The sequence below is a fragment of the Podarcis vaucheri genome (assembly GCF_965113315.1).
Source record: "Podarcis vaucheri genome assembly, chromosome: 2".
Lineage (NCBI taxonomy): Eukaryota > Metazoa > Chordata > Lepidosauria > Squamata > Lacertidae > Podarcis > Podarcis vaucheri.
The window spans coordinates 104677979-105227389 of NC_138760.1; the positions used below are offsets into that span (position 1 = coordinate 104677979).

General features: G+C 43.8%; 4 protein-coding genes and 2 long non-coding RNA genes across 15 annotated transcripts in view; 3 read left to right on the forward strand and 3 right to left on the reverse strand.

Moving 5' to 3' along the window:
* The window catches only part of LOC309524847 (monocarboxylate transporter 2-like), a 685265-nt gene extending 677268 nt beyond the window's left edge, over positions 1-7997 (reverse strand). For 2 of the 4 annotated variants that reach the window (XR_014216026.1, XM_082209969.1), the window contains exon 1: positions 7266-7997. Coding sequence is in view for 3 of the 4 variants with exons in the window: in XM_082209969.1 (XP_082066095.1) it covers positions 7266-7656 (391 nt within the window). In the remaining variant the exon portion in view is untranslated. Of the gene's footprint in view, positions 1-4328; positions 4593-5114; positions 5261-7265 lie in introns of those variants that run through there. The other 2 variants (XM_082209970.1, XM_082209971.1) reach the window with 2 other exon arrangements.
* A 20884-nt stretch (positions 7998-28881) lies between these two features.
* Positions 28882-50154, reverse strand: KBTBD8 (kelch repeat and BTB domain containing 8). 3 transcript variants are annotated; one of them, XM_082209921.1, is made up of 4 exons: positions 50026-50154; positions 43125-43335; positions 40231-41345; positions 28882-33544 (listed from the first exon to the last, which is right to left on the reverse strand). In XM_082209921.1, the coding sequence occupies exons 2-4, from the start codon at positions 43271-43273 to the stop codon at positions 33081-33083; spliced, it is 1728 nt and encodes a 575-aa protein (XP_082066047.1). In that variant the 5' UTR covers positions 43274-43335; positions 50026-50154; the 3' UTR covers positions 28882-33080. The 3 variants fall into 3 exon arrangements, with proteins under 3 accessions (XP_082066047.1, XP_082066049.1, XP_082066048.1); XM_082209923.1 differs by lacking the exon at positions 50026-50154 and adding an exon at positions 49762-49821; XM_082209922.1 differs by lacking the exon at positions 50026-50154 and adding an exon at positions 48958-49013.
* LOC309525386 lies at positions 49875-74352 on the forward strand. Of its 2 annotated transcripts, none has more exons than XR_014216210.1 (6): positions 49875-49945; positions 54303-54395; positions 59053-59181; positions 63779-63872; positions 74005-74117; positions 74310-74352. It is a non-coding gene; the product is annotated as an uncharacterized lncRNA (long non-coding RNA). The 2 variants fall into 2 exon arrangements; XR_014216211.1 differs by lacking the exon at positions 49875-49945 and adding an exon at positions 53006-53880.
* An 89573-nt stretch (positions 74353-163925) lies between these two features.
* LOC309525574 lies at positions 163926-173268 on the forward strand. The gene is made up of 2 exons (XR_014216433.1): positions 163926-164048; positions 172870-173268. It is a non-coding gene; the product is annotated as an uncharacterized lncRNA (long non-coding RNA).
* A 36983-nt stretch (positions 173269-210251) lies between these two features.
* On the forward strand, positions 210252-348267 carry LRIG1 (leucine rich repeats and immunoglobulin like domains 1). The gene is made up of 19 exons (XM_082209314.1): positions 210252-211539; positions 278259-278330; positions 286688-286762; positions 309658-309795; positions 311689-311832; positions 313483-313626; positions 314471-314614; positions 316474-316617; positions 318865-318945; positions 326204-326275; positions 328808-328879; positions 330551-330714; positions 334169-334486; positions 335885-336166; positions 336950-337369; positions 339866-339991; positions 340786-340929; positions 343066-343368; positions 344683-348267. Exons 1-19 carry the CDS (start codon positions 211325-211327, stop codon positions 344865-344867), a joined length of 3243 nt encoding a protein of 1080 aa, XP_082065440.1. The 5' UTR covers positions 210252-211324; the 3' UTR covers positions 344868-348267.
* Positions 346664-486692, reverse strand: SLC25A26 (solute carrier family 25 member 26). Of its 4 annotated transcripts, none has more exons than XR_014216082.1 (10): positions 486572-486692; positions 481072-481228; positions 477882-477991; positions 459307-459411; positions 457340-457387; positions 399931-399975; positions 386529-386598; positions 363815-363879; positions 361730-361872; positions 346664-351969 (listed from the first exon to the last, which is right to left on the reverse strand). XR_014216082.1 is itself a non-coding variant. In XM_082210651.1 (10 exons), the coding sequence occupies exons 1-10, from the start codon at positions 486602-486604 to the stop codon at positions 351873-351875; spliced, it is 804 nt and encodes a 267-aa protein (XP_082066777.1). In that variant the 5' UTR covers positions 486605-486692; the 3' UTR covers positions 346664-351872. The 4 variants fall into 4 exon arrangements, 3 of the variants coding, with proteins under 3 accessions (XP_082066777.1, XP_082066779.1, XP_082066778.1); XM_082210651.1 differs by having other exon boundaries at positions 361799-361872; XM_082210653.1 differs by lacking the exon at positions 457340-457387 and having other exon boundaries at positions 361799-361872.
* Between the last annotated feature and the right edge of the window lie 62719 nt (positions 486693-549411).

Below are 549411 nucleotides of genomic sequence, written 5' to 3' on the forward strand. Positions count from 1 at the left end.
CCCAAAATACAGTGTTGCTATAAGAAGTGTCTAGCATTTGTGAAAGCTCTTTCTCTACAGTGAAGTGCTATGTTGAATTTTTGTTGTGAAGGTTGTCATTTCAGGCATCTCAGCAATGGCCGTATGCCTACTTGCAGACATTGCTTCGCTGCTTTGCTGTCACTGCTTCAGGAAACGTATCCTGAATGGGGAACCATTGCTCCACATTGCATTACTTTCAATGGGCTGATCATTCAGAAGTGCACCCCAAAGTAAAGGAGAATGGGCCCAGTTGTTTCGATAAAGGGTATGGGAATATAGGACACTCCTATTACCCATTCATCACCTGTTCACTTTTTCTCTTAGAGAAAAACAAACGAAGAGTGTGGGGTAATGACAATCTTCCTGCTTCTTTGTTTGTTTGTGCGCTCTCTCCCCACCCCCCTTTTCTTGTCCCCTCCCCAGGTGTTTCACCTCATTGGCCCCCAAATGGCAAACACGCTTAGAAAATGTCAGCAACACCTTTTGTCCCCTAATCCTAATTGTGATGCAGAGGCAGGGCAATTTCTGTTGGGATCACAGCGACCACCCCAACAAAAACCTCCCCCACATGACAACCGGTCTTTTAAAAAGCTTCCTTGTGGTTATTTTGGGGGGAAGTCACTGATTAAATGTTGTGCAAAATGTTGGATTCTCCTTCTTACTTTCTTTGTGACGCTGCTTCTTGCAATTCAAAATTTATGCTAAATTAGCATCGCAGCAGTGCAGACCTCTCTCTGTTTTTTCTGAACAGTCCAAGTCTCATGGATTATTTGCTTATTTGTTTGATTTCTATACCACCTTTCATCCACGGATCACAGGCCTGTTTACAATATAAAAACTCAAAAATATGCAACAGTAACAAACAAAAACAATATCCTGCACATACTTAAGTTTAAAAGACCATGGATTAGCCAAAGGCCTGGCATAAGAGGAATGTTTTTGCCTGGAGCCTAAAGAGATGTAAGGAAGGGCCCACATGATCTTGATTCCATAGCACACTAGCATAAACACTGACAACTGAGAAACGCTGGCCTGCAAGTGCTCCAGTTGGAGAACAGCCTTTACCAAAGGTGTCACGAGCTTTGAAGACACTCGAACTCAGGACACAAGGGAGAAACGTGCTAAGACACTTGGCAAATCCACACCGTGATCAACTCCCACCTGGAAACCAATGTTTCCACTGTGGAAGGATGTGAGGACCCAGAATTGGCCTCCACAGTCACTTACGGACTCATTGTTAAAACCGTGTTTATGGAAGACAATCTTACTCAGATACAAGTGATTGCCGAAGAAGAAGAAGAAGAAGAAGAAGAAGAAGAAGAAGAAGAAGAAGAAGAAGAAGAAGCAGCAGCAGCATGATGCTCCGGAGGAAGCGAGTTGTGACTCCAGCTACTCTATTCAACATCATCAATCAAATTCCGGAAACCTTTGCACATACCAAGAAGCCTCTACCAGTGCACTCACTGATTCCCTCTTCCTGCCCTGCCCTTTCCTGCTTAAAATGTGATCAGACCTAGGCAACAGGGGCAGGATTGTGGGTGGGGGAAGGACTGACAAAGAGAGTCACGCACATAGAAATGTTGGTGCCCCGACCCAGCTGTTCTTTGCACTCTTGCTACAGCAGCATATCTGCATAGGGAAGCCTATTTTCAAGTGCAGATTCTGGTCACGGGTTCAGGGTCAATGTATCCAGGGTAAGAGGAAACACAAATAATCCATCCCCACTTTATATGTTCTACACACGCAATAACCCTCTGTGGATATAACTGCATCATCCTGGATTTCTGGCTTCAGCACAGATTGCTGCATACAATTGGAACAATCTCTTTAATCAAATATTAACTCCACGGTGCCCTGTTGCATTACCAAGGTCTCTTAAATCTATATTTTAAAAAATAATGCTTAAACCAGCTGTTTTTAGGTTCCCTGTGCTTCATATCATATTGTCCTTAAACAAAACTATAACAATTTCTGTTTATCTTGCAGTTTATTGTTGGATACTAGATAGCACCTTTAAGAGGCCCGAAAGGGTGACAGAAATAATGAATGTTGCAATAAAAATGTTAAAAGGGGGAAAGTCACAAGAAAGTGAACTGAATTTGTTGCAACCCTGAAGAAAACACACTTTGAACAAGATGAAATGAGCTTTGTAGACATAGTCTTGCAATGACATACCAGCACACACAGTGCTATAGAAAAACATAACACAGGGATTTGGAGAAAAGTCATTCTTGCTGGTGCAAGCAATTAAATACAATCATAAACACACCCTGCGCTCCAAGGTAATATCATTTTGTGGTAAGAGCCACATGGCAAATGAACAATCCCATTTTCTTTAGGTTTTCCAAAAGCCTAAAGAAGAAAAGTAAAATTTGAAATCTGGATTTTTCTAAACATGCTGAAAACCACCTCACGCAACAGAGAAAATAGCTGCAGGTATTGCAATTCTTGAAATAAATTCAGAGCTTTATTAGCTGAAAATAATACTTTTGCAATAATAACCCTTTCAATATTTTCAGGCAAGATGACATTGTAGTTAATTCGTGTAAGATTTTAGTGGTACAAAATGTTTTTTACAAAGCCTTCTCATTGTGTTTCTATGAAGTGGCATAGTATCAGTCCCATTTTTCACATGAAGAATAGAGGCTGAAATTTAACTTGTGTACACTGTCCTATGACACCACACCCTGGCCCTTGACACATATCAATGACATCAACTAATTATTTATATTGCAAATTGAGAATTTTGCAGTTTGCACAGCTGCAAAATCTATGCCCAAAACTACAGTGATTCTTTTGAGAGCACTATTGAAAAGGAACTCAGTAAGGTACCAGTCCTGGACAACCTTGGTTATTGCTCAGAACAAAGAATGGGGATTCAGCCTGGGCTGGATGGGGTACCACTAGCCCTGAATACACAGGTTTGCAGTTTGGGCATGCTCCTGAACTCAGCCCTGAGCATGGATGGATGGCCAGGTCTCTGCAATGGCTAGGAGTGCATTTGCACAGTTAAAGCTAGTGTGCTAGCTGCATTCCTGGAGATGTCTGATTTGGCCACAGTGACATGCGCATTTGTTCCCTTCCCCTTTTGATTAATGTAACGGGCTCTACACTTTGAAAAGCGTTCAGAAACTTCAGCTGGCTCGAAGAGCAGCAGCCAGATTGCTGAGCAGGGCTGGTTATAGGGAGCACATGACTCCCGCATTAGAACAGGCTACTGGTCTGTTTCCAGGATCAATTCAAAGTGCCTGGAACTTTGACCTATAAAGCCCTACACAGCTAAGCTCCATGCTATCTGAAAGATTGTATTCTCTTATTTGAACCTGCCTAGGTTTTCAGGTCTTCAGGGGACGCCCTTCTCTTGGTCCCACCACCCTCACAGTCAAGCTTGGTAGGGGTGTCAGAAAGGGCCTTCGGAATTTGCAAGTCCCTCCCTAGAGAAGCCAGACTGGCTCCCTCCTTGTTCCCATCCACCGGCAAGTGAAGACTGTCTTGTTCCAGCAGGGAGATTGGTTGCTTTTAGTTAAAGGGGTGATGCCATGCTGTTTTTATTGTAATTATTTGTATGTTTTAAACAGATTTTATATACGTAGATAGTTTCAATTCTATCAATGTTTACTTGTTTTAAAATTATTGATTTGTCTGTGTTTTTAGCTGTGTTCTTTTTTATCTGTTAGCCACCATGAGTTCCCGTCAGAGAAAAAGGCGAGGTATAAATAAACATATATATAATGATAATAATTGCTCCTCTGATTTTTTAAAACTTTTTTAACAGATAATTTTAACTTCACTGAATTTCTGCGTTATTTCATATTGTGAATCACTTTGTTATTGCTGCAATGAAAATTGGTACGCATTTAAAAATAAAATGAAATAATTAATACAAAGCACATTTGACCTCAGTAGTGCCTTGCAAACAATTCCTCCTCTTGCATTTATATGAAACTGCTCTTCAGTACCTATTGTGTTATATTGCTCAACAACTTAATTTCCCCGTTTTTTATTACTGCATGGCCTTCAGTAAAGTTCGAAAACTTATCACCCCTACCAACACAGAATCCCATCTGATTATTTATTTCTGAATAATTTGACTATGATTATGTGGTTGTTTTCTATGTTTCTCAAAATATGTCCCAATGTGAAGAGTAACACAGATTAATCATGAGTACTAGTAAATTCACACACCGATTATGAGCATTTCCCCCCCTGAAGTAATTCCAACAGCCCCTTGTTCTCAAGTTAATGTGGAGTTGATCAACCTTCCATTCCCAAGTCAAATCAAAGCATTTTGTTCTGGTTTTACTCACCTCCGCCGTAGGTAGCAGCCAACATAATTGAAGACACCCATGCAATCTCACTGTATGATGTGCCAAAGAAATCTTGGATTTCTTTGAAGAAGATTGCTATGCCTTTGGGGAAAGCATATGAAAATCCAATGGATATGAATGCTCCAAAGACCACTGCCCATCCCCATCCTCCATCTGGAGGGGTATAGGCTTGGCTTGTGTCTGCTGGAAGTGGCATGTCAAGGTTAAGTTAATTCCCTGTAATTCCCCTTTTTTCTGGAAGCCCTGAAAAACAAAGTGCACACTCACAGTCTTTTATCAGATTCCCACATATAGTTAACTCAACTCTCACACACATTATTGCCCAATCTCCCTTTCTCATTCATCTTGGTCTTATTGTTATTATTATTATTATTATTATTATTATTATTATTATTATTATTAAATAAATAAATCAAGAGGCACAACAGGTATTTCTGGAAATCTTATCTTAGGAAACGTTTACCTGCCTATGCTTGTCAGGCTTCTTTCACTGGAGTTTATTGACAAACATGGATGGGATGGGATCTCACTGTTACCTCTTTCCACGATACAGCCAGCACCCACATAATCAAACTGATGATTATGATTTCTAAGAAAATGAATTATTTATATGTGGGTTGATGTGTTACAATCTTGGTGATGTTATTGCTTTTTTAATGTTATTTACTCCCAAAGGAGCCCAGGGTGGCAAACACAAAAAATATTTTTTAAAAAAAAAACATCTGCAATAGTTACAAACTGTGAAAGAAGCTTCTACAGTCATACCTCAGATCTCAAACACCTTGACTCCTGAACAAATCAGCTCCTGAACGATCAAATCCCAGAAGTGTTCTGGTTTTTGAACGATTTTCAGGCGCCAAACATCCAGCGTGGCTTTCAATTGGCTGCAGGGCTGTGCTTTGGTTTTCAAATGGTTTCAGGAGTCGAACAGACTCCCAGAACACATTCTGTTAGAGAACCAAGGTATGGCTGTATTTTAAAAGCTTGTTGGAAGAAGGTCTTCACTACATGCTGAAAAAAAACTTAGATGGCGCCTGTCTAATATTTAATGGGAGGGAATCCCAAAGAGTAGATGCCACAATGCTAAAGGCCTAATTTATATATAGTGCAAAACAGAACTCCCGCTCTTGTTCTTATTATGTATTTGGTGTTCTATTTTGTACTTTTATGCTGTGATCCAGTCTGAGCCATAAATGGGCTGAGTATCTTTAAGGACTGCCTCCCCTACTTTGAGGCTGTCCAACCATTAAGGACCTCATTGGGTTCTGGGTGCTTCCAAATGGGTAGCTAATGGAGAGAGGCACCTTTTCTATGATGGCACCTCATCTGTGGAAATCCATCTTTGTAAAATCTACTAGGACTCTATTCAGGCACCAGGTTTTTGTTTTTTTTTAAAAAAATGTTATATACCTAGGGCTTTAATTGTGTTTTTTAAAATGAAGTTTCCTCTTCTTTTTAATCTGCTGATGACTATTGTATTGGATGATTTAGTACTGGTTTTTGTATACTGTTACTGATTTTAAAAGAAACAGTAGCAAGCCACCTCAAAAGCTACTGTTGGTAGGCAAGATATAAATATTTAAAGCAAATTTCAAGCTCTACTTTGAACTTAAGCGAATGGCAAAATCGTAGTTGATTTGAGTGCCTTCAGATTCCTTTTTTTTTTCACCCATAAAGCCCATAGAAGTTAATTCTAGATTCCTGCAGGCAACTTACTAGCTGGCCTTTTCTATATGAGCATCAAGGTTGTTGTTTTTTTAAAACATCCCTTTAAAGCAATTAACTTCAGAGGCAGTTATTACTTAAGACCAGAAGCCATGTTAAAACCGGTTCTTTGTCTCTAGGAACTCTTCTTGAACAAAGGTAGCCAACTAAAGCTGTAAACTGAGGCAGGAATCTGATACAATCTATTCAGCTTTTCCCAAGCGTTGCTTCCACTGTTTTTTGTTTTCTCACACACTCATGGCATATGTCAATCAGAGGAAGGCCTCATATGATTTTATTCTACTAAATACATTAAGCCAACCATGTTATTTCTGGCCCTGTGTCCTGAGCTGCCATTGTTTGGGAAGGAGACCAATACACAATCTTCTCCGCAAGGAATGCAGATGCATACAGAAAATACCTTGCACAGCACATTTACGTAGGACATGGTCCCTTCACATGTGAATTAATACATACAAAATGCATGTGTGTGTTTTCTCTGTATTTTAGACTTGTATGAGGCAGCGTGCAGATTGCAGTTGAAGCACACACATATTACCGTGCTGCATCTCACAGAATAGGCAAGCTGCACATCAGACCCTGCTTTCATACCTCAAAAAAACTGCCCCAAATGGCTTAATATGTCCTTTTGTGGCATTGATGTAGAATAGGAGGGAGAGAGGATATACACAATTGAGGCAGGGGAAGCGAGTGGCCTCCTTTAACATGTGACTGCCCTTAACATGATGTGTGCATACTGTCAATTTAAGCTCAAAGTTTTTTATATCTTGCAGGAATGCTGGGCAGTAAATGAGTCACACAGCTGGCCACCAAAGCTCAAGCGGCAACTGAATTTCCAAATTCACGCTGCAAGAGGGGGGCTGGAGGGCCTTGTAAGCGTCCGCGCAGGATTCCTTGCTTCTATACGCACCGGGCCAGCAACAGCTGCTACGTATAAATGCAAAAATAATAAATTTCTCAAGCTTCCCCGATATCCGAGGAGGATAAATAGCGCGCGCCCGACGCCCTCCCCACCAGACACACGAAAGCAGACACGCTGGCATACGGCGCGCACGCAGCACCGTCCACGCTGCACGCGAGCGCACTCCTCGAAGTTGCCCTCTTTGCTACCCGAAGAAGTTTGGCGCGCTTTCTCCGTCCGGGGCTGAGCGCCTTCGCCTGCGGAGCCCGGGGCGGCGCTGCTCCTCTTACCTTGTGCTCCCTCCGGGTCGCCCGGTGTCAGCGCCCGAGTGCACGCGGCGCCTCGGAGCAGCCTCGCGGGAGGGAAGCGAGGAGGAGCCAGGGCGGGAAGCCACGGGGAGGCGTGGTGCCCGTGTGCGGGGGGGAGCGGGTCTTCCCCCTCCGGCGGGCCAGGGACGCGCGCGGAAAGGCGCCTCGGAGCGAAAGCCTGGCTTCGGGGTCGCGCGCAGCCTCGGCCCCTTTTCCTCGCTCGCTCGGGCGGGATTCCTGTCAGAGCATAAACCTGAGCGGGGATCCCGCACCCCGAACCTGCCTGTGGAAGTGGCTGGCCGTGGCTTCCAGCGCTGCCCTTTCGCCTCGAGAGGAAAAGTACAGAAAGGGAGGTGCTTCGGGGTAGCTTCATTCGCAGCTTTCAAACCGTGGCAGCTTCTCCCGCCCAGGCATTCCCTAGAAATGATCCCTGATAGTTAACCCGCGCTATTTTGTGAGGCTTTGGCAGGTTCTAACTAAAGGGGCAGGAACCCTGTCCTCCCTTGAATCTGGCCTCCCTATTGGGGGAGGGGGACTATTGGGTTGTTTTTGTTTTTATTATGTATTTTGTGGATTTTATCTTGATTTCATTCTGTGAACCGCCCTGAGCATAGCTGTCAACGTTTCCCTTTTTCTAAGGGAAATTCCCTTATTCCGAATAGGATTCCTCGCAAGAAAAGGGAAAAGTTGACAGCTATGGCCCTGAGACCCCCAGGTATAGGGCGGTATATAAATTCAATTAATGATGATGATGATGTAAGCTTAGTGAAATGCCACCTGCTCTACCTGTCATCGCCACATTTCTATCTAATTTTATTTATTACATTTATATGCCGCCTGTTCTTCCAGGGAGCTGAAGGTGGTTCTCCTCTCCATTTCATCCTAATAACAACCCTGTGAAGTAGGTTGGGTCTGAGAAATGGTGACTGGCCCAAGCTCACCTGGCCAGCTTCATGGCTGAGTTGGGGATTTGAACCTTGGTCTCCCAGGTCACAGGCCAACACCCCAGCCATTACGCTGCACTGGCTCTCTGTCCCAAAGGAGCATCCTTGTGGCATGCAGAAGGTCCCAGGTTCAATCCCTGGCTACCTGTGGCTGAGAAAGTCTCCTGCTTGAGACCCTGGAGAGCTGCTGCCAGTCAGTGTAAACCTGGGGTAGTCAATGTGGTGTGTCGTCCCCCTGCCCAGATGTGATTGGGCTATAACTCCCATCACCTCTGACCATTTGACTTGCTGGTTAGAAATGATGGGAGTTGGCATCCAGCAATCTCTGGAGGGAACCATGTTGGCTACCCCTGCTCAATGCCGTAACTCAGTGTGAGACAGTTCCCCATGAATTCTCTCTCCCTCTCTCTCTCAGGCTACAACCTCCACGATGTTAGGATATTTCCGTTCCACCTTAAAAGGGAGCAGGATGTTTGTGTCACAGCCTGCGTATTTCCTGTTCACAGGATGTTTATGTTTGCTGTTCCTTTCGATTTGTCAGTCGGTCGGAGACACTGACTCAGAACGGTCATGTTTTTTCTTTGTTCTGATCAACGCTAAATAAAGTCTGCACAATATGCTCTCCTGCTGTGCATCTTCTGCTGTGTGCATTATCTGCTGATAAAGAGTGTGCACGAGCCCTGGAATGTGGCAAGGTATTTCCAGGAAACTCGTGTCGCTAGAAGCTGCGTGACTACAGGGATCGATGGATTGTCCGGCAGCCGGCTTGGGGCCATGATGGACTATATCTCCCTGGCAGTATCCCAACACACCCCATGTGGAATACTGACTTACCTTACAGGGGTGTTTATTTATTAAATTTCTGTCTCACCCTTGCTCCCAGACCATCTTCAAGGGCAGCCCCACATGGAGCACATTGCAGTAGTCCAGGTGGGAGGTCGCTAGGGCTTGTGCTGCAGAGGTCAGGCTACCCAGGTCAAGGGAACTGCCATAGCCTGTGAACCCATCTAAGCCAAGCACAAGTACTGCTTGCCACAGAGGCCACTTGGGACTCCATGGAAATCCAGAAGTACCTGTTCCTTCAGAGGGCTGTAAGGCGTCCAAGAACAAGTTGTCAGGCTAGTATTTCTTCACAAGAATTTTGCAAAGGTTATAGCGAGATCATACAAAGTGCTTTGAACACTTGAAAACATCATAAAAACTTTAAAGTATAGTATTATTATTTATAGGAATGGCTTTCAGAATTAATAACAATGGTTAACATTTAAATAGCACATTTCAAGAGTGCAAAGTGTGTTTTTTTAACATGCATTAACTGAGTAATTTCAACAATGACTGCCCAATCAGATTGCTTTTGATTGCAGGGGTAGAGTAGGGCTGCTTTTTACCCTCCATTACCTGTTTTAGTCTCTGCTGAGTAACTCGCTAAAATGCATGTTGTGGTGTTATTGTTCCTGCTCTATTATGGTTTGATGCTTTATTGTAATACTGTATGTGCTTTCAACTGATTTTTTAATCAGATATTGCATGCCTCGTTTTTATGTAAAGTATTTCATTATTATTATTTTTATTTTAAAAAAAAACCACAGCTGACAAATTTATTAAATTAAAACAGGTCACTATAGTTGTCCCCAAATTGCAGGTGGGGTGGGGGAAGGGACTAAGGCCAAGAGAGAGGGGCTTGCCTATGCCTAAGATATTAAAGAATAACTCTCAAAAAATGTCAAAATCTGTAAAATTCACATCAGAGCAGAGTAAAATGGCAATTTTGCTTCCTTGCCTTTTTTTGGCATTCCTGAAGATTGTGTATATTCACTCCTGAACTCCACTGCCCATATTGATATTGTCCCAGTAAGGTGATTGCTACAGGAAATTCATTATTGTGCACCACGTCATGTAATTAAGTTGGTATGTCCTCATTTTCTTGGTGGTGGTGGTGAGCTCATTGTTTTAAGTTATAATGAAGCGAGTTCATGGAGCCAGAGATGATGGGGTCCAAAAGGTCTGATCAAAGTGCTGATCACCATGAAGTTGTTACAGTGTCACATTTCTAACCAGTGCTTTTCTTCTAGACATCCTTCTATATTCAAGTTACAAGAAGAAATATTCTGCCTAAACATCAGGAAGAACTTTCTGATGGTAAGAGCTGTTCAACTGTGGAAGGGACTCCCTTGGAAGGTGGTGGACTCTCGTTCCTTGGAGGTTTTTAGACAGAGGTTGCATGGCCAGATTCCTGTATTGCAAGAAGTTGGAACAGATGACCCTTTGGGTTCCATCCAACTCTACAATTCTAGGATTGTCTTCTTCACTGATAAGCAGTGAGTGTCAAAGCACTCATGCTACCCGAAATCAGTCTTCGTCAACCTGGTCCATCCCCATTTATAATGTTTCAACTCTCATCACCCCAGCCAAGCCAAACCAAGCACTGTCTGCGCTAACTGTAGTTTCTGAACCATATTCAAAGACGGCCTCATGTAAAATGCATTGCGCTCTAACCTGGAGGTTATCAGAGCACAGACAGTGGAAGCCAGGCTATCCATGTCCATATAAGATCAGACATGGGCTACCAGCTGAAGCTGGTAGAAGACACGATATTGGATTCAAAAGTACCCTCAGGAAGAAGAAGAGGAGGAGTTTGGATTTGATATCCTGCTTTATCACTACCCTAAGGAGTCTCAAAGCAGCTAACATTCTCCTTTCCCTTCCTCCCCCTCAGCAAACACTCTGTGAGGTGAGTGAGGCTGAGAGACTTCAAAGAAATGTGACTAGCCCAAGGTCACCCAGCAGCTGCATGTGGAGGAGCGGGGAAGCAAACCCGGTTCACCAGATTACGAGTCTACCGCTCTTCACCACTACACCACACAGCTGTTCCTTCAAGCAGATTATAACCCTTCTCAGAACAAGTACATTCCACTCATGCAAACAGGGGAACCACTTGGAAACAGTGTCTCAATCTTATCCAACTTGACCATTAGTTCCCGTCCATTACTGAGCATAGACACTGATACAATAGAGAAAATAAATAACGTGCTGAGACTGATATAATAATCCACACTTTAAGAACAAGCTTAGTTTAAGCCCAAGTCCCTGTTTTTGGAGGCTGCACCCCACTAACTGTTGCTTATTTAGTGTCACTATATTGTTGCATTTACACTTGATATGTAACTCTTAGGGTTTGTTTCTAATTCTAGTAACTTGATTGCTCATTGCCGGTATATTATTATTATTATTATTATTATTATTATTATTATTATTATTATTATTTATTACATTTTATACTGCTCTTTATCCAAGGATCACAGGGCAGTTTACAAAAAGACATAACATAGTAAGAAACAAAACAATAACTGCCGCCTGCTACAAACACAGAATAGGGCCCAGCTCTGTATTTCTAAAATCAGCTGCAAAGGGGCTACAATTTGTGTCTGAATCACATGCACCTCAGGCTGGGTGCCAGCATTTTTAGCCCAATGGTAGAACAGCAGTGTGGGTTTGAACTGAGCATTCCCTTTCTCTTGGTGCTGCTGCACCAATCCACATCCGAGCCCTCCATGGCTACACTGAAATAGCCAGCACATCTATTTTGACCCAAGGCTCTCTTTTTATTAGGGATCCTCTTGTCTGAAATTGTCATTTCCATCATTTTTGGGCCAAAGTCCACAGCTTGACTTTGTGTTTCATTTTTTCCCTCTCCTGCAATCATTGCCAACACAAAATTAATAAATAAATGTAATAAATAATCATTTGTTGATGGAATTTAAGTAAGAATTTGAAATAGTAGTCAGATCAGCCAACCTTTATGGGCCAGTGGCAGTGGTAAAATAACCAATGTCCTCTGTTAGGCCATCATACGGGGACATAGCTCTGCCAAAGCATCTCACCCAACATCAACAGATAATTGGGGGTGTATGGTTGTGGCGTTTGCCCTCCTAGGTGTGCGACATCATACTGGGTTCATAAGGAAAGGGTTAACTAATTGTAAAATGACTAACCAATGGGAACCCAAGGGGAGGTGTTAGAGTTAGGGGGGTTGAGAAGTTAGTCTGGAGTTAGAGAAGAGAGAGTGGATAAGTCTGTGGGTTGGGCTAGTCTGATGTGAGAGAATCTGTTAAGAGGAGTCAGTCAAACAGTTAAAATAATCAGTCAGAAGGTATTAGGAAGGTATAGGCCGGTAAAGAAACTAAAGTTAAGAAACTGACAAGAATATTATCTGAGAAACCATAAACTTGTTAATGCTTATAAAATAAACTTGTTTATTTGGTTCAATTTTAACAACTGACTGGACTCATTGTTTTACCCGAGAGTAATGGGTTGGTGGCAGCAGGGAAGCAAGCACAGTAGTGGCACAGGGATCAATAGACCGTTAAACGTCCGGGGACCCTGTGTGATCACCACAATGGTGAAGAAGGATCTGTTTGACAAGGTTTTGTTTCTGTTTTTATTTTTCATTAACAAAAGTAAGGAGAAGCACCACCCTCCAACGACACCATCTATGTGAAGGGCCTATACAGTGGTACCTCCGGTTGCGGACAGGATCCATGCCGGAGCTCCAGTCGGATCCCAAGGTTTTTGTAACTGGAGGTACCTGTTCTGCGCATGTGTGCGGTATGGTAGAGCACTTCTGCACATGCGCACGGTGCAATAGAGTGTTTCTGCGCATGTGGCACAGTGAAACCCAGAAAAATACTTCCGGGTTTGCCATGTGTGTATCTTGGAAGGATACATATCCAGAGGTGCATGCAACTAGAGGTACCACTGTATTGATGTGGGATAATAGAATGAGATCAAAAGAGTGGAATTAAATGCCACACTAATTCAAATGTTTCATCTGCTCAGACGTATGAACTTGCCTGACAGATGGATCCCCACTCTCCCCATATACTTTTCTGGGGGTTTTCCTGAGCCGAAATTTTGGGGGACTCAGGGGGAGAAGAGAGAGAAAGTCCCATTGCACAAGCAGAAGCCCTTGCAATAAAACCCCATGAATCCTACCCAAAGCAATTTAAAGTCTGTCTTATTGATAAGTTGCACAGAAATAAAAAATCTTTACAAAATGATCTCTAAAGACTGAAAAATAAAGTTAATACAATCATTTAAAAAAACCCAACTCAGCTCCTCAACAGAATGTTTCCAGTCCATAAAATGGTGGCAGTTCACCATTTTTAACAACAGTTGAGACCATAGTAGCCAACTCCTAGGGGCCAAGGTTCCTTCAGTCCCCCCAGTAAAATATTTGAGGGAGCTGCCCCCCCCCCAGGTTAATGGGCATTGCCATGCAAATGGTGTGCATGTGCCACGTCTTGTGATTTATTATGCAAGGTGGGGTTTATCTGCCCCCCCCTATATTTTATTCAAGTTGGCATCATTGGTTGAAACTTCAGTGAGAGATTGCATGAAATATAAAATTCTGCAAAGAGAATGTTTTATTTCCATGAAAGCCTGTCCAATTTGCTGGATTCTATTTAGCTGGATGATATGTACAGCTTGGCTTAATATGCTCAAGAACCTTCTAGAAGAACTAAGGTTTTGAGGTATGGAGGATTCTTCTTTTCCGCTTTATGGGGCGAAAGAAACATTTTCAATTCACTTACCTCCTCCATAGGTTGTGGCACACATAATTGAAGACACCCATGCAATCTGGCCATAGGAGATATTATAAACAGCCTGGAGTTCTTTGTAGTAGATTGTGAAAGCCTTAGGGAAGGAGTATGCAAATCCAACAGATATAGATGCTCCAAAGACAACTACCCATCCCCATCCCCCATCAGGAGGGGTGTGGCCCAAGTTTGTGTTAAGTGGGGGAGACATGGCTGAATTTCACAATCAGATGCAACAAGGATGACCTAAACAGGAATAAATAAAAATAGACTGAAAACTCACATAGGTGCAGCACTCTCAGGGCGCTTACTTTTATACAGTATATGTTATATAAAATTGGTATTTTGCATACAGTAGGAAGATCTTCAGTGAGCACCGAAAAGTCATTAAAGATAATGCCTGTCTGATATTTAATGGGGAGGGAATTCCACCCAGCTAAAGACTGACACTCTAATTAGAGGCAAAATATAGACCATAGAATCATAGAATTGTGGGAATCTCAACTAGAGTACCCATGACAGATGGGCATATATATATATAGGACAGCACAGAAATGAAATTTCAACAACAAAAGTACATTTTAACTCCAATGTGTGTCTTTTGCACAAAGACATCTCTCAGAGAGCTGCAACCACTTGGAAGACCAGAATGCATTAAAACAGCATTCATATATTTAGTGTATATATTTTTGTGTGTGCATTTAGTTACATTTAGATTCCTGCATTGCAAGGGATTGGACTAGACGACCCTCAAAGGTACCTTCCAACTCTACAGTTCTATGATTCCAGGAGTTCTTGTTTTCCATAGGGTAACTGGGTACTGTCATTGACAGGGGACTGTAATTAGGAGCATTTGTGAAAAAAGCAAAACAACATGCTGCCCTTTCATGACACTCCAAGCTAGCTGCTTTAGGTGGCCATCTGACTCTGGCCAATGAAAAGGCCAGTACTGTCGGACGCTGGTAATCTCTGCAATTCATAGTTGCTGTGCATGAACTAACAGAACAGCAGTGTTCAACTTCCTCTGACCTAGAACCCAATTTAAACCCAAAGCTGCAACATCAAACCCTCTGTTTGTTGTTAAATATTATATATATATATATATATATATACACACACACACACACACACACACACACAGATAGATAGATAGATAGATAGATAGATAGATAGATAGATAGATATAGATATATATAGATATATATAGATGCAGGTTTTGGTGTCTTCGGGTGTCTTCCCGTGTAAGAGTCGGGGTGTCTGTGCGACGTTTCGACGAGGTCTCACTCGTCATCTTCAGGCTGGTGCTTTCGGCTTCTTGTTACTGGAACAGAGCAGAATCTGGTGTTTGAGTTCCTAAAAATACTGTTGAGGGGTGTGGTGTATAGCCTCCAACGTTCTGGGCAGAGAGGAAGTTCCTAGATTAGTGTGCCTCTTCTTCTTTTGTTCCTTAATTACTTGAGGGATATCTTGAGTGATTTCATGAGTGATATTCTGAATACCACTGGGTGGGTCATTAAGTGTAGATTAGTTGCTAAAGCTTTTGTGTCTTGACCTCTTGAGCTTGTGAAGAGTTTTTCTGAGAAGATGGCTGTGCTGCATTTAGTTGTGCTCTGGCTTGGCTTCGTGTATAGGGGCGAGCTGTGGTTTTGTGCCTTGTGCCAGCCAGATCTGTGTAGGGATTGCAGGGGGGTGCAGCATCCGGAGGTGCCAATATAGTTTGGCTACTGGATGGAGTCTGTAATATGTCTGTGGAGAGGGTCTGGGTTTGGGTCTGGTGTGGTTGATTGGTGACGGCGTTCTGTGTGCCTCTGGTTCTGGTGTCGGTTTTTGTGGGGAGGGCTAATTTCCAGATGTCTGGCAGGCGGGACGTGTCGTCACGCTTGTTCATGTTGTGAGGGTGTTTCTCTATCTCGATGGCTTCCATGATTATTCTCTTGTGGTGATGTTCCATGTTAAAGAGCAATTTGGAATCTGCAAAATTAATTTCGTGTCCTGTTTCTTTCATGTGTTGGAAAAGAGAGGAAGTTTTTTCTTCTTTTTTGACGGCATTCTTGTGTTCTGCGATACGTGCATTTATTCGTCTGTTTGTTTGTCCAATGTACGTGGCTGGGCAGACTTTGCAGGGTATTTCATAGACCCCTTGGTTTTCCAGCTGGATTTTGTCTTTTGGGTTTCTGAGGATATTGGCTATTTTTTGGTTGGTGCAGAAGGCTGTTTTGATATTGTGTTTATGGAGGATTTTGCTGATTTTGTCTGTAGTGCCCTTGATATAAGGAAGGAGGGCCATGCCATTGTTTTCTTCTGTGTCTTGGTTTTTGGGGGGTGTTTCTTTTTGGATTAGCTTCGTAACCCTGTTTTTCTGGTATCCATTGGCGATTAACACATTTGAGAGATTCTGTAACTCAGTTGTCAAGTGGTCTTTGTCAGCCAGGCGTTTGGTTCTGGAGATGAGAGTCTTGGCTACGGAGTTTATTTGTGCAGGGTGGTGGTGTGATTGTGCATGTAAGTAGCGGTTGGTGTGTGTTTTTTTCTGGTAGATAGTGTGTCCTAGGGAGCCATCAGGTTTTTTGTAGATTAGGACGTCAAGAAAGGGGAGTTGGTTGTTGTCTTCTATTTCCATAGTGAATTGTATTTTGGGGTGTAGGCTGTTGAGATGTGTGAGGAAGCTATCTAGTTTTTCTTTCCCGTGTGGCCAAATTACAAAGGTGTCGTCAACATATCTGAGCCAAAGTTTGGGTTTGTGTTCTGACTTGTCTAAAGCATTGGTTTCAAAGTGTTCCATGTACAAATTTGCGATGACCGGTGAGAGGGGTGATCCCATAGGTGCTCCTTCTATCTGTTTGTATCTTTGTCCATTGTGGATGAAGTACGTGTTGGTTAGGCAGTGGTTGGTCAGGTCCAGGATGTATTTGGGGGGGTTGTATTTGTTTTGAATGGCTGTCAAGGCTTCATTAATGGGCACTTGAGTGAAGAGAGATACAACATCGAAGCTCACAAGTAGGTCATCGGGATGTAGGTATTGCTTCTTTATTGTTTCTATGAACTGGAAGGAGTTAGTAACGTGTGAAGCGATGGATTCTGCATAGGGCTGAAGTTGCTTAGCGAGAAATTTAGCGAGATTTTGTAGAGGTGAGCCTATGGAGCTGACTATTGGTCTGAGTGGTGTTCCTTCTTTGTGTATCTTGGGGAGACCATAGAGTTTGGGGCATCTGGAAGATTTTTCTCTGGGGATGATTCTTAGCTGGATTTCTTCACTGATAGGAGAGGCTTTTATTTTGGATTTGGTGGTTTTTTCCAGATAGGTGGTGGGATCTGTTTTTATAGGTTGGTAGGTAGGGTCTTGGAGTAGATTTGATAGTTTTGCTTGGTAGTCCGATGTGTTCATCACAACAGTGGCGTTGCCTTTGTCTGCTGGGAGAATGATTATGTTGTTGTCTTTCCTCAGGTTGGTGAGTGCTTTCTGTTCTTCTTTGTGTAAATTGCTTCTGGGTGGTTTGCTGGAGCAAAGGATGTTGGTGACTTCAAGTCTGATTTTATTGGCTTCATCTGGGTCGATTTTGGTCAGGCTAGCCAAAATCGACCCAGATGAAGCCAATAAAATCAGACTTGAAGTCACCAACATCCTTTGCTCCAGCAAACCACCCAGAAGCAATTTACACAAAGAAGAACAGAAAGCACTCACCAACCTGAGGAAAGACAACAACATAATCATTCTCCCAGCAGACAAAGGCAACGCCACTGTTGTGATGAACACATCGGACTACCAAGCAAAACTATCAAATCTACTCCAAGACCCTACCTACCAACCTATAAAAACAGATCCCACCACCTATCTGGAAAAAACCACCAAATCCAAAATAAAAGCCTCTCCTATCAGTGAAGAAATCCAGCTAAGAATCATCCCCAGAGAAAAATCTTCCAGATGCCCCAAACTCTATGGTCTCCCCAAGATACACAAAGAAGGAACACCACTCAGACCAATAGTCAGCTCCATAGGCTCACCTCTACAAAATCTCGCTAAATTTCTCGCTAAGCAACTTCAGCCCTATGCAGAATCCATCGCTTCACACGTTACTAACTCCTTCCAGTTCATAGAAACAATAAAGAAGCAATACCTACATCCCGATGACCTACTTGTGAGCTTCGATGTTGTATCTCTCTTCACTCAAGTGCCCATTAATGAAGCCTTGACAGCCATTCAAAACAAATACAACCCCCCCAAATACATCCTGGACCTGACCAACCACTGCCTAACCAACACGTACTTCATCCACAATGGACAAAGATACAAACAGATAGAAGGAGCACCTATGGGATCACCCCTCTCACCGGTCATCGCAAATTTGTACATGGAACACTTTGAAACCAATGCTTTAGACAAGTCAGAACACAAACCCAAACTTTGGCTCAGATATGTTGACGACACCTTTGTAATTTGGCCACACGGGAAAGAAAAACTAGATAGCTTCCTCACACATCTCAACAGCCTACACCCCAAAATACAATTCACTATGGAAATAGAAGACAACAACCAACTCCCCTTTCTTGACGTCCTAATCTACAAAAAACCTGATGGCTCCCTAGGACACACTATCTACCAGAAAAAAACACACACCAACCGCTACTTACATGCACAATCACACCACCACCCTGCACAAATAAACTCCGTAGCCAAGACTCTCATCTCCAGAACCAAACGCCTGGCTGACAAAGACCACTTGACAACTGAGTTACAGAATCTCTCAAATGTGTTAATCGCCAATGGATACCAGAAAAACAGGGTTACGAAGCTAATCCAAAAAGAAACACCCCCCAAAAACCAAGACACAGAAGAAAACAATGGCATGGCCCTCCTTCCTTATATCAAGGGCACTACAGACAAAATCAGCAAAATCCTCCATAAACACAATATCAAAACAGCCTTCTGCACCAACCAAAAAATAGCCAATATCCTCAGAAACCCAAAAGACAAAATCCAGCTGGAAAACCAAGGGGTCTATGAAATACCCTGCAAAGTCTGCCCAGCCACGTACATTGGACAAACAAACAGACGAATAAATGCACGTATCGCAGAACACAAGAATGCCGTCAAAAAAGAAGAAAAAACTTCCTCTCTTTTCCAACACATGAAAGAAACAGGACACGAAATTAATTTTGCAGATTCCAAATTGCTCTTTAACATGGAACATCACCACAAGAGAATAATCATGGAAGCCATCGAGATAGAGAAACACCCTCACAACATGAACAAGCGTGACGACACGTCCCGCCTGCCAGACATCTGGAAATTAGCCCTCCCCACAAAAACCGACACCAGAACCAGAGGCACACAGAACGCCGTCACCAATCAACCACACCAGACCCAAACCCAGACCCTCTCCACAGACATATTACAGACTCCATCCAGTAGCCAAACTATATTGGCACCTCCGGATGCTGCACCCCCCTGCAATCCCTACACAGATCTGGCTGGCACAAGGCACAAAACCACAGCTCGCCCCTATACACGAAGCCAAGCCAGAGCACAACTAAATGCAGCACAGCCATCTTCTCAGAAAAACTCTTCACAAGCTCAAGAGGTCAAGACACAAAAGCTTTAGCAACTAATCTACACTTAATGACCCACCCAGTGGTATTCAGAATATCACTCATGAAATCACTCAAGATATCCCTCAAGTAATTAAGGAACTAAAGAAGAAGAGGCACACTAATCTAGGAACTTCCTCTCTGCCCAGAACGTTGGAGGCTATACACCACACCCCTCAACAGTATTTATAGGAACTCAAACACCAGATTCTGCTCTGTTCCAGTAACAAGAAGCCGAAAGCACCAGCCTGAAGATGACGAGTGAGACCTCGTCGAAACGTCGCACAGACACCCCGACTCTTACACGGGAAGACACCCGAAGACACCAAAACCTGCATTCCTGTACCCGTGAAAATCTACGAAAGCATATATATAGATATATATATAGATATTACCAGATATATACATAGGGTTGTATCCAATGTTAGTCCTGCTCAGAGTAGACCTGTTGAAATTTATGAACCCGAGATAGCTATGCCCATTAACTTCAATGGGCCTACTCTAGGGAGAACTAAAATGGGCTACAAGATACGAAGGAGGGAATTTTGGCAGCTACGATTTGTCATGCAGGGGTGAACCAGATGAAATTTCTTTTTCTGCACTGTGATTCAGAGTAAACAACTCTGCCCTCCTCTCATTCAGCCCTCCTCCTTTCTCTCTCTCTCTGGGTTTTTCACCTTCCCGTTTTTGTCTCATTAGTTAACCACTACTAGGGTAGTCTAACCTATGGTCCCTAACCAGTAAGAATGCAATTGTTATTAGTGATGGTGGTGGTCCTAGCATTCACATTCATATCTCAAATTTCCTTCATTGAGGATGGTGGCACAAGCAGGTGAGGGTTATCCCACTTTACCCTCAAATCAACATTGTCAGGTTAGGATTAGAGAGAACAACTGGCTGAAGATCACCCAATGATCTCCGTGGCTGAGTGATCTCTCAAGACAAAGAACAGTAATCTACTGCCATACCACACTGGCTTCTTGTACCAATGCCCTAAAACACATGGGGGGTGTGAGGGAGAGAGAGAGAGAGACTTATTGACTCAGACAAACTCACTACAGAACTTTAAGAATTCTAAACTACTTCTGTGCTACATAGTAAAAAGAAATAGTACCTACCTTCTTGCAGCAGCGGCACGCCCCCCCACCCTTTTTCAGGCTAGAAAAGAGGGGCTCCTTGGGATTTAATGGCTTGAAGGTTATGGAGCTCAGAGCCCAAGTGATAAGCATATGGAATCGCATCTCGTTGTTCTTACAGGAACTTCACCAACTCTCTTACCTTCGAATCCTGTTCCAAACAGTTGTCCTGGTGATGGCTGTTTCTTTGTCCTTAAGAGAGATTAAACTTGACCCCCTTTTTAGGACTAATGCTTCGTCATCATACTATTTTCTGAAAGGCTGGTTAAAAACTGAACAAATCGCTGGTTTCCATATGATCCCTGCTTACAAGCATAAGCCCATTGCATAAGCAGCAGGTGACTTGTTCTTCAACGTCTTGATCGCAGAAGTGTGGGCTATTAAAATTTTACAGCAAAGGAACGTGGAAGATTCTAGAAACAACCAGCTCAACGTTTATGAGAAGCTAATTCAAGAGTTCCTCTAAGGTTTGGAAGCAGTCTGTGTATCCTTGTACCAGGTCCTCATATTTGATCCAGAAGCAGCAGGGGCTATTGCATCACTAGCATTCTTACAATTTTCCTGAAACGTTAAAGGCAAGAACACGGGCCAATAAAAAATTACCTTCTTAGGAGCAAGGCCAAGTCCCTCCTCTCTCAAGATGAAAAATCAAATTCATGGCAAAGTCTGTTTCCAAAGGAGGGGGTTGCGGGGAGGAGAGAAGCAAGCTAAGAGTGACTAGCAATTCACACACTGTAAAAGAACACTGCGATGTTTCTCTGCCTGACTACACAAAGATACCATGACATGGGCAAAGGATGTTCAAACACCCGTGCAAAACCCTTCAAGCAAGCCCTTGCCACATAGTGGGCAGGGGAAAGATGGTGCAGTGGAGAAGGTAGGGAAGGAACAGGTAAGAGCCAAGATTTTGGCTCATACCTTTGGCTGTGTGCGCATGAAGTTTACCCATTATGGAGTTACAATTCCTAGTTCCCTTAGCAAACTACAGCTGCGATGATTCTTTGTGAGAAGTCATGTGCTTTAACCGTATGGTATATACACAGCATTTGTTGGCCTTTTCACTAGTCCAGTTCTGTGTTTTCAGCAGCAACCTGACACAGGTAAACTGAATACGGGTGTGCAGAAGAAGGGGTTTTGCTGTTTAATTTATGAACCTGCCTTTGAAAATATTATACATGGCATATCTAAGTACAAAATGTGGTGCTAGGAGAGGTGTTTGTATGGTTCTGAGATTGATTTCTCCCCACCTTTTGATACACTAGCCCCCACCTCCACCCCACAAGGCAGCTTACTAACATACAATGACATGGGGGCTGCTTCTATCCCCTCCAGCACATGGCATTGTTTCGGGAAGCTTCCCTTCCAGTGTTAAGGGATGCTTATCTGCTTTCATCTCCTATCTGCTCAGGACTCAGGAGTTCAAGTTTCTTCCTTTATCCATGATCCAACAGCCTTCCCAGTAGTGATGTATAGAAGTGAGAGCTGGACCATAAAGAAGACTGATCACAAAAGAATTGATGCTTTTGAATTATGGTGTTGGAGGAGACTCTTGAGAGTCCCATGGACTGCAAAAATCAAACCTATCCATTCTTAAGGAAATCAGCCCTGAGCGCTCACTGGAAGGACAGATCGTGAAGCTGAGGGCCCCAGTACTTTGGCCACCTCATGAGAAGAGAAGACTCCCTGGAAAAGACCCTGATGTTGGGAAAGATGGAGGGCACAAGGAGAAGGGGACAACAGAGGATGAGATGGTTGGACAGTGTTCTTTCTCAAAGCTACCAGCATGAGTTTGACCAAACTGCGGGAGGCAGTGGAAGACAGGAGTGCCTGGCGTGCTCTGGTCCAGGGGGTCACGAAGAGTCGGACACGACTAAACGACTAAACAACAACAACAGCCTTCTGAGATGAGAAATGGCCCCAATTGTGGTTTGTAAATTGTCTTCGAATTCAGACAAAAGAGCAAACCACAAATTGTAGCTTCAGATCCTGGTTTGTCAGGCCCTTAAATACCACAGGTTGTACACAGTCCAGATGCTAAAACAAACAATGGTTTTATGGTTTGAGTTGACAATAACAGAAGGGAAAATTCCCAAGGGGAAATTGGGTGGTAGGTTGAGGGATTATTTTGCTGAGAACCAGTGGTGTGCTTAAATAGTTCTGTTTACGAAGTAGTTCCCGCCAATCTCTCTTCTCCCCACACACCCTGAGCCCTTCCCAAATCTGCTCCAGAGGGTTGGGGGGGGGCAGAATAGATTGGGAGTCTGGGGGATACTAGAGAGGCAGGGGAAGTTCCATTGCTCAGCCAGGAGGCCTTGCGCTTACAGAACTGCTTCATTGGAGACCACCCAAATTTTTTGGCTCTATTTACTAAACACAAGTAAAGTAAGCATGATAAATTAGACCACTCTTTTTGGGCACCAGAAAACTTTCCGATCTAAACTACCTGACACAAATTGTTCAAAATTTCCAGAAAACCCACATTACTGGAGAGAAAGGGAATGATTAAATAGCGGAGAAGAGATATATTCGCAGGAGGAGAGGTGGCATCCAGAATCTGGAAGGTAGAGGATCAAAGGAAAATATTTAGACAAGGATAACAGAGCAGTCAACTCATCAAGTTATGATCTGGAAAGGGAGAATTTAGGCAAGGGGAGAGACTGGAAAGCATGTGTGAAGTGAGACATGATGGGTGGGTTTGTATTCCATACTGTTGTAGTATATAAACATTTAGGTCCAAGGCCAATTGAACACCACAATGGGTGTAAACAGACTTGTAAAACAGGTCAAAATAATAATAATAATAATAATAATAATAATAATAATAATAATAATAATAATAATTTATTATTTATACCCCGCCCATCTGGCTGGGCTTCCCCAGCCACTCTGGGCGGCTTCCAAAAGAATATTAAAATACTATAATACATCAAACATTAAAAGCTTCCCGAAACAGGGCTGCCTTCAGATGTCTTCTAAAAGCCTGGTAGTTGTTGTTCTCTTTGACATCTGGTGGGAGGGTGTTCCACAGGGAAGGCGCCACTACCGAGAAGGCCCTCTGCCTGGTTCCCTGTAACTTGGCTTCTCGCAGTGAGTGAACCGCCAGAAGGCCCTCGGTGCTGGACCTCAGTGTCCGGGTAGAACGATGGGGGTGGAGACGCTCCTTCAGATATACTGGACCAAGGCCGTTTATATACTAGCATAAAACAATAACTTAAAATGTGTTATAAAAGACTGTAAAGTGTCTCGCTCAGCCGCAAGAGTATATTTATATATGCTTTCTAACACCTAGGAATGCACTATTTACATGAACTTTGGCTTGCTAAGATTAAATCTTTGACGTTGGTAATCAAGAGTTTGCAAAGGAGAATAGTGGAGTAAAGGAGCTCACATAGCAATTCCTTGTATAGCAATCCTTACTTCATTCATCCGCCACTCATGTGCTGGAAAAGCACCAACTACGTTACTCTCAGGAATGAAAGTGAACAGGAATAGTGTGAATCGTTGTTCCTGCATAAAATGGGTTTTAGATCACAGGTCTACTAAAACAAAATTTGTGAAAAGCTGGCTATCCAATAATTCACCACGCCACCTGTCTGTAGCAAAGGAAGAAATAAAAAGAGAGGCCTACTACACGGGCTCTCCTGACATAACCACTCCATTTGGCTCCTCCTTTCCTTGAATTGTTTCCATGCAACAAGTTTTGTGAGTCCTCATCTAGCGTACAGTGGTACCTCAGGTTACATACGCTTCAGGTTACAGACCCCGCTAACCCAGAAATAGTACCTTGGGTTAAGAACTTTACCTCAGGATGAGAACAGAAATCGCACAGTGGCAGTGCGGCGGCAGCGGAAGGCCCCATTAGCTAAAGTGGTGCTTCAGGTTAAGAACAGTTTCAGGTTAAGTACGGACCTCCGGAACGAATTAAGTACTTAACCTGAGGTACCACTGTACTGGGTCCAGTTTTGGATGCTGCCTTTTAAGAATGGCATTGGCAAATTCACTGGAGTGTGTCTGGAGGAGCACATACAAGATGATGAGGGTTCTGGAAGCCAAAGTTCTAGGATAAACAATGGCAAATCACACAGATAATTTTAGTTACTGGGCGGTCAAGAAATGAAGCAATAAATAAATAACCCCTAGAGAACTCTACTGCAGATCAATACTGAGCTAGATGGGCCTAGGGCCCGACTCAGTACAGTGGTACCTCAGGTTAAGTACTTAATTCGTTCCGGAGGTCCGTACTTAACCTGAAACTGTTCTTAACCTGAAGCACCACTTTAGCTAATGGGGCCTCCTATTGCTGCTGTGCCGCTGCCACGCAATTTCTATTCTCATCCAGAATCAAAGTTCTTAACCTGAAGCACTATTTCTGGGTTAGTGGAGTCTGTAACTTGAAGCGTATGTAACCCAAGGTACTACTGTACAAGGCAAGTTCCTATGTTCCTGATTCATAATCCTAATATGGGACCAGACTTGGCTTAGACCCTGAACCCTAAAAAAAAATCCTATTGGAGAGCCATCGTGGTACACTGGTTAGAGCAGAGCTTTCCAAACTGTGTGTCACAACACGCTAATGTGTTGGCTGCAGTGTGCAGGTGTGTTGCGTGAGAACTCCCAGTGCTCCTTCTGAGGCTGGAAAGGGGTTAGTTTAATCTTTGGTTTGATAGTAAAACTGAATTACTGTGTCACGGAAATGATGCATGTCGAAAAAGTGTGTCACCAACATGAAAAGTTGAGAAAGCTCTGAGTGAGAGTTTCACACTAGGGCTAATGAGACCTTGATTTAAATCTACACTCTGTCACAGCAGCATATATTAAACAGTTACATATATAAGAACAGTTAAAACAATAGCATATATAAAAACATTTCTTTAAAAACAGTATCGGTTTAGAAAAACAGCATAATAGGTAAAATTAAATCCATTGTGTTTGTAGTGCTGCAAAATCTTGGGTTTTGTACTTTTAAGTTACCTTCTATCTTTTTTTTATTAAAAAAGGCAAACAAGCGAATAGGAGTTTTCCCACAGTAATTATATTCATACTCTTTCTGTCTGACCCTCTCATAAAAATGCACAGTTACTTTAGACCTAACTGCATTGTTAAACCGAAATTAGATTTTACTGCTGCTAGTTCAGTCACCTAGCAGAATTATACAGCTATAAAACATATGCAAGCCTAACAACCATATCATTGTTTCCCAAACATTCAACCCAACTGATGTTGTAATGCTATCAACTCTTAGTGGGAGTAAGCCCCATTAAACTCAGTGGGTTTACTTCTGAGCAGACATAAATAAAAATGTATTTCTGTGTTTGTATGTTGTTTGAAACATACCGTAATGCTGCGTTTTATTTGTTGTAACCCGCCCTGGTACCTTGAGAGAGATGAGTGAGTAAATAATAATACAACTAAGTATGTTTCCAGGGCCCACTGACAATATGAGATCCACCAAAGGACCATTTTGCTGGAGTCAGAAGAGGCAAATGCATACTGTTTGGCCATGTAAACAGGGGTAGGGAACCTCCAGGCTGGGGCCAAATGCATACTGGCCCCCGGGACTCTCCATAGGCCACTCCCCCCCGGCTGGCCCCACTCTGCGCCTTCCTTGTGTATTTTTGTCTGGCTGGAATGTGTCCTTGGGATTCTGATTAAACTTCTTGCTTGCCTTAATGGAGAATAGACAAGACCGTATGAGGATACGTAGAAAATAGCCTATAGAACAAAGGTAACAACTGCAGTGATTGCTGTGCCCGCTTTTGCCACAGTGACTTTACGGCTCTGAAAAGCTTGCCAAGAAGGGAATGTGGAGGCAAAAGATCCCCCACCCCTGGTATGAGCCAAGAAAGCTCAACTCAAGAGAGGTTTTATACTGGGTTAAATCACAAAACCAACTTTGACTATTTTGTGAATAATATTGGGTAATGGGTTTATGTTAAATACACCTTCCCCAAATTTTAGCTTAATAGAACCATTTCCATACGACACACATTTGGAGTGAAAGCTATCAAGATGGATTTAAAGCATTTCCCTCCACAGTTTTCAATGCATCCTCTGCAGGGGGTACTTATTGTTCTGGAAACAAGTAGCACAGCTGAGTAAATCTACAGGAGCCTGCTTGTGGAGCCTACAGGAGCCAGTGTGGTGTAGTGGTTAAGAGCGGTAGTCTTGTAATCTGGTGAACCAGGTTTGTGTCTCCGCTCCTCCACATGCAGCTGCTGGGTGACCTTGGGCCAGTCACACTTCTCTGAAGTCTCTCAGCCCCACTCACCTCACAGAGTGTTTGTTGTGGGGGAGGAAGGGAAAGGAGAATATTAGCCGCTTTGAGACTCCTTAAGGTGAGTGAAAGGCGGAATATAAAGTCCAAACTCCTCTTCTTTTTCTTCTTCTGGTAAGTTGGTATAAGATCAATTGAGGAAAAGCTTGAGTAAGCATCTGAAATGTAAGAAGGGAGGGGGCTTTCTTGCAGATTTTCAAAACTATGGAGTAAAGCACAGGTGTGCACCTCATAAACATGCTGAATACATCATCACTGAGCCTGGTAAATGACAGTCAGCAGATGGACGCCACATCCCCAAACCTGCCCAAGGTGAACGTAAGACCAGCCTGCTGTTATCAATTAAGCCAATCAGAAGCGGCTGGTGGAGCAGCAGAGATGGGACACTGCTGCTCTCCCAGCTTCCATACACAGTTTGTTGCTGGTACTTACTGCAAGGAGGGGGGGCAAGGCATGGAGAACTTGGCACTGTGCACAGAGCCATGCACCCCACAGCTTTCCCCTCTTCCTCCAGTAAGCGCCAATGACACACTGTGTCTGGACGCATGAGAGCAATGGTGCCCCACCTCCACCCCCACTCTCACCGGCTGCTACTGAGGCCAATGGCCCGTCTAATCCAGCATCCTGTTCTCAGTGGCCAGCAGTTTGAAAGCACGTCAAAGTGCAAGTAGATAAATAGGTACCACTCCGGCGGGAAGCTAAACGGCATTTCTGTGCGCTGCTCTGGCTCACCAGAAGCGGCTTAGTCATGCTGGCCACGTGACCCAAAAGCTGTCTGCGGACCAATGTCGGCTCCCTCAGCCAGTAAAGCGAGATGAGTGCCGCAACCCCAGAGTCGTCCACAACTGGACTTAACAGTCAGGGGTCCCTTTACCTTTACCCTAGTGTTATCTTTAATAGAGAGGCTGGGACATGCAGAGCTCTTTTCAACAATAACATGCAGATATCAACCCTTATACTTTCTTCTATCAGTCTTAGTGCTAAGATACTTATTAGACCCAGACTTTTCCCAAACCGGGGCTCTGGGCACTAAGGCTTGTAAAGACATATCATGAGTATATAGAACATTGCTGCTTGAGAGTGAGAAGAAAGGATTTGACTTCCTAGAAGCAAAGCAGAATGTTCCTATTTGGGCAAGTATTTAGAATCAAACTGCATATGATCCAAAGTCAGATGGATATGTTATTTTATTTATTTTTAAGAAAGCAGCTATGGGAAGCTGTAACGTGGAGCTCAGGGCTTTTTTTTCAGGGGCAAATTTTGTATGGTAAATTTTACCTATTGAAGCTGGTCTCAGCAGCCTGGAGCAAATACAGCTTTCTGAACTTAGGAGGATGGAGTGGGGTGGGGAAGAATTACAGAAAACCAAGCAGTTTGACCCTGAAGTACACAGGCTGGTTTACGAGTGATTACTCCTCAGCAGAGCTGTGCTGGCATCAACCAAGTTATCTAAATCTTTCTGCTTAGTGCAGCAGTGGCAATCCTCTATATTTTAACTAAGGGGTGCCGTCATTACTAGGCTTGTGAAAAAGATTTCAAACACTAGAATGGAAAGAGGGTAGGGAAGGGAACAGTGCAGCTTGCAGGAACCAAACTATGGGATGCCACAAAACATTGGTGCTAGGATACCTAGTTGCAAAATGGAATTACCTCTCCACCCTTGGCTCCAGAGTGTTGGGGAAACCCCAGAACAAATTTAGGGGGCACAGGGAATCTGTGTTGCACAGTCATTGTGCTAACACAGGGGTGCCCAAACTTTTTTCAAAGAGGGCCAGATTGATGAAGTGAACGTGTGTGAGGGCCGACCAAACTGAGGTTTTTTTTAGGCTTTTACCCCAGGACCTATACTGCCACGGGGGCCAGATTAAATCGACTGGCGGGCTGGATTAGGCCCCCAAAATGGACTTTGGACATACCTGTGCTAACAGAACTTTGTTGAGTACCACCTACATGTGAATGCTCAGTTTTAATACCAGACCACAGCCTTCCAGAAATGTGCTATGAACTTAAAGACAATATTCATGCAAAACAATAAAAAACAAAACAAAACACCGGAACCGATCATATTTGAACAGGTTTATTATAAGAAAAATTAACATGACATTAAGTAAAAATGCAAAAATTGTGCAATTATGGCAAAATGTTTTAAAAATCCACACATTTGCCCTCAGAGGACTACAGTACTTCTTACTAACATACCTGAGCACTGAACATCTGATGTCAATTCTAAACAGGTTTTGGAACACAAGGAGTTTTGATATTATGCAAACTACATGCACTGCACACACAACAAAGCCAGCTGTAGTTGGGTAGGGGGGCAGCCCATCAGGCACTACCACCACACAGCACCGCTTTTATTTTTGTGAGGCAAAGCAGTGTAGAATGCACTTGGCGGAGTGTTTCTTCAAATCAAAAAGTTTTGGAATAAAACTTGGATCGTTTTTCCAGCCTGTTTTCCAAAAAAAAAAAAAAAGCATTTAAAATGGAAAAGCAATGTCTCAAGAAGCTAAGCTAGAAGAACAATAAAAAGGGCAGATAGATCAAACATAGCCCTGCAGAGTTTAGCACAATTACAGTTTTGCCATCTGTTCTCATCCTGTGCAGGGTTCGTTTTAAAATCAGATTTTTAAAAAAGCAAGTTTTATACTGGCAATTTTCACTAGATAATTTAGAAGCATGTAAACAACTAAAATGTCTTGGTTAATATTAACTGCTTAAATTATTCATGCATAAGACTCAGTGTATTTCACCCCCATGGCAAAAAATTCAAGAGTTAGCTTTCAAGCGCGCTACGACCAACCCCCCAACCCCCCCAGTGTGAATGGTTAGACAAAAAAGATCTTTGTATTTAGTGCAGATAAAAATGAAAATTAAGAACAAACCTACTGTAGAATTAACCACAGCATATTCTATACATCACATGACAGGGTCATTTGCTAACTTAAACTATTTTTTTTAAATTTCAAGTGAGATTGACATTTCTACTAAATAAATACAGGAGATTGTCAAAAAGCAGCAACAAGTCTTGTAAAGATTTTCAACAGAACTTTTTTTTTTTTTTGAAAGACACATAACACCTTTTGTAAAAAATAAAATACTAACAACTTTTATGGGAGGGTGCTTCAGAAAGTTTGCAGCTAAGAGGCTTACAACATCGCAAATATAGCCAACTAAGGATTAAGAAAAGTTAAATATGTGAAAGCAACTAGATATGTGTGAACAGTATCCCCACCATTAACTTCTTTCAGAATTTAGTCACAGCAACTATGCTTAAGACATCAAAGCCTTAGCCTTTTAGAGAAGCACTTGAACTTGCATCTAAGGCATTAGACTGACTGCACCTTACCATTTGAAGCATTGGCTTCATCTTAAACTATCAAGGGAACATTTCACTGTCCTTCATTCTTTTTCCATCACTATTTCTTAATAGCATGGGCACACAAGACAGCCTTGTCGTGCTGAATAGAAACTGCTAAGCCATTCAGACACACTGCAGTACCAATTCACATCTCCAGTTGGCTACACAGAGACTAAGGTGCAGATTAGATGCTGTAGGCATACAGACTATTTTGCACGCAGTTCTGCAGCACTGCTACTCCACGGATTAAGCATCATTGTGGCAATGTAGAGTTATGAACTTTTGCAAAGAAAAGTGAAGAAAAGCATTAGCTTTTTAGTTACCCAGCCTATATGGTTTACTAGCCTGACATCTCAATGCTGTTAAAGAGAGACAACAATGAGGAAAAAATATATAAACACATCATGACAGATGTGCACATTTTGTCTCTTATGTTCAGGTCACTGTACCTCGAGCACAGTACATAAAGAAACCCAAAGACAAAAGGCTTCTTGCTGAATCTCTGGAAGATGAGGTATGTAACAGAACGAGGCTTTATTGTCCTTTCAGTTTCACAGTTGTGTTCAATGTATTGTGCAAGATTTAAAACGTACAAACTCAAGTGGGATCATGTTAGCACAAACGAGTTGGGGATTGCAAGTTGATACTTACTGAATATTCTAAACGTAATCTCTTTAAACCACAGTTTCACTGACATGCGTATCTATAAAGTCAGAAATAGTTATCATCCTTGGGTATAAGGCCGGTCACCATCTTTCAAAGTGGAACTTAAATTGAATCAAGATGAAAGCAGGGCATGTTTCATTCTTGAGCAACCATGCTCCTCAACCTGTTCTCCCTGGCAAGGTATCGCCAGTAAGAGGTCTACTATTAACGCTCAGATCCTAAAGAGATGTTAACAAATCCTTAGTCACTCCAAATTAAAAGCTAGAAAGTCTTCTTAGACCTGGTCTGTACTTGACATTAAGCCAGTAAAAGAAAAATATCAACGATGGCTTAACATAAATGAGCAGCATGCTTGTACATGGAGCTAATGCAGTGCTTCTTTTATTCTTCCCCCATTTTCACGGTGCTGCTGGTAAGCAACCTAGAGTTATTATAACAACTAAAGACAGGCTCCTTGTTTTCTTTCCTCCAAAATAAAGCAGGAGTAGCAAGCCAGTAACAAAACGTTGGCTTCCAATTGTTTGTTTGTTTAGAGAGAAACCGACCACCAGCCCAGGTTTAGACATCATGACAAACTTGCCTCCCAGTAGCACCGCAGGAGCTCACCAAATGAAATGGCACAGTGCTCATTCCAATTAAGCCAGAGTTTATTTTTAACCATGGTTTAAAACACCAGGGCTTTGTCCCAATGTACTAGATTCTTATTCTGTTCCAAAAGCTTTTCTGTCTGGACTTCCTAAAGTGGCTACCCTTGGAGCACAAAGAAAGCTCAGTAGTGCAAACTTTCACATTATTCCACAAGTAACTGGAGTGCTTAAAATCAGGCAACAGTTAGAAGGATCTGACGGTACTAGCAAAAGCCAGAACTGCTTCTACATTAAGCTGACTGGGGGAAACCATTGTTTCATGAGAATTTGTCAGCTGCAAAGACAAGCACATGCCAAAACAGCAACAGAAGGAAACATAAGGTGATGAGTTAACATGCCATATTTTTGAAGGATGGCTCAGTATTATTTTCCCAACAGCCAGCTCTCACACAATACAATCTTATGGATGTTTACGTGGAATTAAGTTATTCCATGTTCAATGGGGTTTACTCCCAGGTAAGTTGGAAAATAGGTGCAGCCTAACTCAACTTATTATGGATGACAAGAGATGTCACAAACTACACTGTTAAGTCTTACTGGAGGGTGGACAAAAAAGTGCATTCAGCGCTTAACCTTCTAAAAGCTGGAAAACTCCCCAAACTCACAGACATTAATACTTTGCCTATCCTTATTCTATGCAAGAACAAATTTCACAAGATAAAGTCAAAATAAAATAGAGGCTCATATACAAAGCACTAAGATACATGCTTAAGACTAGAGACATTAATACTAATGGAGTGCTGTAAATTAGCAGTCCCATTTGACCCATTTCAAACTTACAAGTATTAAAAATGTGCTAGCACCATAGGGTTTAAGCCCTTTATGGAGTGACCAATGTGTTCAACTGCTTTTGAAGCTATACATTTAATTGGCAGAAAATGGTTCTTCTGATGCCACTGGAAGTTCAAGAGTAGACAATCACACACACTAAAACTCACAGAAAAGGAGTGATGCAGCCACCTAATGGAGGCGTTTTTCAAGGTGGTAGCTCAAGTTCTGCTGCAAATTTTGATATTTCTGCAGTAGCTACCATAATTTATAAACATAAATATTTCAGTACCTTTATACATATGGAAGAGGTAAAAGGACCAGGAACTTGTCTATTTAGTGTCACTGAATCTAAAACAGCAAACTAGTGATATTGCCTCAGATTTTACCCGTATTTTAAATAAGTCACTTCAAACTTGCTCTCTTCACTTCAGCTATTCATGTTAGATTTTGCTCTCTGCGTTACCCCAATCCACCTACTCTTGCTTTTAGTCAAACTGTCACTCTGAAACAACATGATCAAATGACTCTAGCAAAGAAAATGCTGATAATTGCACTTCGTAACCCACACCTTTCACCGCAGGAAAACATCCATTAGGAAACTAAACTAATTCCCTTCTCCCCACTGCAACCTTTAAAGAGCACCCATCCCCATGTAAAAAAATCAAAAAACAAACCACCAACCATTTCAGCTCACATTAAATACTGACAGAATTGAATTGGTTTTTTTCTTTAAAAACAGATTTTTCTGCTACCATTAAATACCAAAGTACTAAGGCCTTTTACCAATGAAAGGAGGAGGGGGTTGGGGACAGAAGAAGTCAAATAACTTTCTGAAGACACTGTGGATACAATTTAGCAACAGCACATTCAAAATGACGTCCAAGATCCCAAAGCTTATCTGGGGTTTCATACACCTTCTGCCACTGGTCAGTAACTTCATCGTACTGATAAAGAGAATTCTTCCTGCTGGTTCTGAAGACGTGCTCTTCAACAGTGACTTGAGTAGCTCGGACAAACAAATGAAGTTTATTTTTGAGGACGACGAGTTTAATGTATGGATTGATGGACTGGTCACATGGGAAATCCCTCTTTCGAGTCCACTTGTTCAACTCAATGTCATAGGCCTCTACGGTAAACATACGCTGATGGTTTCCACAGGTTCCAGCAATATAGTAGATGGAGTTGTTGTAGACAGCTGCCAAACCCTGGATCCTAGGCACAGTCATAGGAGTTAGGAAACCCCAGTAATCTTTTCGAGGATCATAGCAGAGAAAAAATTCTCCTAGGGAGAGAAAGGAAGAGAGACCAAAGCATAAGAACTTACAGTTTGCTCTAAAATGACAGTGGGCAAAGTCCAGAATAAGAGATTTCCCTTTCTGGCTTTCCAAAGGACATCTCATCACAATGTCACCCTACCTTAAGAGTCTCAAACTTTCAATGCATTTTAAAAATACAATTATTATAGTTACTCCGCAAGAAATGCTGCTTTTATGTTAGATATCCAAATATATACCTAATGCAACCCAACAACAGAGGGCCACAACCTTCAACATCCCCAACTATCAGCCATGCTGCCAAGGCCTGTTGAGAGTTTGGAATCTAACCACATTTGGAGGGCTACAGGTTCCACAGTATTTCTTCATACAGTGATAATAAAAAAAAAACAGCCCATCCAATTTCCTAGATAGGCTTTTCTGACTATCTAGGAAGCTGGATGAAACTGAATTTAAATAGTTAAATTTAAACTAAAATAGTAATTGTTATGCATTCCTTATATATTAAACATGCTGGTGAAAACTCATTTATCCCAATTTAAGAGGTGAGTTGCATTAACTTAGGTGACAATCTTTAATGGGCTACCTAAATACCACTGAATTCCATGAACACTGCTGTTCATTAAAACCAGTTCTCAGCTTTGTCCACTACAGAGAGCTGTCCATAGCAAACCTATCTGAGTGGTGTGCACTGCCATACTTCACCACGTAGATCTTAATTAGGCAGAAAACAGTTAAGATTTCCACGTTAATTCACTTTCAGACATGTGACTCCTGGAACAGCATGCATTTTGCTGTAACTCACAGGAATATCACCACCAACATCATTATTTGGGATAGCTTAGTCAGTAGAGCATAAGACTCTTAATCTCAGGGTCATGGGTTAAAGCCCCACGTTGGGCAAAATATTCCTGCATTGCAGGGGGTTGGACTAGATGACCCTCGTGGTCCCTTCCAACTCTACAGTTCTATGATTCTATGATCATCATAATCATGCCTTTTACCTTAAAGTCCCAGGACAGATTGCAAAGAGTACAGTATTGAAAACAGTTTAAAACAACTTCAATCAATAATACCAGTGCAATAACAGTTTGGGTAAAGCTAATACATTGACAAGATAAACCATGCTTTCTAAAGATATTTACATCAACCTTTTGCACTCCATCAAGCTTTTTGCTTTTTATTCTCTTCTACATCTACTTATTTCAAGTCTCTTTGTGCTGTTTCACTGCAGATTTAACAGAGACTGATAATAGCTACTTTCCCACTTGCCTGGGAAAGTTCAAAATACTCCAGGTTAACAGGTACTGACCCAGAGTCTCTATTTTGGAGCACCTCTCCAGCAAGGTCTAACCTCTTTGTATCAAAATCAGGCAAATTAGCTTTCAGTACACATGAAGATTATCTAGCTCAGACATAGGCAAACTCTAGCCCTCCAGATGTTTGGGACTACAATTCCCATTATCCCTAGCTAATAGGACCAGTGGTCAGGGATGATGGGAATTGTAGTCCCAAACATCTGGAGGGCCGGAGTTTGCCTATGCCTGATCTAGCTGTACTTTCTTTTTCAGAAACTTTCCAATTTGTTTTGCAAACCACATTTCCAAGTGTTTCCTACCATTGGTAGATGCCCTTTGAATGTTTCCCTATTGAAGTGAGCCCTTTATCTCATTTAATTTCTTGACTCCTGCTAACCTGAGGTTCCCCCATTGGCAAAGCCCTGCTACTAATGGGGATAAGTTGTGTGGCATTTAAGTAGAGCACAGGCAGAGAAAAGAGACTGATTAGTATTATTATTTCACTTGTAGGTTTTCAAGAGTCTGATTAGAGGTTTTATTTTCTGCACCTTTTTTGCATAAGTGTGAATATTCAGCAGGAAGGACACTTTTCTTAGGCTCAGAGGCCCTCTAGAGTCTAAACCATTACTTGACATGTTCTCAGGCAGAGCTGCAGCAATAAAACATTTAGTATTTTGAACAGGAAGGACATTTAAATGCAACACCCTCCTATAAAATAGTTCTCATCAAGTTTTAAAAGGGTTTAAGTTTAAAAACAGTTTGAGGGTTCTAGCAATGCTTGTCCTCTGGTATAAACTCTCTTGACTCCCTTTTTTGCAGTGGGGGGGGGGGGGTTCTAAGAGAAATTTGCTCAATATAGGAAAAAATGCCAAAGTATTATTTCTTTCTGATTATGAAGCCTCTTTACCTTCTGTTATGCACCAACTTGTTATATATGGCAATATAATAATAATAATAATAATAATAATAATAATAATAATAATAATAATAATAATAATAATTTATTATATATACCCCGCCCATCTCGCTGAGTCTCCCCAGCCACTCTGGGCGGCTCCCAATCAAGTGTTAAAAACAGTACAGATATCTGGATTCACTGTTAACTTCACCAAATCTGAGTTTATGTATATGTACACCCCACCAAATCTACAAATGCACTGGCACAAAGAACTGGCCTGAATATCTGTAATATCTACTTTAAATACCTGGAAGTGATTATACCTAAGAATCTATCAAAACTAGAAAAATTGAACTTTACTGCCTTGATAAAAGAATTCACAATGCTCAAAAAATCGTCTTAGTTTACATTCTTGTGACCGGGTAGAGTTTCTTTAGCAAAAATGATGCTCTTACTGCACAATCTTTCTTTATTCAGAGCAATTCATTTCTCACGTTAATTAATTGGCCAAAAAATACTAAATTTTATTCATGCAAACCAGAGACCTTAACGACCTCATAAAACCCTTTATAGTCAAGAAAGGAGGAGGTATAGCAATACCTAACTTAGAAAGGTAAGGACTTTGCTCCCTTACTTACACAATATTCTTTTGATTTTACAAGGCTCAGACCAGGTCCCATGGTTAAAAAAGGGGGATGATACGTCAAGACTTTATGCATTCACTCCCTTATCAGAAAATGAACAAGACGGCATCAGAAGACATTATTAACCCATTTCTAAAATCAGATTTGTCCATATGGGAGACTGAAACATTTACCTTTTGATTTCCTTTAGTCCCAAGAACTCAACATTCTTCCTTGTGCACAGCAGCCAAATCAGGCTCATTTGAAAAGTGGGAAACAGTGGGATTATATAAACTCAGAATCTTCTACATTTATCAAAAGCCCTTTACAGCTCCAGAAATAAATTTTATATTGGGAGATATACCAGGTGGCTGGTTGGAGATACACATTATAAATTTTCTAAATCAGCCAAATATAAGGATTCAAGCATTACACAGCTTAAGTAGTTTTGAGCAACTACTCAACTCAACCAACCCTCTGGGAAGAGGAATCAACTTCCAACTATATAAAATCCTCACACAATTGACTACCCTTCTTCTTACTTCATGAAGACTAAAATGGGAAAGAGATTTTTGAGACTTAGACTAAAAACTCTGGGAACAAATTTGGAATAAGCTACCATTTGGCTTCATCTCAATTAGAACTCGAGAAAAGCACATGTGCCCAGACAGATTATATGGATTTAATCTTAACTCCAATACTTTGGCCACCTCATGAGAAGAGAAAACTCCCTGGAAAGGACCCTGATGTTGGGAAAGATTGAGGGCACAAGGAGAAGGGGACGACAGGGGACAAGATGGTTGGATAGTGTTCTTGAAGCTACCAACATGAGTTTGACCAAACTGCGGTAGGCAGTGGAAGACAGGAGTGCCTGGCGTGCTCTGGTCCATGGGGTCACGAAGAGTCGGACACGACTAAACGACTAAACAACAAAATCTTAACACATCCAACCTTTGCTGGCAAGAATGCAATTTACTTTGCTCTTCAGTACATGTGGTGGTTTTGCCCCAAAATTATTCCCTTTTGGGAAAAAGTTACTCAAACAATTAATCAGATGTTGAGACAAACACTGCAACCAGACCCAAAATTAGCCCTACTTTCTTATTTTACCCCCTAGATTAAGAACATTAAGAACCAATAATGACCTCATCCTCCATTTATTAAATGCAGCTAATTACTTTAAATGCAAATCTTTTTGAACCCAAGTATGAGGCATCATGCTTATGGATAAATTAACAATTTCACAAAAGGAATATTGATCTGGGGCTCACACCTTCCACACAACATGGTAGCCTTTTGTTAACTTTGTTAAGACAATAATTGAACTTGGTTTTCATCCTCCATCTACTCATGGAATCTCATATACTTTCATATTATTGCCTTTCTTGGAACGTCTAAAACTGCAACCATCAACTGGTATTTTTCTTTCTTTTCTGTACAACCGCTAAGCTCTGTTTTCCTTGTATGGATATGTTTTATTATTTGAAATTAAAAACCAGTTTTAAAAAATTAAAGATGGGAAACCTTCAGCTGGAGGTTGTCTGCACTCTTAACTTTCATCATGGCCCATGGACAGATATGATGGGAGTGCTAAACCAACATCCAGAGGGCCACTGGACCAAGTATGAAGGCAGCCCTGTTTAGGGAAGTTTTTAATATTTGATGTTTTATTCTGTCTGTTTTTATCTGTTGGAAGCCACCCATAGTGGCTGGGGAAACCCAGCTGGATGGGTGGGGTATAAATAAATTTATTATTATTATTATTATTATTATTATTATTATTATTATTATTATTATTATACTACAGGTCAAGGAAGAATGAGAAGTATTAGTCTAAATGTATTTTGCCTAGTCCCAGGCAGCAGCCCCATTGTAATACGAAAACACAATTTTCCAGGAATTCTGCTTCTTTTTCAACCCTTTCCACCTTACTACAGGAACCAGCTCACTACAAACACTTTGCATAATGTTAGAATACAGAAGAGGTGGGACTGAACCAGATGTTATCAGTAATAGGGACTTAAAATGTTATGTGCTACGAATCCTCCAAGACAGAAAGGAAGCTACAATACATCTACCTGACCTTTTTTTGCCTGCCCTGCTATTGTCTCTCTTTGAAGCAGCACAATAAAGCTGGGGGGGGGGAGGGGAAAACTGCTGATGCCAAGTGTGGATCCATTTAGAAAGGGGCATCAGATCCCATAAAAATGTCAGATGCATGTTATCCTACTATTAATTTCAGCCATTTTCACCATCCCATTTCCACACACACACACACACACACACACACACACATCTTGTTATATTATAGGTCTCCATGAATCTCCAGAACACTCCTACCAAATCCAGGGATTTCCTGGATTAACTAGGTTTGCTTCAATATCAATCACAAGGCTACTCTAAAAGTCATTTGTATAGAGGCAGCATACCAAGTGATTTGAAACAGAGCAATTCTATTTAAGCCAAGGGTTTGGTGACTTGAGGAAGGCTGCTCTGTTGGTAGGGGCAGCACTGGGGTATATATATGCATAAGAAGGATCGGATGGATGGATGGATGGAAGATAGGCAAGCAAAGAGCATGACTAGTTTATTCCTTCCCATCCATAACTAATTATTGCTGGCTACCCTTATTTATGAATGTGCATATGAGCTTAGAAAAATGTGGCACAGATTAGAAAGAAGAATACTTTGGGGGGGGGGGGAGTGGGAGCAGAAATCACAGAATCATATTCAGAGGCAAGTGCTGCATAGAAGATCCAGAATTTCCTTATACCCAGTGATGCAAGGTTTCTGGGGGGGAAATCTCAATGCAAATTAGGCTAAATTGCATAAGATATTATGTGCTGATAATTTTCTGAGGCCCTAGAGAGTGACCTAATTTAGTGTGTTTTACTTGCATTTAACAAAGAAAGCCAACAACTTTGTACTCCCACACTTGTATAATACAGTTGTACCTTGGAAGTCGAACAGAATCTGTTCCTGAAGTCCGTTCCACTTCCAAAGCGCGGCTTCTGATTGGCTGCAGGAAGCCCCATTGGATGTTCAGCTTCCGAAAGAACATTCGAAAACCGGAACACTCACTTATGGTTTTTGATTGGAACGTTTGACTCCCAAGGTGTTTGGGAGCCGAGGTATGACTGCATTTTATTTGCAACTGGCATCCAATCACTGTTACTAATGAACTTATGAAATGGAATATTTTACAAGGAAATATTAAGCACTAGAGAATTCTGACAAATTGTCCATTCTGGCAAATGTTTCACCCCACGTCACTGCTTATACCTAATCTGACTATTCTTTTCTGAATGACAGTAACTTCCCAGGTCCTCACACAGTGACAGGTCTTTGCCAGCCTTGCTACCCAAAGTCCTTTTCACTAGTATTGTTAGGAACTAAATCTAGGACTTTCCACATGCAAGCCATGTACTCAGCCCCTGAGCTATGGCCCAGTCAATAATGCTGCTCGTGTTTCCTGAAATCATTCACTTTGTGTTGGGGACAGCAATCCCAGTACATTCTACCATGACTCTTAAGTAGTGGAATATGTTGTAACATCAACTACACACAATACCATATTTCTCCTTCATCAAGTAATAACTACTGGCAGTATGTGTCAAACCAATGCTAAGCCATGGATACAAACTAGTATTACCTAGTATTACCAAGCTAAAAAAGCAGGCAATACATAGGTCACCGAGTAATTAACTTCCCTTTGCCTACAGTTTAGGTGGACATAAGTAGAAACTTTCCTTTATACAAGCTATAACCCTCAATAAAGTTATTCAGAAGTAAAGGCCTGAATGAGAATTTTTCTGTGAAACGTTCCACTTGTAGATGCTCCCACACATACACCACAGGGACACAAAGCATCTTACCCTGTAAAACATAGATATTGTCTTTATATTCCACAGCATTATGAAACTCCATTGCTACAGGCATTGGACAAACAGCTGTCCAGCAGTTCTCTCGGCCATCATAACACTCCACAGATTTCAGGGAGTTGCGCCCATCTCCTTCATACACCCGACCACCTATTGCATACAATTTACCACAGCAATGAACCAGTTTGCAGCCTATTCTGGCACGAAGCAGTGGAGTCTTAGGGATCCATCTATTGCCTGAATGATCATACATCCAGAAGTCACTTTCTGCCCTGTGGTCTATGGAGACCTCACTGCTGCTTGGTCTGTACCCTCCAGCAATGTAAATGTCATTGTCGGGAGACACAAGAATCCCCACTTCCCGCAAATCATTGGGTGGTTTGCATAGTTTGAACACTCTCCCTGTGACGGAATCTAAACAAGGCACTGTTTGCTTCTTTCCTGAGTGTTTGTGGGCAGCATCAAAGCAGATGATCATTTCTGAAGCAGTCATTCCAAGCCGTTGGGTATAGCCATTGGCACTACTTTCTCCTTTCTGTACACAGTTTTGGGCTATAGCCTGTGCAAACATGGGAGGAATTTTCTCTACGAATGCTTCATCCAACAGGGGCATGCGGATGCATTTGGCAAAAATTTCTGGCAAGTGGACTTCTCTTTTGTTGGGTTCGTGTTCAAACCATCTTATAATGCTTTCATAGACATGCTCTTCCTTGTCAACGTTTAAATCATTGCTGTCCAGTATGCTTATGAGTTGGTCCTTCCTCAGTTGGAGAAACTCTTGTTCTTTGGTGACACTCAGGAACTTTTTACGAATGTAATGTTGTGAGCTCACTTTCAGTTCCTGATGCCCATAATGATCAGCAAAGATAAACACTCCAATGGAGTTCTGAGGATCCAAATGACTGATCATGTATTTAGCACACTGGTCCTGGATAGAAGGGATCTGGAAGATACTAGCTGCAGTGAACAAAGCTTGGACATTGGCCTCTGTCAGTGTTACTCTGGAGGTATATGCATAGTTCAGTACTAAATGCATGGACTCTGCTTCAACACCAACAATCCGAACTTCTTTCTGGGTACTCTCAGTAAGGCCACTAGTGAACATTGATCTACAAAACAAAAACGTGCAGAGTTATTTATAAGGAACTACTGTTAACATGCCAACAGTAAGCTAATCTTTGTATTAGCAATTACCTAATCAGTTTGGTTTTTGTAGAACACAAGACACATTTCTAAATCTTACATTGCTGGCTCAAACAATTTACTCAGACAACTGAACAGACTTCTGACTTTTATTGAGCCACCATCCACTGATGGTATACAAATACGCATGCTATTGCTCAAGGCAGGGATTGCAACACAAGGCAAGCAAGGTTTCTTTTGCAACCACTGCAGTGAATAGCTATATATTATATACCACCTACGTTGCTGTTCCCAGCAGTTCATGCTAAATAGTCTGACTCCTGTGGTAATGAATTAAATGTTCTGCTATAGTTGCATATTGCAGCAATGCAACTTTGTGAAGCTGCAATAGCAGACTACAACTACATACATGACCAGAGTAACTGCCTATCATAGACAAGCAGCCACACCCACACTGCCAAGCCTAGGTTCAGCACAATGAATGACCCTACAGAAAAAGAGCCTCCCACCTCTGATTTAAACGATTAAGTTAATAAAGTTCAAGCAGTTTCTACTGTTCCAAGTTGGATTAGTTTTGATGCAATATAAAATACTCACGGGGCTTGAAAGAACCAGTTTTGCCATTTTTCTTCCACTGAGGATACCCACAACTTCCTTGAGCTAGGAAGTGTAAGGAGGTAAAAATGGACTGAACTGATTTTCTGTGTAACAAACATTCTTGTAGGAGGAGCTAGCAGGCATAATTCAGCTTTGTTGAAATTGCCTAAAGTCATCTTATTTTGAAACTGTTTACTTTGGTCTGTTTCAACATAATGGGCAAAAAGGGGAAGAAACAGAAAAGAGGCTTCCAGCTACATACCTCTTTATTAGGGATCAAAAAGAAGAAAGGGGGAAAGGGAAGCTCTCAAATCAAAATTGGTATAGTAAACTTAAGGGTAGACAAACTTTCCCAGGCACAAAGAGCCAATGGTGCAAATGCCAAATAGGAACTTGGGTGCAGTGGGAGAGTTCTATAGTTTGTACTTTACTTACATGGTCCCCATTTACTCAGTTGCCTCGTTTCATCTCCTTTCCTTCATCAGCAATTTCAGACTGGACAGGAATAATGCATTCCTGTTTGTCTGCAGTTTTGCTCAGTGACAAACCCATGAAGGGATAGAGAGAAATGTGGTAGCACTGGTGCAGAACCTGAAACTGGCCAGAGATCTTAGGTCTGTTTTGCTTTTTTACATGGATATACCTTCTCCAGACTTTTAGAGTGGTAGAACAGCTTGGTGGACAAAGGAGGAGACCCTATTTTCCCTAACGGAAAGCAGCCCTTGGCATATTTTTCTTGGTTTATGTTTGTTGCTGTTCAGTCAGAAGCCTTATTTTTTCATGTGCTATGACCTAACAACTTAGCACCATAAACAAAGCCTAGGCATGATTTCTTGGCCGAATGTCCAAGGCTGTAAAGCACTCTTGCAAATTAGCAATACTTCATACATTTATAATACCACAGTCTACCTCATTTATTCAACTGGTTAGCAGAACATCTGCCTGGAGAATAAGTTTGGTGAAAATGAATAAATCACATTTCATATTGATATGGAAACATGATTAATCAATCCAGAAGTTTGTAATGCACAAACTTCTACTGCCATTATTCCTAAACCTTAAATGAATGTCTGCACATTAATATTGAATGCAACAGCTAAAATATAATGAATGGAACATTAACACAATGCATTGCTCTCAAAATGTACCTGAAGTAAGGACTGATTGCAGCAAGAACATTCCGATGACAAGAAAAAGTTTTCCCATGATCTACTTCCACCACAATATCTGTCAGCTGTCTTTCGTCATACATTGCTTTGAGCTGCTGGAGAATGCTACAAGCATGGGAGGGATCCATCCCAACGCTGGCTGTGCTTGAAACAGGAGTGCCATTCAATATTTGTGAGAACTTGCTCGGTTCTGGTAAAACATTGAAACAGATAAAAACTTAGCACAGAGTAAAAAGAGAAGACTCACAATCTTCTTGCATGTTTTCATGGATCAAGAAACGTATCGTATTTTATACGTTGTGAACACTAGTTCTTACACCTTGAAGGAGACAGGAGCAGATTATTAAGATGCCTTCCCAAGACTTCACACAAGCTACAACACATACTAGGCATTACAGATTTCTTTTTTCATCAGTCACCTTGTGGTAGAATTCCATACATCTCTCAGGCAAGAGATTCAGTACACATTAAACCATGGTTTAACAATACATGGATGAGCATGAACAAGCCCAAACAAAGCATCAGCCTTGCACACTCCCACCCACTCACATCCCTGATACAACAAGAACTGCAACTTTTGGAAGTTTCACTTTTCAGTGATCCCAGCTTAGTGCCACATTCGAACCACACATCTTGTTTTAAAGCGAACTCTGGTAAATTTAGTAACACACCAGCTTCTTAACCCATCAGCACTTCACTGATTTAGCAGCAATTCAAAGGTTGGCAAATGGTTTCTTCAAAGTACTATTCTGTGAATTTTCTAAAATTAAATTCCTGTACTAAAAGAACTGAAACCATTGTGGACTTTCATTTCTTCTTAAATTTGGGCAATCCTTTCTTAATTTTTTAAAATCATATTTGCATGGTAGCAGTGTGACTTTTGCAACCCACCTCAGTTGTTTTTGTACTTATCCCAGTGTATCTATAACTGAAACACTCACAGACTTCCAATAACCACACCAACTGGAATTGAAAGCTGTTTTATATATTAGACATAGCGACACTTTCTCAACAGAGAAGAATGGGCTGGATGAATTTTCTACAACTTTTTAAGGACATGCCAGAGTTGCCTCACATCAGCATCTAATAATAGGATTAATTAAGAGGGCTAAACTTCCATTATTACAGAACGACCAACAAAACAGGCATTAAGAACATACTACGCCATGCAAAAAAATTTAAAAATTAAAGGTGCTCTATAATAATGAAATCTCATTTTTGTTTTGAAAGCTACAATTTTAACCATCCACAAAAATTTCAGAGAGGAACGCTTCAAACATCTTCTTCATCCTGTCCCCACAGAACACCAGAGTTCTTAGGGTTCAGATTTAGACTGAATGAAACCAGGGTCCATTCTTCCCATATAATCAGATACTATGAACCAGTAATCTTCAGCTGGTGAACAGGACTATGCAATAAATCACAATATGTTGAATTGTATTGAAATAACATCGTTGTAAGTGTTTCAACAAGGCAATATACCATTGAACAAAAGCTGAAGTTACCCCACGGGGTAGCTCAGCTGAACCATACTTTGCAGATAATTTGCAGGCACTGTCTCCAGCATTTTTTGTTCTCTCCCTCCACCCTCCTAACCAATAAAAAATGACAATAAGCCCTCACACAGCAAACCAGCAAACTCTTTCAGCTTCACCAGTATCTTTCCACTTAGAGCTCAGCTAATCATGCAGAGCCTGCAAACAATTCCACAGCTAGACAATCAAAGAGGCAAAGTAACCAAAGAACTGGAAAGCACTTCTTTCTTTCCTCACCAGTGAAAAAAAGAGGAAGAGTTTTTATTTTTATTTTCTGGAGGTGTTTATGTTGTTGGTTCCCCCTATATAGCTTTCTTCCATATTAAGAAGGGTGCTTTTCTGAATGTAAAGGAGACTCGCTTGCCCTCCCTCCCTCCCTTTGATAAAAAGGGAGAATTGGTGGGATGGGGGCTTTTGAGGGGGCCTTCTGGGGGGGAATGGAGGGAAGAAGATTTAGCTGGCTGCCTTATGATGAAATGGGAGGTTGGGTACTGTGAGAGAATGATGAGGAGGGTATTTTTCAGTAAGCAGTGAAAGCAAATGTGTGTCTACTCACAAGCAAGCCCTACTGAATTCAATGGGGTTTACTCCCAGGAAAGGAACTCAGTGAGACATGCATGCAGATTCCACTTAGACCTCTGAGTGAGGAAACAGATGCAACTTGACTAGTAAATCATTTAAACTACTCATAAATTAGTTGAAAATATAATATATAGAAGTTTATGTAATATTTTTATTAAATCTACTACTTCCTCCACCACTCCAGGGAGCCTGGTGAAGGCCCTCAGCTGCTGCAGGGAAGTGCGGTGCACCCTCTACGAGGAGGTACAGCAGGACCCTCTGCTGCCACAGGGAGGCACAGCAAAGCACGCTGCTGATGCTGCGGGAAAGCAGGGCACACCCTCCACTGATGCAGGGAGGTATGGCGAGACCCACTGCCACCGCAGGGACAACACCCTCCACCACTGCATATATCATGATATAGGTGAAAAGGTAAAGGAACCCCTGAATGGTTAAGTCCAGTCAAAGGCGACTATGGGGTGCGGCGCTCATCTCGCTTTCAGGCCGAGGGAGCTGGCGTTTGTCCACAGACAGCTTTCCGGATCATGTGGCCAGCATGACTAAACCGCTTCTGGTGCAAGGGGACACCGTGATGGAAATCAGAGCGCACGGAAATGCTGTTTACCTTCCCGCCACAGCGGTTCCTATTTATCTACTTGCACTGGCGTGCTTCCGAACTGTTAGGTTGGCAGGAGATATCATGAAATTTAGCTGGTGATATATTGTGATGTTGAAAACAAGGTATCACCCATCCCTACTGATGAAACAGGATCTAGTAACATTCATCTGACCTAAGGTGGGTGCAAAATTAGAGCTACCACAGTACAAATTTAATATAGAAAAGGTCCCCAAATGCATGTCTGGGCTAAAGGTAGGTCCCAGGTCTGAAAAGGCTGAGAACTACAGCTCTAAACAATTTTTAAAAATCACTCCATAATTATTAATCACTTTACACAAAGCAGTCAAACAAGAATCTCAACCCCTCTCATGCCTTCAGCTAAAATGAAGCTTGTACAATATATACTTGGGAACGAGAACATTATGAGACTCCGCAACAATGTAGATCTACTGGATGTATTCACTTCACTATGACTGCATTATTTATCTGTGCCCTACCATTCATTCATTTGCTGTTTACAATGCCCAAGTCATGAATATGTTTTCCTATTTTCATTAAAAAAACTTTTTCTTCATAAGAAGAAGAACTTAGAAATTGTAACTGAAAAAGTAGATCAGCAGAATTAGAAATTGTAACTAACGAAGTAGATCAGCAAAATTAAACACCTGACTGATAAACACAGGAAGATGCCTTATACAAAGTCAAAACAATGGTCCACCTAGCTTAGTATTGTCTACTGATTGGAACTCAACTGATGCTTAGGGGCCTTTTCTCGAAAATAATCAATTTCCATGGGGGATGCGGCCAGTTGCTTAATCTCCATAAACCTTGCACTCTGTTGTACTCATGCTCTGTCCCTGGACTTCCCAGTAGTATCTGAACAGCCACTGTTAAAAGTAGAATGCTGAACCTTGGCCTTGACTTTTCTTAAACTTAAAATAACTACTAATTCCTTCATCATGGCAAACTAAGCATTTCTGTCAAAGCCAAAGACACCATGTTCCTAGCTCCTGCACTGCTAATTTTTTTTTAAGGGTGGTTGGGGACAGGGATAAGATGTTAGTACTGAGGCAACTAATACTACGGCAAGGCGATTGATGTAATGGTATCAGTTTGTAATCCCCCAAATCAGGAATTTGTATTAAGTGCAGCAGAAGTAATACATTTTTTTAAACCCCAACAGGCCATAACAAGACCTCCCCAGGCATTATGTTTGCTTGTCTTCCTCATATTTATTGAAAACAGATAGCCTGATTATAAGGTTGGAAGCAAGAGTTGGGTTTTCTTACCTTACTCCTCTTTTATCTTAAGCTCCAAGACAGAGCTCTCTGTGTATTGGTAGAGTTTCCAAATGCTTAGATATCCAACCCATTAAGAGTACAGTGGTACCTCGGGTTAGGTACTTAATTCGTTCCGGAGGTCCGTTCCTAACCTGAAACTGTTCTTAACCTGAAACACCACTTTAGCTAATGGGGCCTTCTGCTGCTGCTGGAGCACAATTTCTGTTCTCATCCTGAAGCAAAGTTCTTAACCCAAAGTAATATTTCTGGGTTAGCGGAGTCTGTAACCTGAAACATATGTAGCCTGATATGTATTACAGCGATACCTCAGGTTACAAACACCTTGGGTTACAAACTGTGATAACCCGGAAGTAGTACCTCGGGTTACAAACTTTGCCCCAGGATGAGAATGGAAATCACGCGACGGCAGCAGCAGGAGGCCCCATTAGCGAAAACACACCTCAGTTTAAAAACGGTTTTGGGTTAAGAACGGACCCCCGGAACAAATTAAGTTTGTAACCTGAGGTACCGCTGTAATAAGTGATTTGCAGTTTTGGTTCACAATTAAAGCTTTAATCATATGCCACTTCTGTACTATGAGAAACAATTCTGTACTGGGGAAGCAAACCTGCTTATGATTTATCACCACTCACTGCTGGCTAGAGCAAAACTTCATATGGATTGGAAATGGGCTAATGTTTGTAACCAACTGACAAAAATAAAATAAAAGCCCTGAAAGACCTATTATGCATTTTACCTCTGTGATAAGATCTAAAAAAAGCTGACATAAATTGCATTTAATCTAATTATCTTTAAAATCTATGCCACAACCATTAGTACATAACGAAAAAAGACAACCAAGCATAAAAATCTTGCAAGGAGTGCCAAGAAAAGTAACAATTAAGCAACCTTTTGTTAAAGCAACAAAGCAAGCAGAATTCCCAGAGGGGAAGATTGGGTATTTAAACATATTACAAATCCCATTCTACTATCAAAACACTCTTAATCTGGATACTTCTGCTTCCACTATAAAGTCTGAGAATTCTTACATGGTACTTCACTTATCTCTTGCACAGTAACTGACTTATCCTGCCCAAGTTTTATGTCTGCTGAGACAACCACTCACACAAACTTTCAGTCTTTGAAGTTCTGCCCTATCGACCCCTACAAGGCGCCTCTGAAGAGTTTATTCCTGATCTCTTCCAGCATTTTTGGGTCAGGGCTGGTTTTTGGGAAGATCTCTCTGCCTTGCAAATTTTTCATTCAATATTTTAAGGAGATGGCTGGTGTTAATTTGTATGCTATATTGTATTGCTTGAATACCACATGTGGCTGAGGAAATTCAGCCAGATGGGCGGGGTACAAGTAATAACATTGTTGTTGACCTTTTGGGAGCCTTTTTCTTCAAAAAGTGGGACAGAACTTTAACGTGAGTCCACAATTGCCTGTTCTTGGAAAGCCATCCTACAATGGAGACAGTTTGGAAGGTGTTCCACGTGCCCACAAACTGCAGCTTGAAAACACAGCCAATCTTCATGATATAGTTGGGGGTTGGGGTTGATAATGCTTGCCAAGCAACTATGGCAACTGCATTTTGTAGATTCTTGACAATAACTGAACAATGCCTCCCCCCCCCCCACATAGATATGGCTAAGGTGTGCCTTTAAGAACTAACTCACAAAGGTTTCTCATGTTTAGCAGCAATTTATTTTATTTTATTTTTTAAGAAATGTATCTGGGAATTCTGCATTTGATAGTGAATTCATCTACTGCCTCAGATAAGTGTCTAATCATTTAATGATATCTAGTGCACTCACCAATTGCCTCATCCAGGTCCTCCCTGTTTCCACATACCACAGGACCCTACAGAGGAAACATATCTTCAAGCTACTTAACTCAATTTACATGTACATTCATAACACAGACACACTGCATATTGACAAAGTCCTATGCATTTCAGCTATACATCCTCCAAATCCAGACCCTGTTGCTCACAGACACTGGCATGTGCGCGCCAGAGATAAGAGATGTTTGGAGAGGATTCTTCTAATTATTATCATTTTACACCACCCCAGCACCCCAAGCCCTCCTTCCTACACAACAGGAAGTGATCCCTCTTCCAAGATGGCACCTGTGGAGAGTCAGACCCCACCCACACCCACCCCAAAACCCAAGGGCCACTTATCCGATTCAAAAACTGCCGCCGTCCTACACACACAAATGCTTAAATGAATTAAAAACCTGTCTAACTCACTGGGGCTGCTAACCTACACACACACACACACACACACACACAAACACTTACCTGCCAGAAAGCCCTAGTGAGCACAGTGGGGCCTATTTCTGAGTAGGGGGGGCATGCATAAGGCTTCTTGGCTGACACCTCCCACACTTGTCTATACCCAGCTAATAACACACACACACAGCACAAGGAAGTGCCATGGGCGCTGATGCGTCTTAAGTTGACAACCCTTCCCAGCACATTTGGACTTCGCAAGTAATATTATTATAATAATAAATAATAATAATAGCCCACAACACCAATCTGACAAAGACTCCCCCCCCACACATATAATCAGCAACGCCCCCCCACTTTGGTGCACCCCCACCCCCCGCAATACCCTTGCAATGGAACTGCTGCCCGGCCCCTCCCAGCAGCCAGGCCTCGAAAGCCCCTCGCGGACTACCTCGCGCGCCCACCTCCCCCCCCGCGCGCGCCCCGCCCCACGCCAACCGCCTTCAGGCCCCGGCCCAGCTGCGCCCACCTCCCACGGCAGCCATTCTGCCGGGCGGGCGAGGGGAAGGGTGAGCCCACCACGAGGCTGGGGGGGGAGGAGGAAGAAGAAGGGGGGGCGCCGAAGCTTCTCTCTCTCACACACACACACCCTTTATTGCCTTCCTCGGCTACCCTCCTGTCGAGAGCGCCGCCAGCGCGGCCTCCAGTCGGCTCCGCCAAAGGACGGGCTCCCCCGCCCGCCCTACTTCTCAGACACGCCGAGCGCGGATTGGTCGGCGAGCGCTCGGTCACCGCTGGGAGTTGTAGTTTTAATATGTGTGCGCGCGCGTGCGTGTCGTCTGCGTTCTGCGGGGTTGGGTGTGTTCCGCCCAGTCGCAGCCGCGGGACTCCCGCGCAGTGCACCTTGGGAATCGTAGTTCTGAAGTGAACGCGCGGCTCTTCGCCAAGCGGGTGGCTCGCTGCTCTGAGGAGATAATCCGCAGAGGTCGCGGTGGATGATTTGAGTGTGGTCCGGTATATGTTCTTCGGCCACGGCTGGTGCTTTGGATCAAAGCCAGGGTGCGGTGGTTTATTATTGCTGTCGTTCGTATTAATTTTATTTTATTGGTTAAATTTGTATACACCGCCCTTCATCCCAGGATCTCAGGGCATTTCACATTATTAATTTTATACACATAAATATGACATTTATGTTATATGTGTGTGTGAATAAATAACACACACACAATATATTTGTCAAGTCCACAAGTTTACATAGTTTTAATAAGATAATACATTTTTCTGCACGTGGAAATGTAAAATGTAAGTTGGAGGCTTTTGGTATTCCTAATGAAGGTTTTCTCCACCCCCATCGCTCAGCCCAGACACTGAGGTCCAACTCCGAGGGCCTTCATGCGGTTCCCTCACTGCAAGAAGCGAAGTTACAGGGAACCAGGCAGAGGGCCTTCTCGGTAGTGGCACCCGCCCTGTGGAACGCCCTCCTATGTCAAAGAAATAAACAACCATCTGACGTTTAGAAGACATTTGAAGGCAGCCCTGTTAGGGAAGTTTTTAATAATAATAAATAATAATAATAAATTTTTATTTATACCCCGCCCTCCCCAGCCAAGTCCGGGCTCAGGGCGGCTGACACCCGATATAAAAACAGATTGATTGAAATACAACTTAAAAACAAAGTTAAAATACAATATTAAAACATTAAAATACAGCCTCATTTCAATGGAATGAGGTGTGATGTGATGTGTGATGTTTTATTCTGTTTTTAATATTTTGTTGGAAGCTGCCCAGAGTGGCTGGGGAAACCCAACCAGATGGGCAGGGTATAAATAATGCTTTATTATTATTACAGTGGTATCCCGGTTAGAAACACTTCAGGTTACAGAATATGCTAACCCAGAAATAGTACCTCGGCTTAAGAACTTTGCTTCAGGATGAAGACAGAAATCGTGCTCTGGCGGCGTGGCGGCAGCGGGAGGCCCCATTAGCTAAAGTGGTACCTCAGGTTAAGAACAGTTTCAGGTTAAGAACTGACCTTCAGAACTAATTAAGTTATTAACCCGAGGTACCACTGTATTATTATTATTAATATTTTCTGCTAGTGAGTTGAGTGCATCAAGAGTCCTAGAAGAAAATAGGGATGGTATTCAATGCAGTGTTCTTTTTCCTTTAGCATAATAGTAGTGATTGCTGTCACAACGTTTTACATAACTGCTGCAGGTGCTACATCCTACTCATCCTTTGAGGATTTGGTTCTATTTGACATCAGGGAGGCACCTTCGCTGCACGCTTTCCAGCACCTCAGTCTGTTAGAGCGTAGTGCTGGTAATGCCAAGGTTGCAGGTTCAATCCCCAATGGGACAGTGGCACATTCTTGCATTGCAGGGGGTTGGACTGGATGATCCTCAGGGTACCTTCTAACCCTACAATTCTATGATCCTAAAAACACTTTGGTTTAGGCAAGGCAATCCAGAAATATGTGATGTTTACCCGTGTTTTAAACTGGTTTTTAGCTTATCCGTTGATTTTAATTAATTTTGTGTGTGTTTAGATATCCGTTTTTAACTGTTTTTTTTTAAAAAAGATGTTCTGTTCTTTTTGAAAACTGCTTTGAGGCTTTCTTAAAAAACAACAAACCAGTCAAGCTAAATATATATTTTGTAAAAGGCTCCCTTTTCTAGATCTCTGCTCACGCATGAAAATTATCAGGACTGACCTGCATGCTTACCTGAGAATAAGCCCTATTCAACACAGTAGAATTTTCTTCCAGATAAACATGCTTAGGATTCAGCTGCATATGGCCTTGAGATAGCCACTGTGTTTCAGTTTAACCAGATCAGGGATGCTGTGAGGAACCAGATCAGGGATGCTGTGAGGATCGACTGTGCTTTGAAACTTTCAGATATAAATAAAATATAATTTTATTTCAATAATGAACAGTGTGTCTCAGGGCCCCTTCAGGCATCCTTTTTACTGTGCATCCATGATGATTTATGCTCATGAGGATAGTTATTTGTGATCCTGCTTTTAATACTGTTTGGGTATGCAAAAGCTTTGGGATCATTTCATTTCCAATTGGTGCATGTCTTGTAACTTCCTGCTGAAATCCTGTAGCTTTTCATACCACAAATGTTTGAGGGCTTCTTTGTTTCTTTTCATCCTGATTTTGTTGTGTATAGCAGCTGTAAATAAGTTTGGTTATTTTAAAGCATTTATAAACTGCTTAATGTTTCCAAAATCTCTAAGTGGAGTACAGTCTAAAAAACAAAAAATATATCATCACAGTATTAAAAGAACAAAAACACAACCAAAACCCATTAAAATAGCCATATAAAAAGGTAAAGGGACCCCTGACCATTAGGTCCAGTCGCGGACAACTCTGGGGTTGCGGCGCTCATCTTGGTTTATTGGCCGAGGGAGCCGGCGTACAGCTTCCGGGTCATGTGGCCAGCATGACTAAGCCGCTTCTGGTGAACCAGAGCAGCGCACGGAAACGCTGTTTACCTTCGCGCTGGAGCGGTACCTATCTACTTGCACTTTGACGTGCTTTCGAACTGCTAGGTGGACAGGAGCTAGACCAAACAACGGGAGCTCACCCCATCGCAGGGATTTGAACCACCGACCTTCTGATCGGCAAACCCTAGGCTCTGTGGTTTAACCCACAGTGCCACCCGTGTAATAACACATAAAAGCAAATAAATGCAAATAAAACACAGAATCAGAAGATTTAAACACATAAAGCCAGGTACAGTCTTATGGGTTAGGGAAAGTCTGGGCAAAAAGGTATGTCTTCACAAGACATCTGAAGTGACTGGTGGTTGCTACTTCACATATGGCAAAGGTAGGTACAGAGACTACAGTAGAAAATGCCTCTTTTTGAGCCAGCACCCTACTGTATTAACATTGGGTCGACATCTTAGAACAGGGGTCAGGGGCCGGTCCACTGCCCCTTAGCCAGACTATATTTTGAAGAAAAAAATGAACGAATTCCTATGCCCCACAAATAACCCAGGGATGCATTTTAAATAAAAGCACACATTCTACTCATGTAAAAACACCAGAATAACTCATCTGGTATTCTGTACTTTGACTGGGGCAGGTGTGGGGAGATTTGCTGACCCCTCAAGGAGGATTGGTTTCTAGCCGGCAACATGGGGGCGGGAGAGATGTCTGGCGCCTTCATGCTCTTGATGATAGGCTTCCCAGAAGCATTTGGTGAGAAAGCAGCATGCTGTGCCTTTCTATGCTCATTTAGCTATATTTTTGTTTCGCTTTTGTTTTATGTATTCAAAACTATTTTTAAAAAACTTGCTGTTAATTGTACATTGCCTTCAGTTCATGTCCAACAGAAATATCACTAACACATTTTAAAAATAAATGCTTAAATCTAGCACATGAAAGAATGCCAAAGATGGGATGCCCTTGCGCATCTGTAGAGTGCCTTGCCCTAGTTCTTGGGTAACTCCATTATTAGCACACCTCCATTTTTAGCAGGAGAGGCTTCCAGGTGCGTGCCAGTATCAGACAGGCTCCTGATGTGAGAACCTTAAGCACTGACCCTTCCAATACATTATTGACAACCTAAAGAAACATTCAGAACCAGCACCTTTGGGGAGTGTGGCAATGTGGTCCCATTTTTACTTTAAGAGGACGGCTTCAGCCTCTCTTAGCAATTATCAGCAATGCCCAGGCTTCTTTTCGATAATAATACCACATAACACGGGAATGATAGCAACTCTGATGAGAGAGCTGTAAAAGAAAATAGAACCTCACTTCTGCAAATCGATTCTGCTGGTTTCCAATTTCCCCATTCAGCATTGCTATGGGCTGTGAAATTGACCAGCGCTGTATAAAAATGAAAGTGGAGGAAGAATACCTACAACTCCTACCTTGTAGCAAATGACATTCTTGGATATTTGTCCTTCTCAGCCGGCGGGTCCTGCTTCCGTGAAGCCCTCACTGTTTCCTATCTCCTGCTGCAGAGGCTGGCTGGATTAGTGTGCAAAATGAAGCAATGAAATGGTGAGTGTTGTCTAATACAGAGATGGATAATTTAATCTTGTCTTTCAGAAAGGAAACTTTTCTTCTCACGGTAGATTTCCTTTGTAACGCTTCTGACTTGGATGCAAGGGGATGGGGCGGGGAATTATAACCACCAACTAGATTTTTATCTCCACCTCACTCTGTAGGGCCATCTATCATCAGTGGCTAGGGTGGCCTCTTTACACGGCTGCAAAATAAAAGTGGACAAAGAAGGGCAGAGACTTGCATTGAAAATGCATGTGCTAATTTAGAGGAAGGATGCAAATTAAGAAATAAATACTATAAACATAAATAAAATGCAGCTTATCATAATGGGGAAGACTGGCCAGATGCCCTGTGTGCTTGTTGAGTCTGCCGTCCTGATGCAAATTGTTGATAAGCAGCTTCAAAGGCTTGACACTCCTTTCTTAACTTCCTTATCCTTAAACTGGGCTTGGACCAGAATGTCCTTAAAATAGAGGCAGTAGAGGGCAGTGGGGCAGTGCAAGTGGGGCTCTGTTCCCAACACTGTGGTTGCTGCTGCCTTCTGAGATGGGGAGAGGGAGGCACAGGGCAGCCAAAGGCAGCAGGAGAGCAAGATTGCCTCTGCCACCATGCTGTACTGAGCTTCCTATGACTTCATGGGTTCCCCCCCCCAATGAATTGGCATTTTACTAATACTTTGTATAAATCAACAAGATAAGTATATATTTTAGGACGAACCTTATTCTCTTAATTGTAATCTGTTTTTAATATTGTGTTTTAAAATTACTGTAACCCGCCCTGGTACCTCATGATGCAGGGTGGGTAAGGAATCTAGTAATAAACAAACATGTACAAAATAAATAATATTGGCAGGATGGCAGCTAGCTTATAAGTCTGGGAGGCGCTCCACTCTAATATTGCCTACATGATTTAAATAATGGCATCCATTTGGTTCACTTTGCAATTAACAGTTCCCTTAGACTATGGTTACCTGATGCCTCCGTTTCCCGGGGACAGTCTCGGGATTTATAAATCTGTCCCTGGACAAAATCCGTCCCTGGAATGTCAACGGATTTCATTTAATGTCCCCAGATTCATATTTTAAGTATTGTAGATATATTAGTCGGGAATGAATGCTGCATGATTGGTTCAACGGCACAAGACACATCATATGGGGCCTTCCGGCAAGGCAAAATGGCGGGCGCCACAGCAGCGAGCAGCTCCTGAAGCCAGCCAGAGCCAACTGCGCTACCAGGCTGGCTCTGGGCTGCTGAGACTGCCACTGCTGCCGCCACTACCGAGGGGGAACTGGGGATGCCCAGTGCCTCAACTGGGGGAACCACTGACACCCCCTCCACGACCCAAATCAAGCCGGGCGCGAGAGCACCCAGCCGACTGCCCAGTGGCACTCCGGGGTAGGAAAACCCTGCAGCCAATGCAGGGAGAAGGAGGAGAGGAGAAGGAGAAGGAAGAGAGAGAAAGAGGAAGGAGAAAAAAGAGGGGATTCCCGACCTTGCCATGCTGCTGCTGCCGCTGAGGAAGAGAGGTAGGAGAGCACCGGGAGGGCAAGGACAGGTGGCCGAGCCCAGGCCCGACCTGAGCCTACTCCATGGCAGTCAGAGCTCCAAGAGAGCAGGCCGGGGCCCAGAGGAAGGCCGCGCGACAGAGGAGATCACAGTAGAGAAGATACTTCTTGTTAAAACAACAACTTTTTTTAATAACCTTTTTTGTCTCTCTTTAAAAAAAAGTGTCCCTAGATTCTTTGAAAAAAATCTGGTAACATTACCTTAGACAAGTGTCTCTTTATTACATCTCTATCCTAGGAGGAGGTGGGATCTTTTTTAGATGGTCAAACAAAACTAACCTTGGCACTGCTTTGATACCCAAGACTTACTGTTACGGTCTCAAGCCAACAATCATGATGATATGGTCAAATGCTTTGTTTGTTGATTTGCTGAGCTTGGGATAGCATAGCTTTACTGCTGGCAGAAGCAGAGAACTATTTCTGCCAAGGAGGTTCTTTCAGGGGTCCTCAGCTGCTGCCTCAGGAAACATAGCCACGATGTGCTAAATGCTAATATTTACTAGCACCTTACATTTCTGGCACTGTAAGGATCCAGGACAAGCTAAAATTGAATTGGAATCTTTCCAAGATCATGCCCTGAGGCCAGTAAAGGGAAGTCAGCACAAAGCATATAATTCACTCCCTCATTCATTGAGCCTCTCATATATCAACAGGTGGAAGAACTTAGTTTCAAGAAGTTTATTTCATTACATTGTAAAGAAACTAGACGATAAATAAATTATTATTCCTGTTGTTATTTAGGCTTGTTAGTTGCTTGTTCCATACAGGTCTCCAAGTGACTTGCAGCATATTTAAAAACATAAGCATAAATAAAATACATTGTAAGTGACAGTATACATGTTACAGAGAACTGCTCCAATCCTGCTCTAGCGCACAGAATGGTGGCCTCAACAGAAGTGTACATCAAATATTATTTATTTTCAAGATCCACATTTATTTGTGGATCTTTAAGGCAGACTGTCGTAACTGGCTCACCAGTTCTGCAGGGTCTAATCATCACAGTGACAGCTGCTTTCACCAGGAGGTGTTCTGTGACATGGGAGTCCTCACAACATCACCTCCACGCAGAACACCATCCTCCCAGCCAGTATAGGACACCACATCACTGCTCATTCTAATAGTGAATGTGGCTGAACTGCAACCTCAATAGCAATATTTGACAGATCTCAGCCAGCCCCAAACCCTGATATGCCTCACCCTTTAAGCTGTCGAGAAGAAGAACAGCAGAAGCCTTGAATAATTTGCCATTGTTCAATCTTTCAAAAGCAGATGAAGTGTGTCATTTACTGCAGCAACGCTATCTTTAGGAGACATGCCCATTAAGTAGCACTACAGTAATTAAATACACTGATACATAGATTTAATTAGCCAGCTTCATATTTAAGGACTCGCTCTGTACAACACTTTGGTGAGGGTGTTTTGTGTGTGTGTGTGTGTGTGTGTGTGTGTGTGTGTGTTTCTTGAAGAATCCTTGAGTTGATGCTGTTCATTATTGGTGGTTAACTTGATCAGGGAAAAGCAAAGAAGAGAGATCACTGGGGGGCAGTTGCCCTTGAAAGCAAATTAATCTTTTCACACTGAGCGCAAAGCATGTCACATCAGAATCGACCAAAGAATAGCAGGGGGTAATTAATGGGGCAGATAGCCAGGTTGCCATTTCTGATTACCACATGCTGCCCACTGGATTTGATCTCGCTGAGGCAAGCTGTTGGAAACAAGAACCCCTGGTGGGCAACAGTGCTGCTAATGTCAAGGAAAAGAAGCCCCGTCCTTAACAGGAGGGGCATTTTTTATTGGAACCATTTGTTGTTTTGGGAAGATAGCCCACCCCCAGCCACACATTCCAACTCACACTCGCACACATGTGCGTGACCTCAAGATGTGTAAATTTTGTTCTCTAAGACCACACCACCACATCTGCATAACTAATACCATTTGCGGTCAAGAGAGCTGGGTATGTTTAACCTGGAAAAGAGGAAACTGAGAGGAGAGATGATAGCCATTTGCAAATATCCAAAGGGCTGTCCCACGGAAGATGGAACAAGCTTGTTTCCTCCTGCTCCAGAGGGTAGGATTCAAACCAATGGCTTCAGTTGCAAGAAAGGAGGTTCTGACTAAACATCAGGAAGAACTTTCAGACAGTAGAGAGCTGTTCAGCAGTGGAATGGACTCCCTTGGGGTGTAGTAGACTCTCCCTTGGAGGTTTTATCAGAGTTTCCATGGCCATCTCTCATGGATGCTTTTGATTCCTGCATTGCAGGGGGTTGGACTAGATGACCCTCAGGGTCCCTCCCAACTCTACAATTCTATGATTCTACTGTGAAAGAATAATTTGGTGATTATTTGCAAATATTCCTGCAGAGCAGGGTTGTTTTCCCACCCTTCAGTGCCATTCCACCCCCACCAAAATAAAAATAAAAAGCTGCATTTTATGAACCTAGACACAACATGTTTCAAATATTATGCCTTTATCCAGGGCTGCAGTCCTCCACATAGATGGTAATTAGCAATTTGAAAAATCAACTCACTTTGTATGATTTCCCTCTTATCAAAATCCTGGCACATCCCTTTACCTTAAACCCTGTGAGTAGTTCTTTATACCAAGGCTCTTGAACTCCTCTTTGGGCAGAATTCTTTCAAATCCTTTTGGGTGGAATCCTTTCATATCCTCTAAGCTCAGGCGTTTTATGGAAATGAGCAGTGGGATTTAGCTTTTGTTCCTAGTCAAATAAAGTTTTCCAAATCTAAAATGGCAGGATAAAATGGCCATAAGCCAGTGACATCTGGATCATATTTTGCATGTCCTTTTTAAATATTAAGAGGCCAGTGTCGTGGTTTTTGAAAAGAAAAGAAAAGACAAAAACATGATCCAAATTTTATATACATACTCCTGTTTTCAGCACAGATGCAGGGGGGAAACATTCAGAAAATGCCATCAAATAGAAGGACAAGCTTCTTAATGATAATAAACCTTGGTGGCCTTAATCTTTGTTGCTGGAATCTCCTGCTTCGGCAAGTTCATATTCTCACTGAATTCCAAACAGGTTACAATATGCCATTTGGCATTGCGTTATATCCTCCTTTCAGACTTCCCATGAGCATCCACAAGAACAAGGTGCAGAAATCCTTGGAGCCTTTGGTCTGATGCAGCAGGAATCCTCTTATGTTCTTATAATCTGATTCCAGACTCATGGTTGGATCCTTGTATTGAATTAGGTGAGACATGTCTAATGTAATGTAATGTATTGCAGTGTGTAATGTAATGTTCAATGCAACGGAATTGATTTGGCTGCATCCCTGCCCCATAAGTGATGGGCCATACCCACACCATACATTTAAGACAGTAGACAGTCCCAAAGGATCCTGGGAAGTATAGTTTCTTAGGGGTGCTGAGAGTTGTTTAGAGTCCCCTATTCTCATGGAGCTACAGTTCCCAGAGTTCCTTAGGAAGAGAGCATGAATGTTAAACCTCACGGGTGGGCTAGCCCTGTGTAGTTCAGTGCAGGGAATAGGGATCACCTAACAAATCTCAACATCCTTAACACACTACACCTCCCAGATTTCTTTGGAGGAAGCCGTGGCTGTTTAAAGTGGTATAATACTGCTGACGTGGATGTGGCCGTGGTTTGCTTTTTTACAGCTCTCCTCATTTCCCATAGAAGCAGCCTGACTTGGAAATATATTTGGATTTGGCTGTGTATATGACAACTTTTCTGTCCCCCTGTCTTCAAAGCTGCTTGCAGTCATAAAAAGTAACTTAATAAAAGCCGTAAGTGCATCAAATAGATGGTCTTTTTAAAAATGATGTAACATTCGTAATAAGCTGGCTACATCTAAGAACCATCAACCAGCCCACACAGAGAATCAATTAAACATCAAACGCTTGTTTAGAAAGAACAGTTTCCAAAAGGTTAGCCATGTTAGTCTGTTGCAGCAAAAACAAATATTCATGTGGCACCCTCAAGACAAGCAGATTTATTATGGCATAAGCTTTCATAAACCACAGTCCATTTCATTCGGCACATGAAGTAATCCTGAATGTGCAAGAAGACACACATATGGTGTTCTGGAGGGTGGGAACACAGAGGAGCAAGTCCAGAAGGAAATGAAATGCAAAAAGAACAGGCAGTGATGCTAAATAATTACAGTGATCAGTTAGCAAGGGCCACAGCATTGGTGGTGGCAAATCCTGGCACTGATAAGCTAATTAACATGTGCTATTTTTATTTTTATTTTGTTAAAACTAATCTCGATTCAACCTGCAGGTAACATTACTTAATTGCCCCATAAATGGCAATTCGACCACTTCCTGCTGGAGTTTCTCCTTGAATTTCAATTTATCGGACAATTGTGGCTTAAATTAAAACTATCATTTTTAATCATATTCTCATTACATGTGTCATCTTGCCAATGCCAGGATGCTTGTGCTACCTACCACCAACCCTGCCTTATTTAATTGATCACTCTTAACTATTTTGGTTTCCATTGATCATCATTGTCTGGTTGACATTGATTGAAAGGCAGGGAAGGAATCACAGAGGGAAGGGGATAAGACTGTGCAGCACAGATCCATCCATCCCGTCAAGCACTGCCCACTAGTGGATGGCAAGCAGTGAAAGAGATTTTGGAGGTATAGAACGTAAAGTGCTTTTACATGGACAAAAGCGCACACAGAAAAAAATGGAATCTATGGGATCCACATGTGCATTAATGCTGCATTACGGACACATCCTATCTAGGTATGTCTGATAAGAAAGTGAAGGGCACAAGAGCACTCCTGCCTTGCTAGCTTCACATGACAAGGTCTGCCCAAGAGATCAGAGACTCACCATATCCACTGATATTAATTTTAAAAAAGTGGGCAAATGGACAAGTCTGACATATAAGCTCACAACCAATGACCCAGCAAGGTGGATCTGACAAGTGTGAAGAAGTGCAAATCTCATGTTTGGCAATCTTCCTTTCAAGAAGAATCTCCAAGGAGTTCATTGATGAATTTTTAAAGTGGCACGTTGGTGCTAAGAGGTCAGATGCTGAATCAAGGAATTTCATTTCCATTTGCTGATGCACTTTGCTGTCAGAGTGGGTGGTGGCTGATCAAGCATGGTTAGAAATTCTCAGTAGTTGCGTTGTGCTGGAATCAAAAATTCATTTCTTATTTGGCAGGTATCCTTCCCACCACACGCCTCTAACAAGACGACCCTACATTCCACTACCACAACCCCTCATCACCCATCATAGGTTGCTATAGTAATTGTAGCCTTTAGTTGAGTAGCCTGGCCTGCTCCCTTCTCTGCCGTTCCCCCGCTTTCCCTTGGATCAAAGGAGAAGATAAGCAGCTTTCATTGTATCACCACCTCTTCCTGATGCTTCACACAACTGAGCATCTTCACAAATCTGCCACTTGAGACTTAAATGCAAAATGAAGTCACTGATTCCAAATCAGAAGCTTTTGAGACACATGAGTGGAAGACCATTCAGAAGACAGAGGAAAGGAAGGAAACGAACAGTGTATACTTAACACTGAACAACAGTGGGCCTTACTTCCAGGTGAATGTACCCAGGATTGCATTGCAATTCTCACTGATTTATCTGTAGGAGTTGTTAGAATTCAGCAAAATTGATTTTCCCATCATTTTCTCACACACATTTGTTTTTGTTTGGTTTTTTGGTGTGTTTTTTTGCAGACCTGTGAAAATGACAAAAACCAACCCATGCCAACACATCCTAGGGAAAATTGAAGCATCTGGAAATAAGCCAGCTTGACAGAGAGATGTTTCTAGGTTTTGTTGAATTGCATCAGAGCTGGATATTCTCTGATGCAGATCTGTGGTCCACACTGAACCTGTGAAAAAATGACTTTCCAATTCTAGAAAATTAGGCGTGTTTCCAGGCTGCCACTATTTTCAGGGGGGTATTCAAGGGCATGCTGGAAATTTAGCATTGCACAATTAAAGTGGATTAAAGTGCTCTGTCATCCTAGAACAAATCCACTTTTTAAAAGGACTTTTTGCAGTTAGGAAAGGCACTGAAGAGTGTGGGATGAATGAATATTTAATGGGAAGATGCATAAACACCCTGCAAACAGATCAAGATCAATGCTCATGGCTATATAACTCTCACAAACAAATCAGAATGAACGCTCAATAAAATACTGGATATCATCTAACATCCGCGTAAGCTTTGTGCCAGCAAATCAGGATGAATGCTCAATAAACGGGTCATTTGGACAAGCCCTAGGATCCAGTGACATGCTGGGGCAAGCTGATCTGAAAGAGCCAGTTTTACACACCAGTCACTTCACTACTAGCCATAAGTCAAGCCAAACAACATTTTCTAAAAATAGCAGCATCATAGACTGCAGTACAGACCGACAAGATATTTGCTCTGCATTTGCAGTGGGGAATCCACAGAGGGAATAAATGAGTGCCTTGGTTGTGGCTTAAATACAGATCTCCTGCGCTGGAAAGCCAAAGCAATTAAATTACTTTATTTCCTCATTCCATTTTATTCCAGTGCCTCTAGCCAAATCCATGTCTGGCTCAACTCCTAGGGTTTCCCACAGGGGTTGAATTTGGATCAGTAGGGCATCAAAAAGCCAGCTGATGAAGTTATTGAAATAGCTTTTGCCAAGACATTTTATGCGATTATTGATTATGTCATAGGGATTGCATTCAGCAGGCAATTTTTTAACACGGTGCCCATAGCCTTCAGATGATGCTGTGGTGATGAAGAAGAGGCATTCTTTATTTTATAGAGCCTACATTTCCTTTATGCGCACAGTCAACTTTCATTGGTTTTATGCATTTCCACCACTAATTTAAAGAAGGAGCCACTCAAATGAGCAAATGCGACCTCTAAAACCGTGCTATTTCAGCACTAAGAATAAAACCCAGGTTTTGTAAAATCTGGAAAGGATTGTCTTCAAAATGGATTTCAGGCTTGATTTGAAAGGAGACTAAATATGGGTGTGCTTTCTTCTGTAGAAAGCCTCCTTGACTTGTGCGTGCGGTCAGACTGGTTCTGCTGCTTCAAAGGCACTGCAGATTGTACAATGAGAAAACAATTGTATATTTATCTTTAATTAGGGGGAACGGGCAGGGATGCTACAAGCGCAGGTTCTCTAAAAGCTGCATATATTTTAAGGTTTAAGGGGGGTTTTCCCCTCCCCCTGAAGCTATGGGGAATAGAAACTCAGGGCATTGTCAAAATAGTGCATCCTGTCAGTGCAAGGATTTATGCTTGCATAATGGAGCTTTCCACAGGGCATTCCTGGACAGGGCAAAAGTAGCACAGCTCTCAGGTGTCCTCCAAAGACAGCAGCACCTTGATGTTTGAAGAACTTTATCTTGACGAATTCCAGCTGATCTGATCCGCACCTCCCAGATTAATGCATGATTTTCCATGACTGTCACACTTCCCAGATGTTCAAGTGGAATTTTCAGCCTCCCACAAAAAAATACAATGTGTAAAATAATAATAATAATAATAATAATAATAATAATAATAATAATAATAATGGAGTGAAAACACTCAGAAAAGCATGTTTTAAATTTGTATCAAATATGGACTATTGTGTTCAATTTTCATGCAGATTAATGGGGAAACAGAAAAAAAGGATTTACGGGTAAGGCAGATGAAAGTGATATGGATTGGGAATAGATGGGAGGGACCCCTGGAGTGACTCACTGTAAGGCAGCTTCCTGTGCTCCTTCTGATGTGACCTTGCTTGGGCAGAGTTTGCTGTGCAAAAGTGGCATATAAATAAACTGACCTTAACACCTTTATATCCATGTGCGGATTCATCCTCCAGAACAAGTACACTCTCTTCAAGATGTGAGGAAAGCAACACGTGAGCGAGAGAGAGAGAGAGGGAGGTGCTTCCATTGCCTTCCAACTTAGGGCAGGTGAGTGGGTGAAGCAGGTAGTCTTTCTTAGCAGGGTTCCAAACGGGGAGGCCCTAACAAACAGAAATATCCCTGCCCAATCACTGAAGTCTTTAAGGCATTCATGGTTGGGATTGATGGTTTGGATCCACCAGGAGCCATGTGTTTAGACTTGGGGGCTCAATTTAAGGGAACTCCCTTCTAGCTGAGCTCAGACAGGCCCCCTTCTGGTTGCACTTCTGGTGCCTATGGAAGACATAAAATTATTATTCCAGGGAGTTTAATTTTAAAGTTTTAACTTATTTTTATTTTTTGTATCGTATCTTAATAAACTGCTCAGAGGCTATTGTAGTTGGGCGGCATATAAATCATTTCAGTAAATAATAATAAAAAGGCATGAGGTAGAGTTACCACAGTCATCCTTGCTGCTGCCCCCACATGTTTTTGATAATGCCTGGAGAGGGTTTCCATCTCCTCATCTTTTAGGCAACTCTGTTGTATTATTAAATCAGCAGGGAGTCCCCAACTCTGCCTGGGCATTTGCAGAAACCACAAAATATTGTGATTTAAATATATATATATGTAGTGTGATGTACCAGTTGGACCTATCACGCCAAAAGCCAGGCAATGTCAAACCAAAGTCATGTTTTGGTCCACCATATTGATTCAAAATGGCGCCCAGCATCCAAACGTCAACATCTGCTGCTGCAACCTTGGGAAGTGTTTTGCCAAGCTAGATGACAATATCTCAAGAGGTGGACAAGCCAATGGAGAACAGACTGACAGACAGACAAACCTATTCCAAAATATATAGTAGCTACAGAGGGAAAGGTTCCTAACATTTAGAAAGGGCACCAAACTGAACATAGGACAGTTGTGGCACAGTTCTGATCACCCACCCCGTTAGCTGAGCTGCTTGCAGATAGGCAAAGTGTGTGTGGTTAGAACTCTGTTTCGCCTTTGCTTTGCAAAGCCTTGAACATTCACCTGATACTGGGCTTATTTCCCTTTGTTCTGTATCTGAAGCCAAATTGCTGGATTAGTTCCACTCTGTAAGTTCAATGCATAACTAAGCATACCTAGCATGGCTTGAGGATATCCACTCAGTGGGGAAGTTTGAAACCTAATAGTGGAACGGGAATAAAAAAAAGGAGCTCCCCTGTGACTACGGTGCACCCGCATGTGAAATCCTGAGCTATCATTTCAGCAGCCTGTCAGTGTGTGAGCAGCAGATTGTCATTGGGCGAGCCGGGAAGGCAGAATGAGCTGCAGTTCTAACAGAAGAGTTTTGAACAATGCTGTCGCTGGCTGGAATTGCCAGTCAGTAATTCCCCCACCCTGCTGGGAAAGCTGCCTTACGCTCAGTGGGGGCTGGTGCCTATTGAGACTGGTAGGGCAGAAGGCAAGGAGGCCAACAGTAGGTGGAGAGTCAAAGGTAGGCAGAGCTTCTTGCTGACGGGTTGTAAGAAGGCAGGCGGATGGGGGCTGGCTGAGGGCAGACAGAGTGGGGGGGGGAGCAGCCAATGTGCCCTCAAGAACCAGCCTCCACTGGCCCATCTTAGCTCAGCATTGTCTGCCCAGACTGGCAGCAGCTGTCCAGCATTTCAGGCAAGCCTTTCCCAGCACTACCTATGGAGTTGAACCAGGCATCTTCTGTGTGCTCCTGCACTGAGCTATGGTCCTTCCGATGTTGTTGGCATCTGTCTGTCTCAAGAGACAATGAAGTCAGCCTCTGGCAGTGAAGTCAAATCGCTGCCTTAGCAGCACCAAAGTGACCTCCCCGGGGCGCAAGCCTGGGCAGTGTGTGTGGAGGTCCTGGGCTTCCCATACAGCAAGAGCCCCCCTCTCAGCCTCGGTGATGTGGTCCAAAGGACAGCAGAACAATATGTTTGGCATCAGCTTTGTTACAGGGGGTGCCAGAGGGAGGCGTACAAGGCGCCATCCAACTCTCTTTGAGACTCCACTCTGGATTTGTGTGAAGTTTACTCCTTAGCCTTTTCTTCTCCCGGAGATATCGTGGAAGGCAGCAGAGGTTTGGACCAGAGTTTTCCTTCTCCTAGTTGGGCTACCTTCCCAGGCTGACAAGCCCCATCTGCCCCTCACTTCCCTCTACAGCAGTGTTTCCCAACCGGTGTTCCGCGGCACACTAGTGTGCCGTGAGAGGTTGGCTGGTGTGCCGTGGGAGGGAGGCGGGCGAGTCGGGCGGTGAGAGGCGGCGGCGAGGATCCGCGTCGAGCCGGGGGCGGCTCCGCGGTGGTGATGCCGAGGTTTCTCTCTCCATTCTCCCCTCACACACACACACAGGAAGATCAGCTGACAGGACCCAGCCAATGGGGCAGCAGCGGGGCAGCGCGTGCAAAAGGGAGGAGCGCGAGACAGCGGACGAGGAGGAGGCCGGCATGTCCGGGCAGCAGCAGCAACAACAGCAGCAGCAACTCCCGGCGACGGCTCCTCAAGCCCCGGGCAACCCTACTCCCTCACCGGCCTCGGCCGCCCTCCTGCTCCACCCGCCGCCGCCTCCACCGCCGCCGCCGGCCACCTCAGCCCCGCCGCCGCCCCCTCCTCCGCCCCCTCCTCCACCCGCTATCGCCACCACCACCACAACAACCGCCGCCGCCTCAGCTGCCGCCGTCCCTCAGTCCCTCGCTTTGCTGCGCTGCCTCCTCCCCCCCTCAAAGCTTGGAGGTTCCCCGGCAAGGGGGAGGGGAAAAAATTGAAAACTTTCACTTTTGTGCGTCCCTCCCGGCGTGACGCTGCGCGCTGACGTCACGGGGCTGTAATGGTGGTGTGCCGCGAGATTTTTTTCTTCAAACAAGTGTGCCTTTGCCCAAAAAAGGTTGGGAAACACTGCTGTACAGCACATGCAGAAACCACCTTCTTGACCGTTGGACCCACTGTTGGTCTCGTCTGCTCAGTCTGCCAGGGCCTGTCTTCTCATTAAGGGGAAATCCCTAATGCAACAAGGTTGGGTTGGGTCCTTCCTAATGAGGTCAGTAGAATTTGCCCTCGTTTCGTTAATGGAAGATCACAGGCTAGTCATCCTTGATAAGAATGCTTGTTTCAGCAAGGACAAAATTCAGGCCTGCTTAACTGCAAACTTCTCACAGCTGGGCTTTAATATTTTGGAGGAAGAGCCAAAGGGGAAGGTTTTACCACAGCCTTAGCAGAGAGATGGAGCAGGACAGAGGACTACACAGTCTGCTCGGCACATAACTCTTTCTGTCTGACCTTTATTTTATAGCCTAAAGAGATAAAGAGATAATAGCTGAGTTGTATGTGACACCGAGGTGGGGGTCAAATTCATCTCTGTTGCATCTAAAGACAAACCTACCTAATTTGCAATTTCTGAAACAGTGCATTCTGGGCAATTCAAACTTCTCTGAATGTTGCAATGCAGCTCTCCAGTCAAGTAATGTGTACAAAAATGCATATGCTAGGGCAGTGTGTGCATATATTCATGAGAATCATGTTTAAAAATGCATTGCCTTACGGGAAATTGCTTTGCAAAAATGTGTGCATTGGGAGAAATTCATGCAAAAATGCTGATGAGCTTTCATGAGGACTTTAAAAATAAAGAAAGCATAAAATGGGATGTGGAAAACTGAACTTCATATTAGGAAAACGCAAAACTGAGAGAAACCAAAATCAATATAGCAACATAGGAAGCTGCTTTATACTGAGTCAGACCTCTGGTCCATCTAGCTCAGTATTGTCTACTCTGGCTGGCAGCAGCTCTGCAGGATTTTAGGCAGGAGTTTCTCCCAACCCTCCTGGAGATGCTGGGGATTGAACCTGGGAACCTGGGACCTCCTGCTTGCAAGGCAGAAGCTCTACCGCTGAGCTATGGCCCTGGCCCTTCCCCCTCCCTAATGACAGATCCCCCCATCCTTAATGTGATGCTGTCATGTTGTTCATGGCACTGGTCTTGGTACCCTGTTATCGTCAACAACCCTTGCTTGCTATATAGGATTATACTGACAGGCATGCCGAACTTTCATTTTCAATCAAATCCTCTTTCTGTGGGAAGAGAACAAAGCAGGTCTATTACATCGGGCCTTTTCGCCATTCTTGAAATTACTGAAAAGGGCCCTCCCTTTAGGTCGTGATCTTTTGTGGTAAATAGTGTTTCAGGGCAGCGTTAAGGCAATCATGCTAGCCTCTGAGAGTAGATATCAGGGGTGAGGAACTTGTAGCCCTTCCATCATTCCCAGCACAGATGGCCAGTGATCAGGAATAATGGAAGTTCTCCAGCAACATGTGGAGAGCTCCAGGCTCTGTAGCCCTGGAAGAAATGGCTTGAGTTTGATTGCGAGGACTGGCAAAATGTAATTTCTTTTCAAATAATTTTTATTGCTTTTCAAATGAGTGGACAGAGAATTTAAAAGAAGAACAGAAAACTCCCGAGACAGAATGTAGAAAAGCAAGAAGGGATGATTAAAGCATGTTAAATGTATATTTCAGTGTCATCATAAAGGCATATAGTTGTAGAATGAATGATTGGCATTACGTAGAAGGGATGTTCCCAGTAATCCTAAAACAGCTATAATTGGAGGGGGGGGGAGGATTTGTTGTGCCAGAGCAACAGAGTATATTAATTCATTTTAATCGTATGCAACTGAATCCCTCCCACTAAATGTTGACAGCCAACAGGCTGTGTTTTCTGTGTTTTCCTTTTTTAGAAAGGAGAACCCAAAATCTTGAACAACTTAAAAAAGATGTGGGGTTTTTTAAAGGATCGTTCACCTTGTAATTTTTCAGCTATTAAGATTTTAAGGCTGAGAAGCATGCTCCTCACAAAGTAAACCCCATGTTGAAAACAGTGGGACTTGCTTCAAAGTTTCTAGCATAGGGTTGTATTGGGGGGAAAATCATTCTGTCTGTAATCTCCCGGCTCAGTTGTCATCATGGCCTTGGTGCAGCAGTGGCTCAGACTTGGTTGACCAAAAACCTGCAGATTCAGCTCACTGTACACCACATGCCCCAGAAGACGAAACCTCTGTTCGGATCATGCCCTGAGCTAGAAAGCTCTTTGGCTGTGTCTGATGTTTTGGCCTAAAGAAACTATTGGACTGGGGGGAAAACATTCTTCTGACATTTTGTATAGTCTTAGCTATAAGATACGATGAGCAGCAAGATAGTCACTGAAAGTACACTTTTTCAGTGCCTGAGGGTGCATTCAAACATGGGGAATATTGCATTCATTTCCCTGATGATAACGCTAGGGCTTCAGTCCTGTTGTCTAACATCCTTTCACGCTGCAGTACCTATTGCATCATGTGGCTTTTTGACTGATGATACCAGCACATCAGGCTAAATTTCATTCACAGTGGCGGGCATGGTGTGACACAATAGCAAATGTCAACAACGAACATCATTGGACAATGGTGCTTCTATTCTCCCATGATTCTACCATGAAAATGGCAGGAAATAACTGTGTGCTGGTATAAATACCCCAAATTTGGTCACTTTACTTTTCTGGGTTAGCAAGGTCGCAGATCTTTTTTCTGGAAGCAACTAACACCTAAATGAGTGCTAGATGTATATAAACCCACACATGGTATGAAGATAATGGATTAAGAAAAGTACCCTCCACCTGCATCTCATAACACTAAAACGTAGGGCCGTCCAATGAAGCTGAACAATGAAGATTCAGGACAAAGCACTTCTTCAAACAGTGCATAGTTAAACTATGGCATTCGCTCCCAGAAGGGGCATTGATGCCCACCAATTTGGGCTGGATCCACATTGATCTTTTAAACGTTATTAGTTCTTAGATAACATTATTAGCGGGTGGCGCTGTGGTCTAAACCACTGAGCCTCTTGGGCTTGCCGATCAGAAGGACAGCAATTCAAATCCTTGTAACAGGGTGAGCTCCCGTTGCTCTGTCCCAGCTCCTGCCAACCTAGCAGTTCGAAAGCACATCAGGGCAAGTAGATAAATAGGTACCATTGTGACGGGAAGGCAAACGGCATTTCCGTGCACTCTGGTTTCCATCATGGTGTTCCATTGTGCCAGAAACGGTTTAGTCATGCTGGCCACATGACCTGGAAAGCTCTCTGTGGACAAAAGCAGGCTCCCTCAGCCTGAAGCGAGATGAGTCGCCTTTGATTGGACTTAACCGCCCAGGGGTCCTTTACCTTTACCTTTTACTTAGATATAATGTTCTGTAACATTTACTGCGGTTTCCCTTGGCCAGTGGCTTGCTGCTCTGCAGTGCCCTCTAGTGTCACATTTTAACAACACATTTTTAACGTTATAAACCATGAGTGTAGATCTGCCTTTGGATGGGTTTGAAAGAGGATCAGACTTATTCACGAAGGATAAGGCTATCTATGGCTACTAGCCAGGATGGCTGTTCTCTGCTGCCACAGCTGGAGGCAGCAATGCGAGATAGCAGTTGCTGGAACACACAGGAGGCAGGGAGGCTCTCTTCTGCTCAGATCCTGTTTGTGCACTTCCCATAGGCATCAATGAGAAGCGGATGCTGTCCTAGATGGACCACTGGCCTGATCCAGTAACCACTTCTTATGTTCTACTTAGAAGTAGGCCCTGCTGAGTTCATTGAAACGTACTCCGAAATAAGTGTCTCTTGGATTGCAGCCTAAATCCTGTAACGGAAACTCAATCACATACCGTATTTTTTGCACCATAACACTCACTTTTTTCCTCCTAGAAAGTAAGGGAAAATGTCTGTGAGTGTTATGGAGGGAATGCCTACGGGTGGCATGCCTACGGATTTTCCTCCTCTAAAAACTATGTGTGTGTTATGGTCGGGTGCGTGTTATAGAGCGAAAAATACGGTAGTTTAAAAGGACTCTTTACAAATTGGGGAATATCTTCCTTGGTGGTGTTTTTGTGTGTGTGTTTTTAAGCACTCACCATTTAGCAGAAAGCTCTTGAACTTTGTGGGCTTCAGAACAAGCGATGAGGCTTTTTCCAAAGGCCAAATCAAACCACAAAGGGGGAGAAAAAAGAGACAAAAAACCGAATCCAGAGTCAAAATAGTGGAAATACATCTTAGAAGCACTGGGAATTGTTTAAAAAAACACCCTTTGATTAGGAAAGCAACAAAAATGCTAATCTGCGATTTAAGAGGGAAGCTTTTAAAGTGTTTCACAAATAGCATGAATTATTCAAGGGCAGGTTATTGTTTCTTTTCGGTTATTTTGCATATGATTGAAGCTTCAAACCTGGTGCAAATACACAGATTCCAGTTAGAGCTGAAGTGGGAAGAGAGACATGCAAGAGTCCCCCAACATGGATTTTCAATTCTCTTTACTCCTGAAAACCTAGGATCGCTTGGCCTCCTACAAGCAGCTCCAATCCTGCTCTAATTGGCACTTGCTTTGATTCGTACAGTTGTAGCACAAGTTCTGCACTGACGATGCTCTTTGTGTTTCAGATGAAGAAAGCGAGGAGCGGTAAAAGTTGATAATGGGGGATAGGACCGAATGCCAACTGCAAGACTCTCTATCCCCACCACGCTCAGTTATAAGGTTGCATAAGGCACCAAGGAGCAGAGCCTCCCAGCCTGGTCCTTCGCACAGAGGTGCCTAACCTGTGGCCTTCCAGATGTTGTGGGACTCCAACTCCCATCAGTACCTGCCAGCGTGGCCACTGGTCAGGGATGATGGGAGCTGCAGTGTCACAACATATGAACAGCAGCACATTAACCATACTGCTGGCACCCCCAGCGTTTGGATCCCCACAAGCCAGGCAGTTCAGGATCTCTGGAACAAGTATACCCTCTAGGCTACCATTCTTCTGGCATGAATGCAGTCAGCTGACCTCATAGACCAAGCCTTATAAAAGCCCTCACCGCTAAATCAGCTTCTTGGTCTGAGCAGGCCAAAATCTCCATTTCTGCAATTAAAGCAGGTGGTTCTCATACACAGAAAAGCGGTTATCAGAATATGATTGTCTCGTGACAAGCACCCCAGCTTGTTCTGCTCATTGTATGGCTCTTTAAACAACCTGTGCTGCCCTTCCGCATTTTGCCTGTCAATTCTGAGATGATATTTGGGCACTTAAAACCCTCCGCTGTCGCTCTAGATTATGATCTGCTGGAAACCACTAAGTGAGTTTAGCCTTTGGACTGTCCACATCTTACTTCCCTGTCTTTAAATTGGAGGGAAAGCCAGCTTATCGGCAGGACAGCAAGTGCGGATTTGCTTCTTTTGAAGGGGGCTCGTTCTTGAAAAAGGGAATGTGCATGTGTGTGCATGTGGTGATAAGGGGGAGCTTTGTGGCAAAGGATCCCTTGGTAAAGCTTCTGATTAAACACACAACAGTCAAGCCAAAATTATAGGTGACAATTACTGTAACTCGATTAGGAGCAACAGCAACTGCACTTTCCCTAAATCACTTTTCCGAGTCTCCTAGGAGGCCCCAAAGATGTAGCATATGAGGTTCATTTAATCTCTAATGCCGTAATTATCGCTACCGACTAAAGAAAACTGTGACAAAGCAAGGAAATAAATTTAACACTTGAGATTTTAATGAAAATTTTATAGATAACCCAGTCGGCTAAGACGTGTTTAATCAGTCTCATTGGTTTTTTGAATGGCTTTGCTGGGCTGTTTGCTCCATGTGACTTGGTGGCAAAATGCCATCTCACCACCACCACTGGGAACTGTGGCAAATGCCACACTTTTGTGAGTCATGCACGGAGACACATATGCTTTGCAACACATGTGTCTAGGCTTGTATCATTTCTCTCAGCAGTTGGGATTGGCTTCCAGGCACTTGTAGCATGTGTCCATCTGTACATTACTGATAACATGTTAAACTCTGTTGGATCAATCCATCAACCTCTGATGGGTGATTTAAAAGGATTGGGTCCTGCATCACATTTGCTGCACGTGTGTCCTAGTATCCATACTCAGCAGAGTTACATCTCAGCACAGCTCCTTCCTTGGAAGCTTCCTCGGGGTTGAAGGTACAAGAAGGGAAGTGTAAGGCAAGAAACACTCATGGATGCTGTAAAGATTCAAGTGTAGAGGTTTACTTGACAGGCATAAAAGCATATTGGTAGCAAATATGTACAGACATTCACCACTGCCATCGTCAAGGCATGCATAGAGTCCAACAAGAGTCCATGACTCTCTCTCTACTTCTCTCACTGCATGGCACAAGCAAGAGACTCACAACAAGTTACACAGAACTATTGTTATCAGCGCTTCCTGTCATACTGCACATGTCCAAAGAACAGTTCCCACAGAAAATGTCCTTGGGTAGACAAAACAATCTCAGCCTTCTCCTGCTTCTTGAAACTTCTTTGTTTCTGGAACAAATGATTTTCACACGCCCAGAGAATATCCAACAAACTCATATGTAAGGCTTGGTATCATCAACAGAATTTTCATGTGAGAAGCAGACGTGTGTTAGTGCAGAAGCGACAGGGCAGTTTTGCTGGCCAGTCAGATCAAATAGAGAGAGATGGTAGCTAATGTCCTCAAGTGAATTTCCTATGTGGATATTTGTTCCATGCAGGAGATGGTGTGTACAGTTTCACATATGGGAAGAGCACTCATTTTTATGTTCAAATGGCTTGAAACGCCAGTATTTTATTTTTACTTTCTAACGCTGTACTCTGATTTTTCTCTACTCACAGAGGCTATATAGCAAGAAATTTGCACTACAATTTTGCAATATTTCTTTTGTTTTTATTAAATCATTAACAAAACTTAATTTTTTAAGAAATATTTTATAACTACAAAAGACACCCTTCTTGTTTTTAAAACATAACAAGTACATGGTTTGCCCATTCTACAAAAAAAGTATGATATATGTGTTAGTTGTGGTTTGCGCGCTATGGCCTATCGAACATACCAAGGTAGAAAATGACTAATATTCACTTTGAATGGTTGGTGACCCTTTTCTGTGGCACTTCATACCATTTTTATACCTTATTTTGAAAGAGACCAAAATTAGCTTTATTTTGATACCAAAATAAGCCCAATTGGTTGAAGAATAAGCAGAACAGGAGGTTTTCTCTAAACAGACGCAGAAATTGCATTAGCCTAAATTGTGTAAAAGTTGAAATTTTTTAAAAATTCTGCTACACCCAATTTTGGACCAAAAAAATATTTAAAATTTAATTTGAGGTTATCTCATAAGTATCTACACATAAATATTTTGTTGTTGTTGCAGAAAATCTGAGACGTGAGAGCATGGTCGAGTATTAAACCAGGTGATTTGGCGTGGAATGACCCCCATAAGAAATGTGTGGCATGTGGACTAGCCCTAGATGTGCACCAGAATGGGTAAGTCCACTCAGCTCTCCACAAGTCACGCAGACTACCTGTGCAACACAATAGTGCCTCTGCTGGTACATACAATAGAGGCAGGTCATCAGAACCTGTGCCCTGGATATGTGGCCAGCAGAGAAAGGAGAGTTGATGGTTCCCAGCAAGCACACACAGAGATTGTATCATGCCATTCTTCCTTTTCCACAGGTTGTGAAATCAAGGGCCTTTCTATTATGACCCCTCCTATGTATAGAAAAGGGACGCGGGTGGCGCTGTGGGCTAAAGCCTCAACGCCTAGGGCTTGCCGATCGAAAGGTCGGCGGTTCGAATCCCCGCGGCGGGGTGCGCTCCCGCTGCTCGGTCCCAGCGCCTGCCCACCTAGCAGTTCGAAAGCACCCCCGGGGGGCAAGTAGATAAATAGGTACCGCTTACCAGCGGGAAGGTAAACGGCGTTCCGTGTGCGGCTCTGGCTCGCCAGAGCAGCGTTGTCACGCTGGCCACGTGACCCGGAAGTGTCCCCGGACAGCGCTGGCCCCCGGCCAATAGATGTGAGATGGGCGCACAAACCCCAGAGTCTGTCAAGACTGGCCCGTTCGGGCAGGGGTACCTTTACCTTTACCTTTATGTATAGAAAGGGTCTGCTGGGTCTGCTCCCAGCTTCATTGTCCTGTCTTCCAGTGCCTCTGCATGGAGCTGTAAATTTGTATACCACCCTTTATCTGGAGATCATGGGGTGGTTCACCCAAAAATACCCAAAATGAGTACACAAAATACAAGAAGGAAAACAAACCAATAACCCACCTTTGCTTCCATACAAGATGCAGTCCCCATCACATGTTTCCAGCTCCTGCAGGAGCCTACACTTAAACACACACACACACACACACACACACACACACACACCTATTTATTTAAAGTGCAGAATTACCCATTTGGTGCTCTTTTTAATCAGCTGCATCTTTAAGTGTTAGGGTTTAGCTGTCTTTGCAATCTACCATGAGAATCTTTATTGCATTTTGCTCATGCCACCTATGCTAATGGTTTTTGAACTGGCCCAGTAAGTAACAGGTAAAATTGACTGACTCCTATAATCAGTGTGAAAGCTAATAAATATTTAGGGAGTGTCATAAACGCAATGAAAAGCAGAATCAAAATGGTAATAGAAGCCAGTCAATGAATTGCTGACAAGAGACTGAAGGTAAGTTTCTCCTGCTGATTTGGTTTGAAAGGAATACAATGGAGCAATATTTTATCCACCAGCACATAACATACCGACCTGCCAATCTTTCATAACATTGCCAGCCAAATTAAATATCCTTTATGGGAATTCCCTGGATTGGATTTTATCTTTAAATTGCTCCCCCTTGAGACCATCCTTGTTGGAACAGTAAGACAATAGATTTTACCACCCCCTTATAGTTTCCCACCCCCTCCCCAATAGCATTGTTTGCTACTAACAGTATGTAAGGTATCAGACAAGCCAGAGACATATAAGGTGATAGCCAACTTAAGTCATATTCAGAGTAGACCTATTGAAATGAATGGGTAAGTCACTGAAGTTTATTAACATCAGTGGATCTCTTCTGAGTATGACAAACATTGGCAAGATCACCTCTAGTCTTAAACACTAGTCGTAGAGGTGACCAGCCTTAAAATAGGATTGGGGTGACTGACGCAGAAAATATGGTCTAAACCTTGGGAGGCTAGGGGAAGATATAACATTTTGCAAGGTCCAAAGCCTTGCTGCTTGACTATATATTTAAATATGTGTTGTGGGAAAACACATTTTAAGAGCATTTGTTTGTTGTGATCGTTTTTCTTCTTCTTACACCTTACTGTAACTACAACAATGTTATCAGCACAGGAAGACAGGCACATAAAAAGAAAAGGAATGAAGCAAAGGAATGCGCGTTCACCTGGGCCAATCAGTTACCTATCAATATCCATAGCTGCTCAGGCCCATTTCACACGTTACACAGCAGCAAACCTGAACATGGAGCTTGGTCAGTTTGGGATGCCTGACAAGCTCAGCATCCCTACAGAATTTGTATGTTCTCATGAGTTTTTCACATTTATATGTTAAGATTTCTAGCTGTGTGCATAAAACATTTCAGGTGTACATCTAAAAAAAAGTTATATGAAAAGTGGCCCTCTGCCTGTAGAACCAATGATCTAACTAGTGATAGATGTGCTCCTGATGAAATAACTGTGGTCTGAAATGCAGGGGAGGGGGCTGCCCCTTCCTCTCTCAGAATGACACCCATGCTTGAAAGAAGATAGAGAGCCATAGAAGGCAACTGTAAAACACACTGTCTCTTCCATAGAAACATAGGAAGTTGCCTTATACTGAGATGGACCATTGGTCCATCTAGTTCAGTGTTATCTACGCTATTAACTGCATCACGTGAGGATCCTTTGGCCTTCCAGATGCTGCTGAACTGCAACTCCTGTCATCCCTTGCCATTGGCCATGCTTGTTGGGGCTGATGGGAGTTGTTGTTCAGCAACACCTGGAGTTCTAATGGATCCCCACCCCTGGTGCCCTGGACAACTGCTTTGCAAATTTCAGAGAGGTGTGAATGTCAAAGGATGGCTGCGTTTCAGTTCTCTCGTTGTTTTGAAAAGTCCAAATTAGGAACGTGTTCCATTAAATGCAAACTGAATTGGATATCTCCCCCATCTCTAGGTCAGTTCTACAGTGAGGGATCTTGAATCCTCAGCCAAGAAGCTCATGTTTCTGGACTTGAAATAAATTAGGCAAATCAATTAAAAATGATGGAAGCTTGTTTAATTTGCTTAAATCTCAGTAATAGGCATAAATCGAGATTTGAGGTTTGTTTCTTTCACATTTGTTTGTTTCTTTGTTTAATTATATTTTATTTCTCTGGGCAGTTTGCAAAAGAAAAAGTATCAGCCTTTTTTTTAGATGCCACAATGACTTTGCATAATTATATTTTTAATGTGAGAAATCAGATGTGTTGGAAGTTGTTTGGGGAAACCTTGATGGTTTTAGAAGGAAAACATTCCAGCATTTGTAATATCCTGTTCCGTACGCATCAAGGTGAGTTTGAATGAAAAGTGCTCTGCTGCCATCTTCTGGGAATTTGTGTTCAAAAGAGCCCAAAGTGTTGGCAGTTGGATGAGAAAAGGTTTCTCCATCTTCTCCTCCAGCTTCAAAACAGAGGCACTCTCAGGCACAGAATGAATGAAAACCTGCATTCACCACTTACTGTTTTTTCCTGACCAGATGAAAGCATGTTCCTGATGTGTTTTCCCCACAGGGTAGCTTTAGAACTGCCATGTGTTGGCTACTGCAAGCTGTTATTTCCTTCCCATCTTTTTTTTAATGTAAATCTTAACAAATGCTACAATCCCACCTGCCTACATGTCAATTTAATCCCAGCTGATCGATAGATGAGCAAACATCACAAAGCATTCAGGCTCTTTTCTGCTGCAGGAACAAATATCCTTCTATCCTTTTCTTCCTAGACATGCTTTTCTGTCACACTTGGAAGGTCAGTTTTGTTGAAATCATCCATGAAGCTGATCACAAGCCAGTGGTCATGTATTGGGGCCCACCAGGAGCTCAGTATACTTAATTGATACAGAGGTGGGGAACCTTTAGCCCATGAGAACATTTATGCCTACCAGGCCTCTCAGTTTGACCTAGTAGGTCATTTTGGCCAAGCCACGACCAGCTGCCTTGCACCTGATGTACCGTATAACATCAGGCCATCCCGGCCCATGGATGAGGGTGAGGAACCCACCTCCAGCGGCAGAAGCCCACGAAGTGACACCTACCTTTCCTCTTCTGTCCACCCTGCTGCCAGCAGAGAAGCGACACCAGTTTCCAGTGAGCTCTCAGATCTCACAAAAATCTTGTGAGAACTCAGGGAGCTCATGAGATCTCACGAGACTTCAGTGAGATCTCACAATTAAAGAGAGTGTTGCGCGAGAGGTGTGGTGGCAGCTTGTTCCCATTTCGTCTCAAGTGGCGAAACAGGACACGCCACCCCTGACATCAGGTCATAGCTGTCAACTTTCCCCCTTTTTTAAGGGAAATCCCCTTATTCCGAATAGGATTCCTCGCAAGAAAAGGGAAAAGTTGACAGCTATGCATCAGGTGTGGGGCAGATGAAAACCTGGTGCATTCCGTAGGCCTGTCCTAGCCACACCAAACATTTGTTTTTCTTATTAATGTCATTAAAGGTTGGGATAAAAACATAGATATATGGCAACAGCAAGAATGACCTAGCACCTCACCCACAACTACCCAACAGAGGACAAGAGGAGAGCTGTTTGCATCCATGGAAGCCCCTCCCCCCCACCACTGAGAAGTCTCCCCTTCATTTTCAACACAAACGTCCTGTGACTTTATACACACAGAACCTCATTGCACTTGTGTTGCTTCTTCCCTCTGGCAATAACCTGAATAGGGCTAGTATGTATCACTCACAATGAAAAGTGTCCTCTCAGGTTGTCAAACATGACACCCCACGATTTAATGTTAGAGTGGGAGGCCTTGAGCTCTCCAGAGTGGTGGTGGTTATTTTTAATTGAATTTATATACCGTCCTATACCTGGAGGTACAACTCCCATCATCCCCAGTAGGGGCCAGAAGCCCTCCATCTCTGCTTTAATGTTTCATCTCTCCGCTTTGTGCAAGAGGAAGTTTCCATTGTGCAAGAAAAAATCCTGTCATCAACAGAACCCTCACTTAGCAGCGCATTGTATTCCAACCTTCCCCCTGCACGCCCCCATCCCGTTTTGCTGAATATCCTGTCCCTCTGGCCCTTTCACATCCCGCAAGCTGCCTAAGAGTTAAGAATGAAATGAAGCCACAAATAAAATAATGATAATTATTTTATCAGTTCCCAGGGTATCGTCTCGTAGTAAACCGAGCTTCAGTTAATAAGCAGGCAATCTTCAGAAGCACTGAGCTGCTGCACTTTCAAAGCTAATTTAACTACTCCATTAAAAATGAAAACACATTCAATTTAATACACCCATAAGATATGAAAAGAGGCAGGGAGATGGGAGAAGATGAGTAGAAACACACACATACACACACACACACACACACACACACACACACCCCTTCCTGGAGAAGACATGAAGCACACCAGTAATTCTCCATCAAAATGCAGTTCCTCTAACTGACCATGGCACTTAAAAAATGAAATAGAAATGTCAGTATCAAATAGAAACACAAAAGAGAGGATGACCTTTGATCAGGTGTCTGCCTGTACCTTTGACAGGGAGATTTGCATCCAGAGATTTGCAGTTTATGCCAGACAATGACAAGGGAAGTTAAAGGAAGGATGAGGTTGGCTCTTTTTAAATAGCCTGGCAGATGAAAGCCATGTTCCTGAGGCTCATTTTCAAGCTGTTGAGATTTCTTTGGGGAAGGGCATTTCTCGTGCCCTGGAACTGTTGTTCAGTCACCTGTTTTGCCCGACTATCTCCAAGCCAAAGCTTCCATAGAAGAGATTTAGGGAGGGGGGAGGGGGGAGGAGTGGGGTTGGAATTGGAATTGGTTGCCAGTGCACCAAATTATCTGGTCTGCAATCTGCAGAAAACCACCACAGGGCCCTTTTCAAAATGTATTGAGATACTGTTGATACTCAGGCACAAATAGAAGAGTACAAAATCCATGCCCCTAATGCCAGTTGTGAAGGGGGCAAACCTGCTTAGGTTGCTGGTTTCCTTGCCAAAATGCAAGAAAGTTGTGAAATGGAGCCTTGTCAGACCCAAGAAGGGCACATACACACATTCCATGATGTCAGAGCAGCTCAACCAATAGCCTGGAGAGGGACAATCGTCGTAACAGGAAAAGTTTGCTTTTAAGATATGTAACTGAAATTGTGCCTTTGCAAGGTACAAGCCAACTCAATCAGACGTACTCGAGGACAAAGCTGAAACACATTGCGTTGCTACAGTCCCTGACCAATGAATGCTTCACACACAAGTACCTTAATCCCCAGAAGCCTAGCAACTCAGGTTTTAAGGCTTGTGGTGTACTAGAGGCTGTACACAAACCAGTCATTCACTATTGTTTGCTAAGTCCTGTGACCATAAGAATTTGGCCCTTTTTTAAAATAATAATAAAAGCTAAAATACCAGGAGCAGGAAATTGGGTGGCATAAAAACTGCTTGGATTTATTCCAGGTTCCTTTCAAACAATGGCACGCAGGCTAACAAAACGAAGTGATTCGGAACGTGACATCAAGCAAAATGTAGGGCAAACAGCAAGCGTTTTGTCTCCGCAGATAAATGGAGTTCTAGGGAGCAGGTTTCAGCCTGGCGAGCGTCAGAGGACACCATCTGCAGCCTTCAATGTCAGAAGCATTAGGGGTTAGTGGCAATTGTGTCAAGCATAAACATTTTACCAAAGCTCCAGAACTGAATATATTATGCAGGTGTTAATAGTAGAATAGACTGCCTGCCAATCTCATAAATATCCAGATGTTCACATAACTCGGCCACATGTGCAGTAGCTTAAGCCCAAGGCACTGGAAATTCAAGCATGATCTAATGCAAAATCCACGTCAGTGATATTTGGTTCAAAACGGGAAGCAATATTCCTTAAACAATGAGCTCGTGTTTGGGTTTTCAATGATAGAAAGATAGCGAAGGTGAGAGGGTGCCCTCTTGTGCTCCAAATATGGCAGAAAAGCTGATGGGGGGGATGTCTATTCCAGAGAAGAACAATGCAGGAAATGGGGTTGGGTTGTCTCATGCTCGGAGGGAAAGCTCTAAGGTGAACAGTGATTGCAGGATCCAGCCAAGACAGGCATTTTTATGTCCCGATAATACTGCAGTGCCCTCATGCAGATCTATAGTGCAGCCATACTTGGAGTACTGTGTATATTTCTGGCGGATGCCTCTCAAAAATGATATTGTGGAACTAGAAACTATGGAGAGAAAGGCAAATAAAATGATCAAGGCGCTGGAGCAACTTCCATATGAGGAAAAGATTTAGATTTAGACTGTACTCCATAGCATTTCTGTGTGGATGTACAGTGGTACCTCAGGTTAAGTACTTAATTCGTTCTGGAGGTCCGTTCTTAACCCGAAACTGTTCTTAACCTGAAGCACCACTTTAGCTAATGGGGCCTCCCGCTGCCGCCGCGCCACCAGAGTACGATTTCCATTCTCATCCTGAAGCAAAGTTCTTAACCCAAGGTACTATTTCTGGGTTGGCGGAGTCTGTAACCTGAAGCGTATGTAACCCGAGGTACAACTGTATGAGTAAACTATTGTAAGGACAGCTGTATAAGTAAAAAAAAAAATGGGGCTAGCAGATACCTAGATCATGTGATTTACCAGACCTATTCCCACAACGTCCAACAGATCCTTCTGGAAAGCCAGTCTGGTATAGTGAACAGTGAATCAAAGAGGGATCAAATCCTTTCTCTTCATGAAGCTCACTAGCTAACCTTGAGCCAGGCCCCACCTCTCAAGTTTAAGCTACAAGGCAGGATAGTCGTGAAAATGGAATGGAGCAATCCTATGTATGCCATCCCGAGATCCTCACAGGAATGATGAAATACAAATTTTGTACGTAATTATTATTGTTGCTGTTCCTTCCAACAGGGATGGAAAGTGGACGGGTGTAGTAAATTGAAATTATGTCAGAAGTAGTCAGGGATAGATCTAACTGTGTCCCCTAGAAAACAACAGTGGCTTCTCTATTAAATAAATCACATATGGTTAATCCTCTTGCGGCCACTCTTTAATCACGGGCTACGCTGCTTTTTGACAGCGATGTTGCATCGCACTTCTACCAATCAAGCCAACACGTCCTCGCCAGTCAATAGATGTGTTGGCTTGCTCTTTTCTCGTGCTAATTCCTTGGAGCGAAAGCAGCTTCCAATATTACCCTTCCTGAGATAGGTCATTGCGGAGGGGGCATTGCGATGGTGATGCAGAGCCTCATCATCAGAAAAAGATGCTTAATTTCATCTGGCATCTTATACCCCAAGCCAGCTTGGCTGGAAATTAGAAACCTGGCGCAGCAGCTGTCAGTACCAATGTTTATTGCAGAAATACCCTACACCTGGCGAATGCCGAGCTACAGCCTCAAACAAGAAGGAATTATCGCTTTGACAAAAGGGGGGAGGATGAAGTGCGACAACAGGAAGCCCATGTGACTTTTCCGCTGACAAATGGCTCGCGTCAAGCTCCTGGGAGATGGCAAGTGTATTTATAGCACATTGAGTAGGCTTCTGTCGGGCATGGGTCTCTCTTAAAGCTGTTGGGCTGCTCTGTTCCAGCTGCTCACATTGACCAGATCTGGAGGGGTCAGACCAATGTCTCTGTGATCCTGTCCAATCCTGTATTTTGTCAGTGAAAGTGGCCTGTGCCAGATGCTAGTTTAGAGAAAGTATGGGGGTAATTACGGCACTGTCTGCTCTGAACGTATGCCGGGGAGGGCTCCTGTGACACCCTGACAAACGACAACGCCGGCACTTACCATCTTGCAAATGCTGAAGGGGTAGCCATGTTGGTCTGTCACAGGAAAAAGCAACCAAGGATCCTGCGGCAGCTTTAAACATTTAAACGCTCAGGGCTGTGTCAGTGTTTCCAATGAACATGTGGATCTGCCAGAGGACTGGGGGAAATTAAGAGTCAACCACATGTTTAGAAAGACGTTCTTTGTATGTTTGCTAGCAAAGAGCTGTCTGTACTAGTTTCACTGTGCAAAACGGGTTGGGGTGCTTGAAGTGGGTGATCTTCACATGAACCCCTGCCAGCCAAATTATTTGGGAAACATTTGCTACAATGAAAACAGCAAATAATTCTGTCAGACAGCTCGCCTTTGAGGATTTAAATTGATCTAGCATCTTTCATAAATCCATGGCTATTACGTTTTGTTGCTGACTTCCCACACTGATTGGGTTTAAATAAATTTGGCCCGAAAAGTCACACTGCCGTTTAATCACTACGGCATGTTTTGGATCTACTCAAAAGACAACTATTGTGGCTTCTAATTTTTGATGCAATTCATATTTCTTGGAGCAGCATCATAAAATACATTCCCACCCACACCCACTTTCTTGTTGGGTGTGTGCATATCAACCTTTAGAAACATCTATTGTTGTGTCTTCAAAATCCATCTGCTGATTAAGGCATTGCCTCTTTGATTCATTGTTTCTGACAGGACATCTTATGCTGTGAGTACAAAATAATGTTCGGTTGAGAATGGTGCCCTTGTGTTCACGGGCTTCCATTAGAGAAATACATAAAAGTGGGGAATTGAGCAGTAATCACTGCTTGTTCTCTCTGTGGGTTCTTCACAACACATTCATAGCCCATTGGAAATGGATGTAATGTAAAAGGAAGATTGTCTCTAAAGTGCCACTGGAGAAAGGAGATTTACTTACTTCCTCCTTTTTTTCTTTATTTGATACCTTGCCCTTCTAAAGGAGAGCAGAGCAGCCAAAAAAGTGATAAAGCAATAAAAACATCTTTAAAACATCTAAATGACATCTGAACAACAATTCCAGTACTGATGCAGATTGGGAAAGATGGTAACTTTAAAGTCTTGTTGAAAAAGGAAGGTTTTTGGTATGTGCCCAAAAGACAATGGAGGTGGCACCTGTCTAAATATTAAAGGGAAAGAAATTCCAAAGGGCAGGTGCCGCAATACGAAAGGCCCAATTCTTATGTTGTGTGGAAAGGACATTCTGATAAGATGGCTTCCACAGGAGGCCCTCACCTATAGAGCACAGTGGTCGAATAGGTATATAAGGGGGGATAGGAAATTTCACGTATCCTAATACCAAGCACAGGGCCTTTATACACCAAAGCTAGCACCTTGAACTTAGTCTGGCAGCTCCTTGGCAGACAAATGTGAAGTCTCACATTTGCTGTAGCAACAGCACGACTCCTAATATCCGAGGTAGCTACTTATGTCACAATTCGTAACTACTTAAGTGTTACCCAATGGTATAGTCAGTCTTTTATCTCCTTCAGCCAGTACAAAAGAGTTGAGTGTTGAGAGTTGAGCTCATATTGGAATCCTATTCATGGGACCACATGCCTTCTCACATGTTTTCCACATAGCAATTCCAAAGCACATATTCAGGAATCTGCAATATGCCCACCTGTTTGTTTAATGAGATAAACAGTAATCCAGGACTACCATGACTGAGCCAAATGGACTGAGCCGATCCATCAGAACTACTCAGTCAACCTTGCCTTCCCTTGTTTTCCAGATCTCATTAGATGTCCAAAAAAAATGCACATACCTCTTATGTACCAGTCTGTCTATCTGTCTGTCTGTTGATCTATCTATCTAGGCACAGTGGATACTAGTGTCTAAGAAATATGGTTTATTTTACACATATTTACACCTGGAGAGGTGGAGAGGGATGCAGAACATTATATCCCAAGAGCATTGTTGCTTCTCTCACAGCTTTCGCCAGCTTATGTCCAAAGCAGAAGCCAGTTATGGCCCCTGGCTTATTGGTGCAGTCTCCTCTAGCAAGTGCCGCATAGAGTTCTTCCCACTTCCTGTCTTCTTCTCAAGAACCCAAGCCACTCTTTCCCATCTGTCTGCTCGCCCCCACTTATCCCCCACTATCCCAAGCCTCACTTTTAAAAGAACGCTTTCCTGTTGCTGAATCATGCCTCCTGTAATTTTCCTCCTCCTAGCTCTGCTATTTAACCAGAGCTGGGGCAGAGGGTCAATGGCTGGTCACTGCCCCATAATTACACCTTGATGGCCCTCTCCCCCCACAGGCGATTTCCTGGTTTAGCCTGCATTTTAAATCTAACATCTGGCATCCAGGAATTTTAGGAGATCCTTCCTTCCCGCAAACCCATGAAAATATATATAATCAGCCTGCACTTGATCCAAAATTGTTACCTAATTTTACCAATTGAGAGCACATGCCCAAAACTAAAAAACATACACATTTCATCTGCCTCAAGTCCATTTTTATTGCCTCTTTCATGTCTATCCATACAGAAATTTCAGCCATACATAACATCTTATGAATCTAGGTCAGGCTTCCATGAATTTGTTATTTTTCTTAACCAGACAAATCTGGAATAGTTGCTCTTCAACAGCCATTCCTGTTTTAATTTCCTCATTAGATCTTTAATCCAATATTAACATAATTCTCAGCCATTCCAATATATGACCCTCCCCAATTGATTGTCATCAAAGTTAATATATCACTTGGGTACATAATTCATCCCTTAATTGCATTCCTTTGCTCATTAATGATTAGAATCCTGGCATTTCTTAGGTCGAACTTAAATCACAGATTCTCTCTGTCATCTTTGAATGATTTAACTCCTCTAGGACACACAGGTCCAGGACGGGGGGCGGGAGAACACACTCCTTCAAACTATTCGGAATCAATTAATTTATTATATTTTATTAATTTATTAAATTTGTATACCACCCTTCATCGGAAGATCACAAGGCGGTTCACAACATAAAAGTAAAAAATGAAAACACAAAATACACAATAAAAATAAACACACACAAGGAGACTTTCTGTGATAAGCAAAGGGCAAGGAAAATGCGCTGGAAATTGTGCTTAATAAAACATTGCCTAACTTCCCAACAAACAAATCAGAATGAATGCTCAATAAACTGTGATGGCTGATGCCCATTGGGAGTGGCAGGGAGGAAGGCAGGGAGACCCAACAACAGGTGGAGTCAGAGCCAGTGATAAATGGAGCCAACTAATTCAAGTTTTGTCCCCATCCTCCTCCCTGCTGAGTGCTAGAAAGGCAACACTGGCTCTAAGGAGGAAGAATCTGACAGGCAATGTCATCGTTTGCTGGCCGTCTCCCTGGCCTTCTGCCCTACCAGTGCCAATGAACACTGGCCACCGCTGACAGCATCCTTGTGCAACCAGGTGGAGGAAAAACCACAATCAAATCACAGAGTCATCCTGGGTTGGTACAGTCTATATGCAACTTCCTTCACAACTTCGTACTTTCTTTAAAGGTGGCAAATTCATGACTATTTACTATTATTATTTTATTATTATTCAGTGCCTTTTTCTGGGGGATGCAGGGAGACACATACCCCTAAACATTTTGTGAATCTTTGTCCATTTACTGTATTTATTTTCCCCAATTTGAACTATAAAATGGTGATTTTCTTGAGTCAAATGAGAGTACCCCATAACATTTATTTGGGGGGGGGAGAACTGTTATTATTTATATACCACCCTATTCCCCTCAGGTCTCAGGGTGGTTCACAGAATAAAACCAGAATATAAAACCACAAAATACATAATCAAAATGAAAACAACAACTCCGTAGCATCAAATATTCCCAACGAGTCAGGAAACAAAAGCAGTTTTTTCTGCTGTGTTGTCGTTACAGGTGAGCAATTCCCACCCCCCAAAAAAACCTTTGAGTTCGCTCTCCCTAAAAAAAGTTTGGCTTCCCCCTCCCAGGGTGGCTAAACTAAATTTGCATCCTGGTGGTGCATATGCTAAAGACGGCCCTGATAGGATGTCAATCAAATCAACCAAAGGCCTGGTTAAAAGGGAACATTTTTGCCTGGGGCCTAAAGGTGTATAATGAAGATGCCAGGCCATCTTCCCTGGGGAGAGCATTCCACAGATGGGGAGCCACTGCAGAGAAGGCCCGTTCTTGTGTTGCGACGCTCCAGACCTCTCGAGGAGGAGGCACACGAAGAAGGGCCCCAGGAGATTATCTCAATGTACTTTATTGTACTGCTATGCATCCTTCCCCTAGGTTGCTCAGAGTTGCTTATATGGTGGTTTTATGAAAAATTGCTAAGCTGGGAGCACGGACAGTTTTTGCAGAGCCAAATCCTCAAAGCACTTGGTCACCCCAGTACTGGCCAGCAAAAATTGGGCACAGACATGCTATGGAAAACAATCAGCCTAAGCAACTCCCTGTGTTTGTTTCCTAACTGAAGTACCAGCAGGAGACCGGCCATGGCCTGTAACTTTAATTACTAATCATTAATTTGTAGGTGGGCAGATTCAGCTCTCCAAGCATCTAATTTAATCATGCTTTCCTGACAGTGGCAATCAATTGTTTAGTAGCCTCCTTTATGCTTAATTACTGTTCCATTACATTATCAATTGTCAGACATCCTTTTTTAAGGGGCATAGGAGACAATAAATCATTTCTGCATGGTGCCTGTAGCAAGGCTGAATTCAAAGACTATTATTCGCTCACACCTGACCTTCTTTACGCTGAGGCGAGAAATTGATAATCGTTCAGGGAGGGAGGGAGCAGGTCTAAGCAAAGCACATCCAGTGCTTCAGAACAAGAAGGTGGTTTCTTCCCCAAGGCAGAGAGTCAAGTGATGGCTCAGTTCAGGTATAATGCAAAACCATGGTTTGTGCTAACCAAATAAAGCATCCTACACCATGGTTTGAGCTGCCAGTCATAGAACAGGCAAACCTTGGTTCAGAGCTGCTATTTGCCTGATCTCCTTCTCCATCTGCTCAGTGCTCAGCTTTGGCTGTCAGACGTTCACTCCTAGCTCCACGCTACAGAAGCCTCTTAATACAGAAGGTCAACCTGGACTGTGGTTTGTGTGAATTCAAATATAAAAAGATACAGTTGTACGTCCAGTTTGTACCTTCACCCAAGATTTGTTGGGGTTTTTCAACTAGAGGGAGAGGCACACATTTAACAAACAAACAACGAAATGCCAACTTGTGTTGGTAAAAAGGTTGATGATATTGTGGAGTACAGTGTGATGAAATACAAAATAGGATAGTTCTGGGAACTGGGTCTAGGTCTGAACATCAGTAACCACTGCCAAAATATAGAATTTTGGGCATGCGCACATGCAGCCAGGCATGCACACACACTTGCACGCACATATAATCAAAGAAAACTGCCTTATACGGAGTCAAATTATTGGTCCATCCTGCTTAGTATTGTCTACAGACTGCCCAGTCATGGTTTTCCAGGAATTTAAGCAGGAGCATTTGCCAGCCCTACCTGGAGACACTAGGGATCGAACCTGGGACTTTTTGGGTGCGAGGCAGGTGCTCTGCCACTGAGCTATGCCCTGCACACACACACATGGTTTCCTTTGTGGCACTTTGTGGCCTAAATATTGTAGGTGACTAGCGAATACCTGAACAGGCCAAAAACTTGGAGCAGACAGTTCTGAGGTTGTTGTTTGTTGGCAGCTTTGTACCTCATTGTTATCCATTTCCCAGAAACACCAACCCTTCAGTTAAGAGGCAATTGCCGTTTTGCAGTTGAAGCTTTATTTTACAGAACCCCAACTTTATTCTGACACTTGCAATAAATTTATTCAGTTCAGTCACGCTGCCTGCCCCTGAAAAGCAGGCAAATCAGGAGACACAATTGCCAAGATCAAATAGAGGAAAATGGGTAAACATTGCAGGCTACTATTTTGCAGGCCATTTATGGTTTGCCTACAATAGGTTTGTTCATCTGTTTCAATATCTTATTGCTTCGGGCACACATTCCTTTTCTAAGCTGCCGTCATACAATTGAATTGAATGTGATTAGCTGCCGCAGATATTTGATTCCATTTTATTTCAGCCACAGATCCCAACCAACCTGAACAATGGCAATTGAAAGTCACAAAACAGATCAGGGCCTGATGCCAATTTGGATGCAGCCCTTTGTAAATCTAGACTGCAGGGCAAATCAAGTGTCCAGATGTTAAGATAATAGCAGCGGCAAGGCCCTGGCTCCGGTGCTCACAATGCCAGCATCCATTAAGACGACTAAGTAAGACACTGCTGGAAAAATGTTGTTCCCTTGGAACAATATGATTCCAGGTTTCCTTGCAGAACGAATCATTCATTTGTTATTTCTTTCCCACAAGAACAGTTTCCCTCCACCATTGGCACTGTGCCATACCATTATCTCATTACATATTGTTGGCATCCGCCTGTCTCAAGAGACAATGAAGGGCACCACCAGGGAAGAAGCAAAACCTCTGGAGAGTTGCGAAATTAAAAGAGGCCTGCTTCTTGGGAGAAAAGCAATGACAAACCTAGACAGCATCTTAAAAAGCAGGGACATCACCATGCCAACAAAGGTCCATATAGTTAAAGCTATGGCTTTCCCAGTAGTGATGTATGGAAGTGAAAGCTGGACTATAAAGAAGGCTGATCGCCGAAGAATTGATGCTTTTGAATTCTGGTGCTGGAGGAGACTCTTGAGAGTCCCATGGACTGCAAGAAGATCAAACCTATCCATTCTGAAGGAAATCAGCCCTGAGTGCTCACTGGAAGGACAGATCCTGAAGCTGAGGCTCCATTACTTTGGCCACCTCATGAGAAGAGAAGACTCCCTGGAAATGACCCTGATGTTGGGAAAGATGGAGGGCACAAGGAGAAGGGGACGTCAGAGGACAAGATGGTTGGACAGTGTTATCGAAGCTACCAGCATGAGTTTGACCAAACTGCGGGAGGCAGGGGAAGACAGGAGTGCCTGGCGTGCTCTGGTCCATGGGGTCACAAAGAGTTGGACACGACTAAACGACTAAACAACAACAACAATTGTTGTTTTGATGCATTAGCAGCACTGAAGCGACTTCTCTGGGCAGTGTGTATGGAGGTTCTGGGCTGTCCAGCCAACAAGATCCCCCTCTCGGCTTCACTGATGTGGTCCAAAGAAAAACCGAGTGATACATTTGGCACCAGCTTGGCTGCAGGAGTTGCAGGAAGGAGACATACCAAATGTCATCCAGCCGTCTTGGGGACTCCACTTAGGATTTGTGAGCCTTTTCTTCTCCCAAAGATATCCTGCAAGGCAGGGAAGGTTTAGGGTCAGAATTTTTCTTCTTCTAGATAAGCTACCTTCTCAAGTTGAGGAGCCCCACCTGCCCCACATTTCCCTCTACAGCACGTGCAAAAACTGCCTTCTTGACCATTGGACCCACTATTGGTCTCGTCTGCTTAATCCTCTAGAGCCTGTCTTCACATGCAGGGGAAGTCCTGAGGGATTGAGACCTACTGGATACGCTCACCTGGTTTAGTCAATCAAAGGCATTTCCTGGAGTGTGGCCACTGTCTCATGCTGACAGCTTCTAGCAGCCACAGGTGGGAGCAGAGTGCAGAGTAAGGACCAAAGGCAGGCAAGCTACCCCAGAAGAAGCAAAATGTGCCCCCTACCAGAGGTCCTAACAGCCCATACACCCCTTCATTACATACACAAATACAGTGGTACCTCGGGTTAAGTACTTAATTCGTTCCAGAGGTCCGTTCTTAACCTGAAACTGTTCTTAACCTGAAGCACCACTTTAGCTAATGGGGCCTCCTGCTGCCGCCTCACCGCCGGAACCCAATTTCTGTTCTCATCCTGAAGCAAAGTTCTTAACCCAAGGTACTATTTCTGGGTTAGTATGTAAGCTGAAGCGTATGTAACCCAAGGTGCCACTGTATAAATATTGCCCTTCCTCTAAGGAATTTGGAGAAGTGCCCATAGTTCTTCTTGCTACAGTTGTTGTGACACCGAGATCATGTTCACTGAAGGATCCTTTTTTAAAAAAACACCTTGCATTAAATTCCGGGTGATATGGCGTTACCCAAAAATTGTGGGTGTCATCGTGCTTTCTGCCAGGAACCTATGGAAGAACCTGGACATGACTATAGAGTTTTTCCAGGTATGGTTTGTTCTTCATGGAGGCAAAAAAACCAGGGGAGGGGGCAACAACAAAAGGGCTAGGATATATGAGTGCAACATGACATGGAAGAACCTTGCACTGATAGCATATTTTCACCCACATAGCTTGTCCTTCTGGTTTGCAGATGGGAGGAGACCACGAGGCATCTGATGTACAGGGTTTGAATGTCATGAATGATCATACAGTGGTACCTTGGGTTAAGTACTTAATTTGTTCCGGAGGTCCGTTCTTAACCTGAAACTGTTCTTAACCTGAAGCACCACTTTAGCTAATGGGGCCTCCTGCTGCCGCCTCACTGCCGGAACCCAATTTCTGTTCTTATCCTGAAGCAAAGTTCTTAACCCGAGGTACTATTTCTGGGTTAGTATGTAAGCTGAAGCGTATGTAACCCAAGGTGCCACTGTATAAATATTGCCCTTCCTCTAAGGAATTTGGAGAAGTGTCCATAGTTCTTCTCAGCATTTTAAGCTCGCAGATACAGAAAGTGGCTGACCCAAGTGAGCTTTGTTGCTGTGGGGGGATTTGAACTCAGGTCCCCCCCCCCCAGCCCTAATCCAACATTTTAACCACTACACCACAGTGGACTCAAGCACTAAAGGCAGCATATTTGTCACCCCTGTCCCATTCTGTTTGGTTATTACTTCACAGGTTGGCTTCTGCCATGGCCCCAACCTGCGAAGGGTCCTTCTACAACAGTAGGCTTGAGAAGGAAGAGATGACTCTACTCCTCGATGCTTCCCATGTGCATCAGCTGTCACCCCTAAGAGTTTCTGCAACCAGACTCCAACACGTAGATCAGAAAGAGGCTGGAGGAGGTTTTGCCAAACAAGCCCATGAAACTTAAAACTATGCTGCCTAGAAGAAGCCAACAGCTGGGGCAGGGCGGGCACCAGCCCTTTAAATAGCCAGGCACAGCACTCAGCAGGTGGGTCTTTTGCTTTTACCTCCTAGCCCGGAGGATAAACCTTATTCCAAGTTACTCCCAAGATCTACCGTATTTTTCGTCCTATAGGACGCACTTTTTCCCCTCCAAAAATGAAGGGGAAAAGTGTGTGCGTCCTATGGGGCGAATGCAGGCTTTCACTGAAGCCTGGAGAGCGAGAGGCATCGGTGCGCACCGACCCCTCTCGCTCTCCAGGCTTCAGGAGAGCCCCAGCGCCAGCCCCACAAGGTCGGGGGACAGAGGGAGGCGGAACGCCACCATCCCGCTGTCTCCCGAAGTGGTTTGGAGGCTGACGGCGGGGAGAAGAGCGCTTCTCCCCGCTGCCTGCCCCACAAGCGCCTGGGGGGGAAATAATTTTTTTTCTTTATTTCCCCCCCAAAAAAAACTTGATGCGTCCTATGGGCCAGTGCGTCCTATGGGGCGAAAAATACGGTACTTGAGATGACAACTTGCTTTTCTGCCTCACCTACTTGGTTGCTGACTGTGGTCCTGAATCAGCACCTCAGTTCTTGTCCAAGGGCCTGGCCTTTGTATCTGTTGCAGAACCCTGGGCCGACCTTGCTTTCCTTGGTGGTGGATATCAGCATGGATCAGGACGCCTCCAGTGTGGGAAGTTTCTGAAATTAATTCTGGAATTGGTGTGTGTTTTGCAGCTTTTGGTACCTTTCTTCTAGTCACATACTTCTCTCTCTCTCTCCTCTTTCTCCTCCCTCTTATTTCCTCTCTCTCCAGACTACCAATGCACAACATTGCCTTGATATTGTTTTTTGTTTTGTTTCATCAACACACACAAGTGCTTGGGTGCAGTGGTAGCTAAATGGGAGAAAGCGATTGCAATTTCACAGCAGAACCTGAAAGGGCAGCTGGGATTGCTCTAATTTCATATGAATGCATGGGAAGCTGGTAGGACAGTGTCTGGTAGGGTGTGTCTGTGTGTGTGATGCTGGCAATTTGGAAAGGAACTAAGGAAACAGACAATTATTATCCTAGGCACCTTTTCTGGAGAGTTTAAACTCAACAGGCCTGTTACAGCTCCAACTAAACACTAGAGGGCAATGCTCTCACATTACGAAAGGAATATTTATAAATGTCGAGTTGTGCTCTTGTTGCTGTATCAGTAAGTGCCACATGTACACACACATGTGCATATGTAAGTGTGATCTAAACCAGAGGTGGCGAACCTCCAGCTACAGGCATGATTAGAGCTAGCAACAAGGCCATTTCCCCCAAACCCATGCTCACTGACCCCACATCCGATGCCCGCTTATCAAAACTAGTCCATGGATGCTGGGCCACTCCTCTGTCTCGCTTTCAGGCTGAAAAATGGTCCCCCACCCCTGTTCTAAACAGACAGTATGATTGTACTTTATATAGTTAATAGAGTCCTGGGCTTGGAGAAGTGCAAGTGAAGGGAGCTGAGGAAGGGCTTAGTGATACAGCACTTGCTTTGCACGCATAGAGTCCTGGATTCAATCCACAGCATCTACAGGTAGGGCTGGGAATGGCCCCTGCTTGAAATGCAAAACAGCTACTGCCAGTCAGTGTAGACAATAGAGGGATCAATGGTATGAGATCTCCCTATGTTCCTGCGTTCAAGTTTGAGTGAAGCATAAGAATTGCCACCGTACCGGATTAGACCAAAGGTCTGTCTGGTCCAGCGCTTTGTCTCCAGTGACACCAAAGTCATGTCTTTCAGGATATCCGCAGGTGTATTATATGCCTCTAGGGAAGAAGTTTATAATGCACTGGAACAGAAGGTAGAAGTTCTGTCCTTAGTTAATAGAGAGAACACCTCTGCATAAGTGATATTTCTTCTTCTTCTTTGGTGATCACTTGTGGGTGTGTAAGATTGTTTCCCATGAACACGATCTTAACAGTGTATTTATAAGTGGAGGCCAATTCTGGATCCACATGTCCTTCCACAGTGGGGACACAGGTTTGTGGGTGGGAAGTATCTATTCCCTTGGGGAATAGATATATCACTTACACAGTGAATAGATATATCACTATGTAAGTGATATTCTGTTCCCCAAGGGAGTCTGTAGGTCAGGGGAAATTGACCAGGCAGTCTAAAGTCTTATGCATTTAAAAAATAAAATAAAAAGTAGTTATGCTAGTTGCCATCACAATTTGCTGCAGCAATGAGTTCCAAAGTTATGCATTGCATGCTGGTGGTTCGCCACCTCTGCTCTAAACCTTTTCCAGCTGGTGTTCTCACCAGGTAGTCTCAATAGATATGGAGCAAGGGAGCAATAATAATGTTGTCTCTCCCTGATTTCCATGTGTGGATCTTGCCCGTATGCAAGGAGCTGTTTCCACGTGATTCAGAGCCCTGCCCTGGAAAGCACAAAGGGGAGAGAAGGTAAAGTCTGGGGTTTGGGGGCTGTGGGTCACAGTGGCCCTGCAGAGGTCATTTTCTGTGGTAGCCCCCTGAGTTGTGGAGTTCCCTACCCACAGAGGTGTGTCTGGCGTTTTCAGTTTCTGTTGTGTGTTGAAGGTTCACCTCCTTACCCTGGTGTTTGACCTTAGGTATAGGTGTGTGTATGTGTGTATCCTAGAAATAATAGAATCATAGAGTTGGAAGGGATCCTGAGGATCATCTAGTCCAGGCACCCCCAAACTCGGCCCTCCAGATGTTTTGGGACTACAACTCCCATCATCCCTAGCTAACAGGACCAGTGGTCAGGGATGATGGGAATTGTAGTCCCAAATCATCTGGAGGGCTGGGTTTGGGGGTGCCTGATCTAGTCCAACCCCCAGCAACTGTCTCATACAGAGATCGAACCTGCAACCTTGGTGTTATCATGTTCTAACCAACCGAGATAGATCGATAGATAGATGATAGATGATAGATAGATATATACTTTTTCTATATTGTTGTAACCTGCCCTGGTTCTGATGATGGGTGGCTTAAACGTAATAGTGATAATAATAATGATTCCTGCTTTGGTTTACGTTTCTTTGCTGCACTTTTCATGGTAACAGCCTCCCAAGGAAGCATGATAATACATTTCCCTTTTCAAAAACAAGATGTAGAGTCCTTGCCATAGATAACACACGGTAACGCAAGCATAAAAAGGCCCTGGGTGTGATTTCCCCAGAATATAAACAGCGGTTAGTCGACTGACTGCAGATTAGTAAAATCTTTCATATCCTGCGCAATTTTCGCTCCGCTTTTAATAAATAAAACTAAAATAAAAACAGTGCCCTGTAATAATCTTAGGAGAACCGCTGCTTCCCCCACTCCACAAATCCCCTCAGGATGTCAGTTGAACAGTTAATAAATATAGCAGCACTGATAAGAATTCCCTAAGGCTAAATACCTCTATTTCTAAAATTAATTGGTTGGTTGAAACGGCAGTGAAATTACTGCATTCAGAAAATATGGTCTCATTTGGAATTTATGTGGGAATGCTTTGGGAAGAGGGGAGCCCACAAATCTTTCTTTAAGCCTCATTTTCTTAAAGTCCTTCCATCCACTGGGGGTGCTGATAGGACATGATATATATGTAACCTAACCACAATCTGTATGTTAATTCATTTCAGGTTAAGGTTATTTGGAATGGTATTAAACAGGGTTCCTCCCCCCAACCCAAAATGAATAAATAAGCATTCCGGCACCTTTATTCCATTGTAATGTGCAGCACAATCCCTGGTGTTTATTTTCACCTTCATTATCTGAAACGGCGCTATCTCAATTCCATATGACCTACCTTTTTGCCCTTTTGAGTTTAGCAGAATGCTTATGCAGTCCCCAGGTTGCAATGTATGGACAGCTTTATTGAATGTTGCGTGTATTAATTTGTATAGTACGCTTACACTAATGACAACCATAGGCTGCTTCATAAATAGCAGGAGGACCCCAGCCAATTGCTACTCCTCCAGTATAAAGCACACATCTGTTACATGACTCTGTCCCTAAACCTGGACACTTGCCCTTTCTCATGCTGAAGAAATGTCCCTGTTGGATGTCTACCCTACAGGCTTACAATGATCTAATAGTCGTTCTCTTTTTCCCTGGGAGCCCAGTAAGGATCCTTGTCTGGGCAGGTAAGGGAAAGGAATGATCTTTAACAGAACTCACAGTGCCTCTTCAAATTGCAGTTTCTCAAGATTCTTTGGGGGAAGAATCCATGACAGCAAAGCAGTATAAAACTGATATTAGGCAGATATGGCCTTAGAAACATGCCTAGGGACAGATGGAAGTCTTTCACAAGCACAGCTTTGCCAGCTGCTCCAGCTGGTGGAGCTGCAATGGGGCCCCCTAAAAAAATAAGCCCAGTTGCTCACCACTGGGAGCCAGGGGAGCTTCTTCGGTCTAGGATTCCCATGGCACCCAATGTCAACTGCACATTCAGCATGCACCTCCTGCTGCTACACCTGGTGAGGGACAGCCACATTCCTAAGACTGACTTTGAAAGTTGCAAAGGCAAGGAAGGCTGGCCACATTATCATTCAGCTCCATTCTCCCCACACAATATTCACGTCAACATTTCCTTGACAACTTCCACACCTCCAGCAAGAAATCGGAGCGGTATTAATTGTATTTATTCTACTTGCGTCCTCTTGCACCACAAGCTAAACTGTGTAGTTAGGAAAACAGATTGCTTACTGTTAGCCATTTCGGGGGAGATTTTTTTCTGTCTGCTTCCATGTTCTGAGATAGCGAGATGGATAGTGTTGCAAGCATTTTCCTCCATAAAAGTGTTTAATAATGACAGATTAGATTGGTCTCTTTAACAGATTAGACAGAGGCTGTCCCCCCACCTCATCAAGCCTTTGATGAAATACAGGAGAAAGCTTGAGACAAGGTGGGTTGTGTGTGTTTTTTTTAAAGGCCCTTAGTGAAAGGTTACACTCCTTATCTTCTGTAGATTAGCACCCTGTGTTCGCAAACAGCTTCCCGAAAGTTTAATGAGCCTCTCTTATCAAGAATAGTTGCTCTTCAGGAACTTCAAAGGCAATGCACACCTACTTCATTTTAATGAGTTGAAATGTATTGTGTTGCCCATTTTGATAATGTGGCGCGCTTGAGTGTTTTTCTTATCACAATACACTTGTATACAATCTCACTCTCTCTCTTTAACCATGATGTGGCTTTCAAATACAACCCCTGCAATGGCATTAAATCCAACAGTTTAATGACTTGTTTTGATGGCTTCCCAGCCAAGCCATTAAGAAGAGAGATACTGTAAACAGCCTGAGGATTCTGGAGCAGAATGGAACATTAGTGTTTTTTTAGGGTTTCATAACTGCAACACAAATGATCTATCTGTCCATCTGTGCTGGGTGGAAACGTAGATGATAGATCGATAGATGCTCATGATAGGCCTGCTCCTCAGTCTGCTTTCTACTCTCTAATCAACCATCGGCCACCTTCATCCAAATGCTCCTTCTGCCATCACTGAAGCCAAAGGTGCCACAGTGCAGGGAAGAGAACTGCAGGTAGAATTCTCAAAAGAAAAGTGCCAAGGGGACAATTGGGAGAGGAAAGGGAGAAGAAAGCAGCCAGAGAAACAGTGCACTGAAACATGAGCTGTGATCCTGCGTTGCAGGGGTCGGACTAGATGCCCCCATTGGGTCCCTTCCAACTCTGCAATTCTGCGAAATCTATGAACTGAGAAATCACAGGGCGGAGACCCTGACCTGTCTTGAATTTTAGGCTGCACCTTGGAAGTCACATTTTAAATATTACATTAAGATTAAGAGGAGGCATGAGAGCTGCCCTTCAGATAGCTGAAGGGCCATCATGCAGAAGATGGAACAGGCTTGTTCTCTGTTGCTCCAGAGGGCAAGACTAGAAAAAATGGGCGGACATTTCAGGGAAGCAGCTTTTCACTTAGCTTTGGGAGAAGCTCCCTAACAGCAAGGCAGATCAAACTATCTTTGATCAGTTACAGATAGGTAGCCATGTTGGTCTGCCATAGTCAAAATAAAAAAATTCCTTCCAGTAGCACCTTAAAGACCAACTAAGTTAGTTCTTGGTATGAGCTTTCGTGTGCATGCACACTTCTTCAGATACACTGAAACAGAAGTTGCCAGATCCTTCTATATAGTGAGAAGGTGGGGAGGGGTATTACTCAGAAGGGAGGTGGGAATGGGAGATTGGCAGATAGCTGAGATGAGCCTGTTGACGACTCTTAATGACTGCAATAGGTCTTACAGGAAAAGGCAAGGGGTGAGAAGGTGAAAAATGGCTTAGTCATGTATAATGAGATAAGAATCCAATGTCTCTGTTCAGACCAGGTCTCTCCATGGTTTTAAGTTTGGTAATGAGTTGCAATTCAGCAGTTTCTCTTTCCAGTCTATTTCTGAAATTCCTTTGTAGTAAAACAGCTACTTTGAGATCTTGTATAGAATGTCCTGGAAGATTGAAGTGTTCTCCTACTGGTTTCTCTGTTTTGTGATTCTTGATGTCAGATTTATGTCCGTTTATTCTTTGGCGTAAGGTTTGGCCTATTTGTCCAATATAGAGAGCTGAAGGATACTGTTGGCATTTGATGGCATACACAATGTCATCAAATGCCAACAGTGTCCTTCAGCTCTCTATATTGATGTACTTATTGCAACTCACCCTTTCTATAGCTTGGTTTGTGTGCAAACTTTCTTGCCCTGTTAGCCCCAGAAGAGAAGGCATGCCAGGGGAAGAGCAATGGGGAAAGGGGGAAGATGCAGGCGTTTCTGGCAAGAAGGGGCTATTCAATGGGGTTAGGAACTTAGCTTTTCCACATTTAGCAACGAGAAGGCTGGGCCGGGTCTGGATGTGCCATTCAACACATCTAACTCTGCTAGCACACTTGGCTGAAGATCAGCATGCCGGGTTGCCTTCCTGATTTATGCATGACAGCAGATCATTATCTGGTTTTCCAGATACGTAGTCCATACTAAGTGCTTCTTTGCCTGCAGCAGAAGAAGCCAAGATGTGTCCATGCCACTGGGCCAGCCACAGCCATGCTGTTCACGTGGAGACAAGACCCATTTTAGACTGAGATGGTTTATCCCACCACAGCCTGGGCAATCCTGCAAATGCATTCACAACCTACTATTCTGGGTATGGCCACAGAGCCCGAGAACTGCAATCCATCATTTTCACAATGGCCTGTTATCTCATGAAAGGGCAGACAATAGCCTCTTTGTCCGCCTGGGGCATTTTTCTCCCTGCAGCCTTGGTCCTCCCGGAAAGCCCTCCCAGCCTTCTAAAGATCTGTTGTCTTTTTCCTGCCCCAATGCTTGTGCAACATATCTCCCGCTTTAGAAGCCAGCCTACTCGCTTCTCATTCACAAATTCCTGAGCCTGAATTCATGCCAGAGAATTAAGTCTCTGTCAAAAGAGGCAGTGACTGAAAATTGAAACTCGGGAAGCCCTCTTGCCACGCAATGTGAGCAGAGACAATAATGTTTTGTAAGTGCTTTTTGTTTGATGTGTAATGACAGAAATTAATCATTTTATTGAACAGAATTGTGCTTTTGTTATGTAAACTTCTGTAAAGCTTGCCTCATGTGACCTTTTTCAATTAGGAACAAATTGTTTAAAACTGTCATCTTTCTGGAAGCCACAGCAACCTCTGGACTTGGGTTGTCATTTTGCCCTGAGAGTACAAACAGCTGTGGAGTTATAGACACCAAATGGAGACAGAAGTGGGCATGCACATATCAAACTGGCACCAGTTGCCTTGTGCCTCTTGCTAGCACCCAAGAGTCATTCACTTTCCTGATTCCAGTTACAGATAGGTAGCCGTGTTGGTCTGCCATAGTCAAAATAAAGAAGTGTGCATGCACACGAAAGCTCATACCAAGAACTAACTTAGTTGGTCTTTAAGGTGCTACTGGAAGGATTTTTTTTATTTTCACTTTCCTGACTCATTTACTTAATTAGAAGAGTGTTGTTTGACAGATCTGTCTTTTATCTGAAGCTAGGAAAGAGCAGAATATTCTTTTTGGGGATGTGAATACAGTGTCATAACAATAGTTTATCTATCTATTAATCAATCAATCAAATTTCAGACAATCTCCTCTTCCAGATAGATCTGTATAAAGGCAAACATTTCCCCCCTTTATGTCAATAATCTAAGGAGTATTCACATGATTATTTGCAGGCAGAAGAATTGGTTGCTGCATATTTAAGGTGCTCTAAGCATGTTTCCGTATAGTTAAAGCTATGGTTTTCCCAGTAGTGATGTATGGAAGTGAGAGCTGGACCATAAAGAAGGCTGATCACCGAATAATTGATGCTTTTGAATTATGGTGCTGGAGGAGACTCTTGAGAGCCCCAGGGACTGCAAGAAGATCAAACCTATCCATTCTTAAGGAAATCAGCCCTGAGTGCTCACTGGAAGGACAGATCCTGAACTGAGGCTCCAATACTTTGGCCACCTCATGAGAATAGAAGACCCTGGAAAAGACCCTGATGTTGGGAAAGATAGAGGGCACAAGGAGAAGGGGACAACAGAGGAAGAGATGGTTGGATAAAGTTCCTGAAGCTACCAGCATGAGTTTGACCAAACTGCGGGAGGCAGTGGAAGACAGAAGTGCCTGGCGTGCTCTGGTCCATGGGGGCACGAAGAGTCGGACACGACTAAACGACTAAACAACAACAAAGCATCCATTCTGAGGCAATGGGTCCTAACCGTAATGCACTGTTATGAGGTTGCGGGTGGGGAGAAGTAGGCTATATGTGAGATCCTTCTAACTCTTGGATCCAGCAAGTGTTAAAATATAATTCAGGCTGGCTTCCTGTGTTGAAGTGATGGCCTGAGTGATGGGCCATTAACGGGAACAAAGGAAAAGAGCTCTGTGTGAGATGCCAGATGTGTGGGTCCTCTCCCCCAGCTTGCAGATAGTTAGAAAGACAAAGCCAGAGTTTAGAGTTAGAAGCGATGTGACCAAGAGGAAAAGCAGCAAACTGGAGTGAGAGTCAGAACACAGTGTTTGATTTCTTTTTGATTCCATAGGCTGCAGATATGGGAGAAGCAAGACCCCTTTAGGTTGTTAATACTGCGAACCCCTCCATCATAGGCTCAGGCTGTCTATATGAGTAAATAAACCATATATCATAAAGACTCAGCAGTCTCTACTGTGCCTCATTCCAAAAGGAAAGATGAATCCTGGGTAAGTGCCTGAAAGAGTTCCTGTGCCTGTAAAATGTCATTGACTTTGGCCAAAAGGAGGGAGAGTTATAGCCATTTTTTAGATTCCCCATTACAGTGGTACCTCGGTTTATGAACTTAATCCGTTCCAGAAGTCCATTCTTAAACCCAAACCGTTCTTAAACCGAGGCACACTTTCCCTAATGAGGCCTCCCGCCGCCGGTGTCCTCCCACCATTCAGATTCCGTTATTAGACCGAGGTAAAGTTCTCAAACCAAGACACTACTTCCGGTTTTGAGGCGTTTGTAAACCAAATCGTTCATAAACCGGACTGTTCTTAAACCGAGGTACCACTGTATAGTGAATGAGAACTCAGAGCTTTGTTTTAGACAGAACACTTAGGCAACTGAAACACAGATTGAATCAAGGAACACAGAGCAACTCAGATCTCAATTTTTAAAAATCACAGATAGAGATATGGATTTTCAGATCCCTAAGCTATGACTCCTCCATAGCTAGTTAAAGACACCTCTCACAGCGGTCTCTGATAGCACCCAATTCTTTTGTAGAAATATGTGTGGGGCTACTGTTGAATAGTGGGTAGACATGGCAGACGACACAGCGATTTCTCCAGAGCAGCTCTTTATTTTGTAAGCTGGAACAGAACTGAACAGCAAACAGCTCAGCCGGCCTGCTTTTATAGGCAGCCGGCTGTCAACATTGTAGCAACAACAACCTAGGGTTTCCCGCCTAAAATAACTGACGTGGACCTGAGTGAAAACTATCTACAGTATCCCCCTGCTGGCCCAGGGTGAGAACTTCAGTACATAACAGCTACACCGAAAGCCTTGCCGGAGGCCTGATGCTCGGTAGCAGTTTTGTAATCCCTTGCCTAATCACAAACAGGAGTCCTGTTTCTGCATTACTTGCATGTAGGCCATTTCTGAGTTGAAGCAGAAATGGCGCTGCACAATAGCTTTGCCTCCCTTCAACATTGCATCTGCTTCCTCTGAAATCCACACATTGAGTATGGTTGTCTGCAGAAGGAGCTTAATACATCATGCCCTCACTCCTGCTTAAACCAAGAAAGGGAGTAAATGTTGACTGCCATTTCATGATTCAGTTCTGGGGCAGAGAGAAGCCAAGGTTCTCCGTGTTTAAAATCATGTTCTTGGGTAGATTCAATGTTAAGGTCAGGATGCTGCAAGAGTATTTGCTGTGGTTCTTTTTTAAAAAAATAACTCATAGCAGGAGCCAATGTTATCAACACTCGCCAAACAGTCATTCTTTCCCTTTTTTTAGGCAAAGGGAGTTGTGCCTTTCCCGTGCATAATGCTTGTGCAGTACAGAGGAGGCTGGGACACGTTCTGGGGCTTCCACATGGTTGATACAGGGCGGCCCTGGGCAAATCAGTCCTGCCTCAACATTGTCCCATTAAACTGAGATAGCACACACAATACTGTGGTTACAACGCAGGGGACTTACTGGTAAATAACCAGCCTTTCAAAGAATTTTGTCTCCCTGAGAAACCCCTGAGAGCTGTTATGTGTGGAATCAGTAAGAAAGGAAGGAGAAGAGCTCTACTGAGTGATCAAGCCAAAGTCCCATGTAGCATTGTGTAATGGGAATTGGGGTTGCTCGTGCGTAAAGGATGCTGAAGCTCTAGGCAACGTTGCCTGGCTAAACCTTTCCCTGGCTGGACAGCCCTTTCTCCATGGCTGTGTCAGTCACTGGCAGAATCCGTCAGTGGGCGTTTCCTGAACTTCTTCCAACATAAAAATTCCTTGACGCCCAGTCTCCGCCTAGCCTCCCTGCGCGGAAGCTTTCTGCGCAGAGTAGGCATAGCCAGCGGAGGTCCTGGACTCTCCCCGCTGGTCTCTGTGGAAGAGTCTTGGAGCCCTCTCTCCGAAGTCCTTCCCTGATCGCCTTCCTCCCCGGTGTCACGCTGATTACCTTCCCCAAAGGGAGTGTTCTCTCTCCCCCTACTGGTCCCTTCTCCTGCATGGTCGGGGAGCCTTACCTCCACTCTTGGCTCCGATGGCAGTTCCCTGACACATTGTGTTCTCACAGTGGCCAATCAGATGTTGATGGAAAGCCTGCAAGCAGGGCTTGAGCACAACTTCACTCTCCCCACCCACAATTCTCAACAACTGGGATTCAGAGGTAGAGGGCCACTGACAGCATGAGTTGTGAGCTGGCCACAGATGTAGGCCTTTACGATGAACCTTTCACAGACAGGCAAATGTGCCAATATTTATTTAGAAGGCCTTTGGCCCCTAAGATCACAGACAGGTGTTGTAATAATTGATGCTAATTTGATGGTTTTTATCAATGCTTGTTTTTACATCTGTGTTTGTTTTGCTCTGTCTTGTGTTCCTCTTTTGTTGTGTTTTATTTGTATTCTTGCTGCCAGCTGTGGGAAGGTGGGATATAAATTTAACCCGCTAACAAATAAATAAACAAAAACCTGAAGCACAAGGGAGAATGCTTCCCTCCCGTGTAAGGTAAAGGGAAAGGGACCCCTGACCATTAGGTCCAGTCGTGGCCGACTCTGGGGTTGCAGCGCTCATCTCGCTTTATTGGCCGAGGGAGCCGGTGTACAGCTTCCGGGTCATGTGGCCAGCATGACTAAGCCGCTTCAGGTGAACCAGAGCAGCGCACGGTAACGCCGTTTACCTTCCCGCTGGAGCGGTACCTATTTATCTACTTGCACTTTGACGTGCTATTGAACTGCTAGGTTGGCAGGAGCAGGGGCCGAGCAACGGGGATTCGAACCGCCGACCTTCTGATCGGCAAGCCCTAGGCTCTGTGGTTTAACCCACAGCGCCATCCGCGTCCCCTCCCATGTTGGTGCTTACAAATCGCATGTATTATTTGGCGTGGTGATTCATCATTCTGCAAGAGATTGGTAGATTTAAGTTCTGTTCTATCAACCTGTCAACTAAGTTAAAATATCTCATATCTGGAGTTTTTTCTCTCTCTTTCTGCATATCTGAGGAAAGACTGAAATGGCCCTTCTTTACACCTGTGTTATCCAAGATAACCTTGGACAAAACTGAAGTGCAACCTTAAAATTAAACATGTGCGAGCATTTGAGAACACACAATAGTCTCCCTCTCTTTGCCTAAGCCTTATCAAATCACTGATAAAGCAAGGAATAGTCTCACTGCGTACGTTGTGTTTTGCTCCTTCTTTCTCGGGTGCTGGGGGTGCTCAGCGCAATCTTTTCAGACACAGATTACTTTGGAAGGGACAATTCTAGATGTTTGATATCTTTGAGAACATTCGTAGATTGGGAAACAACAGGAGGAAGCAGCAGACATCTTAAGTTCCAACATTCCCTATCTAGATTCAGTGTGGGGCCCATGACCCAAATGACCAGAACAATTCATACCCACCCTGTCAAGGAGCTGCTTTTAGAATGAAGAGTTCAGATGTCCTCCGAAGACCAAGGCATTTAGAGCTAGCTTTACACACATACACACACAAAAGAAACTGTTAGTTGGCGTGGTGCAAACGCATCAGCGGGAGTGTCTGATTAGCTCTGCAATCTTCTTATTCTGCAATGTGTCCATTACGTCCTGCTCAAATGAATGCCTGTAAATGCTGCAAAGTCTGGAAAACATTGATTTTTTTCGTCCAGTAGGTGGCACCAGAGTGTTTAGCTAACTTTTAGATAACTTACCCAGGAGTATTGTTTGCAATTCGCATATCCCTAAACCAGCATGCAACTTAAAATTGATGCCTTTCTCTTTTTTGCTGAAACTTCTGCAGCGCACGTATCGAGACACCCTTGCTCTTACACTGCCGTAGGAAAGTTTGTGAGGAGCTGGACTTCATCCTGGACTTTACAGCATGTTTTTTGCAGGTGTTACGGGCCCCTCTTTTGATCAAAAGTGCCCAGTACATTTGCATCATATTGACATGTTCTAAATGGAACACTTTCAAAGTGGCTTCAGACAACTTTTAAAGATCTGTGGCCACAAAACCAAGCATGTGTTCGGTGTTGCAGATAACCCCCAAATCTGCTGTGATGAGATTATCACACTCCGGGGCACATTGAGCAACCAAGGCTTCACACTGAATGCATGTATTGGAAAGTTTCCAGTGATGTTGGGCTTCAGTAAAGGAAATACCATATTTTTGCGTGTAGAAGACTAGGTTTTTTAAACCAAAAAATTAGGTTTAAAATTGGAGCTCATCTTATACACGGGTAGTGCTGAGGGGCGTTTTCTTAATTTGGAGTCCCCCAAAATAGGGGGCATCTTTTACATGGGGGCATCTCATACATGGAAAAATACAGTAATTTAATTAGACAGCACCTATATGATATCAAGTAACAGAATAACTTGGCCATGATAAGGAAATTTTGTCCATGGTATGATTATTTACCACCTAGTCATTTTGACACATTGGCACCCTATTTGCAAAATTTAACAGTTCAAAATTACAGACGTGCTTTCACTTAGGCAAGATTAAATATACTGCCTTCAGCTGTACTTAAGGGTCAATTTCAAAAAATTCCGCTGGAAAGAGCGGTTGTGTCCATGTGGAGATGGCAGTATTGAGTCAGTGGCTCATGTGTTTCTAACTTGCATTCTTTATAAAGATTTGAGAAGTGAGGTTATTACCCTTCTACTACTATCCATACCAGGTCTCTTAACCATTGCTACTGTGTCCTTACTTCTAGCAGATCAAGATAACCAGGTGACAGCAAAAACTGCTAAAAAATAAAAAATAAAAATAGTGGGGGCAATTAGAATAAGATCTATTATTTGATTCCTGATGTAAACCTCCAAAATGTATTTCATGTAGTTAAGTTATTACATCCATCTTCAGTTCGTTTTCTGTTATTGCTATGGGTAGTGGCTGATGCAAATAAAGATTCTTCCAATTCTGATTTCTGCATTGATGAAGTCATCACATAGCTGCCAGTTGTCAATTTGGTCCAGATTGCCACTTGACATGCTTCCTGAGGACGGTGTATGGGGGCACTTTCCCCAGCAAGTAAGGCAGATGGAATCCATGGGCTTCAGCTGATGGGAACACAACAAGGTTGCCTCTGATTATCCCAATACATGATGCAGTTAAATCAGAGCCCAGCATATCACACAATGAGCCTTTGGATTATCTTCCTAGTCCCTATGATTTACTGTAACTATGCAAAAGTACGTAAGATAACCACATATTCTTTTTCTGCCTATCCATGACTCCATTCCCCACCCCCACCCCACTGATTCCTTGGGGTAGAGTAGGGATGTGGGATAGATTCAATTCACTCTCTCATTTATTACACCCAAACCTACCTAATCAGTACTGCCTGAAACAATATACGAACTGAAACACAGCTATCCTTTGAAATGGCACTTATTTGATATTTTCAATGCAGTTCTCCGACCAAGTAATGTGCAAAATTTTTTTGCATATACTAGGATAATGGGTGCATAAAATGCATATATTGTGGAAAACAATGCATGACGCAAGAGAAAATGGATATATTGTGGGGAAATGCATGGCACAAGAGAAAATTGCTTTGAAAAAGTGTCTGTATTAGGCAAAATTGCATAGAATTATGTGAGCAATAGGGGAAATTCACACTAAAATGCCAATTCCCACAAGGAATCGTTTGTTTGAAAGAATTGCTAGCTGATATGGAACACATGGAGAATTGAACTCCAGAGTGGAAAAAAGGAAATGGGCAGATTTGCCCCTCTGTGGGGTAGAAATCTGTCACAGCTGTTTCTTTGTAAAGTGCCGTGTTCATCAATGGTGATTAAATAACAACCGATTAAATAACCTGACCCAATGGCTGAACACTATGCTCACATGGACCTTCAGTGTCCAAAGGCTACTGCCAGTAACTAGTTCATCTACGCTTGTATCCTAAGCTGAGAGGGGAAAGCTAGGTGGGTGACTAGATTTTAATGTGAGGCCACTACTGTAGCAAAGGTGGGATAAGCAGGAGTTTGTACATCAGGGTGTTATTGGACTCCAACTCCCATCAGCCCCAGCCACCATAGCCAATGGCTAACAATGATGAGAGCTGTAGTCCAGTAACATCAGGAGGGTTACAGGTACTGTATATACACAGAGAGAGCTGCTTCATGTTACCAGAGCAGCATGGTTAGCTGAATAGTCCAATAGAGCTGCTTGTTTAATGGAAACTGCCAGAATAGCTAATCATACAAGCAGTGCTTTTTTTCTGGGGGGACACATACCCCTAAACATTTTGTGAATCTTTCTGCTTTTGTTCATTAACTGTATTTATTTTTCCCAATTTGAACTATAAAATGGTGATTTTCTTGAGTCAATAGGAAAGTACCCCTAAACTTTTTTTTAATAAAAAAAAGCACTGCATACAAGTATGAGGCATAAAGGTTTCTGAAAGAATCCAGGAACTTTGCAAGATGTACAGTGGTACCTCGGGTTAAGTACTTAATTCGTTCCAGAGGTCCGTACTTAACCTGAAACTGTTCTTAACCTGAAGCACCACTTTAGCTAATGGGGCCTCCTGCTGCTGCCTTGCCGCCAGAGCACGATTTCTGTTCTCACCCTGAAGCAAATTTCTTAACCTGAAGCACTATTTCTGGGTTAGCAGAGTCTGTAACCCGAAGCGTATGTAACCCGAGGTACCACTGTATTCTTCTTATCTGCACGTGGCCATTCCAATTTTTCAGTGACATGCGTTACTGGTCATTTTTTCCTGGTTCCTTTCCCGCATTCGTTTTTCAAAATGGAGCCCTTTGAGCAACTTAACTTGAATCACTCTGCTGAAGCTTTCCCACTTGCACAAAGTCCACAGGATACCTCCCCCAAAACAGGCCTGTGGAAGGTCACACCAGAGCTGAAGCTTCACTGCGATTCTCAATTCACCCTCACAGCCATGATTTTTCCACAACTCCCAAGGAGCTGGAGGAGCAATGGCTACAGAAGGAGGAGAAAGGACCAGTGGGGCTTGTCATTGTTAATGAGATTATGCCTCTGTAATCTTGTTCTAAATCAGATTTCCATGCTGTGTACGGTTATAATGGGGGGGGGGGAGCAGAGCACAGTGCAGATAGAACGATCCTGGCAGGTTTCATTTAGATTAGATTTAATAAACACCAGCCATAAATCAGGAGGCATTACTTAGGGGGTGGGGGGAATGGTTAAGTGTTTATTTGTCAGTGGCTTCTGAGGTTGTTCAGCAGGTGAACAGGGTTCAGAATGTTTGGGAAGGAACAGAACATTGGTCTGATTGCTCAGAAGGAAAGACGGAACTTAAAACTGTATGTTCCTTCTAGTTGGTAGCAGAAAGAAAGTTGTTCCTATTGGCTTGCCCATTAACAGTGAGCAGTTGTGCTAGATTCTCTCACCACCACTGCCCTTCATGGTGTTATGCAGTTATATTCCTCAGTACTATGGCTAGTGTCACATGCAATCTCTCACCAAATCCAGTTTATCGTGTGTGTGTGTGTGTGTGTGTGTGTGTGTGTGTGTGTGTTTTGGCTTCTTAGAGCAGTCATGCGTGAAATTTTGCTAGTCCATCACAATAGCTGATCAGAACCTGCTTCCCTCATGCCTCCCATCTGCAACTTCCCCTACACACACACACACACACACACAAACACACACACACACTTTGCTCTATCACAACAGCAATTTACTCCCACACCAGGGACAGGTGAAATGAAGAGGCAGTTGCAATCACACAACGGGTCTCATGAAAAAGAAGACATGTGAATTATTTCAGACCTCTGGTTCTAATAAAGGTGGGCATTTTGGAAATTGAACCAAGCCAATCCTGTTAACAGGGATTGTCTAATATAAGTTCTGGCTTAAAAACCTTCAGTAAGGATCACGTAAGTGCACTCACCATCCAAGTAGGCCTGCAAGGAAGCTGACACCTTCCTATACACCCCACATTTGTGGAAATGTTCACCATTTGTAGGGCGGGCCTAAAAGTTCTCAGCAGGCATTTAATAGTTGGCAAAGAAGGAGCCCCATTGGCAGGGCATTCCAGAGGACTGGGCCAAGGCTCTTTTTCTACTTGCTGTTAGAATGCTGTGATTCTATGAACTCCAGGGACGACCAACGATGCTCCTGCAGATGATCTCAGTGATCGAGCTGGGACATTTGGGCAATCCCTGCAGTACCCTGGACTAAGTAGTATACAGACCTTGAACCTGGCTCAGTAGTCAACAGCCAGTGCAGATGCCTTAACAATGGTGTCAGATGTTCTCATCCAGATGCTGGATCCAGTTTGTTTTGGAGTGGGACATTTGGGCAAGGTGCCTTCTGTGGACTCCCCCCTATCTTTGCTCCCCCGTCCTCTACTCCAAGGCACCACTGTCCACTTAATTCCCCTGCCCTCTCAGCCTAGTCCACAGAACCACTCAAAGAGGGTGGGAAACACGGTGGAAGTAGAGGAGTCCCTCTTTGCTTTGCCATTGTTGGCATGCTCAGAGCAGGCAGGGGAACAAGTAGAAAGGAGGAGCAGGAGGGTCACAAAGCTCCGGAGAGCAGCAGTTGACCCACTTCTGAGAACGGGTTAAAAAGAGAAGTTTTAAAATGTTTTAGGTGATTACAATGGTGATGCAGCTTTTTGAAATATGTGAACGCAACCCTCAAAGATATGCATTTGTTGTGCACCCTTCCTTTAGAATCCAGCATCTCCCAACTTCCTCCTGGCTCATTTATTTGCTTTCAGGTTCAGGAGAAGTTTTTCCAGGCATGGCAATCAAGTGCTTATCTCCCCACCAGAGGAGATATCTAGGATCTATCCTTGGGGAACCCAAGTACCTTGAAAAACAAGTTCATTGTACAGTGGTACCTTGGGTTAAGTACTTAATTCATTCCGGAGGTCTGTTCTTAACCTGAAACTGTTCTTAACCTGAAGCACCACTTTAGCTAATGGGGCCTCCCGCTGCCACCGCACCGCTGGAGCACGATTTCTGTTCTCATCCTGAAGCAAAGTTCTTAACCTGAAGATTATTTGATTGTTGTTAGCCGCCCTGAGCCCGGCTTCGGCTGGGGAGGGCGGGATATAAATAAAATTTATTATTATTATTATTATTATTATTATTATTATTATTCTGGGTTAGCGGAGTCTGTAACCTGAAGCATATGTAACCTGAAGCATATGTAACCTGAGGTACCACTGTACATACATAACAGCATTCATGCTTAACATTCTGTGCTTGAACCCTATGGAGAAAGCATCTGTTGCATGATTTCTTAAATATCATTTTTTTAAAAGGTTTCCACTGACGTCTTTATGTTATAGGTTCAAGAGACAGAAATATTTTGACTGATGCAGGAAATTTTAGAGGGGGGGAAGCTTCAAGCCCCATCTTTAAACTCCCCGGGACTATTTAAGGGGGGAGGGAGTCCATGAACTTAATAAAGATCACTTAGCCATTTTGTGTTATGCCATGCCTTCAGGGAAACCATTTTGTGACTGGAGCCCACAGCATATTCGGAGAATTTCAAATATGCCCACTGGCCCCCAAAAGAGTTGGTGGTCCCTGCACTAAATCATTGTTAGAGATGAGTGAATAAGGTCCACATCCAGTGTCTCTTAACCATGGTTAACACATACTCAGCATTGCACCTGTTATAGTTACCCCTTTGTCTATAGGTTCTAATAATACTTAAGAAGAGCTTTATTCATGACATCCGGCTGACATGTTTCTTCTGCCTCTTTCCTTCCCCTCTTCCCATGTCCTCAACTAGCGGGTCCTGCTCAGGAGAAACTTCTTAAGCACAAACTCATAATTAATAGAACACAGCAATCTGTTCCTGTTTTCCTGGTCAGAATATAGCAACTCTTCAAAACCTTTGCTGGCACACAAGTTACAGTACCTGGCCGTATCTAGTCACCTTTTTAATTCAGACAGAAAGCAAAGCGCCACAGGCCTCCAGACAAGGTGGAGTGATTCCCCTACTGAACGGAAACAGAGCTGGAAAACCACTGTTCCTATTATTTTACTTAATTCCCTCAGTGAGAAAAAAACCAAAGAATATGTAACTCCTACCACTCATACGAAGTGCAATCCAAAGTCCAGATGAGCTGGGGAACATATCATTTCTTCTATCTCCTTGTTTTTGGTTTGGTGATCTGTTGTTCCTATTTCTCAAATGGTATGCAAGCTATTAAGCCACATTTATTTCGAAGGAACTTCCACTGAAATCTTTTGTGAATTATTTCCGCAAGATGTCCATGGTCTTCACTGGTGATACATGCCAGATCCACACTGAATTCGGGTTTCACCTTCAGGCTTTCTCTCGCTCTTTTTTCTTCTTCATTTTTGTGCTACAGAAGCTCCCAGCTGCCAACCTACTTTTTAAAATTTTACTAAACTTTTTAGAGCCAGGTTGATATTTCTAAACAGCGACTTCAGTTTTAGTGCAGGAAATTGGAGTACTCGATGTGAAGGTAAAAACCGAATGTACATATATGCTCACATTTGTGGATTCACTAGTTACTGTGCCTAATCATGATTACTGTGTTTGGAGCTAGAGAGTCAGAATGCTTCCAAACATTCCACATCCTGGGCCATTCTGAGCCCTCCATATTGAACAGATCAGGGTATATGTCAGCTTCTGAGGCCAATTTGATACTATGTAGAAACAGAAAACAGCAATGTAGATGCAACCATTGGCATTACCTGTGTAATTCTAAGAATCGTGGAGTGGCGTGGAATGAATCCCCTGGCTCCACATCTATTACCGAGGCAGATTCAATGTCTTTGTATTACTGTAATTTACAAAGCTCTCAACAGCTTAAGTACCTCAGGGACTGCCTGATCAGCTTGATCACTGAGATCCCCCAAATTGGTGAGGCTCATCTGACAAACCGAGCCTGTAATGCCATTGGCCCAGTCCTGTGGAATACTCTGCCAATAGAGATTCAGCAGGCACCTCCTGTTTTTAACCTTTAAATGTCTGCTGGAAACTTTTCTATGTTGCCAACCTTATGCAGGTAGTTGAGAAAACACCTTTCTGTAATAGTTGGTGACTTCTGATTTTAAATATTGACATGTTTTTTATTGTATATATGTATAGTTGTTGTAAGTCACTTTGGTACCTGTTATGAAATAGTTGAATACAATTTTTTTTATATAAACAAATGACCTCCCATGCAGCTTAGAGAACTGAATCACAGGACTAAACAATATATGGAACCATAGAATTGTAGAGTTGGAAGGGACTGCGAAGGGCATCTAGTCCAACCCCCTGCAATGCAGGAATCTTCTGCCCAACGTGGACCTCGAACCCATGACCCTGAAGTTAAGAGTCCAAGTCTGGTTTAAAGACAGAGGCAGAAAAGGCTGAGCTTTGAAGTTGCCTATCAACAGTTAGCAGCAGCTGGCGAGCAGACTTGGAGTCTCCTCCACGACTGTGAGATGTATTATTTCTATTTAAATTATACTAATTATTTCTAAATTTCCATCTAGAAATATGCAAATTTTATGCAAATTGGTGTCCTCTTCTGTTTTCTTTTTGGATAATGCAGACCTGCTTTTTTTAAGAAGCGTTTTCCTAGCCACCCTACAAATAGCAGTTTCAGAAAGCAGTGAGTTAAATCAGGAATACACTGCAAGAGGAAAATGTTAAACTTTCCCTTTGCAGGCACTGCGGTTCCAATACAAATTGGCACCCCCATATTTGCTTTTAAATCTTTTTGTAAAAAAGGGGGGAGCAGAAGATCCTGTTTAACGCACACATCTGTCACGTCATGTCCGGCTTTGCCCATGGCGAACACAAGCATGTAGCTGAATGCATCCTTTGTTGAATGGGATTTCACCGGAGAATGTGCTCCTCTTTTCGCTCCACTCTTCCCTGACCAAGTAACTGGAAATGTAGCATAGCTCTTATTCCTCTCAAAAGACTGTTTCCAAAGCAGCAGTGAGCTTGTCTGGGCCTTGCATTCCTTAGAAGCTATTTATTCACCCATGACCAAAGTATTAAGGCGCGTTCTCCACTGTGTACACGCACAAGGGGACGCACACTGGAGGGCCCTTTGTTTCCCCCCCCCCCCCTGCACTGTTTCTGAAGGAAGACACATGGTTTCAATGATGTCTTTGTTATCAGATCAAGCATTCAGTCCAATTTGCAATTTTAATGAAAATCAGACACCTGCACTGCAACTGATCACCATACATGGGATTAACAGCAGCGGCATTCCTCCATTTCAGAGGCAACGAAGCTACTAATATCCTGTTACCAAAGGCCAGACTGGGATTTCAGATGTAATGCAACTGGGAAGAAAAGAAGCCTTTATCCATCTCTCAACAGAGGGCTTTGCAGGAGAGGAACAAAATCAATGCTGGTTTGCTGCCCTGTTAGCTGGGCACAGCGCGTATTTCAGAAAACCCTGCAGGTCCACCCCTACCAAACGCTACAGGGCGCTTTGCTGCCACTTAGTTGGTTTCTGAGGCCCATATAGTCTGACTCCCATACCTAGCCAGACATATTTAATACCCACAGATTCCAAAAGAGCTTTGTGCTTGCATAACATTTCACTTGGTTTAGATGGGTTGTAAAAATGTTCTGTTTTTACAAACGGGCAGATAGATAACATGCACAGATTTGACAGCACCCATCAAATTCTGTATTAGAGCCCCGTTCTATATATGACAATCAAACAACCTGCCATTTATTACAACAGACTATATACCATAAAGAAGGCTGATCGCCGAAGAATTGATGCCTTTGAATTATGGTGCTGGAGGAGACTTTTGAGAGTCCCATGGACTGCAAGAAGATCAAACCTCTCCATTCTTAAGGAAATCAGCCCTGAGTATTCACTGGAAGGACAGATCCTGAAGCTGAGGCTCCAATATTTGGGCCACCTCATGAGAAGAGAAGACTCCCTGGAAAAGACCCTGATGTTGGGAAAGATGGAGGGCACAAGGAGAAGGGGACGACAGAGGACGAGATGGTTGGACAGTGTTCTTGAAGCTACCAGCATGAGTTTGACCAAACTGCGGGAGGCAGTGGAAGAGAGGAGTGCCTGGCGTGCTCTGGTCCATGGGGTCACGAAGAGTCGGACATGACTAAACGACTAAACAACAACAACATATAATTTTTACTCTGAGGTCACAGTAGTCTACTAGATCAGGCCAGGAGGACAGGTGGAGGCTCCCAGAACCTTTGGGGGCATGCAGAAAGAAAGGAAAGGAAAGGAAAGGAAAGGGAGAGAGAGACAGAGAGAGAGAGAGAGAGAGAGAGAGGGAGGAAGGAAGGAAGGAAGGAAGGAAGGAAGGAAGGAAGGAAGGAAGGAAGGAAGGAAGAACTGGGTAGCAGCAGTTCATCCCTGCAACAGCTTCACCCCTGGCCATTTCCACTTTTCTGGTGGTTTCCAGGAGATGGCAGAGGGTAGCATGGCCAGCAGCAGTGTATGGAGTAGTGTCCTGCATGCTCATCCTTTCCACATGCTACTAGGGAATGGGAAGAAATTCGGTTTGGTTCACATTTTAGTGCAGAACTACCTAATTCAAGCTTTCCAAAATGCAGCAGTCTTTCAAAATTTCCACATCTCTGAATTTTTAATGCAGTCCTCCAGCCAACAGATATAGGCAAAAAATTGTTTGTTTGTTTGTTTGTTTAAAACCATTTAGATACCATCTGATAATTTGAAAATTATAAGCAGTATAGTAGACGAAAGTGTGCATTAAAATGCATATATCAGTGAAAATTATATGCATTATTATTAAAATGCATATCCCTCCCCCTTCTCCCAAAGTAGCACAGGACAGCAGAGAAGCAAGTGATAAAAGAATTAAAACATCGAAAAACCATTCTGACACAGGTGCAGACATTACATAAAATTACATTGTATTAGTGGAAGTTGCTTGTGGAAATGAAGTCAAAATGGCATACAAAAATGTGTATATTAGGAGAAATGTGTACTAAAATGCTGTCACATTCTTGTGAGGGTCTCCCTAAGAAAGTGTAGAAATGCAGAGAACTCTAGACTGGAAAAATGAGAAGCCAAAATGGACCAATTTGCCCATCTGTAATGGGAGCCAAGGCCAGCCTTGTTGTGTTGACACCTGAAGAGGAAGATATTACAAGCATCTCTCCACCACCCCTCCTATAAAAATATAATGCTTTATTTTTTTAAAAAAAGGAACAAACCATTTGCTTCCCTTTTATTGTGCTCAAAATCAGCTGCCTGAGGTAGCCACTCCACTTTGCCTAACAGGAGGGCCGGCCTTGCAGTTGTAAAATCCTTGTCATCTTACACTTCAACTAGTTCACAGAAGCGCACTACCTCCAACGGTGAGGGTAGAACCCCACCAGGGTTTAGCAGCCACCAGTAGCAGTAAATTACTCTCCATGAATTTGTCTAAAGCCGTCCAAGATGGCGGCCATCGCTACATATTGTGGGAGCAAATTCTGTAGTTTAACTATGTACCCCATGACAAAGTACTTTCTTTGGTCTGTCCCAAATCTTCTGCTTCTTGTAAAACAAACAAATAGCAAAAAAGGTTGTCATGCATAGCTGGATTTAATGCCAGCGCTCCTCGCTGTACGAACATTTAACTTGGCGCACAGTGAAAAAAAAGAAAAAAGAAAAAGACTGTTTGCAAAACAGCAGAAGGGAGATTTTCCTCCTGATGATGATTTTATGGCTCGTCTTTTTGTTTCCCTTTAGCTATGTCCTTTCCGTTTCCATAATGCTGTCAGCTGCACGGTGGTCAATGTGTTTCTGTCCCTGAGTCATTGCTTGCTCATTCTTGTTTTACAGTCTGACCCCATCAACTTCAGCGAGTCTTGGATTCCGTCCCTACTGTAAGTGTTTGTTTTGTTTTTTGGGGGGGAGGGAATGCACCACAAAGTTTATGCTTTAAGTGCTGCTTCGTCCTGAGTATCGCAGTTCCATAGCAGGCTCGCTTGACATGCCTTGCTCTTCAGCTCAATGACATTTAACACACATCTCTGTTTTGTCATTTATCTCCCTCACACTCTCATATAAACACTGTGGCTGTAAAATAGCTTAAGGGGGAGGGGGCAATGTTAGCTCTATTTTAAAAATGGAAGCTGAAGGCTTCATTGCAGAGTAAGTCCTGAATTGCTACTGTGAATCAGACAGGCACAAAATTGGGACTACGCCCCCCGCCAAAAAAAAATTACTTGCCAACTGAAAGCAACCAATGTTGTTGTTTCATTACAAATGGAGTCTGCCACATAATTGTTGCAGTGTGGTGTGTGCCTCTTAGGCATAGATAAATGCATCAGTTTTGGTTCCTTATTTTTCCAATCTTAGGTTCATTTCGCTCCATTTTCTCATCAGTTTGTGGTTGTTGTGGGGGTTTTTTTTATTAAAAAACTGCATGAAAATTCACGTACTTGTGAATTTCTTTTTACACATTCATTTTAGTATGTATTTTTTCCTACCACAACATTTCCACAAGCAATTTTCCATAATATGAAGCATTTTTTTTAGTATGCATGTTTGTGCACACAGTTCTCAAATATTTGCTTCTGTGTATGCACTTTTGCAGGGGGGGTAGGGAGAACGACATTACAAAATTAGAAGTACAAATTTTGAAGGCCAGCTGCATTTTCTGTACTGGCTCAGAAAGTGTATACAATGTGAACTGGATGGATTTCGCATGCATTTCCAGCTCCTGTTCAAGGTTCCAAGTGGGCAGCCCCAGTGGAGAATAAGCCCCTGTGCAAATGCACCCTTGAGGCTTTAGAGGAAGTATTTGAGGGAAAGGATTAACTGTAACTTCCTTAACTGAAGTTTATTCAAATTCTGAAGGCCATTCTTAAAGCCTGTCTGGGGCCTAGGGTGGGGAGATGGAACCTTGTTTGTTCAATGCTGCATGGTTCTTGCCATATCCCTCAGAATCAAGATAGGTTACAGGTGTAAACTAAACAAAACAAAACAAAACAACTAAAATAAAATAAAATAAAATAAAAAACACATTATTATGTTTTAAGCCCATGGGTCAAGTCTCAGGATTTCAAGTGCAAAAACGATAAAGGAACAACACAATGTGGTAAATGTTTGAGTCATGCAAAATACACACACATAAAAGGGGGTTTTTTGTCAAGAAAAAGACAGGAAATGACTCGTACAAACCCCACATAGACCATTTTTTAAATTTTAAAATATTGACATGTAAGTTAATTGACATCAACAAGAAGATTCCCTACAAGAGGAGTCCTTTTCAAAGCCCAGTCAGAGTACAAACAAAGACCACTCAAAAGCCACGTCCACAAAACCCAAGAATTTCCTTGGGAAAAAGACAACAGGACACATTTCAGGCAGGAAGATATTACCTCATGCCACACCACTTTCATTATTGCAGCTGCTCACCTCCTGCCTTTCCCTCGTGGCCTTGTCAGTCAGCAGCCAGCTAACAATTCAAGGCATCAACATCTGTGCTGTATAAGACAAAGGAATGGACAGCAGGAAAAATATGTTCTCAAAAGGAACGTGACTTCTCATGAGCAGATGAGCAACGGCCCATAAATTTCCAGAGAGCTGTCCCCTGAATCCTTAGCCTGCAAAAGAATTACAATCACCTAAGGAAAGAGTCTTTAATCGTTGTTATAATCAACCATCTAGCAATGATAAGTTGTCAAAAGCCTTCTGATACCAAGAGTCTTCCAACTGTAACTTGCACTAAAGGATTGTTCACATTGTTATAAGCTTTGGGTGCCACAGTTTATGGGCGCAAGGCACCCATAATTTCTAGATTTAGTAAGTGTCAGAATTTAATCAAGGTTCGGGGAGATAAACTGTAAACACTGAACTCACAGATCCCATGGGATTCAAGGTGAAAATAACAAGGGCCAGCTTTCTTATGAGGTAATCACCTCATGATGATAGCCAAGTCGTTAACCTAACAAAAGATGAGCCATCAGGACATTCAGTTACAGAGAACAAGGGGGATGGAGCCCCTCTTCCAGATGTGTGTTAGTGAGCAGAGACAAAAAGGGTTTAGGATTTCTGTTTGGATGACGTAGGCTGGAGAGGAATAGCTTCACTGGTTTAGTGGCGACAAGGAAGAAGGAGGACGGCGAAGAGCATCTTGTGGTCTGACTGACAGGCTGTAACGAAGAGACAGAGAACATGGCTGATTTCTCTGTTCTGAGACCCAAGCCTGTTGTGTCTATGGGGGAAGCAAGAGACCCTCTTGGAGTGCTAATGCTGTGAACCCCTCCAATGTAGGCCCAGGTTGTATATATGTGTAAATAAACCACATATTATAAATATACCACAGTCTCTGCTGTGCCTCATTTCCAAAGGAGATAGGGCTGATGTGTAGCAATATGTTCCTTCCTGCCATATTTTTTTATATTAAAAAAATGTATTAAAAAGTTACAATACAATACATTTTCAATCAATATATCCCCTCTGTGATGGTGGTGGCATTAAAACATCCTGTTCTTCAATAAAAGAGAAAAGGGGAGAACAGATTGTGTCAAAGGTATCTTTTTTGGAGAAGCCTTTGATTAGTCACCGATGGTATGTGAGGTGATCTGATAGAGCAATGCTCCAGATGTTATCAACCCAAGCCTCTACAGTGGTACCTCGGGTTAAGTACTTAATTCATTCCGGAGGTCCGTTCTTAACCTGAAACTGTTCTTAACATGAAGCACCACATTAGCTAATGCTCCTGCTGCCGCCATGCCGCTGGAGCACGATTTCTGTTTTCATCCTGAAGTAAAGTTCTTAACCCGAGATACTATTTCTGGGTTAGCGGAGTCTGTAACCTGAAGCGTCTGTAACCTGAGGTACCACTGTATTGGTATTTAAGAAGTTTCCCTCCATCATTAGGCAATAACCAGTCTAACTGCTGTGAACAAGAAGGAAATTAATTTTTTAGATTGAAGGGTAGAATTTGGGGTCAAATCTAATGATAATAAGGCAAGTGCCAAATTAGGAGGAATAGATTGTTTAGTGATTTTGGAGGTCAGATTAAAAACTTTCCCCCAAAAGGCATGGACCATGGTACACTCCCACCAAAATGAAAATAGGAACCTCGTTCTCCACAGGCTTGCCAACATAATGGTGAGCTTAAAGGATATATCTTTGCAAGGTGTGTGGGGGTCCAATGCCACCGAAAGATAATTTTAGGGGACATTTCTTCCTGCCAGTTTTTTAACTCTGGAGAAAAGTTTTTCCTCATCTCAGCTGAGGTAAATGCATGGTAAAGAATCACCAAAGCCATCACCTTGATGGACAGTTGTCCCCTCCAAACTGTCATTGTCTCTAGTGTTCATTGAATCCCAACAGTACTTTCTGAGGAAAAATAATGTTTTTTTAAAGGGCTTTCCTCCTTGCCACACCAGTTTTAGCCCCAACACTGGCAGAGGAGTGTGAATTATATTCCAGGTTCTCGTAACATTGATGCCCATTAAGCAAGCATTCAGTGTAAGTAGCCAAGCCAAGTTAAAGCTACAGAAAGGCTTTGAACTACAAGACAGGCCGATCCATGAGACCACATTCCAAAACCAACTTATAAACCCAGGACACTGAGGAGGTAATGAACGGCATGGACTTTTATGGGTAATTCTACCCATGAGGTGAATTTTGGAACGAGAGGATGTAACCATTTCACATCATTAAATGTGAAGTGTGTTGCAGGCTTTCCTTTATAAAGCCCAGAGTAATATTTAGGACCAATAAGGTTTTCCCACTCTCTGTGAAGCGGTTCGAGATTAAATAGATCAAAGCTTTCTCAGAGTAAACCAGCTTGTTCTGTAGCCCCTCAGAGAGATAGAAAAGATTGCCAGCATCTACCCCATCAAAAAAAAAAAAAAGAGGCTTTCACTTTATGATGGCTGTCATGTTTATGTATTCCACCTTTATTGTGGAAAAGTTGCTAAAACGAGAAGAAAACTGAGCCCTTTCCCCCCCCCCAACAACTAATTTATTCCAGGCCAGAAGTATGAAAGTTCTTCCCTGTCCTGCCAACCTTTAGATATAAATATCCTGAGGAGCAGATGTTTCATTTTTAAGAGTGCGAATAGGAAAATTCCCAAGAATTTCTGTAAATGAAAGCTTGGATTCACCTTGACGCATTATGTTTTTTCAGTGTGATACACACACACACACACACACACACACACACGCTAGCCAGATCATGTACTGGATGTGCTTAGCATGTTTCAGTAAATCATTCAGGATGACATATGTATAAATCCACTCTGCTACTGTAAAAAAAAGGTGGGATTCATGACATTATTCCATTACCCGATGACCAAGATCCCAAGTCAATGTTGGTTAGAACTCTGTACTGATAAGAGTTGAGAGCACATTGTTACACTACTGAGACCAATTGTCCAGCCCCAAACTCCATCGTTGCAACTGCTCAGGTGTCGATTTGTGTGTGGAAATGGCAGAGGGCAGTATTGAGATATTGAGAGAGGCTCCTTGCCTTTGAAGCACCATTAACGCTTCTTGAACAGTTATGGATTCCCCCAAAGAGCCCTGAGAAGTGCAGTTTGTTAAAGGGTGCTAAGTGTTGCCAGGAGACCACTGTTCTCACAAATCTACGATTTCCAGAGTGCTTTAACAGTCAATCCCTCTTTCCCAGGGAACTCTGGTAAAGCAGAGACATCACCTTGTCGACAAAGGTCCATATAGTTAAAGCTATGGTTTTCCCAGTAGTGATGTATGGAAGTGAGAGCTGGACCATAAAGAAGGCTGATCACCGAATAATTGATGCTTTTGAATTATGGTGCTGGAGGAGACTCTTGAGAGTCCCATGGACTGCAAGAAGATCAAACCTCTCCATTCTGAAGGAAATCAGCCCTGAGTGCTCACTGGAAGGACAGATCGTGAAGCTGAGGCTCCAATACTTTGGCCACCTCATGAGAAGAGAAGACTCCCTGGAAAAGACCCTGATGTTGGGAAAGATGGAGGGCACAAGGAGAAGGGGACGACAGAGGACGAGATGGTTGGACAGTGTTCTCAAAGCTACAAACATGAGTTTGACCAAACTGTGGGAGGCAGTGGAAGACAGGAGTGCCTGGCGTGCTCTGGTCCATGGGGTCACAAAGAGTCAGACACGACTAAACGACTAAACAACAACAACAGGAATAGGGGTCTCTTAACAACTTTCAGCACCCTTAACAAATTTCGCTCCCCAAGATTTTTGGGGGGAAGCCAAAATAACAGCGCTTCAAATGTATGGTGTGGGTGTGATTCAGTGCCTCTTTTTGCTTGGTTCCCATAGCCTTCAGCTCTATTTGTATGGTGATCTAGCACCAAAAATCTCCCTATGAGCACCACCCTTTTGCACACAGTGTAAAGGAGGAGTGGTGGAGACTGCTTCCCCATCCTGACCCTTCCAGGGTGGAGGAAGAGGAAGACAGTAGAGATTTACAACAGGGGTTTGTGGGAGGTCACAGCTCAGAGGCAGATCAGGGGGAAAGTTGGGAAATAATGGGAGAGGAGGAAGAGGCAGAGCCAAAGCAGCTGGCTGACATGTTATCACTGGAAAGCATTCCAGACCCTCCATCTCCCAGAACCTGGGGAGCCTTAAAAGTAGGAGAGCAAAGAGCTCAAAGACAGAGGGCACTTAGAGGAGATGGCACCTGTAGAGGAGGTGGTGATGAATGAGGAAGTGGGAGAGATGGGGGGGGTGGAGATTCACTCGGGACAATGCCATTATCCAAGAGGCTGGGTTCTATAGCCTCTCTCTGTAAAGACTGAAATAAAAAAGGACTGTAAGAAACTTTTCCTTGTCTTTATAATTTCCTGGGCAACCAGCCAGGAGCCAGATAGGAGACCCTGACACACAGAGGCCCTGATCCTGAAATCTACATAAGTACGAGATATGCAACCTGCATATGCTTTAAGAGCTGAACATCAGAAAACTCACTTAGATATATGGAAATAAATTCAAAAATTGTCCAGTAGCACCTTAGAGACCAACTAAGTTTGTTCTGGGTATAAGCTTCCATGTGCATGCACACTTAAAAGCTTATACCCAGAACAAACTTAGTTGGTCTTTAAGGTGCTACTGGACAATTTTTTAATTTATTTTGACTGCGTCAGACCAACACAGCTACCTACCTGAATTTAGGTATATGGAATTTCAAAAGATCTTACTTATATCTCGAGCAGGGCAGACAGAAGCACTTTTCAGTCAGGGACTCCTTAGTGAACTGCTTTGAGGTTTTTGGGTTTGTTTGTTTGTTTTTACAATCAAGCAGTGCATAAATTTTATGAAATTAATAAATTGATGAATGTAGACCCAGCAGCCTAGTGCCACAACTCTGCTTTGCACCCTTATGGGGTCATAGATACGGTATATAAAATTTACATACCATTTGATTGTCAGAAAATAATAATAAATCCCTCAACACTGTTTTATATCAGAGGTAGGCAATCTACAGCCTCCAGTCTATTTTCATGTGGTTTTGGACTTATTTATAAAAGCCGCATGGAAAGGGCAAACTCTCCCCTTCCCAGCAACCTGCTGGGGAGGGACGAAGAGGGGGAGATTGGGGTGGGCAGAACGGTTACCAGAAAGGGAGAGAGAGAGAAGCAGGTGGCAGAAAATGAGAGGAAATGGGTACCCACCCACTTTTGGTTCTGTCCCCATACACTTCCAGCATGGATGCTCCTCTCGACAGATCAACCCCACAAAGGAATGTGAGAGAGAAAAAGGTTGCCCACTCATTTTATATGAACGAATGAATAACTGAACATATTAATATAAGTCAGCAAAATGTACAATCAATCTGAAGAACATGAAATCTGTGCATTTGGGTTGAACTGAATAATTTTATTTTGGTTTTCCGGTAGTAGAATTTATTTATTTTTAAGTATAGGCTTCTGGAATATTTACTATATTTATTTTAAGAAACATTAATTTTTCCTTCTAAAACTCCAAAGAGGCTCTCAAAATTCAGATCAAACGATTATATTCTAAACTGCCTAGTGATTCTTGGATGAAAGGCAGTATAAAAGTTAATAATTATTTTTATTTATTTTATTTATTTATTAGATTTACATATCGCTCTCCATCACAAGATCTCAGGGTGGTGAAGAAGAAGAAGAAGAAGAAGAAGAAGAAGAAGAAGAAGAAGAAGAAGAAATTTCTGAAATAATCATATACATGTGCCTTACATTTGGAAAATATGCGTTCTTTTTAAAAACCCTCTCCTTCTCTCTTTCCCCACTCCCAAATAACTGAGCAAAAGTCCTTTCTTTTTCTTTTTTTAGTGTTTTTGAGGTCTGGATAACTTTAAAGTGTCTTAGACTATATCTGTTAGCTATGGAATGGGAAAGAAGTGATAACGAATGCAAGTAAATATGGACCTCATTAATATGATAGGCATAAGATTCAAAACTATCGGTGAAACATCCCACATGTGTCGTACGAGTTCCTTTGTCCCCAAAGCGAAAACAGTCTAATCTTCCCTCACGCCTTTCTTTTTCTAGAAATCACTGATTTCTTGCTTGCTTGATATCAGTCCCTGATTAAATGGCTTCCTGTTGAAACAGAATACGCACAACAGTAAAGTCATCAAACAAGCAAGAACTGTGTGTTTTCCCAGGATAGGGATTTCCTTTCTTATAGAAAGTGTCTGTTCATTGTTTGGCAGGTGATGGGGGAAGCTGCTTTTTGTATGCAACACATTTTCTTGGTGTTCATTCATGGCGTCTTCTTAGGGTGGCCACTAATTTATATATACAGTGGTACCTCGGGTTAAGTACTTAATTTGTTCCGGAGGTCCGTTCTTAACCTGAAACTGTTCTTAACCTGAAGCACCTCTTTAGCTAATGGGGCCTGCCGCGCGGCCGGAGCACGATTTCTATTCTCACCCTGAAGCAAAGTTCTTAACCCGAGATACTATTTCTTGGTTAGCGGAGTCTGTAACCCGAAGCGTATGTAACCTGAAGCGTATGTAACCTGAGGTATCACTGTACAAGTATTTACCTGCTGCCCACTGACATCAAATATTAAGGTGGTGAACAACACAAAACGTCGTGGAACAATACAAAATACTCACAAGAGTGACTGGCTCATATTTTAAAAAGGGAAATAAACAACAGGATAGGCTTGTCAGCAATAATAAAGCAGTCAAGCACGCTCAATCTCCACTGGAGGAATATTCCACAACATGGGGCCAGGAACACAAAATCCCTGACTTCTAGGTGAGCCCATTTGAGCTTCTGAAACACTGGGGCACTAACCACTAATGGCACTCCTCCAGAAGATCTCAATGATCGAACTTCACGTGTTGCCCCCCAAAAGGAAATGCATCACCAGAACAGAGGACTGAAGAAGATGCAACAGGTCTGCATAAAATGTAAACATGCAAACAGATTATGCATAGGTGCAAATTTAGAAACAATTACTGTAATTTGAAAAGAAGCACAATTCATCTCACCTTCGTGGAGAAGACTGTGACCAGGTAACCTGTGTGTACCTGCTGGCCAGGCGCTAAATGTTGATGGGCAGCTCCAAGGCCTTGACTCTCCTTTCTTATGGTACTTTGGCCCACAACCATAGTGTCAGAGTTCAAATTATGTGCCATGTTCAAGGAATAAACGGTCTGCTCCACCCCACCCCATAATATCCCCATTCCCTCACAAATTCAAAGGCAAAAAATGTCAGCAAAGTCAGTGAATGTGACTTTCAGCAGGGTGTGTTTGGTACTTTGGCCAATTTACATCTGTTGCTCTGCTTTGACTGGAAATTCAAATGTCAGACTTTTGTTTCCCCCCCTCTTTTTCAGAAACAAACCTGAATCTCTTTAAATGCGCAATCTTTGACGGCTTCTTTTTAAAAGATATAATTTATCTCTTTTTGTCGGTATCAGCTCCTTCTGACGCTGCATCCTAATCAAAGGAAAATACTACCCTAATGTCAATATTGTAGTAAGATAAAGGCTTTTTCAAATGGAAACCTTGGTTCCTGCCCCGCAAATCAACTCTGATAGGAATATCTCCAGTTTGTCCCAAGCAGGTTTTCTATAGCTTGTCATTCATGCCCCTAAACATTATAAATAAAAGCATGTGCTGCCTGTATTATGCTTGCCCAAGCAGTCCTGGGACCTTACCAATAAACTGGCACATACTGACAGCTATAGCAGATACTGTATTATTGTTAAAAAAATTATTTTTGTTATATCCAACTAAGTTTTACTCACTGTAGACCCAGTGAAATTAATGCACCTAGGTTAGCCAAGTCAATTAATTAAATGGATCTACTCTGAGTATGACTAACATAGGGTTGCCATAAGTCTGGAATTTCCCTTTTTGAAATATGGCAACCCTAGCAAACATTGGATACAACTCTCTAGGTATGTCCACCTTTTATTGTTAAGGTATTTCTGAATCATTTCTCTATACCCTTTGGAATTTTTATAAAACATAATGTGGCATGCATTTTAAAATATAAATATGAGGAAAGGGGGGGGGGAATTCCCTACTTTTTTCAACAACCTGAATATTTTATTTCTGCTCTTGCAGATGAAATGGGCTTATATCAAGTTGTTAAAGAAGGCATATCGATAAAATTGATGGAAGAGCACAAGCTGGTACATAAAAAGTCCGAGATTCAGTCCCTGGCATTTCAATGTAGGGCTGGGAGCGATCCTTGTCTGAACCCGTGGAAAGCTGCTATCAGCCAGTGTGGATAATACTAAGCTAGATCTGGTGCCTGTTGTAAACAAAATCTGGTCTTGTTCCCTTATGAGGTACACAAGAGCCCTTACAGAGTCCTTTGTAGGTTCTCCATCGGACATGCGCTAGAGATGTTTTTGACTACAACTCCCATCATCCCTGGCCAGCAGTTGTCATCAAAACCATCTCAAGGGTGCCATGTTAGAAAATGCAGAACTGGATGGACTAATGCATAAAAGTTCCTACATTCCTATGAATATTAAAAAAATGGAAGACATAATCTCTAAGGAAGTTCTCTTGCCCATGCATGCCTACTGAAATGGATAAATGGATGATATCAGCCCAATAATACTATCAGCAGCAGTAGCAGTATTAATGTTGTGTGTTGTTGCACAAAAAAAGGTCTCCCAGGTGACTGACAAAATATTTAAGAACATAAGCACAGGTAGGAAAACATTACATTATAACAAAAACACATGAAATTCATAAAAATCCACAAAGCAACTGCCAGTAACAGCAGAAAAAAGCTTTGGCAGCAGAACTAACAGCAAACAACACCACCGTAGTCCAACAAAAGCCTTGGGTATGTTTTTACCTAGCGTCAAAATTATTTTTCAAGATTACCTACTACTGGGTTCTCAGGCTGCTCCCATTCACTGCAACCGGCTTCTCAGTAGATTGCGTGCTAAATTCTGTTCATTCTTAGATCATTGTTTGAAATTATTTCTGCATCCCCACCCCATTGTAATATAGGGACGTAGGTCTGTCTCTCTGATCCTGTCATGAACTTCAATAAACTAATGTGCATGTACTCATTTCATTAATTAGTTTATTAATAGAGTTCTGTGGTGCTGCTTTTCATTGCAAGATTCCAGAGTAGGAGCCACCTTTTCTGTATAGGAGCACTCTTTCCCCTCAGATGGCTCCATAATAATGCAACATCGAGGGCATCTGGGCAAATAAAATAGCAGCTTGCCTCCACCATTAGCTCCAAAACTAAAAAAGGCAAAAGAAACAAGAACCACGAAACAAGTAAGTAAGTAAATGGATGGAAGTTAAATGAATGAATAATAAAATACACATATTTTAATGGTTACATAATCAATCAAATTATTTTATTATTTTTTTAAAAAAGATCCAATTATGAAATGAAAAAAACTAATTGCACTGCACACCTCTGTTTTGAACTAATTGCAGTTTCTCAAACATCTTCAGAGGCAGGCAGCCCCACATACAACACATTGCAGTAGCTTAAACCAGTGATTACCAAAGCCTGGATAGTCATGGCCAAACTGTCTCTGTCCGGAGAGATTGCAGTTGAGCCTCTTGTACAAAGGCAAAGCTTAATCTAATAACATTCCCAGAGTGTGGACCTAATCCTTTAGGGACAGCAACCCCATCCAGAAATGAGCTGAGAGCTAGCTCCTTGAACATTCACAAGGAGCCTCCATCTTCATGGAGTTTGATCTTGAGGACACCAGCCCATAAGAGATTCCAGACACCAATTCAGCACTCCTTCTTTATATAATTTTATTAGAAGATGATCCTTCTCGTATTCTGCATACAAGCTCCTCTGTTAAATATTTCAATCCAGGATTAAACAACAACAGGTTTGGCTCATCTCAAGCTTAAACCCCATTTAGGTGAAGTCCTTCAGTCCTTTAAACATCATTAAATGATATTTTGGCTGGTTACACATAGAAGAAGGCCATAGGTCCCAAGCTGGCTTCCATTTAAATCAACAATAGGGATTCCCGTGGGTTCTACTGAGCAACTTCTGTGCTACTTTAAAGTGAAGGTGGTTCACGTTAGAGTGTAACAAAACTTCCAGGGGATATTGGGAAAGACTCATTGGGTCATGGAAGAATTTGTCATTATTACTAACAGAAGTGCTAGCTGTATTAAGTGAGGTAAATCATGTGTTTTTTGTGTGCCTGCGATTCCCACCAACCTGCATGTGAAAGTACTTCGGGGTCCATCGCAATATATCAAATCACAGAGACGAAATATTTCTGCTCCAGGGACAGCTGACACCCACTTCCCCCCTCCCAAATTCTTTCTAAGGCAGAAAAGATCATTAATGTACAAATCCATTGCTGTGTAACTGCACTGATGCCAAGGTTCAAGAACAATAAATCAATGCCCCCATCAGTGGCTAAATTCATGTGCTTTTTACAATGCCCTGAGCTTGAAAATTTGTGCCACTACTTCTGCTTGTAGTACCGATGGAATAGCATAGCTTGTGTGCTGTTGCGCTCCTGCAGTGGTTAGAGCTGTTGAATGATTTCTTTAAATTTTAGGTTTCATTATTGTTTCACAAGATGTGTATGTCTTTAAGGGTCAGAGCAAATAACATGACTTAGTTTTACAGCTGTGAAGCATTATAGCAGGTGCTGTTAAATTATATTAATTAAGCTGTTGGGTATAGTATATAAAGAGTAGCATGTAGCTCTCTCAGTACCCTGGTGAATGGGTTATGCTTATTGATATATTGTAATTTAGTGTAAAAGGAGTTTTTGTTTTTGTTATTAAAACCTAGCAAAAGTTACTTTTGCATTTCTTGAATGTTTGGTCTCCCCAGCACGCCTTCTGCAGCGCTACTAATCTGCAAAATAACCAACAAGAGCACCCCAATCTAAACACTTATTTTGTTGGCACAGCAAACCCTAGGAATGGGGCCTCAGAGATTAATTTTGACTTCAAATAGTAGCTAAATTTTTAATCAGACTGATGTTCATTTTCGTTCCCCATCACCACCTCTTTTAACTTTCAGAAACTGAAAACAAATTAATAATTCAGAGCAGATCTTAACGTTGGTCCAACTTTAACTCTGTTGAATGGTGCTCCTCTTAAGATTTGTTTTCCTCTTCCACAGTGGTAAAAAGAAAAGAAAAAGTTGTTGCATAAAATATATAAATCATTTAATATTTTCAGCATTTAAAAAAGAAATAAATGTCCAGATTTCTAATCAGAAAATAGATGGGGAAGCCAAAATTGCAGGAAACAGCAAGTTGCACAAAAGGAGATTCTGACTGACCATCAGGAAGAATTTTCTGACAGGAAGAACTATTCCACATTGGAACGGTTTCCCTCAGGAGATTGTGGACTCTCCTTCCTTGGAGGTTTTTAAGCATAGGTTGGATGGCCATCTGTCTTGGATACTTTACCTGAGATTCCTGCATTGCAGGGCGTTGGACTAGATAACTCAACTACTAGAGAACAACAACTACCAGACTTTTAGAAGACATCTGAAGGCAGCCCTGTTTAGGGAAGCTTTTAATGTTTGATGTATCATAGTATTTTAATATTCTTTTGGAAGCCGCCCAGAGTGGCTGGGGAAGCCCAGCCAGATGGGCGGGGTATAAATAATAAATTATTATTAATTATTATTATTATTATTATTATTATTACTCTTGGGGTACCTTCCAACTCTACAATTGTATGATTCTGTAGATTGCCATACATTTTTTTGTGAACGTTAATCAAGTTCTCAGTTTAGAAGTCATTACAGCATTGTGGCATGAGAAAACTCTTCTAGAAATAGGCATAACCTGGACCACCTTTTTTGGAATTAGATTGGCTTACCAAGCCTAAAGTCAAATCAAGCCACTATCAATGGTTTTGTGAGAGGTTCTGTCACATTCTTTTTTATTTATTTATCAAGGCCTAACCTTCTTCTCAGTGGTATAGAGCTTTGGCTGCGTTAAGGGCTGCAAAACGGGCAAAAATTCAACAGGGGCAGCTTTTTTTATGATAGACAGGACTGTACCTGTTCGGTTTCTGCCTCACAGCCTTTAAAAACACAGTTACACCAGCACCACCTCCAACTTAATCCTGTGCGGCTTATTTTCTACTTTTTTAGGGAAAGGACTTGGCGGGAGGCAGGCAAGGTGAGTTTGTGCTTTCTTACATGACGCTCCTGTCCAACCCAAACCAAGATGACAGGGAGAAACCAACTATCTCTTCCCTTTAAGATTTCAAGAGGGGTGTGGGGTTTTTTTGGTACTTCTGAAAACTTGGGTTCCCCAAGCCTGCAGTATCTCCTCGCTTTTTGTGACTGGTGTCTGTTAGGTTAGACTGATTAGACTGCACAGGTTAACAGCACTGCCCACTTGAACACTGGAAATAGAGAGAATGAGGATAAGATATTCTTAAATTTTAAATTCTTTAAAAGGTAACACAGGTGCCTTTTTGATATGCACCCAGCTAACAACTCATCTCACCTTTCTCAGTTGTGATCATATCCGTATCCAAAAAGCGTATACAGATGCAAAGATCGTGTTGCTACATATGCCATATATGTATATTCTCCAAGTAGCACGGTTATGTTGAAAAGGAAAAGAACGCTCTTTGTGCTGGATCTGAATTGCATCCAAGGGCAGGATGGTTCGGCCTCACCAGTTTCCATCTGTTTTGCAGCTGCTTCCCTCAAGGACTTCCCTACAGAGCACTCTCCAGCGGCAAGACTGTACTGGAGCTAAACATTATCTATTGGTATTTGCACTGAATGCACACCAGTAATATTTGGGAATGCTGATGCAAAAGGCCTCGCACTTGGGTGGAAAAAAAACCCCAAACCACTATCTGAATTCCATTCTTGAGATGTTTGTTTTGTTTGAGAGCAACACAGTACAGAGGGCAATGTTAGGAGTGAGAGGGCAGGAAGGTGTTTATATGTAAAAACTGGGTGGATGTTGGAAGATTCAGGAGAGACTAAAGGAGATTCGACGCACAGTTAAACTATTGAATTTGCTCTCCCAAGAGACAGTGATGGTCTCCAACTGGATAGCTTAAAAAGAGGCTTGTGTACATCTATGGAGGAGAAGTCTATCTGTGGCTACTAGCCATGATGGCTGTGCAAATACCAGCTGCTGGTAGTCACAAGTGGCGAGAGTACGGTATTGCATAGTAGATAGCCTAACATCCATGAAAAGTCCACTAGCAGGACAGGAGGGTGGTAAACCCTCTTCCGCCATTGTTCTTCAGCAGCCTTGCCAGTTACGCAATGCCAAAAATGAGGGTTGGCAGGACCTAGAAAGAAGAGGACAAAATGGGGTGGTAATTTGCATAAAATTTAAATATGTTAATTTATATCTATAGATGGAAACTCAGAAAGAGTTAAAACAGAACTGTAGTACATCTCACCATAGGTGGCTAAGTTAGCATAGACGCTGCTGACTGTTGGTGGGTGATTTCTCCTTTATCTTTAAACCAGGCTTGGACTGGACAGCCCTCAAATAGAGGACACCTTCAAATTGAGGACTGCCTTCTGTAAAATAAGACACATGGCCACTCTGTTCCTCAGAAACTGGTTTTCTTCCATGGATTTATCTAATAAACCCCCTTTAAAGCTCTCTGAATTGGTGGCCACCATCACATCTTGGGGCAACAAACCCCATAGCGTAACTGTGTGAAGAAGTACTACAGTTTATTTTAGCAGAAGCATCTCTAGACTAGAGCCTACATAGAGATGTGGAAAGAGATCACAGAGTCCTAATGACAGGAAAGAAAGCTTCAGTTTTTGCAGAGGCATTCTAAATCACCCTCGAGTTCTTACCTTCAGCCTGACCTCTTAGAAACCAAAATAAGTACCTCTCTAGAGCTAAGACGCAATGAAATCAGGGTGGAAATTGTGTGTGACACAAGTCTTTCATGCAACATGGGGCCTGTTTGTTTGTGAAATCCACAGACTGATTTATGTGGCCGATCAGTTCATACTTCAACCCTTAACTTGGTTTTTTTTCCGTTTTACCTTCGTAGTTATACCTTTAAGCATTTAATCTTCTAAATATTCATCAGATTTCTTAGATGGCAGCCATCATAAAAGGCTCCAGACATTTCCCAGGAACAAGATTACAATGAAAATTATTGTTTATCATAGTCTGCTTTTCTCTTTGAAAGGAAAACAGCATCGGCTTGGGAAGACTTCAGGTCCTTTGCCAGATAGATCCAATATCAACAATAACAGAAGCAAGTACAATTTTTTTTAATCCAGCTGGAATGGGGCGGGGGTGGAGTTGGGGAGGAGGAAGCAGAAGAGAGACGTATGCATGCAGAATATACCTACTGGTATATTCATAGTCAGGTGTGTTGCTTCCTTTTAAATTTTAAAAAGACTCCCTTTTGCTTATATACGTTTACACTACCTGTCTCAGCATGGCAGCCCAGTCGGGATAAATTATCGCATAACCATGGATCTTTATTAAAAACACAAGAAAAAGGCACAAGCTACTAATGCCTTCCACATGCCAGGCACTGGATCACAATTACAGCTTGAGCTGAACTACAAATTATGGTGCTGATTTTGCCGACTTCCCTGAGCGCTCTGCTCTCATGGGAATCAATGGGACTATGGGAGTAGGTGGTTTTATTTTTAAGTTATTTATTTATGTTGCCGGCTGGCATCCCAAAGGAGTCAGTTCAATGGGATCCAAGGATCCCTCAGAGAACTAATCTGGTATTATAACATATAGGCTTGCTATCATTTCTGTCCTTTATCAGTGTGTGCTGGATATCAGCAGATATTTCTGTTTCTGAATCCATATTTTATTTTATTCATGATTCATTTTTTGATTGAATGCTCTGCTCACCAGGAGATGAGCGGAAGGTTCAATCCTGCTTTCTGCAGGAGTCTGCTTCACTAGTATATTTCCTGTAGGGAACGTGATGGCAAGCCTATACCAAGCAGGATTGAATTCTACCCCCAGTGACATCGAATGATTGATTACCAGGTGGGCGTGGTTTAGGGGATATGGCCTTGTGGGTCAAACCCAGATTGGCCCAGATTGGCCCATAGGCCAGAGCTTCTCCACCCCGACCTTGAGCCACTTCAGCTAACCAAATCCATGTCATTCATCAGGCATTTTCCTGATTGGGTTTTTGAAAGCAGATGGAATCAAGTTAAAAAATAATAATAAAGATCTTGCCCCAGAGATCCTTTGGCTGAATTTAGAATCTTTAATCTGGTTTTCATCCTTGCCTTGGCAATGTTTTGCGACGTAGTTTTATTATTATCTTTGATTTTATTGCTGTATCTTATTGGAAATCCTTCGAGGAGCAATGCAGTGGAACAACGTAAAAACTGAATGAGTGAACTAAACCAGCCCTGCTCTTGCCAAAGTATTCCATTATTCCTATTAGCCAGCCTGACGAATAAAAACACACTTTGGATGTGTCCCATTGTATCCTGTATTGAGCAAATACATGGAATAGGTTGGAGCAAAAAAAAAGCCCAAAGCATCTCTTTGCTTTCTATAGGTCTGAGTGAGCCTCCACTATGCTGCTTGGACACACAGGAGCCATTTCTATCCTTTCACCGAGATTTATGTTGATTGACTAAAGCACTAACAAGATACCCAAGACGAATGCCTACCTTGGGCTGTCCCTTAAGTACAGAACTGGTGTACTTACACAAATAGTTCAAAACGACGGCTGGAAATTGCAAACAGCACAAGACGGTAGGCCTTTTTGCCACATGGCTTATATAGAGTTTCATGATCAATCAGCATCAAATTAGAACCAGAAATTACTAATTCAAGCTCTGCTTGTCTTCAGCAAAGATCCAGGCACTTCCACATAAGAAATATTGTGTGTGTGTCGCTTGTGAATCGGCTCGTGGAGATAGAATGCGTGTGACAACTTCTGGAGGACTCTGCAATTGGTTCTGTGCAGCAAAGAAGTCTTTCGGTTTCATGTTTAGCTGGACATCAGCTCTCCATGTGACATAGCAAACTGCTTTTGAAACAGAGGGAGCTTTCCAAAGGACATTAGCAAATTAAAACACTTTATTTTGTTTATTTATTAAATTTGCGTACCGACCTTCATCTATAGATCTTGGGGCAATTCACAGCCAGGTAGACCAATGTTCTGACTCTGTATAAGGCAACTTCCTACTATCATAAAACATAAAGGAAATCAAATATAAACAGGAAAAGTATTCCCACCACAGCTGGCATCAACAGCCAGCTAAAGCCATAAAACACTTTTTTATTTTTATTTATTTATTATATTTGCATACCAACCTTCATCCATAGATCTCGGGGCAATTCACAGGCAGGTAAACCAATGTTGACTCTGTATAAGGCAACTTCCTACTATCATAAAACATAAACAGCCAGCATCAACAGCCAGCAAAAGCCATGGTAAACTTAGAAAGTTTTCAACATGCAGTGGAATTGTATTAGTGAGGGGACACTCCTCTCCTTATGTGGTCTCTTCTTTTACCCAGTCATCCCATTGGGCATGTACAAACCCTTGGGCACAATGATGTGTATGTGTGTGTTTTGGTTGCATCCTCAGATGCTAGGAAACTGACCATTGGCCGCAGCATGTCAGCCCCGTAGGAACACATTCAATGGCCTCACTGTGCGGTCATCACGTGTGGCAATCGTGCGAGCTGCATGGTGTTTCCTACCAAGGTCCTTCTTCCATGTAGACATTTTGTCTCATGTGAATGGACCCAGATCTACTTGAAGTGAGTAAACCATCAGTAACACAGAGATTGTTAATTGCATAGGTTGCAGAGATCATGTTTCAGTGGGGGAGGGGGAGAGAAGAAAGCACATTAGGGGTTTCCTTGGCTGCATTGTCAAGCACAGGTGTTAAAATGCTGAACTGCAAACAGGACTCGAGGGGATCCTTAGCAGGAAATATTTCAAAGGCCTGGGATGCTCAGCAGGAAACCCAAGGGGGAAGAAAAGGCGAAAGGTCTCCTGCGCAGCCGAAACACCTCGGCGTGACAGATTTGATTTTCCATCAAAAGCTGACAGGTGAACCACATATATCACGTCTGGCAGCTCCAAACACTTGACAGAACGTCAGGAATGTATGTGGCACTTCACACAAGCTATCACTCATTTCTGCTTTTTTGTGCCATTCTTTCCCCCAACACCATCCCCCAGCTAAGGTTTTTTTCTTCCCCTTCTATTTGTTTGGTGTGGTTGAGGTTTTTTTTTTCTTTAAAGGAAATAAATACTGAACAACTCCAAAATCGCCAAAGGGCCAGAGAGAAAGACTATTTGTATTATATGAAGAATGTGTCAGCCGTCAGAATGTTTTCTGACCTGTGTTTGAATGGTAAACAAACGGGTGTGTGTGTGTGTGGAAAGGGAATCGCACCTGGGCTGGGAGTCTTGCCTTGAAAAGCCAAGTCAAGTATTCGAAACAAACAGATTTTCGTATTTTTCTAGCCTTGAGGCATTTCAGCCATATGGAGCCAGGAATGAAAGTTAAAACACAGGAGAGCAAACAGAGCAACCCAATCCCATTTGGCCGCTTGTGTGGCAGTCATGCAGGGGCCCATTCCGTTGTCCATCTGCAAACACACAGCTTAAACCATGAAGGCTGTGATTAATTGCCGTGGTTGCCACTCTCACACTTCAGGGATCAGGCTGCAGAGCCACAAAACTCAATGGAATCAGCCGGGCTACATTGGAGGCAAGGCGATGCCCACATTGGTCAACCGGGCATCCAAACTGGAACACTGGGCTTTTTTAGTTTCTGTTTTTTCCTGCAGAGTTTTGAAATTTGGATTCACAGAAAATATGGCTGAGCTCAAGAAGCAAATGCAACTCTTGCACACATTCATTGTTCACATTGACCATATGTATGAAAGAAAACCTTTTTTTCATACAGCCTTTCTTCAGCGACCAAGGGGATCTGTTGCCCTGTATTTTTAAAAAAAGAAATATCACAGTGTGGGACATCATTGCAGTCAAACCAATAATTCATGCTTCACCAGATGGGCACGTGAAGGAGCTGAGGCTCACAGAGCTGTCCCGTAAAATTTGCTAGAGAGAACTCTGTGAGATCACTTCCTTTGTCTGCCTTGGCAGGAAGCTGTAACACTACATCCTTCCTTCCCGTCAGGGCAGCGGGGTTACGTATCAGTGGTGGGCGGGGCTAAAGACAAAAGTGGGCGGAGCAACAATAGCACTGAGCAAAACAACATCTCAAAATGCTTTCCGGAATAGCAGCATTATCAGCACCCAAAAGCCTGAGAGAACAAAAGGGCAGGGCACTAAAAGGACGTCCATGTTTCCATTCACACCTATGGAGAAAACATTGTGGTACATGTAAAATCTGTCCAACCTTTCCTGTGTCAAGCGACCCATCCTCCTGCCTCCTCCAATCTGTCCTAACAATGGGCATTGTTAAGGAACATATGAAGACTGAAATAGAGGTGCTATGAATTAAAGCAGTACAGCTTAGCTTTGAGGGGGGGAAATGTTGTTGATTAAACTTCCAGTTGAGTTTTATAGTAGCCTAGTAACTTAACGTAACCAAATAATCTTTGTGTAGAGCCTGTCTACTCCTTAGAGACAGTGAGTTTGTATATATCAACAAAACAATGGTTCTCTGGTCGCTGGTGCTCTATGTATAGTTAAGTGTCTCTTTCTGAAAAGAATAGGGAGGTAATGGCCCTTTTTTATTTATGTAGCAATTTAGAATGTGCCAGTGCCCTTGCCCTCAAATAATGACGGGGGCTGTGTGTGTTTCTTTAAATTGCATTTGCCAAGCAGTAGCCAAGGCCTATCTGCAAAGCAGAATTTCCCTCTCTGATGGCTGGACGTTCTGTGTGGTCTTGTGCTTCATGCTAGTTAAACTGATTTGAACCAGATCTTATGTGGTAGGGTGTTTTGTTTTAAAGGCTTTCCAGTGGTTTTTTCCCCCAAAGTGAACCTGCCTATGTCCAAGACATTTGCAAATGGTCTGAACTTTGATAATCTGAAAGTCTGTTTTGAAGAATGTATACATAACTGCCAATCAGGTGGGACACTAGATGGGTACTCCAACCTTCTGTCCTCAGAGCAATGCACTACAGGTGCATTACGCATTATGCTAAATGTGCAACTAGAAAGCATACCAGTGTTTTTCTTCTTCTTTTTCTTCAATAATAGCAGCACACCCGGACTGAATGATTGCTCCCATGACACAATTACCCTTAAGGGGAAGGATTGCATCCAAGTCAACTCTGCTCAAAGTAGGCACATTGAAACAAACGAACCTGAGTTAGTTGTGACCATTAATTTTAATAGGTCTACTCTGAGTAGGACTAGCAATGGATAGTACAGTCCAATAGTTCTTATTGGTGCTAGTGGGAATTTCCCTTGCTAAGGCTAATTGCAGTGTTGGGGTGGGTGCAAATTTGTTGGGGTTTTTTATAATTTTTTTATTGGTTTTACAGCATTTTTTTAAACAATACAAACAAATAAAAAGACATACAAACATGTATAATTTCATAACCTTTTTTTCATATCCCTCACTTCTCGGACTCCCCCAAACCTCCCCTTCCTACATCCCAATTTCGAAAATTATTTCAGCAAATTCTAAATAATTTTATCAAATATATTTCTTCTTATTCTTTTCTTTAACTTAATCTTATGTCGCTGTAATCTCCTTTTCTTTCTCAAAACTTCGACATTTTAGCATTCATCAATTTTATAATAGTTCTTAAGATAAATTTTAAATTTCTTCCATTCTTCTTCCGCCGTCTCTTTTCCCTGATCACGGATTCTGCCAGTCATCTCGGCCAGTGTCATATAGTCCATCACCTTCATCTGCCATTCTTCCAAAGTGGGTAGATCTTGTGTCTTCCAATACTTTGCGATGAGTATTCTTGCTGCTGTCATAGCATACATAAAAAAAGTTCTATCTTTCTTTAACACCAATTGGCCGACAATGCCCAAGAGAAAGGCCTCTGGTTTCTTAGAGAAGGTACATTTAAGTACCTTTTTCATTTCATTATATATCATCTCCCAAAAAGCCTTAATCTTTGGGCACGTCCACCAAAGGTGATAGAAAGTACCTTCAGTTTATTTACATTTCCAACACTTATTATCAGGCAAATGATAGATTTTTGCTAGCTTGACTGGGGTCATGTACCACCTATAAATCATTTTCATAATATTTTCCTTTAAGGCATTACATGCCGTAAATTTTATCCCGGTGTTCCACAACCATTCCCAGTCAGCAAACATAATGTTATGACCAATGTCCTGTGCCCACTTAATCATAGCTGATTTAACTGTTTCGTCTTGTGTATTCCATTTCAGCAGCAAGGGGTGGGTGCAAATTTGATCATAGCTGGGAAAGCAAGGGTTAAACCTCCTTCCCCTGTGTGCTGCTAGCCTACTGCAAAATTGGGGTATGGGGCAGGGGCTCCATCTGGGAAGGAAGGAAGGAAGGAAGGAAGGAAGGAAGGAAGGAAGGAAGGAAAGATTTGCATGCGCCCTAGGCTATGCAATTAAATCCATGTTTAGTTTTGCCCTAACTCCCAAGAGTTAATGAGTAGAAGTTAAGAGCAGCCTTCACCAATGTGCTTTTCTCCATATAGCAGTTTGGGCTTTTTAGTAACGGAATCAGGGATTAGCTTTGAACCAAGGACCAAATTGGTTATTGAATCATAGAATCATAGAATTATACAGTTGGAATAGACCACAAGGGCCATCGAGTCCAACCCCCTGCCAAGCAGGAAACACCATCAGAGCACTCCTGACATATGGTTGTCAAGCCTCTGCTTAAAGACCTCCAAAGTAGGAGACTCCACCACACTCCTTGGCAGCAAATTCCACTGTCGAACAGCTCTTACGGTCAAGAAGTTCTTCCTAATGTTTAGGTGGAATCTTCTTTCTTGTAGTTTGGATCCATTGCTCTGTGTCCACTTCTCTGGAGCAGCAGAAAACAACCTTTCTCCCTCCTCTATATGACATCCTTTTATATATTTGAACATGGCTATCATATCACCCCTTAACCTCCTCTTCTCCAGGCTAAACATGCCCAGCTCCCTTAGCCGTTCCTCATAAGGCATCGTTTCCAGGCCTTTGACCATTTTGGTTGCCCTCCTCTGGACACGTTCCAGTTTGTCAGTGTCCTTCTTGAACTGTGGTGCCCAGAACTGGACACAGTACTCCAGGTGAGGTCTGACCAGAGCAGAACACAGTGGCACTATTACTTCCCTTGATCTAGATGCTATACTCCTATTGATGCAGCCCAGAATTGCATTGGCTTTTTAAGCTGCCGTGTCACACTGTTGAAGAATTGATGCTTTTGAATTATGGTGCTGAAGGAGACTCTTGAGAGTCCCATGGACTGCAAGAAGATCAAACCTCTCCATTCTGAAGGAAATCAGCCCTGAGTGCTCCCTGGAAGGACAGATCCTGAAGCTGAGGCTCCAATACTTGGGCCACCTCATGAGAAGCGAAGACTCCTTGGAAAAGTCCCTGATGTTGGGAAAGATGGAGGGCACAAGGAGAAGAGGACGACAGAGGATGAGATGGTTGGACAGTGTTCTTGAAGCTACCAGCATGAGTTTGGCGAAACTGCGGGAGGCAGTGGAAGACAGGAGTGCCTGGTGTGCTCTGGTCCATGCGGTCACGAAGAGTCGGACACCACTAAACGGCAAAACAACAACAAGGACCAAATCCTATTGCTACCACTTGAATGGGTTGCAAAAGAGAGGCAAATGTCCTGTTCCTTCGGGGCTGGCTTTGTGCTGCTTGGGGTTCAAGAGGAAAGCCAACCCCGTCCCCTGCTCCATCAGTTTCAGTGGTGCCTGGCACCCATTGGGACTGGTTAGGGAGGAAAGCAGGGTGACCAACAGTTAGTGTACTACTGGATAGCTCAGTTGGTTAGAACATGGTGCTGATTATACCAAGGTTGCAGGTTCAATCCCCATATGGGGCAACTATATATTCCTGCATTGCAGGGGGGTTGGACTAGATGATCCTCGGGGTCCCTTCCAACTGTATGATTCTGACTGGAGCCAAAGCCAACCAATTCCAGTTTTGTCCCCATCCTCCTCCCTTCTGAGACGCAACGCTGAGACTTAGGAGGAAGAAGCCAACAGGGAATATGGCACTCCATCAATAATAATAATAATAATAATAATAATAATAATAATAATAATAATAATAATAATAATAATAATAATAAATATTTATTATTTATACCCTGCCCATCTGGCTGGGTTTCCCCAGCCACTCTGATGGTGACGAACTGATGGTACATAAGAATCAGACATGGGGTGAGGCACTGTTGGTGGGGCACTGCCCGAATGAAGCAGCTTCCATTGATCAGCTTCCTGTTCCCTTGGCTCCACTTGCATGGCAAGGCAAGGCGATGCTACCACTTTAAGGAAACAGAAGTGAAATGTGCATGCTGCCTTTTGGAATCACTCCTCTCCTTTGTTGCTACAAATGACAGAAGCATTTGTCCGGCATTCTCTCTGCCTTGACATTTCACCCCAGATTTTCCCATGCTGGAGTAGAGCCATCCCCTTGCCTTGTGACTGGGTGGACCTTTCGTCCCAGCTGTTAATGGCGCTGGGGGTCCCTGCACCCGTGTTACCGACAGTTGCGGGGGAAGCCATCAATCAAAATACGATATCCTGGGGCTGAATTTAAACCAAGAGGAATGTCGTTTCCCAGCTGAATACTTGAGGATAATGCAGGAATTGTCGATTAGGTTTAGTCAGCTCAACCCCACCTCTGCCTTGTACAGCAGAGGCATCCTGCTGTCGTTATTTTTATTAAAAAAGATTTGAAGCTGACAGCTTCTGAAGAAGACTTGCGTCTTCTTTTTCAGTTTGATGCCAGCGCTGCCACCACAGATGTCAGCCACATCTGGGGGATGGAAAGCATTAGGGTGAGTCGACTTGAGAAAGCATGATTTCTGTTTCCTTTAGGAGTCATCGGGTTCAGTACTGGAGAAAGGTCAAAGGCAGCCATATGGACAGGAACTGGAGCACTCCTTGTTCCCAGCCAGTCACTGCAATGCAAAAGCACTATTGGTGTCACAGGGTCACAGCACATTCTCCCTGGTATTTTCATTCTGGATTAGTGAACAGAAGGAGGGTGGGTTTTTGCAAATTCAGTAATAAAGCACCCTGCTAACTTTGCAATAAGGAAGAACCTTAAACCTCATCCTGGACCTGCTTCCCTTGAACATGACTGTAAGGCAGGGATGTCCAAAATCCGTTCCGGAGGCCGATTTAATTCAGCCCCCAAGGTAGTATATGTCCTGGGGTCAAATCCTAAACAAAGCTTGGCAACTTTGGGGTAGAATTGTCGGCCCTCGTGCATGTTCACTTCATCACATCTGGCCCTCTTTGAAAAAAGTTAGGGCACCCCTGCTTTAAGGCATTCATGGTGGTTGGGTGATGTGGAAAAACTGGTGGCACCAATTCTTTTCTCAGATGGAGGACTGAAAGAACAGAGATCAGAAGGGTCATGGCTATAAGAATCAAAGGTGACTCCCAAACTGAGGTTTGGTTAATTAACCAGCTTATTTTTTAAAAAAACAATCTGGTGCAGCCCAATCGCTGAGAAGCAGAAATCCATGTTAGTTCATATGGAAGCATAAGATTATGTAGGATTTTATTTATTTAAATCACCATACCGTAGCCTAGCCTACACTCAGAGGGTAAGGCTGATTAATAATGACGCCTGTTTCAGTGGGTGCTTGGCTCTCCCATATTGATCTCTGCAGCCACATAAGGCGCTATAATTCTCCAGCAGTTTCCTTCATTGTCTCCTGAGACAGACAGATGTCAACTAACAGGTCGTGGTTAAAAAATTATATTTGTGCACAGTCCTCCCGAGGTTAAGCACTTTTAATTCCCACTGATTTTTGCAAGAGAGCCTTAAACCATGCTCTCCAGTTTGAAACCATATGGTCATAAATGGCTGGATTGTCTTTAGATTTCATTTTGTTCTGGCAAGCATGAAATAACATTGATTGGTTTATTTAACAACACACACACACACACACACACAGAGAGAGAGAGAGAGAGAGAGAGAGAGAGAGAGAGAGAGAGAGAGAGTTGTCAGGGCCTATAAAATAGTCCTGGAGCAGCTGATGATGGCTGAAGCTAAGCAGGTGTACATCTGACCAGTTCCCCCCGAATGATAGACCACTGTGAGCCCCGTATGAGAAGAGGATGCAAATTGCTTTTAAAAATAATTATGCAGTTGTCTAAAATAAAATCAGTCGGAGACTGTTATGCGAGATTATCATTTTCCCCCATAAGGTTTTTTTCTCCATGTCCGTTTTTCTCAGACGTTTTGTATTTCTTTATCCAGATGCCCAAGCACGGCTGGGGGATTTTATGAAGTGCATCTGACCCTCTACCGTGCCAGAACCATTGAGCTAGTAGCTCTGCACAGTTGGTGGTAAAAGAGAGAGAGAGAGAGAAAGTAACTAGAGATCTGGTGCAGCCCTGTGCCAATACAGGAAGGGCAGCCACACCTGTGTCAATAAGAGTATCGCCTACGTGTGAAAAGTACGGTCCCACAAACAGCTGCTTACTTTTCTTTCATTCTTCCAGAAAGTCTAAGATGAGCTTGCGCACTTGAAAGAGCTCACACCGCTTTCACAGAGGTCCGAATGAATTGAACGTGCATGTGTCACATGTTATGTAAAATCTGCTTAGAGGTTTTGATGATGAAGGGGTATATAAATCCTGTTAAATGAAATAAAAAATAAAGCAAAAGGGGTTTGAATCCCAAAGAGAGATTACATATAACCATTCCTTCTCTTTCTGGTGTTCAGGTGTGTCATTGTCATCCTAAGAAGGTAGGAATGTCCAACAAACTGGATGGTTTTAAGAGAGGATGAGTGAAATTCATGGAGGATTGGGCTATTGGCCATCATAGCTGCACTTGCCTCTACAATCAGAGGCAATATTTTTAGTTTTGCCCAAAGTTGTTGAGCTTTTTGGGCAAAACTTGCCATTTTTGGGCTATTTTTATGGATCATCTGCCAAAACAACGCTGCTGACATGGGCTGCCGTCGCCCAGATTTTTGTGGACATTCTGGCACATGGCAACCTTATGGGAATCACAAGTTTGGAGAGTGCTGTTGTGCTCAGGTCCTGATTGCAGGTTTTCCATAGTCCTCTGGTTGACCACTGTGAAAACAAGATGCTGGACTAGATGAGTCATTTTCCTTGATCCAGCAGCCTTGTCTTATGTTCTAATCAATAGACTTGAGGGAATTCTAAGATATGAAGAAGAAGAAGAAGAAGAAGAAGAAGAAGAAGAAGAAGAGGAGGAGGAGGAGGAGGAGGAGGAGGAGGAGTCTGGATTTGATATCCCACTTTATCACTACCCTAGGGAGTCTCAAAGCGGCTAACATTCTCCTTTCCCTTCCTCCCCCACAACAAACACTCTGTGAGGTGAGTGGGGCTGAGAGACTTCAGAGAAGTGTGACTGGCCCAAGGTCACCCAGCAGCTGCATGTGGAGGAGCGGGGAATCGAACCCGGTGCACCAGATTACGAGACTACTGATCTTAACCACTACACCACACTGGCTCTCTATGGGGACGGCAGGAGTAATATGTATCCTGGGAGGTTGGGAGGATTAACAGTTTTAGGGGAGCCATAGAGCATAGAAGTACCATGCAAGTATTTAGGAAACCTCCCAAACAATTCCAGTCCAAAACAGGACTGGGCATGCTCAGTGGCTGCAGAATGCTGGCTGGCCATTGGGAGTGGGGCATGGAATGGCGCGTCCTTCAGGAGGGCATGGCTGGCTTGCTGAAACACCGAACAAGACCGCTCTGCACTGCAATTTTCTAGTTGCAGCTCCCATACGTTAATCCGACCTCTAAAAATCAGGAGCAGGGAACGAATCATAGGGGAGGTGTGTTATCTCCATGCCTGCTTCCAAGTATTACTCAGAAGCCCTGGCTGACCCCTGCTCAGAGACCCTAGCCCCAAACCAGCTTTCCCCAACCTGGTGCCCTCAATATATTCCCAACTACAACTCCCATCAGCTCCAGCTGCCTGTAGTTCAAAATTACACGGAGGGCACCAGGTTGGGAAAACCTGTCCCAGAAGGTTAGAAGGGAGGTCATACTTTCATGACAGCACAGAAACATTTGTAATAAATTCTGCATTAGGTCATGCAGCTGCACATAGTAGGGGTGTCACGCTGCGGTTCTGCTGTTAGCATTTCGCCTCGGATTTGAGTTTCTAGGAAATGTAGCTTTCAGTATCCGACGCATGCCTCTCGCTGCACGCTTGTAACGAAGAACAGCTAGGTCAGCCGTGGGGTGAGTCAAGCTTTGGCTTGGTTGACATCAGTGGGGACGGCAGGAGTAATATGTAGGCGAGATTAAGCATCCTGGGAGGTTGGGAGGATTAACAGTTTTAGGGGAGCCATAGAGCATGATCTCATTCTCACTCCTGCGGTCCAAAGCTGTAGTGGAAAGTTCACTCCAATTATGACTCCTCTTGGTTCTTCTCCACACTGCACTGCCTGAGTGACAGCTGCTAAGTCCCCTTTAGCACCTGTTTGCACCACTTCCAGCATAATTTGCGCGTGATTTATTCAACCCCCGCTCAGTGCATTCGCCCAAAGTGCTTTACAACAACAGGCAATTCAGAGGCTTGGTTCTTTACCTCTTGGTTCTTTACCTTCCACCAGCCTTTCTCAACCTGTGGGTCCCCAGAGATTGTTGAACTACAACTCCCATCACCCCTAGCTAGCAAGGCCAGAACTCAGGGATGATGGGAGTTGTAGTCCAACAACCTCTGGGGACCCACAGGTTGAGAACCGCTGCCTTCCACCAAACCTGCCCTCTTCATTGTAGCAGCTTTGTGCAAGGATGCATAGAGAGCGTCTCACCAAAACCAGAGCCCGAAAACTGATTCTGATATTCAGAAAGCATATATGGTACAGTTATCCAGATACTGTGCCTCTTCAAAATTAAGGTAAGGGACCCTGTGTTTAAAAGGAGACCCCTAGTTCCCTCTCAGAGCTACAGCTCAGTCGGTAGAGTGTGAGACACTTAATCTTGGGGTCATGGGTTCGAGCTCCACATTGGGCAGAAAGATTCCTGCATTGCAGGACCCTTGTGGTCCCTTTTTGCTCTACAATTCTATTGTTGAAATTCCTGAAGTGGCCTAACAGTCCACCCCTCCCCACCAATTCTGAGAATCGTAGCTCAGTGAGGGGAATAGGGGTGCCTCTTAACAGCTCCAAACAGATTTAGATTTTTCTTAAAAATGCAAATAGCGTCACCGGGAGAACAGATAATTAATGGGAACAGAGCAGGCATGAAATTCCTTGTTATGTACTGAGTTGAATAGGATCCAAATTGAAGCAGTCTGATTGGTCCTAGAACAATAGGATCCAAATTGCAGCAGTCTGATTAGTCCTAGAACAATAGGATTCAGAATGCAGCAGTCTGATTGGTCCTAGAACAATGCAGCAGTATGATTGGTTGGCAGGAACCACCCAATCCTGCTCCAGATAGAAGTGAATCCACAACCTGATTGGCTTACAGTAGAATTCCGGAATTAGCCAATCATGTGCAGCCCATTGTGTAAATAATGTATATAAAGCAGATACTGTGAGGGGACTTTCATTCATTCCTCCTCACCACTATGAGCTGAATAAAGAGCATGAAATCACTTAGCGACTCTGAGTATATTTCATTCCTCCTTGGAAGCTGGCCCTTGCACTGGGAAGAAATCTCGCATGGGTGCCTATGAAGGAGTCTGGCTTCCCCCAATCAAATACCAGCATCATAATACCAGTGCCTATGAGTTCCCATATAGAAATCATTTGCAGCATTAGTTGGGAGGAAAGCCATGACACACAATACCAGTTGGCTTCTTTGCAGCATATTTGCTGCTGACCTAGCACAAGTCTGCAGACCCTTTTCCCCTCCAAGATGTTGTTGGACTACAACTCCCTCCATCCTAGCAAGCATGGCCAATGGCCAGGGATGATGGAAGCTGTAGTTCAGCAACATCTGGAAGGGCAGAGGTTCTCCATATTTGACCTATCAGCAGCCATTTTATTCTGAATTTGCCATTACAATGTACAGTGGTACCTCAGGTTAAGAACTTAATTCGTTCTGGAGGTCCGTTCTTAGCCTGAAACTGTTCTTAACCTGAGGTACCACTTTAGCTAATGGGGCCTCTCACTGCCGCCATGCCACTGCTGCGCAATTTCTGTTCTCATCCTGAAGCAAAGTTCTTAACCCGAGGTACTATTTCTGGGTTAGTGGAGTCTGTAACCTGAAGCGTCTGTAACCTGAAGTGTCTGTGACCCGAGTTACCACTGTACTTCTGTTCTTTTTTCATAAACCGCCTTGTTATTGCACATGATAGGTGACCCAGAAACGTTCCAATAAAAAAATGTTTAAAACCTCATGAGGGTCACATAGATTTGGCTTGGCAGATGCGCCAGCTTGCGAGGGTAATTGGGGAGGGGCAACGTTGCCCGCATGACGTCAAAACATCCCAGTGTCACACACGTGATGTCTAGATGTCGGGAGGAGCTGGGAACGGAGCCGAACATGGCAGCCACATGGTTTCAATGGTTGCCAGCTTCTCCTAGGTCTCGTCTTGGCAACGCCACCGGCAGGAAGCTACTTTGACCCTCCTTCCCCTCCATGGCAGGAGAAGGAGGAGAAAGAACTCACACCTGGGCTTGGCCCCTTGAATCTGGCGCCCCTGTGGCCCAGGAAAGCTAACAAAGGTTAAGAACCCTTGATCTAACATTGACTGAGCCCTGTGTTGGATAATCCTGCACCATTTTATAAGACGACAGTGTTTTGATAAGGACTTTTGCACGAAAGGATTCAACCAGCCAATTCAGTGAGTAAAAGGACTATAGCAAGGAACTAGATTACAGTATTAGTCAATAGGTAAACACAATTTGGAAGGGGAAAGTCAACAGCGCTTTCATAAAGGAAAGCCATGCTTCCTACAGCTTTCTCGCCGAGTGCCAACGACAACATGAAAGAGAGCCAACATGTCAATATATTGTACACTCAGGGTCCCCCCCCACCTCTCTCCAGAAGCCTTTGCAGGAAAGTCTTTCAACAAAGGCCTTTAAGAAGAGATGTTGGGGATTGAGGTGATGGACTTTTTGCGTGTACAGTTTTGCAATGCCTTCATAGCCGGAAAGCAAAGAAGTGGGATAAGCGCACAAAGGTATTTTGTGTGATAGTTAAATGATACCCGGATCCTAAGCACATCAGCATTTGGCAGCCAGCCCTGTGCCTTTCAAAGGCATTTAGGGCTCGGGTGTTTCCCAAAGCCTGCTTTGGGTACAAAGCAGGAAAGGGGGCTTTCAAACAGTTGTGGAGAAGAGGGTGTTTCTCACCCGGCCATAAAAGCTGCACCTGAACAAATTACCTGTTCTGCGCAATAGTGCAAGAGTTGGGGCAACTTCCAATGTCATGTGATGGGGCTTCCTCTTCAAGCTTCCTCTTCAAGCTCCAAGCCTTCCCCAAATTCGCTTCCCCAAAGCACTAGAGCCAATACTGAGGGTATATGAGGATCTGTAAGGGATGATGTATAGCTCATTACATTGCTTGCGTCCTACTCACTGGCAGACGGACACCTCTGGACTTCACCCTTACATGTTTCATGTGATGTATATGCTTAACCAATGCTGAGGTCACAAAAGAAACGCAAAAGATAAAATCAAAATTAAACTGGGGGGGGGACCGTATCATAGCTAATAGCTATCAATCTACCAAATATCTGTAAATTTGTCAGTTAATAATAATAATATTGGAGTGGAGCTCAGCAGATATAGAGTTAACCCTATAAAAAAATTGTCTGCCAGGCAAACAAAAACTTGCTGGAACAGTCTTCGCCTAAGGCAGAAGATGGCATGGGAAAGGGGGCAAATGGCCACCACGGGTCAAGGTATTTTACAGTTTGGGTGCAGCTGCTGAGCAGACATTTTCTCTTGTTCCAAGAAAGGGCACCTCCATCTTTGTCTGGACACAGAAAAGGAGCCTTTGAAAGCTATCTTTCCTTTTAGAACCAAAGAATTGTAAAGGATCCCGACCCCCTGCAATGCAGGAATCTCAACCAAAGCATCAATGACAGATGACCATCCAGCCTCTGCTTATAAACCTCCAAGGAAGGAGAGTCCACAGCCTTTCCAAGGGAGACTGTTCCACTGTCCAACAGCTCTTACTGCCAGAAAGTTTTTCCTGGTGTTTAGTTGGAATCTTCTTTGGCCAGTCCTGAGCCTACTGCCAACCTCCTCCCCACTATGCCCCACTTTTGAGGCTCTGTTCCATCACGTGGCTTGGAAACCACTGTGTTAATGGTTGTGATAAACAAAGGTAAAAATAAATAACTGGAACACCCATGTAGAGAAATAATTTATCTTAGAAATGCCAGGTACTGAGGACAAACAAGAGGGGAATGGCATGCTCTGCATTTGAGCTTGCAGAAGGACATCTGGTTGGGCACTGTTATAAAGAGAAAGCTGTTTTAGGTAGCGCTTTTGGTCTGATCCTGCCAGACTCGTGTGATGTGTTTTTTTAAGACAAGCCACTCTGTGTAATGTTCAGAGCTGCTGTGGTCTGGATTAAGTCTCTTTGTTTTATTAATCAAACCCGGTAAGCCAGTCACATGTGCGCGTCTTTGGGAAGCGCTAAAAATACTACGCAGAAATATGGCTGCCACATGAAGAAAGCTCTTCATAAAAAGGGCTCTGTTCTATCTGTTTGAAGGAATTATTTATGGAGCCTGCCGTGTCATTCAAGATTTGCTATGGCCCATTAAATATCCACCTGGATGTTGCATCATTTAACAACTGGAATGTGTAAGCTTTTTGCTTTTTCTAACGCTGCACGTGGTGTAAGTTCTGTGTGTGTGTGTACATATATAATATACACATTTGCAAAGTCATCCAAAATGACCCATGCAATGGAATTAAACTGAATCAGCCCACACGGTGAAATGGTTATAGATTGCATTACTCATTGCGTAACTTCGCAGACAAACTGTTTATCACTACTATCGCAGTCCATCATTTCAGTTTGTTATCTCATGACAGCAGCATGAAGTAGGGCTTACTTAGACCATGGCACCCCTGCACCAACCGCAACAGCTTGAAGATGAGACAAGAATGATGGGGTGGGAATGATGCAGAGATACGTGGTCTCTTCAAGCCCCCAATCTGCTTCCATCAAACTGGAAATAGCTGGGCTTTTGAGAGTCAAACTAGCTACCAGCCATGGGTGTCACATGGCTTGCCCTTGTATGGTTGAATTTCCACCTAACCATTAGTAAGCAATGGCGGCCAAGTCTGATAGTTATGTTCTCCTCCATGGTCAGAGGCAATAATGCTTCTGAATGCCAGCCGATGGAAACAGCTGTTGCATCTGGTTGGCCGCTACGAGAATAAGATGCTGCACTAGGTGATCCAGCAGACTGTTCCTATATCCTTCTGTTCCTTTTTTAAAAAAATGATATTTATTAAAAATTTAAAAGTTACAGAAGAAAAAAAGAAATAACTATAAAGTAGAAAAAACAATAACAAAACACATAAAACATATAAAAACCACACAATAATACAGCAAAAAAAACCCAGACAAAAAAGAAGCTAAAAAAACACATCCAATATTCCATGTCTTTGCCTTTCCTTAACTTATTTCATCGACCTCCTCACACCTCCCTTTTTTTGTATTCTAGTTCAATTCACTATTTCAGCAAGTTCTTCCCATCTTTCTCAATTTTGATTCTATAGTTTTAACGATCTAACCTTAAATTTTTTCAATTTAACCCAATATTAATCAACTTTTACTTAATTCTTAGTTGCATTTCTACTAAAACCATGTTAATTCATCCCCGCATCCTTCTAACACTCATTAATTTTACAATGTTTCTGTAAGTATACTTTTTTCCAATCTTCTTCCACCGACTCTTCTCCCTGGTCTCGAATTCTGCCAGTCATTTCCGCCAGTTCCATATAGTCCATCAACTTCATCTGCCATTCTTCCCTGGTAGGTAGATCTTGTGTCTTCCAGTATTTTGCAATGAGTATTCTTGCTGCTGTTGTAGCGTACATAAACCTATATCCTTCTGTTTCTTTAGCAAATAACCAACTCAGGGGGAGGAGGAGGCTCTGAGCCAGATCAGCCTCATGGTGTGCAGGGAGAGGGGCTTTAGATCCTTGCCCCCCTCTTACAGTCCCAATTGTTATTCCACACACTCTGGATATTTACATTGGGGAAAAGCCAATGGGCACTGGTTGCAAAGTGGTCACCAGTACTAAATGAATAAGCCTTTTAAAAAGCTTTATTGCAAAATAAAAATCTTACAGAGCTTAAGTACCCCTATGCGATCAACCATCATCTATTTTTAATAAGTACCCATAATTATTTCACATTTATAGGAATAGCTGTATCTAGCATATGAATTTGCATTTCTAACCAAAAAAATTCCTCTGTGCCAACCACTGATATATTTAGTATTACGCTTTCCATTTTTTAAGTTCAGAATAGAGTAGTTGCTTTGGAAAACGATAACCAGGCATCCTCAAAACATGACCAGTCCAACGAAGTTGATGTTGAGGAATCATTGCTTCAACACTGGTTTTATGGAAGACAATCTTCCTCAGCTACAAGTGATTGGCAAAGAAGAAGTAGAAGATATTTAGTACAAAACTTTCAACAATAATATTCATCCTACTCAAAACTTTCAATAATAATATTTGTCCTACTATATGATACTTAGAGAAGTGGACTTAAATCAGTCATGTCTACTAATCTCAGTGGAACTAGTCTGTGTCAGTTGGATAGCATTCCACATAACTACCGTATTTTTTGCACCATAACACTCACTTTTTTCCTCCTAGAAAGTAAAGGGAAATGTCTGTGCGTGTTATGGAGGGAATGCCTGCGGGTGGCAGGGAGGATCTGCTGCAGTTGTGAGCAGAGGATCCATGGTTTCCCTTCCTTCCCTCCTCTGTGGTTACAAAGCACAGATCCACATGGATCCTCAGGATTTTTGCATTGGGCTACTCCAAACTCACTGTCCGATCACATGTCTGTGGCCACAGCATGAACCACAAAAATCATATATCCACTATTTCGTTTAGAATATTTTTTTTCTTGTTTTCCTCCTCTAAAAACTACGTGCATGTTATGGTCTGGTGCGTGTTATAGAGCGAAAAATACGGTAACTAACCAGAATTCTTTTCAGGTTAATGGGGAAAGAGAGTAAGGGCAAACACTAGCCTGAATTTTATCATTCTATTTCCTGCCCCACCCCGTAAACATCATTTCCTCTTCCATTTATGCATTAAGCTAGTTTCATCATGATACCAATGTCCCACATTTGGGGGAGGGGGGATCCCCCGCAATAAGAGATGACTGACTCCCTGAAAGTTACAGAAATGTTCAGAGCGAGAAGTAAATTAATGACCATTTCTATATCACTGCTTTCTACACAATCTTTCACATAATTCAGCAGCCATCTCAAAATACGTTGGGAAAACTCGAGAAGCAGGACTTTGAGAAACCTAAGAGGTTGCCTGATCAGGAGACCCTTTGTCAATCTAGGTCAGTATAATAAAAATAATAAAAGCAATAATTTTATTATTTATACCCCGTCCATCTGGCTGGCTTTCTGTATAGTAAAAACCCAATAAAACATCAAACATTAAAAACTTCCCTAAACAGGGCTGCCTTCAGATGTCTTCTAAAAGTCAGATAGTTGTTGATTTCCTTGACATCTGAAGGGAGGGTGTTCCACAGGGAGGAATTGCCTGAACTTATTGCCTGTTCTGATTGATAACAGCTCTCCAGGGTCACTGGCAGAGGTGTGTTTCTTGTTTGTTTGTTTGTTTGCTTGCTTGCTTGCTTGCTTGCTTGCTTGCTTGCTTGATTTTACTTACATACATACAGTTTTTATTACACATAGCTTTTGATACTTTCCTTCCAGAGTCTTTGCACATCTAAAAGCTACAGGAACACATCCAGGCAAATACATCAATGGTCAGTTAAGTTACACTTTTTGCTGGCAATCAGATATACAGATCAGCACTCAGAGAGCCAAAGGAGGTTCACTAGCAGCACCAGCTGCATTTGGTGGAAGGGAGACCTTGGCAGATAACAGTCCTGGGCACACTTGCTGCTGCAGCTCACCAGACCACAGGAACAGCAACTCTGTGCAGCTTGCATTTGCAGAATGTTTTGCAGTTTTTGCACTGACCGCTATTGCCCCAAGTGCATGCACCACCACAAGCACACAGACAGTCCTTGATCTCTCCAGAGACTGAGCCACGGTCCTGGTGTGCGGTTAGGGGTTCATCCCCTTTTAACTGGAGAGCCAGAAATCAAACCTGGGATCTTCTGTGTGAAAAGCAGGTGATCTACCATGGAGCCCTGACACCTCCTTTCCTCTCCTTTAAAGAGAAGAGCTGATCATATTGAATGAATTGAGTCCTGTCAGGCAAACAGCATATGTTAAAATCTGAACTGGCAGCCAGATTTTTCCATTGAAATCAGCTGCTTGAGGGTGGGGAGGGGGGGGAGAACAGCAAAATAAAATTCCTCCAGCAGCTTTTGTTCATGCCTTGAACTTTTGGTCCTTGAGATATTAGTGGGGGGATAATTCTTTCTCTTCCCCCACTCGTTATCTTTACTGTAATGGAGGCTCATGATTAAACCATTTTACAATGCCTTCGAGTTATGCTGGGCTGTGTTCTGGAACGCCTTTGTGTTTGTTGCTAAGCTAGATTCTAGAATGCCTTCAGATTTGATTTGATTTGATTTATTTAGATTTATATACCACCCCTCATCAAAAGATCTAAGGGCAGTTCACAAAACATGAGATAAAAGCCCAAATAAATAGCTGAAACAGAAACAACAAAACAATAACCCCTCCCTCTTCCACAAACATATTAATGTTTGAAGAGGAACATTTTCACTTGTCACCTAAAGAAATGTAATGAAGGCGAACCTCCCTGAGGAGAGCATTCCGCGAATGGGGAGCCATTACAGAAAAGGGCTATTCTTGTTGAAATATACTCAGAGTCGCAAAGTGATTTCATGCTCTTTATTCAGCTCATAGTGGTGAGGAGGAATGAATGAATGTCCCCTCAAAGTATCTGCTTTATATACATTATTTACACAATGGGCTGCACATGATTGGTTAATTCTGGAATTCTACTGTAAGCCAATCAGGTTGTGGATTCACTTATATCTGGAGCAGGATTGGGTGGTTCCTGCCAACCAATCATACTGCTGCATTGTTCTTGGACCAATCAGACTGCTGCATTCTGAATCCTATTGTTCTAGGACCAATCAGACTGCTGCAATTTGGATCCTATTGTTCTAGGTCCAATCAGACTGCTGCAATTTGGATCCTATTCAACTCAGTGCATAACACTTGTGTTGCCACCTTCTGGACCTCTCATGTAGAAGGCACACAAAGAACGGCCTCAGAAGATGAACACAGAGTCCAGTCAGTTTATATGGGGAGAGGCAGTCCTTGAGGTTTTTGCGGTCCTGAGTCGTGTAAGGCAAGTTGTGCTAGAACGCTTTCAAGTTTAGTTTTGATACAAGCTCAACTTATCCGACTACGCGTACAACAGTACAAGGTGGAACATGGCATAAGGAAAAAGCTAAAACAATGCCCTTCTCCAATTTGCCCTTGGGAAGTGGGAGCCATTTTGCGTAACATAAAGCTGCTCGAAATGAATGGGCGTCTTTATATTAAGCTCAGTGTGCTTTGGATTCAACCCCAAACCTAAGTTGTCTTTCCTTTTGATAAGCCTTTCATGTCCCAGATCCCCACCCACCTTGTCAGATATCAGCAGCACCGGAGGAAACAGAAGTTGATAAAAGTTCCTTTGTAAGCCGAAATAATTTTTATCAAGGTTTTTCCTCTCGAAAGCGGCCCAGCCCTTTCCCTGAGATTAGCGAAATCCCTGTTTGCAGCAATTAACTTCAAAAACTATGGAAGAAACAAAAGGACTGGGCTCCCCCACCCCTTTTCTTTCACAGTTGTAAAGTAAAATACAGAATTGCTCTGAATAGTGCTTGGAAGTGTGTGAGATGAGTGTGTCGACTTGCAAATGCTCAAATATTATAGTACATTTTCCTGCTAGCTGCACCTGTGCTGGCTGGCTGTTGCTACTCTATGTTAACCTGCATTCACATGAACAGAGAGAATGAGCTGGCAGGGGGATTTCGAGGTGAGACTCAGGAGTTCAGTACTATTTATGTATGGTTTGGCTTTGGCTTCACCCCAGCAGGCCTAGATCTGAGTATGGAAAGAGCATTCTGCAGACAGGATACCTCTGTGTGACATTGCCAAGGGAGATGCAAAATCACTTGCACCTCCACCGCAGTCTTGCATGATGCTCAAACAGTCCATAATATTACAGATTTTTGCATAGATTGTATTGGGTGGTCACTTATGCCCGGGGGGGGGGGGGATAGGAAGAGGAAGAAGAAGAGTTTGGATTTGATATCCCTCCTTTCACTCCCTTTAAGGAGTCTCAAAGCGGCTAACATTCTCCTTCTTTCCCTTCCTCCCCCACAACAAACACTCTGTGAGGTGAGTGGGGCTGAGAGACTTCAGAGAAGTGTGACTGGCCCAAGGTCACCCACCAGCTGCATGTGGAGGAGCGGAGACACGAACCCCGTTCACCAGATTACAAGTCTATTGCTCTTAACCACTACACCACACTGGCTCTCAAGGAGAGAGGGAATTGATCATACACACCCCAAAAAGGACTGAAGAGAATGCAGAAGGTTTGCATGCAATATATTAATAGATGCAAATTTAGAAATCGTTGCTATTATTTTTATTTATTTATTTATTTATTTATTTATTTATTTATTTCATAAAATTTATACACTGCTTGATTGTAAAAAAAACAACAGCAACACACACACACACCAATATGGTTTACAAACAGATAAAACAACAAAATCAAGAAAAATGTGCAACCATGCTTTAAAACATACAGAAATTAAAATACGGAAACAGATTAAAATTAAAACTTTCTAAGCATCTGGGTAAGCTTATCTAATCAGGAATGTTTCTAGCAGGTGTCGTAAAGAGTATAGTGAAGACGCCTGCTTGGTCTCAATAGGCGGGGAGTTCCAAAGTGCAGGAGGCCTATAGATATTTTAAGGTGTTTTTTTTTTTAAAAAAAAATGTCATTAGATATAACAGCAAAGCGAGAGGTTTTCATAGAGGAAAAAAATGTGCAAAGGTAAACAGCAGCAGGGTAACCATGACATTCCAGTTTTCACTTTATTTTAGTCTCCTGAAATGTTTGTTAAAGAGAAAAAGGGCCCGTTGTTTGCTGTTCAATTGAAATCTAACATTCAATATTTGCTTTTTGTTGCCTCCTTGTGCTACTGACTCCAGACGGGCGGTGCTGAGACTTGAGGAATCCATGTTTTGGACTATGGCTGTGAAAAGACCCGTCGTGCTGCTTTTATCCCAGGGGGTAAAAGAACCCACTGCTATTTCACCCATTATTCAAACCGCTGCACTTTTTCCCACTTCTCCTCATACTCTTTCTCCCACTCCCGCCAACCCGGACGACAGAAAACAAAGGGGTGACTCTCTCTTCGCCCACCCCCACCCGCAGTGTCAGAATCAAATAGTCAAGACTCTGAAATGTTCTCAAATAATCTGAACCCTGGTTCCCAGAAGCAGCTAGGGTGGACACATACACATTGCCAAAACAGAAGATATATATCTGCAGAAAAGAGGAGTAAAGAGAACACCGATTGTCAGGGTTACTTCCAGATCCTAGCTCACAGAGGATCACGCTAGCCAGCGATCGTTAAATAAAAGTCTTTATTGAGTTACAGTCTCCATTCTCGAGCTGCTGCGTGCAACCCTACGTCTTATGCTTAGATCGGCGAAGCTCCGTCTGAGTCTCCGCCCCTTGCGCACCAACTTAATATCCTAGCCCTGCTCCACCTTTTCCGCCTGACAGTTCTCCTCTGGGTCCCTCTCCCCCCCTGGGTCTCTTCCTTCCGGGATTCTTCTGACGCTGACCCCCCTGACTCTCCTGTCTCCTTGCGCCGGGCTTTAGGACCTGGCTCCCTTTCCGGGCTGCCTACTGCGCCACCTTCCTGTGCATTTGAACTTGGCGCGCACGCCCAACCTTCCACTTTCCGTCTAACCGTCACTTCGCTCCCCGATGAAGGTGTGGCCACTCCTGACTCGTGCCCTCCCTCCTGTTGCGAGCTGCCAGCGCTTGATCCCTGGCGCTCTTCCTCTTTCCTACTCTCTGGCGGTGACGCTGGTCCCGATCTCCAACTGCTCCCCTCTGAGTCCCCTCTGGCTCTATCTTCCTGGGGTGTCCCCCTAGTCTCCCCCCTTGCCCTGGCCACTGGTGCTCCTTTTTGTGAATCTTCTGATTCACTGGAAAGACTCGGAGATCTCAGGTCGTCGTCATCACTCATCCTTTCTTCTGCCTCCTCCCCCTCGCTCTCTGTTTCCTCCCTTGCCCTCGCCTCTGCTCCTGAACCCCTGACATCCATCCCCCCCTCGAAGCCCCCTCTTCCCCCCTCCCCTCCTTCCGGTGCGGGAACTGGGTGCTGCAGTGTCAAGGGGACGAAAGTCGGGTACAGTTCGCTTCCCGTGGCGGGCCTCCATCCGAAGTCTTCCGGTTCTTCCTCCCTGCTCTCGTCGACGACGGTCACCTCTGCTTCCATCTCTGTGCCGCCGTGCTCGAAACCCTGGTCGTCCCCGAAAACGTCCATGTCCGTCTCTCCCTCGCTTCCTTCTGGAGGCGTTGCCCGTCCTGGACCCTCCAGCCACTTTCTGCGCCACTGCTCCTCTGGTCGATCATCCCACCAATACGAGGGTTCTGAAGCAGATCCCGAGGGTGACCCCTCCGGGGAACGGGCGTCTCGTGTCGGTTCCTCATCCGAGTCGAACCCCCGGAACGTGCTGGCTGAAAGCGTGGGCGTGAAAAGCCAGTCGTCGAAAAAGTCCGCTGGAATTGGCCTATGGGGGAAGAGGGCATGAAACTCTTCCTTGAGCAGAGGTTCATCTAAAGCGTAGCCCGGCACCCAGCTGTTGGCACTGGCCGGGGTGCCCTCCTTAGCGAGAAGGTATTCTACCCCCTCTTCCCCCCATCTGGAGTCCAAAATCTCCGTGACTTCGTTGAGGCGCACCTCCTGTGCCACTCCCCGTTGCCTGGTTCCCTCTCGGAGCGGACTCGGCGCCGTTCCGGGTTCCTGAAACCTGTGCGGTGCCTTGTAGGGAGTGAGCACCGATCTGTGGAACACCGGATGCATTCTGGAACCCTCCGGAAGCGCCAGCCTGAAAGCCACCGGGTTGACCTGCTCTTCGACTTGGTAGGGCCCCAGTTGCTTATGCCCTAATTTCTTCTTGGCCAACGACCTGGCCGGCACTGCGTGGGCTGCTAACCAGACCCAGTCTCCCACATGGATCTCTTCGCCAACCCTTCTGTGTTTGTCTGCCTGCACCTTGTATGCGTGTTTGGCCAGCTCCAGGTGCCGCCGCAGCTGATCGTGGACCTCCTGCAACTCCGACGCGAACGCATCTGCTGTCTACGGCTCCCCCTCCACCAGTCTTTCCAGTCCCGGGAAGGTTCTGGGGTGCCTCCCGTTGTTGGCGAAGAACGGCGTGACCCCCGTGGACACGTGCTTCGTGTTGTTGTAGGCGAACTCGGCGAGCGGCAGGTAATCCACCCACGTCGCCGGCTGTTGATTCGCATAGCATCTCAGGTACTGCTGCATGATGGCATTGACCCGCTCCGCTTGCCCGTTGGTCTGCGGGTGTCTCGCCGACGCCAGGTTGATCTTGACGTTTAGGAAGCCCATCAGCTTCTGCCAGAAATTCGAGATGAACTGCCGCCCGCGATCGGACAGAATAGACGGTGGCAGCCCGTGAACCTTGAACACGTGGTCTATGAACAGTTTGGCGGTTTGTTCCGCCGTGGCCACCTTCGCACACGGGATGAAATGCGCCATCTTGGAGAACAAGTCCACCACCACCAGCACGGCCGTCTTGCCCCTCGAGCTGGGCAGATCCGTGACGAAGTCCAGGGCGACTCTCTCCCATGGCTCGACCGGAGTTTGCAGCGGTTCCAACAGTCCGGCCGGCGGTCTGTGCACTGGTTTGGCCCTCTGGCAGGTGTCGCACCTCGCCACGTAGTCCGCGACTTCCCCTCTCATTCCGGGCCACCAGAAGTCTCTGGCGACTAATTCCACCGTCTTCTCCTTGCCAAAGTGCCCGGCAGTGGGCGCGTCGTGCAGCTGATGCAGTACCTTGGCGCGAAGTTCGTCTCCCGGCACGTAGATGGCCCCTTTGCGGATGAGCAATCCATCTCTCAGCTGGAACCCGTCGGTCGCTGCCGTGCCCCTTTGCATCTCTGCCATCTTTGCTTGCGCGAAGGAGTCATTCTGCAACGCTCGCCGCACCGCCTCCAGGTCCACTGTCGCCGCAGCGCACGCCCACACTGTTGGTGCGAAGATGTGCATGGCGGCCGCTGGCGTGGCGTCCTCCAGATACTGCGGCTTACGGGAGAGCGCGTCCGCCATGATGTTGGTGTCCCCCGGGACATACTCTATTCGGAAATCGAAGTTCGCAAAGAACTCAGCCCAACGTATCTGCCTCTGGTTCAGGAACTGCGCCGTGCGCCAGTGCTCCAGATTCTTGTGGTCCGTGCAGACCTGCACCGTGTGCTTGGCTCCAATCAGGAAGTGCCTCCATGCTTTGAACGCTGCATGAATAGCCAGCAACTCCCTGTCCCAGATGGTGTAGTTCTGTTCGGACTTGCTGAGCTTCCTGGAGTAAAACGCTCCCGGCCTCCAAACCCCCTTCGGGTCCTTCTGCAGCAGGACTGCTCCGACGGCCCTGTCCGAGGCGTCTGTTTCAACTCTCATCGGCCTGCTGGGGTCGACATGAAGTAGCTGTTCTTCCGACGCGAAAAGACGCTTGAGCGCCTGAAAGGACTGCTCCGCCTGTGCTGTCCAGATGAACTTCTTTTTCTTGGAACTGAGCGTGTCCGTGATGGCCGCTGTTTGCATGGCGAAGCCTTTGATGAACTTGCGATAGAAGTTCGCAAAGCCGACAAACCGTTGGACCTCCTTCCGGTTGCGTGGGCTTTTCCAATCCAACACCGCTCGAACCTTGGCGCTGTCCATGGCGAGCCCCTTGTCAGACAACTTGTAGCCCAGGAAATCCACCTCCGTCACGTCGAATTGGCACTTCTCCAGCTTGGCGTAAAGCCTATGTTGCTGTAGCCGGCTCAGCACTTCCCTGACGTGTCTGTCATGCTCCTGCTGCGATTCCGAAAAGATCAGGATGTCATCCAAGAAACAGACGCACGTTTTGTAGAGGAGCCCCGCCAACACGTGATGCATGAAAGCTTGAAAAACGTGGGAGCCATTTTGCAATCCAAAAGGCATAACCCTATATTCGTAGGTGCCCAGGGGCGTGAACATGGCCGTCTTCCACTCATCTCCTTCCCGCATGCGAATGAGGTTGTACGCCCCTCGCAGGTCCAACTTGGTGAACACGCTGCCCTTGCGTACTTTTGCGAGGAGGTCGTCGATTCGGGGCATGGGGAAGTCCGATGGCTTGGTCACACTGTTCAAAATGCGGTAGTCCACTACGAGTCTTTTTTGGGGCGTGTCTCGCTTCTTCACAAAGAATACAGGACTGCCCCCCGCTGCCTGGGACTCTCGGATGAAACCGCGCTTCAAATTATGATCTATGAACTCTTTGAGTTCCTGCAGTTCGTCTTCAGACATGGAATACAGCTTCCCTTTGGGCAGCGCCGCCCCCGGCAGCAGGTCGATTTTGCAGTCATATGGTCTGTGGGGGGGTAGCTTGTCTGCCTCCTTCTCGCAGAAAACCTCCAAAAATTCTGCGTACTTGTGGGGAATCGCTTGCAGCGTGCCTAGCAGCAGCTGTGACTCCTCTTGCTCCCCTTCCTGCTGGGGCATGATGCAGTGTTCAGCACAAAAGGAAGAGCCGAAGGTCAGCTGCCTCTGGTACCAAGCCAGTGTCGGGCTGTGCTTGTCCAGCCAACTCATGCCCAATACAATAGGCGTGTCCGACAGTTGAGTGACGTTGAAGCTGATGATTTCCCTGTGATTTCCAAGCCGCAGCACCATAGGTGGCGTTTGCTTCACCACTTGCCCCCCTAACAGCTCCCTGCCATCCACCGTGACAACCTGCAGGGGCAGCGTGGCAGGCAGCAACTGTATAGCGTGCCGGTCGACAAAGTCCTGCCCTATGAAGTCTGCATTGCTTCCCGAGTCGACGGTGATTGGCACGTCCATGGTGATGCCATTGGGTAGCTGGAGCGATGCGGTGAGCCTCACTACTGGCTTGGGCGGGAGGGGGTCCATGGGCGGTAAAATCTCTGGGGACTGCTTCACTGACACGTCTGGCTGGGCCCCAGTGCCTCTTCCTCCAGCCAGACATCGTCGTTTCCCTGCTGTGGTTCTCCGTGCTGCGTTGCTGCAGTCACCATTGCTGAGGCTGCAGTGTGCTTGTGGAGCCTCCGGGGACACTCTTTCGCCATATGCCCTGGATCCTCGCAGATATAACACTTCCTGTTCCCTCTAGGAGGCTTCGCTTTCACTGCTGCCGGTGCTAGGGCTCTGGCTGCTGACTGAGCCCTTGCACTCCCAACCTCCATCGGTTCCACCCCTCCCCCTGTTGGAGGCGTGGATTGCGCACGCGCTGCTTCTCTGGGAAGGAAGGAGGAGCCCCTGGCTGGTTCGCGCCCGCTGCGCCCTTCGTCCCTGCTCCACGGACGTTCTTCCAGCCGCACCCCCACCGCCAGCGCCCTCTGAACGATCTCCTGCGTGGTCCGGGGTCTCTCCCCCCTCGCAATCTCATCTTTAACCGAGTTGTGCAAGCCCTCCCAAAAAAGGTCTCTGACAGGAGCCGAATCTCTGTCCCATTCCAGGGCACTGACCAAAGCGAAAAAGCGGGCATGATACTGCCTTACGCTGGCCCTCCCTTGCCTTAGTCCATGCACCTCCTTTCGGGCAAGATCCACGTCAATGCTTGATAAAAAACAGCCATCCATCGCTTTAATAAAGGCGTCCGCATTTTGGAGCGCAGGATCCTTATCTCTCCACAAATTGCGCAGCCATGCTTTAGCGTCTCCATGCAAATGGGACATGACGAACCCCACTTTCTCTTGTTCATCTCTAAAGTCTTTGTGCAGCAGTTGCAGTGCACACATTACGTCTGCTCTAAAGTTGGGGTACTGTTGCAAATTCCCATCGAAGTGAGAGACCAGACCGCCTGTGCGTCTCCCCAACCCAATCCCCTCTGGTTTGGGAGTCTGTTGCCCTTGCTTCGTAAGCACGTCCAACCTGACCTGGAGATCCCTGTAGGCGGCAGCTGCTTCCTCCTCTCTCTTCCTGGACGCCAGCGCCTCGGCATTCAGTCGTGAAACTGCTTCTCTGAGTTCCGTTATTTGCTGTTCGGCCGTCATATTGTCTGCCGTTCGTGAGCTCTCTTGTAGGCACCCGCTTTCTCTCCTCTCCGCGAGGCCGTGGATGCCCACAATTTGAAGAGACGGAGCTTACTGTCAGGGTTACTTCCAGATCCTAGCTCACAGAGGATCACGCTAGCCAGCGATCGTTAAATAAAAGTCTTTATTGAGTTACAGTCTCCATTCTCGAGCTGCTGCGTGCAACCCTACGTCTTATGCTTAGATCGGCGAAGCTCCGTCTGAGTCTCCGTCCCTTGCGCACCAACTTAATATCCTAGCCCTGCTCCACCTTTTCCGCCTGACAGTTCTCCTCTGGGTCCCTCTCCCCCCCTGGGTCTCTTCCTTCCGGGATTCTTCTGACGCTGACCCCCCTGACTCTCCTGTCTCCTTGCGCCGGGCTTTAGGACCTGGCTCCCTTTCCGGGCTGCCTACTGCGCCACCTTCCTGTGCACACTGAGAGCCAGTGTGGTGTAGTGGTTAAGAGCGGTAGTCACGTAATCTGGGAAACCGGGTTCGCGTCTCCGCTCCTCCACATGCAGCTGCTGGGTGACCTTGGGCCAGTCACACTTCTCTGAAGTCTCTCAGCCCCACTCACCTCACAGAGTGTTTGTTGTGGGGGAGGAAGGGAAAGGAGAATGTTAGCCGCTTTGAGACTCCTGAAGGGGAGGGAAAGGCGGGATATCAAATCCAAACTCTTCTTCTTCTTCTTCTTCTTCTTCTTCTGCATTTGAACTTGGCGCGCGCGCCCAACCTTCCACTTTCCGTCTAACCGTCACTTCGCTCCCCGATGAAGGTGTGGCCACTCCTGACTCGTGCCCTCCCTCCTGTTGCGAGCTGCCAGCGCTTGATCCCTGGCGCTCTTCCTCTTTCCTACTCTCTGGCGGTGACGCTGGTCCCGATCTCCAACTGCTCCCCTCTGAGTCCCCTCTGGCTCTATCTTCCTGGGGTGTCCCCCTAGTCTCCCCCCTTGCCCTGGCCACTGGTGCTCCTTTTTGTGAATCTTCTGATTCACTGGAAAGACTCGGAGATCTCGGGTCGTCGTCATCACTCATCCTTTCTTCTGCCTCCTCCCCCTCGCTCTCTGTTTCCTCCCTTGCCCTCGCCTCTGCTCCTGAACCCCTGACACCGATTTTCTTCTTTCTTTCTTTTTTTCTTATATATTTTTAATTGTTTTTCCATTTAATGTTATACACTCACATCATCATCATCCACTATACCGCAATGGCTCTTTAAAGCCTATCAACTTCCTCCCCTCCCACCTCACGACTTTTGAAATTAACCTTTATACTATTGCAATTTATATGTTTTCCAATTCTAATTAAACTCATTACAGAATGGCTCAAAATTTAAATAAATATAGAAAGACTGGAAATTTCTCATTACAAGTCATCAGACAACCCAGCTAGTGGTGTTAATTGCTTACCATAATCTTTCAGATATTGTATAAATTTACTCCAATCCTTTTGGAATATTTGATCATGCTGGTTTCAGATTTTTCCTGTCAGCTTCGCCAGTTCTGCAGAGTCCACCATCTTCATCTGCCACTTTTCTTTCGTCGGTACTTCTTGCTCTTTCCATTTTTGGGCTAAAATAATTCTTGCCACGGTTGTTGCATACATAAACAGTCTTTTATCTTCCCTTGGTATCTCTTTACCCACTACAGTGGTACTTCTGGTTAAGAACTTAACTCGTTCTGGAGGTCCGTTCTTAACCTGAAACTGTTCTTAACCTGAGGTACTACTTTAGCTAATGGGGCCTCCCGCTGCCGCCGCGCCACCGCCGCGCGATTTCTGTTCTCATCCTGAAGCAAAGTTCTTAACCTGAGGTTCTATTTCTGGGTTAGCGGAATCTGTAACCTGAAGCATCTGTAACCTGAAGCGTCTGTAACCCGAGGTACCACTGTATACCCAATAAAAAGGCTTCTGGTTTTTTTAACAAAAAGTATTCTTAAACATTTTCTTTAACTCATTATATACCGTTTCCCAGAAAGCCTTTACTTCTTTACAAGTCCACCACAGAGAACACCGATTTTCATAAAATTTGCATGTGCCAAAACACACACACACACACACGTGCTGAGCTCCCTTCACCTCAACCCCTCTCCCTCTCAGCAAGGGACAGCAACATTCAGTGTTTTGAAGCCACGGAAACAATGCAGCTGTGCCCTGGCACTACCCTGCAAGCCGCTACTATATGTGCGGAACATAGGAAGCTGCCTTATACTGCATCAGACCATTTGTCCATCTAGCTCAGTACTGCACAGACTGGCAGCAGCAGCTGTCCAGGGTTTCAGGCAAGGTGCATTCCCTACCTGGGGATCTCTGGAATGGGACCTTCTGCATGCCCTGGGGCCTGCTCAGCCGGCTGCCCATCTGTGGAGGGGCAACTGCAAGGACCCCTCTTATTGTCCATTACCTTTCAACTGGACTTGGACCAGAACTCCTTCAAACAGAGGACTGCAGAGAGAAGGCGGTCCATGGCTACTAGCCATGTTTTCTGCCTCCGCGATGGGAGGCAACAACCCCCCTGATTGCCAGTTCTTGGAAAGCACAGGTGGGGGAGAAGTCTCTTGTGCTCAAATCCTGCCCGTGGGTACGAATTTGCCATCTGGATAGGCGCATCAAGTTACGGGCATGTTAATACGTTCTGTTCCGTTTACCATTTTTTTAAAAAACAAAAAAGGGTCGATGTATGTTCGAGCAGATTCTAAAACTGCCCCCAAAAGCGGGGATGTCAGCCTAAACAAACAGTTCCTTCCACAGAAAAAGCTCATAATAGCATAGCCAGGGAGGATGCGATGCAAGGAATCCTGATTGGATCTCCCCTTCTTGTTCATAAAGTAGCCACAGAGGGATGCCTTGATCTGGATTGAAAGAGCAGCACTGGGGGGGGGGGGTTATTGGGTGGTTGTTTTCATTTTGATTAGATGTAGATATAGCTATAGATATGTAGTAGTTTTTAAGGTTGATCTCTTCTGTGAGCCATCTAGAGACCTCTGGATATAGGGCGGTATAACAACAACAACAACAACAACAACAACAACAACTGTTCAGTCACTGTGAGAAAAGGACATTGGACTGGACAAGTCATTGGCTTTATCCAGCAAACTCTTCTCATGTTTGTATGTTCTTACGACTGTCCTCTACAAAGAAGGACAAATGGCCAGCCTAATACTATTCGGCTGACTTGCTGCTACCAAGGAGATAAGAAACTGTATTTTGCCTGAACTAGGGGTGTGGGGGGGTGTTTGTGTGTGTGTGTGTGTGTGTGTGTGTGTGGTTTACTCCATTGATTTACTGGCATTCCTTCAGTGTATATCCTGCTGCATTAACACCCCAAAGGTTTCTCAGGACAAAATGGACAGGCTACACCCAATGACCCTCACGGCAGCGGAAGAATCAACTGAGAAGTCCCTTCTTCTCAGAGCTGAACCCCAGGGCCTGGGAAACCGACAGGTGAAAATGGCTTTGGAGCTCGTTCTGCTCCTTTCTTTCTTTCTCTCCCCCTGCGGTGCTAAACTACACCAGCCGTCCCCGCTCTGACAGCTGCGTGCTTTATTGCTGTCCCACTTTTATTGCTTTGCTTTCTTCCCTTCCTCCTGCTTTTTTCTTTTTAAAGCGGGGGGGGGGGTGAGGTTGGCGGAGTTTAAAATTTATAGCCAGCAGAAATAACTGATTACTCTTGGCAAATTAACTGAAGGGATCAATTGTTCCATATGGGAAAAGCCAAAGAACTCGGGTCCCTATTCACGAGGGAAGACTGATGTGCTAAAGGGCAGAGGAATGCCACTTTTATTGTGTGGTAGAGAATTTTCACATCTAGGTCCAAATTCCAAAAAGAAAGCGTGGTATTCAGGGACCTTTGCTCCACGAGGGCCAAGATTGGACTGCATGGGTGAGCAGACAGGGGGATGTCCCTGAGCACAAAGGTTCCCTGTTCATATCTTACTATCTTGAGGAATGTAGGACCCTCCATCAAACAACCCTCCCTAGTGGTGCTGAGTGGTGGACAGGGCAGTTCCTAGCACAGATGCCATCCAAACAGAGCAATACGTGGCATATTAACTTAAATTTCCAATCTCCATCCTTCTTTACATGCAATAAATACAAAGCCCTTGCTGTGTTTATACTGAGCGACACATCTACAATATGCAGATGGTTTTTAAGTGCTCTGCTTTTATGACACACAGCAATTGGTTCCTAAAAGTGGTGAGGGGAAGGAAAAAGAAGAAGAAGAAGAGTTTGGATTTGATATCCTGCTTTATCACTACCCTAAGGAGTCTCAAAGCGGCTAACCATCTTCTTTCCCTTCCTCCCCCACAACAAACCCCCTGTGAGGTGAGTGAGGTTGAGAGACTTCAGAGAATTGTGACTAGCTACATGTGGAGGAGCGGGGAATCGAACCCGGTTCACCAGATTACAAGTCCACCACCCTTAACCACTACACCACGCTGGCTCTCAAGGAGATACTTGGAGTTGGGGCTTTGTCTTCTCTCTATGTTTTTGGTCAATGCAGTTTGGCCTCTCTTGTCGACATGTGTATTCTTTTACAACTGCTTTTACAGTTGCTATTTGTTTACCCCGTGAGGTCAGTTAGCTGGCGGATCTCTATAAACCCAAGGCTTCCTCCTGTAGTGATTATGGCGAGTCAATTCCTTCATCATAGGAAAAAAAAAAAATCCAGGAAAAAAAATTCTGAATAATTTGCCCCAGGCCTTACAGTGATTTGCTAGGGGGATAAGAGGACACTTTGGAGTGAAGGAAAGGAAGTATTCTGGCTGTATTCCTGTGTAGAAACAAGGACATTAGAATGTCTGTGTTTGCCTTTGAAAATATCAGTCACAGAAGAGCCCATCTACTCCAGCATTATGTCCTTACAGTGGTCAACCAGGGAAGCCCTTGGGAAGCCAAAAAGCAAGATCTGAGCAGGTAGTTGTGATTCCCAGCTCATGGCTATGTCTCCCACTGGTATTTTCTGAAGGCTAGAGTGCACTAGGACACACACTCCCCAAATGAGATACATGTCTAGGTAGTGATTTTGAGCTGAAGCGATCCACATCTGACATTTCAGCCATGTTTTCAGCTACAGAACAGTCCCAGGATCAAAGTGATTAATAGACCCGTTTTTTGTTTGTAGAGCCCATATGAGTGTGTGATTGGGCGACGATACAAAGCACAGATTTTGGCTCACAGCTCAAAAATGCTATTTATTGTTTCTTTTGTTTATTATTTATTGCCTAGGTGCTTGAGGTGGCACACATGGGTCTCCACAACTACCCTGTGAGGTAGGTTAGGCTGAGAGGCCCAAGGTGACACTCAGTGAGCTTCATGGCTGAGCGGGGATTTGAACCTTTGTCTCCCAGGATCCTATCTAGCCACTATACCAGATCAGCTCTATTAATCCACTTGGCTACCATTTGTCCCTTTCATACTCCTTCTCTCGTTTGGATAGCATGGTTAAAGAACACCAGTGTCTGGCACACAAGGGAGTATGTGTCCAGGACCAAAGTCAATCATTTTTAAGACAGGCAGTAAACAACAGCTTCTAGAGAAATGACAAAGAAACCAGAGGGGTCCTGGCCTCTTTGTCTGTTGTGATGGCCTCTTAGCTTTCAGCTGCTGCTTTTTTGAAGACTGGGGTGGCATAATTTGGATTGAATTGAAGTGTGTGTGTGTGTGTTGGAATTTGTGGATTTGACTGAGGGCTAGCTACCTTTTCTCCCATCCTCTGGGCCTTGCTGTCTTCCTACAAATCCTCTGCCAAGTCACCTAGCCTACAACCAGAATCCAGAGATGGGTTTATTGTTTGACTAGGATGGATGCTTTAAAGCCCTAAATGGCCTTGGCCCAGGATACCTGGAGGAGCATCTCCACCCCCATCGTTCAGCCCGGACACTGAGGTCCAGCTCCAAGGGCCTTCTGCCGGTTCCCTCACTGCGGGAAGTGAGGTTACAGGGAACCAGGCAGAGGGCCTTCTCGGTAGTGGCACCCACCCTGTGGAATGCCCTCCCATCAGATGCCAAGGAAATAAACAACTATCCAACTTTTAGAAGGGAAGTTTTTAATGTTTGATGTAGTTGCATTTTTATTATTGTTATTGGTGTTCTGTCGGGAGCCTCCCACAGTGGCTGGGGAAACCCAGCCAGATGGGTGGGGTATAAATAAATAAAATAATAATAATAATAATAATAATAATAATAATAATAATAATAATAATAATAAAAACATCATTATTATAGAATCCTGCTTATGTAGGCCCATATAGTAAACTGCACAGTTCAGTTCTGATTTCCAATCCTATGCATGTTGGATTTTACACACACAACCATCCTATTCAGATGTTTACATCTATGCATGGATATCTACTGAGACAGACACGCCTATTGGACAGGATAAACAGGTGTTATATTACTACCCATCACAATAAGAGACATTTGCAGGGATTATTGTCCATTCCTAGGCCTTGGATATCACTCAAGGAAGTGTTTATTATATCATATCACAGGAATATCTCTTCTGCTGCTCTGGATAGTGTGTCGGTGATTTGCTTGTAAATTTTAAGAGAACAGAAGTGCTCCACATAACTGGCGTGAGATTCAAAACTAAAGCGAGAACTTATTGTCCACCAAAGCAGGAGAAGGAAAAGAAAAGGCATTGGGAGCGAGAAGGAAAGACTGCAGTTTATTCAGCCCCCAAATCAAAGGCTTGTCTTTTTGCAGCTTTTCCCATCTGGGAAATAGAATATTTTGGGTGGTGGTGGAGTTGCTTTCATTTGCAGTACTGATAGTGCTTTTGGAAACCCAACAGCACAGATGTCCTGCAGTTTGGGTGACTAATTTTAACAAGCTGCTCACAGTGTTACAAAAGACAGATCTGTTGGCCTTTTTACTTCAAACCACCTCATTTGGACAAACAGTCGCCGCAAATAGCACATATGTCATATGGGATGGTCTCACATGCTGGAGAGAAGAATGCAACTGCTGAAGAGTTCGAAACTGTTTCTCGGGCCAAGGATTACAGAAGTGAGATGGGGGAGTTGAGTTTTCAGAGTTGATTTTCAGACGATCCATCACATCATGCATTATTTTGTACTTGTGGAAGAGCCTCTGAACACCAGACTACCCACTCACAACGTTTTGCTTTTCTTCGTGGCAGACAAGGGTACTCTGAGAACAATCCAACCAACTTTTTTAACGATGCACTGAATAATAATAATAATAATAATAATAATAATTATTATTATTATTATTATTATTATTATTATTATTATTATTATTATTATTTTACCCACCGTGCAAAGACATTTCACATTTGCATTAGAGTACTTGGCAACTCTTTCCCAGTAGTAATGTATGGAAGTGAAAGCTGGACCATAAAGAAGGCTGATTGCCGAAGAATTGATGCTTTTGAATTCTGGTGCTGGAGGAGACTCTTGAGAGTCCCATGGACTGCAAGAAGATCAAACCTATCCATTCTGAAGGAAATCAGTCCTGAGTGCTCACTGGAAGGACAGACCGTGAAGCTGAGGCTCCAATACTTTGGCCACCTCATGAGAACAGAAGACTCCCTGGAAAAGACCCTGATGTTGGGAAAGATGGAGGGCGCAAGGAGAAGGGGATGACAGAGGACGAGATGGTTGGACAGCATGAGTTTGACCAAACTGTGGGAGGCAGTGGAAGACAGGAGTGCCTGGCGGGCTCTGGTCCATGGGGTCACGAAGAGTCGGACATGACTAAACAACAACAACAACTCTGGCAATGGATTTTGCCATGCAGTTTGCAGAACTGACCCCACCAAGGACTCTTCTGGGCTTATAGAAGTTGGTTGCCGGGGAGTTAAGTGGTACATCACCTACTTTGTATACAAAAGGTGCCAGGTTTCAGGGGTGAAACCAGGCTTTGTTTCACCTGGGTCAAAGACCCAGTATGGAACAGACACCCCATGGACATTTCTGTACACATGCAGACTGGGAGCCTCAATAGACGCTTCAACCAGGGCAAAAAAAACCTGGCTGGCCTCCTACGGCTCTGCAGGTTTGATCCCTATTTTCTCTTATAAAAGGGTCTTTGGTAGGTGTAGGGCATGGGTCAGCAAACTTTTTCAGCAGGGGGCCGGTCCACTGTCCCTCAGACCTTGTAGGGGGCCAGACTATCTTTTGGGGGAGGGGAATGAACAAATTCCTATGTCCCACAAATAACCCAGAGATGCATTTTAAATAAAAGGACACATCTACTCATGTAAAAACACGCTGATTCCCGGACCGTCTGTGGGGAGGATTTAGAAGGCGATTGGGCCGGATCAGGCCCTGGGGCCTTAGTTTGCCTACCCATGGTGTAGGACTTGCAATGACCCTTGCTTGAAAGCCTGAACTGCTTCAAGGTTGGCAGGTCGTAATGTCTCCCAATCTTTGCTTCTCCATTTCAAGCAACGTGGAGAATTGCAGCTGAATTTTTCCTAATTCAGGGATATATAGAGAGCTTGTGTGTGTGTCCTGTCTGTTACGTCCTATCCACAGTAGATAGCTGTGATATACAATGTAGTTGAGGAAGGAACAATTCCCCTTTAAGATCATGCTAAGAGGCAGGTATGATCGGAGAGGAGATCAAAAGCGAAGATCAAACATTCTTTCAATACGCAACGGTGGCGGCTAGGATCCTGTTAGCGCAAAACTGGAAAACCCCTAATATCCCCACGGTTAGAGAATGGCGGACGAAATTATTTGAGTATATAGAGTTAGCGAGATTGACACAGAGGATCAGGCATCAAAAAAAATGTAAAACTAAAGAATGATTGGAATAATTTTTTAAGTTATATTGAAGGTAATTTGGGAATTAAAAAAATAACAGTGGACGGAATTTAAAACCAGCGATGTATAGAGTTATTATAATACAACTGCAGAATGGTTATAAATTTATCTAACCTAAATCGAGATGGAAGGAAGCCAATGTGTAATGTCTGTAAGTTTGTTTCTTTTATGTTAATATGTGTTAATCTGATATCTATTTTCTATTCTTTTTCTTTTCTATTTTTTTTCTATTTCTTTATTTTTACCTTTTAAATGTCTATATGTCTTGGCTGATGTAGTTTGCAAGAATTTAATAAAATTTATTTTAAAAAAAATAAAAAATAACAAAAAAAATCTATTGCACCATTCCTGTAGCAACTTTTTGTTTTTTAAAGGTAGGCTAAAAAATGTTTTAGCAGTAATTGCAACATGAGGGAGATCAACAGGCTGTTAAAATGGCACAGGCTGGAAATGCTAGCTAAAAGGGTTCAGCCTGTTGTTCTTGAAGGCTCTGCACCTCTTCACCTGTGAGAGCCAGTGTGGTGTAGTGGTTAAGAACGAGGTTAGCATCTCCGCTCCTCCTTATGCAGCTGCTGGGTGACCTTGGGCCAGTCACACTTCTGTGAAGTCTCTCAGCCCCACTCACCTCACAGAGTGTTTGTTGTGGGGGAGGAAGGGAAAGGAGAATGTTAGCCGCTTTGAGACTCCTTCGGGTAGTGATAAAGCAGGATATCAAATCCAAACTCTTCTCTTCTTCTTCACCTCCCCATATCTCAATGGCAGAGAGAAAGATGAGCTTGTGAGAGATTCCTGCTTTGAGAATCATGATGCTTTGTCAGAGCAAGGTACCACTTAGCGATGCGGAATCTAGGAAGAACTTTGTTTTCTCCTTCACTTCATACCTTGCTGGGTGCAGGGAGTCCCCCAACCTACTGCAAAGTATGCGTGATTACGCCCAGGGACTCCAGGCATAAATCACAGACAATAGCTGGGATGTACTCGCCATCCAGGCAGGAAGCTAATCAAGTTGCCTGCCCTCAGGTTGTTACCCTCACCAGGACTAGGATAATATAGGATAATTTTTGAAAGCAGTGTCATTTGTGTCACACCAGAGTACATTTTTCCAGCAGGTCAAAAACCCAGCACTTATTTAACATGGGTTTCAAAGCCATTACCTGCTCCAACATCTGGAAATACTTAGACCTTCAAATCTTTTCATTATTTATATGGCAATCTAAGCCACTAGCTCAAAATCTATTTTAGAGTTCCTACTACCCTCCCTCCTTCACAAAAGGTGCCCAAACTCTCCCCAAAGCAAAAACAACGGGAAATTAACTATGGTCACATTTGCACATACATGCTTATCATTTTAACCCCGTCATCGCATGATAGCTTTGTTTGAGTCATAACAGATGAAACTATACAAGCAGGGCTTCCATAACACACAATTTCTCTCAGTGGCAGTGGATTGTAACTGATGTAAGTCAGAGTGGAACCCAATGAAGTTGATAGACTTAAGTAACTTGTTCCTTCATTTCCATGGGTCTACTCTGAGGACAACACTTTGTAGTGAGATTCGTTTGCATATTCATCTGTCAATCGTTGACAGATGAGGAATCAGCCAATGTACGTGTTATGTGTGGATTGGGGCTTGATAGAATAATCAGAATCTGGGGCAAAATTAATTGTTTAAAAGAAGAAAATCTGCTTTTTACACAGCAGATAAAGTGCCCTCAACTAAAAATATCACAAAATATCACATGCCATGGGGTCATTTATTTTTCTTATGGGTTGGATTCATATAAGCTGTTGTGTGCACAGATTGGGGTCCCCTCATGCAACAGGACATTCCCCCCTCTTCTCCCCCCAGATGCCCCCTCCCGTGTCCCCTAAATCTACTCTGGAGGGCTGGGGGGAAACCCAGAACAAATTTAGGGGCATGCGGAGGACACACAAGTGAGGCGAGGGGGAGAAAGTCTCATTTTGTGACTGGGACTTATCCCCTCCTGCCCATGCCCCACTTAGTGCTATGTTGAATTCCACCCTAAGTACATTATTATAGGTATTCATCATATTATATATTTCACTTCCACATTTCATGTTCTTCATTCAGTGCCCTGCTCCTAAATACAGAGGGGAGAGAAAATAACTTTCCCCTAAGGAACCAATAATTCACACACAGCGGCTTTTCTACATATATATACAAAACTCTATTGCTAGATGTAAAACAAAAGTGGTATATTATAACTGGCAACTACATTGTTTGAACTTCACAATCTAAATACTCGGGCTGCAATGTATAATTGACTAATTGACTGAAAAAAGTGTCCCAATCATTTGTGTGTGTTTGTATAAATACAAGTACTTTTAAGAACTGGAGAGAGCAAGCACCTTCTTAAAATAACCATACTCTCCTCTCTTGCACACAAATTCATTTTCTAAGACGATGCCTGCCAGACAGATGTGTGCATTATCTAAAAGCTTACAAACTATACTCCGGGGATGGGGAACCTGTGGCCCTCCAGATGTTATTGGACTCGGCCCCAAAAGAGAATGGCCAACGGTCAGGGATGAAAGTAATTTTAGTGCAAAGACATCTGGAGGGCTGCATGTTCCCTGTCCCTGCTATCGTTCTTGGGCAGTATCCAACCAACTCATTCCATCATCTTAAGGAATTTCACTCACACAGTGGAACTTTCCTCCATGTGCAGCCCATGCCCTCTTCAAATCTGCCCCAGAAGGTTGGGATAACCTCAAGGGAGGGGGGGAGTACCATTGCATAGCTGAAGATCCCAACTCTATGATTCTATGATGGGTTGTTTTGTACAGGCTCCTTAGTCCTATTGCTTAAAGAAGAAGGTACCTTCCATCAGATGATGTGACTGGCTATGTCAGTTGATTGGCAGGTTGCCTTGAGTTGAGGCTTTGTGATGGGCCGAATGTGGCCCATGGTGCAACTGCAGCTGGTTAGGTTGAGAATTTCTTTTTTTGGTACAGTGGTACTTCAGGTTACATACGCTTCAGGTTACAGACTCTGCTAACCCAGAAATAGTGCTTCAGGTTAACAGAAATCGTGCTCTGGCGGCGTGGCAGCAGGAGGAGGCCCCATTAGCTAAAGTGGTGCTTCAGATTAAGAACAGTTTCAGGTTAAGAACGGACCTCCGGAACGAATTAAGTACTTAACCCAAGGTACCACTGTACTGCTTTCAAGGAACAGTTTCCTTCTAACCACAATGCAGATGCAGTTTGGACAAATAACTCATATTATTGCATTCCCACCTGCCAATGTTACTGTGCTTCTTTTCCATACCCCTCCAACAATTAACATATGAAGCACGCATAGGGGAACGCCATTGTCAGAATCCTTATCTCCACACATAACCGATGTTCTTTATCATCAGTTTATACTGCTGACAACCAAATAACCTTTCTGGCTTTTCTCAGGTGCTCCAATATTCTTGAATGGCCTAAGCGCTTCTCTCTTCCTGCCAGGTATTGAAAAGAACTTGGCTTGCTCCATTACTAAGGTCCAAGGTGAGGTTCTGGAGTTCACGTCACCTTCCCTTGCCTTCTGGCAGCTTGCGTAGCAACCCGCGTTTTATGTAAGATGGAATATTGTCCTCCGCCAGAAATGAGTTCATTTTGGCAAAGGAGCCACTCTCAGAATGTTGACACTCACCATTGCTTTCCACGAAATCACACAGCTGTGTAGAGCATCTGACCTTCTCAGGACCCTTGCAAGTGACCAGCTGGGCCTGGAGTTGAGCCCAGGGCTGGTTTTTTGCCAGTAAGGAATCTTGCATGGCAGTCGCAGTGACAGAACAGAGAGCCTGCAACAATGTTTTGCTTCTGCCGCAACTAATAAAAAAATGCCACCAGCACACAAAACAACTCATTGCCCTCCTTTATAAATAAATGCACCTCCAACACATTCCTTCTGTTTGGAGCCTTTTAGCTGAATCATTGCAGCTTCTTTGTTTTTATTATTGCTTTAAATTTGTGTGTGTGTTTTAAATGCTACTGTGGGGGTGTGGGGGTGTGTGTTTTTAGCAGCCATAGGAGCATCTATAGATTTTTAATATATACATATAATTTTTATTTATTTTTCATTGTACATTGTACATTCACATCATCATTATCCACCTGGCTCTTTAGAGCCTATCAACTTACTTCCCTCCCGCCTCATGACTTTCGAAATTAACCTTTATACCATTGCAATGTTTTCCAATTCTAATTAAACTCATCACAGACTGTCTCAAAATTTAAATAAATATAAAAAGATTGAAAGTTTCTCATTACAAGTCTTCAGACAACCCTGCTAGTGATGTTAATTGCTTACTATAATCTTTCAGATATCATATAAATTTACTCCAATCCTTTTGGAATACTTGATCGTGCTGGTTTTGGATTTCGCAAGTTCTGCAAAGTCCATCATCTTCATCTGCCACTCTTCTTTGAGGAGCATCCATAGATTTAAAACATATACAGATATTTGAAGCAGAACATTGGGAACTCCAGGACAGAAAAAAGAAAACACTTCTTCAGGCAGTACATAGTGATACTATGGAACTCGGTCGCATAGGAGGCGGTAATGGCCACCAAATTTGTCTAAAAGAGGATTAGACAAATTCATGGAGGAGAATGGCTATTGACTGCTATTACTTTATGGAAGCAAATAGGATTAAAAGAATCCTTAGACAGTTTGGTAGTTCAGAACTAACCAAACTATATATAAATGTATTCATGTATGCAACTACAGTGGCAAGAATGTTACTTGCAAGAATGTTTCTTGCCCAAAAATGGAAAGAAGAAGTCCCAGCAAAAAAAAAGAATGGTTACAAAAACTTATGGAAAATGCAGAAATGGTGAAATTTACTGGAAAAATAAGAAATCAAGATAGCAAACTTCTTATAAAAGAATGGAAATGCTTTATTGAATATTTACGAATGAACTGTAAACATATAAGAACATTGGCAGGATTATTGTAATAACCTGCATTTTTATAGGAGTGTATATTTAAAGTAGATGAATAAATGAGCAAATTAAGTTAATTTGGATATGCAGAAAATATTTAAAATAAATATTTAAAATAAGGAACGGCAGAAAGATGGGGAAGGAAGTCAAGTTTTGAAAATGTTAAAATGATTGTAAAATTATTGAAATGTATAAAATTGAAAATCATAAATAAAATAATAATAAAAAGAATTCTTAAACAACCTCTCTCCATTTTAAAATATTTGTGAGGTCTTATCACTCAGAAGTATTACTCCCCCCCATCACACACACACTTTAATCATTACATGTCTTTGAACTCTGCCTATAAAAAACATTTCACAATTAATTGTAATGATACCAGTTAGTTTCAGGAGTCATTCCCCACATACCTCCCAAGGGAGAAAATCTCCCAGAATCTTAATTATTTCATCTGGATGACCTGCCTTTGTAAATTCAGCTGCAAGCCTTTATCCATTACGTATTGCAAAATTGCTGGACTTTTAACACACACACATACCCCTTTAAACTTAGCAGATTGGCATCCTGTCTTCCATTATTTTATTTTTTAAAAAAAACAGCAGAGGGGGGAAATAATTGTTTGAATAAGAGGCTTATATTAGAACCACTTCAGTATTTATAATTAGTGTTTCCAAGTGGTCTAATGGGGGGGGGGAGAGTTTGAAAAAGCTGTGGTCATGGCAGGGATTCCCATTCAGTTTTGTAGCTGTTGTTGAAAGCAGACACTGAATTTCTCACAGGATTCTGCTCAAAGATCTGAAGATAGGTGCAGTCTGGCTGAAGTACATTGCAAGTAGATATGCTAGATTGAGTGGAGGGCTGTGACCCTCGATATGTTGTTGAACGCCAGCACCCACCAGCCCCAGCCAGCATTCATTTCACCTTGAAAGTATGGGCACCTTGAAATTAATTTCACCTTGAAATTAAGAAGGCTGTGAAAGAGGATCTAACTCTCTAGGTCCACATTTCCATGCATAAGCAACATTGCCACTTGGAATGGCAGGCTACGGCTGAAGCAGTACTTTTTTCTGGGGGTACTTGAGGGTATGCGGTACCGGTACCTCTTTGTTGTTGTTGTTAAAAAGTGTGACAAATACTGTAACAAATTCATGGTGGGTAAAGGTAAAGGTAAAGGTAAAGGGACTCCTGACCATTAGGTCTAGTCGTGGACGACTCTGGGGTTGCGGTGCTCATCTCGCTTTATTGGCCGAGGGAGCCGGCGTACAGCTTCCGGGTCATGACTAAGCCGCTTCTGGTGAACCAGAGCAGCGCACAAAAACGCCGTTTACCTTCCCGCCAGAGCGGTACCTATTTATCTACTTGCACTTTGACGTGCTTTCAAACTGCTAGGTTGGCAGGGACTGAGCAACGGGAGCTCACCCCGTCGCAGGGATTCAAACCGTCAACCTTCTAATCGGCAAGTCCTAGGCTCTGTGGTTTAACCCACAGCGCCACCTGTGTCCCTTCTCATGGTGGGTACCAGCACCTATTTTTCGGAGGGGCGAGCACTGGGCTGGAGAATACATGGTATGGCAAGGAGAAACATGCTAAGAGGAAGGCATGCTTGGCAAATCCGCACCGTAATCAACTCCTGCCCGGAAACCAATGTTTCCACTGTGGAAGGATGTGTGGATCCAGAACTGGCCTCCACGGTCACTTACGGACTCAGTGTTAAAACTGTGTTTATGGAAGACTATCTTACTTGGCTGTGAGAAGGAGGAGGAGGGAGTATGGCAAGTTAGAGCTATTTCATCAGGCAGATCTACTTGTGAGTCAGCCATCTGAGATGGCAAATTGGGCTGCTGGCTTGCAAGCTTTGCATGTGCGTAGGAGGAGTCAGGTTTCTCCTCGCTCCTATTATCTCCTTGTCAGGCATGGGGTTCGCCAAAATCCCATGGAAATTATTATTATTATTATTATTATTATTATTATTATTATTATTATTATTACCCTGCCCATCTGGGTGGGTTTCCCCAGCCACTCTGGTCGGCTTCCAACAAAAGATTAAGAATACATTAAAACATCAGTCATTAAAAACTTCCCTAAACAGGGCTGCCTTCAGATGTCTTCTAAACGTCAAATAGTTGTTAATTTCTTTGACATCTGATGGGAGGGCATTCCACAGGGCAGGCGCCACTACTGAGAAGACCCTCTGCCTGGTTCCCTGTAACCTCACTTCTTGCAGTGAGGGAACCACCAGAAGGCCCTCGGCGCTGGACCTCAGTATCCGGGTTGAACGATGGGGGTGGAGACACTCCTTCAGGTATACTGGGCTGAGGCTGTTTAGGGCTTTAAAGGTCAGCATCAACACTTTGAGTTGTGCTCAGAAACGTACTGGGAGCCAATGCAGATCTCTCAGGACCGGTGTTATGTGGTCCCGGCGGCCACTCCCAGTCATCAGTCTAGCTGCCGCATTCTGGATTTCTTCAAACTAGTTATTTGGGATCTGGCCTAAGAACATAAGAGGAGATTGCTGGATCAGGCCAATGGCCCTTCTAGCCTGGCATCCTGTGAGATGCCTGAGGGAAACTCGCAAGCAGGATTCTCCCTTCCTGTGGTTTCCAGCAACTGATATCCAGAAGCACCGCTGCCTCTGACAATGGAGGGACATGGTAGCCATCATGGATGTTAGCCTACTTGTGAGCAGTTTCCTTTTCCATTGCTTAAAAAAAAAACTGTTTAATTTTACAATTGCCATTTAGTTTCCTGCATTGTTGTGATTTTACTACTGTTCTAGTAATTCGGGGGTTGTTGGTGTTGTTTAAAAAAAGAAATGCATTATTTAATTGTAAGCAAATTATGTCTTGCTATTATTTATTAATTTGTGAGCCACTTTTTCCATGCGCCTCAAGGGGATTCACAAACATGGCATTAATCCAGCTAAAAATAGTTGTTTTTTTTAAAAAGCAGTACAAACACAACTACTCAAGGCAGGTTTTTTAAAAAAACAAAAAACCCAAAATCTGGCTGGAAACATTTGCTAAAACAACGATGCCGTCAATAATTTTTGGAACGTTCTCATACTCTGTGTCTGTTGTATCTCAACGGGGAAGCTGTTCCACTGAACAGGGGCAGCTGCACTGAAAGCTCTGCTCCAAGTTGCTGTTTGTGTGGCACAAGCTTCCGATATTTGAGGTGCTTGAAGGAGAAACCCTGCTGCAGAATGCAGTGACCTGCTGGCTATGTAAGAGATATGGCAGTTGTCTCAAGTAACTGGGTCCTGAGCCAGTAAATGAAATTTGTGCTCCTATTTTTCTACTCTGGTGAACAAAAATCAAAGACACGCAGAAGGGGAGTCGAGACAATTGGCCTATTCTTTTGGCAAAATGAGAGCTGGTGAGGGTTAGGGTTAAGGTTATGGTCCGCTGTAGCATGAGGAAAGCTAGGAAGAATATGGTATGTAAAAGCTTAGATTCACATTTTTCTCTCCAACCTACCCCCACTGCCCACCATCTGTAGACTCCATTCAGTGCAAATTCTCTTCCCACACTTGGACTTTGGTTTGATTTTGAGAACTGAGTTTTCCTCTTAAACCTTTTAATGCAGTTTTCAGGTAATTTGATTTTGTTTAGGGGAATGGGGCGCTTAGGTATTTTTAGACCCTAGATTTAATGGTCCTATGGCAGGGATTGATAGAAGCTCTGCAGATGTTGGTGTTCTTTATTTCACATACTTCAACTTGTTGAAAGCTCGCCCTGCAATGCTGGAGCCCCTTCTGTTTCTTCTGCTGTGTGGAGCCCCAGACTTCTGCCCCAAAGCCTTGTTCTGACAACACCTGCGTTTTAAGAGCATTAGAACAAAAAACCCTAATATCTGTTCATTCCCTTGCTAATGTAGGGAGTTCTCGGTGCTATTTGTGCCAGTTCCTTAATTTATTAATTAAATGGTGGCTATTAGGTTAGCCTTTCCCTTATTCTAAATGACGAAAATGAGCTATTTATAAGTTAACTTGATTCCAGTTTGTCTGATCTATGAAAAAGAAGACCGAACTGAGCATCAACTGAATTATATAAAAAGATTTCTTTCTCTCTGTGTGTGCTTATATTCTACCCAATCTCGTTTTCCGTAATACTAGAACTAAGGGACTGATCTAATGAATCTGAATATTGGAAGATTTGGGACAAAAGAAAATACTTCTTCACACAGCTCATAGTTATGGGTGTGGAATTTGCTCCTATGAAAAGCAGTGACGGCCATCAACTTGGGACTCAGCTACACAGCTGCAAATGAAATGTTTTAAGTGTGTTTTAAGTGCAATATACAGTGTGACACTAGATGGCGATGGTGAGCCTTATGGAAAATTCAATGTATTTTTTAAAAAGCTTTTTTTTAAAAAAAGCATTTTCAGAATGTTTTTTTATATGTGTGTAGATTCTACCTTGGATGGCTTTTAAAGAGGATTAGACAAATCCATGGAGGAGAAGGATGTCAGTAGCTACTGGCCCTGATTTGCTGTGTTCTGCCTTCATCATTGGTACATCATTGAGTACCAGTTTCTAGGAATTGCAGGTGGAGAATATCGTGTTGTCCTCAGGTCCTGCTTGCAGGCTTCCCATTTCTTTGCCTCTGTGAGAACAGGGTGCACAAATAGATAGACCACTGGCCAGACCCAGCTGGATCTTCTTATGTTCTTAATCTGCCCAGAAACACAATACTCATCTCTCTCCATATGAACCTACCCGGACCCTGAGATCATTTTCTGAGGCCTTCCTTCGTGTTCTTCCTCCTTGAGAGGTTCGGAGGGTGGCAACATGAGAACGGGCCTTCTCTGCAGTGGCTCCCCATCTATGGAATGCTCTCCTCAGGGAGGTTCGCCTGGCGCCTTCATTATACAGTGGTACCTCGGGTTACATTCGCTTCAGGTTACAGACTCCCCTAACCCAGAAATATTACCTCGGGTTAAGAACTTTCCTTCAGGATGAGAACAGAAATTGTGCTCCGGCAGCGCGGCAGCAGCAGGAAGCCCCATTAGCTAAATTGGTGCTTCAGGTTAAGAACAGTTTCAGGTTAAGAACAGACCTCCGGAACGAATGAAGTACTTAACCTGAGGTACCACTGTACACCTTTAGGCGCCAAGGGAAAAGGTTCCTCTTCAACCAGGCCTTTGGTTGACCTGATCAACATCCCAGACCCTTTTAAAATGTGTTGTAGAAGGGGGGATTGTTTGATTGTCTTTGTTTTTTTATTATGTATTCTGTGTTTTTCATAGTGTGATTTTATGTTGTGAACCACCATGAGATCTACTGGTATACAGAGTGGTATACAAATTAAATAAATGAATGAATGAAAATAAATAATAAATCTTTGAGCAGGTCACAACATATTATGAACGTAATTGTAGAACATCCCATCCCTACATATTTTTAAGCACACCTTGAAAATGTATCTGCTTTCACAGAAAGGTTTTAACTGGGTTGTAGAAATTTGTGGTGATTGTTTGATTACACCATGTTTAATTGGGCTAATTGCTCTTTTTTTAAAAAAAAATGTGCTTGCTATTTTAATATTAACTACTCCAGTTGTTTCAGAGCTTTAAATGATATGTGCATGTAAGAGCTATCCCATATTTTATTTCGGTTTCATGCCTTGTGAGGATTTTTCCCTCTCTGGAAATATATATATTTATTAAATAAGTAAATAAATAAAATTAACCTGTGTTTGATGTCAGCCTGTTTGATGAGCAGTGTCACTTTGCATCAGGTGATGTGCTTTTGTTGAGGCTGGGGTGAGTCGCAGCCAGAAAGAACCCCCACCTCTAGTTTGGTCAGTCAAGGAACAATGCTGGTTTGGGTGGTATCTCCACAACGAATCTCAAATGACTCGGTGTGTGTGGTTCTCACATGCAACATCGTGGTAAAAGCCAGAATGGGAAAATTAGACATTATCTAAGTTGTGCTTCAGGTTCTTTACAGCATTTGAATAGCCTCCTAAAACCAGGTTGGAAAAGCCAAGGTCTACTCCTATGTGTCACGTTAAAGTAGCATCTCCAGGAAAGCTGGACTATATGGGCCATTGGCTTGATCTAGCAGACTCTTCTTTTGTGCTTTGTCCCTCTCCTTCCCACTTATTGCCTTATTTTCTCTAAATCCACACCAACGTGAGTGAAGACATGATCTGGTGAGGGCATGATCTTGGTAGTAAAAGTAAAGGGACCCCTGACCATTAGGTCCAGTCGTGGCTGACTCTGGGGTTGCGGCGCTCATCTCGCTTTATTGGCCGAGGGAGCCGGCGTACAGCTTTCGGGTCGTGTGGCCAGCATGACTAAGCCACTTCTGGTGAACCAGAGCAGCGCACAGAAACACCGTTTACCTTCCCGCCAGAGCGGTACCTATTTATCTACTTGCACTTTGACGTGCTTTCGAACTGCTAGGTTGGCAGGAGCTGAAACCAAGCAACAGGCGCTCACCCCATCATGGGGATTCGAACTGCTGACCTTCTGATTGGCACGTATTAGGGTCTGTGGTTTAACCCACAGCACCACACACGTCCCTATGATCTTGGTACCCTTCAGCATCTCTTCAACTCCAACAGTGCCTTTCTAGAGAAGCGTTTCTTCTTGTCAAAGTCATTTGTTGCGAATAGGTCTCTCTAAAAGCCACTAACGCAAAACTATTTCTGGTAACTTTTTTTAAATAAAAAATATTGAAATGTTCTTGGTTTTGGCACCCTAGAAAGGAAGGCAGAATCGCTAGTAAATTCATGCCTGCAAGAGACAGCGTTTGGCAGGGGCATGGAATTTTCTGCCTCACCTCATTCCAAAACAGAATCTAGCAGGCAGGTCTTTTATTTATCCATTTCAGCCATACGACCTTGTAAAACACAATTAACCTTTTCATTAAACAATATCTCCCAAAGCAAGAAAAAAAAAGTACCATATTTTTCAAAAGTGGACTGTTCTGTGTTAACCGTATGCTGCAGTCCTTAAACAAAATATTTACATAAATACTTGGAAAAGGTAAAAATGTCAAAACACTTGGTGTTTGTTATTAAAAGTCTCGGCTCACCGTCAGCTTACAACTAAATTTCAAACAAAGATTGTATTATGCAGGCTCCATTTATTCAAGATTTCAGTGTTTAAAAGTTGTGAGATGATTCCAAGCAAGGGGATCCAACTGCAGGTTCGTTTTGCGAGAACTGAGCTTCATCTTAACAGAGCCTTATTTTAGGATATGAAGTCATTTGATTTTCTTGTTTTCAGATGTCGCTCACATCCAGTAGATGGGGCAGACAACTCAAGGCAGGCATTTTCCGCCATTGTCCTTGCACTATGGAATGCCCATCCCTTTGCCATACATGAGGTATCATACATCAGTTGCTTGAGATGCATCTTTTTGCCCAGGAGTTCCTTGATATATTAGATTGGATCCCGTTATTACAGCACTGAATTTTAATCTGCTTTTTAGAATACAGTTTTACCAGTCTTTGTTGTATCACCCCAGACTTCACATTAAGCAGTAGACCAGGCATCCCCAAACTCGGCCCTCCAGCTGTTTTTGGGACTACAATTCCCATCATCCCTGACCACTGGTCCTGTTAGCTAGGGATGATGGGAGTTGTAGTCCCAAAACAGTGAAGGGCCAAGTTTGGGGGTGCCTGCAGTAGACTATTGTAGTACACCCTCCCACCCTGATTTACATGAATCGTACTTGAAAATTAGGAGTCATGGGTGAACACAAATAATTACTCAAAACAGGAAGTCCTTCATTTGCTTGTTCTACGAAGACTGCAAAGATATATTTATTATTTAGCACTCAAAGAAAACAGACAGGCGGCTACTTGTTTGGGGTGCCCCTATCATCATCATCATCATCATCATCATCATCATCATCATCATCATCATGGCTTTTTCCCCAGCCAGAACTCATTGGAACTCAGTTCTGGCACCTCACAGGTGGGCGCCATTGCCATTATAAGAAAACAAGGGAGGTGTTCATGGTGAGTTCCGGCACCTCTTTTCTAGAAAAATAACTCCTCCTCCTCCTCCTCCTCCTCCTCCTAGAGCATCTCTTCGACTCCATCAGTGCCTTTCTAGAGAAGTGTTTCTTCTTGTCAAAGTCATTTGTTGCAAAAAGCTCCTCCTCCTTCTCTTTTCAGAAAGCACCTAACATTTGCCAAGTTCAGTACATGTATTAAAAGACAGGTCCTGCCTATGTGCTCACAATCTAATAGACACGATTTAGAAGGGAAGAAGGAAGCAAACACTGGAGCAGTTGCTCCTTCACTGGCGAATGGATAGAGCCAAGTTGGTCTTTCCCTTGCCATGATGTTCTTCCTGGGTGTAGCCTCCTAGTGATCCTTGCTACCCTGGCTGGCTTCAGAGTCCAGTGTATGTTCTCCCCTTTGGTTCTGCTGTTCTAGAACAGGTGGCAATTGGAACAGAGGATTCTTTTCTTGCAGGCCGGGAAAAAGCAACTCCCTGTAGCTCCTTCTCTGACCAAGGGATGCCATAACGTTCTTCCTGGAGATGATGCACTCTCGCAGTGGCCTGAAGTCACCAGGTTGTATCAAAATCCTGTGTTACTGGAATAGCCCCAACATGAGAGTGTGGTGTAGTGGTTAAAGTGTTGGACTAGGACCTGAGAGGCCAGGGTTCAAACCATGAAGCTCACTGGGTGAACTGTAGGCATTCTGGGTAGGCATCTTTAGCCTGGGAACATTTAACACCCATTAATATCTTTTTGCTCTTGATCTATGGCCAAAATATTATCCTTGCGGTTCCAGCCAACTGAACAGGCTGGTCCAGTTCTAGGATTTGTTTCAGATCTGTGTTGTGAAGCAACTGCATCCTGTCCTTTACACCTTTCAACTCCCATCAGACGATTCAGCCTTCGAAACTCTCACAGATCTTTTTGCAGCGACCGTTGCAGTCGCCATCTGCCTCCCATGCAAGGATGTGGAGAGGCAAGCTTTGCCAGACATAAGGGTAACAGCACGCAGGCAAAAAGTGCAAAGCACTCTGGGGTATCAAAAGCCAACAAAATCATAAACTTAAGACGCCCAGTCAGAAGTCATGTGCATCCTTTGATGTCCTAACTCCTAGTTAAAAAGAAAGAAAGAGAGAGGGGAGAGAACAAACGCAACAGATTTAACAACAATCCGTGGACTTAAGCAGCACATCCAAATTTAGGAGAAAGAAAATGAGAAGTTCTGATAACGTGGCTTACTCCACCCGCGTTTGTTGTACATTTAGAAAAATATAAAACCATGGGGTGGGGGGAAGGGTGTTATAAGCATACAGTGGAACCTCAGGTTAAGTCCTTAATTCATTCCGGAGGTCCATTCTTAACCTGAAACTGTTCTTAACCTGAAGCACCACTTTAGCTAATGGGGCCTCCTGCTGCCGCTGCGCTGCCGGAGCACAATTTCTGTTCTCATCCTGAAGCAAAGTTCTTAACCTGAAGCACTATTTCTGGGTTAGCGGAGTCTGTAACCTGAAGCATATGTAACCTGAAGCGTATGTAACCCGAGGTACCACTGTACAATAAATCTCAATGCGCTTAGAGAGGAAAGCATTCAGATTATTAGAAAGAGGAGCAGCAAGTCCTGGAAAATGTGACAGCCTTATGGGAAGAAATAGATAATAAACTGGGGCAAAGTGATACTGGTTTGCAGCAGTGGCACACAGGAGTGGGTAGACACAGTGCCATCCTGGTGGTGGAAGGGATGCACTTGTCAGGAGGAAGTGGCAGCGAAGGTGGAGGATCTCAGGGCTGACAGCTCAGGTGATTCCGGAACCTTCCTTGTTCTATTTAACTAGACTACAGGGTCACAGTTGCAGTCCTATGTTAAGAGTAAGTTTGCCATTTTAATAAGAAATCAGGGAATAGGTTCTACATATTGCAGTTAGAAATGGATCCTAATGACTGATTTGAAACTTGACCGTGTAGGAGGTATGTCTGAGAGCAGCCCCATGCCACATGTGGGGTGGAAAGGATTGGAGATACCTTATTTTGAGCCTGTGACCATGGGACTCGGTGGGCACCTTTAGCACCCCCCCAACCCACTAAGGAACCCATTAACGGGCTCCGAAGTGAAGAGGGGGAAGTGGCGTGGTGCTGTGAGTCAACTGCTATTTCCGTGGAGCGAAGCCGCATAGCCGTTGCCGGAGAGCACTGCCTTTTTCCTGGGATAATTTGGACTTTAAAATAAGCACCCGTGAGTACTTAGATTCTGAACAATTGGACATCAAATAAGGACTAGCGAGCAGGAAAGAATTGGATTTTCAAAACCTATTCTAATTTGGTACGGAACGGGAAGGTCTAAAAAGGAAGTCAGCCTTCCGTTCTTTTGTAAACAGAATAAAGCAAAAACAATTTAAACTAGAGCTCAGGAAATCGTTTTTAAGAGATTGGATTTCACCATTTAAGATTGTGGAACCCCCCTTCGACAGCAGGAGAAGGGGGGGGGATCTTTTTGGACTGTTTAAAGTGACTTTAAAGTAAAGTAACTTTCCTTCGTCCTGATTCTGGAGCGGGGTGTCAGGACTGCCGTTTGAAGTTCAAAGACAAGTGTTTTTGACAGATAGCTAAAAGAAGAGAAACATAGGGATTCCACTGTTCCCTTTCGCATTTTAAAGGAATATATATGGACAAAGTATCTTAGAAAGGGAAACTTTGTTGCAAGAACAAATAGAAGTTTTCCCCCTAGAGGGAGTCTGTGAAACTGTAACTAACTCCAGGGAGCCGGCAGCTGTTACCGATTACAACTGTGGGAACAGGCATCTGACCTTGCAGGACAATGTATTCAGAAGCTTTGTTGTGTGCTTTCTATAAAACAAATGCCCTACTGGAACAATTACATGAGAAGGTGAATTGGATGGCAACTTCGACTAGAAATTTTGAACAGGCAGTGGGAAATTTTGAACAGACAGTGGGAAAATATGTGGAGCCCACTCAGGAATTAAATCAGGAGTGTGTCTTGACAGAACAGGCCCAACAGGAATATGATTTTTCGGATTTGACAAATGAACTTGGAAAAAGCCATATTTGGAAAGGAAAAGTTTGGTTTGGCTTGGAAATGGGGGGCTGGATTGACCCCCCTATGTTGGTATGTTTGGACTTTTCAAATATGGCAATGGGCCGTGAGATGTTTGGGACTGTGGGGGCTCTTAATTTTGGAGGGTCTTTGAAACATGCTTTTAAATACTACATGGAATTCATTCAGTGTCAAACATGGAAAAGGGGCTGATCTGTCGAGAAGGGTTAAAAACATTGTCAAGTTACCACGAGTAGGAGACAAGGGAAAATACAGTTACAAATATGAAGAAGAGCCGCGGAAGGGACATGGAAGAGACTTGAAGGCCTCGGATATAAGGTTGCCAGGTTAATGGGCTAGATCAACGGGATAATAAGGACTGACAAAACCCGGAACCAGGAGGAAGGGACGTTGGATGAAGATTGGATCCGTTTGTATCTCTTTCCTCTACCATTAGAACTGTTTTATAAAATTGATGAATGTTAGAAAAATGTTGGAATGAAATTACTTGGCTTTAGCAAAGATGTTTAAATAATTATGAAAGAATATTATGGTTAAGAGAAGTTGGTAAGGATAAGATTTAAGCTTTAAGCTTTAAGGTTTATTTTATTATAGAAAGATAAGATTAAAACAGTTTAGGGTAATGCAATGACAGAATATTATGAAACATGGAAAGGATTTGCTGGGATAATTAATAACTAGGATACAAAGAAAGGGAGGAGGAGGAGGTCTAAGAAAGAAGGCAATGACAGTTAAGGATCTGAAAATAATGAATTTGTTTTTAAATGTTTTTAACGGTTTGTGATGTATTTTTGTATTTTTCTTTTTTTCTGTCACTTTTTTTTATTTTGAATCTTTACTTATATGGTGGGAAGGGGTTTGTTTGTTTTTCTACTTTGTCAACTATTTTTATTTTGTACTTTCTTCTGTCTCTATTTTATTTTTTATTTTTTGTAACATTTTGAAAATTTTAATAAATATCTTTTTTTTAAAAAAAAAAGGAGATACCTTATTTTGAATGGGTTTAACTTTTGATGAGAGACTTCAGCCATTTGAAAGAGAGCACTCGTTTTCCTCCCACAGATTTTTGCTGAGGTGATTTGGGCGGGGAGGAGATTTTTCAAATTGCCCTGTGATTTTTTGAGAAGCAGGTGGTTGTGTTAGGTCAAGGGGAACATCTAGTATGTGCGCTATGACCCACAAGTTGTGTAACATGTGCCTAAGTTTTTTAAAGGTGTTTTTGTGGGCAAAGTTAGTCAAGGGGATTTCCTAAGAGTGTTACATGCACATGCTCAGTAGAAACCTGTCGTGAGAGAAGGATAAGTGGAAGGATTGAGTGGAACGCTGACTGTTATGAGAGGGAGTGACATGGCAGAGGAGAGTTAGCTGGAAAATGATAGCTGGAGTATGGCAGTGTGAGGGACAGAAAAAGACAGAGGGAAGGAGGTGTGTGAGAGAGATTTATTTATTTATTTATTTATTGACTGACTGACTGACTGACTGACTGACTGGTTGGCTAGTTATGACCCTGGGTGAATAAGAGTAAGTTGGCTGAATCGCAACCCACCATTAAAATGAGCAATCCAGGTGGTAGAAGGTTCTAGGGCTTCTAGTTAGGCTTCTAGTTAGAAAATGGCTATGTATAGGCACACAAATGACACAAAACAGGGTGAGAGGCATTGTGGGGGGTGGGGGGGATATAAAATATCCAGGCTAAAATTCTACAGGTACATCTTCCCCCAATGCTTGCTACATACAGTTGGGCCTGGTGAGCAGTGGCGTAGCGTGGGTTGTCAGCACCCGGGGCAAGGTAAGTAATTTGTACCCCCTAACCCGTGGATTTGTGCCCCTAACCCGTGGATTTGCGCCCCCTAACCCTAACCCCCAGATGTTGTGCCCGGTGCGGCCGGCCCCCCCTGCACCCCCCACGCTACGCCACTGCTGGTGAGCACTCAATGTTCCCATCCCCTATAGTTATAATCCATGAGTTGCCATATGATTTTATTCAGCTCCAAATTTGATTTTAAGCTGTATTTTAATCAAATGTTTGATTTATGTTTTTAATGTATCATACTTTGATGTTAGCTGCCCTAAGCCTGGTCCTGGCCGGGGAGGGCGGGGTATAATAATAATAATAATAGTAATAGTAATAATAATAATAATAATAATAATAATACACAGCTAAGAAATCCTTCCTGGTGCCTTTAGAAAATGCCCTATGTTTCCTCATCATAGTTACGTGTGGTAAATATCAAGGTAGAAATTCTGCAGCTGCCACTTGTCCAAACACTTGTCACATACATAAGACACTGTTGAAGACTTCTTCATGTTCCATTTCAGCGGGCTTTGATGTAAGCTTTATTTTTCCTGATTAGTGTTAATTTTATCTTTATTGTACGCCGCTGAGAGTCTACAGTGTTAAATGGCATATAAATTGTTGAAATAAATGCACAGCTCTTGCCCCGAGGTGGCATTTGAGAGCAACTCCTTGAATAAGCTGGCCTTTGCTTCTTCCCAAATGCGCTCCCTCACAAAAGTCCCTCAAACCCCGCTTATTCCAACAGAGAGTTGCCGCTTTTTTCTGGTGCTTATTAGCCAAGCTTCTCTCTCACTCTGCCCTTCCCCCCCTTTTTTTTCCACGTAGATTAACTGGCATTAATGGAACTGGCGACACATTCTTCTTGGTTCATCCTCCCCTTTTATTTCTCACTGGCTGAATGGCTGCAGCAGATGCGCAGTCGTCTTTGAAGGCCCTCAGCAGATGAGCATGATAAATCAGTGATGGATTGGAGCAAATGAATCACAATGTGGGGAAGAAGATGAAGCAATGCTTCTTGAACAGCCTCTCCTCACGTTTTCACACTTGAGAACTGCAAGCTTTAAAGGGCCTGTTTTGTTTTGCCTCCTCCACTCACCCCCCTTCCCCCCCCTCATTTCTTTTCAGAAATCTGGTTTTAGTTTCTGCAGTGACTTTGCATGTGCTGGGAGGAGGAGGAGGCCAGGATCTTTTGCATAGAAACCCAGGATCTAGCTTCTCAGGCAATAATGAGGCATTGTCATCAAAAAGCTGGGGAAACCACTTCAAGGACCTTGGAAAGCAACTGGCCCGCTTCAGAAAGAACAGTTGGCAAACCGAGCAAGAACGTTTAAAACTCCAGCATAATGAACTAGGAAAACACAGCTGGTTCCCTCAACTAGCTGCACTTGTTGGGAGAGTTGTTTTTGTTTGGTTTTTCTTAGGGGGCTTATTGGTCGAAACGCCACCCCGTTTGACACCTCCGCTGGCCTGCCTCTTCTGATAAGCAGCCATCTCTACACATCCCACAACCACCATGTCTGTCAAGTCTGCAACACTGTACAGTGGTACCTCGGGTTACATACGCTTCAGGTTACAGACTCCGCTAACGCAGAAATATTACCTCATGTTAAGAACTTTGCTTCAGGATGAGAACAGAAATCGTGCTCTGGTGGCACGGCAGCAGCAGGAGGCCCCATTAGCTAAAGTGGTGCTTCAGGTTAAGAACAGTTTCAGGTTAAGTACAGACCTCCAGAATGAATTAAGTACTTAACCTGAGGTACCACTGTACCTTTAACCCCCCCCCCGGGTGTATTGGAAGACGAGTTGCCTGTGGGTCTTCCCCCTTGTTCATTCCTTCCCACTCCATCCTGTTGTCCATCCTGCTCCCTTAGTGCTGCTTAGCTCTAGGCCAAAGTTGAGGGAGGGGGTGGACAACGGGGCTTGAGAAAGAATATGCCGCGGAAGGCCGCCACAGCATCTCCCATGGCTTCAGATAAGTACAGTGCTGATCTTCAAGATGCAACCTCTATGTTTTCAGGGCTGCTTTGGAAACAGGGTAGGATTCTCAGCCTGTTGAAGTGAGCTTTAGCAACTGGCCCAAGAACACCTTGTGAGTTTCATGGCTTTTTCCCCCCAGCTGGAACTAACTGAGTTCTGGTGAGCTCTGGCTGGGGGCGGGGGAGCCCTGGTTGGAAAATTTCTTTTTTAAAAAAACAGGTTGTTTGGAGTAAGCTGCCTCAGCACAATAGTCAAGAGTATCTAAGGCCTGTTGCGCATTGACATCTCATTTCCAAGGAGCCGTTCCGCCACTTTTTGTAAGTTCATCCACAGGCGCTGCTTTCAGATGCCTCCATTGTAACACAGTGGGGAAGATCTAGCCTTCGACAAAACTTTGTTCTTCTGCTAAGTTACAGGAGGCCGGCTGCCTTTGAAGTTTTGTTTGCATTCCACTGCTTGGTCTCTAAAAGGAGCTCTCCTTGGTAAGGGTTTGTGTGGGACATGTTAAGAAGTGAAGATGATTAATTGCCCCTGTTACCCAACCATTCAAATGCGTGAGATTGTCAGGGACATTTCGGAGTCGTATAGGTAGTTGTGCTATGTTAGGATTGACAATAATGTGAAAATATCTCACAACTTTTACCTCATTTCTCTACATTTAAAACACACACACACACACACACACACACACACACAGCCCATGATGTCACTCTGCTTCCCAGTTTAAGCAGATGGCAACAGCAGCTACAAGATTGTAACTTGCACTGGTAGTTGATGGCGAAACAAAAAATTGACCCAGGCTAACAATTCATGTGCGGCTCCAGGATACCTTGCATTGCGTTGTGGAAGCAAGCTGCATGGTGTGTCCATTTCTCTTCCTGTCTCTCACCTGTGGAAACCTCAAGGCTTTTTCCTTGGGAGCCTTTGTAAGCTTGTTTGCACAACTACCACTGAATGAGTGAGAAATGCCACTTCGTGACTGACAGCCCATCAAAAGCCTATTATACCAGTCCTCTAGAATCTGTATTGGCTACTGATAGGATTTCAGGAATACCGTAACTGAAAGTATTGTTTTGAGCAGCAGAGCCCTGTAAAAAAGCATAGTTTTTGTTTTTTTTAAAATAATAATGTCCTATTGGTTTTTCAGTGGTGTACTTATTGTATAAGGTCACAAGACAGAAATTAAATATAACAAGAAATTCAAAAATAAATAACAACAAAAGCCACCACCACCCCATGCCAGAAGCCAGGAAAGTACTGTAATTATGTTCATTCTTAGGTCCAGTCACGTGCCTGTTTGGTTCATTTTCTGTGTTGTTCTTGCAGTGACCTTACAGACTGTACTGTCAGGATAACATCACAGTTTTCATTGGCCAGACTGGACCAAGATGTCCAAGGACGGTGTACAGAGCACAAATATAATCCTCACATCCAAATTTACGCTGCTTCAAGTGTTCAAAGCCCTTTGCATGCATTATCAAATGGTAAACTTTACTCCCACCCTGTAGGAAAATCAGCAATATAATCCCACTTACTGCAGTTGGGGTGGGTGAGTTTGAGTCTTGAGAATGTGTGGCTTGCCTAAGGTTTTTTATTGAGTTCCTGGCAGATGTGACGTTCAAGCATCTCAAGGAAGGGACGTAGCTCAGTGGTAGAGCACCTGTGGCAGGTCCCAGATCCAATCCCTGGCATCTCCAGCTATGGCTGAGAAATTTCAGCTACCTGAAATCCTAGAGAGCCACTGCCAGCCTGTGTAGACAATACTGAGTTAGAAGGACCAGTGATCTGGCTCAGAATGAGGCAGCATCCATTGATCCTATATTTCCTAAACCAAGGACCCTCCTTTGTAGCTCAATGTCTTCGCCATTTCATCAAAATGAAGATGCCTGTCTATTATAGACATCTTTCAGGCGGCCACTCATTCTCCAGCTGATGAAATCACAGCTCAGGAAATACCAATGGGAATCATGCAAAAAGAAAGCAGAGCACTGCACCCTGCAGCTGTTTTTTCCCCATGTATTGGTTTGGGGTGTGTGAATTAGGCAGCTTCGCATTAAAATGCGACAAGATCTAATTTCTCTCCCATCCCCAAGGAGGATTCTGACTCCTCCATGGTTTCATTGTCTGAATGGAGGATGGTCTGAACAAGGCTGATGTACCTTCATCATCTATGAACATGAATGGCATTAGGACTTTCTGAAATAAGGGCCATATCTTGGCTTACAGGCATCAGGTATCTCAAAAGGGCATGCTCCTTTATTTCATCCATGTGCCAAGTTTGGAGAGCAACTGTGCTTGGAGGATACTTTGCACCTCATGGATCAGCTTGACCCTGTTTTCATAGAATCATAGAGTTGGAAGAGACCACAAGGGCCATTGAGTCCAACCCCCTGCCAAGCAGGAAACACCATCAGAGCACTCCTGACATATGGTTGTATGGTTTTGTAAACATAGACCTTTTTCTTTAGAATGGGCTTTTTAACTGGGTGGTGTTTTAGTGTTTAGAGGATTGGACATGCCAGACATCCAAATACGCAAATGCCAATCTTTTCCTCCCTTATTATTCATTTTTCCTAATTTAAAGAGGCTAGACACCTTAAAAGTGCACTGTCCTTGTTAGCGTTCATTTAAGAATGCACAGGACATGCTTTGGGAGTGGAAACACATCTGTTAGGTCAAATAGGAACCAGATGCTTAAACACACACACACACACACTGGTAAGTGGAAGCCAATCAATGCAGGGGAAAGACTTCAAGCATGCCTTCAGACATCCCAGTTTGCAGGATGGGTCAATGTTTGACCCACACCTGGGAAAGAACTCAAGGGGTAAGAATCTGCTTGCAGATGGTACGTTTTGTGGAAACCAATCTATCCATTTCCTGTTGGAACTATACATGCGACTACAAGACCTATTGACTCTCTTTGTATCTCCCCAGCAGTCATTTCCCTTATGCATCCCCCCCCCCATTTATTTACAGCAGTCGCTGGCATCTTTTTTTCGTCAGCCATCCAATCCTCTTGTGATAGCACTGTATATGGGTGTGGGGCAATTGTTGGGATGCCAGATGAGAAGTTGAGGGACCTGAGTTCAGATCTTCACTCAGCCAAAAGCTAGTCAGTTGACCTTAGTACAGCCCTTCTCCCTTAGTCTGACATGTGTCACAGCCTTGCTAAGAGGATAAAAGGGATTGGCGAGAACCATGTTTGCTGCCTTGGAGAAAGGGTGGGATATTAATGTATTAAACAATGAGTCAACTTCCTGGGATAGTTTATTGTTGTACATTGTTTCTAAATTTATTGTTGTACGTTGTTTTATTTGTCTGTTTTAACCATATTTGCACATCAGTTTCTAATGTTGTGAGTGTCCTCTATTTCAGAGGCTTCTACTATGCAGCCTCTTATAGTTGTTTTAACTGCGAGTCTTTTAGTTCTTATGCTCTTACAGTTGTTTTAACTGCGTGTTTTTATTTGTTTTTAGTTCTTATCTGTTTTAATTATCAGTTTTTATCCATCCATTATCCGTGTTTAATCTTGTATTTTATTCAGATGTTCTTTCCTATCCTTGTTTCTTTGTCCTTATTTGCTCTAACAATTATCGGTTAAAAAATAATAATCCTAACTGCTATTTTATTTATATGGGTTTTATTTTATCCTGGTCTGTGACCGTAATAAAGTTCATTCATTCATGTATTAAACAATAGTCATTAATAAGAATCATAAGAACAATAATAAACAAATGTATTGACCACATCACAGCAGAAACCACTTAAGTGGTGCAAATGTTTAAAACAGAAAAACACACATACATTATTAGTATAAATCAAATAATAAGTAATAATGCATTATTATTATTTTTAGTCTGACCAGAACCTTACAGAGTCTCATAGAAGAGATTTTTTAAATATTTATATTGAAATGTTTCAACACAGAATACAATAAAAGCCAAACTAATCTTAAAAAAAGAAAGAATAAAGAACCAAAATAAAAATCAAGGGATTTTAATGAGGCATTTGAAGGAAGGGGAGGGCAGCTTATTCAGAGTGAGAATTCTTAGCATAAGGGACATATACACAATATTATATGGAAATATAATACACACAATGCAGAAATATGTGCCATATGAGGAACCACTGCAGTTTCGACTAGGGATTCACAGGGGATCCAAATCTGAGCTGGCAGAAGTGGTAGCGGGGAGGTAAACAGTCCTGCCGAACCCGCAGGTGTTACAGCTCCTTGATGCTGCACTTGTTCAATGTCATCTCCAGAGCTATGAAGGAGGAATAGCCTCATGTCCCATTAGCCAAATACCCTCCAGCCCTGTGAACTGGCTCACTGGACAGTGCACCGTGTTGTGGCAGCCTCCAGTCCTTCACACGGCAACTACAGATCAATGTGTGTGATCAAAGGACTCCTCTTTGCCCCACTTTTGGTGCCCCTTCCAGCTTGATAGGGCTGGCCCCAGTGACATCCATCTCCTCACTGTGATAGACTCCTGGCTGGGGCTGATGGGAGCTGTAGCAGTCCAAAACATCTGTAGGGTATCAGATTGGGGTAGGGCTACCCTAAAGCAGTGGTGAGTAACCAGTGGCCCTCCAGATGTTGTTGCAGCACAACTCCCATCATCCATGATCACTGGTTGTGCTCCGGGCAGTTGTTTACCAACAACATCTGGGGAATGAAAGGTTCCTCATCCCTGCTCTGAAGTTACATTCTGCATCAACCACTGGCTGCAGGAAGGACATGATCCATTGTAGCATGAGGTTTTCCCAGTTCTGAAATAGCCTAATCATTGAGGACGATATCTATTTATGGACTTTTATATGTGGTTTGTGTTTGGTTAAAACACTTTTGTTATTTGACTGATGACCTGTTTGATTGATCTGGAAAGTGCTTTGTGACCACTCACAGTGAAAAGCGGTCTATAAATTGTTGGAATAGATGATAGATAGATAGATAGATAGATAGATAGATAGACAGACAGACAGACAGACAGACAAAAGCTTTTGGATTCTTAACAGGAAAAGACACGTAATATACAGATGGTCTTCTGTTTCCTTTCCCTTGGAATCCCAAGCTACAAGTTTGACGGGATTTGGCAAAGGCATTGAGTCTCCCACACCTGGGGAACAGCAGCTAAAGCAGAAGAAAAATGAAAAGCTGGGATTCCATCCAAATGGGATTGCCACTTTCCCAGCTGCTTGAACTCACCTGTCTCAGACTATGAAATCAATAGCTTTAGGGGTCTGAACTTTTTCAGACGCATAACTGGTGTGCTCATTTATTTCAACTGCTGTTTGTTTTATCCCTTTTTTATTTGAGGTGGGGGGGGACCCTACCAAGAAAATAACCAGCACTCTCAATATTTCCTAGGGGGGGAAATGGTTTTAAGGACCTGGAAGAAGCAAATTAAACAACGTCTCCTGCCCTTGGGCCTTAGACTAATGACAAACCTGGATTTTTGTGAGTTTGATTTTTTTTCCATGTTGAAAGTCATCCTTTCAACTAGAGTCTTTTTACTCCTTAAAAAAAAAAAAGAAAGAAAAGTTATTTGTGAAAACTCTGCGGGTTGTAGCCAACTAAACTTCTACTCAGAGTAGACTCACTGAAATCAATGAACCTATGTTAGGCCACATTCACAACATACCACTTTAAACAGTCATGGCTCCGCTACCACCCAGCACATGAGCTGTGGTTTGTGCTGAGAGTTGTTAAGAGACCCCCAGCAAATCCCCCTCACAGAGTCTTAGCAATATTAGCAACCCCAGAGAGGTTTCTGCTGATATTTCATGCTAAATGTTTAAGCATGGTGCAGATGACCCCCCTCTTCTGCAATTCAGCTTCAGGGGGACACACCCTATTTGAGGGGAGGGGTTGTAAATTTTAATTGTGTAAGTTTATAAACTGTTTTTAATGCTGTATTTTAAATGGTTGCCACCCTCCCTGGGACCTTAGGGTAAAGGGTGTGTAATAAATTTAAATAATAATATTGTTCCCAATTACCTGATTTTTTAAAAAAGGCTCAGAGCCTGAGGGAGTGGACCTTATTTTCCAAGTGTCCTTATTTTCCAGGGACAGTCCCGAATTTACAGAAGCCACCCCAGTTTCTGATCTGACCCCAGAATGTCCTGTTTTTCCTTAGGCTATCCCTATTTTCATCAAATAAATGTTGGAGGGTATGGAGTTCTGCGTCCCCTGAGCCAGGGAGATAATAAATAACTATACAACCTTTAGAAGACATCTGAAGGCAGCCCTGTATAGGGAAGTTTTAAAAAAATGTTTAATGTTTTATTATGCTTTTACATATGTTGGAAGTCGCCCAGAGTGGCGGGGCAACCCAGTCAGATTGGCGGGGTATAAATAACAAAATTATTATTATTATGGAATAGGATGCCCCCATTTTCATCAGAGAGGTTATGAGCACATCACTTGAATAGCTTGCATAGAGCACCCAAAATCCAGTCTGATAACACAGTTGAAAATCCCTAAGAAGAAAGAAGAGTATAGCATTAATCCCTCCCCCCTTAGTTGGTCAGTACGACTACAGGAGATATCACACCGTGGCAGTTTATGCGCTGAAGCCGTCGGAAGGGAAGCTTTCATCTACAGAAATATAATCCAAGCCAACACTTAAAACAGGCCCACATACCTGTTTCAATCAGGAAGCAGCAGCACACTCCTTAATACTTGGCAAGGCTTTCAAAAATGTTCCCAGAAATTGTTTGGCACTTTGGCTGCAGTGCAAAAGGGAACAGGCTTAACGTCGCCACTTAAAAAATAAAATAAAATCATGTGCTTTAAGCCTATTAATTGCACCAGAAATAAGACAGAGTAGTGGAAATATTCTGTTGCTAGACAAAAAGGCTTCTTGAACACAGAGCTTTTTCTTTTAGAGTTTTCACTGCAGTAGGTGACGGTTTGCATCACTCCAACCTCACTCCAGTTTGTTTGTTTTTGGGGGGTGGGAAGCCCTGGACAAGTTGCCCTCAGTGGACCCCACTTGGCAGCACCTTAGGCACCCACCCACAGGTTGCTGGCGCCACAGGGGGCGCTGTAACAATGATGTAGAATGGAGCGTGAGAGGCGGGGGCACCAAATTTTAGTGTCACACAGGGTACCACTGAAATTTTAGAGCCCAAAGTCCGCTGCAGACCAGAAGGCTACAGCTAGAGGGCCAAAAGGAGCTAGTGCTGGTGCTGTTCTTCGGCATCTGCCGCCCGAGGCGACCAGCTCATTCTGCCTAAAGATAGGGCTGGTCCCAGTTTGCACCCCTAGCTCTTGGGGCTTGGGCAAAGCGTTCCCTTTCTCCATTTGGATTGGGCTGTTCGGCAGTGGCAATTAAAAGCTACTATGCTACCTCTAGCCCTTATGCCATGATTCTGTATCCAATCACAGCTGCTTCGCCACTCTTTGGTGTGGATGTGAAGGATGACAGGAACACTCGAGTTACATTTTCCATGCAGGTGGAGGGGAGAACATGGGCTTAGCAGCTGGTGGTTTGATGCTGCAAGTAACTGGATGGGGAATCGGTTGTTCCAAGGCTCTCACGTCCATCCATTCCTCCACACCAGGGAGCCGAACAGCCCAGGTGCAGTGTGTGGGAAGAAGCAGTTGACTCTTGTGTTTTCCCCACAAAGGAAACAGGACGGGCAGCAACTCAGAAGGCGAGGGAGGAGGAAATAAAGTTACAGTGCATGCAAATACTTAAGCTATATGTGTGTGTGCACGCGTTTGCATTTCAGGGTGTTTTTTTAACCCTGTCTCATCAAAAATATTTTTCTTCTTAAAAAAGCTTCACTAGAAGACTAACTGCTTGGTGAGTTGGTGAAATATACTCAGAGTCGAGTGTGGATTTCATGCTCTTTATTCAGCTTGTAGTAGTGAGGAGGAATGGAAGTTCCTCCGAAATGTCTGCTTTATATACATTATTTACACAATGGGCCCCACATGATTGGCTAATTCCAGGAGGACTAGGCCAATCAGGTTGCGGATTCACTTCCACCTGGAGTTGGATTGGGTGGCTCCTGCGGACCAATCAGACTGCTGCATTCTGGATCCTATTGTTCTAGGACCAATCAGCTGCAATTTGGACCAATCAGCTGCAATTTGGATCCTATTCAACTCAGTACATAACAGTGTGGGTGAGGATGTGCTCCGTGAGCGGAAAAGGCTGTGTCTCACCTAACACCCAGCTGCACAGGAGAGCCATCTAGGAGGGTGCTGAGGGGCCAGGGATCCCTCAATATTTTCAAGAAAGGGCCTGGCCCCCCAAAATTCTGCAGTGATCCTCAAAAGGACGTGCCAGGATGAAGAAGCTTGGCCCTGCCATGTCCTTTTGAGGATAGCTAGGGACGAAGCAGGGTGAAGTGTCTTCGCCCCACACGTCCCTTTCACAAGGTAAGGCAGCTGGCAGTGGGAGGGTGGGGAAGGCAGACCAAGTCAGCCTGGCCAGACTGGGGGGAGGCGTCATGCATGACATTGTGAACACACAAAGCCCCCCCCCAAATTTTGGGCACAACTCGGCACGCCTGCAGCTGCATGTCTCAAGAAAGCGGGCAGCAGAACCACTCTGATTTTGAGGGCTGTTCCTGATAGTCCAGTTTCCCGGCTTGGTGTGCATTTATTTTATGCATTTATTATAAGCTTTATATTCCATCATTCCTCTAAGGAGCTTAGGGTAGCGTACATGGTTCTTCCCCTTCCTCATTTTATCATCACAACAACTTTGTAAGGTAGGTTAGGCTGAGAGATGGTGACTGGCCCAAGGTCACCTGTGAGTTTCATGGCTGCGTGGGGATCTGAGCCCTGCTCTCCAAGCCCAACATTCTAACCACACTGCCTTCCAAAAGAGAACTGTAGTGTAGCTTACAAAGAACAGAATCATGAACCAGTGCTACTCCAACCCCTACTCAGAGCATAAGGTACATTTTGAGCCTACAGGCTGCTGTTGCCCTCGGCCATGATTTGCATTAGTGGGATTTAATAGGACTCCACTGCAGGTGTCTTGAACCTCTCTGGATTAGGCATGGCACCGAGTAATTAAACAGCTAAATTAATTTTTAACGCAAGACTCAATCAATAGAGTCTTAAGACTCTGCTTAAGAAGCAAAGCACCAGCCCAATAGATTCACTTAATGCACTACTGATGAAGCTCGACACTAGAGGACTGTATCAGCCAGTTATTTATATTTGCCTCTTGTTCTGTTGGAGGCAATTCACTTTCGATTTGGCACAGAGCAATCACAAAATATGATGCGCGATGGGGAGAGCAATCTTCCTTTGCTCCGTGCCACTAATATTTTCCACGAATCTCAATCAGGCGTTTCGGTGAGGATTGGAATTTAGATTGTGGTAGAAAAGGCTCCATATCACATTGCCCTACTGCGAAGATAGGGAAACTTTGGTCCTCCATACATTGCTGTCTACCCATTCACCCCAAAATGTGACCATTGGTCATGTTAGCTGGGGCTGGTGGGAGTTGGCACCCCAACATCGATAGGTCTACATGATCCCCATCCCTGCCCTGCTATGAGATCTGGGTATTTAATGTTATTCACTTATTCTCCCCAATCCAATGGGGTCTAAAGGTAAGTAAAGTGGTATGTAGCAGAATCAGTGTAAAAACTGAGCTTACTCCCTCCTTGATTCTTGTCTACCTGAAGGAGCATCTTCACCTCCAACATTCAGCCTGAGGTCCAGCTCCGAGGGCCTTCTGGCATTTCCCTCACTGCCAGAAGTGAAGTTGTAGGGAACCAGAAAGAAGGCCTTCTTGGTAGTGGTGCCTGCCCGGTGGAGCACCCTCCTGTCAGATGTCAACAGTCATATGACTTTTTGCAGACATCTGATGTTTTGGTGTTTCCCTTTATACGTTGTTGTTATTTTGTTTTTCATACATTTTATATTGTTGCTTGTTGGTTGCAAAAGGTTCAGGAATATTGTCTGAGGGCGAGTTCACCTGATAAAACTGTGCCATTTTTCAAGACATCAGTCTTGGATGTTCAGAGATATTTTGCTCCTGGAAATGGATACTCCATATACCCATTGTGGACTTCAGTAGACTCTGCATGTATGTCTCTAATCCTTTAAAAAAAGCTTTTTTTAAAAAAACCTCCCAAAGTTAGCAGCCTTTGCCCCACAAGTTAAGCCTGCATTCTGTGAAATATACTTCATTTTTTCCTTTCTGAACATCATTCCATTTTTACAGCAAGATATCCTGAACTTTCTCCGAGATAAGTCTAGAGAAAGTATTTTCACAAACACTCAAATGCTTCCTCTGAGGAACAGTATAAGGATGAATGGTCCGAAGCCTGCTCAGTTCTGTCCTTCTCCTTGGGAGAATTTCACCTTTTTTACTGGGCCGAAGCACCCTTAATTCCGCAGGTAGCAGGTGCTCTAAATCAGTTCTAAATTCCGTCTTTCACGTTTGACCTGTCATTCATGACTGTGTCTAATGCATTCCTCATGAGCTAGGATGTTCAGAGCTTCCATCCCAGCCCAGAGGTGAAAGCAATTAAACTGACACTAACTATAAACCTTGAAGTATAATTATACTTGAGCTGTGCAAACGATGTCTTCATAAAACACCTAGCGGCTGGAGTGACTAACGTTTTACCACCAACTAGTACCTTTTCCGCTAGCCACGGGGCAAAAAATGAGATACAAACCTACAAGTAACAAATCTGAAATTAACTAGCAAAATCTGGATCTCTCTTTGGAGCTTTGTGGCGGTTTTCTCTGCAAGGTAAGCAAAGAGACCACAACCCTTGAAAAGAAAAAAAAAAAGTAGACATCAAATTTAACAAGTGTATACTTCTGCACCGGTGCAACACAAACTGCTTACTAGCTCCCAATCATTTCTTGGATGGAAGAAGGGCAATGTTATTATTGTGGCAGGCCATATTTACTGCCTTGAAATGGCTGGAGATTCCTCTTCAGTTATTCTGGCAGGTTGGAACATGCTTCACTTTGACTTGCTTGAACATCTGTAGCTGCAGGATACAGTACATCTGCAGGTTAAGTGTCCATGGAAGAGGTAATTGTGCTCTCTGCTTGTGTCTTGTTCTGGATAACTCAAGGCAGTTAACTCAGGGCTAGTTGAGCAAGGATTTCAAAATAATAATAGTTGTTATTGTTATTATTATTATTATTATTATTATTATTATTATTATTATTATACTCCGCCCATCTGGCTGGGTATCCCCAGCCATTCTGGGCAGCTTCCAGCACATATAAAAACATAATAAAATGTAAAACATTAAAAACTTCCCAATACAGGGCTGCCTTCAGATGTCTTCTAAAAGTTGTGTACAGCGGTCCCTCGGTTTATGAACTTAATCTGTTCCGGAAGTCTGTTCTTAAACCAAAATCATTCTTAAACCGAGGCGCACTTTCCCTAATGAGGCCTCCCACTACCAGTGCCCTTCCACCGTTTGGATTCCATTCCTAGACTGAGGTAGAGTTCGCAAACCGGGACACTACTTCCAGTTTTGCAGAGTTCATAAACCGAATCGTTTGTAAACAGGACTGTTCTTAAACCGAGGTACCATTGTAGTTTTTTATCCCAAGTCTCCCTGGTCCCAGTGCTGCTTTCTAGCCATTGCACCAAATTGGTTTTTTTCATGCAATCGGAGAGACCATCATAAACTGCAGGGTTAGCCAATGTGGCACTCGCTAGTTGTTGCCAGAATACAGCCCCCATCGTCCCTGTCCATTGGCATGATGCCGAGGTTGGAGTCCAACAACCACAGAGTGGGGTGGTAGCCCTCCCCCCAGCTAGAAAAATAGCTTAAAACTTAAAACAGAAAAAGCCAGAGAACAGCTCCCCAAAATCCTCAGTTTAAATATAGGAAATTAAATTGAGAAGCACAGAGGGTGTGGGAAGGCACCAAGTGGGTGTCAGAAGTTCCCACAGGAGTCACATTGAGAGGACCCCAGCATTAGTACATACCAGCAAACATAGAAGCTGAGCAAAACATTCCTGGCAAAAAGCATCTCAAATCAAAAGGTGTTTGTTGGTGGAGATTGCCACCATAGAGGGAGGTAAGTTCCCTTTTCTGAACACTCATACCAACAATGGTACGAGATGAAGGTGAAAAAGGCAGTCTGGCGCTTTGGTGTGTGGCTCTTTAACAGGCATAATATGCCATCTATGTTCTGTTTTAATTGCATTTTCCCCAATGAGGGCTGAGCCATTTGAGGGACGGGGTTGCCTACTTGCTCACCATGGTTCTTAGGGAATTGTGTACATTTCCGAGCACAATTCAAAGTGTTGGTGCTGAACTTTAAAGCCCTAAACGGCCTCGGTCCAGTATATCTAAAGGAATGTCTCCACCCCCACCGTTCTACCTGGACACTGAGGTCCAGCGCTGAGGGCCTTCTGGCGGTTCCCTCACTGCGAGAAGCCAAGAACCAGGTAGAGGGCCTTCTTGGAAGTGGCGCCCGCCCTGTGGAACGCCCTCCCACCAGATGTCAAAGAGAACAACAACTAGCAGACTTTCAGAAGACATCTGAAGGCAGCCCTGTTTAGGGAAGCTTTTAATGTTTGGTGCATTACTGTATTTTAATATTTTGTTGAAAGCCGCACAGAGTGGCTGGAGAAGCCCAGCCAGATGGGCAGGGTATAAATAAATTATTATTATTATTATTAGTAGTAGTAGTAGTATATTGCATATCCTTTGTCTTTCTCTCATAGTATTCTGAGGTCCTCTGAAGTTTCCTCACTCACATCTAACAAACCATTTGTAGTCTTGAGACTAGCCTCCTTGCACGAGTGCTTCAAATGATGTGTCAATGATGGCCTCCCTTCCTTTTGCATTCCGGGTTTGTTTACCTTCACGCCACTCCTCCCCACAAATTCTGCTCAGAGACAGGCTGCCCCCACTGCCCTGCCCTGAAGTGCTTCAATCTACAGGGACCTGTCAATTATTATTTAATTATTTTTAATTTTTTTATTGAATTTTATAAATACAAAAAGCGAAAAAAGTAAAATAAAAACATAGAAACCCAGACATTCAAAAAATAAACTGCTATTTACACAAACAAGAATCATACCCACCCCATCACCATGACTTCCCTCTACCCCACCTTGACGTCCGTATGTTTTAAATTTAATACCAAACATTGCAATCTTGTGGTTTGCTGCATTTTGTTCTCTTTATAATGTGATTTATTAATAGGTTCTATTACACTTTAAGCTAAGCATATCAGCATGCTTTTTTTGGAACAGTGTTTATCCATATATTCTTCAAAACATTGCCATTTTTGTCTAAGTTTTTGGTTTGACTGCAGTTAGCTTTGCCATTTTCATAAATTCACTTATTTTGTATAGCCAGTCAGCTTTTGTAGGTATTATCTCGCTCTTCCATTTGCTGGCAAATATAATCCTGGCAGCTGCTGTGGCATATAGGAATATTCCTTTCTTATTCTGAGGTATGTCTTTCCCCAACAGGCCTAATAGATATGCCTCTGGTTTCTTTTGTACAGACACTTTAAAAAGTTCTTCATGAATCATACCCCAGTATACCTTAGATTTTTCACAGGTCCACCAGGCATGAAATAATGTTCCTTCTTCTTTGCCACATTTCCAGCATAGGTTAGACTTCTGTTTGCAAATTTTGGCTAGCTTAGATGGTGTTAGGTACCACTTGAAAAACATTTTCTTAAAATTCTCTTTTATTTTGTAACAAGCAGTGAACCTAATGTCTATTCGCCAAAGTTTTTCCCACTGGTCCAAGTAGATTGTATGGCCGATGTCTTGGGCCCATTTTACTATCGCTTCTTTTACTTCTTAATCTTGTAGATCCAATTTTACAGTAATAGTAAATTATAAACTTTTGACCTGCCAATTATTGAAGCTCAAAGTATGTGCCAATGATTATTTAAAATATATTTAGCGTCGAGACGCCTCACTCATTACTGATGGGATGCACTGCCTATCTAAGTCAGACACATAAAATATGAATTACAGTTTAATTCTCCGTTGGCAAATTGCTCTCCAATTAAAACACACAGAGGTCCAAGTGCAGCAATTAGTATAATGGTAGCATGTTAATTATCGCCCGACAGATTCTGCATGTGGCCTGCAATTATCTTTCGTGGCTGTGTTTTCTGAACGGAGCCCAAGCCTATCAAAAGCCTCTGGGTGTTGTGGCTACTCATGCATCGCTAAAAGAAAAAAAGCGGGAGAATATGTGAAAAAAGAGAGAGAGAGAAATGCATCAACAAAAAGCCAAGGCACCGATTTCTTAAAAGTTGCATATGCAAATTAATATCTACAGGTGTTAAGTTTAGAAACACATACCATAGTAAAATAGAAATACAACGAGGAATCGTGCTAATTTGATTCTTGGAAAAACCCCAATTCCCACTCGCCATGAACTATACTAGGTGACTGTATTCCAGACACTCTCAGCCTAAGACCTCACCACCTGCTTTCTGGGAAATGTAGTTTGTTAAGGGTGCTTGGAATTGTAGTTTTGTGGTGGAAATAAACAACATCTCCCAGGATTTTTTTGTGGGGAGAAGCCACGTGCTTTAAATGTGTGGTGGGTGTGCTTTAAAATTACGGTGCCTAATGGTTAGGGTATGAGATGGAGGAGCTTAAATGCGAGGAACAATTGGCTGATCTTGATATAGTGTGGAGCCAAGGAAGAGTCTTAAACAGAAGATGCAAGGGGATCATAGCTCTAAAAGGCTATTTTATTTGATGATTTTACAACATTTTAAAAACGTCCTGAGAGACAAATGATTGGGTGAGGCTGGCAGGCATTAAGCCCTTTTTGAATGAAAAGAACCACCATCTTCTAAAACTAAAAGGAAGCTCAATATTTCGTACATCATATTTCATTTAAAGCTGATTGGACTTGAAATGAAATGAAAGCTTGTTTCTAAAGTTCAGATCCATAACACAAAGTTAAAATTCGCTTAAGAAATCAGGAAACATTAGTTTTCGGAGACATATATGCTTTTAGAAAGCTGTAAAGCTTCCTTGTCGTCGTCGTCCACCCCCACCCCCACCCCCGGTGCTGTTATAGCATTTGGGTGTGATGTGGAGCATTGACAGCGCAGAAATGAAGTTTTCAGATTTAGACATCTTTATAGGAATTACATTTGGCATGCCAAAGTCCTTGGACGTGTGCCAACTTCATTCCATTGATTTCCGTGGCACTAAAGCAGCTAAAATCCAAGTAATTTGTTTTAAGTGGTTTCTGGGTAAGTCTGCCAATGCAATGCATTGATGCAATAAGCATCTCTCTCTCTCTCTCTCTCTCGTCATGTGTCATGGGAACAGAATCCAGACATTCAGGGATAAAAAGAGGAAAATCTACAACCTGAGCAATCTTCTCAGACTAGGCTAAAGAAACAATCCTTTGTTGCCCAGCTGGAGGGAGAATACTCTGAAGGTGATGTTGGGGCATCAGGAATTATGGAAATCGTAGTTCAGAAACATCTGAAGGGCCAAAGGAACTTCATCTGTGGTGTACATGAACCCTTACACAGAAACACGGGGGGCTGTTATTTGAGAATGAATAAACATTTGGGGTGTAAAATTAAGAGTGCCTTTGCTTTTAATTTGGAGGGAAAGTATGCCTGAACTATGAGAGATTGGGGGGAGGAACACAATTCTAATATTTCTACTTAATTGGTTCATGTGTTGAGTGGTACCTCATTTTGCAATCTTTTATAGAATTATAGAACTGCACAGTTGGAAGGGACCCTGGGGGTTCATCTGGTCCAACTGAATGCAACGCAGGAATCTCAACTAAAGCATCCATGACAGATGGCCATCCAACATCTGCTTAAAAACCTCCAAGGAAGGAGAGTCCACCACCTCCTGAGGGAGTCCGTTCCATTGTCAAACAACTCTTATGTCCAGAAAGTTCTTCCTGCTGTTTAGTCAGAATTCTTGAATCGGCTGGGTCCATAGGTTCAGGTCGTACCCCCTGGAACAGGAGAAAACCAGCTTGCTCCATCCTCCATGTGACAGCCTGAGATGGCTATCATATCTCCTCTCAGTCTCCTCTTTTCCAGGCTAAACATACCCAGCTCCCTCAACCGTTCCTCATAAGGCTTGGTTTCTAGACCCCTAATCATCTTAGTTACTCTCCTCTGCACATGTTCTAGCTTGTCAATATTCTTTTTAAATTGTGGTATGGAGAACCAGAAAACCCCCCAATGAGATGTTTCATTATTAGGAAATAATAAGCCCAAGATTTTGCTTCCTGAGACACAGGACAGGATGGTGCCTCTTCCTTTCCATTTATGGAAGCTGGCTGGCCTGGCTGTTGCATCTTACTTCCACTCTGACAACAGGACAGTGTTTTCCTGAGTACCTGAGGCCAGAAGGCTGGCTTAGAGCCAGTGTGGTGTTTGTTGTGGGGGAGGAAGGGAAAGGAGACTGTTAGCCGCTTTGAGACTCTTTAAGGGGAGTGAAAGGCGGGATATCAAATCCAAACTCTTCTTCTTTTTCTTAGGGTGTGTCTGGCAGGACTATGGCATACATATCTTGTCTCCAATTGAGGGAGACGGCTTGAGGGAAGGAAGAGCAGGGAGGCTGCTGCTGTCCCTAGCAGGCAATGCTGCCTGAGGCATTGTGGTGTAGTGGTTAAGAGCAGTGGACTCGTAATCTGGTGAACCGGGTTCACGTCCCCGCTCCTCCACATGCAGCTGCTGGGTGACCTTGGGCTAGTCACACTTCTCTGCAGTCTCTCAGCCCCACTCACCTCACAGAGTGTTTGTTGTGGGGGAGGAAGGGAAAGGAGAATGTCAGCTGCTTTGAGACTCCTTTGGGTAGTGATAAAGTGGGATATCAAATCCAAACTCTTCTTCTTCTTCTTCACTAACTAATGGTAGGGCCAAAGGGTTTATCTATCTCAGTATTGTCTCCAGGGTTTCAGACAGAATAATTCCCAGCCCTGTCAGGAGATGCTGAGGACTAAACCTTGTGCAAAGCAGATGGCATTATGACACCCCCTCTTCTTCTTCTTCTTCTGTGGAAAAGCCTTGTACAAAAGCTACCCACAGAACCAATACCCACATTGCAGCTTGAATCAAAATCTAATGCTCTTTCCACTGGACCTCCCTGGCTTTTTCTGGAAAAAGCCACGTGTGACAGCCAATATATTCCGAGGGCGAAAAAGGGGGGGGAAACACCTCCTTCCTGATCCCAAATAATACGGTCAATGTGAGACCCTGAGTATACACAGGCCAGAACCTGCCAGCCAAGCCCCCTGAGAGAAATGCAGAGTGGGGGGACAAGCCAAAGCAGCAGAGGCCAAACCATCAGGGAGGACGAGGCAGCCAATTAAATGGTCTTGACGCTGACGGGTTAGGAGCGCAGGTGGTGCAGTGCCTTTCACACGGCGCAAAAGGCAAAAATCCCAGAAAACTCGCTGTTGGTTTTGGCTTGGAAGCATCCTCCACTGTGTGTGTGGCCCGTAGGTAAAACACTAGCACCAAAGACAGATTGCTTGACTGTTTGCCAAGGTCTTGAGATGGAAAAAGAATCACCTGACTTTGCACATATCCAGTATCTGAGCACCAGCTTACTTGCTTAAATCGACACATTTTAAGTTAGAAATGCATGTGTTTCCAACTCTATGCTCCTTGGCTGCTAATTGTCATTTAGCCTCCTACAAACCCCTCCAAATTATCAGCGTCCTCATTTCTATGCTAGAAATAATGGGAGTTAATGTTGTCAGAGTAGCCACACTTCCCTAAGTGGGTATGAAGAGTAGACATTACTTAATATTTGACTGGGTCCCTTGCCAAGACCCAAGACCCTTTTGCCACCCTGACTTTTTTCAGTACAACACTAATTTTTTTAAAACAAAAATACTCTGGGCTCCACCCAATTCATGGCAAACTAACCACTGAAGATGGTTTCAGAGCCAAAATCATAAGAGTGTTATTATTTCACTGAATGGAGCCATTAGGAAATTTGACATATGGGTTTGCAATTTTTAAAAGTTAAAATAAGTTTTAAAAGACAGAAGCAGTGTTTGACATCAGTGGTTTTCAGATGATGGCTGGGACTCATCAGCCAAACATGTGTGCCTAAGCTTGGTTGCCAGAATGAAGACAATGGCTGCTAGGACAGTGTGACCCAAGTAAACGTTTTTTTGTTTTTTACAGTATTTTTTTTTATACACAAGTAAATGTTAAGTATGAATGAGTAGGAGAATTCTACTCATTTTTGCTACACATCCTATGTATGACTTCTGCCCTGAATGCAGGCAGGCTGCTTGAATACCACTGATGTCTTGATAGAGATTCTGGATACCATGAATCTGGCAGGTGTCCACTGAGCAAGGAAGCTCTGTCACTTTACACGGGAGACATTACTTTTACTATGCACACATTCAAGACTCAGTGTGCATGAGCACAATCCAAGATAATACTTCTGCTGCATTTCGGAACAGGCAGAAATGCCCTCTCTACATTTTTTTTTAATTAACAAAATGTATATACCAGCTGATTTAAATGTCAGATGGGCAGCATAGGCAAAGGTAAAAGGACCCCTGACCATTAGGTCCAGTTGTGACCGACTCTGGGGTTGCGGTGCTCATCTCGCTTTACTGGCCGAGGGAGCTGGCGTACAGCTTCCGGGTCATGTGGCCAGCAGGACTAAGCCGCTTCTGGCGAACCAGAGCAGCGCACGGAAACGGCGTTTACCTTCCCGCTGGAGCGGTACCTATTTATCTACTTGCACTTTGACGTGCTTTCGAACTGCTAGGTTGGCAGGAGCTGGGACCGAGCAATAGGAGCTCACCCCGTCGCGGGGATTCGAACCGCCGACCTTCTGATTGGCAAGTTCTAGGCTCAGTGGTTTAACCCACAGCACCACCCGTGTCCAAATAATCAAACTGTTGTTGTTGTTGTTAAAATTATCAATAAAAACTGCTAAGAACAAGCAATTAAAAGCATTTCTGGGGGGAAATAATATCACCAGCACCATTAGTAGAAAAGAACCTTGTGCTGGGATCTCAATGCTGAAATTCAACAGGGGCTGCCCTTCAAATCAAAACACCTTTGTGCCAGGAAAAGCTGCATGCCTGTTGAATATCTTCTTCACAGGTGGCTGTGGAGGCTACACATTCTGGTCATTCTAGGTAGCCATCCTAACCCAACCTGGAACTTTCAGCCTTTGAACTAAAAAGCCAGGCATTTGCCCATATATTAAAAACACAGATAAATAACTCCGAACGGGGCTAGCCCAAAAGCCAATAATATGTGGAGCCTGATCTGAGAAGTGAATATATTGTATAACCTAATTGTAATTTCATTGGGATTCTCTGTGGGCAAAAGGTTGCAGCCTGCACATAAGTGCTTGTCAGGATCAGATGTGCAGTGGGAAATGAAAAGGAAGCTTTCTTTCTTCCAGATGGTGCTTAAGGCTGATCTGACGCCCATTGTTTGCATCCATTGCATGAATATTCTCAGGCACAGAGCCCAACACATATTGGAAAACACAAGGGGTGTTGTCTTCTCTTTAAATGCCACATAGGGATAACCCAGACCTCAATGACTACAACTCATTCTTGTTGTGACTGACCTGTGATGGAGTGTTGAGAATGTCATCTCTATAGCGTATAGTAACGACTGCCCATCTACCCAGCCATCCATCAATATCTGCTCATCAAGCCCCTGGCCTAAGTCCCACCAGTTAGGGCGTTTAGATTGGGCCTGCTGCCATAGGTACCTAGGTCATCTAGGTCTGGCTATGGCGAGACCCACTACCTGCTGGCCAAGGAGGGTGGTGCTCTTACTGACTCCATCTACAAAACAGGGCCAGCCCACTTGTTAGGCACAGCGATGATGCTTCAGATTCTGGGTGACACGAAAGAGCAATGGACCATTAGTTACAATATGCCGAAGAAGAAGAAAAGTGTAGATACGCTACTGATTTTTCCCGCGGCCCTCACCCCCTCTAGCCCTTACTACCTTCGGAGGCGCACAGTGAAAGAGTGCGGCATAGGAGCCAACTTCTAGGGGCTAAGGGGTCTTCAAAACTTTTAAGGGGGTCGGGCCCCCCAAAGTTGATGGGCACTGCCATTGAAGTACAGTAGTGTGCTTGCACCACGTCGTGTGATCTAGTATGCAGGGCGGGGCTTACCTGCAACCCCTGAATATCTTATTCAAACCTACCCCCCTGTATGATCCTGCCCTTCAAAATTAAAACACAAACCATTTGATCGCATCCTTTGATCGAATATGCGGGACAGGGACTGTCGTCCCCCTCCCAACCAATATTTTATTTAGGTTGGCACCCCTGGAATGGGGACTCAGCAGCGGGGAGCGGGTTAGGCAAGGCTAGGAAGGGATCCCAGCCATAGCTGTCAACTTTCAGATTTGAAAATAAGGGATCAGCAGCCTCACCTGTCCCGGGGACAGTCTACGGGATATCTAACAATCCGGGATAGCAGCGGGAAACGGCGCTGGAATAAGGGAATTTCCCGCAAAAAAAGGGAAGGTTGACATTTATGATCCCAGCCCCTTGGCCAACTGCACTCCGCTGCCGCGCAACCCTCCTCCCCTTGCGCGCTTCTGCTGAGCAACACGCGGCTCGCTCCAAAGCAGCCCCAGAGCGCGCGCCGCCCCACAGCCTTTGCTGAGCTCTTAGCACCGTTGCCCCACAAGCTTAGAATTGTGGGGCGGGGGGGGCGCGGTCCTCCTACTAGCAGCCCGGCTCTTCCCACTGAAGGGCGATCCTCGGGCAGCAGCAGCAGCAGGCGAAAGCGCGAAGAAAAGGAGCGACTCTTTCCAGCTCTCTCTCGCGCGCGCTCTTCCCCTTTAAGACGCGCGCGGCTGCTGCCGAAGCGGGAGCCTCCCGCTTTCACACCTTGGGTGGGAAAGGGAGGCGGGACCTGCTCGCTTCTGATTGACGGCCTGCCAACCTCAATGGAACGTTGTGTATCCGAAAGGCGGCGCGCGGGTGGTGGGGCGGAGAGGGGAGGGCCTCCTGTCCAATCGAGAAGCGAGCGGGCGCGCCGTGGAACGCGGGGCAGCCAATGCGGAGCGAGAGGCGGGCGGCTTGGAAGAGGAGGAGGGGGGGATGGAACGTGTTGCAATGTGCCCAACGTGGGTTTGAGTCGGGGAAGCGACGCTTGCGGTGCGGTGCGGGGAGGGGGCGCTGGAAAGTGGAAGGGAAGGCGAGAAAGAGAGGGAGAGATGGTGGTTGGCAGGCTGCGAAGGCGCCCCGAGAGGATCTCGGCTGGCAGCGCTCCGTGTGGGCGCTAAGGGCTGCTGGCTCAGGGTAGGCGGGAGTGGGAGGTGTCGGGAGGGGGGAGGAGGAAGAGGAGGGGGGCGGCCAGGGAAAAAGCCCAAGAGGAGAAAGTTGCGGAGGCGGAGATAAAGCACCGCTTCCCTCCCACCCATCCATCCCGGTTCCTGGGAAAAGGTGTCTGATCCCCGGGAGAAGGAAGAGGGGAGAGCAAGGAATCGGCCCCGCTCGAGCAGCAGGCGATGCAGCCCTCCTCGCCGGCTCGCCCCTTGCAGCTCTGAGACACTTCCCGGGAAGCGGAGGCGAGGCGGAATCTGCAGCGGGGGGAAAGGAGAAGGAGGCGGAGGGACTTTTCTGGGGGACGCCGAGCCTCTTTCTTTGCAACAGCAGCAGCAGCAACAAGGCGCCCGCCTGTGGGACGGGGCGCAGGACTCTGTTATTCCCTCCCCGCGCGCCGCCCCTGCCTTTTCCAGCAGCAGGATCCGGACCCTTATTTATTGCGCGAGTGGCGATCGCTGAGAAGGAAGAGGAAGACTTTTAAAGTTTGGCGCTGGTGCCAAGAGTTCGGGAGGCTCCATCCTGCCTCGCTTCCTTTCCCTCTCTCTTAGTGGCACTGAAATTCAGCTCTCTGGATGAGCCGGTTCTGGGCTGCTGGCCCCCCGACGAGCGAACTCCAGACCGGCCCCCGGAGAAACTTCAGGAGTTGCAGCTGCAGCTGCAGCCTCACTTGGAGCTGCCATGGTCTGACTAGTAAATGTCGCTGGAGGCCTAGAGACTTGGTGCAAAAGAGATCTGGGCTGAACGAGAGTGACGAGTTGTTGGCACTTCCTTGACTTTTCCTTTCTGTCTTTAGTACTTTATTATTATTATTTTTTAGTTGGTGGGATACCACCAACTCTGCGCTTCTGGCCTCTTATTCCTACCCCCCCTCCATCCAGGATACAAAATGGCGCTGCCGGGATGGGGAAAGTGGGGGTCCCTGCTCTTTTCAGATGCCTTTTGGACCTTCTTCATCCTTTCCCAAACATTGGTGGGGTTCGGCTGCTGCTCGGAGCGGCAGGCCTGCGACGTGAACTGCACGTGTAGCGGTGATCGTGTGGACTGCAGCAACCGGGGGTTGGAAGAGGTTCCCGAGGTGCTGCCTACCTGGGCAGTATATTTGTAAGTCTCCCGCCTGCGAAGTCAAAAGTTCTGAATGGAGTATACTGCTTTCTTGTGCCTTTTATTTCTTTACCAGTCAAACCTCCCAACCTCCTTCATAGTCTTCGCTGAAGGCCAGTTCCTAACCCTTTTCTTCACTGCAGTCTGTGATTAATGTAATATTCCGTCTTCCCTTTATTGAGAGATCTAATTGTAACCGGTTGCCGAGCAACTAACTCCTGGGAGATCCCTTTGGGGGTAGAGAGTTCTCATATCCTTGTGGAAAGATCCCGGTGGGAATAGAGGCTGCTCATTCCCCTTGTAGTTAGGGATGTTCTGCAGAATGAGATGTTCGGCCTTTTAAAGGGAAAGCTTCAAATTCTGATCATTTAAAGGGTTTTTTTTTGGGGGGGGTGTTGTGTTTTTGTGTGTGAAACTTTGCCATCCAGGCTGCGGGACCTCCAGGACCTTCTTAATTAACCAGATCAACTTTTTGGGACACCAGCCTGCAAACTTGCAGTTTTTAAAACTATTGTTGTCACTGAAGATGTTGGCAGTGTTCTCACTGTGCGTTGCAAAGGTGTGGGGAAGAAGGGTTGTGTTTACTGTGTAGAAGTCCCTATAAGACTCATTTTCATTTAGGCTTCGAAATGTCTGTAGTGTGGCACGGGTGCTAGCCCTTAAGAATCAGATCAGTAGTGGAGCTGAACATAAAAGTGGATGACAGGCTGAAGATTTTCAGAACTCTTTTTTAAAAAAAGAACTTTTACTGACTTGCGAGGCATTTACTCTTGCCATGGAATATAAAAGAGTTTGATTTAATAGTCCCCTTCTTAGATGATTCAAACACCTATGTGGGACTTTGGAGACCTAAGGTTTCATTTTTAAACACACACACACACACACACACACACACACGGTAGCAAGTAAGGCCCTTTGAAGTAAACATTGATAGGATTTTACTGTTAAGAGTCTTTATTATGCACAAGATCAGGTAGTTAAGGCTTGCCAAGGGTGTTATAAGAGTAAAACAGATCCTCAAGAACTATGATGGTGTCTATCACCACTATGTAAATAGCTGCTGTGGTGTATTGGTGTTGGGTGGATGTGTATGATCTCAATATCTGAGATATGTGGGTTTTTTTTTTAATTTAAAAATTGCCTATGTTTTCCTGCAGACATTTAGAACTAGTTCTTGAAAACTCTCCCCCCCCCCTTTCTTCCAGCTCTGTGTGAGATTACATATCTCATGTTTCACCTCTAATTCAGTGGTGAAAGTTGGAGGGGCTGTGAATAAAAGGTTGCTGTTTGCCTCTTCAGGACAAAGAATAATCTTACTACTTGTTCGACCCACTTCCTTGTGTTTCTAATGAATTAATAGCTGCACCCCAAAGTGGGGAAAACTTAACACGATCAACTTTTGGAGGAAAAAAAAGAAGTCAAAATGGTTAGCAGATGTAGGCAAATCGCCCCTGGTTGCTGCACACTAGGCCCTTGTTATCTGTTAGAACAGTTTCACAAGACTCTCCTCTTATTAGTTATTAAGTGATTGAATCGTGTTTTCTTCAGAATTGGGGCCCATGTGGCCAATTTGAGGTTAAGGTATTAAAATATGGATAAACAAGCCTGTGGTTGGTGCCTGACTCTTTGTGAGTTTCAATAGCACTTGCGTTCAGATCCTGATAAATCTTCACATTTGGGATTATTTCCCTTTGACTCCAGCAAAGGGAGTTTTACTTGAAACTAAATGTGTTTAAGATTACAACCTGTGGTTTGAAACCTAATAATAGCGTCACACTTTATCCAGTCAGAAAGTGGGAGTGTAGCAAAAGGTTACCTGTATATAGGTGTTATGCATAAAACGTATAGCTATATTGGTTTCTTAGATGAAAATTATTACTGTTGCTGTTTTTAAGATGGTATCAGGAAAACTCATTCTTCCCATGTTCCAGTCGCTGCTGCGTGTTGCAGGTTAAAGGGTTTTTTTTAAGCAAAGAGCAACATGAGTTAAAAGTAGAGACAAGTCAAGTATGGTACTCTACTTAAATATGTTAGAGTAGTTTAACACACATTGTACGAGAAATGTCAGCGTTAGCTTTATGGAATAGGGTATGTTTAAATCTGGAATGAAACATATAGGTAGCCTCTGGATGAGAATTTGGATAAGTTCATTTTATTGGCCACCACATTGTGCAGCAACCTAAACATCTGTGTATACGTATCGTGTACCCAAATATTACAAAGCGTCTGCCATTGTACATATGGAGGACTGGAATTAAAGATGGGCAATATTGTGCCATTAGGGGTTTTATGCTGAAAGAGACCTGAAAATGCTAATAGGTTCTGTTTGTATCAGAAAAGAGAGTGGTAGCTGAGGTACTAACACCCCTATCTTCAGTTCAAAGCCTTGACTAGAATTCTGTGTTTCATAGGTTGTAATGTAGGCTAAATTCTCCCTCTGAGATAGGGAAGATAAACATTCAATTGTGGTCTGCTTAGTGCTGTGTCAGTGTGAATGTTTAATTCAGATTGATGTCATTATAATTTAGCTGTCAGCCTCTGGAGTACAATTTATTTACCGCCACCATAATTATATCGCTATCTTAAGTTATTTACAACCGTGCCTTACAGACGTGTGAAACTCTGGAGTATATCATATGTTTAAACTTTGCTGCTGCAGAGCTGCAAGTTGTTGATCTTTTGAGTGTGTGAAGCACAAATGTGATTACTAGCTGATCATTACTTTACCCTAATTCCTATAATCCACCATACTTGTTTTTTTGGAAGGATTTCACATCTGGAAACCTGCACTGTTTTCTTTCTCTGTCCATGCACGCACAGAGTTAAGAAGCTGTTCGGTTTAGGGCAGCTCATATGCTACCATAAGAGGACATCTCGATGACACTTCTCTTGCTTGTCATATATGTCAGCTTCATTTTAACAGTAATTGCAGCACTGGTGATGATATCACCACCGATGTTCATTCGATTAAGCTTTACAGTGGTAATAATTGTTGTACCACATGAAGGGTGAAGCTCCTTAGATTTTGTTTCTTTCAGTATTCATACCATGTTCATAATAGCTCTTATGTGGATCACAGTTAGGGACTGTACTGTGGTTGCCATACTAAGTATCAAGAACAATTTATAACTCTTCTGTTTACTCTTCTGTATATCTGTGCAAGCTGTTGTAGCAATACCAGTCAAGAGTCCTCTAGCATCTTGAAGACAAGACCAACTTACTGATTGAGGTTTATGCTTTTGTGGGCTAAACTGGGGTATCCAACATGGTGCTCTTCAGACGTTTTGATCTATAACTCTTTCCTGATCTTTGGCACACTGAACGGGGATGAATGGGAGCCCAGAGAGTACACAGCAACAAGGTGGGGGAGAGGAGGCACTACAATGGCTGCCCTTAAAAATCAGTCAATATGTTTGAATTCTCTTTTTTTCTATGAAATTTCATCAGCACCTCGGCCGAGAGAAGATAAATATGATCTCTCACTTCTCTTGAGGAGAAGTTAGGACCAGAAGAAGAAGAAGAAGGAAAAAGTATCTTTCGTCTGTTTTGTTTCCAACTCAAGTTGAACAATTTCAGTTGTTTTAAAAGCTAGTCACTGCCAGGGGTATCGCATCCCTGAGATGGATTTTGCCATGACATTACCTTCTCTCAAATAGATTTTCGTTAGAGCTTTATTTTCCCTCTTGTTGTGGCAGATCGCAACATATCCTTGTCACCGTTCACACTTGCAAGAGACCACTTATAGACTGTTAGGAGAAGCATGCTGCCTTTCTGAGCATACTTTAGAGCCTAGGAACTAGTTTCCAATACTGCTACCAGAACTGAGCTTATTGCATGGTCCTTCTACACAATGGTCCGTTCCTGCTTTGCTTTCTTGTTTTCAGCATCCTAATTTTAGGTGCGGAAAAAGTCATTTTGCTGTGTGCTGTTGCTCAACACTTGTGAGTCTGGAACCCTTGCAGATCTCTGCTGATTAGAGTGTGGTTAGCAGTTAATGCCATGGTTGCAGGTTTGATTCGATCCCTGTACAGTGGACGCTCTGGTTGCGAACGTGATCCATGCGAGAAGCATGTTCGCAACTTGCAGCATTCACAACCCACAGCGCCGCTTCGGCGCATGCGTGGGTTGCGATTCGCCACTCATGTGTAAAGCACGATTTAGCGCTTCTGCGCATGTGCAAGCGCCGAAACCCGGAAGTAACCCGTTCCGGTACTTTCGGGTTCAGTGCGGTGCGCAACCCAAAATCGCACAACCCAAAGCGTCTGTAACCCAAGGTGTGACTGTATGGGAGACAACTGCATATTCCTGCGTTGCAGGGGGGTGGACAGGATGATCCTTGGGGTCCCTTCCAACTCCACAGTTGGACCTGTAGATCTATGGACCTGTCGATCCTGATCTCCTTTCTGCCCCCTCCCCTGCTTCAAAATACAGGGAAACTTTTAAGCAACCAGGCCAGAGTTCCCCATCTTCAGTGCTTTCACTCCTTTTGTAAGTCGTGTGTGTGTGTGTGTGTGTGTGTTTAGGTCTTTGCGACAATGTTTGGATGGGGAATCAAAACTGTAAGTTTCTTTAAAATCTCCTGGCACAATTGGGAGAGGGGCATCTTCCCTCACCCTTTCTTTTTTTGGCCGTGCTTCTTAACTTTTCAAGGAGGGCCGTTCTTGAGAGCCTAAACTCTCCTGTGCAGTCCTAAGCACATCTACCACTAGGGAACAAGCACTATTAAACTTGATGGGAATTACTTCTGAGTAAACAAGCACAACGTTTCACTGTTTGAAAGTCCACGCTTTGTGAATGGAAGATTGGCTTTGTTTATTTACTGAATTTCTAACCCACCCTGCCCTTCAGCTCAGGGCAGATAGCAACAGCTTGAGATGTGTATCAGCACTATAAAATTTCCTATAAATGCAGTTAAAATGTATACAAGAAAACATCCCCATCCCTGAAAGGCTGCTAGTAATACTTTAAACAAATAGTCTCACGGCAGGCTCGTGACAGCTACAGAATTAACTTGGACGTTTTTATGTTTTGTAAATAGTAGCAAACGGTTTCAGTGTTAGTATCATATCTTATGAACTTGCTTGGTTGTTGTGGTGTTGCCAAGACCTCCTAGATAGTTTAAGGATTGTGTGTGTGTGTGCATATTATACATATTGATTTGCCTTGTGGGGCGTGAAATATAATGCAATAACCTCTGGCACTAGCATGTGCAGGGAAATGTATTTTGTTTAAAAGAGCCTACAGGGAACTGGAACTCTGCACATGAGACTGAACTGTGTCCTCCTTTCAGTGCGGTGTGTGACAGTGGTTATATAAGATTATTTATTTGAACTCTTAACTGCTCTCTGTGTAATTTGCTTTGCACTCAAACTCCCATGTGGTTTTGAAAAACCGAGTATCATTGTGTGTGGTTGGGGAGGAGAGTCCACAGCTCGTGTGTGTGTGTGTGTGTGTGTGTGTGTGTGTGTGTTGCAAGGTAGTGGAAGATCTTAAACCTAGCATGCAATCTGAGGCTCCCCACCTCCTTTTGCCTGCCCACAATTTCTTGGTGCCTGGCTTTGAAGCTCAGATAGGCAACAAAAGATATAAAACGTCTGAAGTGTGATTTACTTGAGAACATTATCCGCGGTTAAAAAAAAAATGTCTGCAAGAGTATAGGAAACCGAACGCTTGTTGCCAACAGATGCCAGGTGCAAAGTGTGGAGAACGTCAAAATGGGAATTACAGGCCTGGCAGCCCTCCCCCCCCCCCCGGACACACACACACACTCTTTTTAAAAAAATTAAAGCCATAAAACCCTTTCCCTTTCTCTTGCTCACTTAAGGTTGATAGAATTGCTGTGAGAGTTTAACTTCTTCCCCAAAATGGAGGAAGGGAAGAGAGAGACTCAGTGGAAAAGATTTCGAAGCTGGTCCGTTGGTAGTCTGGTTGCACCTCATGGGCCTCACAACAACACTTCTGATTATGTGCGCATAGGATTAAAACATAAGACGAGCGCCAGCCTTCCAGTCCTGTGTTCTCATTCCTCATAGTGGCCAGCCAGGAGCCTCTGAGGAAGACTGCAAGCAGGAGCTGAGGGCAAAATTTGTCTCCTGTTGCTGCTCCTCAGCAACAGGTATTCAGGTCAGGTGCAGCATGCCTCTGATATTGCAGCCACCATGAATTTGTCTTTTCTGCTTTTTGGAGTTGGCTTGTGGTAGCAAATTCCTTACGTTTTAACTCAGGTTCCTTGCAAAAGAACTGCTTCCTGAATCTCCCACCATTCACATTTGCTGAATGACTCCAGTTTTTAACTAATAAAAAACCCACTCTATCCATGTTCTTGTTAGTATTATTGGGAGAGGGAGGGAAACTGTCCACTTTCTCCACGCATACATTATTTTGTACGTACTTCTCCCCAACCCTGTTCACCTGCCCCTCCAAACTAAAAGTCCCTGAACACCTTTCCTCAGAAAGGAGTTGCTCCAGCCCTACCAGAATAATGGTTGCCTTTTTCCAGCTCTACAGCATCCTATTTTGAGAGGTGGAGACCGGAACTACATGCAGTGCTGTATTCAAAGTGTGGTTGTACCATAGATGAATATATTCAAGGCATTTAGGTGCTGGGAACTTTATATTAGATCATTTCCAAATATATGTGTCCTTAGAAACAATGTGCATTGCTGTATACTGGCATTGGACTGCATTTGCCATTTTAATGCCCATTTCTCCAGTTTTGGAGCCCATTGCAATTCCCTTTTCTTTTATCATCCTAAATAATTGGGTTTCATTGGCAAACGTGACTCACCCCAAACTCCATATCATTTATGGATAAGTTAACAAGCACTGATCCTAATACAGTTGCTTGGAGAACCCCATGTCTTTCTTCCCTCTGTTAAGAGAACTGATCATGTATTCCTACCTCCGGGTTCCTGTTCTTTAACCTGTTAGTGATTCGTAAGAGGACTTGACCTCTTTTTTTTTTATTTGCTCAGGCAAAAGCTTTTTGAAAGTTCAGGTAAAGTCTTCTGGATCATCGTTTCCACATACTTGTTGACACATCTAAGCACTGCAAGATTAGTGAGACAAGACTTAGCTTTTGCTGAGGCCATGTTGATTCTTCTTTAGCAAGGCTTATTCTATATGCTTGATAATTTTCAGGCTGCCATGCTCTTATTTCCCTCCTAAATTGTCATCCAGAGCAGGAGCAAAGAAAACTGAGGCTATCAGCCCAAATTACTTCTCCTTTCTACCTGTTCCTTGCAAACCTCCCACCTCGATTAAATTGGCTTCTACCTAATCTCTGTTGGAGATATCAGATTGTGGCAATGTATAACAGACCCCTAAGTCCTGTTGAAAAAAATGATCCCCTGTGAAAATTTAAAGCAGTATGGATGAAATGATGTGATCCTTGTAGCTGCTGATGTTTGTGCGAGACGTGTGTGTATACACACTCATTCATGTGTCCAGAGACATTACACCTCCGTGTTAACTGAATGCAGGTAATAAATGTTACATTCCTGAGTGTTGCTCAGCGGTCAGCTTAAAACAGACAAAATATCCCTATCCTGTTGAAGTCAGAAAACGAGATATGAGATGTCTAACTATATGCATTAAGTCATTTTCCAACTGTATACTGTAATCTCTTCAGAATTGGTGTGAGTGCATGAAAAGTGTTTATGGACTGTTTAAAAGCTCTTTGCAGATTAAAGTGGTGTGTTTTTTAGTGTAGTGAATGTGTTAACACTAAGGAGACTTGGGTTCAAATCCTTATTCAGCTGAGAAACTCACTGGGTGACCCATTTAAACTGTTTTGAAAACAGCCAAGAGTCAGGGCAGGGGGTTGTCCTGCAAATCAGGACCATAGATTCCACATTTCTGCTTTCTGGTGATGTCATTATCCCCCCACTTATTCAGAGTAGGCTGACTGAAATAAATAAGTAGACTAATTTCAGTGGATCTACCAGGAATATAACACACATTGAATTTAGCCCTATGGAAAAGCAGTATACAAATATTTAAATGAGATCTTGGGCGAGAAAGTTCTGTTCGCTCAATCACGCCCTATCTTACAGGGATGTCGTGAAGATAAAATAGTTGCAAGCAGAGGACTATGTATAGCAGGCATAGAGAAACTCGGCCCTGCAGATGTTTTGGGACTACAACTCCCATCATCCCTGACCTCTGGTCCTGTTAGCTAGGGATGATCCCAAAACATCTGGAGGGCCGAGTTTGCCTATGCCTTGAGGGGAGGTCAGGATAAGCATGGAATATAGAAAGCAGTTAATGTATTTTTGCCTTAAAAATATAACTGTTGATTATCTGCTGACCTAAATACATTGCTAGTAAACCACTTGATAGTTTGGGTTGAAGTTTTTGTTGGTTTATATGAACACATAAAATAGAAGTACTCATTGAAATGAACAGAGCAGTCGACAACAAAGCATATCATTAAATGCTCAGCCTAAATCAGTGATCCCCAAATTTTTGCCCCCATAGACCACTTGAAAATTTATGAGGGTCTTGGCAGACCACTTAATGATTTTTCTTTTCTGCCTGTTTTAGCAAACGTAATGTGTTGCGCTAAATGCAATATGATTTTTAATTGTATTTTTATTGCTTCATTTTTTCTTCAGTGTTGAATTTAATTGTGTTGCACTATGAAATCAAATTGTAGCAGCTTCAGATAAAATATAATAAGCAAACAAAGCAATAAAAAAGACAGTCAACATGAAGTGTCGATGCCTTGGGGTTGCTGCTTCCCATCTTCAACCACAAATCCACAGACACATCACATAGACACATATCCACAGACCACAGTTTTGTTTTTTTTTTTTTTTCATTTCAAATTTCCATTGGACTTCCCCCATCCCTCGCAGAATGCATTTCTTAACAATAAATTTATCAGCAAATTATATCCTTATTTCATATGTTTCTTTCTATTTTCAATTACAGTTTAAATTTAAATCTCTTGATCAATATATACTCTGAGCAATATACCATAATATCGTTTTTACCCATTTAAACCTTAATTCTTTCATAAATCTTGTCAAATTTCATAAATAATTAAGTTTTGTTACTGGGGCTAGATTCCCAATCACACGACATCTTATGTTTCATATAACTTATAATACTTTTGCAAATAGTCTTTAAATTTTTTCCAGTCCTCCTCCATTGCTTCTTCTCCCAAGTCTCGAATCCTTGCAGTCATCTCGGCTAATTCCATGTAGTTCATCAGTTGCGTGTGCCAGTCCTCCAGTGTGGGCAAATCTTGGGTCTTCCAATGCTTAGCGATAAGAATTCTTGCTGCTGTTGTAGCGTACATAAAAAAAGTTCTATCCTTTTTAGACACCTTCTGGCCGACAATGCCCAGAAGGAAGGCCTCTGGTTTCTTGGGAAAAGTGTACTTAAACACCTTTTTTAACTCATTATAGATCATTTCCCAGAAGGCCTTCAGTCTTGGGCAGGTCCACCAGAGGTGAAAGAATGTTCCCTCAGCTTCCTTGCATTTCCAACATTTGTTATCGGACAAATGGTAAATCTTAGCTAGCTTAACCGGGGTCATGTACCACCTGTATACCATTTTCATAATGTTTTCTTTCAAAGCATTACATGCAGTAAACTTCATACCGGTGGTCCATAACCTTTCCCAGTCATCAGACATAATATTATAACCAATGTCCTGAGCCCATTTTATCATTGCTGATTTAACTGTCTCATCTTGAGTGTTCCATTTAAGCAGCAAGTTATACATTCTCGATAATAACTTGGTCTTTGGTTCAAGCAACTCTGTCTCAAGTTTCGATTTTTCCACCTGGAAACCTGTTTTTTTGTCTAGCTTAAAAACCTCATTAATTTGGGCATAATGCAGCCAATTTTGCACCTTATCCTTTAGTTTTTCAAAGCTCTGCAATCTCCAGTTACCTTCAATATTTTCTATTATTTCCCAATATTTCGGCCAATAAGCCTCCATATTGGTTGTTTTCCGAGCTTTGGCCTCTATTGGTGAGATCCACCTCGGAGTTTTGCTTTCCAATAAGTCTTTGTATTTTTTCCAGACCATATATATTGCTTTTCTGACAATATGGTTTTTAAACATTCCATATGATTTACCCTTGTCATACCACAAATACGCATGCCAACCTAACGAATTGTTGAAGCCTTCCAGATCTAGGACATCAGTGTTTTCTAATAGAATCCAATCTTTCATCCAGCAGAAGGCTGCCGCTTCATAGTATAGCCTTAGGTCCGGCAGGGCAAACCCCCCTCTCTCTTTTGCATCAGTTAATATCTTAAACTTTATTCGGGGCTTTTTGCCCTGCCAGACAAACCTAGAAATGTCCTTCTGCCACTTTCCAAAGCATTCCACTCTGTCCACAATCTGCAAGGCTTGAAACAAAAACAACATCTTTGGCAAAACGTTCATCTTTATAGCTGCAATTCGGCCTAACAAGGATAATTTCAGTCTTGACCAAATTTCTAAATCTTTTTTAACTTCTAACCAACATTTCTCATAATTATCTTTAAATAGATTCAAATTCTTGGAAGACAGATTGACCCCCAGGTATTTCACTTTCTTAACAATATTTAGTTCTGTCTCTTTCTGAAACCCTTCTGTTTCCATGGCCGTCAAGTTTTTCCCTAAGACTTTAGTTTTTTGCTTGTTCAACTTAAAACCCGCCACCCGACCAAATTTCTGGATCAGTTCTAAAACTCTTTTTGTACTGGGTTCTGGCTCCTGTAGTGTTAAAACCAGGTCATCTGCAAATGCTTTCAGTTTATATTGTTTCGCTCCGACCCGTATTCCTTGTACCTGCCGATCCTCCCTTATCATGTTCAGCAAAACCTCCAGGACTGAAATAAACAATAAGGGGGATAGGGGGCACCCCTGTCGTGTTCCTTTTTCAATATGAAGTTCTTCTGTCACCACATTGTTCACTATCAACTTAGCTTTTTGTTCTGAATAGATTGCTTCTATTCCATTCTCAAACCCCCTTCCCACTCCCATCCCTTCCAAATTTTTCTTCATAAATTTCCAGGAAATGTTATCAAAGGCCTTCTCCGCATCAATAAAGATCAATACTGCTTTGGTGTTAATATTTGTTTGTAAAAGTTCCAAGATATCAATAATGTTCCTGGTATTGTCAAACAAATGTCTGCCTGGGAGAAAGCCGGCCTGGTCTTTATGGATTATCTCATTTAATACTTTTTTAAATCTGTTGGCCAGAATATCCGCAAATATTTTATAATCCACATTTAGGAGTGAGATGGGACGGTAGTTCTTGAGTTGAGTCTTTTCAGTTTCCACTTTAGGTATCAATGTGATGAATGCTTCTTTCCACGTATCTGGTGCCTTCCCTCCCCCCATAATCTGGTTACAAACCTCCTCTAGTGGTTGTATCAAATAGTCTTTTAACGTCCTATAATACTTGGAGGTAAGTCCATCAGGTCCTGGAGATTTGCCCAGCTGCATATTCTGAATGGCATCCTCGATTTCTTGTTGTGTTATTTTACAATTCAAGGTTGATCTCTTCTCTTGAGATATTTCTGGAAGACCATTTTCTTTCAAAAATTGTTCTATCTCGGTTACATCCTCGGGTCCTTGTGTATACAGCTTTTTAAAGTATTTCTGGAAACACTTTCTAATTTCTCCCGGTTTCTGAATGTTCTTTCCTTCAACTTCTAGATTGGTAACGTAGTTTAATTTTTGTCTCTTTTTCAACTGCCAAGCTAGCAGTTTCCCACATTTATTCGCCGATTCAAATGATCTTTGTTTCATTTGTTTAATTCTCCATTCCACTTCTTGGTTAATCAGTTGCGCATATTGTGACTGGTGGAATTTAATTTCTCTTAAGGTCTCTTTGGATTTTGGGTTTAATCTTAATTTTTTCTCGCCGTCTCTTATCTTCTCCAATATCTTGTCCTTTTTACCATTCCAGAGTTTTTTCTTAATCGTATTCTGTTGTATCAGAAACCCTCTCATAACAGCTTTGCTCGCGTCCCAGATTGTTCTTTTTTCCACCGAGGTGTTCAAGTTGATTTCAAAATAGTCCTTTAAAGCTTTTTGGGCCTTCTTTACAATCTCTTGATCTCTTAACAGGTTCCACAGACCACAGTTTTGGAACCCCCTGGCCTAATTCATGACTCTTTGATTCCAGCTCTCCAGTTTTTGTTTGTGTGTGTGTTTTTTGAATAAACATTTCAAGTGACACTTGCTGAACACTTAGTGTTTTTCAGGGGGGGCCCATGCTTTGTCTCTTGCAGCGGAAACAGAGTCTTGGGCGCCTTTAAAAAAGCGAACATTTTATTATTATGGCGTGGATTTCTGTGGATTACACTCAGTTAGCGGTTTCTCTTGATTAAGACATGACATGTATTCTTGGAGATGGAGGAGCCTTCCAAAAACATTTTAAAGAACTTCTTAGTAATTAGCCGAGCTCAGGATAACTGGTGCTGCCAGGAGGTGCTTAGACAGTCTGCTTTGTGCCCCTGATGAAATGCTTTTACAAGCCCTAAATTGGAAAATGTCTCTGATTTTGGTTGCAGGGGGGGGGGTGGACTTGAGGGAAAACAAAATGCCAAAGTTGACCCTCCTAAAGAAGTGTGTGTGTGTGTGTGTGTGTGTGTGTGTGTGTGTGTGTGTGTAGGCAGCTCACTCAAGCTTGGCCATTATGGCTTCATACCCCTAAATCCTATTCAGTATCGCTGAACAAATGGAATGGAACTGAGAATGAGCTGTAATCTCCAAAGGCCAGCTTGTTGCATAGCTCAGCAGGACTGAGGGAGAGCATAAGGATTTCTGTTCTCCTCTGTACTTTCATCCCTGCTTCCCACCGAAAACATTTCCCGCCTCTTTAATTTTAGCATTGATCAGCTAACTCCCTTCAGCAGGCTCTCTGAACCTGCCGCCCCTATTGTCCGTTGTTCCATATCTGGCTCTGCTCCTATTAGAATGCCTCCGCCGTATATTCTGCGTAATTTGTAGTGTTTTGCGACTCACAGGGATTCTTGCCTCTTCTCAATTGAAAGGCTTTGCAGTCTGGCCCTAAACATGTTTACTCGGGCAGAGCCCCACTGTGTTCAAAGAGATTTGCTTCCTCAGGACATGTTCTTAAGATTGAATTTATACACCTCCGCCCCACCTGAGGTACTAAGCTCTTCAGGACCTTTCAGACTCCCCTGCCCCCAGCATGGGGGAACTGTGTTTGTTGTTCATATGGGAGCCATTCACACAATCAGAGGCGAACATGTCTGGATTCGCGTGGTGGGCTTGTTGTGTGAGTGAGCTATCGGCTTGCCCATTGTTTATTTATTATTTTATTTATTAAATTTGTATACCTCCCATCACCCGAAGATCCCAGGGTAGTTCACAACATAAGAATACAAAACGAGAACACAAAATAGTTAATAAAGCAAACATCAACTAATAACCCCCCTCCCACAAACACATTTCAAAGGCCGTAGAACGGGGTAGGCAACCTAAGGCCCGGGGGCCAGATCCGGCCCAATCGCCTTCTAAATCCGGCCCGCGGACAGTCCAGGAATCAGCGTGTTTTTACATGAGTAGAATGTGTGCTTTTATTTAAAATGCATGTCTGGGTTATTTGTGGGGCATAGGAATTCATTCATTCCCCCCCCCAATGTAGTCCGGCCCACCACATGGTCTGAGGGCGGTGGACCAGCCCATAACTGAAAAAGGTTGCTGACCCCTGCCCTAGAATGTTACTGCCTGATTATAGAGAAATGTTTTTGCCTGGTGCCTTAAGATATGTAATGAAGGTACCAGGTGAGCCTCCCTGGGGAGAGCATCCATAAGTGGGGAGCCACTACAGAAAAGGCCTGTTCTCAGGTTGCCACCCTCCAGTTCTCTCAGAGCGGCACACAATGAAGGCCCTCAGATGATGGTGTAACTCAGGCATAGGCAAACTCGGCCCTGTAGATATTTTTAAGACTACAACTCCCATCATCCCTAGCTTACAGGACCAGTGGTCAGGGATGATGGGAATTGTAGTCTCAAAAAACATCTGGAGGGTTGAGTTTGCCTATGCCTGATGTAACTGGACGGATGCTGCTCTTAGTTCAGTGGGGCAGCTTCTGATTTTCACAGGATTCTTTCTTCCTCAAAGTTGGGGGCCTTAATTTCGCCTCTGGAGCCATGGAAGAGAGAGAGCTAGAGAGCAGACTACGGGTGAAGCTGACCTGGAGTTGCAACCAACCAAATTATTGGGTGGGACTTCCTCCCACCAGGAATCACCTGCAGTGCCCCCCAAATCTGCTGTAGAAGGTTGGGGGGAATCAGCAGAGCACTGCTCACAGAAGTTGTTTAGACACAACCCTTTTTGTTTTTCCTTGGTTTCATTCAGAGAGCTTTGAATACCCCCGTGGCCTCAGATTTTAGAGGGAAGGCATGAATACTGGGTGTAACCACCAGGGAGTAGAAGACATTACTGTTGTGTTCAACCCAAAGGCCCATTTAGTCCAGAGCATCCTGTTCTGCCTATGGGGAGTCCACCAGCAGGACACATAACGCACAGCAGTGGTTTCCTGCTTCTGATCTTCAGCTACAAATTGCTACTAATCTTCCTTTAATCTCCTGGCAGCGAAGTTTAAAAAATGGGAGGGTCCCTCCCCCCCCCCAAGAAGGCGACACAAAGTGCTGAGAACACTAGAATTTCTGCAAATCCTCAATTTTCTGAGAGATTGCAGTGAAAACTGAGAATGGCACACTTCAGATCTTTCAGACACTGGGTTTAATTAAACAAGAATACATCAGTAACTTGTGTGAGTTAAACTTGTTCCTAGGGTGTCTGGTTTTGATTACAGCTTAAGTGTGCAGCTGTGGCTCAATAGCATACATAATAATAGGTATACATGTCACTATTATTTGAATGAGAATGCTGATAAGTAAAACATACTCAGCAGTATTCCTTTCATGGTAACCAAACGATACCTTACTAGGTATAGTGTTGCACCCACATTTATGTGCTTGTGAAAATTTGTATAAATGCAAATTTCAAGTCGTAAGGTAGTATTCGACATTGTCTGTGAGCCGAGGGAACAGGGTTCTGCTTTCCTTTGCCCCTATCCTGCTCCTCTGTGTGCCTTCAAAATCTTCTCCTGGTGTGTTGGGTGTCTCTGGAGCCAATCTGCAGGGCACATGGGTGGGGGGGGCTGCAGGGGGAGATGAGAGGAAAGTGAAGCCCCATTGTGTGAGCAGATGTCCACTCACACAGCATTGAATTCCTCCCAGGGCACTTTTAAGTCTTTATTTTAGTTTTCTGTGTGAGAGCCTTTCCCCCCTCCTCAAAACCTGTTTGCCATTCAGGAGTTGTCCCATATTATGCCCTTTATCTTAGCTTCCCCAGTAATGCAGTCCACAACACACACACACAACCAGTAGTTTCCCCAAGTGTTGTGGTGATAACCTGTGACACTTCCTGTCATTGCTTTCTAACTACTACCTTTTTGAGTTTTATCAGTGTTTGTTTCAATTGTTGCAAGCCACCTTGAGTCATAATAATAATAATAATTTATTTATACCCCGCCCATCTGGCTGGGTTTCCCCAGCCACTCTGGGCGGCTTCCAAAAGAATATTAAAATACTATGATACATCAAACATTAAAAGCTTCCCTAAACAGGGCTGCCTTCAGATGTCTTCTAAAAGTCTGGTAGTTGTTGTTCTCTTTGACATCTGGTGGGAGGGCGTTCCACAGGGAGGGCGCCACTACCGAGAAGGCCCTCTGCCTGGTTCCCTGGTTCCCTGTAACTTGGCTACAGGGAACCAGGCAGAGGGCCTTCTCAGTAGTAAAGGCCCTCATAGTTCTGGGGGGAAAGGTGGGATTATATTATTATTATTATTATTATTATTATTATTATTATTATTATTATTTATTATTTATTATTATCATCATCCAGGGATTGTTAGTGTGGGAGGGAACCACCAAAGCCATCTGAGGAGGCTTAATAAATGGAGCTCTCCAGAACACCCTGGAACATTTCTTGAAAACAGAGTGTATTTCCATTCAAAATGTGCAAAGGCATGCCATTTGGGTTATTGGATGTGTTCATTCTGGGCAAAGTCCAATTGTACATGTGCCTCCTTCACTTTGTATTTAAATCATGCTTTTGTAAATTCAGCTTTCTTAACGCTGAGGCCAAAAGCCATTTCTTTTATCGGTGTATATGCGCTCCATCAGCAGTGATACACATTTTTCAACTGCACCTTTTGTTTTGATTTGCTGGCTGGCTTGTCATTGGAGTGCATGAGTGCTCTGTCTTCTCCCTTCAGCACCATTCACAGGTTTGTTCTTTGTTTTTTTGTCATGGTTTGCTTTGCCTTCCCTGTCCATGGGGGGGAGGGGAGATGATTTTCAAAAGTTTCCCCTTGTTAGGATGCTGATTCTCTTCTCTGTAGATTATCAGCAATTTTGCTGTTTCAATTTTGTTGTCTCAGTTTGTGGTGCTGCCTGATAACTTCTTGTTGGTGCTTTCTGAAGGGCTTCAGGACCCCAGAGTTTAAGCCTCAGGACCCTCCCTTCCTCTTGAGAAGCTGTTTGCGGTCTTTAATTGCCCTGCTTGGCTTTCCCTCCCCATGGTGACAGCAATTTGAAGCGCAAGGGCTGGCATACAATGGGAGCCACCTTTCAATAGAATTGTGTTAATAGTCAGAACCACTTACAAAGGGGGGAAAGTTTGAATGAATGGGCTTGGGGAGGGGGTAGAGAGAGTGTTGGGGGAGGGGCAGTAGGGAACATTTGCAGGGGTAGGAAAAACAACCTTCTCTGAAGAAGTGTGTATGCACACAAAAGCTCATACCAATAACAAACTTAGTTGGTCTCTAAGGTGCTACTGGAAGGAATTTTGTTTCAACCTTCTCTGTAGGCAGCTGAGATATGAATCCTCTTTGCACTTCAGTCTGTCAAGACTGGCCCGTATGGGCAGGGGTACCTTTATACGTACAGTGTGTAGGCTGTATCGAACGAAACAAAACCAAATTCATTGTAAACATGAATCAGCAAAAAAACAAAAAAACAAAAACAACACCAAACCCAAATAGGTCATTTGTACAGTGTTGTTGGAAACCACCAGTGAGAGGTGAAAGCATTGCCTGTTTCTGTTTTATTAGGAATGGTAGTGATGCGCTATTGGTTGCCACACATGTTATATCCTACGGTGCTTTATCTAACAGCAGTGTGCAATCGATACCTTCTGTTTAATAGAAATAGCCTTCCATGCACAGTGCTCCGCCATGGATTGATACTTCACCATAGATTGAGATTATGTGCAACTCCTGCCAGTGTTGCAGTCCCTGTGAAAATGTTGTATTTAAGGTCTGCGACTGAAAGGTCCAAGACCTCTCATTCAGTGGTCAAAATTCTAGGCGCATTTTGCGACAGGGAATTTCATTAGTGTGAGCAGTTTCCGACCTCTGGGTGCAGTACTGCGCCTAAGATTTCAGATTAAAACTGCACAGTAGAAGGAAAGGGGGACATTTTTCTGCCTCCCCACTTCTGGCTACTCTCTGAAGACTGGAGAAGAGGCCCTCTTAAGAATATTCAGGGAGTGGACAGGGGAAGGACTAGACCAGGGGTCAGCAAACTTTTTCAGCAGGGGGCCGGTCCACTGTCCCTCAGACCTTGTGGGGGGCTGGACTAATTTTTTTTATTGGGGGGGATGAACAAATTCCTATGCCCCACAAATAATCTGGAGATACATTTTAAATAAAAGTACACATTCTACTCATGTAAAAACACCAGGTAAGCCCCACAAATAACCCAGAGATGTATTTTAAATAAAAGGACACATTCTACTCATGTAAAAACACACTGATTCCCGGACTGTCCGCGGGCCGGATTTAGAAGGCAATTGGGCTGGATTCGGCCCCCGGGCCTTAGTTTGCCTACCCATGGACTAGACCATGTGAAAAATGAGCATAATATTTTAGCTGCAGTTCATTCATTTTCAGCTTTGTATTCTTGTTATAGAAATGCACGCCTAGACATTTCGTTGTTGCGCCCACAACCTAGGTTTAAGGTGCCATTTAGCTCCTCGCTTTCATATCTCAGTTACTAGCACTGCTCTCATTTATTTTTAGCAATCTCCATCATCATGAGTTTATTTCTTTGATGTTGCTTACAGAGTAACGTGAGAGGAAGAGAGGGTGGGTTCTTGCCCCCAAGTGATTTGAGGTCTAAATTTGACAGAGGGTGGACAGAACTTGGGGGTGGTGCCAGAGGCAAGGGATAAATGTTTACTCATTGACAAACTAGCACTGTTTTCTCAAATTGTAAAAGCTAATACAGTAATTGCTATCGCCATGTGAAAATCTTGGTCACCTGAATCCTTTCTGGAATTGGCATGTCGCCAGCCAGCACCTCCACAGTCCCTCTAGCACAGTGGTGGACAAACTTGGCCCTTCAGCTGTTGTTGGACTACAACTCCCATCATCCCTAGCTAACAGGACCAGTGGTCAGGGATGATGGGAGTTGTAGTCCCAAAACAGCTGGAGGGCCTAGTTGGGCCATCACTGCGGAACCTTCAATCCGTCAGATGTTGCTGGACTACAACTCCCATCATTCCTGACCATTGACTCTGCTGACTGGGGTTGATGGGGGGTAGAAGGTGATAAACATTTGTAGGGCTGTGGGTTAGCACCTGTTCAGGGAAGTTTTTAATGTGTGACATTTTAATGTATTTTTAATCTTTGATGGAAGCCGCCCAGAGTGGCTGGGGAAACCCAGCCAGATGGGTGGAGTACAAATAATAATTTATTATTATTATTATTATTATTATTATTATTATTATTATTATTATTATTAGCCGTCCCTATTCTAAGGCAGTTTCCCCCCAACCTGGTGACCCCCAGATACTTTGGACTTCAATTCCCATCATCCCAAGCCAGTATACTCAGTGGTTGGGGATAATGGGGGTTGTAGTCCAAAATATATTGGGGGAACCTGGTTGGGAAATGCTGCTCTATGGAGAAATAAGAAAAACAAAACAGCATTTGTCTTATGGGCCTATTGTGGTCAGGCTTGCAATCTCTGCCCATGCCATCTCAGTGTGGGGGTTGGATTTGTGCAGGGTCTGAATACTGCTAAAAACCTTTGTAGCTTATCTTGGTTTTATCAGTGAACTTTTTTGGGTGGAGTGGGTAGCCGTCGTGGTGCCACCAGGATGTCTTCAACTTCAATTCCTATAACCTCTGACCATGCTGGCTGAGGCTGATGAGAGTTGTGGTCTACAATGTGTTGGCTTCGCCATATCTAGCTAGCCTTACATATTGCATAGGTAAGAGGTCCTCTTGCAGGAAATGGGGCCAAAAGTAAAGTCGTTGGTGTAATCTAGGAATTAGAGGAGGGTAGTGAAACTTGTCGCCAGCCGTTGTAAAACGGAGGAGTTGTTCTCTGTTGTGATAAAACACTGAACTTTAAACGGAACGGGTCTATTTTTGAATGAGCCACTTCAGATAAAATGCAAATCAAGCTTCTTTGCTGGCCCATGGTGTACTAAACGAAACCTACGGTTCAGTGATGGGAAGAAAGTGGCCTGTCATTAATTGCTAATGGATCTTGCGTTGTTCTGCTGAACAATGGTAAAAAAATATATATTTAATGCCTGTTTGTGGCCATGTCCTTCAAACTGGTCACCACCTCGTACTAGCAAAGAGAAGAACAGTTTGTGCCCCAAGCAATTTACTCCAACGCAAGATGTAGTATTGAAAACTGAGCAAGATTCATGGTTGCAGTGGCTTATGAGCATTCTGTTGGGCTATGAAAGCAGTGCATATTGAAACCAGTGTCTAGCATATTGCACCTTGACTGAGGAGAAGACTGGGACTGGGTTCAAATTACAGTTTTAACCATAAACTCACTGTTGGCTACCCATGTTACAGAGGTTTGAGGATAAATGAGAGCAATGAAATTGCTGTACCTTTTTAGTAGCAGTGAAAAAGCTAGAAAAGCAATCTGTGTGCATAGACGTTTGGGTGTGCCAAATCACAGAGCCAGAGTGTTGTTGTTTTTTAATTGGGGCTTAAAAAACACACACGCTAGCCCCTTGCATCTCATTTCCTCTTCATCAGATTGTGTTGGTGCTGCTAAAATTCTGCCTGTTATTACAGATGAGGAACCTCTTTCCCCTGTTTTAACATTCAAGGGTAGCAGTTGCAAGGAGAGTCAGATTTGCCCCCCCCCTCAGCTTAAGAGACGAGACTGTGGAAGGTATAGTGGACTGCAAATACTATCTGCGGGTATAAAACGGATATCATAAGAAACCAGCCCGGTTGGAGGCTCTGTGAAATACAACCCCTTTAATGTCTTCCAGTTGTCCAAACACGGCTGCTTCACCCTCCCTGTGCGTGGATGTGTAGGAGAGGCTGGTTTCATTGGCCGGCAAAGGGAAAATGAAATAAAATTGGCTTTGGGGTAGAATTAAGCACACTGTCCAGACAGCCTAAGCCAGTGGAAGCTGGCGTGTCTTGCGCAGGTTCACTTTCCAATGGCCTGACTGCCTTGGTGGTGAATAAATGACAGAATCTGCTAGGGATGTTTGAGTGCAGTAGACTTTCTACAGTCCTTCTATATAGTTTCGCTGAGGCTGAGTCTGTTGTGTACATATTTAAACCATTCTGTTCCAAAGAGCTTTGGGGTGTGCTAGCTATCCTTGCTTAAACAAAACAGTAGGGCCGTAGCTGACCCCACTAAACAAGCGAGCAAACAAACAAACAAACAAACAAACAAACAGTGTACTTCATCTGCTGCATAAAGTGCTGAATTCAAGTGTTCTCTAGGCTAGGCATAGATTCCTGCCTCTTCTCTATGGTCTTAAAAATTGTTTTATCTATGGTCTTAAAAATTGTTTTATTTATTCATATCCTGCCCTTCCTCCCAGACAGCTGAACTTGTTTGGGACCCCACGTCCCCTTATTTATACAGGGGGCTTCTATCATTGTGACAGATGATGAGCAAGATTTTACCGCACGTTGGGTGCAAATCTGCAGTCAAAATTTGTTCCGATGGTCAGTGTTAGAAATTAGCTGAGCACCAGGCATGTTTTGTTACTGGTACGGGTCCAGTTGCAACTACGTGGAGATCTCTGGGTACCAGATTGGCAACCACAGTTTAAAAACCTCTGCTTTAAAAAGGGGACCCATGACCATTAGGTCCAGTCGTGGCCGACTCTGGGGTTGCGGTGCTCATCTCACTTTACTGGCCACAGGAGCCGGCGTACAGCTTCTGGGTCACTTCTGGCGAACCAGAGCAGCACACGGAAACGCCGTTTACCTTTCCGCCAGAGCAGTACCTATTTATCTACATGCACTTTGACATGCTTTCGAACTGCTAGGTTGGCAGGAGCTGGGACCGAGCAACGGGAGCTCACCCCGTCACGGGGATTCGAACCGCCAACCATCTGATCGGCAAGTCCTAGGCTCTGTGGTTTAACCCACAGCGCCACCCGCATCCCTAAAATTAGTTCATAGCTAATACCATTTCCATTTCCAGCATGTGTATTTCTCCCCCTTGCATACTAGGACAAGCAAATTGTCGTAAGAGCAAGCTACAGTCGAGCAATGTAGTTGAGATCATAGAATTGTAGAATTGGAAGGGACCCCGAGGGTCAACTAGTTTAACTCCTTGGCAAATAGATATTCCATCGTGGCAACTGTAACCTACGTTCAAGATGCCATTTGGCACCTAGCTTATATATCTGAGTTTCTAACACTGCCAGTGGTCACATCTGTGTACTCCGTTAGCATGCCTGAATTCTGTTCTCCTCCTTGTACACTGTGATAATAGTTAGAGGATATGAGCAGTCTCAAACTTCAGTTTTTCTCTTCCCACGAAGTGACGTTGGAAGTGACAAAATTGCTCTTTTAAATAAGTGTTCCCTGACTTCTGTATGTCTGTGTAGCGAGGTATAACACGGTTAGCGAGGTATAACACGGCTTTATGGAAGTCCAATGTTAAGTTTGTGTGTATGTGTTTGTGTGCTTAAAAGAAACACCACAATCTTTGATGCCATCCCACACTACTGCTTTCCTGTGGTCCAGTCATTTCTTGTGGTGATGGTTTTGCAGTTATGCTCCAGAGCACAGTGCTTTGATCAGTGTTTCCGCAAGTAATTTGGGTCATGTTTATCGGTCTTTCTTTTTTGTTATTCTCTTAGAGTTATGCAAGATAGCAGGTCTCAACTCAAACACTGCCCCAAGCAATGTCGATAGCAGCTATCACAGCAGTATATTTAGTCCTTAAAAGTAATTGGTTGTGACTCAATGGGTATTCATATTTCATTTTGTTCTGGCCATACCTGAGGAGTTGTTATGTTTCTGAAGATGTAAACAAAACATGTATAATAATCTTTGAAACTTTCCCAAACACTCTTTTTTTTTTTGTAGCCTGTCATATGTTCGTGATACTCATATCTAGCCAATCTCGAAATAATAAAAGGATGTTCTCTACCGATACCAGAAAATATAGTTTAAAAATAAGCAAGTGGATTTAAAGTTGTTGTTTTTTTGAGGGAAAGGGGTTAGTTTGTGTTTTGTTTCTTATTTGGATCACAGATCCCCTCTGAGTTATGCCTTGGGACAGCAATAAATAAGAAACGCAATTCTATTCTTTTAGAAGCTGTAGTTTAGAAACATTCTATCTATACCATGGCTGGTCTTGTATAGCATCCCAAACTTCCTCCCTGGAGCACTAAATTTTGTTTGCAGTGCTGTCGTAGAAGAACCGACTAGAACATATACAAAAAGTTCTAGGCAAATGAACCATTGAGTCCAGTTCAACATCCCTGGATGTCTGTCAGAAGTGAAATGTGCAGATGTTCGCGTAGGCCGGCTTTCCTTTTTTTAACTGCTGGCGATGAGGCATCGCTTCTAAGACTTCATTTACTTCAGTCAGGCTGATTAAATCAGCACAGTTTTTCTGTTCCTCCAGCCACCTGGATGGGGAGAGGGGGTGGAAATTACCTCCTGGCCATTGGCTAATGTCGCTGTTCTTCAGAGGACCACTGAGATTCAGTTGAAGCCAGAACATTCCTCAAGCCACTTGAACCCATGACCCCCATACCTTAGCGCCACAGGGGGAAGGAGGGAACTATGCGGGATCACAAATGGTTCGGTTCGCTACCTGTTGTGGGAAGCAGTTAGGGGAAACTTGGTTCAGTTTTCCTCGAGGAAAAATAAGGGCCAACATGAATGAAAGCGAGGAAATACTTCATTCTTGAATACATGCAGATGCATACGTGTGGGTGTTTGTTTGACACAACAGTGCTGGTTGTTTTCCCCAAGGGGCAATTAGTATTGGGGGTGAAGGGGGGCTTAGTTCTGGGAAATGTTGCCCATCAACTCCCATCTGGGGAACATGTGGCCCACCAACTCCCATCAGTCCCAACCACCATGGCCAATGGTCAGAGATTGTGGGAGTTGTAGTCCAGCAGCACTTGGGAGGGGGCTACAGTTTCTGTACCCCAACATAAGATCATTGACAACCTTGTTCTGGTGCAGCCTTTGCAATATACACATTTGTCATCTTTTGCTGATTGGTATCATTGTTGGTCTGCATTGGCTATTCTGGTGCAAAATGAGCCATTTTAAGAATCAGAGCTCTGCTATATCTCTTGGAGAGAAGGAACAGTCTAGCTGTACCCAGCCCTTGGGAGCTAAGGAGGTAATGGAAATTTGTCTCTGTGACATGAGGAAGTGGCTCTAGTAACAGATGCAGACCAAGGTTCCAACACCGCAAGAGGCGAGGCCAGGAACCATCTGTAAGAGTATTCCAGTATAGGCTCCCTGGCACATGGCTGACACAGGAAAGTGGATTGTACTCACACCATTGGTCCATCTGACTCAATATGGGCTATGCTGACTTGCAGCTGCTCTCCAGTGTTTCTATAGGGCAGAGCTTTCCAAACTGTGTGTCGCGACACATTAGTGTGTCAGCTGCAGTGTGTAGGTGTGTTGCACGAATGCTCCCTGCGCTCCTTCCGGGGCTGGAAAGGGGTTAGTTTAACCTTTGGTTTGCTAGTAAAACTGAATTACGGTGCTGCGAAATGATGCATGTCTATAAAAAGTGTGTCACCAATGTTAAAAGTTTGGAAAGCTCTGATTGAGGCTGCCATGCCTAAAATCAGGTACAGTGGACTTCCGGAGGCGGCGCGAAACAAGTAATGGCGGTCCTCTTTGCGCTGCGAAGAGGGGCTCCGCAGAAAAGGGTCGTTCGCTGCGGCAAAGCGACGACCCACTAAGAAAAACCACGAGCAGAGTGAGCTCGTGGCCGTGGGATCCGGCGGGCACCTAGAGCGACCCCCAAAACGAAGAAGGGACCCCGTAAGGGGCTCCGGAAGCGCGGAGGGGAAGCGGTGCTGTGGATTCATCGCTCTTTCTGCGGGAGTGAAGCCGCGCGGCTGTTACGGATGAGCGCCGACCTTTCTTCCTTTTACATTGGATTACAAACCAACTACTCGTGAGTAAGATTCACCTGAGATTGGATTACAAAATTTATGAATTTGGCTGAAAGCGGGAGACGAGAAAAAGGAAGTCCGTCTCCCGATGGTGCTTAGTGATCAAAGGCAAAGGATTTGATAGGCTGGAAGCAGCACAGAAGGGCTTTAAAACGAGAGAAATCACACGCTTAGAGAAGCTGGAAACTGAAAGGCAAGTTATTTTTATTTCTTTGGGACTGGCTCTATCTTTCTTTATGGGGATTTTCTCCTCTGCTAAACTTACTAAAAAATTTTAAAGACTTTAAAAACCCAAGCCCCGGACTTGCAGCGGGACAAAAGGCTGTTTTGCAGATACACTTACAAATCTGAAATGGATACTTAGAGGCATCACTGTTGGATACAATTTAACAACTGTACTTTGCACCTTTTAAGAGACTTGTGGTAACATTGTGAGAGCTCTGCTTGAGGGAAAAGGTCTTCTCCAAAGACTATTGTGAATTTACTTAATTGAAGGAACTTTAATGGCGACTGAAATTTTGCTTCTTCCTCCCTGAACTGCAACATTACTCCCTCTAGTGGAGTTTGGGACTTACAATTTCCTGAGAACCAACTTTGTTTTGTCTCTCTGTGGTTTGGTTGTTTACTCCAAGGCCTGCCTTTCCCATGAAATTTTTGACAGCCTGACCTTGAATCCAAAGACAGGTGGGGAATGAGTGACAGAGTAAAAACAAGAGCTGCGTCGAAGGCAGGGAAAGGCAAACTGACACAAACAACCCTATTTTCTCAGGGACGCAGATCTTCAGTCCCTGCCGTCTTGCAGACTGCACCCTCGCCAACAACTCTAGCTGAAGAAGCTGAACAATTAACAGGTGAGGATATGGCATCTGGAGGGTCTAACACTTTGTTAGAGGAAATGTTACAACAATTTGCAATTTTGAACAAAAAAGTGGATGACCAAACTGCAAAAATTGATTTAGCCACATCCTCAATTACCAAACTTTCAGAACAGGTGGCTAAGCATTCACAAGACATTGGAAACCTAAACGACGTAACATCTGAAAATCGAAAATTGGCGGAGGCTGCGAACCAAAAAGCAGAGGCCGCAGCAAAAGGAGTGGAGGAACTGAAAGGAGAGGTAAGACCGCTCCACAAACATATTATCGACCAGCAGGCCTACCTGTCTTTGGTGGAACTGCGAAACAAGGAAAATAACCTGAGATTACGCTCTATCCCAGAGATTGAGAAAGAGGACTTGATAGGTTTTCTAACAGCAGAATTCTCTAAATTCTGGGGTATTAATGAAGATACAGATTTTAAAATAACAACTGCATTTAGATTGGGAAGAGCCGTTGGAAAAGACAGGCCTAGAGACTGTTTGATTATCCTAAGGACTAAACAGGAGAGAGACAAGCTACTTGACCTACATTTTAACAAAGCACTTGTGATACAGGACAGAAGAGCACAAATCTACAAGGACATCCCTAAGCAACTACTGGATCTCAGATCTAACTATACTGACCTAGCTGGACTTTTGAGAGGTAACGGAATACCATACAGGTGGGAGTTTCCACAAGGTCTTTCATTCAAATACAAGGGAAAGAAGATAAAAATCAAAACGAAAGAGGACAGCCAGAAGTTCCTACACGACAACGGAGAAGATTTGCAGAAAGGAGCAGCAGCTATTTGGCCGCCACCAGAGTTTGGGAAAGAGCCACCACCTTCGAACTCGGACAAAAAAGAAGACACCCAATAAAGAGTAACAACAGATCGACACAGGATGTCTCTGCAGCTGTATAGTTGGAACATTAATGGCGCGAATTCCCCAGAAAAACGCAAAAGGATCTTCCATATTTTAAAGAAAGAGAATTTGGACATAATTTGTTTGCAAGAAACTCATGTGACCAGGTTACACAAGAAGGTGTTAATAAATAAAAGATTAGGCCAAGAATTTATTTCATCAGACAGAGTTAAAAAGAGAGGCGTGGTGATCTACGCCAAGGAGAACCTTTCACCAAAATTCTTGTTTAAAGATGAACAAGGAAGAATCCTGGCTATTGAAATATCGACCCAAGGAGAGAAAATTTTGATATTAGGAATTTATGCACCAAATGAGGGGAAATCAGAATTTTACAAGAAGCTGCATGAGACATTACTGGACTATCTGGACTATTCTAACATCATTATGATGGGAGACATGAATGGGGTTGTCTCTACTTTTATGGATAAGTCACAGAACCAGAATTTGACCAAAGATGGAAGACTACCAAAAACCTTTTTTGAATTAACTGACAATATGGATTTAATTGATTTATGGAGGACGAGAAACCCCCTTGGTAAAGAAGGAACTTTCTTTTCTGAGGCCCATCTGTCATGGACAAGAATCGACCAAATTTGGACAACTAGAGGGCTGGCACCTAAGACTATAAAAATAGAAATCTGCCCAAAGACATGCTCCGACCATAACGCTTTGAAAATGGAAATGAGACTTACTACTGCCGATTCCTTCAGATGGAAAATGAATGACAACCTGTTAAGAGATCAAGAGATTGTAAAGAAGGCCCAAAAAGCTTTAAAGGACTACTTTGAAATTAATTTGAATACCTCGGTGGAAAAAAGAATAATCTGGGACGCGAGTAAAGCTGTTATGAGAGGGTTCCTGATACAACAGAATACGATCAAGAAAAAGTTCTGGAATGGTAAAAAGGATAAGATATTGGAGAAGATAAGAGATGGTGAGAAAAAATTAAGATTAAACCCAAAATCAAAGGAGACTTTAAGAGAAATTAAATTCCACCAGTCACAATATGCGAAATTGATTAATCAAGAAGTGGAATGGAAGATTAAACAAATGAAACAAAGATCTTTTGAGTCGGCGAATAAATGTGGGAAACTGCTAGCTTGGCAGTTGAAAAAGAGACAAAAATTAAATTATGTTACCAATCTAGAAGTTGAAGGAAAGAACATTCAGAAACCGGGAGAAATTAGAAAGTGTTTCCAGAAATATTTTAAAAAACTGTATACACAAGGACCCGAGGAAGCGACTGAGATAGAACAATTTTTGAAAGAAAACGGCCTTCCAGAATTATCACAAGAAAAGAGATCAATCTTGAACTGTAAAATAACACAACAGGAAATTGAGGATGCCATTCAGAATATGCAGCTAGGCAAATCTCCAGGTCCCGATGGACTTACCTCCAAATACTATAAGACCTTAAAAGACCACTTGACACAACCATTAATGGAGGTTTGTAACCAGATTATGGGGGGAGGGAGGGCACCAGATACGTGGAAAGAAGCATTCATCACACTGATACCTAAAGTGGAAACTGAAAAGACTCAACTTAAGAACTACCGACCCATCTCACTCCTAAACGTGGATTACAAAATATTTGCGGATGTTTTAGCTAATAGATTTAAAAAAGTACTAAATGAAGTAATTCATAAGGACCAAGCAGGCTTTCTCCCAGGTAGACATTTGTTTGACAACACCAGGAACATTATCGATATTCTGGAACTTTTACAAACAAATATTAACACCAAAGCAGTGTTAATTTTTATTGATGCGGAGAAGGCCTTTGACAACATTTCTTGGAAATTTATGAAGAAAAATTTGGAAGGGATGGGAGTGGGAAGGGGGTTTGAGAATGGAATAGAGGCAATCTATTCAGAACAAAAAGCTAAGTTGATAGTGAACAATGTGGTGACAGAAGAACTTCATATTGAAAAAGGAACACGCCAGGGGTGCCCCCTATCCCCTCTGTTGTTTATTTCGGTCCTGGAGGTTTTGCTGAATATGATAAGGGAGGATCGGCAGGTACAAGGAATACGGGTCGGAGCGAAACAATATAAACTGAAAGCATTTGCAGATGACTTGGTTTTAACATTACAGGAGCCAGAACCTAGTACAAAAAGAGTTTTGGAATTGATTCAGAAATTTGGTCGGGTGGCGGGTTTTAAGTTGAACAAACAAAAAACTAAGGTGTTAGGGAAAAATTTGACGGTTATTGAAACAGAAGGGTTTCAGAAGGAAACAGAACTAAACATTGTTAAAAAAGTGAAATACCTGGGGGTCAATCTGTCTTCTAAGAATTTGAACCTATTTAAAGATAATTATGAAAAATGCTGGTCAGAGGTTAAAAAAGATTTTGAAATTTGGTCAAGATTGAAATTATCCTTGTTAGGACGAATTGCAGTTATAAAAATGAACGTTTTGCCAAAAATGTTGTTTCTGTTTCAAGCCTTGCAGGTCGTGGACAGAGTGGAATGTTTTGGAAAGTGGCAGAGGGATGTTTCTAGGTTTGTCTGGCAGGGCAAAAAGCCCCGAATAAAGTTTAAAATACTAACTGATGTAAAGGAGAGAGGGGGGTTTGCCCTGCCGGACTTAAGGTTATATTATGAAGCTGCGGCCTTCTGCTGGATGAAAGATTGGATCTTATTGGAAAACACTGATGTCCTAGATCTGGAAGGCTTTAACAATTCGTTAGGTTGGCATGCGTATTTGTGGTATGACAAGGGGAAAACATATGGAATGTTCAAAAACCATATTGTCAGGAAAGCAATATATATGGTATGGAAAAAATACAAAGACTTATTGGAAAGTAAAACTCCGAGGTGGATCTCACCAATAGAGGCCAAAGCTCGGAAAACAGCCAATATGGAGGCACATTGGCCGAAATATTGGGAAATAATAGAAAACATTGGAGGTAATTGGAGGTTGCAGAGCTTTGAAAAACTAAAGGATAGGGTGCAAAATTGGCTACACTATGCCCAAATTAATGAGGTTTTTAAGTTAGATAAAAAAATAGGATTCCAGGTGGAAAAATCGAAACTTGAGACAGAGTTGCTAGAACCAAAGACCAAGGTATTATCGAGAATGTACAACTTGCTGCTTAAATGGAACACTCAGGAGGAGACAGTTAAGTCAGCCATGATAAAATGGGCTCAAGACATTGGTTACAATATTATGTCTGAAGACTGGGAAAGGTTATGGACCACCGGTATGAAATTTACGGCATGTAATGCCTTGAAAGAAAACATTATGAAAATGGTATACCGGTGGTACATGACCCCAGTCAAGCTTGCTAAGATATACCATTTGTCTGACAATAAATGTTGGAAATGTAAGGAGGCTGAAGGGACATTCTTCCACCTCTGGTGGACTTGTCCAAGATTGAAGGCCTTTTGGGAAATGATTTATAACGAGTTAAAAAAGGTGTTCAAGTACACCTTCCCCAAGAAACCAGAGGCCTTCCTTCTGGGCATTGTCGGCCAGAAGGTGTTAAAAAAGGATAGAACTTTTTTTATGTATGCTACAACAGCAGCAAGAATCCTTATCGCTAAGCACTGGAAGACCCAAGATTTGCCCACACTGGAGGACTGGCAGACGCAATTGATGAACTACATGGAACTGGCCGAGATGACTGCAAGGATCCGAGACTTGGGAGAAGAGGCAATGGAGGAGGACTGGAAAAAATTTAAAGACTATTTGCAGAAGTATTATAAGTTGTATGAAACATAAGACGTCGTATGATTTGGAACGTTAGCCCCAGCAATGAAATTTAATTATTTATGAAACTGATAACACTCATGAAAGAATCAGAGTTTAAACGGGTAAAAAGGATATTATGCTATATTTTTAGAGTAATTGGAGAATAAGAGATTTAAACTTAAATTGCAACTGAAAATATAAAGAAACATATGAAATAAGGGTATAATTTGCTGACAATTTTATTACCAAGAATGCATTTATGTGGGAGATGTGGGGAAGTCCAATGGAAATTTGAAATAAGTTGTCGAAATGGTTGAGATTTTCTGTTCTCTTTTCCTTTTTTTTCTTTTGTTTTGCCTTTCTCTTTGTTTTCTTTGTAATTTGGAAAAAATGTAATAAAAATTATTATAAAAAAAAAATAAAATAAAATCAGGTACAGTGGTGCCCCGCAAGACGAATGCCTCGCAAGACGAAAAACCTGCTAGACGAAAGGGTTTTCCGTTTTTCGATGCGCTTCGCAAGACGAATTTCCCTATGGGCTTGCTTTGCAAGACGAAAACGTCTTGCAAGTCTTGCGATTTTTTCGCTCCCCCCTTTTTCTAAGCCGCTAATAGCCTTTTAGCCGCTAAGCCTTTAATAGCCGCTAAACCGCTAATAGCGCTAAGCCGCTAATAGGGTTGCTTCGCAAGACGAAAAAACCACTAGACGAAGAGACTCGTCTTGCAAGGCACCACTGTATTTCCTCTAGCCAAAAGTTTGGTATAAGCGTGTCACCAAAAGGAAAATGGGTACTTCTCAGTCTGGCATGAACCTTTGACCTTCTGCATGCAAAACATTACTTGCATAGAGAGACATCACGCATCGACCAGGGAGCTGGGTCATGCTGCTGAGTCCATCCTTAGCACCATGTGTCTAAGCTTACCCCCCGGCCCTCGTGTCTGCATTGATCATGGATGTTGGGGGTGGAGCTAGCCCTTCCGCCTGGGCATACCCCTACACATGAGTAACGTGTGAAGGAACTTGGGTTCCATTTCTAGAGTGTAAGCAGAATCTACCCTAATTAGACTACGGGACTTCTCCAATGTGCTTGACGTTTTGCTGGCATTGTGGAAAAGTTCAGGGAGCTGGCGACCTCTAGCTAAGCAAGAAGTGTTGGTGTTGAGCAGGCAAGCTTTTGTGTGTTGCCCATGTGAAGCTTTTGAACATGCTGGCTGTTTTTCCCTCCCCCCTTTTTTGCAAGGCCGACAGGAGAAGATGCCGGAAAGACTTCAACCAGCTGCATTGGTGTTTATCTTTTCTGAACGGTTCTCAATAGATGACTTCATTGGTTTAGCAATATGCATTTTGTGTGGGTTTTTAATAAGCCATTTGTTTCGGCTGTCCCGCCTGGTTGTTTAGAAGGAGTTCCAGGCTTAGTGTGGGATACATGATCCTAAGGTGGATTTGAGGGCACTATTCCTACTCTTCCCTCTTCCTTGCCACCAATGCATAGATCTTGCTAAAGAATATATTGCCAGTGCTCTAGGAACTGGCCCTGTGCTTGATTAAAACACTTCAGCTTGTCAAAATGCAAAGAAAGCACTGCCACTGGGCTGTGTAAAGGTGGAATGTTAATTGGCCAAAGAGACACATATATTTTACTACAGGGAAAGTTGGTACATGTCCCCTTCTGCCTCTGAATTCATGGAAGTGCAGTGTGGAAGTTGCTTGGTCTAATAATTTTTCCTGCGGTTTCCTCTATGGCTTCCTGGATCCTTCTGACCTCTTGCCACTTCAGAAACATCCGTCTTCATTGTTTTCATGACTTGCGTTGTCCCATTACAATTTATTTAATATAGCGTGCAGCAGTCTGCACGGTCTGGTGAATAATATCTTTGCAATCCTGGGGATTTTTTAGAAACGTAAATTTGTTTTAATCGGTTTGTGTAGTCAAGAATTGGTTTCAAGCAAGTGGTTTATGATTTTTTTAAAAATAAATGCGAGCGTTTCCCTCCCCAATAAACAAATGTTTGAGCCTTGATTTTTGAAATGAATGGCTAAATTAGGCTCATCAATTTCAGTAGGACTGCTCTGGTAAAGCTTGCTTGTTTACCTTCCTTGCCTTCTGTCCCAGCTCCACAGCTTGGGGGGGGGGGAGGACCAAGGAAAGCAGAAAAGGAGGTGGAGTCTAACTGGTTAAGGAAGCAGTACTTAGAGGCAAGTCCAACATCCTACAAAGTCCAAATGTGGAAGATTCCTTGAGCATTTAGCAGTTGTTTCAGGAAAGGGGATTGAATGTGCAACCCAGAGTATCGAAACTGCCTTTTGCGCCACCGGAACGCCCTGTAGTCATTGAGAGATTAAGGGCCAAACGACACACAAGTGTCAACGTCTGCACCTGGAGAGGCAAGGCATTTAAAAATGGAAATGGTGTCTGCTGAGTGCATGTATGTTGTTATTATCTGGATTGCAGCAGAAGGTGAAATGGAATGCTAATTGGGGATTTCCTGGTTTTTGCCTTAGAAGGTGCAGGTGAGGGATTTTCCTCAGAACTGCAACAGGGTAGAAAGATCTCGCCTATTATTCTCTCTCTTATGCCCATACCTCCCAGATGCTGTTTTCATTTAAAAAAACCACATCTGCATATGAAATGCAATCACCCGTTTAATTTCATGCCTTGTTTGGTCCTAAAGGTGTCGTGTCATTGGTTTTTATTCAGAAATGGAAGTAGAGGAAGGTTGAACGACTCAAGCCCTCAGAAGAAGACTTGTGAACAGGGATCAGAGTTGGTTCCTCTTAATCTGGGGTGGAGCATGTGGTAATATTGGGATTAGGGCCAGGGTACCCAGCCCCCCTACACATTTTGCATCCATTTTTTTCCAGTACATGAAAGAAGGCTTCCATGCTTCTGGAACTCTGCTTTCTCCTGTGCAAGTTTGTGGTTCAAAGATACGCAGGCGCCATCCTAAAAATGATCCTATGAAGTAGGTATGCTTAGGATTGGGCTGTGAAAGAATACTGTAGCACTGGTGTGAGTTCTCAGAGTAGCAGTTTCCTTGTAGCTTGTTTTCCCAGAGGGGAAATTGGGCAGGCGAACGGTGGGGTGGGGGGGTTGGGTCTCATCATGTGATGTGTCATTTAAGGAATTGGGTCCCCCCTTCTTTTCCAAAACAGGTTTGAAATGTGCTCTGAAATGCTGCTTGGTGCATGTTATGGTCTGCTGTGTCCCAGATTTCCTCTGAACATTTCCCTCCCTCGTCTTGTGTGGGATTTGTTTATTTTTCCAGACTTCCAGGGCAGGATTCCTTTGCCTCCACTTGTTTGGGTGGCTTTGTGGCTACTGGAGCATGTCAGCTGTAACGCAGGAACATGACTTACCCCCATCATGTAATGTGTTTGTTTTGGAAGAGCAGCACAGCAGCACATTTGCTGGTTAGATCTCTTGTCTATAGAGAACAACTCCAAAACCAAGAATAGAAAAAAAAAATCCTTCCCTTTTAAACTTTTACTACTGGGTAATTTTGCCTCCTCTTAAAAGTCACATCATGTACGGAACTGCACTTCCTCTTCCTACACAGAGCTGCAGGCTGGATTTAGATGTTTCAAGTCAAGGTGAACGAACTCTGTCAGCTTCTTGTGTTTTATGTGCATGCGCACACAATGTGCATGTACGCCAAGGAGTCCCTGTAAAGCCAGCATGGACTGTACCTCAGGCCCAAAGCATCTGTGTTATGGTGAGAGGCGCTTCTCCTGGATCAGTGTTTCATATTGTATGTTCTTGGGTTGAAAGCAGATTCCAGGGTTCAGATTAAATCTGAGTATCAACTGTTGAAGGGATCCTTTCAATCACATTGCCACACTCACAATGACTGTATCTGAGGTGTATATAAACTGAATGATCTCTCCCCCCCCCCACACACTTTTTTTAAAAAATCAAGGTCTAGCACTGGGGAATCTAGTCTGTATTGCAACCTTTCTGGAGAATTGTTTTACTTACTGCACATTAAATGTGCAGCTGCTGCTTGGTTGTTCTATGAGTATGCGTTTCTTTAGCATCCCTTGTGGGAAAATAGAGGGTAGTACCCAGACAGTTAATTTCATGGATCTGCTTGGTGTAAAGCTTAGTTGTATACCACCCTGCAATTTCCCAGCAGCACACCCCACCTCAAACGCCTACCGGTTGAATTTTAAAGGCTGTGTGGAAAACAGCTATATGAGTTTCATCGGCATCTCTTTGATAGTGCCTCTCGAATGGTGATGAGAAACCCCCGCTCTGTTAATGCAAAGGGTTTTATTATGAACTTTCAAAAAGATTTAAAAAGATGCCTTCCTCTTTAAGGAGAAGAGCCTAGAGGCCACATGCTCTGTTAACCCTTCCTCTGCTGCAATCTGTCACAGTTTCATCTAACTGTTGGCGTTATTTTGATTTATTACCCTCCTTTCACCCTAAAGTCCCAGGACAGTTCACGACAATTTAAAATGCAACATTAAAAACAATGTTGGGTTTTTTTGTTCTTATTTTTATTGTGTGTTTTATATTGTAATTTTATGTTGTGAACCACCCTGAGATGTATGGATGAAGGATGAAATAATAATAATAATTATAGTGATGATGATGATAATAATAATAATAATAATTTTATTATTTTATTATGTATACCCAGCCACTCTGGGCAGCTTACAGCCCATATAAAAGCATAGTAGTAATAGTAGTAGTAATAATAATTTTATTATTATTTATTTTAAAAAATTGCAATCACAATTAGACTGGGTCCTGAAAACATACATCTTGGATGTCAGTGGTTAGGGGAAGGAAGTGCATTTTCAGCATTTGCTGAAAGCTGTATATTGAAGGTGTCATGTACCCCACAACTTTGGGACTGCTACATGGAATACTGTCTCCCAGGTCTCTACTAAAATGGCCCCTCTGCTGCTCTTCACAACAGAAATGGTCTGCAAAGAAGAAGGCAGTCTTTCAGATATCTACCCTTTCACTTATTTTATTTTTGTAAAAATCATATTAGGTTGTATGATCCCCATTTCCACCACTGTAATGTAAATATCCCCTTTACCACAGGTGATTTCATTAAAGCATCTTCCCCCAGACGTCTCTTCTGTGGTAGGGCAGTGTGTTTATTTACTGTGGACCCACAGGACTATGGGGTGATCATTACTGTGGGCTGATGCAGTACAGAGACAGTGATCCTGAGCACATCAAAGAAAGCTGATCTTCATGTTGGGTTAAGGAGCACTGAAGCAGAAGAAAGAACACTCTAGCAAATATAAAGCTGTCCTTGGAGGAATTGGTTGAAAAACTTGAGCCATGAACATGGAAATTGGGGGGTGTCCATCCATTTCAATATCACCTCTCCATAGAAATATTCTTGCCAAGCCCACCAGCCTTGCTAGGCACACAAGGTTTTCTTGGCGTTGTAGACGAACCCAGCTGGAAAAATGTGATTTTTGGGTGATATTTGAGTTTCAGCTGCTTGTGAAGTCTTCTTGCTAAACAGAAAATAATCCTCATTTCTACATATTGATTTTTCCCTTATATTTTTAAATGTAGAACTTTACTTTGAAGCTATTTCAGAGAAATGGTTGGGTTTTCTTTTGCCCATGGTGCAAGCATTCCTTCTCAAGGAGACAGTTTGCATTTGCTGGGGAAAATTTTCTTCCTCTGAGAAACACTCTGGCTAGATTTGAGGTTTCTGCAAACTTCCGAAACTGATTAGGGTGGGTTAAGTTCATGAGCTAGTGTTCGGAATGCTGAATCTTTCATCCTAGCCACCCTAAATTCGTATTTCATTTTGGCCCTATAGTTTCTGTATGTTATAATGAGTCAGTGCCTTTAGGGCTGCTGCTGCTGCTGTTCTTGTTGTTTTAGCTAATTCCTGGAATATGCTAAAGGCTAATACATGCAAGATTTATTTATAACACTGTAAAGTAAGGTAAAGGGACCCCTGACCATTAGGTCCTGTCGTGGCCGACTCTGGGGTTGCGGCACTCATCTCGCTTTGTTGGCCGAGGGAGCCGGCGTACAGCTTCCGGGACATGTGGCCAGCATGACTAAGCCGCTTCTGGCGAACCAGAGCAGCGCACGGAAACGCCATTTACCTTCCCGCCACTCTACTTGCACTTTGACGTGCTTTTGAACTGCTAGGTTGGCAGGAGCAGGGACCAAGCAATGGGAGCTCACCCCGTCGCGGGGATTCGAACCGCCGACGTTCTGAGGCAAGTCCTAGGCTCTGTGGTTTAATCCACAGCCCCCCCCCCCTTTATAACACTGTAGTGTTACTTAAATATCCTGTTGGCACAAGGATCAACACTTTTATAATGGGACTACTCACTTCCCCCACATGTGCTCTCCCCAAATCTGCTCTGGAGGATTGGAGGAACCCCATCAGATTTAGGGGGCCCAGAGCGATGAGGGAAAACTTCTGACATGCAAGTGTAAATCCATAGCACTATTTGGGATGCTGGCCTTGTTTTGTTACATTAGATAGGTTAGGGGTGGCTAACTTTTCAGACTGAGGACCTCCTCTACCTCCGGGGGAGGGGGGGCTTCATCTAAAAATAGGTGTGGCAAATTTATTTTATTTTGTGGGTTTGACGTATGCAAGCTGTGAGTTAGCCATCTGAGGTAGGCCTTTGGTGTGGTCCAGCAAGGATCTCCTTAGGCTCTTACTGCTGATCTCCTCAATGCAGGTTTTTAATCTGATACCTTTATTCTGCTTGTTCAGTCATAAGATGCCTTGTAAGAACTTGCCCTCAAAGGTGGGGTGGAAATAAGTTGATTAAATAAATAAATGTTGTTCTTCAGCACAGGTGAATAGTGTTTGGGGGGGGGGGAGAGGGGGTCAGCTTGAGTTCCCTTCTTACTTCTGATGATCTGAGAATAATTTTGAATGGTGATACGATAGATAAGTCCTCTGTACCCTTTGTAGGACATATCTGCACAGACTGAAGTTTAGGGTCCGCTTTTTGGTCTATATATTACAGCAGACCCCCCCCTTTTTTTAGAATGAGCAGCCTGTTCCTGTGATCTGCACCTAGCTTATATACTCCTCACAAAACAAATAATTCCCATTCTCCCGCTCTCGTTTTTTTTTTTTGTATATGTACATCTTTCGCTAGGAAGTTTGCCTTCTGTTCTTAATGTTTGTTTTGTGGGAAAAGTTGAAGCTTAAAAAGCTGAAATTGCTGATTGACTCCCCTCCGCCTCTTCCCTTCCCTTTCTGTTAAAAGCCGAGAACCACTTCAAAAGCTGTGATGAGTTGGTGCCAGACGCCACACAGTTATTGTTAGAGGAATCTGAAATATAATTGAAAACAAACGTTTGTTCAGCTGAGCCAATCAGCCTGGCTTTTCCTTTCCTTTCTTCCCACCCATCCCACATCCCCCTCCTCAAAAAGGAGAGATACTTTCTGAAATTGCCTGCACCCAGATTTCATTGTCTATGCACTCATCAGCATGATAGATGAATCACTTACAAATTCCTTTGCATCTGGTAACCATTTGTAGAGTTAGGAATCTCATATTTTTAAAAGTCCTGTTAAAGACACACACACACACACACACGTTAAAGTTTTGGGCATATTCACATATTTTGTGCATATGGTAGCGAAACATCTGAAGCTGTTGAGATAAATTGTGCTGAGAACACTGAGGGTCTTAGGTTATGGGTTTCCTGGGTTGCTTTTGTCATTTTAGTCTGCAGGATACATTTGTGATATTAAGAATATCTAAGTCAGGGATGGGGTACCAGCGGTTGTCTGGATGCTGCTGCCGTTAAGCCCCAGCTTCTAAAGTCCCCGACCATTGGGCATGCTGGCTGGGGGTTGTGGTAATTGGAGACGAAGATGGCTTACAAAAATTAACTAAAATGGTACTTTGGTTGATAGCTTCATCTTCAAATAATGGGCCCTCAAATATAAATGCCAGAGATAATTTTCTTATTGCCTTGGCTCTGTGTTTTTATTGGTGCATGTTCACAAATTTGCTACTAATTGTCGAGTATGCAATATCTGCTGCAGTTTTGTGACATGTGTACACATAAATCGGACCTGCACACTTTTAATGGTCCAGTGTTAAGCAGAATGTGCGTTACATATACTGAACTTAGCTTAGTGCAAGGATCCAAGATCTGCTTAAAGACTTCTTAACCCGTGTGATAGCCTCCCTCTGAACCACAGGTTACCGATGAATGAACTTCTGTATGTAGCTTCAAGCTAACACAAACAAGCTTGTTAAACAAGACCCTCCCACTTTAATTGTTTGGAATCTAATTATTTCTGTATCCACATACTTGATTCTTCATGTACTGATTCTGGGTTTTGTTTTGGATCGTAAGAAGAGCCTGCTGGATCAGGCCAATGCCCCATCTAGTCCAGCATCTGGTTCTCACAGTGGGGCGCCCCAGTGACTGGGAAACTCTCAAAACAGGACCCAAGCACAGGAGCACTCTCTCCTCCTGCGGTTTCCGGCAACTGATACTCAAAAGCATTGCTCCCTCTGACTGTGGAGGCAGAACATTTCCATAACGGCTACGAGCCATTGATAACTTTATCCTCCATGAATTTGTCCAGCCCTCTTCTAAAACCATCCAGACTGGTGGACATCACTGGCTCCTGCGGAAGTGAGTTCCTTAACCATGTGCTGCATGGAGAAGTCCTTTCTTCTGTCCTGAACCTTCCACAGTTCAGCTTCATTGGAGGTCCACGAGTTCTAGTGTTAGGATAGTTTTGAAATTGTTCTAGCATAGATTAGATTCCCGCCTCACCTTGTTTTGGATCTAATGAGTCTTATTTCCATGTATTTGATTCTCCATGCTGTGACGTGGGCTTCGTTTGAGACGGTGCTTTCACAATAATCCTACCATAGATGAAGTGTTCCAGTGAGGTGGCCCCTCATGCCAACAGTGTGACGCGGCAGCTAAAAAAGCCAATGCAATTCTGGGCTGCATCAATAGGAGTATAGCATCTAGATCAAGGGAAGTAATAGTGCGACTGTATTCTGCTCTGGTCAGACCTCACCTGGAGTACTGTGTCCAGTTCTGGGCACCACAGTTCAAGAAGGACACTGACAAACTGGAACGTGTCCAGAGGAGGGCAACCAAAATGGTCAAAGGCCTGGAAACGATGCCTTATGGGGAACGGCTAAGGGAGCTGGGCATGTTTAGCCTGGAGAAGAGGAGGTTAAGGGGTGATATGATAGCCATGTTCAAATATATAAAAGGATGTCACATAGAGGAGGGAGAAAGGTTGTTTTCTGCTGCTCCAGAGAAGTGGACACGGAGCAATGGATCCAAACTACAAGAAAGAAGATTCCACCTAAACATTAGGAAGAACTTCCTGACAGTAAGAGCTGTTCGACAGTGGAATTTGCTGCCAAGGAGTGTGGTGGAGTCTCCTACTTTGGAGGTCTTTAAGCAGAGGCTTGACAACCATATGTCAGAAGTGCTCTGATGGTGTTTCCTGCTTGGCAGGGGGTTGGACTCGATGTCCCTTGTGGTCTCTTCCATGATTCTATGATTCTATGTAACTAAAGTGCAGATTAGATCTGGCCCCAGAGCCATTTAGTGTCTCCACTTTCTCTCTTACCTTCTGTCCTTTCTCACTATTGCTGCTGCAGAGCCATGTGGGGCGTAGTTTGTCTCTTGATTGTTTGGAGCAAAGAGTGGGCCCATTGTCCATGTTAGGAGCTAAATCCACTAAATCATTTATAAATATAAAGCATACTTTTGGGGGGTTTAAGCGCTGTTTCCCCCCCTGACCCTGCGCTGCACGTGCATGTTTGGCTAGCTGATCTAATGTAATCTCTCCATTCACATCGCCAGATGTTGAACAGATCGTGGTGTTGTTTTTATCCCAGAGAGATGGAAAAGGTTCATAATGTGTTTGTGCTGGGAAGGTCATCACGAAGCCCCCAAAAGATGAAAAGTGAAGTGGAAAGGAAGCAGACACTTTTTTGTTCTGTTTTTTGAAAGCAGAGACTAGGATGGCAAGAGACCCCCACAAAGTGCTGTGTTTAGTCGGTTTGGGTCAAAAGAATGGGAGCTTCAAGGACTCTCCGTAACACAAATGCCCCAAGGGGGGTTGTTCATTGGGTCAGAAAGCAGAGAATCAGGTGGGGGTTGTGTGTGAGATGGAAACACGTGGTCAGGTATGGATTTGGGCGATTTCATGGGTGCACACTCACCCTTGCAAAACCCTCTTTGACATTGCATATTACGGGGAAGGTTATTTCCATTAAACTGTAGCTTTAAGGAGTCTCAACCCTACATAAATCCAGAGCGGGGTCTTGGATGACGTCTTGTACACCTCCTTCTGGAAACTCCCTCAACCAAGCTGGTGCCAAACGTATTACTCTGCTTTCCTTTGGGCCGAGAGGGGGGTCTTGTTGTCTGGGCAGCCCAGGACCTCCATACACTCAGCCCAGGCAAGCGAAAGACTCCTGCGTCTTTCAAGATAGATGGCTGCCAACAATAGCTTTAAGGAACAGTTTGACCGCGGAAAGAGTCCTGAGATTGTGTGGGATATTCACTGACATGGGTTTCAGGGCAAAAGTGTTACCTCAGAGAGCTTATTTCAGTCATCCACAGAAGGCTAGCATCTCAATCAACCTCTTGATAGCATAGAAAAGGAAAGGTGGGCTAATCCTTAGCAAGCAAAGGCAAAGGGGCTTATGGTTTGGAGCCGGTCCTGCTGACCGACAAATGGAAACAAAAATTTAAACGATGGAAATGGATCCAGCCAATGCTGAAATAGAGTCTAGGGCTGGATCTAGACACATCAAAGAAGCGTTTCAGTTCTTAAAGCGTTGTAAATTTGAACAGGGAAAACAGGTAGAGAAAAAACAGGACTCCACATTGCCATCTGGTGGCACAATGTTATATCGCATATGCAAAGCGTATAAATCGCTTTTCTTTTACCAGTCTAGCTGAGTCCTTGGTCTTCGCTGTTTCCCCTCCCTTGCTTGCTTGCCTCCTTGGAGATTTTGAAAGGAAGTGCTCAGGATGGAGAGTGATGGTTGCTTTCAGCAGAGTGAGAATAACATGATGAGGCTTAAAAAATGATAATAATTGTACAGTCTGCTTCAGACTGAGTTTGTAATGAATCATCCCGCTAACTAAACTCATAGCAGGGCAACTTTCAAGATGCACATTCTTTGAGAACACTTGTGTGGTGAACTCTGGCCTTTGCCTTAGCTAAAATGGCTGCCTTATTGGTCTCCCCTCAGTGGTGGACTTTTAGCTTCAAAATTTCAGTGGTGCCCCGTGCGACACCAAAATTTGGCGCCTCTTCGCCTCTCCCCTTCCATCATTTGTCATTGTTGCAGCGCTCCCTGCAGTACACTCTGGCTTGGGACCCAGTGTGGACGAACCAGTCATGCTCCCCTAAATCCACCTCTGCTCCCATTCTGTAATATAGGACTACTCCATCCTACGCAGCTACTGAAACGCTGTATATGAATGTACGTATGTAGAATGCTCTGAACATGCAAAGCGTAAGTGGTTCAAATGAGTCAAAAGCTCCCTTTATTATTCCCCCCCCCTTTACAATATATTTCCTTAAAAGTGCTGTGGTGTAAATTCCCGTTTTTCCGCCAAGACTTGAGAAGCTATGTATAGTTTGACGTTTCATGTATGCCAGTTGGTCTCCACCCCACAAACTACAGCAGGTTGAGAAAACGCTGCTATAGCCTTACTCAACTTCAGTAGGCCATAATGTGTCCTTGTGGAACTCCTGTTTTATTGCTGAAAAATTTATGGCTCTTTGGTTATCAGTACCAACCTTTGAAAAACACCACTTGCTGTTCTCAAGGTGTAATGGAATACGGATCACTTTTCAAGTGGAAAATAGCCTGTGGTTCTTTGGAGTTTTTTGGACTGGTGGATGAGTTGTTTCATAATTTTCCTGCTCGTGAGACTGAACTGAACAAAAGATCTGCTGCCTTTTCTGCTTTCATCTATGGACCCTGTTCCCAATAGGTAGTGCAACAAATGTCACAGCATTGCATGGGTGTGAACGGTTTTAAAGAAATTTAAATCTCCTGTCAAAGTGGGCAAGAGCAGCATGGGACATGGCACATCGCTGCAGACTGTGCGGTAAAATCTTTTGTCAGGGTGGAGGTTGGAGACTGAAATTCTGAGTGAAATCTTTGCGAGTTTGCTGGTTTAAATGGTATGTGCTGGTGCCCGTGGTTTTTATGAGATTGCTTCTCGCAATAAAGCCAGAAAAAGTGTTCTTTGTTTCACACAGAACCACCACCAGTGGGGATAACCCATTAAAACACTCACACACATCGCCCTGTCTAGAACCACAGAGCAAAGCCTTTAATGTACGGATTGCGCATTAATGAACAGCCAAGCAGAGGCGGTGGTTGCCAGGAGCCAGCAAGTGGGAGAGCCAACAATATCAGTGTGGCGAACTTTGCACTCTGCAAAGTGTGAAGTGATCTTGGTGAAAGGAGTTTATTGCACAAGTGGATGTCTTTGATGCCTCAGCTTCTGCTCTAGGGAGCCAAAGCTGAGCACATCCAACTGTGCCAGTAGACAGTTCTGTTGAGACCCAGTGGCAATTTATTGTGTACCTAAAATCTAAACCTGGGTGCAAATCCTCTCATTGCCGCATCGGGCCTAGGAGGCCATAGTATTGCGCATATATATAACCCAAAAAACCGTGCACAGGCCTCTCTACCTGGTACATAAATGGTACATCTGGTTTGGATCACCTTGAAGTATTTTTACTGTGCAGCTGTAATATGCAGACAGGATTCTTTTCTGTCTTCAGAGGCTTGTCTGGAAATATCAGGTAGACCAGAATCAGCCTGGAATATCTACAAAATGGCTTAATATAAATCCGTTTATGTAATAGAGCTGCGGTGTCTGTTACCCAATATGGACATAACTTCTCTCCTAAATATGGGAACTTCGATTTCTCACTGGGTAACACATACTTTTTAACAAATATTCTTCTTAAGCTGCCATGAAGAAATGGTGGTGTTGGTGTCCCCCCCCCCAAAAAAAAGTGGAGGGAATTCTTCTTGGACTTCAAAAGGCTCAGGTTGATTCCTTTCTCACCCTCCCATAGAGATTTCCTGTTTCAGAGTCTTGAAAAATCTCTGTGCTCTGGAGTTGTGGATAAGGGTGTCCATGTCCGATAGCCTTTCAGGAGCTATTTGGCATTTTCTTTTGTGGTATGAGAGATGTGATTGCAGATCTGAGAATTCAGTGACTTTCAAAACGGTGTCTGAATTCACATAGCATCTGACTCCGCCTACTGTGGCTTAGCATTAAAAATGGCCAGTGCAAATCAATATTAGAAATGAGGCAATTTTTGAGTTGCGATTATTTTTCTGTTAGGATTCTCACTGAACAACCAGTCTTAACTTGACAGTGTTGAAGAACTATCAGCTGAACCTGTCCCTATTTGTTGTTACCTGGCATCCGCCATTATATTAGGCTGCAGCAGAAGGCATAAGAGAAGGGATGCAGAGCCACTTCCATCAGTACCGCTGAGAGCCCAGCAGCTTCTTACTTCTCCTCTTCCTCAGTTTTTCTTCCCCAGATAGTCATTGGAAGATCTTGCACTTGAGTTTGCATATATCCTCCTCCGTCTCAGTCCACTCTTCCTTTTGTGCTGTGTCCTTTATAGATTCTACGCCTGCCTATCTTATAGTGATCCATAAGCCACCAACCTGGGAGCCTTTCTTTCGCTCAAGAGTGGCATGAAAATTCTTTAAATTGATGAATCAGTTGTTGAGTCTACAAGAGGTGTAGATTGAAAGATTGCCAGTGTCCGTCAAACCTTAATTTTCTACTGTGTGGGTTGTGCTATCGCACAATCAGTTTGGCTTTCGGTATGGAAGCCAATTTGTCCGCAGGATTCCTAAGAGCCCACACTCTCTGTGAAATGTATGCTTTCTTAATATGTCAAATGCAAAGGGATTTTAGAAAAGAGATTTTAATGCAGGGATGGGAAACCTGTGGCCTTCCTGATGTTTTGAACTGCGATTTCCGTCACCATTGGCCATGCTGGCTGGAGAATGCTGGGAATGGTTTTTCAAACTCCTGAGTTCCCCGTTCCTGCTCTGCTGATTAGAGAGAGAGGTTTGCATGTTTGTTCTGCAAACCTTCCTCTGCTACATTATACAGTGGTACCTTGGTTTATGAACTTAATCCATTCTGGAAGTCCGTTCTTAAACCGAAACCGTTCTTAATCCAAGGCATGCTTTCTCCCATTTCCGGTACCCTTCCACTGTTTGGATTCTGTTCTTAGACCGAAGAAAAGTTCTCAAACCAAGACACTATTTATGGTTTTGCAGAGTTTGTAAACCAAATCATTCTTAAACAGTACTGTTCTTAAACTGAGGTACGAATGTACAAGTACCTGCTCTTTCGCCCTTTCCAGCTTCCTGTGAGTCCAACCTGTTCTTCCCTAACTACTTCTGTCTTTAAATGGAAAGTAACACCTGCCTACAGATGACTATATAATCCTTCAAATTATGAAGGAATTGCTTCATTTGCACCATATATTCTGAGGTGCAGTAAACTTGCAGAAATTAGCCTTCAGAATGGCAGAATTCTGATCTTTGACTCCACATAGGTGAAGATCCTGCACTGAAGTTGAGAAACTGTTGAAAACTCTGGTCCAATTCACACGTTAAGCCAAACCTGGGTTTGTGCCCAAGTATACACACAGCAGGGATACACTCCCTGAGAAGTGTACCTACACGTCACACAGGATGACACTTAAACAACCCAGGTGTGCATCTTTAATGTGTGAAGTGGCCTAGAGGTGGGAGTGTTAGGCGAGGAATCCATTTCCTCCCTGCTCAACTTGGCACGGTTGCTAGAAATCTCCGGAGGGCTAGTCACGATAGTCTCTTGCAGCAATAACGGCAAAGATCCTTGAGGCGCCTTTAAAGACTTGACGGATTTCGTTGTGGTGCAAGTTTTCCTGGAATCGAGCCCACTTTGTCAGAGGGAAGTCTGAGGGAAGTGGATGGTGGTTGACGAAAAGCTTTCGTTTTGTAATGTGCCCGTTGGTCTTTACGGTGCCCCAAGACTGTTGGGAATTGGTGCTGTGGCAACACCCTAAAGTCACTACGCCGTGTTTGGGAACATGCCAGAGTAACCGTGGGGCTGGGAGCGTTGGGGAGAAATCGACAGTCAGAGGAGGACCTTCCTTTGCACGCCTTGCTCTCTTTCAGCTCCGCAAGCAAGGCTGTGCAGGCCTCTTGTGTCTTCTCCCCATTGCCACACTTCCCCGGCAGCTTTCATGTCCCCCCTCCCTACCACCTCTGCCCCCGGGGCCAGCCTGCTGTTCCTGTTGTGGCTGCACCGGCTATAAATTAGACTGCTGTGTGTTCTCAGGCCTATCTGCGCTGAAGTAGGGTAATTGCTCTGGACAGCTTTACAGTAGGGAGGTGTGAAGGGCCTGCTGTCTGTCTGAGCTTCGTGGAGGCAAGAAGCGAGGCCCAGGGAGTGTGGGGAGGAGGCGGTCAAGCGGGGGACGCTGATAGATTCCTGAATGCCCGACAGTTGAGATACGGGCAACTGGGCTGAGATAACTCATTGCAGTTGGAAACCTGTTGTTCCTGCTTTGCAGGAGCTGGAGGTGTTGCTTTGGGTTTGCGGGATTTGCTAGGAAATGGGCCTGTAGCTTTCGTTCCAAATAGCCAGGAACTGCTGCATGCCCTTGGTGCTGGGCTGGTTGCTCTGGTGAGGATGGGGGTAGGTATATATTAATAAACATCCTCAGCAGGACCAATGGCACCTGCCCTTCCCACCTCGTGGGCTGCCTTCTGCAAGCCTGGAGAACGACTGCAAAATGCTCTTGCACTGTGAAGCGTTCTCAGCATCATCCCAGAGGTTTGCTGGCTTCTTGAAACGCACCCTTAGTTTTGATTTCAAAAGTTCCCCCCCTTGCTGTAATGTTGGTGTCGGGGAGTGAGGCTTAAATCCCCTTGCAAGGGCTTGTCGAGTAAACGGGCTTGCAAATGTCGAGTAAATGGGCTTGCTTGCAGTTGGTGCGCATTTAAAGTTTTTGGTTAGCAGCCTGGCCAGCTAGAGTTGAATGGTAGGGTCGGTTCCCTTTTCCTGCTCGCTGTGGCACAGATGTGCAGTGCAAGATGCGCTTTAGATTTGACACAAAAAACAAGCTGGAAATGAAATGTCAGTGTGCGTCGCCGTGAGAAACCACCTTTTTAATTTGAAGACTGTTAAAAAAAAGTGAAACAACGCTCCTGTTCATATATGATAAAACAGTTCACAACAGCAGGAGCATCATAGGGACCTATATTGACATTTCATTTCCAGCTTGCAATTGATTTGCCACACATTGCATATACTGATTAAATCGGTCATTTCCAAACCATGTGCTGCAGAAAACAAACACTGCAAAAGCTCTTGGGAGCACAAAGTCCCCACATTGGAGGAGGCTTCTCCCTATATAGAAATGCGTGAGTTTCTCGCTGCTTTGCGCTTTTCTCCTTCTGACTGTGAGTAGCGCTCAAACAGATGGCTCACCTAGAAATGTCAAGGGTGAGCTTTGAAATGAGTCACCTCTCAAAAGTTCATATTTTGAGAGCATTTCAACGCTGGAACCTGGACACTTTTCAGTTGGGGCCCAGCAGTGACAATCTTTGCATGCTGGAATGGCAAGCTTTTGCCCTTTCTTCTACCATGGAAAGCGGAGGGAAGTGTCTGAACTGCCATTTGTCTCTGCTTCTCGCAAGAGCTACATTCACACATTAGTCCACCAGCCTCTTAGAGGATTGGGGTTTGGGTGTGAGTGCGGTGGGAGAAGTGTTCGAAATTAGCCGGGCGCATTTTGCACCTGGCTTTCGACCACTTGCGACCAAGTGAAGATGCCTGGGTTCCAGGATGGCACCTGCCATCTCCACCATCGGCGGATCTTTGGATCTGGACTGTTTTCACACACTAATACCCCATCCTGCAGAATTCAGTTATGTTTTATCTGCACAATCAGAATGAATTTCTGGAACCAAATTGCTTGAGCAGGAGCAAAAAGAAGAAGAAATATAGGCCAGTATATATGTCCCTGGATCAGATATCAGAAGAAGTGTGCATGCACACGAAAGCTTATACCCAGAACAAACTTAGTTGGTCTATAAGGTGCTACTGGACAGTTTTTTAATTTTTTTATTTCGACTGTGTCAGACCAACACGGCTACCTACCTTAATCTTTTCTTCTTTTAAGTTCTCAAAGCTCTTAACCTAGCTCAAGGTTGTCCTCTGAACCTGCCAGATTTTTAACTGAGAATCAATCCCAGTCAGTCCATCGTTTGAAAAAAAGGACTTTAGAGCTACCTTACCCCAAAATGACAAGTAGACATTATGTTTTGGTGACTATAAAGGTAAAAAGGTAAAGGACCCCTGACAGTTAAGTCCAGTCGCAGGCGACTCTGGGGTTGCGGCGCTCATCTCGCTTTACAGGCCGAGGGAGCCGGCATTTGTCCGCAGACAGTTCTTCCAGGTCATGTGGCCAGCATGACTAAGCCGCTTCTGGCGCAATGGAACACCGAAACCAGAGCGGAGCATGGAAACGCCATTTACCTTCCCGCCGGAGTGGTACCTATTTATCTACTTGCACTTTTGAGCATGCTTTCAAACTGCTAGGTTGACAGGAGCTGGGACCGAGCAATGGGAGCTCACCCTGTTGTGGGGATTCGAACCGCCGACCTTCTGATTGGCAAGCCCAAGAGGCTCAGTGGTTTAGACCACAGCAGCACCCGCGTCCCCTGTGGTGACTATAACCTAGGCTAAAGAAGCCATTTGGTGCCTATCTTATATATCTGAGTTTCTAACACTGGGTGGGAGGTGAAGGAGGGTGGCTGGAATGGCGCTGTCATACTCTTGTTGAGAAGACGTCATCTTTTAGAGTCTAGGGATGTGGCAGAAGGCTGTGTTGTGTGTACTGAAATCAGGAAGGCATTAAGAGTTAAATGAGTGCCCATTTTCCAAAGGAGGTGGTAAAGCTGTGATTCCCACATCATGTCAACAAAATGGTGTACAGTGGTACCTCAGGTTACATATGCTTCAGGTTACAGACTCTGCTAACCCAGAAATAGTACTTCAGGTTAAGAACTTTGCTTCAGGATGAGAAAAGAAATCGTGCTCTGGTGGCGCGGCGGCAGCAGGAGGCCCCATTAGCTAAAGTGGTGCTTCAGGTTAAGAACAGTTTCAGGTTAAGTACGGACCTCCGGAACGAATTAAGTACTTAACCCGAGGTACCACTGTATTACTAAATGGGATCACCCGTCTCTCATAGATTGCTGTTAAACTCCTGCTAGGCTGTGGTGTTTATGGCACCTGACATGTGAAGTTGTTTTGCATGTAATGTTTGGGTGCCAAGTTACCATTGTGTGCGTATTTGCTTAATGAGTTGGTTACATCACTTTTGTCGCCAAGGCGCTTGTGTTTTCCTTCTGGATATTAATTTGAAAAGACTGTGACGTTAAGTAAGTGTTCCCTGTGTCGCAATAGCACAGTTCTCCAGAGGACTGTTAAATTGAGCCATATACTTGGATAGGTTTTTTGTTTTTTTAAATTAAAACGTCTAAAGTTGCTAGTAATGCATTTCTCTGTTTTATTTAAATATATCTGAAACATGCTGGAAAGGATGAATGTTTATTGTTAAATTAGCCCAATGCGTCGCAGCTTAAGTGTCCTTTCGAAGGACTTGTTTCTGTACAAACTGCTGGGGAAAAAACATCAGTTTCAGAGACCTTGCAAGGCAAAAGCTCCTAAAGAGAAGGTAAAAAAGCTAGAAACAAAGTAAAAACTTGTAGGTTTTATTTTTCATAGATTTGCCATGCGTAACAAGCTGGAAATGAAATGTCAATATAGGTCATCATAAGAAACCTCCTTGTGTTGGTAGCCAGACATTGGATTGTAATAATAATAATAATAATAATAATAATAATAATAATAATAATAATAATTTATTTATACCCCGCCCATCTGGCTGGGTGTCCCCAGCCACTCTGGGCAGCTTCCATAAAAACCAAAAATACAGTAAAATATCACACGTTAAAAACTTCCCTGAACAGGGCTGCCTTAAGATGTCTTCTGAATGTCAGATAGTTGTTTATCGTTTTGACATCCGCTGGAAGGGCGTTCCACAGGGCGGGCGCCACTACCGAGAAGGCCCTCTGCCTGGTTCCCTGTAGCTTTGCTTCTCGCAATGAGGGAACCGCCAGAAGGCCCTCGGCGCTGGACCTCAGCGTCCGGGCAGAATGATGGGGGTGGAGACGCTCCTTCAGGTATACTGGACCGAAGCCGTTTAGGGCTTTAAAGGTCAGCACCAACACTTTGAATTGTGCTCGGAAACGTACTGGGAGCCAATGTAGGTCTTTCAAGACCGGTGTTATGTGGTCTCGGCGGCCGCCCCCAGTCACCAGTCTAGCTGCCGCATTCTGGATTAATTGTAGTTTCCGAGTCACCTTCAAAGGTAGCCCCACGTAGAGTGCATTGCAGTAGTCCAAGCGGGAGATAACCAGATTGTAACTGATGAGGTCATTCTGTTGGTGCAAGGACTACTGCTTGCACTAAAGGACTTCCTTTCCTCTCTCTCTCCTCCATATCCAAATCCAGACAGAAGTGGGGACCCCCCCCCCAGAACAGATTTATTTGGGGGTGGGGGAGTTGGAAGGTGAGGAAGTCCTGTTGCACAGGCATATGTCCTTGCGCTAAAAGAACTTCATTGGATACATACAACCAGTGCTTTTTTCTGGGCGGACGCAGGGGTACGCATACCCCTAAACATTTTGTGAATCTTTGCACTTTTGTCCATTTACTGTCCCCGATTTGAACTATAAAATAGTGATTTTTTTGCGTCAAAACGAGAGTACCCCTAAACATTTTTTTAGGGGGAAAAGCACTGCATACAACCCATTAGGATTGCCACCAAACCCTTCCCCTGTGCAGGATATGGAGAAGGTAAGTAAAGGCAGAAGTCTCCCACTGCTTAAAAGGAAAACCTACTGCTTCTTAGCTGCTTGAAAAATGCAGTGGAAATAAGACCTGCAGGTTAAGGGTCTGTATGGTTGCTGGTTGTCCTGCTCACCAAGGTGTAGCGGGGTTACTGGCAGGTGAACCCGTGGATGCTTGGAGATGACAGAGCTTTCAAAAATATGTCACTCTAGTTGAAATACGAAATAATGTAAGTTTACAGATCTGCCTCCAGAGTCCTCCATCTCATTCTGTGTTATGCGTAGATCAGCTTTTGCAGCTCGAGAGACATACAAGACAGTTCTCATGCTTGATCAAAAGGGCTCCCTATTGGCTTCATATGAATGAAGGAACTTGAAAAGGAGGCCCAATAATTTTTTTAAAAGAGGCCTCTGGAAAGTGTATTGTTATAGCACTGGCTGCTAGTTGCTCTCAAATAAAAGATCTGAATTTGCCATTGTGGTTTCCCAGCTGCCTGAAAATGTGGGCAGGTTTTTGAGCAGCACAGATTTCTTTCATGAGAACAAGGTTGGGCAGCCCCATAAGCTAGCTGTTCCGTCTGCATTGCAATCTGGACCATTTGAGATCCTGTTCATTTGGGAACTTAGGCAATGGTCCATCTAGCCCAGTGTTATCTGCACACCAGGGTTTCAGGCAGGAGTCTTTCCCAGTCGTACTGGAGATGCCAGGGTTCGAATCTGGGACCTTGTGTGTGGTTGACCATTGAGCTGCAGTGCTTCCCATGTTCAAAACATGGTGTGCCAAAGGGGACTGGAGGCATAGCTGCATCGTGTGGTTTTGAACTGATGTGAGCACCCTTTGTCATTCTGGAGACTAAAGGTTGTATGCAGCTAAGTTCTGCTTAGAGTAGGCCCACTGAAATTGTACTAGTCATGTCTGTTAATTTCAGTGGGTCTTCTCCAAGCATGAGCCACGTTGGATACAACCTACGTGGTTAGTTGAGAAACCACCATGTGCATTTCCTTCCCACCCACCCAATTTCTCATGTCTAGCTTCACATCTCATTGTACAAGTATATCTCACCTGTGTCGAAAATGAGACGTGTGTTCCAAGGGACTCCTAAAAACAGATCCAGACTAGAATTCCTATATTATCTTCCCACACAGTATTAAAATTTTGTGCTGCTGTGACTATCTCCCATGAAATCTGGGGTCTAACATCCTGCTGATTTTTTAATACTTATTTTAAACTTCCCAGTCCTGATCAGATATCAGAGAACAGCTGCAATGACAAACGATCTGTTAACTAATTTATGCTTGTGATATATACACCCACACACAGGTGTCGAGATCCCTCAAGGTATATCTATATTGCTATATATCAGGTTTGACATTTTTAAAATAAATGGATGACTCAATATAGAAAGGGCTGGGGAAGAGGGGGGAAGCCCTTGCATTCCTTTTTAGGTTTCCAAGCCAGTATTCAACTTCTGATCCTGCTAAATGGATCCTGTTTTAACTTGATTTATCTTATGCTGATGTGCTGCCAGGATTTTTTTTTTAAAAAAACACAGTACTTTGAAGGAAGCAAAGGCACAAAATTTTCTACAAATTAGTTTGGGCTAAAATGAAATGTTAAATAGCTGGTAATAAAAGGGAAAGATTGTGATTCAGGAAAACCTGCCTTTCAAGATGGCAAGTTTTTCATTGTGTTACATGAGATATGGCTACAGAGATGAGTGTGCAAGCTCATCTCATGGTTTTTTCCAGTAGCTTATGCAGCTAACTTATGCTGGTTTTGTGTATGGTGGCATTGCTGCTCTTTTTTAAAAGGAGTGGGAAGTGATAATTCAACAAAATGATTGGTCTGAACAACAGTGATCAAAGGGTATGTGGGATGGTTATTTTATTCAGGGGAACTGGTTTTCAGAATGTTAGCTGCAGTTCTTCTGAGTGTATTTCTATAGACTGTTGGCTGTTAAGTACTATATATATATATATATATATATATATATATATATATATATATATGCAGGTTTTGGTGTCTTCGGGTGTCTTCCCGTGTAAGAGTCGGGGTGTCTGTGCGACGTTTCGACGAGGTCTCACTCGTCATCTTCAGGCTGGTGCTTTCGGCTTCTTGTTACTGGAACAGAGCAGAATCTGGTGTTTGAGTTCCTATAAATACTGTTGAGGGGTGTGGTGTATAGCCTCCAACGTTCTGGGCAGAGAGGAAGTTCCTAGATTAGTGTGCCTTTTCTTCTTTTGTTCCTTAATTACTTGAGGGATATCTTGGGTGATTTCATGAGTGATATTCTGAATATCACTGGGTGGGTCATTAAGTGTAGATTAGTTGCTAAAGCTTTCGTGTCTTGACCTCTTGAGCTTGTTAAGAGTTTTTCTGAGAAGATGGCTGTGCTGCATTTAGTTGTGCTCTGGCTTGGCTTCGTGTATAGGGGCGAGCTATGGTTTTGTGCCTTGTGCCAGCCAGATCTGTGTAGGGATTGCAGGGGGGTGCAGCATCCGGAGGTGCCACTATAGTTTGGCTACTGGATGGAGTCTGTAATATGTCTGTGGAGAGGGTCTGGGTTTGGGTCTGGTGTGGTTGATTGGTGACGGCGTTCTGTGTGCCTCTGGTTCTGGTGTCGGTTTTTGTGGGGAGGGCTAATTTCCAGATGTCTGGTAGGCGGGACGTGTCATCACGCTTGTTCATGTTGTGAGGGTGTTTCTCTATCTCGATGGCTTCCATGATTATTCTCTTGTGGTGATGTTCCATGTTAAAGAGCAATTTGGAATCTGCAAAATTAATTTCGTGTCCTGTTTCTTTCATGTGTTGGAAAAGAGAGGAAGTTTTTTCTTCTTTTTTGACGGCATTCTTGTGTTCTGCGATACGTGCATTTATTCGTCTGTTTGTTTGTCCAATGTACGTGGCTGGGCAGACTTTGCAGGGTAGCTTTCGTAGATTTTCACGGGTACAGGAATGCAGGTTTTGGTGTCTTCGGGTGTCTTCCCGTGTAAGAGTCGGGGTGTCTGGGCGACGTTTCGACGAGGTCTCACTCGTCATCTTCAGGCTGGTGCTTTCGGCTTCTTGTTACTGGAACAGAGCAGAATCTGGTGTTTGAGTTCCTATAAATACTGTTGAGGGGTGTGGTGTATAGCCTCCAACGTTCTGGGCAGGGAGGAAGTTCCTAGATTAGTGTGCCTTTTCTTCTTTTGTTCCTTAATTACTTGAGGGATATCTTGGGTGATTTCATGAGTGATATTCTGAATACCACTGGGTGGGTCATTAAGTGTAGATTAGTTGCTAAAGCTTTCGTGTCTTGACCTCTTGAGCTTGTGAAGAGTTTTTCTGAGAAGATGGCTGTGCTGCATTTAGTTGTGCTCTGGCTTGGCTTCGTGTATAGGGGCGAGCTGTGATTTTGTGCCTTGTGCCAGCCAGATCTGTGTAGGGATTGCAGGGGGGTGCAGCATCCGGAGGTGCCACTATAGTTTGGCTACTGGATGGAGTCTGTAATATGTCTGTGGAGAGGGTCTGGGTTTGGGTCTGGTGTGGTTGATTGGTGACAGCGTTCTGTGTGCCTCTGGTTCTGGTGTCGGTTTTTGTGGGGAGGGCTAATTTCCAGATGTCTGGCAGGCGGGACGTGTCGTCACGCTTGTTCATGTTGTGAGGGTGTTTCTCTATCTCGATGGCTTCCATGATTATTCTCTTGTGGTGATGTTCCATGTTAAAGAGCAATTTGGAATCTGCAAAATTAATTTCGTGTCCTGTTTCTTTCATATGTTGGAAAAGAGAGGAAGTTTTTTCTTCTTTTTTGACGGCATTCTTGTGTTCTGCGATACGTGCATTTATTCGTCTGTTTGTTTGTCCAATGTACGTGGCTGGGCAGACTTTGCAGGGTATTTCATAGACCCCTTGGTTTTCCAGCTGGATTTTGTCTTTTGGGTTTCTGAGGATATTGGCTATTGCACCAACCAAAAAATAGCCAATATCCTCAGAAACCCAAAAGACAAAATCCAGCTGGAAAACCAAGGGGTCTATGAAATACCCTGCAAAGTCTGCCCAGCCACGTACATTGGACAAACAAACAGACGAATAAATGCACGTATCGCAGAACACAAGAATGCCGTCAAAAAAGAAGAAAAAACTTCCTCTCTTTTCCAACACATGAAAGAAACAGGACACGAAATTAATTTTGCAGATTCCAAATTGCTCTTTAACATGGAACATCACCACAAGAGAATAATCATGGAAGCCATCGAGATAGAGAAACACCCTCACAACATGAACAAGCGTGACGACACGTCCCGCCTGCCAGACATCTGGAAATTAGCCCTCCCCACAAAAACCGACACCAGAACCAGAGGCACACAGAACGCCGTCACCAATCAACCACACCAGACCCAAACCCAGACCCTCTCCACAGACATATTACAGACTCCATCCAGTAGCCAAACTATAGTGGCACCTCCGGATGCTGCACCCCCCTGCAATCCCTACACAGATCTGGCTGGCACAAGGCACAAAACCACAGCTCGCCCCTATACACGAAGCCAAGCCAGAGCACAACTAAATGCAGCACAGCCATCTTCTCAGAAAAACTCTTCACAAGCTCAAGAGGTCAAGACACGAAAGCTTTAGCAACTAATCTACACTTAATGACCCACCCAGTGGTATTCAGAATATCACTCATGAAATCACCCAAGATATCCCTCAAGTAATTAAGGAACAAAAGAAGAAAAGGCACACTAATCTAGGAACTTCCTCCCTGCCCAGAACGTTGGAGGCTATACACCACACCCCTCAACAGTATTTATAGGAACTCAAACACCAGATTCTGCTCTGTTCCAGTAACAAGAAGCCGAAAGCACCAGCCTGAAGATGACGAGTGAGACCTCGTCGAAACGTCGCCCAGACACCCCGACTCTTACACGGGAAGACACCCGAAGACACCAAAACCTGCATATATATATATATATATATATATATAGAAACATAACATAACCAGGTATCCTGGTTTTATACCAGCATATAAAATAATAAAATGCAGCAACAGAAGTATTGAAAACCAACTTTAGGGTTCAGCAAAATATATACGTTTTCAGGTGGCACCTAAAACAGATAAAAGTTTCATGAATTGGGGAGGAGAGGGTGTTTCCAACTGCGAGGGAGACCATGGAAAACTCCTACTTCTAGGTCACTGCCCTACAATAGTTTGTAGGGCATAAAACCACCAACAGACTCCCCCCCCCCCCGATCGTCCATAAGTGTTTGAGCAAGTCTGAATATGGGGAGGTGGCTTTCAGATCCCTTGGTCTCAAGTTGCTCAGGGCTCTGTATGTCAATAACAAGACCTTGAATGTGGCCTAGTAGATAATTGGCAGCCAATGTAGTTCCCTCAGCTCAAGAGTAATGTTTGTGTGTCCAGGTTCTCCACTCAGCAACCTGGTCTCAGCCTTCTGGACCAGTCACGAGGGAAGCCCTACCTACATTGTGTTACCATAGTCCAGTTATGAGGTTACTAACAGATAGGTAGCCGTGTTGGTCTGCCATAGTCAAAATATGACTATGCTACTGGAAGGAATTTTTTTATATTGAGGTTACTAACGCATGAGTTGTGGCAGAAAAGCTATCCATGTCCAGGAAAGGGCATACAGTACTTGTTGTGCCAACATAAATTGATACATCTGTCTGTCTGTCTTTCTTTCTGGCTGTTTGTCTGCCTATCACAGTGTTGCACTTAATCTGTTGCCTAACTCCCATAATGCAAAGAATGAAGTTGATTAATGCAGACGTTGTTCATTATATTTCAGATAGGCTCATAAACATAAGATATATGACGAAAAGCCCCCGAAGGATAAATGAGTAAATGGAAATATATTAATCCCCTTTGGAAAAACAGCATCTGGGGAAAAAGTCACATTGGTAGTACCTTTGGAAGGTAAAGAACAGAAAGCTCAAAATGTATTAGTATACATATTGAGAAAATTCTTTTTCTAGTGTAACTCTATCTCTTCATGGAGCTTTCTACTTCTAGCGCGTTTTTTAATCCAAGGCTTTCTGGGGGACCATTGGGGGGGGGGATGAAATTAGTAAGGTTCCTTACAATTGCCAATTTTCAGGATCCTTTAAATTGTCTGGTGCTTTATTAGTAATAAAAACCCACCACAACTGTGACTACATTATTGGGCATCGATTTCTGAAAAGGAGACAAGGTATACGGTTGTAGAAGCTGTACACCTCCATTTAAGACTGCCAATATTAGGGTTTTGTTTCTTAATCAGAGAAAATCACAACAAACATGTTTGGTCATCAAAGTCTTGTTCATAATTGCAAAAAGAGAGCGAGCGAGCATGCTTTTAAGGAGAGGGAATTGGAGGGGGGCAGAAGAAAAACAAGACTGTGTTATGATGTCTTCTTTTTTAAGACTGGGATTAAAATCTTGTACCTCCCCATGTGCCGTTTATTATGGTATGTGGTTTTCAGCATAAATCATGAGTAGCCAATCTGTACCACAAATGCAACAGGGACTAATGGTTTGTGGCATGCCTAGATGGGGGTGGGAAGGAGAGAGTTTACAGACCAGGGCCCCATCTGCACTATACATTTAAAGTGGCACCATACCCCTTTAAACCGTCATGGCTTCCCACCACAGAAGAATTCTGGGTAGTGCTGTTTATTAAGGATGCTGAGATTCCTTAGGAGGCCCCTACTCCCCTCTCATAGAACTACGGTTTCCAGAGTGGTCTAATGGTTAATCCTCCTTCCCAGCAACTTCTGGGAATCAAAGTTCTGTGAGGGGAGTAAGAGTCGCCTAACAACTCTCTTGGCACCTTTAGCAAACCATACTTCCCAGGATTCTTTGCAGGAAGCCATGACAGTTTACAGTGGAATGATGCTGCTTTAAATGAATAGTGCAAATGGGGCCCAGGGCTATACTGGGGTTCAGGCCTGTCTGAATTGGTACTGAAGAATGCACTAGCGTAGTGCTATCTTTGGTGTTAATTTAAGCTAGCTTTCACTGATACAGGCATTATGCACCCTGCCTGTGATGTTTAAAGTTACTTCTTCTGCATTGGTCTGCATTAGTTGCTAACATTTAGCTTATGTTTTTAATTATTAGCTTTATCTGTTATTGGCCACTCTGGGTACTCCTCCTGGAGTTCTCAAGTGGGGTTGAAATATTCAGATGGTTAGGTAAGTAGTTGAGGCCTTCATGGTGTGGAGCACCACGAGGAGGAGCAAAGTAGGGTTTTAAATCTTGTCATATCTGCTGCAGGTACTTTTTGTCTGATTTCTCCTCAGTACTCAACAACCACTATGTCCATGCCTTTGGAAGCAAGAGCAACAAATCCAAGATTTACCATGGCTTGTGAACCTGATGGCTTGATTCTGACAAAACAAGCCACATCCAGTATGCCATGGTTTGTCCTCAGTTTACCGCTCATGGTTTGTTTTTGGGGAAAACAAACCATCAGTGCTGGTTCACATCCCACAGCAAGGCCAGGCTTGTTGTTATTGCTTCTGACTCCAGAGAGGGAAGAGGGAATGGAGAGTGATTTGGCAGCATGCAAGTAGCACAGTGCCTTGTCCGTGGTAAGCCAGGCATAGGCAAATTCGGCCCTCCAGATGTTTTGGGACTACAGCTCCCATCATCCCTGACCACAGGTCCTGTTTGCTATGTTAGGATATTTCCGTTCCACCTTAAAAAGGAGCAGGCTTTGTGAGTCACAGAGTCTGCCTGTTCACAGGAAGTTTATGTTTTCTGTTGCTTTGGTTTCTCTCTCTCGGTGCCTGAACACTGAAGCAGGCAGTCATGTTTTCTTTGTTCTGACCAACGCTGAATAAAATTAAATAATGCTCTCCTGCGTGCATCTTTCGCTGTGCATTATCTGCTGAAAAGAGCGTGCATCAGCTCTGGAATGTGGCAAGCTAATTTCTGGAGCTCGTGTCGCTAATTGCTGATACTGCGTGTCTACGGGAGATCGATGGACGTCCGGAGGCGACGTGGAGCCATGATGGACTTTGTCTCCCTGGCAGTATCCCAACAGATGGGAGTTGTAGTCCCAAAACACCTGGAGGGCTGAGTTTGCCAATGCCTGGTGGTAAGCTGTGGTTTATGGCTCACCGTGAAGCATTCGACAACATTGCTGCAGGCCCGCAGATGTCCTAATAAAACCTTTTACATTTCAACATCATACACCACAACAAAGCCTGGATTAGGTTGCAGAATAGAGGGAGAGATGAAAATCAGGCCTATTCTGTTTCCTTGGTTGAGAGACCAGCTGCCTTTGGCCATCTCTGAACCTGTTGCTTAGTGGCTGCCCTTCCATTACAGTATCTGATCTGTTTCTACCCTAGCCGATCATTATAAGAACGGCCGCTTTAAGAACTTATCCCTGAGCTTTCTTTCCCCCCTTCTTCTTCTTTGTTTTTTTCCTCCCGTGTTTGTGTCTTTTAGAGTGTAGGCCGAGACTGTCTTCCTGCTAATCTTCGTAAGCTGCTCTGGGTGCCTTCTTTGGGTAAAGAAATTGGGGTAGGAAGTCTTAAATAAATAGAAAGAGTGACGCGCTCCAAATGAGAAATTGCCTGCATTGGCACACATAAACAAACAAAGTCAAGTCATCAAGCGGTACTTATTGATTTAAAGCGTTTCTGCCGCAAAGTGACAGGCTAACAAGCTGAGAGAAGTCAAAGCAAAAGGATGAAGCCATGAGAACACAGCGACAAAGAGCAAGTCAATCACAGTCAGCCCGTCTTTTATTACGGCCATAAGATCTGTTCAGGTTGAAATAATAGACCACAAATAATAAGGAAGAAAAGCAACAAAAAGTGCTGCATTTCCAGTTTAGTTAATGCTGGCAATCAGCTGAGCTCTTAAGTGCATAACATTTTTTTATATAAAAAAGTCAGTCACTTCCTTGTAATATATGGGACTTTATCTGATATCCTGTCCTTGGCAGAAGCTTTGGCATGCGGCTCCCAGAGGATTTGATTCAAGGCAACGCAGTCCTTTGAGCCAAAAAGGTTAGCCACTTCTCTAGCAAAGTGTACATAAGCTCTTACCTGGATGCCTCAGAAAAGGATGAATTATAAGGTATTTTCAGTTGGAATAAAAAAGCACCATATTAAAGGTGCAGGTGTTACTAATTTCAGGGACTCCCACCTTAAACCGATGCAATCTGTATTGGAAACACAAATCAAAGCAGTGCCAGTTGCTAACAGCAATGCTAACACAAACTAAGTACCTAAAAACTACAGCCCGAGTCATAAATCCTCTGCAACAAGTCATGGTGAACTTGGCAGCCTTTGTCTGATGCTGTTGGTAATAGGAAGAACTTCAGTGGGAGGGAGTTCCATAGTTCCATAGCCACCACTGAAGCAACCTTGTCACTAGTTGCCTTGCTTGCAGAGATGAGAACAGCTAGAACGAAGGGCCTCTGAAGATTATCACAGCTGCCAGTCAAGCTGAGAACACAACAAGAAAGCATATTTATAGTTGTAAAACTTCCGCGAGCTGTTTTCACGAATCTTGTTTACAAAGACAACCCCTCCCCATAGGTGTTGTGAATTTTAATCGATCTTATTTTGTGAGTTTTTTTTCATTCCACTCTTTTTTTTTCTGCGGAGGGGAGGGAGGCTCAGGCGAGACCTTTCTGTATTAATAGCTAACTAAGACCAGAAAGAGAGAGAGAGAGAGTCGCTCCCAGAAAGATGAATAAACACTCCTAGTAAGTACAGTGCCTGCTCTCGAAAAGGGTAATAATGATTGATTGCTTTGCGGTTTCACTTTCACAGAAGTCCATACTCCGTGATTGGAGAAAAGTTTGGCTGGGGCCACAGTTCTAACTCAAGACGATAGCTTTATTCCGACTTGCCAGTGTTGTAACGATTAAACTATGCTTTGGGCAATAAATTTATTTGCAAAGTAGGTGGCTTCGTTTTGCTCTTGTGGGGTTGGTTGTTGGTTTGGATATCTTGGTTTGTTTTTAACATACGGATCAGACATCCTGTCTGCTGACTTTGGGGGTAGTTAACATTGCAGCTTCTGCACAATTAAAACCCAAATGGTCCAGCTCCTCTCCCCTCCCTATTTTCCCTCCTGAACTGTGTCACTATTTATGATGCAATAGCGGGTAATCCGGCAAATTTCTTTTTATGTAGAGGTTCATGGTGGAAAGCAGCTTTCTGACAGATATTATCAGCATTGTTCTTTACCTTTTGGAGCAGAGCTGCAATTCAGTTTGCACTTTGCAAACTGAATGGGCATGCAGCAGGGAGGTTTCTGAATGGGCTTTCCTTTATTAGCTTTGCTGATAACCCCAACCCCGCCCCCTCCCAAGTTCCTCATCCTGTTTGCCAGTCATCACTGGGTGAATAGAAATCATTTTCTTTAGGCAATGCAGATTAACAGAACTAGCAATTTTTCACTTTATTTGCTGCAATTAAGAACGGGCAAATGTATGCCTCTGTTTGCTGCACAATGGAGTCTTTGACTCTGCTCTGGTTTCTGAAGCAGAGGAGCGTGGCGTCCTGATGAGATGTCTTTTGTAGCTTGCAGTTAATGGCAGCCTATGTTTTGGGCTGTTATATTGTGAGCAAAACAGGAGATGGAAGGTCTCTGGTAGTATAATCCCATGCCTACTTTTTCTTAGGTTTGCTTGTAAGCCTCTGTCTTTGGTCTTGCTTTGTCCCCTTGGAGTGCAGAATCGTAAGGCATTTTGCTCTAAAGATGCACCTGTACTTCAGTGGGTTTCACTTGTTCCTTCTACAAACATTACTTGCTCCTATACAAAATTCTACCTACCTACACACAAACACACACAATTTTCATGAACCCTGACAGATAGAGTGTCTGAGCCCTAGTGACAAAGGTAGCAAGCGAGTGAGTAAGCTGTGCTCAGTGGGAGAGTACCTGCTTGTGGTATGCAGAAGGTCCCAGGTTCAATCCCTAGCAGGTAAAGGTAAAGGATCTCTGGACAGTTAAGTCCAGTCAAAGGCAACTATGGGGTTGCGGCGCTTATCTCGCTTTCAGGCCGAGGGAGCCGGCATTTGCCTACAGACAGCTTCCTGGGTCATGTGGCCAGCAGGACTAAACTGCTTCTGGCGCAACGGAAACCAGTGCACACAGATAGACATTTTTATTCCCGCCACAGTGTTACCTATCTACTTACTTGCACTGGTGTGCTTTCAAACTGCTAGGTTGGCAGGAGCTGGGACAGAGCAATGGGAGCTCACCCCATTGTGAAGATTCAAACTGCCAACCTTCTGATCAGCAAGTCCAAGAGGCTCAGCGGTTTAGACCACAGCATCACCCGTGTCACTAGCATCTCCAAGTAGGAGGTAGGGCTGGAAAGAGACCCCCTTCTGAAATCCTGAAGACCTGTTGTCAGTCAATGTTGACAAAATGGACCCAGATGAACCAATGGTCTAACTGTGTATAAGACAGCTTCCTCTATCCAAGTCCTGCCAGATCCAAGTCCAGCAGCCTTTTAGCTATTGTGACAAGTAGTCATTGAGGCCTTATCCTCCAGGAATTCGGGCCACATTTTGGCAACATACATTTAAAGTACACTCAAAACACGTTTAAAGTACATCTTCCCCCAAAGAAGCCAGGGAACTAGTTTCTTAAGGCATCCTAGGAATTGTAGCTTGGGGGTGGTGGGCAAGCTACATTGGAATGTGCTTTAAATGTAAGGTGTGGATCTGCCCTAAGTCTAATCTACATTTTGGTGACCATCTTTGGTTACCGTCTTGTGGCAGTAAGTTCCATAGCTGAACTATGTGCTGTTTGAAGAATACAGTCCCAAACACTTACCTTTTAAATCCTCTGATAAGTGGAAGAGAAAATGAATCGGAAATGGAAAAGGCCGGGGTAGGGGGAATAGAGATCCTTTAGGATACTGGAAAAGGACTTTATGAAACAGGACAATGGGTGGAATTGAAACTTCTTTCTTGCTTGCCATCCACATATTCGGGGATATTTTGTTTGTAAAAAGTGAAGCATTAACTACTTCAACACAGGCTTTCAGAAGCTCCAGTTGTGGATTCATTCCACTGGACTAGACTGGAGGAAGTCATTTTATCCATAGACTTTACTGTTCTCCAGTCCCAAAGTTCCTAAACCAGTTTAAGAATGACAGTACCTCTGCTGGGTTGGATCAGATGCTGACCAATTTTTTATTCTTTCTTTCGTGCTCAGTGTGCAGCTACTGAGGGGTGGGGCACTGCCCTCTTCTATGCTTGGATCCATAGTTACATGTTTAATACAAAAAAGGAGACTCGCAGTTTTGCACTGAGTCCTTTCCCCCCTTGTAATCAGTGTGCAACTGTTTATTGTGGGATTAGCGTTTAAGCACTGAGCTGGCTAGTATAAATGCAGGAAACCGCAGGAAAGTGCATTGCAGGATATCGGGAGAAGAGGAAAAGCAGCAAGTTTATTTTCTAAGGCGAACTTTCACCAGCCTGGCTATTCCATGTACCTGATTACGTGATGTAACTTCTAACCAATGTTAGGGTCTAAAATGTATTGAGCACCAATTCTTTTCTTGTTACCTTGCAATTTCCAACAATTCAGATTTGGGCAAATTAGGTAACTTCTCCCCATGAGCAGATCTGTCTTAAATTCTGCACGTAGAATCATTTTTAGGAAACTTTTCGAGGGTAGCTTGTTCGACTACTGTATGCTACACATTTTTATTTTTTGACAAAAGGCATGCTCTCTTTCCCTACAGCTTCCCCTTTTCCGCTTTTACCCTGCAGTAGGGAGTGGGAAAGGGAATTCATATCTGGCCTCTCAGAATCTGTGAACGGGTTTAATAGGCTTGACGTTCAGCCACCGTCTGTTTCGAAAAAAACTTTTCCAAGAAGGGGTTCTTGTTGGCTTTCCACTATGCACTTGTCCCTTCATAAGCAACTCAGTGACTTCCCCTCCCTTGTTCCATTCAGATCCAGCCATGTGTGCACAGTACTCTGTTTTGCCATGCTTAAAGCATCTGCAAGAGATTGTTTTTTGGGGTTGGGTGGGGTGCCTATTCAGTAAAGCTGCAGACTAGGCAGCTATCTTTTGACAGATTAGCCAGAGGAATTTCTATTGCGAGATTTTGATTGTTCAAGGGCCCTTTGGTTCCTTTTGTGTGTGAAACGGTGAAAAGTTGTGTTAGGACAAAGGCTGACAAAGTGTTTAATGAAAGCTGCGTTTGGCATTAGCAGACATTCCTAGACTTTCCCCCCTCCTCTTTTGCTGTCTCTCTCCTGTTAGCAAAAGGTGCCAAAAAGTTTTGGATAAAGTGTGCTGAATTAGCAATGACGGGTACATGTCTGTGAGCTAAACTGATGAAACCTTCAACTTGTTGAGTCAAAAAATAAATCCAATAGAACTATGACTTTATGGATCCATGCATTTTGTACAAGATATACAAGATTTGAGATTTGTGTGTGTCTGCATGCTGTATTGACTTCCTGGTTGTCTTCAAATGAAAAATAAAAGATAAATTCATCTCATACTGTAATTACTCATAGGAATACAGGGCATATAGAATTAGCTCTTTTGTTATTGGCATAATTTTAGGTAGAAATTCTGCAGAAAGATATGACAGTCTTTTTCTTCCAAGAATCCTTTTCAGTCATGCCACTATTTGATTCCCATTTTACAGACTAGAACCTGGGTCTGGGAGGCTTAATTTGATATTTCTTACTGCTTTGCTTTAGGATTGTTATTTCCCCTATGTTATTCTAACTGAGATCAGGACATCTAATTTTAGTAATATATAAGTAGGCAAATGAATAAAGAAGCCCCTCCACCTTTTTTATGGAAACAAACAAACATTTCTGTTTCTTTTAGAACCTTGGAGCTTAATGAAGTCATTCAGATCTGTGAGACATATGAATGAAATTGCAACTCTCGGAACATCTGCTATTACTTACACAAGTGTGTGTCACTCTTTGCTCATGTTGTGCATTCTTTTGGGGAGAATTATTGACTCCAGGGCTGATATGCTCCCTTACCTGCCCATTTCCCTCTTTGTCTCACTGACGAGCTCAGACTTGACTTTGTGGTGTGTTGCATATGCATTTGAGGAAGGCATTCTTTGTCATCGTAATCTGGATAAATTGCGTTTTTTGTTCACTCTCATTTCTTGGGATGTATTGATTTAGGTTTCAAAGCACCTTGGAGAGCATTAAAAATTGGGTATCTTTTGTTTAAATATAGAAATTTCTCTGAATTCTTCTAGCCATGGTGTCTGTGTTTTACCTCCACTGTCCGAGGCACTATGGCTTTGTAAACCAGTTGAGTGCTGTTGCGCTCAAGTCCTTCTGGTGGTCTTCCCATATGCCTCTGGTTGGCCACTGTGAGAACAGAATGCTGGGATAGAGGGGTCTTTGGCCTGATCCAGCGGGCCATAATAGTGCTGCCTGCTTCCGGCCTGGAGAGGAAACCTAGTCCTTTACAAGAAGTATGGATGGGATGGAGGGGAAATGGCATGCGTAAATCCCCTGCTTTGAGCCAGCTTCTGGCATTAATGCTGGTGTAATGGATTTCCATTGCGATGTGATTTAAAACAACAGCAGCAGCGCCCACTGTTTGGCACCTGGGATGTTATATATTTTTTAAATAACGCAAGATATGCACGTTTGTTTCCTGCACTTGATAAGGCAGAAATGCAGGGTGAAGTTGGGAGTTGTAACCGGAAGGCATAATGCAAGATTACGCTGCAGTCTACGTAACATTTCATTCTGGTGGATCAACATTTTGCAAAATAACTTGCGTTTATCAGTTCTGAAGATATCTAATTCTGAAGCTAGTTGCTTATCCCTTAACCTTGCTTTCAATCATCCTTGCTGCTCTCTTTTTTTCCTGCTGCCCTAGTCTACAAGGATTTATTGTTTCATACTAAGGGGAATAAGACTGGCTCAGAATGTCACACTTAACAGAAAATCTGAAGTTATGCTGTCACTGGCCAGACAAAAAGGATGTAGAAGGTGGAAAAAAGGGACTGACTTGAAAGTACACACACGAGAGGTTGCCAGGGGATAGCCACCACTCTTGCCCTGGTGGAATTAAAAGCCTTTCCTTTGGAAATCTAACCTCTAGCTTTTGTTATGGCTGGCCAAGTTAGTTGAGGTAGGGGGGGAATTAACCTTGGATATGAATTCTAGTAGGTGGCACAGGAAGTTGCAGGAGTAGTTCGTGTGGTGGCTTCCAGATGCTGTTGGACTACAACTCCCATCATCTTTCACTATTTGCCATGTTAGATGGGAGATGGAGTCCAAGATCATCTGGAAGGGAACCACGTTGGCTATCCTTTGAGTCAAATGCTTGTATTAAACACTTATATTTGAGTAAGCAGCACTGGACACAGGGGGATTCACGTCTAAGTAATTACAGACATTGCATTGGTTCATAGACAGACCTGCATGCACGGTGGTTTTTTAGAGCTAACATTAGAACCCTTCACCTGTGCCCAAGCCCGTTACAGTTGAAATTCATTATAGTGTTGAAATTAAGAGTGGCTCAATCTTTGTCTCAGTCATGTCATGATTGTGCAGCTTTTAATATAGATAGATGATAGATAGATAGATAGATAGATAGATAGATAGATAGATAGATAGCAAAATTCTGGTTGGTTCCAGCATACTAATGAGAATCTTTTCCTGTATGCCTGCTGTCTTTAAGGTAGATGGTGACACTCTTTCAGTATCTCCTGCATGCTATGCTCTGACAGTGAAATCATGTAGTTTACACTTTTGTCTTTGGTCTTCATTGTGGTAGAAGTTGGATGGATGTCTGGCCGACTCCCCCCTCCCCACTGGAGATGATGACCTGAAGTTAAATGGACTTCTAACCAGGTCAACAATTCTTAAGGAACGCAGATGGGAAATAGCTGATGTTCTAACAAAAATATGCGGCCATCACAAAAATTGGTCTCCTTGATGGAGCACTGGAAAGTTGCCAATGTAACACCAATTTTTTAAAAAAAGGGATTTGCAGAGAGCCTGGAAACTGCGAGCCTGTTTTGTCTGATGTCTGTCCTGGGTAAATGATGGAAAGCATTATTAAAACAAGAATTTTGAAGTACATAGAAGAAACATCACACTGGGAAAGAATCCACATGGCTTTTGCAAAGGGAATCCCTGCCTCTCCAACCTTTTGGAGTTCTTCTCCATAGAAGGGGTGATCTGGTAGACGTATTTGTGGACTTGTTGAAAGCTTTTGACAAAGTCCTTTACCAAAGGCTGAATTTTAAGATCTTTCCCGAAGGTCTTGCTCTGGGTTGACCCCATTGTCATACAGGGCAATAGGTAAACAGTGCACAAATACGTCTATCAAGGGCTATCTGCCATGGTAGCTAAATGGAATTTCATTCAGAGGAAGTCAGCCTTTCAATACCAGTTACCAGTGTGAGAGGCAAAGACCTGCTTGAGCCTCCTAAAAGCTTTAGGATGCCTACTTTTGGTAGTAAGTTGCTGGACTAGAAGGACAATTTTATCTGATCTAGGCAGGACTCTTAGGAACATAGGAAGCTGCCACATATGTCATTATGTTCTTGGCAGCTTCACAGTTGCATGATCATGCTCCCTTCGGTAAAGACTTGAGCACCTTTTTGGAGAGAGCTGTAAAGACTTTTTAAATATTAGGCTTAGCTTTAGGTGGCTGGGTATTGAACCGGTTTCAAATAACGGAGCCTGCTTCTCCACCTGTTATGTAGAAGGTCCAATCTGGTGAGCAGAGTGCATTCTCCTCCTGTGTGCACTCACAGGTAAATCCCCATAAATAAAACACTGCTAACTAATCTTGCTGTGCAAGCCCTTAATAATTAAAATTGCCACATTTTTGCTGAGTGAAGTGACTGCCAGGTATGCTGATTCGACTGTCTCTTTATTTTTAACAGAAACCTGAGCCACAACAAGTTGACGGAGATTGATCCTTCTGATTTCTCTAACCTGCCAAACCTACGGGAAGTGTAAGTATTTCCTTCAGAAAGGACTTTAATCTTGGCTTCTCCCCCCACCCCCTCCCCGTGCCGCCTTCACTTCGATTCTGGCTGGGATGGCAGCAGCAAAATGTATACTTCCCCGCGACATGCTTTCATTGTATTGCTAGCTTGCATCAGCAGATTAAATCTGAGCCATTGTTTTTTCTTTCATACTGTACCTGTATGCTTTTTCTTTTTTAATTAAGCAGTCAATTAGCGGAACACAACATCTCAATTAAGCCGCAATACATTTATTGGAAATCATTGATGTTTTGTCTGCCTCCTTTTGTCTCTTCCCCACTCTGCCTATGCATTTCATAAATTGGAATTAGCCAGAGTAGTTCAGGTAACCACACCTGCCTGTGTGGATACACTTTCATCTGGCAAGGCGGAATGGGCTCAGCTGGGACATCTGATGCTAACCTCCCCCCCGAATCTCTCGGGGAAACAAAGGTGTAGTGTACTGCACTACAGAATTATTAACTCGTTCTCCTCCCACCTTCTGTTTGCTTGTCTGCGAGACAAGGTGGAGATTTTGGGTTTAGTAGCTTGGTGGAAAGATTGCTTTGGCACCAGTTTGTGGTAGTGGAAGCCAGGAAAGAAAAGAGAAATGTTAAGTTTGCTTGTAAAAGTTTATTCCCATACCGGATCTTGGTCCATTTCTCTTACTGTAGCTTATATTTAGGTGGAAGGCTGTGGAAAAGGCATTAGGTTTATGTAAGAAAGGGCTGTACAGTGGTACCTTGGGTTAAGAACTTAATTCGTTCTGGAGGTCCGTTCTTAACCTGAAGCAAAGTTCTTAACCCGAGGTACTATTTCTGGGTTAGCGGAGTCTGTAACCTAAAACGTCTGTAACCTGAAGCGTATGTAACCTGAGGTACCACTGTAGCTCAGTGGTAGAGCAATTACCTTGCATGCAGAAAGTTTCAGGTTCAATCCCTGACAGCCCCAAGTAGGTCTGAGAATGTCATAGAATTGTAGGATTGTAGAGTCGGAAGGGACCCTGACGGTTATCTAGTACAGCTCCCTGCAATGCAGGAATCTCAACTGGAGCATCTATGACAGATGGCCATCCAAACATCTGCTTAAAAACCTCCCACCTGAAACTTTGGAGAAGTGCTGCCAAACCACCATAGACGCACTGCGCATGACCCAGGGAGGCCACTTAAATTCAGCACCCGCATGTTGAGCTCTTGCTGTCTCTCCCCTGTCACCTTTAGGATCACTTATGCAGGGATGGGGAACCTGCTTCCCTGCAGATGTTGATGGGCTACAGCTCCCATCATTCCAGACCACTGGCCTTTCCGGGTGAGGCAGATGGGAGTTGGAAGCCCCAACAGCTTCTGGAGGGGCGCAATCCAAGTTTTGACAGCCATTGATGTGCAGCATAGGAAGCCATCCTGAACATTACAGGACCAGGGTGTGTGTGTGTGTCACCTGAATGTGGAGGTAATTGTCTTTGCCATAGTACCTCTATATGGCGGTAATATGGGGTTCTAGCGTAAGGAAGCACAGTGTTATGTTTCATAGATGAGAAAAAAAACCATGCTTGTTCATATATATATAGAGAGAGAGAGAGATTTGATTTTCTGCTATCAATTTTTAAAAGAAATGAGTAGCAAATTGAGTAAAGCTTCTTTCCCAAACATTTCTCTTTTTACAAAAAAAGAGAGAGAGTAAAAATAAATAAATAAATCTAAGTGCCTTTCAGCGAATCCTCAAGAGAACTGTGCTATTTTTGAGCAGGATCCATTTCAGCATGACATTAGCCTGGCAACTGGGCTGTAAATATTTTATACTGAGTGGCACTCCCACCTCCCCTTCTTTACCGCACAGAGGAGCGCGATCAAAGGGGCTAGAGAAGACAGCTTCCAACCAGACGACTAGTGGTCACCTTTGCTTGCTTGCGAACGTGTGTTTGGTTTTTTTTTGAGGGACATTGGAGACCAGATGCCAAAGCCACTTACCCAACGCACTTTACAGCAAAACGTCTTGTTGGAACAATGTAAAATAACAACCGAGGTCTTGAAACCGTTTGTTTTCGTGGCCCAAGCTCTAGGATATATGGGAGATTGCCAAGTTCTGACAAAACTGCAGACCTGCACCACCAGTCTCCTGTTTGTCAGACGCAACTAAAATCCTCTCCACTTCTATAGCCTCCACGAATGCAGCTGTTTGTCCCAGTCAGAAGTGCCATATGTGCTGCGGTGCTCACATGGAGCTCCTCCACAAACAAGGTTCCCCATATACAGTGGTACCTCGGGTTACATACGCTTCAGGTTACAGACACTTCAGGTTACAGACTCCACTAACCCAGAAATATTGCTTCAGGTTAAGAACTTTGCATCAGGATGAGAACAGAAATTGTGCTCCAGCGGTGCGGCAGGAGGCCCCATTAGCTAAAGTGGTGCTTCAGGTTAAGAACAGTTGCAGGTTAAGTACGTACCTCCGGAATGAATTAAATACTTAACCTGAGGTACCACTGAACAGTTTCAGGTTAAGTACATACCTCCAGAACGAATTAAATACTTAACCTGAGGTACCACTGTATTTTGATTTTGTGTGTGTGCGCATTCCTTAGTACACAGTTGCTCCTTTTCCAGACAAGGACATCTGTAAGGCCAGAGGAGCTGCATCAGGCCACTGGGCCATCTGGTTAGCCACACTGGTCTCGCAGTGGCAAAGGACATGCTTGTGGAAAGCCCGCAAGCAGAGCCTTAGTGCAGTATCACTCTCTTCCCATTTGTGATTCCTAGTAACCTGTATTAAGAGTCCTACTACCTCTGGCAGCGGAGGTAGAACATAGCCATCGATAACTGCCTCCTCAGTAAAATTGTTTTGTCCTCTTTATTTAAAAGCCATCCGAGTCGCTGGCCATTACTGACTCCTGTCGGATTGAATTCCATAGTTTAATTATGTTTCATGCGCAGAATGTATAATGCATACACCTGCAAGGGAGAGCTGGATTGAAGCAACGATGTCTTTAAAACATTATTTGAGCAGTTACTGAAAATTAGCTACATGGTTCGGGACACTGTGCACTATTCCCAGGGTTTCCAAACCTGTGGCGGTTCTTGGGGCAGTTTCCTTGACTCAGAAGAATTGGTTCGCATTAGCACAAGCCCATTTTGATATCCCAAGCAGGATTTTTGAGTGCTAAGTTTCTGAAGGATCTATTTATTTGTTTATTCCATTAAATTAATGTAGCGCTTTTTAAGCATCAAGCTTCTGAGGGAGTTATTTGTTTCTTTTGTTTATTTCATAAAATTTACACACTGCTTGATTGTTTAAAAAACCCTCAAAGCGGTTTACATAAAGATAAAAAAATAAAATCAAGAAAAAAATCACAACCACACTTTCAACCATATGATAGTTAAAATACTAAAACAGATTTAAATTGCCTCAACTTTCTAAGGATCTGGACAGGCTTGTCTTAAAGAGATTAGGCGGAAAGAGACTTGAAATTTGTTTACATGAGGCCTTCTTTCTCTCTTTCTTCAGACTTATCTCCCTAGAGCTTTTAGGATATCATGAGCCATAAATCCAAACAAACAACTTTTAAGCTATGTGGATCTGAAAACCTAAAGGGTAAATAAATGAGAACCAAATATTCATTTCCTTGATAGAATTAGAAGCTCTAACACGTTCTGAGGCAGAAAGTCAAAATATTTCCTCTTAATTCCCCCACTGCTGCTCTCCTTAATTGCTGGTCGGAGGGTGAAGGCCAGGAAATTTAGGCAATTTTCAGTCTGCCAGACAAGCAACTGTTATTATGGTAATTAATTGACTAATTCGACACACAAACAAGGGGTTTTTAAACCAAGAACAGAGCATGCTATGTGACCCAGATCAGCTTTCACTCCACTCACTGACAGAATTTAAATTCTGTGCCACTGAGACGGATGTTCTCTTCTGTCTGGTAGCGCAGCAATGGAATGACAAGTTGTGAAGCTTCTGTCTTAACAAATTCTGCACACACACACCTTTAGAAAAGAGTTGCATATTCATCCAGTCATTCCACACACACCCCTTACATAATCCTAGTTTGCCTTTGTTTGGATGCAAATGTCTTCAAATCATTTCCAGAAGTTTATTTTCTTAACAGGATTTTTTAAATATATAGCTTATTTCAGCCTTTTACCTAAAGACAAGGAGATACAGCTTTGCACGAAAATTTGCTTGGGAATGTGGAGGCCTGTACAAAAAGAATTCCTGATTGAGACAAATAGATTCCAATGGCGAATAAGCATATTTCAAACATATTACACTTGTACCTCGGCTGTCAAACGCCTTGCTACTCGTACTTTTCGGCTCTCAAACGATCAAAACCCGGAGGTGAGTGTTCTGGTTCCCAAACTTTTTTTGGAAGCCAAACATCTGATGGGGACATTCCGCGGCTTCTGATTGGCTGCAGCAGCTTCCTGCAGCCAATCAGAAGCCGCGCTTTGGTTTCCGAATGTTTTGAAAGTTGAACGGACTTCCAGAACAGATACTGTTCAACTTCCAAGGTACGACTGTAGTTCGTTTTAGAAAATGGGCTGCAGCACATGTACAAGGGGATGTGTCTTGCATCCAGAAGGTCCCAGGTCATTTCTTCTCCCTGAGATGCCCAGAGAGCAGGCTGCTTTCCCCAACCTGTTGTCCAGATGGAGAGCCAGTGTGGTGTAGTGGTTAAGAGCGGTAGTCACGTAATCTGGGTAACCGGGTTCGCGTCTCCGCTCCTCCACATGCAGCTGCTGGGTGACCTTGGGCCAGTCACACTTCTTTGAAGTCTCTCAGCCCCACTCACCTCACAGAGTGTTTGTTGTGGGGTAGGAAGGGAAAGGAGATTGTTAGCCGCTTTGAGACTCCTGAAGGGGAGTGAAAGGCGGGATATCAAATCCAAACTCCTCCTCCTCCTCCTCCTCCTCCTCCTCCTCCTCCTCCTCCTCCTCCTCCTCTTCTTCTTCTTCTTCTTCTTCTTCTTCTTCTTCTTCTTCTTGACTCATAACTCCTCTAATCACTAGCCAGCGTATCCAGGGGGCGAGGGGACCTATAGCACAAAATATGTGGTGGACACCCTTGGCTGTAAGGGAAAACTCTGGTTTGTTTATTTATTTAATTACATGCATATTCCAGCTTTCATCCAAGGAGTTCCAAGTGGCTTTCATGGTGGTTCTTCTCCCCCATTTCTTCCTCACAACAACCTTGTGAGGTAAGTTGGGCTGAGAGTGAGGGACTGGCCCAAGGTCACCCAGAGAGCTTCATAGCTGAGTGGAGATTAGAATTCTGGTCTCCCAGGTTCTAGCCTGAAATGCTTAACCACTGCACCACAGTGGCTCACCACACTGGTTCCTTCCCTCTCCTGGGTTCCTAAGATTTCACTAGTTATTGCCCTGTATACTTTGAAGCCCGCGTCTCTTGCAACTGGAGCGATGAGTAACGGCCGAAATGAAGCATTTAAAAAGTCACGGTCGCTTTACATGCCCATTTCCCTTTGAAATAAGCAGGATTTGCACTGGAATCCTGTGCATGTTTACTCAGAAATATGTACTGCTACTTCAATGGGGCTTCCTCCCAGGAAAAAACGAGCTTTGGAGTGCAACCTTCAAATTGACTGGCTTTGGCTCACATATGTGCAGGATTAAGCCCTGTGGATTTTTGTCGAGCTTGTGCTTCAACCTCTCCTGTTGAAACCAAGGGGGCTTTTAAAGGGAGGGGCCTGCTTGCGTCATAGTTGAGCACTTTAAACATGAAGACTCTGACTCTCAGGTTGCTCAAGTCAGTGTCTCAAATTGCATGTTTACGGGATACAGGCAGAGCAACACTGACTGTACACAGCCAGCGTGGGCCCAAGACACTTTGCTTTCTGCAATCAGGCATAACCCTCCCTTCCCATTCTGACACCAGTTCCAGATTTCATCTGTCTGCCCTCCTCATGGTGCCTCCCAAAGCAGGTTGCTTTCATTCTGCCAAGTGGCCGAGCTGGTTCGGCACACAACCCTGCTTACGGGATAACACTCGAAGCGGGGCACAAGAACTCCTCCATGTGTGGAAAGGCCATGCAGAGAAGATTGCTAGACTGCATGGTTCTCTTATCTCTTTTGCCTTCCAAGGTATAGTGGTACCTCTGGTTAAGAACTTAATTCGTTTCGGAGGTGCATTCTTAACCTGAGGTACCACTTTAGTTAATAGGGCCTCCTGCTGCCGCCATGCGATTTCTGTTCTCATCCTGAGGTAAAGTTCTTAACCCAGGGTACTACTTACGGGTTAGTGGAGTCTGAAACCCAAAATGTTTGTAACCCAAGGTACAGTGGTACCTCGGGTTAAGAACTTAATTCGTTCCGGACCTAATGGGGCCTCCTGCTGCCACCGCGCCGCTGCCACACGATTTCTGTTCTCATTATGAAGCGAAGTTCTTAACCCAAGGTACTATTTCTGGGTTAGCGGAGTAAGCGTATGTTACCCAGGGTACCACTGTATTTGTAACCCGAGGTACCACTGTACACCAATAGTTAGTCATACAGCCCCTTTCCCAGCCCCTCCACCCGAATTTTCTGTCAGGTACCACAGAGTTTGTGACTACTACTCAAACACATTCTTGGCTGTGTGTAACTCCCACTTCGGTTAAGTTCATGAGTAAGATGCCATATGGGGTTACAGTTCTCCCCTCCTTTAAAAAACAGGAAAGGTTGCATGCATAATACGGCAACAGGAGCTGCGCTCTGAAACCTCCGGGAGCTGAATGTGTCTCGTGATCTGCAGTTTGGCCACCCTTGATGGGGACCTGGCATGTGCTGCCGTTCCATAAATATGTCTTAGCAATAACTGAAGTAGGCATGGAATGTGCAGCTGGGTTTCTGTTACAAGTGTTCTTGGCAGAGACTTGGCTGGAAAGTTGCAAAGATACAGGAAGCGCCGAACGAATAGTTTTCTGCAAATAATCAAGCCTTCAAGGTAATGCAGGTTGTTGTTGTTGTTGATGATGGTGACAGCCGAAATCGAGCTTCATCCTTACAGCAAAACGACTATCCGAGGCTCACCAAATGGGCACACCTCGTTTCAGAGCTGCTTGTTTTTAAATTCGCCTCAGGGCAGTTACGACCAATAGTGTATAATAGTGTGCGAAAGGTTCTCTGAATCCCTTCATCCAGACTAGAGGGTAAACAACTCCCCTGTGAGGAAATATTAGAGCACTTGGGGCTTTTTTTGTTTAGAGAGAAGGTGAGTCAGATGAGATTTGGTAGAGGTGTATAAAATTAGGCATATTGTGCAGAATGTGGAGAGAGAGAAGCCCCCCCCCCTTCTTTCACATAACTTCAGAACTCGTGGGCATCCTGTGAAGCTGCATGTTAGAAAATTCAGGACATCTAAAAGTACTTCTTCAGATAGCGCATAATTGGCCTTGGTTGCACTGTTGGATGACCACCTCTGGGAGAGATAAAAGACAGTACTTCTTCACGGAGCGTATAGTTAAGCTGTGGAATTTGATTCCACAAGAGGCAGTGATTTCTACCAACTTAGATGACTTTAGAAGAGGATTGGAGGGCAAGGCTGTGTTCTGCCTTCATGGTCAGGAGCAGTAATGTTTCTGGATACCAGTGGAGAGGGCTACTGTGCTCAGCTCCACCTTTCCGTGCATCTGGTCGGCCCCTGAAAACACTGGGTACTGGACTATAGATAGGCCATGGACCCGATCTAGAAGACTCCCAGCTCGTTATGTAAACATGCAATGATTTCTGTGTACTCAAAAGCTTGTGCGTTATTTTATGACATCTTGGTTGCCACCTCCACGAGAGGTCTTGGAGGGTGGCAACATGAGAATGGGCCTTTTCTGTGGTGGCTCCCCGTTTCTGGAGTGCTCTCCCTAGGGAGGCTTGTCTGGTGCCTTCGTTGCATATATTTAGGTGCCAAGCAAAAACCTTTCTCTTCAACCAGGCCTTGGGTAGATTAAACACTATATAACCTTTTAAATGTGTATGTGGGAGGAAGGTTATTGGTTTGTTTTGCAATAATAATAATAATAATAATAATAATAATTTATTTATACCCCACCCATCTGGCTGGATTTCCCCAGCCACTCTGGGCAGCTTCCAGCAAAATATTAAAATACAATAATACACCAAATATTAAAAGCTTCCCTAAACAGGGCTGCCTGTTTTATTACATATGTTGTGTTTGTATTTTGTATTTTTATGATGCAAACCACCCTGGGATCTTCAGATGAAGGGTGGTATGCAATTTTAATAAATAATAATAAAAAATGTGTTGGTCTAATAAGATTTTGTAATTTGTTTTTCTCACAGGCTGGCAAAGGTACCATTTTGCTTTTTTGTTTTAAAATTATTGTTCTTTGTTTCTTCCAGGCATCTGAATAACAATGAACTGACAGCCATTCCATCCCTGGGAGCAGCTTCAGCCCACATAACTTCTCTGTACCTGTAAGTCTCAGTTTAGCATTGCCTGTTGATATATTATTTCTTTCAGGAATCTGTGCAGGGTGTGTGTGTAGAAAGCTGGAGCTTTCTAGAACACTCGGGATTCAATGTTGGTTTCCATCCCTATGTTCCTGCCTCTTAAAAATGTTGTTGGACAGGTGTGGCCCTCCAGATGTTGCTGAACTTTGACTCCCATCATCCATGCTAAATGGGTTAGCATGACCCCTAACCATGGACATGATGGGTAGGGCCAATGGGAGCTGGAGTTAAACAGCATATAGGAGGGCTATCTGTTCCCCATCCCTGATCTAAAGGGAAAGCTCTGACATTTCCCTCATCTATATGTGACTGAATAAAGATATGCAGTATCAACTTTGGACCTCAATAAAACACATTTCCATAGATTCATTGCTTCTGCCACCCTAATCGTATTCCTGCCCTTCATTGTGCACTTCCAGATTTTATTGTACCTGACGTTGCTCAGGAATTCCAAGAAACCCAAAGAACTTGTGCGGTTTTGAAATGGGTGGTTACCATCAGTGCAGTCTTGAAAGGCTACACCCACCATCTTGAGTCAAAATGGTGTCCACGTTAGAGAAACACAGATGAAAGCTTGCCCCTTTTTCTCGGGAACCGTTGTGAAGAATTTGGGTTACGATATCTCCAGGGTGCCCAAATTCATAACGAGCAGGACAACAAGCTTCAGAAATACAAAGTCGATGTTGCTTCCATTTGCCCCCTATATTGATTGAAGGTTGCAGTTGAGCCCAGTCATTTTCATACTTGGTCAGTGGCTGTTGTTATTCAGTTCCTCAAAGGAGGCATGCAAGGTCTTGGGAGAGAATATGATATTGGGAGTGGAACGTGCAGTATACATGGTGTCCATCGAGCCCAGACTGTACACTCAGCATGGTATGGAACTAAGACCTAGACTTGGGGATGTTCCCCACTGTTGTGTGTCACATGACTGAGACATAGGCCTGTTCACATCCACACACCCCTCCCAAGAGATGATCCAAGTGTTGCTGTGCCACTTGCATTGATTAGGCGCCGCTTTTTCTTGTTTTTACTTTGTGATGCCGTGGTTCCACCGTTAGGTTTAACCAGGCTTCCTCCAGATGTTTTGAGACTACAATTCCCATCATCCCTGACCACTGGTCCTGCAAGCTAGGGATCATTGGAGTTGTAGGCCAAAAAGATCTGGAGGGCCGAGGTTGAGGAAGCCTGGGTTAAACTGTTGTTGTATTGCTTGTGGGCTAGCGCATTTGTTTATAGTGCTGAGATATCTCCTGCAAGTCAACATGAAATCAATCGGTAGGCATGAAAGTGAACACTGTTATTAAAAGGGGGGGGAGGCTCTTAATAAGATAGTTGCACAAGGGTGCAGTTTGTCAGCATCATAGCTTAGCTCCCTCACATCTAGCCACTGCTGTCAACTTTAGTCCTAGTTAGATATTTCCAGTGCTGGGCTGTCCTAGCTTAAGGCTTCCTACAGCCTGTGAAATATTGTGCGCTTCTGACTGATGTGAAGTGACCTTGATATATTTGTTTAATCCCCCACAAATTACATGGAGTACATAAGAGAGCAAGACAAATTGGCTGCATTCCTACTTTTCCATTAAGACTGTGCTAAAATATGGAAAGCTGCAGAGTTCCATCTTTCAGGTCAAAATTGGCAGCTGTGATCATGTCTTCCTCCCCCTCCCTCCCCAAATAGTTCATATTTCAAAGAAAACAAAGTCAAATCTAGATACTTAAGGGTCCATTATTTTGAGCGTATTTTGCTGCTCACCCCACCTCCCGCCCCAATATGCCACCGCTGAAGGGCAAACCAGACGAAGGCTCAGATGTCTCCGGCTTTATTTCTCCATTTTTTTGCGGAGTTTAAAGTTTTGCTGTCACCAGAGTGAATGCTTAAACCACCTTTTATTCTTCAGTGGCAGTGATTTATTATCTACATCAGTGGTTCCCAAACTTCACAAACTACTTGGAAATTGCTGAGGGTCTTGGCGGACCACTTGATGGGTTTACCTCCCCGATGTAGCTGTTGTAATTCTATAGAATTCAAATTGTAATACGGTAAGATGCCACGTAAGGAATAAAAGAAGCAAGACAAATACAATTTTTTAAAAAATCAATGTGAATATTTAATGTGATGGAGGTGTTGTCTTCAGCCACAAATCCAGACATGCCGCAGACCACGGATAGTGTACAGACCAGAGTTTAGGACCCCCCCCCCCAATCTACATTATGGTTTAAATTTGCTGTTCAGGTGCTCATTGGGACTGATTTGGTTCCCAGCCCATGCAAGGCAAAACCTGTCAACCCTTTGCTTTTCTGATTAGTACTCAACCATTGCATGTGTTCCTTGCAAGTTTTCAGACTATTTTCCAGACTTGGGTGTGAAATATAAACAAATTAAAGCCCTGCACAATTCCAGCTAAACTCTCACCACCACCACCACTGCCCATACCGCTTCCTTAGATAAAAGATTGGGGGTTTTTTTGGCCTGTTGTATTTTCTGGCCTGATTTTGATGATCCTGCAACTTGTCTTGTATATAGCAACTTCTCATGTTCAATTTGCTGCTGAAAGTCAGGTGTTGCTACTACAGCCAGGCATCCCACATGCATCTGTGCTGCAATGTTTTGAGACTCAGCATAAAGTTTAATTATTCACTGGGGAGCAGATTTTTATATTTCTCCCTTTCTGCTTTGAAAACATTGCCAAAGCGGTTCATCTCCGACACCAGCAAACAGTTGGGGAGGGTTTTCATGGAACAGAAGAAAACAATTTGTATCTGAGTTAACCAAAGTCAGGCCTGTGAAGACATTTAAATGCTAACAACTGTTAATGCTACACAGTCACTGTTCTACCCCAGGAAACTCAAAGTGTAGGAACCAGATTATGATAGCCATCTGTACTAATTCTAAAGTTACACAGGCAGGAGCATTTTTCTCATTCTTCTCTCGCAGCAATTTTATTTAACCATAGTCCACAGAAGAGAACATGTGGGAGTTATTTACAGCTGTTTTCAGAGAATGTGTAGCTGTGGAATTCCCTCTGCTACGTTTATTGTTCCATCTTCTAGTGTTTTTAACTCCCTAGGTCTTTTATTAAGGGTCCCGGTGGACCCTGCATTTCCAATACTGTTGGCAGTGACGGTGGAACGCTGAGCACCAGAATCTAGCTTCCAGACTCAGAAACCAAAATAAGGCCTAGAGAAGGACTGGGAAACCTTTCACCGCACCCTGGATGTGGGATAGAGAGTACCACATTTCCCTGGTGGAGTCTGCATTGCAGGAGGGGCTGGAGTCAGACACACACAGTCACATGCTCTTAATACACACAGGCACACACTTGACATGCACAGGTGCTCACACATGGGGACTTGTACACAATTATGCATGCTCACACATTCTCCTCGCTGGTGCAATTAAGGCTTTCTGCTTAGTTTTTTAAAAACCTCTTTTTAGAGTCCACAGGAGGGGTCTTACGTAAGTCTAAATGCTGTGTGTATAATTGAAGGAGGTGGGATTTGGGCTGGGGGGGGAACCCCTCCTATTGGCACCAGTAGGTCCTTTTCCCAAACCTAAATGAGGGGTGGTGGTGGTGTTTTTGGCGTTGGTGTGCGGCAGTTGTGAAGCAAAATGTGTCTTTCTTCCCCAGTTGTATTACTCCATGATATCAGGCCTTGGCCAGTTGGCTTAAAAATCACCCTATTGACTTCAATAGCATTTTTGGAAGCCTAATTGAAGTGCTAGAAGGAAAAGCTGCAGGCTGGTCTGGATGGGGAGTATCTGGTCTGTGGGTGCTCAGTTATCTATATGTGGCCTAGAGCCTTGTAAAATGAAGAATGGCCCAGAGATGCTCAGACTGTGATCCGACGAGTTAAATGAAACTGTTTTGAATCTTTTGTGTGGCTATCAGATGTAAAGATGATGCAAAGTAGTCACCATTTTTTAGGTATCCCAGGAGTGTAAGAACCAATCTTTCAATCTTTCCCAACATCAGGGTCTTTTCCAGGGACTCTTCTCTTCTCATGAGGTGGCCAAAGTATTGGAGCGTCAGCTTCATTATCTGTCCTTCCATTGAGCACTCAGGGCTGATTTCCTTAAGAATGGATAGGTTTGATCTTCTTGCAGTCCATGGGACTCTTCCAGCTGATAGTTACTTTTAAAAGTTGCAGACTCTCAATTCCTTGATATGGCTTAGGTTTCCATGATGATGATGATAACAACAATGACAATAGTAGTGATGTTTTTTATTGTATGTCTCTGGAGTTGAATGCTAGCTGCCTGCACATTTTTCCCAGTCGGGAGGAAAACGAAGGTGAGAACTTGCTATGTTCATTGAATTACTGCTAGTTTCCACCCTACCACACCCAAGTCCCCAAAAACCATGTAGCAGAAGATTATTATTTTTTAACACAACCCACAATCTTTGGAAAAGACTCCTACCTATCTTATTGTTTCACCTATTGGGAGACTGACTGATGTTTCGCACGGCAGATGTGTTTGCTATGCATATATGTAATGGTAAACACTCTGAAGACCTGCTTTCCACTAGGTAGGAGCCACATACTGGGGCGCCGTAGCCAATGGTGACTTCTTCGCCCTTCCCCACATCTCCTTTTTACCCTCAACAGCAGTCGCCAGAGAAACATGGATAAGTTTAACATTGGTGTTCATTGCTTTTCTAGTAGGGTTGGAATGGAGAATCTAGCTAGACATATTTTTTTTTACTGCAGTCATCAAATACAAAGGCATTTTATGACCCAATACACCCAACAGCTTGCCACTTGTAATCCTACATTCTTGAGCTCCTCCAGCATTATGATCCTGCTAAGAGAAAGCACTGGATAGGAAGAAGTCACAAGCAGAGTTAAGAGCGTTTCCAAGTTTGTTTTGTTTTTGACCAAAGGAGTGGAAAACAGGATTAGCTAATTCGTAAAGAACACAGCGGTGCTCTGCAAAGTGTTCAGTGCCAGAGTGAGATCAATAGGGCTGCACAGCTGCCAAACAGAGCATAGCTCTCTCTTGTAAAACATTAGTCATCTTTGCAGACTTGTTAGTGTAGAGGTCAGGCATAGGCAACCTTCGGCCCTCCAGATGTTTTGGACTACAATTCCCATCATCCCTGACCACTGGTTCTGTTAGCTAGGGATCTTGGGCATTGTAGGCCAAAACATGTGGAGGGCCGAAGGTTGCCTATGCCTGGTAGAGGTGCTTCCACATTAAGCTGCAGTTTAACCAGAGAAGTAATAAAGGGAGGTAAACAATCTGTTCTGCCATTGGTATTTCAAAATACATGGGTGTGAAGCTTTCTTGTATACAAAGACCTTTTAAACAGAGCTTCCAAGCTCTCTATGCAAGTATCAGTATCATGGGAGAGCCCATGTGGGGAAAGATCCAGGGCAGAGGTAGCAAACATGGTGCGCTCTAGATGTTGTGGACTACAACTCCAATCATCCCTGATTTCCGACCTAGAGGTGAAAGCCTAAGTCCAAATCCTAGGAAGGAAGATGGAAGGAATCCAGTTTGATTAGCCTAGAGAAAAAGGTTGTTTGTTTGAAATCTGCCAACTCCACTTTTTATTTAGAAGGATCTTGGGGGAGAGAGGGAGCCTATGAATGATTTTAAACGGCAGGTTTAATGGCTGATCTCTAAGGTTTCATGCGTAGCACAGATGCTTAGGTGTGGTACACTGAAGGCTAACCTAAACAACTTGTCTTGTCTAGTTAAGAAAGCAAAAGTCCAGGGGGGAATCTAGGCAGATCGAACCTGGTGTACAACTGACTGTGAACATTTACTTTATTGTAGGCTTGATCCATCCAGTCCACAGTCATCCCATTTCTTTCAACAGGAGAGCTTATTGAACCCCTCTTCCTTTTGGCAAAAAAAAATGAATGGCTATTTCTCCAGGAGAGAACTTTGCAACCCACCCATGGATAAATTTGTTGTTTTAACCACAAGTGTGATTAGTAAATTACAAGGAACATGGAATGTGCAGCTTTTTCTGCTTCCCAATTCAGTTTGGGATGCCTAGGAAACTAAAGACCCCATGCTCCCTGTCATGAAATGATGGTCTTGAACACGGTCAATAGCATCTTTTCCTGTTGAAGAGAAGCTAGAAAAACATGTCCTGTCTCCCTGTCACTTTTTCACACACACCATCAAATCGTAAATAACTCTCCACCCCGAGACCCATTTTCCTTTCTTTGGAAGTACTTGGGAAGAAGGTTGAGGGGTTTGTTTTAGCTTTCTTGGAAAACCTTGGATAAACTTGAGACACCCCCCCCCCACCCTCGCATTTCCCAAGAACACTTAAATACATATTTTTGAGTGGAGCCCTCCCATCGCTAGTTTACAGCACACTAGCTCTACCATCAAATAAATCAGCTCCTCTCTGTTGCAGCTGTCGGGTGTGGTAATTCAGCCTGTTACATATCAAGTGGTGTCTGAAAGTTTCAATAAAATAGCCTGGCTCCACATCTCGCTTTTTAGCTTTTTTTTTTTTTTTGGTTTTTAATTGATGATCTTGCCCGGCTACCATTGTAGCGACAAGTTCAGTTCAGTGCATTGTGGCTTTCCAATGGCGCTCGGAGGATGTAATCCGCTGCTCATGTGAAAGCATGGTTTGGGCACCTGGGCTTGGTTAAGGCAACAGGAAGACAAAGGGGCGCAGGGAGGCTTGACCTATTACAAATTCGCAAGCAGCCAGTCCAGAAGTCCGCATGATGGTGCACTTCCCACCGTGGGCTCCATTTGCTGTTGCACAAAGTACTTCTTTACCTCTTGGAGAATGTCTCCCACCGTGTACGCCTTCTTCCCTGCTTTCTCAGCCAGCAGCGGGAGCTTAGCAAGTTCATTGTCGTTTTCATTAATGAAGGTCAGGTTGGGCACATTGAGATGAGAAGCCACCATCCACTGGAGAATAGCCTGCAGCTCCTTGTTCACGGGGCTGTCATCCGCATTCTGGTTGCCCACGATTACTTCGGAGTCGGTTAACTGTTCGCCATTCGCTGGCGAAGTTGATGTTTGGCCTTCCGAGAAGGAGTCGCCCGAACCGTTTTGTTTGTCTGGTAAGTCGTCGGTTGCTGTCTCGGAGGCGTCGTCTTTAGCCGTGCGTAAGGACAGCTTTGTGACGGATAGTGACAGTTGATCCATCGGTTGGTCGTCCGTCTGGTTCATGTTGTCACTTGCAACAGAACCACCCATGGCCTGTTCTGGTACAGCCCTGTTGGATTGGGATGAGCTCTCAGGAGCAGCCGTTGTTCCAGTGGAGCTGTGAGACATATTTGCAGCAGCTCACTAGACAACCTTACCCAGGGCTGTACAGAGTTGCTCTTTTGAGTTGAGCAGGTTTGATGACCCAGCCGGACACGAGATGTTTGCCTGCTCTCTCAGATGCCCATGCTCTTAATACTGACCTGATAGCATTTTCACTTCTGTGGGCACATAGTTTCTATGCCAACGGTGACATCACAAATCATCATTATTACTCACCAGCCAATGGTATGCTGGCAGAGCTTTATTTATTTAGTCTTGTGTTTCCCAAACTTGAGCCTCCAGCTGTTTTTGGACTACAAATCCCATCATCCTTAGCTAGAAGGACAAGTGGTCAGGGATGATGGGGACTGTAGTCCAAAAACAGCTGGAGACCCAGGACTGGGAAACATGGGTTTAGATGTTGAGCCTGCCTAATTCCAACAGCTCTGGACAGTCTATTACCCTGTATGCTACATAATACAATAGATAATTGAAATCCATGAACAGATGAACCTCACCCCATGACTTGTAATGCATCCAGATTTTTCCAAGGTTTTGGAATAGTCCCAGAAGCAGGAGCTCTTCCTCTCAGAGAAACCACCAAGAATGTATTTGTTCTTTCCTGACTAACCCACCTGTCTAACTATTTTTTAAAAAAATCAAGCCAGGTGTGGGGAACCTTGGGCCCTCCAGATACTGCCAAACTACAACTCCCATCAGCCCCAGCAAGCATGGCCAAAGGCCAAGGCAGATGGAAGTTGTAGTTCGGCAACATCCAGAGGACCCAAGGTTCACAATGCCCAAGCTAAATCATTGGGGGGAAGCAGAATGACAACAGTATAAAAATCCAGCATGAAACTTCAGCCAAGCAGATAAAATTGATATTACCTGTTAAAGAACTGGGTAAATGAAAATCTGTTTGCCAGGATTTGGGATGATATCACAGTTGCCGCCAGGCCAGCTTCCATGGAGAGGGTATTCCATAAGCAAAATGCCACAACTGAAAAGTTCTTCCTCTTAAGTCATTACTTACCTAATTATAGATGGTGGCAGGGAAATGTAGTGGTTAGGTAAGCTCATGTGGGATGCACATTCGTCCCACCAAATTAAGTACTGTCTGATACTCCAGAAAGCGGCTGCCAGTCAGTGTTGACAATACTGAACTAGATGGACCAATGGTCTTGGTATAAGGCACTTTCCTATGTTCTGTGAAGAATATTGCATTTGGTAGCCTCCATAGAGTGAAAAAGCAGCGTATAAATTTAATTCCCTGAGGCTATAAAATTAGAATCTTAAAACTGAAAGGCCCCTAAAATTCCTGGGATTTTAAAACCCAATAAGCAGTTTGTGTTTGTGTGTTGCATTTGTATCCCACCTTTGGTGGCATACTTTGTTCTTTCCCTGCAAATTGTTTCCTTGCACAATTTGGTTTTAGGGCTTTTTTTTTTTGCGTGTGGAAATATCTGTGCCAAGTGAAGGATTGATACTGGGGTGGTTTGCAACTCGTAATATCTGATTGCAAAGCAGCCTCATGCTTGGCTTGTAGTGACACAGAGCAATCTTTCTACCTGCCAGGAGATTGTCTAATCTAATATAAATATCAGCTAGGACAAAGCGCTTGCAAAGAGAATTCCTCTGTAGCTCGCTCATAGTCTGGGTGGATTTCAAATGTAAATAGCTGTTGAATTTTATAACAAAGGTGTGTTGTCGCTTAGCATACTGGAGGTGAGAATTCTCTCGCAGCTCCATGTTATTTTAGATTGCTCTGGGCGAAATAATACTAATAATGAAAATAATTTCAAGGCGCGCAGTCCTTGATTTTCCATGGCCAATATTTTAATAAAAAAAACACCTTCAGGTGCTCTGTATTGATAAAGAATTCTTATGGGACTTGTTCCTTCCTGTCTGCAGCCAAGCTGCGTCGTGCATCTACATCAAAGTATATAGAAAGCAGAGAGAGGTTTGTTTATACAGTGAAAATGGAGTAGCGGCATTCTTGGAACAGTGTTTACCTGCCTTTGTCAACGTCCCAGTTCTCAACACTCTGGCCCGCTTGAGTGTGACCCAGGAATGCCATCAGGGGCACACAGATCTAGGCTCCAAACTTCGGCCGTGGTGTCTTGGGCCCTCCTTTTCGTCCTACGTAACTTGAATGGCTGCAGTTAACTTACAATATTGGAAAAAGCAAAGCACATCTTTCTGGTTGGGGGAACGCACTGCCCCTGGGTAGCCACACACCCCTTTCAGAAATCCTGGTGGGGGTCTGTCTTTCAATATAGAGGCCTGTCCTCCACACATTGCCAACCCTTAAAATGGCTACCCGTTTTGCTAGTGCATAAATCATCTTGCCCTGCTCATAGGGACAATCAAAAGGTCACTTCACACACACCCTGTGAAGAAAGCCGAACTATCTCTTGCCACAACTCTTGGTCCCCTGTATTTAACTTTCTTGTCAGTAGCCCATCTATAGGGCCCCACTTTTAAAAGAAAACAAAGCTGCCGTTTGATGTGGTCTCCAGTTTACTTGTTTCGTTTAAATCTTTGAAACCATTTTGACCTGCTGTCATTTCTAAACTGGGTATTTTGTTTGTTTCATTATTTAATACTGCCTCGTTCTTTGGAGAAGTCTAAAGCAAATTGTTCGGTAAGAAACTTGAGTATTTAACTGTTGTAGAGGTGCATGTATTTTGAATTATAATAGACTTTTTCACCCCCATCCATCCCCCTCTTCTGATTTTATTTTAAAGCTGTGGAGGTGGGGTTTTTTTTAATTTCCTTCTCTTTCTTTTTTTCTTTTTTAAAATTACTTGTAATTAAGGCCCTGGTCCCATAATGGTGATGTTGCTGAAAACAAGAACAATATTACCCAGTATAAGTTGGATTGTGGGAAAGCAAGTGTGGCTTGGCGTTTAGCTCAATGTGATGTAAATATCATGTTGTGATCTGTGAAACGTGAAGTTTTGCAACGTCAGAAAAAGTTGGAAGTGCAGGCTGTGAATGTGAAGAAGAGAAGTGATAAGCTCATGCCCGTACATAGGATCTTTCATTTTTTGTTTTTCCCCCCAGGCCACCTTCCGCACCCACCCCTGAAGCAAGTGCATAATGCTATTGGTGAGAGATATGTACTGATAGGGTGCAAGTGGCTGAAAGAAAACATGTTGTGCATGTCAAGCCCATTTAATGTTGAATTATACACTAGGAAAATAAAATAAAACATTTCACCCTGACTCTACATCGAAGGTACAAAATATTTAAGGTGTGGAAGGGCTGGCAAGTAGTGAATAAACAAGTGGGAATTGCAGCAAAGCATTGCATTGTAGAGTGCTTCTGTCAAGGTGCAGCACCCATCCATGCCCCTTTCCAGGATACGCCATTCCTTTTCCTTCTTTGCACCCCTCCCTGGAAAACACACACACACACACTGCTTCCAGCAGTCAGCAGTTTTTGTCCAGTGACTATAAACATACCCTCCAACATTTCTCTGATGAAAATAGGGATGTCCCATGCCATAACGATAATTTTACTGTTTATACCCCACTCTGGGCAGCTACCAACATACATAAAAAACATACATTAAAAAAACCAAAAAAACCTTCCCTGTACAGGATTGCCTCCAGACGGCTCAGGGGTTGGATAACTCCATACCCTCCAACATTTTTCCAGTGAAAATAGTGACATCCTAAGGAAAGCGGGACATTCCAGGATCAAATCAGAAACTGGGACGGCATCTCTAAATCAGGGACGTCCCTGGAAAATAGGGACACTTGGAGGGGTCTGTATGCTCAATGTTCCCTGGGCTGTTTCTCTCTCTCTCGCCTGCCTAATATACACTTAAGGTTCCCCCCCCCTCCCCTAATATTTTGTACTTCTGCAAATTTTGGAGTTCTGCCAATCTGGCTGATACCTCGCTCCTCTGAGCGGACAGTGCCGTTTTGGCTGCATAAGGTTAAGCATCAGGAGAATGACTACTCTGTTAGTATGTAAGATTTTAAAAAGTCAAAAGTACATAGAAGCAGCAGCAGAACCTTTTTTTTATTTTTAAGAGTAAGCCACAGTTATGCCAGTCCATTTATTGCAAACCCACGTCTTACATTACAACGGTTTTGTGAAAGAGTACGACTGTTTGCTTGAGTGTATGTGGAAAGTATTCTGTGTGGTCATGATGAATAAACGCTAGCCTCCCCATCTCCTCTCTCCCCCATTCCCCATATATAGCCTTATAGCAATTAACACATTTCCTTTTCGGAACGGCAACAGCTAAAGAAGTAATTTTGTGTAGCTGTTCCAGAGAGATTTCTGCTGGATTGGGCTGCTGGTTCATGCTTTCTGAAGCTTTTGCAGAAGTCCCAAGTTGGGGACCTTCTGTTACATAGATCTTTACTGTATGGTTAGTGATTGTTTTCTCCCAGTTCTAAACTCGCTTAAAAGATTTCTGGAGCCTGTTTTTGCACAGGCTTTGGAAGGATGTTAGTTTTATAAAGGAATGTTACTCGTGGGTCATTTAACTCGTGGGTCATTTTCTATGGTAATGGGACTGTTCTGCTCCAAAAGGAATGTGTGCCCCCCCCCCCAAGTTTGAATGCACTCAGCAGGGCTGTAGGAAACTCAGCAAAGATGGCCTATTCACTTGCTATGCTGTCTTTCAGTTTTTCTGACAACACTCTCATTGATAAGGCCTTTCAACAGCCTGTGAGCAGGCTCCATGCTATAGCTGATCAGCTAGCCACGTTTTATCTTGTATGTCCTGAAAGTGTTAACAGAAGCCTAAAGTGACTGAGATAGTATTAACAAAGCTGCAAACATGGAGGTAAATCTCTCCCCCCCCCAGCCTATTCTTACCTGCATTAGTATCCTTGGTAGTCAGAACAGTATTCAGGAGACTAGGCAAAATCTTTGAAAGTTAATATTTTTAAAGGTGGCCATGCAGTCCCCTTCCTTCAAAGAGGATTGGCAATTAAAAAGAAAAAGGTATGCTTTGATTGATTTATCTCTAAACCAAGATAGGAGACTCTACCTGGCACCCTTGTTTTGGGTGACTTGCATACGAGGTTAATCACTATATCTGCCATAGAAATAGTGGCAAAGTCACCAGCCGTTCCCAACTTTGCACCTTTCAGTTGTGTTTGGACTGCAAATCCTATCAGCCATAGTCAGTATGACCCAACGATCAGGGATGATGGGAGTTGTAGTCTAAAACAGTGGTCTTCAACTGTTAGCAGACCCGAGACCCAACTCATGACTCTCCCAACCAGCATCACAGGACCCACTTTCACATATTAGTTTTTGGTTTATACTTAATAGTGCCAATAAGACACATTATCAATCCTAGAATGGTAATTCGCAGAACAATATATGTAGCATAACATTAGCATAACAAAATGGAAACCAGCGAGGAACTACCCCGTGACCCATCCCTATTCCAGGATGCAGGGAGTAGACTGAGGGTGATGTAGAAATGTTTCCTTATAGAAAAAGGTTCTTTCCTTTCTCCTGCCACTTTGCAGCACTCGTGGAAATTGATAAAACAAGTGTCTCATTGGAAGAATTTGCTCTCGCCCAGACACCGCATGTAGTCCTCCTTTGGTCAGCCTCAGCTGGAGTCCAGCATGACAGCAACAGCTGCGATAGCCTCGTGATCTGCGAGTTGGAGACCTACGGTCTTAAAACATCTGTGGGGAAGGCTGCTCTACATCTTAGCTTAGTAGAGCCCTTCTCACTGAGGTAGAAAATCTCTGTTCTACACTGTTCTCATTGAGGTAGGAAATCTCTGTTCTACACTTGCTCTCCTAAATAGGTGCATATGGTGCCGCAGACTTCTCTTCTGCAGCAGAATACCCATCTCTTCTTAACCATGTTTCCTGCTCTCTGAACTTGCGCTAGTTTGGCAACACCTTTCTTGCAAAATCAAGTTGGACATCTGGTGCAGTATTTCGTCTAGGCCTCTCCATTTCCAGGCGTAATGGAACAGCCGTGCTCCATTGTCTTTGGAATTGGCTTCTGCTGCCCAGTTCCTAATAACTCAGCGTATTACGTCTGATCTGGTGGTGTGTCAGAAATAAGCTAGAAACGTTTTGCTTTCATTGTTATCCATTCAGTCTCTTGAGTCTAACTGTACCTTCCAAGCACATTAAATTGTGTGGTGATTATAGCAAAAAAAGAGAAGAAGTTTGCCTGAGATTAGAATATCTAGCATACCCCATAGTTTCCTAGCAGAGAAATCTAGCTAGATTTCTATCTAGCATACCCCATAGATTTCACTTCCGGCTTCAAAAATGCCTGTTCTTTTAACGTAGCCATATTCTGTCTGGCCAAGCAAGAAAGCCCTGCAAACATTCACGCTAGATTTTGTCTGTGTAGAGTTTCACCCTCCCTGCCCCCAGTCCCAAAGTAGGCTCTGGATATGAGTCTGCATGCCTGATTATGTAATAAGAGCCTCTATCCGCAGCAATCCAAGAAAGAAGAGCCAATATCCTGCTAGACTGAGTAGTGCATAATTGTTCCTAGAGCTTGCAGAGTTCCTACTTTGGAAAGAGCTTGAGATTCCAGCACAGTGACATGTACCGAATTTGGCTCCCTCTTATATGATATATTAAGGGGTTGGGGAGGGGGGAACTGGTGTGTAAAAGTTGTCTAAGCGTTTTGTCTCAAGCTCATACAACAGTGCCTCTTCTAGGATCCAAAAGCAGAAGCAGCCTCCCCAAAAACTTTGTTTTTCAGTTCTGAACTGGGATAAACCCCAAATTCCGTATCTTCAGCTGAATGTAGCTAGAGTCAGGGTGGGGCCTGTGGGGAACAGAGTTTTGTTTTTGTTTTAGCTTTTTTCTTTTGATCAGTGTGTCCCCCCCCCTTTTTTTTTACATGAAATCTAGTTTTGTCTAGAGAAATGGTGATGGAGCAGCTGAGACACTTGATTAAATCCCTGGAGGTTATGAGTTGCTTACACACAGAGATTCCTTTTGCCTGTGAAGGGCTGCCCTTTAGAAGCCCCACCCTGTCTATCTGATTTCAGCAGAAAAGCCTACAAGCAGCTGCTCAAAAAGAAGCTCAACGGTGATCACCGAGAAAGGAAAATGTGTGCTGGATCTGCCCCATTAAAGATGCACGCCTGGACATGTTTACTAAGGAGTAAGCGCCACTGGAGAGGCTGGTGCCTTAGCTAAAAAAACCTCGAGAATTGCAGTGCAAATGTTCAGGATTGCAGTCTCGTACTGTCCAACTGCCCTGAAAAATCCCAGGACCGTCGCCAAAACCCTTTAGCCATCACGGCTTTTCACGGTGACATGGAGATCCCGATTTCCCTTCAGTACAGCATTTCAACGTACTGCTGGGAGTTCAGATCCATGCGTCTCTAACACATTTCTTAGCTCCATGCCTCCCTCTCCCTCCTCCCCCATCCAATAAGCAGCACTTCCTGTTTGTATGAAAACGAGATCCGGGTCACTTGAATGCCCCTAAGAACGTCTTGGCTCTGGCTTGCTTAATTTGGCCTCTGTGTCCCTGCCTTGGAGGCAGCAGCGTGGGGGGACAACACTATTTTTATCTGAGGTATGTTGGAGGAGGTTTGCAGCCTTAGTGGAGAAGACCTAATGTAAGCGTACCAGATACTTCCCATCCCTCTTCCTCCTTGTTTCTCCCCCGCGCCCCGTGTATCCGCTGGCCAGAGCAGGGTATGTCCATTAACTGCCTTCTAACAGTACATCTTTGGGAGGTGAAAGAGAGCGAATGAGTGTTCACATGCGCGGTCAGCTAAGATTTTCCAATTTTTGAATTAACCCCATAGCAGTCCGCACTTAGCTTGGGATCTGCACCTTAAGCACATCATGGTTCATCATGTCAGAGAAATATATTACAAGTAGTCCCTTCAGAAAGCACTTTCTGCCCTCTTGGGTCCCCAGTGGACCTGTATCAGCTCCTCGATAAGAAGCACAATGAAAGCGGCTTCACCCACAACAAGCAAAGTAATTATGAGTGCAAGAGAGGCATCACAATTTGCTTTGAAATTGCAACAGGTTTTGTAATTTTGTGGTAGATACATCTCTCTTCTGCTTGTTGGTAGACTAAGGCTCTGCCCTATCACTACATACACTTTAATCTGCGTTAACGGCAGCAGCGGGACTGATTGCCAAAGGCTTAGAAAACTGCTCCCCATAAAGCGAGAGAGAGAGAGAGAGAGAGAGAGAGAGAGTTTTAATTATTTAAAACAACAAACACTGAAAACCATGTGACATTGTAGCTATAAAGAAAAACGTGAATATTTGTTGGAATAACTATATATTTTTATTGGACCAAACAGGTTTTAAAAAATGTTTTCCCCCCCAAACGCCACAGGTTTATGATGAGAGATACAGTTTTTGTTCACAACTGAAAGCTATCTGGCTATTCTTCTCTGAAAAAATCAGGCCAGTGTCACTGACTTGAAGCCTGCTAGACTTTACCTTGGAGATTTCTGGTTGTTCTAAACCCTTCAGAAGCAATGGAGCTGATAAATTCTTCAGCACTGAGAATAATACCTTTCGAATCAAGCCTTTTCCTGCCTCAGGTTTCGTGGTGCCATTTCAAGTATGGCCAAGCAAAAATGGTAATTATTTGAGTTAAGGGTGCAATCTTGTCCGTGCTTTCGCAGAAGTAAGACCTATGAAGTTCAGTGGTGCTTCCTCCCAGGTAAATGGGCATAGGACTTTAAATCCTTAAGGTGATATTAATTGGAAGAGGAGCATAGTTGGCCATTCATTCAACTGGATTTTTTGTTCATTGGCACTGCATATTGGCTTTCAGACATGCATTTGGTGCAATGCTCATAAACTATAAGGAGAGGGGTCTAGTGGGATTTTCTCTAGGCAAAGAACATAAGAATAGCCTGGTGGATCCGGCCCATGGCCCATCTAGTCCAGCATCCTGTTCTTACAGTGGCCAATCAAATGCCTCTGGGAAGGCAAGGAGGAGAGCATAGGCACAAGAGAACACTCTTCTCCCGTGGATTCCTGCAACTGGTATTCAGAAACATTGCTGCCCCCAGCTGTGGAGGTGGAGCACAGCCATCATGGCTAGTAGCCATCAATAGCCTTTACCTCCATGAATTTGTCTAATCCTCCTTTAAAGCCATCCAAGTGGGTGGCTTTCTCTGCCTCCTAGTGGAGCAAGTTCCATAGTTTGACTTTGCCCTTGATCAATACCAGCCTGCCTTCTGTAGCTCAGTTGGTATAGCATGAGACTCTTGATCTTAAGGTCATGGGTTTGAGCCCTGCGTGGGACAAAAAGATTCCTGCATTGTAGGGGGTTGGACCAGATGACCCTCTACAAGTCTATGATTCTATAGGGCAGGCATGGCCAAACTTGGCCCTCCAGATGTTTTGGAACTACAACTCCCACCATCCCTAGCTAACAGGACCAGTGGTCAGGGATGATGGGAATTGTAGTCCCAAAACATCTGGAGGGCCAAGTCTGGCCATGCCTGCTATAGAGTCTGAGACTACCAGCTATTATGCTTTGATATAAAAATGTGTAAACCTAAGTTTGGTGGAATCTAATGGTATAACTGTAGTTTAGGGAGACAGCCCTGGGGGGTTGCCTGGAGTCAGGGCCCTGAATCTACACATTGAACCAAGAGGGCAGGGGAGAAGAAGATGCCCAGTCTGATGCCCTGCTCTAACCTCTAGTCACCAAGGCCTAGGGATGCTTGGCACAAATCATAGTAGGATTTTTGTTTTACTTTTTTAAAATCATGGTTCTGAGCAGCTGTTCAAACAGAGTGTGAATTTCATGTTGGTCAGATGAGGTTGGCAAGGCAGGTGGGGATGTGAACGGAGTCAATGTGTAGGCTCCTGTGTGGTGGCTTGCCACACATGGACTCTGGAAAAACATTTGGGCTGCCGGCCCATGAGATGGACACCTGAGGCTTCCTGTGTAGCTTGTTTGGTTTGTGGTGCGAAGGCTAAAGTGATGTAACCCAGGAATGAGGTAATCAATGAGCTTATGTGTGCGTGCATGTGCTCACACACTTACTAAATAGCCAGGAGTCCCCCTAATGGAGGCTGCCTGAGATGCAGCAACCTAGAAATAGAAACGAGCTTTTGTTTACGCTTGTCAAAGTCAAGAGAGGAAACGCTGGAAACTCATCATGCTTAATTGGGCTCTGTCAGTGCTGTGTAGTTGCTGACAGGCACCTGGGGAAGGTAGCCTGACTAGGAGATAGGATTTTGGTGTGGCGTCTTTTGCCAGCTTTGCCTTGTTGAACCCCATCAATTGTTGACCTGTGGGCCAAACGGAAGATCGTGGTTGATGGCTCAAATCCGTTTTCATCAACAGGGGACCCATGCTCAGTTTGCAAACTCAAGGTTTGCCTCGGTTCCTGAATTCTAAAATAGGAATAACAAAGGTTCACTGCAGAAGAGCTATGCCAGAGAAATCAGTAGCCATATTCACACCTGGCCCTAAACCTGGGTTTATTGCTATGTGCCCAAGCTGGAGGGATTTACTTCCAGACAAAGGATTTGCTTTCAGTTTACCTGAATCTTGGTTTGTCTTCTCGTCTTGATCCGAATAAACTGGCTTGTCCATTGAGCCAGCTCTGCCTTCTAACAGGCTTGCAGGAAGTTTCTTGTGGCTCATTTCTTCTAACTTGCAGGAGGATCCTGTTGTGCCAGGTGCCAGGAAGTAAACCGAAGTATGAAATGTCCATGCTATCAGTTCATTGACCTAATTTTCCACCTCCTGTTAGTGCCTGTTGGTGTCCTGTCGCCACCCACTCCCTTGTTCCTGCTGTGGACTTTCGCTCTGCCTAGCATTGATGGTTGGAATTCCCACTTATGCAAAACTTATTAATTTTTCCTGTGCTGCGAAATGCAGGTGGTTGGCGGTGAAGTTGTAGCACGAAGGTGATACTCACGTAAGCAAACAGTGTTCTGCAGTCCTCCACAAGCTATTCTGGCATCACTCCGTAGCAAAGACTTGTGGCACCATAAAAAACAATGCATGTGCTTTTGTGGATTAGAGCCCACCATGCCACAGTAAAGCCACAACCCTTGGACTCTGATAATGCCTGCTGGCTGCTTGGGGATAGGATAGAGAGGAATACGTGTGAGAGTGTGTGTATATCCTAACCTACGGTACAGAGGCAAAAATGTACACAGTGCATCACATTGTTGATTCATGTTAAGCTTGTGATTCTCCGAGAACCCTGGATCCTTTTCTTATGTACTTCTAGTAAGCCAGGTGCTCCCCCCCCCTCAAAAAAATCTTATATTTGTGCATCTGGTTCTCCATGCCTAAGTACAGAACCTTACATTTGTCTCTATCAAAATTCATTTTGTGAGTTTGGGCCCAGGTCTCCAGATCATTAAGGTCACCTTGAATCTTGGTTCTGTCTTCTGTGACATTATCTACCCTTCCCAGTTTGGTGTCATCTGTGGATTGGATGAGCTGCACCCACTTTTGCCTCTGAGCCGGCCCAAACACTGGCATATAGCCCCCATGTGTTTACCTGGAAGGAAACGTGGGCCTTGGGGTGAAAAAATGTCCCCTGCCCCTGGTTATGAGACAGTGCTAAACAATGAGGTGGGTGGGAAATCTTTTCTGCCAGAGCTCAGTTGGTTTAAGCCTCACCCCTTAGCATCATCGTATTTGTACTGCTGTGTAGGCCGTATTTACGGACTGTTCTTTTCCCGTCTTATGGAGAGGAATGGTTCCTTATGGACAGGAGATTAGGGTAGGAGCTGGCCTGCTTCTCTCCCTTTTGTTACAAAGCAAGCATATCGCCCATCTCGCTCCAGGGCCAGTGCTGCAGCTAATTAAGAGACTGGTGTGTGCAGCGTACAGCGGCTGACCCAAGCATGTCAGGAGTGCGTATCCAGCCCCTGGCCTGCTCTTGTTATGTATCTGAGTTCCACCTGAACAAACAGCCTCTCTGCAATGGGGCTTGAGAATCTGCCAAGCTTTCCCTTGGGAACTAGTGATTCGGTGGCCTTGGAGCACAAAGTGGGGGCTACTTTTACGGATACTCACTTCCTGCCTGAAGAACATACTTAAAGAGACTGCAGTTTCCTTTTCGAAGTGTTACACTCTTAAAGGGTCAGCAGAGGCTTTTAGTGTGGAGCAAGGAACATTGTTCGTAGGTGTTTTTTTCTTAATGTAGATTAGTGGGAAGCATATATATTACATTGACCCACTATTGCAGCTGGTAGAGTACACAGATCTGTGTCCTTAAACTAGGGGATAGCCAACGCAGTGGTCTCCAGATGTTGCTGAATTGCAGCTCCCATATTGATCCATCTAGAGTGCCTCATGTGTGACCACCCTCAGATATGGATTGGAGACCATGCAGAAGAAAAAGAGAGTGTGCAGCTCGGTGACGCTTCTGCTTTCAAAACGTGAACGGGCTTTGTTGAAAAGCTTTCCCTCAGATGATGGTCCCTGTTTGATGTTTCATCACCCAGAGCCTATAGAGGCTGAGGAGCTGACTTTGATTCCCTTGATATCCATCTGTAGTACCATACACATCTGACATCAAATGGACTGAAATGGTTTGGGAGCTGTCATGTGTTTCCTTAGCTGATCATGAATATGCCTCTCTGCATGCTGATCAGTTAAGATAGAGTGGTAGATGCAAGTTTGAACATTACTTAGGTTGGAATTATGCACAGACTGATGTGTTGGAACCAGTCTCAGCTGGGCTTAGAGGAATGACTAGCTGCTGCTGCTGCTGCTTCCCCTCCTCCTTCCAATTATTAATAGTTTCTTTCAAACATTTTGTAGCACAACTTCCCATCTCTACCTTTCCCTTACCTATTTCCCCCCACCTGCCCATTTTCCAAGGTAGGCTTAGGTTTCGGGATAGCGTCTCTTACTTACATCCATTACATTTATGAAACATAAGCAGAGCATCATTAGGGCATTTTTAACGCACCAAACCATAAAAGTAAAATAGCAACACCGTGAACAAAAAACCTCTCCCAGTGTGGTCATAAATCCTGAATTCTTTCTTGCACCCTTCTTTTATCTCAGTTGGCATGTTGCTGGGATGTCTACCTCTTGATGCAAGGCTGATCTGGATGGTTTTTATAGAATGTAGAAGTTGAAACTGGCTGTGACTAAGCAAGCGACTGCTTAAGAGACGGAAAGTCAGATGGCCCATTCCTAGCAGCAGTGCTAGATTCATCCCATGTGACCTCTTTTTGATCTAGATCTCCAGTCATGGTCTGGCAGCCCTTTATAACACGAGACCTTGCATGTCCTCTGGTAGAAGGCATTTCTAGGTGGTTTAATTGTTCTCCTTCCGCATGTACATATCTGAATATTAATAGAACGAAAAGGGAGGTGCAGAGCTCCCCTCTCGTTTGAAGCTTCCTTTTGGTTTTGATGCTTATAGCAGGTGGTGCTTTAATGGGGTTTTTGCTGTATTAAGGCTTCCTTCCACCCCCAACTCCCTAAATTAACAAAGCCGGGCCAATGCTGAAAGCTGATACTAGATGAAGGCCAACCATGCAATTTCCCCCTGCCTCCCTGTTCTCCTCATGGCAAACCAAAAATAGCCTTCACCCTGCGGAAGGAAAGTCTTCCCCCTCCCACTTGTACTTGTGGAAAAGGCTGCCAAAAAGATTTATCAATAAAAAACCATGAAGACGTTTAGCACCGGCCTACCCACTGGGATTAAGGTGTAACCTTAGCTTCTCTTAAGGGATACTCCAGTATTCCTAGAAAAGCCATGATCCTTTTGAAGTAGCCCCACCTGTTTTGCTCTGTCATTTCTCACTCCACCTCTAGCGCATGGGCACATTTCTTACCTTTTGTTTTACTATGCCATCTGCTTCAAATTGTGAACAATAATGTAACACCTTATTAAGAAATAAGTACATTGATATAAGGAGGTTTGGAGGGTGGTGTCTGCATGTCATCTGTGTCCCAAGAAAGTGTAAGACTCACCAAGGCTCTCTTAGCTGAGACTGAGTCGCATTGAACTCTGCGGGGCTTACTATCAGGTTAACACATGTAAAACCAGGTTGCACATTTTGAAGGGCAACAGGATATATGTGCCTCTTGCACAAAGTGTTCAAGGTCAGTATGCTTCATCTGTAGAGATGTGAATTGTGAATAGCTTATACTGGAGGACTTCAGTGGAATGCTTGTCCATGTGGAGTAATCAGAGTTTCATGTAGCGAATGCTAAAAAGTCCCAGCACATTATTATGCTCGTACCTTGGATCCCGAACGCCTTGGAAATTGAACGTTTTGGCTCCCAAACACTGCAAATCCGGAAATGGCTGTTCTGGTTTGCGAACATTCTTTAGAACCCGAACATCCGATGGGGCTTCTGATTGGCTGCAGGAGCTTACTACAGCCAATCAGAAGCTGTGTTTTGGTTTCCGAACATTTTGGAAGTCGAATGGACTTCAAAGGTACGACTGTTTTCGGGAAAGGTATGGTGTTGCAGAGGCTAGGAAGGTTGGGTGTTTGTTTGCCGCAAGGTGCAGTCTTGACTGTCACCCTACCTGCTCTCCCCTACGATGACAACCGATGGTGCAACTTGAATAGGCTCTAAATGGCAAGTAGGTGGACGAGTGACAAGATAGAAATCAATGTAGTTTGGGCTACACCCAAACTAGCATGGTTGTAGTCTTGACTGATTTCCTTACCCCACTCTGCAAATGGTGGTGGAGCTCTTTTAATTAACAGCTCCATCTTCTCTAAACAATAACCACAAAAAACCACCTCACATTTAGTATAATTTTCTCCAGGCAAGTTAGACCATAACTAGGTCAGTTATTGAGCTTGGTGGGAGTGGGGGAAGCTGTTGAGATCCACCTAGGACAGAGGGTGGCACTGCAATGGGTCCCAACTGCCTATGGGTCTGCTTTGTGTGCTTATGACAGAAATGGCGCTCGAGTATGGTTGGTTGATTTTACTTAAATGGTCCTAGATGCCCATAGTGTGGCCAAATCAGGTTGATGAAAGTGGCTTATCCGACATTGGTGACAAAATAAGATTCTTCTGTGGACCCCTGCCCCCTTGTATCGGTACTGTTTCTTCACACTACTCATTCCTGGCTTCTGGTCGCCAATCAACACAGAGAGTCAGTTTAGACTAACTCTGGTGCTTCCGTCAAATGCAGGTAACCACACACTGATGAGGATGGAGTTAAAGACCATTGGCTTATATGTTGCAAAATTCCAGTAGGTTTACACACACACACACACCTGCCTTGTGTCATTACATCTGGGCAATGCATAGTTTTATATAGCGGAAGTGACTGAAAAGAATTTACATTACTTTGCTCCGTTTGACTATATATCTCACCCAGCTTGTAGGTAGGAGGCCTCTCATATGGCCTTGTTCTTGTATTACATCTAAACGAATAGCTTTGAAGTCTTCCTCCTATTCTGTCTGGTGAGCTGCGCTGTGTAACTTGAAAGCTTGTCTATGCCAGCATATACCTGTGTAATAAAAGGTATTCTCATACCTTTAAAAATAATAATAATAATAAAAATCTAATCTAATTGTCTCCATAAAATGGACTGCATGCCATCCTGGAGCCAAACAAGTTAGGGGAGACTTGTTTATTAGATGCTAGTACTTATTTTTAACACAAGGGAGGGAAAAGTGGATTATGTCAGATTCTCCTCCTTTCTGTATTGTAGGAATCGCAACAAGATCTCCAGCATTGAAGCGAGCCAACTGGAGCCCTATATTGCCCTGGGAACGTTAGATCTGAGCTCGAATAACATCACGGAAATCCGAAGTGGCTGTTTTCCAGTGGGGCTTCGTATAAAGGACCTGTAAGTTCTCCCCACCCCATCCCACTTTTTTTTATTTAAACATTTTATGGGAAAGTATCTGTTTATACACCAAAGGCTGACTTTTAAAACCTATTTCTTTTAAAATTGGATTACAGGGATGGATTATAAATCAGCTGTGTGTTGCTTGTCCTTTTGTGTGTGTCTGCGCATATTATCTCGGTTTTTTAAGTGATCACGTTATGTATGATGCGGGTTGAAAAAACTCCTTGTTGTTCCTTTCGCTTGCTCTCTTCTGACAGTTTTAAACAGACATATGATGGAGCAAGAAAGCTGAACACAGCAGTAATCCAAGGCAGGGGTCTTTGGTTCCTAGGCTGCTTCATTCTCTTATTCCCACTTGCTGTAGCAAAGAGAACAGGGTTTGGGGGGGGCAGTGGAGAGCAGGGGTTGGAGAAGAGAATGAGCCACAGAAGCTTGATTGTGCACCACTAAGAGAGAGGCCAAGTGCCAATTATTTGTATGGGATTTTTAATCAAAACTTCTCTGCTCTCTTTTTACTGCATCACATATTATGAAAATGTTCGTGCTGCAGGGTTGTACACGGTTGTAAATGTCTGTTTTTATAAAGAAAGGAGAAAGACAAATTGTGACTTCTGGCTTAGATTATGTCACAGCTGAACTATACTGAACGTTGATGTGCGGCGGTTTTCTGATTTTTAGTTTCTACAAAATGGTCTGCAGCAGAAGCTCAGAGGCAAAAATTTGTACTGGTAAAGACATATTTTTGTAAACATTGCGTTATGTGACCCTCAAGGGCTACAACGTTTAATGCTTTGAAATGAAACTTGAGTGCTAAGAATACTGTGTCTTTCACTTTTCACTATGCATTATTGAAATTGAGTAGGGGTGGACAGAACATAGATTGAAATACCACTGGCTAGATTAGTGGATGAATTCCTAGGGATTCTGATTGTCAGTTGTTCAGCAATAGCAACAACAAAAGGCTCTTCTCTCCCCACACCTCCTTACACACATACAGGCTAGGCTATTTTAATCACCTGGTGTGTAGCAAATTGGATGGAGATTTATACTTGTTTATCCTAGTTATCCCAGTTGATGGGTTACTTCTTCTTCTTTGGCGATCACTCATAGCTGAGTAAGATTGTCTTCCATGAACATGGTCTTAACAGGGAAGTGAAGGCCAGTTCTGGATCCACACTTCCTTCCACAGTGGGGACATAGGTTTCCGGGTGGGAGTTGATAACGATGAGGGTTTGCCAAATGTGCCTTCCTCTTAGCACGTTTCTCCCTTTTGTCCTGAGTTTGAGCATCCTCAGAGTCCATGACACCTTTAGTAAAGGCTGTTCTCCAACACTGGCTCACAGGCCAGTGTTTCCTAATTGTTAGTGTTTATACAGGTAATTGACTGTTCCTCCTGAGTCAGCCTTTTGCATCTTGCTCTGCCATCCTGCAAGCCCTCGTTTTGCACTTGGCTCTGTTTGATGGACATTGGGTTCTTGTAAAACAAAAAACAAAAACACATCCAAGAATAGAAGTTATGTAGTATGAGCCAGTATTTAAGTCAAACTGAAGATAGATGCTAAATTCCAATAATTGCACTCTTCCTGCTAGTCTATAGTATATGTTTGCTCTGTACCCCTTCACTTCTGACATGGGATGTGTCAGCTACTGATTCCTCTGGGAGGTTGAAGGTGCTGAGGTCCCTCTGGGGATCTCTTATCATCAGTTGTCTAAATTGTGCTAATGGAAAAATTGGCTTGTCTTGTCTGTGGAGGGGGGGGGGGAACATTGGATTTTTTAAAATAATAAAAAACACACGATGTGTCTAATGTCACCAGCCACTCAGATAAAGAGTGAACAGCCAATACCTCTGACATAGCCGTTTAAATGTTCTGTGATGAATTATTACAGGCACCTGGGGAGCAACAGAATCAGCATCCTGGAGACCAAGGCTTTTGATAGCCTGTCACGATCCCTTCTAACGCTTCGCCTGAGTAAAAACAGGATCACCCAGCTTCCTGCTAAAGCATTCAAGCTGCCCAAGCTAACACAACTGTGAGTAGAAATGTGCAGTTTAATTATGGGCAACCAAACTTTATGGAGACAAACCTTCCCTGAGGACATGCTCACCAAATGCAATCCTCCTTCACGTCCATAAAATGTTGGATAAACTATATTTTAATGGCCCTATGGTGACACCTAATAAAGCAAATTAGGAATAGGTTGGGGTTTTTCCTGGTGGTCCTGCATGGCCTTGACTTCTTTTTTAAAAAAGAAAGAGAGAAAAAGCCCTGTTGGGAGAGTAATCTGAATAATAATAATAATAATAATAATAATAATAATAATAATAATAATGGCAGCATTAATTACTTAGAACATACAGTGGCGACCACTGCACTAGTCAATCCAGCCGGTGCATTTATTTTTCTCATTGCTTTTTGTTACTCCCTTTGTTTCACAAGAGGGCAGTGAAAGCGAATTAGGTCAGAGGGCTTTCTCGAAACCCTGTTTTCAAGACCACACATGGGTCTTTTATTTGGTAATAAAACTACAACGAGGGAAGGCTGTTAAAGTGTGCGGTTGACATTTAGATGGGCAAAATGGTGCTTTTGATGAGTTAGCACACACGTCGTTGTTTGTGCAGTCAGAGCGTAGTGTGGGCTGCATTTGATCACAAATACACATCTGCATCTGCGTTGGTACTTTGTGCACAGATAATTGACCTTTGGCTTCAACATTCGCTTGCTGCTTTCTAAACGCTTGGAGCCCAACTCAAAGGCTGGATCGCGCACCATTTAGTATATGATTTCAATTAACATTAAAAAAACACACAATGGAGATTTTTATATGCAGAGACAAAATAACTTGTGAATCTCTTTTAAATTTTACACAAGCTAACAAGTAGGATTTCGGTCAGGCACTTCCCTCCGGTGAAAGTAACCGGACACCAGTTCAAACAGTGGATTCATAGAAGATTCCTGTTTCCCTCACTGCAAATCCTGTGCAGAAAACGGGTTTGGAGTTCAGTTTTCCTCTGTGATAACCTTCTTTGAATATTTTTAGGGCATTCGAAGATAACAACCCAGCTTCTAATGCTGTGCAGCTATGGAGGGGCTACTGTATGTAGGAGTAGTGATCCGTAGGGCAGCACAGGTGGGGCAGCGTTGCTCACCTGCCTTCTGAACACAGGTGAACATTACTGCTGGTTCCTGTGAAGGAGAGGGCTTGGGGATGGAGCCAACCTGACTTTTCTGCCACCACATTGCTCCCTACTTCCCATCCCTTTTTCAAGAACCAGCAGCAATGCTCACTGCTCAGAAGGCCACCTCATCAGCAGTGCCCCTTCAGTAGCCTCTTCTGCTACATTCATAGTTGCACATTAAATATTGTTCTCTGGGCAACTTCAATTAAATTATTTCTGTAGCTGTCCAGAGACTCTTAATACAAAAGCTCAAAGTAATGTTGAGCGTGGTCTTGGTCTCGATAGGGTTGGACCCAGAAGTTTCTTCTGTTCACCAAAGGGCTGTGTGTACCTTGCACTTGGATACAATGCTTCAGATCCAAAGTATAGGCACTCTCTTGTTTCATGTCCTTCAAATGACGCGTGTTAAGAGCAGCAGAGGTTTTTGGTTCTTGTTCCCCCATCCTCAACCCACTGGAAAACAATGGTCTTTTAACACCATTCTGTGCTGTTGGCAATTTTAGGGAGCTGAACCGGAATCGCATTCGTCTGATAGATGGCCTGACGTTTCAAGGACTGGACAGATTAGAAGTTCTGAAGCTCCAGCGAAACAACATAAGCAAGCTGACCGATGGTGCTTTCTGGGGTCTGGCCAAAATGCAAGTTCTGTAAGTTAAAAGATGGTTATTACTAATAAGTTCTAGGCATGTGCTGCAGTTGCCTGGTGGGTAATTCTGGCGTGCAACTTACAGTAGCATTGGTGTACTAAGGCTTTCGTAGAGATGCACTTTGACTTGATAGCCAAAGTGCACCTCTGTCCACAAAGATAGGATAGCCATCTTCAAATATCTTAAGGCCATGGCACAGGGAGCGTGCTTGTTTTCTCCTGCTCTGGAGGGCAGGACTTGAACCAGTGGCTTCAAGTTGCAAGGAAGGAGATTCTGACTAAACATGCGGAAGAACTTTCTGACAGTAAGAGCTGTTTGGCAGTGGAACAGACTCCCATGAGAGGTGGTGAACTCTCCTTCCTTGGAGGTTTTTAAGCAGTGATTGAATGGCCATCTGTCTTGGATGCTTTAGCTGAGATTCCACGTTGCAGGGAGTTGGACTAGAGGACCCTTGGGTCCCAACTTGTAAGATTCTATGATTCTGTGACTTTTACTCTAAAGCCACAAGCTTATGTATGCATGCCCATTGAACACAGTGAAACTTACTTCTGAATGCACCTGCCTGAGATTGAGCTATTAGCCTAGAAAGGAGAGCATTAATGGGAGATTACTGTACCTCTGGGACCAAACCAAAATAATGACACGCTAAAGCTGGCAGCTGGCTTTGGGGGAGACCAAGGTGGCATGTTCTTGGTCTTAAGAGGTATTGTGGGCTGGCGGAGTGGAGGTGGGAATTAAGAAATAAATGTGGCGTTTTGTACATGGGTTGTTTTTTGCTTCTTTAAGTACATGCATGTGAGATGTGAACTGGTGTGTAATATGTTTAAACTGGCTGTGCTTCCAGGAATCTGGAGTACAACGCCCTCACAGAGGTGAACAGCGGCTCCCTGTATGGACTTGGGTCCCTCCAGCATTTCCATCTCCGTAACAACTTGATTTCCCATATCAACCCGGCTGGATGGCGCTTCTGCCAGAAGCTGAGCGAACTGTGAGTTGCCTCTCCTGAAGTTGCTAATGGGCGGCAGTGAAAGTAGCTATTAACGGGCAAAAGCACCCAATGCCTGGCACATTTTATCCATGCTCTCGTAATGTCCTGTTTGGATTCCTGCAGTGTGCTGTATGTGTAGGGCTGCCTGTGGAAACATTTCTGAAACTTCAGTTAGTGCAGAATGCGAGCAGCAGCCATAGTTTTGACCGGCACTTGTTCACGCACATCACATCATGCCCCACCAGTTTTGAAAGAAGTTCACTGGCTGCCTGTTCATTTCTGGGCCTAGTTCAAAGGGCTGTTGCCAAATGGTTTGGGACCCAAGAAGGTGAAGGGCCGCCTCCTCCCATGCCATCCTGCTTGCACTCGAAGATCATCAACAGATGCCTTTCTCCATATATTCTCTTCATCAGAAATGATAGCTGTTTCAGCAAAGGAAAATGTCTTTATGGTGTGACATGCGTTCTACAAGGTGGTATGCCCGACTCCAATTTTGCTGTCCCTGAGTTGCCAGACAAAAACCACCTTAAGTATTTTAAACCCTCTGTCTTTTAATTTTCATTGGCTGCTGATTTTTTTTTTTAATGGTTTTGCTTGTCCTATTTTTTTTTTAACCGCCTTGAAATTTTGGATTAAAAGGCAGTATATAAATATTTTAAATAAATCTCCCCCTGGCTTAGGAACCTGCTGCCTTGTCCACTGCTCTGGCACTTGCCTGCTCTTGCTGCATTTCAAATATGCAGAAGGAGTGGAGAAAGCAGTGTTAGAATGTGTGCTAGGCACATGCATCTTTCCAGTTGGCTACAGCTATAATGATGGATATTCTGAAGTGATATTCTGAAGTTTGCTCTTGGCTATCTGCAGATGACGTCAGGAAAGAAACATGCCTCTGCCAGTTCTGACAGGAAACACCTATGCAGAATATCAAAGGGAAGCCCCCCCCCAATCAAGTTTAGCATTACCTGCTGGCATTGGATTTCTTTTTCTCCCTTCCCCTGCCCACCCTTTGAAACATTCTTTCATCGCAGGTGAAGAAATAATTTTGACTGGCTGCCATTTCTTCATAATTCAACACTCCAGCCTCTTTAGGAACCAAATGTATGTTGTCCCATGCCTTCTTGAAAGCCATTAATCTCTCCTGAATTTCTTCCAGTGTTCTTCATTGCACCACTGCTGCCTTTGCTCATGCTTACAAAAGACAGACAGCTTATTTGCCAAGGAATGACACTCTGAGTACTTAAAAATGTGTCTGTTTTGACTTAGGCTTTGGCATATGCTGTTAACTTTCATGCACACCCAAGACGCCTTTTCTTCTTTTTCATGCCAGCGGTGGTAAGGGGCAAATCTTTAAGAAAAATGCAGAGATCTAGAAGTAGGCAAAATTAATAATAATAATACACTCTGAAATAACAGCGTGCTCATGAAAATAAAATGTTTCTTATGTTGCTTTGTAGAAATAAGATGTTGCTCTCAAAATGTAAAGGTCCCCTCCTGCTTAAGGAAAGCCTTAAGGCTAGCAGTAAAACCCAGTTGGTCTCATTGTTTGCAGCACTAGTGTATGACCCTAGCTTATATTATACATCCAAGGCCTAAGTGAAAATGTAGCTCTTCGAGGCTACAAGAGAGCCTGCTTAACCCCAGAACAGATTGATTTCTGTACTTGTGGGGCCACTCCCAAGGAAGACCCTATTGCGATACACTTTGCTTATTTGAGGTAGTTTGGACCTTTTCCCCCGCAGTGTTGATGATATGATTTACATAACCATTCTTGTTGGAACAGAGATGCTGCGAAGCAGAGTGGAGCCTATGGGAAAGAAACAAATGAGAACTTACACTGATATTCTGCTTCTTGTTTTCAGGTCCTTGTCGTTTAACAACCTAACCAGGCTGGATGAGGGGAGCTTGGCAGACCTGGGGGGCCTGCAGATACTTCAGCTGAGCCACAACTACATCAGTCACATTGCCGAGGGAGCGTTCAAAGGACTCAAAAGCTTGCGACTTCTGTACGTGTTTTAGTTTTACCTTTTCTGTCCCGTTAGATCGGCCCCTGGAGCAACAAAAGGGACTGCTTCTCATATTTGCTTGCATCCTTTTTCTTCTTTTCTGTTTCAATAAGACACAAAGCCATAGCATAAATAGTGAGGATTGCCATTGATCTGAAGTCCGCTTGGTGTAGCATGGGAGATTACTTGTCTCTGGTACAGCTTTCCTGCCTGAGAGCAAGGGTCCCCTTTCCAGTTTCCCATGCTTAGTGTGACTAAAAAAAACCCAAAACAAAACCCTGTTACACTACTACTGTCTTTGATGGAATACTTCATTCTCAGCTAGCGATGCTGTGGCTGCTTCTTTCCCACAATTTATCTTGGCTTTTAATGCCTTGTGATTATGCACGCATAATTATTAATCCCCAGTGTCATGAAATCCTTAGTGCCAGTTTTCCGGCATGGTTTTGCGCTGTGGCCAGCATCTATGGGATTAATTTTCTTTTCCCCCCCAAAAGGAAACACACACATTTTATTTGAGACAAATGAACAACGCTCGTTGTTGTTGCTATTATTATTATTATATTCTAAGCTTTGTTGCGGCGCTGGCTTATTTGAAAGGAAGCAAGAACTTCTCTCCTTAGCTACCGCGCTGTGCAGCCATTTATTCCTTTTATCGAGCAGAGGGAGGAAGCGCTTTTATGTTCCTTTGCCTTTTCCGAGAACCACTTTTCGGTCCCATGCATGCTTTCAGAAAGGCCCTTCTCCTAGGCAGCTGGCACCGAAAAGGACGAAAGGCTTTCCCAAAGCAAAAAAAAAAAAAAAAAAAAGCTGTTTTGGATTGCAGCTAATTCGTGGGTCGCCTTTTGTGTCCACTGCCCAGAGAGAAAGTGAGGGTGGGAGAGCAAGTTCTAATTGAATCGAGAAGAAGGCCCATTGGGTCCTGCAGCTGGTGAAAAAGAGCCGGGCATGCTTTAATTACAGCCTATTGTTGACAAGCCTTTGGTGGGTGTGAAACTGCTGAAATGCGAAGCTATTCAAATAGAGGTCAGGCCCAGGGACCTCACAGCAGAATGATTAACAAGGCAGTGTGCATTCAGGGCCAGCCAGCCAGAAAGAATAGGAAATTGGCAACAGGGGCTGGGAGAAAGCAAAGTTGAATGCAAGGAAAACTGGGCCGGAATACTGAATCCCTATACTTTGTGTGTGAAAGTACGCGGCCCCCCCCCCAAACTTTTCATCCCTTGGCATTAAAAGACATTTCAGGTTCCTTTGGAAGAACCAGCATAGCAACAAGCTATGTCTTTTCTCTCTCTGTCCTTTTATAGAAAATGCAATGTAGAGGTCAACCAACTAACTAAAAAAGTTTGCTGCAGAAATCTCACTCATCATGTGCAAGGTTCCCAAAATGTCCTTAGCCAATATGACATTACGAGAGTGCGCCTTTTCCCACTCCTCCAAAGATAAATTTGCAAAAAGAGAAGCAGGGGGAATAGGGAGGACCCTTGATTGGAGTAAAACTGCCTTTGTGGCATGTGTAAAACCAAAGATAGTGTGGCTCAAAGAAATAAAAGTTAGCTGCTAATTCTGCTGATGTAACCTGGTCTCTCACTAGTGAACTTTTTTTAAAGACGTTGCCATATTTGCTTGCTTAGGCGCTGCTTCTTTCCCTCTCACTGTTTCACCACTGTTTATACGCTAGCCAGGTGTGTTGATTACATCATTTATTTATTCTTTTGGCTTCTATCTGCACAGAATTCCTTCCAATAGCCACATCTGTGTCGACACACCCAGGAAACACCCTTATGCTTGGGATGCAATCTCCGTGCCAGTTCTGGCACAGTGATTGTGGCTTTGATTGTTCTCTTCCTGATTTTTGTCTGATTTGGAATAAAGCCCCAGTTCTTTGTTGCTCTGACAGCAAAAAAAGGAGAAGAAAAAAACAACAACAACCCAACTTGGGCACCAGAAGGAGAGAAACCAAAATCTATTTGAGGCATAGAGAGACAGCAAGAAGCAGCTTCACTTTGGATTTTAAAAATTATTATTAAATAAAACAGTATGGAAGAGGCTAGACCTATTCAGTTAAGGTTATTTTTTTCTTTTACTGCAAGTACTGGGCCGTCCTGATAAAAGCCTTAATGCCTTGGGGACAAAAGAAGAGCCCTTTGGTAAACTCTTCCTAAAGGTTACCCTTAGGCTCTTTTAACATTTTGCTCACAAACTGCGAAATTGATTGCGGGTTTTCTTTTGTCGTCTTCTCTCCAGGGATCTGGACCATAACGAGATTTCAGGCACAATAGAAGACATCAGCGGGGCCTTTACAGGGCTGAAAAACTTAAGCATGCTGTGAGTGTCTTAAGATCTTTTGTTTTTTGTAAAGGGTGGTTTTTGTACAGTCCTTTTTTCTTCTTGCGCTAAACACAGCATAGCATATCTTTTAGCAATGGAAAGGCAGAAGGGGAAGAATCTGTTGAAGATCATGTTGCACGTAGTTCCTGGGTGCTCATTAAATGTTTTCATTGTGCAGCATATGTCTTAGTCACGGTTTCGTTTCTCTGAATGATTTTGGGATTCTTAGAATTGCATGCGGTTCTTTTATTCATATCAACCTTGAACTGTAAATTAGTTACAAAACCCAATATCTTTTTATACTCTTATCGAATTTCTAATTTCCTGCTGTTCAGCATCTGCCAGTGTGCTACCAAACCTGAGAATGCTGTAGACTTGTGGAAATTCTGTTTTCGGTGTTCAGTGCCGATTTTATCAGAAATGTACTTGGGATGTGGACTGTAGACACAACAGTACACTTAAGATCCATTAGTAAAGAGGCTATAGGGTTTGGCAGGAGTTTTGGATATGCTGGTGGATCACTTCAGGCTGTATTGTACTGTTGAAATGGGTGTAGTTGTAAGTGGAACATGGCAGCACATGGGAGATGCATCCTTATGTTGCATCCTCTGCAGTACGCAGTATAGATTGAAGAGGTTTAGGACATGATACAATTGTGCTCCTCCCTTCTATGGCCATGCCCTCATTGACTTTACACCAGCTCCAGTGCAAAGCATTTCCCTCCTTTTAGCTTTAGGGTAAAGGTAAAGGGACCCCTGACTATTTGGTCCAGTCATGACCGACTCTGGGGTTGCAGCGCTCATCTCGCTTTATTGGCCGAGGGAGCAGGCGTACAGCTTCCGGGTCATGTGGCCAGCATGACTAAGCCGCTTCTGGTGAACCAGAGCAGTGCACGGAAATGCTGTTTACCTTCCCGCCACCTATTTATCTACTTGCACTTTGGCGCGCTTTCGAACTGCTAGTTTGGCAGGAGCAGGGACCGAACAACGGGAGCTCACCCCATCGCGGGGATTCGAACCGCCCACCTTCTGATCGGCAAGTCCTAGGCTCTGCAGTTTAACCCACAGCGCCACTGTAGGTGGGATTAAAAAAACCCAAATACCTCTGTGTTGATGACTGCCCTGCCCATTTCACCACAGCAAAGCATAGGATATGGTGAAATTCAGTATCAACTCCACCCATGCTTGCCAGTGGAAATCTCAACACGGTAGTGGATGAATAGTTTTCTCTTTCTTTCATGTTGCAATTCCGAATCCAGGACAAACCACAAGCCTCTCCTTTGTGTTGAGATTATTATTGTTAATTATTTTTTATTAAATTTATATGCCTCCCTTCATCTGAGGCTCACAGGGCGGCTTACAATATACCACAAAAACAAAACCATGCCATAGTAACAAACAAAAACAACTACTTTCTCCCCCACCCCCCATGTAACATAAGGATGGTAAAGAGTTCAAGAAGAGGGATCACTCCCACTGTTTAACCCATTCTTCCAGCTAAGGAGTAGGCAGGCAATAGGTCAGTTTATAGGAAGATTCTTGAATTGTACTGCAGTAACAGAGTAAGGCTCAGGTGTTTCTTAAAGCAGCACAGCCCCAGGGCAACATGGAGACTCCAAAACGATGGTCCCGTTTCACAGGGCCTCATGTGTAGGTAGGAACCAGGTGTCAGGAAGTAGCTCCTGAAATGGTTGCAGGATGGGCCTGTCACAAGAGGCTGGACAGGTTGAGTTTCACCCAAGATCAGGCATTGAACCGAGAGGACTTGGTTGGGATTAGAAAACGGAAGGGATCAGATAAGCTAAGTATTGACCTCTCAAAAGCCACACATCCTGCATACAAGCAAGGGAGTCTTGCAGAGGCAACCTAGCAGCTGGGCCTGAGGTGGTTGGCTCCCAGCTTCCTATTTCAGAGTGTTTAGACCCTATTGGAACAGTCTTCAGCTTGGCACACTTGGTTAGAAATAAGTATTGCCATTGCTGAAAAGTGTGTGTGTGTGTGACTCTCTTCCCTCCCTTCAAATTGGAAGTTGTTGGAACCCTTTAAAACAGTTGCCAAGCAACCACAAAAGGGCACAGAACCCAGATTTTGCCAACTCCATAAATGGACTCTGGCATTTTCTCCTTCTCTGGGAAAATGCATAGCCGTAGCCTAATCTGTAGCCATGCCAGCAAAATCATATTAATACCCCACTTCCTCCCGCCCCCTCCATTTTGGTGTAAGTGCAGTATTTTAAGATTTCGGTGAATTGTCAGCAGCTGATAAGCTCAGAGGAGTCCGTGGTGTCAAGTGGTATAGTTTAAGAAGCACACACACTCACTCTTTGGCTCACGACTTATTTTAGACCGTAATTGTTAGATTATTGGTGGGTTATTTGCAGCTATTCATTAAAAAGTCATCAAAGATTAACTTGGGTATATGATAAGCATTATTTTTCCGTCAGGCAGAGTCCTGTGTTTAGACTGTCGACCAAATGGATTAGCATAAGGGGGAGGCGTGGGGTGGGGGGTGGGCAGACACTTAGGAGGAAACCTTCGAATGAATTAATAATTACCTCAGCACTTTGGAGATTGCTTTAAAAGCTGCTCCCCTTTTGATCTGTTGTGGATAAGGTTCTGAAAGGGTTTCTCAACAAGCCCTGCAGTGCCTTGTTCAGCATATCGGAGGTGTTAAACGGGGAGAAAGGGGCAGGCCAAGTCGCTAGACTGCCCTGCATTATGGATGAGGCCCTTCACACTGGGGGGGGGGGAGCGGGCCTTGCATTACAACAGTGCCTTGGAAGAAGAGTGAACGGCAATTCTGCTCACCCCTACTGATTATTGAGACTTTGTATTCAAAATACCCACCTCTCTTCTTAATAGAAGGCAAGTGGAAAGCAGGCCAAAAGGAGCATAAGAAATGCAAATCTTGTTTTTTCATTAAAAAAAATGTATAATGCTACGGAACACAGTGAAATAAAATTCAAACGATCGAAAACTCTGAAGGAGAGCAGAAGAACCTTCAATTACCTGTCATTAAAAAGTCTTCCAGTCTTTACTTGGGAGCCAAACTAAATGGTGCCAAGTGAATGTCTCCCGGGAAGCTTTTCTACAGCTTGGGTGCCACCACTGAGAAGGCCCTGTCCCTGATAATCGGCTACTGTTCCTTGGATGATGACCTCAATAAAAAGGCAGGCTCACACTGGAGGAGGCGGCCATCACTGAGGAACTAAAACCAGCTTCCATTTATCTGATATTGAGCTGAGGATGCAGTCTATCCTCTCAGCTAGGCCACACGGGGCTGTGCAGTAGGGTCTCAGCCAAGTTCAGAGAAAGCCTTGCATAAAGTTCAGGCTTAAGAGCGAAGAAGGGGAGTCCGAGTCGAGTCACACAATGCTTTGGACTACCACATTTCTGTTTGGACTGCAGCCAGGCAACAGGGTGCTTCCACATAGTCGGCTATGTGGACTAGTTTCCTTCTTTCCCATGAGATAGCTATTGTGTTTACTTTTTTTGGAGCAGGGATGGGAAGCAGCAGCAGCAGCTAGCAAGCAGCCAACATGCAACCGGAATTAAAGCTTGAAATCCAGGGCTGGCAGAAAATAGGTCAGCTACGTGGAAGGACTTGTCCAACTAGGAAGCTGCTTTATCCAATGTCAGACGATTGGTCCATATATTACAAAAAGAGACAGAAGGCAGTCTAATTATTCAGGCTACCATAATGACTTGAAAAGGGGCGTTGGTTCCCTTTTCAGTCCCCAGTGATAGAGCTGCCTGTTACGGAACTCCTGGAAATAATCAGGGAAAAGTGCTCAGAATACTCTTGTCAGAAATTTGGCTTTCTCACACCTCTGCAGTTCCCAGTGCTCCGTTGAGGGAAACCATGGCAATTAAATCCATTTCTTATGATCTGAAGTGAGGACATGACCTAACTCCAACACATCTCAACAATGGATCAGGAAGAGCACAGGCTAACCCTAAACTGTTTAGAGGGGGGGAGGGGTTCCCAAACATCTTTGCCAAGCCCCTCAAAAGTTCAAGCCACAATTAGCTCCTCTCGTCTGGTCATCATATATATATATATATATATATTGGAATTATTATTTTTTATATTATATTTATTAAAGTTTCAAAGAAAAGATTACATAAATAAAAAGAGAAAAAGAGAAAAGAAAGAAATAAAAAAATACAAAATACAAAATACAGAAAAAAGATAATAAACATGTAAAAAAAAACAACCACATCAATCTTTCCGTACCTTACATTTCATTTCCTTACTTCCCTGACCTCCTCACACCTCCCTTTTTTGTATTCCAGTTCTATTTATTTTTTGGAATTATTATTTGCCCTCTTGAGACACAGTTTTGTGAGAATGCAGTACTGGGTTACGTATAGCATACATACCTGTCTTGGAGAACAGACGTATGAGCTTTTTACCCAAATGCTGCTTTTAAGGACTAAACTGAGAAGAAGCACGGGAGTTGAAGCATTGACAAGGCTTGGGTTGGCGTACGTGGGATAGTTAGTTCATGCAGCCAAGTTGCCGTTTCCTACGTACTGTTTGCCAACTCCTCGTCTGATCCACTAGCTTTGGCTAGGTGTGGCTGAGAAGCAATGTGCTAGAAAAGGCATATCTGAAAGTTGCAGGGTGTGTTCTTTGTGGAAGTGGCCACATGTGCGGGTTGCTTACATAAACTACAAAGATATTACATGTGCTGTTCCCAGCTCTGGAAACAACAGGCCATTTGCAAGTAGCACCACATGTTTAGTTTGCCCAGGTAGAGCTGTCTGTCCACGTGCAGTTTGCTTATGGAAACTGAATTGCTATGAGGTGACCCTGCCCAATGTTTTATTTCCGGAATCAGTTCCAACAGTGGGGTCTCGGTTTTACAGACTGGAAGATCTTTAGTAGGGTAACTTTCTCTCACATCTGTTCCAAGCTAGGCACATGGGGTGGAATTCAGCTAAGTGGTTGCATCCACGGAATGAGGTCTACTCGTGTCTCTTCCCCCATGCCACCTAAATCTATTCTGGAGGGTTGGAGGAACCCCAGAACGGGTTTAAGGAGGGCATGGAACAGACAGGGAGAGGAGATGGGAGATTGCACCATTGGCACAAACATTTCTGCTTGCCCAGTGGAACAGTCTGCACAACATTGAATTTCACCCTCGGTTTGCATTCAGCCTGTTGCCTCCAGTTTTTAGGACATTGCCAGATGTGCAGTTTTGTTCCGAAATAAGAGAGCTGCATAACCTTTCCCGCCTGTTTGCTCACCACTTCTAGATACTGGTCTTGATAAAGTAATGCCAGAAACCATATAGGTTCTGAATATGAGCAACTAAGAATACTGTGTGAGAAATCTAGCAAGATAGAGCAGCATTATCTAAAGAAGACAGCTTTGATTTTCTCCGTTTACTCACAGATGAATTCCTATCCCAGAATCTATACATTGCTCCAGTCATAGATTCACATGGTGGGGTGTCTTCCTGACTCCCATAGTCTTCCATATTCTTGGGCATGCTGTCATGCTTCATCACATCTTTATTCAGGGTAGAGAGTTACCGGGATACTCTTAGTGAAAATTGAAATGCAATAAGCATTCCAGGACTCATCATATAATACTCCTGAGTTGATTTATTGTAGAATTTTAATCTCTTCTGTCATCAGGAATCAGGATGAGGCTACATTACATTAAAAAAACAACCCAAGGAAAACACTAGAAATCAGATATAAATAACAGGATACCTCTGTGCCAATTTAGTCCCAGCTATTAAGACACCAAGCAACATAAGAAAGTCCCTAAAGCGTTTACCAGATTGTGGGAATCCAGATTTGATTTCATGACCAGGCCAGGTCTAATGCCTCCATACTGCATTTCTGTGTGTACGAAGAGGGTGGAACCAAGCAGCAAAAGCTACCTCTTGAAACTTAATGTAACTTGAATAGCTTTTACTTTTAAAGTAGACCTGCTAGCTCTCATGCTGCGGAGGATGATTGAGGATGTGGCAGCAGCATATTGCAGAGAGTTAGAAGGCTAAAAACTAAACCCACATGATATGTCGCAGTGGGACTGTGGCTTGCCAAGTCACATGGATTTGGGGATATAATGACTCAACGTTTTGAATGGCAGAAGCTAGCAATACCAAGCCTTTTGGTCATCATGGCTCTTTGGCCTGGACTCAGGTAGTAAAATGAGTTTTCTATATATTATAAAAGTGCAGGCTCCCACCCTGGCTCAGTCACAGACTCAAGTGCATTCATTTGGAAACAAATTAATGGGGATAAAGCAGGGGAGAAATGATTTACCTAAAAACACATTGTGTGTCGTGTGGTCACAGAAATCCATATTCAGCTGCCACACAAATTGTCTCCTCTTTAATTAAAAAAGCTAATTACTCCATGCAATTCTTCACGGGGGGGGGGGGCATGTGGAATGGTTAGGGTCAGTTATTTACCATCAGATGGGAAGCATAGAAGGAGCTCTTTTATCAACTACTTAGAGATTTCACTGACAATTAAAAGGTGTAGTACATTTTGTTAAATAAATAAATAAAAACCTAAAATAAAGGGCTTTATTAGGCAGAGGGCATTGCTCTAAGACACCTTATATCTTTTAATGCTCTAAAGTGCCTAGTTTGCTTTAGGTGCATAATAAATAGTCTCTAGAGGGATGAGGGGGATGTGTGCAGGACAAAGATACCTTGTCCCTTGGAGCACCACCTAAATCCACTGTGATGGTTTTAGCTGTTTCTTCAGAAGCCTATCAGGACTTCTCCCCATCCCTGCCCACCTAATGTGTGGCAAGGAAGTCACAGGATTATTTGGGTCTCTATTGCGAGCCATTTATTACCAGCTGCGAAAAGATCAGGAGTGAAATGAGGCGAATCCAGTGTCTCGTTTAAACCGTGTTCTTTCTGATAACTGAAGGTCAACTCATATTCTGACTCCCCTTTCCCCGGCAACCCGAGCAAACCTGCGTTTCTTAATTCAGCACAGCGTGCCCCGTGTAAAGCTATCATCACTATTAAGTTCTAATAAAGATAAAAGTATTTAATTTCAGGGAAGGGGGGGAGAGAGTACGCATACTCTGGCTTCCTTAATCTGCACAGATCGTATTTCCAGTGCCTTACATGGGGATGTTTCATCAGATAGAGCCACGCTAATTGGGGTCTTTTCATTTTCTTTCCTTTTTTCTCCTCTCTCTCTCTCTCTCTCTCTCCCTCCCCCCCCCCACCTCCCCAAACTGCTTATCTGACGCTGGGTGTTTTGAAACTGCAGAACTCTGTTTGGAAACAAGATCAAGTCTGTGGCCAAGGAGGCATTCTCAGGCTTGGAGGCCCTGGAACACCTGTGAGTAACCCACAATGCTTTGCAGTTTTGAAGAGAAGTGGCTGGGTGGGAGAAGGGAAGCCTGCCAGAAGTGGCTGCTGGAGAGGCCTGCGAGCAATTTAATAGCATCTTTGTAAGCTGAGAAGCCAGTCCGTTTGTGAGAGCCAGCTGCTTCCTTCTCATTATAAGTCAGCTCCAACGTTGACTCTTTTTTTCTTCTTCTCCCTGCCAGGAAGAAAGTTATAGAACACATGGCCAATTTGCATGCTATTATTTTATTTTATTTTTTTTAAAAAAAAATAATGCACAACGGAGTATATCTTATTTATTAAGACAAGAGGCACAGCAAAAATTCTAACCTACTGGGAAATGTGACCTGTTATTATTCCCTTTGCTCTCACGCTCTGTTTTGCCTTTGCTAATATCCTGGGGTAGTATCCTTTGCTCCGTTCTTCCTCTCCACCTGGGTCTCTGTGTTTAAAATGCAAGAGGGAACAAGTTCCACAGGAGTCCCTCTCCGTTTATTTTGCTAGTGAAGCCAAGCAAGCTGTAAGGCAACCAGCAGCAAGGAAATGGTGCACATGTGTGTTGCTTTTGCTTTGATGGATAACCTCTCTCTGTTTGAAATGAACTCTCAGTATCGCAAGCAGTATCGGCTGGTAACATTGACTGAGTGGCATGTTCATCTGCATTGCCTCCATGTCTGCATTATGGATCCTTACACTGCCATATTGTAGGCTTGAAACGTTTCAAAAGTTCAGCCCCCACCCCATATTTCTGTCTTCCCTTCCACTCCCTTTTCTGGCATTGGGACCATGACAAATTTGCAATAAGTTGTTTGACCTAAAAAAGCCAAACTGTTCCCAGTTAATTGGGCAGCAGATTTTTTTTTAAACAAACAAACAAACAAATAAAAAATATACTTATTATTTAATGCAAGTACAGTGGTACCTCCGGTTGCGAATGGGATCCGTTCCGGAGGTCTGGCCAGATCCCGAGGTTCCTCTCTTTGCAGGGAGAGGAAAGTGGAAGACAGTTTCATTTCTGCACGGAATCTTTTGGCTGCAACTCATCACATTAGTAACATTTAAAACATCAGTTCCCTTCGCAGTGTTTATTCAAAGCAGGTATAAACCATACAGTGAGAAGAACCCAGCATAACCATAATAGTCAGCCGCTAAAGGTCATGGTGTAATTAAGGTTTCTTTAATCGGGCATCAGCAGAGCTGGTTTTCTTACTGAAAATGGCAAGCACTCTGTTTCTTTGAGCTGATGCTGGATTTTTGGTGGGAGGGGGGATGTGGTGGAAGTAGCTCTTCCTTTTCCTATCCCCACATCTCGTCAGGAGTTAGATTCATCGGGGATCTTCTTCAAATAAGGAGAGTTTTAGATGGCCACATAAGCTTCTTATCTTAAATGTAGCTTTTCAACCGTTGGTCAGATAAAATCTTAAAGACATCTTACAGATGCCAGCTGTTTTAATGAACACTTACGATTCAGGAACAACACAATTGCACACATTTAAAACGACTATCCACAAGAAGTCATTAACGTTGTGATTAGTTCAGTTAAGGACAAACTGGTCTTTGGTTCACACACTCCATGGGCAGATCTATACTGTCACACTAATTATAGCAATTAGTATACAGTCGTCCCTCAGAAGTCGAATGGCATCCATTCCGGAAGTCCGTCAGGAACCAAGGCGCGGCTTCTGATAGGCTGCAGGAAGCTCCTGCAGCCAATCGGAAGTTGCTGCAGACGTTTGGGTTCCAAAGAATGTTCACAAACTGGAACAATCACTTCTGGGTTTGCGGCGTTCAGGAGCCAAAATGTTCGTCTCTCAAGGCGTTCGACTTCCAAGGTATGACTGCATAGCATTATGTCCAGTCCCCAAACACTTAACTATTTTTAGTGAAAGTGAGCCTGCTTCATATGCTATGGCTTGAAGTAGTTTTGTTTCCAAAGTTAAAACTTACCATAGTTTGTTGGGTTTAGGTGCCGTGGCAAGTTGTAGTTAGTAATATTCACAGACATAGCCACTAAGCCACTGATTTGAATGAGCCACAGTCAAACATTGCACACTCCCACTTTTTCTGGTAAAGCCATAAGATGGATATTGGAAACGTATGCTTTTTCTTTTTTTTAAGCACAGTTTAGCATTACGTCTGAACCCAACAAACTGTGGTTAATCTTTGTGTCATGTATCACGAGGTTCGCTCATTTCAGCAAACCATGGTTTAGATGTAATGCTAAACTGCGCTTAATCGTAAACAGAAGCAAAAACCTCAGATCTCATCATGGCCAGGCAGGAGGGGTAGCGGTGGGGGTGGGAGAGTCCAAAGCTCAGAGCCCCCCATTCCTATCATGATAAATCATTGTTTACATATACTAGTTCACTTGCCTGATTTATACACAGCTTCTGATTAGTATGAGTAGAAATATTTTGAAGGAGCGCAGACCTATAAACCATTTGATAGGAAGTAAACTGACATGGAAAAAAAACCTGTTAACACTTATATGTATTGGTTTCTTTTAATGCTTTATTTTCTGTAGGAATCTTGGAAATAATGCAATACGTTCTGTTCAGGAGGATGCATTTGCTAAGTTGAAGAACCTGAAGGAGCTGTAAGTAATGTTAAGATTTATCCTGTAATCTTTGGGCCATTGTTGCGACCTCCCCCCCCAGCGGCTGCTCTCCCCCTCCCCAGCTACGCTCCCACTATTGCTGCTTTCCACTTGCCACCCCCACAAGCTATTTTTACACTAGAGCAGATGTCAGAGACTCGTCTCACATTCAGTAACAAGTGAAACAGGATCTTCTCAGCAGTCCTTTCATTGGGCTGCATCTGTGCCCTTATCCATCTCCGTTCAGGAAATCTAGGCTCCTTTTCCCAAGCCTTACAGAGCAGTCAGTGACTTACTTAATTTCTGGTGGCAAACCAGTCTCTCCTTTTATAACTACATTTCGGGCATGCTGACATTTCAGTGATAAGCAGGTTTCAAATTTGATCCATGTGCCCACTTATTCTCAGGGATGGGAAAATTACATTAGCAGATCTAACTCTTGAGCTGCATCAGTGGGATCTTGTTTAGTACATTGCCAAACATCCTGTCTCATGATAATCTCCAAACCGGCTCCCCCCTTCCAATGTTAATACGCTGCTTTATGCTCTACCATATGTTCAAGCAATATTAGTTGTCCAGGATCTAAATTTATTAGCTCACTTTCCAGGTGAACATGTGTGTGTGTGTAGACACGCATACACCTGTCCAAGATCTTATGAATTGTACCAACTAAGAACTTTTCCATTAGATGCCATTTCACTTAAAACATAGTTTAGAGAGGCACTCATCATCATATTCAGGATCTGTAAGAAGTAATTGCTTGCTTCCATTTGACGAAATAGCAGTAGCCATGTCCCTAGACCTGAAAAGAGGCAACTTGGCTTACAGAATTTGCAGTCACAAGATGTGGTGATGGACAGTGTCTTAGATAGCTTCCTCCCTCCCCACAAAGGACTTTTACAGAGCGCTTACTCTCTGTTAAGACAGATGGTATATCTGCCTTATACAGATAGATATTGCCTCTCATAGGGAGTTAGCAAGCAAGTTAAAAGCTATTAGCTTTCCCCCCCTAGTTCACGTATACTAACTTTGCGGCACAGGATGACCTGAAAGAAACAAATAACAAATCCATCTCCGGTTTAAAAAAGGGTTGTTCACCTGCGGTGAATTAATACTCACCCCGGGTGACCAGGCAAGCAGCTATTTATAAAGGTCATGTGCAGGGTCAGATTAATGTCTCATATATTATTCCCCTGCTCTTCACCCTGAATGCTCAGCTCAAGGCCAACGTTTTGTCTACTATACCACCAGCAGACACTCTCCGCCATTCTGTTGCCTGGGATTCCTTTGGGATCAGTGTACAGTGGTACCTCTAGTTACAAACTTAATTTGTTCCGGAGGTCCGTTCTTAACCTGAAACTGTTCTTAACTAGAGGCGTGCTTTCACTAATGAGGCCTCTTGCTGCCGCTGCGCCTCCGGCACACGATTTCTGTTCTCATCCTGGGGCAAAGTTCTCAACATGAGGTAACTCTCCTAGGTTAGTGGAGTTTGTAACCTGAAGCATTTGTAATTCGAGGTACCACTGTATATATAAGGCAGGAAGGCTGCCCTATTAGCAGCCATTATTTTTTCGTTTGTCAGTATCTGGGTTGCCATTTGCATTAAAATTCCCTTTCAAGTTTCACAAGAGACTCCCCCCCCCCTTTTGCATTTTGTTTGCTTCCCTCTAGCCGCATAAACAGCGAGAGCTTCCTGTGTGATTGTCAGCTGAAATGGTTGCCGCAGTGGTTAACCAACAGGGAACTGCAGCCGTTTGTGGAAGCTACCTGCGCCCACCCAGAGTCATTAAAGGGCAGAAGCATTTTCGATGTGGCTGCAGAAAGTTTTGTGTGTGGTAAGTCTTGGCCGTAGCTTGGTAATCTTGAGGTTGCTTTGGAGGGCAAGCCCTGACGCAGGAATGTTTGTATATTTTGTGGCCAGCTTGTTCTTCTGTATGCAGTGGAGTGGAGCATACATAGGATTTAAATTCTTCACTGGCCAGAGCTGGTTTTATATCAGAACTGCACTTAAATTGGCAGTGTGTGGCAGCATGTATTTGGAGCAGCGATTCCCAAAGGTGGGGGGGGGGGTATTAATAAGACATGGGGAAGTTTTTGGTAGAAGTGGTAAAGAGAACTTTAGACATTCCTGAGTGTCTCCTCCATTTCAATCTTGTTTTCATGGGACAGTGATTGCCTGGGCATAGGATTTTCATCTTGTCTCTTCAGCTTTAGGAATTATTATTTTGCACTACCTTTCAGCAGCACAAGTAGACCTTCAGTGTGTCTGTAGGAGGAATGTTCACTCAAGCCAGCTGACGTCGTGTTAACACTTTTCTACTGAATAGTCCTTCTCTGAGCCTTTTCATTGCTGCTGCTGCTGCTGCTGCTTCAGGGAAAGATTGCAAACCAGCGTGGCAAATAGAGAGCAGCTGAATACACACGTGCTTCGTTTTTTTGTCTTTTAAAATGGAATAGTTTAAAAGCGTAGAGCCACAGCCAAAGTCGCAGTTGTTCATACTTTCCTCCTCTTAAACTGAACGGGTCGTGGGTTCTCCCCGAAACTTTCCCCCTCTGTTCAGCTTGTTTATTGATGTAGAATTCAAGCTGTCACGATTTGTCGGGCATTGCTAGCTTTGAGAACAGCAGCTTCAGGAGGATCACTCCACTTTCGTTGAAAGCCCCATTCATCATCCCTGTTGGAGTATGTCCATATTGTACTCTCCAATCAGATAGGCGCAAATACACAGACACCTGCTCAGAACAGAGGAACATCTCATCTGCTCGGATGATCTCATCCTCCAGCTGTGCGTGTATTAAAAGCTGATTAGGAAATCCATAGGCAGCAGCTCAGATAATGCTACAGTTTTACCCACCCATAGCAACCAATGGCTGTGGCCGCACCTTGTTTACTGCATGAAGTTAAGGTCACTCTCTGTTGATGAAAGCAGCAGCACTTGGATTAAGAAACCAAGCCACGAATAAGAACGTAAATGAGAGGTTATGGTTATGCTTCCCAAACTCAAGAGCAAGCTGGTGTCCTCTGTGTGTTTTGGACTAAGGACAGCATGGCTGTGCTAGGTCAGGCTGGCAGTTGTAGTTGAAAACATTTGAAGGGAACCAGGTTGGAGAATGTGGGTTAATACAGAGCTCCACTTCTCAGCAATACAGGCAGCCTTATGCTCTCAGCCCTGGCAAACCCAGATGTACGTAGTTCTGGCATAATGCCTGGCTCAGCAGCAACTGCCAGGATTGCTCCAACTGGTGGGAGCTGGGAGAGAGGAGGAGAAGATAAATTCGGAAATAGTGTTTGGAGAGTCTTAGAAGCTGGGACCACATGCCAGAGGGTGAATGGGCAGGCAGGATTTTTCTCTACTCCACCTGAGGCTTCTGTTGCAGTCAGTGTTACTATATTGAACTGTACTGACTGACTGCCTGTCTGCGTGTGGCATTTACTACATGTCATAGCTGATCGGGCCCTGACTTGCCAAACTGATGTTAATTCAATTACGAAGTAGAGTGGGATTTTGAGAGTAACGCAATCTACTCCCTCTTCAGTAGAAGGCTTCCCTGCCTCCCTTGACCCCCAAGTCAAACCATTTCAGTGGGTCTTCATCCATCAATGCCTTAAAAAAAATATTGAATCCTGGGATGGAGATTCCACAAATTATCTGAGTAGTCTCTTCCATTGTTCAGCTGTTCTTAACAGTTAGGGGTGAAGGCAACAAGAAAGAGAACACGTCCTATGTCAGTTTTCTGCCTCCCTTCACATGAGTCGCTTGTTGCTTTTCTTCCACTGGTGTTGGTGAATCTTAAAATCACCTTCCTTTATCACACCTAGTCAGGTATTTGGAGGCTGACGTCATTGTGAGCTCTGTAATCTTATTTTCTTTTGTATCGTTCCCACAGGGCCAACTCAGACGCACAAAAATACCGTGTGATCGATTATGTCATGGAGAAGGCTAGATCAAAGCCTTTCCCTCTGACATGCCAGCCTTTTGGGGGATTGTCCCCTCCTCCCCACACACACACACACACACAAATGTGATCTGAAATAATGCAGCTGTAGTGAGGAAACTAGCCTTTCCTATCGATATTGAACTGCAACACCCATCATACTTGAGTGCTGGCTATCTTAGCTAGAGTTGATGGTACTCCAACAACATTTGGAAGGGTGCTGGAGTCTACACTCCTACTGTTTGGGAAGGGGAAAACTGTACCATGTGCTTTCTCCATCTTTCGGAATTGCTCTCAGGCTGCCTTTAATAATGTAATACGTTGGCATTCCAAACCTCTTTCTTTCTTCGCCACTGAATCCCATTCAGATTTAATCTGCCCATTGAGTTTCTCCATTCCATTGGTAATGGCTGTGTTTTTTTGGGTGGGGGGAAAACGTTCAACATTGAAATCAGAGATGCCTTTTGTGTGACTAATAAATTAAGCTGCTTGGAACTCGGCTAAACCAAATAGCCCTCAATGTCAGGCCTCAAGAGCAGAAGCCTCTTTGCCTTGGAAGGGTGACAACCAGCTACATCTGCCGTTCCTTCGACGTCTTTGTGCCAGGATGCTATCCTGCCTGTCAGCACTTGTCACTGGTGACATTAATTGCAACAGTTGCTGTAACTCTTAACAAATTAACATTGTCAGCCTGTGGTAGCAGCACTTGGAGGGCATCTCTCAGGGACCAGCTGACGCAAGATGGAAATAAGGTGGCGCGTGCATATATATATATATATATATATATATATATATATATATCTGCATACCTTGGAATTTCCCCGCCCCCTTCCTAAAATAAATTGGCCAGATGGTTCAGTTGTAAGTCAGTAGAAAGCACTGGTTTCTCCTTTCACCCAGAGGATTGATGGCAATCCTTTTTGCCATATGTCTCCCATTTGGTATTATATCTAGCTCACTCCAGGTTATTCCATGCACCAGCCCTAAATTCGGAAGATTTGCTTTGGTATTCCTTCTGGTATTTTGGGTGCTACCTATTGCTTCATTTTTGCAAACAGGCAATCACACGTTTCCGTAAACCCGAGAATTGTTCAGTTTATAATTACGGTAAAATGAAACTACAATGGGAAAACACTCAATATGCAACTGCCCAGGCTCGTATTATGTGTAGGTATTGAGCATTTTGCTACATTTGAATTGCACGGCCAGGAATTGGATGAAGAGCCACTTTTCTTAGCGCTCTTCCACATAGCAAAACTTAACGCCTTGGGAAGGTGTTGAGATTTGAATGCCCCGTGGCCACAGCATCTTTCTAAACCGAAAATGCTTTGGCATTCTGTTTTCTTTTCTCAGAGGATTTCCCCAAGCCCAAAATTATCGTTGAGCCGGAAACTACAATGGCTGTTCTGGGCAAGAGCATCCGCTTCACGTGTTCGGCAGTCAGCAGCAGTAGTTCCCCCATGACCTTTGCCTGGAAGAAGGACAACGAAATTCTGCACCATGCCGAGATGGAGAACTTTGCCCATGTCCGGACCAGAGATGGTGTGGTGTGGTTCACCACCATTCTGCATCTGCGCCATGTCTCTTTCAACCACAAGGGGTGCTACCAGTGCATCATCACCAATCATTTTGGTTCTACCTATTCTCACAAAGCTCAGCTCACAGTGAATGGTAAGAATTTCATAAGGTAAAGGGACCCCTGACCGTTAGGTCCAGTCGTGGCTGATTCTGGGGTTGCGACGCTCATCTCGCTTTATTGGCCGAGGGAGCCGGCATACAGCTTCCGGGACATGTGGCCAGCATGACTAAGCCGCTTCTAGCGAAGCAGAGCAACGCATGGAAACGCCGTTTACCGTATTTTTTGCATCATAACACTCACTTTTTTCCTCCTAGAAAGTAAGGGGAAATGTCTGTGTGTGTTATGGAGGAAATGCCTACGGGTGGCATGCCTACAGATTTTCCTCCTCTAAAAACTACGTGCATGTTATGGTTGGGTGTGTGTTGTAGAGCGAAAAATATGGTACCTTCCCGCCGGAGTGGTACCTATTTATCTACTTGCATTTTGACGTGCTTTCAAACTGCTATGTTGGCAGGAGTTTCATAGCTAGGGCTAAAATTACATAACCATCTAAAATTTTGGAGATTAATTTTAACACACGGTGACCAAAAGAGGGAGAGCATACATGCCCAAAGGGCAGGTCAGCCTGTGTTTAAAAAACTAAGGCCCTGAAGAAAAGCAATGACTCAAATTGCATCAGGATGCTTCTATAAACCACAGTTTGCACCCTTCCCTGATGCATGATAGTATTACTTATCATATTCCTTTTGAAGGTAGTTTGTTCACCTTTGGTCCCCACCCTGCACTCAGCTCTCACCCGTGACTGCTAGAAGTTGTCCGCATGCAACAGCAGCCACATCTCAGGAGCAGTTTTGACTGGCCAGCTAAACCAAGTGAGGGTAGCCGATGGGTCCCAAACCCTCAGTGAGTTAGGGACTTCCCCTGCATGCAAAGACAGGCTCCGGCAGATTGTGCAGATGAGACCGATAGTGGGTGCCACCGTCAAGGTGGTGGTTTCTGCACATGCTAGAGAGGGGTGGGCAGGGCTTGTCATCCTGGGAAGGTAGCCAATCTAGAAGGAAAACTCTGATCCTAAACCTCCACTGCCTTACAGGATATTTTGGGGAAAAGAAAAGGCAAACCCTACACAAATCCAGAGTGGAGGCCCCAAGAGACGCTTTTTACGCCTCCTTCCGGCAACTCCTGCAACCAAGCTGGTGCCAAACCTATTGCTCTGCTTTCCTTTGGATTACACCAGCGACGTTGAGAGGGTGGTTTGGGCATCTGGGCAGCCTAGGACCACCATACACACTGCTTGCGTCCCAGGAAGGTCTCTTTGGCACTGCTAACGCGGTGGTTTGACTCCATTCCTGGAGACGCACTCCATTGTCTCTTCAGACAGAAAGGTCCAATGACGACACTGGATAGATTTTAAATTCTAACATTGGAAGCATGATGGCTGTTGTTCTTCAAGAATCTTTGCTACTCTCAATTCTCCTTGTCCCTCACAGTGTTGCCATCGTTCCTCAAAACTCCCCATGACATTGCAGCCCGGACAGGGACAACAGCCCGGTTGGAATGCGCTGCCGAAGGCCACCCGACCCCACAGATTGCTTGGCAGAAAGATGGAGGCACTGACTTCCCTGCAGCTCGCGAGCGCCGGATGCACGTCATGCCTGACGATGATGTCTTCTTCATCACGGACGTGAAGATAGAGGATATGGGGATGTACAGCTGCACTGCTCAGAATTCCGCTGGTTCTGTGTCAGCAAATGCTACCCTGACTGTGCTAGGTAAGGAAATTTGCTTCCTTTGGGAGGGGAAGTCAGGGCCATTCATTGCAGGTGCATTAATTTTATACTGATGTCCCTTTAGAAAGTTCAAAGTTGTGGTGCTTTAAGACACCATTGTCAATAATGGATGGGCGTAGATAGTGACAGCAGAGAGGACCCAAGTTAACTCTGTTTGGGATGGGCAGAGAGTGATAACAAAGGGTTATAAGAATTTGTAGGCTGGAGCCTGGGGGTTTTGGACAGTATTTATCAGAAAACAAGTTTGGTTTCCTTGCAATATAGAACCTTGGAGACATGTATCAATACACTAGAAGCCCGAAAGTTACAATACCAGAAGTCTCGGGCGTTTCTGCTGCTATATCACTGCCAGTTCCCTGTTGTTAGGCTTGTAACCTGGCTGATTTATAGTATTGTGCCTTGCTTTTCTTTTGGGGCTTGGTGAGAAGAGAGTTGTGGCACTATTAGTGCAGTCTTTTTGAATCTGTCATGTTTGCATACACTTAGATGCGCACACATGCACCTGTAGCTGAATATTTATTGGGGAAAAGTGGAAACTCTTTCCTTACCATGGAGAGTATATTGAGAGGTATACCTCAGCCGTTACTATTTGTTGCAAGGAAAGGCAGAAAGGCAGCCCAGAACTGAGCGAGTTCAGGTTTCTTAAAGAAACACTGTGTCGTCCAAAGCCTTCGTTTCATAACTGTGCTGTTGAAGTCAAGAGGCTTAGCCCGTAGCATGAATTTTCCGTAGGCTTGACATCTCTCTCTCTCTGGATCCTTACAGAGACTCCGAGCTTGGTTCACCCACTGGAAGATCGTGTTGTATCTGTGGGCGAAACTGTGGTCCTGCAGTGCAAAGCGACAGGAAGTCCACCTCCCCGCATTACATGGCTGAAGGGCGATCAGTCTCTGCTGGTCACTGAAAGGCATCACTTTACCCCAGGCAAACAGCTGCTTATCGTCCGGAACGTTGTGATGGAAGATGCCGGGAAATACACCTGTGAGATATCGAACACTGTTGGGACCGAACGGGCGCACAGCCAAGTGAGCGTGCTGCCCTTGCTCGGCTGCCGAAAAGACGGCACCACCGTTGGGATCATCATTATTGCTGTGGTCTGCAGCATTGTGTTGACATCTCTGGTTTGGGTGTGCATCATCTATCAAACCAGGAAGAAAAGCGAAGAATACAGTGTCACAAACACAGGTAGGCCCAGAGTCTTTTTTTGGGGGGGTAACCAGAAACATATCAAAAGGGGCTAGTTTTTGAAGCACCCCCCCCCCCCGTCGTGTAACCAGCATTCATAGCTGGCTTACTTTACTGCAGATACACAGAGAGTGCTTCCAGGTATCCCAGGTGGAATTGTTCACCGTTTGCATGGTTTACAGGCAGGGTCCTGGTTCTCACACCTCTTCTTACTGCCCAGGAATTTTGCAAACCCAGAACGTAGCCAGCATTTTTTATTTTTATTTTTTACCTGTCATTTGGCTAAATGCCCAGCATTTCCCTAAATGTTCTTGGGTGTCTGTCTCTCCTCCAGAACACCCAGTTTATTTATTTATTAAAACACGCACAGACTTCCCTTAGTCCTGTTGGGTTTCTGGGTGGCACACCCAACAAAAATTAGCATCCTAAATGCAAAAAAGCAAACGCGAACGATAAAACATAAAAAAGTTCTTATCCTCCAGCTTTTTGGGGTCGGGGCACAACTGCAGCTGCGGTCAAGTTCCTGCCTGAAATAGTACCAAGGAAACAAGCTGCTCAACCGAAAACTCAAAAGCAGTGTTGCAACAACTCAGATACAAGCACTGCCAGAAAGTTGCTGTCAGCTAGCCGGGCAGGGCCCTTCTGGCAGCTCTTCCTGGAGGCCATGCCTGTCAACCGAAAGGGAGGTGCTTCTCATAAGTGAAGGCTGCACCATCCAGGAACCACTTGAGAAACGATGACACACGACGCATATTTTAGAACCGTGTTGGTACACTCTAGAATAAAATCAGCAGAAATAAGTTGCTGGCTGCATCATCTGTAATAAAACTTTTTGGCTCCAGCTCTTGAAACACGATCCCCGCATAAGAAGGCCTGCTAGGTTTTGCAGGGAGACACATCTTGTTCTCTGACATATTCGCTGAGTGCCCGTCAGCTGCTTTTGTGGGCCATGATTGAGCCAGCAGGTAAAGCTAACTGCATGCCCTCTTTTGAACTAAAGTAGTGGGAATATCTCAGTGACTTAAGAACATGAGACTCTCACTGAATCAGACCAAAGGCATTGCCAGACCAGCATCCTTTTCCCAGCAATGGCTAGTCAGATGTCTCTGGGATGCCTGAAAACAGAACAAGTTTCATATACATAACTTGTGTTGATATTGCTGACTAAAAAAAAATTGGGCTGAGGAGCTTGGAGATATTCCCTGTGATGAAATATTAGAATCTGTTCTGTCAGAGAACAGCTGGAAGATTTAACAGGAGCAAAAAAGTGATTTGGAGGAGCACCAGGGTACAGTGGTGCCCCGCAAGACGAATGCCTCGCAAGACGGAAAACCCGCAAGACGAAAGGGTTTTCTGTTTTGGAGGCGCTTCGCAAGACGAATTTCCCTATGGACTTGCTTCGCAAGAAGAAAGCCCATAGGGAAATCTCCGGGGACCTCTTTTAAATGCTGGTGGTGGGGAGCAAAGCCTTTCCCCCCCTCCGGCCTTCAGAAGAGGTCCAGGAAGGCCGGCGGGGGCCGAAAGGCTTTGCTTCCCACTGCCAGCATTTTAAAAGCAGTCCGGGATAGCAGGGAAGCGCTTCCCGCTATCGCGGACGGCTTTTGAAGGCAGGCGAGGGGGAGCAAAGACTTTCGCCCCCCGCCCGCCTTCAGAAGAGGTCCTGGACCTCTTCTGAAGGCGGACGGGGGGCAAAAGTCTTTGCTCCCCCCTGCCTGCCTTCCCGGGAGAGCGGAGAAAAGCAGCGCGTTTCTCCGCTGTCCCGGACGGCTGTGGAAGGCAGGCGGTGGGGAGCAAAGACTTTCGCCCCCCCGCCCGCCTTCAGAAGAGGTCCAGGACCTCTTCTGAAGGCGGGCGGGGGGAAAAAGTCTTTGTCCCCCCTGCCTGCCTTCCCAGGGGCTTTTACATCGCCCCGGACAGCGGAGAAGTCCTCCGCTGTCCCGGGCGATTTTAAAATGCCGCCCGCCAGCATTTTAAGATCGCCCCGGACAGCGGAGAAGTCCTCCGCTGTCCCGGGGTTTTTTAAAATGCTGGGGGTGGGAAGAAAAGCCCTTGTCCCCCCCCCAAGCCTTCAGAAGAGGTCGGGGGACAGACTGTCCCCGGACCTGGTCTGAAGGCGGTTTCCATAGGAACGCATTAATTGATTTTCAATGCATTCCTATGGGAAACCGTGCATCGCAAGACGAAAAACTCGCAAGAAGAAAAAACTTGCGGAACGAATTAATTTCGTCTTGCGAGGCACCACTGTACCAGATATGTTTCCAGAATACTGTTCTCTGCAGATACTGAAACTCTAAAGAGGACCAAGGGCAAATTTTCATTCAAAGAGCAAAAGAAGTCCTCCTATGTAGACTCCCAAACTTGATCAGATGGCTCCTGAATAGCCTGGAGTGTAACCAAGTGCACAGTGTCCAGATCTAGTCTTTTCTCTAGTTTCAACGCCAATCTTGTGCTCTAACGCCGGCCCTTCGCTTTTGTCTCCTTTCCCTGTATTTCCAGATGAAACCATTGTGCCTCCTGATGTGCCAAGCTATCTGTCCTCCCAAGGGACACTTTCAGAACGGCAAGAAGCAGTGGCCAGGGTGGAAAATGGCCAACAGCCCAATGGACACATACAGAGCAATGGTATGGGAGGAATTCTGCTGTCTGGCAGCACTGTACTCCTTTTGCTTCTCTTAATAACACAATCCTATACATCAAGGTCCTATATACATCAAGGCCCTATAATTATTTGCTGGATTATGGCTTCCATCATTCCTGACCATTGGCCATGCTGACTGAGGCTGATGGGAGCTGCAGTCTAACCACTTTTTGAGGGCAAAAAGTTTGTCACCCCTATGATATATGTCTGTCCACTTAGCCCACTGAGTTTAATTGAATTTAATCTCAGGCAAACGGGTATAGAATTATAGTCTTAAGGGACTATCTGCGCATTCACTGAAATTACATGGTCCAGTCCTTCCTGGACTGTCCCATTTCAGACTGAAGTTTGGGGGGGTGAATTGTTGGGTGTTCTCTTACAGCAAATATTCCTGCACATAGAAAACTAGCTACATATCAAGGGCAGAGCTAGGCTTAAAACCTTTCTCAAAACTGCTACTCTTCTGCATGAAGAACTATTGGAGCACATAAGACAAGCTTCATTAGTAATAGTATAGACATCAAAGAGCTCCTATAATTTTTATAAACATATAATTCAGCTTACAGATAAAAGATGACTAAACCATGACTTCCTGAGCAGATGTTCCCAGCTACACTAGCTTTCACTGTGTGTGCATGGAGATGTTTCAACACCAAACTGACCTTTCCGGTTTTGTGGACCTCTGGTTTTCCCTTTCCATCGATTCGGACAGCTGATGCATTTATCTTTCTTATCTGCAGACATTTGTACATCTGGTCACTTTGTCATTTTGTTGCAGGGGTTTGCCAGACCGATGCAGCGCGAGATACAGAAGTCGATTCTCACCCCGTTTACCGACAGCCAAAGCTCTGCTTAGGATACAGTAAAGATGTTTGGAAAGGAGATGATATAGCTGACAGGACACTCGTTGCAGATAAGACAGGTATGGAACCTATTAATCTGAGAAAGCATTTTGGAAAATTCACTTTAATAAAGACCACGAGCACATCAAAGCAGCCTTTTCTTAGACATTGAGAGAATTTTTTTTATTTTATATTTATTGAAACAGTTACATACACACTTCGTTTAAAACCCCACCTTTCCTGGTTTCCAACTAGATTTTCGTGCCACCTTCATTCATAAGTAACAGCTATGAAAGGATCATATTATTATTATTTTGTCTGAAAGCTGGGTAGAATCTAGAGAGCATGAATTGTTTAGGCAGTTACTCACCAAAATGAGTAAGGAGCTATATAAGATTATTCCTCATGCCTATTTGTGGGCCCTGCCCCTCTCAGTGATAGTGGCATGAGAGAATCTCTGTAAAGGCTGTAATCCAGAATGGCTCAATAATACCTTTGATTGACTCACTTCTCCTTAGCAAGGATAATCCGCTTTTGGGCTGTGCTGAACTCTTTAAGTGTAATTCTCAAGTTTGCTGTCCACAGCAGCACACAAGGTTGTATCGGCCCGTGATTGTCTACCCAATTAATTGGTCACAGTTGAACTGCAAACAAATAAAAATGTAAACATGCATTATATATTGGCAAAGATGCATTTATATATTGACAAAGAGCAGCAAAATGGCAGAAATGGGCAGAGAAGTTGTGGGTAGGAGGCAAGGTGCTTAATACTTGTCCTGTGTACCAATTTCCCCTCTTGCAGTCCCTTCCCTTCTAAACACATATATTTAATTCCCCCTTGAGGGGGGAAAATCAGCAAGAGTAGCAGTTGAAAAGCAGCAGGCAGGTGGAGGACTGGCGTTTTCCTGCTTCACATCATGCCCTTCCTCTGCTGTTTTTTATCTGACCATCAGAGAACCAAGTTCCTGAATCAGCATCTATTTATTTCCTTTCTAATAATAATAATAATAATAATAATAATAATAATAATAATAATAATTTATTATTATTTATACCCCGCCCATCTGGCTGGGCCTCCCCAGCCACTCTGGGCGGCTTCCATAAAAACCAAAAATACAGTAAAATATCACACGTTAAAAACTTCCCTGAACAGGGCTGCCTTAAGATGTCTTCTGAATGTCAGGTAGTTGTTTATCGCCTTGACATCTGCTGGAAGGGTGTTCCACAGGGCGGGCGCCACTACCGAGAAGGCCCTCTGCCTGGTTCCCTGTAGCTTTGCTTCTCGCAATGAGGGAACCGCCAGAAGGCCCTCAGCGCTGGACCTCAGCGTCTGGGCAGAATGATGGGGGTGGAGACGCTCCTTCAGGTATACTGGACCGAGGCCGTTTAGGGCTTTAAAGGTCAGCACCAACACTTTGAATTGTGCTCGGAAACATACTGGGAGCCAATGTAGGTCTTTCAAGACCGGTGTTATATGGTCTCGGAGGCTGCTCCCAGTCACCAGTCTAGCTGCCGCATTCTGGATTAGTTGTAGTTTCCGAGTCACCTTCAAAGGTAGCCCCACGTAGAGTGCATTGCAGTAGTCCAAGCGGGAGATAACCAGAGCATGCACCACTCTGGCAAGACAGTCCGCAGGCAGATAGGGTCTCAGCCTACGTACCAGATGGAGCTGGTAAACAGCTGCCCTAGACACAGATTTGACCTGTGCCTCCATGGACAGCTGTGAGTCCAAAATGCTGTGATGGAGATGATGCATTAGCATTAAGGCCACCCAAATCCTACTTCACAAAAATCTGGGTTCTGTGACGTGCACCATTTTGAAAATTAAGTGCAATACGTGGCTTATTCTTTGTAATTCAAAAGGAGAGGCAAGAAACTGTTCAGAGTATTGTCATCCCGTGTTTGACCTGTGCGAATTTTACTCAATAACTTCCCCAGCTTCTGATATTTCACTAGAGCAGTAGCTTCATAGCATTTACCATCATGAGGGACAGTGGCTTGCTTTTTGTTTAAAATAATCCAGCATCCTAAGAAGCTCAGCTTTCAGAATGACAGCATATGCCTAATCCTAGCTATGGTGAGGAACAAAAGGGCATATAATAAGACAAGTCAGTCATTGAAGCTACCATTGCCTATTCTGTCTGAAGCATCACTGCCCCCAAATTCTAAGTCATGGTTGCTTTAAAAGAATAATAACCTGCCTTTTCTCCCTCCAGGCTACAGCTTGCCAGTTGTGTGTACTGATTGCAGTGGGAGCACTGACAGCATGAGCGTCACCATTTACCCCAAGGATCCAGATTACGGCCCTCTGCCTACAGAGACTGTGCCTCCAAATGCTTCCAAAAGCAAAGAGTCCAGCAGGCAGGACAGCATACCTGCTGCTAACCGTCAAGGTCCTCTAAAGTGCAACGGGAGCGCAAGCAGCAGAAAATCAGATGGCAGCAGTACCATCTACCCCAGTAATCACGACAGGATGCCAGCTGCTAGCCCAGGCACACCGCCTCAGCCGGACAGCAAAGGTGCGTGCGTGTTTTAATCTCTTTGACGTGCCTCCTACTACAGCCAGTAGAGCATGAGACTCTTGGCATCTCAGGGTCGTGGGTTCAAGCCCACGTTGGGAAGAAAGATTCCTCCATTGCATGGGGTTGGGCCAGATGACCCTCATTGTCTCTTCCAATTTTACCATTCTATTGATACTTTTCCAAGTGCTCCAGTAAAGGGATAGGAACACCTGTGGCCCTCCAGATGTTGTTGAACTCCAGCCCTAGTCAGCATGGCCAGTAATCAGAATTGATGGAAGCTGGTGTCCAGCAACATCTGGAAAGCCCACAGGTTCTCTATCCCTCCTCTAGTAAATTGCACCTGCCTATTAAGGTTTTGGAAAACGGATGTAATGTATCGTATTTTTCGCTCTATAGGACGCACCAGACCATAAGATGCACCTAGTTTTTGGAGCAGGAAAACAAGGGAAAAAATTATTCTGAATCTCAGAAGCCAGAACATCAACAGGGATCGCTGCGCAGCGAAAGCAACGATCCCTCTTTCTGTTCTGGCTTCTGGGATAGCTGCGCAGCCTGCATTCGCTCCATAAGACGCACACACATTTCCCCTTACTTTTTAGGAGGGAAAAAGTGTGTCTTATACAGCGAAAAATACGGTATATTTGGTCCTAAGCCAGACATGGTTCTTTAGCCCTGATTCTTATACGCCCATATTGCTCTTGCAAACAATCCCGTTAAGAGTCGCGTTCCAGAACTTGGGTTCTGGAGTCACACAGGCCAGCAGGCAAGCAGCCCCAAATATATTTCCACAGGACCTTTTGTGGAAATATAGCATGACACATAACCAGGACACTCTAGTCTTGTCGCTTGGAATCTTGCGGGGTGGAGGAGCATCCAGAACGTTGCTGGTTGGGAGGCACGGGAGAGAAGTGCCTAAAATAAGAAGACAATGGCTGCATCCCTGCAACGTCACCAAAGAACCTGGGGTGCATTCTGACCTGATGGTGGCCTTTGTGAGTCTAGTGACCAGCGTTTGTGTGCATCCAATCTGGAACGGAGCTCGCTTCCTGGAAACACTTGCAGGGAACTGTGGGGTGTATTCTAAATTGGCAAACCATCCTGCATCACATGAAAGCCAAGAGATGAAGCTGAATCTCTGCTCCCAACAAATGCAAATAATTGTGGAGGCAAAAAGTCTAAAATAGAGATTTACGGGCATTTGTAACTAAAATTACTTTTTAATTAAGTTTGGTTTAGGTCTAAATGTGCTGGTGCGTGTACTGAACGTGTGAGAGAGAGCTAACAGTGGATTTTTACTTTTTATTTTTACAGGTTCTTCACAGCCTTTAGCGAAATCTTTGGAGCCTTGTGGCTTTCTACTGCCTTCTGAAGGCTCACTGAGGCATCTGAAAGGAACTGCTGAACTATCGCTATCAGAGAGCGAAGCCAAACAGGCGCTTCTCTCCAACGGACACTTACCAAGGTCACGCGACTCCCTTCACGAATTGAGCCACTGAAAAGATTGCAACAGACTGAGGGAAAACTGCTATGTGCAAATTAAAACGGAGCATCCTATATATATATATATCTATATATATATATACCTACAGAATTTCTTTCTTTGCACGAAATTATCTAGGCTACTTCTACCTCATGTTCTGAACTGATAGCTCCTCAAAGAATAGGGGAAAAAAGAAAGAAAGACGGGAAACAAGATGAGGTATAAGAAGCAAGCTTGCGTGGGGGAACGAAGTCTTATCAACGCAACACCCGCTTGTACATAGTGTCAGAACTTTCCTGGAAATATCTGTGGCTCACGCTGGCTTGCATTATAAAGCACAGAAATGCAAAAGGTTCTTGTGTAAAGTGAAAAGTATTTGATAACAAAATTGTACATAAGAGTTTTCATATATAAAAATCTATCTAAATATCTAAATATATATATATATTATATTATATCTTTTAACAGAGGTTATTTTATTCCTTGGTGCATGATGGAACTGAGTGAACTTATACAATGACAACATACAAGGTTTTTCTCACTTAGAAGGTTGCTGTTAGGTTTCTGTGTTCTGTTTTGTGTTGGGTTTTTTTAATCCCCCAATCATTCTGGTGCCTTAGGTGAAAAAAGAACAGACTCATACATTTTTTCTTACTGGAACAAGACCTTGTTTGTGAAATCTCTCCCCCCCCCCTTTAATAGCAAGTGCTGAATTGGTTTGCTAGTTCAAATATCCCCTTAGAAATATTGCACTTACAGCACAATCCTGTCGTCTACTCAGAAGTGAGCCCTGCTGAGTTCAGTGGGGCTTGCTCCCAGGTAAGCGTGCAGGCTTGTTGCCTCGGATGTTTTAAACTGAGCTCTGTTGCTTTAGCATTGCTTAGGCAGAGGTGGTGCAAAAGTGCTCCAGGAACATTTGAAGAAGACTATGTTCCTTGAAACAAAAGGAAGGAAGACAAGAGTGTGGGTACCATTATTAAACAGAAGTACTTTGGCACGGTTCCCATGCCACGCAATCGGGCTTGTGAAGGGAGAAGAGGGCTGCAAGTTCTTTCTACATCCTAGCTCCTGTTGCAAATGCTGGGATACAGACACACACATCCCATTGACTTCAAACAAATGTTAGCATGCACGCAGCCTTGGAGGAATGTAAGCAGCTGCCTCCTACTTGCGGCAGACCTAGCTGAGTCCTGTTTACACTGACTGGGAGTGGCTTTCCAGCACTTCAGAAAAGGGTCACTCCCAGCCCTACCTGAAGATGCCAGGGATGGCACGTGGGACCTTCTTATAAGCCAAGCAGATCCTCTGCCGACAAGCTACAGCCCTTCCCCTCTGCAGGATTGCAACGTTCGTGTGCCTATCTAAATGTGAACTGTTCATTGCACTAGCGCAGGCATAAGCAAACTCTGCCCTCCAAATGTTTTGGGACTACAACTCCCATCATCCCTAGCTAACGGGACCAGTGGTCAGGGATGATGGGAACTGTAGTCCCAAAACATCTGGAAGGCCGAGTTTGCCTATGCCTGCACTAGTGGAACATCATTAAAACAAGCATAAGAAAGAAGAGGATTGATTGGCAGACCATATTTTGCTCTGAAAGCTACAATTTTTTTTCCTTCTGGCATTTTAGCACGGTCTATGGATATTTCAAAAGGCCTGGTTGCTTTCTTATGCAGTAATCTGACACACAGAATAATCCGTTTGCACACAAAAGACTTGGTTTTCTTTTTCTGGATTCTGGCTTTGACTCTAGATTTTTTAGCTAGTTGCTCTTTTTGCTTTTAAAGAAACTTCTCTGAATTTTGAATCGTCTTTTTTTAGGTCCTCCAGGGCATTTTTATTTTTTTTTTAAAGGATGCAACCACACTAGGCTACTGCTTTCATTTTTAAAGTAGCACTGCTTTGAGAGCTGTCATTTACCTAAAGCACTATTAAAAAATAAACAGAAAAAATGTGAACACACAGGAAAAAGTTCTACTCAAAACTTAAATATAGAGAGCGTTCTTTTTGTCTGTAGAAGTGCTGCTGCTTCTCCTGATGCCTATTCACATGGGTGAATAAAATTTCTCTCTACCCCCAAGTTCTGTAGTGCAGGCTCTGCTAATATAAAGTTACATTTAGTTTGTGACTTAAGACGGAGAGGGGTAGAATGACATTTTGTGTTTTATCTTTTTTATTATTCGTAGCCATGACTTGAAGGCCAGTTTCAGAGGAGCAAACGTGGGAAGCAAGAACATTTAGATTATTGTAGGCGCTTACGTAAGGATTCTGGGCCCAATTCTGCCTACGGGGCAGGAGACAAGTGTGGGCTTCAGCTAGCTCTAAACATACAGAGTCTTTGGATTGGTTCTGGTGTTCCCTTGCTCAGATTGTTCCCAGTTCTCAAGAAGGCATTGCGTTATTTTCTTTCACCAGCATCTTTCAACAATATCATTGAAGGCGGCGTTGCAAGGCCAGATTAAAATGCAAGTTGCTCCTCACCCCTGTGTTAACGTTGCTTCATTCTACTTAGGTTACCCTCTTCTACTGCAGCTCCAGAGGAAGCAACTAGATGTTTGTGGCCTGGCTCCTGTGGGTATTTTACTATATATAGGTTTGTGTGTATTGTGGGCTTTCCACGAAATGGAAAAGCCAGTGACACACACAGAATGCTCTCTTAAAGCCTGGGTAGCGCCTGCAAACATCTGGCTATTTTGCACCTCCAATGAGAGAGGTCCTACTTCCCACCCAGCCCATGATGGGTTTGTCAAGCAAGGCCCCTCAAAACCCAGGAGTGTAAGGAGAAAGGTAACAAAAACAAAAGACTCGAGACGAGTTTTGCCATCTGCGTTTTTAGCTGAAGCTGACCATTTTGAAGCAATGCATAACTTAGCCAGCTACCTGTCTCTATCACTTCCTGATGGTAGAGTCACTTGCACTTTCTGGTAGGTGGCTAATTATGTGAAGTGCCAACTTGTAGCTAGTCAATGAGTTTTAAAAAGGAGAAGAGTAGCCAATTGAGGTGGGGATCAGACTGCATTTTCCCTCTTGGTGGTACAGAAAGGGAATGTGTTATATGTTTTCTAAGAAGAGGTAGACTCACAAAGGCTAAGTTGATAGAGAGATGCAAGGGTGGGGGGAGGTATCATCATCGGAAATGCAAAGCACACTTGCCACGCTGACATTTTGAAAAATATTGTATTTTTGCATACTGTTAACTGTTTAAATAATATTGTTACTTCCACTAAATATGTGAATCTGCTGCTTCTGAGAGGCATTGTGAAAGAGGAAGTATTACTTTTGTGTACAAAGTTATTTATTTATTAGAAAATTTTGGTACAATGTTGTACATTGACAAAGTACATTGTAAAAATATTGGAAGTGTCCTAACAAATGGCATTGAAGTGACTTTAATAAACACCCATTTATAATATCAATGGTTTCTGTTTAGATTAGGGTCTGTGATTATTGTTGGGTGGGTGAATGGGGTTAAGAGAAAATGCCACATTGCTATGTGAGTGGAATTTGCAAAACTCCTTTTTAATATGCAGTCCATCCTAAACACAATTAACTAGAGAATAAGTCCCACTGAGCCAAAATGGAACTTACTTAAGAGCAAATAGGCAGAGGGTTTTACTTTCATTATCATTGATAAGTAAAGTTTTTAGGGGGTTTTGCTAACACCTCTCTCTGTCACCATGGGCCAATCTTATGGGCAAAAGCGACTGGGGAATTTGACAGTGTGCCATTTTGCCACCATCAATAGTGTTACATGGCATGCCCTACTCAGCTTTCTCCCAGTCTTTCTCACCATATGAAATGGAATCTGAATTTTCGAGCGTCTTGGAAGCTGAACGATTCGGAAGCCGAACGCCAAAAACCCGGAAGTGAATGCTTCTGTTTTTGAACGTGCCTCAGAAGTCAAATGGCTTCCAAGGATCGTTTCTCCATTTTCTCCATTGACATTGCCGACTGTCAATTGTGCCTCGGTTGTCGCACATTTCAGAAGTTGAACTGTCTTCTGGAACAAATTATGTTCAACAACCAAGGTTCCACTGTATCTTCTTCACCAGTTCGCTCCCAGCTTGGAGCTCCCCTTCACCCTTTTCCATGAAAGATCCAACACTTATTCTAAGCCTCCCTACAAAGCCTAATTTGCTCACAAACCATGACATGTTACCTCTTAAACCGGGCTGAAAGTTCACTTGCTATGAAGAGCAATCAGAAACATTGTTCTAACACCCTCGCAATATATGGGAATACTTTCAAAAGAAACTGGCTTTGTTTTGTTTTGCAGAAGAACTGCTATAGAATGAGGGGATGTCTCAAGATGAAGGTCTGTAAAAATATGAACTGTTAGCAAAAGGACAATTTGCAGGCACACGCAACACATTTTAAGCATTAGTGGCAAGGCAAGAGAAACATCTCAAGGCTTGTGTTGATACAAAGGACATACAAAGCACATACCCAACTGGGAACGGGTCAGGAAATGCTTGATGGAAAATAACTAGCAGCCATGGCTTCAAATGAGCATGAAGCAAATTGGACAAAAAAGAACTCTGGACTTCTCTCTTCTTTCGTATTTTGGTATCCAGGCATTCTTGAACCCTCAGTAGATGTCACTGAAATCCAACACAAGCTCACTTAACATATTTGTAATGGACATAATTCAAGGGGGGGGGGGAGGTTGACAACATGGCTTAAGTCACAGGGTTCTAAAAATTACATGGCACTGAAGAAGAGTTCTCTGGCTATTGCCCATGAGAGCTGACTAGAACCTTGTATGTGTGAGAGGCAGCGTAAATCCAAGCATCAAGACGATGAGAACAAAATAGGATGTTTTCCAGGAGACAGAGAGAGAGGGCTGTTGGAATGCTGGAATAGACAAGCTTTTACTCCGAGCCAACAAAGCAGTTCTTGAACGTTCCATCTGAGAATCTGATCCTGCTTTGCTGAGCAAGATTATTGGCACAACATTGTGTCTACAAGAAAACTTAATTAGTAGTTATGTCTCCAACTTAAGCATCTATATTATGTGGGGGAATGGTGTGTTTCCCAGGAACTCTGGAACTTTGGATTATCTCCTGCCTGGGTAGAACATGACACAAACGTTATCTAGATCATTGCTTTGTGATAAGGGCAGGTGACAAAAATTATTCTTCAATGGCTTCTTTCAATTCACTGCCAAGACTGTTTAAATATTAAACTTTAAAGACCTGATGAACATTTAGCCCTTTAATCTGTGTTATTTCTGTTTGCTTTTCTGTAAGTGGCTAGAATTCAATGAGACACTGTGACAAATGTTCTGCCCAAGCAAACGTTTCAATTGCCAAGTGGTACGATAGTGCCGGATTTACGTATAAGCTAAGTAAACTATAGCTTAGGGCCCCACTCTCTTGAGGGTCCCCCCCAAAAAAATTAAAGGGAAAAAAGATGAAAAACAAATAAAATAAAACCTACATACAGCAACAGTGTTTTGTGTTGTGTAGGCTCCCATGATGTAAGTAATGGGCCTCGCCTGCTAGCCTGCTCCCTGAAATATCACTGGTTTGCTCATTTCTATATATAGGGTGCCTACATTCTGCATGGGCTGGTTGCAGGGCAACATGTGCAAATGGCTTTAGATACCTATTAGGTCCATAAATTACCATGTAGCATATATTCAACACAAAAAACTGCGACCATTTGTTGTTGACAAAGGAGAGCTGGACATACACCTTCAGTAGCTTAGGGCCTCATCAAACCTAAATCCGGCCCTGGGCATGATCCCCCAGCATGCAGTTCGCCTGACACACGGACACCCAGCACAGAGGAGAGAAAGCTCCTTTGCGCAGTTGGAAGTCTTTTGCACGTGCCGTCTGTTTGGCAGGGTTCATTGGGTGAATCCTGCCCAGTGTATTTACATCCGAGCGTAGCCTTAAGCTGCAAAGCGGACAGCATCTCTCAGGGATGGCATCGGAGACGTGCAAGTAGCAAACTTTGCACCCAGCTCTCTTTTGTAAGCAGCTTCGCAAGCTGTGCTTACAGGTGGTTACCAAGCAGCGTACAAAAATCAGAAGCCCAACTCACTACGTTACCCTGAGGACTGGAGGCACAGACTGCAACCCATCACTCCCTCCAGGACAGGCCCACCAATTCTTGCTTGGCTTGCTGCACTATTCCTCAAATAAAAGGGGCTGTAAACGGCACCTTTACCCTTTTTGTTTGTCATCCCCCTCCCCCTCTTCACGTTCTGCAAGACTGTGCTGCTTGTGAGGTGGGAGGCGGGTAGAAAAACCAAGAGCATTGTTTCATTTTCATAGGCAACCTTGTTAGACAGTAAAATAATACAACATTGTACTTTTACTGGAGAAATCTGAGTCTAATTAAAAAAGGCAGCCTTGCTTATCCAAGCAAGAATGCTTGCTATGCACCTGCAGGTAGGAACAGTGGTCTAAACTTTCCAAATGGGGTTCAAACCACACACACACACACACACACACACACACACACACTCTTAAGGAAAGAAATCCCTGCGCCTGTCCTCTTCTGTCCTCTGGAGCATGGCAGGCCTGAGGTAACTTAAACGCTGTGATGCTGGTCTCACAAAACAAACGAGTGCTCCTTTTATTCCTTCCATGCCGTGCCGGCCATGTTCTTCTCATTTGCACATCATTTTCCCTAAATGAGTTCTAATAATAATGCCTTTCAGGCACAAGGCTGGAGCCCATAAAACGAGTCGTTTGCCCCCCAAAGTTGCCTTTCTTGGCATGCTCCTTCCAATGAGCTCACCACTCGAACAGGGGTTTCCATACAGGGACATTTTATACTAGGGAAACGGAATTAAGGGTTTTCTTTTCCTTCTTTCTTTTTTTAAATAATAGTGAGAATAGAGTCCAGGCTGTTGAACAGCTGCTGAGCCACAGGAGGCAGGACCCAGGGCCTGCGGGGAGATAAACTTGTGGGAAGGCAAATGAATAACTTCACCAATGTGCATTTTTTTCCTTAGGAGAAGGGGGAGGAGCAGCTCCTCAGCTGTTCCTTTTTGAGTCCCAGAGCCAGTTCACAAGAGCAAACGCCGTATCTTGTCATACATCCCTAGGAAGATAAAGCCTCCAAGACTGATGGCAGATATTCGAGGGACAACGCCTGCAAACAACCTGAAAAGAGAGAGAGAAGCAAAGATTATTTTAAGTCTCTTATCAAGATGCCTACAGCCACATACGTTTGGATCTGTTGCAGGGCTGGATTTAGATTTGATGAGGCCCTAAGCTCCTGAAGGTAATGGGGCCCTTTATATGTCCAGCTGTCCTTTGTCGGCAATAAATTGTCGCTGGTTTTTGTGCTGAATATATGCTACATGGTAATTTATGGACCTAATAGGTATCGAAAGCCATTTGCACGTGTTGCCCTGCAACCAGTCCATGCAGAATGTAGGCACCCTATATATAGAAATGAGCAAACCAGTGATATTTTAGGGAGCAGGCAAGCAGGTGAGGCCCATTACTTACATCATGGGATCCTACACAACACAAAACACTGTTGCTGTATGTAGGCTTTATTTTATTTGTTTTTTATCTTATATTTTGAAAATGTACATCCAGGTGTGTTTTTTTCTTTAGTTTTTTTTTGGGCCCCCCCAAAAGAGTGGGGGCCTAATATACAGCTTGTTTAGCTTATACGTAAATCTGGCACTGATCTGTTGTCTGTAGCTTCACAAATTAAGGATTTCCATCAGGCATTTCTCAGACTACGGTACCCAACTCGACAAAGTGGGAAAGCAGTGAAGGAAGGCCAGATCTGGGAACAATCTGCTACTGAACAAATCTAGAAGGGAAAGAGAAAGGGTACCCCAAGTCACCAATAGGTAAAGGTAAAGGGACCCCTGACCATTAAGTCCAGTCGTGACCGACTCTGGGGTTGCGGCACTCATCTCGCTCGGGGGGCCGGCGCACAGCTTCCAGGTCATGTGGCCAGCATGACTAAGCCGCTTCTGGTGAACCATAGGTAAAGGTACCCCTCCCCATACAGGCCAGTCGTGACCGACTCTAGGGTTGCGCGCTCATCTCGCTCAAGAGGCCGGGAGCTGGCGCTGTCCGAAGACACTTCCGGGTCACATGGCCAGCTTGACGAAGCTGCATCTGGCGAGCCAGCACCAGCGCTGCACACGGAAACGCCGTTTACCTTCCCACTATAAAGCAGTCCCTATTTATCTACTTGCACTTAGGGGTGCTTTCGAACTGCTAGGTTGGCAGGAGCTGGGACCGAATGACGGGAGCTCACCCCGTCGCAGAGATTCGAACCGCCAACCTTACGATCAGCAAGTCCTAGGCACTGAGGTTTTACCCACAGCGCCACCCGCGTCCTTCTGGCAAACCATAGTTGCCACCTAAAACCACAACTAATGCATAATTAATTATTTTATTTTATTTTATTTTGGTCACTACCGGTGGTTTTATACGTAACTGAAATTTCTATTTGTTGTTGTTTACTTTCTCATTGGGACTGTGCACATTTTTGACCTGCATTCTTCGGGCAAAGTGCATATTGTAAATACTTCAAACAGGTAAATAGTAACAGACTTGACTTCTTGCATTTCATTGCTATTTTACCCCCAACTTTCGCATCTCTCTCCGCCCCCTTTACGCCCCCCAGATATATCTGCCACCCAAGAATCTGTGTCTGCTGAAGTGCCCCAATCCATGAAGGTTTATGCCATAATAAATCTGTCAGTCTTTAAGGTGCCACAGGGCTCTGTTGGTGGTGGTGCACAAAACTAACGCAGCTACCAGTCTGGAAACTGATACAAAGGCTAGTGAGGTATTTAAAAGGTACAGCTCTGCCACTAGTAAAGGTTTCGTTCAAAGGGCAGGTGGCAGCATTGTGGACTGGGAAGCTACAGTCCTTTCCTAATCTTGGGGAAGAGAGATGGAGAAATTCAACCTGGCAGTCAAGAAGCGATTTGTCACTCCCACACAATGGGGCTGTTTGCTTCTAGACCAGTTCATTTGGGTCCAGCTTTCCTGTGAATTAACAATTTGCCAACGAGAACACCAAAAATGTAAAAAAAGTGCGGGGATCTGTCAGGCTATATAACACTGGCTCACACCCTACCCCTTTGCCATACGGAAGAGGTTCTCCCTAATTCCAAGCACATGTTGGCTGGTTGTGACCCACGGAGTGACGTAAGGCAATCCTTTATATGATCAGCAATATATTTCCTGGAATGAGCTGGCGGCACTAAAAATAGATTCTCACGTTAAGCTCCAGTGGTGGATCCTGGCTCAAATGAAAAGTCCTCTTTGGCTGAAATAATTAATTCTTTCCATTCTGGTTTATGAGAGATTGAATGAGTATCTGTTCAAAACCTGCTGGGCAATAAGCAGCAGGTGCTTCCTGTCTTTTAAAAGCTTTGCTGTATGTGTCGAATTTAAATGCGGAGGATGGGTGTGTCTATGCATTCTCCGAAAAATGCATGAATTCAATAACTGATTATGCAGGGTGACTAAGTTTCTACATGAGAGGTGCTGGGGATTCAACTTTCTCTCTCACCAACAAAGACAATCTGTCTACCTGCAGGTGCCAAGTGCTGTTCAGCAAGGACACAATGACACTAAATAATAATAATAATAATAATAATAATAATAATAATAATAATAATAATATTTGTACACTCTGTACATGTTCAGTGGCATTAATTCCTTTACATATGTTGTAAGGAAATGTGGGAGGTGCAAGACCTGCATTCCCAGTGCCTTAAAAAGCAATCAGCCATCCTTGACCTCACTTTGACCGCACAGGTTAAACGTTGAAATCCATTTCAGAAACGATATTGCAGAGCGAAGAGGAAATGTGGATTAAATGTCAACAAATAATTAAGACTAGCATTTATACAAATATTGCTATTACTTATAAGTAGCAATAAAAGTAAATTAGAATAGTATGATGACAATACTATTATAATGATGACATTGCCTAGATTTCTTTCCCAGCGTAGCACTGATTCTGCAATAAACTAATCGGGAAGCAAACCTGGAAGAGAGCAGCAGGCCGGAGACCTCTTCCTATCAGAAAAGGCTGCTGGATTCAAGGTGTTTCGGTGCAGGATAAAGGGGGCTGGAAGGAAGAGGGGAGGAAGAAGAGGCCATGATGCGTACATAAGGCCCTTGGAGAGAGCCAGTGTGGTGTAGTGGTTAAGAGCGGTGGACTCGTAATCTGGGGAACCGGGTTCGATTCCCCGCTCCTCCACCTGCAGCTGCTGGGTGACCTTGGGCCAGTCACACTTCTCTGAAGTCTCTCAGCCCCACTCACCTCACAGAGTGTTGTGGGGGAGGAAGGGAAAGGAGAATGTTAGCCGCTTTGAGACTCCTTAAGGGGAGTGATAAAGCAGGATATCAAATCCAAACTCTCCTCTTCCTCCTCCTACTTCTACTTCTTCTTCTTCTTCTTCTTTTCAACTCTGTGAGGTGGGTGAAGCTGAGAGAGAGTGTGTGTGGTTCAAAGATGCCCTAAACAAGCTTCGTGGTTTTGTGAGGATTCGAAATCTGTCCTAGCCCACTCAAGTCTGTCCTATGCTACTTGGGTTCTGGTGTGGAGAAAGTGGATGGAGATGGGAGCTTTTTTCTGGTCCCCTGGATAAGGAAGTTCAGGTAATCCAGGGACACTGATGGACAGGAGATACAACGCAGACAAAAGGAAGTGTTTCCATACACATCAAACAAGGGAGGCAGAGACTTTGTTCCCACAAGATAACAGTGGGGGCTGCTGGCTTAGACGGCTTTAAGGGGGGATTAGGCAAATTCATGGAGGATAGAACTGTCAATAGATATGAGTCATAGCTGCTCCAGTGAACAAGCAGGTTCAGAGGCAGCACACCTAGAATTACTAGCTGCTAGGTGGCAACAATGGAAAAGGGATGTTGCCTTCATGGCCTGCGTGAGAGCTTTCCAGTGGGATTTGGTTGGCCACTGTGAGAAGCAGCATGCTGGACTTGATGGCCAATTGTCTAACTTAGCAAAGCTCCTCACATGTTCTTGTGCTTGCTATACTGTTCTGTTGTGCCCTGGGGTCACAGGGGGATATGGGATTACTTTGATACATCCCAAAACTCTTGAAACAACCTTCCCACCATCACAAACCCTCCATGTATGGCTATGTAGGGTTTTTTAAAAAACAAATACCCAGTTTACCCAGGCAAAAAACAATGTTGCACAAGGAAAAACCAACATTCCTCTCCTCTCCTACTCCAGTGTAGTGTAGTGGTTAAGAGCGGTAGACTCGTAATCTGGGGAACCGGGTTCGCTTCCCCGCTCCTCCACATGCAGCTGCTGGGTGACCTTGGGCCAGTCACACTTCTCTGAAGTCTCTCAGCCCCACTCACCTCACAGAGTGTTTGTTGTGGGGGAGGAAGGGAAAGGAGATTGTTAGCCGCTTTGAGACTCCTTAAGGGGAGTGAAATGTGGGATATCAAATCCAAATTCTTCTTCTTCTCTACTGCAGTCCGGCACCCTCCACAAATCTACACTGGACGCCCCCCCCAAGCAGATTTTAAGAGTCAAGGAGGGCTGCAGGGGGCAGGGGGAAAGAAGCTCTGTTGCAGCAGCAGAAGTCTGTTCAGTTTGTGTACAGACAGCTTTGGGTGCACCCCAAATCTCGCGACTTGAGTTCCTGCAGCAAATTCTGTAGTGTGAGGCTGTTCCACCAACAGGAAGAAACATGGTCATGTTTAAGTCCCCCATCTCCCAATCAACTGCCCACTGGCCTCAGGTTTTCTGCTCATTGAAGGCAAATTCAACTCGGGGAAAATGGTGATGGGAAGGTCTGGATTTCAGCACTTCTGAAAGAGGATATAATCCTCTATGGGGATAGGTTTTTTTATGTCTCAAGGCTGCTCCAGTAATCCTATGCACAGGCCATTCACTGCTCCATTACATATGTAATCTTTACCTCTTCCCAACTGTACGCTTTCAATACGCTCCTTTAAAGAAACCAGGTTCTCATAATCCTAGCAGAAAATGCTCACTAGACTTAGGCCAAATGTTACCGCAGCTCTCCCCGCTTCAATAAAAAAAAAAAAAATAATCAGCCTGGATTTTCTAACCTGATTAAATTATTCCAACAGCCTTTCAGCAAGGAAAATTACACATCCCCATTGGATTAGAATTCTTCCTACAACAAAGGTTTTAGCGAGCAATGAGACTTGTCTGTAAAGACCAAAGCCCCTTGATAAGTTCTGTGGGTCTTTGGATACCTGGTGCCAACTCACGAATAGGTATTGGTGAGTTTTCTCTTTCCTCCACTGCTAAGTCAGATGCAGAGCTCAGTTCACCTCCTTCCTGCACTTGCACTTGTCTGTGGTAATGATCTTTGCTTCGGGGCTGCGGCAGGCAGATGGAAATGTTTTATGGTTTCACTAGACAGCAATTCGGTCTATTACCATAATTACAGCTTTAAAGCCAAGTAATTTGTAACAAGGCAAGTACCGACAGAGCATTCCATGGGCAGATATTGTGGTAGAGCACCATTGTTCCCTGTAGAAATGCTGTCATCTTCCTTGGAGGCTGAGGCAGTTTAATTGGGAAAGACCATCTTCTTGAACAGGCACCTACTCCTTGTGAAAGATGATGTCATTGACAAAAGAATGGCACATTATTACTTCATTATCCACACACTAAACCACCCACATGCCTCACTGAATCTCAAAATCACAAAGAAAGACCCTGGTTTCATTCCATCATCGGTTAACCATGACCATTTTTTACATCAATTTGCGAAGTTTTCTTTCCACATGAAAGTGAGTACATATTTTTGTGCCAATTTTTCTTAATATATGCATTCATGCATTCATTTTTGCAAGTAAGATCCTCTATTATAATATAAGCTTTGAATTTTATTTTCATTTACCTATGCAATCTTTTTTTTTTGGGCACACATTTTAGTTGGAGAACTGGGTCATAAAATTTGGAGATGTGTGAATTTCGCAAGGTCACTGTCTTTTGGTTTCTGCATTGTTTTGGGAAACAAAAATTACGCAGGTTCACACAAAAATACAAACCAGACAAATTTCTCCCCCAAACCTAACACTAAGGCCACGTCTAGATTTTCCTAATGGCAGGTTTTTGTGCTTGTTGATATGAGATGCAGCAGACCACTGTCATTTGCAAATTGCTTTCCGTGAGACCACTTCCCGCTCCTCATTCCGAGGCAGACTTGAAAATCTATTAAGGCTACCACCAAAAAGCAAGCTCACTTGAGAAAGAAGGCCTACTGAAATCACGTCTAAAAGTCTCAGCGTTTGGGTGCTTGGGTGTTGCTCCCTCAGACACTAAAATGTGTTGACAGATCTTTATCCATCCACCCAGGTTTATGTCATATCATAGGTTAAAAATCATTCTCATGCTTGTCTCCCAGTACTTTCATGGCAATGCTCTCACTACAGAAATGCTTGAGTCACACTTCCTTGGTTTGGGTGGGTACCCCAGTCTCAAAACGGAAGCGTCAAAAGATGCATCTCAGTGCCAGATGCTGACACTATAGATGTGATCCACGGGAGTCTTTGTGGGGCTATGTATCCAACAGCATTTCCCAAGAGCAAGTCTCTTTGAATGCCCTGCTGAGTTGAGAAAGCAGTTTAAGAAACTTCCAAGCACAGTGTAGACCACTGTGTGGATGGGCATGCAGTTTTGTAAGAAGAAGGAAAGGAAGAAGAGTTTGGACTTGATATCCCACTTTATCATTACCCCAAGGAGTCTCAAAGCGGCTAACAATCTCCTTCCCCACAACAAACACTCTGTGAGGTGAGTGAGGCTGAGAGACTTCAGATAAGTGTGACTGGCCCAAGGTCACCCAGCAGCTGCATGTGGAGGAGCAGGGAAGCGAACCCGGTTCACCAGATTACGAGTCCACCGCTCTTAACCACTATACCACACTGGCTCTCACTGTAAGAATGTACTTACCGATTGCAGCCTACAACACTGGACTCCATCAACCATTTCCTTTTTTTATTTGCTTAACTATCCCTCTCAACCAGTATTCTGCCTCCAACCCTGGGCAACTCCTACATCTGCCAGCTAAAGTGAACGAAGTCCACAACACCATAGAGAACTCCATTGTCCATTAGTCAGTTCCAGTTTCCAACAACTGAGCAACACAGCAAATGGTGTTCCATGGTTGTTGGTTGTTGTTTTTTAAAGAGGCTTTGAGGGGCATGTAATTTGAAGCCTGTCTCTAAGATGCAACCTCTCAACTAAATACTACCCATACATTTTGAATCCGATATCCAAAACCATGAGTGCTCTAAAACTGGAAGAGGAGACTCTCCAGATACCAAAAGGCCACATTGGATTTTTGACTCTGCAGAATGCAGACAGCCTGGAACATGACGCAGAGAAGTGCCAGTGTGCGCAAAACAGGGGAGCAGCCTCTCATCTGGAAGAAGAAAACCAGCGCAAGCGTATGTCTGCTTTACGCCCCTCTGATCTCCTGTTATAATCTCCTATTATATCACTGCCAAGACACCTATCTGCTGCTGTTATTTCTCTTTCTCTCTCCCCTGACAGGACGGGATGTTAATTTGCTGGCCCACAGTGGAGGTGCCAACAGGAAGCCCAATGCGCCCTTCTGGTTTTAATAAGGTGTCAATCCGCAAGATAAGGCATTTGTCATTCTTGGTTTCAGACAGGCACAGAGCCTGACACTTTTACTGTTCTGATTAATAGATTTATAATTGGCAGCAGGCCTGGCAGAACTGGTCTTTCCTATTTCCCACCCTTTCCAAGACTTTTCTTGAGGCTGCCCCAGCTTGCCACTTCTCCCTGCCTAGAGACTAATCAGAGCTATATTTTTCCCCCAGCCATAAAAATTTAGAAAAATTCTGAAGACATATATCTATATACAGAGAGAGAGAGAGAGAGAGAGAGAGAGAGAGAGAGGAGGGTGATTGTAGGTCTAGGGCCTTTCAACAGAATTAATGAAATTTAATTTTCAATGAAATTTAATTTTCAGCTGCAACTGTGTATGCCTGTTCTTAGAATCTTTCTTATTTACTGTGCTACAGCCAGGCTAGAGAGCCATGAAGTCAGGTGGTTTCCTTGGATGGCATTTTGCAGTGAATATCATTCAGAGGGAGCCATGTCCCAGGCATTTATGGATGCAGCATCTTTGCTCAGGTGGCTGGTCTGTGGCCTGCTGCCCCTCGACAATGCCAGCAACTTCCAAACGTCCCTGAAGGACATTACATGTCTGTTGATGAAGCCTAGAATAGCATTGGTCCTTTTTTTTACTGCTGCATCCCACCGTTGACTCATGTTAAGCTTGTGGTCCCCTAAGACCACTAGATCCTTTTCACATCTACTGCGAGCAAGCCAGTGTCCCTCATATTACATTTCTGCAACTGGTTATTCTGCCAAAGTGTAGAATCTTGCAGAGGTGTGGTTTTTCTTAGGGCCATGGCAGGATGTGCCCCACCATCCATGGTCCTAAGGCTGCTCAGCCTACCCCAAAGCTCATGTTGACATAACAACAAAGTGTGCACTCATTAATTGCATGAATGAGTGAATGGCTCAGGACCACAATACCTCAAGGACCACCTCTTTCCTTATGAACCTACCCGGACCCTGAGATCATCTTCTGAGGCCCTCCTTCATGTGCCACCTCCTCGAGAGGTCCGGAGGGTGGCAACACAAGAACGGGGCCTTCTCTGCAGTGGCTCCCCATCTGTGGAATGCTCTCCCCAGGGAAGTTCACCTGGCGCCTTCATTATACACCTTTAGGCGCCAGGCAAAAATGTTCCTTTATAACCTGATCAACATCCCATACCCTTTTAAAATGTGGCTTTGGGGGGGTATTATTGGGTTATTGCTTTTATTTTTATTTTATATACTGTGATCTTTTTATGTGAACTGCCCTGAGACCTCCGGGTACATAAATTCAATAAATAATAATGACGATGATGATGATGATGATGATGCAATTAATATTATATCGAAGTTTGGCCCTAACTTCTTTTTAAATGAAATGTTTGTAAGAGCAACGTGGCTCCGTCCAGAGGAGTCTAATTGATAATCTCTGAGGTTCTTCTAATTCAACAAACCTTTGCCTCCACAGAAGCTTGCAAGCAGGCCTGTTCCAGAAGGATTATTAGCATTTCCTCCTTTTTTCCCCAGCTTTCTATTTGTTTTTAGAGTGAAGCCTAATATCAACCCCATTACTTATTCTCTGGCAGAGAGGATAGAAAGAAAAGACTGTTATTACTCGGTAAGTTTTGCAAAGCAGAGGGCGATTACTGATTGAAAGAAAGAAAGGAGGGAGCTGGAAAGAAAGACTATTCGGGGCCTTCTCCTTTTAACCCCCTGAACTACTAAACCTACAAGTAAACCATAATACATATAAATATACAAACAGGGTGCAAATGACAAGCAAAGATTATGGAGCCGCTGTAGTATGTTATTATACTAAACCTATTAAATATAAACTCACTAATCCAAGCTAGAATTTGAACCCATACCCCGCTTTGCTGATCACAACTCCATGGAAACCCTTTGGGCCACTGCAAAACACTGATTTATTTATTTTTCAAGTAACCCTCTTCAAAACAAATACTAGCCACATAATATTTGTTCTGCCGATCTGTTGGGTCTTCCTTCCTCCCCTACTTCTCGTCAAGTATTCTTTATTATTATTACTACTTTGTGTACGTTGTTGAACAATAAAAACAGCTGAATCTTTCTTGTTTGCCCACATTTTGCTCCACTGCTGTGCCTGCTGCACACCTGGCTTGAAAAGTACTAATTTAAGTTTCACTCATTCCTCTTACAACTTATCTGTCACCAAGCAGCACAGATGAAAACATTAAACAGAGGGGGGGGGTGTGCCTTTCTGCAGCAAAATATAAAGGCCCCCAGTGTTACAAGTGAAACCCACCTTCTTCCCAGGCAGCATTTTCAAATGCTACATGCTGAGACATTTCCCCTGTGTCCAGTCCATCCTTACCCAGAAATCCCTTGGGTCCTCCATACTTGATGCAGAGCCGACAGCACATTTCCACTTGCGGTTCTGGAGCCGGTCTGTATAGAAGAAGCACACAGATAAACATTTGAAGCTGCCTCATATCAGGTTAGACCACTGGGATGTCTTGCACACTACCGTCTACCTCTACTCCAAAGTCTCAGGCAAAGGTCTTTTGCAGCCCTTTAAATTGATAAGTTGTGCATGCAAGGCGCATGAACTACCACTGTGCTCCATAGATATGGAATGACTGCTGGTTTCCTTTTCATGTCATTCCTCTTCAACTGCATTTGGTGGGTGGGCATCTTCTCCACACCACCACACATCCATGAAGGACTGAATCTAAGAGTTGCAAGTCAAGGTACTTCTTCCAAGACAAAGGTCTGCTCCCAAGCTGGCTTGTTTATTTATTTTCATTTATGTGTCACACCTTCCCTCCAAAAAACTCTAGGTGGTGTACATGGTTCTGTCAAGTTTGCAGTTCGTAGTACAGTAAGTATTGATCTGATGTGTAGAGATCTTTCCTGTTCTGCTTAATTCAGGAGTGTTCTGGAAGGTTTCTTTCTATGTGAAAGAAACAGGCAGAAGGTTCTTGTTTGGGTTATTCCTTCTGAGAAGCTGAGTACAGCTGATTTAAACTGGTTCTGTTATCTTTCTGTCAAGGTCATGCTAACTATAATAGTAAGGCCAAAAGGAGCGTGAGCTTACTGTCTCTTTGTTCTGGTGTTCTGCTCTGTTCTGTTCCGTACGTAGTGTGAAGGTTTCATCTTATAAGTATTGTAAGTTTTATTGTAAGTGCTGCAACTGGGGTTTTTTTTGGGACTGTGCCAATCCTATATGTATTGGATTTGTGACCATTATGCTCATTTGCCTTCAATAGCAGTAAAGCTCTGCTGGATGAAGTACAATCACTTCTGGTCTATTTTGGGGGAACTCTGCAACATGTTTAAGTTTTCCCTTCCTCAGGGTGACAGGTTCTCCCCACCTCCCACCCCCCATTTTACCCTGGTCTTTGAGTGTCATAGCTGAGTGCTGATTTGAACCCAGGTCTCCTCAGTCCTAGACCAACACTCTTACCAGCATGTCACACTGGTTTCAGATGAAGTCATTATTATTATTATTATTATTATTATTATTATTATTATTATTGGAGTTTGGATTTGATACCCTGCTTTATCACTACCCGAAGGAGTCTCAAAGCAGCTAACATTCTCCTTTCCCTTCCTCCCCCACAACAAACACCCTGTGAGGTGAGTGGGGCTGAGAGACTTCAGAGAAGTGTGACTGGCCCAAGGTCACCCAGCAGCTGCATGTGGAGGAGCGGGGAAGCGAACCCGGTTCACCAGATTACGGGACTACCGCTCTTAACCACTACACCACACTGGCAAATAATGCACATGTCCACTTCGTCTCTCTTTCGTTGAAGTGCAAGATCCTGGTGCTTAGAATGAAGTGCTGTGGGAGCACAGTGCTAAGGCTATTTTTCTCAATTCAGTCTAGAAAAAAGAGGTGTCAGGCTCAGATGGGCAGAGTGGCATGATAGGACCTGGGAGAGATCTGGGCTTGAATCCCAGCCTAATGCAGCACAGCTTTGGGCAAGCCACCATCACTCAGTCTCTGCTTCTCACTTGAAAAACAGGAATAACACTGGTCCACCTCGGTGTATTGACTCAAGAATAAATGGGATTAGGGGAAGCAGTTGCCAGCCCTGAGTTACAGGAACGAGCCAAGCCTATAAATCTAAATTAATAGATCAGTTAATAAGCACCAACTGGGGAAGCCCTTTGGGGAGCAGCAGCAGCAGCTGAGTAGGAAAAGAAATGAGAGGTGGCCAGAAAAGGGGGCACCAGAGTTGGAGAGACGGAGACCCCAAACTTAAAATGGAAGAAAAGAAACCATTAGAAGGTGCTGGGTTTGATTTTGTTGCTACTACGCAACCCCTCCAGTGCTATTAACCTGCAAACCTGTCAATCAGCCTCGCACTGTTCTCCGAGCTCTCACCTTTGCCAGCATAATTCTTGTCTTGGCTACATCCAGAGGGGTGGTGACTGCAGCTGCAAATCCACCTGAGCATATAAAAATGCCGAACACAAGCAAGACTTTGTTTGTTAAATATGCATGCTACACAGCCCCATAGTTCCCACAGCTTCTGCCAAAACCACTTCATTATTAATGCTTACAGCTTGTTTCTCACTTCAGAATCTGGGCACAGGTTGTCTGAAGCCACAGTCTTGTTGGATTGCGGGATCATTTGCAACACAACTCCTTTCTTTGGAGCCGACAAAGAATCGTAGAATTGTAGCATTGGGAGGGACCCCAGGGATCATCTAGTCCAACCCCCTGCAATGCTAAAGCACTCATGACATCAGTGTTACCATGTGCAAACAGTGCTGTCCTTCAAGCTGATTTCTGATTTCAATTTATTTTTGCCCAGTACTCCCAGGGACAGGACTCTAGAGCTGTCACTTGAAAACATATGGCTGAATCCCATGTTAATCCTACTCAGAGTAGAATCATTGGAATGAATGGGAATGATTAACTTAGATCTATTAATTTCAGAGGATCTACTCTTGGTTGGCCACAACCCAGCACATGCTGCTTTCTACTAATCTGTCCATCTAACCCAGTGTTGTCTACTCTGACTGGCAGTATCTCTCCAGGGTTTCTGGCAGGGGAGAAGCTGTTCCATCACCTGCTACCTGATCTGCAGATTCCAGTGATTGAATCTGGGACTTTCTGCATGCAAACCATGTGCTCTACCATTGAGCTATGGCCCCAGGTTTAGAGGGCACAAGGTACCACCAACTAGAAGTTCACAACCCCGACTCTGTCTCTCCCTAATCAGCTGATGCTTCCTCCATTTACGGACATCCAAATGTGTACATTCATGGACTGAGGCTATCATTAGAGCAGCCAAGTAAGCAGCAGGAAATAGCAGAAACCTTTCTGAAATGAGCCGGGGACAAGGTACCACATCATTGATAGCACTCAGCAGTTATAGGGATCGGAAGACTGTCCTAGCAGTGTTTTGTTTAGAACTCAGCTCAAACATATGGGTAAAGCAATCTGCCAAAGACTGGTTGGACGCAGAGCAATGGTGGGAGGAACCAGCTGCAGAACCACCAAGAGAAGACGACTCAGGGCCTGGGAATTGGTGGTGGGACAACAATGAGGGGCCATAGGAAGAAGAGACAGAAGCCTGGGAGGAGGAGGTGTCAGAAGCTGAAGGGGTAAACAGGGCCTAGTGAGAAGGAGTAGGGCAGAGATTCAGAGGCAGAAGCGGAAGCAGGAGAGGAGGGAGGCCAAGAGGCAGAGATGAGTCTGGCTGGTGAAGAGGCACAGGTGTCTCCCTCTCATGCTGCCACAAGCTTCCCATCCCAGAACCAGTAGGGGCATGAAGAGTGTGGAGAAGTTAGCTTCATGCAGGCACAGTCTCAGATTGCTTAGGAAAACCCCTGGAGAGCAGGGGACTTAGTGGGGAGGCATGGACCTTCAGTCTCAGTAACTTCTTTATGGGGTCAAGACTTGCCGGAGATGAGTTGCTGTGCTCATTAGGCGTGGCACTTCTGTGCAGATTCTGTTTTTGCTAATAAAGAGTTAACTCCAATGTGTTCAGTGTGATTTACTGCTGCTTGGCTCCTGACACAACTGGATGTGTTGAAAGAAAAACAGCAGTGAGGCAGGTCCCCTCTGGGTGGGGCACAGGAGAGCATAAACAGAAGGCATAAACTTCTAGGAAAGGAGAAGAGCCTGTGGCAACCAGAGATTTAACCACTGCAGCCACCCATACAGCTAGGCTAACCCCAGAAGCTGTGGAGAGGCAGAGAACACATTACATCAAGCCCATCTTAGAAACATTTTTGCCTTGTGCCTAAAGATGTATAATGAAGGTTCCAGATGAACCTCCCTGGGGAGAGTATTCCACAAACAGGGAGCCACCACAGAAAAGGCCTGTTCTTGTGTTGCTACCCTCTGGACCACTCATGGAGGAGACACAAGAAGAAGGGCCTCAGAAGATGATCTCAGGGTCTGAGTAAGTTCATATGGAAAGAGGAGCCCTTGAGGTATTGCAGTCCTGAGCCCTTCCCATAAAAAACATGTATCATGATGCCAGGAACACAGATCACGCTTCTGGCTGCAAGAAACAACACAGTGCTGAGAGAAGTGGGTTGTTTCTCCCACAGCAATAGCACCACCTCTCCCAAACCAAAGGTAACATAATGCATGCCAGGATGTTCAGAACCAAGGGGATGAATTCTTGGCTGTGTCACCCAAGCAGTGCGGTACCAAAGCACAAGCTATTAAACGGGCGAGAGGTAATGAACAAAAGGATAGAGGAGAAAAGCAGTGAGCTGTTAAAAAAGCGAGATCCTTTCTAAGGAGTGTGCAGAAAATTCAGAGCCAAGGTCAGAGTACATGTTCCAAAAGGTCCAGCCCAGAGCATTGTCTTGGGAAGTAGCTATAAATAGTTGTCTTTTCCTCCCAGTTTTATGGAATATAGAAAGCTTGTTCTTTTCCAAAGTGTAGGCAGGAGACAGATATTTAAATCTGGAAGTGATTGAAAAGCATTTTTCAACCCGAACTAGGCTTTGAGCAAACCTGGAAGGGTTCCTGGTCTTGCAAGCTTCATACACTCAAGTTTCCACCTTCAAACAGGTAAAACAAACTGTACGGAGCAACGAAATGCAGCTCATGTAGCCAACATGCATGGAACATGGTCAACTGAGCTCAGACCCTGGGTTTCCATGACGCTGCGGATAATCCAGTTTACGTGTATCAGAGGATCAGGGAACTGACAACAAGTCCACAATCACCAGTTCCTGGGGTTGTATTCAAAGTACTGCTAAGGGGAACAATCTGCCAGTGCAAGAATTTCTCCTTGAACAACAAAACATTATCTGCTCTCCGCTTAGCTGAATATCCCCTAAAGATGTTCTGGGGGTTCCCCTAACCCGCACTGTGCAGATTTGGGGGTGGTGTAAGGCCAGTGCACAGTTACTTAGTTGGGTACTGCTCCCAGTCTTTATGTTATAAACAGAAACTGGAGGAATCACATATGCAAGTTGTCAGGGAACTGACATCGGAGGAAAGGGAAGTGGCAGGGCTCCCAGAGACTGGGAGAGAGTCAACAGCTAAAGCAGGGACCAGTAGGGGGAGCGCGGGGTCTCTGGAGGAGGATCTCAGTAATGCTGAGAGTGACGCAGCAGCCCAGGCAGGAAGCAGAAGGGGAGAGAAAGGGGTGAGAGACACTTCGAGCGAAAATAGCGGGGAGGTGTCAGAAGCAACTGCAGGGAGACCTATGCTTCGCCGGAAGCTGTCACGTCGTGAGTCCAGGAGACGCGTTTCCGTTAAGGAACTTCTTTGCTGGAAGCGCTTCCGCAGACAGCCACTGTCGGACTCTACAAGTGACTAGAGCAGACATGTCTGAGGAGCTCTGTCACACACAGAGGTTTGTGGGGTCGCACAAACTCTGAAGGGGCACTATTTTAAGCACAAGCAGCTAATCATCCCCTTGATAGCAGTCCGACAGTCTCTGTACGCTGCCTGTGCAGGAGAAGGCATCATGAGCGACCCAGCAGGAGCCGGAGCCGCAGGGGGTGGAGCTGGTCCAAGCTTGGAAGACAGATACCGAGCATTGGAGGTCCAACTTGCGCTGCAGACGGCGAGGCTCGAGGAGAGGAGGGCTCAAGATGCAGACAAGAAGGGGAGAACCACTCAGTTCCCCAGAAAGGTACCAGGATTAGTGCAGAAGTTTGGGGGGGACCCCAAGGATTACCATGCCTTTAGGACTGAAATGCAATATGCCCTGAATGTGCAGTTTGATGAGTTCCCTGATGAGGAATCCCGAGTTGCTTTCGTAATTGGGCATCTTGAGAAGGGGGCGCGGGACTGGGTTCGACCCCTGATGGCAACGCACAACGATATCCTGAAGGACGCTATGAAATTCTTTCGGGCAATGGATATCATGTTCTCCAGCGATATTGAGGAGGGGGGAGTGCGCAGACAGCTAATGGCTTGCAAGCAGGGAAGCAGATCTGTCCGTGAGTACTGGACTGAATTTACCATGCTGATTCACAGATTGGGGTGGGATTTATCGGCAGCACCCATTCAGATGCTATTTGAAGAAGGTCTTTCTTCAGCTGTGAAAGACGAGCTGGCCAGGAGCCCCAGGGCGGTGTCTATGGATCAGCTGACCAAATCTGCGCTGACCATTGGAGCGCGCCAGGAGGCAAGAGCCTTGGAGAGGCGGGAAGGGAGAGGGGAACGTTGGAAGGAGTTACGCATTCCAGACATTCCTGAGCCAGCTTTCCCGCCGGCAGAGCCGATGGAAATCGGAACAGCCCGCGCGCGCGCAGTTTCAAAGCCCAGTGAGGGGGCGAAGAAGGAGGGAAAGGGACCCCGGAAATGCTATCTCTGCCAACAGCCAGGCCACTTTGCCAGAGTCTGCCCCCAGAGGAAGGAATGGCAAGGGATGGTGGGAACTGTTGAGGGGGAAGAGCAGGGAGAAACGGAGCAGGTAAAAGCCAACGCCTGGTTGCCAGCAGGGCACTGCAGCCAGGCCAAAGAGCAGTGAAAGTGCCCCTTTCCCAAGTGCCAGTGCCAGAAGCTCCTCGACCTGCTCTAGTGATTGAAGTGTCGCTAGAGTTGCAAAATGGACACCCCCTAAAAATAAAGGCGCTGTTGGACTCAGGCAGCTCCTGCAATTTCATGAGCAAGGAGTTTGCGGCTGAACACCAGATACAGACTATCCCCTTAAGCAACCCCCTGCAGGTGACCACGATCGATGGCAGAGAACTGTTGGGAGGAGGCGTCAGCTTGCAGACCATCCCAATGATAATGAGGGTGGCAAGGCACACAGAACTGATAGCGTTTAATGTGGCCACCTTGGGAGGCGCTCCCATTATTTTGGGAATGAGCTGGCTAGCCCTACATGATCCGCTGGTGGGCTGGCATCAAAGAGTGGTTTCCTTCGGTTCCGCACATTGCTTAGAACACTGCAGGGGGGAAAAGGGGTCAGCAGGGGCCCAAGCCACCCTAGCAGGGACGGAAGTGATGGAGAAGGGGAAGGTGCCATCACAGTATGCTGATCTCAGCGACGTGTTCAGCGAGAAGGAAGCTGACCAACTACCCCCGCATAGGCCCTTTGATTGCCAGATCAATTTACTCCCTGGAGCACAGCTTCCTGTAGGCAAGTTGTATGCCATGTCAGACAGGGAGATGCAGGAGTTGCGAGCGTTCATTGACAAGAACCTGAAGAGAGGCTTCATCAGAGAGTCCAAGGCAGCGGGGGGTAGCCCAGTGTTTTTTGTGGATAAAAAGAACACGGACAAGCCGAGACTGGTATGTGACTTTCGGGCCCTAAATGCAGTGACAGAGCCGGTGGCTTTTCCTATGCCCAGGATTGATGATATTTTGACCAGGGTGCGAAAAGGAAAGATTTTTACAAAGCTGGACCTAAGGGGGGCGTACAACCTGATACGTATAAGGAAAGGGGATGAATGGAAGACCACCATGTTCACCCCTTTGGGGGCATTTGAATATCTCGTTATGCCTTTTGGATTACAAGCAGGCTCCGCGTGTTTTCAAGCCTATATGAACCATGTACTGGGGCCTTTGCTCTACAAGAATTGCGTGGCCTTCTTAGATGACGTGTTGGTGTATTCGGAGAATGAGGAGCAACATGGGAGAGACGTCAGAGAAGTGTTGAGCAGGCTGCATGCCAACAGACTGTGGGTGAAACTGGAGAAGTGTCAGTTTCATACCAAGGAGGTGGAATTCCTGGGGTACCGCTTGTCAGACAAGGGGTTGGCCATGGACCCCGGCAAGGTTCAGGCGGTGCTGGAATGGAAAACCCCCAAGACTAAGAAGGATGTGCAGAGGTTCCTAGGGTTTGGAAACTTTTATCGTAAGTTCATCCGAAACTTCGCTCACCTGACGGCGCCCATCACGGACTGTCTCAGCAGCAAAAAGAAGTTTGTTTGGACGGGGGAGGCGGAGCGAGCGTTTGAGGAACTGAAAAAGGCCTTCGCCTCTGACGAACAACTTCTACATGTGGATTTACAAAAAAAGCTGAGGGTCGAAACAGACGCTTCTGACAGAGCCATAGGGGCGGTGCTTCTTCTGCAGCCAGGGAAGGAGGGGTCCGAGTGGCGACCGTGTGCCTTCTTTTCGCGAAAGCTGAACAAATCGGAGAGAAACTACACGGTGTATGACCGGGAACTTCTTGCGATTTATGAGGCCTTCCGGAGATGGAGGCACCTACTAATTGGTGCACAACAGAAGGTGCAAGTACGCACGGACCATAAGAATCTAGAGTATTGGAGAACTGCGCGAGTGCTCAACCAACGGCAGTTGAGATGGGCCCAGGAGTTCTCCAAATGTAACTTTGAGATTTGTTACGTACCAGGCCAGGAGAACGTTAGGGCGGACGCTCTATCACGCAAACCTGAATATTTGGAGGGAGAGGGTGCACCCGAAGAGACCCATGTCATTCCCGAGGATCGCTGGGTGTGTGGGGCGGCACTGGTGGGGCTAAGGGAACTGATAGAGGGAACGGTGCAGGATGAATATGCCCAGGACAAACTCAGGGGTCTCAGGAGGGAGGGAGACAAACCCGGGGGTTTTGAGGAGAGAAACGGGGCGTTGTACTACAAGGGAGCGTTATACGTACCTGAAGGAGAATTGAGGGAAAAGGTACTCAAGCAACTGCACAATAGCCCCACAGCAGGGCATTTTGGGCAACACAAAACCATGTGGCTGGTTACCAGGGAATTCTGGTGGCCCAAGGTCAGGGAAGATGTGCGGGAGTATGTGAGAGGGTGTGACCGATGTCAACGAGCCAAGGGGGAGAGGCGGGCACCGGCAGGTTTATTAGAACCACTACCCACGCCGGAAAGACCATGGGAGGCAGTGGCAATAGATTTTATGACTGATCTGCCCAGGTCCAAAGGGAAGACAGCCATCATGGTGGTGGTAGACCTGTTAACCAAGATGGCCCACTTTATAGCCTGCTCACATGCGGTCACAGCAGAAGAAACCGCTAAATTGTTTGTGGAAAATGTGTTTAGATTGCATGGTGCCCCCTTGAGGGTGGTTTCGGACCGAGGGAAACAATTTACTTCCAGGTTCTGGAGGAAGCTCATGAGCTTATTGCATGTAGAGGTGAATTTCTCAACTGCCCGTCATCCAGAAACCAACGGGCAGGCGGAAAGAGCTAATGGTGTCCTCCAGCAATATTTGAGGTGTTATGTGAATGACAGAGAGAATGATTGGGTGGAGAAGCTGGCGTTGGCAGAATTTGCCTATAACAATGCGGAGAACGTGTCCACGGGAATGAGCCCTTTTTTGGCCAATCACGGGTGTCATCCCCGAGCCTTCCCAGGGGGGGAGGGGGAGAACTGGAGCGTTCCAGCCGCAGAACAGTTCGTGGAAGAAATGGAAGCGATCCATCGCCAGCTCCAACTTAATTTAAACAGGGCGAAGGAGGAATATAAGAGGCAGGCAGACAAAACCAGAAGGGAAGGAGAAAGCATTAGGGTGGGGGATCAGGTGTGGTTGTCCACCCAAGGGTTACCATTTAAAGGAGGTTGTAAGAAGTTAAGACCCAAAAGACTGGGCCCATTTGAAGTTACGCAACAGGTCAACCCAGTGGCTTTCAGACTCCGGTTACCTAACCACATGAAGTTGCACCCAGTGTTCCACAGATCATTGCTGTCACCGTATATAGGGGACAGAGAGGGGAGGGTCAATAGGGGACCAGCTATGGAGGAAAAAGAACACAGCTACCATGTAGCGGAGATTCTCGATTCCAGGTGGAGGGGAGAGCAAGTAGAGTATTTGGTAATATGGGAAGGGGAGCCGGAGTCGGAAAACACCTGGGTCAGGGCAGAGGATGTAGATGACGAGGTTTTGATTGAAACTTTTCATCAGAGATTCCCTCGGAAACCCCAGCCAGTGGCGAGGTTCCGGAGGGAATACTTCGCCACCACCGACGAAGAAGAAGAGTTGGAGGGGTTCGCTGATTCCGAGGTGGAGGAGGATTCAGCGAGTCGGAACGAAGACCGATGGAGGGAAATGTTCGAGACGTCGGAAGATGAGGAGGATTCTTTTAGGGGTTTCAGCTCCTCACCGCCCAGAGGAGAGAGTAGGGGCGGGGGAGAGGGGGGCCCTGGAGGGGAGGTGGATGTCAGGGAACTGACATCGGAGGAAAGGGAAGTGGCAGGGCTCCCAGAGACTGGGAGAGAGTCAACAGCTAAAGCAGGGACCAGTAGGGGGAGCGCGGGGTCTCTGGAGGAGGATCTCAGTAATGCTGAGAGTGACGCAGCAGCCCAGGCAGGAAGCAGAAGGGGAGAGAAAGGGGTGAGAGACACTTCGAGCGAAAATAGCGGGGAGGTGTCAGAAGCAACTGCAGGGAGACCTATGCTTCGCCGGAAGCTGTCACGTCGTGAGTCCAGGAGACGCGTTTCCGTTAAGGAACTTCTTTGCTGGAAGCGCTTCCGCAGACAGCCACTGTCGGACTCTACAAGTGACTAGAGCAGACATGTCTGAGGAGCTCTGTCACACACAGAGGTTTGTGGGGTCGCACAAACTCTGAAGGGGCACTATTTTAAGCACAAGCAGCTAATCATCCCCTTGATACAAGTATTGTAATTTAGCTAGCTAGAGAGATACCAGCATTTCCCTCCAACTGCACTCAAGGTATGACTTCAGAGGAAGTGGCATTGTCAAACAACAGCGTATTTTGTTTTGCCCCTTGCTTTGACTTCAGAACATGGCAGCAGTGTGACCACCAAGTGTTGCTATAACTATGCACTGGTGTGACCCAATTGTTTTGCTGTGCTACGCAGCCTGCACCACCACGGCTCTTGGCACCGCAGATTCCACCCCTTAGGGACTGTGGATACTGAGCAATGACATCTGCACATCGGAGAGGATGCACTAATTCTAGATTCTGCAGCGAAAGGGGTGGATGGGCACTTCAGAGTTTTCATAAGATCCCTACGTGACCGGAGGCAAGATGGCAGCAAAAGGTGAGCTCAAAAGGACACCAATGAGCACAGAAACGAAGAGAGCCTTTGGTAGATCAACAAACCAGAAGAACAAACATATTGAAAAATTATCAGCTAATGTCAAGGTATCATATACTTAATTATTAACAGATTGCCATAATCTGAATGAAATTCCACCCATCTGGAATCAACACACAAATCACACTGCAACCAATTAACTACAACCAACCATGCCCTGGGCCCTCTGGTTTCTCACTTCACCAGCAAAAATACAATACCGACCCACCAGTGTTTAAAACTCCCATTTTTCTAGATGCATTTTGCGACAGGGAATTTCATTAGCGCGAGCAGTTTCTGAGCTCTGGGTGCAGAACTGTGCCTAAGATTTCAGATTTAAACTGCAGAGTGGAAGCAAAGGAGGACCTTTTCCTGCCTCCCCACTTCCAGGCACTCTCTGAAGACTGGAGAAAAGACTGTCTTAAGAATATTAGGAGGGTGGGCAGGGGAAGGACTAGAGCACGTGAAAAATGAACATAATGTTTTAGTTCATTCATTTTCAGCTTTGTATTCTTCTTATTGAAAAAGCCCACCTAGACATTCCATCGTTGCGCCCGTAACCTAGGTTTAAGGTGCCATTTAGCTCCTAGCTTTCATATCTCATTTTCTAACACTGCTACTCGCGTGTTGCTGACACAAAAGATCCACTCATATATAATGTAAAACAATGAAAGATTACTGTCTCCCCACCCCTTTTTACTATTTCCTCCCCTTACTATCCACACTTCTCTTTCCGCCTCAACCCCATATTGCCGATAACAATAATGTCTCAACGTGAACGTATGTACTTTTGTTACTCGTGAAAAATACTGTAATAAAAACATATGGTGGGGGGAGAAACCCAACGAACAACAATTCCAGGTAAGGAGAGTCGCCCCCCTCCTAAATCTGATGCGTGACCTGTCTGTCTTCCTGAGCAGACTCTGTCAGGACACCTGACACCACGCCACAGTGCAGCTTGAAAGGAGATACACCCCAGGAGAGACAGGGCGGAGCCGCAGGCGCACAATGGGGAATTACCGTCTCCGAGCTACGATGCCTCAAGCTTCCACCGAAAATTGCGACGAGCCACTACGGGTTTAAAACGGATACCCCATCGTTTCTGGACTTAAAACAACAAAGAAGAGAAGGAGTAAAGATGGGTGAGTCCGGGTATTAACTGCTTTACATACGGTCCCCACCCGACGGAGGGCGAAAAGGGCGCAGATTCAGAGAAGCACAGTTAGTAAGAAAGCAGAATAACTCATAACAACCGAACTGTGTATGCGCAGAAGGAGGAGGGTTATTTTTTCTTTTTACAGACTTAACTAAAGGAACGAACTGAACTTCCATTTATCGGAAGTTCAAAGACTGTTTGCCTAAGTGACGTATATTTTCGCTAGGAACTTGAAGTGGATTCACGAGTACATTTGGACGCTTATTTCGGGATATTGCTCAAGTTTTGTTTCCCTCTGTGACTCTTTATTGGCGAGCCAGTGGGCACACACAGCGATAAGCGTTAAGGGAACAAACTCAAGAGAACAGGAGAAGCACAAAGGGGAGGAGACAAACAGAATTGGTCACACCCTGAAGAGACTTACTGCTGATAGCCGGGGATAATTGCTGATTAAGGACTATACCAGCTCTCCCTTTTTATTTACTTAAGATATATGAGACTTTTACTTAAGATATATGGGATTTCTCCTTTTGGGCCGTTGTAAGAGTCTTCTGTTAATGTTGTAAAGGAAGTTAAAGACGGATATCTATTTGTAATAGAAGTAACAAAACCCATCTTCTCCTTAGTGACTTAGACTGATTGTTACTTACGGTCTTTTGTAAACTGGTGTATACCCACTCACTTATTTAATCTCTACCCCCTCCTCCTCCACCTAACTAACTTAGTAGTAGCTCAATTCTCTGTACAGATATTGTTATATCCCTCTACTAGCCTCCCTGATTGACCTCTCTTTTGTATATCCTGCAAAGTTTACACAATAACCCGTCTGTTCCCCCTCCACCCTTTGGCCCCCCCATGTGCGTCTTTTGGATAACTTCCCCGATATTTTGGCATTCTGGAGATAAGGGACTTTGTTAAGTTTTGGGTATTTTGTGTGGGAATTTGTTGGGAGTATAATGGTACTCTTCTAGGTAACTAAACAGACTATCTGGGACAGCCGCACAGAGGGGAATAAGGAGATTGTGAGCCCTTAAAGGGAGAGAACCAGCACTGGAAAGTTCAACGGGTAAATAGGAGCAAAAATGCAGGGGAAGAATGGGAAAAGGGGGGGGGAACACCAGGGGAAAGAAAAATCTCAAGACAAGAAGAAATTAAAGACTTGGATTTTCTGTGGTTAAAAATTAAGGAGGAACTCAAGCAGAACGAAAACAATATAGAGAATAAATTAGAGGAAATGCAAGATAGGATAGACAAAAGAATAGAGGGAGCTATAGGAGAGCTTGGAAAGAAAGTTCAAGAGTTAACAGTCAAAGCAAAGACATTTGAGGAATCTAACAAAAAAATTCAAAAAGACATGAGAGAACAGAAAAGGGAGACAGAGAAAATGAAGGAGGAGTTGCGAGAGTTGAACAAATCACAGGAGCAGATATGGGACAATATTGCGATGACTGAAATGCGACAAAGACAAATGCACTTAAAATTCAGAGGCATAGAGGAAGAAATGAAAGAGAATATTAAAGAAAAAATAACTATAGAACTAGCAAAATGGTTAGAGATCAAAGAAGAGGAGGTCGCGTATACAATAGAAAACGCCTTTAGGATTAAAATGAGAACACACCAGAACAAAACCAGGAAGCCCATTGGGGATTGCCTAGTAATGTTTAACTCAATAGGAATGAGGAATCTGATACTTAAAACAAGTTATCATAAAAAGCTAGTAATAGGCGGTAGACCAATAATTGTCCTGAAAGAGATTCCGGTCAGGCTACTACGTAAGAGGGAAGGGTACAGACACATAATAGGTGTCCTGAGAAGGAACAACATCCAATATAGATGGGAATTCCCTGAGGGAATTGCTTTCTTTTTTAAAGACAAGAGATTCAAACTGAACAGCTCGTTAGAGGTAGAGAAGTTCCTGAGAAGATACGAGAAGGAACTTACCAAAAAGGAGAGTGGAATATTGGATAGAAAGGACGTGAGGGAGGGAGGAGGTGAGGGAGGGGGGAGGGTGAGGCTGCAGAGAGGGGAGGGGGAAGGAGAAGGAGAGGAGGTTGAGGGGGAAAGTGTAGCGGAAGGGGAAGAAACAGGGGAAGACACAGAGGAAGAGGAAGAAACAAAGAATTAACAATCGGACACAAACGCTACATCTTTCCTAAATAATGTCTTTAACTTTTTTAACATGGAATGTCAACGGTCTAAATGAGAAATCCAAAAGAAATAAAATATTGAAAGTTTTGAAAAATAAGAAATGTGATGTGGTATGCTGCCAAGAGACCCATGTGGCTAAAAGGCATAAACATATACTGATCAATAAAAAGCTGGGAAAGGAGTTTATTAACTCAGAAGTGAATAAAAAGAGAGGGTTGGTCATCTATGCTAAAGAGAAACTGGAACCTAAAGTAATATGCAAAGATGAGGAGGGGAGGATCTTAGGGATCCAGATTACCAACCAAGGGGAAAGATTTAACGTAGTATCGATATATGCCCCTAATACAAATAAAACCGAGTTTTACAAAAAACTGGAACAAATGCTATTAGAATTAGAAAATTATAAATTAATTTTACTAGGGGACCTGAATGGAGTCCCGGAACCTAATATTGACAGAAGCGAAAAGAGAAGGAAAGGGAAGCAAGGGAAACTTCCAAAAACTTTTGATGATCTCCAAGAAAATTTAGATTTATTGGACATTTGGAGATACAAAAACCCTACAGAGAAACAGTTTACCCATTTCTCTGGAGTACACCAGAGCTGGGGTAGAATAGACCAGATCTGGGTCTCCAGAGAGCTTACGCTGAGAGCGGGGAGGTGTATAATAGAGCCCAGAACATTATCGGATCATAATTCAATTTTTTTGGAAATAAAAGGTACTCCATCAGGCCCGTATAGATGGAGAATGAACGATTATCTACTGGAACAAGATGAGATTACTGATATGGCAAAGAATGTTTTGAAAGAATATTTTGATCATAACTTGCATAAAGAAACAAAAATTAATGTGGTCTGGGATGCCAGTAAGGCAGTCCTTAGAGGCTTTTTGATCCAACAGAACAAATTTAGGAAGAATCTGAGAGAAGCAAAGAAGGAAGAGGTAGTTAAGCAACTAAAAGAAGTAGAGGACAAATTAACAAAAAACCCTGTGGATGAGAGGTATATTCAAATCTATAAATTATTACAAACTCAATACTCAACACTGCTGAATCGTGAAATAGAATGGGGAATAAAGACGATGAAACAAAGATATTTCGAATCAGCAAATAAAACTGGTAAGTTGCTAGCGTGGCAACTGAGGAAAAGGCAAAAGCAAAAGGTGATTAATAAAATTAAATTTGAAGATCAAATAATAGAGGACCCCAGTGAGATCAAAGGAAAGTTCCTTCAATACTTCGAAAATCTGTATAAAAAGAAAGAGGCGGAAGATACAAACGAGATAGGTAGGTATTTGGAAAGGAACGGGAAAGAAGACCTAACAGATGAGGAAAAGATTATGCTAAATGAACCAGTAACGATGGATGAGGTCAGAGATGCAATCAAGAAAATGAAACCCGGGAAAGCCCCTGGCCCAGATGGCCTCTCTCAAAAATATTATAAAACCTTAGAGGAATATCTGACCCCGGTACTCTGTAGTGTAATTAACAATATCCTCCAAGGAGGGGAAATGCCGGATTCGTGGAGAGAGGCATATATCACATTAATACCCAAAGCAGACGCCGAAATACTTAACATAGCAAACTACAGACCAATATCATTGCTCAATAATGATTACAAGATTTTTGCAGGAATAATGGCAAACAGGTTAAAGAAATATCTGAATAGAGCAATCCATAGGGACCAAGCCGGATTTCTGCTGGGTAGGCAAATAAAGGAGAATGTGAGGCATGTAGTTAACATAATTGAATATTTGGACCTTAGGATCGATATCCCTGCCGCCCTAATCTTTATAGATGCCGAAAAGGCTTTTGATAATGTATCCTGGGAATTCCTCATCAAATGTATGGAGAGGGTGGGAATAAGAGGGCCATTCCTAGAGGGCATTAGAGCAATCTATTCAAACCAGAAAGCGAAACTTAGTATTAACGGTAATTTAACAAACTCATTTAAGATCACAAAAGGTACAAGGCAGGGGTGTCCATTATCACCCCTGTTATTTATCATGGTATTGGAGGTTATATTGAACAAGATTAGAGGTACTCCGGAAATAAGAGGGATTAAGATAGGTAAAAAAGAATACAAGGTTAAGGCTTATGCCGACGACCTAGTAATATCAATAGAAGAACCTCTAGAAAGGATAAATGCAATCATTGATACAATGGAGGAATTTGGGGGACTATCTGGGTTCAAATTGAATAAAATAAAAACAAAAATGCTGGTAAAGAACTTAGACGAACAATCAAAAAATAGAATTGAACTAGAATCTGGGATAAAGATATCAAAAAAGGTTAAGTATCTGGGTATTTGGCTCTCAACGAAAAATATAAATTTGGTGGAGGACAATTACAACAGAACATGGAGAGAATGTAAAAGAGATCTGGATAGTTGGAGTAGACTACACCTCTCATGGGAAGGCAGAATGGCCGCCATCAAGATGAACATCCTCCCCAAAATGATATTTCTATTCCAAAATATCCCGGTAATCAGGGGTACAACGATGTTTAAGAATTGGCAGAGGACCCTTTCTAGATTTATTTGGCAGGGCAAAAGGGCCAGAATTAAGTATAAGCTGCTTACGGATAAAAGAGATAGAGGTGGATTTGCGTTACCGAACCTACAACTATACTATGAGGCCTCGTGCTTATGCTGGGTGAAGGAATGGATTGTACTGGACAACACCGACTTACTGGATTTGGAGGGTTTTAATGCTAGGTATGGATGGCATGCTTACCTATGGCAGGATAAGGGGAGAGTGCACAAAGGTTTTTCTAGTCATATCATAAGAGGGGCGCTACTGGAAGTGTGGAACAGATGTAAGAACTTGGTAGAAAAAGATACCCCTTTATGGCTGTCACCTATAGATATTCTAGTAAGTAAAAAAGTGAATATGGAAGGTAGAAGATGGACCTATGCCGAACTTTTGAAAAGATCTGAGAAAGGTTGGGAAATTAGGCCCTACGAAGAGTTAAAAGATAAATTAACGGGGTGGATACAATTCCACCAAATTAGCTCTTTATGGAATGAACACAAAAAAGCTGGGATGAGCAAAAATAAATCCAAATTCCAGTTAGAAATAATAGAAGGGAAGTCTAAACATCTAACTAAAATGTATAACCAACTATTAGACTGGGATACCATGGATGAGGAAGTTAAAGAAGTTATGATCAAGTGGGCCATAGACATAGGACATCCCCTAGAATATGATAAATGGAAAAAACTATGGACCAAGGATATGAAATTCTCAGCATGTGTCAGCCTCCGAGAGAACATGGAAAAGATGATGTACCGTTGGTACATCACTCCAACAAAATTAGCTAAAATGTATAAAACCGGAGATAAGACCTGTTGGAAGTGCCAAAAGAAAGAGGGAGACTTCTTTCATATGTGGTGGTCTTGTGATGTAGTAAAGAAGTTTTGGGGCTCTGTCTATGACGAATTAAAAAAGATGCTAAAGTACACCTTCCCAAAAAAACCCGAAGCATTCCTTTTAGGAATGACGGGTAGTGAGATCAATAAGGATGACCAAACCTTATTTCAGTACGCAACTGTAGCCGCTAGGGTGCTGCTAGCGCAGAAATGGAAAAACCCCAGCATCCCAACAATTATGGACTGGCGAACCAAACTAACTGAATATATTGACTTAGCAATAATGACGCAGAAGATTAGGCATCAGAAAAATACGAAATTTATTAATGATTGGAATAAATTTTTTTCATACATGGAGATGACATTAGGAAACACCAAAGTCACAGTAGGTATAATTTAAAAGCTGTGAGGTAAAACATGACGATTAGCATAAGACACTGCTGTAAATATCGTTGAGATAGAGGTCTCGTCGTGGTGGTGGGAAGTCAAGGATCGGAAATATTGTATATTGATTTTTGAACTATTTTATTGTCTTTTTATCTTTTTTGTGATTTGCTTTAATATTAACAATGTATATGTATTTTTTAGAGGTTGGATTACAATAAAAACTTTTTAAAACGAAAAAAAAAAAAGAAAGAAAGGAGATACACCCCACACTTTGAGACACCCCACTCTTTTGAGATTCCTAAAACGAGAGCAGAGCAATATCTCCACCTGCACTTGGTTGTGGGTCAGACTGAAAGCTCACATTCCATAAGAATAGCTGCATGGCATCTTTAGGACATGCAATCAGTTAGTCAGCAGATATGGCTAGTCTATAAAAGGAAGATTCAACTCATAATAGAAGGAAGAAATCTCAGGATGGGGCATTTCATCTGCAACGATTTAACCAATTTAGGTTTGGAAGAACCGTCTTGGGCATCTGTAAAGAGTCAGTTCTAAAAGAAGATTTCATCATTGCCTTTATACCTTGTATGGGCAAGGAGACTCTCAAAACGCACCACTGTAAACTTGTCAGAGCTAATTAGATCAGAAAGGGAAACCAAGGCAGTCGTCCAGGTTTATTGCACAAAAAAGCCTTCGCTAGCATTGTACTCTTCTCAGTCTTCACTTCCGATACATTTCTGCCTCGACAAAGATGCCCGTGATTAATAAAGGCAGATGGCAGCACGAAGCAGGGAAGACAACAGGTTTTAACACGGTAATTTCTCCAAATGCATCCAAGTAACGCCATAGATCTTGTGCACTGTAAGATATGCCAAGATGGACTGGATCAATCACCCCCACCTGTTGAGCTGCCTAATGCCAAGAACAGAGTACCAAAACAAAACCCTCTGGGAAAACAGTATTTCAAAGTATCCTGACTTCCTTCAGCAAGTAAACAAAACAATTCCCTTACTGTATAAGACAAAGGTCTCTCACCAGCAGCTGTGAGTTGCTGCTGACCATTCACAAGCAGAGCAGGGAAGAGAGAAAGTTACAACATTTGAGGTCTTTTAGTTTATGGCTTTAGAAAAGATGTGCTGTATTCCTAGACCCGTGAGCAAAGATAATCAGCTGGCCCCAGGAAATACATTGCAAACAGCTGAGGCTGCTATCGAAACCCCACTCACCTGGGAGCAAGCCCCATTAAATTCAATGGGGCACACTTCAATGGGACACACTGAGTAGACACAGTTAGCACTGCACTGTAAAGCATCGTAGAAAGTTTACTTCAACCACCACTGCAATTTTGCAAGCATTTAAACAAAAAAATAGTGTTGGCCATTTAACTTAACACTAATGTTTGTTCTCCCTCTGCCAAGTAGACAACATTACGATTAGGGGGTGGGGGAAGGATCCAGTATTTTTTCTTGGTTAACACAACAGTTCAAAACAGAAGGCTGTGTTTATTGTGTTTAATGTTTTTTCTCTCCTCTGACCTCTAAAAGGCTTTAAGTAAATTTTGTGGTAACGCAAAGAACATGAGCAGCTAGGGAGTCTCAGACAGTTATAGTGTCTGAATACAGCCTTTGTGGTATTGGCAACATAGCCGTGATTAAGGATTGGCTAGCGGCTTGGGCTTATAAACTTTTATTTTCCTTCCAAGAGACCTGCAACATGGTGATAAATGTAAATAACTCTCACGCAATGGTTTGACTTACTTTATGCTTATAAACCATAATGTTTACGTATGGTTTTATATTGGTGTGCGGGTGTATGAATTTTTCCTCTCCACAAATGCTATAGACATGTTGCGCTTGAAGGAGCTGGATGTGTCAGAGGGGAAAAGGGGATCAACAAGGATCTAACCCAACTAAAACAAAACAAAAACAAAACAAAACAAAACAAAACAAAGGAGGTCCCGCCCCCGCCCTCCGTCTTCCAAAACATATGAAAAGATTGGGACAGTCTGGAATTTGTTCCAGGGGGACATGAAAGTGGAGATAGGTGGGGAATCTGGCTTGTTGCTAAGCAACCATTAATATACATTCCAACTGCTTCAGGAAGTAATTTGGAAAGGCAGCATTTCAAATCCAGAAAGGACTTTCCACCCAGGTCATACCATGCTCCCAGCAGTAGGAAACCAACAGGTCAAGTTAATCCTGAGGGGGACATAGCAAGTCTGTTAGGGAGGAACTCAAATGCTGAACATTGTACTAGAGGCACTAGCTCAATGGCCTGTGAAAAAGAAGGAGCAGGAAGCTGCTGTCGTTCTTGTGGCTCATTGTGCATCAGATTGCTATGTCTCGTTGCACACCTAGCTTCTGCCAATGCAACTGTTGCGCCGGATTTCATTTTGCATGACCATGATTCTCACTCTTACATTAATGCAACAGTCCTTGCACTGGAAGTCAAGAAAGCACTGTCTCTGGGCCTATGGGTACAAATTCTAGATTTAGAGTATGGCAAAGCTAGACGTGGGCAGGAGAGTCACATAAAGCAAGGGGTCTGTTTTTGCATCAAGAGAGGAACAGAGCACTGCCTCTCCATTCTCCCACCTTAAAGCAATCCCTCACACCCCCACCATTTCAGGCTTCAGATTGGTCCGGTTCCAGACTTGCAGCTAGGACAGTGCCTGAATTTGTGGGGGCATGAGAAGATAACATGTGAGATGCTTGAGTTCCCATCGCCAGCACATCTCATTTGGCATTAAAAGAAGCCAACCCCACACCAAACAGGCCCTGATTTACGTGCCAACCAGGCAGGCTATGGCCAGATCCAGCACCTGGAATCCATGGACAGCTGCTGGGGCCACAGCATTCTGGCAGAGAGCACAGGTGATGCCTGCCTCCCAGCTAACCTTTAAGAAAGTAACATCTACACAACTTCATGCACATAACACAGCACTTTCCACAAGACGTACCGGGAAGCCCTTACAAAATCTCAAAGGTCCTTAGCCAGACATTTATAGTGAGAAAGCATATTGGGGGAGTGTGGCGTCAATGAAAAATGGTCAGAACGGTATCCAATCATCCACAGGTTTGCCAGGAGACTATAAACAAAAATAATAGTGAAACTGTTTGCTGATCCTATAGGCTTGGGAAAGTGCTACAGAATATTCAGCATGTGGTCTGGTTTCAAAATGGCAGGCATAATGCAAAATGACAGCCAAAAATGTTCCTTTCCCCACTTCTGAGACCAGAAAATAATGGCGGAGCCTAGAAACAAAATCAGAATGAAAGCTGAGGCTTGAGGTTACATTTAACATAATTTTATTGTCTGAAATATTGGTGACATTTGATGTTATTTAACAAATGTGAAATGCCTAGTGCTTGTCAGGATGTGGAAAGCAAAAAGGTAAAACATTACCTGTAGAATTTTCCTTATATCTTTCCAAGTAACAGAACTAAATACCCTTTTCTTTCAATGAAAGCTGAAAATACATAGAAGGGGCCCAGAATACCCCTAGGCCATCACTCCTCATATCATGCTGAGCTATGACCCTACACCAGTGTCTATTTACAGAGGATGATTCTTTCAAGGCAATTATATGCCACACAAGAAAGCACATGAATACTACTGCTAATGATTCCAAGCGCAATTCAGTATATAGTGTCTGAATATATCATCCGGTCATCCAAGCAACTCAGACCCAAGACATATTTACTCTAGATTTGAGGCTGTGGAGGAAATCTCAAAAAATGTCATCCACACAAACACACACAAATGTTGAGAACTGTTTCTCAGATCAGCTACTTTCAAATGCCTCCAAACACTAGTGGAGTTGCTCCAGTGGAAACAAAACAATACTAAGACAAACAAAAAACAAAAACTGGTTTCACCAAAAGCAGCTTAGTCATGCTGGCCACATGACCCAGAAAAACTGCAGACAAACGTTGGCTCCCTTGGCCAGTAAAGCAAGATGAGCGCCACAACCCCAAAGGCATTCACGACTGGACTTAACTGTCAGGGGTCCTTTACCATTACAAGTACAAAGGTGGCTGTTTTCAGGGGCAGTCCCAATAATTATAAAGTGGGAAGAAGGGAATCGAAGTGGCAATAGCTACAAAGGGCATGTAGCTACCAACAACAAGTAGAACTGCCCAAATAGATGTGTCACACGTAGTAGGTAACCTGAACGCACTGAAGAAATTGGAAATGAAGCAGATGATGGTGGCAATGGTTCGAAGCAGAAAGGGGGGCCTAGCATTCCTGGATGCAAGACACCATGACAGCTAGATAAGCAGCAGGGTTCAAGAAGTGGAATAAAGGGACGACTTGACTGCAGGAAACAAAGGACAGGCACTGTATTCTAAACATGTTAATAAGGAAAGAAGGCCTTCTAACTTCAATAAAACTTATATCCACATTAAAGGAGAGCACCATAGGAATGTGGTCTGAGTATACAGAAGCAGCAACAATAAGGATTTGGAATGAAATACTGTAATACCAAGGGGATGCAAGTGGTGCTGTGGTCTAAACCACAGATCCTAGGACTTGCCGATCGGAAGGTCAGCGGTTCAAATCCCCGCGATGGGGTGAGCTCCCGTTGCTCAGTCCCTTCTCCTGCCCAACTAGCAGTTTGAAAGCACATCAAGTGCAAGTAGATAAATAGGTACCACTGCGGCGGGAGGGTAAATGGCGTTTCCATGCGCTGCTCTGGTTCGCCAGAAGCGGCTTAGTCATGCTGGCCACATGACCCGGAAACTGTCTGCGGACAAACGCCGGCTCCCTCGGCCTATAGAGCAAGACGAGCACGCAACTCCAGAGTCGTCTGCGACTGGACCGAACAGTCAAGGGTACCTTTACCTTTTACTGTAATACCATGGGGAACGGATAGACAGACGAGGGATTTTCTAAAATAGGCTGCCACATGTTGTCCTAAACTGTATGGGTAGGTTACCAAATCATTTAAATGGCTATTTCCATGGTTTCACTGCATATCCTGGAAAAAGACAACATATATATATATATATATATATATGCAGGTTTTGGTGTCTTCGGGTGTCTTCCCGTGTAAGAGTCGGGGTGTCTGTGCGACGTTTCGACGAGGTCTCACTCGTCATCTTCAGGCTGGTGCTTTCGGCTTCTTGTTACTGGAACAGAGCAGAATCTGGTGTTTGAGTTCCTATAAATACTGTTGAGGGGTGTGGTGTATAGCCTCCAACGTTCTGGGCAGAGAGGAAGTTCAGAAAAACTCTTCACAAGCTCAAGAGGTCAAGACACAAAAGCTTTAGCAACTAATCTACACTTAATGACCCACCCAGTGGTATTCAGAATATCACTCATGAAATCACTCAAGATATCCCTCAAGTAATTAAGGAACAAAAGAAGAAGAGGCACACTAATCTAGGAACTTCCTCTCTGCCCAGAACGTTGGAGGCTATACACCACACCCCTCAACAGTATTTATAGGAACTCAAACACCAGATTCTGCTCTGTTCCAGTAACAAGAAGCCGAAAGCACCAGCCTGAAGATGACGAGTGAGACCTCGTCGAAACGTCGCACAGACACCCCGACTCTTACACGGGAAGACACCCGAAGACACCAAAACCTGCATTCCTGTACCCGTGAAAATCTACGAAAGCAAATATATATATATATATATATATATATATATATATATATATATGTGTGTGTGTGTGTGTGTGTGTGTGTATTTAATGGTGTCTACTTTACTTTGGGCCAATCCAAAAGTGCCACTGTAACTCCTATTCACCATGACCACTTTGGACCCTCGCACTGTACACACTCTGGAAAGAAGATTTTTGCCACTCCACCCTTAGCAGCCACTAACCTGAGATTTCTATCAGACCATTAAGTTCCCCCTCCCTGCTCCTTGTCAGATGTGTGGGATGAGCCACTTGTGACATCTTAAAGGAAGTTATTTTAAAGCAGGCTGTTAGAACAAAGCAAGGTGGCTCTTTAAGAATTCAATTAACTTCCAGCTTGTTTTGCAATAAATCGTCCAAGAGCACGTCCTGCCACTCTTCATTCCAGGGATAGTGTCCGGAGACTGCCCAGATGTTTCAGCCTCCGGTTCTCCTCCGTGGAAAGTTTCCGCCTGCAGGCTGCTGCATTTAGACATTCTGTTCTCCTGACTCTACTTAATCTAGAGTGCTGTCAGAGCTGTCACATGAACAGTGAATCATGGGCCCTTATTGAAAACCCTCAAGAGGAGCTCAGGGCAGACAGCTGCACAAACCCGCACCTAAACGCAGTCTCTTCGCGCCGAGGGTTTTACAACTCAACCTCTGGATAATCCCAGAGCTTGACTGACAGGGACTGTTTGTTCAATAACAGAAATTTGTTAAAAACAAATTGGCTGTCTTTCAAACAGACACCCTTTCCTGGGTTCCCTAACCTCACCTTTTTTGTGCTTCCCTTTCTTTCCCCCTCTTCCACGCACAGCAAGATCCATTTTCTTTGCTCTAAACAAACTGGAATTATAAAAGAATGCTGCTGTGCTGCTCGCCTTAATAGATTTGCACATTTTCCCTCCTCCCTTTCTTTCTTCTTTAGCATTTCCCAGGATAACATATAATCCTTTGCACCTGCAAAAGCTCCACAGACTGCAGACTGCCAAGAATCGACCACGTGTCCTTGCTTCCATGACCAGAGATCCTGTGTTTAAAGAGATAGGAGAGGAGAAAGTTATTAAAAATTAGTATATCTACCGGGTCTTCCTCTTCCTTGTTAACTTGGGGGTGGGGGTGGAAACAGGAGTTTTAAAGAGCTGTTTGTGGCATTTTCAATTATGTGATAAGTCACATACACATACACATACTGAAGGACCTTATGTGCTCAAAAAAAGTAGATGGTCTGGGAAAGATAAATGGAACAGCAAGAGCGAAGGCATGTTTGCAGAGAGTTAAGTACATATTCATTTCAGCCTGGAGCAATGCAATTTTACAGATACAGCCTGAATCTTTCTTCCTCTTGGGAAGATAAAGCAATGCAAAAAGAACCCTGGAAAAATATCAGGAGTGAGTTCCAATCCATATGTACATGCCAAACAAAAAACATTTCCAAATGGCTTCCCGTTGTGTTACTTCATACCCAGACACAGTGTCCTCAAGCTGCTGAGAGGGGCAGCAGCAACAGCATTTTGTCACCCACTGCTAAATTGCCCAGTCTTGAAACCAAGGTGAACAACACAGGTACCACTAACAAGAGTGGCCTTATTGACTATGATGTAGGTCATAACACTCCCATTTTACAGATGTGGAAGTATGACCGAGGCAACCCTTTGAGCTTGCAGCTACGTTTTGAACCCAGAGATGTACATTTCTTTGAGAAGTGGATCTATACTCTACCCCTACCCCACCCCCCATTTTAGACAGAAACTTCTAATCTGATTGCCGGCTGTGCAGAGTATCAATGGGCTGCCCCTTGTAACAACTGTGAAACAACTTCCCCCTGCTCCCCACGCCCCCGGACGGCTGCGCATAGAAATGATTGTCTGGCCCTTGTGGCAATCATGAAGAACAATGGTTGATTTTTAAATTGTTCTAAAGGGAAAGGGTGCAAAATCTTTAATCAAGTACAGTGGTACCTCGGGTTACATATGCTTCAGGTTACAGACGCTTCAGGTTACAGACTCTGCTAACCCAGAAATAGTGCTTCAGGTTAAGAACTTTGCTTCAGGATGAGAACAGAAATTGTGCTCCTGCCGCGCAGCAGCAGCAGGAGGCCCTATTAGTTAAAGTGGTGCTTCAGGTTAAGAACAGTTTCAGGTTAAGTACGGACCTCCGGAACGAATTAAGTACTTAACCCGAGGTACCACTGTAATGTGTTAGTTGGAAAAGCAAAGGCTTGCTGAAGTAGAGCCTGCTCCATAGCTAGAGAAAAAAGCACAAACACTCATGGATGGAAGCATGCCTCTGTCTGGAGTTGGGCTCCAAGTTCCCTGTGCTAAACTGCAAGCACTAGGCTACCCATGACTAAGGTGTATGGCAACTACTTGCAACAAGTCTAAATGGAGAAAAACAAGAGCCATTAATAATGGACTACTCTACCCTACAGCCAAACTCGGAGCAGTCTAGGAGATGAAGGCCAAAGGAGAATTCAAGCTGGCCAAGAGGAAATAATAAAATCCACTCGCAGCAAGGCCAACTTAATTGTGGTGTGGTCTTCCCCAGGGAAGCAGGGAAAACCCTGTTTTCTGGATCATTTAAAAATAGACCATAGCAGACAGCACTTGGGAACATACCACGGGGAATAATCCTGCACTGGAAGACTGGACGTGGATGACCTAATAAGTTCCATCCTATCCCTCCTTTTCATAGGGAGGCCCAAAGTGAAATGTGCAAAAGAGAGGAAATGAATGCATCGAGTAACGGGAAGGAGAAGATTATAGAATAATAGCTGCATCCCATCCGGCTAAGTCTACGAAAACCCAAAGTAAAATATTTCAATTGCCAACCATTTTTGAGATTATCTCTCTCTCTAAAAAAAGAAAAGGTTCCTGCTTATGTTCAATGCTCCATATTTTATTGGTTAGATCTGGATGGTTTTTTCAATACGGTGCATATTATTATTTTGCTTGTTTTTACCATGTTGCTGTGTTTTCCCATAAGATGAGGATATAGGCACAGCCTGCTGGATCAAGTCATTCACCCCACTATTCCAACGCTCAAGGGTAAGACACAAGTAGGACCTGAGCACAACAGCATTTCCCCCACTTGCGCCTCCCACTAACTGGCATTCAGAGGCGTACCGTGGTACCTTGGTTCTCAGACTTAATCCATTCCGGAAGTCCGTTCCAAAACCAAAGTGTTCAAAAACCAAGGCACGCTTTTCCATAGAAAATAATGCAAAACGGGTTAATCCGTTCCAGACTTTTAAAAACAACCCCGAAAACAGCAATTTAACATGACTTTTACTATAAAACGGGACTACTGATCCATAAAATGAAAGCAACAAACCATGTACTGCGGTCACACAATCAATCAATCAATCGATCGATCAGCAGCTGAAATGGGTTCCACACAGTCACAAAAACAAAACAAAAAGAGCTGCAAAAACAAAATTGGAAAATGAATAGCAAAAACAGACAGACCTCAGCGTAACACTCAAAATGGAAGTGTGGCAGTCAAATTAGAAGCATAACACTCAAAAGGGAGCATGCTTAGCTTCCAAAAAAAGTTTGCAAACCGGAACACTTACTTCCGGGTTTGCAGTGTTTGGGTTCCAAGTTGTTTGAGTACCAAAGTGTTCAAGAATCAAGGTACCACTGTACTGTCTCCAATAGTGGAGGTAGAACACAGATGCTTAGATGCTTTGCTTGGGGAGAAATGCAGGAGAAAAATATCTATTTTTTTCCAGTTTGCACTATTTTCAGCTTCTGGAAGTTACAAAAAAAATTGCACGTTAAAGGACTGCTTTCACATATAATCCTATTCTGCAAGTAGAAAGCGGAGGTCCCTGTGAGATGTTCTCCCATCTTTATCACGACAATAACATGATAATATATGGAAGTCTCATTTTCTAACTCTGCTGGTGGGAATAAGCATGCTGCAGTTCTGAAAACTAAAGCCATTAATGATGTAATTGCTGCCGGATAAGAGACCTCTCAGCTACTGCAATTCTCCCCTTCTTACTGCTAGTGGTTTGTGATAGGATGGCATTCCTAAGAAGCTCTGGCCACATACGTATCTTGGCCCAAATGTGGCCCAAGACCAGGCATCCCCAAACTCGGCCCTCCAGATGTTTTGGGAGTACAATTCCCATCATCCCTGTTAGCTAGGGATGATGGGAGTTGTAGTCCCAAAGCATCTGGAGGGCCGAGTTTGGGGATGCCTGCCCAAGACATTTCGGTGATTGAAAATCCAGGCAGCACCCTTCCTGATGATTAAAATATAATAAAAAAACTATATAATAAAAAACAATTAGAACGCAGTAAGAGTGTGTTGGATCAGACCAGGCCAGATTTGTCTAGCTCAGCATCCTTATTTCATACAGAGGTCAACCAGATGCCAATTCATAGTATCCCAAACTCTGTGGCTGCTTCACTCTACCAAACCATAGGACAAGCACACCCCGTCTAAGAAGAGATGTTGCTTTGTCTTAAATACATTCCTGACAAAGGTTAATATAACTAGCAGAATGCGAACAGTGAAAACAGCTAATGTCTACTATATTGAACTGGTGATATAAAAATATGTGTCATGGCATTGAGAGATTTGGGTTCAAGACCCCAATCAGTCAGCGGGTGCCATTCTTGGGCGCTTCCAATCTCTCAGCCTCAGCAACACATCAATAATAGGAAAGATGCGGAGTCCAAAGCCATTTCCGACCTGGGAGGAGAGGGGGTTGCGGGCAGAAATCCCTCCCACATCCCACGTGGGGGCTGGGCATTGCCCCCGCGAGGCTAGGGAATCCCCGGGCGTGTTAGCGACCCGGCCCGCCAATCGGAGCTCTGCTCGAGTGGCGGTTAGGCATTGGCAGGGGTCTATTGTTATGCAAATGAAGGGGGGAAGGAAACGCCATCACCTTCCCCAAAAAGAAATGGGTAGTCCGGTAGAGGACTCCGGGGGGCGTTGCCTTGTCCGAAACCTAGGGAGGTAAGGGCCTCCGGCACGCCCCAGAGCGGTGACACCCGTTGGGATCCTAGTTGGCATACTTCAACAGGACTCTCACGGCTTGTGGACAACCCTTCCCGGTCCCCATGCCGGGTAGTTGATAGGAGCCAATGCCTAAGGCCAATACCTTCCAATTCTGTAATCAATAAAGTTGTGGCCTTTTATGCCCATTAACCTTAAATACTGTGTCCAGTGTCTTCATTTCACATGGGGGAGGGGACTTGCCACGCAACAAGATACACATGCAAGTAAAATGTATAATCTGATCAACTGTAGAGCAATAATGACCTTCTATATGAGGACCTACACAGTTGTGCAACAGTACTATTACTTTGGCATCCTGAATAAACCCAGGGAACACAAAAGCATTTAGAGGATAAGGGAATTGGCAGTGCATCTCATTACGGAAGTTTCCTTTCTTTGGGTCCAATTAACTCTGAAATTGTAACTGCACTGACAAGGTATCAGTGTGAGTACACAAGCCTTTGGTCATCTTGTTTCTCTCTAATGATTCCCTGTCTGATTGCTCCAGGCATGCGCTATTAAAGACAGCAGGAAATAATTAGCCGTGTTTTTCTTTCAGGGCAATACCCATTCCCACCAGCATTCCCAGTACTGGAAAGCAAAGATGACAAGCGCTGCACTTTTAAAACAGGCTGTGATGCCAAGCCTGTGTCATGTGCATTCTATTAGACCCAAGACTGAATAGAAGACTTTGTTTTCCACTTCAAAGGACCCATCCCAATCTTGCGCTCTTCCCTTATGAATAACAAATTGGAAATAAATCTTCTGGCTGAAACACATGGAAACTCATACAACCCAGGCCCTCCTTGGCTTCCTAGGTCACTTGTATGCTAAGTTGTGTTTGCTTGTTGTTATTTTTTTAAAAGAAACACCAAAGTGAGACCTTCATATAAGTTCATCTTCATCATCCAGCCCGGACACTTCCAAGGGTCTTCTGGCAATTCCCTCACTGTGAGAAATGAAGTTACAGGGAACCAGGCAGAGGGCCTTCTCAGCAGTGGCACCCTCCCTGTGCAATGCGTCAGGGAGATAAAGAATTACACAACTTTTAGAAAACATCTGAAACATCTGGTGGTGGGAGGGAGTTTGACTTCACCCCAAGGGGAACTCCTCCATTGTCTATCAAGACAGATGGATGCCAACAACAAATGAAATGAGTTTACTTGAACACAATGGAGGCCTAGATCACTATGTTAGCTATCTTAGATAGCAACTACAGCAACCTAGGTTCTTTTGGGTGACCTGCCCTCCAAATACTAACTCTCCTCTCACCATAGCCTTGTTTACATACACTTTGCCACCCACATGCTCGACGGCAGAATTCCCAATAGAGAGGTGGCAGTGAGCTGTGTCTACTGGCACTGAGTTGTTGCTGTTTAGTCGTTTAGTCGTGTCCGACTCTTCGTAACCCCATGGACCAGAGCACGCCAGGCACTCCTGTCTTCCATTGCCTCCCGCAGTTTGGTCAAACTCATGCTGGTAGCTTCGAGAACACTATCCAACCATCTCGTCCTCTGTCGTCCCCTTCTCCTTGTGCCCTCCATCTTTCCCAACATCAGGGTCTTTTCCAGGGAGTCTTTTCTTCTCATGAGGTGGCCAAAGTATTGGAGTCTCAGCTTCATCATCTGTCCTTCCAGTGAGCACTGGCACTGAGTAGCCCCTCCCCGATCTCAAATTCTGCACATGCTCAGAGACCCTCTCTTCCCTATTTGTGAACATATCAAAGGGTTGCGCCGGGCTTTCAATTTCAGCTAGCACTGGGTGATCTACCAGGGATTGTTGAAGTAGGTTAGCCCTGCGAATGCAAAGGGCTGGGCTGGATTCCCCCACCAGATCTCCTCCAAGCGTCTGCCTACCATCCTGGATACTGAGAAGCTATTGCATTCACCTCCCTGCCCCCTTTCGCAGTGTGGAAACTGTTTTCTTTTGGATACTTTTGCAAAGAGAAAAACAATACTCTTCATGGAGAATTCCTGCTCAGGAGGAGGAAAGAACTAATCTGCCTGCCTTGCAGTCCTATCCAAACTAGTGTTCTAACGAAAGAAGCACTCTAGGGAGAGCAACAGGATTTGGAGCCTAGAATGAATTCAGGACATATTTGGAACGAGGCATGCACAAACTTTCTAGAAATCGGATCACTTCCCATTCTGAAAACAGGGCTCAAACCAGCGAATAAACTTCATGTGCATCCACCGTCTGGGAGCCTGTTTTCAATGTGCTGCCTGTTTCCAAACTCTTGAGCATTTTCAAAGGGTGTTTTAACTCAGCCAGCAAAGCAATTCCTTTCCTTTCACTGTTCCAAGCGCACATCAGCTTACAGATGGTGCGCAAGAATGTCTTTGACAGTATTCTAAAGCCGCTGTGAATAACAGTTATTGTGACACTGATAAAGTAAGGTTTGTTTGCTGAGCAGCTGTGGCTATATTGTTCTTTTTTTTCCTGGGGTGGGGGTGGGGCAACCATTCGGCAAATGGAATGCACACTCCCCATTGGCTGGAAGTGACGTCACCTGCCTCGAAAGGCTGCACTAGAAATCTGGTTTCCGTGAAGGAGCACCTCAGCAAATGGCAGACACGTTAGTGTAACCGAACGATTAGTGCTTAATCCCCCAAAGAAGCAGAGTCGTTACACCAAGAAGGAGAAGGGAATGGTAGAACGCTTACTGCACAGCTTGCAAGGAAATGGGTTTAAGGCCCTGTGGGTTTCATCTACCCTGGGCTTAAATGCCACTAGGAACAGTAAGAAGAGAAATGAAAAGCTACCTTGGGGGGAGGGGGAGCTGTGAAAAGGGAAATGGAGGGGGGGGAGAGAAGGAAAGAATGTGGGACAAACTTCGCTTGCCCACCCAGTAAAAACTATTTTAAGGCTTTTTAAAACGGATAGCTACATATACAGCCAATAATGTATTTAAAAACGGTGTGTGTGTGTGTGTGTGTGTGTGTATTGGATATGCTAAGATTTGAAAAAACAATTAATAAATTAATACTAACAACAGAATAAAAATACTAATGGGTGTGATACCGTTTTAGAGGAATTTGCTTGTGACACAGGAGCATCTGAGAATGGTTTTGCTTAGACTCTCAACATTACACTCTCCTCTAAACTTTAGAATACCTAATTAGGTTAGGACAGCAAAACACGCCGAATCCATTTCTAAGCACCAGACTGAATATGCTCAAACCACTGAGGGGGAAGAAGAAAGCAAAAAAGAGGCTCCAAGCGGCAGCTGAACCTATTTGGGCTGCATATCAAGAACTGCTGCACATCCTAATCAAATGCATGCTTATTCCAAAGTACATGCCACTGAATTCAACGCTGCAAGTTGAACGGAATCCAGTCCAGAAGTCCGTTCAACTTCCAAAACATTCGGAAACCAAAGGGCGGCTTCTGATTGGCTGCAGGAAGCCAGGTTGGTGGCATTTGGGAGCCAAAATGTCTGAGTATCAAGGCATTCAGGATCCAAGATATGACTGTAATGGTGTAGAGATGGAACTGCCTACCTGAAAATGTTTGCGGTCCACTTTTACATTCTGTTAAGTTACAGCACCTATCCGTCCTATATCTAAAATGGTTCATATAAATGGTCCATATTAAAATCTACTCCTTGCCCAATTGTTGACCATGATATCTAGAAATATCTTCTTCTTTTTTTAAGTCAAGTGTCTGAAACACTTGAAAATTCATCTTCCCTGGCAGCAGTAATTTTGCAGCTCAGAAGCCCACTCTACAGATCTTCTTGCCCAAATGGACTATAGTAACAGCCAGGGTTTCAGTGTTAACACCTGCAAGCTAAAATAATTTGTGAAATATTAAGCCTCTTCATAGGTCCATGCAGCCATTAGATCAACATCTCGCAAAAGATTATTTTATTATTCATTTTACAGATTTATAAACTGTCTTGCAAAATAAAAAGGTTATCCCAAGCCATCCTTTCAGAGATGATAATAAACATCAGTTAAGACATTTATCAGCATTGAAAAATAGACAATAAAGTACAATAAAAAAGCAGTAAAAGCGCAATAGAATCATTTCAATTTAGCACCCAATTTAAGCATAAGATCTAAACAGAGCACGGAGAACAATATAGTAAAAACCCAACCTTTACTCTAAATTAAAAGCATAGAAATGAAATAGAAATGTTTTCTCTAAATCGGACCAATTGCTTGACCCATAAATTTAATGAATTACAACACAGGTATATGGTTAAATGGGAAAGGGTTTTACAAAGGGGGTGCCCAGAAATATGGAGTTTCTTACTTGGCTTCAGCTTGGATTTGAAAGCTGCTAAGAACGACAGAGAAACCTGTACTAAAATGAAGTTACAGTGGCATTGGTCTCCATGGATAAGCAAAATGATGGGGTGGGGAATAATAATGGGAAGTGCTGGTTTTACAAGAAAAGGAAAAGGTGTTTCATGAAAGAAAGGCTGCCCCACACAGAACACATTGCAGCAGCTTAGCCTGGATGTAACCAGAATATGAGTAACGGAGACATGAGCTAATATATCCAGAGAGGGCTGCACCAAGTATATCAGCTTACGGTGATAAAATGCACACCTAGCTACTGTAATCTCTTGAATTTCTATGAATTTGGTCTTCCAGAGGGAGAGCAACCCCATCCAGATCCAGCTAAATACTGGAGCAATTGACACATAGCACCTCTGTCTCATTTGAATGAAGCTTCAGCTTGTTTGTCCTCCTCCACCCCAAAACTGCCTCCAGACACCGGCTTAGGAATTATTACTCAAGTTATCTGAATTTTACTGGCAATAAACTGTTTAGATTACACTCTCTCCGAAACCCCAATTGCCTATTTACTTTGTGAGCTGAATTCCACCAGTGTACTTCATGCCCTATGTTTAAAATACATTTCACCTCCAGAGCATCTTGAATGTATCCTAAAGCAGCCTTGTATTCTGAGAATCACTACATCACACTCCTGTTTTTAAATGTGGTTGGGGTTTTGCTTGGAAAGCACACGGTGGCTCTTTCCCTCCTCCCCTTAATGCTGTCATCTCCATTGTCTAGAACAAAATTATACCCTGTTTAGCAATTACTGTGTTGGGCTAGTTCTACAGTACACAACTTAAGGGAAAGCTGCCACAACACTATGGTATCACGGCAGACTCCAAATAAGGCAAGTGAAGTTATCCTAAAGGTTGAGACGATTCCCAGATGCCCGGATGACAGACACCTTTGCCAAAAAGCACCTCATAAACAAGCCAATTGGTTTCATAAGACCTGATATGTTTGTTAGTAATAGATTCAGCAGTTCCCAAGTAGGTGCACATCACTCTAAACTGGAAATCTCGGGGTTTTGAAGCTAAGGCCTGGTCTGGTGAGCTACCACAGACTGTGGGTGCTTAAGCCACTGGAGGCCTTGCGAAGCCCACAAGGAACTGAGGATGTGAAAAATCAACCACACTGTTACAGTCATACCTTGGAAGTCGAACAGAATCTGTTCCGGAAGTCCATTCGACTTCCAAAACATTCAGAAACCAAAGCGCAGCTTCTGATTGGCTTCCTACTACAGCCAATCGGAAGCTGCAGAAGCCCCATTGGACGTTCAGGTTCCAAAGAACGTTCGGAAACCGGAACACTCACTTCCGGGTTTGCAGCGTTCGGGAGCCAAAACATCCAAGTACCAAGGCATTTGGGATCCAAGGTACGACTGTATTGCAAGTACAAAATCCCTGGATTTCTGAGATACATACTAGGGGCCTGGTCTCCTTTCTTTGCCTAGCCAAAAGAGAAGGACCTCCAAAGATGAGATTGGGATACTGCCATTCTAGGCACTGGCCTAGCCCAGGCATCCCCAATCTCGGCCAGATGTTTTGGAACTACAACTCCCAACATCCCTAGCTTACAAGACCAGTGGTCAGGGATGATGGGAATTGTAGTCCCAAAACACCTGGAGGGCCGGGTACGGGGATGCCTGGCCTAGCCTTTTAAACTTCTATGTTTTTCATGATGTGAGGAGGGAAACAGGTCAAAGATGCACCTCTTTGCAAAACATAAATAGAAAACCATCAATCCATCAGCTTTTGTGTGGGCTGCATAATTTGTAGGCCTGACTATTCACAAGTTAGAAGAATGCAGGGACAAAACATGTGAAAAGGCTCCCACATGCCTGGCAGTGCAATTTCCTGCTCTGAGACAACTTTCCTCTACACCCTATTTACCAAAGCATCTTCAGTGGTATTTCAAAATGTGTGGGGAGCCTCCATGAATAACTCCCACTTCAGACTGGAGGGTAACTGAAAGAGCAACTGAGATGAAGCTACTGAGCTTGTCCACACACTCTCCTGTACATTTACACTCAAACTTAATGCAGAATTCCTGAATGGTGCTTATTTCTTATTTTTTTACTAAACACAGATGAGGTAGCTGGGATGCTGAAGCAATGCTTGGGGCATGGTAGTGGACTGAATGAGGGTGGATAAACTGAAACTCAATATAGAGAAGACAGAAGTACTGTTATGATTCATCTGTCCAGGTGAGTTCAGCCAGGAGGATGAGTTGCAGTCCTTCAGAAGTCCACAGTTTCAGGAGCTCTTTTATCCTTTAACAGTGCTTTGCCAGTTTCACTGGCTCCCATTCTGTTTCCTGGTCCAATTCAAAGTGCTGATTGTGACACTCAAAGCCAGGCTTCCTCAACCTTGGCCCTCCAGATGTTTTGAGACTGCAATTACCATCATCCCTGACCACTGGTCCTGCTAGCTAGGGATCATGGGAGTTGTAGGCCGAAAACATATGGAGGGCCGAGGTTGAGGAAGCCTGCTCAAAGCTATTCGTGTTTGGAGCTAGGATTCTTGAATGATTGCTTGCCTCCACATGCACCCAGATGAGGTGTGGTGGATGGTTGCTGGGGGAAAGGACCTTTTCAATGGGGCTACTGAATGTCCTCTCCAGAGAAGCATGCCTGGAAACTACTCTTGATATAATTTCAGCTCAAGGCAAATACCTTTTTTATTTTCTCAGGACTTTAAAATCCATTTAATTCTGACTGGTGTTGTTGTTGTTGTTGTTGTTGTTGTTACATGCATTGTGGATTGATGTATTTTTAATCAACCTGTATTGTAAGCAGTGAGAACATGGCTATTGTTTGCCATATTAATATTTAAAATAAATAAAATTATTTAAATGTTTTGAGTTTCTTTATGGCTTTCTGTCAATATTATACCCAAAGCATTCATAATTCAAGAAGTTACAATCCCTTTTAAGCCAAAACAAAATTCGCAAAGGTGTTTTTGAATGAAAATTCCAGTTATCAAATGTCAAAAAGAGACATTCTCTTTATTTTTCAAAACATCTCAAATTTACTCTTTCACTTACAAAGGCATTCTTTATCAAATAATATTAGAGCTTAGAATAATGCTGTATTTCCTAAAGTTTCTGCCACCACGTCCCATTAGATCAGGGATTGCAAACCTTTTTGGATCGGGGGGGATTCATTTTGAATTTTCAGGGTGCCAGTCACAAAATGGCTGCCATGGGGAGTGGCATAACACAATAAGGAGAGTACGGTCATGGTGAAACTTTTTCCATAACTGTTTTTCCATACAAGAAAAGGCTTAACATGTTGAATTTCTGCCTTGGAAATAAGGCCATAGCAGGAAAAGTGTATTAAAGAGCAAAAGAAAACAGCAGCAGTTTAGAACTCTGGTGTGCAAACAATTCACTTATCAATCGCATCTGTAGCTTCACTCATAAGCTAAAAACACTGACAGGCAAAAGCAGCCAGGCTGGCTCATTTCACAGAAATGGCTTAAAGGAGTTCATGCATATTATGCCTCATAACTTTATTTCTAGAAGGACTATAGGCTTCTTTTTAAAAAAATAAAAAATAAAGCTGGGGCCCTTGCCCTGGGGCAATAATGAAGGCCTTAATGGGCACCATGGCATGGCATGTGTGGGCACTGGACTGGGACTCCTGCACTAGATTACTATGAGAATTTTTTTATAATCCATCCATACTGAATATTCAATCAAGAATAAAGCAAGCGTGATTAGAAACACTATTTTCTTTGAGTTATGTGAAGCTACAGATTTGGGCTTCTTCCAGCAGGGTAACTTCGAACAGAAAATATATTTCACGTTTCTTTTCATGTCCCTTGAGCAAAAGCCTGGTAGTGGATGAAATTTACTAGCATCTGACAGCAGTTTGGTGGTTTATGTAAAATTATTTTGTGGTCTCAGTCAAGTTCCAAGTGGGCCAGTGGCTTCAACTCCAAAACCACCAGTACAATTTAAGTTAACTATGCCTCAGAAGATAGCGCAATGCCTCATTTAAAAGAGGAACTGGCTTATAAAACCACCCTAAACAAAAAAAAATCTCCCCGGGACCACAGATAATAATTGATGACGTGTATTACTACAGGCTAGGCGGGCAGGATTTGCAACCAATTCCTTTCCCTTTGGTTAAAACCCAAATGATATAACACATTAAGCCCAGAATATACAGCACTGATCATTTAGCTTACACTTAAGACCCTGGGCAGGAGTTACATCCAGGAAGGAGGGGAGGAATAAGGGCTGAAGGAGTACGAGTAGAGAAATATTGGCAATTTAATTTAGCTTCAAACATCCTAGGTTGTTTCAAGCACTTACACGGTGCGCATTCTGAAGCTGCCACAAAGAATTTGGCTCCAATCCTATACAGCCTGCAGCTAACCTGCCACCTTCCTGGTGTTGATGAACTCCAAGTTCCATCAGTGCTAGTCAGATTCCCCCAATGGTCAGAGATAATGGAAGTTTTCCCTCAGAGCTGCCACTGCCATTATCTTTTCTGTCCAGCAACATCTCATCGGGAAGGCCAAAGGTTAGCCACCCCACTACACAGCCTTGACTGGGAGTATGTCCCACTGAACTCAATGAGAACTGAAGTTCTGAGTAGGCAGCAGAGGATGGTGGCGCTAGTTTCTTTTATTTCACCCAAACTTCACAAGAAACTATGAGAAACGGTAGTGCAGTATGGTGTCAGCAATGCATTTCTGTCATGGGTACAGCCCAGTGTGTTAGAACAGTGACACTTGGAAAGAAAATAAAGTGGTGTATGATCAGACTGTGTCCATCCACCAAACCTCACAAGCAGGTTTTAGTTTTCCCCTGAGATATCTAGCCAAAATTTACGTGCAGCATACTCATAGGTTACATTGATCTCACATTCACCACCTCCCCTTGTTCCTGTACTCGTTTTTCAGGGTTAGTCTTTCTTGGTCTTAATCACCATTCGGTCATTGATTTGTCCCCAACTGAATTTTGCATTGCATTTATTTTACCTATTTTTAAAAATGGCAACATTCACATTTATATTTTTCACTTTCAAAACCTTTGTATGAGAGACTTACCTTTAAGGACTCCCACAGAGGAAATTGTACAAGGGAGAAAGGAATCTGGAAATGGAGAGAAAAGGGGAAAAAAACACCTGTCATATAAGCAAAAATTATGCTGGCATGTTAGTCGGCTTTCTAAATTGGGAAGTTACTGTTCACTTGTTGAACTGTAGCTTATTAAATTTATAAATCCTGAAGGATTAAATTATGCACACACCTTGTTAGATGGCTGGTTTTGCTACAGAACCTTTGACTCTGTTTAGCACATTCCCTGCCGAGAGGTTAACGTATTGTAATGAGGGTGGGCACTAAGAGTAATAATTGGCACCATCTTAGTATGGTGAGTTTGAAAGTTTGACTCAACATCTGGCAAAGCCATACAGAGGATGGTTTAGAAGCTATGCACAGAAATCTAGCTCGCCAAAGAACTGCCAGCTCAGCTTTAGAGCTCCGCAGTCACAAAGGCTTAGGTTAAACCGAAGACTTAAAGACACTGTATAAGGGAAACTATATTTATGATATCTGGCTCACCTCAATACTGACCACTGGAAATAGAGTCAGTCCCGAAAGTTATTAATAACTTGGGAACCAAAGTTGTCAGCACTTGAAAATGCAACTCTGGAGGTTAGCCATCTAACGTTTCCATCACTCAGCCATAGCTAGGCACCCAAATACTTGTCTGCCCCTCTTTTCAACCTCTGGTTTCAAAAATATAAATGGTTGAGGTGAAAATTTTCCATTCCTCGTCCAAATATTCAAGGGCTTGACTGACAGTGGTAGAAGCCTTGGGAAGGTTCCAATGACTACCACCACATGATGACTTTCTATAGCCTCTTTTAGATAGACACTCAGTTCTGCCAGCAGACACAACAAATGCTTGGTCGCTCATCACTCCTTGCAGCTCCGCAACCCATGGCCCAACAGCCAGTCTCCAAAAAGAATTCCCTCTGTGCATGAGCAAAGGGCAGCTAAATGCGCATGAAATCCATTCATAAAATCCAAGACCACCACTTTATGGTGTGGAACAGAGATTGCGTGAAATCACTCTGGGCCAGTGAGGCTGTGATGAGATATCTGGTTTACTGCACATTTAGTAAACCTTTATTTTCTGCTGGAAGATTAAGAAACTACGGATAAAGACATTAGCTTCTTGCCGTTAAATTGTCCCTTCACAAAACAGTATGAAATAATCCCACAAACCTTAGTGAAACTTTCTCTGTCCTATTTTATTATTAATCCTTACAGGCAAATCCTTGTTTGCTGCTTCTGTGGGACGCCATCAACATAAAGGTACTTTTGTCTCTGTCCCTCTGCATTCAACAAGGTTTAAGCATTGCCTAACTGTGCGCTGGACTGCAGCCATTGTTATTTTATCATGTGCGTTATTTTATCATGTCCATAATGTGTTTTTCCAAAAACTGGTTTCTACAAAGGCGCTAGAAACTTTAAATGTAAAACATTATTATACTATGACTGTCAACATGACAGGCTTCAGCTCATACAAGTTTACATCATAGATTGTAGCTGTCCTATTAAATCTATACAGACTTACAACAAGGAAGAGTGAAGCTGAGAGCCAGCCATTCATTGTGACATTTAATTTAGCGTTATTCTAAAATGCACTCAAGAGGCCTGGCATGCATTGTTTACGCTTTCTTTCTTTTTTTTTATGAAGATGACTAACCCAATACATACATTTTTAACAAAACAGCAAAGAAACAGATGTAACCGCTTAACATTAATCTAATATATTCACTCAAAAAACCCACTTGCATCTGGCTATCTGTCCACATCACCATCTGCTTGTGTCTCAATTTCAACTTCCAAAAATGGAAAGCCAGCATAATAAAATGGGAGTTTGTTGTGATACTAGCTCTTATTTTTCATGGCTATGACTCTCTGTCTTAACTACCGTAGGTGAGGAAACAGGCCTTTCTGCAACAAATGAATCTCATGCCTCTAGTGACATTGTGGTACATGTGGTATTGAGGTTTCTCAACTGCAGTTCAGAGAATGAACATAACATTTCTAGTTCTGAAAGCTTGTTGTTTCCTACCAAAATCTTTGCAATATAGCCAGGCAGTGTCCTGAGTAAGGTCACTCAGTGAAATTCTTGGGAGAAAGGGGTGTAGTGATTGATCCAGCTACCAGAGTAAGAACACCCTTTAGTGGCCAGAGAGATGCACTCCATGCCTACTGGTGAGGCAACACTGCTTTCCCTCCCATACAAATGCCAGTTCCCAGGCAAAGTTGGGCTCAACACTCAATAACTTGTCCTCAGTCTTTGAGGTAAGATGGTAGCCTTCACTCCTTTCCCCTTGTACACATTGCGCACCGACCCCTCTCGCTCTCCAGGCTTCAGCGAAAGCCTGCATTCACCTCATAGGACGCACACACATTTCCCCTTCATTTTTGGAGAGGAAAAGGTGTGTCCTATAGGGCGAAAAATACGGTATACGGAGATGCAAGCCAGTTCTGAAAAAGCACTAGCAACTTGTATTTGGTCTATACCATGGGTAGGCAAACTAAGGCCCGGGGGCCGGATTCAGCCCAATCGCCTTCTAAATCTGGCCCGTGGACTTTCCAGGAATCAGCATGTTTTTACATGAGTAGAATGTGCCCTTTTATTTAAAATGCATCTCTGGGTTATTTGTGGGGCCTGCCTGGTGTTTTTACATGAGTAGAATGTGTGTTTTTATTTAAAATGCATCTCTGGGTTATTTCTGGGGCATACGAATTCGTTCATATTTTTTTTCAAAATATAGTCCGGCCCCCCACAAGGTCTGAGGGACAGTGGACCGGCCCACTGCTGAAAAAGTTTGCTGACCCCTGGTCTATACTTATAATTTCCCTCAATAATTTCCTACCATGTAGGCGGTAAGGTCTCTATCACTCTACATCCCCCTCCATGTTTTTCAACACCACAAGAGTTAAAGATTATTGTCTGGTTCCTCATGTTGCAGCTAATGATTAATAAATGAATCTACACCACTCCTCTGCCAGGCAAAACTTAGCCTGACAGACACCTGCCACGGGAAATTTGTTATCTAGTCAGGCAAGAAGTGGCAGTGAGAAGAAATCAATGTCACTGCTGTACATTGAGCTGACAAACTGAAATCTCATAGGAAGTTTGTCATCGCAAACAAGGAAGAATTTCCCTTGTGGCATCTCAAAGACCCGCAGTAAAGGTCAAACATGGTTCTTATTTATCAGGGCCATGAAACTCAAGCGCTGAGATTAACTTTCTTCCTGCCCCCAATTTCAGGTGCCAAAGCCCTGTTCACTTTACAGCAAAAGGCGTAATATATTTATGAGGAGATAGAGACTTGCAAAAGGATGCCTTCCCCCTAAACAAGAATTAAGTGGGCCTGAAAAAGCAAATGCAATATTATATTTTATATATAGGGGGTGCCCAGGCTAGGGTAGAAGAACAAGCAGTTTTGCCCTTGCATGGAACCAGAATGAGGTGAAGCCCAATTCCAACATTACGCCATCCAAAATGAAAAATTCAACATCCTGAGATTTTTGGCTTACAAATATTTTTAAATATTTCACATTCTAGCCATGTGGGCTTACAACCCAGGCTTGAAAATGTATGAGCAATGAATGCAGGCTGGATTTCAGAGGACTAAGGCAAATGACATCCAAGCCAAGGATAGATCCTTAAACTAGCCCCAGAGCAAAAAGATACAATATGTTTATATAAATCACACACTCACACAAGGAAGCTGATTCATACAGAACAAGGTCAATGGTCCATTAAGCTCAGTATTGTCTACAATGGTAGGCAACAGTTCTCTGTGGTTTCAGATGATACATTCCCAGTCTGAAGATGCTTATAAATGAACCAGAGGCCTTTTGCATGCAGAATAGATGCTCTACCAATGAATTGTAACCCATTCCTACTATTCTCGATGTGAATTATGGCTTAACTTGACACAAATATTAACATTTTTAATATCTCTCTCTCCCTCTCTCTCTCTCTCTCTCTCTCTCTCTCTCATGTCTTTGGCCATTCTATCCTAGCCTCACCAAAGCACACAACTGTGTAATTCTCCCTTTTCCCCTTTCATTTTCCTCAGCAACAAAAGAACAAACACACACACAAAAACATGGCCCTTAAAGTAAATGCTTCCTGATGCAGACAATAAACGTCACCAAATAGCAAGCTCATCAGTGTTCGAAATGGAGGACAAGACAGGAGGGATTCCCTACTAACCCCAATAAACCACAATTCCTTAAATAAACCGTGAATCTCACACTGAGCTTCCCAGACAACAGGGAAATGCTAGTTTCAAGATGAAGATGAAGTCAGTTGCCATGGAAGTTGAACAGGGTTTTTTTTTCATGGGAAACTCAAGGGTACTATTAGGGGATGATTAGCTGCTTGTGCTTAAAATGGTGCCCCTTCAGAGTTTGTGCGGCCCCACAAACCTCTGTGTGTGACAGAGCTCCTCAGACATGTCTGCTCTAGTCACTGTTAGAGTCCGACAGTGGCTGTTTGCGGAAACGCCTCCAACAAAGAAGTTCCTTAACGGAAACACGTCTCCTGGACTCACGACGTGACAGCTTCCGACGAAGCATGGGTCTCCCTGCAATTGCTTCTGACACCTCCCCACTATTTTCACTGGACGTGTCTCTCACCCCTTTCTCCCCCCTGCTTCCTGCCTGCGCTGCTGCATCTCTCTCAGTATCCCTGAGATCCTCCTCCAGAGACCCCGCGCTCCCCCTGCTGGTCCCTGCTTTGGCTGTTGAGTCTCTCCCAGTCTCTGGGAGCCCTATCACCTCCTTTCCCTCTGAGGTCAGTTCCCTGACAGGTACATAGTACCAGCACCTCTTTTTGTTGTTGTTAAAAAGTGTGGCACTTACTGTAACCACTTCATGTTGAGTACCGGCATCTATTTTTCTAGAGAGAGACAAAGCACTGCTCGCAAGCTATCTACCCAACAGTGAGAATGTTAAGAACTTAACCCTGTCGGATCAGACCAAAGGCCTATCTAGTCCAGTTCTCACAATGACTATCTAGAACTGATTGAATTCTGTACCATGGGCTTAGCTTACCATGTGAGTTTGGAATTCTCCAACCAGCAAAACAGAGAGGAGTGGCTTCTGAAGCCACAATGACCCAGAAATCCAGATTGAGAGCTGTGGTGCTGAGCAGAGGGGCAGCCTTCCCAAGCTAAAAGCAGCAGGTTCTTTACCCACCAACATGACCTTCCCATCCACCTCAGACTTTTGATAGGTCGCCACCTGGTGATTCCAAGTGCAATTGAGGGGGGAGGGGAGGAGAAGTAGACCCACTCACATTTGTGTGCTCACAGACATCTGGGTCATTAATATAGAAATTAATTGTTAATATACATACAGTGCTTTCCCTAAGTGTTCGAAAAGTTTCACATACTGGAAGAATAAACTAAAATAAGAATCTAGATGCATTTCACAAACTGCAATCTCACACAAACATTTTCAGAAAATGTTGCATTTTCCAAATCTTTTTTCATTATTATTTAACTACACTTTGACACCATCTTTGAAAGAGAAAAAAGTGGAGACCCAAGCACAGAGTCACAGATACAAAGACCGCTTTCTTTACGAGGTCATTCGAAGAGTGACAAAAATTGATTGGATTCACCGCAAGCCTTTTACAGCTCCACCACAATTAGGGTGATTAAAATGTCTTGGGGTGGTTTGCGAACTGATTGCATTTTGTGATTATTTTCCTAGAGAAATCACCGAAACAGAAGATCATCACGCCCTGCCAAGCATTGATATTTACACCTGAAATATGTTAAAACAACAGTGAAAATGTGTTCCGCACATGTGGATAACTTTCTGCCAGCAAAATGCTGGCTGGCTCCATCAACTCTCCTACAATGTTCACAGAAAACAGACACCAGAATACCAGCTCTCTCTGCCTGTCTGGCTTGATGTTATATAGCTTTACTGATTATTCAGCAGAGTTGACTAACACTAGAATTACTTCCAGACGGACATCAATTATCCTAGAATGTTTTACAGATTAACATTGTCAATTTTCTCTTAGCTACATATACTTTAACTCTGTAATACTGATAATAAGAAATAGATTCATTCCACTCGTGGCAGCAAATGCTGCCAGTTTTATTGCTTTTGTTGTTGAGAATTAACTCAGTCTTGTTTTATATATGGTAGCACGTGGTATATGTTGTTTAAGGTTATATTCCTATACTCCCCAACTGTCCCTGCTTCAAGAGAAACAGCATCTATTTCTGAAGCATACCAAATTTGTGTCACCAAATTAGCACTTGACTATTGAACATGCTCTCCGGCTACAGCAATTTGGCTGGGCCAACAATATCTGCCTTTCTCTGAGCCTAATAGTAGGGTTTCATGATTTCCAGTCCTGAAAAAGAACACACACACAACAAACAGTCTTCCCTTTGTGACAAATTCCAGAGAGGTAGCTGTATTATTTTAATAGAGGAAAAACCACATGGGTCCTTAGATGTTTGTTTATGCTACTCATCTTGGTATGAAAATTTATCTCCACTAGTTTCTACATGGGAACAGGTCTCACTACTCATTCTGATCGGATCTTGTATTCTTTTGGATTTTGTACTCATTTATGCTTTGCACAGGAACGTGACACAGTCTCTTGCACTGCTTGTCCTTTTGTTCTCACTTTGTAAAAGTTTTCTCCTCCTACACATATAATATATACCTACTTAGAACCAAACCAGACATGATGCTAAACAAATCAGTTCAAGTGTCATGTCTATTTTCACAACTTTAAAATAACCAGAAAAAGGGGGGGGGGATTTCATCAAGATCGATATCCTTTTTGAGGTGGAGCAACCAGAAATACACAGAGTATTCCAAATGTAGTTGTGCCATAGATTTGTATAAGAGCGTTATGAAATCAGCTGTTTTATTTTCAGATTCTTTCCCAATGATCCCTAGCATGGAATTTGCCTTTTTTGCACCAGTCGCAACACTGGTTCAGCATCTTTATCGAACCATCAACTATGATCCCAAGGTCTGCTTCCTGGCCAGTCATCCCTAGTTCAGACCACATGAGTATGCCCCAACAATATGCATCACTTTACACGTGTTTACACTGAATTGCATTTGCCAGTTTATCATCAATTCACTCAGTTTGGAGATGCCCTTTTGGACCTCCTCACAATCTCTCTCTTTTAAACAACCCTGAACTATTTAAGTATTGTCAGCAAACTTGGCTACTTCACTACTCACCCCTGACTCTAGATTGGTTATGAAAAGTCTATTTATTGATCTACTTATGAGTGATCATTTATGCCAAACAATTTATAGTTCAGCGGAACTATATCCCACAAGCCTCAGAGGTGCCTTTCGCTGACTTCTTACCAGGTCAAAGAAACACCAATGGTCCCCAACCTAGGACCTATATATTGCCTCAATCCCAAATTAATCCAGATCTCAATGTTTGCATGGGAAAGTTTATTGCACTTATGGGAAGGAATAGAACTGCAGAAACTCTCTGATGCATTCTTATCAACACCTAGGAGATGGGAATTGAATATTTATTCATTCTAGCTATGTGAGTTTTCTATGCTTTACACGGCATGTTGACTTAACAGTACAATACTGTAAGGAGCCTCAACTGTCTATACCATTCGACAGTAAAGTTTGCGAACTCAGAAGAAAAGCTCCAGGGATGCTCAAGTATGAAAAGATGCCGCTACAGTCAGTTTACACAAGTGAGAAAAGAAGCTGGGAGACAATTTGGAAACCTAACTTACAAAACGGGTGGATAAACAACATGGCCTAACAACAGGCTTGATGGACTGCAGAGCAGGGCTTGGAAGGAAGGTAGCAGGCAAAGCATGTCGAAGAGTAGCAAAAGCAGGAGAAAGGCAGACTCATTGAGATCCGAAATAGCCTCCGAAATGCTAGAATTCTTCCACATCAAGAGGAAACAGATGTCCATGGCTGGAATCTGCATGTGGCTTTATTCTCTTCTAAGATACAATAAAACTACTCTTCTGCTGAGGCTTTAAAACTTAAAGTTAAAACAGTGGCATGTCATGCCCAGCGCAGCTGCACCTTCTTCCCCCATCCTTTGTTACCCTTCAAAAAAAAATTGAGTAAGGGGGGGTGGGGTGGACAAACAAGAGCACAAAAAAGAGAGGGGAAAATGGTATGTGCTCTCAAAACAATCTAAAAACTACAGATGTTCCTACTAATCTGCAGCAAGCATTTGTTTATTCAGGTTCTGTCTGTTTCTGAAGCAGGACAGCTTTGCCCTCCAAATTATCTCCCTTTGCAAAACTCTAAAATAAATACTGGAAGAGGAGATCTGTATAAACAGCCTCAGGAGAGAACTAGCTCACCTCGTAGTACTGAAGGCCTTTGTTTAGTCCAACAGGTGTAGCTTTGTTTTTCTGTGGAGATCCTGAATACCTCATCCTAGCAGTTAACACATGGTTAAATTAAAACAAACAAATGGTCTCAATTAAAGCAATGGGTGAGAGGCAGGCAGAGGGGCTGCCTGCCCCCATATGGTCAAGAAGCGTTTCCCCCTCCCCACTTTGCCCAGAGGACATCAAGAAAAGAAGAAATAAAAGGGAAGAATTGGGGGGAAAGGAACAGAGGGTGACTGCCAAGACCCAGAGAATTTTTTTAAAAGTATCACAAAATGCACTAAGCCGTTTCTTAAATTAGTTCTTCTAAGAGAACTGCACAAGGACATTTTTGCCAGCAATTAAGTAAAGTGAGTAAGAGTCAGGTATTTTTATACCCTGTCCTCTTCTTCCCCAGCTGATGGCCTACAAAGCTCAATCACAGCCAGTAGCCTCTTCAGTTTTGCCACAGCTCTCTGGTTCCACCATGTCAGGGGATAACAATGGGCATGAACATGATACACCTGGTTTCTCTCTGGATTCTCATTCCAGCTTCTTGCACCAAGGTTGGAGCATGAGAAACAGGCTTTGCACATCAAAAAAGCAACAGAGAAGCAGCATGGCACAGGCAGAACCTATACTGCACTTTCCGGTATATGGACTAAACCAGATTACCTAGTACAGCACCAACAGCTCCCAACTTTTGGAATGCAGAAGGGCAGATCAACAAGTCCTTGAGTGGCTTGCAGCAATCCAACCCACAGTGCAGTTGATCTCTGGTTAGGAGTGAAGAGAGTAGTATACGTTTTGAATCTTGAATTATCTGCTTCATGTACAGAACAGGGCAAGATACCCTGCTGGCTTCCTGAAGAACTTGACCTTTGTGTAAGTACAGCTGTAATTGTATTTAAGCATTCCAAGAAGTTGCAAGGTTATTCATTAAGGCATTCAGATCTTGCTTGTGCAAAGACTCCGTAACGTCATCATCTCAAAGGCTGGAAAACAATTCAAAGCGCAAGGCTGTTCAACCATCTAGGAACAGAACAAGAAACCTGAAGACGAAGAGGTGGCAAATGATTTCCGACGAGTAGATACAAGTCAAGCCACTTGCCACACCCTTCCCAATTGCCTCGTGGCCCTCATTCATACTGCAAGGTTGCAGTGTATAGGAAGAAGCCACTCCATTCTTAAACGTTGATGAACTCTTTCAGGATAGAGACCTTTGCTCTTCAGCTAACTGGATCACAGTCCCCGTGAGCTTCACCATAATCCCACCTTTCCTCAATTTCTTGTCTCCCAAGAAATTATATTTAAGGAATGGGCCATATCTCAGAGGTGGAGCATCCACTTTGCCTACAGAAGATCCAAGCTTCAACCCCGGCATCTCCAGGTAGGACTGTGAGAGATGCCTGTCCAAAACCCTGGAGAGCTACTGCCACTCAGGGTAAACAACACTGAGCTAGATGGGCCAATGGTGGGACGAAGTAGAAGTCAATTTCCTGCATTCCTATTGCCAGAACCTTGTATTAAGCCTACAGTTTAGTTCAGCTTTCCACAATCTGGTGGCCTCCAGATGTTGTAGGATACAACTCCCAGCAGCCCATCAATGGTTAGGGCTGATGGGAGTTGTAGTCTGAAATGCCTAGAGGGTGGCTGGTTGCGGAAGGTTGGTCTAGTTTGTCAGACATAATCTGCCATAGGCTTTCAGCCCACATCCTTGTGCGACTGGATCTCATACACAACCCCATGCCACCATCACTCCCCACCCCTTCTCCACCAACAGCATATATCTTCTGGCCTTCAAGTTGGGAGAGATCAGCACAACCCCTATTTGGTTTGTGGGTTTCAGACATGCTCAATTAGCATACCTGACACTCTAAATGCCCTCCATCTGGAAATGCTTTGACTCTCAGAAATATTTTGGAGGGGATGGGGGAGAATCAAAGGTTTCAGTTCAATTCCATTGAATGCCCTAGGACACAGAAACCTCACCAACCAGATGTACTATTCACATTTGTGGTGATTTTAAAAACACCAAGATGGTATTTTGTTTGTTTGTTTGCTCCTGTTCACCTGTCCCTTTTGTGCCACATAACATTTTTCCACAACTTTTTTTTCTGTATAGAGCAACATCTCATTTCAATTATCATGTCCCAGTAAATATGAGGCAGTGTATATTTTGTCCTCCAAGTACACCTCTTCACCCATAATAGGATTAAAAAGTTAATTTAAAAAAAGAACAGAAGACAGGCTGAAGGAACTCTTTAGTGAGATCACAGAAATAAATAAGATGCTAGATATCAAAACATCATTGTATACATACCTCCCAGTAAGCAGCCCAAAGTCACTAGTCAAGATCATTTGGGCTGAAATTTCAATGGGAAACCCCAGCATAACAGTTTCATTGAACTATTCAAAAGAATAATAGAAAGTGAAAACGTAACCAAGGTCACTAAATGAGATGAAGACACTTTATTTCACTTATTTACATGGGAAAAGATTGAAAATATTCCACTTTTATTCAGATAATTTGAATTGGAGGATTTTATAGCAACCAATAATGTAATTGAAATCTATAATGTGATGTAAGCAGAAAGGGGCTTACCCGCAAAGCATAGCAGGAGAACAATGCTAATGGTGGTCAGCTTCCCTCTAAGCACCCCTAAAAAGCCAGGTGTTAAGCAGGTGACTTTAAGATGGGGTCAGCAAGACTTCCAAGGGGAGAACATTCTACAGAACATATGCAGCGTGGTTTTATCTTCAGCCTAATGTGCAAGGACATAAGCAGCAACAAGGCACAAGACTAGATCTAACCATGCGCCACATCCAAGTGTGACACAAATCTCTACTTCCTATGTTACTTGTACTGCCCTTGCTGTTGACTGGTCATCTATGGCAGTGTTTCCCAACCGGTGTTCCGCGGCACACTAGTGTGCCGTGAGACGTTGGCTGGTGTGCCGTGGGAGGGAGGCGGGCGAGTCGGGCGGTGAGAGGCGGCGGCGGCGAGGATCCGCGTCGAGCCGGGGGCGGCTCCGCGGTGGTGGTGCCGAGGTTTCTCTCTCCATTCTCCCCTCACACACACACACAGGAAATAACACAGGATCAGCTGACAGGACCCAGCCATTGGGGCGGCGGCGGGGCAGCGCGTGCAAAAGGGAGGAGCGCGAGACAGCGGACGAGGAGGAGGCCGGCATGTCCGGGCAGCAGCAGCAACAACAGCAGCAGCAACTCCCGGCGATGGCTCCTCAAGCCCCGGGCAACCCTACTCCCTCACCGGCCTCAGCCGCCCTCCTGCTCCACCCGCCGCCGCCTCCCCCGCCGCCACCCCCTCCTCCGCCCGCTATCGCCGCCACCACCACAACAGCCGCCGCCGCCTCAGCTGCCGCAGTCCCTCGCTCTGCTGCCTCCTCCCCCCCACCCCCAAAGCTTGGAGGTTCCCCGGCAAGGGGGAGGGAAAAAAATTGAAAACTTTCACTTTCCTGCGTCCCTCCCGGCGTGACGCTGCGCGCTGACGTCACGGGGCTGTAATGGTGGTGTGCCGCGAGATTTTTTTCATCAAACAAGTGTGCCTTTGCCCAAAAAAGGTTGGGAAACACTGATCTATGGTTTAGTCTGGCTCTGGTTTCTGACAGAGACAGAGCTCAGACAATAAATATAAGTGCTGCGCCAAAAATATATCCTTTGATTCCCCCCTCCCAACCATTATCCAACAAGAGAAAATAAGTTGCATGAAAAATCAATGGAGAAAATTGATGTGAAATTTTCATGAGTGACGTGCAGGGGTTTTGATGTGTATTCCTTACTTTCCAGCTTGCCAAGGAATGTTTCTGGCTGTCTTTTCTTTCATTCTACAAATAATCTCACCAGCGGTCTTCACTCTGCAGCCTCCCCAGGTGTCTGCACTTTGATTAAAGCCCAGGGGAAAGACACCATGAGATGGGAGGAATTAAGTCAGGAAGTGTACACAGCCTAGGAGGCTTCAAGAGTGCTGGGAAAATATTTACTTGTGGGAAAAAGAAAACACACACAGCCTTGACCCATGCTAAAGGTAGAACCCAAAATGGGTACACGCCAAAATTCTGAAGAGATTCTCAAGTGCCCAGAGAATGAAGCAGAAAGATGGAAGTCTGTTTCACAGGAGGGGGACGGACAACCTTTGGCATAATACTAAGATAAAATTAAAATACAACCTTCCAAACCTTATTCAGCAGTTTTGAAATAAGTTTCCAAAAAAGAAGAAAAATGTAGTTAAAATAAATCTGCAAATGATGGTGACAGAGATACAGCACAGATGTTGAAGGAATTTTAGATCAAGCTACAGTTTCTCTTTGACATCCCCTAGTGTTAGAGAAAGGAGGGAAAGAAACTATGAAGCTTTACAATTTCATGATTTTCTTAAATCTAAGTATTAAGATTTTTTTCTTAGGTACATAAAACACAGGCAACTAGATTTGTGATGCATCCTAACATGATAATTTTGAAGCTTTCAGTTGCAGTCCAAAATATTGGCAGATTTCTAGTCACAAATCACATTTGTAAAGTTTTGGATCGTTGTGGAGTCAGTACAATGCGCCCCTGATTTCACAAAGCAGCCTATGAAATGTTACCAGAGACACGCCTCCAAAAGATGTAAATAAGCTGTAACCTTCTACATGATTATGCATTTTCAGCATGTTCCCATGGTCACTTACAACAGTGTGACAATATGCAGAGAGGGAAAAGAGCCCAACCGAGAAACTGAATATACAGCAATCCACTTGTACTTGCTGTTTTCAAGGCAAAGATACAAATCTCATAGGATAACAGATGAGTTTAGCAGCTCTGGAAGAATGAAGGTATTGTTTAACAGGAAGCAGATGTATGTCAGATGGCAAACTCATTAGAGTGTCCCATCGTTAAAGGAAACAGGATAACAATGAGCCATCTGAAAAAATGTGGAGGGATCAGGAAATATACAAGCCGCAGCTAATCTCCTATTTATTGGTAGGTAATGCCTTTAAGTCATGCACATGCATTGAGTTTAGGACCATGAAGGACAAAACTTTGTTCACAGCAGAGGAAAAAAACCAAAACCCTGTAACAGCCAGCCCTTTGAGCATCGAACACAGCATAGGGGGTGGGGAAAGAGAGACTTCTGAAGCACAGATGCAAGAGAAGAGGGCAAGGACCTTAGCATTTGAAGATGAAACCCATTATTTCTCACAACCAAAACGTTTCCACCCAAAAAGCTTTACATTAAAAGCACCTTCTCAAAATGAGCATTTTGAGGACCGCAATCTATTGTTCCATTTGGCCATGTCCAACACTTGAGTGGAGATTTTGGATTTGATTAGATATGGGAAGTCATTCTGATTTCAGCAGAAGCGTTTTAAGCATGTGCTTAGCTCATCCACTGAAGCGACGGGCTTGGGAAAGGGCTTTGCTTTGACAAGGTCATGCTCACTTAGTACACTGCGACAGGCAACACCAGCAGTCCAACCCTATGGAGACTTGGGCACACCTTAGTGAAAGGAACTTAAAATGAAATCAGTGGTCTTGGCATGCCAAACTCTACACAGAAAAGCACCCCAGATTTTAACAGACTAAAATAAAAATCCATCCATGTCCTTATTCTTTTATACAGTGGTACTTCGGGTTAAGTACTTAATTCGTTCTGGAGGTCCGTTCTTAACCTGAAACTGTTCTTAACCTGAAGCACCACTTTAGCTAATGGGGATGGGGCCTCCCGCTGCCGCTTTGCCGCCGGAGCACGATTTCTGTTCTCATCCTGAAGCAAACTTCTTAACCCGAGGGAATATTTCTGGGTTAGCGGAGTCTGTAACCTGAAGCGTATGTAACCTGAAGCGTATGTAACCTGATGTACCACTGTATATTTCATTAATGGTCTTTACAGCCATAGCAGGCACTGAAACTCTTCAAATGTTTGACTTCACCGCCTAAGGCACATTCTTCCATTGTCTCCTAAGACAGACAGATGCCAACCTAAAACCTAAAAATGTTAACAATACAAGTGGAAGGGATCCTGCCACAAAACACTATGTGCAGTGCTTCAGTTCAGGGCTATAGTCATACCACTCCATTCTCTCCCCCACCTTAAGCTTGTCAGCATTCCATGGTCACTGAGCATGCTCAGTCCCCGCTGAGCATTTTTGGGGCGTGCCTCCCCCTTAGTGTTTTTTTCAAAACAACTTCTCCAAACTTCAGGGTCACCCCAAATCTGCTGACACCTCCCCTGTTTTGTGTGGCCAGTAAAATAATAATTTCAAAGGAACACAATTTCAGTTTTAGAATGATTCCGAAGGCAGGAGCAAAGTATCCCAAGAGGCTGCACTGATTCTGATCGTTTATTGCTGTCTTTTCTTGTCTGCGCTGATGTAACAGAAATATGCGCTAAAAAGAAAACTGAGGAGAAAGGCAAATGACTACACGTGAGCCCTGCACAATAGTGGATAGAGTAAATCCCAATTCATTCCTTCTCTGAGACTTTTTTTTTAGCTAGAGAAATCATGCTGATTTTATCTTGCACCATCATCTCCATCATGTGGCAGAGACGTTTATCGCAGAAGTTTTTTCAAGCAGTGAAAACAACACGCATTCCAGTGTCATTGGCTTAACTTTCACATCTTCGGTCTGCACTGCGCGAGCACTGCCAAGTAATGCATATATCACTCCGAGAGCAATTCCCAAATGCTGAGAATACCTTCTTGTTTATTTATTTCTTAGAATAATTATATGCCCCTATTGCAACGGTTTGCAACAATATCAAAACATGAAACCAGACAGTAAAATAAGAAGAAGTTAAAAACAAGTTAAAAGCAAAAGGAAATTAAAATGAGTATTGCTGAGGTATGTACTCTTAATTGCCTCCAAAGGCTTGGGGGAACAGAAAAGTTTTCACCAGTTGTAAAAGTTGTAGAGTAGGAAAACTCTCTTCCTCCCCCATACTTATTCTACAATCTGTAGTTCGGATCTTCCTGGTGTTTTTAAATATTGTTTTATTATACTCATGTTCTGCTCTTAAACAGGTTGGAGATATATCGAAGCCAAACAGTTATGAACCTGATCAAATGTGTGACCACTCTTCAACCTGTTTAAGAGCAGGATATAAGTACATATGAGGAGAGAAACAAGAGGACAGGAGAATGGACCCCCAACCACACAAAACATGTAATCATAGAGTTGGGAGGCAGATCCAAAAGTCTAATCTAAGTTGCTCCTGCTACAATGAATCCATCCCTACCACACCTTGTAAGTAGCCACGGTTCAACACAAGTCCTTGATTCTCCTCCTGCCGCCCCCCTTCCAAAAGAAATCTCAATTTCTGATCCTTTAGCAAATGACACACAAAACACAGTGGTACCTCGCGTTTACAAACACCTCGGGTTACAAACACTTCGGGTTACAGACTCCGCTAACCCGGAAGTAGTAGTAGTAGTAGTAGTAGGAAATCCTTGTGGGCGGGGAGAGGATGTTACAGTGGTACCTCTGGTTACGAACTTAATTCGTTCCAGCGGTCCGTTCTTAACCTGAAACCATTCTTAACATGAGGTACCACTTTAGCTAACGGGGCCTCCCGCTGCGCCACCACGAGATTTCTGTTCTCATCCTGAGGTAAAGTTCTTAACCCGAGGTACTACTTCCGGGTTAGCGGAGTCTGTAACCCGAAGTGTTTGTAACCCGAGGTGTTTGTAACCCGAGGTACCACTGTATTTGTTTCTGGAGACCATGGCACTGATAACCAACAAAGGGAATGAGGTGCAATACATTCATTCATAACCAACCAGAGATGCTTTTGCCTTAGTTCATTTTATCCTCACGACAGCCCTGTGTGTGAGACTGAGAGATTGTAAGTGACCCAAGGGGACGTTTGAATCGAGATCCTTCCAGTCCTAGTCCGACATTCGATCCATTAAATCACACCGGGACTGCTGCATTAGCCTTTTCTGCTGCCTGAAGCTCATAACTAACTCCTCCAACAACCCATTCATGACTCCCTTGAAAGGTCCAGTTCACACTTTGAAAAGGCCACATTGGACTACACAAGGAGCATTCATTCTGCTTGTCCAGACACTTCGAAGCCTCCCTGTGCAATTGCTTTAAAAAGAATAAAGAAAAAGACTGATCTTAAAAAGAAAAAAAAACTTTTTACTTGCTTGCTCTGGAACACATAGTGCCATAAGATAAATGGCAAAAGCCTTTACTATGTCAGGACAGCTAAATAAAATCACAATAACATTCCACCTGCCAAGCTCCAAAAGCACCGCACATGTAGAATTTATACAAGCTGAACTGAAGTTATTCCAGGGCATGTCATAACATTTAGTCATTTCTGCAATGTGTACTGTTAAAAATGGTCTGGAGATGAAATGAGTGCCTACGAAAGGGCAACCACATCTCAAGGAAACCAGGGCAAGCAGTGAGTATATGGACATCTTCAGGCTCCCCGCTGCATTCCAAGGGTGTTTAATTTTGCCTCCTATGTTTTGGGCAACGTGTTTCCACAGTGCTTCTAAAAATTCTATAATCCAGTAAAAATAAGCTTCAGTGGGGCTTAATAGCAGCAAACAGCCTTTGCGTTTATGCTGAGATTTTTATACACCGCTATCCAAACCTGGGCTTGTTAAGGATAAGCAGGAGCCGCAAACACGTCTTGGCCGCCATAAATTGTCTGCAGTTTGTCAGTTCCCATAAACTAAAGCACAGAGTTTCCATAATGACAGCATCAAATGAAATATTTTAAATGGTCATCTCTTCGTAGGCCACTTCAGCAAGTGCTGACCTTGAAAAGCAATATTATGAGAGGACCATCTTAAATTACTCTCCAGTCAAGATGGCCGGTCCTAACACTGCTCAGGAAAAGCACCGTCAAGGGACTGGCTCCAGCAGACTTGGGGAAAGGCTTCTGTGGCATAACCCCAAAAAGGTACACTTTGGCCAAGTGCGAAAGCTGAAGCCTTTTCCAGCTAGAGCACAGGTAGAATGCCATTGTACTTGGGCCCTGAGCTGTACTGTATGATCCTTCAATAATATTAAACAACAGAGCACAGGGCTGGCACACCCATGAGGCAACTGCCTCAGGTGGCAGGATCCACGGGGCAGCAAGGAATGCATTGACCACTGCTGCTGCTGTGGTGACAGCAATTGCTGTGGTGCTCTCCTTGGAGGCCGGATCATTGCCTCCTCGGCAGCCCACTTCCCTTTTTTTTTTTTATAAGATATTTATTAAAGTTTCCAATTTTATACAAACATAAAAACATGAAAAACACATACATTTCACAGCTTATTGTAGCTTATTTCCCCGACCTCCTCATACCTCCCCTTCTTGTATCCCCAGTTTAAGTTGTTTATACAGCAAATCTTGAATTATTATAACTTCAAATTCTTACTTTAAAAAAAAGAAAACCATTTTATCATAATTACAGCTTAAAACCACATAGTTCCAATCCAACATCAATCAACATTCCTTAATTTTGCAATATTTTTGTAAATAGTCCTTAATTTTTTTCCAATCTTCTTCTGCCGACTCTTCTCCCCGGTCACGGATTCTGCCAGTCATTTCTGCCAGTCCCATGCAGTCAATCAGCTTCATCTGCCATTCTTCCAAAGTGGGTAGGTCTTGTGTCTTCCAGTACTTTGCGATCAGTATTCTTGCTGCTGTTGTGGCATACATAAAAAAAGTTCTATCCTTCTTTAACACCAATTGGCCAACCATGCCCAGGAGAAAGGCCTCTGGTTTCTTCGGGAAGGTATATTTAAATACCTTTTTCAGTTCATTATATATCATCTCCCAGAAAGCCTTAATCCTTGGGCATGTCCACCAAAGGTGAAAGAATGAACCTTCAGTTTCTGCAGCCCACTTCCCAATGCTGCTTCTACATGGCCTCTTGGTAAAGAGGTGGTGGTGCTGGTCTCTTCCTACTCTTCTTCCCAATACAGATCTTTATTTCCCCCTTCTTCCTGATGTAGATCTTCACTCACCCCTTCTTACTTAGCGGGGGGCACAGGAGCCATTTTGTGGTTCATCTCAGGGGCCAAAATGTCTTGGGCCGGCCCTGACAGAGTATACCAGTGTTTTTCAAGCTTCATGAAGCAGCTGGTGGTAGCTCCCATACATTTTGTTCTGGGACTGTAAAACTGTCTAGCTTCCTTGGCCTGGATTTTCCAACTGGCTCTTTATGGCAGGGACAGGGAACTAGTTGCCTTCCGTATGATATTAGACTACAACTCCCATCACCCTTCACCATTGGCTGGTGCAGCTGATAGGAGCCAGTGTCTGGCAACATATGGAAGACGACAGACTCTCCACTCCTAGGCTATACGAATTATTTGTCCTGTAAAATATTATTTGTATGTTTGCCAGTTTTTTTGCCATGGCAGAAGTTTGCGGAAGTTAAATGTGTTAAGTGTGAAATAGCCAAGAGGTAGTCAGGTCATTCATTCATTTATTCATTCCAAATTGTCTAGCAATTTTCTCCAGCCTTAGTTATACCAATATGGTTATTCTGAATATAGGTATCATGCATTTATGTATTCAGATTTTTCTTAATGAAAGTAATCTGAAATTCTGCACACTGTATACAGTACAGTAACTTACACAGGGGTTATGTTCTGGGGATCGCACCTAAGTTAAAATTTTGGACTGGGTGCAGTTGCAATTGCGATTGCCAAAGTCTTCCCCCCCCCCCCGAATGACCACCCCCTTTTTAACTAGTTACATTGCTTTTGTCAGCCGTGTAAAGCTGAATGTGCACAAGTTAAATGCATGTAAGCTGCAGGCTTACTGTATTTATGTATTTGTATTTTGCATACAGTAGACCAATTTGAGATCTCCAGTCATAAGCAGTCTACAAATAGATGAAATGAAATGAAATAAATTTCATTCAAAAATGCATATCCTGCCCTTAAAATGCATCTGCCTTGCTAAGAGTGGTTTACACCAACAAAACGAGTAACCTCTAATAAAATAACACAAAAACAGTTAGTGTTTTGCCTCCTAACAATGTAAGGTTTCCTCAGCTAGGAGTAACGTTCTTGTATTTTTAGCATTATAGAGCCCAACAAAACAAGTCTGCTCTGTCATGCTGAATTATTGGGAAAGACAACAGAGGAACTCTCAAACACTTCCAGCTTTCAGACCAAACTAGCTAACTATCTCTATAGATGACACGTTTTATAAAATAGCCTCCTTGTGATTATACGTGTGTAACTTGATTGCACCCTATACCAAAGCTTCCATCGTTCTTGACCACTGGCTATTCTGGCTGTGATGGGAGTTGTCCAACAATATCTGGACAGCCACAGGTTCCCACCCCTGCAACATTCCAGTAGTAAACTTTTTTTAAAAAAGTTAAAACACTTTATTGAAACTCCGTCTAATCTGTATACAGTGGTACCTCGGTTTACGAACTTAATTCTGGAAGTCCGTTCTTAAACCGAAACTGTTTTTAAACCGAGGTGCACTTTCCCTAATGAGGCCTCCCACTGCCAGTGCCCTTCCACTGTTCAGATTCCGTTCTTACACCGAGGTAAAGTTCACTAACCGGGACACTACTTCCGGTTTTGCGGAGTTCGTAAACCGAATAGTTCTTAACCAGGGCTTTACTTAAACCGAGGTACCACTGTACACACTTTGCCATATACATATATTTGTCTTAGGCTGCAATCCTAAGTACCCTTAGTACAGGTATGTATATATATTTGGCAAATTAAATATGAAGAAGCTTTTATTCTTTACGCTCGTACTGCATCTCACAATAGTCAATACTCATTCATTTGGTCCTTGTGAAGCTTCTTCACTCCCTTAAATCAATTACCTCAACAGGACTATTTTGTTAGCAACAGCTCCTCTCAAAATAATACCAGCTGTTAGCATTGGCTCAACTACTTAACTCTGCTCATTTTTTAAAAAAAAACCCTTTCCTATAAATTAGCCTTACAATAGAAAGAAAGAAAGAAAGAAAGAAAGAAAGAAAGAAAGAAAGAAAATACAGCCAGCAAAACTCAAGAGGGGAAATCAGTACATTGTTTTTATGCACTTTACAACAGAAAGGCAAACTTTTTCATTATTCCCACATCATTATTATTCTCAAAGGCACCTTTCAAAAGCAGAACATTGTCATTTCGCCACGAAACGCTGTTTTCAACGGCACAACTGGTAGTTTAGAACAAACACAGTTTTCCATTCTAAAATAGGTTATTAAGATTTTATATGATGTTGTTCTGCAATCTGTGCAGTGATCTCCTTGCCCTCATATGCTGCTTAAGGTTTAGAGAATTGTTATTCCAGTATTGCGGCCCCTGTCTACATATAGTGGTTCAAACTGAAGCGAAACAATCGAAAGTTATCCATTCCAAAAAGTATTTACATATAGAATAGCTATAACGTCTTAAAGGAATCGGACCCAGAATTCTGTTTTCTGTAAGTTCTCGACACTTTGTCCTACTAAACTGCAGCTGCAGCCACGCAAGTAAGCAAAACAACAACAACAGGAAGCCTATTATGTATAAATCATTTAAGCACCTGCATGGAGATTCACTGCTCCTTCAAGATAATTGCGGTTTTTAGGAGCTCCCAAATGAACAGGGGCTGCAAATGAATTCCCAACTACCACCCTGCTGTCAGAGGGTGTATTTTATTGGGCAATTCATTACCTTCCACTGGAATTCAACCCTTACGACAGCTACTTGAATGAAAATTTTAAGATTTTAAGCTGCTGAAGCTGTGACACCTGTAGTTTTTGTTTTTCCCTGTAATTATCTAATGATAGGCAATTAGATTCCTAAAAGCTCAGGCAAAACACATAGAATAATCCAAAAACTCTTTTACTTCAGGAAAAAGACCTCAAACCCAGTGGGTCATATTATATTCAAACGAATGACGCAAGCAAGTTGCAGGTAATGAAGATTAATTCCCAGTTCATGTTCTCAGCAGCATTCACAGAAACAAAAGTGAATCCAAAAACAGAGGCCTTCCTCATTTTTCCACCTGAATAAGAAGAGGCAAATAAGACATTCATTCTGCACAGCCCTTCATGGGAACAGGTCCCTAGACTACAATTTGCAGAAGAACCAATTAACAAGTTAAAACTTCTACTGAAAATATCTAAGCTTCCAAACCATTTAATTACGAAATGAAAATGATCAGATTCCGTGAACTGAAATAAATTGAACGGTGAGTCTGAGATATTTCACCACTTGTCCCCAGATTCCAGTTCCTCTGGGTGATATCCAGTTGTCCTAGCGGAACACGCTTCTGCATGTCCAATTGGACTTTTATTTCCTCTGCTCCCACAGACCTACACCCACACAAAAGGTGGAGGGGGGACTCTCTAGAGCAGTGGTTCCCAACCTTTTTTCTTTTTGGCCATGTCCCACCTAAGCATCTCTAAAATTCTGATGCCTGCCCCCTGAGACATATACCGTATTTTTCACACCATAAGACGCACCAGACTATAAGACGCACCTAGTTTTTGGAGGAGGAAAACAAGAAAAATAATATTCTGAATGTCAGAAGCCAGAACAGAGGGATCGCTGCGCAGCTGTTCTGGCTTCTGGGATAGCCGCATGAAGCCTCTTCAGGGCAGCAGGATGAAGGCTCTCCCTGCCCTGAAGAGGCTTCGCACGGCTAAGCCAGAAGCTAGAACAGCGAGAGGGAGCGCTGCGCAGTGATCCCTCTCGCTGTTCTAGCTTCTGGCTTAGCCGCGCAGCCTGCATTCGCTCCATAAGACGCACACACAATATCCCCTTACTTTTTAGGAGGGAAAAGGTGCGTCTTATGGAGTGAAAAATACGATAATTCTTATTATTCAAAAAGTGAATTCCTATTCACATGGAGGAAGCCTAAAAGGCCATTAACTGTTAATGACTCATTCTCGAATCCCCCCCCCCCGGTGGGGCATGTGCCCCACGTTGGGAACCACGACTCTAGAGCATATTGGAGAAGTGCAGAGATCTGCAGGAAGGTAGAGATGCAGGGAAGAAGTCCTGCTGAAGAATTGGAAGTCTGCTCATGCATGATTAGATTTCACCCTCTTTATTCCCACAACTCACCCTGCCATCAAGGTGGCACCCAGGAAGAATTTTCTAAAATTTACCCGGTGGAAGCAAAACACCATCATACCTAGGCAGTTCTGTGACTCCTCTCCTACCGACACGTGTCACTTGAGCACTAACTGTCCTCTCAGCTTGCAGCTCTGCTTCTACTGATGATTGTGGGTTGCCTGCAATGCTAAGCCTAAGCAGAGTAGAACCACCAAAGTTAACAAACAAGACTAACTTAGGTTCATTAAGTTAAATGAGTATACTCTGACTCCCTGGAAAAGACCCTGATGTTGGGAAAGATTGAGGGCACAAGGAGAAGGGGACAACAGAGGACGAGATGGTTGGACAGTGTTCTCGAAGCTACTAACGTGAGTTTGACCAAACTGTGGGAGGCAGTGGAAGACAGGAGTGCCTGGCGTGCTCTGGTCCAGGGGGTCACGAAAAGCCGGACATGACTAAATGACTAAACAAACAACAACTCTAACTAGAACTTTGTTGGATACAATTCTATGGTACAGAACTGCTGCTGCTACCTCAACCAGCTTTTGATCTTGCATGGTCTGCCATTGCGTAAAACTCCTGCTTGCTGTCCACTCTTGCCAGGAATCCAACTATCAAATCATCTCATTGGATAGAATGAAACGAACAAACAGCTGAATCAATACCACCTCCCCAGACTTCATACAGTGACCCCAATTTCTCATTTCCCCTCAATATCTCCACCTGAAAAGAGCCACATGTGCTTCAATGCCTTCCAAACAATTTAAGCACACACGAGCTAAACGCAGGCTATACGTTTTAGTTACTATATGTCTCCCGAAGTGACTATAAACATTAAGTGAAATTTTAAAACAAATATATTTATAAGGCAGCAGCTGCTTTAGCCGTTGTGAAACTAAATAAAACGGCTCGAGATTTCTCCATTTATGGAGCCAGCTTGTGACAAGAGAGGACAGGAGCAACTCATCCTCTCTAAGCAAAGAGCACAAGAAGCAGCATTAAATTATTATTCGTTATCAAGGATGCTCAAAGATTTTGTTCAGTGCACGTTTTTAGGGGAACCAACCTAAGTTTCTTACCCGACCCTTCCTGGATTAATAAATGATAGAGGGTCTTCTAAGTAGTGGCACCTACCCTGTGGAACGCCCTCCCATCAGATGTCAAGGATATAAATAGCTACAGTCGTATCTTGGTTTTTGAACAGATTGGTTCTTGAATGTTTTGGCTCCTGAACGCTGCAAACCCGGAAGTGACTGTTCTGGTTTGCAAACTATTTCTGGAAGCCGAACGTCTGATGGGGCTTCCATGGCTTCCAATTGGCTGCAGAAGCTTCCTGCAGCCAATCAGAAGCCGTGTTTTTGTTTCCGAACGTTTTGGAAGTCTAACGGACTTCTGGAATGGATTCCTTTAGACTTCCAAGTTATGACTGTATACAACTTTTAGAAGACATATAAAGGCAGCCCTGCATAGAGAAGTTTTTGATGTTTGACGTTTTGTTATGCTTTTATATTTGTTGGAAGCCGCCCAGAGTGGCTGGGGCAACCCAGTCAGATGAGCGGAGTACAATTCTTCTTCTTAGTATTATTATTATTACACAGCTATCCTTCGGTAGTTGCACTTTTCCATATTTTGAGATGCATTTCCTGGCTGATGTAAGAAGGGTGGGCTATATGGGCCACTGGCCTGATCCAGCAGGCTCGTATTATATTCTTATGATAGTCTAATTTTGAGGGTCTCAATCACCACCTTCTGATTTAGATGGATATTATATTTCTGATTTGTAGTAGGTGTCAAAAATGTTATCTTCCACCTGCAGTCAATTTCCTAATTCAGCTTTATGCACAGACAACATATCCCCAGGACATTTGAAAGAATATGAGAATTCTCAGAAGGATTAGCTGTAGAGAGAAGGCTGCTTTCATGTGTGGGTTTGTAGCTGGAACACCACAGCAACCCACACAGAGTGTCTGTAAAGTGGTCTTCTCTTTCTCTCTCTTGTCAACCTTATGAACTTGTTTAGTTTCATTTTAAAAATAAAGAATTGCCAGTTCATGACCCTGAATTTCAACTCATCTAATGCTTACTGAAAGTTACAGATTGTTCATGCAAGACATTACATAACCTTAAAATAATTAACTATCCCTAGCCAAGAGTGGCACCGAAAAATCCACGGAGAATTTTAACCCATGTTATGCGCTTTGAACATCAAACCGAACATTCTTCTCCCTTCCATATGCCCACATTCCCTGGTTATTGAAAACACATGCCGGCACTGAATCATTTCATGGTTCATTTCAGACAAACATGCAGAAAACTGTGGGAAACAAATATGCAGCCCCGTGAAACGGGGAGGAATAAAAGGGAGCTTACAGCAAATGAAAACTCGGACAAGCTGTTGCTTGAACCACAAGGAGCTACAGAAAGGATGCTACGTATGCGGTGGGAAAGGGAGAGGAAAAACCCATCAGAAAAGCATCATAAAGCATTATAAAAGGAAGAAATTTGATTATATATGTGTGTGTATTGCTATGCGAATAAATCACCGAACTGAGATCTTTCAGCTTTCCGTTGTATTTCTGCTTCTATTACAGGAAACAGACATGGACAAAACTCAAGGAAAGTAGCAGGTGTGTTCACATGGGGCACCTTCTAATTCAGTTATTAAGGGTAAGTTTAACCCTACCTGGGAGTAACTTCGGCCTATGTCCAGTATAACGTGGACCACCTGGCAACTAATATAAATCTATATTGCCTAGATATGAAAGACACAAGAACACACACAAGGTGCCATAGCTACACAAGTTTCCCAAATGGCCAGTCCTAAGTCACCACATGAGAGCTTTGGATATGTTCCTGGCTGGTCCATCAGTGAAGACAGTGCAACATGAGGGGATAATAAATGTCACTTCTGAAGCAGAGGACCAACAAGAGGAGGCATTAAACAAAAGCAAATCCCCCCCAACTGTTTCATTATAAGAACTCTGTAACACAACAGTTGGAGCATTTTTTAAATAGTTATATTCTACTGACGAGATGGATCTAAAATTAGCCTCCCCCATCAGTGAACTGCCAAACTTATGACCTGTGGGGGCAGCCCTCTTACACAGTTCCCTGTACATAGAGAAAGAGATGCCGGTCTTTCCTATTATATTTCAGCTGCCCGATTCTCATTTATACCACTTTTCAGTTATTTTAGGAATTCAGTATAATATACTATGGAATCTGCTTTGACAGACAAGACTCTAGATTTGAATAAACCTTAGCCTCATACCTTTCCTGGAAATAATTAAAAAAAAAGTTCATGAATTTGTTTATCTGAACTGCAGTATGTCAACAATGTAAATTCCCACACTCCTAGTTAACTGAAGTACATATTATGGTCTCAAAGTTCTTGAGGACTCCACCAAGATGCATTCCAGTTACAGTAGAAACCAGTGTTTCCCAACTGGGGGCCATATGGCACCCCCAAGATATTCCAAGGGGACAACAGGTGGAAAATGCGTAAATGGGGGAGGGGTTAGGGGGCCACAGAAGGAAGTGAGAAGTGAAGGGGGGGTCATTAAAAAAAGTAAATCCTGATGTGTTGGCTATCCACTTGGCCAAAAAGAGGATTAGACAAATTCCTGGAGGATAAGACTACCTACGGCTACCTTCCGTGTCAGAAGCTCTGACTACCAGTCACTGTGTATTGCAGGAAGGGAAAGTGCTGTTGGGTTCATATTCTGTAGGTGGGCTTCCCACGGGCATCTGCTTGGCCACTGTGAGAGAAGAGCACTGAACTAGAAGGGCCTCTGGTATATAAAAATATAAAAGCTGGCAACGGATTGGTACCAGACTTTTAGAAGACATCTGAAGGCAGCCCTGTTTAGGGAATGTTTGACGCACTATTGTTTGACGCACTATTGTATTTTAATATTTTGTTGGAAGCTCCCCAGAGTGGCAGGGTATAAATAATAAATTATTATTATTATTATTATTATTATTATTATTATTATTATTATTATTAGCAATTGGCTTACAGGTGACCTCAGGCTTCACCACGTTTCTCTACCATTACTGAGCTCTCCCTGCTCTAACACTCTTGGAACCACAAGAGTTCACCTTGTGCAATTCGCCAGATCGCATCGTCTTTGTAAAAGAGATTCTGAGTACAGAACATTTGGTCTTAGATTGCTGGGATTTTAGCTCACGGCACACCACTGAGTAATCATCGGCAAACAAAATTCTTCCCTTTTACATATCTCTTTGACCACATTTTTACAGGGTTGGAAGTGGATGAAAGGAGATATGTCCCCCTCACCACTTTAAGATCAATTATTTAGAGACACAGAGAGACAAAAGCAAACAGGCGTAATCCTCCCAGCTTTTCAACAGTTGGTGAACGCCTGTCTGGTAAAGATTTTAATTTGCCACCTGACAAATAGAAACTGTAAAAGTTAATGCCCCCCCCCCCCGTCCTAAGTGGTTAAATGGTTGGGGAAATAACCAACTGAACTGGAAGGAAGAACAGACATATTTCTTTTGGCACACTGAAATTATTTTTTCTCTACTTGCCCTGTACCTTATAATATATTTGCTTTACCTTACTGGAAACTTAACTGGGGTTCAAAATGAATCAGCTGCACAAGCAAACGAAGCTAGCAAACACTTTGAAAAGAGATACATTCATGCAGCTCAAAAACAGCCAGATTAAACAGACTTAAGGCCAAGCCACAGGAAATTTGGTTGCTATCACATGCGTTGCGTCACACATTTCTCATGTAGGGAAGAATGGCATAGATTAGTCTCCTCTGCGTAGGAGTCTCTGCGTGAAGCATGCAGCACACATTGGGTGATAACATCAAGGAGGAGCAAGTGCCACCATCTCCTCTTCCACCTCGTGATCGGAGCCACTGGCACAGTAAATTTAGAGCTGGGCTATAGCCATGTGACTCAGACCTTAGAAAACTCAATGGAAATCCTGGCAATGCTTGGCGGGATAGTTTGTACATGCCAAGAAGCAAATTCTCTCCATTTGGTGATTTAGCACATGGATGTATTTGAATTAGACCCCAAAATGGACACACCTAAATTCTCTCTCACGGAAGGTTCAAACAAAATGCTTTTTATTAAAACTAGTCAGCATTCACCAACAGATTAGTACAGAGAACCTCTAGCAGTTGTGCAGATCACTTATCTTTACCCTGTAAAAAAGGGGTGGGCTTTAAGGGCCATATTCCCTTTGAGACTATATCCTGAGGGCCATATGTCAATGATGAGCAATATGGATTAACTAATCCGGAATTAACACAACTCTGGTTCAATATTCACAGTGGCTATCCCAAGTAAGAATTCACAATCCAACTCAGGTTTATGCAGGGCAATGTTCCACTGGGTTTGATGGGATTACTTTTAAACAAGCATATAGAGCTGTATTATTATTATTATTATTATTATTATTATTATTATTATTATTATTATTAGACCCAATAGAGCTACTGTTCTGGAGAGCAAGTGAAAGTTAATTTCTTTCTAAATGTAATATGTTTTATATACAAGCTCAGCAGAAGCCTACTAATTTCTTCTTTGATAGCTCGGGAAGGAGTGTCCTCAGGTCATACAAGCATTATTTTTATTAAATACAACACTGGACTAATTATTCTGAAACTACATAGAAAGTGTGGAAGAGAAAAACACTTTTAAAAGCACAGGAAAAATGTGGAGAAAACCAACAGAAGGTTGCTTTAGGAGATGTCAGAAGCACAAAATAAGGATTGGGGGGCACATGTGGTATCAGGGCTTCAGGTTGCCCACATGTGCTATAAATGGTGAACTGGGAGTAACAGGTCTATGCCCCACAATTTAGGCAGTGATATCTAATTACAGGGACGCGGGTGGCACTGTGGTCTAAACCACTACGCCTCTTGGGCTTGCCAATCAGAAGGTCAGTGGTTTGAATCCCCACGACGGGGTGAGCTCCCGTTGCTCGGTCCCAGCTCCTCCCAACCTAGCAGTTCGAAAGCATGTCAAAGTGCAAGTAGATAAATAGGTACGTCTCCGGCGGGAAGGTAAATGGCGTTTCTGTGCGCTGCTCTGATTTCGCCAGAAGTGGCTTAGTCATGCTGGCCACTTGACCTGGAAAAACTGTCTGCAGATGAACATCGGCACCCTTGGCCAGTAAAGCGAGATGAGCACCACAACCCCAGAGTCGTTTGCGACTGGACTTAACTGTCAGGGGTCCTTTACCTTTTTATCTGATTACATGCAAAAATAGGAGCAAAGGAAATACATCACGCAATGTCAGATAGTAGCAGTAATGGAAAAGGCAAAGGTCAAATTTTAGCTGTAATTAAAAGTGAATAGTACAGCGTGTTTTAAAATAGGCATCTCTTAGCTGTTTGATAAAATAATTTGTATTCATTTGTTTGCAATGCGCTTTGTGCTTTAAAAAAATGAAAACGAATTTTCACCATATTGATTGGTCTTAACTCACAATGTCAATTTGTTATGGATTGTAAAGTTATGTGAAGTCCAAATAACGTTAACTTTTTAAAAAAGAATTACCATGAGAATTACACTGACTAGGAGTCCAGTTAATCAAATTTATTTGCTAAACCCAATGGTCAGCAAAATTTATTTCGGAGGGGCAGACAGACACCAAGCTGAAAGATGCATTTTAAGATGATCCCCAAAACACAAGACTCCATTTTACTCAAGTTTTCTTTGGGCTGCTAGAGCAAACGAAGAAACCTTACATAATCCCTCAGTCTGCATCTCCCTACAATCACATTTTCACAACTCTGTACTTCTCCATGAGTTCAAATAACTTTTCCCAGACCCCCCCCTCCCCCAAAAAAATATTATTTATCAAAATTCCCAAACATTTCAAAGGTAAAGGTAAAGGTACCCCTGCCCGAACGGGCCAGTCTTGACAGACTGTGGGGTTTGTGCGCCCATCTCACATTTATTGGCCGGGGGCCAGCGCTGTCCGGGGACACTTCCGGGTCACGTGGCCAGCGTGACATCGCTGCTCTGGCGAGCCAGAGCCGCACACGGAACGCCGTTTACCTTCCCGCTGGTAAGCGGTACCTATTTATCTACTTGCACCCGGAGGTGCTTTCGAACTGCTAGGTGGGCAGGCGCTGGGACCGAACAGCGGGAGCGCACCCCGCCGCGGGGATTCGAACCGCCGACCTTTCGATCGGCAAGCCCTAGGCGTTGAGGCTTTAGCCCACAGCGCCACCCGCGTCCCAAAACATCTCAAAACATCTTCCCAAAACCCAGTTGGACAAAGAAATGTAAATTTAGTTTGTGGCAGGGGGCAAAGAGCTAAGCAATGACACAAAATTGTTAAATTTGGCTTTTATGAATGCAAGATTCGTACATGACACCGAAGCTCCCCAGCAAATACGCAGACAGTACTTGAGTCCTGACCTTGGCCCAGCCTTGAGAAAGGCCCAGGACCCAACTGAATGGTGCCAGGAGGTGTGGCTTCCTACACAACAGTAGCATTGTAATGGATGAAGCTGTGCCTGTCATAACTTTCTCTAGCTACCATACAGATTACAAGCCTGGTAGATGAAGGGAACGCAGTGGATGTAGCCTACCTTGATTTCAGCAAGGCATTTGACAAGGTGCCCCATGATATTCTTGTAAAGAAGCTGGTAAAATGCGGTCTTGACTATGCTACCATTCAGTGGATTTGTAACTGGCTGACTGACCGAACCCAAAGGGTGCTCATCAATGGTTCCTCTTCATCCTGGAGAAGCGTGACTAGTGGGGTGCCACAGGGTTCTGTCTTGGGCTCGGTCTTATTCAACATCTTTATCAATGACTTGGATGATGGACTCAAGGGCATCCTGATCAAATTTGCAGATGGCACCAAACTGGGAGGGGTGGCTAACACCCCAGAGGACAGGATCACACTTCAAAACGACCTTGACAGATTAGAGAACTGGGCCAAAACAAACAAGATGAACTTTAACAGGGAGAAATGTAAAGTATTGCACTTGGGCAAAAAAAATGAGAGGCACAAATACAAGATGGGGGACACCTGGCTTGAGAGCAGTACATGTGAAAAGGATCTAGGAGTCTTGGTTGACCACAAACTTGACATGAGCCAACAGTGTGACGCGGCAGCTAAAAAAGCCAATGTAATTCTGGGCTACATCAATAGTAGTATAGCATCTAGATCAAGGGAAGTAATAGTGCCAGTGTATTCTGCTCTGGTCAGACCTCACCTGGAGTACTGTGTCCAGTTCTGGGCACCACAGTTCAAGAAGGACACTGACAAACTGGAATGTGTCCAGAGGAGGGCAACCAAAATGGTCAAAGGCCTGGAAACGATGCCTTATGAGGAACGGCTAAGGGAGCTGGGCATGTTTAGCCTGGAGAAGAGGAGGTTAAGGGGTGATATGATAGCCATGTTCAAATATATGAAAGGATGTCACATAGAGGAGGGAGAGAGGTTGTTTTCTGCTGCTCCAGAGAAGCAGACACGGAGCAATGGATCCAAACTACAAGAAAGAAGATTCCACCTAAACATTAGGAAGAACTTCCTGACAGTAAGAGCTGTTCAACAGTGGAATTTGCTGCCAAGGAGTGTGGTGGAGTCTCCTTCTTTGGAGGTCTTTAAGCAGAGGCTTGACAACCATATGTCAGGCGTGCTCTGATGGTGTTTCCTGCTTGGCAGGGGGTTGGACTCGATGGCCCTTGTGGTCTATTCCAACTCTATGATTCTATCATTCTATGATTCAGATATGAAAGGGACAGGAGTTGGAACTCCCAAACTGCAATGAAAGAGAGTCAAGAGACAGCAACAGACAGACATATACAGAGAACGCAAGACATAATAAACTGACGGTGGAATTTTCCCTACCAGATGCAGTATGGATTGAAGATTGGGGGAAACAAAAAAATCATGGTTGTACAGTTTAGAGGGAAAGCTTGCCTGTGTCCAGTAGATTGTGGAAGGAAGGTATTCGTCCTGGCCTATAGACTGCATACATATTAGATTAGTTATGCCGAGATCAATCCAAACTGGTCAGTCAAAATTTAAGCATGTGGATGACTGAAATAAGAGCAAAATTTTTGCAAAATCTTCTGTAGTTGATATAAGTCACATGCAATCACAGCAGCAAGATAAGGAATTGATGAATTAATATTTGCCGTCTTTCTCCTTTTATCAAAACCAACCTGAGCAGTGTTTAGAGAACTACATCTCCTACAGCACACTATTATAGACTGAATATTTTAGGGACATACTTGGACTGATTGTATGCGCATTTTGACTGTATACGCAGTCAAATGTCCATTGAGGTTACTTCTTGGCCTCTTGACAGACATTTGCATTCCAATCAAGGATTCCAATCAAGTAGGTGAAACCGGGACCAATCCCACCCACATGAATGACACACACACAGAGACAGACACAAACTCATCAGCAGGAAAGGATGTTGAAGGGAAGCAATTTTAAGACTGAGTATGAACACCTTTGAAACGGCCTCAGCCAAACGAATCCATCAGTGACATATTTTGTATAACCATTGTGTCTACTATGAACACAGATCACATATCAGTCATAAAATTAATATGAAATAAAAGATCCGTTTCCAAATTACTGAAACTAAACCTCAACCTACTGAACACTTTTTAAAAGCCGACAGCATGCTAGTTTTACCCACCTTCTCCCTCCCTTAGGAGAAACTGCTTTGTGTGTGTGTGTGTGTGTGTGTGTGTACACACAACATGTTATCAGGTGGCCAACAGATTCAGACGGAGAGCTTGAATTTACTTTAAAACATATCCTTGAGAGATAGTATAAAGAAAACTGAAACCAGTGAATGGCAATGCTTGTTTCCTCCAGTGGAATACATGTTCCATACACATGACAACCTTCTGTATCTAAAAGCAGTGTGTACATCAAACAATGGTTGCCAACAGATGGGCGCAAGCTGGTAGGTCTCAGCCAACTGCTCTGCTGCAAGAGACTCGTCTCCTTACAGGAGGGTAGGAAACTCTGCAGTCACTTTCCTCAGATGCTCAACTTACTAGAAGGAAGCAGCCGAATGATTCCGCATATATGGGAGGAAAATGGACTGTCTCTTAATAGCCCAGCTAATATACATATGAATGTAAGGTTCTACGTTAAGGCTGGAACAACCAGGTGCATAAATATAAGACGGGGCACACTTGGCTTGACAGCAGTACATGTGAAAAGGATCTAGGGGTCTTAGTAGACCACAAGCTAAACATCAGTCAACAGTGTGATGCAGCAGCAAAAAAAAGGAAAAAACAGAAAGAGCTAATGCTATTCTAGGCTGCAGCAACAGAAGTAGACTATGCAGATCAAGGGAAGGAATAGTACCACTCTATTCTGCCTTGATCAGACGACAACTAGTGTCCAGTGTCCAGTTCTGGGCACGACAAACATGTGCAGAGGAGGGCAACCAAGATGAGCAAGGGTGTGGAAACCAAGCCTTATAAGGAACAGTTGAAGGAGCTGGGTGTGCTTAGCCTGGAAAAGAGGAGACTGAGAGGAGATATGATAGCCACCTTCAAATACCTTAAGGGCTGTCACATGGAAGATGGAACAAGCTTGTTTTCTGCTCCTCCAGAGGTAGGACCAAAACCAATGGATTCAAATTACAAGAAATGAGATTCTGACAATACATCTCCTCTTGGAAAAAAAAACAAAAATCTGAGTAACATTGCAAGCAGAGAACTAAATACCATAAGGTTGTGTATACAATCTCTACTGTACCCTTAATTCTTTAATGCAAAGGGAGAAGAGGTAGCACAACATGCAAGGCAACATATATTTGCCTGAAAATCAAAACTGAATATACTTGGCTGCTCCTGCCTCTCTGGCTCCTGAAGTGCTCACATTCATGAGGCCCAACAAACATATGCCATATTGCTTATACTCAGATTGTTGTTTTTGGCCATCAAAGTATTGGTTATTTTGCAAGAGAGTGATACCGTCATTGTTGATACTTAATGAGGACAAAATCTGACTAATATTTACAAAACGTTAGTGAGAATGAACTGGCTCATTTGTAATTAAAAGGAACACTATTTGCATGACACTAGATTTTAAGAAGGGAAATTTTCTAAGAAAAACAAGAAGATCCAGGGAAAGAAGGAGTCATATTAGTCTGTGGTGGAAGAGCCAGTTTGCACGCAATGTTAAACCACAGTTTAGTGCTATGCGCCTGAGCAGGAAGGAGAGGCTACAAGTCTTTGGCTCCTGCAACACCCTCCTGACACACACACTGATGGAGCCAGGATGAGGACTTCTTTAGCTTCAGTTTCCACAAAACCTTGCTTGCCACTACAGACGAATCAGGGTTTGCTGTTTAAAACCAAATTCTGGTTCGTTTCACAAGCCAGCTTCATAAACCTGGGTTCGGAGTTAGCTTATTTAGAAACTGAACAGTGTGTTTAACAACACACTTTCTGGTTTCTAAGTAACAAGCCAGAAATCATACAAACTGAAATTCAGCTCTTCAGGAGTCTTTCTCCTGGCAGTATAAAGGCGAATGCCGGAACCTAAAGCTTCATGTGAGCTCCTTCATGCCCAAGCAAGCGCAGCTTATAAGGATTATTCTGTTGATGAGCCCTTTCAGTCTTGAATATAATTCTGGGGCATGTTCTAGGGTGTCAACTCAGTCATGTTTGTGGTGCCTTATGTGAAAGTGAGCGCTCTGCGGCTCACACGTTAGTAACTGTGGACGAGCTGTCTTTTGGGGAAGGTTGTCCACTATTGCCCATCTTCACAGTGTGCAATCCCAGAGTTCTCAGAAATGCTTTGTAAACGCACTGCACTACAGCAACCAAGAAACAGAACCAAGGATGGGGCTACGCAAAGAATTGGTCAGATTTCCTAGATGGGAGTAGGTTTAATTCTTAACTGCTGGGTCATCAGGGGTGAGGGAGTAGTTTCACACCCATCACAATAATAATCCCGAGTGCACAAGTGTCACTTCTTTCAATGTAAGTGAATGGCTGTGTGGGCAGCACCGGGGGGGGCGGGGGACAAGTGCCCCCTTTAAAACACAAGGTGCTTGCCCTCCCACTTGCCCCTCCATTGCTGGACTATGTCATTAACATATACTATCATTTTTCTATAAATATGCTTTGCTCCTTCTGCATGTGATTTTTCTTTTCTTGTGCCATCACTAAATGGCTGCCATTCATTCCCAAAGGGGGAAAAAAATCAAGTGCTACACTTGGATATATATATGGATATGTATGGCTGGACCATAGAGAAGGCTGATCGCCAAAGAATTGATGCTTTTGAATTATGAGAGTCCCATGGACTGCAAGAAGATCAAATATATCTATTCTTAAGAAAATCAGCCCTGAGTGCTCACTGGAAGGACAGATCGTGAAGCTGAGGCTCCAATACTTGGGCCACCTCATGAGAAGAGAAGACTCCCTGGAAAAGACCCTGATGTTGGGAAAGATTGAGGGCACAAGGAGAAGGGGACGACAGAGGACCAGATGGTTGGACAGTGTTCTCGAAGCTACCTACATGAGTTTGACAAAACTGTGGGAGGCAGTGGAAGACAGGAGTGCCTGGCGTGTTCTGGTCCATGGGGTCACGAAGAGTCGGACACGACTAAACAACTAAACAACAACAACACTTGGATATAACATCGGGAGGCCTGGCCCTTCATGTGCTAAATGGGCTGTTGGCCTGATCCAGTTGGATCTTTTTATGTTCATTTTGCCTGTGATATAATAAAAATCCAGACATTTTGTCAGGGGGGAAATGCATTAAAACCTAACTCCTTATAGCACACAGCCCTTCTAGAGTCTGCCTTGAGTCATCCACATAATATAATCAAGCAACCAGAATTCTGCTAGGTGATACAAGCCACTGCACTTCTCAAGAAATCTGTGTGCTATCTATGGTGAACAAGTAGATGCATGTGTTTAAAACAGTTTATGTGAAGTACTCTGAAAATGAAAAAGCAGGTTGCTAAGTGCAAGCAATCCAAAAAAGGAAACTAGTTTGGGGGGGGGGGAGAATAATGATCAGTTTAAGGAACATCACGAGTCGCTTGCCCAGTTGTAAGGTGCATCATCTTTAAAGATGTGCTACTTTCATAAAAACTAATTTGCAACTGGCTTCTATCAGGTGTAATTCGTAAAATACACCTGTTGAATTGACTATCATGGGTCTAAGGCATCATATCTATGATTAAAATTTAACAACATTGGTAACAGTATGCAAAATACTTTCATAATTTATTAGAACATGCAAGTACAAGATGCCGTATGTGCTAATGCAGTATTAGGTGTCATTTAAAAGCAACGCGTAAGTTATTCATTTGATTTTTGTTTGTTTCTTCGCATTTGCTCTCTCCCCCCCCCCCCGAAGTTCTTTTATTTAACTTGAATCCAAGTTGATGATGTAAGGTTATCAGGAGAAACTGCTATTGTGATTGATATTAATCATCTCTTTTTTATTGTAACGAAGTAGGAAATTAAAAACTAATCAGTGACAATCTGCATGAATAATCAGCGCCAGCTCTTTGGCTGCTTTCAATGTGAGATTGCAATTTTGGCAATAGCTGGGGCAGCCATAACCCCCTTTTTTTTCTTTTCCTTTTTACAAATTCCTTCTCTGTGCCATGAAACCATTTGTTCACAACACCAAAAACCTTGATTCTATAGACTGCTTCAATCACTGATTTGTACTGTAATAACTATCTGAATGGGACGCGGGTGGCGCTGTGGGCTAAAGCCTCAGCGCCTAGGGCTTGCCGATCGAAAGGTCGGCGGTTCGAATCCCCGCGGCGGGGTGCGCTCCCGCTGCTCGGTCCCAGCGCCTGCCAACCTAGCAGTTCGAAAGCACCCCCGGGGGCAAGTAGATAAATAGGTACCGCTTACCAGCGGGAAGGTAAACGGCGTTCCGTGTGCGGCTCTGGCTCGCCAGAGCAGCGTTGTCACGCTGGCCACGTGACCCGGAAGTGTCTCCGGACAGCGCTGGCCCCCGGCCAATAAATGTGAGATGGGCGCACAAACCCCAGAGTCTGGCAAGACTGGCCCGTTTGGGCAGGGGTACCTTTACCTTTACCTTTAACTATCTGAAGAAACAATGTGGGGTTTCACCCAAGTAAGTTGTACTCAGTATAGACTCACAGAAATCCATGGAGTTGAATTAGTCATTATTAATTCTGATGGGTCTACTCTAAGTATGATACAACCCACAATCTGCGAACGTGATTTTTATATGTTCAGTCTCGATGTTGGGACTTCTTAGTGGAGAACAATTCTAATCTACAAAACCCACCCTCCCGCTTTTTCCCCAATTGTAGAAAGTGAATGGTTAAATTCTTGGATGCCTAAGTTCAAATGAATTATCAGCATGGATGGATGAAAAGAGCCTCTACACAGCTGTACCATAAATGCTGGGAGGAAAACAGCTGATATAGCAAGCATCAAAGACTTGTAAAGCAAATGACCCTTCACTAGGCAAAGGCAAAGTGGTCCTAGCTGAAGCCCAAAAGCTGTACGCAAAGAAAATAAAGACCCCAATGACCAAATTAACAAGCTTGCACATTATTCAATCCTTAGAGAAGCAGAACGTAGATGCTGGCACTGAGTCTGTCAACTTGCAAAACTTTCAGGAACTGGAGCAAGGCCTCTTATGGCTAGTTTCTACTATCGACTTTTACAGGGAAACAGCACCATATTATGACATTCCCCTGGAATTCTTTCCTGGTTATGTTAGTTATAACACTACATACAGTATAAGGTTTCTGTTTGCATTAGCAGCCCAATGGACAAAATTTAGATAAAATTTCATTGGACAACATTGGGTCTGGCGTGCTAGGGATCAGTTATGCCAAAGTGTACCTCAAAATGGCTTGAATTTCTTTATTTTTGTGATGGCCAGGGTTTTAAGCAAAAAGATTTGACTGACTGACAAGATGGATTTTTTAAAAATGACCCCCTTCAACTAAATGTAAACACAGCAGCAGCAAATTCAGCTTCGCACATCCTTGGGATTTACCTGCCATCCACCTATCTGATGAGACTTTCCTGTAACAATTCCTCATATAAAAATCACATTTCAAATCATTTTTATATTAAAGAGCAAAGGGAAATGCCTTGTTAGTTGTTAAGGAACACATTCCACATGGCGTCTCTCTTTCCACGCAACAAAACATGTCTTAAAGAAATAGAATATTACAGGGGGAGGGGGGAATGGTTCCCTTTTAGCTATTTGTTCCAGACACTGACAAGTGAAACATAAAAATAACAGAATACGAGACCAGGGAGAAGAGTTGGTGGAAGAAGATTGGAAAAAGTATATTTTCAAAAACATTGCAAAATCAATGAATGTTAGAAGGATGCTGGAATGAAGCTATATGGTTTTAGCAGAAATGTAATAAAGAATTAAGTAAAAGCTGATTGATAATGGGCTAAAATGAAAAAAATTAAGGTTAGACCGTTAAGATAAATTATAGAACAAAAATTGAGAAAGATGGAAAGAATTTGCTGAAATAGTGAATTGAACTAGAATACAAAAAAGGGAGGTGTGAGGAGGTCGATGAAACAAGTAAATGAAAGGTAAAGATATGGAATATTGCATGTGTTTTAGTGTTTGTTTGTTTTTTGCTGTATTGTTGTATTGTTTTTTTATGTCTCTCTTTTTATCTATTGTAATGTATGTTCTGTTAAATTTCTTATTGTTTTCCTCTTCTCTTTTTTCTGTAATCTTTAAACTTCTAATAAATATCATTTTTTAAAAAAACAAAACATTGTGTTAAAACCAGAAGTGCAACCATTGATTTCAGCTATCCAAAGTCCATGGCTTTACCTCTCTTGTATCACCTGGGGGCTGTTTTACATAAACCTTACATCATGGAAGAATTCCAGTTAATCTGCAAAGGAAATGATTTAATGTGCTTATTCTCTTTATCAAAGCAATTTCCTAGACCTTATAAGCGACAAACTTTTCCAGTGTTCAGCTTTCACTATCTAACGGGATTCTCTGTCCCTCTTTTATGCCCACCTCATCCAACCGCCTACCATACTTTTCCTTCTGGCTACCACTCCTTTTCAAAAATAAATGTCTCTCACACACAAACCCCCAAACCATATTCCTGGTTCAAATAAAGACCACCAATTTGCAACAGCCTTGTAGTTACATTAGTAATTAGTTTTCAGTTACATGAATTAAGGATGTTTCTACCCAATTTCTGGAGGAGAATTCTCAGTGGAGGTGAGAACTGTGACAAATGATGGCTGAGGGAAATGACAGCTGAGAGGGAGAGACACAAAAAATTGGAAGCGGGGATGGGAGAGAGAGAAATTAATCTCTTACTCATTCCTGGAATAAAACTGAGACAATCCATGAGAAACACCTTGAGAGGAACCCTCGAAACTCAAACCCAGTAGCATGCAGGCCTTGCCTGCTTACACACATGGAAAAAGTCAGTCTGTAGAAGAGGTTAGGGGCTGGAGGAGAATATCTAAGCCCCGCCACTACTTAAATCCTTGACTTTCAGTCTTTCCATTTTATTTTGAAGGCAGAATCTTATTTCTTTCAGTCTTCTTTCTCTTTTCACTCTTTCCTTGCATACCATGTGGTGTGTGTGGGTGTGTGTGGGTGTGTTCGTTCACACACACAAAATATACAGGCACCACTCTAAAGGTATTTTCTAAATTCTGTCCCCTTCCCCCACCCCCACCACTCCACAGTGAGATGGAAATGAAGTTGACTGCCAAGCATAGCAGGTGTGAGATGAATTTGTTCCAACGCTGAAAAGAATTCTAACAGGATGACGTCACTCCAGAATGTTCCCTCTACTTGCACAGTTTTCCCCCTAGCTGCCCACCTGGCTATTACTTTGTAGACAATGCATTGTGGTATTTGTGGTACTTTGCCATTAAAAGAAAGAGAGAGAATGAACCGAAGCAAGTTCTAAGCATATTACTGAAACTTTGTTCTGGAGCAGGGTCAGCGAAGCAATTTGTTCTGAACTCTGTCCAAAACTTGTTAAAGAACTTATTCCTTCAACAAATCAAAATCAAACAGCAGCTTTCTCATTTTCGAAGGAATTGTGAGGGAACCAATAAAAAGTTAACGGTTTCAAAAATTGCTTGGGCAAATTATTGGGAGCCTTACTGAAGCCAGCTCCCAGGCACGATTACTTTAAACATTAATTATTTTGTCACCTTTCTACAATATATCTGTACTCAAGGTGACGTAAAACAAATGGCTTTAAACACAGGTTAAGTATAAGTTGCAGGCTGAGTACAGCCTAAGCATGACCAAATATGAACAACAGTATTCATCCTACCCGCAAAGCAGATAAGGGCATTATCAGAACTTATCTCCATACATGTGTAGATTCTAGAAGGGGACATTATACCTAGTATAGTACTTTTTTCTGCGCTCAGGACACATGCAACACGCCACTTGTGCAGTGCCCTGCCTAGCTAAGCATAGATGTAAACACAGATGAGACTAGAGATGTAAATATGGGGAGTTATAATTGCAGCTGACACGCTGTAATATGATTACCTCAGATGGTATACTGCTGGGAATAACAGTAAGAACAAAGACAGAACAGAGATGAGATCCAACCACTAGAAGTTAGCAGCAGAAAAACAGCACGTCAGTTATAACTCATTGTAGATATTGTAATGCTTGTTTTTTTTTTTATAAAATTTTTATTGGTTTTACAAAAGTTTTTATAACAAACAAACATAAAGAAAACAGACAAACAAACAAATATAATTTCATAATGTCCTTTCATAAACTTCTTTCCTCGGACTTCCCCATACCTCCCCTTTCTGCATCCTCATGTCCAAATTTTTATAGCAACTTGTAAATGTTTTTTCCCGTCCTAATTCATCGTAGTCCTTTCTTAATCTAATCTTATATTACTGCAACCCTTTCTCTCTGTAAAATCTCGACATTCTAAACTTCATCAAGTTTATAATAGTCCTTAAGATAAATCTTAAATTTCTTCCAGTCTTCTTCCGCAGTCTCCTTTCCCTGGTCACGAATTCTGCTCGTCATTTCCGCCAATGTCATATAGTCAATCACTTTCATCTGGCATTCTTCCAAGGTGGGTAAGTCTTGTGTCTTCCAATACTTTGCGATCAGTATTCTTGCTGCTGTTGTTGCATACATGAAAAAAGTTCTATCCTTTTTTGGCACCAATTGGCCGACAATGCCCAAGAGAAAGGCCTCTGGTTTCTTAAGGAAGGTATATTTAAATACCTTTTTCATTTCATTATATATCATTTCCCAGAAAGCCTTAATCTTCGGGCATGTCCACCAAAGATGATAAAAAGTACCTTCAGTTTCCTTACATTTCCAACATTTGTTGTCAGGCAAATGGTAAATTTTTGCTAGCTTAACTGGGGTCATGTACCACCTATAAATCATTTTCATCACATTTTCCTTTAGAGCATTACATGCCGTAAATTTAATACCGGTGTTCCACAACCTTTCCCAGTCAGCAGACATAATATTATGACCAATGTCCTGTGCCCACTTAATCATAGCTGATTTAACTGTTTCATCTTGTGTATTCCATTTCAACAGCAGGTTATACATTCTTGACAAATTCTTAGTATTGGGTTCTAACAATTCTGTCTCAAGTTTTGATTTTTCCACCTGGAAGCCAATTTTCCTGTCTTGTTTAAAAACCTCCATTATTTGATAATAGTGGAGCCAATCTTGTACTTTGGGTTTTAGTTTTTCATGGCTCTTTAATTTCAATTTCTCTCCATCCTGTTCTAAAATCTCACAATACTTTGGCCATCCGACCTCCATATTGACTTTCTTGTGGGCCTTAGCCTCTAAGGGTGACAACCATCTAGGGGTTTTGTTTTCCAACAGATCTTTATATCTCATCCAAACATTAAACAACGCTTTCCTTACAATATGATTTTTAAAGGCACTGTGCACTTTGATTTTGTCATACCATAGATATGCATGCCAGCCAAATGCATTATTGAAACCTTCTAAATCCAAGGTATCTGTATTCTCGAGGAGCATCCACTCTTTCAGCCAGCAGAATGCTGCTGCTTCATAGTACAATTTTAAGTCCGGCAGGGCAAATCCCCCTCTTTCTTTTGCATCTGTTAATATTTTATATTTTATTCTGGGCTTTTTGCCCTGCCAGACAAATTTCGCAATGTCTTTCTGCCACCTCTTGAAACAGTCCATCTTGTCAATAATCTGCAAAGTTTGAAATAAAAATAACATTCTAGGCAATACATTCATCTTAATCACTGCAATTCGGCCTAACATTGACAATCTCAAATTTGACCATATTTCTAGATCCTTTTTAATTTCTGACCAACATTTTTCATAGTTGTCCTTATACAAATTCAAGTTTTTAGATGTTAAATTAACCCCTAGATATTTCACCTTCTTAACTACCATCAAACCTGTCTCTTCTTGAAACTTATTCTTCTCCATGTCTGTTAAGTTTTTCCCTAAGACACTAGTTTTTTGTTTATTCAATTTAAATCCAGCTACCTGTCCAAATTGTTGGATTATTTCCAACACTCTTTTTGTACTAGTGTTTGGCTCTTGCAAGGTCAATACAAGGTCATCTGCAAACGCTCTCAACTTATAATGTTTGGCTCCGACCTTTACACCTTTAACTTGCTGGTCCTCTCTAATCATGTTCAGCAACACCTCCAGGACCGAAATAAAAAGCAATGGAGAAATTGGGCACCCCTGTCGTGTTCCTTTTTCTATCTTAAGTTCCTCAGTTATTACATTGTTTACAATCAACTTAGCTTTTTGTTCGGAATATATTGCACCCATACCATTCTCAAATCCTTGTCCTACCCCCATCCCATGAAGATTCTTTTTCATAAAACTCCACGAAATATTGTCAAAGGCTTTCTCCGCATCCACAAATATCAAGACTGCTTTAGTATTTATGTTCACCTCTAACTTTTCCAAAATGTCTATTATATTCCTAACATTGTCTGAGAGGTGTCTCTTTGGGAGAAAGCCTGCTTGGTCTCTGTGAATCTTCTCCATCAGTACTCTTTTAAATCTTTTTGCTAAAATGTCTGCAAAAATTTTGTAATCCACATTGAGTAACGAAATTGGGCGGTAGTTCTTCAGTTGAGTCTTTTCGGTCTCTGTCTTTGGTATTGTAATGCTTGTGTGTGTGTATGTGTAAATCTTTGGCCAAAATCACCCAAATTAAAATACTGGAAATTTCTGGGGTGCAAGGGAAACAAAACAAAAAACAGGTCCCTGAATGTCGCTGTTAATAACGCTCCAACACTTAGAGAAATCTTCCCTCCATGTTCACCACCTGTGACCAGGGAAGCAAAATTAGGGCCGTTTAGGATCAGCCAAGAAAGAAAGAAAGAAAGATCCAAACAAGTTTTAACCACTAGTGCAGTGTTTCTCAAACTTGGGTCCCCAGCTGTTGTTGGGCTACAACTCCCATCATCCCTGACCACTGGTCCTGCTAGCTAGGCATGATGGGAGTTGTAGCCCACAAAATCGTTTGGGACACACATTTGAGAAATACACTGGCATACACTAGTGTTGTAAAATTCTTAACCCCGATCCACAAAATGCTCCAAGTCCCACTGAAATCAACCAGAGCAGCTGAAACTAACTAAAGTCCGAGAATTGGTTCTCCCAACCAACAGGCTATCACTTTCGAAGCAAGTCATTATTCTTCATACTCAAGTTACCTTGCCTTTACAAAAACACAGTATCGCCTTAAAACTTTGGGGAACCTTCTTACTCGAGTGTGCACATCGCAGCAGCACAGAGAAAACCCTTAAAGATCAGTGACCCACTCGATTTTCTGCCATCAGGAGGGGCTTAATCCTTTTCAAATTTTCAGCCCAAATCCGCCATTAAATGAAGAGCACTACTTTCATGAGGTAACACTTAAAGATGATTCAAGAAAGCAAGAGCCAGTATCGTGTTAAGACTTGAAAGACCTACATTGGCTCCCAGTATGTTTCCGAGCACAATTCAAAGTGTTGGTGCTGACCTTTAAACCCCCAAACTGCCTTGGTCCAGTACAGTGGTGCCTCGCAAGACGAAAAGAATCCGTTCTGTGATTCTCTTCGTCTAGCGGTTTTTTCGTCTTGCGAAGCAAGCCCATTGACGGATTAGCGGATTAGCGCTATTAGCGGCTTTTAGCGGCTTATCTGCTGATCGGATCAGCTGATAAGCGGCTTAGCGGCTTAGAAAAGGGGGGGAAGGGGGAAAAACCAGCAGGAACTCGCAAGACATTATCGTCTTGCGAAGCAAGCCCATAGGAAATTTGTTTTGCGAAGCACCTCCAAAACGGAAAACTCTTTCGTCTAGCGAGTTTTCCGTCTTGCGAGGCATTCGTCTTGCGGGGCACCACTGTATATTTGAAGGAGCGTCTCCACCCCCATCGTTCTACCCGGACATTGAGGTCCAGCACTGAGGGCCTTCTGGCGGTTCCCTCACTGCGAGAAGCCAAGTTACAGGGAACCAGGTGGAGGGCCTTCTCGGTAGTGGCACCCGCCCTGTGGAATGCCCTCCCACAAGATGTCAAAGAGAAAAATAACTACCAGACTTTTAGAAGACATCTGAAGGCAGCCCTGTTAAGGGAAGCTTTTAATGTTTGATGTATTCCAGTATTTTAATATTTTTTTGGAAGCCGCCCAGAGTGGCTGGGGAAGCCCAGCCAGATGGGTGGGGTATAAATAAATTATTATTATTATTATTATTATTATTATTATTATTATTATTATTATTATTATTTTATTACTGTAGCCCTGTTTTCACTGTTTGCAAGGGGTGGGGGCAGTGATCGCATAGGGTTCCTGATCATATGGAATAAAAGTTATACATACAATCTTGCACACACCTTCTGCCCCTGTCCTCTCCGGGTTGAGCAGAATCTCACCGGCAACCATGAGAGGGGAGAGTGCTCTTGCGCCCATGTTCTTCTCCCTGGTCTCCCCTACCAGCACCCGATTGGCCACTGTGAGAACAGGATTCTGGGCTAGATGGAGCATTGGCTTGGCCCAACAGGCTATTATTATGTTCTCATGCATTCTCTGCATCCAGCAAACATGCTTAGAAGATGAGAATAGGGCTTATGACTGAGGAAAACTGGGATCACATCCTTTTTCAACCATGAAGCTCACTGGGTGACTCTATCTCAAGTCTTACCCACCTCACTGTAGGAAGAAAGAAGGAAGCATGAGCTCCCTGGAGAAGGGGGTGGGTGGAAATAAAGATTAAGAAATAATATTTTGAATTTACCATCTGGCCTTTTAAACTAACGAATTGGGGGAAACATATAACACAGTACAAAGACATATGCCTTGCATACTAATCCAAGAGTAAAAAGCTTCTTAATTAAAATAAAAAATAAAATATCCACAAGCACTCCTTGAAATCACAAAAACATGAATAATTTCATTAATATGGTTCAAAGCTGTGACATAAAATTAGCTCTAAGACTAAAAACAAAACTTTGCAAAACGTGTTTGAAGTATTTTGAGCCAGGCATTAAAACCCATCAGTTATTTACAGATGAAAGAAGCTCCAAGTGTCCTGGAACAATCAGAGTGAGAAATGCCAAAATCTGATTTCATCCATGTCCACATGTTCCTTTGAACTTGTAATTCAGAGAATTGGTCAGTGTATTGAACTAATTATCATGCTTAACGCTTGCCAATTTTGATGGCTGTGATCCTTTCTTGGTAAGAAGGGGATGAAGGGAAAAGGGGGGGAAAGGCAGGAAAAGGTGTAGTCATCTGTGAGGGGGATTTGGGAATAGTACACGTGCAAGGATATTATCGCATATACAAACATACAAAAACACATATAATTATACTGATGGAGTGCCAGAATGAAGTCATTTTTGTGCAGGTTATGCAACATTAACAGTACTCTTCCCATTAATTCTTGTAGAAGACGTTGCCTTTCGCAGAATGCAAATTTTAAATCAATCTCTTTAAGCAATAACATTGCAGTTAAGGAAGGTCCAGCCGCTCTCACAGTACAGATTTAGACCTTGTACTCAACAATGATACTTGAAACCATACTACTATTATTCAAGCAGAGATACATTGAAATAAGATACGTTGAAATGGGGATGTAATTAATGTTAATGAAAATATAATAATAATAATAATAATAATAATAATAATAATAATATATTTAATCCCCACCTAACTGACTGGGTTTTCCCAGCCACTCTGGGCTGCTTCCAACAAAATATTAAAAATACAATATAACATCAAACATTAAAAACTTGCCTAAACAGGGTTACCTTCAGGTGTCTTCTAAAAGTCTGGTAGTTGTTTATTTCCTTGACATCTGATGGGAGGGCTTCCACAGGGAGGGTGCCACTACCGAGAAGGCCCTCTGCCTGGTTCCCTGTAACTTCGCTTCTCGCAGTGAGGGAACCGCCAGAAGGCCCTTGGTGCTGAACTGTTTTAGACAGTCTACTTTCGTGCCTGAAAGTGCCCTAGAATCCAATTACTTTCATTGCTTGGTCAAATCCTATAGAGTTATGCTAGCAAGCACAAAGGAGTGAGGAACATTATGAAGTGACTGTCTAAAACAGTTGATTTATTGAAGCTTTCCAATATCCCTGGCAGGTAGCCAATCTTGGTAGCTATAGGTGACTAAGAATTCCTTGCAGACAAGCAAGCACACCGGTTGAGAAAAGATTAGGCCGCCTTATCCCTTCTCTACTAGCCCACTTCAGTTTCATGCAAGCCACAAGGAAGGAAAGACTTTCTATAACCATGGTGGAAATCCTGCAGACTTGTAGAAGACTGGGAGATTGCTTCATACACTTCCATCTTTCTGTGTAATATAAAAACTGTTTGTTTTGTTTTTAGTGGCCTGCTAAGAGGCAAGAAGCAGGCATTTCCATGCTGGTCACAGGGGAGGGGGCTTCCCCTTGTCCTCAGTGGGCATGGTATTGTAGGATAGTACAAAAAAAATTTTTTTTTGCAGGGTTGTAACTTCTGTGGACTTAGTAAGTCTCTCATGAGTCGTCACTTGTAGTCTTTAACTATCTCCACAGATTAATGCACCAGCCAGATGAGGCTATTCTGTCTAGATCAGCCTTTTACAACTATGGGTCCCCATATACCAGCCTTAAATATCCTTTAAAGATGACTGGCAAGTGTAAATTTTGTGGGGGGGGGTTAAGGGTGCTTGAAATTAATTTTCAGTTGAAAATCGGCAGGTGTTAAGATTACTTTTGAGGAGAACTGGCCAGACTACTTGAGTAACATATGCAATTGGTTTCACACAAATTAGCAGCTTTTGAAACACCACCACTTTCAAAACATCCTTTAAAAGTCACCTAAAAGATTTTTTTATCAGTATTTAACAATTAATTGGCTTCATAATGTTCGCAAAACCTACCCAAGGTTGCACCGGGGATGGGGGCGGGGTGGCCAGTTTCAAGGGAATTGCTGCTCATTGAATTTTTTTTTAGTGATTCTTCCGAAAGACAACCTCAATTGCTCTACAGCTTCAACTACAGCTGGAGACAACTGAAAATCCACTTTACGGGAGGGGGCGAAGCTCACAAGGTTTTATGGTTGCCATATTTCAAACAGTGAAAATCCGGACAAAACAGCTGTTGAGCTTTTTTTTTTTAAGCAGACTTAAGATAAAATCATTTTTCAGCAGACTAAAGGTAGCCCTCGCTATCAAATTCATAGCCACCAAAGGCTATGACAAACCTTTTGTTTCTGAAGCATCCCAATTTGGTTTTTTTTAGATCATCTGATTTGGGATTACTATCTAAATGGTATTTCAAAAGTGAGGCAAGAACTAAAGATTTGGAAGACTCTTTTACCCGCTTCCCATGAAAATTCAGCTGTTTGAGAACCAATCTGATAAATCATAGTAATCCACATCTTGCTTGGTTTCTTTATTTCTAAAGCTCTCAGTCAAGCAAGCCACAGTGAGTTTAATATGGAGTTCTCTTCTACGAAAAGTAAAGCAAAGGATAAAGTAGCTTGAACAGGTTTCTCCAATGTGAAGATAAAGACCTTGTGTGGTTTAAACACCTCCAAACAATGCAGACATCAGGCACCCTCTAGAGTATTGTTAAGGAATTGTCACTCAACCCTACTTCATTTTCTTCTTGTTGTTTTTAGTGCAATGAGACCCCACGACTGAAAAGCCTTCAAATTGGCTTTACAATTAAAAATACAAAATTGTTGCCTTTAGCAAACAGAGCTAAATATTCTACGTTGAATAAACCTCCACCTTCAAAAAGAACTAGTCCAAGCAAATTATTTAAGCACACTACAGATTGAATACAGAATTCACGGCTTGGCTTAAAAGTCGAGGCAGTGGGCATTTTACAAAGGAGGCATCAATATATGGAAGAGCACATACAGTCATACCTCGAGTTGCATTTGCTTCACGTTGCATTTTTTCAGGTTATGAACGCGGCAAACTCAGAAGTGTTGACTTCCGGGTTCGCTGGTTCGTGCATGTGCAGGAGCAATCTCTCACGTCACGTGCACAAGCAGCGCTCTACTTACGGACTTTTCAGGGTGCGAACGGCACCCCAGAAAGGATTGCGGCCGTAAGTAGAGAGTACCACTGTACTTAGCTCATCAAACGGTTCCCAAATCTCCAGTTGAAATATCTCATTAAACAGAGCTGGGAACGAGGAGTAGTAGACTCTATTGGGGTCTCATACCTTTTCCTTTTCCTGGTCAGCGATAATGGCAACAGCTGTTCCAGTGTAGCCAAAGGTTCTTCTAGATTGCTTCTAAACTAGAGATTGAAACCCAGATGAATCTTTCTTCAGGCTCTGGTTTAGAAACAAAACTGCAGTCACAGCTGTTCAGACATCATTATATTAAATAGTTATTTCTAACCTGGAAAGGAAGTCAATTCACACAGGGAGGAGGAGGAGGGAGGGAGCAGTTTGTGTCCCAGTTGAGACACAACAATACCTATTTAAGGGAAGCTTCTGACAGAGTATTTAGATTCCAAATCTGCCTCTTCAATCCACCCATCACCTCCACATTCCTCTCTCAGTGTTGTGATAGCCGGTCTAAATTCCTTGGAAACCCAAAAAAATGTTGGTTGCTTGACAAAGAGTCTAAGGTCCCGATCCTTGGTGCATGGAGCAAGTGAGTATGCCTGCAGAGATAACTTAAATCTGAACGGAAGGAAGAAAATGGGAAGCTTTCCACCAACTTAAATCAAGAGCAAACATTGCTCCATGAAAGAAAATTCCTTTTTAAATCCCACGTATTAAGAACTCCTTGTGAACATAAAAAAGATGGTGTCACACAGCTGATCTTACTGAAAACGAAAACTTTGCCTCTCGGCACAGGAGGGAAAATGTTTTGCACCAGAGGTAGAGAATCTGTTGTTGGACTACTACTCCTGTCAGCCCTGACCACATGCTATGCTGGCTGGGACTGATGGGAACTGTAGTCCAACAACATCCAAAGGCCACAAACCGTCCTCCCCATTTCATGCAGTTATTTAAATTGTAGCACAATTCATGGGTGACATCAACATCATGTTAGCCTTTTGAAAAACGGAAATCAAGTTTCGGTGGTTCCAGTGTTTTTTCAGGTCAGTCATGTTCTTATAGGCACTTGTAACCCTATGAGGGGCTAAATTTGCAGTGACGAAATCTACCATACTATACAATGATACCTTGGGTTAAGAACTTAATTCGTTCTGGAGGTCTGTTCTTAACCTGAAACTGTTCTTAACCTGAGGTACCACATTAGCTAATGGGGCTTCCCACTGCCACCACACAATTTCTGTTCTCATTCTGAAGCAAAGTTCTTAACCCAAGGTACTATTTCTGGGTTAGCGGAGACTGTAACCTGAAGCATCTGTAACCCAATGTACCACTGTATTAGAAGCTGCTTTTCCAAAGTTTTCATGTTTGAAGCTAATGTTACGTATGAAATAGAGCATGTGACTCTGAATCCTAGGGTTGTGGGTTTGAGCCCCAAGTTGGGGTTGGACTAGATGACCCTAGTGGTCCCTTCCAGCTCTACAATTCTATGATTCCACAAAATGAGCCCAAAGCCAAAGTGGCACTGCACTGTTTGCCTTCGGGTCTTTGCACACATGCAACTCATACAAAACATAGTTATACAGCCAAAAGATTGAATGGAGTGGCGGCCCAGCAAACCTATGTCGCCGTTTCTTTCTTTGGTTGTGTAGGGGGACAAGTTTAGGGGCCCAGCAGTTGCAGAGAAAGTCCTGATACAGGCAACCTGTTCAATATGGAGAGGTATATTTAAAGTGCAACATGAGCCCAGTTCTCGTTTCATGGCCCCTCTGCATATGCTTACTATAGAATTCCACCGCACGTGTTGATCACAGCAGTTGCAAACACTGCATCTGAAAGATATTAAGTTGTAATAATCCTCCAGTGTTTCCTATTTGGTTCAGCCCTTGAGTAGCAGATGAATAAAAATCAAAGCCAGCCCGGAGCAAGCTATCATAGCTCACATCACTTTAGGAAAAGATTTTTCTTCCAAGGATTGTACCTGCTCTTCTGTCACTCCAGAACAGGCATAGGCAAACTCAGCCCCCCCAGATGTTTTGGGACTACAATTCCCATCATCCTTGACCACTGGTCCTGTTAGCTAGGGATGATGAGAGTTGTAGTCCCAAAACATCTGGGGGGGCTGAGTTTGCCTATGCCTGCTCCAGAACCACAGACCCAAAAGAAAGCGGATTGTTTTTGTCTGGTGCCTTCCCTACTCGGTCATACTTAAATTCCAATTAACAAAAAAACCTTCCGGATTAACGTGTTGTGCTAAGGTCACCAACATTTTTAGGCCTGTGGGTGCATTTCGACTTTGATGCAAGTGCTGCGGACACCACCTTTTGGTTCCTTCCCTCCCACCTTACCAGATCACACGCCTCCACCCAACCCCCCGGGACACAGAAAGAGAAAGTGCATGTTGACACACATACTTTGGTTTTCCAAACAACCCAGTCAGAACCAACGGAATGAATATGAGCTTGGAAAAGCACAGAGAGTTGAAAGAGGAAATGGGGGGAAAGAACCACTCTTGCAACTTCTTTCTGCAGCTTTACATACTTCTGGGGGGGGGGTACAGACAGTAACCACCCTCACCATTTCGTGACCAAGGGGACAGTGAGTGGGTGGGGGCATGTGGAGCATTTGACCCAGGGGCAAAGTTAGACCTGGTATGAGGTGGGGGTGGGAAAACAGCTCAGTAAGCCCGCAATACATTTTAGTCTTTTCACTGCATTTCTGAAAAAAAATTAAATCTTCTAAGTCATGGGGGGGGGGGGAGAGAAGGATCCTGAGAAGGCTTATTGCAGATTCGCAGCAATGAAGAAAGCAATTTAAATAATGCAAGATGTGTTAGCGTTAATTGCATTATTACTATGCAGAATAAATCATTACACCTAAACCACGGTGAAAGCTGCAGTTGCGTAAAGGGCTAGTTTCAATGCTAAGTTTTCATTCATTATAATGTCCATTTCAGACATCTGTTAAAAGAATGTTAGCTTCAGAGGAAAAAAGAAAAGTCTAAGGAGAATTTAGGATCGGAGAGGGCTTCCCTCCTTTACCGCCCCCTTTTTCCCATGAACTAAATGTAATGGAATTTTAACAGATGTTCTCCTTGGTCATAGTTAATAAAATGAATTCTCCAGAAATGGAAAAGCCTGGCTCAGCTTACTAGGATAAACTTTCAGCAGAGGAGCTATAGATGTCATCACCAAACTGCAAGATCATGAATGCACAATTCCCTGTACAATTGGCTTTATCAGTATGCTCACACTTTGCACAAGATCTACCCCACACATCGATTTGCTTTTGCAGTCCTGCAAATTTAGGCAAAGCTGTGTCAAAATCCTTCACTTCTGTTGTATGCAGTTATAATAATAATAATAATAATAATAATAATAATAATAATAATAATAATTTATTATTTATACCCCGCCCATCTGGCTGAGTTTCCCCAGCCACTCTGGGCGGCTCCCAATCAGTGTTAAAAACAGTACATATTAAAAACATCCCTGAACAGGGCTGCCTTAAGATGTCTTCTGAATGTCAGGTAATTATTTATCTCTTTGACATCTGATGGGAGGGCGTTCCACAGGGCGGGTGCCACTACCGAGAAGGCCTTCTGTCTGGTTCCCTGTAGCCTCACTTCTCGCAATAAGGGAACCGCCAGAAGGCCCTTGGCACTGGATCTCAGTGTCCGGGCTGAACGATGGGGGTGGAGACGCTCCTTCAGGTATACAGGACCGAGGCTGAGTTGGGTTCCCAATGCCTACAGCACCATCATAAAGCACCCATTCTTCCCAATCTCCATTAACTAAACTTCATTTCTGCACTGCTGCATTTGCATAGGATTGGTTAAGCAGCGGCCAAAAGACCATATTTTAGGACGCTTAGGTGTAAATTTCTCGCCTTGTCATCTTCCAGGTTTTAATCTTGCTGCTACAGAAACCTGGAGAAAATGTTATTGGCAGGCTCAGAGACATAAAAATAGATAAATAAATTGAATTACATGCGATGGGAGCTGTATATGTGCTGCCAAAGACAGCAACACCACGTTCCCTCTCCCGGTTTTGGTAACACCTACAAAATTGCACCACGTAGCTCAAGGTCAACCTTGTGGCAAGGTCTCCGCCTCCACGACACTTCACTGGCTGCCATTGGCTGGGCTGCAGTGACATCATGCTGGATTTTGTTTCTCCTCAGATAAACAGGGACAGGAATAAGAGGAGAAGTGTGTGGTTCCTGCCACATCTAGTTATGAAACGTGCACAAAAAGAACAGTGAAGTATCTAACAGTTCACAGCATGTCTCCCATCCAGTGCAGAAATCCCTGGGCAACGTGTGTGTGTGTGTGTAATTGTGTGCACACAACTGTTTTCGTTCCCTGGTAAAAGAGTGCCGTTTTGACACACAAAGCTGGAGTTAAATTTAAGAGAAGCTGGTCATTCACAATTTGTTTCAATCTGAAGTGAAGGTGAATCTCATTCAAACATAATTTGTTATTCATTCTATTAAGGTAGATGTTCAAGCTGTGGGGTGAGGTGAGCAATATTTCGACTGAAAATGGCTCTGAAGGACCTTTTGTGAATTCACATAATGGAAAGGGCCCCAACAAAGTGTCGCCATTTTGAGCACCCAAGAGTTTTTCTCGGCAGGGTCACATACGTAACTGTGCTAAGAGACCCAACCAGAAATTAATTACCAACCTGACACATATCAAAAAACATAATTTTTTTTGAGAGAGAATAACATCCAGTAGCAGCCATGCGTTTTATCTATCAGTTAGTATGCCAAATAATAATAATAATAAATCAGTATTCTTTGGCAGTTGCATTTTATTCATTTATTCAGAACCCCTCAGAGAAATCAAAAAGCCTTGTTGCCCTTTTTCTTTTCTTTTCCTTGCCTGAAACCAGATGAAATCGCAACAAGTAACATGTGCTTAGTGAGGCAGAAAATAAGTACAGGATGAAGATATAGTGGGGGCTACGTTTGAGAAAAGCAGGTGTCACCTCTTCAAACAAATAACTCTTCCCCTCCACCCCCCCGGCACACAGAGAGGTACGAGAACAAAGAAACCCTCAACACCATTCCCCACTACCTAGAGCTAGACTAAGTGTGGGATTTCTTATTGTTATGTGATAGTATTTACACAGGACATGGAGCTCCTGTTGTTTTGTTTGAAACCTGAGGTGGTCTGTATGTGCACAGAAGAAAGCATTTAAAGCAGGGGTCGGCCCTGTGAAGCCCTCCCAAATGTTGTTGGACTACAATTCCCATAATCCCCAGTCAATGTGACCATTGGGCTCAGGGAGGGGGTAGGTTGTAGTCCAGCAATTTCTGGTGGGCACCATGTTGCCTACCCTTGCTTTAAAGGAATAAATAAACTTTGGAAGGAATGCTAGCAAACTGGCGCTTCAGACAACAGTATAAACTGTGTGCTGGTTGAAGAATCGGGAGCTTGCTCAAGTTGTTGTTATTCCATTTTATTTTTCATTAATGCAGTATTAAGGCCCCATTCTTCAAAACAAAATGGAGGGAGAAAAAGAAGGGATAGGGAAGAAGCAACTTTTGAGATTAGGGGAAGCGTAGCTCAATTGTTAGAGCGTGAAACTCTTAATCCCGGGATCATGGGTTTGAGTCCCACGTTGGACAAAAAGAAGAAGAAGAGTTTGGATTTGATATCCCGCCTTTCACTCCCTTTAAGGAGTCTCAAAGCGGCTAACATTCTCCTTTCCCTTCCTCCCCCACAACAAACACTCTGTGAGGTGAGTGAGGCTGAGAGACTTCAGAGAAGTGTGACTGGCCCAAGGTCACCCAGCAGCTGCAGGTGGAGGAGCGGGGACGCGAACCCGGTTCCCCAGATTACGAGTCCACCGCTCTTAACCACTACACCACGCTGGCGCTGCAAGGGGTTGGACTAGATCATTCTCATAGTCCCTTCCAACTCTATAATTCTATTATACTGATGGCATGCTCCTTCTCTTCTTCCAGATTGCCAACCTGCTGCCTGAATCTTCACGCGGTGCGTAGTTAAATTATGGCGCTCACTCCCATAGAAGCCACCCAGGTGGCTTTCAAAGGGGATTAGACAAATTCAAGGGGCAGAGGGCTACCAATTGCTACTAGCCACAATGGCTAGACTCTGCGTCCATGGCTGGAGGGGAAAAAATAATTCTGAATATCAATAGTTGGAAGCCACAGGGGGATGTTCTTGTGTTCGGTTCCTGCTTACAGATCTCGCGGACTGGATGAGCCATTGGACTGATCCAGGAGGTTATTGCTATGTAAGGTTTTAAAATTTGTCCCAGATGCCAAGCCAACTTCTTAGAAGCACGCTGTTCTCGCATACTCCCACGGGCCTGTGTGTTTTGTTTCTTATTCACCTACGACGTTACGAAGCATCGTCAGCGAGTGCCTGACACGACATCAACAGTGCCTGAGGGAGAGTTTGCCCTGGAACAATGCGGCAGCTTCCAAAGTAACAAGGAGCCCAGATAAAAGGAAAATGCAGTAGATCGTCCTGGAGATTACCACAGTCCCTAACGAAGATGGGAGCCGATGTTCGTATTGTTGTTTTTAATAGTACTAAAGGGGCTCACGGCACAATGGCGAGAGGCGCCATTTGAGGCACAGGAGCCCCTCCACTGTCCTTTAGTAGCAGCCGCTCTATCGAGCTGCAGAACGGGAGAGTAAAGAAACATGGCCACTGCCTCACCTCTGCCTGAGAGACCAGCAGCCTTTGGACCTGCCCCAACCTTCACCCTCTTTTTTAAAAAAATAATATTTATTGAAAGTTTAAGAATTACAAAGCGAAATAGAAAAGAAAAAACAAAAAAAGATAAACAATACAAATCAATACATTACAGTACATATAATAATAAAAAAGATAAAAGACACAGTACATCAGAACAAAAACAAAAGCAAAAACAATTAAAAACACAACCAATATTTCCATATCTTTATCTTTCATTAACTTATTTCATCGACCTCCTCACACCTCCCTTTTTTGTGTTCTAGTTATTAATTATTTCAGCAACTCCTTTCCATCTTTCACTGTTTTCTGTCATTTAATTATCTTAATTTATTTTAACCTTATCTTACCATAAAAACTCTAAAACTTATTTATACTTAACTCCTTATAACATTTCTACTAAAGCCGTATAATTTCATTCCAACATTTTTCTAACACTTATTAATTTTACGATATTTCTCTAGATAAATTTTTTAAACTTTTTCCCAATCTTCTTCCACCGTCTCTTCTCCCTGGGTCTCGGATTCTGTCAGTCCTTTCTATCAATTCCATATGGTCCATCAACCTGGTGATCTTCTATCCGAGGCTCTTAACTCTTTTCCATCTCCCTTCTGCAGATCTTCTTCATATTTATACATGTGCTTTACTTTGTCTTCTGCTGTTCTTATTCTTAATTTCCTTCCTTTGGCACTGAGGAGTGGATCTCCGGGAAACTCCAACCTAACAATGTCCTTATTCCTTCTCGACAGGTCAGCCCATTCTCCATAGTCAGAACTAAAGTCCAAAAAATATTTCAGAGCGTATTTCAAAATCCCTCCAAAGCTGAGGGCCCCCACAACTCCAATCTTCCCCTGACCCACATCCAGGTCCCAAACCTGCATAAGGGGGTCTATCCAACTTTCCTTCTCCAGTCCAAGCGGGACTCCATCCCTCCAAATCTGACTTTCTCTGGATTCAATCGTAAAGGGCAACAGCTTATGTTCATCAAATTGCCTCTGTAAGGCCGGGGCTCTCTCCACTTGGGTTACTTGAGGTTCAACAACAACTTTCTCTTTCGTCTTCTCCACAGCTTGCCATGTCAAAACAGATTCCTGAATCAAATCCTGAGTTGTTTCTGTATAGGTATTCACTTTTTGTCCCAAATCAGTCATTTTTTGTCGCATATTGTCAAATTTAATAATCATCACATCCGTCTTCTTATGAAGCTGTTCCAATAAAGCACTTGTCTTGCAGAATGCAATCACTAAGGCTTCTTCTGTCAACATTCTTGTTCAAGGTCAATCTCTGTTTCTCACGGTCTTTAATCTCTACAGCTGGGAAATTCCCCAGCTCCACTCCTGCAACAGTTTCAAGTACTCCCTCTAGGGGAAACAGTTTCTGTTTGTATCCGTCCTTTTAAACACAGATCCAGCAACAAAGTTAGTTCAATTTTCAGTTACAATTGCTCCTTTTCAAGTGCAAAAGGAAACAATGGAAAAAATATATTTCTCTTGTTTGACTATCTGTCAATATGCGTTTTATTCACAGTCAATGAACTTTCCCAAAACGTCAATCTTACTGGCAGCCCGTTCCCAGGTTCAAAACGGTGGTAATTTATCTTCCTTCGCTCTCTCTCCTGCAGGCTTAGGCGATCTAAAATTTCCCCCCTCTTCTCCTGCTTCCAAGGGGGGTTTGGTAGTTTTAACCGATGGAAATTTAATCCTTTACAAAAGGCTTTCCAGACTTTAGTTTGCAACGTCTTTGCTTCAATCTATTTACAAAAGAGGAAGGCGGACTTCCTGTTTGAAACCTTCCCGTTTGATGCCAAATTAAGGTGTTTAAAGATCCAATTTTCCGTTCTACTCACGGGTAGTTGTTTAAAGTCCAATTGTCCACAGGAAAAAAGTCAGCGCTCTCCGGCAACAGCAATGCGGCTTCACTCCGTGAAAGAAGCAGTCGATTCGAAGCACCGCGCCACTCACCCCACGTCACTCCGGAACCCCAGAACCGGGTTTCCCCGCAAGTAGGGGAGGCGCGAAAGGTGCCAGCCGAATCCCACATCCACAGGCTTCACCCGCCTATGGTTTTTAGTGGGTCTCCGCCTCGCCGTGGCGGTTCAGACCCTGATTTCCACGGAGCGGATTCCTCCCGATCAGAGGAAATCCGCCATTGCCAGGGGCGCTAACCCGGAAGTCCCCAACCTTCACCCTCAGGCAATTTGAAATGAACCTAGCTGGTCATTATAAGAACGATGGGTGGTCCTCAGTGCCAATCCTATGCAGAGCAGACCCACTGAATGGAATAGAAATACATGCCCTTGGGTGGCCTGTAGTTCAGACAGTAAGATGATTCATGGAGGAATAGGCTATCCATGGTAGATGGTTACATTCTCCCTCGGCTGTTGGAAGCGACATTCCTCTGAATCCCAGTTTCTGGGAATCACAAGTGGGGAGAGTGCGCTGCACTCAAATGTCCTCCTTGCAAGCTTCTCACAGGCATCTAGCTGGCCACTGTGAGAGTAGGATACTGGACCAAATGGGCCATGGGCCTGATCCCGCACAGGCTCTCAATTTAAATCTGAACTGGCTCTTTCTCCCTATGAGATGGAAGTTTAAAGGAGGCATTGTCCGAGAGGGCCAGGTAAAGGGAAGCACGAGTGAGAACTGCTTACAAAATTTCATCGTTTCCATTTCGGTTGTATTACTACCATAACACATCTGGAGAAAAAGAAATCACTGAAGGAAATCCAAAAGACATAGATCATTTTAAAAGGGGAGGGGGAAGCGTGTTACCTCTCTTAATACTGTGCTTTTATAACCTCGGTAGAGTCCCAGAATACCCTGCGAATAAACAAGAGAAAACTTCAGCGATCGGGAATTATGTTAGCAAAGACTGCAATTTACGGATGATTACATGGCAGGTATTACAGCTTTACTAAGCGTAATGCTCAGGCTTCCAGCAAATTGACAATATTGATTATAAACACACTATAGGTTGTCTCCCTAGCTTTACCAACATGGGAGGGCTTTATCCCCACTTTCAAAACTTGCTTAACGGCTACTAAAAAATAATCAGTCGCAGTGGCGCATCAAAAGATAATATATTGCATTCTTAAGTTAGAAGAATGGGAAGGCATAGAAATATGTCAACACATTCTTGCCATGCATAGCTGGTATCTAGAGCCATCAGGTATTCCAAATGCACAGGAACAGAGGAAGGGAGTCTTTGAGGCTGGTGGACAGCCAAACATTTAATGAATAACCCTTAATATTTAACAGCTTTGGGTCATACCCACTCTGAAGAGCAATCAATTTTATTTGTTGTTTCAACCATCATGGTCATTTCATCCACCACCAAAAAGAAATACATGTCCTATACACGCTATACAGAATGCTATACCACGCTATACCATTAAAAAACCAATTTATGCATAGATATATTAAAACAGAGGCCAACAGAAATAAGTTACTATATTACATTGCCAATCAAACTTTGCAGCCCGCCATATTATCTTTGATGAACTTCTTCTCAGTTTCTGGTCTGCAACAACAAATCCTGCAACATTAAGGTCGCAAACTTATCTGTGCCAGGCAACAAGTATGTGATCTCCACTTGGTCGTCCACATCAGGCATCTTACACAATAATTCCAGACCCACTCTGAAGAAAAAAAGGCTCTCAGAAGAGTGCCAGAATACTTTGTGTGCATTGTACAGATCTGGTCCACTGGTGTTCTTACAACACCAGCTTCCTGTCAGTATGACTTCTTACTTCCATGTTGTTGTCAATCCAGCCTCCTGCAGAACTGGCCAAGGGAGATCCTAGGAACACATCCACACCAAGGTGGATATGTCAAGACAGAAGACGAGGGGAGCCAAGTCAAGCTGCTTCATTGCTCTGGACACATCACAGGCCTATCCATACTTCTTCACATGACCTGCTTTGGCTTATTTGCTGGTCTTTTGAGGCTTCTTGCTGATCTGTCTGGTCATTCTCCAGTTTCATCCAAAATTCAGTGGATGTACACAAGCTAAATCCTTGCCCATGACAAACACACACCCAAAAAACTCCTATTAGAAGACACTCTGGGCCAGGCATCAGCAAACTCGGCCCCTCAGATGTTTTGGGACTACAACTCCCATCATCCCTGACCACTGGTCCTGTTAGCTAGGGATGATGGGAGTTGTAGTCCCAAAACATCTGGAGGGCCGAGTTTGCCTATGCCTGCTCTGGGCCATTCAATGAAGCTGAATGTTGGAATATTCAGAACTTACAAAACAAGGCACCTCTTCAAAAAGTGCGTAGCTAAACTGCAACAATGCAAACCTCCCAATCTGCACACCCCAACCCAGAACAACTACTTTCTCAGCTCGCCATTTTACACTTTTGAACGGGGGCTACTTTTAACAAAATGGCAATATGATCCCTGGGGTTTCTGCAGACTCCTTGGTAAGAGACCAACAGGGAGTTTGAATATCTGGTCCAGAAGGACTTTGGGAATCATTAACGTTCTGGAGCATACAGTAACATCTTTCCGTTCTCAAGGAATTAGCAACTCTCCTTAACTAAAAACTGCTTTTTGGTTTATTTATCCACTGCCATTCATGCATATTTGTCCTTTACAGAGTAGAAAGAGGCCAGGTCCCTGCCCTGAGGAGCTTACAAAACTCAATTTTGACACATGGGAAACCACAGTATAAGGAGATAGAAGTGGAGGCAGGGGTAAGCACAGGAATAATATATTATTGCTTCAGTTCATACCTCTTCGCATACAGTATTGGTAAGGATCCGTAAGGTGCTGGAAGAAGGAGAAACTTGTGCTCTCTGTTTCACAACTTCAGAGGGAACCCGTATTAGACAAGCGACCTGCAAAAGCAACATAAACTTGAGTAAGAAGTCGAGAGAGTTCAACCTGCTTCTAGATGCCGTTTTGTTAACCAGAGACCCTTTCTTGTTAAAAAAGGAGAAACAAGGTATGATTTATGTCTTTCCAAACAGCCTCAAGAAGCATTTTGTGTCTTTCTGCCAAGCATTCTATCCATCAAAAAAGCCAATATGCTGGATTTGGAGAAAAGAATTAATTGGTTTTGTTAAAAGACAAAGGCAGGCAGGCAGGCAGCAAGTATGCAGCCTTCTAATATTAGCAAATACTTGGGAAGCTCTGACAGCTCAACATGGACACACTTCCATTTTCTGAGAACACAGGCAGGCAATGCCATCTAGTGACCGACAGAGAGCAACTTTAATCAAATTTATAGCCTCAAAATGTGTGATGGTATGAGGACACCATCATCTCAAATATATTCTGCAATTCATCAATGCAGAGTATATATCACACAGAATTAATCTGTACTGAATTATTCCTCCGGCTGTAAATAAACCCTTTTACCAACCAAGACGATATTACCAAGGGGCTAAATTTGCCTGCATCTTGCTCAATTTGTTCCTAATATTGTCCCTAATTTTTTTTCCAAATATTGCACAATTGCTTGGAAGGCAATTTACCATGACTCCTATTGTGGGTTAGTATCGCAGGAGGAGTTTCAAAGCTGAAAGTTTTGAGCTGGGTCCTCATAAGCAAAACAGCTAGACTCCCTGTTAAACAAATACTATTCCAGGAAAACCTGGAATTAATTTTGTTTAATAAGGTCCTTTCTCTTCAATCCTGTCCTGCCTTGCAAACATGCTGCCCAATCCAATGTATTTTTACTCAGAGGCCTGTAATGGTGCCTATTCCCATGTCCAAAGAAATTTAGGCCCATACAGTGGGCCCATTTTGAATTCTGAGAGAGTGCCAGCGGTGACAGTCACAAAACTGATGCTATAAGGGGAACGGCACAACACAAAATGCCTGCCAAGGGAAGTACAGTATATAACACAAAATGGTAGACACAGCCATCCCCGAACCACCTCATGCTTACCATGAGGCGTGTCAGCTGTATCTGGCTGATTCTGTTGTAGAGATCACACAATAATGCAATTTTGCGCGTGCGCACACACAATGCATTTGCTGTCTAATAGCATGCAGTACTGGAGGAAAATATACAAGGTGGTCACACCACAATCATTCTCCATCCGGATATATCGCTTAGAAGCTACCTGCACATTTCGCCCCATAGCTTTCTTCCTAGGAGGGCTAGAGACTTGTTTTCTTTTTTTAATGAAAGCTCAGGCTCTGGGGCAGCAGCCCCGAAAGAGCACCACTGAAAGCCTTGGGGGGGGTGCCATAGCCCCTGTGATGCCAGAGTGGCAACAGAGACTGTAAGACCTAAGGACCATGCTGCGATACTGCTCAGTACAGAGCCAGTTACAAGACCGATATCAGGGCTTTTTCTAATAAGGGCTTTCACTAAGAAGGGGAGGGCCAAAGCTCAATGGTACAGCATCTGCCTGAAGGCCCCAATTAATTCCCACCATCTCAAGGTGGTTGCCCGTCAGGGCTTCCCAAACTTGGGTCTCCAGCTGATTTTGGACCACAATTCCCATCATCCCTAGCTAGTGGGACCAGTGGTCAGGGGTGATGGGAACTGTAGTCCAAAAACAGCTGGAGACTCAAGCTGGGGAAACCCTGGTGTAAGCAATACCGAGCTACATGGAACAATTGTCTGACTTGGCATAAGGTAGTTTCTTACGCCAGTAACTATCTTCCAATAGATCAGCCAGACCCAAACAACCCTGATCCAACTGATTCATATCTCTCTCTCTCTCTCTCTCTCTCTCTCTCTCTCACACACACACACACACACACACATTTTACAGAAGATATCAGATATTCTTTTACACATTTGACATTGACTTCCCTCCCTCCCTTTCTGTTGTTACATAAGTTGTCTCTTCTTTTTTCTACATTTCCAACATTAAAAACTAATTATAATTAATCTCTTACACTTAAAATTTCAACATCGCCATCTGCACGTGTTTATATCAGTCCTGCTAAAGTTTTAAGCTGTTTACAATAGTTCTTTAAATATTTAATAAATGATCCCCACTCTTAATTAAAAATTCTCACTTCTTGATTTCTTAATCCTCCAGTAAGTTTCATCATTTCTGCATATTCAAGTAGTTTTTGCTGCCAGTTCTCTTTGTTTGGAGCTGATTCTTCTTTCCACCTTTGGGCAATCACTATGGATCCCCCCCCCCCGACTGAGATGTTTCAGATACATTTGTGTTTTGTTTTGTTGTTGTTTTTTAAAGCGTTTTTCTTTTTTTTAAAGTTTGCACAACAGCATACATTAGTTCAAGGCCATATATTGTTTCATCAGCCAAAGGCCTGGCTGTAGAGGAATGTTTGTGCCTGGCACCTGAATTTATTTAATGAAGTCGACAGGTAAGCCTACCTGGGAAAGCATTCCACACACAAAAAGTTACCATAGGGCTGGAACCAAAACTCAACTCTATTTCCTGCTCAAAACTGAACTCATGTTCATGTCCCACTAGGACTAGTTCCCATTTCGCATGGGATCGTTGCAGCATGAAAAAGTTTTAGAAACAACGTCTAAGCAGCTTACACCAAGTTGGTGGCCAACGAGGTGTAGGATCTGATTTCTGAGTCCAAGCTTTTTCAAAGTTACCTGTGAAATGAAATAAATTCATCAAGAGCCAAAGAAAGATGCGCGGATACCCAAATGTCATTCTAAAAAAAGGTACAAAGCCGTGTGCGCTCTTCAATCCCAGTGGTCAAAAACAACAAAATGACCCCAATATGACTGAGAAAATAAGAACCGTCAATGGTTTTTTGTAGTTTGGCATAAATATTTATAGAACTTCATGCTTCATAACACACCATGTCCTTATATTTAAGTTGTGGTGTGGTTCTTTTTAATGGTATTCCTTAATACTAGAGGGGGGGAAGACTTTAGAAATACTACAGATGAAAAACAATCTAACCTACCAAGGGGATTCAAGGCACCTACTGTGGCTTCCTGACTTCTGTGGCGCTGCAATCTTGGCATGAGAGGGGAAGCTACAAAGTAATGTGTCTCTCTCTATTTTCTCTCAGACACTTGCGGTGCCTTCCATTTTGTTTCATATTATACTTTGATGTCTTTTAGATTTGAATTTGAGCTACAAGGGAATTATTTCACTGCACAGGAACAAAAAGAGAGAGAGAGTGAAAGAGAAAAAGAGCGCAACACATTGTAGTGGTATGAAAGTTAATGTCATTCTGTTGTCAGGTTGGTTCTATATGGCACTCTTGTGCAGAAAGACAAGGGGGGTTGTTGTTCCATCCTAGGCGGAAAGGTGACATTTTCACTTTACATCTGAACTTTGGACTTGCTGCGTTCTTGCAAGCACTTCTCAGAGACAGCCGACAGAGAGAAGCAGGCTTTGGTTTGCTTCCTCCTCGCAAGTTTGAAGTATGAAAAAGAAAAGGTCTCCTATTTGCTTTCAAGACACAGGGCAAAATGATAAAAAGGGGGCCTAACTCAGTCCTCTCCCGCTAATCTCGCACGTGAAAACTTCCACAATTAAAAGGGGGTGTGGAAATCAGCAATCTGTATGATACAAATTGTTTTCTCAACCATTCTTTGCAAACGGAGGCCATTGATCTCCAGTCACGGAAAAATGAATTCAGTCACCGAAAAGGGTTCTGGGAAGCCATTTTCCGCTAAAGCAAAGACAGACCCTCGCTGTGCTTTTTGCCATGCACAGAACAAATTATTGTTTCTTTCTGCTTTCTGTCAAGCTGCTTGGCTCCACCGTAAACGTGTACATCTTGCCCTCACGGGGCAGAAAAGTGTGCAGGCTTTTTAAAAAACAGGGATAAAAAGTAATAAAGACTTTTCAGCTGAAGTTCCAAACCTAGTAGTACAGCAACAAATGTAGTTTCTCTTTTCTTTCAGCAGAGCAGGCTTGTCCTATAGCTTGTTCATTTTGCTAATGAGTCAATGGGAGGCTTACGTCATGAGTGACCCTGATTCTCTGCTTCTCTCTTCCCCCTTACCCCAGCTCTCTCTCTCCCCCCCTCTCTCTCTCTCTCACACACACACATACATATACAGGCCTCATTCAGATTTAACTTGAAAGCACTCTTCAGCAATTGCATTGGCTTTAAACTAAACCATTTAAACTAAACCAGCATCCTGATTGCCTCATGGGTGAAGTTTATCTCCCGGGAATCTCTGGATCCAAGTCATTTAGCCTAGCATCCTGTCAGACTGGCCAGCCTGAAGCTTCTGGGAAGCCCGCTGCAAGGCTTGAAGAGTACAACTCTCCTCTTCTTTCTTCCCCTTCTGCCTACACCCAGCAATTAGTACAGTGGTACCTCGGGTTACAGATGCTTCGGGTTACAGATGCTTCAGGTTACAGACGCCGCTAACCCAGAAATAGTAACTCGGGTTAAGAACTTTGCTTCAGGATGAGAACAGAAATCATGCGGCGGTGGGAGGCCCCATTAGCTAAAGTGGTACCTCAGGTTAAGAACAGTTTCAGGTTAAGAACGGACCTCCAAAACGAAGTAAGTTCTTAACCTGAGGTACCACTGTACTCAAAAAAACAAGCAGGGCCCTGCAACAAAATATCATGGGGGGGGGGGAGAGAGAGAGAGAGAGAGAGAGAGAGAGAGAGAGAGAGAGACCTGAGCCTGCAGCTGAGAGGGTTGGGGGAAAAGAAAATTTGACATCAAACAAGGACTCCCTGCTGTAACTTGCATCTTGTTTCAAGGGAGCATGAGGTTTCTTCATGAAACTGATTTGCCCTCCTGGAAGGGGGTCTGGGGGCACAACTGAACTAGAACGACTTTTGCTGCAACCTGAAAGGTAACCTGAAGGTTAGATTACTGCAATGCGTTATACGTAGGGCTGCCTCTGAAGACGGTTCGGAAACATCAGCTAGTACAGAATTCAGCGGCCAGAATGAGGCAAGACAGTCTCAGCATATTACATCGATCCTGGTACGACTGGCTACCAATTTGTTTCCGGGCCCAATTCAAAGTGCTGGTTTTGACCTATAAAGCCTTAAACGGCTCAAGATTGCAATACCTCAAGGACCGGCTCTTTCCATATTGGGGCCCTTCTGAGGCCCTTCTTCCCGTGCCTCCTCCTCAAGAGTTCCAGAGGTGGCAACATGAGAATGGGCCTTTTTTGCAGTGGCTCAATGTCTGTGGAATGTTCTCGCCCAGGGAAGTTTGCCTGGCACCTTCATTATATGCCTTTAAGCACCAGGCAAAACGTTCCTTTTAAACCAGGCCTTTGGTTAATCTGATTGAAATCCTATGCTCTTTTAAAATGTGGGGATCGGGGGGAGTGTTATTGGGCTGTTGTTTTTATTTTGTTTATATTTTCTGTGGCTTTATATTTTGATTTTGTTCTGTGAACCGCCCTGAGACCTCTGGGTATAGGGTGGTAAAAAGGTAAACAGAGTTGTGGACGACTCTGGGGTTGCAGCGCTCATCTCGCTTTACTGGCTGTGGGAGCCGACGTTTGTCCGCAGACAGTTTTTCTAGGTCATGTGGCCAGCATGACTAAGCCACTTCTGATGAAACCAGAGCAGCACACGGAAACGCCATTTACCTTCCCGCCGGAGCGGTACCTATTTATCTACCTGCACTTTGACGTGCTTTCAAACTGCTAGGTTGGCAGGAGCTGCGACCGAGCAACGGGAGCTCACCCCGTTGAGGGTATTCGAACCCATGACTTTCTGATCGACAAGCTCTAGGCTCAGTGGTTTATACCACAACGCCACCTGCGTCCCATAGGGCAGTAAATAAATTCAATAAATAAAATAAAATAAATAGTTGGGAATGGTAAACAAACTTCACTGCAGGGCTGTTGTTATCTACTTTTTCACAGCAGAACCTCCCAACCTGCAACATAGGTATAACAGTGAACAACTGTTGGGCTGTTGTTTACTATTTTCTTAGCCTAATCCGATAAATAGCGTTAAAAGTAATGGATGATAATGCAGAGTTGGTTTGCTCATCCCATCCCCACCAAGGGGCAATGTGAGTCTAATGCTGATGAATCACACTTCAGGGTTACTGTGACCCACTGTCATGGACTGGCTGGGCACAGAGGAATGGTGGGGAGGCAACAGCTGGGCAACCCTCAAGGGAAGATGGCTCAGAGCCAGGGGATTGGTGGTGGAACAGCAGTGAGTGGTCAGAGGGAGAAGAGGGAGCAGACTAGGAGGAGGTGGTGTCAGAAGCTGAAGAGGCATCAGGGTTTAGTGAGCAGGAAGAGGCTGGGGCAGAGAGCAGTCTAAGGCAGAAGTGGAGGCTGGAGAAGAGAGGAAGCAGGCTGCTGAATAAGCCAGGGAGTCTCCCCTCTGACTGTGAGGGACTCAGCTACACTATCATAATAATAATAATACATTTTGAACGTGTTATAAACATGCATCACCAGATGGTGCCAGAGAGCAAAAATGAATTTATATGGATTTTTACATAGGCTCCCCCCCACCCGCCTTTTGTTGTAACGATTTAAATTCTTATTTATAGCGTTTTTACCCTGTGTCTAGATCCACCCCAGCTCACCTCTCCCTGGTCTCCCAGAACACAAAGAGGAATGAAGAGGGCAGAGCAAAGAGAGACAAAGTGAAGGAGTCTCAGGTTGGTGGGGAAGGACCCAGGAGAAGAGGAGACTTAGGGAACGGTGGGAAGGCAGGGACTTTCAGTCCTCGCTACTGCCTCACTGGGGCAAGACCTGCTGGGAACAGTTCCTGTGACCACTTGGCCTCTGCTGGTTTGGTTTCTTTGAATGAAGAGTTAACTTCACTGACACTGGGTGTTTTATTGCTGCCTGCCCCTGACTCTAGCTCCCAACACTCACTTGCAGTATTCAGTGTGAACAACATTGCAGAGTTGTCATAAGCCCCCACCCCACTCAACTGCAGCCCGTTCCAACCAGAAACAAGGAGAATGAACTGTATTTGCTTTGTAATTTGCATTAAACCAGTTTGGAGGGGGTTTTTTTTATTTAAAAAAATAATTTATTTTATTTTTTAAAATCGCACTAAACAGAAACCAAGCTGCTATTACTGTCTCTGAAATCGATCGTTCTATTTCATCACTGCAGCCAACAGCAGCTGATAAGAGTTACGGTCTCTAATTTGATCTAACCACGTAGCTATCGCCACATCTTCCAGCAGTGAAACACTTATCAATTATGAATTCAATGATGAGAAAAGTTTCCCCTTTTTCTTTTGCTGTTCTTGAATCTACTGAACACACACGTATGCATTCCTGGAGGACGTAGAAGTACCAACTAATTTCAAATACTATCTGGAGGAAAGTAACAAGCTAGAAAAGGAAAGCATATTTGCTTTTCGGAGACGAAACATTTGTTCAGGTGTCAGAAATTGTTAATTAGGACTCATCCTTTTCCTGAAATGGGGATATGCTTTAAATATACAGGATCCAATAAGTGTACCAATGCTGCCATCTAGTGCTCAAGACTGCACTGCAATCCGTTTAAAACAGATTGCAGAATTCAGTAATATCAGAAGAACATAACTTTGGTTTGTTTTAAAAAACAGACTCTAGTAAATACACACTTCAGCAGTTTGTGGCTCTAGATCAGTTGTGATTTGCGCTGTAATGGTATAAACATTCCTCAATATCACTCGCCTTTATGCAACATGAGGAAAAGAAACACTGGCCTATTTTACAGGGCTGTTGTAAGGATTACGGATATGGGAACTGTTCCAAACACTTAAAATGTGTGCTATACAAATGCCTGTAAAGTATAATTGCAGCTTCCAGTGAAGGCAAATAAAGATTTAGGAATTCATCTGGTGGTGCAGGGTGGGCAAGGAGGATATGTATTCCATGTACAAACAAAGAACTCCTTATCTATTTTATTTTATTTTATTTTTAAGATGTTATATGCAGCCTAACTACCCACAGAAAATGGACGCGGGTGGCGCTTTGGGTTAAACCACTGAGCCTACGACTTGCCGATCAGAAGGTTGGCGGTTCGAATCCCTGCGGCGGGGTGAGCTCCCGTTGTTCGGTCCCTGCTCCTGCCAACCTAGCAGTTCGAAAGCACGTCAAAGTGCAAGTAGATAAATAAGTACCGCTCCTGTGGGAAGGTAAACGGCATTTCCGTGCGCTGCTCTGGTTCACCAGAAGCGGCTTAGTCATGCTGGCCACATGACCCAGAAGCTGTACGCCGGCTCCTTTGGCCAAAAAAGCGAGATGAGCGCTGCAACCCCAGAGTCAGCCACAACTGGACCTAGCGGTCAGGGGTCCCTTTACCTTTACCCACAGAAAAGGGAATAGAACTTCATCATAAAACAAAACACTTTCTTAAAATGCCTGCTGGAATAAGAAAGTCTTGGTTTTGTGCCTGAAGTTCAGCAAAGAGGGGTGCCTGTCTAACCTCAGGTGGGAGGGAGTTTCATAGGCTTTGGCCAGCTACACTAAATGCACAGTATCTAGTAGCCGTGAGCCTCAGCCACAGGGGACTACCGCCAGCAACTCTCCCAAGTATCTCAGTGATCAAGCTGATATATAAGAGATCAGATGGCCCTTGCAATATCCTGGGCCCACGTTGTTAAAGGCCTCAGAAATTAATGCAAGGACTTTGAACGTGGCCTGGAAACATACAGGTGGGCAGTCAGTGCAAGCTTTTAAGTGCTGTGTTAGCAGCAGGCTGTCCAGCTGCAGTGTTCTGTAGCAGCTGAAACTTCCAGAGTTTCAAGGGCGGAAGTGCAGCCTTTCTATGAGTACGGATCCTTATGTAGCTGAAATGGTCAAGGGAACACACAGATATCAGGAGGCAGAATTTAGAATCCAAAACCACCAGCACAAGAAGCTCCGTGGGGACTGAGCATGTCCTGTGATGACAGGACGTTGATGGGGGGACGGACCAAGAGGGTGGAAGGGAGCATCCTGAAATGTGCAAGGCTGCAGCTATGAGCAGAAGCATCCCACCCTGCAATATTGTGTCCCAGGTTCCACTTGTTCATGTTACAACGACATTTTTTAAAGTTTTATTTGATGTTTTAATGTGTTGCAAATTGCTTTGAGATTTTTTCCCTTTAAAATATAAAGTGGTATAATAAAATAATAATAATAATAATAATAATAATAATTATTATTATTTCAGTGTTAAAAAAAGTGCCTAGACATTCCATCCGTAATCAAGGTTTAAGGTGCCATTTGGCAATTAGCTTATATATCTGAGTTTCTAACCCTGGCTAGCACACTAGCAGTTAAAGCAGCTAAAGTCTCATTATAGGCAATTATCTCTTGTCTGCCATTTTTCCTATGCCAGCTGTCTCTCCCGTAGCCTTTAGCGTATTCGTTCTGCAGGGATAGTATGATAACAGGAAGAGCTGCTATAAGCCTCATGCACAGGGTAAAATGAAATGTACATATTCTCTCCATCTTTCTCCCCTCTTTTGCGTCTTGCCCCAAAGCCACACAAGCAACCTCTGGCCCAGCGAAGCATCAAGCCTTAGCGTATCCCGTTACCAGTTGCTGTCCTAGTGGCTAGAGTGGAAGTTGTTGAAAACACTGACCTGGTGACACAGTCTTGTTCAGCGAAGGCAAAGTCAATGCTCTGTAAGAACAGAAGCTGAAAGCTACAGGGCTGGTTAGCGAAAGGGGAGTCATGCACCAAGAGGGACGAAAGGCGGAAGCAAAGAGAGCACAGGTGAAAACGGTGGAATTCTGAGTTCCCATTGTTCTTCCAAACCATCCACAGTGCTACAAAGGGAACACATGGGGGAACAAAAATAGCTGAAGCCAAATAAAACCAGGAAGAGGCGAGGGAGGACGATCAACATTTGGATAATAGGTCACTTGGTACACACAGCTTGCGAGAAAGAGGTAGCAGACCAAATTGCAAAGTTACCAGTAAATTTTTGACAGGAAGACCATTCTGAGTTTGCTTATGGATAACAAGTTTGGTTCCCTGCCCCGCACTCTGCCCGTTAACATCTTCGACCCTGATGTCAAAACATTTGCATTGGTCTGGGATGCCAAATGGAGAAGAATGAGGCTGGACCACGGGCTGAAGATGATGTATTAGAATCACACACACACACACAATATTGCTTGCAAGAGAAAAACTGCTAGCCTACTGTGCTGTTTTTCCTGCTTGCAGGAGTAACACCCCCCCAACCTGTTTTCAAAAGCGATAGAAAACCCATTCCAGCCCTTCATTCAGCTGCAGGCGCAGGCCTGGCTTTAGACTGCGGCAACCAGGTGGAGTGCAATTGCCATCGCAGTCACAGCCCTTGCTGTGCTTTTGCTGCATATAATCAGGAAAGAAAGAAAAAGCAGGTACAGACAGGGATGTCATTTTCAAGCGCAGATATGCATCTCCCAGAAGAGGCTTTGTCCAGAAAAGCGGCCTACAGATAAACGAGCTAACTTAATAAATTCAGCTCAACCTAGAGGCACCTCAGCAAATAAGGACCTTCTCCCATCCCCACCCCCTTCTCTCTCTCACACACACTCACATATACACACTATAATATAACGTTACCAATTTTGCCAGGGGCTAGAGGAGGCAGGAAATCTAATCCTTTCACTCTTATTAAAAACTTCAACATACGCAATGGCAGAAAACTCCAAGTAAGTATGCCTCAAAAGCACCTTTTTTCCTCCTTCAAACTCCGGAATTTTTATCATTTTAACTTGTTTTATGTGAACTTGTTATCACAGGCTGATATCATCCATCACTCCTTTTTTATCTCATCGGCTCATCACCTAATCAGAGGCAGGCAGGTTGGGATGTGATCAGAAAGAATGATTCAAAAGACCATCCGCATTACAGCCGCCGCCTCATGACAGAGACAAAGATATATCTGCGCTCCTGTCACAGCGTGAACCCACACCCTCGGCCTCCGAGGGAGGCAGCAGACACAGCCTGCAGACAGATGGCTGCCAGCGTCACCAAAGGTCTAATTCTTTTGCTTCTGACATCCTAAAAAAATATGACCTAGCTTCCCTTTCATATACTTCCACAGCTCCTGCGGCAGAATCAGAAGTATGCAGGAATAAAACGTTCTGAAGTTATCCGCAGGGGGAAGAGATGAGGAAAAGATGGGCTGGACAGATTGCCAAGCTCGGACCAAGAAACTCTCCAGCCAAATTTAAAGCTTAGCCACTCAGCTTCACGTGCCGACTGCTTCTAAGCTCTGCATCTTTTAAGATGGCGGGCGGTAATAACACGGCTTGAAGCAATTCGGATAGGGATTGCAAAACGCTTTTGCGCTTTAGGGAAAACTAATGCCGGTTATTTGGATAATGGGTATCAAAGGTTTTCCCTCAAGGAAAGACACTGCTGGGATGTTTTTCCACATGAGACATACCGGCTGTGTTCTTAGATAAATAAGGTATACTATTCATTGTATCAAATCATAAATTTCAACAGAAGTAACTCATAAAGTTCAACAAACGAACAAAGCAGAAGACCCAGTGGCTCAGATCATTCTCTAGTCAGTTCATGCATAAGGTCCATCCTTGTAATTCCACCTGTCTGTTCATAAGGTCCAAACAATACACATGAAAGGTTGTTAACGTTCCACAGAATCCTTTCACAGAGTCTAAGACAAGGATTTCCAGAATATTGGCCTTGTTTCGCCGTCCTGGGCTTCATCAGCAGTTAAAGCTCCTATGTGATATTACAGGACAGTGGATCTTATGGCAGGTCCGCCATAAGATTGTGAAGGAGGAGACTGGGCTTCATCAGAGTTGACTACCCAATAGTCTTATAAAAGATGTTGGGGAACCCTGGCTTTGTGGGGGACCCTCTGATACAGAGTGAGAGTGTGTCTCTGGAGTGACAAGTGCGTTTTCCAATCAACCTCTTAGCGGGTGGGCGAGCCCACAGGGGAACAGCCCTTTAGATGAGGGCCAAGCTGAGCTGTTCATGGCTGCACACTTGGATAACTCGGGTAATCTTGACGGACAGTGTATCTGAAGAAGTGTGCATGCACACGAAAGCTCATACCAAGAACTAACTTAGTTGGTCTTTAAGGTGCTACTGGAAGGAATTTTTTTATTTTGACTATGGCAGATCAACACGGCTACCTATCTGGACAGGTCATTGTGCATGCTGCTGTTGCCATGCCAGCTTTGAGGCAAATATTGCATTTTGTTATTGGGGAAGCATAAACTGCATGACATCGGAACCATTTTATTCCATGGAGGCCCAAGTGGTGCAGGCAGTCTTATGCTTGGACTACCGCAATGTGCTCTGTGTGGGGCTTCCCTCATGACGGGTTCACGAAGGCAGTACCATCCTGTTCACCAGTCCACAAAAAGTATGCATTTTTATTTATTTTTTTTTAAAAAAAATTCATAAACAACAAGAGTTTGCCAACAGGTCGGAGATCCAAGTACTGGAGCAGCCAGGGTGGGGTGGAGGAGTATACACCCCAGGAAAGAAATACATGATAGTGTAAAAAGGTAGGCATTGGAGAAATTCCTTGGCTGGCTGGTTATGTATCTGACAGATTCTAATTTGCTGGTTTCAGCCTTTAATTGTGTGATTAATCTGCTGGCGGCATCTGCAGCTCTCTGCCTCTATTCATCTTTATTTACAGTCAATTTCCAGCTGCAGCCTTAATTTGAGCTTCCTTCCACTATAACTGCCCTTCTTCTCTGTATTCTCCACCAGGTCCTAATGGCAGGAAAACACATTTTCTCTGCAGCCCCTCCCTCCCCCCTTTTTGGGGGGCCCAAATGCGATGCTGTTGAGGAGCCCTGGCAGAACATCCAGCTTTTGCATGACACAAAGAGTCTCGAGGACTTCATGAATATTTCAGAAGCTAGCATGATTCATTCAAGAGACAACTCCTGCCGAGGCCTAGGTTCTGCAACTTGCAGAACATCACGATTTTGCAACCAAGTGCTTCAATGACTTTACGACATGGCAGCTTAATCCCTGTACACAAAACGCATTTACGGAGCATGTGTTCATGTGCAATTCACTCAAGGTACAGTGCCCACTTTGGAGATTATTTGCAAATACAGGAGATCCAGCCAAGATATGCAGTCAAGCTTTACAGAGCAGGGGTGCTTCCAACCTGCCCACACTTTTGAGATCTGATTCAGACCAGATGCCTGTCCCTATATGACAGAGAGACCCGATTGCAATGTGGAAAGCTAGCATGAAATGGAGCAGTCTTGCCTATAACTCTTTGCACTGACACAACAGCTTTCTATATGTCAGAAATGTTTGTGATGGTGAACATTTAAACACAAAAACGCTCGGTCAGCATTCTGAAGTTGTAAAGGTAAAGACCCCTGGATGGTTAAGTCCAGTCAAAGGTGACTATGGGGTGCGGCGCTCATCTCGCTTCAGGCCGAGGGAGCCGGTATTTGTCCACAGACAGCTTTCTGGGTCATGTGGCCAGCATGACTAAACCGCTTCTGGCGCAAAGGGGCACCATGGTGAGTGCCAGAGCGCACAGAAACACTGTTTACCTTCCCGCCACAGCGGTACCTATTTATCTACTTGTGCAGGCAGGCTTTCGAACTGCTAGGTTGGCAGGAGAAGGGACAGAGCAATGGGAGGTCACTCTGCTACACGGATTCGAACTGCCAGCCTTCTGATCGGCAAGCCAAAGAAGCTCAGTGGTTTGGACCACAGCGCCACCCGCTCCCTCCTGTGAAGTTGTACGCTTCCGGGAAGATTGGTGCCATTCTTATAAGAATTTTTAGGTCTCAAATATAGAATAAATGTTCATAAGTGCACGAGATAAACACACATACATAAGTGTATAAACCATATGTCTGTACAGGGGAGCAATTCTGAAGCCATCTTGATTCTTAATGACATCAAGATGGACCCCGAGGTCCAGCGCTGAGGGCCTTCTGGTGGTTCCCTCACTGCGAGAAGCCAAGTTACAGGGAACCAGGCAGAGGGCCTTCTCGGTAGTGGCACCCTGTGGAATGCCCTCCCACCAGATGTCAAAGGGAAAAACAACTACCAGACTTTTAGGAGACATCTGAAGGCAGCCCTGTTTAGGGAAGCTTTTAATATCTGAAGGACTATTGTATTTTAATATTTTGTTGGAGGCCGCCCAGAGTGGCTGGGGAGGCCCAGCCAGATCGGTGGGGTATAAATAGTAAATTAATTATTATTATTATTATTATTATTATTATTATTACTACTACTACCCCAAATATTCCCCTAACCCTCTCCCAAAAATCCCTGCATTGCAGGGGGTTGGGCTAGAACGTCCCTTCCATCTCTACAATTCTATGATTCTATTATTCCAGTTAGAATCTACCGCTTGTGTTATTCTGCATGCAACCCACTAGTTCTCCATTCTTTTGTCAGAACCCTCAAGTAACACGCTTAGAATCAGGAGCCAAGAGCTGATGCCCTGCATAGATCTGGAGTTGTCTCTCAGTGCATCTACCTAACCAGCACAGCTCCACACTCTGCACTTGTAAAGGAAAAGACAGGGCTGAGTCCAGCTGGTGGTAACCAACAGGATTTGGGAGCGTTGCTTCCCTACTCACGTGAAATCCCATGGCTCTGAAGCGCCTCCAGCTTCAAAGCCGGGGAGATAACGGAGGTAGCAGCAATGACCAATTTTGCAGAGGCGGCTCTCCTGCAGGGGGCACGCCCCTGTTTGCCACAGGATAGAAAATCGATTCTCCCAAAGGTGCCTAGGAATCCAGAAGAAACGACAGACACAATAATTTCCTAATCAGCCCTGCATTCTAGAGAAGGGCAGCAATTTGGCAACAGCCCAGCTGGCCAGAACATGCTAAGAGAGGCGTCTTCATGATTCTGGCACACAACAGCCCTGTTTAGGGAAGTTTTTAATGTTTAATGCTGTATTGTGTTTTTCATGTTCGATTGGGAGCCGCCCAGAGTGGCTGGGGAAACCCAGCCAGATTGGCGGGGTATAAATAAATTTATTATTATTATTATTATTATTATTACTACTACTACTACTACTGGAGCTTTTGACTCATTCCTTGCAGAGCGACAGACAAGCCGCTGGTTGCAACCAAGCAATTAAGACATTTGGAGGAATGTCGAAATAATAGCCTTTCCCAGTGGTTACGGCTTGATTAAAAACCTAATGACTAATCAATAAAACTATAATTACAACTTTCACCATTTTGTGTGCAATTTGGGACACGCCAAAAGGGGGGAGGGATCAATCAAGTAAGAATCGATAGGGAGTGGGGAGGAGGGGAATGATTCTCCCCCTCATTTGCCTCACCTCTGAGGAAACTGAACCAAACTCCAAATTCAAATATTTTGCAGCCTGGCTTCTTATCAAAAAGAAGAAGGAAGGAAGGAAGGATGTGTTAAAACCCACACACACAAACATATGCATTTTAGAAGGCTTCTATAGAGTCCTGCTTTAACAGGGAGACCGTCGCCTTAAAACGTAACTGTTTTAAGGGAGGTCTCTATAGAATATGCTTCCCTTAACAAGTACAGTGGTACCCCGCAAGACGAACGCCTCGCGAGACGAAAAACTCGCAAAACGAAAGGTTTTTTCGTTTTCGAGTTGCCTCGCAAGACGAATTTCCCTATGGGCTTGCTTCGCAAGACGAAGCTTGCCCCGGGGACAGCGGGTCTTCTCTTTTGAAGCAAGGGGCTGCAGGGAGATCGCTATCTCCCCGCAGCCCCTTGCTTCAAAAGAGGTCCGGGGGCAGCGGGAAGCTAAGCGCTTCTTTCCCACTGCCTCCCGACGTCTTTTGCAGCAAGGGGCTGCAGGGAGATCGCTATCTCCCCACAGCCCCTTGCTTCAAAAGAGGTCCGGGGGCAGCGGGAAGCTAAGCGCTTCTTCCCCGCTGCCCCCGGACCTCTTTTGAAGCAAGGGGTTGCGGGGAGATCGCTTTTCCCGGTGCTCCGAAGCCGGGCGGGGGGCAGGGGACACATCCCGCCGCCACGGGGACACCTTTTGAAGGCAGGCGGGGGGGGGAGCAAAGACTTTCGCCCCCCGCCCGCCTTCAGAAGAGGTCCAGGACCTCTTCTGAAGGCTGGCGGGGGGGCAAAAGTCTTTGTCCCCCCTGCCTGCCTTCCCAGGGGCTTTTAAATCGCCCCGGACAGCGGAGAAGTCCTCCGCTGTCTGGGGCGATTTTAAAATGCCGCCCGCCAGCATTTTAAGATCGCCCGGACAGCGGAGAAGTCCTCCGCTGTCCAGGGGTTTTTTAAAATGCTGGGGGTGGGAAGAAAAGCCCTTGTCCCCCCCCCCCAGCCTTCAGAAGAGGTCCGGGGACAGACTGTCCCCGGACCTGGTCTGAAGGCGGTTTCCCTAGGAACGCATTAATTGATTTTCAATGCATTCCTATGGGAAACCGTGCATCGCAAGACGAAAAAACCGCAAGACGAAGAGACTTGCGGAACGAATTAATTTCGTCTTGCGAGGCACCACTGTAATGGGATCCTGAAGCCTCAAATAGCACAGTACAGTGGTACCTCAGGTTAAGAACTTACCGTATTTTTTGCACCATAACACTCACTTTTTTCCTCCTAAAAAGTAAGGGGAAATGTCTGTGTGTGTTATGGAGGAAATGCCTAGGGGTGGCATGCCTACGGATTTTCCTCCTCTAAAAACTACATGCGTGTTATGGTCGGGTGCGTGTTATAGAGCGAAAAATACGGTAATTTGTTCTGGAGGTCCGTTCTTAACCTGAAACTGTTCTTAACCTGAGGTACCACTTTAGCTAATGGGGCCTACCGTGCCACCGGCACCGCACAATTTCTGTTCTCATTCTGAAGCAAAGTTCCTAACCTGAGGTACTATTTCTGGGTTAGCAGAGTCTATAACCTGAAGCACCAGTAGAAGCGTATGTAACCTGAGGTACCACTGAAGCTGCAAACTCCTTCCTCCCCCCCCCCACACCCTGCTAGAAATAACATGGTCCATCCAAGACACTGCAACTCTTTCTGAAGGGCTCAGTGGAAAGCAACGGATGCATGGCTGCAATGTTTCCCTGGAGGGCAGGCCACAAGTGTCTCCTGCATCTAACGCCAGAGGCTATGAAAGACAGCAGCAGCAGCAGCATGACAAAGTCCTGGCCCAGGAGGACTTCAACACAAACCAATTGCTTAAACTTTCAGGCCAGCAGAGAACCAGGGCAAAACATACCACACTTTTCTGTGTACAGTGGTACCTCGGGTTAAGTACTTAATTCGTTCTGGAGGTCCGTTCTTAACCTGAAACTGTTCTTAACCTGAGACACAACTTTGGGGCCTCCTGCTGCTGCCGCACCGCCGGAGCACAATTTCTGTTCTCATCCTGAAGCAAAGTTCTTAACCTGAGGTACTATTTCTGGGTTAGCGGAGTCTGTAACCTGAAGCGTCTGTAACCCAAGGTACCACTGTATAAGACACCCCCATGTATAAGACACCCCCTATTTGGGGGGACTCAAATTTAAGAAAATGGGCGGAGATGGCACAGAGTTGTTCAGCTTTTTTTGCAAACGGTTCCACAGAGTTGTTCAGCTTTTCTTAGGGCAGGTTGACGAAAATCGCTCACTCGCACGCATTGCAAAATCTGCCTCTCGTCTGTCCCCTCACTGGCAGAAGCTGCCAATCGCCCGCCCAATCACCAGCCAATCAACAGCACCCATTGACGCAGCAAGCAATAACACGCACAATAGCCACTAACAGCCATGGCAGCAACCAATCAAACGTCCACCCTATGCACTACCCATGTATAAGACGACCACCATTTTTAGCATGATTTTTAAAGAAAAAAACCTAGTCTTATACACGGAAAAGTAGGGTACATAGAATCCCCCCCCCCAGCATAGTAACTCTTGTGCATTTTATTGCATTTTAAATATATTTTAAAGCTGCCTCAAGATCTTCAGTTAACTGGCAGGATATAAACACTCCAGATACCGAACCTGCCCTGCTTTAGACCTCGTGATACTTAGGCATCTTGTCCCTCTGGATATAGATCAACGCTACCAATGGGTTTGTTGACCTTCCAAAGCTTACACTAGGCCAGGGGTCTGCAACCTTTAAGACAAAAAGAGCCACTTGGACCCATTTCCGAAGGAAAAAAAACTGGGAGCCGCAAAACCATTGCGACATTTAAAACAAATATATATCCGGAGCCGCGATCTGACAGCGGGCGGGAAGGTGACATCGGGACGGTGCGTGACTAACGCATGCACCGCCCCCATGCGACGTCACAGCCAGTACAGCGCCCGCCACAGTGGCGAGTGTCGGGGCGCACAATGTGCCTCCTCCCCTTGCTAGTATCCGCCCCGGAGCCGCGGCAAAGGTGTAAAAGAGCCACATGCGGCTCCGGAGCCACGGGTTGCAGACCCCTGCACTAGGCAGCTGATGGTGGCAGAAATCCCTTGCAAAATGACCCCCTCATTCAGGCGTGCATCTGCCCACTCTCCCCCATCCCCCTCTTTTGAAAAACAGATTTGAACTTCTACTTACTACTTCTCCCAAGGAAGCGGCCAGCATGTGCGTGAGAGGAGATAAATATGGAGAGACATCTTTGCGGAGCGTGGCTTTTGTAAACTCGTAGGTGGCAAAAAAGGCAGCAGCTGAAACAGAAGACAGAGTGTCCATTAAGCTACACAGGGGTCCCCTCCGATAGCACATGAAATGATGGGTGCAACGTCGACTACACTTCAGGTGCTATAAGGTGAAGGTCTCCTAGCATCTTGCCCAAGGCAAGTGTCCAGACAAAATCCCTGCCCCACCACACATCATTCAGAATGAAAATCTCCAGAAGCAGGGAGAAGGCTTCTAGCAGTGCTAGGAAAAAACCTACAGTGGTAACTTGGTTCTCAAACGCCTTGGTACTCAAACAACTTGGAACCCAAACACTGCAAACTCAATGAAGTTTTAAAAGAAAGGTGGGGAATTAGACTGCAGACTGTACATGAATGAGCAATTCAACATTCAAGTCGGACTTCCAGGTGTTCAGAAACACCAACTCTAGTCACCCTGTATTGTCAATATTCCCTTTTCCTTTAAAAGCCACAAATGCAAAATACCAAAATGGTGGCATAAAAGTAAAGTTAGATGTTGAAACCGCAGCAGTAGCGTATTTACTCGAGTCTAATGCAACATCAAATCCAATGCGCACCTTAATTTTCACAACGTAATTTGGCCAGAAAAGGTGCGAATTAGATTCAAGTGAATACACTATTTTGCACGGAAAAGGGGTCTAAAAATCTGCCTTCTGTCCAATCAAAGGCCGTTTAAAATACAGTAGTACATCGGGTTACATATGCTTCAGGTTACATACGCTTCAGGTTACACACTCCACTAAGCCAGAAATAGTGCTTCAGGTTAAGAACTTTGCTTCAGGATGAGAACAGAAATCGGGCTCCGGCAGCGCAGCGGCAGCAGGAGGCCCTATTAGCTAAAGTGGAGCTTCAAGTTAAGAACAGTTTCAGGTTAAGAATGGACCTCCGGAACGAATTAAGTACTTAACACGAGGTACCACTGTACCTAACTCTTGCTGCATCCCAATAAACAGAAAGCATTTCAGAATGTAACACTGTAATCCAATTACACAACAACCTGTGCGTAAGTCCGACTGAGCTCAACTGAACTGAACTTCTGAGTCAATGTGCACAGGATTGTGCTGTAAAAATGCAAACGGTACAGAACAAAAGGAGTGGACTTTGCCAAGAGGAAGAGTTTTTAATTGTGTGACAGGGCTCCTCCGTCTGTCGCCCTCTGTTGCTAATCAAAAGATGCTTATCATCTCCAAAAGGAGATAAGAGCAGAGACGATGGAGAAGAGAAAATTTTCATATCATCTTATGAAGGGCTGGGAAGGTTTGAAGGTGCCCGAGGATGCTTCCGTAAACTTTCAATAACATCCACCAGCAGAAGTCAAGCGTGGGCGAGAGTCTCACTCACTCACTCCCCCCTCTCAGGCGGGGAAGGGCCGATGAAACTCCTCGCGCTCAGAAAGAGTAAGGGTATTGCTTGACCCTGCTTCTTTAAGTTCATTCAACATTTATAGCAAGCCTATTCAAATGTAACACTAAGCCATGTTCTAGTGATATGCGCTGGGGAAGCAGCAACAGCAAATTTGTAACTGCAATGCGGACTCCCAGCATTTGAACATAGCAAAATTATGGTTTTAAAAAGCAAAACCACAGAGTCATAGCTGTCAACTGTCCCTTATTTGGCGGGAAACTCCCTTATCCCAGCGCCGTGTCCCACTGCTGTCCCTTACTGATGATGTCCCTTAAATTTCCCAGGTTTCATGCTCGCCCGGCTCGGGAGGGAAGCAGCGGCTCGGGGTCCACTGCGAGAGAGAGAGCGTGATGGCACCGTCGTCCTGGCACGAGGAGTTTCATCGGCCCTTCCCCGCCTGAGAGGGGGAGGGAGGGAGGGAGACTTTCGCCCACGCCGCCCGCGAGCCCGGAGGTGGCAGCGGTGGTGGCAGCTGAGGAGGTCTAAGGGAGGAGGAAGAGGAGGGGATAGGGAGGGACGCAGAAGGGCGGCGCTTCAGCGGCTGCTGCGGCGCCGCAACCACCTCATGCCGGATTGACAGCATCTGTCAATCCTACCAATGTATGTAACTCTTTACAATAGCAAAATCCCTTCTTTTGGCTGCTGATCCCTTATTTTCGAGGCTGCTGGTCCCTTATTTTCAAATCTGTAAGTTGACAGCTATGCACAGAGTAGACAATACTGGGCTAAATGTGAAATAGAGGGAAGAATTCAACGAAGCAACAGAGGAGACTGCTCTGTCAGTGTGGGCAGAAGGGCTTGCACTGACGAAGCAAACTCTCCTCTCCCTGTGCTGTTCTGGTTGTTCTCCAAACCCAGGCTCTGAGTCAACTGGGGGGGGCGGGGCATGCAGGGGAGGAGAACCAGTTAGTTGAATCCGGCCCACAGCAGTTAAGGGACTGAGCTACAATGAGGGTGTGCCCTGTCTGAATCTCCACTAGGCCATGAACTTACAAGGCGGTCTTAAGAATCCACTCTTTAAGCCTCAGTCCCCATCTACACCCTCCCCTGCAATATGGAGACAATTATACTGACTTGCCTCTGGGTTGTTGCAAGGATTACATCCATATCATCATTTGTAAACGTGTTACCTATGATTATTATAACCATGACGTCTAGATCTGGGGTTCCCAAACTGTGGGCTGCAGACCACCAGCAGCCCGTAAGTTTCATTCAGGTGGTCTGTGGCATGTCTGTGAAGAAGGCTTACCATCTGAATCCCATAAAATTATATGGAATTCAAAATGCAATACAATAAAACACAAGTATAAGAAATAAAAGGAGCAAAACGTACAACTGAAAACCATCTAGCATCTAGCACAGAACCTTACAATTCCCACAGTGGAGGAAAATAATAATTAAGTGGTCTGCCAAGACGCTCAGTAATTTCCAAGTGGTCTGGAGGGGGGGGGGAGTTGGAGAACCACTGTTCTAGAGAAATCCAAAATTTTATCTGGTCTGATTTCTCTCACGAAAGAGAAGGATAATAGTATCCAAAAGATAAGAGCCCTCATTTTCACACCATCTTGATGCCTTCAAGCATTTTTCAGAAGTACTAGCAAAGTTCAGGCCTTAAACCAAACAGCGGTTAGTTAAGAGGCAGCAGCATTGATCACAAATACAGAGCAGATAAACGGCCTCCTTACCATTTGGAAAGGACCCTACAGCAGTGGAAGGAACACCAGCATAGATACCACGGAAGCCACCAGCTTTCTTAAATCCTTGAGGACTCTGCAGTCTTGTCTTCACTGTATCCAAGGGGAACAATATCAGGTCCACACACACTCCAGCTAGGCCACCAGCCTTCAAAACAGAAAAGAATTTTTTTCATGTTAACTGGGGTGGGGGTGGAGAGAGACAGAATACTGGCAGGTTCACATGATTAATTTCTCAGTTTAATAAACCAGAAAATGTACACGTCGTGCAATGGCACACAGAGCCTCATTTCTGCTGCTTTTCTCCTCCCTTTGTTCAAGCAGCTGAACAAACCAGGTTTCAGGTTTTACCCCTAGCTTCCATTTAAGGGCAAACCTGGAAACGCTGCTTTAACAGTTTGCAAGCAAAACAGGATATTAAGCCAACTCTAAGCCATAGTTTTAGAACCTGGAGCATAGCATAAAACAAAACCAGAGGGAGAACCACCCCCAATAACCTTATCCTTGCTGGTCCTGATTCTGGAGTTCACACAATATTGCTCACACATACACACAGAGGAAGGGGGGAACTTGCTATCTAATAGCGGCAGGGAACATTCATCACTACCAGGAAAAATAGAAAAGGTGGCCACACCCCACTCACTTTCATTTCACAGAAATCTCTTTGACAGTACCTGTACATTTTGCCCCATAACTTTCTTTCCACAAGGGCTAGTAGGGATTTTGATTTTTTTTTTAAGAGTACTAGTCACCCACTAGTACTGCTGAACAACATTTTCAAAGACAGATTAAAATTGTATCCAGACCCTTTATCATCTTGGTTGCCCTCCTCTTGCACGCATTCCAGCTTGTCAACAACCTTCTTAAATTGTGATGCCCAGAACAGGGCACAGTATTTCAGGTGTGGTCGGACCAAGGCAGAATAGAGTATTACTTCCTTTGATCTGGACACTATACTTCTGTTGATGCAGCCTACAATAGCATTAGCCTTTTTTTGCTACTACATCACACTGTTGACTCATATTAAACTTGTGGTCCCCTAAAAACGCCTAGATCCTTTTCACATGTACTACTAGTAAGCCAGGTGCCCCACATCTTATATTTGTACAGTTGGTTATTCCTGCCTAACATTTGCCCCTATTGAAATTCATTTTGTTAGTGAAGACCCAGTTCTCCAATCTGTTACGGTCATTTTGAATCCCAATTCTGTCTTCCGTGGCATTAGTTACCCCTCCCAGTTTGGTGTCATCTGCAAATTTGATGATATGCACATATTATAGAATCATAGAATCATAGAGTTGGAAGAGACCACAAGGGCCATCGAGTCCAGCCCCCTGCCAAGCAGGAAACACCATCAGAGCACTCCTGACATATGGTTGTCAAGCCTCTGCTTAAAGACCTCCAAAGAAGGAGACTCCACCACACTCCTTGGCAGCAAATTCCACTGTCGAACAGCTCTTACTGTCAGGAAGTTCTTCCTAATGTTTAGGTGGAATCTTCTTTCTTGTAGTTGAAAGGATATGCCGTTAGCATAAGAAATTGCTGTAGAATACAAGTATGCAGGAACAGCAACAAAGGGACATGAACAGATAGCTAATGTTTATGAATTGATAGCATTATAATAAGCACCAAATCATAAATAGGACCAACACAGGCCCTGTGTATAGTATCTCTCTCATGCAGCCATTTTTAACCGATTCAAATTAAGACACAGGCAGGTCAGACAAGACTACATTACCAACTGGCCAAACAAAATATACCAAGAAGCTATTTATTTATTTAGAAGATTTTTAAGCCACCCTTTAGGGCACACTGTCCTCACAAGGTGGTTTTCACAAAGTTAGAAACAAAACATCGCTACAACCATTGCAGCAATAAAATACTCCACCAACCCCTTAATTTGTAAGCAGCAGCAATAACATGGTTTAAAAGAACAGCACACAAAATTCAGACGGACACAGGCTGGAATAAAAATGACTTTAAGGCCTTTGGCATTTCTCTAGGAAGGGAATGTTAATGGTACAGGGTCACAAGTGAAAAGGCCCTGTTCTTGGTTCCCTCCAGTCTAACAGCTTTCACCGGTGGGCGAGAAAGAGCAAGGCCTCTGGTGCAAATCTTAAAGTTCTGGCAGGTTTATACAGGTGCAGAGAGTCCTTCAGATAACCCGGTCCAAACCATTTAGGAAGGAAGATGAACTTGTGGCCCTCCAGGTGTTGCTGAACTACAAGTCCCATCAGTCACAGCCAACTTGACCAATGGTCAGGGATGACAGGCAATATCTGGAGGGCCACAGGTTCACCCTCAATCACTTGTGCCCTTGAAGGCCAAAACCAGCACTTTAAATTGGGCTTAGAAATGATCAGGAAGCCAATATAAATAGTAAGGAATTGGTGTGATAGGATCACCTGCCACCCACAAGCATTTTAACTGCTGCATTCTGAACCAGCTGCAGTTCCCAAGCCATCTTCAAAGTGTAATGTGTATTAGGTGGGCTAATAAGGATTTCAATAAGCTACTAAAATGTTGATAAGATACCTGCAAGACTTCCTTACCACATTGCAAAATTAAATGGTGTTGTCTTAAAACACATACATACACACACATCAGCAGCATGTTCTTCCAAACCAAGGCCCAAAGATACATCAAATGTTCATTTTCTTTGAAAATAAATCAAACAGTAATTAATTTCAGCTCACAAAGTACTGCTGAATATCTTGATAGCAGAGGCCCTGGGAAGCCACCCCCACTTCCGATATTCTTTTCCATACCATTCAAGAGGGACTCACTTGCTACAGTTAAAGTTTTAATCAATAAGTTAATTACTCTTCTAATCAGCTTGGCTATTTTGCATGCATTGATTTTGCAGCCCCCTGCAAGTTATATCCTTCTAGCTTCTTCTCCATCACAATTCTTATCTGTAACAAGTGATTAAAAAGGGAGAAAACAAAATTGATCCGATTTTAATCTAGCCACCTGGCAAAAAGCATGAATCAAAAGTTACTAATTGCTTCTTTGGATTTCAAACTTCTGTATCTTAAACGTAATTTAAATTCATGAAGTGGCTAATGGAGCATCTGCAGGAGAGCACAAATATCTAGCTGCTTGTTCCATCTGTGGAAAACCGTAATGGTTTTTTGTTTTGTTTTTATCACAACAAGGGGATTTAGTCACCCCCTTTGCAATGCTACATCTGCAGCTTGAAAGCTGATAAATAGAAATATTTGCATGCAATTGCCTTTGCAGCTCAAGGCGAATGTGTTCTGTCACCTTTTGTGTGTAGAGTTTCTAGTTTGGGTCTGCTTCAGGGCTGTGATGGTGAGGAGCCTGGACCTGTTAAACTTCAAAAATGTTTGAGGAGAGCCCGTAGCACAGTGAATGATCTGCTGCATGCTGTCAGGTTCAATCTCCATCATTTTAAAAGGAACTTAAGGGAAACAGCTTTGCCAAAACCTTGACAGTCAGAGAAAACAATAAAACGCCAGCGTCTGATAGGGTGTGACTATAAGTTGACCTTGCTGCTAAATAGTATAATGTAGCTTCATAAGAACATATTCTCAACTTACAAATGGAGAACTGAGAAATAGCGATGGTCAATTATTACTTTAATTAGTTGTTATACAGCTGACTCACTTCTTGTGCGCATTTAACTTGCACAATTTCAGCTTTACATGCTTGGTGGCTGGCTGAAATCGCACACACAAGGCAAAGAGCTTTTAAACTTGCTATTTTCATTGAGGTGATAGAATGTTATGCCAAATTGGCAACATAATATGTTCAATGTTTCTAATTTTTGTTAATTTTATTTTACAATACATTTGTTTTTCTAAAACTGGATAAAAAACATAGATTTACAAGGCATGCTCCCAAGCTGGCGGTTGGTTATAACTAAAAGCCACCAAATGCCAATTGTTTTCCCAAATGGTACAAGGAAAGAGAATGAAAATCAGTAGAATTAAACAGGAACCTGATAGTCCAAAATGCTCAGCAAGGAAGAGGCCACGCAAGTCCTTTACTGTGTGGGGGAGAAAAGTCAGGCTAAATTATAGATTAGGCCTATAGTACAGTATGGGGTTTGTTTGGCTTTGGGTTTTTTGTTGTTGTTGTTTTGGTCATGTTATTTACTTATCCAATTCCATGTTATTACACAAATAAATGCAGGATGTGTTACAATGGATATAAAGCTACTAGTCTGTAATGGAGCTGATAAAATGTTGCTTGGGGGCCTGCAAATCCTCCCCAAATTTGCATGAAGCCTGCAACTGTAAGAAAATAAATTGTATTGAACTTCTTCCAAAAAAATCTGCTAAGGATTGGATTGTTAAATCTTTCTAGACCTCCAAGAGCTACTCAGTATAGTGCCATGAATCACAAATTAAAAAATTAATATTTTATATATGTTCTCCTCAAACAAGAAAACTGCCAAGAAAAAAGTCAGGTATGCATATTCATACCCAGAAATCATCCCTTATTCATATCCTTACACACTTCTGCAATTTTATTCTGTAGAGATTGGTATTCTTGAAAAAAGGAGAACAATCTGTAGTGGAAAACTTGAGAATTTGCTCAAAGCAGGGTTCTATCCAACCTATGTTTATGGTTTACAGATGCAACCCTAATCCCACTTACCTGTGAGTAAACCCAACTGACTTTGATAGGACTTACTTCTGAGAAGACATTGTTAGAACTACACTGTAATGCTCTCTACCTCACACTGAGCCATACATACTAGTTTCCCGTATACACTGCTCTGACAACCTACAGAGTTAAGGCTGCAAATCCTGCAATCTTAAATTTCCAGTTTTCCAGAGTCTTATTGAACTCAGTGGGGGTTACTTTTGAGTACACAGGCATAGATAGAATGGCACTGTAAGTGGGTTTTTTAACCATCACTTGACAAGCAACATCCTTCTAGCTTCTCATCACATATCTGTAATCAGCCATAACTACATAATTTGAATTCCTTTCCTCAATGCGCACGCACACACAAACACAGGCTCCGATCCTAACCATGCTTACTTAGGAGTAAGCCCGACTTCTACCACCACTCTGCCGTTCTGATCACCTACCACAAGATGGAGAACAAACCTGGAGGCTCCCAGAACGTTTAAGATTCTTCAGGAAGCCCACACAAACAAGCCAAGCTAGACACATTGAGGATAGTTAGCAAAGCAAAACAAGATCTCTGCCAAACAGACTGACAGGGCAGTTTGTACGCACAAAACCTTGAACGCAGTTTAGGATCCCAGTTTAGGTATCTGAAGAAGAGTGCATGCACACGAAAGCTTATACCCAGAACAACCTAAGTTGGTCTCTAAGGTGCTACCGTACCGGACAAGTTTTTTATTTTTTTTATTCCAGTTTAGGGGGGTCAATTCTGTAAATGCCTTTAGGCTGAACAAAATCTCACAACCGGGTCGTTCATGCCCACCACCGCCGCCCCACCCTTTCCTTAATTGAATCCGGCAACGCTGCTTGCGTTTCCTTCTCTCACCGTCAGGGAAACCAAGAAGTCCCCTCGATCCATGTGCGCACAAAACGTCAGCCGCACGCTGTAAACACACCCGATACTCGTTGCACATGGGCGCAGCCATATTGAAACCTTCCGCCCCACCCCCTGGCCTGTCACATGACCAGCGCTTGCCCAATCAGCTTCTGCTAACGAAGAGTTCACACGGCTGAACGCTTACATCAGGCGCGTGCGCGGCGTCGGAAAGCGAAGCCGCGGTGAAGCAGTTGCCCTCTTTTCTGTGCCCTTGGCACCTTCCTCTGTCGCTTGACCGTTCTAATACGGCATGTACAGTAGTGCTAATGTCTCACTACAAAGGAAACCGATCTGTAGAAAACACAACTTGGAAAAAAGAGACAATGCACGTATTTTTGTAAACTAAGAAATATTTAATAAATTTTTTTTTAATAACAGAAGGATGCCTATAATCCATTTTGGACTGTAGACGAGAAATACCTGTTGGTCGTGTGTGTGGGTGATGTTTTATCTTTATTGTGTTATGGCATATTTAGTAGTGCGTGTATGTGTGCCATTAAGCAATGTTTATACACCCTTTAAAAGAGAGCACGTTATAAAGGATAATTGATAGATAATGAAGCGGCTCCCACCCACCCTATTAAATTACAGTATGAGGGAAAGTTAACAGCTTAAAGGACTGGATGGATTAAAGGGCAAACTGAACTGCATTTTAGGGAAATCTTTCAGCTAATAATGCCACAGAAGAAGCAGAATTGTAAAGTTTATTAAGCATAATAGTTAATTCCAACCTGGCTTCCCTTCTTGCAGTAATAATCTTGATGAAAACTATTCGCAGGTAGTCTAAATAAAGCAGATTAACAATAGCATTTAAAAAGGGGACTTGGGATGTGTGTTGTTTAGCTATTTAAGCAAAGGTTTTCATTGCTCCTCTTCACAAGTTGCAAAGATTGTGTTCAGTTACAAATACCATGCAGAGAAATGAGGCATTATAACTTCATAGCCTCACTTACCACACTGTAAAAAATGAAAGCTAAGGGCTTTGCATTTAATTCTGTGTAGAATTCATTTGATGTTTAGAACTGAGACATACACAGGGTTTTTAGAAAGAAATATGTGAAGCTGCCTTATAATACCAGGCCCAGATATGTGTCCCTGGAGCCCAATATTGTCTGTTTTGACTGGCAGCTGCTATAGGGTCACAGGCAGAGGTCTTTCCCAATGACCTGCTACCTGAACCTGCCGATTTAAGATTCTGAGACTGAAGCTGAAATCTTGTGCATGCAAAACACATTCTCTGTCTCTGAGTGATGCTTCCTTACCCCACCACCACCACCCCAATGCTCTTGTCCATCACATTGACATAACCACCTTTTTTTAAAAAAACTTCAGTGCAAAACTGCTCTGTGTAGTTTTCCAGATACAGACCAATCAATATGATTAATTTTTTTACCACAAAAGATTTTCAAAAATATTAAGTGGACTCTTTAAGTTACTGCAATTTTCTCTTCATTTTAAGACTAACTTTTTGTTATCATTTTGAGGTGAATAGTCTTTCTTCCCTAACCATGACTGTAGCTGACTCATTTCTGGTTTGTTGTGTGACTCATGACAATTTCGGAAATGAACGTTTACCTCTCCTCTCTTCCTGATCAAGAAACACCAGCAATTGGGGCTGACTGACTGCTGGAAAAAACCCTTGGGAAATATAGGTAAAAGTAAAGGGACCCTGACCGTTAGGTCCAGTCGTGGCCGACTCTGGGGTTGCGGCGCTCATCTCACTTTATTGGGCAAGGGAGCTGGCTTACAGCTTCCAGGTCATGTGGCCAGCATGACTAAGCCGCTTCTGGCGAACCAGAGCAGTGCACGGAAACGCTGTTTACCTTCCCGCTGGAGCGGTACCTATTTATCTACTTGCACTTTGAGGTGCTTTTGAACTGCTAGGTCGGCAGGAGCAGGGACCAAGCAATGGGAGCTCACCCCGTCGCAGGGATTCGAACCGCCGACCTTCTGATCAGCAAGTCCTAGGCTCTGTGGTTTAACCCACAGCGCCACCCACGTCCCCTTGGGAAATATAGTTGTAACCTAAATGACCACCTTTCTGCTTTTTGTGAAACGGTGCAAAGAGATCTGCACCTACTCCATGGCAATTCTGGGTTTATGTTTTAAGGACTATCTGAAAGCTATCAGCTCAAAATTGAGGGAGTGGGAGCCAGGAGCAGTAACTGAGATCCTGTCCCCATCTCCTCTACCATCCGAGGCATCGTGCACAGCACCCATGCAGGATCAGAACTGCGATAGGGTGAGTGGGGCCCTTGCTCCAAGTGGGAACGCAAATCATGATTAATGTTGTGTGTGTGTACACATTATTAAAATAAATATTTTTTTTTAATTTTCAGTGATACAGTGGTACTTCGGGTTAAGTACTTAATTCGTTCCGGAGGTCCGTTCTTAACCTGAAACTGTTCTTAACCTGAAGCACCACTTTAGCTAATGGGGCCTCCTGCTGTTGCCGCGTCACCGGAGCACAATTTCTGTTCTCATCCTGAAGCAAAGTTCTTAACCTGAGGTAATATTTCTGGGTTAGCGGAGTCTGTAACCTGAAGCGTATGTAACCTGAAGCGTATGTAACCCGAGGTACCACTGTATAGCGGGTGATACTGAATGTTATTGGAGCTGGTGGTGAAACAGCTGGTTGTTGCAACAACAACAACAACAACAAATGATGTGCAAAGGTAAGCTGACAGCAGCTGGGCAGATGTTTCAGAAGCCAGGTAGAAGTGCAAGGTGCCTTTCTTATTAACTGCTTGCATCTCTTTTGTCAAAGTTTTGGTTCCTTTTTGCTTTCCTTATTTGAAGAAAAGTTCAGTTTTTAAAGGAAGCTGCCCTCTTGCCACTTATTAACCATACAGGCATCTTCTTGGCTCTTTCTTGGTCTGCAGTATATATTTAAATGTTTAAATGACACATGCTTGCTGTTTGCCATTTCATTGCAACTGTTGTTAGTCTTCTTCTTTTTTTTTAACACCATAAAATACAGGGGTTGGCTTATGGCAACATTTCATGTTGTTTACCCTGGGTGCGAAGATAACCTAGTTCCATTTCTGCACCCAAGGCCAGCCAAATTATTCAGGCAGAAAAATTCCACAAATGTCTCTCCCTCTTCCTGGCAGTTAAATATAACAATAATATAGTAAATAACTAGCTAGCCATTTGCTACCCTTACATGCTACTGGAATTGGCTGCCTGAGGCAGCCACTTCAGTCTGCCCAATGGGAGGACCGGCCCTGCAACACGATAACAAGCTGTTCTCTGCAGAACAAAAATGGAAATATATCCTCTTCTTGGCCCAGTTTTTCATCATTTATCTCAGCCTTTTCAGCCGAGGATGACAGACATTGAAATTTGGCTATGACTCATTCGCTCAGCTCAAGGATCTCCTCCACCCCGCGCTTCATATTTGATTTGGCTAAGGCATAAAAGGTTCATTCATAAACATACTTCATTAAAGAGAATGAAGCCTGCCATCACTGCTGGCGCTGAGAGCAAATGTGTACACAAGCTAAGCAGCAATTTCTGTTGAGGAGATGACCTTTCATCATTGCTCTTGATTCTTATGCACACACAAAGAAGATTTCCATTCACCCTAATGAGCTATGCTGGAATCAAGCTCTTGTGGAACGTGACTTGTAATAGCTTGCTTGCATAGCAGATTTCCAGGGAGCAGCCTTGTTTGCCTGTGGAGCAATACCAACCAAGAGTACTGCAACAGCTTACAGTGGGAGTGAGGAACCTGTGGCCCTCCAAATGTTGCTGGACTTCAACAGCCATTATCCCAGTCATGCTGGCTGGGACTGATGGGAGTCGGAGTCTAGAGGAACCCAGGCTAACACATGTATTGTGTGGCAGGAGCATCCAATTTTGCTGCACCATGGCTACTTGCTACAAGACCCCGATCCATTTTGTATGTGGTACAAATGCCAAAGCAAACATTTGCACACCAAAAGGGCATAGCTGTCAACTTTTCCCTTTTCTTGCAAGGAATCCTATTCAAAATAAGGGATTTTCCCTTAAAAAGGGGAAAACGTTGACAGCTATGCAAAAGGGATTCTATGGTTTGTTTCCACTCAGGCACTGGGACCTCTACTCCAGAGGATCCCCCAACCCTCCAGAGATTATTTTGAGGGCATGTGGGGGTGTTGGAGGGGCAGAAGATGAAGCTCCACTGCACCCACAGAAGCCTGTCATGCCAACGCAGCTGCAGTGTTGGATTCAACCTATAGGACGTCACTCTCTCTTCCGCATGATTCTGCAGTGATGAAATGCATAGCTCAGTTTGGGAAATGCAACAGTGGATTTGCAACAGGGAAGTTAGAAGCAGGAGGTATGTTGCAGGAACAACAAGCAGGCAGTAGTTGTTGTCAATTGAAGTTGTTAAGTTGTGGGCAAACATATCAGACGACATAGCGATTCTTCAAACAGCTCTTGTTTATTCAGAGACAGAACTTAACTGAACTGAGGAGCTCAGTCAGCCTGCTTATACAGAGCTCCAGAACAACGTAATTGTAGCTACTTTCTAAAACTATCCAATCACTGAACGTCACTTTTGATCCTTCATTTGCATACAAACTATCCAATCACTGAACGTCACTTTTGATCCTTCATTTGCATAACTATCTACAGTATCCCCCTGCTGGCCCAGAGTGAGAACTTCAGTACATAACAGAAGTAGACACTAAAGTCTTAACATCTGGCCTCTAGAATTTCTTTGGAATTCTCCTCTAGGTCTCAATACTTTAGCAAACCCATTGGGCAAAGAGCTGGACTTGATTCTTGCAGTTTTGTGTTCAGGTTTCAATTCTGGCATGAGCAAATTACCCTGTATTGAACATGACACTCTTTCTCAGCTTCTGTCCTCTGTTTTAAAAGCTAACCAGCTTCACTTTCTCTGTGAAAGCAAACCCACTGTGAAGCACTTTGCAAATGAAAACAGCAACACATGCCCTGAAGTGTTAAATAGAACTTGAGTTTTGTCAGGTGCTGCTCACACAATTTCTGGCTATTCTGTGAAGAAGCAAGAGGTAGGAACCTGGTCGTTGTTTTAAATTTAAAAAGTTAGGTTCTCACGATGCACCGTTTTTGCTATAAATAATTGAAAACTACACTTTCGTGCCAATCCTAGAGCTATACAGAATGCACATCGTTCTAGTTGTGCCACTTGCTACATATCAAAAGAATCACAGCTGTTTACAAAATCTCCTTGCAAAGAAATCTGGGAGTTATTAAATTTTCTAGGCGGTGAAAGGAAGGGAGAAGATGAGAGTGATTTGGCTGAAATGCTAATTGCTATAGATATAATCCAAACAGATGGGGGGGAACAGCCAGCCAGAGAGCTAATGGCTCCTCAGAGTGCTTAACAGTAGAAACACCTGTTTCTGAATTCATTAAGAAAAAATGATTAATGAAGATGTCAATTTTTTAGTAATTATAGAAAGACTTGAATGGTGCAAGTTATTATTATCCCAGTTTGCTTTGGATTCCAGTACTTTATTGGATGCCCAGGACAATCTAAGGCTAAAGTTGCAATCCCAAAAGCATGCAGTACTTAGTTGTGCTCTGTTAAAAATCTATGCAATTGATCCACAAACATTTTTTGTTGTTGCTGTTTGAGGTTAAGGGTACCTGCCTGTTATTTTTAATTCAGCGTGGATAAATGACACTATTACTTATCTAACATACAGTGAATTGGAGGATTTTCACGATTAGATTTTTATTTTATTTTTAAGATTAGAGCTTTCTGTTTATAGTCCAAGAGAACTGTATTACATATAGGTGCATTTGTTTTCTATGTGAGTGACCCTTATATGCCAGCAAAAAGTGAGTGGGGAGGTTTACTCATCTCTTAAAAAGTGAAGTGATATAAGATTCATCTCCTCTTCTATGGGAATCTGCTCACAGACCGGCTATGAGTAGGCAACATCATCCATAGCACAACCATAATGGCTGAACATAGTCACCGAGACCATATAACACTGGTCCTGAAAGACATATGTTGGCTCCCAGTTCATTTCCAAGCACAATTCAAAGTGTTGGTGCTGACCTTTAAAGTCCTAAATGGTCTTGGCCCAGTATACCTGAAGGAGCATCTCCACACCCATCGTTCAGCCTGGACACTGAGGTCCAGCGCCGAGGGCCTTCTGGCAGTTCCCTCACTGAGAGAAGTGAAGCTACAGGGCCTTCTTGGTAGTGGCGCCCACCCTGTGGAATGTCCTCCCATCAGATGTCAAGGAAATAAACAACTATCTGACTTCTGAAGGCAGCCCTGTTTAGGGAAGTTTTTAATGTTTGATCGTGTTTTTAATATCTGTTTGGAGCCGCCCAGAGTGGCTGGGGAAACCAAGACAGATGTGTGGGGTCTAATTAGTTAATTAATTAATTATGAAGTTGAGATGCATCTAGAATGAATGTCTTCCTTAGGTGATTATTATCATTCCCTTTGTTTCTGCCTGCCAGAGGGGTAGTCATGTTAGTCTCTTGCAGCAAAAACAATAAAGAGCCTTGCAGGCCCTTAAAGAAGGCAAAATAAATTTATTATGGCATAAGCTTTTGTGGACTGGAGTCCATTTCATCAGATATATGAAGTGTTGTCCTGAGCTGCAAGCCTGCAAATACGGGGTTTTGATGTATCTCTCTATGTTGTGAACAACAATGCCAGAAGGAAGGAAATGCAGGAAAGTACAAGCAATGATGTTTGTTTTTAATAGTGGTCATTCATATCACAGACATCCAGGCACTGGTACCACACGTGTTGTGTGATGAATATCCATTCTACCAGCCCAGTCCACAAATCGAAGCGCTGAACCTCTTGATGTATTGCAATTCAGTGGGTTTCACATTGCGGTTTCCCTTTGATGTTCCTTTGCTCAGGGATAGCCGCCTTAAGGTCAGCATGTCATACCCCCAGCCAACCGGGGAAGGATCACATCAAAGAGTGCATTCTCCATGCCTTCTGTGAACCACGCCTGGCAAAGGGATCACAAGAAACAGCCAGCTTGCATCTGGTCAGCTGTATATCAGGCTTAATTCTGGAAATGTTGTCCAAATTCCTCCCAGCTCCAAGCTCTTGTAGACCTCTTCTCCCCAGTGTTGTGTCCATGGTGTCTACATCTTTGGCCTCTTCAGGAGCAAGTCCCAACTCCCAGAGCTGCCTGAGGGTTCCCCAAAGGCTGTTCCCCAAAGAGGGCAGGGGTCTTCTGCCTCAGTGCCCCTGGCAAACTTAAATCCAGGGCTCCTGTGCTTTGTCAGGGAGCAGTGGGGGTAAGACAAGCCTTTCTCTGGCTCTGCCCGATGAAGCTCAGGGGGAAGAGCCTGAATCATCCAACAGGGAGGCAAGAACCACCCTTCCCCAATCTTTGTAGAGGCACCTTATTTAGCCTGTGCCCTGTCTCTATACCCCTCCCAGTCTCCTCTCCCTCCCTTCCGCATAAGGCACAGCAGTGGGGTTCTTTCTTCTGTGGGCCAGATGGTGGAGAGTGACCCACCCTCCTTCTCACACAGGCAATGTCCAAATGTGTTCTCCTCAGGAGTCTTCTTGGTGCCTGCTAGTGCAGATCAGGGGGTATTTAAAGGTCCAGAAGCCAGCAAGGACCAGCAAGCCCTGGCGATCCATCAAAGTCAGTTACAGATCCATCAAAGTCAGTTACAAAGTCCTAGGATTTTGAAATATTCTCTTACTGATTTTTCAGTATTGTCATTCCAGACATCAGAGCTGGGTCCATTTATTCTTTTGCATAGGACACCACTTGCTTCTTCTGCGCAGAGAGCAGGAAGGCATTGTTGGCAGGTGAGGGCATATGTCACATTGGAAGAAAAGCAGGGGAAGGAATTCCTGATGGCGTGGGTCACATTGTTGAGTCCTGTAATAGTGTTGCCAGAGCAGACATGGGGACAGAGTTGGCATCAGGGTCTGCCACAGAGTCTGGTTCCTGTATATTTGTTGTGTGGCCTGTTGTTGTTGTTGTTGAGTAGCTGTTTTAGGTAGGGGAGGGCTGTCTGTAAGCAAGAGCAGGACTGCCACAGAAATCTCATTGTCCAAGAGGGACTGTAGATCATGTTAGGATTCGCGGGATACTGAGTAAGTCTGCAGGCTTCAACAGGATGATGCAATACTCTGTGAAGTGCTGGGTCAGAGTGACTCAGCAGGAGTGTGATTAATGTGATTGGCTATCACCTGTTTTAAAAAGAAAAGCCTGTTCAACAGTAACTGTGGTTGTTGTGCTGTAGTGGTGGTTGTGCTGTGGTGTGGTGGTGCTGTGGTGGAGAGTATTTGTTTGCCTTAAGGTGCACGTACTCTGTATGGACTGTTTTTGTAAATACCTGTATATAGCTCACATTAAAAAGACTGCACTGAAAAGAAACCTGGGACTCTGAGCGTTTCTGCTAAAAGCGCCGCGAGGAATTCGCAACAGATAATTGGTGATACTTTTGAGTGGTTTCAACTGGGAGCTGTAAACTACAGCAAGTGATGCTCTGCCATTTGCTCCTCTAGGGCTGTCCTGCAGTAGATTGTTCCTGAATGATAATATGGCTTTGTTGATCTGTTTTTACTTCAACTGGATGGGTACTATAGTCTGAGGAATACCTTTTTCAGCTGTGCACCTCTGTCTGAGTCTGAACAGAAGTGAACAGAAGTGGCTATATCGTCGTCTTCTTCTTTGGCAATAACTCACAGCTGAGTAAGATTGTCTTACATGAATACGGTCTTAACAGTGAGTCTGTAAGCGACTGTGGAGGCCAATTCATAGTGCTTGGCTGTACAGTGGTACCTCAGGTTACATACGCTTCAGGTTACATATGCTTCAGGTTACAGACTCCAGACTCTGCTAACCCAGAAATAGCTTCAGGTTAAGAACTTTGCTTCAGGATGAGAACAGGATGAGAATTCGTTCTGGAGGTCCGTTCTTAACCTGAAACTGTTCTTAACCTGAGGTACCACTTTAGCTAATGGGGCCTCCTGCTGCTGCTGCACCGCCGCTACACGATTTCTGTTCTCATCCTGAAGCAAAGTTCTTAACCTAAGGTACTATTTTTGGGTTAGTGGAGTCTGTAACCTGAAATGTCTGTAACCCAAGTTACCACTGTAGTTGTGTAGTAGTGCCTAGACAGGATGACGGCCAGGTGAAATCCTGGCACAACTGCACAAGTGCCTCCTATCCATAAATCCAGGTAGTAAAGATGTCATCAACACATCACAGGTAAAGGAGAAGTTTCTGGAAACAGGAGCTTTAAAAAACCACCACATTGTTCTAAGTCAGCCAGCCATGTGTCCATCATCCTGCATATTCTGTTGCTTTAATGCCAAATTAATGCTTTATGTTTAATGCTTAATGTCCTTGCTCATCCATGACTTGATCCTGATCTGGCATGTATTAGCAAGACCTGGGTGGGTGAACCTGGGAAGAATTGATCGGACTCTACTGTGCCCACCCAGATGCTCAGTGTAGCATCAGTACAGACTATCTGGATAGCTGTGAGGAGTTGCTGTGGTTCATGGATGTCCACGCTGCAACATTTGGTTGCAGGACTCACTTGCAATACTCAGTAATGAAATATCCGCCCTATCGTAATGAAACTCAGCTTGTAAGGCAATTATTCTTAACCCTGAACTCTCAAGCATTACTTCACAGGAAATGGCAGTGCCGATGTACAGAACTAGCAATTTGCTTGAAATAACACTCTTGCTGCCATCCCCCCATTAAAAACAAGAGTTTGGAGAGATTATTTGGACAGCTGAAATATCATTCTAAGCTAAAGATACACAAAGGAAATGTGGGTGGTACTCCTATCTGCATCTATGTGGGGTTCTGGGATTAATCATCACCCCACTGCGCTTGAGTGGCAGAAAATCAAATGTAAGACTCGGATTTGGGTGGCTAGAAATTCCTTCCTCTAGCTTCTGAAATCCCCATTTCCTTTGTTGGTCCAGTCCTCCTTATTGATAAATTTAGGTAGAACTAAGGAAATGAATACCATAAAGAGTTCTGCTGGATCAGATCAACATCTAGCATTTACTTGTTTCTTTCAAGACTGAAGGTACACTCTTTCACCTTTGGTGGACATGCCCAAGGATTAAGACATTCTGGGAGATGATTTATAATGAAATGAAAAAGGTATTCAAATATACCTTCTTGAAGAAGCCAGAGGCCTTTCTCCTGGGCATGGTCGGCCAATTGGTGCCAAAGAAGGATAGAACTTTTTTTGTGTATGCAACATCAGAAGCAAGAATACTCATTGCGAAGTATTGGAAGACACAAGATTTACCCACCCGGGAAGAATGGCAGATGAAGTTGATGGACTATATGGAACTGGCGGAAATGACTGGCAGAATCCGAGACCAGGGAGAAGAGTCGGTGGAAGAAGACTGGAAAAAGTTTAAAGACTATTTACAGAAATACTGTAAAATTAATGAATGTTAGAAAAATGTTGGAATGAAGTTATATGGCTTTAGTAGAATTGTTATAAGGAATTAAGTATAAATAGATTAATAGAGTATTATAGGAAAAAATAAGGTTAGAATGTGTTAAGATAATTATAGGATAGAAAACAGAGGAAGATGGAAAGGAATTGCTGAAACAATTAACAGAAGTGGAATACAAAAAGGGAGGTGTGAGGAGGTCGTTGAAATAAGTGAATGAAAGATAAGATATTGAAATTGTTTGATGTGTTTTAAACTGTTTTTGTTTTGTTTTGTTATTTTAATTTGTTAGTGTTATGTAGTGTTTTTGTATTGTTTTGTATTGTATTGTATGGTTCATTTTTTGTAGTGTTTAAATTGTTGAAAATATAATAAATTATTATTTTTTTTAAAAAAAATACTTGTTTCTTTCCAGAACCCACAACAGAAGAAATAAATGCAGGGTTTTCCATTGCCAAAACCACCCCCTCTGCAATACTTGGTGTTGGTAGTGAAACAGTACTTGGGTTCTACCTGGGAAATGATAACCAGGGTTTATAGTAAACCCACTTGGTGTCAAAGCAACATCCTTGAATAGCTTCAAGGCACCTTAAGCACATTATATCAAGAGTGGGGTGTGGAATTTGGATGGCAGGCCAGATGGCTATCTCTTCCATGGGCCAGGTGTGACAGGCTGGCTGATGGTTAAGCTGTGCATGGTGGCATCAGCAAAGCAAAGCCCCTTTTGGGTGAGCCAAGTCATTACCTGGTCCACACCTGATGCCCTGTATGGTATCAGGCATAGGGTAGGTGAGTGTAGCTTAGCCAAAATGGCCTCTTGGGCTGCCAGGCTTCAGGGAATCCAATCCTTCCCACGATGGGCAACCAAGAATCAGATAAACAAGAAGAGTTCTTACCAAGTCTTTTATTCAATATTCACAGAGAGTGGCTTAGAAAAGGTGCCTCTCTTTCAGTAATGGTGTTGTTCTGAGTAAAGCCCCACTCCCTCTGTCTCTCCTATTACACGTCATTCCTGTGTTGGCTGATCTGTGATTTCTGCCTCTGAGTTTTCTGTTCTCCTACTTTCAGTGCCCACGAGCTGCTCCAGCTCTGCTGCTCTCCTCTCCTCTCGCCCCATTATCCCCCAGCTTTGTTCCTCTTCTGTCTCAGAGTCATGACCTTCTGCAAACCACTGTTGTAAATCTATACTGTCTCCCTCTTCTCTGGAAATTGCAGGTGGGGGGGGTCTCCTCCATTCCTCTTCAGCCCAGTCCCTGACATGGGCCATAGGAGGAGGCTGAATCGCTCGAGTCAGTAGCACTCTTAAGAAAATGGCAGCTGTGAAGGTTTTCTGGACCCTGTTAAAAACCTGCACCAAAGGGATCAAGCATAAATCAACCAGAAAGGGAGTTCTAAAATTGTGTGGCTGCAACTGCCTCTTACAATGACCTTGGGATCGTAAGCAGGGCCTCTGAAGCAGATCTTCATGTGCAGGTAGAGTCATATAGTCAAAGATATCTCTCAAGGTAATCCAATCCCCCAACATTTCAGGTTTATAGGTTAACATCAGCAGTTTGAACTGGTCTGGAAGCTAAAGCTTATTTGTTTTGGAAGCAGAGCCCTCTTAATTAATGAGTGCAAACCACCCACAGCAGCTTTGCGTGTTTTCCCCCTCCCTGTACATAGAATTAGCAATGTGAAGTTAGATACAGTGCTTACAATGATTTAGATGTAATCTATAACACACAACTCCCCTCTCTGTCTAATTAATTCCTCTAATAGAATTAATCAGCACCCTAAATACAAGACTCTCTGGCAATTAAAAAAAATAAAAGATGCTCTCTTTCCCAAAATACAATTACCCTGACAAACTCAATTACACGCCTCAGTTGCTTCGTAAATTGTGTTGCTCAGTTGCTTCTTCAAACCAACCTGTGCCCTATTCAAGTTTTGATTGTTAGGAGAAATCGCAGCTCTCTAAATCAGATGGTGTTTACAAAAATATACGGCCATGATGTTTTATTACCCCCGTGGGCGAAATTAATTTGACACATCGAAGCTAAATGAGCAGAGCCAGGTGAGGGATAACTTCTGGGTGCTCTCCCACCCCAATTCAGCAGGTGCAATTTATATCAGAACAGTGTTTCTCAAACAGTGGGAGTGGACTCCCTAGTGAGCCTTGGGCCTCTTTCATAGAATTGTAGAATCCTAGAACTGTACAGCTGGAAGGAGGGTCATCTAGTCCAACCCCCTGCAATGCAGGAATCTCAACTAAAGCATCCATGAAAGATGGGTAGCTGTCCTGTTTGTTATGTACTGAAGTTCTCACCCTGGGCCAGCATGGGGATACTGTAGATAGTTATGCAAATGAAGGATCGAAAGTGACGTTCAGTGATTGGATAGTTTTAGAAAGTTGCAACAGTTACATTGTTCTATATATAAGCAGGCTGCTCTATATAAGCAGGCTGACTGAGCTCCTCAGTTCTGTTCTGTTCTGGCTTTGAATAAACAAGAGCTGTTGAAGAATTGCTGTCGTCTGATATGTTCGCCCACAACTTAACACTGTTCATTCAATGTGAACACACAGACAGAAGGCAGGAGACTGGCAAATGCCATGTAGGCACACAATAGAGGTGTCTAATAAAATGTACAGTGGGAAGAAGACGGATAGAGGAAAGTAGACAGAACCCAGGGCCACCCAATGAAGCTGAATGTTGGAAGATTCGGAACATACACAGCATGTAGTCAAAACTATGGATTTCACTCCCACAATGATGGCCAGCAACCGGGATGGCTTTAAGAGAAGATTCAGCAAAGCCGTGGAGGATCAGGTTATCAGTGTCTGCTAGCCACATGTTCTACCACCAACGTTGGAGGCGAGATGACTCTGAATGCTAGTGGCTGGGATTCACAAGTGTGGAGGAGCCCTCAGATCCTGCTTGCAGGCTTCCCATGGGCATCTAGTTGGCCACTGTGCGAACAACGCACAGGACTAGATGGGCCTTTGGCCTGATCCAGCAGGGTTCCTCAAGCAGGAAGGAAGAACCTTGTTTATCAAAGCACCTGTCCGCAGTCATGGTTCCTCACCCCAGCTCAGGTTAGCTAGTGGAGGTTTGTATCTGTACATGTATGGAGGTGGGAGGGGGGTGGGAAGCAACCGTATGCAGCCACCCCAATGCTTTTTATATTTTAATCAGAGCTTGATAGAACAAAATCATACATCAAGCTGTTAGCTTTCTTCGTAGCTACGGTACCTCAGGTGCGATATCCCCAGAGCCCATCCTTTGCTCATTCTGCACATTTTCCCAGTCAGCAATGATGCACGAGATGACACTTGCAAAGGCCTGCCGAGCTCATACAATATTAGATAAAAATTACAAGTGAGAAGCTATTTTACTGCTATTTATTTTCATCAGCTAAGCATCACTCTCCTAAATGTCATTGCGGGCCGGTCGATATTGGCTTTTCAGTCTCCTGAAAAGTTTTGTAATTCTTTTTTTCACCGCTTATGTATAGGAATCAATAATAGCTTGCTATTTGTTGAAACTGTGAAATGGCCAAGTTACCGCTAATGTGTTCCTGATTTTGCCCTGTATTATATCGCCGCTCACTCTGCGGAATGCAAATGGCTCGTTTTCAAGTTAAAGATCCATTTATTTGCTCACTTAAAAGAAGCCCTTAAAATTCACATTAAGATTTTCTGCCTCCTTCGCATCCTACATCCAAAAGCATTAAAGAAGATAACTAATGATGCCACCGTGGTCTATGAGGATACCAAGCAGCTGCAATCTGCATGTGCAGGTAGGTACCTAGAGATTCTATGGTGCGGTGACATCAGGGGCAGAGTGGACCACGCACTATATGTGTATTGGGGGGAGGGGTTCTGACTGCAACAGCAAACCTAGCCACCTCAACCTTGCCTCCAACTTACATGCATTGCCCAATGGCCTAGGCTTGTACATACTGGCACCAAAGCAAATGGCACACGCAGATCATAATGTTGGTCTCTCCTATGTGGTGTTTCCAGGCAGGGCTAGGTAAGACTCTTGGCTGAAATCCCAAAGAGCTGCTGACAATACTGAGCTAAATGAACCAATGATCTGATTTGGTATAAGACAGTTTCTAATGTTACAGTGCTCTGTATACTGAATGTGGATGTGTAAGGGGAGAATTGCTGAACACCTAAGCGTCCCATTGATCCCACAGTTCTCTGAGCACACACTGGAATTTCACTGAGCTTAGAATTGGATCAAAAGGACTAGAGTAACACTCTGTGTTTTAAAACCTGAAATTGGGGCAACAGCTTTAGGACCAACCAAAATAGCGACCAAGCTTTCAGGTTCTCCCAAATTCTTCATCTGGTCAGATATTTAGCAAAATAGGAGCATGGAGAGAGAGTAAAAAAGCAGCTTGGTGGTGTAGCCACAAAGTTTGCCATGGTTTTAAGATGGAGAAGATGGCAGATTTAATTGTGACTAGCATGCTGTCCTACACATATCTGCTCAGATCCACTCCCCATTTACTTCAATGGGATTTTCCCCTAGGCAAGCCTGTATAAAGGTGACCAAATGCAGATATGGGCTTGTATCCCAAGTTTTATGTGGTGTAGCCCCAATGGGATTAATAGATCTAAGGTAGTCATGTCCATTAATTTCAATGGGTTTACTCTGAGTACGACTAATGCTGGATACAACCCACTGTGGCCATAACTTCCAAGTCAAGTTTTATCTCTTCCACTTTCCCCAAATTTTATTTAACATCCAGACTGGTTTTGGAGAATTTGAAAGCTTGCTCACTATTTTGTGACATTTTGGTTGTTGTGACAAATCTGTTGCTGGACTGCATGCATTGAAAGGAAGGAAGGAAGGAAGGAAGGAAGGAAGGAAGGAAGGAAGGAAGGAAGGAAGGAAGGAATACTAAGGAAGCACAGCTTCCTTAGCTTCTAGTGTGTCATCAGATTTTATTATCCTTTTTCGCTAATCTCCATGTAGCAAGTTCTGTACACCCTCAGTTATTTTCAGTGAGTGAAGGGCAAATAATAAATGATGGTAATTAAGTGATGATGAAGGGCAACACAAGTATTTATTTGCCGGGTGTACACAGGACAGGAAGGTTGCTACCTCTTCCTGGTAACCACTTTGGTTAGCAAAGGGAAAACTCAGAACTGTTGCTTAATAAACCCCCGTTTGACTTGGCTGGTCTGAGTCTGCCATCTAGCGTTTTAGTGCCAGGCTACAGATCTTCCTTCTTAAAGGGCTGGCAAAAAGTTAGTTAGAAAAAGGGCTGTGTGGAGAAGTCCTTTTTTTGATGAACGTTAAACCTAAGACTCTACAACTGCAAACACAATGTCAATATGCCCTATACTGGGAGTGGGCAGAATTTCAGGTTTGCAGGATTTATGTCTTCTTATTTCTTTTACTAGAACCCCGAGATGCACCAGTCAGGTGCAGAATAGTTTCTCGCAAGTGGAGAGCAACATCCTCTTGCCGTTAAGAAACAAGGTGTCTCTGAGCCACATACTCAGCCCCAGAATTGAGTTTCATATGAAAGTCCACTCCTGCCCTTCAAGCTTCCTTCATCTCAGCAGCCTCAGTTTGAAGCAAGGCAAAGCTCTTTTTGGTTTTGGTATTGTTTGCTTGTTTTTTAAAAAGGGAGGCAGAAGCCTTGCTGATCTATTGCAAATTACTCAAGAGATCTAGCCATAGATCTAGCAATAGAAAGTAATTTTTCTTCTGCTTCCCCCCAAAAAAGTGGCCAATGGGGCTACCCACAATCCTGCCTTCCAAATGTGCCACGTTACTACTGCTTACCAAGAGGGAAGCAGCAAGAGAGCAGGAACTTGGCACACGAGGGGGCACTGTGGTAGAGCCAATCTGATGCTCCTGAGGCTGCTGCCTTGTCCCTCCCCTTCCTGGTAAGCAGAACTGATCCAGAATGTTCAGAAGGCTGAAGAGCAGTGCAGCCTCCCCTGCACAGCCCCATTGACGACTACCCTGAGGCCTAGGGCGTGTGGACTGAAAACCAATAGTCCCTCTCCTTTTCTCTCAGGGACTACCGCTTGCCCAAGGACTTGTGAGAAGCAGTGGCATAGCATGGGTTGCCAGTGCCCAGGGCTGTGTGGTGTGGCAGAGGGGAAAGGATGAAGTACGCATGCGCATTCAACTGCCTAATGGCATCTGTGTCACTCAGGAGATCGCAGCTGCAGAGATAAGAAAATAAGAGTTGTTCCATTGTATGGAGAAGTCACTTACTGGTTCGCATGGAGAAGTCGTTTTCCACGGAGCTCTGTGACAGAAGCAAACAGCTGCATTGAGGCACCAGCAGGTGTTGAGATTTTGCACCCCTAACAACTGCCTTTTTGCCCCACCCCCACCCCCCACGCTACACCACTGGTGAGAGGAGTCGGTCAAACCCCAGCAATCATCTATTACCAGAACATTTACTCTTCACTTAGTTTAATCGCCCATCTGTATCTTTGAAGGATAATCATGACAAGTTTAGAATTTTTAATCCTATGAGGAGCTAAAGTTGGAGAAGCCTTTTTTAAAAAAAACAACTTGTCAAGTAGAACCTAGCTTCAAAGGAAGCAGCATATTATCCCTTTGACTTTCTGCCCACTTGAATTCTTCTAGCATTGACTCTTTCTAAATTACTAAAAAACACACACCAGTGTTTAGGATCCAGGCAGGTGCAGGGGAGGCAGTGAGGGGATGTGCCTATGGAAAGTGGTCCACTGTTGCCCATTCTTGGAAGTACTGACAGTCCTTTATCATGAGGTGATCACCTAGCTCAGTAGCTCTCAAGCGTTAGAACCAGTGTCTCAAAATAGAATGAGTTGAACAGTTAGAAGTATTTTATCTGTTTTCCTTTTCCTTATCTCTGCCTGTTCTCCCTGATGCTTTCTATTGCCTGTTTCTATTAGCAATACTTGCCTGTGCCCAAGCCTTCTAGATTGGTGTGGTACTGCACCTCTACAGTTTCAAAATCCGTACTCTCCATTGTAAAAACAAGACCCACTGATATTCATGGACACACTACAGCAGGGATTAAAAATTCAGTCTCCAAATGCATGTTTAGGATAAAGGTGGGTCCTGGGTCTGGAAAAAAATGACACTAAGCACAAAAAAGGTTGAAATAATTGGTAAAGGAAACTTGGCACAGGTACAGTTGCTGAAGGATGACACACAAGCGCCATACAGCATCTCTGTTCCATTATTTTGTTTGCTTCTGTTTGGGTCCTACCCGTATTTTTCGCTCTATAACACGCACCTGACCATAACACGCACGTAGTTTTTAGAGGAGGAAAACAAGAAAAAAAATATTCTAAATGAAACAGTGGATGTATGATTTTTGTGGTTCATGCTGTGGCCACAGACATGTGATCTGACAGTGAGTTTGGAGTAGCCCAATGCAAAAATCCTGAGGATCCATGTGGATCCATGCTTTGTAGCCACGTTTTTGCACCACTGCAGCCCCAGGCAACAGTGGGTGCATGATTTTTTTGGTGCAAGATGTAGCCATGGACATGCTATGTGATCTGATGGTGAATTTGGGGTGACCCAGTGCAAAAATCCTGAGGATCCATGTGGATCCGTGCTTTGTAACCACGTTTTAAATGTGGAGGGAAGGAAAAGCACTCAAGGGACAAGGAGCACGCGTGGGGTGTGTGGAGAAGGATGCTGCTAATAATGAAGAAGAGGGGTATAAGGGGAGAAGCCTCCTCTCCCCTCCCACTTTGCTCCTTTAAAGCAAGCAGGCTCTCTGTCCCTCTCTCCTCCCCACTCCGCGGCTCTTCTCCCGCTTTGCTGTTTCAAAGTGAGCCACGGAGGAGGGAAGGAAGGGGAACCATGGATCCTCTGCTCACGACTGCAGCAGATCCCCCCCCTCCGCCACCCGTAGGCATTCCCTCCATAACACGCACAGACATTTCCCCTTACTTTCTAGGAGGAAAAAAGTGAGTGTTATGGTGCAAAAAATACGGTAATTGTATCTGTGGAAATGCCGATTTGAGAATCCCAGGTCAGCCATGTAGCTCAGTTTGGGCAGCTATTCCTTTTCCAGCCCAACTTATCTCAGAGAGTTTTGTGCGAAGATATACAGTGGTACCTCAGGTTACATACGCTTCAGGTTACATACGCTTCAGGGTACAGACTCCGCTAACCCAGAAATAGTGCTTCAGGTTAAGAACTTTGCTTCAGGATGAGAACAGAAATCGTGCTCCGGCAGTGCGGCAGCAGCGGGAGGCCCCACTAGCTAAAGTGGTGCTTCAGGTTAAGAACAGTTTCAGGTTAAGAACGGACCTCCGGAATGAATTAAGTACTTAACCTGAGGTACCACTGTAATGGGATTACCCCCAACTAATATAGGGTGGGGAGTGTTCTATGGAGGGCTCAGGTCCAGCACAATATAAATGCTTGAAAGTCTTGCATTGACCATGTAAGAAAAAATGATCTTAGGAACATAAGACCTTTCTGGATCAGGCCAATGGCCCAACTAGATCTCACAGTGGCCAACTAGACGCCTGTGGGAAACCAGTTTCCAACAACTGGCATTCAGTGCATTTCTGTCTCCAACCTGGAACTCGCGGGCGCCATGGCATCCACAAAGGTCTTCAGTGATACACTGAGTGGTGGCCCCAGACTCTGAACTTTCACTTTGAAAATAAATAAATCTCTACACCCCCTAGAAAGAAGGTCGCGCCACAAAATACAGTGGTACCTCGGGTTAAGTACTTAATTCGTCCCGAAGGTCTGTACTTAACCTGAAACTGTTCTTAACCTGAAGCACCACTTTAGCTAATGGGGCCTCCTGCTGCTGCCGCGCTGCCAGAGCACGATTTCTGTTCTCATCCTGCAGCAAAGTTCTTAACCTGAAGCACTATTTCTGGGTTAGCGGAGTCTGTAACCTGAAGCGTATGTAACCTGAAGTGCATGTAACCCAAGGTACCACTGTATACAGGTACTATTTTAAGAGATTACTTGTCGAATAAGCCACCCTGGCTGCTCTGCTCCCACCCATCAAATGTTTTTAGCCAATGAGCAAAGTCAGAGCTGTGATTGATAAGTGGATTGTTTGGACATCAGGAAATGGAAGTCTACCTCTCTCCTTTAGTGGTGGCAAAAAATCTCACATGTCCACAAAAGACAAAAAAGGTTTAAGTGTGTCTCCTGCTATGCACTCACTTGTTAAGAATTTACTATATTTACATGTATACTCAGAAGTAAGTCTCTTTGTGTTTAATGGGGCTTATTCCTTGGTACTTTCTCAAAATTTCAAATGTACCTCTGGGGACCTAAAAGGGTTGGCGACCATTGCCCTAGAAATAACTTACTGGGAATAGTAGTAGTATTTTTTAAAAAAAAAAATTGCCTGGTTTGAGAAGCCTAACTTTATAAATACTGGGAACTATACATACCTGTCAAGCGTCCCTTATTTGGCGGTACAGTCCCTTATCCCAGCACCATGTCCCACTGCTGTCCCTTATTGATGAGGCTTTGTTTGGCTGCTGGCTTGGCTTTCTGCCTTTGGCTTGGAGGGGCTCAGAAGCTAAACATACCTGTGCCCGGAAAATCCCTTATTTTGGCTGCTGATCCCTTATTTTCGAGGCTGCTGGTCCCTTATTTTCAAATCTGTAAGTTGACAGCTATGGAACTGTAATCAACTGGCTGAGCAAATCTGCATACATTTTCATATGTCATATGTTCCAAATAATTCTTTCAAAATCTCTGTTGCAAACTAGTGAGCTTAATTTTCATCTCCTTTCAACACGAAAACATAGTTCAACATGGTCATAATTCAGGCCAGAGTTAGTCCTGTGGCCCAAGAAACTTAATTCAGTTCTTTGATGTCATCGTTCTCCTGTTCTGGGGAAGGGGTTCTCTGCAAGAAACAATCAGCTGAGGCTTTACCTTCCTTTGCCACTAGATGCAGCTCATGCTTCATTCTGAGTTTCCTGCGGCAACGCACAGTTTTGTTAAATCAGCTTATCATAGAGGCTAAATCCATACATTCCCCCCACACACACACACACACAAACACACGCACCCAAAATGCAAAGGCTGGACAAGATGGATCTTCATAATCTTGTGTTTCCTGAACTTCCCTTGCAAATGTGCACAGTTTTGGCTATTCTCAATTCCAGTCTTCACAGCCCCACCAAGCAACATTATCAAGATGGCATTTCCACACCCTAAGGTCTTTCATGGGCCAAATCATTTTAGACATGCAGCATCTGAAAAACCACCCTGAAAAACTACTCAGAAGAGTAGTAGGAGATGGGTGATTGACTCAATGGGTATGGCAAACCTGTTGATCATGATCATCTGCATACTATCCCTTGCTTTTTCCTGTAGGACTAATTGCAATCAGTAACAGCAGAAGTGAGCATGCACACAAAAGCTTATACCCAGAACAAACTTAGTTGGTCTCTAAGTTGCTACTGGACATTTTTTTTAAAAAAGTATTTATTTCGACTGTGCCAGACCAACACGGCTACCTACCTGAATCAATGATGATGATGATGATTAGTTTTTCAGCCTCAGCACTTTTGAAAGTCAACATGTTGGAAGAAGTTTTGATGAAGGGTGATAAGTGGCCTTCATAGCACATAGTGACATTATTCTACACTTTTTGTGTATCATTGTTAGTTTTGACTGATGCAGAGCTGCCATCATGGGTTGTGAAATATACTCGGAGTTGAGAGTGGATTTCATGCTCTTTATTCAGCTCATAGTGGTGAGGAGGAATGGAAGTTCCCCCAGAATGTCTGCTTTATATACATTATTTACACAATGGGCCCCACGTGATTGGCTAATTCTGGGATTGTCCTGTAGGCCAATCAGGTTGCGAATTCACTTCAACCTGGAGCTGGATTGGGCGGCCCCTGTGGACGAAATAGACTGCTGCATTCTGGGTCCTATTGTTCTAGGACCAATCATACCGTTGCATTCTGAATCCTATTGTTCTAGGACCAGACTGTGGCATTCTGAATCCTATTGTTCTAGGGCCAATCAGACTGCGGCATTCTGAATCCTATTGTTCTAGGACCAATCAGACTGCTGCATTTTGGATCCTATTCAACTCATAACAGGTTGGTAGCATGAGTGCTTGCCAAGACCTATGTATCAGCCAATCCCAAGAGCCTCTGCTGCTTTTTGCTACTTCTTCCTGTTCACCAGCTGCAGCCAGATTTGTGAACAGCAAAGAGAAGGAGCAGCAACTTTGATTTTCCTCTCCCTCTGGGTGTTGCTGCTGACTGGGCCTAGAGGGAAAGAGCAAGCACATGGGCTGAAGGGATTGTTATCATGGAAGAGGTGGGGGTGCCTGCAATGCTAGATGTTTCAGCAGCACATATTTATTTAGTTGCTGTTTCTTCGCTTCCCATCTGCACTAAACATTTAAAGCCATATCATTCCACTTTAAACAGTCATGGCTTCTCCTCCCATAGAAAGGGTAGTTTGTTAAGGGTGCCGGCAGTTGTTAGGAGATCCCCTACTTCCCGCACAGAGCTATACTTTACGGAGTTCTTTGGGAAGAGGAATGGACTGTTACACCACTCTAGAAACTGTAGCTCTGTGAGGGGAATATGGGTCAGGAGTAGTGCACCCTTAACAAACTACAGTTCCCAGGATTCTTTGAAGGAAGCCATGACTGGTTAGAGTGGTATGATACTGTTTTAAATGTATAGTGCAAATGGGGCCTTTAATAACACAACAGATATGTTGACCATGTCATTATATGGTTTATTCACTAGGTTGGGCTGGACTTAGTTGTATCAAGAGGTTTCTGTTGGAGAGCGACAATGACAGTTCTTGTCTTGCTTCCTGACTGATCAGGGCAAGACCAAGATGTCTTGCTGCCTGAGGCAAAGGACAAGATGGCACTCCCTCCCATTCCATATGGACTAGCACTTGAATTTTACCTGAACAATGCTGACGGAGCATCATCTTCCATGGCACCTGAAGGTGGCAGGCTAGTTTAGGGGGTGCAAGGAACATTGCATGGCATACTGAGCTCTGTTCTTTCTGGACCCCTCCACATCCGCCACCTGAGGTGGCCATCTCACGCTGCCAGATGGTAGGGCTGGCCCTGTACATGGTATATTCTCTAAGATCTCAGGACTGGGATGGTAATATTGACCCATCTCGAGGGGCATTCTAAAAAAGACTGTATGTGATGTGCTTTGAAAATTCAGTGTGCTATTTTTACCGCCTTAGAGATCATTATTTGCTTCATGGTAGCTGCTAACCCCTTGAGATCCCAGCAATGCCTGGAATCAGCATAAATGGATTGCTGTGGGGCAATTATATACAGAAAAGATAAAGCAATCTTTTCAAATAATGAAAACACTTGTATGCATCTTCAAGAGTCTGAGGATTCTGACGCTGAGTAAATAATAATGATGTAGAATAAGGTTACAGGGTGGCGAGAGAAGAGACCGGGAAGCATTAAAGGCAACGTCCTATAGGCTCCGTGTGTGAATGACAGAGCTATGCCCTGAATACCCTCTGAGTCTTAATGAAAAGCATCAGGGCAAATCAAAGTCAAGTTGCTGTCAGAAGGACTGAGACTTTGGAAGGTTGAAGGGAAAAGCGACTTTGCCACAATATACAGTGAGACTCATTCAATGCAAGTTGTGGAGGCTACAGGCTGATGACTGGTGCAAAAAAAAGCCTTGCTTTTTTGCATTATTATTTAATTCGCTTTGAATCAATGAAATGAGTAGTTTTATATTCATTTCCATTTAAAAGGGGGGGGAGAGGAGCAGCCATTTTCTCCCCAGGTCATGTGACTTCTGGGGTAGTTTGTGCACCTTTGCTCCCCACCCTGCACTCATCTCCAGCGTGGAGTTGCAAGTGTGGGGTAGTGGTTAAGAGCGGTGGACTCGTAATCTGGGGAACCGGGTTTGCGTCTCTGCTCCTCCACATGCAGCTGCTGGGTGACCTTGGGCTAGTCACACTTCTCTGAAGTCTCTCAGCCTCACTCACCTCACAGAGTGTTTGTTGTGGGGGAGGAAGGGAAAGGAGATTGTTAGCCACTTTGAGACTCCTTTGGGTAGTGATAAAACGGGATATCAAATCCAAACTCATCATCATCATCATCATCTCTCACCTGTTGGCATGCAACAGCAACCACATACCAGGAATTGGCTTCGACTGGCCGGCTAACCCAGGTGAGGGTCGCCAATGGGTCTCGAACCATCATTGAGTTAGGGACTTCCCCTGCATGCAAAGATGGGCTTGGGTGGGTTGAGCAGATGAGACCAAAAGTGGCTCATGCGAAATTTCGGACCTGGAAGACAGTGTCCCGGATTTGGACCACGTCATGTTGGGGGCGTATGTTGGTGTAACCTCCATACATTGTACCGGATGAGGGTGAGGATGAGATGGAGTGAGAGTGCTCAGCTTTGCTCTCCCCTTCACATGTTGATTAAATGAGGGAGGGGGGCATTTGAATAAAGCATGAAATTCTAAGGTGCTACAGATATATCTATATCTATACAGATATCCCAGTTTGAGCTTTGTCTGTATAGCCCAATATTTCCGAGTTGCACCTGGATAATCATCCTGTCCCAAGGAAGAATGACTGTAGACATTAGAAGCCCAGGGGGATTTATGTTTCTAATCTGACATTTGTGTCTACCTTTCTCATAGTTCCTGATGGCTTTAGCTTCCCAGCTGCGAGCATCTATCAGCAAGATAGCAACATGCTCACATTTTATTTTCCTGTTAGTCATATCACCATACTTATTTTAGTTTGCTTCTTTTTTAAAGTTATCTGACAATTCTTGTTTCTGTGGTCTGCTGCAGATAACAGGCGTGTAGAAAGAGTCCGATATTGTTGGGGGCATAGGCTGTTGTCTGCAAATTTGTTCACTTGGGATATTTCCTAGTAAATCAATGCATCTGTGTGCTGCCTTGAAGGGATGAATGAAATCATTTAAATAAATAGATTTGCAAATAGATTTGTACCATATTTATTTATAAACAAACAAACAGGATGTGCTGGAGGATTGGGAAGGTCAAGGGTTAAGGACTGGGTTAAGCTATTTCATTATTAACATTTAACATTTTTGTGTCATCATGATGCTTAAGTGTCGAGGGCAGCAATGCAAAGGTCTGGGATGAGGTATTTGGGAACAAAATTACCCAGGGAGAATTAAATACTATAGCCTTATCTCTTGTGGTGCTTATTTCCACTACTCCCCTCAGTGTGTAATAATGACCTGAGTCTCCTCTTTTAATAACTGTCCTGTTTTTAATGGAACTGTTTTATTGTTTATTTTAATTATGGATGGATGTTTATATTTTAAGGCTAGCGTAATTGGTTTTTTATACTTGTAAACCACTTAGAATGTTGTTGTTGTCTTGCATTAAGTGGTATATTACTTAAATAATTCTTAACAGGTTTTTTTTTAATGACAGTGGAGAAAAATATATCAATACTGATATTAATTCCACTAGCACTTGAAGAGTATAACCATAGTTATAAATTATTATTTTTTTTAAAATAAGGAATGTTATGACTACTTTTGCATTAATGCTCCTAGTGACAATGGATGGATACAATTAGTACACCTTTTACTGCGTATTCTCCAAACGCCACTTAGTGTGTCCAAGTCAATTCCACATAATGCTCAAAAAGGCAAGAAAATACACAGAGAGTTGGGGGAAAGCCTGGTGTGAGAGAGCCACTGTGGTGTAGTGAGTGCCAGTGCGGTGTATTTGTGTAGTGGTTAAGAGCGGTAGTCTTGTAATCTGCGGAACCGGGTTCGCTTCCCCGCTCCTCCACATGCAGCTGCTGGGTGACCTTGGGCCAGTCACACTTCTCTCACCTCACTCACCTCACAGAGTGTTTGTTGTGGGGGAGGAAGGGAAAGGAGAATGTTAGTTGCTTTGAGACTCCTTCGGGTAGTGATAAAGCGGGATATCAAATCCAAACTCTTCTTCTTCTTCTTCTTCTTCTTCTTCATAGATATAAGAGGAGTGGAAGGATGAAACATCAGACAGCAAGGATCTATTCCCCTCCCAATTTTCCCTATTCCCCTACAGTTTTCAAGAGTGGTCCAGACTAGTTTATTCCCAGCTTTGCTTTACATCCCAGGGAACTCTGGGAAATGTAGCTCTGGGAATCTCCTAGCAAATCTTGGCACCCTTAACAAGCTACAGCTCCCAGGATTCTTTGGGCGAAGCCTTGACTGTTTGAAGTCACATGATACTGCTTTGTGTGGTGTGGGTTCAACTTCAGTTCAGTGACTTATCACACAGTGAAGCAGCACACAGAGACAAAGTTTCCCGGTTTGGGTCCAAGATATACCTGTTAAACTTTACAATGCAACATGATGCCTGAAGCCGTTCTCCCAGTGCTGCAGGGCCCACAAATCGTTGCACGAGGAAAGGTATGGTCCGCCATTTGCACTAGAATTACTGTTTATCCTTAGGGAAAGAGATGGCAGCATTTTCCCTTTAGAAATGGCATTCGTTTTGGTCAGCGTAGCCATAGGCAGCTGTTTAATCTGTCCCACTGTCCGCCGCTACCAGCCTTGTCCCAGAGGCACAGCAGGGCAACTGCAATGTTAACATCTATTTTTAAAACCCAAACCAATTGCATGCTAGTCTTCGGCAGCGGCTTCCCAGGACCACCTGAGGCAGGTAGTTTATCACCTTTTCTGAAAACTGACCAACGCAGGGCTCTAAATCACTTTTTCCTCTAATAGAGTATGAGAAGATAGCGCTCAGATCTGCTACACCGGGTGCAGTAAGTCCGCAGCGCTGCTCTGAGCCTCAGCCGTAAAGGGTTTATCCCTGTAAAAGACCTTAAATGCCATTCTTTACTTCTCCTTTAAGCGATGCAAGAAGCTCACAGCTGGTTGCCATGGCAACCATAGGCTGCCCAGGCTGTGCAACGTGCTTCCTCTTAAGAACCAGGAGCAATGCATGAAAGATGCTTAAAATATACAAATAAGATTTAATAATAATCTCCTTAACTAGAACACACCCTTCAAGTGCTGAGTCCTACTTGAGAAATGGCAGTAGGCTACTAACACTACAGCAATCTGAAAGTGAACCAGTTTCAGGGAATCATAGAGTTGGAAGGGACCCCGAGGGTCATCGTGTCCAACCCCCTGCAATGCAGGAATCTCAGCTAAAGCATCCATGACAGATGTCCACCCAATCTCTGTTTAAAAACCTCCAAGGAAGGCGAGTCCACCACCTCCCGTGGGAGTCTGTTCCACTGCCAAACAGCTCTTACTGTCAGAAAGTTTTTCTGACTGTTTATTCGGAATCGTCTTTCTTGTATTTTGAAGCCATTGCCTAGAGTCCTACTCTCCAGAGCAGGAGAAAACAAGCATGCTCCCTCTTCCATGAGACAGCCCTTAAGATATTTGAAGATGGCTATCATTTCTCCTCTCAGTCTCCTCTTTTCCAGGCTAAACATACCCAGCTCCTTCAAGTACTCCTTGTAAGGCTTAGTTTCCAGACCCTTGATCATCTTGGTTGCCCTCCTCTGCACACGCTCCGGCTTGTCAACATCCTTCTTAAATTGCAGTGCCCAGAACTGGACACAGTATTCCAAGTGTGGTCTGACCAAGCCAGAATAGGGTGGCACTATTACTTCCCTTGAGCTGAACACTATACTTCTGTTGATGCAGCCTAGAATAGCAATAGCTTTTTTTGCTGTTGCATCACACTGTTGACTCATGTTAAGCTTGTGGTCCTGCAAAACCCCTGGGTCCTTTTCACATTTACTGCTACTTCCGGTTTGCTTGGAGGTTTTGGTACAGACCTTTCAAAAAAGCCCCTTCACTAACATGCTAGGAGGTTTACGTGTGTCTCTCTAAGTTGTTGGCCATCACGACAACTTACGGCAGCATATTCCAGAGTTTGACTGAGTGCTGTGTGAAAAGACACTTCCTTTTGTCCCTAAACCTTCCACCATTCAGTTCCCTTTATATTATCATGATTTGCAATGGTATTCCATTTTCTCCCTAGAGCACAGTGGTGTTCATAGTTCTCCCCCTTCCTATTTTAGCCCCACAACAACCCTGTGAAGTAGGTTAACCCTGAGAGACAGTGAGCGGGCTAAGGTCACCCTGTGAGCTTCAGGGATGACTGGAGATTTGAACCCAGGTTTCCCAGGCCTTCATCTGATACACCACACTGGCTTTATTTGATATTCCAAGTGCTAGTATGTCTTGTTGGTATCTTTCGGTGCTAAAACAAAGAGAACATTACAAACGATAGCAAAAACATACAGAGTGAACCTAACTGTGCATTCTCCCTCCCTCCTTATTCTAGTGGAGAAGGTAGCCTGGCACAACCTCACAGACTGCAGATATTTCAATACTGTATCTAGCTGATGGCGCTAATTCAATTACAAGCCAGCAGATGATGCTCAAGTCACAAGCAGGAGCTATTTAACATTGTCCTCTCACCTGATGTGCCTGTAAGCAGCTGAGTCATACTATAATCATTATGGCCAAAGACATCATTCACCCACAGTGAGTCAGCCAAAATCCCCTTTTCTTCTCCTTTTTAAAGAAATATTCCCCTAGTGCAACTCGATAAGAGGAGAAGAACCACACGGCAGACAACAAAAGAGGAAGAGATTTGTTGCTGTCAAGAGATTTGTTGCTGTCTGTACTAATCGGCCACCTAGATGAAACCACCCAAAATAAAAGCAGAACGTCGGAGAGAAATTCAGGATCACAAGCTGACATGTCTCTTGGTAGTCTCAAAGCTCCCTGGTTCCACATGGGCTCAAGAAAGCACCCTGTGGCCAATAAAGGTTTATGTTAAGAGTGGCTACTTCGGAGCAACCATCTCTGGTTTCGCTGGCCTGGAAACACTGCAGTGGTTTAGAATGTTGGACTGGGGTCCTGCAAGGTGATATGATAGCCATGTTCAAATATATAAAAGGATGTCACATAGAGGAGGGAGAAAGGTTGTTTTCTGCTGCTCCGGAGAAGCGGACACGGAGCAATGGATCCAAACTACAAGAAAGAAGATTCCACCTAAACATTAGGAAGAACTTCCTGACAGTGAGAGCTGTTCGACAGTGGAATTTGCTGCCAAGGAGTGTGGTGGAGTCTCCTCCTTTGGAGGTCTTTAAGCAGAGGCTTGACAACCATATGTCAGGAGTGCTCTGATGGTGTTTCCTGCTTGGCAGGGGGTTGGACTCGATGGCCCTTGTGGTCTCTTCCAACTCTATGATTCTATGATTCTATGATTCTATAAGGTCCACATTTAAATCCTAACTCAACTATGAAGCTCGTCAAGTGACTTCGAGTCACTATCTCTTGCCCTCACAGTGGCGTTGCGAAAATAAGAAGAGGAAAAGCTGGGAAATAATTGTTACAGATCAACAAACAAACAAATGTGTGTTGCAGAAAGAAGCAATACTCAAATTACAGGAGGAAAAGTATTGGGGGGGGGTTTCCTAGTGAAATCCACAAACTCCATGCACTGACTCCAGGGCCATTGTGTGCTTGCGTGAAATCACATGAAATTTCAACACTATGTTCTGCCCCTGTCATGCCCTTTTAGTAACGTCTTTTATGATGTTTCTGGGTTGCTTCAGGGTTTGGCGCATGTGCGTAATCGTGCACGTATCAGTCGTGCCTGAAAGGGAGGTTGCCTCCATACATTGTGGGAAATGATTGTGTGGTGTGGACAGTTAAAATCCTTCTTTCTCCTTGGTTGATAGATGAACAAGAAGGAAAGGCCGGCTGGCCGGCTGGCCGAGGGTCGTAGCTATGCTTCAGAATATTTGATCTATCACCTAGACCCATTTGCTAGCCTCTAATTTCAGGTCTTTTCAAGAAACCACCAGGACCCAGCACTAAGCAGATGGGAAATAATCTTTTTTCCTATAATCCCACTGCACCATTTTTATATTCCTTTCCAGTTAATTAAGTTTGCTTGATAAGATAGATAAAATTAGAATGGAAAACACCAGCCAGTGGACCGGTGGGTGGGTGGGGGTGGGCGAAAACAGGCCCAGGGAGGTAAAATGGCTGCCCCAAGGTCACAGAATGACGCCAGGATAGAGAACTGGGAACAGGCAGCCCATCTGATTCCCCATCTATGCGCTAATTAATGTCTAATCATCCATCTGTAAACACTGCCAAACACTTTAAGAGATTATATAGCAGGAGGTGCCCTTGGTTGCATTGTGTGAACAAACAGACTTGGGCTCTTCCTTCCTTTTCACAGCAACCTAAATGTTTGCTGGCTAAGGTCTCAAGCACCAGCTTGACTTGTTTATTTGAAACCAGCCAAATATAGCCAAGAGAGGAAATGGTAAACCAACAAGAGGGGTATTTGCATTAATCATCAAACTTATCAAGACTAGGCTTGCCTTAAACCGGGAGCAGGAATTTGAGGCCAAGGGGCCAGATATGTCCCTCCAGATCTCCCTAAGTGGCCATTTTGATTCTCTCCAGGCTATACCCCTCTCCACACTGGGAGAGTTGCTGCAAACATAACCCCTGATCCGGTTCTTGTGCCAAGTAGAAATGAATTTGCTCTCTACCACAAGAATGAGTTCCAAAGCTTTACTGCATAAAAATACGATAGTTAAAAATAAACATTGCAGAATACAAAATAACACATAGCTCTTAAACAGAAAGCAATGCAGTCCTCTCGTCTTTTAAGTCCTTTATGAAGTTCAATAACTTTCCTCTCTCTGGTCCCAGAGAGAGATCCTATACAAGCAAGTTGCTTATATCCACATCGCTCAGCTTGGACTTGGATGCTGAGTTCTCAGGTTTCATATTCTGCTGACAGAGAGATTGCAGCTCAGGGTTCAGGGATGAGTCATCAGTTAAACTGAATGGAAACTTCCACCTTTACTTTGCTGCATTTATATATTAACATTAAACTCATATCTTTAACACAGTCTTGGTTTGTGTCCCCTCAAGTGCTCTTGCCTGGCTGGAATGTTGTGTTGTTATTTTTAATTGAAGCTGGCGTGAGTGCAAATCCAACCTTTGTAACAAGAATTAGAATGAAAGTCCAACTTGGGATCACACGTGTTTTGTCTTATGCCCAAGAATGGCATGCATAAAATATGTGATCGATCACCCATTGTTTACTATTCCAACAAATGTCTCCAGTGATTGCTGTGTGACTGGGGTTCTCCCTTTGTACAAAGCTGCCAGACAGCATAGAAAGTGTTACATATCTTAGCTGCTCTAATCTGACAAGTGAGTTTCTCAGCTAATGCAATTGACCACACACGATTGTGCCAGGTATCAATCAATAGTCCTTGATGCATACACCACTGGAATGTGATAATGAATGACAATAATGCCTCTTGCTTGCTTGGATGGGTGGATGGAAGATGAAGCAATTATAAAGGAAGAAGAAGCAGGGAGTATGGAAGCCTCTGACGTCTGATTGGCTCTAATATAGTCATATGGAACACCCTCACGTCTCCTTCCCCCTATATACTGTTATTGGGGCTCTCCTAACCGCCAGAGCCAATGGTGTTAGAAGGGAGAAAGCCCTGTTATGACTCATTGTGCAGATTTCTGCTAGTCCTAAGTAAGTAACAGAGACTACCTGCCCCTGTACAGACACTTAGATCATTTGGGGGTCTTCCAACCATGGCACTACTGCAACCTACAGAATATCATAGGGTGGTGACCCAAAAATGGGCATTTTCTGTTGGCATACAGAGGGTTGGGAGGGCAGCTGGCTAGCCCCAGCTGGGCCGTCTCCTTCCAGTCTTCCCGCTTCAGTCTGCTCCAATGTAAATCAGTGACCCGGGCTTCAAAGCCAGGGCACACTATCAGCAGAGCGAACTGCGCACACTGAATAGGTGTGAGGCTTGTGGAAGCATACTACAACTACAGATTTATTAATCATAAATAAGGACAAAGAAACATGTTGACTCTCTCCTTGTTTCAGAGAGAACAGGGAAAAACAAAAGCTATACACAACGGAAGTTCCCAGCAAGCTGTGCTGGAATGTAAACAGACATGTGACGCATAACAATCCCATGTCTGTTCTTTAAGGTGGAACAGAAATCTCAACATCTTCTGTTGTTGCCCCTGTACTAGAACCAGATGCCTTGAGTTCTGCTCACAGAAAGGAGAGAAGAGGTGATTTTTGGTGATTCCGCCTCCTCCCCCTTTCTCCCTACAGCCCCTTAGTACCCTTGAAAATTCTCTCCAGAGGTTTGAAGGACCCTTCAGAATAGTGGCAGTGGTTGGCACAGAATCATAGCAAGCTGCAAGGAGAATGGGTGAAAATCGTCCTTCCACTGCCCTTTTCTATGAGACTCCACTGGATGTAAGCTCCATGCGCAGACAGAAGAACCCTTCTGGTTACAGAAGGATGGTGTGCTAGATCCAAGCCATACCTAGAACCATAGAATCATAGAGTTGGAATAGACCACAAGGGCCATCGAGTCCAACCCCCTGCCAAGCAGGAAACACCATCAGAGCACTCCTGACATATGGTTGTCAAGCCTCTGCTTAAAGACCTCCAAAGTAGGAGACTCCACCACACTCCTTGGCAGCAAATTCCACTGTCGAACAGCTCTTACTGTCAGGAAGTTCTTCCTAATGTTTAGGTGGAATCTTCTTTCTTGTAGTTTGGATCCATTGCTCCATGTCTGCTTCTCTGGAGCAGCAGAAAACAACCTTTCTCCCTCCTCTATATGACATCCTTTTATATATTTGAACATGGCTATCATATCACCCCTTAACCTCCTCTTCTCCAGGCTAAACATGCCCAGCTCCCTTAGCCGTTCCTCATAAGGCATCGTTTCCAGGCCTTTGACCATTTTGGTTGCCCTCCTCTGGACACGTTCCAGTTTGTCAGTGTCCTTCTTGAACTGTGGTGCCCAGAACTGGACACAGTACTCCAGGTGAGGTCTGACCAGAGCAGAATACAGTGGCACAGCAGAATACAGTGGCACAGAATACAGTGACACGAATCTGTACTCATCTCCCCACACACACCCGGGGCAAAGAATCAGAGCAGAAACACATCACCAAGTTCAGCAAGAGCTGGGGTGTTCTTGTTCATGGCCACTTGTTTCCTCTGCCCAGTTGGGGTGAAAAAGCTGAGAAGTAACACTTTGAGGAGCACCCTAGCTTTTCCTGAGTTCCACAAGAGCTGGGACATCATGGCTTCAGAAGTGGGGTGCAGAAGTAGGCAGCAATTCTCGTTTTGCCTCAGGGGGCGAAACAGGCCCGGCTGCCCTGTCCCTGTGAGAGGGTTAAAAGGAACGAATCTGGGCCACAAGGAATCATTTATGAATGTTTAAAAAATGTTTTTTGGGGGGACCCTCCTTTTTTATTCCCTCCTTTGGGAGAAGTGTCCATTTAGTCCTCCTCTCTGTTTCCTGTTCTCTTAACAGTCACAGAACCAAAGGCGGGACTGTCCTGTTATCCTATTACTGCAAAGCTATCTCAGGAACTTTCGGTGAGGGACTTCACATTTGCCCCTACTGCTGGATCACCCCTCTCCACATGCCTGTTTAGGAAACTGGCCTCAGAAATTCATATTTGAAATAGTTTGATTCTTCTCCAATCCTTGGGGACTTTGCGGGCGAATCAACTCCATCTACAGATTATTGGCATAACCCTTAAAAGGCTATCTGTTTAGACAGTCACACATCTGCAGTTTTAAAACAACGCAGCAGGAAACACTTGGTTGTGTGAAAATTGGGCCATACGTCTCTCTGTCTCTCTTTCTCTCGCCAGTGGTCCGTTTTCAAAATGCAGGCCTACAGAGTCCGACCATGCATATCAATATTCCCCGCTCTGATCTGAGGAAGTGAAGGAGATTTCCCTTTAGGGAATGTTCTGTACACAAAGGCAAAGTTCTGGATGCGAGGAGGCCGAGTCTCTCTTTCCCCCTCCGGCCTTGTTGAAATGCCTGACACGAACAGGCAGGCCTGATTAGAATCTATATATTCTGTCCCTTTAGGAATAGATAAGACAGATAAAGATAGCCATGGAAGAAATTGCTTCCAGGGGCAATTTATGTGCTTATTCCTTATCCACACCCCCTCCCTGTGTAAGAGCATAAAACACTTCGGCTAGAAAAGAGACGGACTGCTGGCTTCTGGAACCACTGGGCATATTGTTCACACGGGCGATAGTTTTGTTTTTCTTAAAAGTATTGGCATTTGGGAACTTTGCAAACCAAACTCTGTAAAAGTACTTTCAGCAACAACAGAGAAGTCCACACCCCATTAACAGCATCCAACCAGTTCATTCTACAAACTGGAGCCTGCACAGAGAGAGGTAATTAAAAACACGTGCCTGGCTGATTCGTGAGGTCCAAACCCCTCTTTCTTCTTTCTCAGTGAGTGTATGATCCTTACTGAGGAGGAATGCAGAGGAGGAAGGCTTTCCTAATAGTTAAAGTATTCACTTCAACAAGGAAGTTTGCCGTAAGATTCCTAAGGCAATGTCTTTTACATGTGTGGTGTAAAAAGCAACAAACTTTACAAGAGAAAATGCAACACACCATACCCATTTACCATACAAAACATGGAAATACCCAGGAACAATGCTACAAGTAGGATATAGGGAAAACCATCAATTAAGCTGCTTCAAAAGAATGAACTGACTTTGCCTCCTGTTCCCAAGGTTCACATGCTGCAGCAATATTAGAGCTATCTTTTCTGACTGATATTATTTCTGCCACATAAAAACAATAAGGTTGTAGCCAGAAGTTCTACTCAGAGTAAACTATTGAAATTAACATGCCTAAATTAGTTGCAAGTCTATTTATTTCAAGGGGTCTAATCTGAGTATGATTAATGTTGAATTTTGCCCCTATCTCCTGGTTAAAATTCATAGTTTATTATCAGAAATCTTTGGTGCTTGTAAGATATCTGTTGATCAAGATGACAAGAGCGGCTTAGAATGAAATATGTAGTACACAGATAACTGCTGCATATCTAATTTTTCAAACTCTGAAAAGGCTTCCTTACATGAAGGCAATTCTAGCAAGGGTATCAGATTTTTTTAAAAAAAAAGTTAAGTGGGTGGCAACTAAATCATGCAGCCCAACGTACTTTGGTGGTATTGCCTCTATTCACCAACCACAACCAGGGAGGGGAGAGGAATTTGTTTGCTTCACATTAAAATTTGCAAATCTACCTAATTCACACTAATTCAGTAGTGCATATACTAAAACTGAAATGATACAGAGAAGATTCACACTTTCTGCACCAAAATATTGAAGGGCAGCTCAGATGGTGCTGATAACTCCCAAGGTCACAGGTTTGATCCCCGTAAGGGACAGCTGCAAATCCCTGTATTGCAGGGGGTAGAACCTCAGGGTCCCATTCAACTTTATGATTCTATGATTCAATACAGTGGTACTGAAAGGGACTTCAGAAATACAGACCAGGAATGAAAAAATCAGGCAGCAAAGTTTCTTAAAGAAAAAGTTTTTTTTATTTGGATTTTTGTCAGACAAAAAGCAAATAGGGTGCATTCAGGAAAATGAAGAATGCCCACCCCTCCTTGGGGGTAGCTAACTCATATACCTTCTTGCAAAGCACAGTTCAGCCCCTTGGCATCCCTTTAGCCAATGATTGACAATTTCCTATGGTCATTGATGCATATTCATTAAAGCTCAACCAATTAATAAATTGGTGTGTCCTTTCGGTTCCAAGTTGCCTATTCCACTAGGTGGCGCTACTGGCTTATAACCTATTTACCAGTTCCTGGAACTGGGCTTGAGCAGGTGTTTACTGGAAGCGCATCCTGTGGTTTTGACAGTTTCTCTAGGTGGTTAGCTACGTCCTGCTTGTCAGGGGTCGTTTCTAAGAAATGGCTTAACCTCAACTGGCAAACTTCCTGCAGGGGCAAGCTAGCTGCACCCACAAGCTTGCATGCTTGCTGCCTCTGCAAAAGGTGGCAAAGTGACAAACATGAGAAAGAGAAATAGTCTTTAGCTTTCTAAAATGACTTTATGCTTTTAGCTTCTAGTTTGCTCTCTAAAATGGTGTCAGAGGTTCTTAAATGGCTTTAGAGGTCCTTAGCCTGGCTCTCCATTGGTCATCCTGACCTTCACCCCTTCATTCCCCCCTTTCCATCACGAAAATGCTGACCGGCACGGTTCTCCATTTTCGCTTGATGGACCTATAGGTACAATATCATAGAGAGCCAGGAAATGTACACTCCTGTGGATACACGGGCCTCCCTCTATGACCCTGTCAAGTCTTCAAATATGGTGCTGGGGAACCACGTAGGTGGTGTTCAGAATCTTGACCTCGCACGCATACCCAGCACTCAGACCTGTTCAGGCTCTTGGCCACAGCCGTGGTCATGTTCAGGAAGGTGTTCTCCCTCCACCCGGTGGCCATCTGAGAGGCGAGAACCATCAGGAGGCAGGGTATGATCCACATCCTGATTCGGGGGATGTTCGGTGCCCCAGAACAAAGAACTGTACCACCAACACAGAAATACCACAAAAAGGGTAATACCACAGGCCAAAGGGATGGGGGCCCACGAAGGCCAGGTCATGTGGGCCTCTAACTCCTGGCCCTACTGAGGCGTGAACAGCGTCTACACACAAAACGTTCCCACTCTACACAGGGAAAAGTGGCCGCCTGACACTGATACACTGCTAGGCCTCGGGAGCTATAGGGATGGCAATAGACTCTGTAAAGTTCAAAGGCTGGTCCTACTGGGTGGAGGTCACCTACGTGGTCTCTGACCAGGGCCTATGGAGGCTGAAGCCTGGGGTGGCAACCCTTATGTAGCCACAAGAATACCCTACCACATTCAAGGGTATTATGTGTGGAGTTACCAGGCCAGGTATTCTTCCGGGATTATGGGAGGCTCGAGCCACCACGACAACCACAGGTGGGGCTGCAGGATTTACTGGCACTTGTTCAGCAATTTCAATGCGCACCTGGTTCAGGCTCCCTCCCCTGCAATATTTGCATTAAGATAGGCTCCGTCCCATGCAACACCTGGATTAAGATTAGGACCTGGTCTACCAGATGGGGTTGGTACAGTGCTCTACCCCCTGAGTGACAGTTGGTTACCCCCCCCCCCACAACAGCAAGAGCGGTCCAGAACTCGATAGATTTCGACCGTCTCTGCAACTTCCCGTAGGAGCAGTACCCATGTGCGCTGGACAGTGGTGTGGAAGAGAAGCCACAGTGGGGTAGTGGGATGTTTCAATACGGCAACCTCATCAAACCCCTGTTCCCAATAGCCAATGAGCACGCCATTTCTTACCACTGGCAAGACGAACCAGTCGTAGCAGAGGTCCGCAGGCCAATAGGGTCGGTATGGCTCGGTGGGGTCAGGGCAATAGGACATAGAACAAAAAGGGCAGTAGGACATAGAGCAAATCAATACAGAACATAATAGAGAAAAGGGGAAAGTCCTTGTGAAAGTCCTTGTGATGATCAGTCGCAGGATCTAGTTGCCCGTGGCCTAACGCGTTTCCGGTAGCGTCAGACACAAGGTGATGATCAGACGCGTGTGATGCATTCTCACCGCAGTTGGGATGGAGAGGAGGACGGTATACGGGCCTCGCCACTTAGGGATGAGGGGGTTGCGCTTCCACGCTGTCACCCGGCTGGAACTGGTGTACCGGCTCAGCGAGACTGCACGGTGTAGGCTCGAGGTAGTACCTGGAAAGGGAAGCAAACACACACGGGGACAGGAATTGCACTTGTTCCTGAGTGATGTGATCTCCCACCCGCCCCAAACTGGCGGGGATGTCTCGGACGAAAGCGGGTGGTCTGCCATACAAAAGTTCAAAGGGTGATAGTCTCAGTCTCTTGGTTGGAGCGCTCCGAATCCGAAACAAGGTAATGGGCAGGACATCTATCCAGTGTAGTCCCGTCTCCTGGGTCAGCTTGGCCAAGTGGGTCTTCAAGGTGTGATTCATAAGTTCAGGTTTTCCCGAACTCTGGGGTCTGTAGGCTGCGTGTAGCCTTCAGTTTATCTGCAGTGCCTTGCACACTTCTTGCACAACTTCATCAATGGAGGCAGGGCCATTGTCACTGCCAATACTTCTGGGGAGGCCACTGTCCAACCCGTCAGGGTGCAGACAAACACAAGCAGGTATTTGATGCCCCTAACTGGAGGTAGTTCAGTGAAGTCCACAATCAGGCTTTCCATAGGGGTGAAGGTCACGTGTTGTACACCCGGTGGGGGAAGGTGGCCTTGCCTAGGGTTGCTCTTGGCGCACAGGACACACTTTTGGGAGATAGCAGCAATTAGTTGGGATAGGTTGGGGATGTAGAGTATTCTCCCAAGGTGTGCTTTAGCAGCTGGGCTTCCTATGTGAGTAGACTCGTGGTAGTTCTTTACAATCACGCTGGCTAGATGCTGGGGCACAAAAACACGGTTGTCTGGTAGATGGAACCATCCCTCCTGGAGTGTTGCTCCTTCCTGGCGTGCCCACTGTTGTTCCTCCGGTGTGTAGCGTAGTTCCACATCGTCTGGAGTGAGTTGTGGGATGAGGGCTGCGTTGAGTGCTGGTGGAGGTTTCAAAACTGCTTCACGAGCTGCGTTATCTGCCTTCCGGTTGCCCCTAGTGACCATGTCCCGGCCTCTCCCATGGCCTTTGCAGTGCATCATGGCAATCTCTTCGGGACCCCATACTGTTTCCAGTAACGTCTCAACTTCTGGACGTTATAGCCTTGCATCCAACTGCCAATTGCAGGGCAATGCCTTTTGCTGTTGGACTTCGCCTCAAAACACAAACAACTCTTGGAGACTTTGGCTTTCTTAGAACTCTTGGAACGGCTTGCCTGGCTTGCACCCCCACTTCTGGGTGCTCTGCTGCCTGAGGAACAACTTGTAACTGCCTTCCTCTTCCCTTCTCTCAGCCTCTTTCCAGCCCACAGTCCATCACACAGATTTATTGAAGCGTAGAAACAGCTTCCCAAAACAGCCTCAGCCCCCTCTGGGCTTGGTACTTTTTCTGGCCATCCTCTAGCCCCCTCTGGGCTTTCTGGGCGTCCCACAGCCCCTTCTGGGCTTCCAGCCCCCTCTGGTCTGGCTGCCACTGTGGCCTGACATGCTGTCTTCAGTGGCTGCCACGCTACCCAGGGCTTCCTCCTTTTGAGTATTGCCAACAGCCAAGAATCAATGCTGGCCCTTAAAATGGCTAGGACCCTTTGGTCTCTCTAGAACATCAGGCACGTCTGCTTCACAAGCTTCCACTGCGCCTGCAGACTTCTCAATGGGTTGGGCAAATCCTGTTTCAGCCTGTATACCCCTTATATTCCATAAGGGTGAGAACCGAATGGGGCACATTCACATGCATCTCCTGGCCAAACATGAACCTGTCTGCTTCTTCCACTAGTGTGACGGTGGCAGTGACAGCCCACAGACAGGGTGGCCAGCCTTTCACTGTGGAATCTAATTGCTTGATAGTCTCAAAGGCTTCTTGTTGGGCCGGTCCCCACTCAAAGGGGTCTCTTTCTCTTCCTCTGGTACTCTCATTTAGAGGTTTTGCTAAAATACTGAAGCCTAGGATCCCGATTTTGCAAAAGCCTGCTGCTCCACAACTTTAAGCTTGTCTTTTAGGGATATCACAATCTCTGCCTTTCCTTGCAGTGACCTTCTGACAATTTCTAGATGGTCAGTATGTTCAGCAAGTTGTCTGGATAAATTAGCTAAATCTTCATCCCTTTTTTTTGCATTTTGTAAAGTGAGCTGGTTGTGTGAATCTTTCACTGATTTCAGTTCATTATGTTCATCGACCTGGGATTTAAGATGGTCTGTTCCCTCCTTACATTCTATTTCTGTTTCTTGCAATTTTTAGCTGATTTACTTATTTGTTCTTTAAGCAATTTAATTTGTGACTCACACTCCATGAGTTTGTTGTTTTAAGTAACATCACAAGTATTGATTGTAGAATGAAGATCTTTAACTGTTTGGCTAGTCTCTTTGTTTTGCCTAACAAATTCTTCATTCTCTTTTGTTTTACTAGCGTTTTCAATTTTTTCCTCTCAGCCAGTTCTGATTTTATTGCACTTAACTGTTCAGAAAGTTCTGAAAGCTTTCTGCCTCCACTGTTCACACCTTTGGTTTGTACATCTTTCAGCAATTTCCCTGTCTTGCATTTCATACTCTTTGCATTTGATCTGACATTTCAGAATATTAATCTGCTCAGAATACACATTTGTATTTGAAATAATAACAGAAATTTCTTTGTCTTTCTCAGCTAAAACCTCTCTGAGGTTGTCAAATTCTCTTCCATGCCTCTGGAGGTCTTGAATTAGTTGAGACCTCTCTTCTAAATGACTTGTGTTTAATCTATTAAGTCCTTCATTTGTCTGCTCAAGATCCTGTTACATTAATTCTATAGCAGCATCCTGTTTCATGGTCTTTTCTTGAAAGTTTATTTATTTATTTTTTCCTCTGTTAATGCAGTAATAACTGCTTACTGTTCTGTACACTCTTCTCCATAAACACTGCACTTCTTTTGGACATCTTCCCTCTCCAAAACCTGACATGAGGGAGTGACTTTGCAATGTTCAGTCCTGCATTTCTTCAACCGGGGGGGGGGGGGTTGTCATCTACAACCTTCAGCCAGTTGTCTATATAGGGGATCTGGTCAGGATGTCCCCCCCTGGTCTATGCCATAGTCTCCGCTGAATCCTTTCTTGAAGTTGTTTAACATACATTGAAGGGGAATTACTGGACCTTTCAAGCCTTTCGAGCCTCCCCCTCCCATTTTCAGTATGGCCCTGTACAGCGTCCCCACACCAAACACTCACACATTCATTTCGCAACTTTTCTCACCCAGGTGCGGTCGCCCGACTGGGAAATGGAGTACTTGTTGCTACGACCCCAGGGGAATGCCCCGGGGTAACACACATACATGCACAAAATGCCTCTCTCGCCAGACGTTGTACCATACACTAACCACCCTGTGCCCCCCCTTTCTCTCCTTCCTAATACCAAAGCGTGGGTGGTTGGGTCAACCCTTCTCCTTAATGCCACTATCCACGCTGGAGATTTGATCAGGATCTCCCTTCTCCTTAATTAAAAGGAGGATTTCCTATCCCCTCAGGGCTTGTTGCCATGTACTCACCCCAGCCGGCTGTTTTCTGCCCTGTCCTCCCAACCTCGGCTCTTCAAATCCGTTGTCCTCTGTCCCAGGATACAGCAAGAGGGTCAAGTTGCCTTCTGTCCCCCTCCGAAGAAAAGGTTCGGTGTGCACCTGGAAGCCAGGAGGTCCGTTGGCCCTCCGCCGTCACTGCCCAGAGGGCAAGGGAGCTGCCTCCTGGTCTCTGAGGACACTTAAAGTCCTTCTGATCCGAGTCACTTTTGGCACCAGAAATGAAAGGGACTTCAGAAATACAGACCAGGAATGAAAAAATCAGGCAGCAAAGTTTCTTAAAGAAAAAGTTTTTTTTATTTGGATTTTTGTCAGACAAAAAGCAAATAGGGTGCATTCAGGAAAATGAAGAATGCCCACCCCTCCTTGAGGGTAGCTAACTCATATACCTTCTTGCAAAGCACAGTTCAGCCCCTTGGCATCCCTTTAGCCAATGATTGACAATTTCCTATGGTCATTGATGCATATTCATTAAAGCTCAACCAATTAATAAATTGGTGTGTCCTTTCGGTTCCAAGTTGCCTATTCCACTAGGTGGCGCTACTGGCTTATAACCTATTTACCAGTTCCTGGAACTGGGCTTGAGCAGGTGTTTACTGGAAGCGCATCCTGTGGTTTTGACAGTTTCTCTAGGTGGTTAGCTACGTCCTGCTTGTCAGGGGTCGTTTCTAAGAAATGGCTTAACCTCAACTGGCAAACTTCCTGCAGGGGCAAGCTAGCTGCACCCACAAGCTTGCATGCTTGCTGCCTCTGCAAAAGGTGGCAAAGTGACAAACATGAGAAAGAGAAATAGTCTTTAGCTTTCTAAAATGACTTTATGCTTTTAGCTTCTAGTTTGCTCTCTAAAATGGTGTCAGAGGTTCTTAAATGGCTTTAGAGGTCCTTAGCCTGGCTCTCCATTGGTCATCCTGACCTTCACCCCTTCAGTACCTCAGTTTAAGAACAGTCCGGTTTAAGAACGATTTGGTTTACAAACTCCGCAAAACTGGAAATCGTGTCTTGGTTTCAGAACTTTACCTCGGTCTAAGAACGGAATCCGAACGGTGGAAGGGCACCGGTGGTGGGAGGCCTCCTTAGGGAAGGAGCGCCTCAGTTTAAGAATGGTTTCAGTTTAAGAACGGACTTCCTGAATGGATTCAGTTCGTAAACCGAGGTACCACTGTACATGGATTGAAACACAGCTCTTCCTTCAAAATTAGCACTTATCTGAATTTTGCTATGCAGTTTTCCACCCCAACACACCGAGTGCATAGCCTATATTAGGAAACTTGCACTAAAATGCATTAGTAAAAACTGATCTGTTAGCTCCTTTAGAATGTACAAAAATGCACTCTGTTAGGGGAAATGGCTTTTCAAAATGTGTACAGTGGTACCTCGGGTTACATACGCTTCATTAGCTAAAGTGGTACCTCAGGCTAAGAACAGTTTCAGGTTAAGAACGGACCTCCAGAACGAATTAAGTTCTTAACCTGAGGCACCACTGTATTATGCACAGGAAAATGCATATATGGCTTTCCATGCAGTCTTTAAAATAAATAAATGAACCGCAGATTGATGAGGAAACGGGATGAATGGAAGGTGTGACAGAGGAGAGAGGAGAGAAACCGAAAGAGTCAGATTCACTCGTCCCCAACTCCAACTAGCTGCTATAGTCACAGCAAAAGTTCATGTAGTCACAATAGTTATAAACCGTATCCATGAAAGGGTGGATGTTTTGGCGATGCCACTGGAGTTCTTTTATCTGCTTGCCAGAAAATGTTGCAGGATCTTTTAGAGTTTGCCTTGGCAACCAAAGTGAAAGGTTTAATTCAGTGCTCTCAGTACAGGGCAGGGATTCCACTCAGCTGCGCCTAGCAAAATGTCTGCCTTCTCTTAGGAACAGATATGGCAAATGTTAAGGAATGTTAAGGAACATTCACACTGGGCCTGCTTTGAGTGGATCAGGATGTTTCTTTGAGGCTGTTTTCACTAATGATGCTTACCATGATTTTTTCCTCCAGTTTCCAGTTATTTCAACTGAAAAGGTAATTTTTTTAAAAAAATAAAAATAAAAATTAGATTAGATAACTGAGACATGGTTTGTGAAGCGCTTTGAACACTTTAAATCTGCATCATCATAATTACTCAGGAGAGCCACTTCATTAATTATGTCACCAAAAAAGAGGACCAAAAAAAAAGGACACAGAATACATTTGCATATGTTAATTTATAGGCATAGCTGCAAATGTAGAAATAATGACTATACTTCAAATTGAAAAAGAATATGTGTCACCTGGTGTGGAAGACTGCAACAGGTAACCTGTGTACCTGCTCAGTCTGCTCTCCAGGTGTTGGCAGGCAATGCCAGGGACCCTGTTTCACCTTCTTTATCTTTGAAGCAGACTTGGACTGCATAGTCCTTCAGACAGACAATGCCTTCAAAGACATTGTCTTCTGTAAAGCAGGATACCAGAATGGCACATGGCCACAGTATGCTATTGTTTGTTATTGTCGTTATCATCAGCTTTCTATCCAACACTTTTAGCTGACCAATTCTAGACTGCAAAATGTGTTTATTGTTACCTATGGAAACATCCAAAGTCATTTGAATTTTTCTTTCCAATATTAATCAATGGTAAGACTTGACTGTATGTGTGTGTTTTTAATATATTTCTGTTCTGTTCTGTGGTACCTTGGTTCTCAAACTTAATCTGTTCCAGAAGACTGTTCCAAAACCAAAGCATTCTAAAACCAAAGCACACTTTCCCATAGAAAGTAATGCAAAATGGATTAATCCGTTCCAGACTTTTAAAAACAACCCCTAAAGCAGCAATTTAACATGAATTTTACTATGTAACGAGACCACTGATCCATAAAATGAAAGCAATAAACAATGTACTGTAGTCACACAATCAATCAATCAATCAATCAATCAGTAGCTGAACTGGGTTCCACACAGTCGTAAGAACAAAACAAAAAGAGCCGCAAAAACAAAAACACAGAAACAGGCAGACCTCAGTGTAACACTCAAAACAGAAGTGTGGCACTCAAATCAGAAGCATAACACTTAAAACAGAGCATGTTTGGCTTCCGAAAAAAGTTCACAAACCAGAACACTTACTTCTGGGTTTGCAGTTTCTGGGTTCCAAGTTGTTTGAGTATCAAGGTCTGTTTAGGGCAGTGGTGAGGAACCTTCAGCCCACAAACATAATCCGGCCTTCCATGTCCCTCAGTTCAGCCCTGCCACTCCTGCCTGGTGGACCCCACCCACCTGCCAATCATCAAACATCAAACACTGTATTGCTCATTTCATCTGTTTGTGGTTTTTTAAAATTAGTCCTCACTGTGTCTAATGATGGATCAAACAGTGCATCTGCTGTCTTCTACTGCTGGAGTAGGGGCTCTTATTTCAGCTCAAGCACTGGGTTCAAACTTGGGCATCCTCCAAAGGTCAGCGGAGCAAAAGCGAGTGGGCAAAAGCAACTCTCATCATCCTTGATCATTGGCTATGCTGACTAGGGCTGACCAGAGCTGTAGTCCATGACACCTCGAGGGCAGTATGTTGGCTTCTCCTGTCCTAGATGATTAGCTTCAATCTCAGTTTTTAAATGCATACTCCTCCTGTATTATATTGCCACCACTCCTGCATTATCTCCCTGTACAGATGGGAGAACCAAAGCTGAAAGAAAACCCAGTACGGGGAGTCTGTGTTAGATCCGAAATGGAAACCCAGGCCTTCCAAAAGCAAATGTTAATTTTGTAGCTATATATACAGCCTAACAAGGTGCAATGTTCCTCAATCGGCGGAGACATTGGGCTTGGCACGAGTGTGGAAGCAGTCGAAGAAGAGTGTCGTGTATTTCCCCACATCTTTCCATGCCAAGTTAACGTATAAATATCACTTCTTTCAGCTAGAACTCTAATTATCTGAGCATTTGGTACCCCCCTAGGTTACTTGGATAAAATAGGTTGTATTTATTGCATTGCTTAAGGTCCTTTGGAAAGTGCCAATTTTTTTTGTCAGTACTGAGTGCCTTGGGAGCACCAGAGAGCACCAGAGAGAAACTTAGTGTCAGGGAACTGACATCGGAGGGAGAGGCAAAGGGGAGGCTCCCAGATGATGCTGGCGAAGGACCCAGCAGCAGGGGGAGAAACAGCTCAGTAGAGGGGGAAGCCAATCAGTGCAACACCAGGGATGAAGGGGGGCAGACGGGGGAATTGGAGAGAGGGCTCCAGGACTCTTCACTGGACATCAGTGAGGAGAGCCCAGGTCCTCCGCTACCCATGCCTTCCCTGCGCAGAAGACTCCCGCGCAGTGAGAGGAGGAGGAGACTGGGTGTCAAACAACTTTTATGTTGGAAGAGGTTCAAGAAACGCCCACTGACGGATTCTGCCAGTGACTGAGGCAGCCGTGATGAGAAGGGGCTGTGCAGTCAGAAAGGTTTAACAAGGCAAATTAACCGAGAACGGCACCAGCTTACGCACGAGTAACTCATACCTATTACACTTAGCTTCTATTTTCTCCCACTTCAATTGATCACCACCACAACCTGAAACATTCTGGTGACCTTCTGAAGAGGATAAAATAAAGGCTGCTGTCCTGGCAGAGTTCCTCGTTTTCTGTTTTGGTTAAGAAGGAAATAATTTTTATTTACGGCTATTGACTAAACACTGTGCTTCATTGTTGACTTTCATTCTTCACAAAGAACTAAAGCTCAAGATTAGCAATAACTTAGCCTACTCCTACTGTAGCCTGCAAAGCTGGAGGCAATTATCCCAATGAGAACCCATCAATTTCCTCACCAGCCTTTCTTCTTCTTCTTCTTCTTCTTCTTCTTCTTCTTCTTCTTCTTCCAGAAATGTTAGTCACTGTTAGACAGATAAAGTCTTCCATACTGCCCTCGGCTTCCTGACATCTTCTCTTTTGGTTTAGCTCAGCCATTGCCAACTCTGTACAAAGTGATACCGCACTAGCATAACAACCCTGGCGTCTTCACAACAACACAGATCCTCCATTGCCTATCCCAGCCTTTCCCAAGCTGGTGTCCTCCAGATGTTTCGGACTACAACTGCCATCAGCCCCTGGCAGCATGTGCTGGCTGGAGCTGATGGGAATTACAGTCCAAAACAGCTGGTTGGCAAAGTCTACTTTAAGATGTTCACTATCAGACTACATGTTGCAAGTGTTTCAGCTTTTTGTTGATTGGGGCATTAAAACTGTTGGCTTCCCCAAACCTCACACCTTCTTCCCCTTCCCCAGCGATAAGATTGGGCTGAACCTTCCGGAACACATAATTTATTGAGTCATTTCACAGGTCACCTCACATTAAGAGCCGAGGCTGCGATTGTAAATCAGAGGAAACCTCCGCCATAAAAATAAAATGAAGCGAGGCATGTTAGTTTGCTTCTGGCATCGGAAGAGAAAGGAAAAGATTCCATTCCATTCCAAATAGCCTTTGGTTCTTACGGGGTGAAATACCTGTTCTTGGGAAATGTTCCTGTGTCTGCGATAACTCCCTGGAAGGGCAGAAGGGGTGAAGTCAGCAAAACTAGTTTCTTCAGTCACCACAGCACTAAGAGGATGATGAGGAAAATGTGCAGAGGAGGGTGACCATGATGATCAAGCATCTGGAAACCAAGCCTGATGAGAAATGGTTGAGGGAGTTGGGTATGTTCAGCCTAAATAAGAAGAGGAGAGGATATATGATAGCTGTCTTCAAACACCTAAAGGTTTTGGGTCTATGGACCGCAAGAGCAAGCTTGTTTTCTCCTGCTCCGGAGAGTAGGAATTGAACTAATGGATTCAAGTTACAAGAAAATGGTGTCCAACTAAACATCAGGAAGAACTTTCTGAGGCTAAGAGCTGTTTGACAGTGGAACGGACTCCCTTGGAAGGTGGTGGTCTCTCCTTAATTGGAGGTTTTTAGGCAGAGGTTGGATGGCCACCTGTCATGGATGCTTTAGTTGAGTTTCCTGCATCACAAGGGGTTGGACTAGATGGCCCTCGGTGCCCATTCCAACTCTACAATTCTGCAATTCTATGAAAGCAATGCAAGGGCTGTCTCATGGAAGATGGAGCAAGCTTGACATCTGCTGCTCCAAAAGGTAGGACCTCAGCCAATGGATTCATAGAATCATAGAATCATAGAGTTGGAAGAGACCACAAGGGCCATCGAGTCCAACCCCCTGCCAAGCAGGAAACACCATCAGAGCACTCCTGACATATGGTTGTCAACCATATTCAAGTGACAAGTAAGGAGATTCTGACTAAACATCAGGAATAACTTTCTGACAGTAAGAGCTGTTCAACTGCGGAACAGACTCCCTCAGGAAATGGTGGACTCTCTTTTGTTTGAGGTTTTTAAGCAGAGGTTGGATGGCCAACTGTGATTCTCGCATTTCAGGGGGTTGGTCTAGATGAACCTCGGATCTCTTCCAGTTCTACAATTTGGTCATTCTGTAAGTATAGGGCAAGCAAGTGTGCTGCTGCTTAATCAAGGGTTCCAGATATTTTTTGTGTGAGCCTAGAGCCAACATTAACTTCCCTGAAGAGCAGGTATTCGGATGTTTAATCCAAGCCAACCATTTCATATGAATAAGCTCAGTAGAACGACAGCAGGAAGGGCTGCAGTTCCAAATGGTGTGCAGGATCAGGATCAGGCCCTCTCTCCTGCAGTCATTTCCCTCTCATCGGGTAGGTTTAATGTCGAAAAGGAAAGCGGCCCAAATAAATCAAGGAAGAAACCAGGGATTTGTTTGGTGGCGGGGAGAAAGGGAGAGAGAAATGAAATACTGGGAGTTGTTCCATTTAAAATAGATTTGAAGAATGTGTTGGGGGCAGGCCAGGGGGGAGAGAAAATCTGTACATAGATCAAATCTTAATTAAAGATCTGGCATCAAATCTGGCAATATATATATATATATATATATATATATATATATATATATATATATATGGAGACCAAGGAAGAAAAGACGAATAACCCATCCTTTAGCCAAAAATAAGCTGTAGATGAATCAGAATGGCTTTCTGCAAGTCAGGCACTGATAAACGAAGTATCTTGGGGAAAAGTGTTGAAGGCCCATTCAGGAGACGAGATTTCTTAACACTGTGCTTGGCTCTTAAGACTGAATACATGGTGCCAGCAGGAATCAAATTAGCCAGAGACTAATGAATGCAAACAAACCATTTTTCGATAGTCTGTTCCACTAAACTGTGATGTAGTAGCATGATGGCAAATAGTGTTTGAATCACAGGGAGGAAGTTCTGGAGAAATGAGGAAATCTACAAGCACCATCCTTATAACCTTCTAAGACCAGGAGCCGGATCCATATAAGCCACTGACCGACAGAATCAGTCATTGGGTCCGTACAAGCATTCTTGTATTACAGGTTCTTAATTCTATTATAAATATCATCATCATCGATTTATCATCACCTTCTAAACCATTGTCTCAAGGCGATTTACACATAATGTAATTAAAAGCGGTTAAAATTTTTTAAAGGACCCATTCATCCAGTTGGGAAAGCCCATGGGCACAAAACACATCTTCAGTTGTTTCTGGAAAGTGCTGATCATGGGCTCTTGTGATATCTCAACAGGAATGCTCTCCCACAGAGCAGGGGCTGCCACACTAAAAGTTCTGCTCAGAGTTACTGTGCAGTAAGCTTCTGAGATATTTGGAACTTGCAAGAGAAAATCTCTCCCCCAGGCCACAGTGGGAGTATATGGGATAATGCAGTATCTCAAGTAACCTGGTCCTGAGCTGTAAGCCAAATGCCAGGAACACAATTCTGGGACTTTGCATCTCCTGACGCTCTTAACAGCCCATGTAGGAGTCCACTAACAGGAACAATACTGGAGAAGGAGGCAGGTGAGGACACACAACTACTTTGGGGGAGGCTGGCCCCCTCAAATATTTTACAAGGCGGGCGAAGGGAGCTCAGCTCCTAGGAGTTGGCTCCTATGGTGTGTCAGGCAAAGGATCTGCCCTCTTTCTCGGTCGCCATCTTCTCAGGTGGCTGCCTGTCCTTTAGCATTCTTCCACACCCAGCAGACTGGCTCAACTAGAGACTCCCATGCTCTTCCATGCAATGTGCATTTGCTAAGGGCTGATTTTGCACATCACAGAGATGCTGCCTCTGGCAGGTGCGCCCTTAAGTACCTGAAGGGAAAGCAGAGGTTGCTCAGCAGCTGGCAGCCACACAAGCAGAGGGCAACATATAGCGGCTCCATGCAGCCTCCACCCACCTCCCAGAAGTTAGGCTTAACCAGTGCTTCCCTCCCCTTAAAAAGATGTTTAGGGGTACTCTCATTTTCCTACTCATACTGAAATACTGCCTGTTATGTACTGAAGTTCTCACCCTGGGTCAGCAGGGGAATACTGTAGATAGTTTTCACTCAGGTCCACATATGCAAATAAGGAATTGAATGTGATGTTCAGTGATTGGATAGTTACAGAAAGTTGTTACTGTTGCGTTGTAGTGGAGCTCTAGATAAGCAGGCTGGCTGAACCCTTCAGTTCAGTTCAGTTCTGGCCTGTGAATAAACAAGAGCTGTCTGACGAATTGCTGTGTCGTCTGATATGTTCACCCACAACTTAACACTGCCCCTCAATGAGGCCAAACTTAGATTCACAAAGCTGAGAATTGCAGCTTGTCCACTATACTCCAGATTATGGAATTTCCAGAGCTTCATGTTTGCAGACATTAACTATTTACAAATACAGGACAGCATTTATGCTCATTCGTTCTGCCTTCTGACTCGTTAACTAGCTGGTTTAATAAGATTCCGCCTTTGTCACTGTGGAATTGGGAAAATAGATTCTGTGGGCCACGTTTTTTAATCTTGTAATTGGTATAAGAAGCCGGGAGAAAGGCTGATGGTTCTTTTATTAAGAATTCTCCCCGGAAGACCCACTGAAATTCTGGTATCTGTTTAAGTGATGATTCTTATTAAGTTACTGAACAGGTACCTATTTTTTTTCCCTACCCCCCAGTACAAATTAGGAAGCAGATGGTAAAGTAAATTTTCCTGTGGCTCCCTTGTGAATCTTATTTCCGTATTATGTTAATTATCCTGTGTGCCTCAGTTTTATTGGTCTGTGACATCTATCATCTGTCTATCTATCCATTCATCCCAGCAGGGAAACTGGATTGGAAGAATTCCATACACATCCCTGCTGATAAAACTCCTTTTTTGTGGGGTGGAGCAAGGAGACAATATTACTATTTACCAGCAAAGCAAACAGGGGTGATCATGACTGAAGAAAATATATTTTTATTCTCTCTTTTAATTTCTCTGCAGAGCAGCTGCTCGTATGGACACATCAACTGCCTGCTAATGAGAGATCTGTAGCTGAAGCCAACATTTATGTCGTTCAAGATTACTACTATAAGCCGCCAACTAGAAAGATAGAACTGTATAATATTTTCTGCAGAGTACACTGCTAGACTTGTTGTGGAATCCTAGCTGAACGATAATGCTGGACTATAGCTCTGAACAGTCCTATAATATACGGCCTCACTGTTTCTAAAAGAAAGATCTTGAACTTTTTTTAGCTTTGGAAGAGTACTTTTCTAATTAAACTGTGAAGCACAACCTATCTGTAATGCACACAACAACTCACATACTTGTGGAGGCCTCCCACACTTACATACACGAGCATATACATTCTCTCTCAGTCACATGAACACATGTGTGCTTACATATACAAAGGGACGCAGGTGTCGCTGCGGTCTAAACCACTGAGCCTCTTGGGCTTGATGATGGGAAGGTTGGCAGTCTGAATCCCCGCGAGGGAGTGAGCTCCCATTGCTCTGTCCCAGCTCCTGCCAACCTAGTAGTTTGAAAGCATGCCAGTGCAAGTAGATAAATAGGTACCACTGTGGCAGGAAGGTAAATGGCGTTTCCGTGCACTCTGGTTTCTGTCACGGTGTTCCATTGCACCAGAAGCGGCTTAGTTATGCTGGCCATATGACCCGGGAAGCTGTCTGTGGACAAATGCCAGCTCCCTCAGCCTGAAAAGCGAGATGAGCGTCACAAACCCATAGTCGCTTTTACATATACATCTTAAGAATTGCCTTGGTTAGTGGTAACATACAGTTCAGTTCAAGTGTACCTATTACACCTGCCTAAAACTGTAGAGAGATAATACTCTAACCAAGGTGCTAGGCATAAATAGTTAGGCTTCCACTTCCCCGCCAGGTGCAAATTTTGTTCCTTTTCCTGGCTGCAAGAACAGTATATATTTAACAACAAAGCTATTCCTGCCGTTGGGGTGCATTACACGCTTCATGCTTGTAAGGGGAAGGCTTTACCAGTTGAATGACTACCTGTGCCACAGAGCTAAGAGCAACAAAAGAGACAGCAATTGTCCCTAAGCCCCTTTCACATGCAAATCACAAAGCTCCCCCTGGTGACCCATTTACTGAGCATTAATCCTGATTTGCTTCCACAAAGCTGATTCAGAGTTAAAGCTATAGCTGTGTACACATTACCGCCCTGAAACGCAGCTAGGCTGTCATTTTCCCCAATTTGGGTTGAAGCTGGTTTGCGGAGAAATACATCATAATGCAGTTGCAGTTGGGATCCGTCTGTCTCAGGAGACCATGGAGGAGTGCACCTTTGGGGGTGAAGTCAAACTGTTAGAAGCTTGCAGTGCCTGCAGTAGCTGCAGAGACCAATGTGGGAGAGACATGTTTTGTTGCAGGTGGGCAGATGAAGGCATCCGGTTGCGCTGCTGCAGATGGACCGTGGCGATCCTTCTCTCTGGGCTCCTCCCGGCAGTCATTCCTCCTCTGGTCACTGTGGATACATGACCTGTCTGTCTCCAGGCACTGCTGTTGTCTGCAAAATATTCCCACATGGTGGGGTTGATGTCGCTAGCCTTCATGTCTCATTTGCAGACATCTTTGTAACACAGAATTGGTCTGCCAAGAAACAACAGGATAGATGCTGGAGTTGTAGGGAAGCGGAAAGTTGGAGTATTAAAGCAGTGTTGCTTCTATCTTAAATAATTTTTGCAGCTCACTTAACCTAAGATTAACTCTGTATAATTAGAAATGATTGCCATTGGTTGCAACTGCAAAGGCCATGAGGAATGGAATCGGCGTATAGGTAAATCATTTCCATAGAGTAAATTGCCATAACTTACATTTCTCTCTGCAAAATCTGTTTTAGAATATCTAACTTTAACTCTGCTGCAAGATGTATCACTTAGCAACAGGTATTGGCTCAGCAATGGCAAACTCCTGTTAGTGCAATATTTCTTCCAGCTAGTATTTTAGTCTTGGAAAAGAATACAGCATTTTTACTGTGTTTTGTGCCTGCTCTCTGGAGAAGGGTGAAGAAGGTTCACATATATATCACAGCGTGTGTGTTTGTTTGGAACATAACTCAGAATAGCGACAGATTACAAAGTGAGGGAGATGGTTTTGGATAACATTCCTGCCTCGGTACGCTTTGCTATCCATCTATGCTTGTGCCATATGCAAATGTAGCAGTACAGTTTGCGATCTCTTAGGACCCATGTTCACTGTCCGTGTAAGAAAACAATTGTACTGATCTCCCATTAGGCCAGGTGTGAATTTGACTCAGCATAAACTCAAGGGATAATTTGTATTTTTAAAAATGCAGATATTCCAGGGTGAATAACTATAATTTGCACGCTGGGTTTACCCAGAAGCCCATGGTTCTTAATCCCAGCTATGTATCATGGGCTGCAGTTATTCAGAGGTGATGAAAATATATTCTGCTTAGACACAAAGACACTCTTTTCTTTATTACAACATCAAAAATCCTAAATCTAAACATTAGCACAAAACTATGTTCCAGACAAGCTTTATATTGAGCATCTATCCTGATCTATTTGCACAGAGGTTATACTCTGTGGGCTGTTTATTGGGCATTTATTCTGATTTGTTTGCACATGTGTCACCTTTCCAAATTCACCTTAATTGTGCAACCTAAATTTGCTGGCATATAATCATACCTGCAGAACAGTGACAACCTGGAAGTGGCCCAGGAAGTCACATCCAAGGTCTTAGCTTCAGCAAGTCCTGGCTCCAGCGATGAAAACTTGCATCCTATTATGTGACTGAGCCACAAACCACTCAGGTGTGCATGGTTGGGCAGGCCATCTCCAAATGGGATACCCATGGGCAAATCAGAGGTTAAACAACATCCCTTTCTAGTATAGGAGTGGTGGACATGTTAAGAGGCAGCAGTCAAGGGGTACAATACCTAGATGTTAAGCACCAGTTATTTGGTGAAGGCCAAGCCAGATGTGATGTAAACACACAGTTGTCCACAGAAAATGGCCACGTCATGTCTAGTCCTCCATAATGACTAGCAGAACTTACCTTATGTGTGATAAGTCAAGCCGATACTGTTCTCTGTTTCCTTGCAGCCATTGGCAGCCAATGGAAAAGACTGAAAATTGTGACATCACCACACAAAGTCAATTGGACTAAATGTTTCTTCTTCTTATAACATTGAGTCCAGTTTACTGCTGCCATTGCTGTGAACCAGTGATAACGTGAATCTTATTTTTAAACCGACTTTACAAGTTGTTGTCTGATTCTTTGTTAAGCAGGGGCAGAAGGGAGAAGCCAGACTGTTTCATAGCTGGATTTGCTGAAAACAAGGTTTTATAGCTTTAATTTTTGCTGCCAAGGATGGGATATTAAAACTCTGTTCAACACACATGTGGGCGCCCGGAGGTAAAAATTGCAAATAATATATCCTCTCCTACCTGTTAAAACCCATCCCACAGACTTGATGCTCACAAAAGTCCTATATGGCACTCTGGATTGTTCAGCTAATGTCGCCAAACACTGCCATCATGGGTTGCAGGCAACATGCAACATGGGTCTCCAGACATTTTTGCCATTTCCGCCCAGATACTGCTTCTGACTGCAGTATTCCTGCTATGTCCAGGAAATTCTGGATGTATGGCAACCCTAACTGCCCCTCAGTTGTAAATGTCTGTCACCACCTCTCATTTTAGTGTTTTGCAAAGACTTATGTCAGACTTGCCTGTCCGGCTTTCGAGGGGAGGGGGGGCATCTCTTGAACCAACATCTCCATATTGAAAACAATGGACTTAACTTAGGGAAGTGCTGGGTGAGATCCCATGGACAGTAATACTAAAAGGAAAGGGAGTTCATGATGGCTGGGAGTTTGTTAAGAGGGAGATACTAAAAGCACAACGTCAGGCAATACCAATGAGACGGAAACATGGAAGATGCCTAAAGAAGCCAGGGTGGCTATCTAAAGAACTTTTAACTGAGTTAAGATTAAAAAAGGATGTGTACAAAAAATGGAAAAGGGGGGAAACCACCAAAGAGGAATTCAAACAAATAGCCAGCACGTGTAGACACAAAGTCAGAAAAGCTAAAGCACAGAATGAACTCAGGCTTGCTAGAGAGGTTAAAAGCAACAAAAAAGGCTTTTATGGGTATGTTCGTAGCAAAAGGAAGAACAAAGAAACAATGGGGTCACTCAGAGGAGAAGATGGTGAAATGCAAACAGGGGACACAGAAAGGGCTGAACTCCTCAATGCCTTCTTTGCCTCAGTCTTCTCCGATAAGGAAAACAATGCCCGACCTGAAGAATTTGGAGCAAATGATTCAGCAAAGGAAACACAGCCCAGAATAACTAAGGAGATAGTACAAGAATACTTGGCCAGTTTAGATGTATTCAAGTCTCCAGGGCCAGATGAACTGCATCCAAGAGTATTAAAAGAACTGGCAGATGTGATCTCAGAACCACTGGCAGTCATCTTTGAGAATTCCTGGAGAACAGGCGAAGTCCCGGCAGACTGGAGGAGGGCAAATGTTGTCCCTATTTTCAAAAAGGGGAAAAGAGAGGACCCAAATAATTACCGCCCAGTCAGTCTGACATCAATACCAGGGAAGATTCTGGAGCAGATCATTAAGCAAACAGTCTGTGCGCACCTAGAAAGGAATGCTGTGATCACCAATAGTCAGCATGGATTTCTGAAAAATAAGTCATGTCAGACTAACCTGATCTCGTTTTTTGACAAAATTACAAGCCTGGTAGATGAAGGGAACGCAGTGGATGTAGCCTACCTTGATTTCAGCAAGGCATTTGACAAGGTGCCCCATGATATTCTTGTAAAGAAACTGGTAAAATGCGGTCTTGACTATGCTACCACTCAGTGGATTTGTAACTGGCTAACTGACCGAACCCAAAGAGTGCTCATCAATGGTTCCTCTTCATCCTGGAGAAGAGTGACTAGTGGGGTACCACAGGGTTCTGTCTTGGGCCCGGTCTTATTCAACATCTTTATCAACGACTTGGATGATGGACTCAAGGGCATCCTGATCAAATTTGCAGATGACACCAAACTGGGAGGGGTGGCTAACACCCCAGAGGACAGGATCACACTTCAAAACGACCTTGACAGATTAGAGAACTGGGCCAAAACAAACAAGATGAATTTTAACAGGGAGAAATGTAAAGTATTGCACTTGGGCAAAAAAAATGAGAGGCACAAATACAAGATGGGTGACACCTGGCTTGAGAGCAGTACATGTGAAAAGGATCTAGGAGTCTTGGTTGACCACAAACTTGACATGAGCCAACAGTGTGACGCGGCAGCTAAAAAAGCCAATGCAATTCTGGGCTGCATCAATAGGAGTATAGCATCTAGATCAAGGGAAGTAATAGTGCCACTGTATTCTGCTCTGGTCAGACCTCATCTGGAGTACTGTGTCCAGTTCTGGGCACCACAATTCAAGAAGGACACTGACAAACTGGAACGTGTCCAGAGGAGGGCAACCAAAATGGTCAAAGGCCTGGAAACGATGCCTTATGAGGAACGGCTAAGGGAGCTGGGCATGTTTAGCCTGGAGAAGAGGAGGTTAAGGGGTGATATGATAGCCATGTTCAAATATATAAAAGGATGTCACATAGAGGAGGGAGAAAGGTTGTTTTCTGCTGCTCCAGAGAAGCGGACACGGAGCAATGGATCCAAACTACAAGAAAGAAGATTCCACCTAAACATTAGGAAGAACTTCCTGACAGTAAGAGCTGTTCGACAGTGGAATTTGCTGCCAAGGAGTGTGGTGGAGTCTCCTCCTTTGGAGGTCTTTAAGCAGAGGCTTGACAACCATATGTCAGGAGTGCTCTGATGGTGTTTCCTGCTTGGCAGGGGGTTGGACTCGATGGCCCTTGTGGTCTCTTCCAACTCTATGATTCTATGATTCTATTCTATGATTCTAACTTTATCCCTTCCTTTCAGAAGCTTGTTTTGAAACACCGGCACCCTGCATCCTAGTCCCGAGCAGTTATCCCACGGCTGTGAATCAGTATGGTTCCCCATCCCACTTAATGCGATACAGAAAAATTAGGAAGACTAGCTAGTGATACAAATTACAATTTCTTTACACCGATCAGATATGTTAAGCTTTACTGCCAGGAAAAAGCACAGCATGCTTAATTAAGGTAGGCACACTGCAAGGAAGCTAATCTCTGCTGCTTTATTAGATAATGCAGCAAAAGACAGATTGGGAATTATTCCCTTTTGTTGTTGTCACTTGTGGTAGGTGGGAAACAAGTGCCTCCATGCAAAGTCAACTTAATGAAGGGCTGGGAGGAGATAAAAGGAAACTGAAGATATACTTACATGCATCACTGCATACTTTCACACCCCAAACTCCATAGACCCAGCAACCATATTTACAGAAGGGTTGCTTCTCCTAAAACCTCCTAATTAAAGCTGTAAATCTGCTGAATTCACCTGCACGAGGGGGGAAATGGGGAGGGGAGGGGGTAGGCATGGGAGACAGATGATCCAATGGTCTCCAAGCACCACCCCTTTCCCCAGAAATCTTATTTACTTGTATTTGGCTGCCTTTGTTATTCCAGCAGTGTCCAGGTTTGCAAGAGATGGGGAATAAAACCAGCCCTAGGCTATGGCTGGCCTCAGTTTGTCTTTTTCTTCTTTAATAAGATGTTTCAGAACCTAATGGGAAACCAGCCATGCTCTGCAATTTACAGTAAATCACAGAGGCTGTTGTTTTTTTTTATAAAAAATAATAATAATACAAAAATGTGGGTAAATTTAGGTGTGAGGTTTTAGTGCCTGGCTTAAATGGGCCTAGCCAAAACCTGATTCTGGGTCAGCTTCTCCCCCTCCCTCAAGCCTTGACTGTGAAAGATAATTCAGAGTTTAACTAGTTATCAAACAACTGGCACACACTGATAAATAAGTAGAGGGCACAACTGAGTGTTTTAGTTTCTCGGAGCAACCATCGGGACATAGTAGGGTTGCCATATTTTAAGAAGTAAAAATCAGTTGCTGAGCTTTTGGGGGGGAATTTGATATACTCAAACACACATTTCCTGGTTTCGTTGGCAAAAACCTGGACATTTTGCAGATTTTTTGAAATTCCGTTTGAATCCTGGACATGTCTGGGAAATTCTGGACTTATGGCAACCCTACATAATATGAGTCTATGTTGTCTCGTGGATTCTGTGCTCATGCCAGGAACATGGAATGCACAATGACTATCTGGTCTGTGTTTTATTGCATGGGCTCAATAGGTTTTTCTGCAGAAAACCCAATTGGCGTTTGTTCTGATTCAGTGGTAAACAGCAGGTTTTCCCGGGGGAAAGCAGTGGGGGGAAAGCAAAACCTCTCGGACCTTTGCCTAGAAATCATGGGACAAGCAGTAGAATGGATGAACCTCAAGACTGCGTGATTAACACCTGCTCTGTTTTAGCCCTAATTAATCTCAAGGCAAAAATCTGGAAAGGACCTCCTCCTCCTTCTGTTTCATTTTACAATAGAATACCGCCAAAGAAGGCTTCCGACATCACTTTTTGAAAATGCAACAACAATAAAAAAAAATCCCCAGCAAACCCAGCGTATTAAAGCAACAATAAAGGCATCCAAAGCCATTAAACTAACAAAAGCCCTTGTCCATTACTTCTTGGGAGCAAGTCCAACTAAGTGCTTTGAACAAAAGTCTGGATGCTGACCAAGGAGGAACCAAGGAGGAGCTGTTTCACACTTTAGCCTCCAGGTGACTTGTCCCGGATTTAAGCACCCATTTATAAGCTTTCAGGTCTCCCATCAACGATGTCACGGGCGATGTTACTTCATACCCTTGTCCTCCCAAAGAGCAGTGGACCTAAATTTTCCCGGCAACAGCGCACGGTTGGTTCAAGTGCTGAGAAAATGCAATATCCTGAAACTGAAGTACTCCCTTGAGGGAAGTTGCTATAAACTGATTGCCTGGAAAGGCTCTCCATTTCTCATCTGACAGATGGAGACATTAAGGATATCCTGTACGGTTCCTATGATGTCACAGAACCCCAGGGGATGGCAAGTTGGGCTGAGTCTATGTCAGGCTGTCACGCCTGCCAGGAGAAGTGGCATGTGTCTTTTTGTATGTCAGCTCTGATCAATAATAATAATAATAATAATAATAATAATAATAATAATAATTTATTTATACTCCACCCATCTGGCTGGGTTTCCCCATCCACTCTGGGTGGCTCACAAAACATTATTAAAAACACAATAAAACACCAAGCATTAAAAGCTTCCCTAAACAAGGCTGCTTCAGATATCTTCTAAACGTCAGATAGTTATTTCCACAGGGCAGGTACCACTACCGAGAAGGCCCTGTAACCTCACATCTTGCAGTGAGGGAACCACCAGAAGGCCCTCGGCGCTGGACCTCAGTGTCCAGGCTGGACGATGGGGGTGGAGAAGCTCCTTCAGGTATACAGGACCGAGGCCGCTTAGGGCTTTAAAGGTCAGCACCAACACTTTGAATTATGCTCAGCAGGGAACTTCAGGGGTGGGGGCTCTCCTATGAATACCAGTTACTGGAAGCTACAGGAGGAGACAGTGCTCTTGTCCTCAAATCCTGATTGCTGGGATCCCATAGGCATTTGGTTGGCCACTGTGCAAGCAGGGCGCTAGACCAGATGGGCCCTTGGTCTAATCCAGAAGGCTTTTCTTACATTCTTATATCATGGGTTCATGGGATGCGGGTGGCGCTGTGGTTTAAACCACTGAGCCTCTTGGGCTTGCCAATCAGAAGGTCGTCGGTTTGAATCCCCCACGACAGGGTGAGCTCCCGTTGCTCTGTCCCAGCTCCTGCCAACCTAGAAGCTCGAAAGCATGCCAGTGCAAGTAGATAAATAGGTACCGCTGTGGTGGGAAGGTAAACAGCATTTCCATGCTCTCTGGTTTTCGTCATGGTGTCCCGTTGCGCCAGAAGCGGTTTAGTCCTGCTGGCCACATGACCTGGAAAACTGTCTGTGGACAAACGCCAACTCCCTCGGCCTGAAAACGAGATGAGCTCCGCAACCCCATAGTCTCCTGTGACTGGACTTAACCATCCAGGGGTCCTTTACCTTTTTACCTTTAGAACTTTCTGGCCCCTATGTAGCTTGTCTGTCCTATACTACTGTATGCTCTGCTCTCATAGCCTTCCCCACAATTATTGGCCCACTAGCAGATGCAGTCTCTTGGCTGAAAAAGGTTCCCCAACACCCCTGTCTTAAAAGCACATCACTTCTTTTGGGAAAAACTTAGTGATCTTGGCATTATTTTCCCCTCTGGTGTACAGCATCTGCAACTGCAGAGCCCTAATTGTATTGCGGAGCACCCTGCATGCCAACTGCCGGTGGGAGAGAATAATCAGCAAAGGTTGTTCTTTGCAGCAGTGCTGGCATTAGGAATCATTTTAAGTGTTTTCTTATTTTTATTTATGCAAAAATTACTGGGTGGGGCTGATTGTATAGAATTGCTCGCTTCAACGCTTTATTGCAAGCATACAAAAACAGAGGGTGAGTGTGGGGCATGGAATCCGTGCTTCCCTAATTTCAAGCTTTCGAAATTATATTCCACGGAGTCTATAGACCATTGCGGACCCATTGATAGTAACATTGGGGGGGGGGCTACTTAATAACAAAGCCATTTGCTTGATGGCACTCAGTCCTGCAGCTATTTCTGAAAGTGCAGTTACGCTATAGCCAGCTCCTCTGGGAGCAATTTATTAGGGCTATAAATACGCAGAAGGAAAATGGCTCTTTTATTTACTTTTCCGATAGTGTGCGTGAGCTTTGCCGTGCTAGAATTTGTAAGCTGATTTATGACCAAAAAAAATATGAAAACAGTAAAAGTAAACCCCCTTTTTTTATTCCTCCACCTGTTTCTGTCTCCCCTGCTTTCCAAGTTGCTCATTCAGATAGGTTTTGACACAAAAGAAGTCTGGAAAAACAAGCCAAATATTTAGGCTGCAGTCGAGAACTTTCATTACAGGGTCGTCCGCCGTAAGTACACAAGTACGTGAGTTGGTAGAAAACAGGGCTGTGCCCACAACCTGAAGGCTACACATTCAGCAAAACTGCAAGTGAGGAATCCATCCATGGACAGTTGCATAAGCATAATGCAACTGAGGACGCCACTCACCTAGGCAGCGCTAGACCCAGGTTTGAAGGACCCCAACTCACTATCCTTGGTCTCCCCTCAGTTTACTTGTGGTGCTGTGGTCTAAACCACTGAGCCTCATGGGCTTGCCGATCAGAAGGTTGGCAGTTTGAATCCCCGCGACGGGGTGCACTTCCATTGCTCTGTCCCAGCTCCTGCCAACCTTAGCAGTTCAAAAGCATGCCAGTGCAAGTAGATAAATAGGTACTGCTGTGGCAGGAAGGTAAATGGCGTTTGTGTGCGCTCTGGTTTCCGTCATGGTGTTTCGTTGCGCCAGAAGCAGTTTAGTCATGCTGGCCACATGACCTAGAAAGCTGTCTGTGGACAAATGCTGGCTCCCTCAGCCTGAAAGAGAGATGAGCGCCACAACCCCATAGTTGCCTTTGACTGGACTTGACTGTCCAGGGTCTTTTACCTTTTGCTTGTGGGCATGTTGCATTTTTGGCAGAAGCCCCACAAAAAAAAGTGTCTTTGGGGGCTGAAATCTGACACAGATTACCTGACTTGTGTGGGAGCCCCAGAAGGCAGCATCCCGGTTTCTTTTGCCTCGACGTGTTGGAGGGTATGGGATTGTCTCTGACAACCTTGCTCTTGTGGTGTCTGCCCTTGTTCCCCCATGTGGCCTCCCCTTTTCTCCCTTTCGAAAACAATAACTAGCAATGAGCAGCACTTCAGGCTTACAGCAACCATCCTTCTTGCCAAACCAAGTCAGCCTTCCCTAACCTGGTGCCCTCAAGATATTTGGGGCTACATGTTCCACCATCCTGACCTTGGCCAATGTGGCTAGGGCTGATGGAAGTAGGAGTCCAACAAGAGATGAAGGGCACCAGGTTGACGAATTCTGGTCTAAGGGATTTAAATAACTGAATTGGGCCAGTGGTGTTTGCTGTGGGTACATTTAATACAGCAGAATATGGGACTACTGAGCCCTGCTGTGCTGCAAGGTGTGGGGGGAGCATGCTTTCCAAAGGAACTTGAGCTTCTGCCATTTTTTTTTTCATTTCAGCAGGAAAGGAGAGGGTAGTAAATACTTCAGTGCAGCCTGTCAGTGCCAGCTCCGAGTCAACTTCATCTCTTGTTCCATAAAGCTGGAAGATAAATGTGTTACTGAACTGTATTAATAACTCTGTTGACTCCGACAGAGACACAGAGCACAATAGACTTTCACCTGTATCAGTGTTCATAAATAGCAACAGCAAGAAAAAAGCCTTTAGAGCTGTTGGGGCAGCAGGGGGGTTGGGAAGTAAGATCCTTTGCCCTGATGAAAGCACCCCCAAGTGCTCATCCATTTCTGACCAGGACCTTCTCTGTTGGAGCACAACGTTGTATGGGGCACCATAGCTCCAAGTCAAAGCATGTTTATCCGCTAGAAAACAGCAATGAGCACCACTTATTTACTATTGAACTTATTAGTTGCTTGCCACCCAAAGGGTCTTCAAACAGCTTGCGTTGGAACACAATAGGCATAAATACATTATACCACAGAAAAGGGGGCAGGCGTATAACACATTAATATTCCATTTAAAATCCCCCCCCACAAAACCCCACCAGTTCCCCCTGTCCCATAACAGCGGCAGAAAACATTGGCAGCACACTAACAATAATCAAACAATATTTTCATAAACTAGGAGATAAAAAACAAAAATTCAGCATGGACACCCCATTCCCTAGCCTCAACATCATTCAGGGGTTTTTTGTTTTGTTTTGTTTTGTTTGCTTTCTTCCATCTCCTCACCCAGAAGTGTGGCATCAAGGCCAGCTGCTGTTCCTCCAGAGATGGTCCAACATCTCCTGTGTTTTCAGGGAGAGCAGCAGCAGAAGCAGAGCAGGGAGATGGCAAGCTGTTCCTCCTCTCCAGCTGCTGTTGGGGGTCTAATGGGGCATATTTCTGAGTAAACGTGCATAAAGGTAAAGGTACCCCTGACCATTAGGTCCAGTCGCAGACGACTCTGGGGTTGTGGCGCTCATCTCGCTCTATAGGCCGAGGTAGCCAGCGTTTATCCGCGGACAGCTTCCAGGTCATGTGGCCAGCATGACTAAGCCGCTTCTGGCGAACCAGAGCAGCACACAGAAACGCCGTTTACTTCCCCGCCGGAGTGGTACCTATTTATCTACTTGCATTTTGACGTGCTTTTGAACTGCTAGTTGGGCAGGAGCTGGGATCAAACAACGGGAGCTCACCCCATTGCAGGGATTTGAACCGCCGACCTTCTGATCAGCAAGCCCTAGGCTCTGTGGCATAGACCACAGCGCCACCTACGTCCCACAGCACCGCCCGTGTGGTGCTGTGCATAGGATTGTGCTATTTGTCCTGTAACAACATGTTGCAGCATGGGGAGCTGCTGTTCAGAGCTCCAGATGCTCAGTTCGATCCTGCTCCTCACACCCACCGGCACCCCCTAAAAAAACAAAACCTCCTGTCGGCATTCTGTGACTGCTGAGTATGCTCAGTCCTTGCTGAGTTGTTTCAGGGGCTTTCTTTTCTGGGGATTTCCTTATACTTCTGCAAACCTTAGAATTCCCCCAAGCTTGTTGATACCTACTTAGTTGGGTGTGGGAGGTGTCAGTTTCAGATACATAAGCACAAAGTGCCTGAACATCAGAAACAGACTGAATTATGGGCATTTACAGAAATGCCCTTTGTTCTAACATGCCAAACAATGTTTAGGTGTTTTGAACATTTTTTCTAACTGAACTTAGATCCAACCTGATGCATGGTTTTTATTTTTGGACTTGAAGACTGGTAAAGGAACTTGCTCCTTCAAACTCAGAATGGTGCAGCATTGTGACAAATATATCCCACCCAGAGTTGACAGCCAAGTGAAAAAGAAAATGAAACAGCATCCCCGGTAATAGAAGGGTGCA

Bases quoted from the DNA above. Each gene is read 5' to 3' on its own strand.
- KBTBD8 (XM_082209921.1), bottom strand. From the start codon at position 43,273: ATGGATCCCTCCCATGCTTGTAGCATTCTCCAGCAGCTCAAAGCAATG. The intron at 41,346-43,124 runs GTACATTTTGAG...TTTGTTTTGTAG, and splicing joins GCAATCAGTCCTTACTTCAG to ATCAATGTTCACTAGTGGCC. The intron at 33,545-40,230 runs GTAAGATGCTTT...TTCTCTCCCTAG, and splicing joins CAATATCTATGTTTTACAGG to GAGAATTTTTTCTCTGCTAT.
- LRIG1 (XM_082209314.1), top strand. From the start codon at position 211,325: ATGGCGCTGCCGGGATGGGGAAAGTGGGGGTCCCTGCTCTTTTCAGAT. The intron at 328,880-330,550 runs GTAAGTAATGTT...GCTTCCCTCTAG, and splicing joins TTGAAGAACCTGAAGGAGCT to CCGCATAAACAGCGAGAGCT. The intron at 337,370-339,865 runs GTAGGCCCAGAG...CTGTATTTCCAG, and splicing joins ATACAGTGTCACAAACACAG to ATGAAACCATTGTGCCTCCT.
- SLC25A26 (XM_082210651.1), bottom strand. From the start codon at position 486,604: ATGGATCGAGGGGACTTCTTGGTTTCCCTGACG. The intron at 477,992-481,071 runs GTAAGGAGGCCG...CTTCTGTTTCAG, and splicing joins TGTAGGGTCCTTTCCAAATG to CTGCTGCCTTTTTTGCCACC. The intron at 363,880-386,528 runs GTGCAAAGGATT...TTATATGCTCAG, and splicing joins AGTCTGTGGAGCTTTTGCAG to GTGGATTTGCAGCTGCAGTC.